Genomic DNA, 576716 nt, shown 5'->3' on the forward strand with positions numbered 1-576716 from the left:
GACACAGGAGATAGCAGGATCCAGTGAACGTATGAAACAGGACTCACTCAGCGTAGGAGCCTGGGTGTCCAGGAACTGCAACAGTACATCCTGAAAGACTGGTAGAGTGGCTGCTGAGAGAGAGCCTGATGACACAGAGCCCTTCTCATCCACCACCTCTGACTCACCACACCTCTGCAAGCACAAGCGAATGCACAGAGAGAAACACATCAAACCAGCCATATTTTTGTGTGAGACAGATGTATCATACCATTTCAAAAACTTATCTGAAATGCTCCCTTGGTTTTGTCAGTAAAATCCGATGCACCAGATCAAATAAGAAAGAAGAAAGTGTGAAAGAAAGAGAGTGAGTGAGCAAGAGAGAAAGAGTGAGTTAACAAGAGAATGCAAGCAAGAGATGTACAAGAAATCACGTAGGAGAGGCTTAGATGAATCTATTAGCCTGCAAAGTGTGACAGAAGGGCACGGGCAGGGAGGGGTCTCGCCTTCTCACCTCTGCCTCTATTTCAGCCTGTCTCTTCTCCAGAAGCTTGGCTACCACCATGGCCCGGTGTCTGCCAGACCGCTTGCAGCACACTGCCCACTCACAAAGCAGGGTGACCACTGCGTCATCATCAGGTGACATCTGGGCACAAATACACAGAAAACAACAGCTCAGGACACCATTTGCAACTCTCTCACATTTACACAAGATAGTCTAATCATGTGGAATAGCCACAAAAATGAATATGGTCAGGGTTACTCTGTCTACTTTCCAAGGCAATATTTAAAGATTTAGTCTGCTTTGGCGCTATTAAGGTCATCTTTAGTACCAATAGTGTGGTTTTTGATGCCATCTCTATTAGCCTCAAGCTCACGTTTACCTGGCCTTGACACAGCAACATGTGAAACATTAAGATATGCTGTGCACAGGAGCACAGCATCACAGCAGGAGGGTGAGAAGCCACTTTTAAATAGCCCTTACCTCATGACCATCTTTACTCTGGCCTGAGCCAAATATTCGGTTGTACAGAGAGTCCAGCGAGTTGCTAAAGTCAGACTTCTCAAAACTGTGGTTGTCAAGGACCTCTAGGGTGTGGAGAACCCTCCCAATGGTGAACCCTAGGAAGTGGTCATTGACAAAAAAAAATATTTTTTAGACAAAACTAAAAAAAGAATTAAAAAAAAATCTACATGAAACCCATTATTTATAGGAGCTTAGATTGTGACTTGAGAACTTTTGAAAGTATCACCTATTCAAAGATGTGTTTTCTTACCAGCTGTGGTTTCCTGGCACTTATCAAATGACCACCTGAACTCCACAGCTTGCCCTCTTTCCTTGATTTGTTCCTCAATTTCTCGCACTTTGGCACGTACCTAATGTGGAGGGACAGATGAACAGATAGTCACATCATCTGGCTAGGAAAACTAAAAGCAAAGTCCAAAAGGAAGGACTTTTCACTTGCTTTGGGGCCCAGTGGGAAATCATGCTAGGTAAATAAACTAATCTCTAACTGGATAAATCAGACTAGGACCTGCAAAATTATTTGGTGTGACCATTTTACATGAATTTATCCTTATAATTCTAATTGTAGGGATGGTTAAATGCAAGTCTGACTATTAGCTGAATCCTGTTCATTTATTCTGGCCCATGTCAGACCCCTGGGTGTGAGGCTTAAAAATAATCAACTCACTATATTAACACACAGCCTTGAAATGATACCAAGGCCTTCACCAAGTCATAAAATAGAGAAGATGAAAGCCCTTAGTGAGCAATGGGACAAATTAAGTTAATTAAAGATTTTTAATTTTGCTGATTTATTGCCTTAATTGGGTCATTGAAGAAAATAGCTAAAATTGAACATGAAATGTGATGAATCTATAAAGAAAGATAGATGAATGCAGACAGCAGTACCTGCTGTGTGAAGGCAGTGTTGCCCCCTGGCATAGGCAGGTTGGAAGGGGCGATAGGCAGAAGATCCAATGGAGAACCAGTCTTGTTCCTGCTGTCAGTTAGAGAATAGTGCCACACCAGAGCGCTAGGACAGCACAACACTGTGCTCTGTAGAGGCAGTAACAAAGATATGAAAAACAATTTGAGAATCATTAAGTTGTGGTCGAAATTTTCCATTTCTCATCATTTAGCATAGCGAGGAGGGAATCAAAACAAGTATGAATTATTTCTCAGTCAAAAAATAAGTGTTTCCTGAAAAATTATTGAAATAAGGGTAATTTAGGCTAATTTTGACACTGAGCCCACAGAAATTCCAGGATCGGTTCCAATCAGTGTTGCAAATTAACAATGGCCCCATAGAACTATCTACAGGATGATCTGTGACCTGCAGTTGTGCTGCAGTTAAAGTTTATTGAAATGTATTTATATTTCTTTAGCCTATGGGGGACAGCTCAGCTGCAGAAGGCCACCACAGCCAAAGGAATCCAAACTAGAGGTTGAACAGCATCCACATTTAATAGGGTGTCTGCAGATATCAGAGCTGAATTTATTACTTATTAAGACCTTTTTAAGACCAAATATAAATAAATTCAAGACCAATTTTGGGGCAAATCATGCAAGAAGGTGGTTAGGCGGCAGGTAGGGGCAATTCCAGAGATTTAAAATGGGAGCCCACAGTGAGGCCATGATTTGTTAAAAGGGGCAACTTAATGTCCCACATATATACATATATGTGTTATAGTATAATCAGCTCCATATATGTGACATTAGTGTCATATATACATCAAAAAGATATTGATTACTATTCTGTATATTCAATTTATTCTGCGTCAAATGGCAAAATATTATTTTCAATTGATAAAATATGTAATATACAAGGTGGTGCTACTATTACAACAGCGACCCGAGGGTGGTCATGCCCTTTCACTTTTTTTTCTTTTTAAAGATACATTATTCTCTCTTATTCACATTAAGTATTGCGGTCATGAGTTAAGGTAAGTACTATCCATTTTGTTCAGTGAAGAGGTCATTATTAGGTAGGAATAGGGTAGGTTTAGAACTAGATGATTCTAATAAGTTTCATTTAGGTCAGACAGCAAATGTAAGTGATAAGAATAGAATAGAATGGAATAGATTAGAAGAATACTCTATATTAGTCATTTTGTACATACGTACAAATGAAATTTACTCTCTGCATTAAACCCAGCCTAGCTGTGTAGCTAGGAGCCGTGAGCAGCTGCCATGCAGCACCCAGGGACCAACTCCAGTTCTTCTTTCCATTGCCTTGGTCAGGGGCACAGACAGGAGTATTAACCGTAACATGCATGTCTTTTTTGATATGGGGAAGAAACCGGAGTGCCTGGAGGAAACCCTCGCAGACAAGGGGAGAACATGCAAACTCCACAAAGAAAGGACCTGGGATGGCCCTGGGTTCGAACCCAGGACCTTCTTGCTGTGAGGCAACAGCGATAACCACTGGGCCACCACGCCGCCTGTAAATAGTGTAATAGTAGTAATAGCAGTGTAATAAATTTGAGCATCTTTTCCGCAGAGCTTTGGACAGATAGAATTGTAGGATTAGCTTAGATTTCTCTCTACGGGCAAGTGTGACAGGTAAGTATAAAAGGAGTTTGATTTAGACATTTTCCCAACAAATAAGTGACAGGTAAGTATAAAGGTAGGTACAGCATAGTAAGCTTTAGGTAGGCATAGGGTTTTATAGACTGTCAAAACTTTTGACTCTAACGCAGATCAACTAATTCTGACAAAAAGACAAATGAATAAACGAGATAATTTTCTAATGTCAAAATCAAGAGCTCATGTAGATAACCTGATTAAAAAATATATATCAAGAAATGCAGATACATCGTGTAATATACCTGTAACATGCAACTGAGCCCAAACACCAGTGGCCTGTGCTGTGGACAGATGTAGAAGTCTGTGAAGGGAGTCTGAGGTTGGTTCACTCCTGCTGGTTGGGAAGTTGGGGTAGGGGGTAGGGCATTCCCTGGCTGTGTCAAGATGCCATGAGCTGGGTGACCTCCGGTCCCTGGGCCAAGGCTCCCGTCGCTAAGCAGCAGGTTGAGACGACGTGTACAGAAGTAAGCCAGCCTCCTGGACAGGTAAGCTGACTGCACGAATTCTCCTGAGTACTGTGGATCAAAACGAGATTTGCAAGATTATCCTTTTCAATTGGCCATTAACATTAGCTTAGCCACAACTGGCAACAAAACAACAGAATATGAGACTGAGTAGCATATGTCAGTGTGCCAATTGTCATGGAATATGAGGACATCATAAGTAATTATTTTTCACGTTTAACTGTCTTTGTGGAGCGCTTCAGCTCAATCAAAGTTCCCCTTTATCAAAGCAAATGAGCCTTGTCTGCTGCTCTGCTCTACTTTAACTGGTCAGTGACCAACTATGGATGACAATCATATTTGGTAGTTCCCATATGTGAATGTGTGCAACTGTCTACAGCTGTTAAGGATTTCAAGCAGGCTGTGGCTATAAAAGCATGTATGCTCTGCAAAGCTTCCCTGCATAAATACAAGATTAAAACAGGACAGAATGAAATACAGCAGGGTGTGAGCAACGACGTAAGATGGTGATAGAGGGTTACTAAAGCGACGAATGAGCAGATGGACGAACAAGTAGATGGATGTACCTGTAATAGGAGTGGTAGCAGCAGTCTAAGAAGTTCATCTTCACCAGGCCGGACCTTCTCAAAGCACTCCAGCACCCATGTCAGAAATTCATGTCTGTCCAGCATGCCATCCTGATCACACACAAACAAACCACTGTCACCTATTAATGAGATCAGGTTGGTCTTCATCGTCATCACCACTGTGCTTTGGTGTTTGAAACATGTGTTTAGAATAATCTGGTTTCAACAATTTTTTATAAAAATTTGCATTTGACAGTTTTTTAATTGTGTGAAATGATCTTACTCTCTCTTACAAGATCAACAAAGTAGCAATTGCATTAAAAACAAAAAGGAAGTGAGGGCTAAACATCAAGTTGGTCAAGCAATTAAAAGCATACTTGGAGACACACATAGAGACTGAGCTGACCTGAAACATGAACATGGCTAACTTCTCATTGTATTCCCACTGCTTCATGGCTGTCTCTACATCAGCAGGAGTAGCTGGCAATGGGGAGACGCAGCCCTGGCTGGGCACCTGCCTGTAAAACTCGGCCACTTTCTGGAGCTGCTCCCAGAGGTACTTGGTGATGATCTGGGTCCATTCTGCGTACACATATATGTGTATACATGTACACATACGCAAACATACAAAAAAAAATGCATTTCCAAAGTACAGAGCAATCTAGTGTGTGGCTGCATATGTTTTGGTGAACTAAATATTAACAACTCAAATGGCAGAGAGCATAAGCAAAACTTGCTTTTTAACCAAAAAGCAAAGACCAAATAAACCAGGCTGCTAAACAGGATAAAAAACTAAAAAACTAAAAAAATAACAGTTTTAGGGTTTCCTAAAACTGGCTGCTGAACATCTTATTGTATCTGCTTACCTATACAGGGATCAATCACATGTCTTTTCTTGACTTTAGTTTCTGTAATGGCAGCATGATATGCGCAAGTCATCTTGATCATCCATGCTGAGCGCATGACAGGAACAGAGTACTTGGCCAAATATCCAAAAACCTCTTCCTTCTTGCTAAAAATTGGAACCTGTTAAAAGAAAATTCCAGCAATTCACGTATTGTTGGTAAATAAAAATGCATGGATATTGTATATTTTTTCCAAAACAGCACAATAATGGAAGTAATGAAATGATTTTCATTCAAATAGCACAAGTGTCAACCTTGAAGACATAAATTGCTTCTTGCCACTACAAAAAAAAGAAAACCTAACAGAAAAACCAAACAGAAATCTTTCAGACAATAAGGCGACACAAGGTGCCACTGCAATACGGAAAGGCCAAAAGCATTTCATTCAACCCCCTAAAAGATGTGGTCCTCGGCAAGACCAAGTAACAAAGAATGGTAAGAGCAGTTCACCTTAATTTCACTGACTTTTAGAAATTATGTTTTCATCCTCCTCTCCAATAATTCAGCCAATTAAATCATTTTGGTTCCCCAAATTCAAACATTTGCCCATATCCTTATAGTATTCTATTGTAACCCATTGACATTAGTTAATGCATTGTTTGGCATTGACTGATTTTTTTTGAGTTATCAATTCTAAAGAAAAGGTTGAGATTCAAAATGTTTCCAACGATGTCAAATGTCAATTCAAACAATGGGAAGCCTGCATTTTCTTCAGTGTGATGAAACTGCACTGCAATAACACAAAGGTGTCAAAAGGTTTGACTCAAGCGTTCAATATACGCATGGTATAACTCAAAAGAAATGCTGGAAGCAGATAACACGAAAATGAAACTGATTTTCAAAACTGCGATTCTTAATTTTGAACCTTTGTAAGAGCAAAGAATTTAATGGTAAAAAAATGGGAATTTATAAGTTGATCATTCAGAATGTATAAAAAAGGTACTACAGTAACCATTCTTGTATGTGCAAAACATTGAATTGATACATAGCATGTAAATATGACATTATAATCCAATATTATTCCAAAAACTGCACCAGTTGTTATTTGCATGCACACACACACACACACACACACACACACACACACACACACACACACACACACACACACACACACACACACACACACACACACACACACACACACACACACACACACTTTAGCTTGGTGTTGAAACATTAACATACTGTTTAAAGATTTAAAGTTAAAGGGCAGAGTAATGCTTTGGTGGCAGTGTGTCCATGAATTCAGCTAAATGCTGCACATAATGACTAAACACACCCATGTGAGCAAATTGCTCTCTGCTTGACAGCAGTCACAAAAACTTTGCTGATGTCAAACTCCTCTGCATTTTCCCTGATGTTTCCTTTTTTCTTCTCCAGTTTGGCGGATAGGGAGAAAGAGGCAATGAATAAGCTGGATCTTTGATCGTCGGCAAGGGAAATTGTGTTTAATTCCTTCACCTTTGCAAAACTGAACTGCTGAGGTCATCAACACAGACAACTATATTTGGTGTTAAGGAATGGGGTAAATTGTAGCTAAGGAAATTGGGATTGGTTCTCGTGAAGGCTGGGAGATCATTCCCGTTTAGTGAAATGTACACCCAATAGTTTATGTAGTGTTAAGTATTGAAGATTTGCTTCCATTTCCAAGTACAGAACATACATGTACACATTTTCTCTGTGGGAGAGCCTTAAAAAGACTATCAGATAAATAATCTATAAAAGGTCACAGAAAGTTGAATCAGATCATCTGGACACAACATTTATTTAGAGAGAAACGTTTCATCACTCATCTAAGTGTTCTCTTCAGTCTCAACTGACTGCAGGTACCCCCGCCCTTATAAACAGCAGTTGCATAATGACCGAAAACAAAGACTAGTTTCATATGCAAACTGCCGTGACCATTAACTAGAGTTACAATGTCAATGTATACTATTCACAGAGGATTTGTGAATGGCTGCAATCACAGCATTGTAAAATTGAGACAGATGTACTCTTAGTCCCCCCCACCCCGGTTCAGGGATGGTCGTTCCCTCTTAACATAGATGGCTTCTTTGACTTCCCTTTCAAACCAGCATTCCTCCCTATCAAGTATGTGCACATCTTCATCCTTGAAAGAGTGGCCACTAGCCTGTAGATGGGTTTAGACTGTGGCGTCCTGGTTTGACATGTTAGCTCTTCCGTGTTGCGCCATCCTCTTGGCCAGTGTCTGTTTGTTTTCCCCGATGTACAAGTCATGGCAATCCTCCCAGCACTTAACAGTGTACACTATATTGTTGTTTGTGCCAGGGGACCCGATTCTTGAGGTGGACCAATTTCTGGCACAGCGTATTTTGGGGTTTGAAAGCAACTGAGATGCAGTGTTTGGAAAATATATGTCTCAACTCTTCCGACAATCCCACCGCATACGAAATCACCACTTAGGCAGCTGTTGTCCTTCGCTCTTTGATCGGCTGGTGCACTGTTTGGGTGTCTTCCTGGCTTTGACAAATGCCCAGTTAGGATAACCACACTTATCCAGGGCCTGTTTAATGTGGGATTTCTTCCCTTCCCTGGCCATTGTGTCAGTGGGGACATTGTGACCTCATTGGTACAGTGTCCTGATGACTCCTAGTTTGTGCTCCAGTGGATGATGAGGGTCAAACCTTAAGTACTGATCAGTATGTGTTGGTTTACGGTAAACATCAACAATCAAATGTTACCCATCACCAAATACAATGTCACAGTCTAAGAAGGCTAACTTGTCATTTTTCCCATCTTCCCTGGTGAACTTGATGTGGTTGTCCACAGAGTTATTAATGTGGTCTGTGGAATGTTGTATGTCCTGAGATTTAATTTTAACCCAGGTGTCATCCACAAATCTGAACCAATGGCTAGATGGTATCCCTGGATAGGACATCAGAGCCCTCTTTTCCACTTCCTCCATATAGAAGTGGGCCACTATAGGTGAGACTGGGGAACCCATAGCACACCCATGCTTCTGCCTATAGTACTGCCCCCTGTATGACGTGGACTGAAGACACAGCTTCAAGAGCAGACACACCTGGCCAGTGTGAAGGGTGGTCCTATTGCTAAGGGTGGGGTATTTTGTAATATCATATGGACTACCTCCACTGCTTCATCAACAGGAATGCACTTGGAGACTTATCATGAGAGACCTTTGTCTTATCCCCCTCCATTATGATGTCCCTCACCATATCCACAAATTCATAGTGTTCTGCATGTGATGCTCATTAATACCTTCCAACAGGTTAAGAATAGATGCCAGAAACCTAAGAGAAGTTATAGGTCATTAAACAATAAGCCGTAATGGCACATCCTGTTTATGTATCATACAGACTATGTGTAGCTTCCCCTGAGTATAATCTATGGTACAAAATTCTGTCAATAACATTGTCCTGTTCCAACAGCTTCAGACAATATATCCCCTTTTTTCTTTTAACCACTGCCTAGATCTCATTTCAGGGGCTCATAAGTATTCATGTCGCTACGTAACGTCATAACTTTCTCATGACAGTCTGTCCGGTTTAATACAACAGTGCATCTGCCTTTGTCTGCCAGAAGGATGATGATTTTATTGTCCTTACTGAGAGTCGTGAGAGCTTTCCTCTCGACTCTACTGATGTTGGACAGTGGCGCCTTCACATTGCTGAAGCAGGCTGAAACTTGCATCCGCAGTTGCTCCGCGATGTTGTTTTTATGGATCGCCGATTCTGTGGCTGTGATCAGTTCCACTAGCAGGATTTGCCTCGGCGTGACACCAAGATTCCGTGGCTGTGATCAGTTCCACTATAGCGGGATTTGCCTCGGTGTGACAGCAAAATTCAGCCCCTTAGCAAGGATGTCTTTTTCTGCCTGGGTGGGTTGTCTGTCGGACAGATTCTTCACCCACTTGTCCCTGAACCGAGGGGAGGGCCTAAGAGTACATCTGTCGCCATCTTACAATGCTGTGATTGCAACAGTACCCAAATCCTCTGTGAACAGTACACATTACCATTGAAACTCAAGTTAATGTTCACGGCAATTTGTATATGAAACCAATCGTTGTTTACAGTCATTATGCCACTGTATAGAAGGGTGGGAATACCTGCAGTCAGTTGAGACTGAAGAGGTCACTTAGATAAGTGATGAAACATTTCTCTCTCAATTAACGTGTTGAGATAAACTGATTCAACTTTGTGATTTTCTTACCTGGATTATGGAGAATTTATAAAGACAATCAACAAAAAGATATAATTCAGACATCTGGACTCAACTTGCGCCTAAATTGAGCAGGTTTGCCTTCTTTTTGTGGCAATTATACAGTCTTCCATGAGAGTTCTATGTACAGTTTAGGTGTGGTTTTACGACACGCATCATCACCACTCTTGCTCCTCATTGTCCTCTTGGCATTCACAAACTCCTCATGTAGATCCATCTAAATGGTCTTGCACAAACTAAGATCATTTACATGTAACTTGCTTAAAGTGTCTCTCAAGGAACTTGACACAGTTGCGTCATCTTAGAAATAACTTCTTAATGGTCATAAATGTGCAAATTGTCTCTAAAATGTCAGAAAGAACAGCCTCAAAACATTTCATTTGACCACAGAATATTAGCACGGAGACTTAAACAGACACAATCTACTGGAAAAAGGAACGTAAACAGTTCTATCTCTGCAACAAAACAAATCATGTGATATTTCAGACCAACTGCAGTCAATCATGTAGCAAGTGATGGTGTGCAAAAAGCTGGACTTGCTTGGCCAATAGGCTCTCCCACACCACAGAGGACAAAGCCAAGCAAGCACTTAACCTCTTGTTTGTAAACCAGCTAACTTTTGTTTCAGCAGCAAGAATACTGCCAGCTTTGAGAGGGAATTTAGTGATCAGTGCCAAGGTCTTACCTTTTTTGCAAGCTGTGTTAGGGGTTTAGTTCCGGCCAAATCTGTAAACCAATTGTTTATGGAGCTCTGTGACCGTGCTGTAACAAGCCAGAAGTTATCCTTCTGGTTGACCTGTGGTTTACGCTTTCCCGTGTCTGGGAACGTGTTGTAGCGCAGCTTCTCAGCAATGATGCTGCTGAAATTTGAACTGATCTGTGGAGTAATATGCAACATATTGTGATAAAAAAATTGTGATCAACAAATAAAAAAAACAAACAGATACTATAGCTGCATAGAATATGGAGTGAGTGAGACTTTCCAATAGATTACCTTTGAAGGGTTGAAGTTGACATTTTTTGCACTGCCATGTTCATCTCCAGACACAGCTGGTTGATTGTTGAAGCCTTGCTTCACATTTAGTGCTGTTAGTTCATCCTAAAACAAAGATAACTTGTGTTGTGCCTCTGAAACAAATGAGAATATGCCTGGCAACTTGTTGCAATACTAACTGCACCAATTCAACCAACCTGTCTCTAAAAGTTAAAGAATTTATGTGAGAGGTGAGAATGAGAGGCTTGGAAAAATACAAGTATGTGTTGTCAAGACTGTTGGAACGGTGTTACAACAGCAAATGGTTGTAGCAAATGAAATAAGTGGCAATCAATATGGTTGATACAATCCAACCAGGGACCGATTCCAGCAACTTTGACAACCCCTAAAACAGCTATGCAGTTACAATCGCCCTTCCATACACATCCAACTCAAAATCAAATTATTTGGTCAAGGTGAGAAAGGATAAGAGACCAAGTGTAAGCTAATACTGAGTTAACCAACATAAGAATACCAGCATAGAGATCAGATCACTTGTATAATTCTGTGTAAGCAGGTAAATTAAGACTTCCAGCTTCTGATCCAGTAGCAAGCTATTAGTTAGCAAGGAATGCTAGATTAGATCAAGATATATAAAAAAAACGTTAACTAGTCACACACTATCAAGTAACCTACGGCAAAACAAACAAATACAAAAATCAATGGATTTTTTTTCCATCCTCACAGCAAAATGAAAGCTACAGCTAATCCCTAAATAGCGTTAGCATTTGGCATCTGATGAGCACGCTAACTCCGGTAGCTGGGAAGCTAGTTGTTGTCGGTTGTCGAAGTAAGCTGGCTAGCCGGCTAACAGACTGACAACTAGCTTACCGTTCATTGTTATTACCAGGCCCAGACCGTTTGGATGACTCGCTATGCAGGCTAGTTAGGCTGCACAGCTTCAAGACTTGGGGCTTTCTTTCCAGTAAAACAATGTGTTTGGCCTTTTAAATTAAGAATCCTTTAAACTGACCTCTTTTTGCCTTGGGTCTTGAGGATAAACGTCCGGAGGACCAAGTCGGGGCCGCTTCAGGGGCCGGTGCTCGTAACTTAGGATCCCGAAAGCAGCCATCATCCAGCGGCATCACAGCCAAGGCTTTCCCTTCCAGCAACTTGAACCTAGCTACAACAACGAAACTTACTTCCGGTCAAATTTAGCCTTCAACTTCAAAATAAAAGTCCCCATTAAGTAGGGGTTTTTTTCTTTCTTGGCAGCGTCTGTAATTTTTATTTGAATTTAAGATCTTGATCAGAATAAGAATATGCAGTCAATTGTTGTCATTTTCTTATTATTTTATGCATGTACAGCTTTACATATGCTGTATTCTTTAACAAAAAAGAGGCCAAAATAAAATGTTCAATTAGCATGGCTGGGAAACATTAGGCAATACTGAATTTACATGTGAATGAAAGGGTGAGGAGCTCAGACTTCCGGAGAGAACTCGGAGTAGAGCCGCTGCCCCTTCGCGTCTAAAGGAGCCAGTTGAGGTGTTTCGGGCATCTGATTAGGATGCCTCCTGGGCGCATTCCTTTGGAGGTTTTCCGGGCACGTCCGACTGGGAGGAGACCCCGGGGTAGACACAGAACTCGCTGGAGGGACTACATGTCCAGTCTGGCCTGGGAACGTCTTGGGATCCCCCAGCAGGAGCTGGAGGTTGATGCTGAGGAGAGGGATGTCTGGAGTTCCCTACTTAATTTTCTGCCATCGCGACCCGACCCCGGAGAAGCGGCTGATGATGAGAGATGAAAGTGATGTTGCACCCAATACTTTGGCTTTCACATACGAAGGAAGGAAATAAAGAAAGAAGGAAGGAAGAAAGGATGGCTGGATGGAGGGAGGGAGGGACGGAAGGAACCCTGAAAAAAAAAGCTGTCATCATTTCAGAAGTGAAGACCAGAGCTGACAGGAATTGAACCTGTCATGAATAGCTGTAAATGCAAATACAAAGATCTTGTGATACCTCACTAACTGATTTGAGCATTTCAATGTGCTTGCAACAACTAATCAGTGCTTGGTAAACTCTTGATTATCAAACACATTTTTTCCACACAACAGTTTTACTGTCACACTTACACCCACACACACACAGAACGTGCTATATATGCCAGGAGTTGAATTCCTGAAAGACAGCCTAGATTTGAAAATTATTATTATAAGTACTAGTGTGAATAACAACGGTTGTAGTAATCTGGTAACCTTAGTGGTAGTAGAAATAGTAACAGTCCTAACAATTTACCACTTTACCAAGTGATTAGAAAATTGTATATTTTAGCAACAGCTAATTTCTTTCACCAGTGCACATATTAATGATATAGTAATCCAGGCTGGAGGTGTCTGCATTTATCCCCTGCTGGAGTAGCCCATTGCTATTTAAAAATGTTGAAAAAGCCGCCTTAGGTACCAGTAATAGTGCAGCGTCAGCTACAGAACAGGGTCAGTGTTATCAACTGCCTTGTCAACAGTGTGTAAACTGTGTAATATTTGAATGGCATCGCTTTTCATACTATCGCTATCAAATAAGGCGAAAGATGGCAAAAAATAATCTTTAAAAAATTTTAGTTTTCAGTTTGGCATGTTCACACAGTTTGGTCTCTCCAGGAATTAATCCAGAACAAAGACTGGTCTCATCATAAACTTTGTGATGTTTCTTCATCTAATTTGCTTCATTCTCTGGCTGCTGATCTTATGTCAGCTATGCAATATATACTGTATAGCTGGATGTATTTTATGATGATTATGGCCGAGTTATTTTATTTACATTGTCTTCTCCCCCCCCCCATATGCCTTTTAGGCACAGTACATATTTTATTGGCAGTTTAATGGAGGGGTTAACCTTTACTCATCTTGGCATTGAAAACTAGTTCATATTATACACAAAGACTGTTCATGCAAGACCACTGACAAGTAAGCACCAGCTTATACAAAAATACCTTTATTGTAAAATAATTTTTCTGACAAATCAAACATTTACAAATAAGATATTGCAAAATTACAATCGCAAGTCTTGTACAAAGGCAACCTTGACAATTTATCAATGTAACAAAAATACACGGCACTCCTCTTGATCGATCTGCTTATGCTTTAAGGCAGATATTCGAAACCCTAAACTTTGTTAAAACAAATTTTAAAGATGGTTCCCAATGTTGAACAACTTAAATGTTGGTCAAGAAGATCTAATGTGCAGTTTATGTTACAAGCTCTATTTCTTCTCTAATTTTACCTCTTCCATGTTGCTGTAGGATTTTACACCTTATTAGACATCAAAATTACATTCGTACTACAGACATTGTCACAGCATAAACATGTGCAGGTTTTGAACTATGGCATTTTGATTTAGGGGTACCACTGATTCACTCAGCACAATCTATGCATGCCATCTAAAAGCACACACACTCCCCTACATCATCCAAATATAAAATCGGAAGGCTGCACCTGCTTTTATTAACAGAAATGATCATACAAAAAAATGAATTACTAATAGACAGCAGTGGAATAGTTACTGTGGTAGTACTCTGTGTTCTTTTGAAAATACAGTGTGTTGACTACTGAATACTTGCAATCATTTACGTTAGTAATGCTATACTCTATAGAGATTTCGGTTAACCTATTTTAATCAAGTCAGATTTGTCATAGAGGCATATTAAATAATTTTCCACTTGAATGTGCATGTCTACATTGAGCAGGGTTTTTTTTAGAAGTAAAATATCTAAAAAACCCAAATGATGACTCTCACTTTTTTTTCCCCTACCTTCTGCAGCTAGGAGAAGCACCACACACACTTGAGTGTATCTATGTGGAATATAAAGTGCCTTTGTCAGAGCCAATGCTCTATTATATTTGCAATTAATCCTTTGGCCTTCAAGAAATGAGCTCTTATGATACAGCAGCAAAGAACCGGAGGAAATGTTGTCCGTCTTTGCAGTCACATTTGACCTTGTTGGATGTGTCCCCTAAAAATAAGGACACTAAAAGTTTTTGGTTGTAAAATCAACAGACATTCCTTACATGTAACAGCTTCTTCATTTGCAAGTGTGTTTATACATACTGTACATATTTTAAAAGTGTTTTTGCTTCATGGCAGGAATGGCTTTTTTCTTTTTTCTTTTGTGCAGCTCAGGTATTGAGTGCTGTATTTTTAATGGTGTGATGATGAGTTCAGTGCTTGTCTGGTTTAACCCAGTTGGGTCTCCGATGCGTTTATCATGGCTCTGAGTCTGGAGTTTTCATCTGCCAGCAAGGCAGTGGGACTGTCAAACTCCAAAATCTATGGCAAGACAAAGAAAAAAAAACAAAATTGTCATTAAATGCTTGTAAATACCAATTCCAGCACAGGGACTCCAAAAGTACAATATGCATTAATGAATTTGTATGTGACAAATCTATTTTCATTTAATTCACTGAATAGCAACTACAGAATGTAAAAAAACAAAACAAAAAAAACACCGACCTAAAAAAACTGGTTTTGCAAAAATGAATTAAAAATGACTGCCAAGAGTCACTGGTCTTCTAAGCACATCAGTAGGTATCTCATGTTCCCTTGACCAGGTTCAAACCTGCAAACTCCAAAAAATCAATTTGCACCATCTTATGCAAGCAATCTGCCCCATGGACAAGATCCACTTAAAATGCAGGGGTAGTTCGTGGGAGATAATGTTGAGAGGCTATATTTGGAAATGTCAACCATGTGATATCCACCTTCTAAAATTCTTCAGCACAACACAGAAAATCCAGTGGCAATTTATCTGACTGGCACTGTTCTAACTGGTTGTTACTTGTGTGCACATCATTTCAGCAGCATCACTTGAAAATGTATAAATTGCAAAGTGGGGTGGTATTTAATCTCAGGCATGCATTTTGCATTTATACCCATGAGTCACATCATGAGGTATCACCCATGTGGTATTTTCACCTACCTGGCCATTGTCCAGCACCATGATCCTGTTGCAGCTCATCACTGTGTTGAGACGGTGGGCAATGATAAGGGTGGTGCAACTGTCAAACGAATTGCGAATGGTCTCCTGGATGAGACGGTCTGTCTCTGTGTCAATGGCCGCTGTTGCTTCATCCAACAGTAGGACCTTGGAAACATATTATACAGTAAGGCTCCGTATTCAAAACATAATATCAAATGTAGATAAGAGCAAGATCTGAGAGACTATAAGGAGCCAATGAAAAATTTTCTGGAGCTTAAGTGTCTGTGTTACAGTATTTTTTAAGATACAGTGAAATAAACAGTGAAAGAAATAATCAAGATTAAAAAAAGAAAAAAAACAACACTGTATAATATATTATAATTATATAATTATCATTATAATTAATAAAATATAAAATATACAATTATTATAACATAATAATATACTACTATTATAATATAATATAATATAATATAATATAATATAATATAATATAATATAATACGTATGCGCTCTTTTTTATACAGCTCTGAAAATGTAGTTACAATGGCAGACACAGGGTGGCAATGTTACGCCAGACATGGTCAACCGACCGTGCCAGCACCAATTTCTTAGCGATTTAAAGCATCTCCACTTTACCATTCTCAAAGTCAAGAGACACTCTTGCTCAAACGGCTATTTTCAACAACCCTCCCTTCAACTAAAACTAAGTAAATAGAAAGGTTGAACTAATAAAATGGGAAATGGCAGGACAATGTGACCAGTACCTTGCTGTGTCTCAGCAGGGCCCTGGCTACACACAGCAGCTGTTTCTCTCCCACTGAGAAGTTCCCACCATTCTCTGTTACCTCTGAATGCAGGGAGTGAGGCAGTTGGCTGACCTGAGGATTGTCAAAGGAGCGATGAGAAAAAAAACATCAAAAGAGGATCGTTTGGCATAACCAGTGATATAGCTGTCTCGGACTTTCAGTTGGTGATCATTATAAGGACTATCACCTATATAAATAAAAAGCGACGTTTCGGTAAAGCATTCATTTATATATTTCTATGTAAGGTTCGTACTATGAGTTTCTGTCACAAAGATTTACGCCAGAAGATTAATACTTGCAGGGAAAAAAATTATTACATTTTTTTTAACATGTTTGATTTTTAGAATTATCAATCATCCTTCATAAAAAAGTGGATCTCATGAGTTCATGTTAGTTTACCCTCCCCTATGTCCCGTACTATGGAGTATGTACATTAAACCACCTTTACACCTACCATTTCTTTTATATGAGTTTTCTCAAGCGCTTCCCATATCTGTGCATCTGAGTATTGGCCCCATGGGTCTAAATTGGTCCTGTTGAGAACAAAATCATAATCCTTTTGAGCACCTATTCAAACAAATGAGCTGACTGCAGAGCTCATTCCTATTTGCTGCAAGTAGCTGCATGGGAAGGGAACACTACACACATGCAAACATTCATACACCTGGGAGCTGCCTGAGTCAACAACATTCTTGTGCTATTGAATCCTGAGAACCTCCATCAAAGCGGTCATTCAAGAGGACTTCGATAGCAATTGTTGAAGGAAGGGCAAGTGTTTCTCATTGACTTTCTCTGCCTCGATAGCCAAGGGAATTCTAAAAGAATCTAACTTTCCAATTAATGAGCTCTGATTTTCTAAAGTAAGAATATCATTACAGGTCTGTTGGCTAATACAGCTAATCACTGAGGCTCACCTGACTGTCCCAATGAAGAGAACGGGCTCCTGAGGGATGATGGCCACTTTGCTCCGCAGGTCATCAAGACCAATCTGTGCAATGTCAATTCCATCAATGGTAATGGTGCCTCCTGTCAGCTCCACCAGTCTGAACAGAGATACTCCCAGAGAGGACTTTCCTGTCAGCACACAGAAACAACATTGGAAGAAAATTTAGCGATATATATATAATTCCACAATCCAAAAAAATTTTTTAATTTTTTTTGGGGTAGTAAAGTGTATTTACACATTTTGAGGAATTTGACTTGGTAGAGTGCTAGGTATAAAAAAAAGTGGAATATTAACAAGTAGGAAACAAAATTAAGAGTAAGAATATCTGTAAGAGTGCATCTACATCCTGTACCCAAGAATATCGAAGTTTGTGAGGAAGGAATTAAGGAGAGATAGGTATGTTCAAAGTTTCCACTTTTCTTAAGAAATCATTTTCCAGGACTTTTCAAGAGCAATTTTTCATGACTTCTGCTTGGATATTCATTATATACATACTCACTGTGCATCATATTATTCAATGTCAACCATCAGTGAAAGCCTCAACAGTCTCTGAATGGACTGTATAACTTTTATCTGGTCACTGAAAACACTGGCTAAACTTCCAACTCTGATGTGCAATCTCAGCAGCAAAGAATATGGCTAAAAGATGCGATCTCAGCAAAAATTATATTGAAAATACACAATCCCAGTGAGTAAAACATAATTTTAGAACATAACGACAATTTTCCATGACTTCAATCATGTTTTGAATTTATAATTTTCCAGATGTTTTCCCTGACTGGAGTACTTGTCTAGAGATTTCCAGGTTTCCCAGGAGGTGTGGGAACCCTGTATGTTTCTGTACAACTTGTAGTACAGTTTTTGCTCAATACCAAATGGAAAATATCAAAATTTCCCGCAAGTAACTTGAAAGACTTGACAGAGGAGACCCGTGGAGGCATTCAACCTTGGTGAACAGCAGATGCCATTTATAAGTATCAAACAAGATAGAAAGCATGACTGAATTACGACAAAAATTGACAAAGAGGTAAAGTTGTACATACCTGACCCTGTGCGGCCCACAATGCCAATTGTCTCCTCGGGCAGGACAGTGAATGACAGCCCCTTGAGCACCAACGGCAGACCCTCACGGTAACGCATCTCCACATCCTGAAAGGAGACTCTTCCATGCTGAGGCCAGGACGGGACAGGAGTAGATGGCCCATCACTTTGTCTGGGCGCCTCACTCTCTAGACTCTGAGATAAGAATTGGCAATGGTGTCCGATATTAATCTTTGAATCTCTGTGGGTGGAGGTTTAAGCCCTGTAACCCTGCCTGCCGTGTAAATCATAGACCTCTCTCTCTGGGAGGTTTTCTTTGCCCTCAAATCGGTGTGAAAAACTTTTGAGTTGGTGTTTGTATCTTTATGGTTAGATGGCCACTGTGTGAAACAAGCCCTATCCATGTGCTCTGAAGTGTACAGAGACCTCACACTGGGTTCCATCTGCTTCCTGCTGGGTCTCTGGGTCTATATCACACACACACACACACACACACACACACACACACACACACACACACACACACACACACACACACACACACACACACACACACACACACACACATGCGTGCGCACACAACTATCTGAATAAGAGAATGACCTAATTACAACTATTCTGTCATGTCTGCGTCTGATGTGAGTGCTGTCAAATTAGCATCATACAATCCACCTTCACCACAGTGCATTTGGTACACAACATCATTGGCTGTGCTGCCCTTACCTTTATATAATGATTGATCCTCTCAACTGATGTAAACCGAGCCTCAGTCTCTGAGAGCAGCCTTACTGTGAACTGAAACAAGCCAGCCAGCTGAAGAGAGCGAGAGAGAGAGAGAGATAGAGCAAGAGAGAGAGATAGTAGCCAAATGATTGACACCCTCATGCCCAATTACTATCAAACACTTTCCATTTAAAGTGTGCTGGGATGTCCTCCATGAGAGAGCAGTAAAACCTATAAAAATTCATAACCCTACAGACTGAGTCGCTGATAAAGCTCCTTTTACTATCTCCTCAATCAATTTTCATTCATATTTCTCTGTCAAGGCCACACCTAGAGCAATTCAACTAGGCTGGGATGATAAATAGAGCTTTAAAACAGCAGTAAAACCCAACCTGGGAGGACTAAACAAAGAGCAAGCACCCATTCCTGCAGTACAAGGTCTGGGCCTGCCTTTGCACATGTATAGCAACTACATATGTGCATACTAAAATAAGGAGGGGAAAGATTGTATGAAGTTGTGTATGTGTGATATGTCGGGCATTTTAATCCGCAAAGAGGTCTGCTGAGTGAGTATATACAGGGGTTTTCAGCAATACTGTGCTCTACATCAAAACAGTTAGATAGCGGGCGTCCAGGTGGTGTGGTGGTCTATTCCGTTGCCCACCAACATGGGATCACTGGATCGAATCCCCGTGTTACCTCCAGCTTGGTCAAGTGTCCCTACAGACACAATTGGCCATGTCTGCGGGTGGGAAGCCAGATATGGGTATGTGCCCTGGTCGCTGCCCTAGCGCCTCCTCTGATCGGTCAGGGTGCCTTTTTGGGGGGAGGGGGAACTGGGGGGAATAACGTGATTCTCCCATGCGGTTCGTCCCCCTAGCGAAACACCTCACTGTCAGGGGAAAAGAAGCAGGTGGTGACTCCACATGTATCGGAGGAGGCATGTGGTAGTCTGCAGCCCTGCCTGGATTGGCAGAGGGGGTGGAGCAGCGACCGGGACAGCTTGGAGTGGGGTAATTGGCCAACTACAATTGAGGAGAAAAAGGGGAGGGGGGGGTCCAAAAAACCAAAAAACAGTTAGATGGCCACAATGGGGAGCTGTCTAATATGGCAAAAGGGCTTTTACTGGTGGCCAATAAGTTGCGTGACTGGAGTGGCTGGGAATATGTGCCAGAGGCATCTTAATGTTTCTTCTATAGGAAGTGCAGAGTGCTCACTTTCCCTACCCACCTTGTCTCAGCCAGTCTGGCTATTGGAATTAGCTATGTAGTCGGGAACTCTGCACTACTTTGTATTACTTTCGGTGCATGGAATAAAAATGAGGCAAGTGAGCATAAAAATTCCTTCAACACTAGGGAAGGAAAGATTGGCGTTGGTGTATTTATCTAATATAAACCAACACATTTCAGCATAACCTTCATCAGGGTTGTAACATCAAACAGTGGCAACAGCATTATACAGTGCATCCGGAAAGTATTCACACCCCTTCACTTTCCCCACATTTTGTTATGTTACAGCCTTATTCCAAAATGGATTAAATTCCTTTTTTTCTCATCAATCTACATACAATACCCCATAATGACAAAGCGAAAAAGGTTTTGTAGAAATTTTTGCAAATTTCTTAAAAATAAAAAACTGAAATATTGCATGTACATAAGTATTCATAACCTTTACTCAGTACTTGGTTGAGGCACCCTTGGCAGCGATTACAGCCTCAAGTCTTCTTGGGTATGAAGCTACAAGCTTGGCACACCTATATTTGGGGTATTTCTCCCATTCTTCTCTGCAGATCCTCTCGAGCTCTGTAAGGTTAGATGGGGAGCATTGCTACACAGCTATTTTCAGGTCTTTCCAGAGATGTTCAATGGGGTTCAAGTCTGGGCTCTGGCTGGGCCACTCAAGGACATTCACAGAATTGTCCCGAAGCCACTCCTTCGTTGTCTTGGCTGTGTTTAGGGTCGTTGTTGTGTTGAAAGGTAAACCTTCGCCCCAGTCTGAGGTCCTGAGCGCTCTGGAGCAGGTTTTCATCAAGGATCTCTCTGTACTTTGCTTCATTCATCTTTCCCTCGATCCTGACTAGTCTCCCAGTTCCTGCCGCTGAAAAACATCCCCACAGCATGATGCTGCCACCACCATGCTTCACTGTAGGGACGGTATTAACAACGTGATGAGAGGTGCCTGGTTTCCTCCAGACGTGACATTTGGCATTCAGGCCAAAGAGTTCAATCTTGGTTTCATCAGACCAGAGAATCTTGTTTCTCATGCTCTGAGAGTCCTTTAGGTGCGTTCTAGCAAACTCCAAGCGGGCTGTCATGTGCCTTTTACTGAGCAGAGGCTTCCGTCTGGCCACTCTACCATAAAGGCCTGATTGGTGGAGTGCTGCAGAGATGGTTGTCCTTCTGGAAGGTTCTCCCATCTCCACAGAGGAACACTGGAGCTCTGTCAGAGTGACCATCGGGTTCTTGGTCACCCCCCTGACCAAGGCCCTTCTCCCCCGATTGCTCAGTTTGGCTGGGAGGCCAGCTCTAGGAAGAGTCCTGGTGGATCCAACTTCTTCCATTTATGAATGATGGAGACCACTGTGCTCTTCAGGACCTTCAAAGCTGTAGAAATTTTTTTGTACCCTTCCCCAGATCTGTGCCTCGATACAATCCTGTCTCGGAGGTCCACAGACAATTCCTTTGACTTCATGGCTTGGTTTCTACTCTGACATGCACTGTCAACAGTGGGACCTTATATAGACAGGTGTGTGCCTTTCCAAATCATGTCCAATCAATTGAAAGTAGTACAGGTGGACTCCAATCAAGATGTAGAAACATCTCAAGGATGATCAGTGGAAACAGGATGAACCTGAGCTCAATTTTGAGTGTCATAGCAAAGGTTGTGAATACTTATGTACATGCATTATTTCAGTTTTTTATTTTTAATAAATTTGCACAAATTTCTACAAAACCTTTTTCACTTTATCATTATGGGGTATTGTGTGTAGATTGATGAGAAAAAAAGGTTTTAATCCATTTTGGAATAAGGCTGTAACATAACAAAATGTGGGGAAAGTGAAGGGGTGTGAATACTTTCCGGATGCACTGTATATAGATGAAAAAGACTTGGGGGGGGGGGGGGGACAGCTAATAAAAATGCCGTAAGACAAACATCCTCCTTATCATATTCTTCATACAGCTTATAATTCCATTATGATTCTGTTGTCCTCTTTCAATGTTGTATTCTGTACATTGTGTTTTTATTCTGTACACACAACATCCATTGCACTACTGTCTGTCTTGGGAGAGGGATCGTGGGATCCTTCCTCTGTTGCTCTCCCTGAGGTTTCTTCCTACCTTTTTGCGCTGTTAAAGTTTTTTTTTTTTAGGGAGTTGTTCCTTATCCAATGCAAAGGTCTAAGGATAGGATGTTGTATTGCTGTAAAGTCCCCTGAGGCAAATTTGTAAATTTGTGATACTGGGCTAGACATTTAAAATTGACTTGACTTGACTAACATATGGCTCATTATCCAGTGGCACTCAAGCACAATTAGTTACCCAAGAATTCCACCCCACTACCATCCAACCCACATACCTGCACTGCGTAGGATATGGCCAAGCCTGCATAGGCTGGAGGTATTTGCTTGTGCATGAAGACAATGAGAAGTGCCACAGTAGTGATGAGGGTGATACTGATAAGGTCCAGTCGGAGAGCCAACCAACGCATAGCGCAACTGAAGAGGTAGTGAGAGGCCTGATTGGTGTCCAACAACTCCTGATACCTGGAAAAAAAGAAAAAAAAAACTCATTAAAGCCTGAGCAGAAGCAAAAACCTTTACAGCCTGCAGACAAGATGCTTTCTAATGTAGGAATGTGTTACCTCACTGTCTTTTTTTGCTATGCCTACATGTGTGTAGGGGATTCTCTCCCTTTATCTCCCAATTTAGTTGGCATAGACGATTCACTGTTACCCCCCCCTTTCCTCCCCAATTGTACCTAGCCAATCACCCCGTTCTTCCGAGCCGTCCCAATTGGTGCTCCACCCCCTCTGCTGATCCGGGGAGGGCTGCAGACTACTACGTCTCCTCTGTGGAGTCGCCAGCTGCTTCTTTTCACCTAACAGTGAGGAGTTTCACCAGGGGGACTTAGCGTGTGGGAGGATCACGCTATTCCCCCCAGTTCCCCCTCCCCCCTGAGCAGGTGCCCTGACCGACCAGAGGAGGTGCTAGTGAAGCAACCAGAACACATACCCACATCCGGCTTCCCACTCGCAGACACGGCCAACTGTGTCTGTCGAGACGCTCGACCAAGCCGGAGGTAACACGGGGATTCAAACTGGTGATCCCCGTGTTGGTAGGCAACGGAACAGACTGCTATGCTATCCGGATGCCCAATTCCCTGTTCTAACCTCAATGCTGGTTGGAGAGGGTTTAGATTACCATAAAGTCCCCGACCACACCTTCTCCTAGAATACTTAGAGGTAACACCGGGGCTTGAATTGTAAACCTCGGCAATAGGACACTAGTGATTAGTTTGCTACTCTACTCAAACAGCTGTATGTCTGAACATAGATTCTTTAGAGAGCTCATCTTTTAATGGGAAGCTCCAGGTTCAAACAACCTGGACAGTTAGCATCTGGCACAGTAAGATATTATTGAAAAAGACATTGAATCACTCTGGGCTGCTTCATTGGTTCTGTTTTATAGCCTGACCCTGTGTTTTGACCTTCCCGAGGAGAGGAGCAAGGAAAAGACAAATTTCTCCTTTGGGCATGAAAAGAGTTCTGTATTTTATCTGTCAAACTGCAACAAACAGTACATAACCAGTGACCCTTGAGGACATAGTATTTTTCTAAGAGCCACAGTAAAGTGTATTGCTTCTTACCTGCCAAGGAAATCATGCCCTCTTCCAAAGGCATGGATGGTAGAGAGCCCCTGGAGACTACTGGTGATGTGAGAGGTGAATGGAGATTGGCTGACGTTTTCCAGGCGCTTTAGCTCTCGAAGCAGAAACCTGTAGATGAAGAAACAGAAGGTTTAGCGTTTTGCTGGAAGAGCTCTGTGGGTAAATGGGGTGGCATAGCGAGCCAAGACATTGGCCCTTCGGTTCAAAGGATGTCGTTGCAAGCCGCTACACATTGGCAAACATTCACCCTGCTGAGGTGCCCTTGACCAAGATGCTGAACTTGAAACCAGCCCAAATGGCATGGTTCCATATTGTCTGAACTCTAAGTGAAGACATGTAACTCAAAAGAGAGTTTCCTGATAGAGATCAATAATGTAGAGCATCATTAGTAGTGGTATATAAATTATTAACCAGTATATAAACTACCCAAGTTTCCTCTATCATAGCTGTGAGTGGGCGGGCTGCCCACTAATTGTGAAAACCTGCCCATCAATTCACAATCAATACGGTAATGTGAAAATGGATACTTTGATTTTTAGTCAAGAAGAAAATACATATGTTAAAAAAAAAATCATTTTACTGTACCACAGAATTATATGTCTAAAAGCATGATCTATAGTTATCTGGATATTTATAATTTTATCCAAAAAAAAGGGACTTTGCATCATCATAAATCTATGTAGGAGAATTGGAGGAGAGGTACAGCACCTCTGACAGCTCAGTTGTCATGCATGTAGTTTGGCAGTCATCAAACCACAGTGGGTGGCTTACAACAGTAATTACAACATGTCACACTTCAAATTCAGTAAATGTTTCTCATAAAGATTGCTTCACATTACATACAGCTGAATGTTTAAATGAGTTAAAAGGTTACTCATTGAGGGAAAAGATAACGAGTATTATCATACGTCTTGCTTTCAGAGCATAATTATCACAATGAAACTGAATACTAGCAAGCATGGTGTAATGGAAGGCTATGAAAAGTTTAATTGTAGCCTTGGAATGACAACAAAACGGAATAAAGGAAGCAACCAATATGCCCCCCCCCTCACACACACACACACATACATACACACAAGGGTCAACTACATACTGAGCACACTAATGGGAAATTTAAAAAAGAAACACTGAGTATGGTGAATTTTTTGTTGCCTAGGTGCCTTTGTTGATTTTATAGGGCCAAAGTCACCTTAGCCGAACTGATATTGCTGCCTTCCTCAACTTATCTACTTTGTGAGTACTTGAGAGGGGTTAAGACATTATAGTTGAATAGGAAAGTACCACTGAACAATGACTAGACAGAAAAGGTGGAAACTCTAATGACTCTAATGACGTCTGTGGTCATGAGTCATCGGAGAGATTGATGTTGACCCACCCGAAGGACGTCACAGGCCTCCTGCTGGACACCCTGCCGTTTGCTTACCAGGCAAATAGGTCAGCGGATGATGCGGTCAACATGGGACTGCACTACATCCTGCAACACCTCAACTCCCCAGGGACGTACACAAGGATCTTGTTTGCGAACTTCAGCTTGGCGTTCAACACCAGAAGTCCTACTCACCAAACTCACCCAAGCTCACTGTGCCCACCTCCACCTATCAGTGGATCACAAACTTTGACAGACAGGAAGCAGCAGGTGAGGTTGGGGAAAATCACATCCCACACCCGGACAGTCATTAAAGGCGCCCCTCAGGAATGCGTGCTCTCCCCACTAATCTTCTGCCTTTACACCAACGACTGCACCTCATGAGACCTGTCTGTTCAACTCCTGAAATTTCCAGATGACACTACAGTAATTGGCCTCATTTGAGACAGAGATGAGTCTGCATATAGATGGGAGGTTGAACAGCTGGCCCTGAGGCGTGGTCACCACAACCTGGAGCTGAACATTCTCAAAACTGTGGCGATGACAGTGGACTCAGGACCCCCCCCCCACACACACAAACACACACACACATATACTCAACAGCACTGTGTTTGCTATGGATTCCTTCCGGTTTCTACAATCTCCCAGGACCTGAAGTAAGAGTCCAACACCAACACAGTCATCAAAAAAGGGCAAACAGAGGATGTACTTCCTGCGCCAGCTCAGGAAATACAACCTGCCTCAGGAGCTGATGATACAGTTTTACACTGCAGTCATCAAGTCTTTTCTCTGCACTTCCATCACAGTCTGGTTTGGATTGACCACCAAAAAGGACAGTAACAGACTACAACGGACAGTCAGGTCTGCAGAAAAGATTATAGGTGTCGAACTACCCACCATCCAGAACCTGTACACCTCCAGAGTCAGGAAACAGGCAAGGAAAAATCACTGCAGACCCCTCACACCATGGAGACAACCTGTTCCAACTTCTCCCCTCTGGTTGGCGCTAAAGAACACTGTACACCAAAACCACCAGACACGGAAACAATTTCCTCCCCCTTGCTGTCACACTTATGAACAGCTAACTCACTGTGGCACTATGCAATAACCCTGTAACACTATAATACCCACTGTACCTACAAATAATATTTATTTTAGTCCAAAATACAATTGTGGAATATATTTCACTCACTACTGTATATCTGAACAGGCTGTATACTGTACATAAAAAAATCCACCTACTATATGTTTATAAAGTAACTTTTTTTAACTGTTTAATATTTATCTCAGCACTCCTTGCACTCTTCACTTCTTTGTACTATTTGTTCCCTGTTTAGTTTACAGAAAAGGTTTCACCTGTATACAGTCATTCCTTGTATATATATTCCCAAAGATTGCTGTACTGTATTGAGAGCCACTAAAACGGAGTCAAATTCCTTGGCTGTGCAAATATACGTGACCAATAAAGACGATTCCGCTTCTGATGGTGCAGTTTTGTGACAAGAGTGGGGGACAATGGTGAAATGAGAGCCCACTGGGGACAGAGAAGGATTCTGTACAGGACAAGGCAACCACTTTCCTGGGAGAGCACTGGTCATTTTGCCATCATTTGATTTATGTGGAATATTACAAACGCCATCACACACAGATGGCAAAACACAGGGCAGACACAGACAAACCAGACATCCAGTCCACGGGGCCATGCAAGAGAGGGGAGATATTGACAGAGGTCGGGTGGCTTTCTACTTTTAGACGCAAAGATAGGATGGCTGTTACATGCGAATAACAAGTCTCCCATGAATCACTGTTTTCTCATAAAGGCAGCGGCGAGAGAGAGAGAGAGAACATGACACTTCCTTGCTCCGAGGGTGTGTTCCTCATAAACATGTTTACGCCCATGGCAGTTTCATTTCACAATCCAATAAAGTTGCAGTAAATTTCTATGAGAGATCTAGTTTAATGCAACATACATGAGTTATTCAAATGCAGGGCTGCTGTGAGTTTGCATGACATCTCATTCTTTATCAGGTGTTTGATGCCATGGGTGATGATTAGCTTTTTGTAATATTCAGGGAATATCTCTGCCACTTCTCTGTATGGTCATTGTTAATTTAATTTGTGTTGCACACACCAAGTGGCTTGTGTAGGTTAAATGGAAGACAAAAGTCAACAGTTAAATTCAGTGGCATTAAGAACCTGAATCCATTTCTACATTAGGGGTCAACCAATTATAATTGGTCATCCAATAATTAATGGCCTGGGTGATTATCAGTTCCGATATTCAACATTTTTATGATTATCAGAATCATTGTCTGATTGCAGACAAAATAAATTAATTCAAAATACTTTGGCTCTGATGTAGTCGCATCTCTCTGTCTATAGTCACCACTCTGTGATCTCGAGCAATGTTCTGCCCACAGCAGTATCTGAATGGTTACACATTGCAAGTAACAGCATATCAACACTTAAGGCTACAGTGCCACAGCCGGGCACAGAGGAATGCATTTGCAGACTGGAGCAGCTCTGGCGAGTGAGTGGAGTTGTGTTTCGAAGGCAAGGCAGCAGATATTGCCAAAGATGCTATAAACATCACAATCCTCTACACTGAAGTTGCAAAAACACCACAATATTATGATCTGCTTCTATGATGACAAGCATGCCCAGTTTACCAGTTACACCACTGAAAATGCCCAATTAATGCACTTTGTTGCAGTGATATACAGTTAACCATTATGAGATAATAGAGTTTATTTATGTAGTGATTATAGCTATATCTTTGAGTAATATTGGTGCCAGTGCAACTGCAATTTATTTTAACTACCATATTGTGAACATAACATTACTCACCCATATGAGTTGATGGTTTTACATATTATAGGTAGTCGATGGTCATAATAATGTAAGCTAAAGTCAAGTCTCATATTTGCTGATGATTTGAGACAATGTTGAAAAGCTCTCTTTTAATCAAACGTATGCTTTAAAGGTATTTCAATCAAGTTTTGTGTTGGAGTTTGTATTATTCAAAAATTTGACACCAAGATTTTCCTTTTTGCTGCAAATGTATATTGGTTTCAAATATCTGTTATTGGTTCCCTTGATTACTAATAATCTGTATCGGCCCTGAAAAAAAAAAGCCGTATCAGCCAACCCCCTATTATACATGTCTTGCTTTTTTGTACTTTCCAGTGCTGCACTATTGAATCGACAACACTAAGAGCTGTATTTTTCTTCACTCTTCTGACACAGGAAATAAGATACTGCTCTTATTTCCTAAAGGTACCAGCAGGCACTTTTTCCCTTGGTGGGTCATTTATTATTACACAGTTATCACAACACCCAAAATAGAGATTAAGGCTGGGTTGCCAAATTATCCAGGGATATTCTAGCAACATCTACAACAAACTAGAGGTTGCCAGCAAACAAAACAATGTAAGGTAACCATCTATGACCACGTCGATAGTGTACAGGGTAGTGTAGATAGGGTCCTATAGTTAACTGTCCTTTGATTTAGTGCGACTGTGCATTGATACGAGACCAAAGTTCACACTAATCTCAACCTTTTTTTCTTCGAAATCATCAACAGCCACGATAAATGAACAGCAGTAATTTAAGTCTGACCTGGAGACACGGTTGACAATGCAGAGGAAGGCACCAAGGGGCACGATGGAGAGTAGGAACCAGGGGAAGACAATCCCCACCATACCCAAGCAGAAGAGCACCAGGGTCAGGTTCTGGAGCAGCATCTCTGCTTGCATGGTCAGGCGCACATCCACTTTGGGGGGGAAGAGAAAACGGAAAGTTGTATCAGCCACCCTATGTAGTGTGAGATCCATCTGCACACACATCTCTTTTTCTTTCCCTGAGGATGTCCTTTAAAGACCCAGCATACTTCAAACAAAGTGTTCCATGCACAATTTTGTACAAACGTTAGAAATCTCAACATACTGAATCAATCTTGAAGGTGGGGTGAAGAGTTGTACATCTTACATGTCAAGGCTGCACCCCACAGCCTGTGCAATTTTTTGTATGAATTCAATGATTTATGTTTGTCTTTGCAATGATGACGCAAGGAGTCAAAAGAAAACAATCACTCAAAAGTCTTCCCATCTTCGTGTCTATGCACACTTGGCCAATTGCTGTGGGAAGTGGCCATTGACTTAGGAATGCTGGCCTCTCACGTTTACAAAAATTCCAGACGCAGTGCTTTGCAATCCGACCTTGAAAATGGAACTTTCTCATAGCTATTCAAGATTTCGTACAGGATCTTGTTTGCACACATGCAGTCTCCCCACAATTCAGTTTAGTTTATTCACAAAGTGATAAAGCACAATTATGATCAAACACCGAAGTGCTAAAACAAGAAAATAAAACAGTGAAACAGAAGTTAAAATCCAATTTTGAGTAGGCGAGATTAAGGTAAGCTCTTGGAGCTTGTTAAAACATCACACCTCCAAACAACTAAACAAAAGAAAAACAATCTGAATGCTGAGCAAAGACACGATTGGAATGAATAGCAGGTAAGGTCTCACGAGGGAAAAAAAAAAACAATCTTTGTGAAATCACATTGCGTCTGTGTGCTACACCATGCCACCTACAATGAGCTCAGCAACTGAGCGCTCTCTCGGGAGCTAGGCTCTCAGTCGACTCAAATATAGTCTCACCCTCGTCCATGTCTTTGGAGAAGCGGGTCAGGATCCGACCCAGAGGTGTAGTCTCAAAAAAGTGCATGGGGCTGAGAAGAAGCCTTTGGAACAGCTTGTCATGGAGCACAGAGGCAGCCCTCACGGTGCACTGTCATCAGAGAAAAATGGGAAGTTTGAATAAGGCGCTAGATGCAGCATCAACAAAGGGGCTTTTTTTTCTTTTCTTTTTTGGATCCCCCCCCTTTTTCTCCCCAGTTGTATCCGGCCAATTACCCCACTCTTCTGAGCTATCCTGAGCTCTGCTCCACCCCCTCTGCCGATCCTGGGAGGGCTGCAGACTACCACATGCCTCCTCTGATACATGTGGAGTCGCCAGCCGCTTCTTTTCACCCGACAGTGAGGAGTTTCGCCAGGGGGACGTAGCAGGATCATGGGAGGATCATGCTATTCCCCCCAGTTCCTTCTCCCCCCTGAACAGGTGCCCCAGCTGACCAGAGGAGGCACTAGTGCAGCGACCAGGACACACCCACATCCAGCTTCCCACCCGCAGACACGGCCAATTGTGTCTGTAGGGACGCCCGACCAAGCCGGAGGTAACACGGGGATTCGAACCGGTGATCCCCGTATTGGTAGGCAACAGAATAGACCACCATGCTACCCGGACACCCCCACAAAGGAGCTTCTAGAAAACACACCGAATCAGCCACAACTTGTACAAACAAAGAGGCGGATGGAAGCTGTTTACAGACATGTAGTGAAGCAGCAAATAACACAGCTGAATGTTGTGAGTGTACACAGCGATGCACACATCATGGCAGTCATGTGTTACAATATTTGCTATGCCACTGAAGTGCATCTGTGAGTAAATAAGGCCTTGTGACAATGTTAAAGAATTCCTCTCATGTCAGGCAAGCTGTCAAGGCCTCATAAATGAGTTTCTGGGAGGCTGACATGAAAAGGTCATCATTAGAGACAACCCACCAGTTGGACAGAAATTACTTTTGGCAGGAGAGAACACATTAATTCTATTAATGGATATTCAACACTTCCAAAGATTTCGTCTCAGGATAAAAAAAAAAAGATTAGCCATGTTTGAAAAATTAGCAATTTCAAGTGGCAAACAATAACAACGGGACCTAACCTCTGTAATGTGCTGTCAGAAAGGGTTAGCTTGGAAAGAGGGAACACACTCACCCAGAGGGAAAGAGACATGCTTGTACCACCAAAGACACACACGCAGAGGCGCACTCACACACAAACACATACACAACCATTCTAAAGCGGTGAGGCACAGCAGTGGATAGATAAATGGATTTGGCCCAACGGCACTTTCAATTATAATGCTACACGAGTGTGAACAAATGACAGTATAGACAATAAGGGAGGAGTGCTGTAAGGTTGTATGACAGTATATCAACTTTTCATGACTGACAAAGGCCATGAAGGGACAGATGAGGCACAATGTTTAGGGGCGGAGGTTTTTACCTTTACGAACACCAGCCCTCTCATTGTCTTCAGAAGCAAAGTAGCTCCCATGGACAGGATGTAGACAGTCGAATAGTACTGAATGTCAGGGTTGAGACTCATACTGTTGCTTGCCACCGCCGTTTCATTCAAGAAGATTAAAGATGCATTCTGAGGGTAGATGGAACAATAAATTACCAAGGCTGAATAAAAAGACAACAAACAAAAAAACAAAAACAGCCTCCAAATAGGATTTCTGCCTTTAATGAATGAGAGAAAGCTGCACCACAGATCCAGAGAGCACATGAGAAGCAATCAGCAGAAAGATGCTTTCTATTCTGAGCACTAATCTGCTGAGCAGACACTGTCAGCTTTGCTGTACATCTGTTTCCCTACTGCTCGTGCTTGTTTTTAATTAAGTTTACGGTGGTGCTTTTACTTTTTTTAATTATGCACATTCCGATTAATGCTTCGTTGCCTGACACAATGCGCTGAAGCATACTATCCATTTTCTTGTGGGAACCACTTATAGAATAAAACTGAGGTGCGTCTTATAGTGAGGCAGGAGGCCCAGCCACACTCACCCCACTGCCCTGCCTTATCCAGTGGCTCAGCCACCAGTTACTGAAGGCTATACTGCCTGTGGTGGACAGGAAGAGGAAGATGTTGACAATGAATGCTACGGGCCCGCCGGCTGCTTTGATATAGGCAGCATACACAGACCAGGCTACTGCACCAGATCCCTTCTCTTCAGCCTTCATCAGTTGTTCTAAATGATTGGGAATGGAAATGCAGAGAGAGAGCGAAAGAGAGAGAGAAAGAGAGAGAGAGAGAGAGAGTGCAAGAAGGAAAAAAAATGCTCACACACAGAAAATAGACAAAAACAAACAGATACACAAACACTAGCAGAAGTTTGGCTGTAAAGATCCTTTTTCAAGCAATCAACTGGAAAGGGGAAGTTTAGCATCTTGAGTGTGGCAGGTGGCGGGGTCTCTCACCTCCTTTCTTCGTTTCCACATGTGGTCCTGTGACCTTGGCAACAGCGACAGTGGTCTCCGTATTTTCCTCCCCTGCCCTCTGCTGCTTATTTCTAAGGTTCTGTTTGACCAGGTTCTGAGGAGGAAGGGGAGAGGGGGAGAAAGCACGCTTTGAAAAAGAGGCCCCCCCCGCAAATCACAGCAGCTGTAACAATACCTACTAAGTCATTTAAACACAGATATCGGTGACAGGATCTTTAGCGGCTACACCGGTAAATCAATGTATGCATAAATAATGAAAGGCCCCGTATGTATTAACATTTCCCAGCCACCACAGCCACCGGGCCTGCCTCTCCAGGCTTATGAATTATTCAGCCTGTAATGTACAATGTTATTGTGAAGGGAGGGGAGGGGGCAAAGCCGCTCTTATTCACAAAGAGCTGGCCTGGTGCCTCATACGCCCCTGGTCTTACCTCCTGTTGCATATTGTTGAATAGGGTGGCGTAGTCACGCTCTTTGCCCATTAGCTGAGCATGGGTGCCATGCTCGGCAATCTGCCCGTCCTTCATCAGAATTACGTCGTCGCACTCTGACAGATACTAGGAATATAAAACAGCAGGGGAACAGCTATGATGCAATGCTGCCGACACAGCAGGGTAGAATACTTTCATCTGATCAAGACTGCTTTAAAAACGGTTTCCCTCATTGTCAATAGCACAGAAAAATAGGCAGGGAGAGTTAGATGCGAACATTTTACACTGCTGACAACAGAGCCAATGGAAAAAAAAATTGTGTTGATTTTCACATTTAGAAGCAAATTGTACATTTTACGGTATTATCTGGTCACTATGTGAACAAACAATTCAGCAAGTGTCGTGGTGTTTATTACCACTACCTCACCAGGAGGCTCACTAACCTGCAGCTGGTGTGTTACAAATAGCACAGTTCTGCCCTTAACAGCGCCCCTGATGGCTCGGCGGAAGAGGTGGAAACCCACGTGAGAGTCAACAGCGCTGAGAGGGTCATCCAGGAGGAGGATGGGTCTCTCGCTGTAGAGGGCTCGGGCCATGCTCACTCTCTGACGCTGTCCACCACTCAGGTTGGCTCCTCTCTCTCCAATCTGTAATGACGAGGCAAGAAAAATGTAAAGAAAAAACAAAACCAAACCGGAAACAGAAACGAAAAAAATCCATTTCTTGTTTCTGTTGCAAAATGACCACCTACACCCATTACTCAACCATATCAGAGAACCCTATTGTTGTAGAGCAACCCTCTTGCTGTGTGAGTTAAAGAATAATTCAGTTTTTATTTTTTCAACCTGGATCTTATTTTCATAGTTTTTGCCATCATGTATATTGGTTATATCATTTCAGTCACCAGCTTCATTATGTAGCTTTTTAAGCATAAGGGTCTCCACCCAAACTGTAATGGTTCTCATCTTGATTTATTGACCTTCTATTGTGGAACATTGAACTGGCCCTGGTCACACGCAAAGGCTCATCACATTGCACTTCCTCTTACTGAGAAACAGCAGGCTTGGTACTGACAAACTCACGAACAACCTCCATCACAGTACCCCTTTGGTTCTATATCCAGTACAAATACATATACATACTATGATCCGTCTATTCTGTCACTATCTTTGTTTTTTTTCCTTTCTGGATCCCCCCCCCTTTTTCTCCCCAGTGGTAGTTGGCCAATTACCCCACTCTTCTGAGCCATCTCGGTCGCTGCTCCACCCCCTCTGCTGATCCGAAGAGGGCTGCAGACTACCACATGCCCCCTCAAATACATGTGGAGTCGCCAGCCGCTTCTTTTCACCCGACAGTGAGGAGTTTCGTCAGGGTGGCGTAGCGCGTGGGAGGATCACGCTATTCCCCCCAGTTCCCCCTCCCTCCTGAACAGGTGCCCCGACCGACCAGAGGAGGCTCTAGTGTAGCGACCAAGACACATACCCACATCCAGCTTCCTACCCGTAGATACGGCCAATTGCCCCTCTAGGGACGCCCGACCAAGCCAGGGGCAACACAGGGATTCGAACCGGCGATCCCGGAGTGCTGGCAGGCAACGGAATAGACCGCCACACCACCCGGACGCCCTATTCTATCACTATCCAATGTAAAGGGTATTTTGACTAAGGGTGCCAATCCTGCCCAAACTGCTAGCTCCTTATCTAATAAGAGCTACATGCTAGATAAAGTAATCTCCCCCTAACTCACTTCACATTATTGTGTCGATGCAATACCAATCATCATTGCCCCAGCACAGCATTTACAAAATGTAAAACAAAAGCTGTTTAATGTTAGGAATTTAACTACAGTCCCTCTGCAGCCCTTTATCATAAAGTCGACCATCCTGGACACACACACACACACACCACCAGGCTACATTATTTAAGCTGTGCCTTTTTAATGTGAAATTACTTATCAAAATTTTTATCTTAAAATGATTTTATCACGTCTAGAGATCTTGATTTTATGTTTTTAATGGAGACATGCTTAAAGCCAAATGATTACAGCCAGCTTGTTGAACTATGTCCCCCAGACTATGATATTTTTCATTTGCCTAGACCCTGTGGCCATGGTGGTGGACTTGCTGCTGCATATAAAAAGTGCTACAAATGTATGCAGTTATCTGTCAATTTTATAAGCTTTGACGTACATCTATTAAAATTTTGCAGCACAGATCGTGTCCTCTGTGCCGTTATTTACCATCCTCCCAAGCCCAATCCTTGTTTCTTATTTGAATTCTATGAATCTTTATCCTCCATCAGAATGTCAGGATTGTCATGTCAGGATTGTCTATACAGGTGATTTTAACATACTTTTTCTTACAATTTTTTTTGGCATTTTCCGCCTTTATTGGATAGTGATAGTAGAGAGAGACAGGAAAGGCAGGGGAGAGAGAGGGGATGACATGCAGCAAAGGGCCCGGGCCGGATTCGAACCCAGGCCGCTGCTGTAAGGACTCAGCCTTACGTGGTGCATGCGCTACCAGATAAGCCACCAGAGTGCCCCCTTAACATATACACTACCGTTCAAAAGTTTGGGGTCACCCAAACAATTTTGTGTTTTCCATGAAAAGTCACACTTATTCACCACCATATGTTGTGAAATGAATAGAAAATAGAGTCAAGACATTGACAAGGTTAGAAATAATTATTTGTATTTGAAATAAGATTTTTTTTACATCAAACTTTGCTTTCGTCAAAGAATCCTCCGTTTGCAGCAATTACAGCATTGCAGACCTTTGGCATTCTAGCTGTTAATTTGTTGAGGTAATCTGGAGAAATTGCACCCCACGTTTCCAGAAGCAGCTCCCACAAGTTGGATTGGTTGGATGGGCACTTCTTGCGTACCATACGGTCAAGCTGCTCCCACAACAGCTCAATGGGGTTCAGATCTGGTGACTGCGCTGGCCACTCCATTACCGATAGAATACCAGCTGCCTGCTTCTGCTCTAAATAGTTCTTGCACAATTTGGAGGTGTGTTTAGGGTCATTGTCCTGTTGTAGGATGAAATTGGCTCCAATCAAGCGCTGTCCACTGGGTATGGCATGGCGTTGCAAAATGGAGTGATAGCCTTCCTTATTCAGAATCCCTTTTACCCTGTACAAATCTCCCACCTTACCAGCACCAAAGCAACCCCAGACCATCACATTACCTCCACCATGCTTAACAGATGGCGTCAGGCATTCTTCCAGCATCTTTTCATTTGTTCTACGTCTCACAAACGTTCTTCTTTGTGATCCAAACACCTCAAACTTGGATTCATCCGTCCACAACACTTTTTTCCAGTCTTCCTCTGTCCAATGTCTGTGTTCTTTTGCCCATCTTAATCTTTTTCTTTTATTGGTCAGTCTCAGATATGGCTTTTTCTTTGCCACTCTGCCCTGAAGCCCAGAATCCCGCAGCCGCCTCTTCACTGTAGATGTTGACACTGGTGTTTTGCGGGTACTATTTAATGAAGATGCCAGTTGGGGACCTGTGAGGCGTCTGTTTCTCAAACTAGAGACTCTAATGTACTTATCTTCTTGCTCAGTTGTGCAACGCGGCCTCCCACTTCTTTTTCTACTCTGGTTAGAGCCTGTTTGTGCTGTCCTCTGAAGGGAGTAGTACACACCGGTGTAGGAAATCTTCAATTTCTTAGCAATTTCTCGCATGGAATAGCCTTCATTTCTAAGAACAAGAATAGACTGTTGAGTTTCAGATGAAAGTTCTCTTTTTCTGGCCATTTTGAGCGTTTAATTGACCCCACAAATGTGATGCTCCAGAAACTCAATCTGCTCAAAGGAAGGTCAGTTTTGTAGCTTCTGTAACGAGCTAAACTGTTTTCAGATGTGTGAACATGATTGCACAAGGGTTTTCTAATCATCAATTAGCCTTCTGAGCCAATGAGCAAACACATTGTACCATTAGAACACTGGAGTGATAGTTGCTTGAAATGGGCCTCTATACACCTATGTAGATATTGCACCAAAAACCAGACATTTGCAGCTAGAATAGTCATTTACCACATTAGCAATGTATAGAGTGTATTTCTTTAAAGTTAAGACTAGTTTAAAGTTATCTTCATTGAAAAGTACAGTGCTTTTCCTTCAAAAATATGGACATTTCAATGTGACCCCAAACTTTTGAACGGTAGTGTACATTTTAACGATCTTACACACAGTGACACCTTGACACATGTAAAACCTTACTTGAGAACCTTGACTTCCCCCATGTCACCAAGTCCACCCACCGTCTTGGGAATACACTTTATCTAGTGATGTCATCAGGATAATGTGTTGCCAATATTTCTGTGATCAATTTCACATTCTCTTTTTTCTCCCCAATTGTATCCGGCCAATTACCCCACTCTTCCGAGCCATCCCGGTCGCTGCTCCACCCCCTCTGCTGAGGGGGCTGCAGACTACCACATACCTCCTCCAAAACATGTGGAGTTGTCATTCGTGAAGGACATTACTGAGGCATTGAACGGCAAAAAAAATATTGTGCAACACTTTTTATTGATTTGTCCAAGGCTTTTGACACAGTTGACCATGTCACCTTGGTGGATAGACTCTACAACATTGGTTTATCTGGGCACACTGTAAGTTGGTTTTCAAATTACTTGTCAGCTAGAGCACAATGAGTCCAGTTTGCTGGGTCTTCCCTTTCCTTCCTCCCTGTATCAAAGGGTGTGCCCCAGGATTCCATACTAGGTCCGCTGCTGTTCTCCATATCTTTGTGATAATTTACAAATGCTGCGTTCAATTTTTATTTTGATGATACTGTTATCTACTGCTCATTCCCTTCAGTAGTACAAACCCTTGAATTCATGTAGTTGGCCTTTGATGTTGTTCAGTCCCATTTAACTCAACTTAAGTTGGTGTTAAATGTAGACAAATCCAAATTCATGCTATTTTTGAATGGCAAAGAGTTAACATATACTCTTCCTAAAATCTAAACTGCTCAAGGGGTTGAAAATGAAATGGTCCCAATATTATGGTTTTTAGGTATTGTTAGCAATCACAACTTTTCAGTCAAATCACATTGAAAACCTTGTTTCCAAGCTGAAACAAATTATGTTTCTTTTTTTGGGAGTAGATTCTGTTTCTCCCCACAGGTAAGGAAACACTTGATTTTGACAACTTTTTTTTTTTTACTTTTACTGGATTATGGCGACCTGCTCTTTATGAATTCACCTGACCAGTGCCTAAAGAAGTTGGACACTATACCATTGTGCTTTATGTTTTATTACAGGCTGTGGCAATGTCGTACATGACTGTACTCTGTATGATGCTGCTAAGAGGCGATCTCTGTATGTTCACAGACTTTCACATTGGTTGGCTTTTATATATAAATCTCTCCTTGGGCTGGTTCCTCATTATCTGTGTACATACATATGTAAAAAAATACATAAATATGGACTGCACTCTCACTATATTCTACAGATGTTGGTCCCCAGATTTAGAGCAGAATTAAGCAAAAAAGCTTTTAAATATGCTGCCCCTTCTCCCTAGAATAAAGTACAGAAATAACTGAAATTGTCAGAGCTGATTACTATGGGGGAATTTAAGTCAATTTTAAAGGATCGAGAAAATAGTACTCTTGGTCAGTGTGATTGCTCCTAAATTTTTCACTGCATTGTTTATGCATCATAATTGGATTTTTGTCCTTGACCTTGTATTGCATACTGGATATTGTGCTCATTCATTTGTAGTGTGTTACAGTTGTATTTGTCTGTTTGTAATTTTTGTGTTTATTGTTGTAACACATACACACATATATATTATGTGTATGTATATGATTATGTATATCAACACTGATGATATAGCTTATTTCATGGACCCAATTGATGACCAAACCCTTTGCCATCTAACAACTGGTTTGGCTGCAGTAAACAAGTGGATACAGACCAGACTTTCTTAAACGGTGAAAAAAAAACTGAAATATTATTAGTTGATCTACAAACCAAGAGAGCTAGTTTGAGGTCAAGAGCCTGGGCATTATCCTAGAACCAGACTTAAATTTTAATTCCCACATAAAGAAGGTGACCAAATTAGCGTTCTTTCATTTAAGAAATACTGCAAAGGTACAGCTGTTCCTATCCCAATCAGATGCTGTAAAACTTATACATGCATTTATTTCAAGTAGATTAGACTACTGTAATGATCTTTTCACTGGTCTTCCAAAACAATCTATTGATAAACTACAATTAATTCAAAATTCTGTTGCCAGGCTTTTAAACAGAACAAGAAAGAGAGAGCATATCACCCCAGTTTTAGCTAACATGCACTGGCTCCCAGTGTCTTTTATTCAAAGTTCTTTTAATTTTTTTATAAGGCTCTTAATGGTTTGGGACCAGCCTATATTACTACCTCATTGTCATTTTATAACCCTTCACGGCCTCTTAAATCCTCTACTGCCAGTTTTTTAAATGCAAACTATCACACAAATAAGAAAATCGGCAACTCAGTCTTTAACTATGCAACACAATTATGGAATTCCCTACACAAGGCTATATGAGATACAAGCTCTGTGAACATTTTTAAATGACAATTGAAAACTTAATTATTCACTATTGCTTTTAATTGTTATGCTTCCTTTGTTTTATTCTTTTCTTTAGATATTTTATTGTTCTTACGTCTTCCTTTATTTTATTTCTATCTATTATATATCTTGTTGTTAACTGTTTGTGCTATTCTCTTGTTTGTTATTCATATGATTGCTTGGCTTTATCGCGCAGTATTAAGCACCTGTTTTTATTTATTCTCTTGTTTCTTCACTTTATTGTAAAGCACTCTGAGATACACCCCTTATATGAAAGGTGCTATAAAAATGAAGTTTTATTATTACTATTATTTTTATTATTATGAACACAAGAGCCATGCTTCAGAACAGTGTCTTTTCGGGCCACAGAACTTGAGCATCAGACATGTTTCAACAAGTCCAATCCAACACAGTTTTCTAAACCAAGTATTTGGAAAATAAAAGTGAATGTTTAAGTGAATGTTTAGTGAATGTCAGACTTGCTTCGTCTAGTCAGAAAGGCACGAACTGAGGAAGCCTCTTGGATGAGAGGCGAAACGTCTTCAAAGATATATACCAAGTCCAGTTGCACTTGATTCAACTCCTTTGGATGAATGTTTAAGGTTCTTAGCAGACTTCCTGATTCAATGTGCAGGAATGACCAATCGTAGTACCCATTGAATAACAACCCAGCCAACACAACTGAGAGGTCACAGACAATGTGAAATCATGTATGCAGAAGGCGCTAAGGATTTTTTTTTTTTGGTTGTTGCTGAAGACATGTATAAGGCTCGTATTCTGATGCCCTGCAACATGCTGTTATAAAGTTGTGTGCAGCAGTGCCCCCATGTTCAAAATCTCTACAACGAAGCTGGTGAATTAAACATTATCATAACATATGCATGATGGCAAAAACTACAAAAACAAAACCCAGGTTGTAAAAAAACAGAATTATCCTTTAACCATCAAGCCACTGGCAGGGTAAAATTGTAAACTGATGTTCATATAAACTGAATGTCCTAGATATAACAGCTAAACAAAAGTGAGTTCCCTGAGAAATAGTATTTGCACACAACCCCACAATATTTGTTCCATTGGGAAAAAAAAGAGTGTTTTTTCTGTACCTCGGTCATATCTCCATATGGTAGCTCCGCAAGATCAGGGACAAGACAACAGTCCTCCAAAACAGCACAGTATCTAACAAGAAAACAAAGAACGTGACATTTGGGAGAGAAGGCAAATCATTTGCCCCTTGTTCACCGTGGAAGTATTACACTTGATCTTACTTGTCTTGGTTGTACTCTTTCCCAAACAGAATATTCTCCTTGAGTGAGTCATTGAGGATCCAGGCCTGCTGGGAAACGTACGCAAAACCGCCACTGGCTGCTACATTGCCCTCTAGCAGGGTCATCTGGAGAACAGAGAGAAGGTCAGAATAGACAACAAAAAAAAAAACATGACACATTCCTTTTTACACTGTGGTTCGTCATTATGAAGAAAGGACTTCTAAATCAGGTCGTCCGGCAGGGCACTTTAGGTTGTTTCATAGTTCAGGCTCAAAATGGATGGCGGCCTGGCCTTTCTCACCAGGGTCCTTATCGGCTCTGGCACTAAGCTCCTAAAACATATTAACATTCATGTCATTTCTTTAAACATATTTTTACAAATTTACATTACAATTAACATTGTAATATCTTTCTTTTATTCATTATTATGTTATGATTCCTTCTTCTATCAGTTATTCACTTTTCAAATGGGTGCCCATTTGAAAACCTAGAGAGGCCATTCAACTCAGCCCAGTTTGGAGGGAGGTGCTTTGAGGGAGGGGAAGAAGGAAAGAGCAATGTCACTGGCTTACAGATGGTGCAGGGACGACTACCTGTAAAGGTGAGCCAGTTGTGATTACCCTTATCATATTTTGCATATTCTTTATTGGCAGACCCAGTGACAGCTAGGAAAGACTAGTTCGTGACCGAGGAAGAACGGTGACAGCTAGGAAAGACTGTTGACCTTTGGGAAAGACCAGAGCCAGAGTGTAGAGGCTTGGCAGGCTGAAGCACATCCTTTGTGAGGAGGAACCTGTCATTAATCGTTATGGAATGATGTTACAAGATACCCCGGGGTTGGGCGAGAGCAGGGGAGGATGATTGACCTACAGAACAGACCAGTGCTATTACCACCCATGATGAACAATCAACTATGGAACAGCTAAGCAATTTTTCCCAGGTCTGCAGATGTGGGAAGATATGCAAAAGCAAGAGGGGTGTGAAGATACACCAGTCAAAAATGAAGTGCTTGCAGCCGACCAGTAATGTGCAATGCACAGGGCAACCTGGTGAAATGGAGGAGAGGGTAGGGTAGGAGTCAAACCACAGTCCCAAGAATCTCCAGGCATGTGATGAAGAGGGGGGCAGGAACAGCATTGCTGATGTTAACAGAGGAGACAAGGCACCAGGGGAGAGTGAAGAAACTCAGGACGCAAGATGACCTATGCAGAACACCCGTGCACGAGATGCCGCGAAAGAGCCAGTGAACTGGCCCACTGCAGCAGCAAAGAGGTAATGGGAAATGTTTGATCATGATGTGGACCAGGTACTGGAAGCAGTGACTGCAGGAAACGAGGGGAAGAAGCTCAGAGCCATGTCTTCAATCATCTGGAGCATAGGGGCTGATCGCTTCAGGAAGAAGGAGTGGAAAGCCAGATCTAACACCCAGCCAAAGGAAAACAGATGCCTGAAGGAGATAGCAATCCTGAGAGGTTATCTGCGGAGAGTGAGGAAGGCTTTCTTAAAGTGACAGAGGATGAGAAACCAGCATCACCAAAATCCAAGACAACCTGAGAGAGTGCATTAAGATCTTGTGCCGAGCAGAGTGCCAGCACAGACAGGGACAGGAAGCAACGAATGAAGGAAAGGGTGGCCTTCACCAAGAACCCATTCAAATATTTGTCGAAACTTCTGGCTGACAAAAGATTAAGGAAGTTGAAAGCAATAAAGGAGAAAGTGGAGGAACACCTTCATCAAGTCCACAGTGACCCCAGAAGGGAGGACAGCTTGGAGGAGATGGAGAAACTCATCAAACCAGCCCAATCAAATATCCTCTTCAGAGTAGAGGAAATCAGCAGGAAGTCAACCACTTTCTCAAGAAGGCTAGAGGAAAATCAGCCCCTGGGCCTAATTGCATTCCGTACAAGGTCTACAAGTATTGCAAAAGGCTCAGAAGCCACACTTAGACCCCCTCCAGTTCGCCTGCCAGCCCCGACTGGGAGTTGAGGATGCCATCGTTTTCCTGCTTAACCATGCCTACGCCCACCTAGATAAGCCAAAAAGCACTGTGAGGGTCAGGTTCTTTGACTTCTCTAGTGCCTTTAGCACCATCTGGCCAGATCTACTGGGTGAGAAGCTGACAGCAATGCAGGTAGATGCCCCCCTTGTGTCCTGGATTGTCTACTACCTTACTGGTAGACCACAGTATGTGCGCTTGCAACACTGTGTGTCAGACAGAGTGGTCAGCACCACTAGGGCTCCGTAGGGGACAGTCCTGTCTCCCTTCCTTTTCACCCTCTACACCTAGAACTTCAACTACCACGCAGAGTCCTGCCATCTTCAGAAGTTCTCTGATGACTCTGCTATAGTCGGATGCATCAGTAAGGGCGAGGAGGCTGAGTACAGGGCTGTGGTGGGAAACTTTGTCACATGGTGTGAGAACCATCTGCAGCTCAACGTGACTAAGACAATGGAGCTGGTTGATCTGAGGAGGGACATGACACCAGTGACCCCGGTCTCCATCCAGGGGGGTCAGTGTGGACACTGCGGAATACTACAAGTACCTGGGGTTGTATACAGACAATAAACTGGGCTGGGCTAAGAACACAGATGCCCATAACACGAAGGGACAGAGCTGTTTCTACTTTTTGAGGAGGCCGAGGTCCTTCAAAACCTGCCAGACAATGCTCAGGATGTGGTATGAGTCTATGGTGACCAGTGCTCTCCTGTTTGCTGTTGTGTGTTGGGGCAACAGATTGAAGGTAGCAGATGCAAACAGGCTCAATAAACTGATCCGCAAGGCCGGTGACATTGTGGGGGTGGAAAAACAGGCTCAATAAACTGATCCGCAAGGCCAGTGACATTGTGGGGGTGGAACTGGATTCTCTGGCGGCTGTTTCTGAGACGAGGACACTGTTGAAATTGTGTACCATCATGGACAGTGTCTCCCACCCACTCCATGACGTGCTGGTTGGGCACAGGAGTACTTTTAGTAATAGACTCATTCTGCCGAAATGCACTACAGAGCGCCACAGGAGGTCATTCCTGCCTGTGGCCATCAAACTTTACAACTCCTCCCTCAGAGTGTCAGACACTTGGAGTTAATGGTCATTGAACTGGCCCTTCGACTTGTTTTACCCTGTCAGGGTTTTTTTGTGCCGTTTGTTTTGTGCTGCAGTAGTGCAGTATAGATAGGGTGTTATGTGCACCATGCTTATTGATATATTTTGTTCTTATTTCTATTTCTTATTTTATCTTTTATTTCTATTTGTGTCTGTTTTTCTTGTTTATATTTGTTTCTATTTTCTTGTTATCCTGTATCTTAGTTTTTAGTTTTTTCTTACATGAGTGTGAGTGTCTGTAATAGAACCCAATTTCCCCTCGGGGATGAATAAAGTATTCTGATTCTGATTCTGAGGAGGGTGTGTGTGCAAGATTGGCTTTGCTTTAAGATCAGCTAGGAAATTATCCAAACAATCCAAGAGAAACTGGTGAAGAGCTTGGGGAAGTGGTACAAAGTGCACCTCAACGACAAGCAGAGTGTGAAGTAGTTGATCATTCAAGCGGAAACCGATTCTGCTCTGTAGGGCCTGTAAAGCACAGGCAGAAAGCTGCAGCTTCCAGCAACATCCGTACTCGAGGAGTACAAGTTAACAAAAACACATCAGGCCATGATGCTGAGAGACAGCAAAGAGGCAAAAGTACGCCAGGCAGGCATTGAGCCTGGAACAGACCGCAAGTGGTCAGCCAGCAGAGCACCAAGGGAGATGGAAGATCGCTTGCATCATGCCAACATCGTCGGGTCAGTAGCTCAGGGCATGCTGGGTCTGCGCTGCTCCACCACAGCAAGCTGGAAAAAGGCTAACCTGAAGGAGCAGTGTGGCACGGTGCAGAGGGAGGTCCACAAGGGAGAAGAGGAAAGGTGATATGTCAAGGCTGTAGCCATGAACAAGCAGGGCAGCTGGAAGAGGTGGGAGAGCACGTAAGAGAGGGCACTGACCTGGCATGACATCCGGAGCATGGAAGGACACCGGATCAAGTTTCTGTTGTGTTTTGTGTATGATGTCCTGCCTACTCCATCAAACCTCCACACATGGGGTTTGACAGAGAGCCCCAGATGCACACTCTGTAGAAGGCCAGCCAACATATACACTCCACCAGCCAAGGTACTGGTGGTGGAGTATATGCTATGCCATGTGTGTATATGCTATGCTATACATATAGTACATACACAATATAGTCTGTGGATATACTGATCTCATATTTATGATGTTGTTTAGTATTGTTGGTATTAATGTTAGGTTAAGTACTGTTCTGATCCCGAGGTGACTGACCTCTACTATCTATCTATCTATCTATCTATCTATCTATCTATCTATCTATCTATCTATCTATCTATCTATCTATCTATCTATCTATCTCTGTTACGCTACCCTGTTTTTGTCTCTTTTACCCTCTTTGCTGCTATCTACACCTGAAATTCCTTTTGGGGATGAATAAAGGTTATCTTATCTTATCTTATCTTAACCTTGAGCATGTCCTCGTCATGTGTTGGTCGAATTTGGTGGATGGGAAATTCCAGTGGTGACACGATCAGATTCTAACACAGTTGGCTGCTGGTGTAAAGCAGGCAAGAAAGAAGCCAAAGCAACTTTCTCATGGCCCTCATTTCACCCACATCCTCAGGTCAGGGGAGAGTGCAGCAGCAGAGATGAAGAGCAAAGGGGTCTTGGCCATAGCAAGCAACTTGGAGATGCAGGCAGACCTTAAAAAGCAGCTCAAATTCCCAAAAGAGATAACCCAAACTAGCCTCAGACTTGATATTGTCCTCTGGTCTAAAGGTACCAAGCAGGTGGTTCTTATTGAACTTGCAGCGCCCTCAGAAGATTTGGTGGAGGAGGTACATAAGCGCATGAGTGCAAACTAAAGAAATATCAGGCCCTCATCTTTGAGAGCCAACGGAACAGATGGAAGCCTGGAATCTGCCAGTAGAAGTCGGCTGCAGGGGCTTTGCAGGACAGTTGCTCTGGAGAGCTCTTGGACTGTTTGGGATTGAAGGCCCGGCTAGGAAGTGGCTGGTAGCCAACATCACCAAACAGGCACAGGCAGCATCTCTGGTGGAGCTGGATAAAGCGGAATGAGAGATGCCAGAAACAACCTGGTGCCGGGCTAACAACATCATAGAGTTGAGTGGTGGACAGCAGGGGTAGTACCAGGATGCTGGTTCTACAGTCGAGCCCCCCTGAGGTGTCTGGGCTTAAATCGAAGAAACATCAAGTAAGGGAAGTGCCCATTTGAAAACCTACAGAAGCCATACAACTCAGTCCAGTTTGGAGGGAGGTGCCTTGAGGGAGGGAAAGGAGAGAGCGAGGAGCGAGGCCACTGGCTCACAGACGGCAGAGGAGCAAGTACCTGTAAAGGTGAGCCAGTTGTAATAACCCTTATCATATTTTGCATATGTGTATATATATATATATATACACTACCGTTCAAAAGTTTGGGATCACCCAAACAATTTCGTGTTTTCCATGAAAAGTCACACTTATTCACCACCATATGTTGTGAAATGAATAGAAAATAGAGTCAAGACATTGACAAGGTTAGAAATAATGATTTGTATTTGAAATAAGATTTTTTTACATCAAACTTTGCTTTCGTCAAAGAATCCTCCATTTGCAGCAATTACAGCATTGCAGACCTTTGGCATTCTAGCTGTTAATTTGTTGAGGTAATCTGGAGAAATTGCACCCCACGCTTCCAGAAGCAGCTCCCACAAGTTGGATTGGTTGGATGGGCACTTCTTTGAGCAGATTGAGTTTCTGGAGCATCACATTTGTGGGGTCAATTAAACGCTCAAAATGGCCAGAAAAAGAGAACTTTCATCTGAAACTCGACAGTCTATTCTTGTTCTTAGAAATGAAGGCTATTCCATGCGAGAAATTGCTAAGAAATTGAAGATTTCCTACACCGGTGTGTACTACTCCCTTCAGAGGACAGCACAAACAGGCTCTAACAGGTACTATTTAATGAAGATGCCAGTTGGGGACCTGTGAGGCGTCTGTTTCTCAAACTAGAGACTCTAATGTACTTATCTTCTTGCTCAGTTGTGCAACGCGGCCTCCCACTTCTTTTTCTACTCTCGTTAGAGCCTGTTTGTGCTGTCCTCTGAAGGGAGTAGTACACACCGGTGTAGGAAATCTTCATTTTCTTAGCAATTTCTCGCATGGAATAGCCTTCATTTCTAAGAACAAGAATAGACTGTCGAGTTTCAGATGAAAGTTCTCTTTTTCTGGCCATTTTGAGCGTTTAATTGACCCCACAAATGTGATGCTCCAGAAACTCAATCTGCTCAAAGAAGTGCCCATCCAACCAATCCAACTTGTGGGAGCTACTTCTGGAAGCGTGGGGTGCAATTTCTCCAGATTACCTCAACAAATTAAAAGCTAGAATTCCAAAGGTCTGCAATGCTGTAATTGCTGCAAATGGAGGATTCTTTGACGAAAGCAAAGTTTGATGTAAAAAAAATCTTATTTCAAATACAAATCATTATTTCTAACCTTGTCAATGTCTTGACTCTATTTTCTATTCATTTCACAACATATGGTGGTGAATAAGTGTGACTTTTCATGGAAAACACAAAATTGTTTGGGTGATCCCAAACTTTTGAACGGTAGTGTATATATATATATATATATATACACTACCGTTCAAAAGTTTGGGATCACCCAAACAATTTTGTGTTTTCCATGAAAAGTCACACTTAGTCACCGCCATATGTTGTGAAATGAATAGAAAATAGAGTCAAGACATTGACAAGGTTAGAAATAATGATTTGTATTTGAAATAAGATTTTTTTTACATCAAACTTTGCTTTCGTCAAAGAATCCTCCATTTGCAGCAATTACAGCATTGCAGACCTTTGGCATTCTAGCTGTTAATTTGTTGAGGTAATCTGGAGAAATTGCACCCCACGCTTCCAGAAGCAGCTCCCACAAGTTGGATTGGTTGGATGGGCACTTCTTTGAGCAGATTGAGTTTCTGGAGCATCACATTTGTGGGGTCAATTAAACGCTCAAAATGGCCAGAAAAAGAGAACTTTCATCTGAAACTCGACAGTCTATTCTTGTTCTTAGAAATGAAGGCTATTCCATGCGAGAAATTGCTAAGAAATTGAAGATTTCCTACACCGGTGTGTACTACTCCCTTCAGAGGACAGCACAAACAGGCTCTAACAGGTACTATTTAATGAAGATGCCAGTTGGGGACCTGTGAGGCGTCTGTTTCTCAAACTAGAGACTCTAATGTACTTATCTTCTTGCTCAGTTGTGCAACGCGGCCTCCCACTTCTTTTTCTACTCTGGTTAGAGCCTGTTTGTGCTGTCCTCTGAAGGGAGTAGTACACACCGGTGTAGGAAATCTTCAATTTCTTAGCAATTTCTCGCATGGAATAGCCTTCATTTCTAAGAACAAGAATAGACTGTCGAGTTTCAGATGAAAGTTCTCTTTTTCTGGCCATTTTGAGCGTTTAATTGACCCCACAAATGTGATGCTCCAGAAACTCAATCTGCTCAAAGAAGTGCCCATCCAACCAATCCAACTTGTGGGAGCTGCTTCTGGAAGCGTGGGGTGCAATTTCTCCAGATTACCTCAACAAATTAACAGCTAGAATGCCAAAGGTCTGCAATGCTGTAATTGCTGCAAATGGAGGATTCTTTGACGAAAGCAAAGTTTGATGTAAAAAAAATCTTATTTCAAATACAAATCATTATTTCTAACCTTGTCAATGTCTTGACTCTATTTTCTATTCATTTCACAACATATGGTGGTGAATAAGTGTGACTTTTCATGGAAAACACAAAATTGTTTGGGTGATCCCAAACTTTTGAACGGTAGTGTATATATATATATATATATACATACATACACACACACACACACACACACACACACACACACACACACAAACACACATTGTAATGTCTTTCTTTGAATCATTATTATGTTATGATTCTCTCTTCTATCAGTTATTCACTATTTTTCAATTGTTTGCTTTTTCATGACTGTCACTTTCTAAATAGTGTTAAAAGAAGTTCAATACATAAAAGTTAAATTATTCATGATTACACTGTTGTAAGACACCCGTCGATGAGTCAAAGCTTCAGTGAGAAGAAAAATACAATTTTCTAGTCTTTATGTCAATACTGTATGATGAAAATCCTTGCAATGAATAAAATGCAACTCATTTCCACATTGAATTAAATCTTACCTGGCCAAGTAAAGCAGACAAAAGAGAGCTCTTCCCACTTCCCACACTTCCACAGATTCCAACCAGCGTCCCCTAGAGGATTTAGAAAACATGACATTACAATAGGAAACTGTTATTCTGGCACTCTCCTGTAATGTGAGTGTCCAAGTGTGGAAATCAATAAAACTTTTGTTCCCCCCTTTTCCTCCCAAATTGTATCTGCCAATTACCCCACTCTTCCAAGCCATCCTGATCTCTGCTTCACCACCTCTGCTGATCCGGGGAGGGCTGCAGACTATCACATGCCTCCTCTGATACATGTGGAGTTGCCAGCCGCTTCTTTTCACCTGACAGTGACGAATTTCGCCAGGGGGACATAGACATAGCGTGTGGGAGGATCACATTATTCCTCCTAGTTCCCTCCCCCCTGAACAGGTGCTCCCACTGACCAGAGGAGGTGCTCGTGCAGCGACCAGGACACATACTTGCTTCCAACCCCCAACCCGCAGACACAGCCAGTTGTGTCTGTAGGGACGCCCGACCAAGCCGGAGGTAACACGGGGATTCAAACCAACCATCCCTGTGTTGGTAGGCAAAGGAATAGACTGCCATGCCCCCCAGACGCCACAATAAAATTTTTTAAATTCTTTTTGGTGTTGGTGTGTGTGTGTGTGTGTGTGTGCATACCCTCTTGATACGTAGGTTGACTCGGTGCAGGGTCTTGTGCAGCGGAGGTCTTATGCTTTGAGTTGAAGAGATGGTGCTCTGTGGACTCTCCTGCTCCATATTGGTAAGCAGACTTTGCCCATTGGTCCCCTCGCTGTTTTCCTTGCTTTCCTCTGTGATGATGTACAAGCTGAGTTTCTCCCTACGAAGCACTCGCCTCATGCCCCCTTTCTTAAATGCCTTCTTTGGTGGTGGATAAAGTTTCTCTGCAGGGGAGCGGGCCTTTTCCCACGCCAGCGTAGCATCCCGAAACTCCACTGCATTGCTGGGATCCTCCATTTTGGCCATTACTACCTCTCTGTCATCCATCATGAAAAGCCTCTGTTGAAATACATGTGGTGGACTATTGTTTACACTGATACAATGTAGGAGGAGTGAACACACTGTTTGTAAAGAGCCTTTTGGGTGTTTCATCATTAATTTATTCATTATTTTTCCATTATTCATACATGCATTGATTTACTGGTGTGGCTAATTAAGACCTTGGCAGACCTGCTGACTCTAGCTGAGTCAGTAAAAAAAACAAAAACAAAAAAAACAAAAAAAAACAAACAATCTCCCCTGCCATGTGATTTTTATCACTGGTCTAAAATTTGAGCAAAAAGGTATAAAACATTATCTACATTTTCTACCTGAAATCTTTTGACTGCCACGGCACCCTCCGACAGGGACCTCACGGCCAAAGGTGTGACCTTGAGGGCGAAGGTCATGGAATTGAAAACTGCAACCACAGTGAATGCCTGAGATCAAATCAACAGAAAATGGAGAGAGGAGCAGGGGAAAGAGGGAGGGACAGAGAGAAGTGAGACAGAGAACAGGGACAGAGCAAAAATATTCCAATAAACAACCCAAGTGCACTCAACATTGTAAAACATACACAAAATCTATCTACTCATCAACTCACACATCCTCTTCTGTAAGCAACAGTAACTAATTTGTTTATATCTGTTTTGTTACCTCTGGGATGTGATCACCAAAAGAGGAATTATATTAAATCAGTTCTTAATATTGTTTAACCCTAACCTTTTTGTAATATGCTTAGATACCCTCACTCCTCTTTTACTTCCCATTGTTTTGCTATGTCTTTAGTGGCTTTGACGTAAGCACCCCCCCCCCCAAGTCAAATTCTTTCGGTGAAACCTCACTTGGCTAAAAATACAACTGGATTACTTTTATGTCATTTACAAACATACGCAAATCGTAAATGGGATTTTAAGATCAGATGGTTAATATAAAAAGACTGTCTCCTATGGAGAGTGTTTCCAAAATCGGGTTTAGAAAAATACCTCAGCTGCAGTGAGTTCATAACCCAAGGCCATGTGCAGAGTAAAGGTGCACACGCTGGCTATCACAACGACGATGGGAGCCACGCCAACTGTGAGGCTCTGGACCAGCCCAGCTTTCTCTAGTATCCCTCTCTCTTCTGAGCGGACCTCTGGTAAAAGAGAGAGAAGAAGGGGTTGGAGACAGAGGAAACAGTGACAGCAAGTGGAGAGGGAGAGAGAAAGAAACAGAAAGACAGTGAGTGTGAAATAGAGAAATAAAGCGAGAAGATTGTGTGAGTGGGAGGAAGGATTACCAGATCTCTCAAAACACAACTACTTTTTTTTTTTAAGTGACTCCATTATGGGTCTCCACTGAGCACTCAACCAACAACACAAAAGCCACTAATAGCACACACAGCTGGGGCAAAAATAGACACAAGGGGGGAAACAGAGAGGCCCTATATCCATACATGGCATGGAGGGGACTTCAAAACCTGCAGGACCTTGATAACAGCCCATGTCTAGTTGCCCTCATGCCATCCTCCCCACTCCACATTTGTGTATAGCCCTTCAAATATTTTTTCTGGCCACTTGGTTTACCAAGTTTGTTGGGTTCAATTACTGAGCCAAACAGCCAGTACCGCTACTCAAAAAAAGCAGTGAATTGTGTATAACATACGACAAAAGTGCAACACACTTCATTCCTTATGGGACACCCTTTTAGATGCGAGCCACAGTCCTGCTTGGATAACATAACACTGAGGTCCTTTTTTGATTTTATGTCCTTTTCATTCAAATTTGACATGTCTAAGTTCCTGTTGTCCAAAAATCCCATCAACCCCATATGGTGATTGGGGAGGGCATCAACTCGTGGAGCCATCCATCCACTTCCTCTCACCTGCCTGCTGCAGGTTTCCTTGCAGGGGATTGAAACACATGCAGAGGCCATGTCCCTCAGATTCACTCGTACAATGTGTCCCACCCACTTGCTGGGACACATTAACTCTACCTGCTCCCCAGCCGGAAGTACAGCTAATTGTGCGCCCTGCAACTCGTGAACCTCCACGTTGAGATGCTAGCATATTTTTCTGCAGCACAACCCGAGCGCCCAGCTCTGAGGTTTCTTCTACCCCAATCGGACAGCTTTTAGTCTTTGAATGACAGAACCAAACAAAAGGGAAAGACATTGTAAGCATTAAGACTCACTAGACCTTACGATGAATGGCCAATTAATTATCATTACAATAGGTTATCACAGAACAGCAGTGTAAAATGAGCCCCACCTGGCTAATTTGGAGCGTGATTAAAGAGGGAAATGATCCGCATCCATAAAGCAACAGCCTCATGAGCAAAAGCCTTCTCTAATTCATGGCTAAACAGAGCTGGCTCAGCAGGCCTTCAAGATATCAAACCAGTCAAAAACACCTAAGAAATGAACCATGAAAGCCAAGTGATTCAAGAGAACTGGCCATGATAATAGTGGATGGCATAGTAACAGGCTTAACCAAAGGAGGCTAAGAAAAATGGATTTAGGGTGAGGGGAATCTTACTAGTTCACTCAGAGGATAAGGCTAATTTTGGGTGGATGAATTGACAGTTTAGCTGCTAAATTGTTACGCTGACCGGTGTTCAAATTGAGCTGACCCTTTACTCAGAGAAACTTGTCAAAACAAAGCTCTAATAAAACAGGTCATAAAAGGCATGAGGCAATCATTCTCAGAAACTTGCCTGGTCATGACCAAGAAAAAAGAAAAGCAAACAGGAAATGACTGGTGGATTGTGACATTACTGACTCATCAACTCAACAGCTACTCACTGTGGATGTTCTGAGCAAAGGCATCCTCCCAGCAATACATCTTGATGAACTTTATACAGCCTAAGATCTCGTTCATAAGTCTCACGCGCTGGTCAGTGACCACCACACACTTCTTGCGGAAATACGCTGTCAGACGCGATGCCAGCATCTGTCCAGACAGAGAGAGGAAATGTTGACAGGCAACATTAGTGGCAGGAAGGGAAATGAAAGCACACAGAATCCCATCGAATGAGCCGCAACTTTTCTTTTGGAGTTGAGTGATAATTATTTCTCAAAATAATACAAAGGTGTCTTATTGTCAGAATTTGGCTTGGACTATATGTAATTTGAAAGGACGGCAGGGGTTGATAGCCTGAGACTAAGTGTTGCTAAAAAAAAAAATCTGTATTCTCCAGCTGCATGAAACAACTTGAGGATTTTAATAAGCCATTAAAAAAAGGCTTAAAATTACTCCTGGTAATGAAAATATAGAGAAAGCAATAATTGCTGTTTAAAGCCGCATTTATCAACAGGAATTTACTGCCAAATCAAAACATTGGAAAGTTTGACAGTAGCCTTTGTGTTTAGTATGTATGTATGTATGTATGTATGTATGTATGTATGTATGTATGTATGTATGTATGTATGTATGTATGTATGTATGTATGTATGTATGTATACATTTGTATGTTTGCATGCTTACAACTGTGTGAATGTATTGAATGTTTTGTGCATATGGATAAATCTCTGTTTTGTATTACAGCATCATTACACCAAGGTTTTCCTGCTATCTCACACTGATCCCAAGATCAGAGACTCTGCCTTAGTTCGTACCATGGTTGGGTAGAAGATGATGAAAATGGCTGACCCCACTAGGGCGGTTGGTCCCAGAAAGCATGCCGTGTAGGACAGGCCCAGTATCCCCACCAGGGGACCACCAGCCAGCAGGCAGCCCACTGACACCGCTTCATACAGCCGCTGGCCATCACAGGAGCAGATGTTGATCAACTAAGTAGAAACATGTGTTTTTACTTGACAAATTAAGGGCTTTTTGTCATGAGGGAGATGAGTCTCTTGACAATCTCCCTACAGAAGTCGACGTCATTTAGACAAAACAATTGATGATGCATGTGCAGTTGTCATGATTGCTCATTTCACTCAGTGGACAAAGAATCATCATAAGCTGTTCAATGACTAATCTGAAATAACTTTCCTTCGCCTTGGGCTGTAGGATTAGAGGGCATGTGAGCACAAACAGTGTGCTGGAACAAATTAAATCCATCACAGTCATTTGAACGTGAAACCTTGCACCAAGGGATGACTTGGTTAATTTGATAACTTGCAGCTGGGTCCACCCTCCTGGGTTATAATGGCACCCACCTCTCCTGGACCGATGTCTTTGGTGCTGCGCAGGCGGAGAATCTTATGAAATGCGAAAGTGAGCGCTGCCCCTCTCAGGCGTGCTGCTGTTCGGTAGTTGACGGCCCACATGAGAGCCAAAGACCAGGAGCGCATCAGCTCCATCAAGAAGATCCCTGCCACCAAGGACAGGCCGTAGGGCAGCCAGCTCTCAGAGCTCTGCGAGTACTCCAGCAGAGCACGTACCAGGATTGCCTGTGGGACGAACGAGGAAAGAAAGGGAGGAGAGTAGTGATGGAATGAAGAAAAAGGTTAGAGAGGAGGAAAAAAGAGGGGAATAGAAGGGAGATGGAGGAATATGGCAGGAATGGGCGAAGAGGACGAATGATGCGCAGAGGATTTATGAAAACGTCAGAGGTAGAGATAAGTAGCAAGGCAGTGGACAGCAAAATGACGGAAAGGAACATTTTGAACCGAAGGATTAAAAGAGATCTAATGAACAAAAAAAAAGGGGGGGGGGGTATAAGAGAGGTGGCGAGAAGTTACGGGATGCAGCTGGGAGCAGGAGGGAGTCAGTCAATTTAAACAGCTAAGGAAACCCTCTCTGGGTTTAAAAACGACAAAAAAAAAAAACAGCAGTAAAAATGATTGAAAGGAAAATCAATACCTCCGATAAGATTGCAGTCTTTAAACTGCACAGCAATAGTTATCACTTGCTGCACACTTGGCAATAGCAATAAATGCACTCCTGTATTCTATATACAGGAATGTGAAACAAATGTGCCTTTGTGTAACAACTAAATCCAGTTAATGCTATTAATTGTGAGTAGTTGCTAGTGTGTATTGCACAAATAGCATGAAAAAAATTAAATCAAAAGGAACAATGCCACTGAACAATACTGGAGCTGGAGAGCTTCAAATATAATTACCATTTACCTTAAAATTAATTCCAAAAAATGCCTCATAAGTGTTGTTCTGAAATACAAGCACATTCAATTTCTTTATAGTCGGAGCCGGCGTAAGAGCATTTAGGAGTGCAATTTAACGTGAAATGTGTGGCAGCACAGAAAAATCAAAACAAAAAACAGTGCATTTCTGGGCCAAAGTGTGACTAGGTACCAACCAGCTAATCTGTGGTATTAATATGGGTTTCACTATCTAAAGCTTTTGTAATCTCTTGGTATGTTTTCATTTCAATTTTGAGACCGGTGTAAAACAGGATAAAGCGATTTTCAGAAAAATATACTCGGACTTGGGACTTTGCACCAGTGACCATGCTCAAAGGCGCATTAGACGAATCAACAGAAAGAAAAAGGACAGGAGGATTTGGAGGGTACTCACAGGTCCCACAAAGCCTGCCACCATTGTGAGGAGGAGGCAGAAGATGGCCACCAGCATGCGGGTCTGGCAGAACCTCCAGAGGACTCTTGTTAGGGACGCCCCCTCGCGTCCTCGTTTCTTCAGTTCATCATGCCACAAGGACTCCAGCCTGAGCAGTGACAAACCAACAACAACAAAAAAAGTCAGCAAATCTCATGAACTTTTCAATCACACTTAAAGTCATCCATCCATCCATTATCCAAGCTGCTTATCCGAATTCGGGTCGTGGGATGCTGGAGCCTATCCCAGCAGTCATTGGGAGGAAGGCGGGGAGACAACCTGGACAGGCCACCAGGCCATCACAGGCCTGAGACATTCACACCTAGGGACAATTTTAGTATGGCCGATATACACTCACCGGCCACTTTATTAGGCACACCTGTCCAACTGCTCGTTAACGCAAATTTCTAATCAGCCAATCACATGGCAGCAACTCAATGCATTTAGGCATGTAGACATGGTCAAGACGATCTGCTGCACTCCAAACCGAGCATCAGAATGGGGAAGAAAGGTGATTTAAGTGACTTTGAATGTGGCATGGTTGTTGGTGCCAGACGGGCTGGTCTGAGTATTTCAGAAACTGCTGATCTACTGGGATTTTCACACACAACCATCTCTAGGGTTTATAGAGAATGGTCCGAAAAAGAGAAAATATCCAGTGAGCAGCAGTTCTGTGGGTGAAAATGCCTTGTTGATGCCAGAGGTCAGAGGAGAATGGCCAGACTGGTTCGAGCTGATAGAAAGGCAACAGTAACTCAAATAACCACTCATTACAACCGAGGTATGCAGAAGAGCATCTCTGAACGCACAACACGTCGAACCTTTAGGCAGATGGGCTACAGCAGCAGAAGACCACACCGGGTGCCACTCCTGTCAGCTAAGAACAGGAAACTGAGGCTACAATTCGCACAGGCTCACCAAAATTGGACAATAGAAGATTGGTAAAACGTTGCCTGGTCTGATGAGTCTCGATTTCTGCTGCGACATTCAGATGGTAGGGTCAGAATTTGGCGTCAACAACATGAAAGCATGGATCCATCCTGCCTTGTATCAACGGTTCAGGCTGGTGGTGGTGGTGTAATGGTGTGGGGGATATTTTCTTGGCACACTTTGGGCCCCTTAGTACCAATTGAGCATCGTGTCAACGCCACAGCCTACCTGAGTATTGTTGCTGACCATGTCCATCCCTTTATGACCACAGTGTTCCCATCTTCTGATGGCTACTTCCAGCAGGATAACGCGCCATGTCATAAAGCTCGAATCATCTCAGACTGGTTTCTTGAACATGACAATGAGTTCACTGTACTCAAATGGCCTCCACAGTCACCAGATCTCAATCCAATAGAGCACCTTTGGGATGTGGTGGACCGGGAGATTCGCATCATGGGTGTGCAGCCGACAAATCTGCAGCAACTGTGTGATGCTATCATGTCAATATGGACCAAACTCTCTGAGGAATGTTTCCAGTACCTTGTTGAATCTATGCCACGAAGGATTAAGGCAGTTCTGAAGGCAAAAGGGGGTCCAACCCGGTACTAGCAAGGTGTACCTAATAAAGTGGCCAGTGAGTGTACCTGACCTACATGTCTTTGGACTGTGGGAAGAAACCGGAGCACCCGGAGAAAACCCACGCACACACGGGGAGAACAGACAAACTCCACACAGATGATGACCTGGGATGACCCCAACGTTGGACTACCCCGAGGTTCAAACCCAGGACCTTCTTGTTGTGAGGCCACTGCATTAACCACTGCGCCACCGTGCCAACCACTTAAAGTAATTTAATTCAAAATCACTTTATGTGCCTCCCCCACTTCTCCCTTTTCAGACATTGTCAGGAAATGAGTTTTGATTCCCCCCTCCAATTGTACTCGGCCAATTACCCCACTCTTCCGAGCTGTCCTGGTCATTGCTCCACCCCCTCTGCCGACCCGGGGAGGGCTGCAGACTACCACATGCCTCTGCTGATACATGTGGAGTCGCCAGCCGCTTCTTTTCACCTGACAGTGAGGAGTTTTGCCAGGGGGATGTAGCATATGGGAGGATCACGCTATTCCCCCCCAGAACAGGCGCCCCGACTGACCAGAGGATGCGCTAGTGCAGTGACCAGGACACATACCCACATCCGGCTTTCCACCCACAGACATGGCCAATTGTGTCTGTAGGGGCACCCGACCAAGCTGGAGGTAATACGGGGATTCGAACCGGCGACCCCCGTGTTGGTAGGCAATGGAATAGACCACTACGCTACCTGGATGCCCCTCAAATGACTTTCTAGGAACATTTGTTGCAGGCAAAGTTATCACAAGTGAAATTAACACATTTTATTGTTCTTTTTTCCTTTAAATTAGGTTAATCAAACACTAGGACGCTGCATAAGAAAACACCACTCAATTTGACTGGCTATGGAAGTGAGGATGATAGAAATAAAAACAGCTGGGGGTCGGGCGGAGTGGAGGGGCAAGTTGCTTTTCACAACAGCTGAAAATCACAAGAGAAAAATGAATGAATGCGCTGATGAGTGAAGACAATGAAGATACCACAGATTAAACACCAAAGAAAAGGTGACCTGTAATGCTAGTTAGTCTGTCCCTCATTTGTGAATCATGCAACCGATAACTGTGGTAGCTATAACCAAACATATCAAAGATTTGCTAATGTAGTTTTATTGCTCTATAATGCCCCATAAAGAGGGGTAAACCATCTTGTGTGGCCAAATACATCACTGCTGATGACTCCAAAAAGAGAAGCAGAACAGCTGCAGAAACACATTTGGACTTTAATGTCTTTATTAAAAACCTATCAGAGATAGAAAGAGCATTAAACCAACTAGATGCTCACATAGCCTGATCTAAGTACCATTTGAAGTCAAATAGCAATGAGTCTAACAAGGAAATTATAATTATTATCACCCAAATGCCTCTACAGAGCACAGCTCAAGTGACCCAAAATGAGACATCAAATGTGAAGACTTTTTGCAGCTTTGTTTAAACAAATCAGTCAGTGAACAATGCAAAAAAAAAAAAAAATCACTCGAAAGGTTTTCATCAGAATCAGTTCATTTGGACACAGCAGTTTTCTTATCCCCCCCTTTTTCTCCCCACTTGTACCTGCCCAATAACCCCTCTCTCCAAGTCATCCCGGTTGCTGCTCCACCCTCTCTGCCAAGTCGGGGAGGGCTGCAGACTGCCACATGCCTCCTCCCATACATGTGGAGTCAGTCGCCAGCCACGTCTTTTAACCTGACAATGAGGAGTTTCATCAGGGGGACGTAGCGCGTGAGAGGGCCACGCTATTCCCCCCAGTTCCCCCTCCTCCCCGAACAGCCGCTCTGACTGACCAGAGGAGGTGCTAGTGCAGCGACCAGAACACATACCCACATCCGGCTTCTCACCCGCAGATATGGCCAATTGTGTCTGTAGGGATGCCCGACCAAGCCAGAGGTAACACGGGGATTCAAACCGGTGATCCCCGTGTTGGTAGGCAACCGCTATGCTACCTGGATACCCTTCAACATCTGGACACAACATCTGATGAACTGATTCACCTTTCTGCGATTTTCTTACCTGGATTATTGAGCATGCATAAAGACACACTGACACTGTATATCAAGATTAACACACGTGTAAACTATAATTCATATTGATACACTGTCGTTACACTGAAATCCTTTAAAGTCAGATCCTTTCAAGTTGCATATTAAAGCAAAATTCAGATTCAACGATATGGGGCCTGAACTTGCATGAGTGTATGCATGTTTGTGTATTGTATATGCAGGCCCATGCATGCCTTTTTTTTAGAACTGTACATTCCAAGTGAATATGACGGCACCTGGTATCAACAACACAATACGAGAGACATGCTTTACTTTCAAACATGGCTTAACTTTCCATGACATGTACGTATCTTCTATTCAGAGTCCAACTGACCGAACTAAACTGCAAATGAAGATGGGTGCTTCAGCGGTGTGTCAGTCAGAACATCACATCCAGAGTTCACACCTCACTGGGCAATCGCAAGTGTCAACTCTCCCAGGACACTGGTCCCACTCCCCCCCTCATGCTAACCGTCTTCGCTTTGCATTGCGGTTGCATAACCGTTCTTGCTATGTAAACACAGCCTCAAAGCCTGCTCTATCCCGGATATTCTGTAGTGCTCACACATACCATCGCTTACACAGGCTTATGACCCGCTGCTGCCTTTCCTTAGCCCATGCCCTTATCCAGAGCCACTTACAGTGATTGGAAGACACCCCCAAGTGCCAACTTTCCTTGCCAAAAGGACACAGACATGTTTTTGTCTTTGTTCAGGACCCTTCTACATAATACAAGGTTACTGGGCTTGAACCTGAGAGCCTCTTGTTACAGGACAATTTCTATCTAACCTTCTCTAGTAGGACAACTAAATATTGTTTATTGTCTGTCAATGGTATTGTATTGAGATGAAATTCAGATGTTGTCATATCATGATACACAATTTTTGTTGTCTAAATTAATAATGAGAATCTTTTAGCAAAAATTTCTCACAAAACGAGGTCTGAGATACTTGAAGGAGTGCAATTGAAAACTAGTTCTGGTCTGAGATACCATATATTACCAAATAGTTCAATGTGATGAACAGCATCTGGATTCTTAATTATGGTGTATTTGCATATGTAAGCAGATACGGTGAATATATCGATACTATGTAGAATTCCATGTGATTATCGTGACAATATTTTCCATATCACTCAGCACTACCTTAGTGTAATGGGAAACTCTCCCAACTGGAGTACGCTTTGGCAAGTTATTGAATTCTACCTCCGCCTGGGGTCCCCAAATTACTTGGCTAGCCAAAAAGAGAGTTTTCCTCCTTGCATGACTTACAACCTAGTCTTCTTTTCATAGTTTTTGCCATTTTGCATTTGGTAATGATATCATTGACATCACAATTGCATCATATGTAACAATGAGTACGAGCATCAGACACGTTTCAACAAGTCCAATTTAACCCGATTATGTAAACTGTATATTTGGAAGTGGGAATGAGTCATACATAATGAGAAATGATGTACACATCCTAAATGTGGCCCTAGGTTTTTTTTTTTTTTTTTAGTTGTTGTTGAAAGGACAGGTTTAAGGCTTGTGTTCAGTTGCTCTGCAAGATGCTGCTGTCATGTTGCATCCAGCAGTGGTCCCATGTCTAAAATCTCCAAAATGAAGCCAGTGAGTAAAAGGATATCAAAACCAATATGCATGAGGGCAAAAACTACAAAAAGAAGACCCAGGTTGTCAAAAAATTGAATTATCCTTTAACAACACCTAACTCCTCCTTCTTCTTTCTTTTTTTTAACCAAAAAAAAATACTAAGACGCATCCAGGTAGTCTAGCGGTCTATTCCGTTGCCTACCAACACGGAGATCGCCAGTTTGAATCCCCATGTTGCCTCCAGCTTGGTTGAGCATCCCTACAGACACAATTGACCTTTCGCAAAGTCCCGCCCCCCTTAGTTACTGCCCGTCAAGCATTTCAGAACTATCCAAGAAGTAGCCGGAAAACACCAAAACATGAAGGAAGAAATCAGCGCATTGTGTGGGTAAAAGTAACAGTAATAATACGTTAGCTGTATTAGCTATCAATAATAGCTAGTAGCAAGCTTAGCTTGGAGCAGACAGGTATTTTTGTTGATTTTGGATGGATTAAGCTGCCCATGGGGTCTGCTATACTGCGAAATCTATTGCTGACATTGCGCTTCTTGTGTTCTGGGTTTCAGGTAGGGAAAGAAAATCACACCCCCTCCAAACTTTTCAGATATCTAGTATCCGATTTGCAGATCCCATAGGCACACCGTTTCAGCATTTTGTTGTGTGTTTGAAAGCTTGATGGACCGTTGCTAAGGTAGGATTGGACAAGCACTGTTCTGGGGCGATACTTTGCGAAAGGTCAATTGGCTGTGTCTGCGGGTGGGAAGCCGAATGTGGGTATGTGTCCTGGTCGCTGCACTAGCACCTCCTCTGGTTGGTTGGGGCACCTGTTCGGGGAAGAGGGGGAACTGGGGGGAATAGCGTGATCCTCCTACGTGCTACGTCCCCCAGGTGAAACTCCTCACTGTCAGGTGAAAAGAAGTGGCTGGCAACTCCATATGTATCGGAAGAGGCATGTGGTAGTCTGCAGCCCTCCCCAGATCAGCAGAGAGGGTGGAGCAGCAACGGGGTAGTATAATTAGCCAAGTAAAATTGGGGAAAAAGGAGAAAAATTAAAATAAAAAAAGACATCAAACAGAGCATGTCATTCAAACAGTTGTTATGATTGTTACAAGTCACAGCAGTGGACTTCTTCCCCCACAGATCCCCCCTGCCCTATCGACGGGACTGTCTGTTGCACCACACGAGTTATGGAAAAGGCATGGTGGTCTTTTTTTTTTTGTGAGCCAGAAACCCTCAAACACATAAACCTCCAGTTGTGAACACCGTTCTTTCATGCTCATTAAAATTGTCCCCACAGGTTCACATTGAATTACAAACAAGCCTTTCTTAAGGTCTAGTCTGCCAGGTACACAATGACTTTATAAGCCGGTAGCCTAGTGTGACCTGGCTGCAGTCAAAGAGACGGCTTAAGAGTGTGACGGATTTAAAGGGTGTGTCCCAGGTTGAGGTGGGGGGGGGGGTTTAATGACATAACCACTCACCAGTTCGGGAACAACTCTCACTCTAATCTATAATCCCTGCTATTATTAGCGACCTCTGGTCCCGCAGAAGCCACTTCCCTGCTCTGGGACACAGACACAAGATGTTCACCAATCAGCCTTCATGCACATTAACACTGAGAGGGACCAATCATGCAAACATGTGGTCAGAGACAGCAGAAGCACATGGACACAGACACACACATACTGCAATATTGAGATGCTTTGCATGACATTGAGACCTTTTTATTTACCATGGGACTTTGGCAGTATCTTGCTGTGTTTGGTGTATGTGCTGCAGAAGCAGCTGCTACAATAGCAGAAAATGTACATACACTGCAGCAGAAACACCCTGATGCACCAGCCGTAGTTCTGGGGCACTTCAATCGCTGTAATCTGGACAGTACATTGCCTGGCTACCGTCAGTCAGTGTGTGAAAAACCAGACAAGGAAGGATCTAGATAAATTTTATGTAAAAGTTAAAATGGCTTATGAATCCAGAATCAGACCTCCTCTCAAAAACTCTGATTGTAATGTTGTGTGTTTTAATTCCAGTTTTCAAAATAAAACTAAGGAGTAGTGAGCCAGGGGAGAGCCTAAAGCATGCTTTGACTGGACTGACTGGGAAACGTTTCATAATAGTTCTCTAGATGAAACCACCACTGTAATTAGTGACTATATTAATTTTTGCGTACAGCTGATTAAGTCTTCCAAAAGGATAAAGAGCTAACCAAATAATTAATTGTGTGTGACTAAAGATATCAAAAAGAATATCAACACCAGGAAAATAGCATTTAAAAATATAGACTTTGTCAAACTCCAACAGTTGGAAAATGAGTTAAAGAAGAAACTCAGGGAGGCCGAACAGGTGCACAGACAGAATCTGGACCCCAGAACACTCTGGGACACTATGAAGAAGATGACGGGAATGTCATCTTCGAAAAAACCTATTGTGACAGAATGAACTTGCGTTTGCACATCATCTAAATAATTTCTTCCCTGAAAAATGTGCAGATCTATTTAAGACTCTTACACTGACTAGTGCAGATATGGTTATCATTACTGTGGATGAAGTTGGGTGCATCTTCCAATTAACCAACTCAGGGAAAGCCCTTGGCCCTGCCTCAAGCAGTGCTCTTGTTTTTTTTTTACTCCTGTCTGGCAACCCATCTTTCAACTCTCCGTCAACACTCATCATTCCACTAGCTTGGAAGACATCTCACATTAAACCTCTCCCAAAAAAAAAAATGTCTTAAAGAGCACAATGATTCTTGCCCAACAGCAAATTTGTTATGAAATCACTGGAAAAGATTACGGTCCAACATCTAGACAAAGCAATAGGTATCACACAGGATCCTTTTCAATTTGCCTACAAGCAAGGTCGCAGCATGGAAGATGCAGTTGTCATGCTTTTGCATCTCATTTCCAAACACCTCATCAAGCCTAAAACATATGCCAGAGCTCTTTTCCTGGACTTTTCATCTGTATTCAATACAATTCTGCCTGATTTACTCTTGTCCATGAAGATTCAGTCACAGTTGAATCCAAAACTTACTTACTGGTACAACTCTTTCCTTACAAACAAAATACAGCTAGCTAAGGTAAATTATGCACTTTCGGGACTAATGTTGGAGCCTCTCAAGGCTACATTAGCCCACCTGTGTTGCTCACATTGCACACTGCAGAATGCACCACCCATGTGCCCAACCAGTTTCTTTTAAAACACTCTGGTGATTCCCCCTTACTATCTCTACTGACTGACAGCGATGACCCCAGACTGAACCACTGTACCAGTGTAATGTTGACCTGCTAATTGAATGTGTGATAAAAAAATCCTCTTATTATCAACACTAATAAAACAGAGGAAATTATTTTTGGCCTTTCTCCTGATTGACAGCTGCCTCCAGTGACAAATCACAACGTAGAAATTAAACAAGTCCCTTCATACAAATATCCAGGTGTTATGATAGATGCCACCTTATCATGGGCTTCTCATATAAAATTTATTTGTAAGAAGATACAGTAGCGCATTTACTTCCTTCGTAGACACAGATCTTTTAGATCCAGTAGCCAGATTATTTTTCTGTTTTTTTAAATCAGTCATTCAGAGTGTCATACTGCAATAGTACGGCCTGGTTCAGAAGCCTATCTATGAAACTTAAAACTAAACTATACAATCAAATCCAAATCTGTGCAAATATTATTAGCCAACATGTTGCATACTCCTTTCAAGCAACTCGCAACAACAGCAGGTCAGTATCTCCTCTGACCTCTTGCATATATGAAACAGAGAATACCAACTTCTGGTCTCTAACAGGCAATTTAGAGTCCCTCTATTGAAACACAATAGGCTGAAGAATTCTTTCACACATCAGTCTTTCCTGTTGCTAAACCAAAATCAGTATGCTGCTGAGATCCGAATCTACTACTACTTTCGGCTGCTCCCATTAGGGGTCGCCACAGCGGATCATCCGTTTCCATTTCTTCCTGTCTTCTGCGTCTTCCTCTGTCACACCAGCCACCTGCATGTCTTCCCTCACCACATCCATAAACCTCCTCTTTGGCCTTCCTCTTCTCCTCTTCCCTGGCAGCTCCATATTCAGCATCCTTCTCCCAATATACTCAGCATCTCTCCTCCACACATGTCCAAGCCATCTCAATCTTGCCTCTCTTGCTTTGTCTCCAAACCGTCCAACCTGAGCGGTCCCTCTAATATAATCTTTCCTAATCCTGTCCTTCTTCATTACTCCCAGTGAAAATCTTAGCATCTTCAACTCTGCCACCTCCAGCTCCGCCTCCTGTCTTTTCGTCAGTGCCACTGTCTCCAAACCATATAACATAGCTGGTCTCACAACCATCTTGTAAACTTTCCCTTTAACTCTTGCTGGTACCCTTCTGTCGCAAATCACTCCTGACACACTTCTCCACCCACTCCAACCTGCCTGCACTCTCTTTTTCACCTCTCTACTGCACTCCCCGTTACTTTGGACAGTTGACCCCAAGTATTTAAACTCAGATGTCTTTGTCACCTCCACTCCTTGCATCCTGACCATTCCACTGTCCTCTCTCTCATTCACGCATAGGTATTCCGTCTTGCTCCTACTGACTTTCATTCCTCTTCTCTCTAGTGCATACCTCCACCTCTCCAGGCTCTCCTCAACCTGCACCCTACTCTCGCTACAGATCACAATGTCATCCGCGAACATCATCGTCCATGGAGACTCCTGCCTGATCTTGTCCGTCAACCTGTCCATCACCATTGCAAACATTGCTGAGATCCGAATATAGATGATATAATGTGATATGTTTGATTGTCATGACTGTTTGACGTGTTTTGTATGTCTATGATAAGTGTCTTGTGCGTAACCGTATATTTAATCTGTGTGTAAATCTCTTGAACAGAACTGCCCAAGGATGCAAAATGAATTTCAGTGTAAATTGACAATAAATTTGTATTGTATCACATAGTATCATATTTGGGAACACACACATGCACACAAACTTGTATTTGCATGTGCAGCTACACACAAACACACACATACAGGGAATCCCGACGGAGGAGTTGCAAAGCCCGGCACAACCCAGATTACAAAACAGTCAACCTTTACCTGGCATCTATTTTTCCTGTTAAAATGTGTTTTACCAGAGAGCCTGCCATGTGTACCTAGCTCACATGCAGTGCTGGGAAAGAAAAGTAGGTCTTTAGTGTTTGTTCGTGTGTGCGTGCGTGTGTGGAGGGGAAGGGGGGGCAACCGCAGTGAACCCTTACAGCCCTGGTGAAATAGAGGTGCTTGGTGACATTCTAAATACATGTTTTAAGTCCTATAATGAGCACAATGCAAAACAGCCTTAAAGTCCTAGTTTGCCAAATGACATAAAACCAAAGGAAAGGAACCCAGAACAGTCATAAGACAAAATATGGGGTCATGATGACATGATAGCAACTTTGCAATCGGTGCTCTTGTGACAAGCATAATTTGGGATCAACACAGGTGAACTTTTGCCTGTTAAATCCTATCAATGTCACAGACGTCTCACCTCTGGCAGTTGATTTCAGAGGCTTCATGGCAGGACAAGCCCCACACATCATTGATGGACAAACTGGATGCTTTGTAGGCTTTCCATGCCAGTGGAGAGAGCCAGTGCAGAGTCATGAAGGAGAATAGGCCAGCATTATCGACTGGGTGCTGGTGCCTGGAACGGAAAAAAGAGAGAGGGAGAGAAAGAGAGGAAGAGGTGAGATACCTAAAAAATGCAGACACGCATAGAAGTGCCATATTGGGGGAGACACAGGGGTGGTGGTGGGGGAGGCAGGCCTCTTTGCGTGGCTGAGTTGATGAAAGGTGAATCATGCCGACGATGTTTGAACAGCAATTTGCACGCCCTTCACAGAAATCGGAGGCAGCAGTGAAAAAAGCAGAAGCTGTGGGGCAGTTTATCAGTCAGTATGTGTTCAAACACAGAGCTGTCTGCTGCAGGGGGATAAGTTCCCCTCCCTTATCATGGTCTCCTGCTGCTCACTAACAGTCAGGACATTAGAGAGGCTGCAAACACGACTAATGTGGTCTCTTTTGTGCGCGTGTGTGTCTGTTTGTTTGTCAGCCTGCCTGCCAAAAAAACTATTTTTTTCAAGATTTTTTTTTTGTATTTTACCTCTATTAGACAGTGCAGTGAAGAGGTAGACAGGAAATGAGGGACAGAGGGGTATGATGTGCAACAAAGGTCACTGGCTGGAATCGAACAGGCGATGTTGCAATCATGTGGTATAAGCTGTAACCATTCAGTTACGGAGGTGCCCCCCCAGTTTGTTGCTCCATTAAACTGACAGTCTGACTGGTTGGTTAGCTGGCTGTCAGTGAAACTGCCCCAATTAACCAAACTAACTTACAGGTGGCATTATTATAATGTTTACTTGTGTGTTATCCTGAAGGGCTTCAGTAGCTGCAGGCTGTGCCGGTAACGGCCTCTTCTCTTTTGTCCTCTACCCACTTCTGTTTCTGTCTCCTCTTCATCTGGCTCCAATGGTGATTGTGGGGAGGAGAGGGACAAACCCTCCACCCGGCCAGCTGCTTCCAGGGCATCAGGAAACATGGCTGCCTTCCTAAGGAAAGCACAACATGACAGTGTTGAGAACAAAGTTTATGAAGTGTCACAAGAGCAGCCCTTCATATTTATGATTTTTTTTTCTTTTTTGGGGGATTTTCTCCCCAATTGTATCCGGCCAATTACCCCACTCTTCCGAGCTGTCCCGGTCGCTGCTCCACCCCCTCTACCGATCCAAGGAGGGCTGCAGACTACCACATGCTTCCTCCGATACATGTGGAGTCGCCAGCAGCTTCCTTTCACCTGACAGTAAGGAGTTTCACCAGGGGGACGTAGCGCGTGGGAGTACTGCACTATTCCCCCCAGTTCCCCCTCCCCCCTGAACAGGTGCCCCGACCGACCAGAGGAGGCGCTGGTGCGGCGATCAGAACACATACCCACATCTGCCGTCCCACCCACAGACACGGCCAGTTGTGTCTGCAGGGACTCCCGACCAAGCCAGAGGCAACACGGGGATTCAAACCGGGATCCCCGTGTTGGTAGGCAACAGAATAGACTGCTACACTACCCGGACACCATTTATGAACAATTTTTATTCACTCTTAATCATTCCTGTAATGTTTGAGAGGCATGCATGTTCCATGCAGCATGCCCCCCCCGCCTTTCTCTGCAATGCTTTAAAAGGAGAATCAGTTCATCAATGGTAAGCAGTCCCAGACATGACTCGTCTAGCTGATCTTCTCAGTGAGAATGAGAGGAGACATAGTAAAAATGTGTGATCCCCATGCACTTTCTTCTGGGAGTCCCATTAAGAGACACCTCCCATTTTAGCTGAGTAGAAGTTTGACTTGAGAATTCACCTTGCACAGAGGTTAGAGCCCCTGCTCCGACATACTATTTCAGTGCTTATCCGTTTAAAGACAGTGTACTGGCGGCTGGCTCGTAGGCTTTCAGAGGGAGCCAACATTTGAGCTGCCTGTGCGTTCTCACACTGTCACCGATCCCCTCTATGGCAAAGCCCCACGACAAGGTCAACCAGACGGATTGCAGATTGACAGTTCTGATAATGTGGTCAGTGACGCGTCGTAATTCAGACAGCCCAGTGCGGAAGGAGACAGAATAATCTAACATAACAGAATACATATCGTATTCTGTTTTGAAACACATTGCAGAAAGGGGTCTATGTGACAACTTGGCTGCTAAAGGAGACTGAAATCAGTAGCAGATAGAGAAGATACATAAAGAGCCTTGCTGTGTTTTCTTCTTCAACTCACTCTGCCTTTATCGTGTGAAGTTTGTCACGAGGCTGTGAACCTTGGCTGCAAACCTTTCACTGCTGTCTTCAGCAAGAGGCTAACTGTGATCCCCAAAACTTCGTAATCCTACATTCCGCAGGCCAAACCAAACAAATCTAGAAGCCGGGGTCTCTGGCATGAGCCTGCCAGGCCAACTTTGGATTGTTTGAATACACTGCCTAAACAGGTAGAGTAGGTCACTCTGTGAACTGTTGTGGGTCCACCATCCTAAGAAAATATTTACTTAACAAGTGATGAAATGACTGAGAACTGGAGCAAGGAAATTGGGACTAAGTGTCGAGCCTGTTAATAAGTTTAGCTATTACTAATGGAGGAACAACGTGCCCCAAAAACACAGACTTATACACATGAACAAAATAAATATTCATTGGTTTTGTATTCCCTTAAAATCTGCATGGCTGCTGGTTGAATATTTAAGTTTCCCTAGGAAACAAACAAACAAACAAAATAAACAAAAAAAGTAAATACATTAATAGTCAAACCCAATCCCTAGAATTAAAACTGTTTGAATAGGCCATTCAGCATGGACTATGTGACATTTGTTGATGCTTTCTCGATCATTATTTCCATTTGACAGACCACAAACATTTCTGATCATTGAGAGGAACACACATTGGGAACAGCGTTTTTCTTTTTAAGGAAATCACTTTCAGCACGTTTTCCATATTACCATAACTAGAACTACTGGCTAAATTATCTTGATTCCCTTGTACCACAGTCTTCAATGCATGATCATCCTCATTACAATAATCATTCACAGTTTAGGCAGCAGAAGCCTACTACTGGCGACAAAGTAACATTTTTATGCCTTAATTTGTTTATTTGCTAATTCAGAATGCACTTACATTCAAGTGGACGCCTGCTCTGCTCGGCTCTAGTTCGGCTCGTGTCACCTTTGCAGTTTTTGAACTTCTTCAACCCTGGGAGAGAGGGGACGCAATTAAGTGTGACACCAGTTCCTCTCTTTAAAGTCTGCCATTACAACGCCTACAGCATGTGCTTCTTTATGTTGACACCTTCCCTAAAAGCAGGGCAGAGCATTGCGGCGGCGCTCAGTTGGAAACACAAGCAGGCAACATGGGGAAACCTCGGGTCCTCACGTGTATTGGCTGCGTGAAGGGGGGACTCCTCCGGCAGTACCCGGAGTGGGTGTGTGAACTCCCGGTGGCCACTGGACGTCTGGCCGGCTCCGCCGACTGCGGCTTCCGCTTGCACAGTCGTCGTCGTGCAGCGACAACGTAAACAGAGACGACAGAGGCGCGCAGCGCCAAGTCTCGGTCAGGGCCCGGTAAGGTTTCTGCTGGGGCTGTGTTTGGCAGCACGCGCAAGAGAACGTAAACACGGGCTTACCACGACTTCCATTGCTCTTTATAGTCAGTTTAGGTGCCAGGGCGAAGGATGCGCTTTTCACGTTGCACAGGGCTCCTCCCATGTACCTTGATCGTGTAATCGTGTCCGTCCACGTGGGTTTAAACGAGTTCGTCTGTCATCTGTGGTGGCGAATAAACTTTGGTCAAGCAGCGCTCTTCCGCCGCCGTCATTCGTCCATGGCGTGAGGAAGAAAGAGAAGGACACTGATACAAAAGTGTTGGGTGTTTTTGGTGTCCTGTCTTTATCAAGCTTTGCTTGACAGGCCGTGGGTGGGTGTAGCGTCTCAACACCCCGGCTGGGCTGTGTTGACTGCGTCTGACAGGAATGTGGGCAAGCCTGACAGGCGAGCAGCTTCTTGCAGATCGGCAGTCAGCCCTCTCTTGTGTTTGGCGTGACTTTAAACCTGTCATTACTTTAAAATGTTCAGAGGTTTTAACATCGCAAGCTTACATGAACAGCTTCAACCCAATAGGTCAAAGCAGGGAGGTCGATTAAAAGCCGATGATGTGTACTGCAGTGCGTTGGGTCGACCACGGGAGAACATGACAAAAGCAAGCGATAAAAGTTGGGGATTCAACAGCAGCACCTCTCTCGCTCTCTCTGCCGAATAGCACACACAGCAGTTTATTGAAGTTAGTGTAGAGGAGCTCAAAACCACTACATTAGAATATATGGACCTATTAGAAAAATCTGAACTGGAGGGAAAGCCCGGATACTGCCCAAAAAAAGTTTAAATATAATGATATAAATTATAATAACTTTATCTATTCAGCACTTTTCTAAAACATTGTTGCAAAGCGCTTTATGTTGTGAATTATGTAGATTGGGAAAAGTTGCTTAACACCGAGTAGTGAAGCATGATATAATTTGGAGCTCTATCTGCCCAAATTAGAGAATACAGTCCCACCAAGAAATACTGTCCCACCTCTACACTGGGCTACACTGACCCCTATTGATGCAGTAAACTGGTGCTGCAAGAATTGCTGTTTCTACTTGTGTAAGCCACAGTCCTTAATAATTACTTTTGTTTGCAAAGTTGTCAAACTCCATATTAGTACTCAGTATACCAAAATATCTACATCTACCTATATCCCCATCATTCAGATTTAATCTGAATGAAATCCTTGAGGCTGCATAGCGTCCAGAGTAAGCAGGAATTGTACCTGGTGTTAGGTTTTACAAGATTTCAAGAAGACAAACCGTTTTTCTGTAACGTGGAAAAGATTAGGCTCAGGAATCAGCTATTGAGCGTTATTTATGGATCATGTCAGCCTGCAGGCTTATCAAGTGTCTCATGGAGCTTAAGCTTTTAGTTGTAAGCATGTACACGAAAGGGATATGTGCCTACTACAGCTCAAATAGAATAATTCATTAGTCACAATGGGAATTCCACAGCTATTGATATACACATAGGGTATACATATTACAGGAAAATTCCACCTTCAGGCCTAAATATTGATGAAAGCTAATTTGGCAAACACTTTTTTTATTAAGCGTTTTCCGGTAGTGAGGTTTTTTAGCATGGGGAGCTCCAGGTAGTTTTAGTGCTCTGCTCTGCTTGAGCTGATTTCCATGCACCACACGACTGGATTATTATGAGAAACCAATTCAGTGATATCCAGAGAATTGTCAACAACCATAAACAATAAATTTAACATTTGTGCGCAGCTCTTGGAATCCCCCGCTTTACTTCGCTTAATCTCATTGAGCCACACCACATGACTGGATTGTCAAGAGAAACTAATTTAGCGATATCCAGAGAATAATGAGTGACCATAAATGACAAATTTAACATCCCCTGCTCTAATTCTCTCACATTTCCCGTATCCAGTAGTTATAAGCCTTCCTCTTGACTCAAAGGAAGGGGCCAAAGAGGCCAAAGCCGCAATTGACTCCGGCTGATGTCAAGCGGGAGTTCATTGATTTAGCCTCAAGGTATTCCCCCACCAGCCACCAGCCAGCCATCTGATCAACAGCTGGAAAATATGGGCCGTCAACGAGGGGCTACTTTGCTGGACTTTGTTCATGTTCACTTTGATACTTATGACATGGGAGAACTGACCCTACAGCAGGTCACTGAAGGCATGCTGTTAAGGAATAACTAAAGATGAACTTTGACTCAGGTCCCCCTCTCTTTCTCTCTCTTGTTTCCTGTGTGTCTTACAACCGTAAAAGGTAATTTAGTGTCACCGCACAAGGCTGCTGTAGAATGTGTACCTTTGGTTGACAGGAACATTGAACATCTATGTAGTTTCATCCTCATTCATATATATTAGATGTCTGGATACTTTTCCTGTTCCTTCTTTTGTATAAATGGAAGCAGTAAACTAAAGTACAGTATTGCATACAGCAGTGATAGCCAATTATGTGCAAGGTGGGACCAATGTGTGGGTTTTCATACCAACCCAACACCACACCATGTGATTTCACTGATTAGCCCTCCCCTGTCTGGTTGAGGGTGTGTTGATTTGTGTTAATAAATGAAATCAGCTGGTGTAGTGTTAGTTTGGAAAAGAAAACATAAATACACATGGCCCTCCATGGTACATGGCGGAATACCAATGGGATACAGGCATATGTAGTATTGCCTGCTCTCTCTGCTCCACAGACAGGCAGAGGAAAGCAGTGAAGAAACAATCATGCATGCAGGCCTGCCCAGAGAAATGGCTGGGCCCCTAAACAGTTCCAGTGTATGTGGGACCTCCATATCTGTTTTACTCATATCAATGCATGCACATGCTCTCTCTCTCTCTCTCTCTCTCTCCAACTAAACATTACATGTAAACTGTGAGAGACTTGCTCAGTAACAGGGGCTGCATAGGCACAGGCACAGGCACAGGCACACACACACACACAGCCACACACACACTATAACAGAACTCTTTGACACACTTAAACACACCAAGGTCAACAAAGATCTGATACACTTACACCACACGGTTCTTAGAAGAAAATATAATTTCTTTCTTATCTTATGGCTTCATCTTTACCTCTTATACAGCCATCTTCCCTGTCTTACTGGATGTAAGGTCCTTTATAATGTCTTTAAAGTCCATCTGTTTAGGCAATTCACACTCAGTGGCAAGTATTGCCATTATCATTGCTTATATTTAGGATGAGCATGATTATGCCCCCCCCTCCCAGCAGCTGGGCCCCAGAAAGTTTTTCCCTTTTATCACCCCTATAGGTGGCCCTGCATGCATGAATCTCACTTTTACTGATCTGGAAGATTTGTTGAGCATGATCGAAATATATTGGTGGTTATGTGTCACTTAGATTGACCAGCAGGGGTTGCAAGGTAATGGAGGGCAATGCTTTCTGGAAAGGCTAAGATCCTACAAAGGCTTTCTATTTCATACCTCCCTTTCTAGGCAACCATGACACCGTGCCATGTTTTAAAAAAATCCAAGTGTTAAAGAGGAGTTGGTTGCCTTATAAATCTTCACCTTACATCCCAGACATCATTATAACAATCTATGGCATGATGTGCATCGAGGCATAGCTGAGCTCAGAGCTAAGTATACCCATATATAACCAAGGGTTTTTCCACATGGAGAATATTAGGCTTGAGTTTACCTTAAAAAGTCTTTGGAGCTTTTGATGGACCAGTCCAAAAAAAAGTTTGATCAGAGAAAAACACTTCAAAGAAATCTCCAACATATTCATATATCAAAAGGAATCTCGAGTACACAAGCATTTATTATTTATCTTTACTTTGTAGCATGTGCAGTTAGTATCACAGTCTCAATCTAAACTGTCAGAACATACACAGCATAAAAGTAATATAAGAGTCCTTTAACTTCACTTGCCCGTACCTTTAAAGGTTCCCCCCCCACATTTAACATATTCTAAGCATTGGTATTTGAATGCTACCATTTTTTTTGAAATTGTTGCTTATAATGTACTAGATTCTAGTTTGGTAAGCCAAATAGTATCATGCTGAACATATACAGAAAAAATGGCAAGGAAATGTATTTCATGCTGCATGATATTTTCAGGTTTCCAATGACTGGAACAACCATGCTTGTCTACAGCTTTGGGGAACAATTGGGTCAGATCAAATGAAGTGACCTCTGGTATAATTAGGGCAGTCTTCCTTTGGCTCCTGCAAGGCAGGTTGACCAAGCCAGAACAACAAATTGAAGCTCTAGCATTGCCACTGATTCCAATCACTAATGCAGAGGCAATTTGCACTGGTAAACTGAAACGTTTTAACATCACAGCCTTCTGAACATGCACACTTTTAGCTATGGTAGTCGTACACAATCATGCAACATCTTAATTGCTTAGAAAGATTTAGAAGCCAACCTGGCAACCCAGCTCACAACGGGGCCTTTCATGGCCTGAATAACGAACAATGTGCAGATGCTGGTTTCACAATGCTATAGACTTCCTTCTGCAGATTCTAGCACTTCTTCAGAGGAACTGAAAAAAGAAAACCTTGCTATTCTTCGGAGAGCAGAGTGTACAAGTTGACTATCAATCAGGTTTAATAAGGGGTCAGTCATGCATCGAATGGAGGCTCGCGAGCTGTCGCTGTTGATTTTGTTGGAGCGTATGCCTGGGATCTTGATGAAGCTGTGCAGCAAGGAATCAAATGCCATTAAGAGCAGATTCTTGCTGATGCGGTTTTAATGACACTGACAAACTCAGCAGCCGGGATCTCTCTCAAGTTCACCCAGCGTATCTGCTCTCAGAGGCCTTTCTTGTAATATTGGAGAGACTCTAAAATGTTATTTACTCATGACCCATGGAAGGTCATGTCTATGCAGATTTCCTCTCCAACCCAGCTCGACACCAATCCCCCCCCCCTTTTCTCCCCAATTGTATCCGGCCAATTACCCCACTCTACCAAGCCGTCCCAGTCGCTGCTCCAGCCCGTCTGCCGATCCGGGGGGGGGGGGGGGCTGCAGACTACCACATGCCTCCTCTGATACATGTGGAGTCGCCAGTTGCTTCTTTTCACCTAACAGTGAGGAGTTTCACCAGGGGGACTTAGCGTGTGGGAGGATCACGCTATCCCCCCCAGTTCCCCCTCCCCCCGGAACAGGTGCCCCGACCGACCAGAGGAGACACTAGTGCAGCGACCAGGACACATACCCATATCCGGCTTCCCACCCGCAGACACAGCCAATTGTGTCTGTAGGGATGCCCAACCAAGCTGGAGGCAACATGGGGATTCGAACTGGCGATCTCCATGTTGGTAGGCAATGGAATAGACCGCCACGCCACCCTTCAACACCAGTTGATTTAACTGAATAGCCCTATCCTAACAGGTTGAAGGTGTGCTCATTAGTTAAAGAAGCTAGTGAAGTGTTGCATTGAAATAAAAACTTGCTTATACGTGGCCCTCCATTGAATACAATTGACTACCAACAGTCTCAGACAACACCAAATCTATAATACATTTTTTCTTTTCCAAGGCAGTGAAATAGGGCTTTATGATGAGGTTATAGTGTATTGACGGAAAGTTTGGCACAAAGAACTTCATCATCTCATGAGAAAAAGATACCTTTAAAGCCTCAATATCTATTTATGATATGTATGCTTTCTGTCTGTGAGCCAGACATAGGAAGGAAAAAAGGATCCCCTTGAAAATTGGCAAGCTTTGACTTTTTATGCACATTGTGTTACAAAATGCTACCTTTTGGGATTGGCTGAGTTCTATTAAATCCCCCCCCCTCATTTAAAACTGAAAAGGAAATTCTCTATATATTTTTTTATAATGGTAGAAAAATTTGTTTGTAAAAGTATGAATACCCTTCTTCCATTTTGTGCTAAATTGTGTTGCTGGCAGGAGTTTGCTCACCTTTTGTTCAACTTCACTGAACAAAGTTAGATCTCATATTTAGGTCGTGGTGATGAGAAAATGTTCCAATTTAGCAGAGCTGCCATCAACGTTGACATGAGTATGCCACGGGGATTTAGCTTGTATTAAAGGACTTGACAGGACCATTTGCTATGACAGAATGGGATGTGTGCCTCATCTAGAAATGCTATTTTGAGTCCAGTTCTAGAGATTTTAAAAAATAAACTAAAACTAAAGTACAAATAAAAAGTCATGCAACTCTTTCACGTCGAACTACAAAAATAAGTTGCATTTTGTTTCAGCTGGTTTCTTCTGTTCAATTTCCCCACTGACTTCCTCAGAAAATTGAGATATGGCACATTCACTGTACATTCATGTACATATTCAATTTACGTCTGGATGAACTGTTGAACAAACAAGTTTCCCCATTTTGGCAATAGTACAAGGGTATTCCGTGCCCCCCCTCTCATTGTTATGATTTGAAATCATACATTAACAAACCTGAAAAAATCTTTTTCATTTTACATACAGTACCAGTTATGAAGTGAAGCGGGCAGCACGGTGGCCCAGTGGTTAACGCTGTTGCCTCACAGCAAGAAGGTATGGGGTTCGAAGAACACCGGAGTTGTCCAACCTTGGGGGTCATCCCAGGTTCTTTCTGTGTGGAGTTTGCATGTTCTCCCCGTGTCTGTGGTGTGTTTTCTCCAGGTGCTCCGGTTTCCCCCCACCATCAAAAAGACATGCATGTTAGGGTTAATACTCCCGTCTGTGGCCCTAACTGAGGCAATGGAAAGAAGACCTGGAGTTGGTCCCTGGGTGCTCTATCCTGATCAATATCGATGTACAATGTCAAGTTACGAGACAAATGCAAATGTCCAAATAGTCTGTATGAGTAAAGTATCACAGGCAAAGTGGTAAAGTGACAGGTTCTTATTTGTGTACACTGTGATTTACAAATGTTGTTATTTGGTGTCTAGCGTCCTAATGGTCTGGGGAAAGAAACTCCTTCTGAGTCTCTCTGTGTTGGTCTTGTGGTTGCAAAGGCATCTACCTGACTACAGTGGCTGAGATAGTCTGTCATTGGGATGATGGGGATCCATAATAATCCTTTTAGCCCTGGTCCTGCACCACCTGGTGTATGCCTGGTGTGTAAGTCCTGTAAGGGGTGAGTGTGGACCCGGCCATACCCTCAGCCAACCATACCATTCTCTGCAGGGCTTTTTGGTCTTGAGAGGTGCAATTCCCATACCAGGAAGTGATGCACCTTGCCAGGATGCTCTCAGTGGCACCAGAGTAAATGGTTTTCTGAGTCTGTGGGGAAACACTGAACTTCTTCAGTTGCCTGAGGTGATAAAAATGCTGCCTCGCCTTTTTCCACCAAAGTGTCAATGTATAGTGACCATGTTAGGTCATAAGTGATGTAAACACCAAGGTACCTGAAGCTGCTTACCCTCTCTACCGGGACCCTGTTGATAAGAGAGAGGGATTTTAGGTCTTTCGCTGTGTCTTTCTGAAGTTCACAACAAGCTCCTGGGTTTTGCTGGCATTCAAGGGAGAGACTGTTGGTCTGGCACCACTGTTACAGAGCCTCCATGTCTCCCAGGTGGGCCATCTCATCATTGCTGGAGATCAGGCCCACCGCTACCGTGACGTCAGCAAAAACATTTTTTTTCTTTCAATTTTCCCCCTTTTTCTCCCCAGTTGTATCTGGCCAATTACCCCTAGCCATCCTGGTCGCTGCCACCCCCTCTCTGCCGATCCGGGGAGCGCCCTGACCGACCAGAGGAGGCGCTAGTGCAGCAACCAGGATAAATACCCACATCCGACTTCTCACCCGCAGACACGGCCAGTTGTGTCTGTAGGGATGCCCGACCAAGCCGGAGGTAACATGGGGATCGACCCGGCGATCCCGTGTTGGTAGGCAACGGAATAGACTGCTACACTACCCGGACGCCCCGACGTCAGCAAACTTAATGATGGTGTTGGAGCTGCTCGTGGCCACACAGTTATGTGTGTACTCTTATCAATCCCTCCTGATGACCTAAGGCGGACCGACATTAAATGCACTCAGCAAAATGCCGATTTGGATTATAGTGTTTGCTAAATGAATAAATGTAGATGTAATGCAACTATTTGTACACAAGTCAAGGGTTGACATACATTTGAGCAAAACAGTATGTGGAGGACCTCTATAGGCTAAAAACCCAGGGTACCTTAAATTAATTTGAAATGGCCAAATAATTTAGGTCAGTGTTTTCAGATAAACCCACTAAGTAGGGAAAGTACCCAGACTAGTGTTGAAGAAATGAACTCTTCCCAGAAAGTTTCCACATGTAATTGCCGTCTGTCTCTGGCAAAAAGGTCACCGAACTCCTAACAGCATGAAGAGTGGGCATCGCTCATTAGGAGAAGTCCTGCCATCTCATCTAACTTGGCATTGGCATTTCAGATCAAACACATCTTAGAAATCCAATGTTCAAAGGCATGAGCCAAAATGATCACAGTTGGACCAATCTGTGGGAGAACCTATTGTTGAGACATTTCTCCTTCTGACGAACTGCATGAAATGCCACGGGGAGTTTCTATCACTTCGTCTCTCAAAGTACAATGAGACTTGACTTGGTCTCGGGGACTCATGATAGAATTTCAAGACTGGTCGATTACAAGGCATTAATTTTTTTTCTTTGAAATTAATATTATACTTTCCCTGTGGAGATCAATAAAGTGCAATCTAATCTGTCCTTATCATTATTATTGTTGTTATTATTATCATCATTATTAATCTATGTCTCTGAAATACTGGAAAAATTGAATCTGAAAAAAAAATCTTGATATTACTGTGAAGGAATATTTTGACTTAGAGTCACATTGTTTAATTGGATTTACTCTGTGTGTCTTTACAGAAGTTGTGATTCCACTGGTCTTGAGGTCAACTTGCACCATTAAGTCTTGGACTTAGTCTGGTGGTCCTGACTAAAGACAGGCTGAACCCAGGGGGTGGTCATTTATCATGAGGGTTTCACAGGCCACCCTCATGATAAATACCTGGTCACCCTGTTGTAACTCCTCCATCAACAGTAAAGAAATAAAAAGCTGCTAATTTTGTTAGTGGTAACGCCACATGACAATTAATGCTTCATGATTACCTTGTTGGTCTTAGATCAGCATCCATAAGATTTTTACAAGAAACAATTATAGGCCCTGACCTTGTATTCAGAGAGATTTAATTACTCCACCTGTCTGTATCATAACTACAGTAATGAGGAAAACTGCAAATACAGCCTGAACCCAATATTTTCAATTCGCTATATTATATCCAAATAGTCATTCGCATCAATTTACAAAATTATGTTTAGTCAGGCACTTCGGAGGAGCCTGGTGGAAAGCCATTCTTCAAACACATGTCATTGGCAGCACGGTGGCTCAGTGGTTAGTACTGTTGCCTCACAGGAAGAAGGTCCTGGGTTCGAATCCCAGGCCATCCCAGGTCCTTTCTGTGTGGAGTTTGCATGTTCTCCCCGTGTTTGCGTGGGTTTCCTCCGTGTGCTCTGGTTTCCTCCCACCATCAAAAAGACATCCATGTTAGGGTTCATACTCCTGTCTGTGCCCCTGAGCAAGGCAATGGAAAGAAGAACTGGAGTTGGTCCCCAGGCACTGCAGCTGTCCACTGCTGCGATACAATATGACTGGTTAAATGAAGAAAACAAGTTTCATTGTAACCAAAACAACTGCACAATGACAAAATAAAGTGGCTTTCTTCCTTCATTCAGGCTATTAAGCGGCCGCACCTGTAATTCCCATGCGCGGTGGTGTTGTAAATAAAAACATTGTATAAAATGCATTTTTACACCCTCCCAACTGTTAGTCATCAAAGACATAGAAATAACGTTGGTCCTAGCTTTATTATGCGTTAGTTTTGATATTTTGAAGATCCTTTTCTAAGTGGCCGCAGGGAAAGGGCTGCTGGAGCGGTGCTGGGTCTCGGCACTGTCGGGAATGAAGGATTTTTTTTTCAATTTACTTGCAGGCCATTCAGGTTATTTCATACACAAATTAATGAGCGGCGTGCAGCGTTTATCGAGACTCGAGGCCAGACATCAACCCATCAGTCAGAGCGAACACCGTTCATCCGTCCAGCAGGCGGAGCTGTTGACCAACACCACCACATGTCAGCAGGTACACGCAAGCCTTCTTTTTTTCCTCCTTTCGCCCCCTTATCGAAGTGGTGGCGGAAACGGCGCTTTGCTGCTCTGGGGAGAGGCTGGTTGGTCTGTTGGCGTGCCCCCCCCCCCAAAAAAACCAACCCCAAAACGCATGCGTTGCGTTACACACACACGCACCCCCCCCACACACACACACTGAAACGCACATGCACAAACAGCTAGCAACCTCTCACCTGCCTACTCAAGAGAGACCATAATCATAATTAAGCAAACCAGGATGCCCTCAGGAAACAAGAGAGGGAGAGCTAATTAATGGTATCCTGTGGTGGACACGTATTGGGGACAGAATTCAACCCAGGAACTAAGGGTTAAGTCATGGTTGCCCTGGCAGGTTAACGCAGGGTTAAGTTATGGTTGTCCAGCCAGTTTTCTGGGGCTTCTTGCCACCTCCGCTCAGTCGAGCTGTGGTTTGGTTGTCTCTCTGATTTACCGTGGATTAAAGAAAGTTGCCTACACGGCTAAAGTGTGAACCTACGGTCTTCTCCGTTCCTTCGGCTCTACACTGGTGACCCCGACGTGATTTTCGGATAAGTTTTCTGAAACCACACATTATGGCTACGAACGCCGTTGCAATGAAACTGCCGGAGTTTTGGGAGTCTTCCGCGGCTACATGGTTCGCGCAGGCTGAGGCACAGTTCGCGCTCAGAGACATAACAGCAGACGAGACCAGGTACTACTACGTAGTGGCAGCTCTGGGGTGCGCTACGGCTTCCAGGATAAGCGGTTTCATAACCGACCCACCGGCCGATGGTAAATACGCCGCACTTAAACATATCCTCCTTGAAACTTTTGAACTGTCAACAACGGAGAGAGCACGTCGCCTCTTCGCAATTCAGGGCTTGGGAGATGGCAAACCATCGGAGCTAATGAGCAGGATGTTAAACCTACTGGGTCAAGAAAAGCCATGTTTCCTGTTTATGGAGCTGTTTCTGCGCAACATGCCGCCCCACGTCCAGACTGCGCTCGCTAACTCCACCATCACTGATCCCCGTGAGCTGGCAAAGGAGGCTGACCGATTCTTCGTCGCTACACAACGTTCCTCCCATGCCGGGGTGCTGGCTCCTACCTTCACTGGCCCCCCGCCGACATCGCGGGCGTGGCCCGACGGCGGCGCCACAGCGTCAGACCGCTACAAGCCCTCTGGACTCTCTATGTACCACGCTCGATTTTGTGCGAAAGCTAAACGGTGCCGTTCCCCCTGCAACTACAGGCCGACGGGAAACGAGAGGGCCAACACTCAGTAGTGGCCATGAGTGTTGGCGATACGAGCAGGCTACTCTTCATCCTCGACACCATCTCCGGTCGGCGATTTCTTTGTGACACGGGCGCACAGAGAAGCGTGCTCCCTGCTACTGACGTCGACATCATGGGCGGGGAGCGGGGCCCCCAGTTGGCGACGGCTGACGGCAGCCCTATCCACACCTACGGCGTGCGGTCTGTAGAACTGTGTTTTGGTGGACAACGTTTCACGTGGGAGTTCGTCATGGCCAATGTAACGCTTCCCCTCCTCGGAGCTGATTTTTTGTGCGCTTACGGTTTGCTAGTGGACATTCAGAACAGCCGTCTGGTCGATGCCTTAACCTTCTCCTCCTTCGCATGTACGCGGAGGGAAGCGGCCTATGCAGGTCTAGCCAACTCTCTCTCAGAGGCAGACAAGTTCAACCGCCTCCTCGCTGAGTTCCCTGACCTCACCCAGCCTACCTTCTCTGCACCTACCGCTAAGCATGGGGTGGAGCATCACATTGCTACGAAGGGGCCCCCGGTCTACGCCAGAGCCAGGCGTCTCGACCCCGCCAAACTCGCCATTGCCAAGTCTGAGTTTGAGCACCTGGAACGCATGGGGATCACCCGCCGCTCTGACAGCCCGTGGGCGTCCCCACTCCACATCGTCGCTAAGCCTGATGGAGGTTGGCGCCCATGCGGGGACTACCGCCGACTAAATGACGCCACCACGCCCGACCGCTATCCTGTCCCGCATATCCAGGACTTTTCTGCAAACCTGTCTGGCAAATGCGTCTTCTCAAAAGTCGACCTGGTCCGTGGTTATCATCAAGTTCCCGTGCACCCCTCAGACATCCCCAAGACAGCGGTGACTACCCCATTCGGCCTATTTGAATTCCTACGAATGCCATTTGGACTCAAAAACGCGGCCCAGTCCTTTCAGCGGCTGATGGATTCAGTGCTCCGTGGCCTTCCTTTCATCTTTGTCTATTTGGACGACATACTCATCGCCAGCGCCTCCGAGGAAGAACACCTGTCCCATCTTCATGCCCTCTTCACACGCCTCAGCCAGCATGGGCTGATCGTCAACCCGGCGAAGTGCCGGTTCGGGCTGACAGCCATTGATTTCCTCGGGCACCGCATCACTGGGGACGGGGCAGTCCCCCTGCCCTCAAAGGTGGAAGCGGTGGTGGCCTTTCCGCGCCCCCAAACAGCTCGTGCGCTCAGGGAGTTCATCGGGATGGTGACATTCTACCACCGCTTCATTCCCCGAGCCGCCTTTATCATCCGGCCACTGTACGAGGCGCTGAAAGGCATGTCCCCCAACCAGGCGGTCGACTGGACAGCAGAGCGGGACCGTGCGTTCACCGAGACTAAAGCTGCGCTCTCCCAGGCTACCCTGCTAGCGCATCCTTCATCTACAGCGCCTATTTCCATAACCACGGATGCATCGGACTATGCTGTTGGTGCGGTTCACGAACAGTGGGTGGGGGGGGCTTGGCAGCCTTTGGCCTTTTTCAGTCGCCAGCTTACACCCCGAGAGCGCAAGTATAGTACTTTTGACAGGGAACTCCTCGGTCTCTGGCTCGCCGTCCGGCATTTCCGTTTCCTGCTAGAGGGCCGCGAGTTTACTGCGTACGTGGACCACAAGCCCCTCACGTTTGCCATGTCCAAGACGGCCGAGCCATGGCCCGCTCGCCAGCAGCGACAACTCTCCTACATTTCGGAATTCACTACCGACATCCAGCACGTCGCTGGTAAGTCTAACCAGGTAGCTGACTGCCTCTCTAGGGCAGTGATTGGAGCGGTCCACCTAGGCCTTGACTATGCACAGATGGCCGCTGACCAGGCCACGGACCCGAGCATCCTCCGTCTCCGGGCCTCCGACACGGGGCTCCGCCTGCAGGACGTTCCTTTCAGCGACACAGGTGTCACCCTCCTGTGTGACGTCTCCACAGGACAGCCCAGGCCCATCGTCCCGCACAGCTGGAGACGCCCCGTATTTGAAGCTGTGCACGGCCTCTCTCATCCAGGCGGTAAGCCATCCGTGCGCCTGACCTCTGCTAAGTTTGTGTGGGAGGGACTTAAGAGAGACGTGAAAGCGTGGGCCGACTCGTGTGTTGCCTGTCAGCGGGCTAAGATACACCGCCACATTAAGGCGCCCCTGGAACGCTTCGCAGTGCCGGAGAGACGATTTGACCATGTCCACGTCGACCTGGTTGGTCCCCTACCCCCCTCCCAGGGGTTCACCTACCTCTTCACTGTGGTGGACAGGACTACGCGCTGGCCTGAAGCTGTTCCCCTGGCATCCACGACGTCTGCTGATGTGGCCCGGGTTTTTATTGGGTCGTGGGTCTCACGTTTCGGTACGCCTTCCGACCTTTCATCTGACCGCGGGCCACAGTTTACCTCAGAGCTATGGAATGCTGTGGGTGAGGCTCTGGGCGTCAAGCTTCATCGCACTACCGCCTACCACCCTCAGGCGAACGGCCTATGTGAGCGCTTCCACCGGTCCATGAAGGCTGCGCTTCGGGCTACTCTCAAGGACTGCAACTGGGTTGACAAGCTCCCATGGGTCATGCTGGGCCTGCGGACCGCCCCGAAGGAAGACCTACAAGCCTCCTCTGCGGAGCTGGTGTACGGCACGCCGCTGCGAGTCCCAGGCGATTTCATGCCCAATGCAACGCGTCCCTGGTCAGCTGTGGACCAACGAGCCTCCTTGCTGGACGGGGTCAGAGCTTTCACACCCGTCCCTACCGCCCAACACGGCGCGCCGGTGTCCCAGGTGCCCCCAGGTCTGCAGTCAGCGGACTACGTGTTCATCCGTCACGACGCACACCGCCCCCCTCTGCAACCCCCTTATGACGGCCCCTTCCGCGTCCTGGAACGGGGAACTAAGCACCTGGTGGTGGATTTTGGGGGCACGGCCGAGCATGTTTCAGTGGACCGAGTTAAACCCGCACACCTGGACTTGACGCAGCCGTTGGAGTTAGCCCAACCTCCTCGTCGCGGTCGTCCCCCGGCTCCGCCTCCTCCCCCCGTGGAGGCCCGAGCTGCCTCTTCTGCTCCTCAGGCCGACCTCCACAGGCCCGCGTCAATGCCTCCCGGAGACACTCCGGCCCCTGTTATCCGGAGCCGCCGTGGACGGCCTGTCGTCCCCCCGCGCCTGCCTGACTTCGATTACTAGGGCGAATTCTGGGGGGGCTCATGTGGTGGACACGTATTGGGGACAGAATTCAACCCAGGAACTAAGGGTTAAGTCATGGTTGCCCTGGCAGGTTAACGCAGGGTTAAGTTATGGTTGTCCAGCCAGTTTTCTGGGGCTTCTTGCCACCTCCGCTCAGTCGAGCTGTGGTTTGGTTGTCTCTCTGATTTACCGTGGATTAAAGAAAGTTGCCTACACGGCTAAAGTGTGAACCTACGGTCTTCTCCGTTCCTTCGGCTCTACAATCCCAAGCATCATGTTATCTCTCAAAAGACCCTTATTATCTCATCACACTCCATTATGCTCATCTAGATCAATGATGTGAATATGTGGAAATAGGACCCCCCCATAGAAGTCTTCCCAGATTGACAACAACGACGCCCTTCAGGGTCAGGCCGAGTATTTGGTTTAGCTAAACGGGGTCAGATGCCAGATGCTTCAGGACATCTTCAGACAGCCGTCCTTCCAGATTTCCCGAAACGGAACTCCTCCTGCGGGTGTTCCCTTAGCAGGTGGGATGAATCACACCCATGAACAGCTTTTATTTAAATCCGCCTCGAATTGAATTAACGAGGAAGGTCCTCTCGACAGCAAAAGAGAAGACAACAGCAAGTGGAGAGCGGCATTCACTAGAGACCACTGGCGGATTTAATTATCCTGTGTTTGTTTCTTTGTGTGACGCCAAAGAACTTCATGCATATCGGCGCCCACACACGCCCCCGTGCACGCACATGTGTACTCTGACACGGAGAGACAAACAGCTGTAAAACAGTTGCATTATGCATGTCCCCCGTCTACTACATCCTTTTTAACAAAGCTCTTCGTGTCTATCCACTACCTCGAAAATAAAACGCCGAAGCGTGACGTAAGTTCCCCTCCCAAATAAGGGGTTCCGGTTCCGCTGCCTTGCCGGACGAACGGGGACATGAATAGGGGTATAGATTTATTGATTTATATTCCCTCGAATTGCGTTCGACTTCAACCCACACTATTTTTTCCCTTCAGAATTTGGATTTAATACTGATTTCTGTATTTGTAAAGGTGGCTGTGAATCAATTTTGAAGCTGCAATGAAAACATTCAAGTAACGACTGGCATTAATTACCTTAGCATTTCCGTGACGTGCTCGCTGTGCCTTAGTGGGCAGATAGCGGTTGTGACTGTCGCAGTGAGGGAAATACCGACTTCATGACACACATCCGCACTTAGTTTCTTAGTATATATAGACACATCGACCGGCCAAAACATTAAAACCACATAAGGCCACTGCCATCAGGGAATACCGTTGCCATGAAAGGGGTGTACCTTGTCTGTAACAATGTTTAGGTAGGTGGAACATGTCAAAGTAACACCCACATGAATACCAGCACCCAGTTTCCCAGTAGAGCATTGACCAGAGCGTCACCCTGCCTCTGCTGGCTTGCCTTCTTCCCATAGTGCATCCTGGTGCCATCTCGTCCCCAGGTAAATTATGCACACGTACCCGTTCAAATGATGTAAAATCAGACCAGGCCACCTTCTTCCATTGCTCCATGGTCCAGTTCTGATTTTCAGATGTCCATTATAGGCGCTTTCGATGGTGGCCATGGGTAATCATGGGCACTCTGACCGGTCTGCGGCTACACAGCCCCATACACAGCAAGCTGTGATACACTGTATGTACTGAGGCCTGTCTAGCCAACATGAACTTTTTCAGCAATTTGAGCTACAGTAGCTCTTTTGTGGGATCGGACTAGACGGGCTAGCCTTTGCTCCCCACGCGCATCGATGAGCCTTGGGCACCCATGACCCTGTCACCGGTTTACCGCTTGTTTTTCCTTGGATCACTCTCGGTAGGTACTGACCACTGCATACCGGGAATACCCCGCAAAACCTGCCATTTTGGAGATGCTCTGACTCAGTCGTCTCGCCATCACAATTTGGCCCTTGCCAAAGTTGCTCCGATCCTTATGCTTACCTATTTTCCTGTTTCCAACACACCAACTTCAAGAAGTGACTGTTCACGTGCCGCCAAATATATCCCACCCCTTGACAGGTGCCATTGTCACGAGAAAATCAACGTTATTCACTTACCTGTCAGTGGTTTTAATGTTTTGCTCATCGGTGTCAAAGATTAAGTTGATAACGATTCTTAGGAATCCATCCTATGGTATTTATAATGTCTGGGTTTACCATATTTAGAGGAGTAAAACGATTGGTAAACAGGAACCAGAAATCTTAAGCAAAAATAATGGAAATATTAAACCGGAAGTAACTCGAAAGCACAGCGACAACGCTACAGTGGTCAATAGCAACTTCGCAGGAGGAAACATTTAAATAGAAAGGAAATATGGGAAATATAAAGAAACTGTACCACGACAGGATATGTTTATGTCAGAGAAAGCTAGAGAGAGAGAGAGAGAGAAAGAGAGGCACACTTCTATTTGTCACGAGGTAAGTAGTCAAGAGATCCAAGTGTTTGTTAGGCGAGGAAGTCAAGTCATGCATTGCTCAGCAGAAACAGCATCTCTCTCCAGCGAGAGCGCAACAGGCGTCAACTCGACAGAAACTACTACTACTACTTTCGGCTGCTCCCGTTAGGGGTCGCCACAGCGGATCATCCGTAATTTATGATCCGCATATTTGATTTGGCAAAGATTTTATGCCGGATGCCCTTCCTGACGCAACCCTCCCCATTTGTCCGGGCTTGGGACCGGCACTAAGGATGCACTGGCTTGTGCATCCTCAGTGGCTGGGTTCAACTCGACAGAAACTGAAAGCATTAATTTACTGTGCCCTGCATCTCAATAACATGAATACATTTTACTGGAGTAAGGCAACAAAACTTATAGCAACCTTTGCTCTTACACATTGTCGTGATTAGATATGGAAAACCAATACACCTGCAGCACCAGCTTCTGTTATTTTCTTGTCACGCTTGACAAAACCTATAGGGTTAGAGGCTGGAAGGTTTACCACCAACATGCCTACAGCTGCACTGATTATACATTAGAGGGTGAAAATGAGTCTACGTTTCACCCATGTAACCCTCTTTCCATTGAACCACTCCGATCAATATTTAAAATGCAGCGATGAATTCATACATGTGGAAAGGTGTGCTCTGTAAAAGCAAAACATACTTGTGTATCAATATAGGCGAGCAAGTCAGCGTGCTGACGGGCGTGTTTAAACTCAGCGCCACCGGAGATGGAGGACGCTGCTGAGCATGTCACGTGTAATGGACCTCTGGCTTTCCAACCAACGGGGAGGACGAGTACAGACAAATGGTCAGACGGAGGCGCATAAAAGCTGCTTGACTGCACTTCTTGGAGAAACCTCTCGTTCAGCCGACACAAACTCTCCATCTGGAGAAACCTCCCTGTGTAGTTGTATAATTGCTTAATGTATGGATCCAGGCAAAAAAACACAAAAAAAACACACAAATTAATGCACATGACACAAACAGACAAATAAGGTACACATACAAACAGATTTGTCTCTTTAGTTAAACATCATTAAGTGCATCCCATATGTGTTTTTCAGATGTGTGAGATGCGGCTATGCTGTGTGGTAAATGTCTTAGCCCAGGCAGACGGCAAGGCATATTTGGCTTTCAGAGAGCGAAAGTGCCTCATGTAAGGTTTTTAAATGCAGCTTTGAGCAAAGCTAAGAGGAACAACAGCCATCAGAGAAGAACAACAGAGAAGATGACCTTCGGGCACAAATGGGCACTGGGTTAATAACAGACCACTTGACCCCTGTGCATGCATGCGTGTGCATGTTTGTTTGTGTGTGGGCGTACACCCTTCAAGACTGGTGATAAAAGCTGGTATACTCATGGGTGTTTGTATAGTTAAGAGACCAAGCTTGGCTAAATTTTAGGTAGTCTTGCATGCACACACATGCTCTCTCTCTCTCTCTCTCTCTCTGTCTCACACACACACACACAAAACAGCCCCACTGAAGACATTTAAGGCAACATGAAAAAAAAAGTAATTCAAGCATTGCATTTCTTTGAATATTCTTTTTTTATAATTAAAAATATCATCCAATCATTTACAGTGTAGTACAACAAATGATTCTATGCAACTGTTAACAGCCTTTACAGAAAATGAAGAAATATATCCATTTCGATCTATTTTACAAACCAGGAACTGCAAAAACAGAAGAGGGGAAGGCCAGAGGGTTTGAAGGTTGTAGAGGTTCGGTTAGACCTCCCCGATAACCTCCCTGGGTAGCCCTGTAGTCCTGGCCCAGAATGACAGCACACTGAGCCAACCAAAGTCTCAGACAGTACAATCCTGTCCATGTGGACCGAAACTAAGTAACACTCCATTTGGAATTGGTGCTCCTTGGTGATTTTCAGAGAACCTTATTTTCTAGAAATGATTTTGCATCGATAGGGAAAATGTAGATTTCAATTTTATGAAGTCTCTGTCACCGTGGAGTCGTGTCAACATTTCTGTTACCAAGGAGTTACCTCTGCCACCCACAAAGAGTTCACAAAATGTTCATATAACATCCCTTGTTGATCTTAGATCTGTACGGAGTGTCCTCTTTCTCCTAGTATTATCTAAGTACAGTCCACTGTGTCTCTAACATGTCTTCCAAAGGTGTGGACTTTGCACTGTTTATTTCGCTCATCTCCACAGAGTCCATTTTGTCTCTTTGTTGTCTCGTGTGTCTGTAGTGTGCGCCACATCCCAGCAGGCTCATGTAGAGCCTATGTGCTCTTGATTCCCTGAAAGCCACAGAAGTTCCAGCGTTTCTCCAGACTGGCTCCCACCCCTGTCAGCTCCTGTCTGAAGGTGCAGGGCAGCCGAGACAGCAGGGCCTCCACCTCACTAGGGTTGATCTGGACACACACACATACACACAAACACAGCAGGCAGTGGTTAAGACCCAACTCAAGGAGATATACCCCAATTCCAATGAAGTTGGGACGTTGTGTAAAACGTGAATAAAAACAGAATACAATGATTTGCAAATCCTTTTCCACCTATATTCAATTGAATACACTACAAAGACAAGATATTTAATGTTCAAACTGATAAACTTTATTGTTTTTTGCAGATATTCACTCATTTTGAATTTGATGCCTACAACACGTTCCAAAGAAGCTGGGACAGGGGCAACAAAAGACTGGGAAAGTTGAGGAATGCTCAAAAAACACCTGTTTGGAACATTCCACAGGTGAACAGGTTAATTGGAAACAGGTGAGTGTCATGATTGGGTATAAAAGGAGCCTCCCCGAAAGGCACAGTCGTTCACAAGCAAGGATGGGGCGAGGTTCACCACTTTGTGAACAACTGCGTGAGCAAATAGTCCAACAGTTTAAGAACAACGTTTGTCAATGTACAATTGCAAGGAATTTAGGGATTTCATCACCTCCAGTCCATAATATCATCAAAAGATTCAGAGAATCCGGAGAAATCTCTGCACGTAAGCGACAAGGCCGAAAACCAACATTGAATGCCCGTGACCTTCGAGCCCTCTGGCGGCACTGCATTAAAAACCGACATCATTCTGTAAAGGATATTACCACATGGGCTCAGGAACACTTTGGAAAACCATTGTCAGTTAACACAGTTCGTCGCTACATCTACAAGTGCGAGTTAAAACTCTACCATGCAAAGCGAAAGCCATATAATCAACAACACCCAGAAATGCCGCCGGCTTCTCTGGGCCCGAGCTCATCTGAGATGGACCGACGCAAAGTGGAAAAGTGTGCTGTAGTCTGACGAGTCCACATTTCAAATTGTTTTTGGTAATTATGGACGTCGTGTCCTCCGGGCTAAAGAGGAAAAGGAACATCCAGATTATTATCAGCGCAAAGTTCAAAAGCCAGCATCTGTGATGGTATGGGGGTGTGTTAGTGCCCATGGCATGGGTAAGTTGCACATCTGTGAAGGCACCATTAATGCTGAAAGGTACATACAGGTTTTGGAGCAACATATGCTGCCATCCAAGTGATGTCTTTTTCAGGGACGTCCTTGCTTATTTCAGCAAGACGATGCCAAGCCACATTCTGCACGTGTTACAACAGTGTGGCTTCGTAGTAAAAGAGTGCGGGGTACTAGACTGGCCTGCCTGCAGTCCAGACCTGTCTCCCATTGAAAATGTGTGGTGCATTATGAAGCGCAAAATACGACAACGGAGACCCCGGACTGTTGAGCAACTGAAGTCGTACATCAAGCAAGAATGGGAAAGAATTCCACCTACAAAGCTTCAACAATTAGTGTCCTCAGTTCCCAAACGCTTATTGAGTGTTGTTAAAAGGAAAGGTGATGTAAGACAGTGGTAAACATGCCCCTGTCCCAGCTTTTTTGGAACGTGTTGCAGGCATCAAATTCAACATGAGTGAATATTTGCAAAAAACAATCAAGTTTATCAGTTTGAACATTAAATATCTTGTCTTTGTAGTGTATTCAATTGAATATAGGTCAAAAAGGATTTGCAAATCATTGTATTCTGTTTTTATTTACGTTTTACACAACATCCCAACTTCACTGGAATTGGGGTTTGTAAATCGTACATACACATATAAACAGAACTCCAGTATTTTCGCATCTTTAATTCCTTCTCATTATGCATGCCTCAAACTGTCCACAATTCCTCTGCATTCTGAGGATCACAGGTGTATTTGCTGCTAAGGATGAGGACAACATTTAAGACTATAAGCCACATGACAATATATAAGCTGGCTCACTCTTCCAAGGTGGGCTGAGGATCAGTATATTGGAAGCAATTGGTGACAGTAGAGAGCAAGATCTGTTGTATGAGCAGGTGGGGACAACCCTCAGTGTCTTACATTAATAAGGAGATTGGTCAGACCCTGCACTGATGTCAGGACACATTAAGGCCCATCACGAAGCTATGACTGCTGTGTCATGACGCACAATGGAGCTGTGTGTGTGGAGCAACTAGATAAGCTGAGAGGATTGGGCTTGTTAGTGAGTCTAGCAGTACTACTGACAAACTCTGTGGGCTGTTTGATGTGTTCTGTGGTGAGGCAGTTTTGGGACTACAGATACATGCAAACTAACTATGACACACACATGCACACCGCACAAACATACATATGCTGAAACTGACACACAATGTAACTCAGATATAGAGACAAACTCAGGCAAAGAATATGCACACACACACACACACACAAACAAACAAAAATACAAAAAAAAAGCCCAAAGGCGTGAGATGAGGCCGTCATGTTCTGTTCTTTGTATGTGTGAGAATATGTGAAGCAGTCAGGGGGTTGATGGGCATATTCAGTAAGCTGGCACAGAGGACAGTAATTTCTTGGTGCTATTGCATAGATTTGATAGTTGCAGTATTTTTTGAGAACAAGGTGGGTGGGATCCTTGTCCCACAGCAGTAAATTTCCAGATAGGTATGTGCAAGTCTCAGTACTCTGAGGTTTGAAGATCACTTTCTGTAGGTGCCATGTGTTCACATGTGGTGTCATTTTGTGGGGCGCATTGAGACCTTACAATTGTCTGAAGGCTTAGTTGGAGGTTTGCTGAGCAGTATGACCATTAATCCTGATTATCATTGTGGAGGTGATACTGAGAGTTGCCATTTTTAAAAAGCCTCCTTACAGAAGTGGCAGTGAGGAGTATGGCACATCTAGAACGTCTCCACATGGGCATTGAGTAGTGATACTCTGTGAAGAGTGAAAATGAAATGGTGAGTGAGGACACCTGAGAATCCAGGAGTGTGTTTGTTTCAATGCCACGGAGAAAGATTTAGTTGAAAATGTCCTAATTTCCACAGAAAACACATTTGAGCTGGATATAGCTTGAATTATGACCTTGATTATCTATGAAATGAGGAATATTACTGAGAAGAAAAAACCCGACTCCGAAGTGAATATTCTCCTAATTGTTTTTAAAAATAATTCTAATAACTGCTGTTAAATATTTAAATAGCTGTTCTAATGATGCATCAAAGTTTATCACTTAACCATGTGAGGACTTAAAATTTGTTTTGTATTGTATTTCATTCCCAAACAATTATAAACCAGATTAGAATATGAGCATTGGTGGACAATGGGACTGTATAATTAGCTCATTTCTCCAGAGTAAGATCACATCATTCAAAGTGCTTTTGCTTTACTTAAAGACTTCCTTCGCTGATTGGGTCTGTCTCCTTGGAAAAGGTTTTAAATGCATTAGGGAGCACTGTCTGAGTGTGCTGTCTGTGTCAAGGGCCTATGTCTGTGCTATGAGTCCCAAACTGCACAGCAGGGCTCTGGCATACATCAAACCCATATGCCAGCACTGTAGGAAAGCTGACATGGTGTGTGTGTGTGTGTGTGTGTGTGTGTGTGTGTGTGTGTGTGTGTGTGTGTGTGTGTGTGTGTGTGTGTGCGTGTGTCAATCCAGAATGCCATTGGAGGGCAGTTCCTTCGGTTCCATTCAATGCTGTGTCTGTCTGTGTTTGTGTGTGTGTGGGGGCAATTACCTTGGTGTCCAGACGGTGCAGGTAGGAACAGATGTACTCAATGCTGGCTCCAAACGGGTGGACATGGAGGAACGTTGAGATAATCCCTTTGGGTTAGGAAACACAGGTCACAGGGTGAGGCATTATTCAAACCACACTGACATATCATATCATATCATATCATATCATATCATATCATATCATATCATACAGCTCCAGCCAAGGAGTATCTGTCACATGTCCAACATCACATCAAACCTATACTTTAGATTGAACACCAGCCAATCCAACTCTTTTCTCCTCAGACTGATTATAAAAATGATCGAGGAGGCTTCGAGTATCGTCTCCCGATTCCCAGCACTGTTAAAAGCCTCTCGTATTTCATGGCTCTAAATTAGAGGAAGCGTTTATTGAGGGCTTTGATGATACTGCCTCTCAGCAAAGATGAGTGCAACCAGTACTCTCCTCCAGGTCAACCAGACCATCTGTTGTCGATCAGCTAACTGATACATAACTGTCCACCTCTAGTTAATGACACTTTTTGGAGACCCATGGGGTCAGAGGAGGAAAAAACACATGCACTGTTAGAGCCAAAGGGCTTGGAAAACCAGATGAGGAAACAAATAACTAATAAATAAATAAATTTTAAAAAAAGAAGAAAAAAAAAGGGCGTTGATAGACTACATAGGCTACATTCCATTTGTATGACCTGCAGGAGTTCAGTCAATATCTGTGAACATAAACAACTTGGCAGCATGGAGCTGCTCCATTGACAATGACTGAATAGTGAACTTGGTAGAGACCAAAGGGAGTTCTATTGAGTATTTGTGCCTAAACTTGCATTATTTTACTCAAATAGGAAAAGTTCTGCACCACAGAATGTGCTTTTACACCAATAACTTCACCCAGGGTGCTATCATGTTTGCCTAAATATACATAAAATAGTCCAGCAGCCTGAGACTGTACGATAAGCAAAAAGATGAGGGGCGGAGGAAGAAGAAGAGGAGGTATCATGGAAGATCAAGCCCCTCCATGGTATGCACCATCGACAGATAGAAGATATAGCTGATATTGAGAAATCCTACCAGTGGTTAGAAAAGGCTGGACTGAAGGACAGCACAGAGGCTCTGGTCATAGCAGCACAAGATCAGGCACTCAGCACCAGATAGGGTGAAGCAAGGGTCTACCACAGTAGACAAAACCCAAGATGCAGGCTGTGTGGAAAGATGCCCCTGAGACAGTCCAGCACTTAGTAGCAGGGTGTAAAATGCTACCTGGGAAAGCGTACACTGGAAGGCATAACCAAATGGCTGGGATAGTGTACAAGATTATCTGTACTGAATACAGACTGGAAGTCCACAAGTCCAAATGGGAGACAACGCCAAAGGTGGTTGAGAATGGCAGAGCTACAATCCTGTGGGACTTCACGTTCCAGACTGACAACCAGGTGCTGGCTGACCAGCACCTGGTTGATAAGGAACAGAAGACAGCAGTAGTGATCGATGTAGCAATCCCGAGTGATGGCAACATCAGGAAGAAAGCGCACGAGAAGCTAGAGAAATACCAAGGGCTCAGGGAAGAACTAGATCGGATGTAGAAGGTGAAATCCATAGTAGTTCCAGTGGCAATAGGAGCACTAGGGGCTGTGACCCCCCCAAACTGGGAGAGTGGCTCCAGCAGAATCCGGGAACAACATCTGAGGTCTCTGTCCAGATGAGTGCAGTCCTAGGAACAGCTAAGATACTGTGCAGAACCCTCAAACTCCCAGGCCTCTGGTAGAGGACCCGAGCTTGAGGAAGACACACACCATCCGAAAAAGGGTGAGAGGGACACACACACACACACACACACACACACACACACACACACATATATATATGAATTAATGCAGGTGTGGGCTTTGTGCATTAAAAAAGAAAGAAAGAAAGAAAAAAACCCTGAATGAACCAAATGAGGAAACTATGACAGAAGAGTATTGGCAGTGCAGTCTGGGTTGTACTGATGCCATGTGAGCGTACCAACAAGCAAGGCTTCTCTTTCAGTGTGGATGGGACTTGGGGGACTCTTCTCTGGGTGACCCTCCTTCTCCTGACTGCAGGACACCACCGATGATGCTGTAGCATCCTGCAGACACAAGTATTGTGAAATGCATACACATGTGAAAGCAGTGAAGTGGTGCAGTGACAGGCATACATCATTGTGCATGTGTGTGCGTGCACACACACACTCTCACATATTTACCCACCCAGATACACATCATGATCAAACATACAGAAACACAAATGCAAACCGGCAAACAAACAAATGACCTAAAGAATGAATTGTTGTCAGACATAAGCTGTTTAAAAAAAAAAAGGTAAGATAAATGACATTGTGTTGAAACTGTGGAACACAATGTAAATTAAAATCAGGCAGAGGCAAACAGACAAGCATAATGAAGACAGCAGAAATTTTCACCACTGATAGAACAACAACGAGAGACAGTGGAAGGAGGGACAGTGAAGACAGACAATAAATTCAGTCAGCAGTTACTGTTTCCACAAAACAAACACACACAAGGAGTAACAAATTGTTTATACGCATTTTCTGTCCTACATATTAATTTGTGTACATTTCTGCTCTTGGTGTGATATGCCGTATAGCATTTTGAATGGCTGCAAACTGCTCCTAACACCTTATCAGAGTGTGTGCACTAGAGGATGGATACCCGACCCAAGCCGGCCCGGGTTCAGACAAAAATTCAGAAATGATATTTGGGTTCAGGTCGGTCACATCGACCTCGCAGTTATTTTTAGTGAAAATATACGATTTTTTCAGACGGGAAGCAATTGACGCGCCCAATTCATTTTCAGTGAGAGACGAGCAGGCAGGTAGGGAGGCACAGGCAACCTGTCAGGTGGAGCAACAAGCGGTCTTTATCCCATGAAACTGTTGTGGTTGTGCTCGTCTCACACACACGCCCATCGCCAGAGTTGAACTGTGTTGAACTTTTTTTCTACGCGACGCACGGTGTCACCCTACAAAATGGACAAGACTGATCCTTGCCGTTTAAGTTCCCAGAGATAGCTAACTCAACTAACTCATTAGTAAACTAACTGAACTAATTTGATTTGATTTGGTAGGGTGAGGAGCTTGGACATCTGGAGGGAGCTCAGAGTACAGCTGCAGTTCCTTCGCGTTGAAAGGAGCCAGTTGAGGTGGTTTGGGCATCTGATTAGGATGCCTCCTTGGTGCCTTCCTTTGGAGGTTTTCTGGGCACATCCAACTGGGAGGAGACCCCGGGGTAGACCCAGAACTCGCTGGATGGACTATATGTCCAATCTGGCCTGGGAACACCTTGGGATCCCACAGGAGGCGCTGGAGGGTGTTAGTGGGGAGAGGGATTAGCTTGCTACCACCGTGACTCGACCCCGGAGAAGCGGCTGATGATGAGATGAGAGGAGCTATTTGAAAATTAGTAGCTGTGTTATGTAGTTACAAACTCTTTCTTTCAATATTTCTAAAGATATATTTTAATATGTTGCTATAGCCTATAAAGAAGATACAGTTGTACCAGTGTCATGCCAAAAACAGTAGTGCACTGAAGCCATTTCCATGGTTACCACATGTAGAGTGCCTGGCATTTACTCGCGGAGTGCTTGTCTGCCTGTCTAGTACATTGAGATCCTGCGGATCCAAGCGGGTATACAAGCGGAGTCTTGTTGTCTGAAAAGGCCATAAATGTATGGTGTAAGCTGTAACCATGGTAACAACACTTGCGTGACAGGGTAACACAAACCCACTGCTTCAGCTTACATTAAATGCGTCGGGGTTGGGTTCAGACATAAAAAACAGAATGCCTGTCAGGTTTGGGTCAGGCTCGGTTACAATGCTCTCGGGCTTGGGTGGGGTTTGGACAAAAATATGCAGCCTGAGCCGCACCCTAGTGTGCACATGTGTTTTGACTGATCTGTGTGGAGGGCTGCACCAGGGTACGTATTGGTCAATACAGTGTGCATATGTATGTCGGATGATCCGCTGTGGCGACCCCTAACGGGAGCAGCCGAAAGTAGTAGTAGTAGTAGTAGTAGTAGTAGTAGTGGTGTGCATATGTATGTGCATGTGTGTGTCCATGCATGCCTGCTTGGGTGTGCATGCCGAAATGTATGGTTGATGGAAGTCAGTTCCTTGAATTCATAACCCACTTGTGTCGAGTGATTTATTCAATGACAAATAAAGTCCCTGCTCGCTGGGTTGGCCTATAATGATGTGTCATGTCAGTAGGAGAGGAGAGGAGAAAACAGCAAAAGAGGAAAGGAGAGGAGATTAGGAGAGAGGAGGGGAAAGGAGATCAGAGGGGAGGAAAAACAGATGAGGGGAGAGGGAAGGAGGGAAAGTGAGAAAGAAAAACATTTAGTGAAGAGCAGAGAAGGCTCAGCCTCTTTCTACTTACATTGGTTTGATTAGGGCTCTCCTCACTCCCTCTGTCATCTCTCTTTGATATCTCCAGCTGTGCCACATCAAAAACGTGTTAGGAAAGTCAATGAGAAACAAGTCTCACAGTTCATTCTGTGTGTCAACACAGAGAAGCATATAGTACATACATGAATACAAGCAAGTAAAATTGACAGATTTTAATCATTCTTAATCAAGACCACAGAGGAAGTCAAAACCAGGTAAGTAGAACTGTTTTCTTCAAGTGCTGACAAAATTACATTTTTTTTAAACGTTTGTGTTAGACAGCCTGATTTGTGTGAAACATACAGAGAAATATGGACAGAGTATAGTTTGTTGGGCTGCTGATGTGATTAGACAGGCTAAAAGCGAGAGTGACCTGAGCTGATGGGGATTCAGTAATAAGCAGTGGCAGCTCAGTGACGGTGGTGACAGTGATGTGACCAACGATGGCGCACTGATGGAAACAGGAGATCTGTCCAACATGGCAAATCACCCCCACAACGGCCTCTAATCTAGAGAGAAACTCCCCCAGCCAATTGATTTCTCTTTCCTTCTAATGGGACTGCCTACCATGATTCATGTGAGTCCCCGTGTGTGGATGTAATTACCGTATTCCCCATGGATCACTCTTAGGGGGACACATTTCAGTGTTGCGTGACATTCCGATCAAAGTCATCATTTAAGCGCATATTGACAAGTTTGTCACATTAGAACTGATCCAAATGAATGGCTATCATGCAGAGGTCTTGCTGAGAATGACTAAATCACCTCTGTGTGATATGAGACCTGCAGTCTGCTCACACAACGCTGAACAGAAAAATGACTCGGGGGCAGAAAACAAGCCAACAAGCATCGAACAGTGCCTCACAAGGCCGGAGAGTCTCATATTAGTATTGTCATTGTCCAATTAAAGAGCTGACTGAACCTGAAGCTCATTTTAATGAGAGCTCATATTTTTGCCATCATACTTGCCAGAAGGATTACTAGAAAACACTAGTATTGGATTTCTGGGAATCTGGGCACAACACCACAATCATCAAAAAACCAGCTGTATGTCTGATGGAGAACAAATTACCTGTGAAACTTGGCTGATTTGAAATTATGTAATTGAAATGAGTATTATCATTGTTTATTCTGTTGAAAATTCTGGATCCCCCCCCCCCTTTTCTCCCTAATTGTATCCGGCCAATTACCCCCACTCTTCCGAGCCAATCTGGGGAGGGCTGCAGACATGCCTCCTTTGATAAATGTGGAGTCACCAGCCGCTTCTTTTCACCTGACAGTGAGGCGTTTCGCCAGGGAGACGTATCATGTGGGAGGATCATGCTATTCCCCCCAGTTCCCCCTCCCTCCTGAACAGGTAACCCGACCGACCAGAGGGAGACTAATGCAGTGACCGGGACACGTACCCACATCTGACTTCCCACCTGCAGATCCGGCCGATTGTGTCTGTAGGGATGCCCGACCAAGCCAGAGGTAACACGGGGATTCGAACTGGCGATCCCCATGTTGGTAGGCAACGGAATAGACCGCCTGCTACCTGGACGCCCCCATGTTGCAGATTCTAATTGTGTTACCTGGTATAACAAAGTCTGGCACTAAATAAATACAGCCAATATTAGCTAGTTTTGTATGTCTAAATGAAAAAAAAACAAACAAAAAAAACAGGCAGAGAACATTCAAACAAATTTCTAATGTGATTGTGTGACAACTAAGATAGCAAGACTGGCTTTAACTAGTGATGTGATGGCAGCATTACTTTACATTAGGTCTGCTAAAGCAGTAATGTAATAAATCTAGTTCAGCTGCAGATAATGTCTCTGTCAATTTGGTTGAACTGTAACTCGGCATTCAGATTGCAAGCAACCAGATTTCTAAATGACGCCTGCTGGCCAATGTGAATGAGCTTGTGGGGATAGGTAGAACTTGAAGATGTGCATGCATATGACTGGCTGCAGATTTCACCTAAAAACTCAGCTAAGGACAACTGTTTCTCTGACACAAACGAAAGGAACAATTTAAATACTCGTGACATTAGTTAATCAGATTGAGATGAATGGATTTCCCGTGAATGGCTTTACGACTTTGAGCCAAAGAGCATCAGGGTGAAGACCCATTCTATCTGATACAGTGGGGATTGGCTGCATTTAGATAATATAAAAGGTATCAATGGCAGGCCCATAGTATTCTGAAGATGGCCCTTTCTTCACAGACATATTACTACTCTCTCCTTTATGTGGCGAAGTGTTTTCTTTTTTTAACCACAGCAAAGAAGAGTGAACCGTGAAAAACATTGAAAAACAGAGAGGGGGTAATAGGTGTAGCTTTTTTATGTTAAGTCCTTCAATTTACTATTATAGTAAATGTTTCAAACGGTGAACACTGCTGCAGAACCATGTACGTGTAGCTGAGGAAAAAAAAATCATTAAACATTGTTGTTGGAGGGCCACTTAAAACTCAAAAGATGTGATAACTACTCTGAGGGGAAATTAGAAATTTTAGGAGCCTTGTTTTAAGAACAAGAGGAATTAAGCTCCCCAAGGAGAAAACTGGACCTCCAGCAAAGTAACTGAAGCTATAAATGAGTTGTTTCACTGTGGTCCCTACTATGGTTATAAAATAAAGATGCTGCAAAATAGTTATTTTGGGGAGTTTTGATTAGCTTTAAAATAACTTTCAAAAAATTTCAAAGGATTGTTGCGCAAGTCTTTTTTTTTTCCTACCGCAAATTGTAACATCACTGCTTTAGTCCATCCAATGATTTATTTCTTCATGAATTGAAACTCCTTTTGAACTAATTTCTCTCCGATTAAAGCACCCATCAGACTGGGTATAATTAACTTTCAAACCCAGAGAGTTACCCAGAAACTAACTCGTCTTTTTTTCCCCTCACACAGACACAACAAAAAGTTAACTGAATAGCTGGTGTGTGTGTGTGTGTGTGTGTGTGTGTGCGTGTGTGCGTGTGTGCGTGTGTGTGCGCGAGTTCGTCTCTTCAGCTACATTTGTGAGGCCCATTTTGAGTTATGAGCCACAGGAATGAGGAGATTATTCCAAAGTAATGATATATTGGCTGATCCTAAATTAATTAAAGGGTCCATTTTAGGGTTAGGACATGGGTTTAAGGCTAGAATTAGGATTAGGTTATAGTTAGGCTAAGGGTTAGGCATGTAGTGCTGACTGTTAAAAGGAAATATCGCTGTTATTATTGTGGCTGTAAGGTCAGTCATGACTCTAACCTGAATTTATAAAAGCAAGAAAAAAAAAATCAAATGCACCAATACTGTCAGAGAACATTCTTTTTTTCTGCTTTACAGCCAAGTTCTGATAAAATTCTGCTGCTCCAACAATACCCAGTATTCATTGTGAATGCTGCTCTCTGAGACCCCCCGATCCCCGGGTTATTTCCTCCACATTGAGCTCTGGTACTCATCCTCATCATGCTCTGGTACTGTCCAGCAGTAGACTCCACCAAAAAAATCTTGATATGTCATCATCCATCATGACCTCTACTGTTACATCATGGCCTTCCATTTCTGCCTTTTGTAATTTACTTTACAAAATTAGCACAATCTAAATGATTGAATCTGTGGGTGAATGTGTATTGTAAGCATCTCTTCCTGGTTGAAGTCTGACTCCTGCCCACTGAGCCTTGTTTGCTGCCCCCTGGAGGCACGAGGAAAAGAAAAAGGCTTGTGTTTTCATTAAATTGAAAATCTTAGAGCTATTGACAGGGCTCCTCAGGAAATGCAAAGCAAGTAGACAGAAATGGTGTTGTCCTATAGTGAGCAGTACTGAGGACCGATATGTGCGGATAAAGTTAAAATAAGGGTGAGGATTCTCCTTAAGGTTAGGGTCAGTGGCTATCGGGAATGAATTTGGTCGATGAGGGTCCTCACAAGTACAGAAAACCAGACGTGTGTGTTTTTTGTTTGTGTGTGCACACAATTGTGTGGATGTGTTTTATTGATCTAACCTGTAGTGTGTGTGTGGTCTGCAGGTTCTGTAGTCCCTCCTTGAGGTTCTGGACTTGGTTCTTCAGCTGCTGTTTGTCCTCCATACTCTTCTCAAGCTCCAACTCTCGTTGTTTTAAGTCATCCCTCATCTTCAGCAGTTGCTACAAAAATTAAGACATTTAGCCAGTAATGCCAATGAGCAGCACTTAGCCATCACTACGCCAACACAATATTTATTGATTACTCTTTAAGAACGATTACTCAACATTCATACTGATGTAAGAGTTATGCAATTATCCCCTTGCTGATAATTTGAGCTGACAAGTATTTTCTTCTTTTTTTAAAAATTTATTTCTGATTTTCCCCTTTTTTCTCCCAATTTAGTGGCCAATTGATCCCTATTTTAATTCAAACACCCACCCTCGTATTGCATGCGTTCGCCAACTGCATCTCTCCGGCCGGCAGTCTCGAAGGAAAGCGCCTCCCCACTTTCGTGACAAGGCGAATCCAAGCCGAACCACTGTTTTTCCGACACACACAGAGACGCATTCACATGACGAACACAAGCCGACTCCGCCCCCCTCCCGAAGACAGCGTTGCCAATGATTGCTGCTTCATCGAGTCCGGCCATAGTCGGATCTGACGAGACCGGGGCGCGAACCCCAGTCCCCAGTGGGCAACTGCATCGACACCAAGCCGACGCTTAGACCGCAGCTGACAAGTATTTTGATAAAGGAGGAGAACAGTGGTTAGTTCTGAATACTTCTTCAGTCTTTAAAAACATCTAACAGGATCAAATGGTTTACGTTTGCTGGTTAATTTTCAGACAGTGAGACAGCTAGTGCTAGCTATGGCAGTCTCCTCTTTCTATATATATCTCCTGGAACAGTAGCAAGCCAAATCTAATAACCACTGCCTAGAAGACACAGAGCAAATACAAATAAGATGGGAGAACTATCACAAACACTAAACTGAGTTTTAGCTTTACTTTGAGGAATACGAGAACTGGATTCTGGAGGTGTTTTTACAGCTAATGAGCTATCGTCATCTCCACGATAGGTTTTTTTTTTTAGTCCCCCCCTTTTCTCCCCAATTGTACCTGGCCAATTACCCCACTCTTTCGAGCTGTCCCGGTTGCTACTCCACCCCCTGCCAATCTGGGGAGGGCTGCAGGCTACCACATGTCTCCTCCAATACATGTGGAGTCACCAGCCACTTCTTTTTGCCTGACAGTGAAGAGTTTCGTCAGGGGGACGTAGCGCGCGGGAGGATCACGCTATTCCCCCTCGCCCCTGAACAGATGCCCCGACTGACCAGAGGAGGCGCTAGTGCAATGAACAGGACAAATACCCACATCAGGCTTTTCACCCACAGACACAGCCAAAAGTGTCTGTAGGGACGCCCGACTGAGTTGGGGGTAACACGGTGATTCGAACAGGCAATCCCCGTGTTGGTAGGCAACGGAACAGACCACTACACTACCCGGACGCCAGGATAGTTTTTGCTAAAAACTGATCTGAGATGGAAAGAATAATTTCTTCTTTTTTTTTTATAAATTTATTTCAGATTTTTCCCTTTTTTCTCCCAATTTAGTGGCCAATCGATCCCTATTTTAATTCAAACACCCACCCTCGTACTGCATGCATTCGCCAACTGCATCTCTCCGGCCGGCAGTCTCGAAGGAGACCGCCTCCCCACTTTCGTGACAAGGCGACTCCAGGCCGAACCACTGTTTCTTCCGACACACACAGAGACGCATTCACGTGACGAACACAAGCCGACTCCGCTCCCCTCCCGAAGACAGCGTTTTTGCCAATGATTGCTGCTTCATCGAGTCCGGCCATAGTCGGATCTGACGAGACCGGGGCGCGAACCCCAGTCCCCAGTGGGCAACTGCATCGACACAAAGCCGATGCTTAGACCGCTACACCACCGCGGACCCGGAAAGAATAATTTCTTACAGTGCCAATTCTAAAACAAAGCAGCTTCACAGTCAAAGTGCTTGTTAAAAAAAAATGTCATCAATAACAAGTGTTGCATTCTGAATGTATTCATGCTCATGAGAGTCATATTTCTGCATTACTTACAGAGCGGAAAAAGGCTCAAATGGTAATATATCATGGTAATTTGTGTTGCTGGGTGTGGTATGATATGTTGACCAGGAAATGAGAGGTATTCATTCTTAGTATTTTCCTATTCATTTAATCCATTTATATATATATATTTTTTTTTATATACACAGCATGAGAGATGCATGTTGGAAGGTAATTACTTTCTAGAAGCAGAAATGAACAGCAGGGGCTTAATGGATTCTCTTTCTAATTAAATCGATCACAATTTCCACTGTCAGTGACATCTACCTAGGTGATGATTTCTGACAAATGAACGGAGAAAGAATCAGTTCAGTAGGTCTTGAGAATGAAAAGGTAAATTTCGAGCTTTCCTAGCAGTACAAGGCTCGTTTGAAAATATGTAGAAATTTCATTAGACAAACTGTAAACCGAAGAAATGGTAACATATTAAAAGCAACTGTGAATAACGCTGGCAAGATGAGTGATGTTTGAAAATGTCATAACATTCACACCTTTTCAGTGTTGACCTCGACTTTTTTTCTGTATCGAAACTATTGCTCTTTTCATATGTCTCAAAGTACAAACTCCATTTTTCTTTTTATATTAACTGATTATAAATCGACGAACATTCTTAAAGCCATGCATTGTTTTGTTTATTTTTGACTTGGATAACAGTAGTATTATTATAATAGTTATATATATATATATATAAAGATAGATGTAGGAAAAAAAAACTTTTAATTCATAGCGGTACAAGCCTATTCCGTGTGTCACGCACTCATCAGCTGCCAAGTTGGATATATTGAGCAATTTTATCAACACCATTAATGATTTCCGGAAAAAAAAGAAAAGAAGGTATACTCCAGCATCCCCGCAATCGTGAGAGCAGGATAAACAGTTTGGATAATGGATATATATATATATATATATATACACTACCGTTCAAAAGTTTGGGATCACCCAAACAATTTTGTGTTTTCCATGAAAAGTCACACTTATTCACCACCATATGTTGTGAAATGAATAGAAAATAGAGTCAAGACATTGACAAGGTTAGAAATAATTATTTGTATTTGAAATAAGATTTTTTTTACATCAAACTTTGCTTTCGTCAAAGAATCCTCCATTTGCAGCAATTACAGCATTGCAGACCTTTGGCATTCTAGCTGTTAATTTGTTGAGGTAATCTGGAGAAATTGCACCCCACGCTTCCAGAAGCAGCTCCCACAAGTTGGATTGGTTGGATGGGCACTTCTTGCGTACCATACGGTCAAGCTGCTCCCACAACAGCTCAATGGGGTTCAGATCTGGTGACTGCGCTGGCCACTTCATTACCGATAGAATACCAGCTGCCTGCTTCTGCTCTAAATAGTTCTTGCACAATTTGGAGGTGTGTTTAGGGTCATTGTCCTGTTGTAGGATGAAATTGGCTCCAATCAAGCGCTGTCCACTGGGTATGGCATGGCGTTGCAAAATGGAGTTATAGCCTTCCTTATTCAGAATCCCTTTTACCCTGTACAAATCTCCCACCTTACCAGCACCAAAGCAACCCCAGACCATCACATTACCTCCACCATGCTTAACAGATGGCGTCAGGCATTCTTCCAGCATCTTTTCATTTGTTCTGCGTCTCACAAACGTTCTTCTTTGTGATCCAAACACCTCAAACTTGGATTCATCCGTCCACAACACTTTTTTCCAGTCTTCCTCTGTCCAATGTCTGTGTTCTTTTGCCCATCTTAATCTTTTTCTTTTATTGGTCAGTCTCAGATATGGCTTTTTCTTTGCCACTCTGCCCTGAAGCCCAGAATCCCGCAGCCGCCTCTTCACTGTAGATGTTGACACTGGTGTTTTGCGGGTACTATTTAATGAAGATGCCAGTTGGGGACCTGTGAGGCGTCTGTTTCTCAAACTAGAGACTCTAATGTACTTATCTTCTTGCTCAGTTGTGCAACGCGGCCTCCCACTTCTTTTTCTACTCTGGTTAGAGCCTGTTTGTGCTGTCCTCTGAAGGGAGTAGTACACACCGGTGTAGGAAATCTTCAATTTCTTAGCAATTTCTCGCATGGAATAGCCTTCATTTCTAAGAACAAGAATAGACTGTCGAGTTTCAGATGAAAGTTCTCTTTTTCTGGCCATTTTGAGCGTTTAATTGACCCCACAAATGTGATGCTCCAGAAACTCAATCTGCTCAAAGGAAGGTCAGTTTTGTAGCTTCTGTAACGAGCTAAACTGTTTTCAGATGTGTGAACATGATTGCACAAGGGTTTTCTAATCATCAATTAGCCTTCTGAGCCAATGAGCAAACACATTGTACCATTAGAACACTGGAGTGATAGTTGCTTGAAATGGGCCTCTATACACCTATGTAGATATTGCACCAAAAACCAGACATTTGCAGCTAGAATAGTCATTTACCACATTAGCAATGTATAGAGTGTATTTCTTTAAAGTTAAGACTAGTTTAAAGTTATCTTCATTGAACAGTACAGTGTTTTTCCTTCAAAAATATGGACATTTCAATGTGATCCCAAACTTTTGAACGGTAGTGTATATATATATATATATATACATATATCTACCGTTCAAAAGTTTGGGATCACCCAAACAATTTTGTGTTTTCCATGAAAAGTCACACTTATTCACCACCATATGTTGTGAAATGAATAGAAAATAGAGTCAAGACATTGACAAGGTTAGAAATAATGATTTGTATTTGAAATAAGATTTTTTTTACATCAAACTTTGCTTTCGTCAAAGAATCCTCCATTTGTAGCAATTACAGCATTGCAGACCTTTGGCATTCTAGCTGTTAATTTGTTGAGGTAATCTGGAGAAATTGCACCCCACGCTTCCAGAAGCAGCTCCCACAAGTTGGATTGGTTGGATGGGCACTTCTTTGAGCAGATTGAGTTTCTGGAGCATCACATTTGTGGGGTCAATTAAACGCTCAAAATGGCCAGAAAAAGAGAACTTTCATCTGAAACTCGACAGTCTATTCTTGTTCTTAGAAATGAAGGCTATTCCATGCGAGAAATTGCTAAGAAATTGAAGATTTCCTACACCGGTGTGTACTACTCCCTTCAGAGGACAGCACAAACAGGCTCTAACCAGAGTAGAAAAAGAAGTGGGAGGCCGCGTTGCACAACTGAGCAAGAAGATAAGTACATTAGAGTCTCTAGTTTGAGAAACAGACGCCTCACAGGTCCCCAACTGGCATCTTCATTAAATAGTACCTGTTAGAGCCTGTTTGTGCTGTCCTCTGAAGGGAGTAGTACACACCGGTGTAGGAAATCTTCAATTTCTTAGCAATTTCTCGCATGGAATAGCCTTCATTTCTAAGAACAAGAATAGACTGTCGAGTTTCAGATGAAAGTTCTCTTTTTCTGGCCATTTTGAGCGTTTAATTGACCCCACAAATGTGATGCTCCAGAAACTCAATCTGCTCAAAGAAGTGCCCATCCAACCAATCCAACTTGTGGGAGCTGCTTCTGGAAGCGTGGGGTGCAATTTCTCCAGATTACCTCAACAAATTAACAGCTAGAATGCCAAAGGTCTGCAATGCTGTAATTGCTGCAAATGGAGGATTCTTTGACAAAAGCAAAGTTTGATGTAAAAAAAATCTTATTTCAAATACAAATCATTATTTCTAACCTTGTCAATGTCTTGACTCTATTTTCTATTCATTTCACAACATATGGTGGTGAATAAGTGTGACTTTTCATGGAAAACACGAAATTGTTTGGGTGATCCCAAACTTTTGAACGGTAGTGTATATATATATATATATATATATATATATATATATATATTACTGCTGTCACATTATATTCGAATATCGAATTTAATTTCGAATTTGCATTAAAACATGAGATTCGAACGTAAATGGGGAAATTTGAATTGAATAAATAAATAAAAAATAAATAAATAAATAATACATTGATTGTACTTTAAAATTATTAATTAATCAATGTCAAAAATTCCAAAAGTATGCTACAGCAAGAATTCCAGCTCTAATTACCCATAAGTCCATTACCCATAAGTCCATGGAGCGGAAACGTAGGCCTAGGCTGCAGCCAGAAACGAGAAAATGGAGGAATTTGGTGCTGCCGACAACGAGCCCGATGAGCAGCATACCAGAAAGATCGTCACTCCAGAGAATCTTGGGAGTGCGATTGGGAAACACTTTGGTTTTTGGAATGTAAATGGAAAGACTGAAAACAAGGACAAGGTAATATGCAAACTATGTGAGCGTGAACTAGCATACCATAGTTCCACGACCAACCTACATGCAGTTCCATCATCCGGCCGAATACAAAGAACTGCAGGACCCTGCTGGTGCGTCTGCTGCTGCTAAACAACCCAGGCTGACAACGTTTTTCTCACCTTCAGCTGCTCTGTCCTCTACACGAAAAGAGGCGATCACTTCACAACTCACCAAATTCACATGTAAAGACATGCGGCCAATAAGCATCGCGGAAGGTGGAGGCTTTAAAGATTTTCTCCGTGAAATTGAGCCACGTTACACTATCCCAGCAGAACCACAATAACTAAAAACATTGTGCAACTCTACGATACTACTCGTGAAAATGTACGCCAGATACTAAGCGATAAGGAAATGGCACTCACTACAGATGGGTGGACGTCTATAGCCACAGACGCTTATGTTACAGTTACAGCACACGTAATGTCGGAGGCATGGGAACTGAACGATTTTGTCCTACAAACGAAAGACTTGAGAAGTAGCCACACTGCAGAAAACGTCGCGGAGTGCATTTCTGGCACACTGAGGGATTTTCACATTCCCCGTGAATCGGTGATCGCAGTCACAACAGACAATGCACATAACTATGTGCATGCAGCTGTGGAGAGGTACCTCGATACCGTTAACATACCTTGCATGGCACATACAATCAATCTAGCTGTACGTAAAGGGCTAGACGTCAGAGCCATAGACACGACACTTAGCAGGCTAAAGAAAGCAGCCGCACATTTCAGCAGGTCACCTACCGACAGCTACCTATTGGAGGATAAACAGCGTTTGCTGGGCTTGAAAACTGATAAATTAATTAACGATTGCATCACGCGATGGAATAGTACATATGAAATGATCTGCAGGGCATCGGAACAACAGGCAGCTGTTGTAGCTGTAATATTTGAGAAAAAATGGTCAAATCTCGAACTAACCACAACTGAATGGTCCATGGTCGAACAGATGCGTGAAATACTTAGACCGTTCAAGATAGCGACTGAGGCTTTGTCAACTAACAAATATCCCACAGCTTCTGCTGTATTGCCTTTACAGCATGTACTACTACTGTGTCAACTTGGCTCACCCATTCCTAATGCAATGCCCAGCTTGAGGGAAATGACCGCAAAGATCGACACAGATTTGAGGAAGCGTTATGACAAAAATAACGAAGCAACATTCATGTTATTGAATAAAGCAGCATACCTGGATCTCCGCTTTCATAGTTTAATGCATTTATCAGAGGAACAGAAGGACCAAGTGCACGCAAACATTAAAGAAGAAATGGCCGTGAGATTTGAAAGTGGGACAGATGAGCATTCGTTAAGCTCAGACACTCGCGCACGAAAAACGGCCCTGACGGCAACGGGCGATCTGTTTGGAGAAACATACAAGGGAAGGGGCGAGACGAGAGACCACCAAGAAAATGTACTGCACCAAGAGATGTGGTCCTACCGAAGAGAGACAACGATGCCAGCAGACAGCAATCCTCTTCTATGGTGGAAGACGCTGGGTAGCGCAAAATATCCCCACCTGGCGCAGCTTGCAAGAAAGTAGCTGAGTGTTCCCGGGACATCAGTGCGTTCTGAGCGAGTCTTTTCCACAGCTGGGAATATTGTTAACAAAAAGCGCTCCGCTCTTGACACTGAACCCGTTAACCAGTTGATATTCCTGGCGAATAATTTGTAGCCTCCCAGTCCAGTTAGGCCTATGTGTAGGCTATGTATAATCGTATTTACAAAGGCCACATAACCCACTATTTTTTATTTTATTATTACTATTATTATTTATTTTAGTTATTTAGTTTGGTGGGCTTGCCTAGGCTCCTTATAGACCACGTTCTGTCAGTAGCCTACGTTACATTGCCATGGCAGCGCTGAATGCAGCCCAATTGCCGTGAGGATTATTGACATTATTACTTTTTTGAGAAGCATACTCTGTGGTAATTGTTTTTGAAAATATGGCAACATTTGACTTCATAATTTGCATTACACTTCACTAATTATTTCGACCGAAATATGTTGTCTGTCTGCTTGTCCCCTCTTGTGGATACAAATGGTAAAACGCATGATCAAAATAATAACTGGTCAATAAATTACGGGTTATTTTTAGTCTTGCCATTTTAAAGACCGTTTTTTACGTGGAAATTCGAATCCAAATTCGAATATGGGTACAATTCTGCCACGAATATCGAATATGTTTTTTTCTTAAAGTGACAGCCCTAATATATATATATATATATATATATATATATATACACACACACACTCACTGGCCACTTTATTAGGTACACCTTGCTAGTACCGGGTTGGACCCCCTTTTGCCTTCACAACTGCCTTAATCCTTCGTGGCATAGATTCAACAAGGTACTGGAAACATTCCTCAGAGAGTTTGGTCCATATTGACATGATAGCATCACGCAGTTGCTGCAGATTTGTCGGCTGCACATCCATGATGCGAATCTCCCGGTCCACCACATCCCAAAGGTGCTCTATTGGATTGAGATCTGGTGACTGTGGAGACCATTTGAGTACAGTGAACTCATTGTCATGTTCAAGAAACCAGTCTGAGATGATTCGAGCTTTATGACATGGCGTGTTATCCTGCTGGAAGTAGCCATCAGAAGATGGGAACACTGTGGTCATAAAGGGATGGACATGGTCAGCAACAATACTCAGGTAGGCTGTGGCGTTGACACGATGCTCAATTGGTACTAAGGGGCCCAAAGTGTGCCATGAAAATATCCCCCACACCATTACAACACCACCACCAGCCTGAACTGTTGATACAAGGCAGGATGGATCCATGCTTTCATGTTGTTGACGCCAAATTCTGACCCTACCATCCGAATGTCGCAGCAGAAATCGAGACTCATCAGACCAGGCAACGTTTTTCCAATCTTCTATTGTCCAATTTTGGTGAGCCTGTGCGAATTGTAGCCTCAGTTTCCTGTTCTTAGCTGACAGGAGTGGCACCCGGTGTGGTCTTCTGCTGCTGTAGCCCATCTGCCTCAAGGTTCGACTTGTTGTGCGTTCAGAGATGCTCTTCTGCATACCTCGGTTGTAATGAGTGGTTATTTGAGTTACTGTTGCCTTTCTATCAGCTCGAACCAGTCTGGCCATTCTCCTCTGACCTCTGGCATCAACAAGGCATTTTCGCCCACAGAACTGCCGCTCACTGGATATTTTCTCTTTTTCGGACCATTCTCTGTAAACCCTAGAGATGGTTGTGTGTGAAAATCCCAGTAGATCAGCAGTTTCTGAAATACTCAGACCGGCCCGTCTGGCACCAACAACCATGCCACGTTCAAAGTCACTTAAATCACCTTTCTTCCCCATTCTGATGCTCGGTTTGATCTGAAGCAGATCGTCTTGACCATGTCTACATGCCTAAATGCATTGAGTTGCTGCCATGTGATTGGCTGATTAGAAATTTGCGTTAACGAGCAGTTGGACAGGTGTGCCTAATAAAGTGGCCGGTGAGTGTATATATATATATATAGATATATATATAGATATATATATATATAGATATATATATAGATATACGTGCGTGTGTATAAACTTTTGTTTAAAGAAACACGCAATGGCAGGGAAAGTGCTCAACAAATAAGGAGCAAAATAATCCTGATGATCAATTATGGCATGAAACAGGCTTGTACTGTCTCATAAAGAATTTACTTGACTCACTGTATTATATATATATATATATATATATATATATAATCCATTGAGTCAAGTATATTCTTTATATTTACTTGACTCACTGGCTTATTTTTGCTCCGTATTTGTAGAGCACTTTCCCTACCGTTGAGGTACAGTGCAGCCGGAAAGTATTCACACCCCTTCACTTTCCCCACATTTTGTTATGTTACAGCCTTATTCCAAAATGGATTAAATTCCTTTTTGTTCTCATCAATCTACACACAATACCCCATAATGACAAAGTGAAAAAGGTTTTGTAGAAATGTTTGCAAATTTATTAAAAATAAAAACTGAAATATTGCATGTACACAAGTATTCACACCCTTTGCTATGACACTCAAAATTGAGCTCAGGTTCATCCTGTTTCCATTGATCATCCTTGAGATGTTTCTACATCTTGATTGGAGTCCACCTGTAGTAAATTCAATGGATTGGACATGATTTGGAAAGGCACACAGCTGTCTATATAAGGTCCCGCTGTTGACAGTGCATGTCAGAGCAGAAACCAAGCCATGAAGTCAAAAGAATTGTCTGTGGACCTCCAAGACAGGATTGTATCAAGGCACAGATCTGGGGAAGGGTACAAAAATATTTCCACAGCTTTGAAGGCCCCGAAGGGCACAGTGGTCTCCATCATTCATAAATGGAAGAAGTTTGGATCCACCAAGACTCTTCCTAGAGCTGGCCGCCCAGCCAAACTGAGCAATCGGGGGAGAAGGGCCTTGGTCAGGGAGGTGACCAAGAACCCGATGGTCACTATGACAGAGCTCCAGCGTTCCTCTGTGGAGATGGGAGAACCTTTCAGAAGGACAACCATCTCTGCAGCACTCCACCAATCAGGCCTTTATCGTAGAGTGGCCAGACGGAAGCCTCTGCTCAGTAAAAGGCACATGACAGCCTGCTTGCCAGAAAGCACCTAAAGGACTCTCAGACCATGAGAAACAAGATTCTCTGGTCTAATGAAACCAAGATTGAACTCTTTGGCCTGAACGCCAAACGTCATGTCTGGAGGAAACCAGGCACCTCTCATCACTGTGCTAATACCATCCCTACAGTGAAGCATGGTGGTGGCAGCATCATGCTGTGGGGATGTTCTTCAGCGGCAGGAACCGGGAGACTAGTCAGGATCGAGGGAAAGATGAATGGTGCAAAGTACAGAGAGATCCTTGATGAAAATATGCTCCAGAGCGCTCAGGACCTCAGACTGGGGCGAAGGTTTACCTTTCAACACGACAACGACCCCAAGCACACAGCCAAGACAACGAAGGAGTGGCTTCGGGACAAGTCTGTGAATGTCCTTGAGTGGCCCAGCCGGAGCCCAGACTTGAACATCTCTGGAAAGACCTGAAAATAGCTGTGCAGCGACGCTCCCCATCTAACCTTACAGAGCTCGAGAGGATCTGCAGAGAAGAATGGGAGAAATACCCCAAATATAGGAGTGCCAAGCTTGTAGCTTCATACCCAAGAAGACTTGAGGTTGTACTCGCTGCCAAGGGTGCCTCAACCAAGTACTGAGTAAAGGGTGTGAATACTTATGTACATGTAATATTTCAGTTTTTTATTTTTAATAAATTTGCAAAAATTTCTACAAAACCTTTTTCGCTTTGTCATTATGGGGTATTGTATGTAGATTGATGAGAAATAAAAAGGAATTTAATCCATTTTGGAATAAGGCTGTAACATAACAAAATGTGGGGAAAGTGAAGGGGTGTGAATACTTTCCGGATGCACTGTATATATATATAGATATAAAGATGGATGTAGGAAGAAAAAAAACTAATGCATAGCAGTACAAGCTTGTTTTGTGCGTCACACACTCATCAGCTGCCAATGTGAGTAAACAACAAAGAAAAACACAGTCAATAAATATTACGTTGCCATGCATCACACCCCTACTTTCGGTGGACAGCAAAAAATGAGAGGATAGGAAACATTTGAAATATTACAACTAACGGGGTAGGTAGTTACGACGCACAGCAACCAATGGTGGGACAGAAAACATTTCAACCAATGGGGTAGGGGTTGGGCTTGTTTTGAAAAAGCAAGGCTTTAAAGGGCCATGGCACTGTTGAAAAAGCATAAATTTAAAATATAACAAGGTAACGTCAAATGGGGTAATTTATGTAGTATATCATATAGTGGAGTGGTGTTGAGGCACCGTTGGAAGGGCAGACAGTTAAAATAAAAAATAAAACATCTAATAAATGTCATGTGTATCATCTAATGGGGGGGATAATAAAAGAAATTGGTTTACTTGTAATTACAAAGCAGACATTTTCTTCTGTTTCTACAGCTGGTGGCCAATTCATTCCTGCTGTTCAAGGTGGCCATATCAGGCTTGCATATAATGAAATAGTTCTCTGGCAAGCATAGGTAACATCTTTTGCTGTTAATTGAATTTGCATTGTTCTTTGTGAGGCTTTTGCATGAAATAGAGTAATTAATATTCTTGTGCACCAATGACTAAATGTGGCAGCTTAAGACCACTGCATTTCTTGTATGCTTGTTCCTGAAGCTACTCATGAGTGTTAAACCTACTTTTAAAAGGGCCCTCTGTTAGTCCAATGTAAGTGTCCACTTTGCCGTTATATAGTTTGATATATAAACTATATATATACACTACCGTTCAAAAGTTTGGGATCACCCAAACAATTTCGTGTTTTCCATGAAAAGTCACACTTATTCACCACCATATGTTGTGAAATGAATAGAAAATAGAGTCAAGACATTGACAAGGTTAGAAATAATGATTTGTATTTGAAATAAGATTTTTTTTACATCAAACTTTGCTTTTGTCAAAGAATCCTCCATTTGCAGCAATTACAGCATTGCAGACCTTTGGCATTCTAGCTGTTAATTTGTTGAGGTAATCTGGAGAAATTGCACCCCACGCTTCCAGAAGCAGCTCCCACAAGTTGGATTGGTTGGATGGGCACTTCTTTGAGCAGATTGAGTTTCTGGAGCATCACATTTGTGGGGTCAATTAAACGCTCAAAATGGCCAGAAAAAGAGAACTTTCATCTGAAACTCGACAGTCTATTCTTGTTCTTAGAAATGAAGGCTATTCCATGCGAGAAATTGCTAAGAAATTGAAGATTTCCTACACCGGTGTGTACTACTCCCTTCAGAGGACAGCACAAACAGGCTCTAACAGGTACTATTTAATGAAGATGCCAGTTGGGGACCTGTGAGGCGTCTGTTTCTCAAACTAGAGACTCTAATGTACTTATCTTCTTGCTCAGTTGTGCAACGCGGCCTCCCACTTCTTTTTCTACTCTGGTTAGAGCCTGTTTGCCTGTGCAGTAACTCCAATATTAAAATTTTCTTTGAAAGAATGTTCTGAATGGGTTGTAGTAGCCTTGTGTTCACGCTTACCGCTATAAAAAGATGGCTGCTTGCTTTTAAGAGTGTGCAACTGCCTATTTGTAAGAATAATCCACCTAATTGGTTGAGTTATTGTCATGACCTGCAAATGTGTGAAGATAGCATTTGTGAACAGCCCTCCATGAAAGGCTAGAAGTTGATCCAGACCAGCTGTACTTTTTAACATTGTGTTCAGTTGACTGTTTCCTTTAAAATACTTATTAGCTAAGTGGCACCTGAGTTTTTTTTCCCATCCAGAATAGCATATTCAATTTGGTGACCTGAGTTGAGTGACCTCGATCTCAAAGAGAAACATTCCCAGAGCAGTAAAGAGGACATTAAACCCATTCAGCAGACAGATGACTGGAGAGAAGGGTCTATATGACTGTGTGTGTGTGTGTGTGTGTGTGTTAGCATATGAGTGCTGTGTGTGTGAAAACAATAATGGGATTGACCGTGCGAGAGAGGCAGAAAAAACGACTTTGGTAGGACATGTATGTGTTCACAGGTGTTTGTGAAAATGGGTATTTATTCGTGTTTGCATTTATGTGCATACATGTTTGTGAGTGTGTGTGTATGCATGTGCACTATCTACCTTCTGCATCCCCTGCAGTGCCTGCTGCAGGAAGCTGAGCTGCTGAGAGTGCGTGTTGTCCTCCTCGCTCCTGATTGGCTGGTTTTTGCCCTGTTCCTGTTTCAGCAGCTCCACTTCGTTCCTGTAGGCATCCAGCTGGCAGCGTAGAGAGTCATTCTCCTCCTTTAAGGCTTCTGCTTGAGACACGCCTACAGGCACATAGAGTACAAAAATACACAAAGACACACGCTACATCACAATTCTGATTTCAGGAATATCCTGTAAAAATGAGATTCACTAGGGTCTTTCTTATTATTTACACATCTCAGCAATTTCTGGGTGGTTGTTGCAAATAAACAAATATGTATTTTCATACTTTCTTGTTAAGACTTTAAGTTACTAGCAGAACAATAAAAGAAAGAGGTACCAACTCTTTTTCTACTATAAAAAGGCAATTTTTTACATACAGTGCTCATAAGACCTTCTCTGAGTGGGCAAGACAAAAAGATCTTTTAAAACCACGATACAGAAGCCGCTTTTAAAATCAGGATCATCGTAACCCATTGGCTTTGCGTTTCAGGGAGGCTCAAAATCCAGGACCTTCTTTGAGATGCAAGTGCACCGAGCACTTTAAAAACCCTGAAGACAGGAGGGGACTTAAATAATCTAAGGCTACGAAGAGAGTCATTAAATTTAAACCCTCCAAACTTTTGACTCCTAAAGGTCTAAATCAAGAATATGTCATTAAAAATGTTGTATTGTGGCTTATTGTTGGCCCCCCATTTGTTGCTTATCAATATAATGAAAATTGATTATATATATATATATATATACACACACACACACACACACTATATACACTACTACTACTTTCTACTACTACTACTACTACTAAGATATATATATATATATATATATATATATATATATATCAATATAGATGTCGCAAAAAACTTTTAATACATAGTAGTACAAGCTTGTTCCGTGCATCGCGCACTCATCAGCTGCTAATGTAATTCAACAAAGAAAACACACAGTATACGTTGCCCTGCGTCATGCCCCCAAATTCGGTGGACAGCAACCAATCAGAGGAGAAAACACTGAACTATTACAACCAATGGGGTAGGTAGTTACGATGCACAGCAACCAATGGTGGGGTAGAAAACATTACAACCAATGGGGTAAGGGGCTGGGGCTTGTTTTGAAAAAGTATTTAAATGACCAGGGCACTGCTGAAACGGCATACATTTAAAATATAACAAGGTAATGTCAAATGGGGTAATTTATGTAAATCATATAGTGGGGGTGGTGTTGGGGTCTTAGGTGCATAGATGACAAGAGCAGCCATACATTTATATACTTTGATATTTGTGAGTTTTACAATATACCCCAACACCACTATCTGATGTAACCATGGGCAGCTTCGACGGGGCGGAAGCTTGTGAACTAGTTGGAATGTATTTGTTGTCTCAACTACAGGTCCTGGGCATCAATGTTGGACTCTATAGGCATGATGGGCCAGCAATTTGTAGCAAAACATCAAGAGTTCGAGCAAATTAAGAAAACAATCTGCAAAATATTCTCAAACAATGGGCTAAAAATCACTGCTGAAGCAAAAAAAAAAAAAGACTTTCTGGACATCTCAATGGACCTTAGGAACGGCACATACAAGCCGCACATTAAGCCCAACACGCTGCAGTATGTCCATAGAGAAAGCAACCATCCACCCTCTATATTGAAGAACACCCCAGAAAGCATTTAAAGAAGTCTCTCAAAATTATCATATAATGACTCCATCTTCAATGAAGCTACACCCTCATACCAAGATGCCTTACAAAAGAGCAGCTACAATTTCAATCTCAAATAGAACCCACCATTAAATGTACAACCCACCACTGTAGGGTGGGTTGTACCAGGTGATGTTTCGTTTTCTGTTACGTTTGCTGATTTGCTGGCAGTCCATTCATTGAGTTTGCCAAGCCCTCGACGACCTCCAGTTCCAACGAAAAAACGCATTGTCATCGCAGTGTACAAGTTGGCCACCTGTGCAGAATACAGGGTTGTGGCAGAAACGTTTGGAGTGAGTTCACAGTTCACCGCTGTGTATACGCAGTGTGCAGGGCCATATGTTTCAAGCTGTTGAGCCAATTTGTCAAATTGCCTGACATGGCTCAGGCACAGGCAATAGCTCATCGCAAGTCCACGAAGCACCTTGTGTCACAGGTGTACGGCACACTGGATGGGACCTATATCTGGATCCTTCCCTCATCTGATGGATCCCGGGACTATGTGAACCAGAAAGGGTGGCCCTCCATAGTTTTACAGGCACTTGTGGATGATCAGTTTCAGATCAGAGATATTTGTGTTGGATCACTCGGCAGTGCTCACAACACAGCAGTGTTCACCACGTCCAACTTGTACAGGTATGATTCCAAACAACCAGTCGGTTACTTTGTTATTAGACTTGAAAATCAAACTGGTGGCTCTACTTGTATGCTAGCCTATTAATGTAATGCTCCTGTTTCACTCTCTTTTCAATAGATATCCTGAGAGACACCCCAAAGCCAACACAGATGTAGAGGGAGTCTAGGTGTCTCTATTGATAGCTGGTGACCCAGCCTATCCGCTACTCCCATGGCTCATGAAAGGGTTCTCTGGTCAGTGCTATTCGTGTGACGGTTGAGCACATATTTGGGCACCTTAAGGCAAGATGGCACATTCATGCCAAGCGGTCGGTTGTGCACCACTCCTTCATGCCAACAGTGGTGATTGCATGTTGTGTGTTACACAATATGTGCAAGGAGAAGCACCGGCTACCACCTGGCCCCCCAGAGCCCCCTGGGAACCCCCAACCTCAGCCACATCAGCAGCACTATGTTGCTCAACCCAACCGAGAGGCCGAGCCAATCAGGGTGCCCTTGTCCGTCATATGGCAAATGGACTTCACTTGGCAGCTCCCTAAAGCTACGAGGACAAGTAGAGCCTCTCTCACGGACAGATGCAGCCATTCATCTCAGGGCTTATTGTGCAGTCTTAGAACTTACTGGTGTACCACTCAGTATTATTGAACACCTTTGGTTTACTTTGGATTAAGAAATGTGATAACGGTTTAGAAATGTGATCAACGTTCTGCTATGTGGAATACAAAATTAGTATAGTTGAAAATGTCATAAAAGAGCGATTACTGATGAGAAATAAATTCTATTCTTTTGAGGGGAAAATTGGTTAGGCACAAACAAGCCACGAAATAATACAATAATAAACAATAATTCGATTTTTAAATAATACCAACCTGAGCTGTTGATAGTAGAGCTTAGAGATGTAACGATGGGCCTGTGGCCGAGAATTTGCTCCATCTCCTTGAAAAACCTACATTTTATTTTGTTTCTCCCACCAGCACCACTTCGAGACATCTCTCGTCTATCGGACATGTACTGCTGCTTCAGACTTTTCCATTTAGTACGCAAAAGGATCCAGGGCTTGTCAAATCCTCTTGCGAGCATTTCTTTACGTAATTCCTGGTAGATTGTTCCATTACGTTGCTGTTTTCCATCTAAAACTGAAGCTACGTTTTTCTCGAGGACGAGAGCGAGGAATATTTTGGTCTCCTTATCGGTCCACACACTCCTTCTAGCAGCCATGTTTTTGCGCGTGTGAACGTGAACAGGAAGACGCCTAAAGCGGAAACAGCTGGTCACGTGAGGCAAATATTCGCTACGTCGGTAAGCAGTTTTTTTGAACTTTTGGATAAGCGCTTTTACCCCGGACCATCAACTTGGGAAGCTATTTCAACAAATCAGTGACACCTTCATCACAACCGGACTCTCCCAGCTGCAACTGCCGCGTGAACGACTCATGGTCCCTCGAAGGAAAATGCCAGACGTTGGGAGTTAACTACCAAAACTACGGTGACGAGAGACGACAACGGCAAAATAGAGACGTACTGTTACGGGTGGCATTATAGCACCACCCAGTGGATGTTAGCTGTAGTCAATGTTACGTAAGGCACTCAGTCTCCTGCGTGCGTCAGTTCATCTCTGTATTGTTGATACTTACAGTTCGACACGAAAGCCCCTTAACTGTTACCTTGGAGTATGCCTCGTTTTACACACCACTAGCTCAAACATGGTGTCAGAAGTGGACCTTTGATTCGGCGATTTGGTGGCTGAAGGGATAATGAGCCGTCAAGCGAGTTTTGCAAGTTTTGTGTTTTGCTAATGCTAGCTAGCCGTACCACAGTAGAAGCCATGGCCGCGACCATACCCGCGCCAGCTCCGATGAAGGTCAGTGGCAACCTGAGTGCGAATTGGGAAATCTTCCGAGCAGCACATGAAGATTATGCTTTAGATTGAGGAGTGTCATGGGAGTTGAATGTCGACATGTCTACAAACACAACTTAAATCTGACCGACGCACAGCAAGACCGTCATACTGGACTCATTGGAAAGGTGTTTCAAACCTGCAAAAAAGTGATTTATGAGCGCTACGTTTTTGGCTATTGTAAACAAGAGGAAGGTGAAACAGTAGACTGTTTTGTGACACGGCTTGGGGGAAAGCTTCCACATGCGAATATGGAGCCCTAAGAGCTTACTTAATCAGGGACAGAATAGTCATCGGCATTGCTAAAGAGGCCACACGCAGACGGTTGTTAAGGGAAAAGGACTTGACTCTAGTCAGTGCTATTGAAGCATGCAGAGCAGCAGAACTGAGTGATTTGCAGTTGAGATCCATGGAGCAGGAGAGATCACTTGTGGACGATGTCAATGTTGTAGGGAAACAAATATTCAAAAGATCAGGCAGTACTACAGAGAAAATGAGTGGGAACCCCAGATCACAAGGTGGGGACCTCTCCGCATGCAAATACTGTGGCACAGCACATGAGTGGGGAAGAGAACACTGCCCAGCGTATGGCAAGACCTACAATGCTTGTGGCAGAGCCAATCACTTTGCGAGAGTTTGTAATAAAAATAAGAAAAAGGATGGTAAACTCCACGCAGTTGAGGGACTGAACATGGATAAAGACAACACAGTCATGGACACAAATATTGTGTATGCAACAGAAAGCATTGGTGCAGTGGGAACAAAAGGCAAGAAATGGTTTGTCAATCTCCGCCTGAATGGCAAACTACAGAGATGCCAGCTTGACTCAGGAGCTACGTGCAACATCATGAGTCTCAGGGACAAGAAGAGGCTAGCTCCCAGAGAGAAACTAAAGCATAGTAGCGCCACACTGAAAAAGTACTCAGACTAAGGTCTGCCATCATTTGGGGTCCTTACCACTGAGTGTGTTGTACGGGACAGCAAATACAAGCTGGATTTTGAGGTTGTAAATACACGACAGTTGCCACTGCTGTCAGGGTCCATGTCAGAGGAGATGGGGCTCATACACTTTACCATCCCAGAGAAGCTCAGAGTAGAAGGGCTCAACGCAGTGGACGACAGTCTCACCATACCTCACCAGAAGTACAGTCATCAGAGCATATCAGGATGTCTTCACTGGTCCTGTGGAGGCACTCCCCAGAGAGGTTCATTTTGACTTGGATCCAGCCAGTGCAGAGTGCACCACGCAATGTTCCGGTGGCTATGAAGGAAGCCGTGAAGGCTCAGCTCGACTGATATGAAAGAGAGGGTCATATCATATCAGTCAGTGAGCCCACGGATTGGATCAGCAATATGGTCATAGTCAAAAGACCAGCAAAGCTGCGTACATGTCTACAGCTGCACGATCTCAACCAGGCACTCAGACACTCGCATTACCTCATGCTCACACTGGAGGATGTACTCTATAAGCTGCCTAAAGCCAAGGTCTTCACACTGGTCAATGCAAGAGATGCTTTCCATCAGTGTTAACTGGATGAGGCTAGCAGCCTCATGACCACCTTTTGGACCCCCTGGGGCCAGAAGAGATGGTTGAAATTTCCGTTTGGTGTGTCAGTAGTCCCAGAGGTCTACCAGAGGAAACAACACGGTCTGTTGGAAGGGCTTGAGGGAGTGGAGCCTATAGCTGACAACATCCTCATTGTTGGTTGTGGCGACAGCGAGGAAGAGGCAAACAAGGACCATGATGACAAGCTGGTAGCCCTTCTGGACGGCTGTCAACAAGTGAAACTGCGGCTCAGTGTCAAGAAGCTTCAGTTTAGAGTGTCTGAGGTGCGGTTCCATGGCCACATCCTGTCGGCTGCGGGTCTAAAAGCTGACCCGGAGAAAGTCGGAGCGGTTTTGGACATGCCAGCCCCATCCGATGTCAAGGGTGTGCAGAGACTCACCGGATTCGTCACGTACTTGGCTAAGTTTCTCCCACGGCTCTCGTAAGTATGCGAGCCTTTGAGGAGACTCACAGACAAAGACACAATCTGGTACTGGCTGCCGAAGCATGATGCAGCTGTCAGGGAGATAAAACAGCTTGTGACACAGACGCCTGTGCTGCGATACTGTGACGTGTCAAAACCCGTCACAGTACAGAGTGACTCCAGCCAGCATGGCATGGGCCGCTGTCTGATGCAGGAGGGACAGCCTATTGCTTTCGCGTCAAGGGCACTCACACCTACAGAGCAAAACTATGCGCAGATAGAGAAGGAATGCCTCAGCATAGTATTTGCCTGCCAGTGTTTCCATCATTATCTGTACGGTAGAGACAATATCACAGCAGAGACAGATCACAAGCCTCTCCTCAATGCTCCCAAGCGCTTGCAAAGTATGCTACTGGCTCTTCAGAATTACAACCTGAGGGTGATCTACAAACCAGGACCGGACATGTTTGTGAGTGACACATTAAGCAGGGCTGTCACTTCCAAAACACACCCTGGCTCTATAAATGCAGAGCACACAGTCTGCAGTATGGTGGACGAGCAGCTGGCAATTGAGCACATAAATATGGTCGACTATCTGAATGTCACAGACAAAAGGCTGCTAGAGATACAGCAACACACAGACACACAGACAAGTCGTGAAGTCTACTATCCTTAAGGGTTGGCCTGCTGATACGGATTAAACAGAGCAGGCAGTCAGAGAGTTCTGGCCTATCAAAGAGGAGCCAAGTGTCCAAAACGGAGTCTTGTTTAGGGGGCAAAGAGTGGTTTTCCCAAAATCATTGCGTCCTGGGATGCTTGCCAGAGAACATGGCAGTCACATTGGTGGCGAGGCCTGCTACAGACAAGCACGGGAGACCATATACTGGCCTGGAATGCAGAGTGAAATCAAGGATTATGTCAGTAAATGCTCTACATGCAATGAGTATGCGATTGAGCAGCAAAAGGAGACAATGCTGAGCCATGAACTGCCCACATGCCCCTGGCAAATCATAAGTCTGGATCTTTTCCAACACAGTGGGAAAGACTTTCTGAGGGTAGTTGATCACTACTCAGATTTCTGGGAGATTGATGTTCTGCCAGACCTTAGCATGGAGACAACAATAAAATGATGCAAGGCTCAATTTGCTCGTTATGGGCAACCTGACAGGGTCATTTCTGACAATGGGCCCCAGTTCGTCTGTACTCAGTTCCGCCAATTCGCTGTGAAGTGGGGGTTTGACCATATCACCTCCTCACCAAGGCATCCCAAGGCCAACGAGAAGGCGGAAGCAGCGGTTAAAATCGCAAAGAACCTGTGCAAGAAAGCACTACAAGATGGCGAGGATGCCTGGAAGGCAATCTTACAATGGAGAAACACCCCAACGGAGGGTATGGACAGCAGTCCTGCCCAGCGACTGATGTCACGGTGTTTGAAGTCAGCTCTGCCAGTGGCTGATGAACTTCTTGAGCCACGCGTCGTTACAGATGTTGTAGATAAACTGCGGCACAGGAGAAAAATCTCAAAACTCATCTACGACAGGACTGCTAAGGACTTACCTGAGCTTGCAGTGGGAGAAGCAGTTCGGATGAAGCCACTACTAGGGGACAGGACTGGCATCTGGCAATGGGGCGTGTGTCTGCAGAAAGTGGCCCCACGGTCATATCTGGTAGCGGTCGAGGGCTCCTTGTATCGACGCAATCGAGTCGATCTACGTATGGCAGAGCTAAGGCCATCACAAAACCCTAGGGCTGGTGCAGAGGGACCTTCATCTGAATGCAGTGGGTCTCAGCCACAGAGTGAAATGATGGAGGGTGAGAGGGCATGCACGTTCTCTCCTCGACCCACCCCCCAGCAAGCTCTACAGCAGTCCATGGGCTCCGGGCCCACCACAGACTTTGGACACCTCTCCTGTCCCATCGTCACCCCATTCCCCTGCTCTCTCTCGATATGGCGGTCAGATACGGCCTCCCAACAGACTGAACCTATAAGCTCGCATGGACTGGTTCTAATGTTCTGTGTTTAAACAGGCTGTTTAATTGTTTTTGAGATCTAGATATAACCATGTCTTGTGTGAAGTTCACAAGTTGGTATTTCAAGAAATGTTTTGTTTACTTAAAAGAAAGGGAGATGTTACGGGTGGTATTATAGCGCCACCCAGTGGATGTTAGCTGTAGTCAATGTTACGTAAGGCACGCAGTCTCCCGCGTGCGTCAGTTCATCTCTGTATTATTGATACTTACAGTTCGACACTAAAGCCCCTTAACTGTTACCTTGGCGTATGTCTCGTTTTTACACACCACTAGCTCGATGGGAGTTAACTACCAAAACTACGGTGACGAGAGATGACAACGGCAAAATAGAGACATACGTCGGCCTAACAGAGGGAATTCAAAAAGAGGTTTAATGCACACATGTAGCTTTAGAACAACCATTTAAAGAATGTAACATCTTTAAGCCTTTATATTTGGTCACTGGCGGACAGAAACATTAATTATTCAACCACCTGGAAAATCCTCTCAAAGAACAGGGCATATTCAACCAGTAGTAAAATGTGCAATCAATGACTGAAAAATATTTTATCATTTGCAAACCAGAAATGTCCACACTGAATAGCAGGAATGAATTGGCCAGCAGATGCAGACATAGATAGAAGCACCTATTTTGTAATTATAAATAAATGATGACAATAGACAAATACCCCCCTCCCCCATTGGACCATTAGCGATCACGTGTTTTTGAATTTTGAACGTCACACCTCCGTTAGCGATCACGTGTTTTCGAAAATTTTGTGTTGCACTTCTCCCCTCCCCATTGTGCACATGATGTGCATGACGAGGCAGTAAAAAGGTATGTCCTTTCCTTGAGTAGCTTTATTGACAGCTGGTGATTGCTTATGGCATGAAACAGGCTTGTACTGTTTATCATAAACAATTTATTTGACTCACTGGATTTTACACACACACACACACACATATATATATAGTATATATATACACTACCGTTCAAAAGTTTGGGATCACCCAAACAATTTCGTGTTTTCCATGAAAAGTCACACTTATTCACCACCATATGTTGTGAAATGAATAGAAAATAGAGTCAAGACATTGACAAGGTTAGAAATAATGATTTGTATTTGAAATAAGATTTTTTTTACATCAAACTTTGCTTTCGTCAAAGAATCCTCCATTTGCAGCAATTACAGCATTGCAGACCTTTGGCATTCTAGCTGTTAATTTGTTGAGGTAATCTGGAGAAATTGCACCCCACACTTCCAGAAGCAGCTCCCACAAGTTGGATTGGTTGGATGGGCACTTCTTTGAGCAGATTGAGTTTCTGGAGCATCACATTTGTGGGGTCAATTAAACGCTCAAAATGGCCAGAAAAAGAGAACTTTCATCTGAAACTCGACAGTCTATTCTTGTTCTTAGAAATGAAGGCTATTCCATGCGAGAAATTGCTAAGAAATTGAAGATTTCCTACACCGGTGTGTACTACTCCCTTCAGAGGACAGCACAAACAGGCTCTAACAGGTACTATTTAATGAAGATGCCAGTTGGGGACCTGTGAGGCGTCTGTTTCTCAAACTAGAGACTCTAATGTACTTATCTTCTTGCTCAGTTGTGCAACGCGGCCTCCCACTTCTTTTTCTACTCTGGTTAGAGCCTGTTTGTGCTGTCCTCTGAAGGGAGTAGTACACACCGGTGTAGGAAATCTTCAATTTCTTAGCAATTTCTCGCATGGAATAGCCTTCATTTCTAAGAACAAGAATAGACTGTCGAGTTTCAGATGAAAGTTCTCTTTTTCTGGCCATTTTGAGCGTTTAATTGACCCCACAAATGTGATGCTCCAGAAACTCAATCTGCTCAAAGAAGTGCCCATCCAACCAATCCAACTTGTGGGAGCTGCTTCTGGAAGCGTGGGGTGCAATTTCTCCAGATTACCTCAACAAATTAACAGCTAGAATGCCAAAGGTCTGCAATGCTGTAATTGCTGCAAATGGAGGATTCTTTGACGAAAGCAAAGTTTGATGTAAAAAAAATCTTATTTCAAATACAAATCATTATTTCTAACCTTGTCAATGTCTTGACTCTATTTTCTATTCATTTCACAACATATGGTGGTGAATAAGTGTGACTTTTCATGGAAAACACAAAATTGTTTGGGTGATCCCAAACTTTTGAACGGTAGTGTATATATATATATATATATATATATATATATATATATATATATATATATATATATAGTAGCAAATTTGGGGGGCAGCCTGGCTGGACCGTCCCAGCTGGGACGCGAACTCATGTATTCCGCACCATGGGCGACAACGTTAACTGCTCGACAAAAGGGTCCGACCAGTTAGCCAAGGGCTATGTATACTTATTCGTGTACGTTACAATAAATATAAAGGGTCAGTTCGCTTCTTTTTGATTAGAGACAAACACCACAATGGATGCTGACAAGGCGAAATCACATCTGGCCTCAGACGATTGCATTTTGGCTTCACCAGATGAAAAAGAGGTAAAGTCTCCCCTCGGAACTGTTGCAAAGCCTGTTCACATTGTTTTCTGTTGGCCTATTTATTTAAATTTATACGGTCTGTTCCAAGCCTAAAGCTAGGCTATTTATTTAAATTTATTTATAGGCATATGTTTTAAGACTTCTTCAACATCTGTTCTCCTCTGTACTTGCTATCTTGGTCGATAGTTTACAAAATTTTTCCATATCCTTAATTTAATTTATATGACATATGTTCCAAGCCATTTTAAGTATATTTTCATGAATAATGATTAGGGATGTAACAATACACTCAAGGATTCAGTATAATTCATGATACCGAGTTCAAGATTTTCTCTCAATTTTTTTTAACAAAATGAGATAGAAGACATAATTATGACTGAGAAAGATTCCTTTATTTCTCTGACAAAAATCTACAAAATATATTCTCTCATATCGTTTCTTCTGAGGTAGGGTATATAAACTATGCAAAACTGCATATTTCCTTTTCTTTTTAAAAGTGAAACTGAAAATATCTTTTGTCATAAATAACACAAAACCTAAATTAGATATATAAAAAAAACCAAATGAAATAAGTAAATTAATAATACAAATAAAGAAAATCTCTTCAAATAAACAAACTAAGGCTTGGCCTGTGTTCTTAGCTTGGAATTTAGATTTTTTTTTGTGTGTATGGTTTTTTTTTTGTTTTTTTTTTGGATTTTCCCCTCCGTTTCTCCCCAGTTGTACCCATCCAATTACCCCACTCTTCCAAACCACCCCGGTCACTGCTCCACCCCCCTCTGCCGATCCGGGGAGGGCTGCAGACTACCACATGCCTCCTCCGATACATGTGGAGTCGCCAGCCGTTTCTTTTCAACTGACAGTGAGGAGTTTCGCCAGGGGGACGTAGCATGTGGGAGGATTACGCTATTCCCCCTAGTTCCCCCTTCCCCCGAACAGGTGCCCCGACTGACCAGAGGAGGCGCTAGTGCAGCGGCCAGGACACACACCCAGCTTCCCACCTGCAGACACAGCCATAGTGTCTGTAGGGACACCCGACCAAGTTGGCGGTAACAGGGGGATTCAAACCGGCGATTCACGTGTTGGTAGGCAACGGAATAGACCGCTACGCTACCCAGACGCCCGTTTTTTTGGTTTTTCAGGACTATTAGCATGTCTACATTTTCAGGGAGAAGCTGAGATCTCTGAACATACACAATGTCTCACCTGCATCCATAGACAGATACACACAGACGCCGTATTGATCGCGAAATCAGTTGAGAAATGTAAACATTATAATCCTTTTTATCCAGAAAAACTGTAGTTCCCTCATTTACTTGTATTCGTTTACAGGCCAGTCTTGCCCCGTCCAACATGGCGGCAACGTTGATGTATTGCAGCAATGGGTCGAAGCAGCCAATACGGCATCAACGTATATATGTACGTATGTAGGTACACATACAACTGCTGTATACTGGTTAGAAATTATTGCTGTTATTGTTGTGGTTGTAACATAGGTATATAATATAGTATGTAAATTTGTGGTGGATGGTAGGTGAATATATAGTGTATATATAAAACTTTTGGTATATAAGATAATATAGTGTAATATAGTGTGAGTAAAGCGTTGTATAAGGGCACAATGGGTTGTGGAGTTGTGGTATTGGTATATGATATACTGTATGGGCAATATAGTATATAAGCAATATGGTATAATATATGGACATAGGTTGTTGATTATTCAACCATAAAACAATTCTGTATAGTAGTGACATACCTGTTGTGTATACATGCTTGCCTCGAATTTCCTGTTTGTTGTTCCATTTATTTCTTCTGTTTTTCTCTTCTGTTTTGTGAAACTGTTTCAACTTGATGCAACAAGGTTCATGCAACAACCACTCTTGTCATCTGATGTCATGTCACTCTGCACATCTGACCCGTTCTGTTTTGTTGCGCTTTCAAAACCTGACATTAGACCATGATGGAGAGACATCTACCAACATGGACCTTACTCAATAAAATTTGTTTAAACTGTAATGTCCATGAAAGGACATTTTCAAGATAATAAATCAGTTTAAGAAATACATTTGTTAATTTAAACAGCTCTGCCAGTTCACATTAAGGTTGTCTTACTTAATGCCATTTGAAATTTGTATCCACTCTGTTCTTCGCTACAAAATGTAGGCTGGTTAGAAAAGTAATTAAGCCATTAATACATGAGAAAGTAAGATGGATTTTAACGACTATTTAACAGAGATTCTATTTATATCATTGTGTCTAATCTAATTGGCTGCAGCACATAGTTTTGATTGCATTTGAAATGCTTAAGAGTAACGGTTTAGTTGCACAAACATTATGCAACTCATAAATGCAACCAAGTTGTGTGAAAGAGTTTCATGTGTAATGTCAGCCGCAGGAATCAGACAAACTTCGTGGTTTCAATGATATGAACTTGAAGGCGAGCAAACCGACCACTGGCTAAAACTTAAATCTACATCATCGAAGTGGAACCCACTCAGAAAATTAAAAAAAATATCACTGGACCACAAAAGGACTAGCACAAATGGCGGTGCCAGTGATGTCAACATTAATAACGTTAATCCTCAGGATCCTCAGACAGGTAACCGTAACATTACAAAGGTGAATCAGTCCGAAGACAAGTTTCAAGCTAACTGGCTCAGAATATATCCGTGGCTTAAATTTAACAACGGAGAAATCCACCCATCCATTATCCAAGCCGCTTATCCCAATCGGGGTCACGGGGATGCTGGAGCTTAGCCTAGCAGTCATTGGGCGGCAGGCAGGGAGACACCCTGGACAGGCCGCCAGTACATCACAGGGCCGACACATTCACACCTAGGGACAATTTAGTATGACCGACTCACCTGACCTACATGTCTTTGGACTATGGGAGGAAACCAGAGCACTTGGAGGAAACCCAAGCAGACACGGGGAGAACATGCAAACGCCACACAGAGGATGACCCGGTATGACCCCCTAGGCTGGCCAATCCCGGGGTTTGAACCCAGGACCTTCTTGCTGTGAGGCGACCGCGCTAACCACTGCATCACTGTGCCGCCACAATGGAGAAATGAGCTGCTCAATTTGTAAAATGTATGGTGCTGTGCCTTTTACCAGCCGATGTTACAAAAAAAAAAGACAAGAAAAAGAAAAAGACAAGAAATGACAACTATGTATATAGCTCAGAGAACCCCTTTAGTTGGAGGAGAGTGAGGAAAGGGAATTTGAGGTAAGAATAGGACATGGTAAGACCTGCAGTTAAGCTCACAAGCCCCCCCCCCATTTTAAAAGATGAATTTCAGGCCCTGTAGTTGTCTTGTATTATCAACTCAGTTCTCCCAGAAGCCTTGAAGCAACCTCTTTAGAAACATGCTTTCGGGTGACTTGTTTGAGAAGATAAGGCCAGTCCTGTGTGTTTGTGTGTGTGTGTATTGGCATGTGCGCAAGTATGATTTTGTGTCAAGTGCAAGGCTTTGCATGGGTGTTCAAGAGTGCCTGCAGCCCTGCAGTCTGTCATGAAGGACCATTGTTAGTGGTAATGAACTGTAACTGTGTCTTTGTGTCTTTCTGTGTGTGTGTGTGTGTGTGTGTGTGTGTGTGTGTGTGTGTGTGTGTGTGTGTGTGTTTCTCAGCGGGATGGAGTTCTGAGGTATTGATCAGAATGCCTCATCAACTTGGTGTGAGAGAAAGCCAACCGCTGGGTCAGATTCTGACCAATTCCTCTTCAATTATGTAACAGGTGGTGTCATCGACCCTGAGACATCAAAATATCCTTGTGCGTTCCGTTCACAACACACGCACACACACACGCACACACGCACACACACACACACACACAATCACCCACTTATCTACCTACCGACTAACAAACACCCCCCCATACACTGCCACACAAACAAAAGCTGTCAAACAGCAGCCTGCAGTCCTATCACAGGTGAGCTTTGTAAACATGCCCCTCCACTTTGGCAGTGAGTGAGAAAAGTGACAATCAGCCTGTTAACACAAATACCATCAAGTGTCACATTAACAACGCTCATCTCAGCCAATCCCATGGCACCCAATGAAAATATAGGTTCCCGCCAGCACTGATAATCACCGTTGTCCAATAGCCAAGGCTGCACAAAGAGAAGAGACCGTGCTGATGACTACACTTACATACATTTGCATGCTTAACAGAAGCTGTCAAATTAGCAAATTGCAGAGATCACAATGATTAGTAATCAGGTGGAGCATGTGAAAAGTACATGGTAATAAGCGAGGAAAAAAAAACAAGGGAAAGTCTAATGCCTTGGTGACAATTACTGTGTTACCCTGGTGACTACACTGAATGTTGGGGGTTACTGTAATGGTATTTGACATCAGTAGCACTGATGGTTTTTGTTGCTTCAGTAGGTACAAACAGACTCCTTTGAGCAAAGACAAGGAGTTTATGGCCCTTCAGTGGTACCCTAAACAGTCTGAAATGAGCTGGCAGCTGGCATAAACACATACACACTCACACTAAAAACACCTCATGCGCCCCCCCCACAAGTTCCCATGCGCGCGCACGCGGGCGCACACACACACACACACACACACACACACACACACACACACACACACACACACACACACACACACACACACACACACACACATGCGGGTGTGTGCTTGCACCGTTTCACATCCATGTGCAGCTGTGAGCATCCAGCGAATCTGAGTCTGGTGGATATCGTTCAGGGGTAATGTTCGACATCAACTCAATGGACTGTGCATGGCCTCGACATCTTGATGTACTTTGAATGTGTTTTTTATTCATGTTAAGTTGTCAGATGGCCGTCAGACGCTAGCAGGATGATTACTGTCATTTCAGTCAAACACAAGATGGCTCCTTAAAATTATGTCAAGCTCTCTCTGCATTTATCCCCATTTGGCCACTCGCATCAATCTGGGCCTGTTCAGACCTGGTATTTTATATCCAGATATAACCATACTGTGTCTAGATCTAGGTGAGGTGGATTGCTAGTCATGTCTAGCATTAAAATAGGTCTGAAACGGGAATGTGATCAGACCTTGGGTTCTAGCTCAATATGCAAATGTAACATGCATACAGCTTCTGTTTACATAATATGCCAAACACCATCAATACACACCATCATGCATTCCATTCCCTGCTTTCCAATGCGCTCAAAATACTTGGTGCACTGACTTTTCAAAATGTTAAGATATCGGTGACAAGGTCGCAAGATTACTTCCGTTGTCTGTAACATGTTAATAAAATTCACACATTTTGTATTGGCCCCACTGAAGTTACAAAAAATACATTTGAGGGGCGTCCGGGTGGCGTGGCCATCTATTCCATTGCCTACCAACACGGGCATCCTGGTTTGAATCCCTATGTTACTTCCAGCTTGGTTGGGCATCCCTACAGACACAATTGGCTACGTCTGTGGATGGGAAGCCAGATATGGGTATGTGTCCTGGTCACTGCACTAGCGCCTCTTCTGGTCGGTTGGGGCACCTGTTTGGGGGGGGGGACTGGGGGGAATAGCATGATCCTCCCACGTGCTACATCCCCCTGGCGAAACTCCTCACTGTAAGGTGAAAAGAAGCAGCTGGGGACTCCACATGTATCAGAGGAGGCATGCGGCAGTCTGCAGCCTTCCCTGGATCGGCAGAGGGGGTGGCTCAGTGACCGGGACAGCTCGGAAGAGTGGGGTAATTGGCCAGATACAATTGTGGAGAAAAGGGGAGGGAAAAAAATAGTGTGCGTATATACATATATAAAAATCCACTTTTTTTATTATTGTTTTCTCTATTGTTGTTTCTTCAGATTCAGACAACTTTATTTATTCCAGAAGGGCAATTCAGTTTCTTGCCCAGCAGACTCCCTTTGATATTTTTTTTTGCATCATGCCACTTACAGAATTGATTGTGAAATTAACTGACTCCAGTCCTGTGCTTAATGACCAGGTACATCCACTTACGCTGATGACTAGGTGGTCCTTCAATGTGGACTGGGAGACATCCTGCATTCAGACTACACTACAAATGTGCACATATGCATGCCAGGCCACTTCAGAATGTGTCCTGAGTGACCGGGTCTCAAGACATCTTGAGGATGCATTGTATGCATTCAAACCTGTATTTAATAAATTTATTTCTGATTTTTCCCTTTTTCTCCCAATTTAGTGGCCAATCGATCCCTATTTTAATTCAAACACCCACCCTCGTACTGCATGCGTTCGCCAACTGCATCTCTCTGGCCGGCAGTCTCGAAGGAGACACCTCACCACTTCCGTGACAAAGCGAATCCAGGCCGAACCACTGCTTTTTCCGACACACACACAAGACGCATTCATGTGATGAACACAAGCCGACTCTGACCCCCTCCCGAAGACAGCGTTGCCAATTATTGCTGCTTCATCGAGTCCGGCCATAGTGGAATCTGACGAGACCGGGGCGCGAACCCTGGTCCCCAGCGGGCAACTGCATCAACACAAAGCTGATGCTTAGACCGCTACACCACCGCGGACCCTCAAACCTGTATTTAGTGCTGTCCACTCGTGATCGGATCTCACAGGAGGCATTTTAATGCCAGGTCTGAACAGCCCCACAAAGGACCGTCACACTAATGAAGGTGTTAAAAACTTGTGGGGAAATATTCATACCTGAGTCCTCTGAGTCCTTGCTGTCAGTGCCGTGCGCGTCCTCCATGTCGTCATCAGACATCTCCATCTCTTCCTCTCGTCTGATGCCCATCAGCTGCTCGTTGTGCATGTTCCTGATCTCCTGCAAAACATGGCCACAGAAGCAACGGGTCAAGAGTGGTTCAACTGCACAGAGTTGTGGATGATGCTGTTCGTAAGCGTGTATTGAACTAGAGAGCCTTGTTGCCCCCGAAAGCAAAACGCTTTGCAATCAGTTTGGCATTTCTCTTTCCCATGGTTGGGGTTGAGAATTAAAGCAGAAAAGCCGTTCTTGGATTTAGAGGTAACATACACTCACTGGCCACTTTATTAGGTACACCTTGCTAGTACCGGGTTGGACCCCCTTTTGCCTTCAGAACTGCCTTAATCCTTCGTGGCATAGATTCAACAAGGTACTGGAAACATTCCTCAGAGAGTTTGGTCCATATTTACATGATAGCATCACGAAGTTGCTGCAGATTTGTCGGCTGCACATCCATGATGCGAATCTCCCGGTCCACCACATCCCAAAGGTGCTCTATTGGATTGAGATCTGGTGACTGTGGAGGCCATTTGAGTACAGTGAACTCATTGTCATGTTCAAGAAACCAGTCTGAGATGATTCAAGCTTTATGACATGGCACGTTATCCTGCTGGAAGTAGCCATCAGAAGATGGGAACACTGTGGTCATAAAGGGATGGACATGGTCAGCAACAATACTCAGGTAGGCTGTGGCGTTGACACGATGCTCAATTGGTACTAAGGGGCCCAAAGTGTGCCAAGAAAATATCTCCCACACCATTACACCACCACCACCAGCCTGAACCGTTGATACAAGGCAGGATGGATCCATGCTTTGATGTTGTTGACGCCAAATTCTGACCCTACAATCCGAATGTTGCAGCAGAAATCGAGACTCATCAGACCAGGCAACGTTTTACCAATCTTCTATTGTCCAATTTTGGTGAGCCTGTGCGAATTGTAGCCTCAGTTTCCTGTTCTTAGCTGACAGGAGTGGCACCTGGTGTGGTCTTCTGCTGCTCTAGCCCATCTGCCTCAAGGTTCGACGTGTTGTGCGTTCAGAGATGCTCTTCTGCATACCTCGGTTGTAATGAGTGGTTATTTGAGTTACTGTTGCCTTTCTATCAGCTCGAACCAGTCTGGCCATTCTCCTCTGACCTCTGGCATCAACAAGGCATTTTCGCCCACAGAACTGCCGCTCACTGGATATTTTCTCTTTTTCGGACCATTCTCTGTAAACCCTAGAGATGGTTGTGTGTGAAAATCCCAGTAGATCAGCAGTTTGTGAAATACTCAGACCAGCCCGTCTGGCACCAACAACCATGCCACGTTCAAAGTCACTTAAATCACCTTTCTTCCCCATTCTGATGCTCGGTTTGATCTGCAGCAGATCGTCTTGACCATGTCTACATGCCTAAATGCATTGAGTTGCTGCCATGTGATTGGCTGATTAGAAATTTGCGTTAACGAGCAGTTGGACAGGTGTGCCTAATAAAGTGGCCGGTGAGTGTATATTTCAAACAGAAATGTATGGACCACTATGTATGTATGTAACACTGCTCATGTAGAGGGAGTAAAAAAATTTTTTTTAGCTGGTCTGGGGGCTAGACTGGGTCTCAGAAACAACACAGCTAGACTGTACAGTTATTAACTGTGCTGTGCATGCTGTACCATCATATAAGTCCATAACATCAGAGTATCCTGTGTCTGACAAGTGCTGATACAGAACAACCCTACTGTCTATCTGGATGTGTTTCTAGTGTGCTGTTATTTATCTGTGCCTCTCTCTCGGCCTGACAGAGAGCACGGCGAGAAAGCCTCGCAGTGGTATAAAATACCAATCTTCTCTGCTTCCTCGAACCCCTCACTGACAGACGGACTGACTAACAGTCAGGCTGACTGACAGCCTGACTGAAGCCTAGGGGACTAGTAGCTTGGCCAAATGCGTGCCTCAGTTTCAAAAAGACTTGAGACAGCTTACATGACATATTGTAAAAGGATTCCTAGCCTTGTTGCTTTGAGTCAAGGGAATCATTTATGTATTGTTGTGGCATGTACTCGTGTCTGAGCTAAAATACTGCCTGCCTTGAGGTCCCCTTTCCCATAGGAGGCAAAGGTTTGGTCTGCTGTAGAGTAATACACTCTTCCAGCTTAATAAGACTACTTTGCAGGTAATGGAGCAGAAGGGGAAAGGATATACAGCCGTGCTGTAAGAACACATCATCCCACACAACTAGCCAACTATATATTCACAGGGTTGCACCCACCCACCCCCACACATACAATGCTAGCAGGCAGAGGCTATAGACAGACACATCTGCACTCCAATGATAAATACTACACGTTGACAAAGAACCGCTGCTAAAAAGGTGAAGGGAGTGAAGAGCTGATCAGCAGTAGACAAACTCACAAACATCTGTCAGCTGACTGCGTCACCCTGAGCCTCTATCAGAGGTCAAATGGGTACTACGCACACGCACACGCACACACACACACACACACACACACACACACACACACACACACAAATATCTGGCCAGCACGGAGACAAACCATCCTCTGCACAGGCAAACACTCAAAACCCCCAGGCAAAAAAATAATAAAATAATAAAAATGAAAAAAAAATAAAATAAAATAAAAAGGAGAAATAAAACAGCAACGTGGCAAGGCAGCTGTTGTGAGTCTGCCTCTCAACTGCAGCCACTTGACTTGTCTTGCTCATGCCCTCACTTTTCATCTCCAGGCCAGAGCATTACACTGCATACATAATAGGACTGGGAGCAACACAGGCAACATCTGCCTAATGATAAATCGCCTTTAGACATCTTTGCTCACTTACCTATGCTCTTGAGCAAGCCGGCCATTGTTGGACACAAATACTTGATGCATGACTTAAGGCTTGCCTTTACAGCTAGTGTGTGAAGTTGACATCAAATGACCTAAAAATCTGAAGGAATGCAATTATGAGTGATACCTAGGAGAAAAAGTGAAGATGGCCAATGCTGCTTTAGATACCAAGGTGAGCACGTGAGCCGCCTTTGTGCCTTTTCAGGTAGCATCAAGTCACATTTTAGGAACATGGCACACTACTAAGACTGTAGCATCATTAGAACTGTAAGTGTGTATGACTATGTATGACCTTATTAATGATTCACTAGGTTTGATACCATGTTGACTGCCGCTGGGCTGACTCCTTACTGTGTGTAAACTTGGATAAGCCCGAGAAGAGAGTAGTAGGGAGACATACAGTCTGCTGAAATCAAGAACTATGAGTCCCACTGACTCCATTTAACACACACACACACACACAGGCGCGTGCGCGCACTCACTCACGCACGCACGCACGCACGCACGCACGCACGCACGCACGCACGCACGCACGCACGCACACACACACACACACACACACACACACACACACACACCGTTTCGAGTATCACTGAATGACAAAAACATGAAATTCGAAAACATTCCTCTTATCAAGGTGAGGATTATTTTGGCAGGTACTTTTTTCCCCCTGCAGAATTCAATTTTTCTCTAATCTACGAGCTGTACTGTACCCTCCAAGAACGACGTGTCCAAGAGACCAAAGGCCTCTCCATAAAGCATGCCAATTGTTACCAGGGAAATGGACAGACGATTCTCGAGTGCTAATAAAAGGCTTTTTCTTGTCCTGCTAATTATTTATATATCTTGCTGAAAGAGCGAGCGAGTGAAAGAGAGAAGGTATGAGTTTCTAATAACTGGATTCCTGAGAGATCTTCAAGGTCTGGGAGAGGGAACACAACAACAGACCCCTGGGCTTGCTGACGTCGCACATGCAGACTTTCACGCAAGCCTTCATGGATGAGCACGTGTCATCTGTTAACACTCACTCGGTGAGCGTGTGCATGGTTGTGAATAAACCAGCAGACAAAAGCTACTGACAATAGCCCAGCATCTGTGATTGTGAACATCCAACTGTGCGCAAAACTGTCACTGCGGTAAATTAAACATCCATTATTCAAATTAGAGAGCATTTACATGGATATGACACTGCTATTTTCGGTTCTTAGAACGAGCTCCAGATTATTTCAGAATTCAATTTCAGTGCCTCCCTATTGTTGTCCCAGCTCTACAGCCAACTGGGAAAGTCACATGCGTCTCTAAAAAAGACTTACTGAGGTTTAATAGCTGATGTTTTGGCAACAAATGGTAACAAATAATTGACAGTGTGGGATGTACTGTACTTGAACATGACAGCCAGTGATCAATGCCTCATCATTATCATATTTACATTAGCAATACCTTCAAACACCTACCTTTAAGAGATGTTTGTTTCAAAGAATATGTCTTAATGGCTGCTTCTGTTGTGCGAGGATGTGCAACTGCACTGTGCAAATGCATGTCTGTTTTTTCTTTTTTTTTGGACCCCCCCCCCCTTTTCTCCCCAATTGTATCCGGCCAATTACCCATTCTTCTGAGCTGTCCCGGTCACTGCTCCACCCCCTCTGCCAATCCGGGGAGGGTTGCAGACATGTATCAGACTTCCTCTGATACATGTGGAGTCGCCTGCCGCTTCTTTTCACCTGACAGTGAGGAGTTTCACCAGGGGGACATAGCACATGAGAGGATCACGCTATTCTCCCCCCCTATTCCCCCTCCCCCCCAAACAGGCGCCCCAACTGACCAGAGGAGGCGCTAGTGCAGCGACCAGGACACATACCCACATCCAGTTTCCCACCCGCAGACATGGCCAATTGTGTCTGTAGGGACACCTGACCAAGCCGGAGTCAACACGGGGATTCGAACCAGGATCCTCGTGTTGGCAGGCAACGGGAAAGACCGCTACACTACCTGGACACTCCTGCAAATGCATGTCTGTTGAGTGCTTGTGTGTGTGTGTGTGTGTGTGAGTGTGTTAGTGTGTGTGTATATGAAAGAGAGAGAGACACAGATTTAGGCTATCAATTACATCATAAATCAGATGTTTCCACAATCTGAGGTTCTTTTAACTTACGATCAGATCAAACTTACCGATCAGATCTGAACAGATCAGGGAAGACTATATCACAGTCCAGCACTCCCCATGACACACTTTCCTCATTTTCATGTCAATTAATGCACCATTTGATGGACGGAAAATAATAACAAATAAGAAAGGGACAACAAATTTACTGTCAGATTTGGAAAACAAACAAGCACTTGTGTTCCGAGATGGACAAACTCAGTTTTTCAGCCAAAGGAAACGTGGATGTCAGTGCACTATCCCATCTTACTGGGTGAAATTGGAGAGCGAGTAGTGAGAGAGATTAGAGAGGTTTCGAAGCATGGACAAAAGGCGCCCCCAGATTTACCTGTTCAGGGACACCCTTAGAGATGGAACACTCACCCAGCAGGGAGACAGGTGGAGGGAGGAGATGAGGAGAGGGGGTTGACGGCTTGAACCCTGGCCTGACTGGGCGTCACACATAACGGCCAAACTGAGCAGGGATAAGTCCTGTAGCCTGGTATTATCTAAACTAGTAAAGCACTTACTGTGACCAAGAGTCAACTCAGTTCTTCGCTGAATTTACCTTATTATATACTTCTGCTGCTTGGGACACTTCTCCATCCATCCATCCATCCATCCATCCATCCATCCATCCATCCATCCATCCATCCATCCATCCATCCATCCATCCATCCATCCATCCATCCATCCATCCATCCATCCATCATCTAAACCACTTATCCTGCTCTCAGGGTTGCGGGGGTGCTGGAGCCTATCCCAGCAGTCATTGGGTGGCAGGCGGGGAGACACCCTGGAGAGGCCGCCACACCATCACAGGGCCCACACCCACACCCACACCCACACCCACACACACACACACAAACATTCACACCTAGGGACAATTTAGTATGGCCGATTCACCTGACCTTCATGTCTTTTGGACTGTGGGAGGAAACCGGAGCCCCCAGAGGAAACCCACGCAGACACGGGGAGAACATGCAAACTCCAAAGGGGACGACCTGGGACAATCCCTAAGGTTGGACTACCCTGGGGCTCGAACCCAGGAACCTTCTTGCTGTGAGGAGACTGTGCTAACCACTGCGCCACCGTGCCACCCTGGGACACCGTTCTACCGCTCCAAATTAAGTACTCTTATTGAAGGTATCAACGCTATGCCAAAAAGCAGAGAACTCTTAAGAAATTAAAAGGGGAGGACAGCAGGGAGGACGCGGGTGCTTTCAAAAATAAGAACATAAAAGCATAATGCCTTATTAACAAAGATTCAAGAGAAAGACGGAAACAAACAAGAGAGTACCAACCTCGGCTTGCTTGCGCCACATGTCCAAGTTCTTGCGCTGAGCTTTGGAGAAATGGTCCCATGCCTTTTGTTTGGAAGCAGCTTGGAATACAGACACAATCTGCTCAACTGTGGCAGGATGCAGGGAAGGGCCATAGACCATCCAGAGACAGTGAGAGAGAGAGGTAGGGGAGAGAGCGAGAGAGAGAAAGAGAGCAACAGAGAGAGAGAGAGAGAAAGAGGGCGGGTGGGAAGGAGCAGAGGAGTGAAAAAGTGGAGTCAGCTAGGAATGTAAAGAATTGTGTGTGTGTCCGTGTGTGTGAGTGTGTGTGTGCATGTGTGCCTTTTACTTACCAGGTGATGCCAATGCATCAACTTTTTCGGTGGTCAGAAAGTTCCCAAAACAACGACCTTGGTAAATCATACATGGTTCGACCTACCCAGATACGAAACAGCTACTCCAAGTACCAATGTGAAAATATCTCAATTGAAAAAGGCTGCATAAACTTGAACCACCACAGTCATTTAAAATTATAGCAAAGCTCCAACTCTTTGACACAGAACTTGCAGCACCTTGTAAATCATTAAGCACATGCTTCATTGGCCTGACTATTGATTTTTCAGCCTTAACATCACTGGGAAGCTTTGCTCTGTATATTTACCACTAGGAGCCGACAACCTCAGTATTCTGCTATTGATCACTGAGGCCTTCCACTGGAACAGGTGGCAGGGCAAGTGCACAGCTAAGGGGCCTCTTGACTATAGCCGCTCAAGCAGGTGAGAGAGTTACCAATTCAATTTTTTTTGCCCAGTTTTCTTTTTCTAATTTTAAATTTGAATTCTCTAGAGATTGGCCAGACCCAGGGTTTCCCAGGAGAACATTGCCCAGAATCTAGAGATTTTTTCCTGGGGTGGCAAAGGGGTGGCATGAGGTTCAAGGAGGGGGGGCAATGGACATTATTCTAAACGTATTATTATTCAAAACTCGGATTTCATCGAATGTATTTTGTTCTCTACTGTTTGAGATGAGTTTGGTGCGGGTCTCATTGACCTTCACCATGCATGTACATAAAATATACTTTAAAAACATATTATCTGATTTATAAATGGGGTGGCAAGGGGTGGCAGCTGCCACCTCTGGGACACAGTCTTGCCACCCCGCAGATCCGCGCCTGTTGCTATGTATACATTCGTTTTCTGTATGATGACAGATGCCCTGGACGTTTATACTGTGTGTCAGAGGCAAGCATGGTTTCAGTGAATTGATAAAGCCATTTCCCTCCCAGCATTAGACTCTCTGGCCTTACAAGTGGACAACAGAGGACCTTATGGAGGACACGAGGATCTCAGAGTTCCTGATCTACACTCAGGGATTTGATACGACCGCTAGCTGTAGCCTTGGACCAAATCCAAACATGAGTGTGTGTGTGTGTGTGTGTGTGTGTGTGTGGGTGTGTTTTGTAGGGTGGTGAGAGAGCAGTACATGGATCAATAGTGTCCGAGAATCCTTTAATTTGATGGAGCAGATCAATGGGGAAGGCAGAGCAGAGACTAAAGAGTGCAAGGTTGTGCACAGGCTTTTAGGGCTGTGTGTGTGTGGTGTTTTTTTTATTCTGTTGGATAGTAAGTATTGTCCCTTCTTTGATAAATAGTGCCACCTCCCCTTAAAGGTTTACATCTCATTTACAACCTTTGTAAATATGGATTTTTCTAATTACATAACATTCATTAACATGACCATATTAACAACGCAAACCAGATAATGACCCAGGGGATTTTAAGAAAATAATAATAATAGCATTTTAATGACATTTCTATTTATGTTGACAGGGATTATGATATTCCATGTGGAGACAGACCCTCTGCAGTATCCTATCTAGAAAACTGACAGGCACAGCCTATGAGATATTGATGTATCTTTGTTCCCACATGAGACAAGAAAACGTTCTTCACAGGAGCTAATACTATGTCATAATAGTAGGATGGCCAATGACGTACTGGGAGGAAGATACACTCATGAATAAAAGTGTTTCCATACGTATGTTATTGTGATGAAGGAAGATGGCTATTATGAGGACAGAATGCATCTCTCCTTCCCTCTTTTGTTCTTCACTGTCTCTTTCATGCTAAATTGTACCGCGATGACACACACACACACACACACACACACACACACACAGTCAAACATGCAACCTTTCTGCCCTTTCCGTGTTGCTCACCAAATAGACACTAAAAGAATGAACTTTTCAGTAGGTATGTCAGCGTGTCTGCACACATAGAGCAACAGCTATTAGTCATGCAGATATCTGGACAACAGCTGCCACAGCCAGGTGTTAGAAATGGGAGCTTCGAATCCAGAGCTGTAGAAGACATGTTAGAATGAACTTTGCCAATGGTCTTAAATATGAGACAGGCATGTATCACTACAGTTTATGATTGGCACCACTTGTTTTAATGCCAAGAAGGTGTTAGGCTACTCACTATATCAAATATTCAACCCCGAATACATTGTTCAACATGTGCCATTACTTAGTACCCTCAAGCTTTCAAGCTGAGCTCTTCCACAGCATTGGAGAGGTTTGCTGATGAACAAAAGAGCATCGGGGAGAGCTTTATGCCGTATGAACTGTAATGTCTTGGGGGAAAATGGAAAAGGAGGATACTGAATTCATTGTATTATTGCTCTAACTCAGGGACAGGTATTGGAGAGCCAATCTTTCACAGAGTTGAATGGAAGCAATCCACTTATCTTTAACCTAATTGCCTATCAACAAATCAAACAAAACAAAACAAAAGCAAATAACCCAAACCAAAAGGCCAGCAATCTTTAAGACCAATATAGCAATGCTTTTTTTAATTCCAAAAATTTCATATATTGTTTTCTGTCACATAAACAGACATATTTTATCATTAAAAGTGCTTTAACACTTCCTTTTTAAAGTACTGCACTCTGTGTGTGTGTTGTTTGTGTAATTCTTCTTCTCAAATTGAATAATAGAGGTGAATTATTAATCAACATTATCCCCCCTTACTATGTGCATACTGTTAGTGTATGTGTGGAAGGGAGTCAACAACACTATACTTGAGGGGGGGAGTAGTGGCTCAGGGGGTAGAGTGGTTGTACAGCAGTTAGAAGGTTGCTGGTTTGATCCCAGTACCTCCTCACCTCATGTTGAAGTGTCCTTGAGCAAGTCACTGACCCCTAACAGCTCCCGATGAGCACAATGGCACCTTGTATGGCAGCCACGGCGTTTGGCATGTTTGAATGCACATCAGGTGAACAGATGGATGCGAGGCATTGCCTTTAAAGTGCTTTGAGTGCTCCGCTGAATATATATCATCTGTTTCTATTTCTTCCTGTCCTCTGCATCTTCCTCTGTCATGCCAGCCACCTGCAAGTCCTCCCTCACCACATCCATAAACCTCCTCTTTGACCTTCCTCTTTTCCTCTTGCCTGGCAGCTCCATCTTCAGCATTCTTCTCCTTATATACCCAGCATCTCTCCTCCACACATGTCCAAGCCATCTCAATCTTGACTCTCTTGTTTTGTCTCCGAACTGTTCAACCTGAGCTGTCCCTCTAATATACTCATTCCTAATCCTGTCCTTCTTCATCACTCCCAATGAAAATCTTAGCATCTTCAACTCTGCCACCTCCAGCTCCACCTCCTGTCTTTTCGTCAGTGCCACTGTCTCCAAACCATATAACATAGCTGGTCTCATAACCATCTTGTAAACCTTCCCTTTAACTCTTGCTGGTACCCTTCTGTCGCAAATCACTCCTGACACTCTTCTCCAACCCCTCCACTCTGCCTGCACTCTCTTCTTCATCTCTCTTCCGCACTCTGTTACTTTGAACAATTGACCTCAGGTATTTAAACTCATCCACCTTCATCACCTCTACTCCTTGCATCCTCACCATTCTGCTGTCCTCCCTCTCATTCACGCATATGTATTCCATCTTGCTCCTACTGACTTTCATTCCTCCTTCTCTCCAGTGCATACCTACTCCTCTCCAGGCTCGTCTCAACCTGCTCCCTACTCTCACTACAGATCACAATGTCATCCGCTAACATCATAGTCCACAGAGACTCCTGCCTGATCTCGTCTGTCAACCTGTCTATCACCATTGCAAACAAGAAAGGGCTCAGAGCCGATCCTTGATCTAATCCCACCTCCACCTTGCACCCATCTGTCATTCCTACTGTACACCTCATCACTGTCACACTGCCCTCATACATATCCTGCACCACCTTTACATACTTCTCACCACTCCCGACCGCTGAATTTAGCCTTGGCTAAATTTGGAGGTTTGCAGTTCGGGTGGTTAATTAATGTATATTATAGCGGGTCGATGGTGGGGATTGGCTCTCATAATGGGTCGGGTGGGTGTGGGTATTAAAAAACCCTGACCCGTGCATCACTAGTTCCCAGATGGAGAATATTAGATATTCTACTATGCTCTGCCACTGGGGCGAATATGCGGTTCTGTGAGGCACCATTATCAATGAACACGTAATGAACGTCGTGAATATACGACACTTTAAATTCAGCTGGCAGGGGTGCCCTGGTTGCCAAATGGTTACGGTGCATGCCACATAACCGCAGCATACCTGGTTCAATTCCAGCAAGTGAACTTTGTTGCATGTCGTACTCATCTCGGTCTCCCCTCGTTTAATGTCTGCCACTTCACTATCCTCTATCCAATAAAGGCAAAAATGCCAAAGAATAATCAAAAAAAAAAAAATTCAACTGGCACTTGAACATGGAACACTTCTTTGTTGTTAATTATCATTTATATTAGTGTATACAAGAAATTATTGCCTTCTAAAGCCCAATTTATACTCCAAATGTCGGCTAGCAGACAGATGTCTCTCGACAATTTTGACGTCATGAGAGACACATTTTGTGTCTCCCAGGGCTGTCGTGTACACGACACATTTTCTTATGTCGCAGACTCGCGCACATTATGTCGCTTAGCTGTGATTGGATAGTTGGATTGAAGGGACGAGGTGTTTGAGCGTTGCCATGGTTTTGTTTGAGAGCGTTGTTTACATCACGCGCGCTCATTCATAAAAAGAACACTCGCTACTGTTTACAACACAGCGCGTGACGCGAAACGTTTCCGTAGATACCAGGAGACAGTCAGCGATATTGCGACAAGCATAAATGCAACAACTCGAGAGACACTTTTTTGTCTGCCGGGAGACATTTGTCTGCTAGCCGACATTTGGAGCATAAATTGGGCTTTAGCTGATATCTAATTTTAATGGCCTTGATGGTTTTGAAATTAAAATGGCAGTTTTAACATATAGGTCTGGGTTTTGTTATTACTTCTGGAAACCATATAAGAAATATGCCTTTCAAGCTGGCAGTCAATTTTGATGGCCTTGATGGTTTTATTGGAAATCTGCAGTTCACAGGAGAGAATCTGTGTTCAAAGTAAAAAATATGCGATTGAACAATAGTATTTGAATTTAAATATAATTCATTTGTGTTGATTCTACATTAATTATGTGATTTTACATTTAAATATCCATTATTACAAGCCTCAGTTTTAAGAATTAAAAAAAAACGATCACTTAAATTGTGCAATTGATTACTTAATTTTTCTGATCGACAGCCCAAATAAATACAAGCTTTATAGATGCAGTCCGTTTACTTATACTCCATTGGCATTCAAAATGCAGTCAAAGCATTATCAAACATTTTTTTTCCATCTTCCACTGTAAAAGCTTAACACTTTACTGAAAACTATTACATTCCATTCACTATTCTGAATTTGAACAAGTACCCAGCCAAGGCTAACATGAAGGTATCTTTAACAATACAATTAAGACCACGATGGGTATATCTGAGCATGGTAGACTCGATTTGAAACTCCTGAACTTGTCTTTGTCCTTCTCCTCTGCAGTGAGTATACAAATACTCTGTAGTACATCAGAGTGCATGGTGTGTGAGTGCAGCATTTTTATACGAGTACAGCTTACTCACATTGAGCCAGTATCCCGGACAGTGCGGTCTTGAACTTTTCCTTGGCTTCCTCCATTTCCTTCTCATGCTGAGCCTTCTCACTCATCAGCCGGCGGATGTGGCTGTTGGAGGACTGGATCATGGAGTAGAAGTTGTTGGCGTTCCTTCGGTTGACCTCACCCCGTTCCACCCAGGTCAGCAGCACACGCACAGCCTCAGGAAATTTACCATCGTCTGGACGACAGAGGAGGAAAAAGAGAGGAGATGAGAGAGGAAGAGTGAGGGTCAAGACAGGAGAGATGAGATAAACAAGTGAAAAATCAGTATGATCCCGATGTGAATTCATGGTTTGCAGTGCTGCTGTCAGCAAAAAACCCCATCATTATAACAGTGAAAATATCAGTCAAAATCCATGTCAGATAATGCTGTGAAATATAACCAAAAAGTACAACAATTGGGGGGGAAAAGATATTTTCCTACTACACATTTACAAATGATGAGTTTTGGTAAAGAGTTTCTCTCAGATCTAGCCATGAAATGTCAAAGACAGAAGAGACAGAGTAGTTGTGTCTAAATGCAGAAAGAGCATTATGGGAGTTGCAAATTCTTAGCCAGGTAATGCAAGAATGAGTTATTGTAAACAACAAATCTGACAAAGCAGAACTTTTATTTCCTTGTTTTAATTAGTAAAGTCTGCTTACACAAACATTCTCTGGCAATGAATTGAGAATGAAGAAAAGCACAAAGGGAACGAATAAGAAAAAGGTCCCAGAGTCAATACAAGAAAGGCAGAATGAAAAACAAGCTCTTCTCTGAAAGCTTGCTGTCATCTGGCCAATGGGGAAGGAGAGGAGATGGAGAGGAGAAGACTCACGGTCAATATGGGTAAGGTGAGATTGAACAAAAGGAGAAAAAGAGAATAATAGCTCCACAGACTGAAAAAGAGGACAGAGGAGGAAAAAAAGCATAGATGAGCTGCTGGATGTAAAAGGGATGAAAAGAACAAATAACACGAACAGTTACATTTTTTTTTTTTGCTAATGTTGAAGATAAAAGAAATGGCTAACATATGAGGGAGGGAGAGAAAGAGAGAGCGATAAAGGGAGAGAGAGAAAGAGAAAAAGAGAGGAAGAGAAAGCTATAGATGTAGAACAGAGATAGAGAATGAAAGCAGCAACAGGAACGTGTTCTAAAGGCACCTCTAGATGGTTCCAGTCATCTGAAGGTGGGAATGGGCCTTGCAAGGACTTACACGTGTGTGTGTGTATTATATATATATATATAGATAGATAGATAGATATACTGATGAGCCAAAACATTATGACCACCTGCCTAATATGTTGTTGATCCTCCATGTGCCGCCAAAACAGCACCAACCCACCAAGGCATGGTCTCTACAAGACACTTGAAGGTGTCCTGTGGGATCTGGCATCAAAACATTAGCAGCGGATCCCTCAAGTCCTATACGTCGTTTGGTGGAGCCGCCGTGGATTGGATTTGTTGGTCCAGCACATCCCACAGATGCTCAATCGGATTGAGATCTGGGGAATTAGTAGGCCAGGGCAATACCTTGGACACTTCATCTTGTCCTCAAACCACTCCAGAACAAGGTGTGAGGTGTGGCAGGGCGCATTATCCTGCTGAAAGAGGAAACTGCCATCAGGGAATACCATTGCCATGGAGGGCTGTACCTGATTTACAATTATGTTTAGATAGGTGGCACGTGTCAAACTGATGTCCACATGAATGGCCAGACCCAGGGTTTCCCAGGAGAACATTGCCCAGAGTATCACACTCCCTACAACAGCTTATCGTCTTCCCATAGTACATCCTGGTGCCATCACTTTCCCAGGTAAACGGCACACATGTATACGGCCAGTCACGTGATCTAAAAGAACACAGGACTCATTGGACCAGGCGACCTTCCATTGCTCTGAGGTCTAGTTCTGACACTTGTGTGTCCATTGTATGTGCTTCAACGGTGGAGATGGGTCATCATTGGCACTCTGACCAATCTGCGGCTATGCAGCCCCATATGCAGTAGGGTGCGATGTACTATGTGTTGTGAGACTTTCCTGCCATAACCATCAGTAACATTTTCTGTGACATATGCCAGAGTAGACCTTCTGTCGGTTCGTACCAGACAGGATAGCCTTCGTTGCCCTTGCGCGTTGATGAGCCTTGGGCACCCAACATTGTCGCCGGTTTGTGGTTTGTCCCTCCTTGGACCACTGTTGGTAGGTACTCACCAGTGCTGACTGGGAGCACCCCGCAAGCCTTGCTGTTTCAGTTATGCTTGGATCCAGTTGTCTGGCCATAACAGTTTGGTCCTTGTCAAAGTTGCTCAGGTCTTTACACCTGTCTATTTCTCCTGCAACACGTTGACTACAAGAACTGATTGTTCACTTATCATCTAATCTACCCAGACCTTGACATGTTCCATTGTTTGGAGATGATCAACGTTATTCAGTTCACCTTTGAGTAGTCATAATGTTTTGGCTCATGTATCTATGTATACATATGTGTGTGTGTGTGTGTGTGTGTGTGTGTGTGTGTGTATGGTCAGAGCTTAAGCCTGCCAAATGCAGGTAAAAATTAATTGAGGTATGTAATGCTGTCAAATTATTTGCCAACTTGGTGGGAGATGAATTAAGTTCTAAATGTCACTTCTTCAGCATCTGTTTGTGATGTGCAACACCACGTATAACAGAGTCCACATTCATGGGATCTGTTTTAGGTTCAAATGAATGTGAGATGGTCTCTGGTTTTCCCGAGGGTGAGTCAAGTGACCGCTATTGTTCTCTCACATTGACACATACACTACAAAGCATCTCAAATCATAAATAATACTGAAAATGTGGGAGACTGCTCACACAAGGACAGAAATTGCTGATTTGATTTGTCTTTTAGTCACCAGAATGCACACACTAGATGATTAGGACAAAGATGGCACATCACACACTTGATGGTAATGCTAATATCAACCAGACTCCCGAGTCTCAGAACAGCTTCATTTTAATAATTTTTATTTTCTTTTCTTACCCTAACTCACACATGCCTTCTGCATCTTGCCGGGCAACTAGCAATATCAGTCTCCTGTGACAGCACCATGAATGTCTTTTTAATGTTTTCTGGAAGTTGGGCAAAAACAGCCACTGCTCTTGATTTATCAAGTAAGTGATATTCAATTCAATTCAATTCAATTCAATTTATTGTCATTAAAAACAATGTGCAGGCAAATGTTAAAAATGAAATGAAGGCTTTGGCTTCACCAAACAGTGCAAGACAGACACAGACAAACACAGCAAACACAATATAAGATATACACACATGAAGACCAAAAGCTAAAAATAAGTTAAAAGAGAGCTGGAGTACAAAATTGCTATGTAGTTGACAGGCAAGCCACAAAGCTTGTTTGAATGTGGGGTAAGAAGAAAGAACAAAACCGTTAAAACAAATGGTTCTAATATACAAGAGTCCAATTGATTGTTGGTAGCGGTAGCCTATCATCGTTACGTGTGTGATGCCCTGTTTTGTCTAGTGTGTGAAAGACCACTGAAAGACAAAAAAATCTGTGAAATCTGCTGTCATGTGTGGTCCCCCACGGTTTCAATATTGGTTAGGGTTTGAACTGTCCTCTAGTGTGGGCCAGGCAACAGCTAGGTGACAAAAAAAAGTAACTTGCTTGATTCTCTCTCTCTGGTTTATACTGTATACAAATGTATTTTATGTCTTTCATTTGTACTAATAAATATGTTGAAAATCCGAGAAAAAAGAAAACACTTTCGGCTAGTGGAAATTCAGAGTGGCTACTGACTAAGCTGGTGATCCAAAAAGTTAAAAAAAAATTTTTTTTTTATTTCCCCCCCCTTTTTCTCACCAATTGTACTTGGCCAAATAGCCTATTTTCCGATCCATCCTGGTCGTTGCTCCACCCCCTCTGCCGAGCCGGGGAGGGCTGCAGACTATCACATGCCTCCTCCAATACATGTGGAGTCACCAGCCACTTCTTTTCACCTGACAGTGAGGAGTTTTGCTAGGGGGACGCAACGTGTGGGAAGATCACACCATTTCCCCCAGTTCCCCCTCCCCCTCAACAGGTGCCCCAACCGACCAGAGGCGCTAGTGACCAGGACACATACCCACATCTGGCTTCCCACCCGCAGACATGGCCAATTGTGTCTGTAAGGACGCCCAACCAAGCCAGAGGTAACATGGAATAGACCGCTACGCTACCCGCAAGTCCCTCAAAAAGTTAATTTTAAGTCGTTTACACATATGTCCTTGGAGGTGTGAAAAATGTTTTCCCGGGATAGATATTTCAGTAAAATAGTCAAGCCAAATCTACAGTCAAGGGGTTAAAGAGAGTGGTTCATAGCAGTTTACAGTAGCTTCTCAGCAGTAGCCTGAGACAAATCCACAGCTAAAAACACAACATTAGTCTTCTTCACACCATGGGCACAGAACAACAACAGAAAGAAGTAACACATAACGCAGATGGTGGTGGTGGGGGGGGGGTGCAGGAAGTCACAGATATTTTTCAGGAGGCAATTTTATCTGAGACCTGAAAGTGTCTTTGCTCATTAGTGAAACAAGGTTATTCAGTCAGAAGCTGGGCAGAAAGCTGAGCAGAAGACAGGGGGAGAGGAGAGGAAAGAAATGAAGGCGAAGGAAGTGGGAGGGGAATAAGGCAAAAGAAAAAAGGACAAGGGAAAAATAGAGTGAAAAGAAAAGTAAAGAAGACTAAAGGAAAAAAGCGGGGTGCAATTGGAAGGGTGAGGACAGAGTTCTATTAATGGACACCTTGTTTAGCAGTCATTCCTTCTCGCCTTTCTTAAACAAATCTTCTGAATCTGAATTTCCTTTGGTCTATGTGAAAACAGAATGTTTCACCATTTACTTCTCTTGGTGGCTATGTCATGGCTGACCCCTGGAGGGACATAAAAAATGCACACATTTGCGCCTAAAGGAGAAACTCACAAGCCGTGAAGATGTGGGGTTTGATTTGTAGAAGTGTGGTTCAATTTTTTCGTGTGCAGCCGTTGCACATCGACCAACCTTTGATCTTGTCTCCCAGCTGGCTGCACTCATGCTCGGAGTAGTGGACGATGGGGGGAGGGGAGGGGGGTCGGAGGCGGTCCTCCTCCATCTTCCGCCGGTGCCTCTCCTCTCTGGCCAACATGCGCTGGCGGCACTCCCACTCGTACAGGTCGTCTCTGGCCTGGGCAAAGTCTACGTGGAGACGGCCTGTGTCCTTTTTGTCTGTGCTGGAGCCCAGACGGATGCGGTAGCCTACGGGGAGGAGGCAGAGGAATGAGTGAGGAGGATGAGGGTTAAAGGGTAAAGGGAGGAGAGAGATAGCACAGAACAGAGAGAAACATAACAGAGAGATAATGATTGTGGCGGATGGATTTGAAAGAAAAGATAAAATTCGAGGTAGAAGAACCTTTGCCACTTGTTTAGGGAGAATGTATGCTTTTTAATTTTTTGGTAACCTACTTGTCTCTCTGCTGGTGAGCAAAATGCTCATAATTTTCAGTGATTGCCTGATCCCTACTTCCCACACACATTTGTACAGGTCAATCTGTTTTTCCAACTACAGCCATTTATTCCCCAGTGATTGAAGGAGCAACTGATTGCCTAAATTCTACATCTTACATGATTCTTACAAATTCAACCCAAAAAGTATAATTACTTTGCTGTAATCAAGGAAATGGTGCCATTATTTATTTTTTTAAAGCCAATGACATTAACGGGAAGCATGGATTTACTTCACCTAGATTGATGGAAACAGGAAGTGGGCAGAGAGAAAAGTATGTGAGTGAGCTAGCAACACAGCTCATTTTTAAGTTCATGTCACTCTCAATTTTATTTTGACACAAAGACAGAGAGGAAGAAAATTAGGTAAACAAGTGCTTCATCATAGTGTAGCACGAATTCAGGGAGAAGGCGGGATCGAACCCGAGTTCCCCTGCAGGAAACAGCGCTAACCAGTCAACTAAAGGGTCCGACCCGTTAGCCAATGGGCTAGTGAGTCTACACATCCGTGGTCATAAACTGTTACACTACTTGCTTCAGGGAGCTTCTGCATGCTAGCTCCCCCTCACGTCTCTGAGTGCATATGCATCCTACCGCTGCCACCAAATGTAGCGGGAATTCAGGGAACAGGCGAGAATCGAACCTGGGTTCCCTGCATCACGGGTGACTGCGCTACCCCGTCAAGTAAAGGGTACGACCCGTTAGCTAAGGGCTAGCGAGTCTACACAGCCATGGTCGTACACTGTTACAATAGTTAATTCACCTGTCTACTTGTCTATCACCCGTCTCTCTTTAAGTCTGGTGCTGTCTTTGGTTGGGTCCTGCTATCTGGGAAGCTAAAATGCAAGCTGTAAGGTTTTTTTAACAGTAGAGGAGAAATGCATCCTGTGTATTGGCACATGAGGGAGACACAGGGAGACTAATTAGGTCTCCTGTGGCAATGGAATCCCCATCCCATCTCTTGGCCAATTTTCACTAATGGCTGTACGTACATTTGATTTAAGTTCACAGTCATTTGTTTAATGACTGCTTTAAATGTTAAGAGAGCATTTGTGGTAGCTTTAGTATGTTTGTGCATCTGTGGGTTTGATGGACATTTAATGATATCCAGTGATTCCTGGGAGGACACAAAACAAACAAACCAACAAACACACACCCACACCCACACACTGCAGTAAATAGAATGGAAATGCCGTGAGCTGCTGGTGGATGTCAGTGTGGCCGGAAGAAAAAAATGAGTTTGAATTTAGAGTTTCTCCTTCAGCCTGCCCTCTTTGCTTCAGGCTCCTAGCCTGCCTCAATATTTCATGGGGAGGGGATTTCAGTGTATTATGTGTGTGTGTGTGTGTGTGTGGGGGGTAGGGGTGAGTAGTGAAGGGGGTGTATTTAAGGGAAAGCAACACAGCTCCGTCATCTGGTTCATATATGGACTGCTCCAGTATCAAAGTGGAAAAGAGGTGGACCAAATCACAGCACCCACACATACATTTCGTCATCCTTGTAAATATATCTTAAGTATTTCTTTATTTTGCAAATGCCTATGCATGCACACATGCAGAAAAATTATTTGTATCTCTGGCATTTCCATTGACTAACAAAAACACACACACAAAACACACACATGCGTACTATGCACACACACAAACACTAAATAATGCAGAGGGTATTATTGGATCGACTGATATGTTAAATAAGCTTTGTGGTGCAGGGATATATGGCCAGCCATTTACACCGAGGGAGACTTAAGACATCTGGGCTCTAGAAGCTGCTGGGAAAGATAAGAAGCCATTGACTGATGTCACATGACTCGCAGAGATGCTTTCTCCACTTCCTGATGATTTGTTTCCCCTGTATGCTGAGCCTTTTGGGGGCGGTAGCTGAACCTTTAGAACACACAATACTGTCAGTATCGTCATTGACCTTCATAATAACTTAATCAATCCACCTCCATTTGAAGGTGTTAGTATAATTAATCTCCACAGGCTTGTGGACTTATCCAAGCAATGGCATTTCTTAGAGCAAGAATAGGAATGACAAGCATACCCTTAGCGGTACTTGCAAAATGAAGGACAAATGTTTACCATGGCTCTAGAATGAGAATAGCTTACCAGACAGGAAGAGAGCCTTGTCTACAGTGAACTCCTCTGCGAATCGGATGTGGCAGAAATTCTTCTTGCTCTTGCGAATAGCGATGATATCACCACATTGGCCGAAGACCTCCATGATGAGTTGCTCTGTGGCGTTCTCTGGCAAACCTCCGACAAATACTGTCTTACAGCCAGGAGGGCGCTCCCTGGTGGCTGGAGGGGGAAGGTCTTGGAGTGAAAAAAAAGGGAAGATACACAGTTGTGTGTTAAGCTACATTAGAAGTGTTGAGGCTAGGAAAGTGGAAGTACAACCTACAGCAAAAACAAAAAGGTGCATCCTAAAATTCATCTGGACCTAAACTGTTGGAAAGCTAAAACACTGACAATTCTTGAAAAAAGAAAAAGAAAAAAGAAAACGGTTCAACTCCCCATCTCCACCCCTTTTGCACTTCAGTGGGATATTACTCACCCTTACTGGTTATGTTGTATGCGTTGGGTTTCAAGTTATGTGCTCACAGTACTCATCAATGCTTACCAATTTACTGCCCCACACGGCTGAGGAGAAGTTTATTGAATTGTACTGTCAAATTTAGTGGTTTAGCTATCCTAGCACACTAAACCTCTTGAGTATTGTGTTGAATATTGTTGTTTGAAGTGACATACAGATGTCAAAAACTGACTGCTGGAAAATGTTAGCACAGACTTGAAATGTTCCACATCAAGGTTACTGTGGTTATAAATGAAAGCATTTTGGTGACTTTTGTTAGCTTCTTTAAATGACTGGTAATTCCAATCACTCCAAAAGAGTCAATAAAGGAATATGACTCATGCCATTGTATTAAATCACAGTTTGAAACTAAACCACACTCAGAAAGACGAGACTCAGAGATATAATGGTAACAACAGAAACTAAACTTTATGGAATAGATTAATCCACTTGCAGCTGTAGCATGATATCATCAATGCTAATTTGTGAGTTAAATTTATCAGAATTAAAATCAAGTGATCGGATAGTTTGGTGATAATTTGAGGAAAAAAAATAGCACACAGTTAAGAAGATCAATGTGCCAGAAGTTGACAAATCAACATTTCGAACATAAACCTCAATGACCTTAAATAACGATAAGTCTCAATGTATGAGTAATGGTAACTTGGAATGACATGCTGAAAGGAAATTCTTTAGGCATCAAAATGTGGATGGTCCCCTGTACTGCAGTAATGACTAATTTTACACAGATAAGTGTTGACTGATCTAATCTTCAACAGCTCATGCTTCTCATCTGTGATAAATGTGATTAGTTTGGTCTACATGGACTGAACCAAATCAACGGAATCCAACGGAAGGTGCTTGGCTGCTTCACTGACACATCTCTAACACTTCTGTGCGCTAAACAATAGGACCGATGTGAATCTGTGAAGAGTTTAACCTGTTTGAGAGGTGGAATTTTATCCATAATCCTCAAACTGCAAGGGTTTCCCTCAAAACTCAACATATTATATTACATTTATAATATAAATGAGACTTGTGTATAATTAACTGTTAAAGGGAGTTCTGCTAAGCATTTTGAATGCATTTTATGAATAACCAAAACCAATCAAAAAAGAACCCAAACAGTGTTTTGTACCTCTGGAAACCACCAAACGTAATACTTAATCTGTTTGATTTCATGTTACACAATATTGCTGGGACATGATAATTTTATATCGACCAATAAAGATGAAAAAATGTAGTCAGTCGTTATTGATGGCTAAAATAAATAAATAAATAAAATCAAAACAAAATTAACAATAATAAAAAAATAAAAATAATTAATAATTCTCTACTGTCACTGCACCCTATAATCTCATGCTGTATTCTATAGAGTGGCCAGGACAGCCTCTGGCTCCAAGCCAGCATAAAGAAATAGATGTGTCCCTGAGGCCCCCTCTCTGTGGCCACCCACTGGTCTGCTACAGTAACCCAGGCTATCACCATCCATCACCCTGGCTGGGCTAAATACCTTTTTATGGTCCTGGGCCTGTTTAAAGGAGGAGGGCTCAAGCCTCTGAGGACTCATACTTGGAAGATTTGGGATGACGGACTACATATACAAATACTTTTAAGTAAAACGTGCATGCACAAGTTCAAATGCATTTACTAATGTGACATACAGTACATAGACTTGCCTGTGTATATTATGGAGGCATATGTAAGGTCACACACTAAAACAAATGCATCATAAAATGCATCAGACCACACTGTCAGCAACCACTCACACAGCTTTGTCAAAGGTGTTGCAAAAGAAACTAAAGCTCTCAAAGCTCCCAAACATTGGTTGTGTATCCCTCTTTATTTAGGCTTGTAGCTGTGTGTGTGTGTTTGTGTATGAGAGATATTTTGTCTCACTTGTGGTATTCTCATGACACTGAGGATTACCAAATGTCTTCATTTTTTAAGATTATTCATATGGTAAGTTTAACTATACTGGATAGGACAGAAGAGACAGAGAAGAAATCTAGGCTGAAGAGAAAGAGAAGAAACGTCCCCAAGCTTGATCCAACCCTTGAATGCTGCGATCAGACCTGAGCCTACATGGTAGTCTCTTATCCAGGTTGATCTGCAAGGACTACCCTCAATGCTTCCTTTTCAGGGTAATAGGAAAGGCCAGTCCGATGGTATCATCAAACATAAAATCCTCACAAACCTGTCTGGAGAAAGGAGCATTGATCTGTTGACGTATAAGCTGGAAAACAGGGGAAGTAGGAAAGAGACCAGGGGGAAAAGGTAGGACTGAATGCAGACAATTTTGACTGAATGAAACGGGTTTTCCCTTCTCTTTCAACTGAGGGAATCAAGCAGAGAGCCAGAGCTTTGATGGTGATGCAAACTGATGTCAGAGCCATGCTAAGAGGGAGGGAGAGAGAGGTACGAAAAGAGGGAGAGGGTGAAAAAGAGCCGGAACTGAGGCAGAGCTGGAGGGATGTTGTTGCTCAGCTAAAGGTTGGTAAGAGGGGATGCTGCATGTGGTGTCAGGTTGAGCTTTTTCAGCTAGAGGGTAATGACCAATTGCGATGGACACCATATGCAACCAACTCCACAGGCTCCAGCCCATTCTCTACGATACTAGCTGAGAGGTTAAATTCACTCGATAGCCTTTCTTTTTCTTGCCAGTCTCTCTTGTAAGTGTCATGCGAGCAAAACCAATTATCACCTGCATACAGCTCCTGTCTACCCTGTAGCGGTTTTCAGGGTTCCCACACAATTTCAAAACTTTTCCAAGACCTTTCAAGGACCCATAAAATAATTTCCATGACATTCACAACCCTTAAGTACATGAACAGAAGTGTACTTTAGTTAATTATTGTATAAAAATTAAACAGCAACCTTTTTCACTCTCTAGTTGTTGATTATTTTCATGTTCAGTTTAAATACTCTTACACTATAGGAACTGTCATTACATTGCCCTTTATTACAGAAATAGCTTTACAGGCACAGGATAAAGTCTGGCACTGGCTTTCAGATGTCAGGGAAAACTGAACTGATGTGCCAATACACAATTAAAATTGTATTATCAACTCAAAAAAAGGGGGTTTGACAAAAAATACCTCTTGCCCCACAAGATCTGATATAACTGCTCAAACATGCTATAGTGTATTTCAATAATTTACTGTACTAACATGGCTTTCCGTTGAAGTTATTATGAACTGTTTGGCACCCACAAGGAAGTGCAGACTGCATGCATACATTTAAGTCAAGTCAATTTTATTTGTATAGCCCATTATCACAAATTACAAATTTGCCTCTTATACAAAAGAGAACATGTTGAGCTTCATAATGTATTCTTAGACAATTACAGACATGTTCTTCAAATGACAGCCATAAGGAAACAAAGCAGTACAATGCAACTTTCAAGGAAACAACTAACATTCAATCATCACAGTTTATGTTTTAAGTTTGAACTCAACACCCAGGTCTACTCATTTTTTTTAAATTTCTCTTCAATGACCTTGTCTAAATCAGGAATCAGGAACATTTATTCATCATTTCATTTATCTATTAGACTCATAAGAGTAAATACACTACCGTTCAAAAGTTTGGGATCACCCAAACAATTTCGTGTTTTCCATGAAAAGTCACACTTATTCACCACCATATGTTGTGAAATGAATAGAAAATAGAGTCAAGACATTGACAAGGTTAGAAATAATGATTTGTATTTGAAATAAGATTTTTTTTACATCAAACTTTGCTTTCGTCAAAGAATCCTCCATTTGCAGCAATTACAGCATTGCAGACCTTTGGCATTCTAGCTGTTAATTTGTTGAGGTAATCTGGAGAAATTGCACCCCACGCTTCCAGAAGCAGCTCCCACAAGTTGGATTGGTTGGATGGGCACTTCTTTGAGCAGATTGAGTTTCTGGAGCATCACATTTGTGGGGTCAATTAAACGCTCAAAATGGCCAGAAAAAGAGAACTTTCATCTGAAACTCGACAGTCTATTCTTGTTCTTCGAAATGAAGGCTATTCCATGCGAGAAATTGCTAAGAAATTGAAGATTTCCTACACCGGTGTGTACTACTCCCTTCAGAGGACAGCACAAACAGGCTCTAACAGGTACTATTTAATGAAGATGCCAGTTGGGGACCTGTGAGGCGTCTGTTTCTCAAACTAGAGACTCTAATGTACTTATCTTCTTGCTCAGTTGTGCAACGCGGCCTCCCACTTCTTTTTCTACTCTGGTTAGAGCCTGTTTGTGCTGTCCTCTGAAGGGAGTAGTACACACCGGTGTAGGAAATCTTCAATTTCTTAGCAATTTCTCGTATGGAATAGCCTTCATTTCGAAGAACAAGAATAGACTGTCGAGTTTCAGATGAAAGTTCTCTTTTTCTGGCCATTTTGAGCGTTTAATTGACCCCACAAATGTGATGCTCCAGAAACTCAATCTGCTCAAAGAAGTGCCCATCCAACCAATCCAACTTGTGGGAGCTGCTTCTGGAAGCGTGGGGTGCAATTTCTCCAGATTACCTCAACAAATTAACAGCTAGAATGCCAAAGGTCTGCAATGCTGTAATTGCTGCAAATGGAGGATTCTTTGACGAAAGCAAAGTTTGATGTAAAAAAAATCTTATTTCAAATACAAATCATTATTTCTAACCTTGTCAATGTCTTGACTCTATTTTCTATTCATTTATCAACATATGGTGGTGAATAAGTGTGACTTTTCATGGAAAACACAAAATTGTTTGGGTGATCCCAAACTTTTGAACGGTAGTGTATAAGATACTTATAAGAGTAAATCTATTAGACGTATGAGTATATTAATCTTATACGACTATTTGACTTAATGATAAATGTCATATTTCCTGTTGCCTCTGCCTTCTCTGCAAATTCATCAGCAGATTGCAGACCTGAATTAATTTTGTCAAGGACATCACGTGCAGTGGTAAGACCAAAAAACTCAGAGCCAGCCAACATACGCACCTCTCCACCATCCCAAATTCGAGCATGCAAGTCCATCCGATTCCGTTGCAATTCATTGTTCAGTGACTCATCAAGTAACGCACGTCTCGATATCACTAACGAGAAGAGATTTGAAGTAAGATGCAGCACCAAATGAGGTAGGCGGATTTATTGCTCCCACATGTAAACCATCTAGCGATCTCACTGTCTGAGAACATCTTCGAAAACAGGGCTCCAACATCGCTACATGAACTGTATAAATAGTGCAAATCCACAGCCTTAAGTGCCCAAAGTATTTCAGCAGTGGTGCTGCTACTGGTGTTAAATTTAATGTGCTTTGCTTCGTAGCAGTAGCACCCACCGTACTCTGGTCGGAGGCAGACCTTGGTCCAACTTGCTGGCCTTGTCGTGCTTTTCGTCGAGTTGAAAAATGTTTGGATTGGTGGCTGATCTCACAGTCTTCTCATGATGGATGTGTTTCATTCCCTTAGAATGACTTTTTAGGGCTGCCTCCCCCATATTGCTAATATCAAAGCTCTTTCGGCAAAGCTTATATCAAACACGTCCAGCATCTTTTTGGCTTCTTAATCAAAATTTTCTATCAGTCATTAGAGAGCCATGAAATATTAAACCTACACTTAGTTGGCATGTCACAGATTCAAACTGGCTAGTAGTGATGTGTGAATCATGAACAAATCGTTCAAAATTGAGTCGGGATCGACAACTCCTTGTCTCCATTAACTCATTCACTGACTCGCCTCTCCCGCTAGCTAGTGCGAACTGCGAGGAAGAGGCGAGGTGAGACAGCGTGTCACCAGGGGTTAAAGTGGGCCGTTTACTTAAGGCACAAGGAGTTAACCTCCTCAACAAAATCTGTATTCAGAACAGCTCATTATATTGCAAAACATAACAGGCCCTTCACAGACCATCCAGAACTTCCTGACTTGCAAAAGTCAATGGTCTCAACGTCGGCAGAGTACTGTACTCCAGTGTCACATGTATATATAATACAATTTATTTCAAAAGAAATGAGAGATACATTAATTGGCAAACATAACATCTACAAGGCCAAAACTCACCATTCTCATTGATGAGAGCACTGCTTTGAGCAAGAAATCTTGCCGGTTGCCCGAGGTGCTCAGTTAATAATTCTGAGCCAACTACTTTTTTTTTTAGACTTGGTGGAACTTGAATCAACTAATGCAGAAGGCATTACTGAAGCTCTTTTGAACTGTTTAATGAGTCATGGCCTAGATGATGCCTTTCTAAACAAGTGCTTGTTTGGGTTTTGCTCTGATGGAGCTTCGGTGATGCTGAAGTAAAATGACAGATTTTTTTCTTTAAATGGAAAAAATCATTTTAAATCAATACAATTATTTCAGTTATTTTTTTATTACCAATATTTTGTTTAAGAGTTATTTTCTTTACCTCAGAGTTTAAGTTGTTTAATGCTGCAGTGTGTGTTGGTCAGCTGGTCTCGTTTGTTACTGTTGGAATTTGCTGCACCGCTCGTCTGTTAGATGGTGTAGAAAGTATTCAAAACATAATTCACGTTCGTCTCACAAAGGTAATTAAATGCTTGCAACTGCTGGGGCATTTTTCCCCTCACACAATCATGGGAAAAGGAGCAGCTGTAAAATGGTGGATAAATTTTTTTGAGCATCACAATCCCCACAAAATGTCTTGTTTCACTATCAGAATCTGATCCATTTGGTCTGATAATATTTAGAGAGTCCATAAAAGCCATGCGATTAAATTAATTTATCCCATTCAAGTTAGAGGAGGGCTAAACAGGAAGCTGGCTGGCACCAGCAGAGGTCTGTGGCGCGTATGCTCTATAGGCACTGGGGATGGTGGGGGATTCCCCAGGCTCTGGGTGACTGACTCAGTGACTCGAAAACCCAACTCTCTTTAGTGAGTGACTCATTTAAACTCGAGTCAATAAAAAGAGTTGAACCTCCCATCACTACTGGCTAGGTATCCATTTCCGCTAGGTAGCATTAATGGAGGGACAGCTAGATGGCAGAGGGTTACTACTGGACGGTGGGGTGAAATTGAAGGAGCACAACGTAGTCACACATCAACACGATACATTATGCCAACAGCTACAGAAATTCGGACTTGCACATCAAAATGTTACGTAGATTATCCATTGGAGTTTACTGTAACATAGCCTAATTAATCTCCTTACATACAACAAAATTAAATTTCCCAGACAACAAAATTAAATTTCATAACTTTTCCAAAACTTTTTTGATGACTTTACTTAGTTTCATGACTTTTCCAGGTCTGAAAAATGAGATTTTAAAATTCCATGACTTTTCCAGGTTTTCCATGACCATGGGAACCCGGACGGTCATCCATGCTACTATCTCTGGGAACAATTATGACAATATTGGTCCAGTGTTCAAAAATGTATATGGAACACATTTACGTGTAATTTATGTCAGGTAGTATGTTGAAGTACAGTTTATCTACAGAACATACATTGTGGAATCCTTCTGCTTCCTGGGCAACATCATCACCCAAGACCAAGTGGGAGCTGAACATCAGCTCCCTCACCAAGAAAGCACAGCAGAGGTTGTACTTCCTGCAGCAGCTGAAGAAGTTCAACATGCCAAAGCCAATGATGGTGCATTTTTACACAGCTATCACTGAGACTACCCTCACCTCCTCCATTCACTATCTGGTATTCTGCTGCCACTGCCAAGGACAAGGGCAGACTGCAGCGTTTCATTCACTCTGCTGAGAGGGTGATTGGCTGACACTTGCCAGCCCTCACGACCTGTACGCCTCCCGGACACTGAGGCAAGCAGGAAAGCTCATGGTTGACTCTTCCCACCCAGGCCATGATCTCTTCAAAACACTCCCCTCTGGAAAGAGGTTAAGGTCTATAAAAACGACAACCTCATGCCACAGGAACAGCTTCTTCACCACAACAGGAGGCCTTTCCAACAAGCCTTTGGACACCCACAGATACTGACACTGCCCCCCACTCACCCCCCCATTCCCTTTGGCCCTCTCTCCACACCACACCACGACATGACATACATCTACATACAAGCACACACATTCACATGCACAAACACAGTGGAATATATCTATCTGTCTTCTGTGCCCTCTGTACATGGACACTGCGTAAATCCCGCACTACACTGTAAATAACTTTTTCTACAACGTCTCATTCTTTAAAAAACTTCTTATTCTAAAGACTTGCAAATTCCCAGGGTTTCCACATTATTGCACCTTATTTCATCTATTTTTATTTAGTCTTATATATAACTTTGTTAAAAGAAATACTCAATGGTAGGGAAAGTGCTCAACAAACCAGGAGCAAAATAATCCAGTGAGTCAAGTAAATTCTTTATGAGACAGTAAAAGGCCTGTTTCATGCCACAAGCAATCATCAGCTGTCAATAAAGCTACTCAGAAAAGCACATACAATGGACGTTATAAACACTTGTGTCAGAAGTTACGGCTATTATGAATGGTAGACCTCTGGTTCCTGTGTCATCTGACCCAGACATGCCGGCTGTCCTCACGCCTGCTATGCTTCTGACGCAGAAAGTTGAGACAGTGTCATCACCCCCAGGAGTACGACCTCAAGGACCTCTACGGCAAGCAATGGAAGCAGGTTCAGACTCTGGCCGACTCTTTCTGGAAACAATGGCATGTCCTTTCCCGAGTAGCTTTACTGACAGCTGATGATTATTTATGGCACGAAACAGGCTTGTACTGTCTCATAAAGAATTTACTTGACTAACTGGATTATTTTGCTCCTTATTTGCTGAGCACTTTCCCTACCGTTGAGTGTTTCTTTAAACAAAGTTATGTATGTATATATATATATATATACAGTGCTGCTTGAAAGTATGTGAACCCCTTGAGCAGTTTAGATGTTTCTGTTGTTTTACCATGATTTTCTTATTTTATCATCACCAGTTTTTATGTATGAAATGTCAGATATATGTTTATCAATTGCATGTACTCGTTTAGTGGGACTTGTGTAAGTAGCCCAAAAACTACATGAAACATGGAATTAGTGTATGTGCAAAAGTAAGTGAACCCCCAGCTGCATTGGTTAAGTCAAGCAGGCAACAGACTGTGGTGAAACACATTTGGGTGCTTAATTAATCATTTAAGCAGACCAATGAAATGAGACATCTTTGGGAAAGGGTTTGGCCTGCACTAATTAAAAGAGAGAGGAAACCAACCAAACCACTGTGGTCCCATACAAATCAACAATGCCGAGAGCAAAGGAGATATCCGAGGACATGAAGAAGAGGGTAGTGACAGCCCATCAGTCTGGGGAGGGCTATAAGACCATCTCCAAAAGATTCCAGCTCCATCCATCCACTGTAAGACAAATAATTTACAAATGAAGGGCCTTCAACATGACAGCAACTCTGCCTAGAAGTGGACGCCCATCAAAACTATCACCCAGAAGCACCAGAAAAATAATAAATCAGGTAAAGGCCAACCCACACATCACCTCTAGAGAGTTGCAGACCTCTCTGGTAGCATCTGGGACAAATGTGCATGCGTCTACAATCAGACGAAAATTGAATCGCCATGACATTCATGGGAGGGTTGGTAGAAGGAAGCCTCTGCTCTCAAAAAAGAACAAAGCTGCCCGTTTCAACTTTGCCAGAGAGCACTTGGACAAACCAGAGGCCTTCTGGAAGTCCATTCTCTGGACAGACGAGTCCAAAGTAGAATTATTTGGTAATAATCAAAACTAACAAGTTTGGGGAAAAGCCAACACTGCATATGAAGAAAAGAACCTCCTCCCAACAGTGAAGCATGGTGGTGGAAATGTGAAGGTCTGGGGCTGCTTTTCTGCTTCTGGACCTCGACGACTCCATATTATCCAAGGAACCATGAATTCTCCGGCATATCAACAAATTCTTGACCAGAATCTCCTGCCATCAGTCAGGGAGTTGAAGCTGGGACAAAAATGGATTATGCAACAAAACAATGACCCAAAGCATTCCAGCAAAACTACAAAGGAATGGCTTCAGAGAAAGAGGATTCGTACTCTGGATTGGCCCAGTCAAAGTCCGGACCTTAATCCAATTGGAATGTTGTGGTGAGACCTGAAGAAATTGGTACATACCAGATGTCCCTCCAACCTCTCTCAACTGGCTGAGTTCTGCAAGGAGGAGTGGGCAAAAATCCCCATAAGCAGATGCGAGAGACTGGTTAGTGGTTACAGAAGATGTTTGGTTGAAGTAATGGCCTCAAAAGGAGGAGCCACAAGCTACTAATACAAGGGTTCACATACTTTTGCACATGTTAAATTTTCAGTTTTTGTGAAATAAACCACCTTTGTTGAATTAAATAATGAAAATATATCTCTTTTTGTGTGTGTGTCCATTATTTGGAAGTTGTGCTTTACAAATTGGGATTTGGATGTATGTGTAATAAGCTTATTTTAATGTTTTTTTACAAAAACAGTGACTGGAGGGTTCACAAACTTTCAAGCAGCACTGTATACACACACACACACACACACACACACACACACACACACACACACACACACACACACACACACACACACACACACACACACACACACACACACAGTGCATCCGGAAAGTATTCACACCCCTAAAATTTCCCCACATTTTGTTATGTTACAGCCTTATTCTAAAATGGATTAAATTCCTTTTTTTTGTCATCAATCTACATACAATACCCTATAATGACAAAGCAAAAAATATTGCATGTACATAAGTATTCACACCCTTTACTCAGTACTTGGTTGAGGCACCCTTGGCAGCGAGTACAGCCTCAAGTCTTCTTGGGTATGAAGCTACAAGCTTGGCACACCTATATTTGGGGTATTTCTCCCATTCTTCTCTGCAGATCCTCTCGAGCTCTGTAAGGTTAGATGGGGAGCGTCGCTGCACAGCTATTTTCAGGTCTTTTCAGAGATGTTCAATGGGGTTCAAGTCTGGGCTCCGGCTGGGCCACTCAAGGACATTCACAGACTTGTCCCGAAGCCACTCTTTCGTTGTCTTGGCTGTGTGCTTAGGGTCGTGGTCGTGTTGAAAGGTACACCTTCGCCCCAGTCTGAGGTCCTGAGCGCTCTGGAGCAGGTTTTCATCAAGGATCTCTCTGTACTTTGCACCATTCATCTTTCCCTCGATCCTGACTAGTCTCCCAGTTCCTGCTGCTGAAAAACATCCCCACAGCATGATGCTGCCACCACCATGCTTCACTGTAGGGATGGTATTAGCAAGGTGATGAGAGGTGCCTGGTTTCCTCCAGACGTGACGTTTGGCATTCAGGCCAAAGAGTTCAATCTTGGTTTCATCAGACCAGAGAATCTTGTTTCTCATGCTCTGAGAGTCCTTTACGTGCTTTCTGGCAAACTCCAAGCAGGCTGTCATGTGCATTTTACTGAGCAGAGGCTTCCGTCTGGCCACTCTACCATAAAGGCCTGATTGGTGGAGTGCTGCAGAGACGGTTGTCCTTCTGGAAGGTTTTTCCATCTCCACAGAGGAACACTGGAGCTCTGTCAGAGTGACCATCGGGTTCTTGATCACCTCCCTGACCAAGGCCCTTCTCCCCCGATTGCTCAGTTTGGCTGGGCGGCTAGCTCTAGGAAGAGTCCTGGTGGATCCAAACTTCTTCCATTTACAAATGATGGAGACCACTGTGCTCTTCGGGACGTTCAAAGCTGTCGATTTTTTTGTACCCTTCCCCAGATCTGTGCCTCGATACAATCCTGTCTCGGAGGTCCACAGACAATTCCTTGAATTCATGGCTTGGTTTCTGCTCTGACATGCACTGCCAACAGTGGGACCTTATATAGACAGCTGTGTGCCTTTCCAAATCATGTCCAATCAATTTAATTTACTACAGGTGGACTCCAATCAAGATGTAGAAACATCTCAAGGATGATCAGTGGAAACAGGATAAACCTGAGCTCAATTTTGAGTGTCATAGCAAAGGGTGTGAATACTTGTACATGCAATATTTCAGTGTTTATTTTTAATAAATTTGCAAAAATTTCTACAAAACCTTTTTCACTTTGTCATTATGGGGTATTGTGTGTAGATTGATGAGAAAAAAAAGAATTTAATCCATTTTGGAATAAGGCTGTAACATAACAAAATGTGGGGAAAGTGAAGGGGTGTGAATACTTTCCGGCTGCACTGTATGTTGCTAATGCTCATGACATTGGGTGGATGCTTGTATCCAAAGCATCTTTCAGTTCTATAAGTAGCTGCGGTAGCATGAGTGGCCCAAGCGGGAATTGATACCTTAATTCTGGTTGTGTCACTTTCAGGCTCTACCAACTGGTGTAAAATGTTTGGTCTGTCTAACTATTTGTAAAAGGTCTGTTAGGCTCTCTACCTTGAGATACCTTACCTGTTGATTTGTCTGCTTAAAAAAAAATCCTCACTATAACCGAAATTTACCAGCTTGTAGCTGATGCCAATTTTCCCATCCCCAATTATGAGATTTGGTAGAAAGGCCCTGATAGACAGCAGCCCTTATGGTCTAATTGTGTGAAACAGGGCAGTGCCTGACAAAGATCTGCTTGACTTTCATGAGGAGAATCGAGCTTACTTTTTTCCTCTGAAGTCTGGCTTCCCAGCTTACTTGGGTTGATGACACAGACACTGGTGACAAGCAGAAAAGATCATCCAGAGAAATGGGGATTGAAAAAGAGAGTGAACACAGCTCGGGGGCACAGAGCAGTAGGGCAGGGACAGGGGAAGGTGAGAAGAGTTTAAATTGAGGAGAGAAATCCAGGGTAAGTACTCAAACCTATGCAAGTCTGAAGTATTATCAAGTGTTGAGATGGCGCCAGACCCTGTGGCTCATATCACAATTTTCCAAACACTGAGTATGTTTTATATTTCATATAAAACATGCTCTTTGACGAGACCAAACTATGAAGCCTATTTTCAAATTCATAACATCGCAGGGAAATATAGGCCAACATGGCAAGAAGACACTGGGGTCTCAGAGAAAGTGTTTATGACAGGATGTGAAGTTGAAGCAGTGAATAAGACACGGTTGAGACATCATTCAGCCTCAGGATGTAGATGTGCCCTTTTGCAGAGTAGCCTAGTTTCATTCTCCTCTCCTTACCCCAAAGGACTAGCTACAACGCTAGCTAGACTGGCATGGGTGGAGAAGTCGTACTTTTAATCACATGTCATCAGCGCTGCCTTGCATGTCATATTGTGACAGTTGATGGTTTATATTGAGTTAAGACACACAAACGCGTATCCTACATCAAAGGTGCGGAGGAAAAATGATATTTACTTGAAAGAGAGTGAGAGACAGAGGGAAAGATGCAACGAGAGAAAAAGAGATTTACTTTATTTTGTTGAAGGATTGTGAACTTCCACCCCTACTGTGGCATCAGAACCAAATAAAGATAATTCTGATATTTTAGCATTAGCAGCTATTAAAACTTGCTAGCTAGCACCAGTGTCTGCGCCTTCTCATCCTGCACTGAGTAAATATCAATAAAATAACAATATACACAGCAAACTATACAGCCTCTCATTTGGAGTGTACTTTGTAATTATAAGGATTGTGAGAATGATGGATTCCTCCATGTTTGCCTGTCAGCATCAGGGTCACTGTGACATTGGACACATCTGTTTTTCAGGTGCGTTTATGTCAGATGAATTCACTGGTCAAAGTTCACCAAGCTTAAACTCTGCACAGAGCAAAGAGACAAATATTCTATGTAGATAGATGCGGATCCTTTTCCTGCCCTTCACATGCGTTTGAAATGATGTGAGGAGATTGTGAAAGTGTAATGTGACAGCCCCTTTACACCGGAGGGGGAGGAGGAGATGGGGAAGAATGCCTAACATGATCTCCTCTTTCGTTTTGTTCCATGTTTTAATATGTTTTTATTGCATGTGTTTTGTGTTTTCATTGTTTTTTTTTCTATCTTAAACCTTCCCTTATGATGATTTAAAGCTAGGATTGAATTGAGATTGAATGAAATTCTTTAACCTGGTGTATTTAACATCAGTGCAATCCCAGGGCAACCTGACCCACCTCTAGTCATCTGACTGTCTTCCCCCGGTCTTCTTAAACCTGATGGAAATGCAAACCAATCATAGTTGGAAAGCAAAGATAGTGCTCTTTACCAGTGACACCATTAATTACTAGTAACTTTTACAAGTACTAGTACAAGTGAACTTTCTAATTATTCAAATGAAGATGGACTGGAGCATCCATCCCCAACCAAAACAATTTTAATACATTTTTAACTGGGTATCTCTAGCTATAGGTACCCTGTTGGCTGTTTTTTGTTGACATTCACGATTCATTATGCAAGCTCAGTGTTTTATCTTTGCTCAAGAGCTAGACTCATCTGCACTTAGGTAGGATCCCCTAATAGAACCAATGCGTGGGAAACACGTTTCATAGTTCATAGTAGTTTCATAGTTGTGGAAGTGTTTTGGCTGCTGCTGCTGATGGTGGTGGTGCTGGCAGTGGTAGAATGGCTATGAAGGGTAGAAAAGGAGAATAGACCATTTGAACTTACTGGGGTTGGGGGGGAAGAGGGTACAACTCTTGCAGTGGATGATCTCCTTGACAATGGGCACATCCTGGGAGAGGGGGGGTGGCACCATGCCCAGGCCAGGCATCATGGGGTTCAGTGGGGCGATGCCAGTCATCATGCCAAGGTTGGGGTCAAACTCTAATGCAGGAGAAAAAAAGAGCAATGACAAACAGTGACTTACTGACAGGGAAGTACCGACTCATACAAAGCGACTTGTTTCCACCAGATAGCCTTTAACCAGGCATTGAATGAGTTCACGCTAAATCTTTAATTTCATTTTAATATTGTTTATGTTCTTCCCCTGAATGATTCCTCTGTCAACAGCAGTGACACACTATGAGCCAATAAATAACACAATATGCAGCCACCCATGAATAAATCATCTGACAACCAACATGCATATTTAAACAATTTTTTTGACTGACTCCCTCTTGCTTTGTCACTTCCTCCAGCTGTTGTGATGACCTATGACCTCATGGATACTGTCAAAGTTAGGCAAAATCATGATTTACGCTGGAGCAGGGAGGACAAAAAAAAAAACACGTACACATGCATGTACGCACATACGTTTCAGTCATAGGCATCAACTTCCCACACAGAGCTTTTAGAAACTTGAAATGCTGCTGCCCTCGCACACAAACCTCGTCATCACTTTTGGAGGGCTGCAAACTTGAGATTGTGCCATGGTATAAACGTATACATAGAGTGTGTGTGTGTGTGTGTGTGTGTGTGTGTGTAATGTGAGCAGGCCCGTGTAGTGCATGACCAACACTTGCTAAAAAAACTTACTTCCTAAGCCCATATATCAGTCTACGACAAAACTGAAATGAAATACCAGCCACTGGGGCGTCCGGAGTGGTGTGGTGGTCTATTCCGTTGCCTACCAACACAGGGATTGACGGTTTGAATCCCCGTGTTACCTCCGGCTTGGTCGGACGTCCCTACAGACACAATTGGCCATGTCTGCGGGTGGGAAGCCGGATGTGGGTATGTGCCCTGATCGCTGTACTAGCGCCTCCTCTGGTCGGTCAGGGCCCCTGTTCAGGGGAGAGAGGGAACTGGGGGGGGAAATAGCGTGATCCTCCCATGCGCTATGGCCCCCTGGTGAAACTCCTCACTGTCAGGGGAAAAGAAGCAGCTGGCGATTCCACATATCGGAGGAGGCATGTGGTAGTCTGCAGCCCTCCCCGGATCGACAGCAGGGGTGTAGCAGCGAACGGGACGGCTCGGAAGAGTTGTGTAGTTGGCCAAGTACAAGTAGGGAGAAAAGGGGGAAAAATTCTAAAAAAAAAAAGAAAAGTCCCAGCCACTTATAACGAATGAACTAGTTTTAGGAAACACGACAGCATACTTGAGAAGACAGTGACATGTTAAAATGAGCCCTGCTGTATAAGGAAAGAGAGGACATGATGACTACACCAAAATCCATGAATTGTAAATAAAATAATCCAACTATCGATTTCTCAAAACTGACTGCTAGGGACAAAAAAAGCAGCAAAGTGAATAACACTCACTGAAAGAGAATAAGGGAATATATCAATTATGAAAGCGCAAAAATAGCTCCTTGGAAAATGAACAAGTGTGGGGAATAAGAAAAGGAGTGATAGAGTTTGCTGGGGGAAAGAATTTGGAAAAGGGAAAAATATGCTTGATGGGGACAAAGAAAAAAACCCCCATTGGAAGACATGTTCTATATCTTACAGAAGCCCTTAGAGGCAAGTGAGAAAAAACATTTCTGGTGATCCATTTTCTAAGCTGATCTAAATTGTTTTCTCTCCTGTGTGTATGACTTAAGAACAGGTGGAAAAAACGGTTTTGCAGAGTTTTTTTTAAATTTCATATTTATTTTGTAAATCCATACAATTTTGTCATCCTGTTTCAGTGTTATATCCTTCTCTCACTCCGATGTGTGACTAATGGTTTTTCTTGTCTCTTCTCCCATGTATGTGAATGGTGTGATGTACGTCTCCCCTGTGTGCATGTGTAGTCTGTCCTCCTCCCAGGTCTCCATGGTAATGGTGGTCATGTGGCTCAGGTCCTGGGCTGTTCCGGTGGCATCTGGAGAGTGCTTGGCATCCTCCTCATCATATTCTTCATATATCTTATAATCCCATTATAATTCTGTTATCCTCTTTCAATGTTGTATTCTGTAAATTGTGTTTTATTCTGTACACACAACATCCATTGCACGTCTGCCTGTCTTGGGAGAGAGATCCCTCCTCTGATGCTCTCCCTGAGGTTTCTTCCTATTTTTTCTCGCTGTTAAAAAGGTAGTTTTTTTTTTTTTAGGGACTTATTCCTTATCTGATGCAAGGGTCTAAGGACAGGATGTGTTGCTGTAAAGCCCACTGAGGCAAATTTGTAATTTGTGATAAGGGGCTATACAAATAAAATTGACTTGACTTGATAATACTTAACGAGTATTATAACAACAAACACTTAAAGAAATGATCCTGACCCCCCCCCCCAAAAAATCACCCTGCAAAACTTTTTCCATCTGTTTCACAGATGAAAAAAAAATAAGGAACTTACAAAGATTATCCTGGCAAAACCTTTTTTTTCCTACCTGTTGTTAAGTCATAAACACAGGAGAGAAAAAAAAATTAGATCAGACTTAGAAAACGGGTCACCAGACATTTTTTTTTCTCTCACCCGTTTCTCAGGGATCCATAATATCTGGTCTAACTACAGCAAAAAAAACGAGGCAAATGCTCTCTGTCTCATACTGTTGACCTCACCACCAGTCTAAAGTCAGATGTCAGCGTGAGGGGAAGCAGAAGAAAGACCCTGCTTGCCAGGGTGATTGATGACTTTTCCTGCCCAGGTGAAGCATTGGAAGACGAATAGCAGGGGAAGATAAGGAAGGATGGAGGGAAGATGGGAGGGGTGGTGAAATCATCCTGAATCCCAATTGCCTCACACCTCAAAGGACAGGGGACAGTGAATAAAAACTACGGCTACATTTACTAAGTGTACCGTGGAAGGAAACCTTTTTTTATGGCACAGCAGTTGTAGACTGATTTATCGTTGATTACACAGAAAAATACCTTGGAGATGGAATTCTTGAAAAGCGGTTTTCATCTTCAGCCAACCCCACAATTTATTGTTCCACAGGCCAAAATCAAAGAAAATGATTTTTATGATTTCATATGTTGTGTCTCTATAGTAAGTAAACTAGATTAGAGCACATATTGTGAGGATATCTGGTTACAGCTCGGCACGCTTGGTGCAATTTCACTGCAGAACTGCTCATATTCCCGCTGGGACGGCACGTGCACACATGTACGTGTAGCGTGTGTGGAGTGTGTGCTCGTATGCAGTCCCCTGTCCTGAAGCAGTTGTGCAGCAGAGCTGTGTGCAATAACAGAGATTATTTACTTCTTCCCAAGGATTTCCAGCTGCACCAGGCTTCTCTCATCTCCACTTACAACAATGAAGCCTCAGCCTCAGTGTTTCATTACCAACAGGCCCCTCAGCCTCTCGCTCTGTGCTACGCTGCTTTGGTGCTCAGCGCTACAGTCAGTGTTTCTCATGCATATTAATATTCCGGTGTTATCATAAATACATAAGTATTTCAACAAGAGCTGGTGGATAACCTATATACCATAACCTAAACGAGTTCATAACCAAATTATCAGATGCCTGAATGTGACGGCTGGGGTATGCTTTAGCCCAAATATTAGGAGGATACTGCATGTAGAAACCTTATCTTTCTTACTGCTGGTTTGAAGAGTCAGTTTGCCTGTGTTACTTCTGTTACCTTTTCATAAGATTTACTCAAATACACTGAGGGATTTAGGATATAAGAAAATCCATATTAACCATGCTTTCGTGAATAAATCTTTAGTTTGAATATTCACCATTGGCCAGAATGGAGCGTGTACTCGATGTGAAAAAGGTACGCACGCAGGTCTGTTAGAGTCAGCAGTATCAAAGTCCATAGAGAGATGCCGAGAACATGAGGGTCCTTTCAATCACAAAACTTCAAAAGAGACCGTGTGGGCATGTGTCCGCCCACACGAGGCTGCACATCTCCGTCTCCTTCTTTATTGTGCTGACCTATGAGCCTATGTCTCTACTCACTTTTATGATGGAGCAATTTCAAACTCGCAAAGCATCCTTACAAACGCCTCTTTGTTTAACGCACACGGAAAATACAGGCTTTCAAATTATCACATTTCTCTCTCTCTCGCTGTCCCTATCTCACTCTCTCTCTTTCTCTCACACACACACACACACACACACACACACACACACACACACACACACACACACACACACACACACACACACACAGAGTTGACCTCATTGGTTATTGCACCCATTCTGTTTTTTCCCTTTCTCTGACACTCTCTCACCTCCTTTCCATACTTTTGAGATTAAACAATTTATTTCCTGTGAGATTTGTTGACAAGTATTTACGCTGGAGCCAAGGATCAATCAAGTGTTTGTTGTGGGGAGAATTTTTTTTTTTATAGCTCAAAGTTGTTAAATGACAGAACAGGTTTGTTTCATGCTCAATGCACTCATCAGCTGTCAGAATGGTGTGTGTACTCAATGTGACTTTCCCTACCGTTGAGTGTTTCGTTTAACAAAAAAAAAAAATATATATATATACACTACCGTTCAAAAGTTTATTAAGCTTATTCACCACCATATGTTGTGAAATGAATAGAAAATAGAGTCAAGACATTGACAAGGTTAGAAATAATGATTTCTATTTGAAATAAGATTTTTTTTACATCAAACTTTGCTTTCGTCAAAGAATCCTCCATTTGCAGCAATTACAGCATTGCAGACCTTTGGCATTCTAGCTGTTAATTTGTTGAGGTAATCTGGAGAAATTGCACCCCACGCTTCCAGAAGCAGCTCCCACAAGTTGGATTGGTTGGATGGGCACTTCTTGCGTACCATACGGTCAAGCTGCTCCCACAACAGCTCAATGGGGTTCAGATCTGGTGACTGCGCTGGCCACTCCATTACCGATAGAATACCAGCTGCCTGCTTCTGCTCTAAATAGTTCTTGCACAATTTGGAGGTGTGTTTAGGGTCATTGTCCTGTTGTGGGATGAAATTGGCTCCAATCAAGCGCTGTCCACTGGGTATGGCGTGGCGTTGCAAAATGGAGTGATAGCCTTCCTTATTCAGAATCCCTTTTACCCTGTACAAATCTCCCACCTTACCAGCACCAAAGCAACCCCAGACCATCACATTACCTCCACCATGCTTAACAGATGGCGTCAGGCATTCTTCCAGCATCTTTTCATTTGTTCTGCGTCTCACAAACGTTCTTCTTTGTGATCCAAACACCTCAAACTTGGATTCATCCGTCCACAACACTTTTTTCCAGTCTTCCTCTGTCCAATGTCTGTGTTCTTCTGCCCATCTTAATCTTTTTCTTTTATTGGTCAGTCTCAGATATGGCTTTTTCTTTGCCACTCTGCCCTGAAGCCCAGAATCCCGCAGCCGCCTCTTCACTGTAGATGTTGACACTGGTGTTTTGCGGATACTATTTAATGAAGATGCCAGTTGGGGACCTGTGAGGCGTCTGTTTCTCAAACTAGAGACTCTAATGTACTTATCTTCTTGCTCAGTTGTGCAACGCGGCCTCCCACTTCTTTTTCTACTCTGGTTAGAGCCTGTTTGTGCTGTCCTCTGAAGGGAGTAGTACACACCGGTGTAGGAAATCTTCAATTTCTTAGCAATTTCTCGCATGGAATAGCCTTCATTTCTAAGAACAAGAATAGACTGTCGAGTTTCAGATGAAAGTTCTCTTTTTCTGGCCATTTTGAGCGTTTAATTGACCCCACAAATGTGATGCTCCAGAAACTCAATCTGCTCAAAGGAAGGTCAGTTTTGTAGCTTCTGTAACGAGCTAAACTGTTTTCAGATGTGTGAACATGATTGCACAAGGGTTTTCTAATCATCAATTAGCCTTCTGAGCCAATGAGCAAACACATTGTACCATTAGAACACTGGAGTGATAGTTGCTTGAAATGGGCCTCTATACACCTATGTAGATATTGCACCAAAAACCAGACATTTGCAGCTAGAATAGTCATTTACCACATTAGCAATGTATAGAGTGTATTTCTTTAAAGTTAAGACTAGTTTAAAGTTATCTTCATTGAACAGTACAGTGCTTTTCCTTCAAAAATATGGACATTTCAATGTGATCCCAAACTTTTGAACGGTAGTGTATATATATATATATATATATATATATATATATATATATATATATATATAAAACAAAGTTATGTATAACTTTGTTAAAAGAAACACTCAACAGTAGGGGAAGTGATCAACAAATAAGGAGCAAAATAATCCAGTGAGTCGAGTAAATTCTTTATGAGACAGTACAAGCCTGTTTCATGCCATAAGCAATCATCAGCTGCCAGTCAGTACAGCTGATGATTGCTTATGGCATGAAACAGGCTTGCACGGTTTCATAAAGAATTTATTTGACACACTGAATTTTATATATATATATATAGAGAGAGAGAGAGACAGACAGATAGACAGAGAGACAGAGACAGAGACAGAGACAGAGAGACATTTGATTGTAAAAAGCTCCTGGCTATTTATATTACCCCTCCCCCACTCTGATTTCCAGGGTAAATGCCCCCAAGGATGCTATTGTGAGGTATGCTGGGTAATATTCTTTAGTGAGCCGAGCTAGCCACAGTACCTAGAATCCTCCCAGAGGCTCTGATTTGCTCTTCTCTCCATCACTGCCAGTCTCTCTCCCTCTCTGCATTCCCACATGGATTCCTGCTTTTCCATTTTCTATCAGAATCCGACTGCTCAAATGAAGACACTGGAGATAATCTGAAGAAGATATGAATCATGACCAACACCTCTCACATCCTAGCCCTTGAGCTATCTCAGCGTTGATCATACTTCATAAAAAAACAACTCCCCCTCCATGCAACATCTCAGTTTAAAAATGTCCTTTCCTCTCATTTTCTGTATACATCCACACACAAGCACTACCATGCCTCCTGACATGGACATCCATACTCCCTCTTCTTTAACTACCATCTTTCTACCAAAATCTCTTTAATCAGATTTTTTCTACATTTCTAGCCTATTGTTTAACATAGGGGTGGTTAAACCCAATTTCACTAAGGGCCACACTGGGAAAAGAGAATCACATCAAGGGCCAGACATATATAGCTTATTAGTCTGACTCACGGGAAGGAGGCTGTGGATATAACCCTGCCTGCCATTGGGTGAGTGACTATTTCAGTCAGAATTCTCCTCCCTTTCAGTTATCTGCTGCTACTACTACTACTACTACTAATACTAGTACTACTTTCAGCTGCTCCTGTTAGGGATCGCCACAGTGGATCATGTTTCCATCTCTTCCTGTCCTCTGCATCTTCCTGTCACACCAGCCACCTGCATGTCCTCCTCACCACAACCATAAAACTCCTCTTTGGCCTTCCTCTTACCTGGCAGTTCCATTTTTAGCATTCCTCTCCCTATATACCCAGCATCTCTCCTCCGCACATGTCCAAACCATCTCAATTTTGCCTCTCTTGCTTTGTCTCCAAACTGTCCAACCTGGACTGTCCCTCTAATATACTCTCATGCAGAGAGTGGAAGGGGCTGTCCCCTTCCGCTATCTCTGTGTTAACATTTTCATAGCTGCACCCTGGGCTTAGCACCGCACAAGATGATTGTGATTGGTTGAAAGAAATACAAACAAGTCAGAGCCTTTTTTTCCCCCCTTTACCAGAATGATAATGGGTTCAGCCAGACCTTTCTCCAGCGCTGGCACAGTGCTAAAATGAAGTGTGAAGATAGTTCTGGCTATGTGAGACTAGTAGTTTATTGACATACTTTTATTTAATCCAAAAAAAAATCTTGGGTTATATTGTTGCATGTCCCTTATAGCCTTCTCACAACTTGGTCCACATAAAGCCATAAAAAAGTCAACAAAAGAAGTTGCTTAGTGGGTCCGCGGTGGTGTAGCGGTCTAAGCATCGGCAAAAAGCTCAAACCTGAATTTCTCAGTCTCAAGTCAGTAAATCTCTTGTTGAATCCTGCCTTGAGTCTCTTCAGCTTTTCTGTGCATCTCTTTCTCTCGGGAAAGCAGTGGTGAGCACATTTGCCACTGGCTGACAGGTTGGACTGGCTGACAGGTATGAAAGTGAACATAATTTCCCTGCTGCATTTGGTTCTCTCACAAATGCAATTTTGTTCGAAAAGCTTTCACTGCATCATGCATATCCATGATCAACTGTTAGCATCCCTGCAGTTTCCTATTCAGAGTGGTGAGTTGCTCCATAATGTCACACATACAAACCAAATCACATAACCAGTTTTCGTTCTCAAGCTCAGCGAGGGCTTTCCCCTTCCTAGTCATGTTTGCAGCTTACAGGTGCAGTGGAGGTGCGCCCATCTATTTGGTTTGGCGCACATCACTGTGCAGACCACAATTACAAATTCCTGCTACAGCTAGGAATCTCTGACTGTCCTATCTCAGCAGCCCTATTACTACCTCACTACACTTTCTGCCAGATAATCTTCTGAAGCAAAGATCCTTGCTCTATTATATTTACAGCCAAAATTCACCAGTTGAGCTTCAGAGCAGTCAGTCAATGGTGAAGGACACTGTTTTGTTTAAGCATGGGCTCACCGGCCAGGAATAATTGTCTGCTAACATTAGGGATGTAACAATATACTAAACTCACAATTCGATACACTTCGCCATACTGGGTTCACGCTACGATATTCTCAAGGTTTTTTTTTTAACAAAATGAGATTAAAGACAAATTATGACTGAAAAAAATTCCTTTATTTCTCAGACAAAAATTTCCAAAATATATTTTCTCTTATCTTTTCTTTATCAAATTAAATAATCATTTTTTATTTCTGAGGTAGGGTATATAAACTATGCAAAACTGCGTATTTTCTTTTCTTTGTAAAAGTGAACCTGAAAATATCTTTTGTCTTAAATAAAAAAGAAATTAAACTGAATATTAAAAAAATCCAAAATCAAATAAACAAATAACACAAATAACGAAAATCTCTTCAAATAAACAAACTAAGGTTTAGTCTGTTCCTAGCTTGGAATTTACATGTTGTTTGTTTTTTCTTTTCTTTTTTTTGGATGTAGTATTTTTTTTTTATTCAACATATACCTGGATTTATTGTGTTGAGGAAATGTTCCATTCAACCCGAGCCCAAGGAAAGACAGAAAAAACAACAATAACAACAACAAAGATAACAATAATAATAATAAAAATGATAACAAAAAGGGAAACAAAAGGGAAAAGAATAAACAAATTTACAGATAAAGGTAGGGTGGAATCATGCGTGTGTACATATGTGTGTGTCATGTTACAGCTGATACTCCTGCTAATCCTAATTATCATCAACGTCAGGTAAAATGGAGAACATCCTCGTATGGTCAATAAATGGTCTCCAGGTTTTTTCAAAGGTTTTTAAAGAACCCTTCAATGAGAATCAGATTTTTTTCTAATTTGATAGTACTTAAAACTTCTTTGATCCATTTGTCATAGGTTGGGCAGGTATGTGTTTCCATTTGAGGAGTATAAGAAGTTTAGCAGTGTAGTAAAACTTATCGTTCTTTGGAATTAAGTAGGTAAATTAGCATTGGGGCAACCCATAAGTGGGTTGAGAGTGATTTGTGTGCCAGCTAGTTCGTCAAAGGATTTAAATATATTAGTCCAATAATGATGCAGTTTGGGACAGGACCAAACTATGTCGGTCATGTTAGCAGGGGACTGTATGCACAAGTTGTAAGCATTGCTTACATCTGGGAATATTTTCGCAAGTCTAGCATTTGTGTAGTAAGCACGGTGTATTGTCTTGAATTAATGCAGACCATGGCATGTGCAGATGAAAGCTGAATGAAGCTGATTGAGAGCGATTTCCCATTGTTCCTCAGAAATGTCTTTCCCCAGTTCTTGTTTCCATTGACTCTTCAGATTAATGAGGGATTCAGGATTAATGCATCCAATGTTCTCATATAACACTGAAATCAAGCTTTTGATCTTAGGATCAAGTCCAAGAATTACATCAATATCTGAATTAGGGGGACAGTTTGGAAATTGTGGAAACTGATTCTGTACGAAGTGGCGGATTTGAAAATAACGAAAGAGATGGGTTTTAGGTAGGTCAAATTTCCTTGACAAATCTGAAAAAGAAAAGAAATTCCATCTGAATGGAGGTCTCTTGGAGATTGGATTCCTTTATTGGACCATGTCTCAAAAGTGGGATTGGTACACAATGGAGCGAATCAGTGATTATGAGGGACAGGCAATAGGGTAGAGGATTTATGCAAGCCATAATGTTTTCTAAATTGGGACCACATTTTTAGTGTATGAGTGTCAGTAGGAATTGGACTAACATTGTGACTGAGTGGAAATTGACAGCAGATCAAGGAATTCAACGACAAGGGTGAAGAGGAGATCTCCAAACGAGCCCAAACCAGCAAGTCCTTTTGAGTTATATTGCTGGACCAATACAGTAATTTTTGAATATTAGTAGCCAAGTAATACCGGGTTAAGTTTGGAAGGGCCACGTCGCCTGATATTTTAGAGGTTGAAGGAAAGATTTCTTAATTCATCATGCTTTGTTGCCCCAAAGAAAGGCCGTTATGTTCTGGTCAAGCGTGGTGAAAAAGGTTTTTTTAATGAAAACTGGAATATTTTGGAAGAGGTAGAGAAACTTGGGTAGGAAAACCATTTGACTAATTTAATGTGACCTGCTAATGACAAGAGAAAAGTGGATCAGTGCTGTCTGTGAATGTTCTCATTGTTGATCAGTGTTCTAAATCTACTTTGCATTTTTCTAATAATGGGAGGAAAATCTTTTTAAAGAGAACGGAAAAAGGATTTTGCCATGAGAATGCCCAGATATTTGAATCCATCATGTGCCAATTTGAAAGGAAAAAGCGAAGAGGGTAATGTTGCTGCAGAGGATTTATGGGGAAAAGTTCGCTTTTCTGTAACTTAAGTTTGTATTCTGAATATGATCCAAATTACTCCAGGATAGATATTATTGCAGGAAAGGAGAAGACTGGATTAGATACATATTATTATATATTATCTCTATATGCAGACGACCTGCAATAGCAGGTCATCCGCATATAGAGATAATTTAAGCACGGCGTTATTCAGCTCTATGCCTTCAAATCTTTTCTCATTTCGGCGCCAGATGGCCAGTGGTTCAATTGCAATGGTGAACAGTAAAGAGGAGAGTGGGCGGCCCTGTCAGGTTCCTCATGTGAGGGGTAAGAAGGGAGAGTGCATACTGTTAGTGATGACTGATGCAACAGGGGAAGAGTAAAGTAACTTAATCCAACAGCTTAAACTCACCGACACCAAATTTTTGAGAACATAAAAAAGATATGGCCACTCTACCCTGTCGAAGGCCTTTTCTGTGTTTAAGGAAACACCACTTCAGGTGAATCTGATGCGGAGGAGTAAATTATATCTTTCGGTCTTCTTGTGTTTAAGTAAGAATGTCTCCCCTGTATAAATCCTTTTTAGTCGGTGGACAATATGTGTGTAATGACTTATTGAAGGCGGGTTGCCAGGATTTTCACTATTTTTTGGTCCACATTCAAAAGTGAGATGGGGGTGTCTGGGTAGCATAGCAGTCTATTCTGTTGCCTACCAACACAGGGATCTCCGGTTTGAATACCTCCGGCTTGGTCGTGTTACCTCCAGCTTGGTTGAGCGTCCCTACAGAAACAATTAGCCGTGTCTGCGAGTGGGAAGCCAGATGTGGGTATGTGTCCTGGTCGCTGCACTAACGCCTCTTCTGGTCAGTCGGGGCGTCTGTTCGGCGGGGAGGGGGAGCTGGGGAGGGAATAGCAGAGCCTCCCACCCACTATGTCCCCCTGGCGAAACTCCTCACTGTCAGGTGAAAAGAAGCAGCTGGCGATTCCACATACACTCACTGGCCACTTTATTAGGTACACCTTGCTAGTACCGGGTTGGACCCCCTTTTGCCTTCAGAACTGCCTTAATCCTTCGTGGCATAGATTCAACAAGGTACTGGAAACATTCCTCAGAGAGTTTGGTCCATATTGACATGATAGCATCACGCAGTTGCTGCAGATTTGTCGGCTGCACATCCATGATGCGAATCTCCCGGTCCACCACATCCCAAAGGTGCTCTATTGGATCGAGATCTGATGACTGTGGAGGCCATTTGAGTACAGTGAACTCATTGTCATGTTCAAGAAACCAGTCTGAGATGATTCGAGCTTTATTACATGGCGCGTTATCCTGCTGGAAGTAGCCATCAGAAGATGGGAACACTGTGGTCATAAAGGGATGGACATGGTCAGCAACAATACTCGGGTAGGCTGTGGCGTTGACACGATGCTCAATTGGTACTAAGGGGCCCAAAGTGTGCCAAGAAAATATCCCCCACACCATTACACCACCACCACCAGCCTGAACCGTTGATACAAGGCAGGATGGATCCATGCTTTCATGTTGTTGACGCCAAGTTCTGACCCTACCATCCGAATGTCGCAGCAGAAATCGAGACTCATCAGACCAGGCAACGTTTTTCCAATCTTCTATTGTCCAATTTTGGTGAGCCTGTGTGAATTGTAGCCTCAGTTTCCTGTTCTTAGCTGACAGGAGCGGCACCCGGTGTGGTCTTCTGCTGCTGTAGCCCATCTGCCTCAAGGTTCGACGTGTTGTGCATTCAGAGATGCTCTTCTGCATACCTCGGTTGTAATGAGTGGTTATTTGAGTTACTGTTGCCTTTCTATCAGCTCGAACCAGTCTGGCCATTCTCCTCTGACCTCTGGCATCAACAAGGCATTTTCGCCCACAGAACTGCCGCTCACTGGATATTTTCTCTTTTTCGGACCATTCTCTGTAAACCCTAGAGATGGTTGTGCGTGAAAATCCCAGTAGATCAGCAGTTTCTGAAATACTCAGACCAGCCCGTCTGGCACCAACAACCATGCCACGTTCAAAGTCACTTAAATCACCTTTCTTCCCCATTCTGATGCTCGGTTTGAACTGCAGCAGACCATGTCTACATGCCTAAATGCATTGAGTTGCTGCCATGTGATTGGCTGATTAGAAATTTGCGTTAACGAGCAGTTGGACAGGTGTGCCTAATAAAGTGGCCGGTGAGTGTATATTGGAGGGAGCATGTGGTAGCCTGCAGCCCTCCCCAGATCGGTTGGGGGGGTGCAACAGTGACCGGGATGGCGCATATGAGTGGGGTAATTGGCTTGATACAATTGGGGAGATAAAGGGGGGGGGCTGAGATGGGTCTGTATGAGCTACAGAGAAGAGGGTCATTGTCTTTTTCAAGTAGTAAAGTTATTGGGACTTGCGAGAGGGTTGCTGGTAGTTGACCTTTCAAGAATAATTAATTGAACATGATCTATAGATAAGGAGATATTAGAGTAGAGAATTTCTTATAAATCTCCAATGTGTACCCATCAGGTCCAGGGGATTTGCCGGCCTGCATGTTTTTTATGGCTTTTACTTGGTCTCCAAGTTGTTCCATGATCACTTGATCTACAACTGGGTAGGGGATCTGGTCAAGAGGACTATCATGGTCCCAGATGCCTGGGGGACTTTCAGAAGTGTAGAGGTCAGAGTAAAAGTCATAGAATGTATCATTAATAACTTTAGAGTCTGTAAGGATGATGCCTGTAGGTGATTTGATTTTAGTTATTAGCCTGGCGGTTGCTTGATAAGCAAGTAATTTGCTAGTTTAGTCTCCCATTTCAAAAAAATTCTGCCTTGATTTGAGTAGCTGTAGTTCAACTTTTTTTGTTGATAATAAATCAAATTTTGTTTGTAGTCAGAGACATTTGTTATGATAATCTGGAGGGGGGGCACTTGCATATTGCTGGTCTGATTGGAAGATTTCTTCTGAGATCTTGGATAATTTGGCTTTATTGGCCTTTGTTGTATGTGAGACATACAACATTATTTGGCCTCGTAGATATTCTTTGAATGTTTCCCATAGAGTTCCCTTAGGTATATCAGGCGTATGATTTATATCAAAGAAAGTTATGTGTATTAAGAAAATTATGAATTTGTTAACTGACAGCAGAAGTGAGTTAAATCGCCATGGCTTTGGAGGGGCGAAACGCCCAGAAAGGTGTATGTCCATGGAAGTGGAGGCAGGTGAGCTAATGAAGTGATCCAGGTCAGCTAATGTATAAGAATGGAAAGACTCACTTTTATAGGGGAGGTGGCTGTTTATTCAGGCAACAATTCTCAGTACTTTGAAATTGTTATATTCTTCAGTGTGTTCGTGTGTCAATAAATTAATTCTGACAGAATTGCAAATGCTCACATAAAAATATTAAAATCTTCCCTTAAGGTGAGAAAAAGAGAACAACAAATCTCTCTGACCAAGGCACTCCGTGTAATTAAAAATGTCTTTATTGAAACTTAGACATATCCAAAAAGGACCTAAAAATGCCCACGTGTAGCGGCTCGGGCCTTCTTCAGGGCATAGTCTTCCCTTAAGGTATTTTTGTGTGTGTGTGTGTGTGTGTGTGTGTGTGTGTGTGTGTGTGTGTGTGTGTGTGTGTGTGTGTGTGTGTGTGTGTGTGTGTGTAGCTTGTCCTAGTGTGTACACGTGTGTTTTTTTGTTACCACTACATGTCTCTTTTTTTGTCTCAAGGCTAAATTCAAAAATAATAAAAGCACACCAGTTAATCTAATCCATCAATAATGATCATTCATTAATTGCTGATGACAGAGACATCAATCACCAAGGGAGAAGTCTGTCGCAAGTGTTTTTGTGTTTAGTGGATGCTGTGCTGTTGGGCAGAGATTTAGGCTACAAATGAAATGAGAAGGCTTGTTAAAAAACAAAAAATATTTTTTAACAGATTACTAATCCCTCCATCTTCAATACCTCTTTATCTTGGTCAGGGTCACAGTGGGTGCTGGAGCCTATCCCAGCATGCACTGGGTGCAAGCAAGACAGGATCAACCCCTGTACAAGGTGCCAGCTCATCACACAGTAGCAGATTTACTATTCACAGCACATAACAGATCACTAATATAAATTTGAACTAATTTTATTTAATTTATAGCTGGAGGCTTGTATTGGCGTGAAGCTATTCCTCAGAGGCTGTATCATGTTGAGAGGCTGGGTATAGGCACAATGAAGCAATGTTATCTAATACACAACCCATAGCTTCCTATATTCCTTCCATTTCTTGGGAGGTCTCTACTCTAAAAGAAAACTGGAGTAGGAGCTCATGGGCTTTTCATCTGCTTCTACTTAGCGTCTGGAAGGGCTAGAGAGAACACTGATGAAGGTTAGGAAACAGGCTATGTGGTGAAAGCTCCTGGAAAGGGATATCCTTTCTCTGTCCTTCACCCTTCTCTCTCTCTTTCTTTCGCGCGTGCACTCTCTCTCTCTCAGATATCAGAGATGTTAAAACCAGATGTTATTTCCGAATTCTACAATTTTTGCTCTAATCCCAAGATAAGGACACACTCTAGAGAAGAGTCTGCTGTGAGCTGAGTTTCTACATAATTTCTCATAACATATGCCATGACCCCTCCCATACTTTGTCCATGACATGCTCTACGAGCAATATTTGCCAACATCCAAGTACAAATCACAGAGAGGTGAATCAGTTCATCTGGATACAACATTTATTGAGAGAAACGTTTCATCACTCATCTAAGTGACCTCTTCAGTCTCAACTGACTGCAGGTATCCCCACCCATATAAACAATACAGTGGCATAACGACCGAAAACAACGATCGGTTTCATGCGCAAATTGCCGTGACCATTAACTAGTGTTCATGTGTACTGTTCACAGAGGATTGTGGAATAGTTGCAATCAGCATTGTACACATTACCATAGTAACTCTAGTTAATGGTCCTGGCAATTTGCATATGAAACTGATCATTGTTTTTGGTCGTTATGCCACTGTATTGTTTATAAGGGCGGGGACACCTGCAGTCAGTTGAGACTGAAGAGGTCACTCTTAGATGAGTGATGAAACGTTTCTCTCAATAAACAGTGTCCAGATGAACTGATTCACCTCTCTGATTTCCTTACCTGGACAATTGAGCATAAAGACATCCAAGTACAAATTTTAGCTGTTTTTTTTTAAATTTTGATATAAAGGTCCAGGCCTCATTTTGGCTACATGCAACTTTCCTTTTAGATTATTGTAATCGAGATATGTGTTAGCCTATGTGTGTTCCTTGAACATCAAGAACCTCATTCACATATGCCGTCTAATCCCTAATTCTCCTGTGAATTTTACGTCAGATTCAAGCGTGTACACAAACTGGCTGACAAAGATATAATCATTGGGCCACATTCTCATTCAACTTTCCTGCCCCGTTATTCTCAATCATTCCAGACAGTATGAGCAAATATACTCAATCACTTGCATGCTTGTCTAATTTCTGGGACACCACCCATATGAGCACATTTTGATAGTATTTCCCAAACTTTGTGGATGTGTCCCTTCTGAGTTATGATCTGTATACAGTTGAGACAGAGACCATCAGAGTTGGAAGAACTTCAGCTTACTGATTACATCTGTGGGTGGAACAAAGTAGCACGGGCACTATTTTATGATCTTCCCTGAGCCAATGGTGTATACTGGCTCTGTACACAGTCTGCAGAATAGCTTCTATTCAAAGTCACTGAAAACGGTAATGACAACAGTAATGATGAGAGCAATAAACAGTATCTAGGGTGTGCAAACTGCTGCACAACTCACAACATCCATTCACTACTGCATGCAGGGACTAATAGGAAAATCTAATACACTAGTCTGACTATGACAAGACATCACAATTTCTATTCAGCTGCAACATAGGACAATTTCTATTTTGCGGCAACAGCCAGAACAGGGCAATTCAAACTTAAGTCCAAACACTACACTAAAGAAAACAAGCATGGACAACATACACAACCACCGTTCACTAGATCTATAGATATAACACCGTTAATGTCTGAAATATGAAGCAGACATTGCAATGGCTGTGGAGATTCAAAGCTCCTGTCTGCAGCGTTCTATTTATCCAGCTGCCTGTCTGATCAGTGCAGCGCTGATAGACTTGGCTGAGGCCAGGGAACGATTTACTTATGAAATAAAAAAACATTTTCCAAGCTCGTCGGGAGCATGCCTGAACATGACATATGGGACACTTGGGGAAACAAGCATGTGACATGCATGCAGATGTTTGAGCTCATGGACCCAACCTCATGTGCACCCTTGTCCACAAATGTGCATGTACGCATGCAAACGGAGCAGGTGAAAAGGAAAAGAGGCACCCTTTCTGCTTTCTCCCTTTGTTCAGCATTTACACAAGCAGAGGGTGGGGGATAGGTAATGTCCAGACTTGATGGAGAATCGATAGCAAATCCATCTGGATTTCTTCAACGACACAAGATCATCTGGGGACAAATTTTGCACATATGACTGTGTGACGATGTGTCACCTTGTGTGCGCGCGTGTGAGAGCTCAATTTCAGTAAAGGGATTTCAAGCGGTGCCTTTGTGAAAGTCCTGAAAAGACAAACCTGTTATCCTCCTCCGTCTACAGATCCCGAGGCATGAGTAATGAGAGGGGCTGAATGGAGGTCAGCTTTAGCACACATCCACCACATGGTCGACTGGTTTTAGAAACAGAATTCACACTCATCTATTAGGCTGCTGTTTAGGGACCAGCCTTGAATGTCTCCCTCCCTCATAAAATGTTGAAGAGATGCACAGAAAAAGACGGAACAGGAAAATAATTCGCTCACTGGATTGTTTACTCGTCCCATTCTTCCCGGGGTTTCAACCAGAACCTTTTGACTTCCTGAAGTCAAGAAACAAAGAAACAATGAATAAACAACCCCCACCCCCCCCCCAAAAAAAACACTGTGCTTCTGATATGTGGAAGTATGACAATTGGGGGGCTTGCACAGCTTTGGGTTGTATATACAGAACAAGATAACAGATTACAAATAAAAAATATGCCCCCCCCACCCTGCCACGCACACACTAATACAACTAAGTATAACTTCACCTGCTTCACCCCACTCCATGTGCATCTGGTAGGCATGTTTCAAATCCTGATGCAGTCCACATGCAGCTATTCTCCTGTCAATCCTGTTGGCTGTTTTATGAAGCACTGTGACTCCAGCAGGGCTTTGGTGCTCTGTTGGTGCCAGGTGCTCAACACTCCCTCCCCTGCTGTGACCTGTCTGCCGCTACACCTGCTCTCCACTCCGTCACCCCCTGCCACATCCCCCAGCGGTGAAATGAACTCACGGCATGTCTGGCACTCTCCACCGCTTTACTTTCAAACCCCAACGCTGACTTGCTTGACGTCCCTTTTCTACACACTTTCTCCGCTTGCACCTGCTGCTTGTATCTCTGTTGTTGTCTTGGAACTCGTGTTCTTGTATACACTTGCCTACAGCTAATTAGTCAATGATTATCACAATAATAACATGGATAATCTTACAAACACTTTTTTACTGCATGCACGTCATCGAAATCTTTGTGCTTTTATGTAGCTGTCAGTAATGTCAATAAGTGCAGCAGAATTTCTAGGCTCATGCTACCGTTGCATTTACTGTCTGTGAAATACCCCGGATGCAAGTGCGAGTGGTAACAAGTCTAAATGGGGCAAAATATTAAATAGGATTCTTTATTAGCCCCAGAAATTAGAGAATTGACTAGTCAAATTATCAGCCGATGGCTGGATCAGAAGTTGCTTTAGTTTATGCACTGTTTAAGACCAGACGAGCCACTGAGTGCAGGGGTAAGTGTGTGAAAAGCAGACAAACAGGTTGTGTTTAATGGGACTGGGGGCCGACAATAGCTAACTCAGCTGTAATGAGAACCTAATGAGGATGTTGAGTAATTTGGGGCTAGTGAGGCGTGGGTGGGAGTGTGTGGAGGGGAGGAAGAAGAGGGAAGAAGAGGGCAGGACAAAAAACAGGGGAGGAGGAATGGAAGGAAGGTTAGGGAATCACCAGCTGTTTCTCCAGGTGATCAGTGTGGAGTGACACAGCTGTCCTATTCATCCAACTCTCCTCCCACTTCATCTCTCTGTCTTCCTACCCACTTCCCTCTGTGCACCACCCCTCTTAACTGCTTCCACCAGCTAACAGCTGTAATGGAGATATATTACCCCAACTGGGGCATAATCTATTCTTTGGCACATGGATCAAGGCATCTTACTCTGTCTCTGCCATCAGTCGAACTCCTGGTCACACAAACACAGATTTAATCTAACTAGTGTATGTGACTCCAAGTGTGTGATGCTCTCATCAAGACTTGGCAGAATCTGCTGAGCCTGAGAGCAGCTCAGTGAGTGTTGCAAACGAAATTCAACCGGAAGCCCTAAGCAGACTGGAACAGTACCCGAGGAACATACTTCATTCTGAGGTATGGACTCTTTTCTCTGTCTCTCTCTCTCATGTGCGTGTGCGTGTGTGTGTGTGTGTGTGTGTGTGTGTGAACTCAATCTATAATACACTGTCCAGCTGCACTACTCCACTCCATTTCACATCTATGGGGATTAACTGCCTGGCATGGACCTTTTCTCTCTCCTTAAGGGACTGGCTTTCCTATACAGCGTTTGAAATATGCCTAGCCCATGTATTTGTTTGAATCCGTGTGTGTTTGTTCCACTCAGTAAACCTCAAGAGGCATATTTTTGACTTTAACTCAGTCACACCTACATACATGCATGCATGCACACAAATAAAGACATAAACACTCTTACACACGTGCATGCACTTGAACACAAACACACATGGCAAGTTTATTTTGAATAAGAAAGCACATGGGAATTGGTTTAAAAAATACTTTTTGAGAAAGCTATTCCACTGTGGAGAAAGTCAAGACACACGGCAGAATGACTCCTAATTGGTGGTGTGTTGGATGGTGTGGCTGAACCTCATGATGGAGTGTGGAGTTTAAAAGGCTAAACTTCACATCATATAGGCTGCGCAGCTGGCTGGGTCTGAGCCTCATACTAAACAAATGCACCCTGAGGTTGTGATGACATTTGGGTAAATAATAAATTGGAGCCAAAGGGCTTTCCTGTTTTTCATTAATCTCACTCCTTGGTCCCAAACCATTAAGACATTATTAAACCAAAGTCAGCTGAGTTACATCAATTGAGATAGGGTCGTGCCTGGCACACTCTCTCAAAGATGTAAAACGTGAAAAAATCTAAACTAAGAAAGGCATCTGGTTAATGCGACTGCCATATATTGGGAGAAGGGTGTAGGACTGAGGTTAGCCATTAACTCCTATAATATCCATCCATCCATTATCCAAACCGCTTATCCTGCTCTCAGGGTCGCAGGGATGCTAGAACCTATCCCCAGCAGTCATTGGGCGGCAGGCGGGGAGACACCCTGGACGGGCCGCCGGGCCATCACAGGGCCCACACATTCACACGTAGGGACACTTTAGTATGGCCGATTCCCCTGACCTACATGTCTTTGGACTGTGGGATGAAACCAGAGCTCCCGGAGAAAACCCACACAGACATGGGGAGAATATGCAAACTCCACACAGGATGACCAGGGACGACCCCCAAGGTTGGACTAGTGGGGCTCGAACCCATGACCACGCCTCTTATAACATAACAATCATTGCATTTATATAGCGCTTTTCTAGACACCCAAACTGCTTAATATGTTGTGAACTGTATTTGTTTGTTTACAGCATACTTGGTTCCCTTCTGATAGAGCCCCTAGTTGGAATATCCCTCCTTCACCATTTGGATTAAAATCCTTGTCTGGTCGAAAAACTGCATATTTAACTTCCTTTGTGCTGTGCGGTGAGCGTGATTTCATAGCATGTAGGCTGCGCAGATGGCTGGGGCTGAGCCTCATATTAAACCAGGGATGGGCAACTTCGATGATAGAGAGGGCCACAAAAATGTTATTCTCACGACCAGAGGGCCAGATTGTGACCGTGCACTTCCACCAGTGGGACACTGTAACCCCATCACTCAATTAACCAATTATAGCTACTAATTTAATGAAAAGAAAAAAATATACTGGTAATCAAAGTTTATTACACCAACATTTCTATTTAATGAACTTAACACAGAAACAAAATGTCCACAGTCTAAAAAAATCATTTAATAATGGCACAGAAGTTAGCATTCACTCAAAATGCAACAACTAATATTCATGTTTGCAGTGCATTTCTACTCTGCCCTCCCCTTCCATGACATGATTTAAATAAAAATGCATTTAGCACAAAATGGTAAACGGACTGCATTTTATCTATTTAAAAATCCCCCCCCTTTTTTTTCTTACCAATTGTACTTGGCCATCCATCTATCCATCCATTATCCAAACCACTTATCCTTACTCAGGATGCTGGAGCCTATCCCAGCAGTCATTGTGCGGCAGGCGGGGTGACACCCTGGACAGGCCGCCAGTTACCCTATTTTCCGACCTGTTCCGGTCGCTGTTCTACCCCCTCTGCTGATCTGGGGACGGCTGCAGACTACCACATGCCTCTTCTGACACATGTGGAGTCACCAGCCACTTCTTTTCACCTGACAGTGAGGAGTTTCGCCAGGGGGATGTCGCGTGTGGGAGGATCACGCCATTCCCCCCGTTCACACTCCCCCCCCAAAGAGGGGCCCCGACCGACCAGAGGAGGCGCTAGTGCAGCAACCAGGACACATGCCCACATCCGGCTTCCCACCCGCTTACACAGCCAATTGTGTGTGTAGGGATGCCCGACCAAGCCGGAGGCAACACGAGGATCCAGCGATCCCCGTGTTGATAGGCAACGGAATAGACCACTACACTACCTGGACGCCCCATGGACTGCATTTTATATTGCGCTTTTCTAGTTTACCGATCACTCAAAGTGCTTTTTTACAGCGTATGCCTCACATTCACCCATTCACACACACATTCATATACTGATGAAGCCACTGAAACGCACCCACAACTATGTTATCATCCCCAAAAGCTTTAGCCATCTCTACTGCACATAGCACCACTGTTTCGCCATCTGACAAGGGCTTCTCCAGGGAAACAGCATAGATGCCTTGAGAGAGGGCTCCTGTGTAGACGTGGCTTTGGTAAAAAGGCTTTGTTGTCTGTGTATTTTTCCTTTGAGGTCAGCGATAATAGCGGCTCTGATACCTCCAGTGTACATGTCACATTTGTCTTTGTGTGTGGCATTGTAGTGGCGACTCAAATTGAAATCCATCATGGCTGATTTTATTTCCAGGCACACTAAACACACAGGTTTGTTTGCCTTTGAATTCCGTAAAAAGATATTCTGTTTCCCATCTTGCATGGAAGACATGGTTCACTAGGTCAAGTTTTATTTATTTTTATTTTTTGCCGCTCATGTCGTTGCGGAAGAGGCTCACCGAGACCAAATGCAATCAGTTGCTTGGCTACAGGCCTCTTGTGTTTCAAGGGAGCGCCCTCTATCAGTGAGCAGTATAATTACAACTGGGATCTGGTTCAAATGTGGTCAAATGGCCCGCTTGCTTGAAACGTCTGTGAAACCAACAATTTATTGATATTTGGAAATCGACCCACTGGCCGTACTGAGTAAGGACGGGGTCCGAATATGATCAGTGGGCCCGGCCACCGGTTGCCCATGTCTGTACTAAACAAATGCACCCTGAGGTTGGGATGACATTGGCTAAATAATAAATTGGAGCCAAAGGGCTTCCTTGTTTTTCATTAATCTCACTCCTTGGTCTCAAACCATTAAGACAACGTTATTAAACCAATTGAGATAGGATTGTGCCTGGCACACTCTTTCTCAAAGATTCAAAAAGTGAAAACGATCTAAACTAAGAAATGGCATCTGTTACTGTGACTGCCATATATTGGAAGAAGGGTGTAGGAATGAGGTAAGCCATAACCTCTTAATATGTTGTGTACTGTATTTGTTTGTTTACAGCATAGTTTGTACCTTATAATGGAGCCCCTAGTTCGAATATCCCTCCTTCACCATTTGGATTAAAATCCTTATCCCACCATCCTTTCAGGTGGTGGGTTGAATAACTGCATATTTAACTTCCTTTGTGCTGAGGTGTGTGTGTGTGTATGGGGGGGGGTAATGTGGGTTGAGTAACAAGTGATCATTCATTACACATTAAAAAACGGCTGCATTTTCATTCAATTTCTGTTGTCTTTGGCCATCAACAGAAAAAAAGCTGAGAGGGTGAAGGAGTGAATAAAAATAGATTGGTTTAAGCCTGTTGTATCCTGTTCTTCGTGAACCTTGATTCTGATTGTTCTCATTTTTGAGGAGAAAAGCAAAACATTTCAAAGACAACAATAATCTCAATATAGAATTTGGGGTCAATGATGTTAGTCATCCCCCTCCCTTATCACACTGCAATTACTATACTCAGATGCTATAATTCTTCAGGACTCTAATATTACTATAATAAGAAAATACCAACTATACGTATACAGTCAACTTAAATAATGGCAGGACCAAAATGAATATCTTGTGAATGGTACAATACCAGTGTTAGTTTTTCCTTTTCAGATAAAAAAAAGAGTCAACAGTTGAGAAGCAATGCGATGCTATAATGACATCTTGTCAGCACTTGGTGATATTCATTCAGTCTCCAAGCTCATATGCTCTCTTATTGCAAACTCGCTTCTTTTAAATCACTTTTTTTTGATTTCCCCCCTTTTTCTCCCCAATTGAATTTAGCCAATTGACCTTTCGCAAAGTCCCGCCCCCCTTAGTTACTGTTGCTATGCCCATCAATCATTTCAGAACTATCCAGGAAGTAGCCGGAAAACACCAAAACATGAAGGAAGAAATCAGCGCATTGTGTGGGTAAAAGTAACAGCAATAATACGTTAGCTGTATTAGCTATGAATAATATTCAGTAGCAAGATTAGCTTGGAGCAGACAGGTATTTTTGTTGATTTTGGACGGATTAAGCTGCCCATGGGGTCTGCTATACTGTGAAATCCATTGCCGACATTGCGCTTCTTGCGTTCTGGGTTTCGGGAAGGGAAAGAAAATTACACCCCCTCCAAACTTTTCAGATATCTAGTATCCGATTTGCAGATCCCATAGGCACACCGTTTCAGCATTTTGCTGTGTGTTTGAAAGCTTGACGGACCGTTGCTAAGGTAGGATTGGACAAGCACCGTTCTGGGGCGATACTTTGCGAAAGGTCAATTGCCCCACTCTTACAAGCAGTCCTGGTCACTGCTCCATCCCCTCTGCCAATTCGGGGACGGCTGTAGACTACATGTCTCCTCCAATACATGTGGAGTCATCAGCCACTTCTTTTCACCTGCCAGTGAGGAGTTTCATCAGGGGGACGTAGCGTGTGGGAGGATCATGCTATTCGCCCCAGTTGCACCTCGCCCCCAAACAGGTGCCCCGACCGACCAGAGGCGGCACTAGTGCAGCAAACAGGACACATACCCACATATGGCTTCCCACCTGCATACACAGCCAATTGTGTCTGTAGGGATGCTCCGACCAAGCTGGAGGTAATAGGGATTTCAACTGGCGATCCCCATGCTGGTAGGCAACAGAATAGACCGCTACACTACCTGGACACCCCTTATGTCCTATATTTTTATTGCATTTTGTTGTTTTATCTTGACTATGTGATTATTTTATCCTATTGTGTAAGGCACCTTGTGATGCTGCTTAGAAAGGTACGATATAAATAAAGTTTATTGTTATTGCAATGGTGAATGGAGTTTCTCTAAAAGCAGTTCCCTGGAGATGAGCTAAAGGAGGGCTCATGTGAACTCGCAATATAAAAGTTGGACGTCCGTTGCTTGTGTGCTGGAGTGTGAGGTGCTAACTTCAACTAGCTAGCTAATGAAAACAGTGCATTCTTTATAAAGTTTAAATCTTGTGAGAATATATGCTTCTCCATATGGGAGACATTTCGCCCGTTACATGAAATTATCTTATTGCAATGAATGCAGTTTGCTGTATCACCATTTTGAGCTCCATCTCTGTTTTCAATCTGAAAGTTTAGCCATACTTAGCAGAGAGATCTGTAGAAATGTTTTGACTGACTGATGCTGGGGAAACACAACAAAAGTTTCAAGTCAGATTTGGTATCACAACTTCTTTTCACGACTGGGCTGAGTCTGCACTGATCTGGGGTGGTTGTACGCCACAGTGGCAGTGATTATCTCATAGTGTGTGAAGGTTAAGGCTTTAATCTCTTTCTCCCAGTTCCAGATGGTACCTTGGATATTTACATTGAATAAGTCCAAGCTGTTTGATTATTTTTTTTGTTTTGTTATGAGTGCGAGAGAAGAGGGTAACCCCCCCCTAAAAAAAACAACAACAAACAAAAACACAGGAAGTAGGAAGAGGCATACTAGAGGGATGGCATGACTGGAGAAAAAGATGAAGAGCAAACAGCTCTTCAGGCACAGAGATGGAGGAGAACATCTGGTGGAAAAATTCCAACAACATGGGAGTCTTTTTCATAATGTCAACTTGAAAAATTATCATAACTGTAGAAAGAGAAGTTTTAAGATTTGGTCATAGCAACAGCAATTTGTGTTCTTGTGTGATTATGGAGGGTGTGTGTGTGTTGCGTCTTTTGCCTGCCTTTATGTGTGTGCTCCCAGACCCACAGTCATTGGCATGAATGTGTGTTTCTAAGATTGGACAAGAAAAAAAAATCTGTCAATGTCAGTAGTTAAATGTGTGGTCTCCTGTCTTTTCCTTGTCTGTTAAAATTTTACCGGTCATGTAGTGTGTCCTCAGCATTAATCACATGAGCAGACGCTAGTATGCTGCCTTAAGGCAAAATTCTGCCATATTGTCAGAAATCCAAACTAGCTTGAGCCTAATCAGCCCCTTATCTTAAGAGTCTGTGTGTGGATAATAAGAGTCATAACTCCATCTTGCTGACTCAGCTCAGCCTGTTTGTTTCAATAGCATCACCCCAAATGGCCAACACAGCCAAACATGAGTATTCACATTCTTAACCTACAAGGCCAGTCGTGGACAACATGCACTAATGAAAGTGCTGCTGCAGCCAGAAACAGTATTGCTGATCACCAGTGTACATCAACCACACAACATTCAAAACCTTGCCTTACACAAGTGGATCAAAAACGGATCCAGCTGTATGCGGCACCTATAACATGACCACTTCAAAATGAAAAAATACAATTCGACATTAGTAAGGAATGTGATGATGCAAAATCCACAGGAAAAAAAAATCACTTCATGTATCATGGCAATATCAATTACATATTTTCAAACCACAGAATTAATGCTGATTTGAAAATGACTATCCCCCTAGCCAGCTAGTTCATTGATGCAGGCATAATGTGTAACAACAAAATGCTTGGCAAAGTTTACATTCATGAACCTACCATACAAAGTCAAGGCAGGTTCAAATGACTACTCAGTCAGTAATGGTAGTGTTATGTGAGTCCACATGCAACACATCTTTATGACATACCTCTTATAACCAACAGTTAACAGTATTACACTATTATCCTGATACCAGGTTAACGTATTGAAACTCTTTTAACATATTGAAACTTTTTTATAATTAGATTAACTACTACTACTACTACTACCACCACCACTACCACTACTACTTTTGGCTGCCCCCGTTAGGGGTCGCCGCAGTGGATCATCCGTTTCCATTTCTTCCTGTGCTCTGCATCTTCCTCTGTCATGCCGGCCACCTGCATGTCCTCCCTCAACACATCCATAAACCTCCTCTTTGACGTTCCTCTTTTCTTCTTCCCTGGCAGCTCCATATTCAGCATCCTTCTCCCAATATACCCAGCATCTCTTCTCCACACATGCCCAAGCCATCTCAATCTTGCCTCTCTTGTTTTATCTCCAAACCGCCCGACTTGAGCTGTCCCTCTAAAATACTCATTCCTAAGCCTGTCCTTCTTCATCACTCCCAACGAAAGGTTAGCATCTTCAACTCTGCCACCTCAAGCTCTGCCTCCTGTATTTTGGTCAGTGGCCAACGTCGCCAAACCATACAACATAGCTGGTCTTACTACCATCTCGTACAGATTAACAACAAAAATTAAAACAATATCAATCATATCTGTACAGCACTTTGCAAGTGCTGCTGAGGTAAGGTTACATAACAAAATGCAAGCAGCAAAAGGTTAGGGGTGGTAACCCTGGTTAAGGTAAAGGGCAAAGGGTGAAAGATGGGCTTAACACTGGATTAACTTGACAGGACCGGATTGTCTGCATAGAGCTACAAGCACATGCTAAAATCAATTCAGGATTTAGGAATTCCTAAGTCTTTAAAATGAAACAGACTAAGAAGATGTTTTGTTTTTAACCAAACTTTTTACTAGAGCAAAGTCGTATGGTTTAATTGGCTAATTCAAGAAATGGACATTGTATCAAAGAACAACCAATATGTAGTATTTGTTACTTTCTGCAAAACTGGCATCAGTGAGAGGCCTCCATATTAAACCCTGGATGTCTAATCAAATGGGCTGTGACAAGATGAAGACTAAATAATACCATATTTATCAAACAAAATACCAAATTTCTAATTGAGTTGTTTAATAGTATGAAATGTATCAAAAATAAATGTAAAATTCAAACTATGATACCATCTTAAGGCCCACAGCAGTTTCCAGTCTGGAATGTTGATGTGCCGTCTGATCTAGTGGGTGTGGTGTGACGATATATAGGTTTTGTTTTGTACCTGGAATAAGTGGCTGTGCTGTCATGCTCATGGGAGCCATGCCCAGGTTGCTCATTGCTGTTGCCCAGGCATTCGGGTCTGACATGGGCATCGGCATGGAGTTGGAGTCCATGGTCATATTACGAATCCCCTCTGGAAAATGGAAAAAAGGAAGGAGAGAGAAAGGGAGATAGAGAGATAGAGAATAATTAGCTACATGAGCAAATTACTTTCTGTTCCATTTTCTTTTGTTCAGTGTCATTTTCTCAACATTGCTGTTATCTCAGACTTCTGGCCTGAGTGACTAACAATGAGCAAAAAGGTAGAATAACCCTAACCTCCTTGACCATAAATATAACAACCACCAGTAAGGAGTGTAATGGTCAGAGCCAAAAGTTGCCCTGACTATAGTCCTTTGACCCTACATGCACTGCGTCAAAGAGAAGTGCATGAAAGAGAGATGACTTTATGTAAAGCACACAGTAATGGGGATTATTTAAAGTCTTCTTCAGTTGCTTGCTGGCTCCAACCTCTTTTTCCATTTCCATCCCCATTTCAACTAGTAGAGAGGAGATCAGAGGATTGTCATAGTATGTTGGGAAGGAGGCCACTGTGACCCTGCTGTCCATCTTACACTCAGACTACTACACTCATTTGGAATCTATTAAAACCATATAATTGTTTTTTTCAACTTCTGTGCTGAGGTTAATCAAATTGGCCTCTGGTCACTTCCTTTTTCAGCAACCTCTGACCCTATACAGAGTATGGGTGATGATTCTACTCACACCTATAAACACACACACACACACACACACACAAGGAGTCTGGAGAATAAAACAAAACAATGAGCTTTCCATTGGTCAGGGGTTCCATTTGGAAGCTAGAATAAGAAAATGACACAGCGTGAAACAAGATTATTACGCCACAAAGCCCAAATCCTGATGCTATCAGGCATTTGCTTGGCACTCAGGCACTTAACATGCAAGACCACTATAGAATCGCCAACTTACCACTAAGAATAAACACAAGGAAACACACATGCATGCATGCACCTACGCGTGCACATGCACACGCACACGCACACACACACACACACATGGTTGTCTGCCAAATCTTGCATACTGTAGTGAAAAGCAAACACTGCGATCCCTATAGTAAAAAAGCCTCCAGTAATGTCAACAGGAAGACATGAAACATCCACCAGCGGCTCATTCTCTACGTCTGCAGTCTATTTCACGGCTCTAAACGCTCTTTAATTCTCTCCTCTGGTTGACCTCCCCCTCTGACGGACCTGCAAATTGCTGTGACTGTGACTGCTGGCTGGGGCACGTTGCCCTCCTCTCTCTCCTGATGCCAAAACCAACAATGCCGTTAATAAAGAGAAGGGCTGTGCTCAGTGCACACTTCACACCTCAAAAGCTCAATGGCAGTGCCTGCTGTGGGGTGTGTGTCTGTGTGTGTTATTTTGTTTGTGTGCATGCACGCTTAACAATCACTTTATTGGTATTTCTAGTATTCATAAGCAGCTGGCAATGTATAATAATTCCATCTCCTCTGCATGCCTGCCTATCTCTCTCCCCCCTCTCTCTCCCCCTCGCTCTCTCTCTGTGGCTGTTAATATATAAGTAGACTGCTGTTTGCCTGCTAGAGCAAGGCCTGATAAAACGTTCACTGGTGGTGTGCTGCTATGACAACGTCTTTGACAAGGGCTTTGTGGGCTTGTTAAGTAATACAACACTACTAACTGGGGACGTTTTGGGGGACTCTTATGACAGGGAGGAGAGACGGGGGTGAGGTATTTAACTGCACTTCCCTTGCAGTTTACAGCACTTTACTTTTCTGGAAACCATGGATACCTACCACACCTGATTTGGATGGTCAGCAGGATTGCAATATGAAAAGCAAAAAAAAAAAAAAAAAAACTCCTGGTTCTGTAGAGAACCTAGGTTCTATGAGCTACGGAGTAGTGCTATATTTACATATTGCCCTCTGACCTTGCCTCTGGCGACGCTAGGCTCTGAAATTCACCGCTCATGCGACAGCATCCCCTAAGCCCCGCCCACAACTGCACTTGACAGGCGTCACCACATCACTCGTCAGTTCGACCCACCAAAGCCTCCTTCAAGGGACCTCAGCAGGCGAGCAGGAAAATATAGCACTACTCCGTAGCTCATAGAACCTAGGTTCTCTACAGAACCAGGAGTTCTATTATCGCTACTCCGTAGTGCTATATTTACATATTGCCCCAACTACGGAGTAGCGGCGGACTAATGCCCCTCGCCTGCCACCCGCGCTGAGGACAATATAGTCCATGGGCCAGACGATATTTCGGTACACTCAAGGTGGCAAAACTTACTTATAATTTTTGAAAGGATCCATGTCTGTAGATGATATTTTGGTATGATAACCATTCCTGAGTGGCAGCTGTATCACAGTTATCAGCTCATGAAGTTAACCACCCGCTAAACTAAATTGCATTTTAGACGCTGGTGCATATCCTGGTTTAGCCTCATGGTCAGGACATTTTTCAATGTTCTATAATATTGTCTTTGGTATCATTTTAAAGGGGACCTTCTTAGCTTTCATTCAAGCCCTGTTGTGGATATTTCTCACAAATATAGAGGTCACTTGAGCTCTTCAACCCGTCAATAACACACATCTTTCTGCAATTTTCGCCTAAACTATATACTTTCTTTTAGCCCTGTGGCATCTAGGAATATCAGGGACACAAAACACAAAAACTGGAATACTCACAGGACTGTAAAGATTCAGAAAATGTATAATATACCCATACTATTTCATTGTGTGAGGTGATTGTGAGCCTTAAATGAGAACTAGACCAAAGCCAGTTAGGTCACAAACTGGTCTCTATACATTTGTTTAAATACACAATCAAAATACATGATAAAAAGGAATACCATAGTGAGGTAATGAACTATTTTAATATTTTAAACAACATTGACATTTACGTATACTTAGTCAATGATACATGTAATCCCATATCATTAGTGGGTATATGTAATGGTAATGGGTAGGGTAATGGGTATATGTGAATATGGTTACATTATTGTTATCAAGCTCTGGGTAACCAAGTCCAGAATCAACATCCTGTGCATCAATAGACTACTACCACAGTAATACCATCAGAATCATCACACTGTCATTCATCAAACTGCTCGTTTCTCTCATCATCTGACTCCCCAAGTTCAAAGTCCAGTTCTGGACCATCCTGCTGTTTTTGGTTACTGCAGGTCTGTAACCTGCACATGTCTGTGCATGGAAGTCCATTTGACAGGCACATGCAGCTTGGCATTTTGCATGAATGCACACACTTGCATGTTAGCATTTCCAAGACCACATCTGGTGCAGGTGGGGAGCGCATCCAGTAAATGGCCAGCTTGCCTTCATCGTCTGTCCATCCATACTCAGTAGGGCTTGGCACCACAGGGTTAGCCTGCAGACAGCACTTCCATATTGCTGCCTGATAGTTGGCTCGTTGAACATGCATAAAGAGACAGTCTCTACATGGTGGCAGCTGGCTGGACTCAACCTCTCCCCTTTTGGTGCAGAAGAGCTGGTAACGCAGTTTGTTCACCTCAGCAGTGCTGCTATTAGCAACATACATCCGACAGGTGAACTGCTCAATTTTCTGGAACAGCTCATCACTCACATTCCATGTCTGTCCCAGTTGACTAAAAGTCTCTTGGCAGGAAGTGTGCTTTCTCACTATCTTCAGGGCATTCAGCTTCCCTCGACCAGCGAAGGCACTGACAGTGTCGCAGCCTGTGAAGGCATGTAAGCCAATTAGGCTGTCACAGATGCTGTCTCCAAGTGAACTTGCCAGTTTGGTGATGTCGACAAACCGTGTGCGGTTCTGAGTCCCACACTTCTGGTAGATGGGACAGGTGATGTCCTTCTGGAAGCCAAGACAAAGCACCATGACATCAGTGTCCTCAGCTGTGATGATAACTGACTTTGAGCCCGCATTTGCTGCATGCAATGCATGCAGGAGCAGACGGGTGTCAGCTTCTTCATGTGTGGAGTGCAGTTCTGCTGCTTCCTCACACCCATCTTCTGTCAACTTGTAGCAGGTTTCCTCACAGGTCATGTACAACACCTTGCCATGCAGCATAGCTCTGTATCGTGGGAGTTTCCACTCTTCCACCAGAAACTTGATGAGACTGGTCTTGTTGGAGGAACTGCACAGAAATTTTCTCCACTGCTGGACGTGGTGTCCCCCTGCAAGATTCTTGTACTGGAGAGTGATGTCTCCACCCCGGTTCAGTCGTTCAGCATCTTTGATCGAAGTTTGGTGATAGACATCAAAAACAACATCAATCCTCCCACTCTGTGCTCCCTCATTGAGGACCTGGGTCAAGGCTGACTCTGCCACCTGTGCAAAGGTTTTGTTGTTGCCATTCATTTTTTGGACCAGGCTCATCCCATCAATGATGGAAGTAGATGGGATTGGGATGTCTTCTGCAGGAGATACATTCTTTTCAAGCTCTCTGGCAAGTGCAGCCTTGTTTGTTTTTCGTAAGGACCCATCAGCATTTGCCAGTGCCCATGGTAGTGGGCCCAATGGGTAGGCAAGGACATCCTTCAGATTCACCTTCCTGCTTTCAGCCACCAGGATCATGTTACTGAAAAGGTTTCTATCTGCCTTCAGAACCACATCCTGTGCTTTCTTTCCATGAGCTTGTTTTGTGCTGACATTGGAGAATGTTTTCAGACTTTGCTTGGTCATCTTGTCGTGGAATTTCACAGGTGGTGGGTCTGCATCTAACCTTGTTTGCTGGAATGCTTGGTAGGCCTCTTCTCCTTTCTCAAGAGCTCTCAAGAGATCTATGGTCACATCAGGTGGAGCCATGTTGCCAGTGGAGAGGCTAACCAAATCAATCTCATCAGGGGACATAGGATTGAGCCAGTTATTCTCCATAAGGTCCATGAGAGACTGGACATCTGCTTCATCTCTCTTGATCCTTGGACTCTGTAGATCTGGATGAGACCATTTGCACCTGCCTTGACCTGTCAGGTCTCTCAGCTGTCTGAGGTATATGCTTCTATACTCAGCTGTGAGATAATATTTGGTCACAGCTCCTGGCTTCAAGCTGAATCCCTTTGTCCCTCCAGCTGTTTGGGTGTCTTTGTTCACCGTTTCTTCTATAGCTTGGTCAACAGGGATTCGGCCAAAGGGATTGGTGGAGCCCAGTTGGACTGAGAAGCCTCCTTCCATGAATTCTGTGTACACATCTGGGTGTGTGATGGGCAGCTCAGACATCTGGGCGTAGTAGTAGGGGAGGTAGCGTGCATAATTCATCCTGTCATAAGCAAAGCACCATGGGATCATTGCTCGAATGCTAGCCAAGTGTAGCATCCAGTCTCCCTCTCTGGATGCTCGGATGAGCCCCAACAAGATTTCAACCATGTCCAAATAGGACATCCAGAAGTTCGAGAGGCTGCCGTTTCCACCTCTAAGGAACTCACGGTAGACTTCAAATAGATCCATGATGCGTGTACAAGAGCTGTTCTCGAGGACCTCCTTCAAAGCATGTTGTGAGACTTCTTTCCCAAGGCTGTCAATGGTCTTCAGTGTCTCATTCAGGTGAACCATGTCATTCCTGTGAGTTTCTTCCAACCAGGACAGGAAACCATTCAAGGTCAGTCGCATGAGAGCCTCATACAGGAGCTTGTGTAGTCGCACTGCCCTGTTGTACTTGCGGCCATCCATAACACCAGCAATTGAGCCTTCTGCAATCATGCCAGACTCAATGCAGAGGTCTTTGAGTCCAGCATCTTGGAAACGCTTTCCTATTATTGCCAGCAGTGTGCAGATGGTGTGGAATACCCCAAGCCTAACGATGATATCATGGAACTTGTCATGGTGTTTCCATGTGATCTCGACAGCCTTCGCATACAGGGCTTGGTCAAAGACACAGACAATCTTCCTCAGGCCTAAGCACTGCATGATGCTCAGTGACTGGTTAAGCACCTCGTTGACAGTAGACATTTGTGTCGCTGGAGCATTGATGGTAGGCAGATAGCCTATATTGTCGGGGATGACCGTCATCTCTCCTCGAGTCAGGATGTTGAAGCCTGTCCAGCTGCTGACTGACTGTTCTTCTTGTTGTGACATGCGTGCTAGGACCCAAAGAAGGTTTTTCTCTCTGGCAAGCTTAGTATTGGCTGCAGTATCGGCATCTGACTTTTTGCTTTGTGGTGGCCCTACCCGTTGTCCAGCATTGTAAGTTGGTAACATTGGTGGGGGTCCATCAATGCTTCTCTTCTTTGTTTTGGGAACAGTGGGCATGGGTTGGACAGGAAGTGGGTTGACTGGCTTTGCTTGCACAGCAATCCCATTGACTCTGTGAGATGTTCCCTCACCACTGACAGTTTCTTCAAGACGGTTGATATTGTCCCAGGCTAAAGTTGTGAATATGCCAGGATGGATGTTAGCTGGAAGGGCAATGCCACTCCCTGATGATGAGAGTTTCTGGAGACACAGGGCAGCGTTGATCTCTTCCATCTGTGAATAGGACACACTGTGACCAAGTCGGTTGAGGATGTTTATCAACTCTACATTTCCTGTCAACGATTTGACACTGAATGGCAGAACAATGTGCTTGGAAGGCTTGGTATTTCCACATGTCACTGCATATACTATGTCATGGCCAAATGACTGCAGAAGGCACTGCACTCTCTGGGATGCATGATCAGGATCATTTGAGCCTGTGAGTAGAGAGTACAGGAAGATAATGAGCGACTCTGGAATGGTAGGACATTCTGCTTCTGGTTTGACTTCAGGCGGCCAGGTTTGAGGAACATCTTGACTTTTAATGTCTGCTCTCAATTTGATGGCTGCTTTGGCTATAACATCTTGTGCACTGACAGTTTTCAGGGTCTGCAGCTCCCTTTTGAGAGACTGATTTTCTTTGGCAAGTTCCCTCATGGACAAGTTATCAGGATAGAGGAGGAATTTTCCTTTCTCATCAGGGAATATCTGCAAGGCTCCAGCAAACTCACTCTCCAGGTTTCGCCTTATGTGCTTCTTGGTTGATTCCTTGACTTGGGCAATGCCTTGGGAGTTCATTGAAGCTACCAGTCTAGAAGAGAGATCAGTCATTGTCATCACTTGAGGATTGCCAAAAAGCTCCATCCTGATGAAGAGGAACAGCTCATTGTATGCCTTATTCACAGCAGCTTCATACTGGGCTGCAGCATCATCATCTTCATTGCTGGCAACCTCTCCTTTGGAAACCTCTTCTTTGGTGTAAAGTCTATAGCATGACCTGTGGTAGTGCCCTTCAGCTGCTACAAGGTCTCTACTCACAATGGCAAGGATTCTGCTGTCCCTTTTCTTTGTGGCTGCACTCCTGATCTTTGCATCAGCTCGCAGTTCTCGACACTGCACCAGTACTTCTCTCGTATTCTGTCTCTTGGAATATTTGCTGTTTTTCTGACAAAATATGCAGTCTGCATCATAAGTCCTAGATGTACTTGGAGCATGTCGAGCTACTCTCTTAGATTGTTTCTCTTCAGCAGAGACACAACTTTTCTTTTCTTTTACAAGGAGGCCATCAAGAATTTGCTTCATAGTGAAGATACTGCGACACTTTCTGTGGTAGTAGATTGCTGGAATCTGTCCCTCAGGAATGTCTTTTGCCAGTTTCAAAACTGGTGCATGATTTCGTATCTGAGCTGCTCTGAGCAGAGTTCTCCATGAGTCGACACTTTGTAGTGAAACCAGCTTATCTGTATCATCAGAACAGTGGATAATGCACTCCACCCGTGGGCGCTTTGGTATTGGGTAAAAACTTGCTTGTTCACCAGTGGCCATATTCAGTCAGTTTTCACCTGCCACATACAAACAAATACATGTAACTTAGGTGTATGAACACTACTAAAACAAAGTTTACTTTGCTTCACCAGCGTCATATTACCATTATTTATCTTACATAGCCACAAATAGATACATTACCTAGTTGCTATGCAACAGCTGTATTTTGTCCACATGAGGCCGCTAAAATCAACACAAGATGAAAGTTCCTCGTAGCCACTTTAACTAATCATATTAACATATACATTAAAAGAACATGCTAACATTATGGGAAATTAGCTTACAATCTTCTCCAGAGTGAGACAAGAAGATAGATACCAGTTTCCTCTATATGTGTTTAGTAGAAAGCTATCTGGCTGCACGTTAGCCTAGCTTAGCACAATGAATGGAAGTACACAGTACTGGTTATCCTTGGTTGTTGGCCAACTAAGAACTGTCCCAGAGTTTAAGCTAGGCTAATCAGTACCAGGGGTGACATGTTTCGGACGAAACGACGGATTCGGGTAGACTATCACCTTTGAACTGTCCGCGGCAAATTCGATGCCCTCCGTGGAGAGCGTGCAAAGTTCGCTGACCCTACCCAAAGACACCAGGGCCAGCAGGAGCACCACCTTGGCCGACAGCCACTTAACGTCAGCCGATTCCAAAGGCTCGAATGGCGCAGAACACAACGCCGACAGAACCAGGGATAAATCCCAAGTGGCCGTGCGGTCGTTCCGAACACCCTGCCTGTTCCTCACCCCTTTGAGGAACGCCACCATACAGGGGTGAGAGAAGACAGTGTCGCCACCCAGCCTAGGCATAAAGGCTGAGATCGCTGCCAAGTACCCCTTGATCGATTCGTAGGCTAAATTGTCAGTCGATCTCTTGTATTCCAAGAACCCCGCAACGTGGGCCAAGGATGCAGACAGAGGTTCCACGCCCTCTCCCACGCACCACCTAGCAAAAACTCTCCACTTGGAGTCGTATTGCACCGATGTGCTCGGAGCGCGCGCGGCTTGTATAGTGGCCACCGCGGCCTCATCAAAGCCCTCCTCTCTCAGCCTGGCCCTCTCAGAAGCCAGGCCGCCAGTTGGGACCCCGCTAGAAGGGGCTCCTGTTGGATAATCCCGTCTGCCTGCGTCAGAGCGTCCAGCCACATCGGGAGGAGGAACTGTGGTGCGCGCACCATGGAAACCATGTTCAGAAACCATGGTGCGCCTGGGTTGTTGGGAGCCACCAGGAACACCGATGCGCCCGTGCATCTGATCCGTTCCACCACCGCCGGTATCAGACCCAGAGGGGGAAAAGCATAGAGCAGCTCGCGTGGCCACAGCTTGATGCCCAGCACATTCACTCCCATAGGCGGGTTGTCGCTCCGGCAGAGCGAATACCATCGTGCGCATTTGGCGTTCCTCTTGTACGCAAACAAGTCCACCTGCGCCACTCCGAACCTCGCCCAGATCATCTCCACGATAAGAGGATTGAGGGACCAGTTGTCCCAGCTGGGCCCGCCGCGCGACATGATGTCCGCTGCCTCGTTCTGGCTGCCAGGCACATGAACTGCCCGAATGGACTGCGCGTTCTGATGCACCCAACTCCACAGGTCGTAGGCTAACGCACGGCACGCAGCCGACCGCGTCCCGCCCTGCCTGTTGATATATGCCACCGTAGTGGTACTGTCCGACCTGACCAGAATGTGTTGATGTCGTAGGAGAGGAGCGAAATGACGCACCGCCAACAGCACTGCCTCCAGCTCCAGTGTGTTGATGTGCGCATTGTGACTCATGGGCCATACTCCTCTGATTGTGCCGTGGCCACAGATCGCACCCCAACCTCCCAGGGATACGTCCGTGAATAGAATCACCTCCTCCGATCTGGGTCCAAGGGGAACCCCAACCTTGGATCTGCAGGCCTCTGCCCAGTGATCCAGGTCCAAGCTCACCCCCTCCGGGACCACTAACCTGTGCCGTTGGCGCAGCCGGCGGAACCGGCCCTCTCGAATAAGCCAACACTGGAGTCTCCTCATAAAAAGCAGACCCAGAGGCACCACCTGGTGAGCAGAGGACATGATGCCCAGGAGCCAACGCAGTTGACCTACTGTCACCTACCAGCCCGGGGCAAAACTGGCAAGAAGGTCCTCTAACCCCTGCCACCGCTCCTCCGAGACGGAAGCCAGCATCCTCCCTGAGTCCAACGCTAATCCCAGATAGGTGGTTTCGCGTGACGGCCAGGGAGCGCTCTTCTTCCAGTTTACCGTGAGACCCAGGTCTGACAGGTGCGAGACCAGGTGACTCGTGCGTTCCATAGCCAGCCGGTGATCTGGGGCTATCAGAAGCAGATCGTCCAAGTAGTAGGCTATAACGTAACCCTGGGCGAATAGCGGAGTGAGAGCCACCTTGACGCACATCGAAAAGACCCGTGGGGCCAAACTGTAGCCGAACGGGAGGACTTTGTACTCGTAACACGTTCCCTGAAACGCGAACCTGAGATATTTCCAGTGGTGACCCACTATCGGGACATGGAAATATGCGTCCTTGAGGTCCACATTTGTGAACCAGGCTCCGCTCGATATCATGGCTAGGAGCTGGGGGACCGTCAGCATGTGGAATGATTCTTTGCGCACCCAAGTATTGAACCATTTCAGATCTAGAATCGGCCGCATGCCCCCCGATTTCTTGGGCACGAGGAAATATCTCAAACAAACCCCTATTTCCTCTGAGCCTCTCTCCACCACCTGTATCGCGTCTTTGGACAGCATCTCCAATATTTCCTGCCGCAACACCTCTGCTTCGGCAGGTGAATGGATCAGTGTCTGATGTGTGCCTGTGTAAGGGGGAGGACCCTGCTCGAACCGAATCTCGTGTCCATGCCTGACCGTCCGGAGGATCCACTCTGGTACACCCGGCAGCGCCTGCCAGCGTGCGTAATGGGGAGACAGAGGGCGCGTGACGCGTTGTGTCTGGCTGTCAAGAAATAGGCTGTATCGCTGCCATTCCAGTCCAACCTCCGAGCTCTCCACGGAAGTTTTGAGAGGCTCCCACGGCGGACCGCGTCCCATATGGGGAGCGAATATGTGCAGGATTTTGCCCAACAGAAGGTGGGAGCGCGGAAAAATCAGCATCAGCATGCGCCGCCCAGCACCCTCTCCGACCGGCCACAGACAGTGAGTCATGCACTCCGGTAACCCTGCTTTACGCACGGGAAAACCCAGCGCGTAACTCTGGACGCCTGTCCGATGGGATAAACTAATTTCATTCCCATCTGACAGCTCATGATTATCCGAGACAGGCATAGATACAGAGTTCAACAATCCATAACCTTGTGTACGGTTTGAAACAGAACTGATCTCAGCGGTATAATTCACATAGCCTACACCCTGTGAAGCTAGTGAACCCGTTGCCATATCTGGAACATCTTCGTTTCTTCTGACTTGCTTGCAGAGTCCGGTGGCATGTTACACAACATTACTCACTACACCGTGTGCGTGTGGAATAAAAGTAGCGTCGACATCACCAACATTATATGACAGACCACCCACCGTAGAATAATCTACAGACGAGGAACACGAAGGATAAAATGCAGAACTGAAATCTTTATTCATCAACATGTTCCCCTCATTGCATGGTAAAACCTTGCCACCAGTGGCCATAACATCAATACCTGCAATGTTCGAACAGGGGGTGTGGGGGTCTGTCGCGCACCGTCAGCGGCGGCGCGGATCTCCTGAGCTGGCACCCCTGGTCTGGTGCTCGTACTTCCGTTTCACGTCAGGCTGAGGACCACCTACGCCGCCTCCGCCAGCGTGGTGGGACTGACTGTGAGCCCCAGGGGCTGGCGCGGGGCCAGCCGACTGGCTCTTGTCGTAGTTCTTGCGGCGCTTCGAGGCTCGACCTCGCCCCCCCCCCCTGCGGCTGGGGCTTCGGAGAGCCTTGAGTGCGTGTCGGAGGCTGCGCGGGACCCTTCTCTTTGAAGGTCTTAGCCAGCAGCTCCGCGTTGGCCAGGTCGTGACGGATCTTTTCCAGTGCTGGCTCATCTACACCGAAAAGGCCGTCCCGTGTTGATGGGGAGCTTGCGGATCATCTTAACGACCCCGTCCTCCAAGCGACAGTCCTTCGTCCAGAACTCGCGCCTCAGCAGGACTGAGGAGGACAGAGCCGCACCGCGGCATCACGGAGGAACGTGCCGATGATCTGAGAAGCCCTCCAAGCCTCGTCCAGGCGCGAGGCATCGGTGTCGTCATCCCCCTGGCTCTCACTGTTTGATCTTCATTGCCGCCTCCTTGCTCTCCGGTTCGCGTAGTTTACCAGGGTAGAGCCGGGGAAAAAGAAATTTCTCCACAGTGGAGGGCGGCATAGAAGCAGGAGACCAGCCGGCAACCGTCAGGTGGCTCTTGGTGTTCACTTTAACAGTGGAGCGCACCTTCTCTGGTTCCGGCCATGTGGCTTTGATGGACTCCGTGATGGGGGGGAAGGGCGGAATGTGCTTCCTCAGGGACTTGGTAGGAGCAAGATCCGCCATCTTGAGTAGCAGCCTGTGGAACCGCCGGCGGGCACATGTGGTCCTGGCTCCCAGGGAGCACAGCAGAAACCAACGAGCCCGGCCGGGGAGGGATCTCGAACACACCGACACCAACCTGAGTGGAAAGGCGTGTGAAACCCAGCTCGTCCGTCGACTGAGCGGCCATGAAGCGCACACCATGCATGGTGGCGCCTCTAGGCTAGCTGCAGTCTCCCGAACATGAGCCATGCTAGGATGGTCGCTGCAAAAAGGATGGAAATCGCCAGCGTCCTTCTTCCTGTGGCAACAACTGTAAAACTCGGCGAAAAGAACATCGACGTCGACGTTAACACCAGCCATAGTGACGGAGAAAACCGCACTATTGTCAAAATAGAGAAAATAGCTAAGCTAGCTAGCAATGAAGAAAAAACCCGCAACAGAGCTCAGCGCGACACGTCTTCCCTTGAAGGAGGCTCTAGTCGAACTGACGAGTGATGTGGTGATGCATGTCAAGTGCAGTTGTGGGCGGGGCTTAGGGGATGCTGTCGCATGAGCGGTGAATTTCAGAGCCTAGCGTCGCCAGAGGCGAGGTCAGAGGGCAATATGTAAATATAGCACTATGGAGTAGCGATAATAGAACTTTCACTTCATGTGTTGAGCCTCCAAAGGGCTCTCTGAAATCAGGCTTGCACCAAGACTGAGCCCTTTGGAGGCCCAACACATGACATGAAAGTTTTTTTTTCTTTGTAAATAAATCCCCTTTATATTTTGTACTCCTGCTGACCATCCAGGGAACTACTATGGGAGCTGAATTGGTGGGTTAGGGTTAGGTCTGAAAAGAATAATCTTGCATTTCATCAGGAAAATAAGCTTCAAAGTAAGCCAAAATTAGTAGTTTGGTTGTAAATTAGTCAAAAGTGATGATCTTAAATGATATTTGTCCCTATTTTCACAAAAACAGATGAAAAAAAAAAGACTCTTCATGTGTTGGGCCTCCAAAGGGCTCTCTGAAAGTAAGCCTGGGTCAAAGCTGTGTCCGTGAAATGTTCAAATTAAAACATTGTTGTAGGACTAAACTAAATATATTGTTGGAAAGCCATACGAACTGCTGCCAGCCATACCAACATGTACCCTGGCTCTGCCAAATGACGGAAGCTAAGCAAGCATGGGCTTGGGTAGTTCTTGGATGGAAGTTCTCCCAGAAAAGCTGAGTTGCTGCTGGAAGTGGTGTTGGTGGGCCAGTAGGGGACAGTCTTCCCTCTGGTCCTAATAATAATTTTTAAAAAAATCCAAATGCCCCAGTGCAGTGACGGGGACACTGTGCTGTAGGAGATGCCGTCCTTTGGATGAGACGTTAAACTGAGGTCCTGACTCACTGTGGTCATTAAAGATCCCATGACACTTATTGCAAAGAGTAGGGGGTTCCCCGGTGTCCTGGCAAAATTCCCAACCTGACTTGCTCCATCTGGCCACCTAATCACCCCCCCATGTAACTGGCTCAATGATTCCCCCCTCTCCTCCTTAAGCTGATGTGGTGAGTGTTCTGGTGCAAAATGGCTGCCGTGCATCACCCAGGTAGGTGTTACACATTGGTGGTGGTTGAAGTGAGTTACCTCCTTCAATGTGAAGCGCTTTGGGTGTCTAGAAAAGCGCTATATAAATGTAATAATGATTATTATTATTAAAGGTCTCGACCTTTAGAGTAACATAATGTCAGTCTGAAGATTGTAAATGGCTCCAGCTTTGAAATACTGACCTCTGAACCTTGACCTCAGTGCATGTTGGAAGGCCTGTCATTTGGCAACAGAAGGGATACAGACATGGGACCAACTGTTATAGAGAGCAATTGACTTCAACTATGGGGTGCTGTCAAATATGGTCAAAATTAATTTTCATCGATCTAACAATTAGATATTTAAAATCTGATCACACAATTGTGTTTCCCATCCCCTTAAACCCCTCCATATACTTTTAATTCAATATTTAAAACTTCCATTTCTAAGAAATAGATTAATATTTTTAGAAATTAAAAATGAGGCTTGATACAAATCAGCACCACAATTGTAGTTCTGGTTTGCAAAATAGGGATGTAAATAGGGTTGTAAAAAGATATATCTACAGAATATATCAACTATTTACTGCAGCTGAAACATAAATTAAACTGCATTTACGTGGTTTATTTGAAAAGAAAAAAAAGCACACAAATGTGGATTTATTTAGGATATCTTAGCGAGTATTATAGAAATACATTTCGGGGTGGTGTTCAAAGTTGGAAACGTTGCATTCCAACACTTTTTCTGGTGAGACCCGAAAGAATCTTAGTAATAGCTAACAAACTAAAGATTATACATCCACTGAATGAAGATTATGAAACTAAAATGCACATTTTGTGCTAGAAATGACATCAAAATGTATTTTAATGCTGAAACTATCTTAATACATTGCATTTTCCACCGAGAAGAAAATGATTTTTTTTCTTTCCGCAGACAGAAACTTGACAGTCACATGATGTGGATACAGGCTCCACCAGCACTGCCTGTAAGTTTAAATGTTGATATAAAATGCATTTTTGCCTCAGAAACATCAAGATTTTAACATATCCATGGTTGCAGAAATTTAAAATGCCAACATTTTATTCTGGCGACTGGGTTGTGTCAGAAGTGCTTGTACCCAACAGAAACAGGCAGGTCAGAAAGACAAAAATAACAGTCAGTGAAAACTAAGTAATGCATCTTTTCATCAGTGTTAACGTTGGCTTGTGTTAGTATCAGTGCATTTCACATTATTATTAGCCAACATTAAAGATATCATAGCTTATATTATGTATGGTGCTATACATTATCCAATATCTGCCCACTAATACAATGACCTTTACGTTTTATAAACGAAAAAAAAAAAATCTATGCAGCCCCTTCACTGCCCTCCCACCCCATCTCACCAACTTAAATGTAAGCAAAAATAGAGCACTGTATTGCCCTTAATGGGAAAATCACTGCACAGGTCAATGGATTTCTAAAGAGAAGACATTTCTATAGATTATTGTCTCGTGTGGTCCCTCACAAGAGGACAAGGTCCTTATCGATTGTACGACGTGCCTTCATTTCAGTTTGAAGCCCAGTGCATTCGGCCCTGGGGGGAGGGGAGGGGGGCAGCTTCAGAGACTGCAGACGAAGTGCCGGGTCAAGGTTAACTTGTCTACACTAGCCTTCTGACCCTGCTGACACCCAGGAGGTTGGCATGGTGGTGGTTTCTGGTATTGGTCTGTCATCCCTATATCCTGAAGTTCTCCTTCCCCTCTCTCCTCTGTCCTGTCTCACTTCCCCAGCCCTTTATCTATTCAGTCCTCTCTTGCCCTGTTGTCCCTTTCCCTCTCTTTTCCTCCACCTTTCTCTACATCAACTCACCCTTCCTTTCAGCCTTTCCCCTCATCTGTGTTGATCTATGAGGGGATTTGATTTTGATGCACCGAGTGACCTTGGAGGCAGAAGCCAGCCATTAGCTGCCCTTAGGAGCAACCTCTCCTCTACTCCATCACGTCAATATACAAAGCCGGCTGGGGTGAGGGCATCTGAATAGCAAACAGCTGCTGAAAAATCAACACTGGAAAATATGCATGCAGGCACACATCCATGCACACACACACACACACACACACACACACTCGAGACACAAAACCTATGCACAAGATACAAAACCTACACACAACATCACACAAACTACAAACACACAGAAACAAAGAGACACTACAAACACATTACAAACACACACACACACACACACACACACACACACACACACACACACACACACACACACACACACACACACACACACACACACACACACACACACACACACACAATTTGCTTATCTTGCCAACAAAGGAACAACATGAGCCAGAGACCATGCTGCCAAAAACAGAGTAATTGTCAGTGAATATTTTATACTGAAAACATGGATTAAAGCACGTTGTTATTGTGAAGCCAAATATATGCATGGGATGAAATAAATTGATGGGATATCGGCATCTGATTGTTTATTAAGGTCAAATGAGCAAAAGAGGTTTGAAAATAATGATGAAAAAATGCTGACGAAGTGAACTGGTGCAAGTTTAATTTGTTGGCTTGAATCAATTTCAGCTCATATAAAAGTTCACATAATTTGTGAATACCAAGAAATAAAAAAGAACCCCCCCCCCCGAAAAAAACACAAAGACTTCTGCCATGAAAACCGTAATCCAAAGAGTGAAGGTACACAAAGTCTGGAACTACAAGTGGTCTATCTGAAGGTCCACATTTTAGGAAGGTGCTACAAATTCGGCTGCTATGCTCCAGTAACCGAACCAAAATGAACTGAAGCAGTCTACTTGACAGACTTTGAAATATAACTCTCAAGAGTATGTGCCTTTCAAAGTGTCAAAAAGAAGAAGACATTAAAATTGCATACACATTTCCTGTGTGACCCTCTGTGTAAAACTTGGTGGCAGCTGTCAGGTGATTAAAACTCATCACTCAAGAAACTTTTTTTTAAAAATTTCTCCCCCCTTTTTCTCCCCAATTGTATCCGGCCAATTGCCCCACTCTTGTGAGTCCAGTAGCTGCGCCACCCCCTTTGCCGATCCGGGGAGGGCTGCAGCCTACCACATGCCTCCTCCGATACATGTGGAGTCGCCAGCCGCTTCTTTTCACCTGACAGTGAGGAGTTTCGCCAGGGGGACATAGCACATGGGAGGATCATGCTATTCCCCCCAATTCCCCCTCGCCACCGAACAGGCGACCCGACTGAGCAGAGGAGGCGCTAGTGCAGCGACCAGGACGCATACCCACATCCGGCTTCCCACCCGCAGACATGGCCAATTGTGTCTGTAGGGACGCACGACCAAGCCGGAGGTAACACGGGATTCGAACTGGCGATCCCCGTGTTGGTAGGCAACGAGACCACCACACCACCCGGATGCCCTATCACTGAACAAATTTTAAGATGCATGTTGTTCTTCTACACTTATCAGCACCATACAAATAAATACAAGCCAACCAACTACAATAAGCAGGGCAATTCATCACCGAATGCAATGTTAATTGAAGAATATCCTACATCAGGTCCAAAGGCTATGTGTGAAACTCTTTGCCTCTGCAGCGATATAACCCAAAAGAAAATTTCTGGACCGTGCGATCTATGTGCTCGGGACTCTGGTGGCATTGTCCCACGACAGCTCAAGCCTTCCCCTAATCCCTGTTATTCTCTGTGGGCTCTGATTGGTTTTTAGCCTCCCCGAAGGCTCCCTCAGGGGCCTAACGGCAAATGAAGTCATTTTAAGCCCCATTCGCTGTAAGCCTCCTTCCTCTTTTTCAACAGGCAGAGAAGCTGGGGGTCATTTAGTTTGAAACAGATGAGGTTGTAACAGTTAACTACAGGACTATTACCACCTCTGGGGAGGGAGTCTGAGTGGGAATGAGAAGGAGAAGAAGAAAGACGAAGGAAGGGAACAAAGAAAAACGAAAAGGGTCACTTTCAAAGCAGACAGACGCTGAACTGGGGCAGAAATTTTTTTTTTTACAGAATACCTGAAAGGTAAAAAAAAAAAAAAGTAAAGAAAAAGAAAAAACAGCACAAAGCTACCTCTGACTGAAAAAAAAGCTCTCCGGCTGATTATTACATGTTATTCATAACCACAAAGTAGGGATGTCTAAACCTGTCATTAGTGCATAATATGATATCATTGCTGAATAGGAAATTGATGAGCAGATAGATGGGGCATAATTTAGTTTCAATTTATACTCTCAAGCCAAAGCAAAAAAAATAAAAAAAATAAAACAGAACGCCGAATGACTGAATGCCTCTCAATTCTGGTTCTGTGTTCCAAGAACAAAATGTTGGAGAGGATGACATTTTCTATTAGGAGGGACACAAGCAGTTTAGGAGTTCTTTCAGAGTTCATGCTTCTGCATGAAAAGCACATAGCAGGGGAAAAAATAATCAGTCTATGCAAAATTGCTTTCCAGGAAAGAATGCCCCTTTCGAATTAATCCTTTAGTGGATGTTGAGGGGGCAAATCTGTGTGTGTGTGTGTGTGTGTGTGTGTGTGTGTGTGTGTGTGTGTGTGTGTGTGTGTGTGTGTCTCAGGAACACTTTGTCATTTCACTTCATGTACTTGTGCACATGAAGTGAAATGAAATGCCGTTTCCCCCAGCCCACAGCAGTTGCAACATACAGACAAAACACATTCAAGAACTACTAGAACACACATATTCAAACTAACACATATATCCAACCCCCCCCCCCAAAAAAAATCACTGTCCAAGGGAACAAACGCCAGCCAGGAGCCTGCCCCCGTTACGCGTCCTGTCAGACCGCCCTCCGCGTCTCCTCCTCGGGCACAGCTGCATGGGTGGGACTTTGGGTATGGCACAGTGGTCAGTGGTTATTGTGCGTATGCATGACTGTGGGGTTATTTGCTCATTTTTGGGCAGCAGCGTACCGTGGAGTTTCAGTCAGGGCCTTCAGTAACTAACTGCCCCCCCACACACACACACACACAAACAAAAACTTCTCATATGGGTGCCAACACAGCCACATACAAAACACACTATCATACATTATATGTACTATTGGATCAACACCAACAAGACAGCTGATCTTCAACAACCACAATGTGCACGCACAACATCCCCATTAGTGCTTCCTTTCTGTCAATCAGCACCCAGACTGCACATGTACACAACATGGCACAAAAACAAAAACAACTAAAAGTGCACTCAGCAGAGTGCAGATCTCCGCCAGGCATGTCTCCCCTTCTCCGGGGCTTGGACTTGGCCACAAACCACCCCCCTTTTTCGCCTACAAGGAGAAGGGGCCCTTATTAAAAGACTTCAGATGTGTTTAACCGTCACGGTTTTCATGATGTAAAATGAATGAAGGTGAATGACTTTTATTCTAAAGGTATAAAACAATGGTAAGAAAACAGCACAGCGCCGCTCTGGTGGCCGAGCGGAATAAACCGCCGTTCTTGTAATCCGCTCGTCATGTGGCTGGGAGGTTCATATCCCAGACTCGCCTTAACCGGTCACGGCCAGAGCGTCCACGAGGTAAGGCATTCATTAGGCCACCCTTACCTGAGGGATAGTGGGTGTAGATCAGTGTAGTGTTCGGGGACTCGTCGTTCTCCAGCGACCCCTCTGGCCCACCCGGGCGCCTGTTGCCAAGCAACTGAAAGCATTCTCCCTACGCCTCCTTCGGGGCTTGAAGGTGATGCAATCCATGCGAGGCTTCAGTGTGTAAAATAGCGAGAGCAACCGACACGAGTTTGAAGGAAGCTGGTGTTACGCCTATCTCCTTCCCATGGAAACGTGAGCCAGGGGAGTTATTCGACAAGAGTTCCGGCCATATGCCATTGGGTTAATCGGGTGAGATAAGGGGAAAAACTAGAAATAAATTTAGAGGAAAAGAAAACAGCACAGCTATGGAAATGTTTCATTGTAGCTAGTGAGATGATTTCCAGTCGTGACTGTCCCTGAAATTGTAGGTTTAGTTAAGTTTTAAAACTGGAGTCTATGGCACTTTCACATCTAACCCCCCTCATGGCGTCAGTTAAACAAACATGGTGACGAGGTGAATAAAGCAAAATATTTTTGGTTCATCTAGCGTTCCTCTGGTTCTCTCCTGTGCCAAAGTCAGCAGTGAATGATGTGCTGACTTGCGAAATACAATCGGCGGCTCATTTACTTTAAACACTCATACCTGAATAAATAACAGACGCCGTCATTGCCCGATCTGAGTCAATCGTGCACATGCATGCAGCAAGTGAGCAGAGTTGGTCGAGCGAGCTAGAGAGTGAATGAAGAGAGGGAGCTGCAGTTGCGAGGACAAACATTTTCTGAAGGTTTTTTTTTATTTTTGTGGATTTTTTCCCCCTTTTTCTCCGCAATTGTATCTGGCCAATTACTCCACTCTTCTGAGCCGTCCCGGTCACTGCTCCATCCCCTCTGCCGATCGAGAGAGGACTGCAGGCTACCACATGCCTCCTCTGATACATGTGGAGTCGCCAGCCGCTTCTTTTCACCTGACAGTGAGGAATTTTGCCAGGGGGATGTAGCACGTGGGAGGATCACGCTATTCCCCCCAGTTCCCCCTCCCCCCCAGACAGGCGCCCCGGACAACCAGAGGAGGCGCTAGTGCAGTGACCAGGACACATACCCACATCCGGCTTCCCACCCGCAGACATGGCCAATTGTGTCTGTAGGAATGCTCGACCAAACCGGAGGCAATACAAGGATTCAAACTGGGATCCCTAGACAACGGAACAGACCACTACCCAGATGCCCTTTTCTGAAGGTTTTTAATCACCGCAACCACAAGAGGTTCTTGAACATACAGTCATAACTGTGCTCAAAAAAGTTTAGACAGATTAGCTAGCCATGGACAGAACCACACACATATGTACACACATGACCAAACGCATTATCCCCTCCAAATTACCGCCTGGCGGAGATGCAAAAAAAAAAAAAAAAAAAAAAAGTTTCCACAGCTGATGTAGTGTTGTTCACCAGTCACTCACACAACTTCAGCAAATTCAGTAAAGTATACCCACAATATTACCAGTGCAACGCCTTCAATTCAATAGGAAAATTTTAACACCAACCTGGAGTTGAAGTTCCACCTGACTTGAGAGACTCGTGGCAGCCCTTTCTGTCAAAATTCACCAGTAATTTAGTCCGTTTTGGAGAAGGTCTAAGAAAAATGCAGACAATCCTCTCACATTCATAAAAAACGCCAGATGTGAATTTGGCAGCCACTGCGCTTAGTTCTCTCACAACCTTCCAAAGGCTCAAACGCAAAGTTGATGACGACACCGGGGCTCGCACCAATACATCGCAGGGCCCCTGGGACGTTCTGTCACTACACATCAAAACGTGATTTGCTAATGATATGGTCACTCAAAGTTGCAATCAGTTTTTAGCTTTGGGCTTCAACGGAAGGCTAGCAATACCACCAGAGCTGGTCCAAGGAGCTGTGATGCGTTGAGATGACATAGAAAATCCTTGCTCAGCCCCAGGAGTAAACAAGTAATTGAATTCAGACACATTTCAGGCACACTTGATTTTAACCATGATAAACAAATTATGATTTTGATTTTGACAAGGGCAGCAGAAAAGGCCCTGATAGTCCACCCCTGCTTCTGGATGAGTGTGGAGTGAAAATAGTAAAAGAGTCACACACAGTGGAGCCTCTGTGTGTGTGTGTGTGTGTGTGTGTGTGTGTGTGTGTGTGTGTGTGTGTGTGTGTGTGTGTGTGTGTGTGTGTGTGTGTGTGTCTATAGGTTGAAACAAAATTCTTTCCCCTGCACAAAATTTCAGCACAGTGAGACCAACTGCTATATTAGCACCATATGGCAAAATGGGGATTATCCAAAGTATGAAAAGCAGCCCATTAACATGGAGATAAAGCTGGGAGAAGCTATTCCTGACTATGAACCCAGAGCAACTCGTTAGCTGAAAACCTCTGTTACAACTCCTCACACATACTCTGTCAAAAAGAACATAATGAAAGTTTATTCCTGAAGTCAGACTTGATTGGGAAGCCAGGGGTTATCCATTGCACCAGAGCAGCTTGTTTAGAAGGCTGTCTATGATGAATTACACGAGCCTGCTGCTGCAAACAGGGGGAATGTGGTAATCATTATCTCTATGAAACCTCTTTCTTTCTATTTCATGTACAGGCCTAATGACCCCCCCCCCACACACACACACAGAGTGATCATTTAATAAAGTATGGCCAGCATTTCTCTCTACCCCTTTGATCTGTTAATTACTCTAAAACTGGTAGGGGTCTGATGATTAGCGGCAGCACAGGGAAAAGTGCCCTGGAAGTTGTCCAACACTACTTCTCATTGAGAATCAGTGGAGAAAAAAAACCCCCAGCACGTGAAGATTCAGATATGACACGAAAAAGCCCCTGAGATGCCCTGATCTCATGGGATGTGGTCCTGTAAATGATCTCACTGAGAGTAACGGAGTTAAGCGCTAAGAAACACCAGTGGTGCTGGCTGCCATCTACACCTGGCATGAACATGTATTTTATATTCAGGTTTTGTTTGGATTGAACATTTATCTAGATTAGGTTCACCTCTAACACAAAACATCCCCGGTATAGACATTAAGATAAAATATCTCTTGTCTGCTCACCATAAGGCAGACTCACATTCTCTCACAGCATTAAACATGATAATGTATAGACAAAGAAGACCTCTAGTCACAGGCTGCCCATCCATGAATGTCCTTGCAATCCTTTGCTAAAAGCTGTGTTACTATTCAAACTGCCGGCCAGCTTGTTTGAATTGCATTTACGTCATGTTTTGGATCTGCACCCTACAGTTTATTTGCATTTCCGTAGCTGCCATATGTAAATTAGATACACCTTGCATTTACTTTCTAAGAGGCCAAATGCAGCTCTGAACACCTCTGGAGGAGGTTTGGATAATCAGGTCTTCATATTTCTCAGGTGGCCTGGGTTTTACATTTGCTCTTCTTCGCTAATACATTCTAAATTAGGAGGACGTATGTGTTCATAAGGTGTACTGGGCCCCTGAGCACTGCACAAATTTTGAACACTACAGCTATCTATTGAGACTGAAAAGACTTCATGTCTGTTTTACCAAATAAACAGTGAATACCAAACTGAAAGAGAAACATAATTCATTAAAGAGAGCAAACAAGGGGTGTCTGGATGGCGTGGTGGTCTATTCTGTTGCCTACCAACACGGGGATCGCCGTTTCGAATCCCCGTGTTACCTCTGGCATGGTCGGGCATCCCTCCAGACACAATTAGTCGTGTCTGTGGGTGGGAAGATGGAAGTGGGTATGTGTCCTGGTCGCTACACTGGCGCCTCCTCTGGTCAGTCGGGGCACCTGTTTGGGGTGGGGGGGGTGGGGGTAGCGTGATCCTCCCATGTGCTACGTCCCCCTGGTGAAACTCCTCGCTGTCAGGTGAAAAGAAGCGGCTGGTGACCCCACATGTATCAGAGGAGACATGTGGTAGTCTGCAGCCCTCCCCGGATCAGCAGAGGGGGTGGCGCAGCGACCAGGATGGCTCAGAAGAGTGGGGTAATTGGCCATGTACAATTGGGGGGGAAAGGGGAAACCCCCCCCCAATAAAAATAGCGCTATTGAGACAGAGATGATGAAGACATAGGATACAGACCATCTCTCTTCTGGCTGACAAGCTACTAAGGAAACCATTGTGGTTACGTGCATTCACTTTTCATTAAACTACAATAAACACCAATTAGATATGACGTATCAATGTGGTTTCCATTTTAAACTAAATGAGCACAAGAAAAATGTTTAGAGGCAAACACTGCTGGGAAAATATGCTCTATACGCTATTATCAAATGTCTATTTATCTACAATTACTTCTACAGAACAGCACATAATCTAACTCAACTGTATCTACCTAAATCATATTTACACAAATTTAAGCCAACAAACTGAATGCACCGACATCAGAGGCAAACAGACTTGTTAACGTTTCCACCTTGTCGCTACTACAGTGACTTACTGTTTGACATAGCAGAATTATTCCAACATTTATTCACCAAAACGAAGTCACCCAAGTCGGTGCTGATTGACTATTAATGCTAACATGAACCAACAAATTAAAACTGCTCTCTCATGAACTCCTGCAATCTTTATTCAGTGACTGGAGCTAAAAAGCCTAATTAGCATTCCTCCAAATGAGTCGAGTTGAGATAATTGAATGGCCATGGGTGCCCCTTTTAAAAACACCCGACCGGTCACACTGGGCTACAGAGCATGGGCTGGTATGACTCGGGTTTGATTTCAGATCAGCAGCAGAAAATGCATTCAAACAGCGACGTGACTGACACCCATTTTCCTCAGTTATGATTTTAGGGTTAACCCTAACCCTAACAGGTCGGGGGGGGGTGAAAAAGAAAAATCGACAGGGGAACAAAAACAGCCAGACGCCCCAGAGGACATCAGCGTTTGTCTTTGAAGTCTTTTGCCATGGACTTCCCTGGGCAGACCGCTTTTAGCAAACAACCTCAATTTCTATTCCCTTATCAGCAGCAGTTTTTCAGATGAACAGAGTGCAGGCACTCGTGTTGTGTGTCAGCGTTGTCAGAGAGGAACATCCATTCCTGGACAGGAGCGGGACTCTTACCTTCCTTATCAGGCTAAGAGAGGTGACAGGTAGAGACAGATTACACTGATAAACGGGGTGTGAGGAAGGGAGGGGGAGCGAGAGGGAGATTGAGAGAGAAAGAGGAAAAGAAAGAGAGAGAAAAGAAAGAGTGAGTTGTGTAACTTCAAAGTTCTATACAACATTTTGCCTATCCTGAAGCGTATTATGACTATTAAATATCAGCAGGGATTTGCAGGATGGTACCCATTGAAACAAAGGGCCTCAGTTGTTTTAGCTGTTGTATGGTGTCTCGCCCCCATAAAGTTAAGGTTCACTCTCTCGGTTCTTGGCAAACTACCCAGCTTCTATCGCAGCAAATCTCATCAACTGAAGGCACTGGAAAATGGCAGATGTCAGCAAACGTGTGTCTGTGTCGTTGCCACTGAATTTGGTAGACTTGCTTGCATTGACTTGTTGCTGTTATTCACACTACTGAACGATTCCAGTCAGGACTCAGTCAATTAATCAAAAAATTACTCTGACATCAGGACTCTCATGATGACCAGCCATCCATTATCCAAGCTGATTATCCCAATTGGGGTCGCGGGATGCTGGAGCCTATCCCAGAAGTCATTGGGCAGCAAGCGTGGAGACACCCTGGACAGGCCACCAGTCCATCACAGGGCCGACACATTCACACCTAGGGACAATTTATTACAGCCGATTCACCTGACCTACATGTCTTTGGACTGTGGGAGGAAACTGGAGCACCCGGAGGAAACCCACACAGACACGGGGAGAACAAGCAAACTCCACACAGAGGACCCAGGAAGACCCCCAAGGCTGGACAACCCCGGGGTTTGAGCCCAGGACCCTCCCGTCACAAGGTGACCACACCAACCACTGTACCACCATGCTGCCCCTAAAGGGCCTGAGCTGGATTCGAACCCAGGCCGCTGCAGTAAGGACTCAGCCTTATGTGATACGCGCTCTACCAGGTGAGCACTGGGGTGCTGAATTTCCAGCCAAATTTCCGTGAAGCACAAAACACAAGATGAAAAAGTCTCTATTCTTCCCCACCAGTAGATGAAGTTTGTCTAGTTTTTTGCACAGTGATCACATGTTAGAGAGAAATATTCAGTCAGTCAGTCAGTCAGTGCACCATGAATTGTTAATAAAAAAAGCATATAACAACTCCCTTTAAAGGCAGGTGGTATGATGACCATCTAAAAGATTAAAAAACAATGAGGATATTTAATGGACATGGCTGATAATGTTTCTCCTCCTGAGCATTAATAGGCAATATGTCTGTTCAACTACCTGAAATGGATGCAATCACTATTGATGGGACCATCTTAAACTCAAGACTATATTGACAGCTACAAGTATACGATGATTACTAGATGAGTGATTGGATCAAGAGCACACGGACTGTGCCATTGATCTTACTGAGGCAGCAAAACGGCAGTAGCTAGAGTAACAGAGTGATAGGTTTATGCTGAGGAAGCTACCTTAATGAACATGAATACTGAGACATCTGCTGACATGTCTCTGTCCAAGCTTACAGTGGGTTTGCTCAGTTACAGATGGGTTCATTATTGTGTGGCATTGTTGTTATTGCATCAGGGAGAAAGCTGGAGCACAGAGGGGGAATCTGTGAGAGAAAAATAAAGGATAATAATAAGACTTTCTGGGCCCCTCTATGCTATTGTCATATTGCTGACTCATTATTTTAGATATAGGGAATAACTGAGGCACCCAAAATGTGGCTGGGCTATGACCCTTAACACCTGCCAAACTCCAAACACAAGACAAGTAGTCATTATGATAGCAATAATTTCATGTCAAATATCTGTCTGACATATGAGTTGAAAGCCACAACTCCTCAAACTCTTTTATTATTCACCAAGAGAGGTGGTGTCTCATCTTGATTGGTGACTGTCATCTGCACCATCTCCACAATACTGTAGTGGCTGAGGGAGCAGTATCACCTGTCACTATGAAGCTGAAATATGTTTTATGATCACCACACTGTTATGACAGCTAATATTGAACGGCAGATGCGCACGTTAATATGCAGCACGGTGCATATATGATGAAATTCATTCCATTACAAGAGTAAGCAGCTATAGAGGAGAAGTGCAATATACATTCTGAACAGTTCTTTGGCAGAGATGAGCTGAGCAGAAAGATTGAAAGAACGGCAGAATTTATTGGGGACAGAATTTGTTGAGGATAGAGACAGCAAAAATGTGCTGCCGTGTTGTCTGTAAGGTCAAGGCAGAGGGATGCTAGTCAATGACATGCAAGTGGAAGACCAACACTTGAACTAAATCCTACCCTAACAACTAATTTATTGGGCAGCAGGGTAGCACAGTAATAGACCCCAAAAATTAAGCATTCACCCTGCTGAACTGTCCAGTTGCAACCAACCAGCTTCAGCACTGCTCTTTGGTAGCAAACCCCACATTCTGTTCTCCCTGTCGAATGAGGATAGTAGACAAGAGAATCTCAAGACATGGATTACTAAGTATCACAATGTTATAATTGCATGACTGCTGGCACCAGATTAGGCTCCAACTTGACAGAACCATGACCAGGCAGCAGGAACAGAGAGAGAGGGCTATTATAACAGCCCCCCTCATTTTGGCTGGGACCTTGGTGCTGTTCTATCTGACCAGGCTTGGCAGCTCTGTGGTCAATGGACTGTTGCTTGGTGACTGCGACATTGTGGGTAAGTGTCTGTATTTCAGTTTCAGTGTGTTTGTATGTGTATCTGTGTTTTTGTTCCTAAGTATTTGGGATGGAAAATGTCAGGGACCTCTGAGAGAGCAAAGTATTTCAAGAGTTTCAACTGTGACGGGGTGAAATCTCACCCCCAGACAAACGCACATAGAGCAGTCACAGATCACCTGCTCCTAAGAGAGTCTATTGCTAAGGGTGACCTAACCTGACCTCAGCCCTGTCCCAACCAGACCACAGCATTTTCTTCAACTTGTACTTAAAGTTGTATAGTGGGGGTAAGCAATCCTGGGCAGAGGTTAGCAAGAGCTAGCTATATTTTGAAAACATGCTGTGAAACAATCTGCCCCCTCACTTTGGCCTAAGAGCCATCTGAACGCACAAACGTACTGACCGCAAACAGGGACCAATGGAGACGCCTGTTTGCAGAGAACTCTCCTGACTGGCTGATAAGGAGTGGGTGCTGAGATCTGTTTACAAAAAAAAAAAAAAACTTTATAAATCAAAATGGCTGATAGCGAAAAAAGTTAATGAAAGAGTATTTGAAATTATCTAAGCATAGAGTACATTAAATGAGAGAACTGAGGTATGTTACATTTGAAACTAAGCTGAAACAATAAATTGCTATCATTGAAAGAGGACGAGATAACATGAAGTTCATAGATTTGTTTAGTTTTATTGGCAAAACTGAGGAGGGAGCAGAATATATCGCAGAAGTATTTTAAATGAACAAGACATACAAACTATGAACATATGAACACATATAATAGATATCCTGATACAATTCCTCAACAATGCATTACTGGGAATTTTTATGTTGAACATTAGACCTATTCAACCTTTGCTGTAATCAAAATACCACATACAATACAACATAGGATTGGATATGAAGACAATATGAGTGTCTGAATTTCAAATTGTTACTAATGGTGTGCAAATGATTTTGTGTGTTGGCCCTGTAATGGACTGGCAACCTGTCCAGGGTCAATCTTGCCTTCCACCCAGTGCCTGCTGGGATACACTCCAGCACTTGGATTAACCTGCTATTAAGAAATGAAGACTAAGTCCCAGAGAAAGGAGAGAGACAGTTTGAATTGAACGGATACTACGAACCTGTTATATCTGTTAAATGACTGTTTATGCAGATTAAACATAGTAAGAAGTAGAAAGACCTTCAAGGAAAACAATTAAAAAAAAAGTTCCTGCAACATTTTCACAATCAAAGCGAATGATAGTGCAAAAAGGAGAGGGCTGGAAGTAAAGCTTACACTTGCTAGTAAAAAACGATAAATTCAGGGGGTGCCAAACTTTGGTATGAGCTAATCTACGAAGACTTCAAAGCTCAGAGCTGGATGGGAATGGACATGGAAGCGAATTGAGATAAATACTCAAGTTAATGAGAGAGGACAGCAATATTCATGTGCATGCTGTATTAAGCTAACTCCCTCGCACATTATGCAGTGTGTCGGAACGCGACTTAAGGGATTTATCCAAGCCAATCAGAATGACTTTCAGCTCTCCTGCAGAGCTGCTCCGCCACCCAGTGAAAACAAACAATTCTCAGATATATCACAACTTCCGACTGACAAAACAAGTCTCACTGCAACAGAACAACCTAAACAGACTTCTCAAGGTAAATTTAACTGAGGCTTTAGTCGGAGCAACTCACTTTCTATCAGTCCAAACAATGTAGTGGAGACTTCACCATTACGCCCCCCCCCCCAAAAAAGAGGACAAAAAAACCCTCCACTCCATCACAGTGTCTTATCTCTCTCAGACAGATTCAGTGCTTCAGAGAGACACTGAGGGAAGGGCCTGATGGACACATTAATGAGCTGACCTCTAGTTTGGGTCACATTGGGGAGATATGAGGGGATACGGAAGGAGATATGACCAGAAAAGAGATAAGCAGCTTTGAACAGGCAACTGAAGGTGACTGAAGTAGACTAATTATTACTGTGTCTCTTACCATCTCCTCGGATCACTAGATTCCCATCCATTTCACTGAAAACACTGCATTCTGGACATTAATAGAAAACACTGCTCTAGGTGCGACTCGTAGGCCACTTACTGGAAGCTAGGAACATTTATGGTACTTTTGCCGCCCACATCTCATTTTCACATATGCCAGTGCTTTGATGTGAAATATGATGGCCTGGTGTCTAATAAACAGCTTCCACTAGTGCCAGTGGGAGTCAACTAGTCCCCGGGCGTGGGCTTCTCAAATGTGTCAACGGTCAAGAAAACAGACGAGAAAAATATGTGCAGCCATGTGAAAGTGTAAAGTTCTTGAAATTTCTAATCTTCAGCACACTTATGAGTTATTTCACAAATGGGTTTGGAAAATGCACACACACATACCGTCATTAGCATAAAATTCTAATTTCACAGAATAAATTATTTAATAAAAATTAATAAATATACTACTAGCACTACTATAACTGATGTGCTGTGACATAGCTCCCCCCATCCCCTTGCAATCAGATCGCATATCGGCGATCTTGAGTAGCCACAATTGGACATGAAAATAGAAACAACGATTGCTAGTAGGGAGAGCGGTGTGCGTGCGTGCGTGCACACACACACACGCACGCATGCACGCACGCACGCACATGCAGGTTTATTTGACTATACTTGTGTACATTCATCCCCTAGCCCCAAACTCTTAACTTTAACCCTCAAAACTACATGCCTAAACTTCACCCTTACCCTAAGCGCAACCTATCCAAATTCTAACCTTAAAGTGGCTGTAGACAACTTTTCAACTTCCCCCCGCAAGCGTTTCCAAGTGAAACAAGAAAGGAGGAGAGGAGAGGAGGAGAGATGCTGGGTATATTGGGAGAAGGATGCTGAATATGGAGCTGTCAGGAAAGAGGAAAAGAGGAAGGCCAAAGAGGAGGTTTATGGATGTGGTGAGGGAAGACATGCAGGTGGCTGGGGTGACAAAGGATGATGCAGAAGACAGGAAGAAATGGAAACGGATGATCCGCTGTGGCGACCCCTAATGGGAGCAGCCGAAAGTAGTACTAGAGATTTTTCCTGCGAGATCGTACCCGGTGGTAGACAGAATTGCACAGAGCTTATGCAATTCTGGGTTATAGGGAACTAATCTAAATGTCGATGGTGTCGTTCTATAGCCATTACACTGTGCAATCAACATTTACTTCTTAATGATAAAATAAAGCAAGGAAGTTGTCTACTGCAACTTTAACCCCCACGTCCTAACCCTAAAATAGATCTTTGAAGAAGTGAAGGCCGGCCAAAATGATTCCTTGGTTTGTACCACTTCATAGACTCAACTCTTGAAATGTAACTGTTCAATGTAGAGCCAAACAATGGTGCCTTCTCACAGTGTTTTATCCATTATTGCTTGGTTGCATGAGGACGCGTAATGGTTTTAACTGTGGACACAGTGGCATGAATAGGATAAATGTGAAAAAAATAAATAAATCACAGTCTGCATAATGGTCTGCCTTCTTTGCCTCTGGTATAATGTAGTTTTCATTTTAAAACATATTAGAATGGACTCTATAGTTTACGAAGGAAAAAAAAACAGAATGAATAGAAATAAACTGTGGGCAGTCCACATCAGTGTGAGTGGCTAACGTGACTGGTGTAAGACCTTTAATTGATTATAATGGAAGTATTCTCTAACGGCACTCCATGTGCAGATGTGTCATGCCTTGTCCGTGACCGGTGTGGCAATGGCTGTTATGGTTAAAAAAGTTTAATTGGTTCTCACAAATATAACTGAACAAGAACACACACAGACACACAGGTACACACGCACACACACACACACAAAGGCAGATGCACTCAAACATGCACATGAATACACACATTCATTCACTCATATTTTTGCACATGCCACCACAAAGAAAAACCAAAAACAAGCCTAATGAGTGACCTTTCCATTTCTGAGTATGCCGATGCTTCCCCCATCTCTTTGTAGTGGGTTTTTCTTTGTATGTGAGGCAGACACACTCAAACATACACATGAATACACACATTCATTCTCTCATATTTGTGCGCATACAAGCACAAAAAAAAAAACACAAACGTAATGAGTGACCTTTCCATTTCTGAGTACACTAATGCTTCCCTCATCTCTTTGTGTGCGAGTCTGCATTGTGAGTTGAAATATGAGAAAAATACGGAGAAATGTAAGAAGTGAACTGGAAGCTTCCTCTTTATGTGTTTTGGCGCCCTTTATGTTACAACCGCCTCATCTCCAATCTGTTCTATTCCTACTACTGACCTTCATTAATCAGAACAGCTCCATTAACAGGCCTTAATTATCACACAGAGGACAGGCCTTTGAAAAAGGATGGGCATAAACCAAGTAGGCAGCTCCATGAAATCCAATTGGAAATTGAAGCAGAGAAATAGCTGTAATTCATTCAGCATGTACTGTGTTTTAAATTGGAGTTACAACTATTGTCCCCTGCTGACAGCTTCATTTCTTTTCACAATCATGATCATTTGCTTTTCAATTTCCTTCTTGTCGCCCCACCATTACCCTTTAATGTCCTTTTGTGACTGTGAAGTTTGTGAAACATTTATCAACATTTAAAGAGACCATTATTTAGACATATCAAGGACTTTAAAAAAAGCAATACATCTTAATACTACACCCTGTACTGCACGGTATCCCATTTGTAATCACCTGCAAGCTAAACATCTTCTCTTCCAAATATGATTTGCAGTGTAAAAAAACAAAAAACAAAACAAGGGGCATCTGGGTAGTGTAGCGGTCTGTTCCGTTGCCTACCAACACGGGGATCCCGGTTCGAATCTCTGTGTTACTTTCAGCTTGATCAAGTGTCCCTAGAGACACAATTGGCTGTGTCTGCGGGTGGGAGGCCGGACGTGAGTATGTGTCCTGGTTGCTGCAGTAGCGCCTCCTCTGGTTGATCAGGGCACCTGTTCAGGGTAGAGGAGGAACTGGGGGGAATAGCGTGATCCTCCCACGCACTATGTTCCCCTGGCAAAACTCCTCACTGTCAGGAGAAAAGAAACAGCTGGCTACTCCACATGTATTGGAGGAGGCAAGTGGTAATCTGCAGCCCTCTCCGGCTTAGCAGAGGGGGTGGAGCAGAGATCGGGATGGCTCGGAAGAGTGGGGTAATTGGAAGGGTACAATTGGGGGGAGAAAGGGGGAAAAAGCCCCCCCCCCCAAAAAAAAAACTTTTGCATTTTTTGTTGCTTTTCCTTGTGAAAACATCTGCAATAAACTGAGGCTCATACTTCTGGTACAAATCCCAAGGAGAAGTGGCAACACCACCAACACCTATCAATAACATCAGGTGTTCAAATTAATTCCCGGAGAATGTTTTTCAAGAGTACTCATATAAGATGATATGAGATGTACTTTTATTAATCCCCATATGGACATTTATCATCTGCATTTAACCCATCCCAACACACACTGGAAGCAGCGGGCGGCCATGTAACTAGAAACAGTGGGCAGTTGTAGTGCCCGGGGACAAACTCAATTTCTTCTTGCCATGCCTCGGTCAGGGGTACAGACAGGAATATTAACCTAACATGCATGTCTTTTTGATGATGGGAGGAAACCGGAGCACCCGTAGGAAATCCATGTAGACACAGTGAGAATATGCAAACTTCACACAGAAAAGGACCTGGGATGGCCTGGAGTTTTAAACCCAGGGCCTTCTTGCTGTGAGGCAACACCGCTAACCACTGGCTCACCATGCTAACAGATACAGTCATTAGGGGGGCAATTCAGCATTGCTGCAAAATGTGTTGAACAGAGAGAATTACTATGTCCTTATCAAGTCGAGGGCTGCCAAACTAACCAGTAAACATTGGCTGTGTGCATTTATTCAATAATGGCACATAATCACAACTGAGATTTGGCAAGCAAACACTGCCATTTCTATAAGAATCAGAGAAAGAAGAAAAAAAAATCACAGCATTTTCTCTGAAAAAGAGGCAGACATCTCTTGAGTTACCAAGTGTGAAGCTCAGAGGAGTCTGATTAAGTTTTTTTCCTCAGTGCTGTCAGTCAATTACATTCACCATCTTTCCCCAAGGAGATAGCAAAGGAGGGGAACCCTCCCCCCATCCCCCACCTCCACCAACTGGGGATTTTTTTTTAAGCTTATCTCTGAGGGAATCTAAGGATACTAACTGTATGGACTATTTGCTCCTACCCCAACCAGAGGCCCTGGATTAACAGTGACATTCACCAGAGGTTGAGGGAGCATACCACTACTTTTAAATCGAGGGACAAGGAATGCTACAAAAAAAATCCAGGTATGATTTAAGGAAAGCCATCAAAGCCGCTAAAAGAGAATATAGGGAAAAACTGGGAAATGACTATAGTGGCTGTGACTCACGGCACATGTGGAGGGGGCTGCAAGCGATTACAGACTATAAATCTAAACTAAACTGGGTGTGGCTATCAACACCCCTGCCTCTCTCCCGGATGAGCTTAACAACTTTTATGCCCACTTTGAAACTCACAACTTGGACCCAGTGACAGCAGCACAGTGCCCACCCAATAAAGTCTATCTACAGGTGACAGAGGCTGATGTGAGTAAAACGTTTAAAAGGGTCAAGGCTTGTAAAGCTGCTGGCCCAGACTGCATCTTTTCCCGTATCCTCAAGGCATGTTACACCCAACTATCTCAGGTTTTTACTGACATTTTCAACCCATCCCCGTGATTGCGTGTGGTTCCACTGTGTTTAAGAAAACCACCATTGTGCCTGTATCTAAGAGAACACCTGTCTTTTGCCTTAATGATTACCAACCTGTCACTTTGACCTCTGTTATTATGAAGTGCCTGGAAAGGTTGGCTATATAAAATGTGACATTCCTGTTACCCATGATCCATTACAGTTTGCCTACTGTTCCAATAGATCTGTAGATGTCACTATCTCACTTGATCTGCATACGGCTCTAGAACACCTTGAAAAGAAAAATACCTACGCGAGAATGTTGTGCATTGATTACAGCTCCGCTTTTAATACAACTGTAGCTACTTGATTTCCTGACAGGCAGGCCCCAGACTGTGAGAATAGGTCAAACATACTCATCCACATTAGTTCTTAGGACCGGCACACCTCAGGGCTGCTGTCTCAGTCCCCTATAGTACAGTCTGTTTACACACAACTGTGTTGTCAAATATGACAAGAGCATCATTAAATTCGCAGATGACACCACAGTGAAGGACCGGCAAACCTCAGGGCTGCTGTCTCTGTCCCCTATAGTACAGTCTGTTTACACACAACTGTGTTGTCAAATATGACAAGAGCATCATTAAATTCGCAGATGACACCACAGTGATTCGACTAATAAGCGACAATGATGAGAGGGCCTATAAGAGGGAAGTGGAAGATTTAACCATATGGTGCCAGGATAACAACCTCTCTCTAAATGTCAATAAGACAAAAGAAATCATTGTTGACTTTAGAAAAATCAGAGGAGATCGCATTCCTATTTCCATCAATGGATCATCTGTTGAAACAATGGACAGTTTTAGATGTCTCGGTTTTAGATTTCTCGGTTTACACATCACAGACACCCTCACATGGTCATTCAACACAAATTGCCTCCTCAAGAAGGCATAGCAGAGACTGTATTTTCTGAGTAATGGTATGAGTACCAAAACTCTTATGAACTTTTATTGCAGTACCATGGAGAGTGTTTTGACAGGCTGTATCAGAGTATGGTTTGGCAAAATGAATGCTCAAGACTTAAGACTGCTTCAAAGGACTGCAAAGACAGAAGCAAAAATCGCTGGCATGGGACTACCACAACTTCAGAATTTTTTTACACCATTGGCTGCGAAAGGAAAGCCCAAAACATCATTAAGGACACCTACCCTGCTCATGTTCTTTTGTCACTCCTTCCATCTAAAAATTGCTACCGGAGCGTCAAATCACACACCACCCGTCTCAATAATAGTTTATTTCCACAGGCAGTCAGGGTGCTGAACAGATGATGCACGCATGTGCACCTTACATTACATTGTTGTGTTATCATGTACTGTATATTATACAGATATTGCGTGAACTCATTGTGTACGTAGTCGATGTAGATCTGTAGTGTCGTCTTTTTTTGAGGGGGGGTGTGTCCTTGTGTCTCTTGTGTTAAGGCAGAGAGCCAGAGCACAAGAACTTCATTGTATTCTAGTACACCTGATTATGAAGTTGAACTTGAACTTAAAATACAAGACAGAGAGGAGAGTTAGAATCCGATGATGAGGGTTAGGAGAAAGATGAAAAACAGGATGCAAGACGACCAAAAAGGGGCTACAGTGGCTCAGGAGGTAGATCAGGTTGTCTGGTAACTGGAGGGTTGCTGGTTCGATCCTTAGCACCTCCTTGCAAAAATGTCGAGGTGTCTTTGAGCAAGACACCTAACCCCTAACTGTCCCCGATGAGCTGGTTGGCGCCTTGCATGGCTTATACCACCGTTGGTGTATGACTGTGTGTGTGCGTAGGTGAATGTGAGGCATTCATTGAAAAGTGCTTTGAGTGGCTGTTGCAGTTAGAAAAGCTCTCTCTATATATGCAATCCAATGCATTTACCTTCTTGACTCATTTACACCCATTCACATGGACTCCACTTCTGATAAAAATCTAAAGGAGTGAGGCATACTTGATGAGATTGAAGATTGGCTATTTTTGGCATGTCTCCTGGGCCGTAGTTAGAAATATCTCACTTGACCTTGTCAGCGATTGTCACCAAGCTCACAAGTTGTATTGTTATAATAAGAACATGAGTCGAACACCTGCTCCATGCCTATGTATTGATGTATTGAGTACACTGTTTTATTCTGTGAGTAAAGATTAGTTAGAAACACTAGTCAGTGTGAGTTAGCAAAGGAATTTCCTTCTGTTGAGACCTACGTGTGTTCATTGCTGATTAAAGTCTCTCTACTCACCTGCTGCCTGATTATGCCACTTTTCTAACTGACTCCCACTGTTTCTGGCCCTGAATTACCTTTGGAGGCTCTTTGGTCTCACTGATTTGTAACCTGAGAGCCAACAATAACATTCTTGATACTGAAACCAAGAGCCCCTAATGTGTATTTAAAATAGAAATCTTGGCCCTTGCAAGGATGAGGGGTGTGGGTGTGTGTGTGTGTGTGTGTGTGTGTGTGTGTGTGTGTGTGTGTGTGTGTGTGTGTGTGTGTGTGTGTGTGTGTGTGTGTGTGTGTGTGTGTGTGTGGTTCTCTTCGGGGATGTCTGGTCCAATCACTAGTCATACGTCATCCAGACATCCTCTGTCACCATCTAGTCTAGTCTCTAGCCGTATGTCTGTTTAAAAGACCCAACTTCAATGTTTTTACTGATGCTTGAGGGAGAACTTGACACCCTCCAAGGGGGAAAGAGGAAGAAAAAAAAAACAAGCTTTAAGATATTCTTTAATCTGTTTACTCTGCTTTGAAGTTGTAACTGTCAGAACAAGAAACTAAAATTGGAAAAGGCTGATGCTCTATCATTCCTTTTTTTGGTTAAAGGAAATAACACCATTAATATCGCAAAGTGTTTGCAACAAATTGTATTATGCCACAGAGGGAAAGAAATCATCTTTGTTGTGGTTAATTCAGCAGTAGCAACAAGCCTGGGGTCTTTTGCAAAATAGTTACTATTTAGTATTTGACAAACGATCTACACAGCATTCTTGTAAAAAAAACAAAACAAATGACAAAACAGTGAGTATGACAATCGATCAATTATTCACATTGTGAGGGAGGAGCTATTTTTGCCGGACTGTGCATAGTGACACAGCCAATGAGACTGTAGGTCCCATATTGAGTGACCGAGACCCTGTTTACACTTGATTTTAAAATGCGTTTTGGGTGATCGGATCACAAGTGGACAGCGAGACACATCGCCGTTTACACCTGTGGCTATCATGCGTCTCCAAATGCGTCCCGCTGACCACTTGTGATCAGATTTCGTTACTCCGAAGAAGACGACGATTTCCAGTTATGTTCTTGTCGGAGACGCATCAGGACGCATTAACATTTACACTACAAAAGATATGTGGTCAAATGCGTCGCAGACCACCTCGGCAAATGGTTTGAGTAACCGGTTCACAAAACATTTTGGTGGTTGTTTACACTTGTATTTAGAGCTGTCCACTTGTGATCCGATCGCAAAAAAACGTATTTTAAAACCAAGTGTAAACAGGGTCTGACCGACTGCAGCCTTATTTCTTGTGGGATTGGTGATAAGCTCGTATATCGACAACTGAAGGAATGATCAATGAGTGGCTTTTCCTCCACCAATATTGAGGTTATTTTTACTAATTTACTATCAGAACTAAGATGTTATAAAAAATAATCTATTGAATCTGCACCCTTCTGCGCATTTAGAGATGTTACTGGTGGAGCGGCATGTCCGCTTGCTGAACCCCGTTAATCAGCACGAGTGATGAGTGATTTGTAGACCCTTAATCACAAACCAGTTTGCCTTCTTCTTTTCCATGGCTCTCCTTCTCCATATGCCTGCTCACCAAAACTTTGCTCTGCGCTCAATAAAAGTAGTTGACAATATGGATATGATTTGGGTTGTGATATTAAAGATAAACAGGGATTAAATTTGGCAAAAAAAAAAAAAATTCATCAAGAATTAATTTATTCAAACATTTTTACTCTGCCTTTGTTGTTAAAAGAATACATGTATTACATGCTGGCCATTCAAATAAATAACGATTCATGTTTATTTCGAGTTTTAAAAATGTCTGCGGGGCATACAGGTAGCATAGCGGGCTATTCTGTTGCCTACCAACACGGGGATCGCCGGTTCGAATCCCCGTGTTACCTCCGGCTTGGTCGGGAGTCCCTACAGACACAATTGGCCATGTCTGCGGGTGGGAAGACGGATGTGGGTATGTGTCCTGGTCACTGCACTAGTGCCTCATCTGGTTTGTCGGCGCGCCTGTTCAGGGGGGAGGGGGAACTGGGGGGAATAGCGTGATTCTCCCACGCGCTACGTTCCTCTGGCGAAACTCTTCACTGTCAGGTGAAAAGAAGTGGCTGGCGACGTCACGTGGATCGAAGGAGGCATGTGGTAGTCTGCAGCCCTCCCCGGATTTGCAGAGCAGGTGGAGCAGCAACCGGGACAGCTCAGAGAACAGGGTGATTGGCCAGGTACAATTGGGGAGAAAAGGAGGGAAAATCCCCCCCCCCCCCAAAAAAAACCAAACATTGCGTCATCACTTTCGTGGTCAGCAGTGAGCTGACGGTCATATCCACTGGCTGCCGTGCCCAACTTATGCTGGACCCAGTGAAGGTGCACGCCCGGAGAAAATGTCTGGTCGAGGTAACCCTGAAACCACAGAGCCCTCCAACATAACAAATATTGTTGTAACAAGCACAGACATACAGACTTTTAAAAGATAGCCATTGTTTGAATAGGAGACACTCCTATTAAGTAGATTTTTTTTAATGTTTAAATATTTTAAATAAAAAATTCACACTCTTATAAATGTTTATTCACGTTATTTTCACTGTATTGCTTGCGGAAAGCTTAAAGGTTTGATTATTTCAAAGCTCAGACGCTGAGCCATGCTCAAGGTGATTATTCAAAATTTGCAATCGAAATTAAATTTTAACATCAATGGTAATCTTAAAAATGCTTAAGAGAATAAATTATTTAATAAAAACGAATGAATATACTACTGGTATAACTATTGCAGGCGTGCTTCACTGGTGTGCTGTGACATAGTAACCCCCCCCAACCCCATGGCGATCGAATCACCTATCGGCGATCTCGTGTAGCCACGATTGGACAATATAAAAATATTGCCCAACCTTAATTGCTTAAGCCTAGAATTACCCCAGTAGGGAGAGCAGTACACACGCGCGCACACATGCAAACACACACGCACACACAAGCCTCAACAAGAGGGAAATGTGAGCACATGCTTGTGCTACAATCATAGAAATCGACAATGAATTGATGTTTGTGAATACCTCATCTATAAACAATAAATGGTCTTGCTAACACAAACCTTTTTGTATGTAAGGGATTCGCTGAAAACAACCATTTTAGTACACAGGTTGCCAGTGGCGGCGGCAGAGTATTTTTTTTTGGCTAAATTACGGTGGGGCTAATCCATACAGTGGCGGGGCTCAAATCAATGTCAGAATTTCAATGTGAATACATACACAATAGAATAGCACCCCCTCCCAACAGCTAGAGATACCACGCATTAGGCGACTATGGGTTAGATGACTGCACTCTCCTTTTCTCACACGCAAAATTACATCGAGAGCAACAGACGCGGACGGCCACTACTACTACTGATTTTAGACAATACTATTCATGCTATTCCAACTCATTCATGTTGTCAGGCACACCTGTCCACTGGATGGTGCGCAGCAGCAGCATTTAAAACAAGACCATAACACGTAGCGTAGAAACAATGTGTCACATCAGCCTATCCGTAGTGCTGAACACCAACTGTAAACAATGTGTCTGAGAGTTTCATATATGGCAGTGTAATTGTTCCTATGAGTGACTATAACATACAATAAATGTCAATGGCGCTAGCTAGCAAGCTAATTTATCCGAATCTGTGTCCGTTCTGTTTACGAAAATGATGTCATCACTTCAATAGCGGCATTTGGTCTGCGCCCGTTGATAACACCGCTTGGAGATTGAAAATGAGAGTTTCCCTTCAAATTTGCGAATTGGTCTGGCGATGCCAGGCTAATGTGGAGGCGCTGGGTTGGCTAATTCTGCTTGGTAATTTTCTTGTCTGTTCCATGGTGGGGCTAACACAATTCTTGCCATACCCTGTCGCCGCCACTGCAGGTTGCTAAATTCAATCACTACAAGTTTCATTTCATGGTTTTAAGATGACAGTGGGGAAATGGCCAATAGCAAACAGCAAAAATCCTTCACCTACACACACAAAACCACTCTGATGGCACAATATTTATGTAACTAAGATTTCGCTGCAAAAAGCATTCTTTTTGAGGCACAGGTTTGGCCAGTTTCAAAAGGAAGGTCTCTCTCTGCTGGTGTGAATGCAGAGAGGGAGAGGGGGTTAGGGAGGCAAGCAAAGTTCAGTTTACACTAAGGTTGGGCCGATGATCGCCGATGGCTGACAGTCATCAACTACTGTGTCCCCTTGGTACCATCGTAACATCGTGATTTAAAAGCACTCTGAGGTAGTGGCACCTTAGTGGCAGCCGGTGGCAACTCGCTGTCAACTAGGGCGGGGGGAAATTTCCTGGTTTGTTTTCACAACAGATTCACAGCCATGAATCTTTTTTAAGATGGTTGTCGAGCAACCACGTTCTACTTTTTTGTTTTTCATTCATTTTATGTAATTACTTCCGCCACGGAGGTTATGTTTTGAAAGAAAATAGAACAAAAATATACTTTTTACTAATCCTCCATTTTTTTTTTTTAAGCACTTTATTAATGCAAGGGAGACAACCCTCCATTTTATTATTGTAAGAGTGAAATTCTGTTATGTAAACATATTTACATAAACACATAAAGCAAGATAATGTTTCCCCTACAATTTTGTTTTTCACCAGCGGAGCCGTTTTGTGCGCCTCATGTATGTCCACAAGCATGTGACGCTGACCCATATTCATGTGTCGGAATAGCTTAAAATCTCAGCATTGTTCTTAGGCTTATTGAAGACCTAGGTGCACGTATTTGGTGGGGACTTGACTTAACTTGAGTTTGGGGGTCCTCCCCCAAGAAAACTGTATGCTTTTCAATAAAAAAAAAAAAGCAATTTCACATCATTTTGGACAATTATTATTAAAATGTCTTGCAAAAAAAAAAAAAAACTCAATGAGACGAGGATCCTTCAAAATAAGACTTTTATTGACAAATCAACAAAGTCTGAGTCAGGTCTGCAGAGTGACTGAAAATCAGACAAAAGCCTCCCTCTCTTCATACCATTTACAAACCTAGTGAACAATCTACTTGTGTCAGTCAATGTCCTGCTGTTAATCAGGGACCTTGTTGATCAGGACATGTTGGCCTCTCTATCGATGTAAGGATGACGTTAATATGTCTTCAGTCCTCCCCCTTTGACAGTCTAATGGTTGTCTTGATATGCTACTACTGCTGCTACTGTTTTCTGCATAATAATGGTTACACTTACATAATGGAATGTCACTTATCATACTTGTGGGCATAAACAAGTTTATCTTCTATTGATGTTATGTCTTGGTTATATGGCCTTGTGCTACTTGCCACACTTGTTTGTTCCTCTAGTCACATGTAATGACAGATACCCACATGTGCCCTTACATACTACCATAATAATAAATAAAGAAAACCCGAAAAACTTAAAGACAACTAGCTAAAGAAGTCCACTGAAGACCAACGGCAACCATTAGATCTGGGAAAGTCATTTAGTTAGCTTTGATGCTCTCCACTTTGATTTTACATTCATTCGGCTTAGGTGGTGCCCAAAATGGATTGGGTGCTGTGCCTAAGCCAGATAATGGTAGGGAAAACCTTGCACTTCCCATAAATTTAGCTAACATTACATAGCGGCCAAAAAACGTACTGTTAGCCTTTGCTGCTCAGTTTCCAGACCGCAGTTGAAAGCACAGGGGAGATGTTTGCTTGGGTAACCCCCTTCACTTTTCCAGCAGTTGGGGGAAAAAAACAGATGAGACTTTTCTTGGTCTTGAGAAGCTGCAGCATTTATTAACTGACACACTGTAGCCTCTACTGTACATTTACTGCCAGACTGACAACTTACTGCTAACCTTTTCCTCTGCTCCACTCGCATTCACCGCCACTTTTCTGCCGCTCGCTCTCTCACACTCGCTCAACCACACACTCGGCTATGCACACACATTACAGATCGCCCTATTTCTTAACACTAGAACGACCAAGATGGTCATCATGACCGTTTTGGATTTTCAAAGTTTAATAACTTTGTGAAAAAAAATATATACAGACCTACCGCTCCCTGAATTCTCCTAAAATTGCACGTATTTGCATTAAAATGAGTTATACATCAATTGCACACTAGGCGCGTAGCCAGAAATTTGATTGTGGGTGGGCACAGACAGAAGTCAGATGGGCATAGTCCGTATGTGTATAGCGATATAACAGCAGCAGCATAATCATATAACATAGAGCAGCTGGAATTTCTGCATGCGCTCTGAACATTTTCAGAGGCTGACGAAAATAATCCATAGTGCAATATATTTTAAAATATTGTGCCATATTGCACTAGTGTTATGCAACAGACTTGCTTTCCAAATCCATCAGAGTGAGAATCATCACAAACGTTCAACAATCAATAATAGTCTAACATGGTAATGCAAATGACATTTTATTTATTTATTAGTAACGGTAATATCATTACTCAAATGAGATAGTAGTGTGACGCTGCACTAGTGACCACAAAAAGTACAATAAACCACTACTTTGCAATGATTGGAAGGGCAGGAGTGCCAACTGGGTGGGTGTTGCCCACCTGTGCCCACCCGTGGCTATGCGTTTGTTGCACACAAAAAGAAGTTATGATAAGATCTACCTTAAAAGGACCATGACCGGTCAAAATTACCGCTTGTAATTTGCGCGTGATCGTGCGCGTCATGTCACTATCTATGACGTGTTTTGGTCGCATAATTTCCTTCGCGAAGTTCATTGCTTTGTCTTAGAAAAAAACCCCAAAAAAACAAAAACTTGTGTTCTCCAGTGCGGAGTACTAGTCTAAACTTGATTTTTGATTATTGCCAACATGTCTGGGTACAGACGCCATTTCAGACGCACCATGACTACCACCAAGATGTTGCAGTATTTACAGGCGTTGGAAAGCGACCATTTTAAATTGTTTGAAAAATAGTATTAAACTTGTTAAAATGTTAATTTTGGTGTCAGTCGTTTCTTAACAGACATACTAACATATGTAATTGAATTAATATCTCAATTGGGCATTTATCTTGACAAAATATAGAGTCTTAAAACCGTGGCGGTCAGAGTGACTGCCCACGGTCATTCTAATAATTTTTAAGTTCCGGTCGCTGTTTGGGATTGTTTCAATTTTTATTTTCAGTTCCTTTTTTTGCATTTCACGTTTTATAGACCTTGTTACGTTTGTTAGATTAGCAGTATGTGTTTTCTGTTTTGTTTTTCTGGTAATATTTTCACTTTTTCAATTTTTCTATTCCAGTTCGACCATGTCTCTCTGAAGTTTAAATTGTTTAAAAATAGTATTATAATTGTTAAAAAGTTAAATTTGGTGTCAGTCGTTTCCTAACAGACATACTAGCATATACAATTCATTAATATCTCAATTGGGTATTTATCTTGACAGAATATAAAGTTTGAAAACCGGCGGTGATTTTGTCCGCTCATGGTAGTTTTAGGTATAAGTGAAATCCCAGGAGCTACGCGACTCTTATAACATTACCTTTCACGCAAATACCCTTTGAAGAATGAGGAGAGGGAGGATTCTGGGATTTGAGGAATTAGTCAATGACTAATAATAATTCCATGATAACGCAGGGTGTTATCATGCTCGCACAATGTGCAAGTGAAAATCATTAGTAGTCCATTGATATTAATGACTAATTAATTAATTAAACCAATGGCTGCTGGGATAGGCTCCAGCATCCCCACGACCCTGAGCAGGATAAGCAGTTTGGATAATGGATGGATGGATGATATTAATGATCATGTGAAATTTTAGCAGTGGTGCTCATAATTTTGCATCGGAGAAACAATGAAGAATATGGCCCCTTGCTGAAAAAGAAATTGTTCAAATTTCATGGGACAAAATGTGCAGCATTAGCTCAATACAGGGTCAAAGGCCGGTACTTTGAAGACTTGGATTTCACTGACGAAAAGACTAAACACGTTTTGTGAGTTTGGCTATTAAGATTATGATATTAAATATTTCATGAAACCTTATGAAAGACACTCCAACCATCTTCAACCAAAATCTTATGCAACTCCAATGGCTTTGACTGTGCCACTCGTTTTTGTAACAAACTCATATGTCTTTCTAGACTCTTGAACACAATGCTATCACCACATGGCAGTGGTCAACCAGAAGTAAAATTAAATTAGTCAGCTTAATGTGACTTATTACTCCCATAACAATGCACAAAGAGAAAACTAACTTTAGGGTTCTTCGCTAGGATGGGTTACGTGGACCACAGTAAATGATGTAAATAAATACCACAAAGTCTTCTTTTGTCGAATGTATGATTGTAAGACAAAAATATTTTGGACATTAAATGATGTGGCACAACCATGTATAAGCTGCAACATGGTACATGTATGTCTTATGTATGCAAATGTATGTCAAAAATATGTGGGTCAGAAAATAACCATATCCAGCAGGCCAAGTAGCCAAAAGTTATGTACTCTATAGATTATAAGGCTTTAGATTAATTAGGGACCAAGAGAACTAAAATCAAATTCTACATTACCATTAATACTTCATAGTTCTGTTCTCCTGCAGTCTCCTGGATTTTGAAAAGGCAGAGCAAACAGAGATGCAATTCCATGCAACTCAGTCATTCAGAGAGGCATCAACACTAGAGGCCACTTAAAATGTATAACAGAGCCACCATGCCTCTCAAGTGTGCCTACAAGAGGCCTGCATATCTTCAGGGAACACCAGGTGTACTTGGCTTCATCACTCTCAAATGCATGCTGAGACAAAACCCTGCCCACCTTCACTGGCTCCGTGAACTGTGGTTGGAGGATTAAAGATGCAGCGGTTTGTCTCCCTGCTGATGCTTCCTTTGTGCTCAAACTAGGGAACTGGTGTGCTCAACTCAAAAAGTATTCAGAGTATAATGGGTGCCGACCCAAAAGGCACAAAAAAACCCAAAACTAATGAAGTCATCAGCACTCACAAATAAGTATGTAACACTTTTAATAATGCACAACTGCTGTGCATTATTATAATTGCTTCTGATGTGCATCATCAGTCAGGAACAAAAAGCTGGGGTACTTTCTGAGGATCGGTAGAGCAGACTGGCTAGAAAGCTCATGATACAGATGAGTTGTGATTGTCTGAGACTCCTTCAGTGGATGATGGGCAGACAAAGTCAAGCTACAGATGAGAGAAATCAAGATTTTAAGTGTTTTGCCCTTACTTGCTCCTTATGAGTAAATACACAAATGGCAGGGAGAAAAAAGTTCTGTATCAATAGTTTCAGTTCAAACACTAGACTGAGGGTGAGTTCTGACAGTGACACCATCTGTTAATGCACAAGCATGGGCCTAAAGCAGGACAAAGTGGACGTAACTTTCTGAGGAGAAAACAGAAGAGTCAGCTGAACAGTGCTAAATAAAGAACTGGGTTACGGAGAAAAAATTAATCTTTGTGGCAACAAAAGTGCAGGCCCTGAGAACTGTATAAACCCTAATAGGCCAGGAATTCAACAAAAAAAGTCTTATGCCTGTCTAAACAGTATGTTGTAGCTAGCTCACTGTATTGATCAAGTGACATCCTAACTTCACTCGCCAGGAAAGGCATTCTAGTGAAAAATAAGATATGGGGCCTTTACTTAGTCCTGTCCACCCCCAGCTCCTTTGCTGTTGTCAACTCACCCTGCTGCCGACTACTGCGGCTGCTTCTTATCAGCTGCAGCCAATTACAGCATGGCTATCTTATCACCGGTGGCCAATTAGAACTCAGGGAGCTGCTGCGAGGAAATGTCAACAGCTCACCATCTTATCTGGCCAGGCCTCTGACTGGACATGTATGAATACATAAACACACACCTGCACTTGCAAGTTTACATGAATATGTGACTGGTGAGTTTATGTGACGCCCTTCACAAACACAATTCACCGTCAATTTTTTTTTCTTTTCCTTGTGCTTTCTTTTTCAAGGGGAGCCAAGCTTATTACCGTTATGCGCCATCAAGCCATCTAATACAACATAAAACTCAGTGGAGAAAGACAACGGCCTGGCCTGATTTCTTAGATGACAAATACACTACTGTGGACAGAGTAATTTAACCATTATCCCCCATAAAAGAAAACCCCAAAAAAACAAAACTGTACCCTAACAGTGAATCATTCCTATTCAGGACACTCCACTAAAGGGACTGGAGCGGTGAATGAGCCATGGCTGGGTGCTTTCTCTGGTAAACCCTATAGAGTGGAGGTCATCGCTGTTGTTTCAATGGTTCATCTTCCTTATAATGGTGGGATGGCTAACTAGGCAGCGACAGATCCCTTCTATGTCAAAAAATGAGGAGACAGAGAGACACCTGATTTCTTAAATAGAAGACGGAGGCTGGTGCTGGAAAGCAAAGTAAGACACTGCATGGCAGGCAGATGAAAGCAGAGAGGTGATAAATGGTGTTGCAAAAAGCAAGAGAGGTGTAAAGTACCTTGCCCACTCGGCACCTACAAGACACCAATCCGTCCTGCAATAGAGCTCCTCAAGAGGGGATGTTCATGGGTCTAAGGATAAATGATTTTTTGTACTTTATCTACCCGTTGTTCAGACTGGATATTTAAAGGCTCTTTACATAGTAACTATGATTATGGACTTGCGTTAAAATAAAGAAGCTGAACTCAATGACTGGTGGGTTTCTTTACAAATGGCTCAGATGGAGTTTTTGGTCAATGACATGACAGCAAACCTTGGGAATTATTCAACCCAATCATGTGGTGTGCTGATATTAGATTAAACCCATTACCCTGCCCAATACACACATCTGAGGGGGGAATTTATTACAGTATTTGAAAGTGGGGGAACGCTAAAAAGCTGTTAACAAGGCCAAAGCTGTGTAGATATAAACATCACCTTACTGAAATACCCCACGGCCTTCACTTTATATATGAACTGACACTTCAAAGGGAGGTGCCTTGTTCTCACCATAGGGCTGCTAGACATCTGACTGAGAAACTGCGGCGAGATCAGCAACTAGCCGCGGTGCTCATTTACTGAATCAAATTAGTAAATAAGTTGAAAAAAAAAATTGAAAATAAATAAAAGCCACTCAATATTTTACATCAACTCGGATTGTGTCCCTTTTTTGTTTTGTTTTTTTTGGGGGGGGCAACTGCCCCACTCTTCTGAACCATCCCGGTCGCTGCTCCACCCCCTCTGCCGATCCGGGGAAGACTGCAGACTATCACATACCTCCTCCAATACATGAGACATTTCACCACGGAGACGTAGCGCGTGGGAGGACCACGCTATTCCCCCTCCCCCCCGAACAGGTGCCCCAACCAACCAGAGGAGGCGCTAGTGCAGGGACCAGGACACATACCCACATCCCAGCCGCAGGCATGGCCAATTGTCTGTAGGGACGCCTGACCAAGCCGGAGGTAACACGGGGATTCGAACCAGCGATCCCCGTGTTGTTAGGCAACAGAATACACCACCATACCACCTGGACACCCCGGATTGTGTCCTTTTTAACTGAATTAATGAGGCCATACTTCATTGTATTGATGCCAATTAAGATTTCCCATCGGTAGTATGTCGCTATTGATTTTTACATTATTCTATTTCACGTCCCAATACATTACTAGGATCTGTGAATAACAGGTGATCAATTTCAAAAAGAACTAAAATGAAAGTCCTTTTTGGACGCCAAAGTAGGGCAACACAGCTAATGTAGCAGCTCTGTGTTAGGTACACAACTTGTGTAGGGAATTGCAACTAGTTTTTGGAGCACTTCTAAAAAATGAATCATGGCCAGCTTTCCTTTCTCTGCCCATGCTGGAGAACGATATCCTCTTGGAGATGAGCTGAGAGAGCTGGTGGGGGATACAGAGTGAAAGCAGGTGTAAAGCCCAGGTGTAATGGACTGCACATCAGTGTCAGGGAAGAGGTTTGCATTTGCAGAATTACTTGTTCCAACCACTTCCAAATTATTTATGTGCTGCTTATGCGTTGAAGATGAGAGAAGCAGAGTGAGCGAGACAGCCGAATGGGGGTTGGAAGAGAAATAGAGGCATAGAGAAATTTCCTCTAACCCATCAGGCTCTGCCTGTTTTGGGCAATTCTGAGTTTTTCAAGGTAGTTGTGGCCTAAAAAGACAAATGCAAGATGAATTCTTTCTGAGAGTGGTGCCCTTTGGAAAATAGCTTTTAGCACTTAAAACTATAGGAGTAAGCGTGTCCTTATCATTGTCTCCTGTATCTGGGGGGGGGGGCAGCATGCCCATGAAAAAGGAGTTTGCTAGAATTGGGAAATGAAAGGAAATAAAATAGAGGGCTAAGCAAAAACTTCATGGTGCTGTTGTGTGAAGACCTGTACAAAATACACCTTTGGAGAATACAATGTTATGTTCAAGTATATGCGCAGCGCTTTTCACAACTGATATCATCCAATGACCATGGATGTTTTCTAAGATGCATTATTCTGGCTATTCCTTTTTCTGTGTGCTTGGGTTATCAACTTGAAGCCAGAGTAGATTCCTGATAAATTATGAGATGGAGCTGAATTGGCACAATAGACTGTAGAAAAGTGCAAAGATAGGCAAGGAGGAGGGTAAAGGGCAGATGAAGTAGGGTGAGACAGAAATATTCTCTGGGACCCCTTCATCACCTGCAGTGAGCTGCAGCATCAGCTGAAATGCTGGAATGGAAAATGGGGTTGGGTGAGGGTTAGTCTGGTCGTTGGGTCCACAATAGTCCCTACAAAATAAGAGAGGGAAAAGATATGAAGATGACTTCATTGGCTTTTATACTTTAAATAACCAGAATGTGTTTCAGAATAGGAATTACATCATTGCCAAGTACAATAACATACAAGGAATTTGTCTTGGTATGACAGTGGAAGAGGGAAATTAACGGTAAATAGATAAAAGTTAAAAAGAATGATAATACACACACACACACACACACACATATATGTATATACATATATATGTATATTTTTGATAAAATAAAAATAAAAGGTTCAATAAGTTGCAATTAACACAGGTTTGTGCAGTTTAAAGCAATATATTGAAACATATGCACAGAAGCAAATACACACACTCAGAGAGATTGCCGTATTCTGCAGGGCCCCTTTAAGCGTTTAGGGGGCCAGCACACTTTGGCAATATTGATGCACACCACAGATCTAACAGTAGCCACAAAATGACTGCCAATTCAGAGACTGAAAAGAGGCAAGATCAAACCCGGAAATATCTAGTTATCAATCTCTTATCTCCAACCTATTTTTCTGTCACTGGAATACTGGCCAGGCTTGGAGGGAGAACAGGAGAACAAACTGGCTTCAACGCTGCATGGCTGACCGAACACAGTAAGACCTTGCTGCTTGCTCACCTCGGGGATAGATGGAGGGGAATCTCTCTGAGTTAGATGTGCGCCGGACCTCTCTCACATTTATGAGGCACCCTGTGAGTAAACCTGTCCAGCCCACCTCCTCTTTGCAGCAAAGTTAAGATGATGGAACACCAGACACTACTGAAGGTGGGGGTCCTGGACAATGCTACAAGACACTATAGTGTAGATCACAGGAGGAAAATGATTAAGGAACAAATGGAGGAGTAGTGATTTTGTACGCTGCTGCACAAATTGGCCTTATGATAAAACCAGCATGCATCCACTCAGCCAATGGAGGTGAATTTTTTTTTTTTGCCAGCTAATGCAATCTCTGAAATCGATTTCCAAATACAACTCACCAGATGATGTGGAACTGAGGTGAAACGGGATAGAATTTAAAAGATATCTCTACTTCTGTCTCTGTCGACAGCAGTGGATCAATATCCCCCTCGTAGTGTTTTTAATTGAAAAGCTAAAGCTGTTGATTTAGCAGACTTTAGGTCTTCTGTCATCATAGAAAAGCTACTCAACAACATCACCACCACCATCACTACTACACACATGTGCATGTACATGCGCACACACAGAAAACACACACACACACCTCGCTTTCAGGTAAACAAGTTCACCTCTCAATTAGCTCCCAGCACACTTTGTTCGGCCTTAATAGCTCCCTGTTCCCATTAGCTGTATTTTCATGACATATTTTTTATTGGTGTGCAGCTCTTATTACGGTGCACCTCTGGAACTCATTTTTAACTCCTCGGTCACAATGAAATGCGATAGCCTGACAAACCAATCACGCCGTAATCTCCGAGCCTGACCAGGCTCAGAGATTATCAGAGAAAATCTTCGGCATGATTTTCTTGGCTATTAACTGAATCCAAATCAAAATTTCTCATCGCCTCCTCGTGTAAAATATGAAAGAGTCTGCTTCTAAATGTAAATCAAAAAGCACGTTCATATTTCAGCTGAAAAAAATGATAAATTAAAGCAAAAACCCACCATCATGGGTTTCTTATTACAAAACAGATTTATTCCAGCATGGTTAATCTTCGACTTTACGATCTACTTCAGAACCTGAGCGCACCATAATAAGACACTAGAATCAAAACCTTTCTTGTTTTTTTTATGGTGGAGATTTTTTTATTCATTGTTTATGCTGGAGGTTAGACACTTTTTTTGGTAATATTCTGGCACAAGTGTGTGCGGCACAAACCATAGGCAGATCCTAAATGTATCTCAGGTACACCTATCAGTATCCAGTCAGTATTTATAAATCAGTATTTTTAAATAGGCCAATGAATTAGTTACTATTGAGGACTATTTAGTTGGACTGTTAACCCTCCTGGAATATATTTGTTTTGGAGTATTTAAGCATGTGAGTCTGATCCATGTTTTTTTTTTTTTTTTAACTCTTCATTTTAAGTAGTGATTTGTAGGATGGTCTGTATGATGACTTTGGAGACCAAGAAGAGGAAGCAAGTGAAGGCAGAGCCGAAGATCAAATGGTGGAAGTTGAAGAAGGAAGACTGTTGCGTGGAGTTCAGGCAGGAGTTAAGACAGGCACATGGGTGGTAGTGAAGAGTTGCCGGATGGCTGGGCAATCACTGCAGAAATAGTGAGGGAGACAGCTAGGAAGTTATTTGGTGTGTCATCAGGACAGAGGAAGGAAGACAAGGAGACTTGGTGGTGGAATGAGGAAGTACAGCAAATTATACCGAGGAAGAGGTTGGCAAAGAAGAAGTGGGATAGTCAGAGAGATGAAGAAAGTAGACAGGAGTACAAGGAGATACAGCATAAAGAGAATAGAGAGGTTGTAAAGGCAAAGGAAAAGGCATATGGTGAGTTGTACGACAGGTTAGACACTAAGGAAGGAGAAAAGGACTTGTACTGATTGGCTAGACAGAGGGACCGAGCTGCAAAGGTTGTGCAACAAGTTAGGGCGATCAAGGATAGAGATGGAAATGTGCTGACAAGCAAGGAGAGTGTGCTGAGAAGGTGGAAGGAGTACTTTGAGGGGCTGATGAATGAAGAAAATGAGACAGAGAGAAGGTTGGACGATGTAGGGATAGTGAATCAGGAAGTGCAGCGGATTAGCAAGGAGGAAGTGAGGGCAGCTATGAAGAGGATGAAGAGTGGAAAGGCAGTTGGTCCTGATGACATACCTGTGGAGGCATGGAGATGTTTAGGAGAGATGGCAGTGGGTTTTTTAACTCGATTGTTTAACAGTCGTGGAAAGTGAGAGGATGCCTGAGGAGTGGAGAAGAAGCATACTGATACCGATTTTCAAGAACAAGGGCAATGTGCAGAACTGTAGCAACTACAGATGTATAAAGTTGTTCATCCACAGTGTGAAGATATGGGAAAGAGTAATAGAAGCTAGGTTAAGAGGAGAGGTGACGATTAGTGAGCAGCAGTATGGTTTCATGCCACGAAAGAGCACCACAGATGCGATGTTTGCTTTCAGAATGTTGATTGAGAAGCATAAAGAAGGTCAGAAGGCGTTGCATTGTGTCTTTGTAGATTTAGAGAAAGCATATGATAGGGTGCCGAGAGAGGAGGTGTGGTATTTTATGAGGAAGTCGGGAGTTGCAGAGAAGTATGTAGGAGTGGTGCAGGATATGTACGAGGGAAGTGTGACAATGGTGAGGTGTGCGGTTGGAATGACAGATGGGTTCAAGGTGGAGGTTGGATTACATCAAGGATCGGCTCTGAGCCCTTTCTTGTTTGCAATGGTGATGGACAACTTGACGGACAAGATCAGGCAGGAGTCTCCATGGATGATGATGTTCGCAGATGACATTGTGATCTGTAGCAAGAGTAGGGTCTAGGTTGAGGAGAGCCTGGAGAGGCGGAGGTATGCACTGGAGAGAAGAGTAATGAAAGTCAGTCAGAGTAAGACGGAATACCTATGCACGAATGAGAGGGAGGACAGTGGAATGGTCAGGATGCAAGGAGTAGAGGTGACAAAGGCATATGAGTTTAAATACTTGGGGTAGAGAGTCCAAAGTAACGGGGAGTGCAGGAGAGAGGTGAAAAAGAGAGTGCAGGCAGGGTGGAGTGGGTGGAGAAGACGGTCAGGAGCGATTTGAGACAGAAGGGTACCAGCAAGAGTTAAAGGGAAGGTTTACAAGATGGTTGTGAGACCAGCTATGTTATATGGTTTGGAGACAGTGGCACTGACAAAAAGACAGGAGGCGGAGCTGAGGTGGCAGAGTTGAAGATGCTAAGATTTCCACTGGGAGTGACGAAGAAGGACAGGATTAGGAATGATTATATTAGAGGGACCGCTCAAGTTGGACAGTTTGGAGATAAAGCAAGGGAGGCAAGATTGAGATGGCTTGGACATGTGTGGAGGAGAGATACTGGGTATATTGGGAGAAGGATGCTGAATATGGAGCTGCCAGGGAAGAGGAAAATAGGAAGGCCAAAGAGGAGGTTTATGGATGTGGTGAGGGAAGACATGCAGGTGGCTGGTGTGACAGAGGAAGATGCAGAAGACAGGAAGAAATGGAAAAGGATGATCCGCTGTGGCGACCCCTAACGGGAGCAGCCGAAAGTAGTAGTAGTAGATTTTAAGTGGTGATTTGGTGTACATGTGTCTTTGACTACACAACATTGCATTGCAGTAAAATAAGAAATCGATCCATCCATTATCCAAAATGCTTATCCCAAGTGGGGCTGAGGGATGCTGGAGCCTATCCCAGCAGTCATTTAGCGGCAGGCGGGGAGACACCCTGGACATCACAGGGCCAACACACTCGCACCTAGGGACAACTCAGTATGGCCAAGTCACCTGACCTGCATAAAAAAAAAATTAAAAAAAAAAAATTAAAATAAAAAGCCAAGGTTGAGGGTCCGCGGTGGTGTAGCGGTCTAAGCATCGGCTTCGTCTCAATGCAGTTGCCCACTGGGGACCGGGGTTCGCGCCCTGGTCCCGTCAGATCCGACTATGGCCGGAGTTGACGAAGCAGGGATAATTGGCAGCGCTTTCTTCGGGAGGGGGGCGGAGTCGGCTTGTGCTCGTCACATGAATGCGTCTCTGTGTGTGTCGGAAAAAGCAGTGGTTCGGCCTGGATTCACCTTGTCACGGAAGTGGCAAGGCATCTCCTTCCAGACTGTCGGCCGGAGAGATGCAATTGGCGAACGCATACAGTACGAGGGTGTGTGTTTGAACTAAAATAGGGATCGACTGGCCACTAAATTGGGGGAAAAAAGGGAAAAATCAGAATAAAATTAAAAAAAAAAGCCGAGCTTGAACCATCACAAACCTTGTGTAGGTCTTGCTAGCTATTTGGTGCTAGCTTACATCCCACCAGATAAACACTTCCAAAAAAAGACGACAGACAGGGATTCTCTTCTATCAACTTTAGTTGGAAACTTGTGAAACTGCAACACAATACAGATACTGTATCAGAAATGCATGCAACATTACAGCTAGCAACACAAATGCGACATCACGGCTAACGTAAGAATATAGAGCTAACGGAGCTAGCCTAGTCTAACTTAGCTACCTAACAATTTGGCTGAGTCTTTTAATATATTTGTTAACATACAAACTGTACTCACAGACATTGCTTTAGCTGGCAGGAAAATAAGAAAAACGGTGTTGAAGAACTGAAGAACTGACGACTGCTAGAGACGAGAGCACCAACGTAACATTAAACTGGAGTAGGGAGTCGTGCGTGCATCAATTTAAACAATAACCAACCATGGCTATATACTACCACAAGAGGGCGCTATGACATGAGCTAAACATACAGCTACACTCATGAGGCAGAACAAACCTAGAAACCCGTTGACACCTTAAAGCCATTGACTTATCAAATCTGACTCATTGAGATTTTGATCATCCATCCACACTAATCTAGTCGACCCAGATTGTCCTCCAAGGCCACACATATCAGACATAGGCTGCCTGTATAAACAAGGACTGGAGCCTTTGTCCCACCGTACCGTACTGTACCTCCATACAAGTTAATGTGACCTGACGGTCTCGCATCATGAGGGTGGTGATGGTGATGAGGAGGAGGAGGGGTGGAGGCGGAGCAGTGTGACTCCCTTGTTAAAAAGCACCACTGTGACAGCCGCTGAGAGGCAGCAGCTGTGGCTCAGCAGACATGGCTAGAGGTGGACGGACAGAGGGAGGGATAGGAGAGATGGAGGTAGGGAGCGATGGATGGTGCAGGGGTTTGATTGAAGGAATGAGGAGCTAGCTGCTGAGGCCTCTTTCATGCGCGAGTGACTGTGAGCATAGCGTCAGGTTAAAAAAAGAAGGAAAAAAAGGGGGAAGAATTCCCACAGCCTCTCGCTGAGACAGCTGACGAGGAGAGAGGAAGGCAGGCTCACAGAGATAGCAAGTAAGAGAAAAAAATAGAAGCTATAAAGCAAATTTAAGGGTCCAAAAACTCCTTTTAAATCTTATCTCAGTTCATGTCCTTTGCCAAGAAACTTTTCTTACAGTGAAAGTGAAATATTCCTCACACTTTGCTATCTTCTATTATAAGGGTTTTGACTAAAATTCTCTCACCTCAGAAATACTCATCTTATGGAGAGTAGAAAAAAGCTGTCACATCTCTCCACTACATTTTTATGATATTATTGATGTTATCTTATGTCCAATTATAATAGACAGAGGAGCTCCATTGCAGTCTTTCAGTACATTCCCTATTCAGATTTCAATTTGACCAACGCACAAGTTAGGGTCATTGGCATTAAAGTTGTGGGTGCCTTATAGCAGACAGGAGGCTATCAGGTGGTAAGAGATGAATAATTCAACAAGGAACCTGGCCTATAAGAGAGACTTCTTATTCCTTGGCTGTTACGAGGCCAACTCAAGGTAGGGGTGTAAATCTTGACGGTCGCCGGTGGCTTAATGAATAACAGTGTAGATAGAACGCCTCAAAAGCCTTTACATTTGTAATTGAACCCTGTGAGCCTTTAAATCTCCATGAAGCCTCCTGGGTTCTGGTATGCCCCCTCACCAACAGAACATGGCAAATTACATTTCAGCCCAAATGAGAGGGGAGAGGACTGGCTGGGGAGAGGGCTGAGGCACAGAAGGAGCATGGCATGGAATATAGGATTTTTCTATGTGCTTGTTTTCAGTTGACCTTCTGTTGAACAAACACAATGAATAAATTTGAACCCTCAAACTGTGCATACATCTTCTGCAAAACACAAGTCTCACCGATAATACCCAGGAGAAACTACAGTGCTCTATTAAAACCAGAACATCTCTGAAGTGAATTCTAGACAGAGACGATATAATGGGGGCTAGTGGTCAGACATACCACCCACAACATGACAATTACAGGGTGCAATGACATCTAGCAATCTCAGATGTATCTATTCAAATTTTCTTTAGGTAAGGGTATAAACAGTACCATTTTCATGTTCACCCAGGTTATTGTTAATCTGTTAAACCATGAACTCTAATTTCACAGTGGCTATTCAGATTAAAATAAAAAAATTTTTTGGAAAATTTCCCCCCCTTTTTCTCCCCAGTTGTACCTGTCCAATTACCCCACTCTTCCGAGTCGTCCCAGTCGCTGCTCCACCCCCTCTGCCAATCTGGGGAGGGCTGCAGACTACAATGTCTCCTCCTTTTCACCTGACAGTGAGGAGTTTTCACCAGGCGGATGTAGCGCATGGGAGGATCATGCTATTCCAGTAGCCCCCCCCCCCAAACAGGTGCCCTGACTGACCAGAGGAGGTGCTAGTGCAGGGATCAGGACACATACCCACATTCAGCTTCCCACCCGCAGATATGGCCAACTGTGTCTGTAGGGACACTCGACCAAGCTGGAGGTAACATGGGGATTCAAACTGGCGATCCCCATGTTGGTCGGCAACGGAATAGACCACTACACTACCAAGATGCCTGAAAACAGTACCATTTTACATGTTGACCCAGGTATTGTTATCCATTAAACCATGAACTCTTTCACAGTTACTATTCAGATTGAAATAACAAGTAAATAAATATATACATTTTAAAAAGCAACCAAGACGAGGATTTTATTTTTGGAGCTAACGAAACCGCATGGGAGGTGTCTGAATTTCTGCCTTGCTGTTTAAAGGCACTGCCCTGATTAGGAATCACTTCAGAGAAGGTGCACAGACAACAGTCAAAAATGGATCTGAGGTCTTTTTTTCCTGGAAAATAGCTCCTGGGAGACAACTCATTTGGTTTGAGTTCCCTTTGGCTGACGGATGACAAGAGAATCTCGTCAGAGGGCTAATTATTTACCTTCCCTCCGGTGGTGTTGTGGCTGAGTAAACTGTGGGTGGTAATGACGAGGAGGCAGGGTTATGAGGAAAACAACATTGACCCCCCCACCCCCACATCTCAGCTCCCCATTTTGATCAGGAAGAATAGAAAATCAGAAGAGTAAAACTTTTAGCAGCCAGCCATGGCTTGTGGCCTTGCCATCAGCATCAATGCCAGTCTACGAACAGATGACAAACCCTGGCAATCTGAATTATTCAGGTCCCACATGCTTGTAGGCTGCCCAAGATAGAAAGAGACGAAACGTAGCTAAAACCCTGAGCACTGAAGCCAGAGTTAGAGGAATGGAGATGAAGAAAACACTGTAGGAGATGATGGTAGTGTGAGAATAACATAAAGGGTAAGAGAGGACAAGCCCCGAGTCCATTCCTCCATGTTATTGATCTATTAGAGGAGCAGGTGAAGGAGGAAGGTCCTGGAGTCTGAGAGCGTCACTCTGTTCAGCATCACAGGGATTCCTGAATGATCTAGATGCTACTCAAATATTTCTGTAGACTGCTTCAACAGCAAAACACTTCCACTTTTAAGCTACAGTCCTCGAGATTTACGTGTAAACTTTTTAAAAAAAACCTTTTTATCACTGCATATTTAAGACAATAACTATTCCATGAACAATGTTGATCATTAATACTTTCGTATTTGCTCATGTAAGCAGTTACCCTCTGTTAGAACTTTACAAGGGTATATGATATGACAAATAGTGTTTTATGTCTTTGCACAGCAACCAAATGTAGAATTATAAGGCAGGTAGCTGTGAATTTGAAGGTAAGTTGTTGTGACTAAAAAGCAGATATGGCAGAAAGCTCATAGAAGAATCTTTCCAAAGGCGTCCGGGAAGCATAGTGGTCTATTCTGTTGCCTACCAACACGGAGAGCACTGGTTCGAATGCCTGTCTTACCTCCGGCTTGGTCGGGCATTCCTACAGACATAATTGGCCGTGTCTGTGGGTGGGAAGCTGGATGTGGGTATGTGTCCTTGGTCGCTGCACGAGCACCTCCTCTGGTCGGTCGGGGCGCCTGTTTGGGGGGAGGGGGAACTGGAAGGAATAGCATGATCCTCCCACGCACTACGTCCCCATGGTGAAACTCCTCACTGTCAGGTGACAAGAAGCGGCTGGTGACTCCACATGTCTCAGAGGAGGCATGTGGTAGTCTGCAGCCTTCCCCGGCTCGGCAGAGGGGATGGAGCAGTGACCGGGACGGCTCAGAAGAGTGGGGTAATCGGCCGGATACAATTGTGGAGAAAAACAGGGAAAAAAAAAAAAAAAAGAATCTTCCAACAGATACTACAACATCAATGTCTTCATCCTCTGGCTGTACTGTTAAATGGCCGTCGGTCCAGCGGTTCGGACAACTAACTTTATGGCCGCTGCTGGCTACCATTTCTGTAACCGAACTGGTGTTTGGACACGGCCCACAACCTAGCCATTAAGGTTGCGTCTTCCCGCCATTCTACTTTGGGATCGGATGTGGTAAAGCAGATTCATCCTTCCTAAATCGTCCATCAATGACTGCATAACGCCTCCTGCTGGCGAACTCGACGAACTGTAAGCCAGGAAACACTTCACAGATTTATTCAAGTAAGACTTCCAGTAAGGGTCCCAACAAGACATCTACTTTTGTTTATTATTTTGTTTATTTGGGTGTTGTTTGTTTATTCGGGTTGTTTTAGTTCGACGGTGGGGAAGGTGCTGACACAACAGCACTGGCAATGAATGAACAGAGGAAGGAGGAAGGGAGTGAGGAATAGTGCAGAGGTTTGACTTAGGGGTTGTGGAGCTACCGGGGCCTTATTTATGGTATAGTATCCCTTATAGTAGATAAGATAAAGCACTCAGCAAGCCTTCCCTGGTTCATGTTAAATAAATCAGAGGGACAGAACAATCCTGCCACTTACAGCTATCCCCAACAACCACATACAGACATGGGTAATTGAACATGCGTACCGCCCTACAGACATATGAAACTGCATGTCTCCGAGCGAACAAGTGCATGGAACAGCTTGAAATGCCAGCTAACAGGTTGCTTAACACCGCCTTCTGCCTACAGTTGTTTCATCCTCATGCAAGCACCTTTGCCTGTTAAATTTTTCTGTCTTTTTAACAGCCCACAGAGATCTAGTCTAACTATGGATGAGCTTACACACTGGCGCAGAGCCGATTCTGTGGCGTTTTTCACTCACAGAGAGCAGCAGTGACAACAGAGCTGTTGTATTTGGAGTGAAGTCGAGGGTTCCCAGAGCAATAGGGAAGGACAGGACTCTTCACAGCTTGGTGATGAAGATTTGGAAGAACCCGTTCAACGTGCTGAAACACCAACACTTCAACACCAACCCCCCTCCAACACACACACACACACACACACACACACTTGTTTTTGTCTATTTTCTGTGTGATCATTTGCTTTTTTCTTCCTCTCTCTCTCTCTCTCTCTCTCTCTCTCTCTCTCTCTCTCTCTCTCTCTCTCTCTCTCTCTCTCTCTCTCTCTCTCTCTCTCTCTCATGCACGCGCACACAAAACTGTCCACAGAAGCACTTATTCTGTCATATCAAAAAATATTCTTTACAATGCAGATCTACAAAGTTGACACATTTTTGTGTGAACAAATGAGCGGACGACTTGAACACCGGCACATTCTAAAGTATACACTCAAAACAATTCATCTCAGTAAGTCCAGCTTGACATAATTTGATAAGGAAGTAGGTTTGTTTGGGTGGACTCACATGCACTTGCAGGTAGTTTTATTTGTGTAACCAGCCTGTCACCCGGTATCTTCCCATCCATCACAATCCCGCCAGATCCTGTGTTGTCACCATTTGGCCCGTCTGTCACAGAGACAGCGGCATCGGCCTGTACATCTCCTCCAGATAGAGCGGTGCTTAAAGCCAGCCTCAACAACAGGACATTCTCCACACGTCTCTATAGGACACTGATACAGTCGTACATCTCCATGGCCTGTAACACTTCAGCTGTGACAGCTTAAGTAGCCCATTACTTTGGTTACTTTTAAATGTCTCTCTTCCTGCCAACATAAAAACACCTGAGCGGATCCTCAGAGCACACAGCTCAGGGTGGCAATGCCGCAGGAAAAAAGGTGAACCCCCGACGTCAACAGAGGAGATTCCCTGTGAAGTGGGCCTGACTTCATCGTGGGACCATTGACTAAGACAGCTGTCTATCTAGGTAAATGATTCAATGGCAGAACTTTTGAAATTAAATGGAATGACTGCATTTCGATAGTGTTTTTCTAGTCCGAGGACACAAAGTACTTCATTTATTTATTTTTTGGGGGGGAACCCCCCCTTCACCCCAATTGTATTCGACCAATTACCCCACTCTTCTGAGCCGTCCTGGTCGCTGTTCCACCCCCTCTGCCGATCCGCAGAGGGCTGCAGACTACCACATGACTCCTCTGATACATGTGGAGTCGCCAGCCACTTCTTTTCACCTGCCAGTGAGGAGTTTCACCAGGGGGACGTAGTGCATCGGGGAATCATGGTATTCCGCCCAGTTCTGCCCCCCCCCCAAACAGGCGCCCCCACTGACCAGAGGAGGCGCTAGTGCAGTGACCAGGACACATACCCACATCCGACTTCCCACCCGTAGACACGGCAAATTTTGTCTGTAAGGACGCCCAACCAAGCTGCAGGTAACACGGGGATTCGAATCAGCGATCCCCATGCTGCTAGGCAACAGTATAGACCGCTATGCTACCCTGATGACCCAACACAAAGTATTTACATTGAAATAACTGAACTTGAAACTTTCATTGCCTTTTTGGGAAGGAGGACCAAGAATAAGAATTTGGATCTTTGGTAACATTTCTGTTCATACAGTAGATCTCTAAAGACTAGGGACCCTATGAAAAAATACCATATGAAAAAATAGTTTTTAACTGTCTTGAGATTTAACATGAAAGCCAATTCAATCAGGTATTTTGTGCCTCTATTTGGACAAATTCACAATAAAACCCAAGCTAAAATCAAAAGTAATCTCACTTGTATTTAAAATGGAAAAGGTTGTACTTCTGTGCACACCCCCTTAAAAATAAGGGTTCAATTTTTGTTATGTTTTAATTAGTCACATTTCAAAGCATGTGCATAGTTATTGAACCATCACCTGAAATAATTTAAAGCCTTTCTAATTAGGTCAACTGAGACCAGGGTTTCACTGGAGGTTTCTTAATGTTGCATAGTGTTTTTCATTATGAAGACTGAAAACAGTTAATAATTAGAGATGAAGAAATTATGGTACCACCATGAAGGCTATCCTTCCAAGAAGGCCTCATGGCGGGGTGCTGATTCATCCAAACAAGCAAGCCCAGACCTATCAGCAGCATCCTGCTTGCTGCAACAAGGACTGAATCCCATCCCTTCTCTTAAGCCTCTTCCCTTTCACTCCCTACAGAATATGGCAAAAAAAAAAAAGAAAAAGAAAAAAAAAGGCCCAAAATCTTTACAATTCCACACATTTTTCAAATGCTGGGCTGTGATATTGTTGCATGGCATGAGCCACTTCTTCAAAAAATGAAAACCCAGTATCTTAAAAATGCAAGAAGACAGTTTTCCAAAATCACGTGGAAAAAATTTATTTTGGTCAGATAAAACCTGGGTGGAACTTGAAGCTCTAATTCCAAATGACTCTTCTGGCACTTGGCAAACACAGCTTTAACCATACAAGTACAACAGGACAGGAACGGATAGTGTTTAACTTTAGATACCCAGCTATCGCCAGGGGAAAGTCTGCCCTCTGCAAAAAAAGCTTAAAAGGTTTAAAAATGTTTTTAATCGTAACGTTTAAAAGGAGTTACATTATTCCATAAAACACAACCAAATCTTCTGGATAACTGAAAAAAAGGAGTCAAAATAGAACAAAAACAGAAAATTCTACACTCAAATACTTTGGAGGGCCAAACATTTCATAAGGGAACACATTCGGCTCACACACCTCAATTACAGCAGCCCACATCTATTTAGACATTACCTCTAACTTCTGTGTGCACCTGAAGAGGTTAAGGGACAGAGGTCCACTGAAAACCATTAATCACTGTATGGCCAGAGTAAAGAGAGAGGGCTTGGATCGCTCCCTCCCACAGGGGAACGTTCATTGACAGTCTTCCAACAGCAACCTTGACAACAGATGGAATCACTGAGGACTACATTGCCACGCTGTTCTTTCTTTCAAACAGTCCACTTCACTGCAAACATGCTTCTAAATATATGACAGAAAGTCCATTATTCTGTTGTGACAAGTCACTGCAGATTCCTATAACTCAAATTTGTTTTCAAACACATTAGGAGAAGATGCTTTATTGTCACTGTACAGACATACAGTGAAATTCATTCTCTGCATTCAACCCATTCTCTATACACACACTAGAAACAATGGGCAGCTGCAGCGCCCGGGGACCAAATCCAGTTCTTCTTTCCATTGCTTTGCTCAGGGGCACAGGCAGGAGTATTAACATTAATATGCATGTCTTTGATGGTGGGAGGAAACCGGCACACCCTGCAGAAACCCACACAGACGCAGGGAGAACATGCAAACTCCACACAGAAAGGACCTGGGATGGCCTGAGGTTTGAACCCAGGACCTTCTTGCTGTGAGGCAACAGGGTTAACCACTTGGCCACTGTGCTGCCCACATTTCTCTCTCAGTCAAAAACGTGTCCTACCTGGATTTCACCCATTATGCGAATGAATGAAACTTGATAGAGCAGTTTCATTCAATCCACATTTCCTTTGAGCGCTCGTGTTTGAGAGATATTATAACTGTTAGCAGTATGCGTTGCATAATTCACTATCCCTCACTCATCACTACCTGCCTCTGTCTTGGATCAAATGTATTTTAAAGTCACTAAGCGAGTCTAACAAAAGATCCATTCAAGTCTTGGTAATAAAACATAGGCAAGCAAACAGTCATACTGTGTATCCTTAATTCCCCTTGCTCACTGCCATTAACCTTCCTCTTCACCATTGAGAATCAATAGCATTTTATCCAGCTCCTGCTAAAGGTTAACGCACATGGGATTGAATTGGTGAGAGAACAATTCCATCTTTTGTTTGCTGTGACTATAATTCTGAGCAGGCCTCTTGACAGATTCAAATACACAGTAAGGATTTTCCGACATTGTGAAAACATGTCCATTAGGGATTTGTGTTATCTTGGCACTAAAAATGCTTTTGGGCAACATCCATATCCACATGGCCCTGGTTTTGACATGTGCTTCAGTGCAGTTTGATTTTCAATGTTTTTGCCAGTGCAACAGCCTTGTTACAAGGGTGCTTAAAACCCATTCAGCCAAAGGCCAAACTTTCCGTCTCAAAGAGCAATTTCATAATGATGCTCAGAATATTTGATATAGCTAAGAGAACTGTCAGATGTGAAAAGATGTTTTCAGTGCCAGCAGGCTGTGGGGGTACTGCACAAACAGATGAGAAAAGAAGCCTGTTGACATGTCCTGCTCTCAAAGAATACAGTGACTGAGGGCATATTGGAAAGCTGCTGAACACAATTTACATTGCACACATCAGAATCAGAATCATGTTTATTGGCCATGTAGGTTTGCACTACATGGAATTTGACTACGGTTTCATGGCTCTCTCAGTGTACTTAACACAGAATAACAACACTACAACACAACAATCTTCAGATATACACAAGGATTGACCATATCCAGGTGAAATAAGAGGTGATAAGGTGCAATGATGTAGAGAATATATGAGAGATGATGAAATAGATGTTAGCAGGTTACTTACATACATGGTTGAGGTAGATGGCCATGACAGTGTACCAGCATACGTACAATGTACAGTACAGTATACACAAAATTGTTGGATTTATTTGACAGTGTTAAGCTTCCATTTGAATGACACCCCTTGGAAAGAAGCTGTTTTTATATCTGGTTGTTTTGGTGTACATTGGCTCTGTAGCACCTACCAGAGGGGAGGAGTTGGAATAGGTTGTGACCAGGGTGTGATGGGTTTGCAGTGATGTTCCCTGCCCATTTCCTTACATTGCACACATTTTCGCTGGTGTTGAGGTATACAGATGTGCTCAAATTTGTTGGTACCCCTCCACAAAAAAATGAAGAATGCACAATTTTCTCTGAAATAACTTGAAACTGACAGAAGTAATTGGCCTCCACCATTGTTTATTCCATATTTCATAGAAATCAGACTTTGCGTTTGATTTTTTATTCAACATAATATTGTAAATAATAAAACAAATTAAAATGGCATGGACAAAAATGATTGTACCCTTAACCTAATAATTTTTTGCACAACGTTTAGAGGAATTCACTGCAATCAAATGTTTTCTGTAGCGCTCAGTGAGACCTCTGCACCTGTTAACAGGTATTTTGGCCCACTCTTCCAGAGCAAACTGCTCCAGCTGTCTCCGCTTTGATGGGTGCTTTCTCCAGACTGCAAGTTTAAGCTCTTTCCATAGATGTTTGATAGGATTCAGATCAGGACTTATAGAAGGCCACTTCATTGTATTCCAATGTTTTGTTCTTATCCATTCTTGGATGCTGTTAGCTGTGTCTGTTGGATCATTATCCTGTTGGAGGACACAGGACCTGCGACCGAGACAAAGCTTTCTCACACTAGGCAGTACGTTTCACTCCAGAATCCCTTGCTAGTCTAGATATTTCATTGGGCCCTGCACAGATTCAAGGCACCCTGTGACAGGTGCAGTAAAACAGCACCAAAACATAACTGAGCCTCCTCCATGTTTCATTGTAGGTATGGTGTTCTTTTCTTTGCAAGCTTTTTTTTTTCATCTGTGAACATAGAGCTGATGTGACTTGCCAAAAAGCTCCAGTTTTGACTCATCTGTCCATACGACATTCTCCCAGTAGGACTGTGGCTTGTCAATATGCATTTAAGCAAATTCCAGTCTGGCTTTTTTTATGTTTTACTGTCAAAAGTTGAATCCTCATGGGTCTTCTTCCATGGAGCCCACTTTCACTCAAAAAGTGATGGATGGTGTGATCAGAAACTGACGTACCTTCACTTTGGAGTTCAGCTTGTATTGTATCTCTTTGGCAGTTGTCCTTGGTTCTTTTTCTACCATTCACAGTATCCTTCTGTTCAATCCGGGGTGGATTTTCCTCTTGTGGGTGCAGCCAGGGAGGCTGGCTACAGTTTCATGGACTTTAAACTTCTTAATAATATTTTCAGCTGTTGTGACAGGAACATCAAGCTGCTTAGAGATGGCCTTGTAGCCTTTACCTTTCGTCTCTTATTTTCTTTCTGATCTCCTTAGACAACTCTCTTCTTTGCTTGCTTTGATCCATGTTCAGTGTGGTGCACACAATGATACCGAATGGCACAGTGACGACTTTTCTCCATTTAAATAGGCTGAATGACCGACTAAAAGATTGGAGACGTGTGATACTAAGAAACCAATTAGTTTGAAATACCCCTATAATCCAATTATTTATTATCTTTGCCAAGGGGTACAAATAAATGTGTCCAGGCCATTTTAGAATATCTTTGTAGAATAAGCAATAATTTATCTCTTTTCACAGCTTCTTTGCTTTATTCTATGACATACCAAAAGCATCCAAGAATACATGAACAAATAGCTTTTAATTTCATCATTTTCAGGAGGAATGAAGCATTATTTCAATGAGCTGTAAGGGTACCAACAAATCTGAGCACGTCTGTATGCTGGATTATTAATTAATTTATCCATTTATTCTTTCACTTATTCAGTCAGATTTCTTTCTACTTGAAAATTCATCTACAGACAAATCTATGGTGGCCCTGAAGTGCAAACCATGATGACAAATAGGAAAACACAACAACAAATCAAAAACACAACGGCAGATAAGAAATCACAATGACAAATTACAAAACACAACGGCAAATAGGAAAACAACAACTCACGAAATGCAATGGCAAATAACAAAACACAATGACAAATTTCAAATCCATCCATTCCATCCGTTATCCAAGCTGCTTATTTGAATTCGGGTTGCAGTATGCTGGAGCCTATTCCAGAAGTCATTGGGCAGCAGTCAGAGAGACACCTTGGACAGGCCACCAATCCGTCACAGGGCCAGCACATTCACACCTAGGGACAATGTAGTATGACTGATTCACCTGGCCTACATGTCTTTGGACTGTGGGAGGAACCCGGAGCCCCGGGAGGAAACCCACACAGACACCAAGAGAACATACAAACTCCACACAGCAGATGACCTTGGATGACCCCCAAGGTTGAACAACCCCAGGGTTTGCACCAAGGACCTTCTTGCTGTGAGGCGACCGCGCTAACCACTGCATACAATAAATTAATTATCAAATAAATAAATAAATTTAATAGTAATTTAATAATAACGATTTAATAATGTAATAAATTAGCTATATTAATTAATAAATTGTGACAATATTGTGACACAAAGAAATTCATTATTAAATTAATGTAATAATTCAATAATAATCATTTAATAAATTAATAAATTAATTGATAAATTGTGAATCACAATATTGTGATCTGTATATGAAAAAAAAATTCAAATCAAATTACAAAAGAGGAACAATGACAAATCAGAAAACACAACAAATCGGAAATCGCAAAGGCAAAACAGAAACCACAACCAAAAAGCAGAAAACACAACAAATCAGAAAACATGAAGACATATCAGAAATCACAACGGCAAAACAGAAACCACAAATCAAAAAACACAATTGCATTAACTCCAACAAGAAAAGATGGGGGCCTATCGACAAGGATCGCTGCTGATTGGGCGTATTTGGTGCACGAAATACGAAGTGATTCCGGGCTGTGTTTACCTGTTGTTCTTACGAGTGCTACTGACGATTCAATGTTTATGATTATCAGATATTATTTTGATACAGGGCATACACATGAGGTGATACTTGATATGCTGTCAACTTTTCACAACATCACCACTCTGAAGCCGTATGCTCACTCTGAAGACATGTTTAAAAGACAGGTTTTCTTTTTGTGGCCACATGAAAGATACATCAGTTCCTCGTAAAGAGAAGGATAATGTGTCCAATCAGAAACGATCCTTGTCGATAGGCACCCCCCCCTCCATTTCCAGTAGGAGTTAATGTCGTGTTTTCTGATTTGTGGCGATTCCTGTTTTGTCATTGTGGTTTCTATTTTGCCATTGTGATTACTGATTTGTTGTTGTGTTTTCTGATTTGACGTGTTTTCTCTTTTGTTAATTTGATTTGCAATTTGTCGTGTTTTATTTGCTGTTGTGTTTTCTCACTTGCCATTGTGTTTTGTCGTTGTGATTCCCTATTTGTCGTTGTTATTCCTTATTTGTCATTGTGATTCCCTATTTGTCATTGTGATTCCCTATTTGTCATTGTGATTCCCTATTTGTCGTTGTGATTCCCTATTTGTCGTTGTGTTTTCCTATGTCTAGTGATTTGTTCGCTGAGTTTGATGTGTAGATTTGTTGATCACTTCAGATTATTGGCAATGGCTTATCTGTATGTTATAACCTGCTTATTTACATGTTTGAAATAAATCGTCATTCATAAATCATCATTCATTTGCACTTCAGGGCCACCACACAAATCAGACCTTCTTACAGAAGAATCAGAAATCTTAAGACCCCCACCACTACTGTTCAGGTGAAAACATTTTCCAACCATACATTTTCGAGGCAGCATTTGTAGAATAGGAAGAGGTTGGTCAGATGAGTGGTATTTAAAGTTTAGGGGTTCCAATTCCCACACTGAGACTAGAAGAGAATATCTGAATAATTTTTTGCCTCCTGCCTACAGACAAGTCATCCATCTATTGTGGGATACACTGCATTATAGTTTTGCAGTTTCACCAGTGTGCTTTATTGGAAACAAGGCTGAATTTTCAAACAATGTTATTCTGGCTACAGGCAGTAAATTACTGTTGACACATTTACTTATCCTTGCGGAAATATGAAGGGTGCAGGATGTTCACTTTAGGCTGCAGTAAGGAAGACTTTGTGTATGGTGGGATGTGGGTGGTTGCAACAGGACAAAATGAAAAAGGCAGGATGAATGAATGTGGCTTGCATGACTACTCTTGAGGAAGGATATTTGTATTTATTTAGTAAAAGGAGAATTCTACCCCCAACAACAAACCAACAGCATTTTAAAGGCTCGTTGTCTGCACCTCCTGCAGCTTAAATACAGCAAAATTGAAGAGTGGAGAGAAGGACATCTCCTGCTCGGGTGTGAAACTGATAGAACACAATGAGGAAAATCCATGCAGCACGGCTGCTGCCCTGAGGCACCACTTATTATGGGCGGTTTAAAAAGACACAGACACGTGGTGAAAGAAACACAAATAAAATGGAGGGGGAAAAAAAAGAAGGGGGAGGCCAAGCAAAACGTGGGCAGCAGTATTATCTCTATGACTTAACAGGAAACAAATCTAAACAAACCTCAGCCTGCTTGATAAGGAAAGCGTGGCAATGGTTAATGTGCTGAAATATTAAATGCCTCCATTTAACCATGCTCAAAACATGGAGGCATCATACATTGTGCACTCTGCATTTCCTTTCGTGGCTTACTAAATGGGTCACAACAAGCCAATATAGCAGGGAAGGCCAATCCCTGAACAAGTGTTGTGTGGGAACAATTTCAACTGAAATTCAGTTCTTTCCATCTGTTATTTTTTTTTGTGGATCCCCCCCCTTTTTTCTCCCAAATTGTACCCGGCCAATTACCCCACTCTTCTAAGCCATCGCGGTCACTGCTCCACCCCCTCTAACGATCTGGGGAGAGCTGCAGACTACCCCATGCCTCATCCGATACATGTGGAGTCGCCAGAGGGACGCAGTGCGTGGGAGGATCACACTATACCCCCCAGTTCCCCCTCCCCTCTGAACAGGCGCCCCGACCGACCAGAGGAGGTGCCAGTGCAGCGATCAGGACACATAACCACATCTGGCTTCCCAACCGCAGACATGGCCAATTGTGTCCGTAGGGACGCCCGACCAAGCTGGAGGTAACACGGGGATTCGAACCGGTGATCCCCGTGTTGGTAGGCAATGGAATAGACTGCTACACCAACCTGCATGGCCCCTCTTCTTTCCATCTGTAACAGATTCAACTAAATAAACTCATTGACTACATCCCACTGTGTAAACAGTGTTAAAGTGTCTGGGAAGGTACAAAAAGTCAAATCAATCTCGAAGTGATAATGTAGGGCATTTCTTTATCAGTTGGCCGTCAGATACATTAATCTGGAGCGACATGAGTTAGATGGAAGCATTCTAGCATTCACATCTATAGAACTACATTGTCTTGAGGAATGGCAGTTTAGAAATATCCACTATTAACAAGTAATATGTCAGTAGTGTGGGTATGAAGGTGGAATGTCATGAATCTTCCACGCACTTTATATTCCAGTAAAGTTGTACTGGCAATTTCAAAGCCCAAGGCCAGGTAACCTCCGGAACAATGATAGCTTGCACAGACGCTATAAGATTGCCGGGTCAAGCAGACAAGTGTTATGCCAGTCTTGCATAAAATGCTTTTGCAGGAGCAAATGAACCAATCACAAGGAATGTATACACCACGGGCATTTTTCTGAAGCAGAGGCTCTATTTGTAAACCGGCAAAAGTAAGAATACATTTAAGTATGCCTGGAAATTGGACTGACCTAGACATATGAAAGCTACTTTCAGTCCTCGCAGAAGATAAAATCAATAGGTAGCTGGGGTTGGTAGAGTTAGATATCACATCATCTACAATAAAATAAATGTGGCACTGACATGTTGTGTGAACAATTGCTATTAGGAAATTTTACAGATAGAAGCTGCATGTGTGAATGGGGAAAGCCACCATTCGGTCATTCTGACAATGCTATGGAATGTATATGTGACAAGGGCTTGTGTGCATGTGCATGTGTTTGGGATGGATTACCCAAGTGTAATGCCAAATAAAATGAGATGAATCTGTCCATTAGGGTCCTTCATGAGGCTAAATCCACAGGCTAATGATTCGGTGCAAGATCAAGTCTCCTCACTGGAGGACCCAACTGAAACCGGAGACAAACCACCAACCAGCAGGCACACAATATTAGAAGCCTTAGGCTGGTCGAGCTACAGCTCCAGATGTTGTAGATTGCCATCATTTAGCTGCTGGTCCTTTAGGGAGCAGCTAAAAGCTGGCAGGTAGCAATAACTGACAGCGGATACAGTCATGGCATGCTGACTGGATACTAATTTGTAATCACTAATGAGCCATCATCGTCAGATAAAAGCCATTCATTTGATGAAAGGTACACTTCGTAGAGTTTTTTCTTCATGAGCTAAGATTAATTACTTGGACACTGCTGTGCCCTTCTTTTGGTCAAATTTGTACAGATTAATCAGAATTAGAGGCATATGGATGCAGTCGAAGTGTTACTTCCTAAACAAAAGGAGCATCATATAATTCCAGAATGTCTGATCAGTCAGCTGGGGCCAGCTGGATACAGACAGACTGAAGCGGTGTCCAGATTCGTTCCTTTGTTCGTTCATGCATTATTCCCTGCATATGAAACACTCAGTAGGGTACTCTATAAGGAGTAATAAATGGAGATTTCGGATACTGCTGAATCATAATTTTGCGGATTCTTCTCATCTCATCATGTGGTATTTGATAGTGAAAAGAATGTATAAGCAGAGTGGAGAAGAGGCAGACCATTGCACTGTGGTATTTTAGCACAAAGTAGTGTACATGCAATTGGACACTACATTTTCACTTGCATTGTGGGTATTTTTTAAAGGGAACCATATAGTACATAAATTTAGTTAGAATTTGGACACCCAAAAATAATGGCGGAAGGTGAATACAGTCCACTTTATAGCAAATATTGAGTGATTTCATACAGCATGAGTCATAGAGCAAAATCTGAATTTTAAAGTGTAACTTCTGCCCCAGGTCTGAGCCTAACTCCACCCACTGCATAATTTTGAAAAAAGCTAAGAAGCGGGCAAGGGCCTGAGAGGGAGATGGGGAGGGGCTGAAGGCATGGATGTGTGAGGCAGGAGAATGGACAGGAGTAGCTGGGGAATCCGCGAGAGGGTCCAGCGTGAGTTGCAAGCGCGCTGCCGCATACTCCGTACCCAGTCTGCCCTGAACAGGCGCCTTCCGGCACCACGTTGGACCCACAAGGACCTAGAAGGACAGTCATACCCGACCCTGAGTGACCGCCGATGAGTGTTTAAATATTGCAGGTGCAACCCAACAGACACAAAACATACTTGGCAGCAACTGAAGATGAAATATAAAAATATAGTTAAAACAGGTAAGGTATAATCTCATCATAAGCAATTGTGATGTTGTTTAGCCTACCCTACCTCATTAAACAGCATTAAGTGTCCAACATGTGATATCTTTAAGTAGTTAGTGAGATTTTCTAAGCAAAAAAAAAAAAAAAATCAAAATTTTCAGCCATCCCAATACTGCCAGTACTTAATATTGTCTATTTGAAAGAAACACTTCAATGCCTTTATACATACAAGTCTATACAAATTTGTGCTTACTGGATATGTTCAAATTTGACCTTAGCCTACAATTAGTTGGCTTTAAGTTGAGTGCTTCTCAACCTGTACTGCATGGCAGGTCGGTTTCTGTCTCAATGAATTTACCAAGCACTGTTCTGCCAATGAGACTATAGAGTATAGATTATTGACTACTGCAAACTGTTCTCTTCTCTCACATGTATTTTCTCTCTCTCTGAATGATGTCTTCTCCTTTCTCTTCTTCTGTGTGTGTGTGGTATGATGCGAGTCTCCCTTGTGTTTACATGCAGTCTGTCCTCCTCCCAGGTATCCATGGTGACGGTGGTCGCCACCTGGACACTGCTTGGCATCCCCGTCATCACCTTTTCTTTTTATATATCTTTTAAAGCCATATAACTGTTATCCTGTTTTAATGTTATATCCTTCTCTCACTAAGAGGTGTGACTATTTTTTTTTTTTACATGATGATGCTGGTCGCAGCAGCAATCATTGTGAGGCAGGCGGGGAGACACCCTGGACAGGCTGCCAGGCCATCACAGGGCTGGAATAGGCTCAAGCATCCCCGCGATCCTGAGAGCAGGATAAGCAGCTCAGAAAATGGATGGATGCTGGTCGCATGGCTTGGGTCGCGGGCGGTGGAGTTTGGACACTGCTTGGCATCCTCCTCATCATATTCTTCATATATTTCGAAATTCCATTATAATTCTGTTATCCTCTTTCAATGCTCTATTCTCTAAATTGTGTACACACAACATCCACTGCACGTTGTCCGTCTCCGTCTAGGGAGAGACAGTCCTCCTCTGTTGCTCTCCCTGAGGTTTCTTCTCATTTTTTCTCTCTGTTAAAGGTTTTTTTAGGGAGTTGTTCCTTATCTGATGCGAGGGTCTAAGGGCAGGATGCTGTGTTGCTGTAAAGCCCTTTGAGGCAAATTTGTAATTTGTGATATTGGGTTATACAAATAACTTGACTTGACCTCCATTATAGCCAATAGAAAAAAAGGCTGATGCCCAAAAACCACATGGGGGTCCACCACCACTCACTAAGGCCAAAGAGATGGCCCTCAGTCAAACAGTGGGCAACCTATTGCTGAAGGCATCTCTGGAGGAAGCTCCTCTGACCCAACCACCCCCCAGGACATAAGGGCTTACATAAGAGGTTAGCTTTTCATATTAATGATACATGTACATTCATCCTTTTGCCAGTGTTAGCTCAGTGACACCCACCCATTCACCTTCTTAGTTGTCCTTCAGAAATCATAATCTATTTTAAGCTGACTCAGAATTACAGATTTGAAAAATCGTGATGTGGCTTGCACATTGTTGAAAAAACATTCAAATTAGATGGGGCACTTTTCTGGGTAAATTATAATTTAAAAGGCTCACCTTCTTCATCTTTTAACAGTTACTGATGGTGTAATCTGTCTGGTGGAGCCTTCTGCTGTAACAGACCTCCATGCAGTTGTTGAGTACTCTTAATACTCCACAGATTTTTCATAATGGGTTAGAGTAGAACTCAAAAATTGTTAATTTTGATTACAGGAGGTGTCCAGAGGTGGATGATTTTACTTGTTTGAACAACATACAAATCTTATCTACTGTACTGCATTTGTACTTGCAGGAAATAAATAAGACTCCATAAAAAAATTCATAAAAAATAAAGGCATAGGCACATTGTCTTTATTTGACACTGGGGAGGTGATGGGTGAATCAGAAATGATGGCAGCATCTCTGACTGCTCTTCCATCTTGTGCATTCGCGGGATGGTCAGGATTGTTCACTGGTTGAGTTGGACATTGTTCTCCTCTAATTGGGGCAATGTTGTGGACAATCACACATGCCACATTTATGTCACATCCTCTATCTAGGGTGACTCTGAGCGTATGAAGGCATTGGAACCAGGCTTTGAGAACCCCAATGGTCATCTATACCCTGGCTCATGTCCTGCAGTGAGCCAAGTTATAATGTTGCTGCAGGCCAGGCTCAGGAACAGGGTAAGGGATCAGCATATAGGGCTGGCAGGGGTACCCTCGTTCATCAAGCAGGAGTAATATAACCATCAAACTTTCCTATGATAATATGAGGACAGAGACTAAATTTTCAGTTCATATATATATATAGTGTTTTTTTCCGAAACCATCATTGGCGTTGTGAGTGCTCGACTAATGAGGAGGGGAATGTGAAATGTTTTTCAAAACAAACCCCAGTCCCATTAGTCGTAATGTTTTCTACCCCTTCATTGGTTGCTGTGCATCTGTTATAATTTGAATGTTTCCCTATCTGATTGGTCGCTGTCCGACCGAAATTAGGGGCGTGACGCTGGGCAACGTAAACGGTATGATTCTTTGTGCATAAAACATTAGCAGTTGATGAGTGTGAGATGCATGAAACAGGCCTGTACTGCAATGTATTAACATCTTTTTTCCTGTATCCGTGTATTATATATATACTACATATGATTGCTTATGGCATGAAACAGGCTTGTCCTGTGTCATTAAGAATTTACTTGACCCACTGGATTATTTTACTCCTTATTTGTCGAGCACTTTCCCTACCATTCAGTGTTTCTTTTGACAAAGTTATATATATATATATATATATACATATATATATATACATATATATATATATATATATATATATATATATATATATATATATATATATATATATATATATATATATATATATATATATATATACACTCACCGGCCACTTTATTAGGCACACCTGTCCAACTGCTCGTTAACGCAAATTTCTAATCAACCAATCACATGGCAGCAACTCAATGCATTTAGGCATGTAGACATGGTCAAGACCATCTGCTGCAGTTCAAACCGAGCATCAGAATGGGGAAGAAAGGTGATTTAAGTGACTTTGAACGTGGCATGGTTGTTGGTGCCAGACGGGCTGGTCTGAGTATTTCAGAAACTGCTGATCTACTGGGATTTTCACGCACAACCATCTCTAGGTTTTACAGAGAATGGTCCGAAAAAGAGAAAATATCCAGTGAGCGGCAGTTCTGTGGGTGAAAATGCCTTGTTGATGCCAGAGGTCAGAGGAGAATGGCCAGACTGGTTCGAGCAGACAGAAAGGCAACAGTAACTCAAATAACCACTCATTACAACCGAGGTATGCAGAAGAGCATCTCTGAACGCACAACACGTCGAACCTTGAGGCAGATGGGCTACAGCAGCAGAAGACCACACCGGGTGCCACTCCTGTCAGCAAAGAACAGGAAACAGGCTACAATTCGCACAGGCACACCAAAATTGGACAATAGAAGATTGGAAAAACGTTGCCTGGTCTGATGAGTCTCGATTTCTGCTGCGACATTCGGATGGTAGGGTCAGAATTTGGCGTCAACAACATGAAAGCATGGATCCATCCTGCCATGTATCAACAGTTCAGGCTGGTGGTGGTGGTGTAATGGTGTGGGGGATATTTTCTTGGCACACTTTGGGCCCCTTAGTACCAATTGAGCATCGTGTCAACGCCACAGCCTACCTGAGTATTGTTGCTGACCATGTCCATCCCTTTATGACCACAGTGTTCCCATCTTCTGATGGCTACTTCCAGCAGGATAACGCGCCATGTCATAAAGCTCGAATCATCTCAGACTGGTTTCTTGAACATGACAATGAGTTCACTGTACTCAAATGGCCTCCACAGTCACCAGATCTCAATCCAATAGAGCCCCTTTGGGATGTGGTGAACCGGGAGATTCGCATCATGGATGTGCAGCCGACAAATCTGCAGCAACTGCGTGATGCTGTCATGTCAGTATGGACCAAACTCTCTGAGGAATGTTTCCAGTACCTTGTTGAATCTATGCCACGAAGGATTAAGGCAGTTCTGAAGGCAAAAGGGGGTCCAACCCGGTACTAGCAAGGTGTACCTAATAAAGTGGCCAGGGAGTGTATATATATATATATATATATATATATATATATAAAGTCACCACAGGCGAATATAGCACTCAGCGTACACTCATAAAACATTTGCGAGTCATGCATAGACCCTGGCCACTTTGTGTCCACGTTGCTGATGAAGGCTACATCACATATGATCTTCACAGTGCAGAACAGTAATTAGCTGCAGTAGTTGTACTGTGAAGTACTTTTCATTCGGAACGCTTAACACTGCTATTTAGGCCTACCTTCACATCAATGCAGTGGAAAAACTTCCTATTCACATAATCTCCTTCATTTACTGAAGGAGCTGTGATAGGAATATGGGTGCCATCTTATGCAGCTAATCACACCTGGAAACCCTAAAATACATATATCAAATTAATTGATTAGTGCTTCAAGTCTCAAATCTTTATATTAAATATATTATTACTTAGATTGATTCCATATGAGGACCTGTGGGTGGCATAGTGGTGCAGTGGTTAGCGCAGTCGCCTCAAAGCAAGAAGGTCCTGGGTTCGAGCCCCGGGGTAGTCTAACCTTGGGGGTCATCCCAGGTTGTCCTCTGTGTGGAGTTTGCATGTTCTCCCTGTATCTATGTGGGTTTCCTCTGGGTGCTCCGGTTTCCTCTCACAGTCCAAAGACATGCAGGTCAGGTGAATCGGCTGTACTAAATTGTCCCTATGTGTGAATGTGTGTGAATGTGTCGGCCCTGTGATGGTCTGGCGGCCTGTCCACGTGTGTATCCTCGCCTGCCACCCAATGACTGCTGGGATAGATTCCAATATCCCCGTGACCCTGAAAGCAGGATAAGTGGTTCGGATAATGGATGAATGGATGGAGAGACTGATACCTGCAATTCTGTGGAATTCTTCTTTGATGAGTCTTGTGGGTCTGTGACTTGAGAACACCACAAAAGCATACAGTTAACATTTCAGGGCAAGAGTCACATTTCTGATCGCCTGACAGATGGTTGCCTTGGAAATATGCTCAGCATCACCGACGTTGTATAGAAAAATCCTTTATGTATTGGATACTGTACAGGAGTTCACACGATAGGGCAGGTAGACACAGGCGCAAGAGAAGATGAGAATTCAGAACACAAACCAAATGTATGGCCAGTTTTTTTTTTTTTTTATGCTTGTGAGTAATGGTGGGCATTGACGACTGTCAGAAATAAATGGCCGCAAAATTAAAGAGTTAGTCGCATTGGTGCCATTTTAGTCGCTATCTGGAGCCATGGGTCTGATGCACTTTAAAGGTGAATTTCATCAGTTACAACTACTATTTTAACTATAAAGAAAGGACCATGTAGCATTAATAGATAATGCTATTTTGGAGTCCCATTTTATGGTCTGACTTCTCCCTGTGCTAGCAAGATGTCATTCTGGCTATCGGAAGGCATTGGATGTACAGGCACACCTACACCTGTGTCAGGATTGGTCCAATGATTACCTCACAACAGAATTGTCTGGCAGATGACAGGACTGGATAAAAAACTATTAGACTACACTGCAGGTCATGGTGCACTACCAGGTGTTAATACGGAGGTCTGTGCGGATTGCTCCAAATCTAGCAGAAGAGTGCTGTAAAGTGGTTAATATGCCCAATGGAAATGACTTGGCTCATGCTGAGAGTAAATGGTGTGGTCTTTTCACCGATGGCATGGACTAAATTTGAGCACCACTGAGGCTTTGATCTTAAGGCTCTTTGTCAAGCTTTTATGCGAGCACACAACCACAAACATAAGACACAATTCCCTGTGACCACTGTGAATTATTGGCGTTACATTTTTCCCCGTGTTCTAAATTACATTGCATCTGCCAACAAGTCTGTGTGAGGTTTTAAGCATGATAATGGGGAAAAGTAGTTATATTTCCTGTCCCTTACACTGCCACAGAAAGACAATTACAACACCAGTAGGATTCAGCCTATTAACATTAGTATTATGGTGTTGGGGGGCGTCCGGGTAGCGTAGTGGTCCATTCCGTTGCGGACCAACATGGGGATCTCTGGTTCGAATCCCTGTGTTACCTCTGGCTTGGTCGGGCATCCCTACAGGCACAATTGGCCGTGTCTGTGGGTGGGAAGCCAGACGTGGGTGTGTGTCCTGTTTGCTGCACTAGCACCTCCTCTGGTCAGTCGGGGCGACTGTTTGGGGGGCAAGGGGAACTGGGGGGAATAGTGTGATCCTCCCATGCACTACGTCCCCCTGGTGAAGAAGTGGCTGGCGACGCAACATGTATCGGAGGAGACATGTGGTAGTCTGCAGCCATCCCTGGATTGGCAGAGGGGATGCAACAGTGACTGGGACGGATTGGAAGAGTGAGGTAATTGGCCAAGTACAATTGGGGAGTAAAAGGTGGGGGGGGGTATTATGGTGTTAAGATATGAGTGTTTTACAATATCTCAATATTAATAAAGATATTACTCATTTAACTGGTGTGTGGATCACTGAACTAATGGGGAATGTGATATTATCTTCATCTTATCATCCCAAAGGTCACATCATGGCACATACTGGATGTTTATCAATGCACTTTAAACTGGTAAAACTGCTTGTATGCAACAAACAAATTTACCCCAGTCTGAATTCAATGTTTGGAAAAAGTGACCCAACCCTTCTGTAAACCAAAATGGATTTAAATCATTTGCATCATTGGGGAGATTTACAGAAACACTTGACTTGAGTGAAGTGATCCAACTGTACACTGTAAGTAGCTGCTATTTTTCAGAATTTCTGCTATTGGTGTTCTGGGAATGCTAATGGTCAAAGTATATAATAACAACCCAAATGGAACAAAGGGAATTATGAAGCTTGAAAATAATGAAGTGAAGATGAATAAATTGCGCTAATTGCTTTTCTTATGTTTGGCTCCACAAACTACTGGACTGAGAAAACATCCTGGTTAGAAACATCCTGAGGATGAGTCATACACCATCTGGTCAAACTCTACATTGGGAATTAACAACAGCTAAAAATCTACACGTTGGTAAACAACAGCCAAAGTTCAATATTCTATCACTACTTTTCTCTATATATTTTGGTTATGTACTATTGATTTACGCACAAATCGTCTTACAGTTACACATAATGTGTAGCTGTCAACCAATCAAGTAATTTAATCATGGTTTTGTAAATAATTTGATTAACTACAAAGTGTTCATTGCTTGTGATACATTATCAAATTATCTGACGACATAATCAGTAAAGCAACATTGAATTTAGTTCAATTAAGACCTCTGTATTGACATGCAGAGGTTGTGATATGAAAGATAAATGGTAGGGCGGTCCTTCGTTAATACAGAGAATTAGGCACAACAACTACCACTGCAAAGACAGAAGAGAACACAAAACAACACCTCTCTGTCCTAAGAGACCCCTTTCCTTTCTACTGGTAATAATGCAATTAATTCGGGAGCCCTTCATTAATTTGACACATTGTTAATACGCACACTGCCCATGATTTGAATTAGAGTTCAGTGATAGACTTACAAATACACACACACAAACACACAGCCAACATATCTCTCTCTTTGGGATGGGTGGAGGTTAGTGTGACAGAGTTGATTTCATGTGTGAGTTTTAACTGGCAAGTGTTGTTGGCAGAGCAAAAGTCAGGCAGAAAAGTCCACGTCTCAGCCGAGCATCTTCCTACTTTTAGCCGCCTGACCTCCAAAACAGTTCAGACAGACAGAGCCTCAGGTTGCAGAAAGCTAATCGAAAAACAACAAAGAATGTATTGAGCTGCCTTTCTTCTCTCTTTCTAGTGCCTCCAAGTAATAGGATTATGCGACAATTCCCATCTCGGTTATTTGATCTCAGTGGAAGGGAGGGAAATGGAATCTCAAGGTAGGCCATCCAGCTGTTGTTGTTCAAAACTCCAGTGAGCAAAGGTAACCATTTTCTATGTAGTCTCATGCACACTCGCATTTAGCATTCGACATGGCTGAGGGCAGAACAGTTCTGGATCGGGTCCAGGATGGTTCTACAGCAGGAGTTTTTTGATACTAGCATAAAGGGGTGATGTCTGTACCTGGAGGCAGGCTGGCTCTCTTCCTCTTCTTGCTGTTCTCAGCACCGTTTTCCAAGGGAGAACACTCTGTCACCAGTGGCGCAGTAGAGCTGTTGAACTGGAGAGGTTCGTTGTTGGACGCAGGGTCGAAGGGCAGAGCATTGAGGCCTGACAGACAAAGACAACAGAAAAAGGGAAGACATGTTGGGTGATGTGAGATAGCTGTAGTCGATGGGGAACAAATCCTCAGACAACAAAAACAGAGAAAGTAATGTGTGGACAGAGACTGTTGATTGGTCAGGTCCACTGATTTTTAAACCACAGGCTTGCCACCATTTCCTCCTAACATTCCCAAAGCTGTCAGCAGTGAACTACCCACTCCCATTGGTAAAAAACAGGAGGTAATTTGAAGTTCTAGTTCTGCAGAAGCGAAGTGACTGAGGGATACAAAAAAAAACGTCTTTCATGTCAGATCCTCGGCAGCTCTGTGTCTGTTCCAGTAAGACTTGTTGAACACTCAACCATATCAAGTCATCACCTTCACTCAGTGTTCAGGGTGACCAATGCGACCATATTATGGAAAATAAAAGAAAGCTGCTGCAGAATTCTATCAATAATGTGGCAGCTATTTGTCTTTGACAAAGGTTTATAGATGAACACAATGTTAGAAAAGGTCTAGATACATCGGTCTATGCCTTTGTTAAAACTCCTCAGAGAGACGGAACGAGAAACATGCTGCACACTCAAAATCAATTAACAGGCGATCTTTTCTTATAAACTGGCTTTTAATTCACATCCCAAAATATTTCTGTCCTGATCTCAGTGACCTCCCATGAGACAGGATTAGGCACGAAGGCAAAACGTTAGATTGATGTCTAGATAGATGAAACTATGCACCGCCCAATGTGCAGGAACCAATCCCAACACACTCATATATATACACACACACATGGGCACACAATCACTGCCTGTCTCAAGCTCTCTGGTGTGGAACCTTTTTTTCAAAAATACTTTAAAGTCTCAAGGTGTACATGAGATGGAGGACACAGCTAACCACATGGGCACCAGGGCTTCAGCTCTTGATTATTATGCTAACAGGGTATTATACTCTATATAGAGCAATCAGAATGATAAAGCCTTTACGGAAAGAAAAAAAAGTACAGCTGAGACTCGTAAATTGACAAAATGAAACTAAAATTCACTCAAAATCCTAATATTTTGCCTTCCAACATCTACCCTGTAGCATTTTACTCCACTGCACTGAGGAATGACCTTCTGTGCATGTGTGATGGGATGGATCCGGCCAAGAAGACACTAGCTTTTACTACATCAATATTGTAACACTGAGCAATATTTTTTTTTGACCCACCCCCCCTTTTTTTTCTCCCCAATTGTATCTGGCCAATTATCCAACTCTTCTGAGTTTTCCCGGTCGCTGCTCGAACCCCTCTGCCAATCCTGGGAGGGCTGAAGACTACCACATGTCTCCTCTGATACTTGTGAAGTCGCCAGTCACTTCTTTTCACCTGACAGTCAGGAGTTTCACCAGGGGGACATAGCACATGGGAGGACCGAGTTATTCCCCCCTCCCCCCTGAACAGGCACCCCGACTGATCAGAGGAGCCACTAGTGCAGCAACCAGGACACATACCCACATCTGGCTTCCCACCTGCAGACACAGCCAATTGTGTCTGTAGGGATGCCTGACCAAGCCAGTGGTAACACGGGGATTCGAACCGCCTTCCCCATGTTGGTAGACAATGGAATAGACCGCTACGCTACCCGGATTCCCCCCATAACATTATGTTTATAAACAAATAACAGGTGTTGCTGATAATAAACATCCTATTTGATGCGGGGTGCAGACTTTTTCTTCAACTAAACCTCCTTTCAATCCACTCATCACATGTAAGCATAAAACACAAAGCTGCAACATTCCCTGAGAGAAACACAATATTGTTATACACAACATTGCAAACACACACTTCCTGCTGCAAACCTGCTGATGGACTCATAAGAAGCCTGCAAGCTGAGTTTATGAGGTCTAGGTAACAAGCAGCTTAGCTCATTTTCATACTTGATAATTTACCTTGGTGGTGCATTTAAATTATGTGTTGTTAGGAACTTAATTTTGAACAGTGTGTGTTGGCTATTGCTCCAGTTTGTTAGAGAAATAAATGCAGCAAACTATAATATCTTATATTTGAGAGCAAACAGCACAACATGTAGCCTACGGCCAAGTATGTGGTTTCTCATATTGTTTTACTGCATTAGCAGCAAGCGAGTTAACAGTAGTCACTGTGTCCAGTACAACCTTGAATGAAATCCCGTGTGCTTGCGTTACAAAAGTTGCTCCAATGAGGCATGCTCTTATGATAGCCTACTTCAGTTTTGCAGACACAGACTACTGTATTTTATTTTCATCTTCAGTTACTCCTAAACGTAAGTATTTTCTGATGTTTGTTGCTGGGTCTTCTGCCTTTTCTGCCCAAACACCTGAAGAACTAAAGGAAGAAAATCCTCACCGAGGATTTAAAAAAAAAAAAAAATTAAAACTTGTTTGCATAACTCAAGCAATCTTTTCAGCCCTAATGAGCACATGATACTCTGCATGCGTGATTATACGTATATAGGTGATAAACTCAGTTCAAAGTGGTTGTGCTATGTATGCATAAATTTAGGAAGATGCAGTCATAATTCAAGAAGCATTATATCTAACAGGATTCTGCTGTTTAAATATAGAGCTCTAAACCACATTTAGAAACAGGCCAATTTTCCCCATTGGCTACAGTGAGACAAAGTTCTTATTTTTTGCTCCACTTCTCTATTTAGCTTTCTGTTGTGTTCCCACAGCAGAAACAATGGTCAGGAGATGAGACAGTAAGAACACTGACATGCATAGAAAATGGGAAGAAAAAATAAATGAAAAGAAAAATTGTGCACCTCAAAGCCTGGGAAACAGTAAAAGAAAATAACTTGTTTTCCCGAAACCTCAAACTAGGAGTCGTGTGTGGTTAGGAATCAGAACAGGGTCTTGGAGGGACTGGGTCTAAAGCCATGAAATATTCATGTCTGTTGTTTATGCACGGACTTGTTTTTCCCCTTAGAATAACGGCTCTGAAGCAGCCAGGCTATTTCATCTCGAACCAATGTCAAGAGAGCCTTTACCAATTAGTGCTGAACTCAAAATTCTTGTCAGCCAAGGTCATCCTCTTTTGTACCTTAACACCTGCATGTACTCACACCTACTCATTTGTACAGTAAAGGGATTTTTTTCTGTTTCAGTTTTATTGTTTGTTTCAATTTAAGATAATCTGTCTCTCATCAGTAAATATAGAAGGTTCCCAGACCCTGGGGAGAGATGCTTCTCTTTTTTTGAGGGCTGAATATATATATATATATATACACACACACACACACACACACACACACACACACACACACACGTATATATACATATATATATGTATATATATAATATACACACACACACACATACATACATACACACACATATATATATACACACACACACACGTATATATACGTATATATATGTACACACACACACACACACACACACACACACACACACATATATATATATATACACACTTTTTTTTTCTGGGATGGGTAGCTTTGCATCTTTTTGTTCCCTTGTACAAAACCAGACCAAATAAGTTTATAGATTTCTGTGTCGACTGGGTCCACACTCTTCGCTGATTTAAACAGGGCATCAATCAATAGATAGAATGAGAAAGACAAGAGACAGAGAGGAAGAGGAAAGAAAACCTTCCTTGTGCTTGACCTATCTTAAGTAATGGAGTCTATGCCATTTCCTATCCTCTCTATATTAAGACCTAGACCTACCCAATCTTTTCAAAGATATTAGTGCATTAGAGCGCAAATACTAACATATGTGGACCAACCTAAGCCCTCACAATAGCACATGTGCACCCACACAAACACAACATTTTGCAGAAACGCGCACACACAATGACAATGCTGTCTTTATGTAAACGTGCTGTATATCCATAATTCCATAACAATGAGATCCCACTATTGAGCCTTAGTCATCAGGGTGTGTGAATGCAGAGACACAGGATAAATAGCATGGCTGTAAACAGGGGACAAACAGCCACGGAGCCCAGGCAAAGAAAGCCCAGACAACTCGTCCTGGGAAATAAGGGCTGGAAATAAATTAGGTCTGGATGTGGGAGATTTGTTAGATTTAGACAGCAGGGGACGTCCATGCTCAGCTGCATCAGTCTCAATAGAGCCGCGGTTTGGGTTCACACAAAACACACACACCCTCCCTACCTTATAATGTATCATTTCTGTCTCCTGCCATCCTCTACTCAGTCCATCAGAAGATCTATTTTCCCCCTATTGTTGCCACATGTTCAATTTATTTATCATCTCTTTATTTTAAGATTACTGTAAACGGTCTATAGTGGAAAATCTTTCCATTGCTCTGCCTGTTTTCTCTTTACTTTTGCTACGAAATACATTTAAACCCATATGCTGTGTGTCTACAGTACCGAAGACAGCCAGATCAGTTAAATGATTGGCCAGGAGAGAATGGAAAGAAAGAAACAGCTGTAACCTTTCCTGCCCAAGGAGCAGGGCAGGAAACTTTTGTTCACTGGGCACAAACAAAGGGTTTACCCCATCATTCACCAGCTGCTTTCAATATGTTGCCAGCCAAATTTTGAGAGTAAAACTGGACTTCTTGTATCAATAATGGTTGATTACCTGGTATAGTAACAATAACAACAAAAACAACAACAATAATAATAATAATAATAATAACATTTACGCTACCGTTCAAAAGTTTGGGATCACCCAAACAATTTTGTGTTTTCCATGAAAAGTCACACTTATTCACCACCATATGTTGTGAAATGAATAGAAAATAGAGTCAAGACATTGACAAGGTTAGAAATAATGATTTGTATTTGAAATAAGATTTTTTTTACATCAAACTTTGCTTTCGTCAAAGAATCCTCCATTTGCAGCAATTACAGCATTGCAGACCTTTGGCATTCTAGCTGTTAATTTGTTGAGGTAATCTGGAGAAATTGCACCCCACGCTTCCAGAAGCAGCTCCCACAAGTTGGATTGGTTGGATGGGCACTTCTTTGAGCAGATTGAGTTTCTGGAGCATCACATTTGTGGGGTCAATTAAACGCTCAAAATGGCCAGAAAAAGAGAACTTTCATCTGAAACTCGACAGTCTATTCTTGTTCTTAGAAATGAAGGCTATTCCATGCGAGAAATTGCTAAGAAATTGAAGATTTCCTACACCGGTGTGTACTACTCCCTTCAGAGGACAGCACAAACAGGCTCTAACCAGAGTAGAAAAAGAAGTGGGAGGCCGCGTTGCACAACTGAGCAAGAAGATAAGTACATTAGAGTCTCTAGTTTGAGAAACAGACGCCTCACAGGTCCCCAACTGGCATCTTCATCAAATAGTACCTGTTAGAGCCTGTTTGTGCTGTCCTCTGAAGGGAGTAGTACACACCGGTGTAGGAAATCTTCAATTTCTTAGCAATTTCTCGCATGGAATAGCCTTCATTTCTAAGAACAAGAATAGACTGTCGAGTTTCAGATGAAAGTTCTCTTTTTCTGGCCATTTTGAGCGTTTAATTGACCCCACAAATGTGATGCTCCAGAAACTCAATCTGCTCAAAGAAGTGCCCATCCAACCAATCCAACTTGTGGGAGCTGCTTCTGGAAGCGTGGGGTGCAATTTCTCCAGATTACCTCAACAAATTAACAGCTAGAATGCCAAAGGTCTGCAATGCTGTAATTGCTGCAAATGGAGGATTCTTTGACGAAAGCAAAGTTTGATGTAAAAAAAATCTTATTTCAAATACAAATCATTATTTCTAACCTTGTCAATGTCTTGACTCTATTTTCTATTCATTTCACAACATATGGTGGTGAATAAGTGTGACTTTTCATGGAAAACACAAAATTGTTTGGGTGATCCCAAACTTTTGAACGGTAGTGTATATAGCACTTTTCTAGACACCCAAAGCAAAATAACTTACCTGGCCACTATATTTGCCTTATAGCCAGTGGTCACCATTTCACACCCAAAGATAGTCAATTCGTACTTGCTACTATTCAGTTCAGCAGGCTACTATTCAGTTCCAACAAAACAGGAAATTATTCTACTCCTTATGTGTGATGAAACATTGATATACAGCTCCAGTGAGGTAGAATCAATGAAAAACAGAGAGGTTGACTGATGGGAGGATTAGAACTGACTGTACTACTATGAAAGACAACTCAATTAGAAGTATAAGCATTCTACAAAGTTACACACTCAATGTCAAAGGTGAAAGTGCAGCTGTATGTGGGCTGGAGAGCATTCGTTTTTGAATACGCGCACATATCATCACAGTGATCTGTGATGATGATGATGATGATGATGATGATGTGTGTGTGTGTGTGTGTGTGTGTGTGTGTGAGTGAGTGTGTGTGCGTGCGTGTGCATACACTGTACTGAAGTGTCTTTAGCACCATGTCTTGGATGGCTTGTTGCCTCCATTCGGGTACAACTTTTGTGTCTGCAGCCCTGATGGATGGTTTGTTTGAGTTTCAACATCTGGCCCGGGGGAGGGGGATGTAAGTGAATAACACTCCCCAGGGGAAGGGAAAAATAAGTACCAGGAGGCTGGGTGGAGACAGGAAGCTCTGGGCAGCTGGGTAAATGAGGGAAGGGAAAATGCTGAACTAAGAGACCTACTGCATTAGGCAAAACGGCACCAGGATAAAATAGAAGGCATGTTGTAAATCAAACAAGCCTGAGCTTACATGAAGGGTACATTAACAATATGTCCTCTTAATGATATAGTGAGCCAAAGATGGACAGGATTATTAGAGTAGACAACCAGAACCAGTGGGTCATTAAAATACCTTTTAACTGCCTTGGACCTAAATGTAACTAGTGTATCTATGGATTCTACTGGAGAACGCTGAGGTTAATGTCAGCTGAATATGGGACAACATAACATCAGCAAATCAACAAAGAAGAAGAAGAAAGCTACTTTATTTTGTCATTGTACCTTACAACGAATTGTATTCTTAAAATGAATTTGTTCTTTGCATTTAACCCATCCTATTGTATAAGAGCAGTGGGCAGCTGCAGCACCCAGGAACCAACTCCAGTTCTTCTTTCCATTGCCTTGGTCAGGGGCACAGACAGGAGTATTAACCGTAACATGCATGTCTTTTTGATGGTGGGAGGAAACTGGAGCACCCGAAGGAAACCCACGCAGACACAGGGAGAACATGCAAACTCCACATAGAAAGAACCTGGGACGGCCTGGGGGTTCGAACCCAGGACCTTCTTGCTGTGAGGCTACAGCACTAACCACTGGGCCACTGTGCCAAGTGTCAAGTCAATCAGTCAACCAACCCGCAACTCATCAAGTGTACCCATTGGGATGTGCCAAGGCCAATGTTCATCGCATGTATGTTCTATTTGCCAAAAACTGCCCCCTTTTCAACCACTGAAAGTTACAAGATATTTTTTTCGTTAGGACTTTTGTAAAACGAGGCACTTAATGGTGCAACATTTAGCAAACAATCATCTCAAGTATAAGTGGAAGATAGACAAAGACTGGACATTTGGATGGGTTCTTTTACATTGGCTACCACTGCAGGTTGGCTAGCAAAGCTAGCCTAACTCTTGGGCCTGTAGCAGAAAAACAGATAATGGACAACGGCATATTAACTTCTGATTTCCCCAACACACATACAGAGTGTATCTTTGTATTATAGTGGCTCTTCATAGTGAATTCATATGTGGTATGTAGAACTTACATCAAAGCTGATTCATGTTTTGAAAATACATGGATCTTTGCAAGCAAACAGTGTAGGATAAAAAAGAACTAAAGCAACATTTGATAGCTCAAATAGGAAATCAAGATCATTCACCCATCTCTAGACTGGAGGCCTACCACCTCCCAGGCACACACACAGCAGAGATCAATGAGCAAACGAAGTAAAAACAGCTCTGCTTCCGATCAATATCATTGACTGGGACCACACAGTGTGGTAGCAGTGTTCTCAAAAGAACTGTGTTCTCCAATAGACGTAACAGTTTAAGCCAGTTACCCTAGAGCATAAAGACGGAGATAAAGACTGCTGAAGTCTGTCAGAACGAGGAAACTTGACAACAGAAGAAAGCAAAAAACCGTTTGAATGGCAGGGTCCACCTTTGGACCACAAAGTGCTTCATGCCATTTCATTTACTGAACAAGTAATCTGAAGTGATACCAAGCAGTTGTTTAACTTAAGGACACTTGTGATAATACTGATAGCTAAATTGTTTTTAGACCACACCAAATCCTAGAGATCCATTCAAATGTAGACAGAGTCAATCAGGCAACCTTGTGTCAGAACATTACCCAGCACCAAACAAAAGTGACTTGCAATGGCCGAGAAGATGTTCCACCCCCTCTGTTGATCCGGGGAGGGCTGCAGACTACCACACGTCTCCTCCGATACATGTGGAGTTGCCAGCCGCTTCTTTTCACCTGACAGTGAGGAGTTTCACCAGGGGGACTTAGCGCGTGGGAGGATCATGCTGTTCCCCCCAGTTCCCCCTCCCCTCTGAACAGGTGCCCTGACTGACCAGAGGAGGAGCTAGTGCAGTGACCAGGACGCATACCCACATCCGGCTTCCCACCTGCAGACATGGCCAATTGTGTCTGTAGGGACGCCTGACCAAGCTGGAGGTAACACAGGGATTCGAACCAGCGATCCCCATGTTGTTAGACAATGGGATAGATGCTACCTGGACGCCCCCTAGGGAGCATCTTTCTGAAGAACACTTTGACCAGACACATTGGCTGCTGTAGTAACACAATCTATGAACATCCAATTACAGGGCAGCGTCTTTAACCACTGAGCTACTATGCTGCTGCAGCTTTATAATATGTAGCCCTCAACCAACTTCTTGGACAACCCCCTTGATATTTATAATGTAGCATATGCGCATCTATACAATATTGCAATGCGAATGTATGTGGGCAATTCATCATCCTGGTACTGAAAAACATGACACCCAGTAAATTTGCGTTCATTCATCTGAAAAAGAGAAAAGACTCTGTGGCCATTCAAATTAACAATTCACTGAACTTCGAGGTACATCACCACTTTTTGACATTTCTACACATTACTGAGACAATTGTCTACGAAGACCTCTTTGCTGCTTTGCATTTTCAGCTCCACAAATCTGTCTCTCCAAACATCTTTAATGGATGAAGATGGCAAGATTATGAGTTGCTAAATAGGAAAAACTGATTCAGAACTCATGAGGTCTGGTCTATAGAAGTTTAGTGTGTGAACCCTAACAAACAACAAAAAAACTGCAAATTACATGGAAAGTTTCAAAAGGTAGAGCCAATACATTTGTTTTTCATGCCGCGCATGTCCTCTTTGGTGTTAAGTCTTCATCATAAGCCTCTGCTTTGACATAAGACGCAGACTTACATCAGTCACTGCCGACAGACAAACGTTTTCGAAATCTGTAGCCAGAGGAAATTGCAATGGGAAACAAAACAGACAAAGAGAAGAGCAGTTAATGCTGAATTACTCTGAGGTATCTTCAAATTTCCACCCCATCTGGCTGACAGACACATCACAACCTATAACGAGCACACAAACCTGTGCACGCACTCACATCAACACAAGACCAATTTAATTTTCCAAGGTCATGAGTTGGCAGTCAGTCTCCCCTATCGGATTAATGTTGTGAAACAAAAGGATTTATTCATGATAATCACTTTAAGTTTGGAAAAGAGAACAGGGAGAAAGAAATCCCAAATCAGTTGTCCAATTATAAACCATGAAGCCAAGAACTTTTAGTTACCTCTCATCCACTCAAAATGGCTTGATAGTCTGCTTTTCATGTACAGCCGCTTTCTGTCTAAACGTAATTTGGACCAGCAAGAATGGGTCGACCGATTATTGGCCTGGCTGATTATTGGATCTGATAGTCAGCATTGAAGAGACGATACTTTATTCGTCTTTCAGCTACACACTAGAACACACACACGGATGTAGGGAGTGGTGGCAAAAGAAATGTTCCTTCCGCATTTTTCCCATCCTGTTGTCCTCCTCCAGGGGCAACCAGAAGCCCTTTCCTTTGGTGCCCGGGGATCAATTCCAGGTGGACTTCCATGTCGTGGTCAGGGACAGGACAGGAGAGCGTTCTGCATGTTTTAATTGGGGTTCTTTTTGATGTTGGAGGAAACTTGTGTGAGCAAAGGGAGAACTCCACACATAAGGGTGCCTAGTCGAGAGATAACCCACCTGAACATGGGGAGAACATACAGAGTACACACAGACAGGCCTGGGGAGGACGCAAACACGGTGCCACTGAGCCACAGCGCATTTTTACGATTATCGGAATCGCTATTTTTTTAAGCGATTCCCGATAAAAATAAATTAAATTAAAAATGCGCTACTTTGGCTCTGACGCAGCCACCTCTCTCTGTCTGTAGTCATCACTCTGTGGTCTTGAGCAATGTCCCGCCCACAGCACTATCTGATTAGTTACACGTCACGAGTAATAGCCTGTCAACACCGAAGGCTACTGAATGCCTCAGACAAGCATAGAGGAACGCATCTGCAGACTGGAGCAGCTCTGGTGAGCGAGCGGAGCTGTGTTTCGAAGGTAAGGCTGCAAATATTGCAGAAGTTGCAATAAACATCACAATCCTCTATGCTGAGTTGCAAAAACACCACACTCTTATGATCTATTTCTATGCAATCTTACAGCCTACGGCCCACCTAATGATCTGAGATGATAATTCAAGATAACAGCATAAGTGTTTTGACGTTGTTCTCATTGTCCTCGTCCCGGTGTTTTATGATTTTGTTTAACCTATGTTTTGAAAATCCCTTTCTCTACCATGACTTTATCAGTGCTACTAGCAACCGGCAGTATGATTACCTGATAATAAATACAATATTAAGAAAAACTGACTTACATCAACAATGTGGCCAGCTGGGCTGCTCTACCTACTGGGTAGCCTCGTGTTGTCATCCCCAGTGATAGATAGGACAGAGGATGATGGTGGATGGGGTGCTTCCCTGTGGATTATTTTTTCATGCACTGTAACGTTGCTCCATTGATGATAAATCATTGGATTACAGCAGGGTATCTCACTGGACTGTATGAGTATGAAGGCCTGCACCTACAGCGCGCACAGTGGTGGATAAGGGACGGTGAGTTCAGCCCAGTTTGCCTCATTGATTGTTTGCAGACACAGACAGAGAATTGGCCCAGCAAAAAAGGTCCAGATGATTCTCCAGCTTCTTCTATCAGGTAACATCCACCCAAACCCAGGCCCTGAACTGACACAGATTAAAAATCAAGATGACCTCAAACAGAGCAATGGATTGAATCTAATTCACCTAAATATACTCAGGTTAACAAACAAAATAAACACAATTCATTGACTTAGTGGGATATTACAGTTTTGTCAGAAATATGGCTGAAACCATCAATTAGGCACAATATGATACACATTGGGCCTCGTTCATTAATCGTTTGTACGTACAAATTTGTTCTTACACACTCATGGATTTTTTTTTTTTAGCTCTCAAGATTGTCTGACAGTCAGAAGCAAAGCCTGATGGTTATTTGTAATTCCTTCCCCGTAAAATCTACTGTCTACCTCTTGCAAAGAGCCATCATCCAGGCTTACAAAAATATCAGTGATAGCCAACTGATGTGTAAATTCAGGAGTTACCCAGGTTCTACACTGGACTCTGAGACAAACTTCAGCGAGAAAAACTTCCATGGGTGTCTAAGAACAAATCTGTGAGGCTCATTGATGGGTATAATGTCTACAGGACAGATCGCATAAACAAAGGAGGGGGAGTAAACCAACGTGCTTCAAACTGTTTGCAATTAAGTTACATCTTCCCAATGGTGCTGATCTTACAGTGGTAGGATGGTATCGCCTACCATCGGCATCTAATGATGCTGTAAGACTGTTTTCAGACCTCTTACATAATTTATCAGATGCGGAGTAAGTTTTATTGGGAGATTTAAATTGGGATAGGCTATTGATGTCCTCAAACTCACTTAAGCACATCTGTGATGCTCTAAATCTGTCGCAATTAATTAACTCTCCTACTCGGTTAAACTCAAAAAACCTGGATAAGTCGACATTGCTTGATGTTATTCTTACAAGTTTTTCCACATAAATACTCTGCAGTTGGAATATTCAGTAATGATGTCAGTGATCACTGTTCTGTGTTAGAAACTGCAAACTACCCAAGACTAAGCCCCGATACACTTTGAGAAGAAATTATAAACAGTTTAATGAACAAGCTATTTTGGAGATGGCCACATCCTCATATGGTCCTTAAAAAAACAGGTAAAAGACATAGTTCCTTACCTGTTTTTTTATGAACCTAGCCTATTGCTTGTCCACATGATGATGTTTGATATTTCAGTAATCTGTGTTGATGTTTAATACATGATAGCTTGTCAATTAAGAGTGAGCACGGTTGGTCGATTATGAGGGTGTACCTACGGCTGTTGATATTCTTTGTCTTGAATGATACTTGATTTGTGAATTACCATTGGTTGACCATGAGGTCTGTGGGTGTGGATATTTAAGCTTTGAATGAACACTGTAAATAGCACACTGAAGACGGCACTATGCCGAAACGCGTATGCTGAGATGTTCTGACAAAAAAAATAAAAAAATAAAAAAATCAGACAGCAAAGTGCAGTGTTTTTACATGGTATAGGTAGCCAATGATCATAATATCATGATGTTGAGTCTTGTAGAGCTAACTTGAATGCAATAGCAAACATCAACAAGTTCATTTGTTGATCTATAATTTAGCCAGCTGACAAGCAAAAAAAACTGATAGGCTACAATGTTGTTTCTTGCACATCACTTACCAGGGACGGTCATACTCTCAGTCTCAACCCACGACTGCTAGTAATGTTACTGAAGTGTGTCCTGAAACTGTCTCCAACTCAGTTTCTTGTAGAGAGGTGCATAATATTGTTGTTAGAGACTTTAGATGTAATGGAACTGCATCTAAGGCCTGTGTTAATCCATAAATGGACTGCATAGAATGGTGCAGTTGTCAGAGTTGAATAGTCCCTTCTATTGCTATTGTACATATTCAGCTATAGTAAACATTAGTAATGAAGTAGCCTAGATTTGAATGACAGGTTTCCTGCTATCACGTTTTTAATATATATCATTTAAAAAGCCGAAACCAACTAAAGGCTTTCCAAAGCTGTTTTGCTGTAATAAATGAAGCATAATCGTGCGTTAACCATATGTCAGCCTGCGGCCACACTTTTAACTCTCTCTTTCTCTAAACTCTCATGGCAGATGGCTGAACCAAAGAAAAGGTCTAAAAGTGCAGTATGGGAGTATTATACTCAGCCTACACCAGGGAAGGCAGTCTCAATACATGCAAAGAAGGTGTCAGCATGGGAGGACCAATGGCAAAAAGTACAAATACTTCAAATCTATGGCCCCATCTTAAGTTTCATCGCCTTGTGTTGTATTAACCCACACAGAAGAAACAAGAACCTGAATCTAAGCCAGGGACAACGACTCCATCACACCATATAACAAATGACATGTTTCAGAAACAAAGAAAGTGGCCAAATTCTCATGACAGATCTAAACTAATGGACAAACTAATTACAGAGATGATAGTCACTGACAACCAACCATTCACAGTGGTCTCTGATGTTGGCTTTAAGCGCCTCATGGTTAAAGCAGAACCACCATATGCACAGAAAAGTGAGAAGTAGTACTGCACCAAAAAGCTGCAAGATGTTCGCTACAAGGTTATAGACAAGATAAAAGCCCTGATCCAACCAGAGAACGCTGGTTACTCACTCTCTCTCACCACAGACTGCTGGTCTGGATAGACAGAGTCACTGCTAAGCCTAACATGCCATTTCATTGACAATTAATGAACCAGAAAGCAGGTTGTTTTAAATACAAGGGTGATGTATGAATCCCACACTGTGGAATATATCAGAGAGCCATTCCTGGGCATGACTGAGGATTGGAAAATAAGCAAAGACCCTACGTGTGGCTCTTGTGCTTCGAGACAGTGGAGCAAGTATAGTGAAAGGAATGAGGCTCATTGAACTTCCAGACTTCAGCTTCACAGCACACTCATTGCAACTTGTGGTGAATGATGATCTGTCAAGTCAAAGAGCCATCACAGATATCATTGCCATGCTAAAGAAGTGTGCCACCCATTTCCACCACTCGATTCTTGCCAAGCGGGGTTTGAGGTACATTCAGAAGGACCTTGGCCTGCCAGAACACAACCTAATCCAGGCTGTCTCAACAAGGTGGAACTCAATGCTCCATATGCTGCTGAGTGTGTTACTTTCTATGGGGTGGTTGGATTTGAGTTGTGTTTAGTCAGAGATTTTTGTTTAGTTTAAGTACAAACTTGTGAAAGTTATTTCGTTTACATGTAGTTAAATTGTAACATTGTTTGAATTGTTAGTTACATAAGTGAATCTGAGTATTGATTAATAATGAGATTTATTCCAGTTCCGATTGTATGTGATTTCTGTGTGCTTGATAAGGACTTTTATTGCGAAATTCTATTGGCGAGAAATGCGTGCATCCGGGGTCTCAGTTAGGGAGCTGCTGTGATTGGCTGATTTACGCTCTGGGGGTGACGTCAAGAAAGTTAATACAGCTTCAGAGCGGGGACTCTTTAGTATGACGGGACGAGGACGGACTGGTGAGTGATTGCAAGAGTGAGTGAGTTATATTGTGTGTTAGCTTTGAGTTGAGGGTACTTGAATGATGTATGTTTGTATTTTGTGTGTTTTCTTTTTCAAGGTTCGTAACCTGTTGGTTAAAAATAAAGAAATTTTCGACCATTGAGTGACGTCCTGTTCATCCTCGCCTCAGCTGCGGGGCTTGTTTGAGAGTTAGCAGCACACTGAGTGCTGGAGCAAACGTGTATGCTTAACATCTACTCCGACGAACACAGAGAATTTGCACTTCCTACTGCTCACCAGTGGGATATTGTGTCCAATTTGGTCAAAACTCTCATCCCAGTAGAGCAGGGGTGCCCACAATTTTTTGACTCGTGAGCTACTTTTAAAATGACCAGGTCAAAATGATCTACTCATATTAAAAATAATAATATAAATACTCAATACATGTTTTACATATATATGAACATTTATATGCAGTGTGTGTATTTATATACATGTTGTGTTACATATACAGTATTGCAGTGGATTTGCATTTATATTGAACCTTACACAGGCAATAATCATACCAAGCATTTGCTACTACACTATGTTGAAATTGCATCACTGCATGAACCTTTACAGCTGTGGTAAATAGATTTGTGATCTCTACCTCTCTACTCTGAGGATGACCTGCACTGGAGGGAGTCAGACAGGTTGCATAGTTCGGACAGTAGCTGCTGGTAGCCAGCCTCAAGCAGGCCTCCAAATGATCATCTGTCATGGTGGAACGGTATTTGGACTTGATAATCTTCATGTGAGAAAAGGCTGACTCACACAAATAAGTAGAGCCGAATAATGCCGTCAAGGAGGTTGCGCATTTCCTCATGTTTGGGTACTTGTCCTCTGTAATTAAGTTCCAAAACTCTCCATGCGCCCTGGACTTAAGCTGAATGTCAGCCTGTACTGTCTGCATCTCATCCTCCACTGCAGACGACTTCAGGTGAAACAGTGTTGCCATTTTTGAGGTGAGGGAATCCACCTCTGTATCTTCCCCAGATGGGTAGCACATAAATGTAGCGATTGTGTCGAGCAAAGCAAAGTCTTGAAACCGTTTGTCAAAGTCTGACCGGACATTTTCAATCTGCTCTGTGTAGCGTGCACTGTCAAGTTGCGCACACGCCCTCCCTTGCTTCTCCAGCTCTGCTGCCAGGTTTCGCAAGTTTCCCAAATCACGGCGCTGCAACTTTGAGGACAGAAGTTGCATTTTCCATTTGAAAGCGTTAACTGAGCTGATCATGTTTACCACGCTTTTGTCTTTTCCTTGCAGCTCTAAATTAAGCTCGTTCAACATGTTGGTTAAATCAGTTAAAAACGCCAAGTCTAGCAGCCACTGATTGTCATTAAGTTGCTTGTGTTCCGCATGTTTAGTGATAAGGAGAAACTCCTTAATCTCCGGACAGAGCTCTCGAAATCTCTGCAAGAATCTCCCTCTACTAAGCCATCTCACGTCAGTATGTAGCAAGAGGTCAGAGTAGTTACAGTCGGCCTCTTCCAAATGTGTACCAAACAACCGTCTTTGAAGAGACCTCGCTCGAATAGAACAGGCGATTTTGGTTGCCACGTCCATGATCTCTTTCATTTTTAGCATTTTTGCGCATAATGCTTGTTGGTGTATTATGCAATGGTAATTAAGGAAGTCAGGGAAAGCATCGTCCTCCCTGCACTTGGTAATAAATCCATTCGAGCGGCCCACCATAGCAGGCGCACTGTCCGTGGTGATTGACACCAGTTTACACACTGGGAGCTGGATTTTATCCACAAAGTTTTTGAAGATCTGAAAAATGTCCTCTCCCCGCGTGTGTACCTTCATGGGTAGTATTGTTAACAGCTCCTCTTTTGCGGTCATATCTTGAAACACCATGCGAATGAAAATGCACAATTGGGCCGTATCACTTATGTCCGTAGACTCGTGTAATTGTAGTGAGAAACACTCGCAGTCCACGATGTCCCTCCAAAGCTGCTGTGTCAAATCATCGCCCATCCCTTCACAGCGCCTTGTGACGGAATCTCTTGATAACTGGAGAGCTTTGATTGAAGATATTATTTCTGATTTGTTTTTAAAGTCCCGAAACAACGAATCTGCTGCCTCAAGGAAGGCCTCTTTCATCATCTCTCCATCTTGGAAGGCTTTCTTATGCTTAATGATGGAGTGACTCACCCGTAAAGATGCTTCGGTGGCTGCCTTTGCCTTTGAATGCAGCTGCGGGAAAAGTGACTGCTGCACGATTAACTGCGATTTTAGTTCCCTCACCTTTCTCTTTCTCAGCTCGCTTTTCAGAGGGAAGTCATTGTCATAGTTTTTATGAACAGTTCGAAAGTGCCTCTCCACATTTCCTTTTTTTGGGATAGCAATGCTAGACTGACAGATGAGACAAACACATTTGGAATAAGACATGGTGAAAAAAAGTCCTCCTCCCATTCCACATGGAAATGGTACTGTAAAATGACACGCTGGCCACTGGCTGGCGGGTCTGACCCTTTAGTCGAGCGGTTAGCGATGTCTCCTGCGGTGCGGGCGATACAAGTTCGCTTCCCGGCCGCGGCAGTTCGCTACAGTATGTTTTTTGTTTCTTGCTAGGTCCAGCTCCCCCACTCATTTTTGTTTTGTTTCACTTTTTTGTAGAGTTTTTTTCAGACAGTTGAACTAGCTAGCTCGATGCAGTTCTGCGTTAGCTCATGTTGTGGGCATGTGAACTTCAAGGTACGTTAGAGAAGGGCTCTGGTTGTTATGGTAACCTAATGTAACAAAGTTTTAGGTTCCGCTCTAGAATCTTTGGTTTTAGGCAACAGCAGACTGGCCATCCTTTACGTCAATCAAAAGGCAAATGCCAAATGGAGGACAGATGATAGACTAACGTCTTGAAGAAAAAAAAAAGTTTTTTCGAATGTCATGGAGATCTACCAGCACTGCCTTCGACGTAGTGGGCACCCCTGCAGTAGAGGAAGTGACACTAGAGGTGAGCCATTACAATTCATCAGCATCCTGCCTCATTCCCTGTCTGAATTTGCTGAACTTGCTACTTCAAGATGATGAAGGGCTCTCGACACATCAGGCATCAGTCATGAGGCACAGTCTGATCAAAACTAAAAATCCAATCAAATCGTTTCTCAAAACTAGAAAAAAAAAACCTGTGGCGCTGGCATGTCTCTTAGATCCTCATTATAAGAATCATGCATTCTCCTCTGGTGCTATATTGATCAAGGCCACACAATGTCTGAAAGAGGATGTGGAAAGTGCTACACTAGAGACCAGTCAAGAAGAGCAGGCTGCTGTAGAAGGGACCCATGAGAAAGACAAAACCCTCAAAGGCAATGGAGAGAACAGACATCTTGGTGAGATGTTCAGTTCTCTGCTAGGACCCCACACTGGTGAGCCATTTGCCAATGCCTGCCTTGAGTTGAGGATGAGTTACATCGGCATCTCAAGGAGCCAGTGATCAACAGGTGTAAGGGGGATCCACTTCAGTGGTGGAGACAGAATGAAGAGCACTTCAAGCTACTTGCCACACAAGTAATAAAGTTTCTTTGCTCACCACCCTCATTTGTTCCGAGTGAGCATCTCTTCAGTGAAGTCTCTGCAATTTATAAGAGGAACAAAAGCCATCTCACTGGAGAGCATGCTGAGCAACTCTGCTTTCTACACCACAATCTGGTGCTACTGAAAGACTATTAATTGAGACTCAAAATTCAGTACAAATTTAAGTTTTACTAGTTTTATTTATTTTTACTTTATTTACTTTATAAAAATTTGGGGGGCTATTTTGTTTATTTACTTTATAAAGATTTGGGGAGCTATTTTATGTATTTATTTATCCACTTATTTATTAAGTAATTTATTAAAATTTTTGGTTAACTTTATAAGAAGTATTGCTGGGAGCGCTCTGCACTTTTTGTTTCAATATAATGTTGAAAAATTCTCTTCTAATTAAAAATATGCTTTGAAGGCATTTCAATGAAGTTTTGTGTTGGAGTTGGTTCCATTCTATATGTTGACACCAAGATTTTCATTTTTACTGCATATGTATATCAGTTCCAAATATCAGTTATCAGTCCCCTTGATTACTAATCGATACCGGCCCTGAAAAAACCATATTAGTCAACCCCTAACAGCAAGATCTAAAACCAAGCTGAGTGCATTGATAAAACACACAGAACTGGCTTGTAGTACTGTAGTCAAATGGAATCTACTCAGAATGCATTACATTACATTACATTACATTACATTACATTACATTACAGTCATTTAGCCAACACTTTTATCCAAAGTGACTTACAATAAGTGCATTTAACATAGGAAATCAGGAGAATTACCAGTCATCAGAGTTCATAAGTGCATCTTCTCTCTAAACAAGCATCTAAGAGCAAAACCAGTGCTAAAGTAAAAGCGCAAGAAAGATGTTTTTTTTTTTAAATGAGTGAATACAATAAGTGCTAAGAGCAAGTAACAGGGTAGTAATTCTTGAAGAGGTGAGTTTTAAACCTGTGCTGAAAGATGGGCAGTGACTCCGCTGTCCTGACATCAGTGGGGAGTTCATTCCACCACTGTGGGGCCAGGACAGAAAAGAGCCGTGACCGGGTAAATCGGCAGCAGGGGCCTCTGAGCGACGGGGCAAAACTTGGAAAACATCATCAGCCAAATGGCAACAACTGTACAGCAGACAAACTACTGTAGCTTTAGTTCTATGAATTTTATGGCATACTCAGTAGATTTTTCACAATGTTACCATCAGTGCGCCCATAACAAGCTCTCTCTGACTGCTCTTAAAGGATTATAAGGAGAGTGCGATAAGTTGTTTCCTCTTACAAATCTTTAAGTGATGCAGGTCAAAAGTCACAACCCCACTCAGAAACAGGCTGCAGTGTGACCACACAACCAAAACAGGATTAATTATTATTCCAGACCGGCTGCTATGGACCACAGTAAATTGATATGGCTGCATACTCTGTGGTGACTGCTGGCATGTCAAGCTGCGGGAGCTGAAATTAGCCTCCAGTGACCTGAAAGTTTACTGTTGAAACAGTCACAAGACTTCTATGAGGTGTTGTTGAACAAGCGCCTGTGCAAATCAGTCAGACAATTAAGTGAGATATGGGTCTATTCATAGCCTGGCGTGTCCATCAGAACAACAGAACATGTTATCGCTCAGGACTCTGCACTATGCCAACTAAAAAAGATTGCAGACTACGTTTAGCTATGAATGCCCTTAACAGATGAATAAACAAGGTGCCTGACTTAACCGGCTTAGCAATAGAAGGTAGGGTATGCCAGGCTGGTGGAATATTCACCCAAGACTAATAGCGTAGCTTTTCACTTACTGACTATTTATAGGAAAGACAGACATATTGGTTCAACAAATATCAGATGCGTACAAGGAACCTTGGATCATATTATCATCAAGGGGTTTGTCCTAAAGGCTGTCTTTCTTAGTTCACAAAGAAAATTAAGTTGACAAAATCTGGCCATCTTTTCAAAGTTCTGGCCAACTCTTGGTTGTTTTTCCAAGTTCACAACTTTGTGTCATGAAAAGGCTCCAGTCAGGTGAAGCAAGAGCTACGCATCAAGTCCAAATGTTTCCCACTGAGCTACATATCAGTTAGGTTAATGTTAATAAGCTTATATGTCATTCTGTCAAGGCCTAATGGATAGTTACAAGTTGGGGCTGGTGATGAAAGTCAGGGACATGCAAACATTTCCAAGGGGTTTACCGGAAGACTTCAAGTGTTTGACCATGAAGGGCTGTTTAGAATGCATGGTGACACAAAGGATTAGATAGGGCTGGCTGTGTTTTGAACTGATTACATGGTGTCAACGTCACCCCTGGTGACATGCACCCACTGGCAACACTTGCTTTGGTTAAGTTTGCTCATTTCTAGAGAACTGCTTAACAAAGCGACTGAAGTTCTCCACTGGGTAAACTATCAAATCTTTTCTACACACAACAGGCGGAGGAGATGACAAACACAAACACTATGCTGAAAATTTCTCTAACTGTTGGCCTGTCTCTATCCCAGACACAAACACCTGCATGCTACTATAAAACAGAAATTCACCCATATCCCAATTCATCACATTTGGCACACTAAGCTGACAACTTTGTACATATTCTTGAATCAATTAGAGAATATGTTTAACCTCGGTTATTTGGTCCTTCACGAGAACAATTCTTTTAGAAATTGCCCATTGCCCATTTCAAGGTACTAAGACCTTTATACATCGAACAGAGAGGCGGAGAACTCCCAGGATAGATTCACACTGTAAAAAACACTTTTGTTGGTTTTTACCATTCCAGAGGGGGTCTAAAGGGTTAAAGGCAAATTTAAAAGACTTTTCTATTATTCCCTGGAAGCTCATTTGATGATGATTTAAGTACCAGATGGGTAAATAAATGATTCAGAGCTCATGACATCTTAATGTTCTGCCCTTTAGAGATGAACCACAGAGTGCTGATTCATTGTTGCACTGCACTGCTGCATCCGAGCCTTCAGACTCACCAATCTCACAGACCGAACAAAGTATTCAGCCCAAGTCAAACGGATCCCACCTTGGCTTGACTTAATAGTTTCACTGACCAATGTGAGCCAGACTTAAAAAGCTGTCAGAGATGTTTACTTCCATGTAGAAATGATAGGCAAAATCATTTCTAAAACCATGACACCTTAAAAAAATTAGAAAATCATTCCTGGATAGTGACAGCTATATGCAAACTTTTTTAAAGTAACAGAATATGTAATCACAACCGCCGCAAAATATTAATGACAATATCCAATATTTAGCTTCTTTACATATGTAAATGTCAGTCACTCTTTACATATGTAAATGTCGGTCACTCTTTACATATGTCAATGTCAGTCACCAATGTAAGTTAATAACATAAGGACATTTGGGGAGGGGGGAAAAAATCAAAATGACCGTATTGCTGGGAATTTGTTAAGGTTAATTTATTCTCTAATGTTGACAGAATAATTTGAAACTAGAGGAGTGCACTCAGCAGAGTGCAGATCTCCGCCAGGCATACGTATCTCCCCTTCTCCATATACGCACACACGGACTGACAAACCAGTGTTTTTCCTGCCATTATAAGACTTTTGCTCAGCACTCAAGTAGATTGAACGGGAAATATGAAAAAAAAATTTTTTAATATGCAGCGCTCAAGCTAAAAAATCTACCTGATAATAAAAATGTTTTGCCTGTCAGTCTGTGGATGCACAGCTTCCTTGTTGGACCCTCGCATGACAGTGACGAAATCAAATATGAAATGACACAGATCAGGCTATCATAAATTCAAAGCCCTTATTCAAAGACTTCAAAGGTGTTTAAAACCGTCACGGTTTTCATTATATAAAATTAATGAAGGCGAATGGCTGATCTGCTGATTGACTTTCATTCATTCTGAAGCAATAAAACAACAGTAAGAAAACACAGCTCAGCCCCTGGAAATTTTTTATTGTAGCTACTTAGATGATTTCCAGCTGTAACTGTAATTCATCCTACTAGTGAAATTCTGTTTTTATAGCGGAGTTTTAACATTGGTGACTATGGCACTTCCACATGGCGGTGAACTGAATGAGGTGAATTATTTTTTTGTTCATCTACTGTTCCTCCAGTTCTCCTGTGCTGAGATCAGCAGTGAATGACTTGCTAGCTTGCAAAATACGATCGACTTCTCAATACAATCGACTTCTCATTTGCTTTCAAGACTCATATCCTTTTTGGTTTTGACCCTGTTGCGGGCCGATCTGACTCCTTTTTCTTTTTTTAACATATTTACACAGATATATGCTTAATTATCAGAACAAAAAGAAAACACAAGATACAAGACATCCAATTAAAGTTTAAAACACAGAGAGACAGGACAGAAAAATAGTGAGGTAACCTGTAGGCTCTAGCATGGCTTACAGCCTACAGGCCCCCCACCAAATCAATCCGATTTGACTCAACCACAGATGTGAGTCGCGCACGGCTGACTCAGAGCAGGCAGCAACGGAAAGCAGCGTTGGTCGAGCGGGCTGAAGAGTGAACAAGGACACGGAGCGTCAATAGCAAGAAAAAAGTTTTTTCAAAGATTTTTAATCACTGCAACCACAAAAGGTTCTTCATCAGACAGTCATAACTATGTACAAAACATTTTAGGCTGACAGTTTGCGAGATTAGCCGCGGACAGATGTGTGCACACACACACACACACACACGACCAAACACATAATCCCCTCCAGGCTACCACCTGGTGGAGATAATGAAGCAACCTTTGAAATATCCTCCGGCATTTACAGATATCCACCTGCTTAGCATGTGACATCAATTAGACAGATGCAGTGGCCTTTGGATAACACTTTGATGCACACGTATTCCAGAAACCCAACCACAAAGGTATGTTTAACCTGTTGTAAATGTTATCCCTGGATTGCTCAAAGTAAAACGCAGTTGGATATTTCAGTTTAACTTTGTGTTTGGCTTGTGAGGACATCAAAGCTTTGTCAATATCTCCAGCTCTCACATCCCATCTCCCACTGTGCCTCCTCCAACATGAGCTCAGGTTTACTTGTAGGTTAAGTGGCAACAGAGTGCTCCCAGGGCAGAATCATGTCATCAGTATTCATTGCATCGGCAATGCAGAAGGAATTTCTGCTCCTTTCCCAAGGGCCTCAGGGAATTCACTGAAGGTTAATTTATTTAAATCTCCCATCCACTCATCTCCATTCCATTAAATCCAACTAATGAATCTTTGGTTTGGAGTCTAATCTGCGTTCTACTGTCAAAGGCCCATGTCCTCTTTAATGCTGTGTGTGTGTGTGTGTGTGTGTGTGTGTGTGTGTGTGTGTGTGTGTGTGTGTGTGTGTGTGTGTGTGTGTGTGTATGTGTTTACAGATAACATGACAGCTGATAAGGTCATGATAGCTTCTATGGATACCAATGTCTGCCTTTGCTCATATGTCCTCTCTCTGTAGCTAAATAAGCCAACACAATGCTTGTGCAGCATGCAACCTGGGCCAAAGCAGTCTAAGCATAGCTCATGGTAAGTCACATTAAAGTTAAAAAAAAACTATATATATATATATATATATCAGCGTCTTCTTCTTTTATGCTGTCCCCAAGGTCCTTTAAAGTCTGAGCACCTCGTCTGACACAATATTTCCCATCTGCCCTTTCCCCTAAATCTATCCAATAGAACAAAAGTGTGGTCATGCTTCTTTGATCGTGATACCAACAAATAGGCTCTGGTACTAGGGGACCTTTGCTGTATCGGACAAAAGCTGTATCATGTTTACAATGTGTCACGTCAGCATTAAAATTGGTGCATATGCTGTTATGCTAATAGTTTTGAAAAAGTCTCACCCTTCAGTTTAATTGATGGTGAAGGCATTTGCAATTTGGTATACTTTCTCGCTGATGTCTTGTGTTCATGTCATTGTGTTCTGTGTCATAGAGAATTAGTCCGTGACATGGCTGCACAGCAGTCCCAATCAGCACACCGGCTCCAATGGACCTAAACATTGCTCGGCTGGATAAGGCATATGTGTGCATGTGTTTGTGTGCGAGTGTGTGTATACATGTGTAGTGTATGTACACATATTTGATAGGATAACCTTGAACAAATGCAAGCTGTGACAAGCCATATCAATGAGGTCTTTGGCTGGCTGATTGCCTAAATGGCTATCCTCTACTGAATCTCTAAGAGCCTTCTTAGATCAGGCAATTTGCTTCAATGCATCGGTATCCGAGACTTGGTCCAAACTGCTGTAGCGTCACCTCATCTCATCGAGGAACACGCTGTTGCAGTGTCTCTCTTTTTGGGTTTGACAGGCAAGCTGTGACCCACAGAGCACTAATTTACAACGAGCAGCTGGGGATAACAGCTGGGGGATTGACGCACAATGCACTGGACACTGCGATAGACATTATTTAAAGGAAATGTGGGTTTCACTCAAGAGTGAGTTGCTTTCTGGGATTTCAGAGAGGTCTACTGATTTGGCTGGGACCTACTATTGTTAGGACTGTGTGGCCTTTCTTAGGGCTGCAAATGTACACACCTGCTTTTCACATAATCCTCGTCTCATTCATAGGCCATCCCTTTCTCTTGCACATTGTCAAATCCTCTTCCCGACTCAGTTTGATGTGTGCTGCTGTCTAGACTGGACCATATCCAGTTGTAAATACTGTCATTATAGAACACTACTCTCTCATTTGCTGTAAACCACCTGGCTTGATTATTCTTTCCTGGCATGGGAAGGGACTGATGCAGCATACACAACAAATTTATAATGAGCAGCTGCAAGACCCCTACTTAACCAAACTTCAAAATAAGGCAATGTGTATCCCCACTAGAATATGCAAAGTAAAATTTTAAAATAATTAAAATACCATCGAGTCCTTTGTAAAGCTACAGTCCCTTGAGGCAAAGACAAAATGCAGTAAAACTGTTATTGTAATATTACTTTTACTCAGTTACAATCATTTTAACTATTTCCAAATCTATCCCCAATTATTTTATTTTTTCATAAGTTAAAAGAGTGAAGTGGGGAACCTACTGTAGACTCACTGAAATGCATGGAGAAATAAGCATCATTACAAGTTAGAATAGAGCAAATAGACATGGGACCAAAATAAATACGTTGAAATACTTCAAAAGCGTCAGGATAATGTCAATAATACACATCTCTCAGGGGCGCCCGGGTAGTGTAGCGGTCTATTCTGTTGCCTACCAACATGGGGATTGCCGGTTCAAATCCCTGTGCTACCTCTGGCTTGGTCAGGCATCCCTACAGACACAATTGGCCGTGTCTGCAGGTGGGAAGCCGAATGTGGGTGTGTGTCCTGGTCGCTGCACTAGCGCCTCCTCTGGTCAGTTGGGGTACCTGTTCAGGGGGGAGGGGGAACTGGGGGGAATTGTTTGATACTCCCACACGCTACGTCCCCCTGGTGAATCTCCTCACTGTCAGGTGAAAAGAAGCGGCTGGCGACTCCACATGTATCGGAGGAGATGTGTGGTAGTCTGCAGCCGTCCCCGGGTTGGTAGAGGGGGTGGAGCACCGACCGGGATGGCTTGGAAGAGTTGGTTAATCGGCCAAGTACAATTTGGGAGAAAAAGGGGGAAAAAGCCCCCCTAAAAGAAAAAAATACAAATCTCTTCTGGATTAAGGTCCTTTGTTAGTTTAGTCCTGGCTAATGCTACAACGGCCAAACACATGGGTGACTGGGCATGAACAATTATAACAGAAAAAGAAAAAAAAAAAGAGAGGAAAAATAATTTCTTCTACAATGTAAGTGTGCTATTATTCCACAACTATAATGAAAAACTTGTCCTGAATGTTTTGAATTCTGGAAAAGTTGATTTGGAAAAAATAAATACCAACAGTCTGAGCAAATCGGTCCTTGTAAAATACAGTGATTGCTCAGGAGGAGTCAGTGCAGGAATATGTGAATATGTCTGCCAGTTGTTACGCCATGGTTCAGCAATTACATCACTATTGCTTTTATCCATTCAGACAGTTATCACCATCAAAACTTCATAACGCGTTTAACATTTCATGAAAGATTTAGTGCACTGCCTTCTTTACAACTTCATTGAGTAATGTTAATCATACTGGGTTATGGCCCGATTGTGTTTTGTCCCCTTCTAGCGCTCTCGTATTTAAAACTTATGGGCTCATAACATTTTGTCTATGAGGTTGCAGTGGATGCACACTCACCTGCTGTAACCACAGGCCTGCCCAGCAAAGCGTGGCTTGGCTCCAGAACAGCCTTCAAAAGCCGGGTCTTTCTAGCTATAAAGCAGGTCCTTTTTGTCACAAAGTCTCCCATTCAGCAAACTAGGGAAATGTCACCTGAAGACAAATTCTCATTTATAAATATCTGGCCGACTCAGCTTCCAGGATTTAATATAGCTTAGCTAGCACATAATATTAAAGCTACCAAGATACTCTCATATTACCCCAACAGTGCGTACATCTTCAGTTTTCGTCCCACTTTGCTTTTTTTTCTTCTTTATAGTGTCTTCTTGCCATTAAAGTTGTTCTCTTGTGTGATTACTCTATCTTATCATGTTTATTTTCCAGAGAGAAACACACTAATCCCGTGTAGACTCCACAGTCTATTTACTCTGTGAAATTGAGTCAATGTTTTGCATATTTTGAAGGACTGGTTGGCCATGTGTGGAGGCCAAGTTAACGCCTGGCCTACATTTCTTCCAACAACGGGACTTGTTTCAGTTTGGTGGAAAATGACAAGACATTACCGTCATTAAAGGTTATCATCTAATGTATATTTGGGCCAGAAGACACACGTTTGATGGGGAAAATAATACACAAATATACACTACCGTTCAAAAGTTTGGGATCACATTGAAATGTCCATATTTTTGAAGGAAAAGCACTGTACTTTTCAATGAAGATAACTTTAAACTAGTCTTAACTTTAAAGAAATACACTCTATACATTGCTAATGTGGTAAATGACTATTCTAGCTGCAAATGTCTGGTTTTTGGTGCAATATCTACATAGGTGTATAGAGGCCCATTTCAAGCAACTATCACTCCAGTGTTCTAATGGTACAATGTGTTTGCTCATTGGCTCAGAAGGCTAATTGATGATTAGAAAACCCTTGTGCAATCATGTTCACACATCTGAAAACAGTTTAGCTCGTTACAGAAGCTACAAAACTGACCTTCCTTTGAGCAGATTGAGTTTCTGGAGCATCACATTTGTGGGGTCAATTAAACGCTCAAAATGGCCAGAAAAAGAGAACTTTCATCTGAAACTCGACAGTCTATTCTTGTTCTTAGAAATGAAGGCTATTCCATGCGAGAAATTGCTAAGAAATTGAAGATTTCCTACACCGGTGTGTACTACTCCCTTCAGAGGACAGCACAAACAGGCTCTAACCAGAGTAGAAAAAGAAGTGGGAGGCCGCGTTGCACAACTGAGCAAGAAGATAAGTACATTAGAGTCTCTAGTTTGAGAAACAGACGCCTCACAGGTCCCCAACTGGCGTCTTCATTAAATAGTACCCGCAAAACACCAGTGTCAACATCTACAGTGAAGAGGCGGCTGCGGGATTCTGGGCTTCAGGGCAGAGTGGCAAAGAAAAAGCCACATCTGAGACTGACCAATAAAAGAAAAAGATTAAGATGGGCAAAAGAACACAGACATTGGACAGAGGAAGACTGGAGAAAAGTGTTGTGGACGGATGAATCCAAGTTTGAGGTGCTTGGATCACAAAGAAGAACGTTTGTGAGACACAGAACAAATGAAAAGATGCTGGAAGAATGCCTGACGCCATCTGTTAAGCATGGTGGAGGTAATGTGATGGTCTGGGGTTGCTTTGGTGCTAGTAAGGTGGGAGATTTGTACAGGGTAAAAGGGATTCTGAATAAGGAAGGCTATCACTCCATTTTGCAACGCCATGCCATACCCAGTGGACAGCGCTTGATTGGAGCCAATTTCATCCTACAACAGGACAATGACCCTAAACACACCTCCAAATTGTGCAAGAACTATTTAGAGCAGAAGCAGGCAGCTGGTATTCTATCGGTAATGGAGTGGCCAGCGCAGTCACCAGATCTGAACCCCATTGAGCTGTTGTGGGAGCAGCTTGACCGTATGGTACGCAAGAAGTGCCCATCCAACCAATCCAACTTGTGGGAGCTGCTTCTGGAAGCGTGGGGTGCAATTTCTCCAGATTACCTCAACAAATTAACAGCTAGAATGCCAAAGGTCTGCAATGCTGTAATTGCTGCAAATGGAGGATTCTTTGACGAAAGCAAAGTTTGATGTAAAAAAAATCTTATTTCAAATACAAATCATTATTTCTAACCTTGTCAATGTCTTGACTCTATTTTCTATTCATTTCACAACATATGGTGGTGAATAAGTGTGACTTTTCATGGAAAACACAAAATTGTTTGGGTGATCCCAAACTTTTGAACGGTAGTGTATATATAACTGGATGGAGAGAATGCTGGTAAAGGCAGAAAGGTTGAAAATGAGTTTGTACATCAAATGTATAATGCAATCCTGGTGTCTGAGTGGTGTGGCATGCTATTCTGTTGCCTACCAACCAACATGGGTATTGCTGGTTTGAATCCCCGTGTTTCCTCCGGCTTGGTTGGGGGTCTCTACAGAGGGTGTCCGGGTAGCATAGCGGTCTATGCCATTGCCTACCAACACGGGGATTGCCGGATCGAATCCTCCGGCTTGGTCGGGCGTCCCTACAGACACAATTGGCCGTGTCTGCAGGTGGGAAGTCGGATGTGGGTGTGTATCCTGGTCACTACACGAGTGCCTCCTCTGGTTGGTTGGGGCGCCTGTTTGGGGGGGAGGGGGAACTGGGTGGAATGGCGTGAACCTCCCACGTGTTACGTCCCCCTGGCGAAACTCCTCACTGTCAGGTGAAAAGAAGCAGCTGGTGACTCCATGTATATTGGAGGAGGCATGTGGTAGTCTGCAGCCCTCCCCAGATCGGCAGAGGGGGTGGAGCAGTGACTGGAATGGCTCGGAAGCATGGGGTAATTGGCTGAATACAATTGGAGAGAAAAAGGAGGGGGGAATTATAACAACGTGGCAAAGTCTTGCCACGTTAACTGTGCATGGCAGGCTATATCAGACTAGTGAAGATAAGTGCAGTAATTGCACTGAGACAAAGAATCTTTTCAAGAAACTTGCCTAAGTAGAAGTTGGTGTCAAAATTTCACCGACTTTGAGCAAATCATGACTTAGTTTGGGTACAAATACAGGCTACATCTTCACCTTGTCAGTATATTTCAGAACAACCCACAGGCTGTCCTGGGATTATTTCTCATGGAGGTGGGATAAGAAACTATATCCTCTTGTGTGTCAATTAATACTGCCAAAGATTGTACCTTAGCTGTTTGTATTGTTTTTGCACATGACGCATCATCTCTCCCTTTTTCTCTGAGATTAAGATGGCTGTGATTGAATCCACCTCCATATATGTATCGCCCCCCTGAACGACAGTACAACAGAGATCCCAGCGCTCAGGATACAAAAGCCCTCCTTCAAAAGACAATGTCTCCTTTGAAGCTATTTCAGGATACAGCTACCATATAGGTCTGGAGAGAAAATTGCCAGATGGCCGCATGTCATTCTCCAACAGTCGGCGCTCTCAGCTACAGTCCAGGAAGCCCAAATCCACATGATGAAGTCTGATGTTTTATCACAATCTACACTGCTTCCAGGCACATAACCACTAATTAGAGAGTATTTATATGATTTTTTTGCTTGCACTTGTTACAGATTCCATCTGATGGCAGTTTTGTGTAATCATTTTTGTGTCTGCTCTTGATACTATTCTGAAGTTTTATTGGTTATCTGGAAACATCTTCTCTGGAATCTGTTTTGAATCCATGCTTACAACCATTTGGTAGTTGTGGATTCAGTTGTTTATTCCCACTATTTATTTGCTTTACACATGCATGCACACATACATAATATCACACAAACACTCACACACACACACACACACACACACACGTATATATATATATATATATATATATATATATATATATATATTGTCGTTGTTGCTGTTATTACAATCATTGTTGCTGTTGTTTTACATGCTTTGGCAATATGTACAAAAACATGTCATGCCAATAAAGCAAATATTGAATTGAATTGAATATATACACACACAGACATATATATTATATATATAAATATGTGTGTGTGTGTGTGTGTGTGTGTGTGTGTGTGTGTATACGTGCATATGGATATATATTGGATACATGTAATATGAAACTTACTACACCTCCGGTGAACGTGTTGGCCCTGTGATGGACTGTCGGCCTGTTCAGGGTGTCTCCCCGCCTGTCGCCCTGTGACTGCTGGGATCTCCAGCATCCCGTGACCCCAGTTGGGATAAGCGGCTTGGACAATGGATGGATGGATAGAAATATATTATATATATTTATATACAGAGGCACAGATCGATTAACTGGTGACCGGAATCAGCAGAGTTTCAGTTTGATTGGCCATGACCGGTGACCGGCCGGTCAGTCTCAGATATATCCAATTCTGTGCTGGTCAAATTTACACTCATGTGGTGCACGTTGGTTCATGTTGTTCACACAGTGGCACAGACAGTAATGTCACAGCCACACACACAAGCTATAAAACATGTCGTCGAAAACCGTCATTTACTAGATAAAGTGGCATATACTGCAATTCATTTTCAGTAGGATTTTATTTGCACACAAAAGCTCTGTCCAGTAACCAGCAGCACTTTTTTATTTTTATTTTGAGACTCGGAGTGAGAGAAGGTCCTGTAACCTGGTGCATTTTTGGGAAAAAAAATGCAAAAGTTATTTAGTAGTCAATGTTTTATTATGTACATACAATTGAAATTTCCATTAAAGAAAAGTTACACAAATGTTTGTGTATGCTGTCAACTATAGTTCACAGGGGGGAAAAAAAAAATCGAAATCGGTCAAAACCGAATCAGCAGGTCCGACTTTTAAAAAGAATCAGAATCGGCCAAGAAAATAGCAATCAGTGAATCTCTATTATATATATATATGTATAAATAAATATATCCATCCATCCATTATCCAAACCACTTATTCTACTCTCAAGGTCGTGGGGATGCAGGAGCCTATCCCAGCAGTCATTGGGTAGCAGGTGGGGAGACACCCTGGACAGGCCGCCAGGCCATCAAAGGGCTGACGCTGACAGACACACAGACACACACGCACGCACACACGCACGCACGCACAAACATAGTGACAATTTAGTATGGCCTCATTATTATATGAATAATTATTTAGTAGCAGCAATTTTAAATTGTTTGAAAAATAGTATTAAAGTTGTTAAAATATTAACTTTAGTGTCAGTCGTTTCTTAACAGACATATAGACATACTAATATATGTAATGCATTAATATCTCAATTGGGTATTCATCTTGACAGACTATAAATATAGTATATATACGTATATGTACGTATATAGTATATACTATAAAATACACACACACACACACACACATACACACACCTGTAGATTGTGTCCTGTTCAGGTGTACTTGTCACATTTTAAACATTATCATTCTATATTCTAGTTCTATATTCATTCTATATTCTATGTTCTAGTGGGAAATGAACAATTAGTCATAATGAGTGAATCAATTTTTACAGCCTGATAGTTTTTTTGTTGGTCTCTTTTCCCCCTTTACTACTCAGAGACGCTCACTTTTGGAGCTGAAAATAAAAAACAAACAAAAAAAAAAGAAAAGAAAAGAAAAAGAAAAGCAATTTATTGACACATAAGTGTGCTAATGGACCCTGAGGCAGATTATGTCAACATTAATTGTCTAACAACTCTGTTTTTTTTTTGTTTTTTTTTTGGTCACTGGAAAATGGGAGAGGAGGGTGTCAGTGGTGAACAGGGTTTTAGCATGCCATAAGGAATTTTTCAAAGCTACAGAAGCTTTTTTTTCTACGATGACCACAAGACAACTTGGGGGAACATCCATTCCAAAGCTGCCAAGATGATATCTAAGGTGTAAATAAAGTAAATTAGCGAAGCGAACGATGCCCAAGGCAGCATCTTTGTTATGCTTTGTGGAGGTTGGATGGAGGTGGGGTCACACCAGGTTGCACACAGTCAAGTAAACTCCCAGGGAGGAACACAATGATTTATTTGATTTATTCAAATGCCTGATTCAAATCCACTGATACATGCTGGAACTACAGTGACTCAATTTAAGAGGGCGATAGTGACAGAGAGCAAAGTGAGTCATCATTCTAATGTGACCCTTGGTGGTAACCTTATTAAATAACCTACTACACCACTGTAGGAAAACAAGGAGCCAGTTGTCGAACACCGTATTGGGAGTAAACATGACAGCAAGTCAATCAGAAGGCAGCTAACTTGCATTCACTATACAACAATGCAGACCATATGCTTCACGTTTTGAGGTTTTTCATGCACAACTGCTGCCAATAATATTCAGTTGTGCAAGGACTCTATTATTTAACATTAGAGCTGCTTCTACATGTAACCAACAGTGCATAACAGCTGCCTGCCCTGAGAACATACAGTCTACTGTGGCAAGGCTAATCTTCCAAGATTCAGAAGAAGAAAGCCACTTTGTTTTGTCATTGTATTCTTACAACGAGTTGTATTCTTAAAACTAATTTGTCTTCTGCATTTAATCCATTCTATTGTATAGGAGCAGTGGGCAGCTGCAGCGCCCAGGGACCAACTCCAGTTCTTCTTTCCATTGCCTTGGTCAGGGGCACAGACAGGAGTATTAACCCAAACATGCATGTCTTTTTGATGGTGGGAGGAAACCAGAGCACCTGGACGAAACTCACACAGACACGGAGAGAACATGCAAAATGAGAACATGCTGAATCAGTTACTTTGCTGAAGCCTATATGCTTCCAACTTAAGCAACTTCTTTGAATATAGGCCTATTTTAAGGAAGATTTGCATACTTGTGATCAATGGATATTCCATAAAAAATGTTGGATGGACATCCTAAGTTCAAATAATGTGATAAGTATGCTACCTGGGCTACTTTGTAAGAAACTGCGTCCATCTAACCATTTGATCTTGGCTCATCATATCACAGCTTTGCATCATCAGATCAGCCCTTTTCCCATATATCTCCCATATCTCCCTTGCCCACTAGAGCCAGAATAGTGCACATTTCGAGCCCATAGTTCTTAGTACCTGTCTAGTTTCATTACCTAAAAGCCCCCAAAACCCTTTTGTGAAATATGAATCACTTTGGTTGTTCTGAAAACCGGCTGTAAATAATGCAAACGCATGGCCTGTCTGCCTGTTTTTTCTGAACGGGTGTTCTAACTACCTCCACCTCGGTGCCGTTTGTATAAGTCAACAAGAGAGGGAGAGAGAAGTGCATTTCAAAACAAAATAAATCAAATCTCATTTTCTGTGATTACTGGCTAACCCATTGAATCAAATGAATTGAAAACAACCTAAAACTGAGTAAAGTATGCCCTTGAAAAACAAAGAAGATGCAGAATTTTTGCATGGTAAATGGTTAATAAGGTACTGTGACTGATTATAATCAGTCATTGGACATCCCAGATCAGTAAGTTTTAGAACGTTTGTTCTGACAGCATGGTGGGGGCAATCCTCAGGCTCCTCTGTGACACTAAAGCCCCTTTCCCATTGGACAAAAAACTCACTAACACACACTAACATCTGGCTTTTGTCTTTAGTGGGAAAGGTTACAATCAGCATTCATTCCCGGGCCAAATGACTTTGGAGTGCAGTGGTCACGGGAATTTATCGGCTCCAGCTCTGATCAGCAGTGATGGAAACATAACACCCGGGCAGACAAGCTAATTTTCGTCCTTTTTCTGGGGCGTTCGTGACGTCGAATGTGACACACCAGAAAAAAAACAAAAACAGTCATCTACTGTCGGTGGGAAAGGAGTAAATCGCCCATTTTTAGTGAGTTTTTCCGCTTTTAAAAAACCCCGCATATATGCACTAATTTTGGTGGGAAATAAAGTCCAAACACAAACACAAGCACTCTGTGTTGCTTCAGTGACCATCTCTGCAAAAAACACAGATGATGAGGTTGGATTCTCAACTCTTTCAGCTTCACCAGTTCCCAATCTTCTACTCAGACGAGGGTGTATATTTCCTGAGCCTTATTCCTCCTCCTCCCCTTCTCATTCTGACCCGGTGGAGGAGATTTACGAGCTAAATGCAGCATGACAGCCCTGAGTGCCTAGATAGCCATCTGTTGGCTCCAACAGAACCAGTTATACATTCTCAGCTGTTTGCGCTTCCCATGTTTTAACTGGGGACTAGCTACGGTGGTTTAAGAATTAAAACAAATAACACTGAGGTAACACATAACAGATTTCCCTGAGGCTCACCATCGGTGATGTTAACAAAGGCAAGAAAGGAAATTACCTCTCCAGACAGTAAAACGGCCCTATCATGGAGACCATCACAACAAAGACTAGTTTGCTGTGTCACACTAGTCCAGAAGAAGCAACAAAGCCCAGCAGAGCCTATTCAGTTCACATGTGCCAACTCTCATACTTAATTTAACATCTTAAGAGCTATGGTAAAGCCTATATACATCAAAGAGCAAAGGCACTGAACCGATGGGAGTGACCTTTGGTATACTGAAGACTGGATTAAATGTTCAGCTCTTACTTGATGTAATTCTGTGTACTCACTAGGGGTTGCATTCGAGCAGTTACTTCAATTCTCGAAATTCTACATTAACATCAAGTACTCATTAATTGCATGATGCCAGACCTCACATACAAATATTCTTTCCCAACTATCGTTGTGATGAAATAAACGTGCAACAACCGAGTTGTGGACGGATTTCTCAAGGATAGCTTTAACATTGGGTCTGTCATATAATAGACTAGGCTACTACACTAACACGGATAAACAAATTCCTGTTGAAAAGATAGATGCAAGCAAATATGACTAATTTAATTTCTAACTCGGTTAGGCTTACTAATGATGACCACATTTAAACACAAAAATAATACTTAGTGAAAAAAACCCACTTTGTTGACCGAGCTTTCTATCTTGGGCTACTGTAGAATGTTGGTAACAATAAAATATTGTTGGCGGCTTGTCCAGGGTGTCTCCCCGACTGCTGGGATAGGCTCCAGCATCCCTGCGACCCTGAGCAGGATAAGCGGTTTGGATAATGGATGGATGGATGGATGGATGGTATCATCCATACTTCATCGTTGTGTAAGGTAAGATCAAGTGTTATCTTCATATCATATTAATTTTATGCTTTGGTCTATGTGCTGAGACCAACCCCATCTTAATTGCATAGTCTTTTTGTCTTTTTTCTTATTTTTACTCACCAATTGTATTTGGCCAACTGGGGAGTAAAAATTGGCCCCACTCTTCTGAGCCGCCCCAGTTGCTGCTCCACCACCCCTGCTGATCTGGGGAGGGCTGCAGACTACCACATGCCTCCTCTGATACATGTGGAGTCACCAGCCACTTCTTTTCACCTGACAGTGAGGAGTTTCGCCAGGGGGAAGTAGCGCATGGGACGATCATGCTATTCCCCCCAGTTCACCCTCCCCCCCGAACAGGTGCCCCAACTGATCAGAGGAGGTGCTAGTGCAGCAACCAGGACACATACCCACATCTGGCTTCGCACCCGCAGACACGACCAATTGTGTCTGCAGGGACACCCGACCAAGCCAGAGATAATTGTATAGTCTTTTAATTGATGCAAGACATCTCCCGCATAACAGCCCTCCAACTACTCAAGAACTCAAGTTTTTCAGGAAAGGAGTACTTGAGTTGCAAAATTATGCACTCGTGTAATGCCTAGTACTCACAGCAGTGCACGCTCACTAGGTTTGAGGTAAGATGCAGGTTATTTTTTGGCGATGACAATCAATAAGATATTGAGGCCCTCTGTTTCTCAGCCCATGGGCATGGCTTCTGAATAGCTGGCCAAACTATGTCAGGGCACTATCTTAATGTTAATTGATCTGTGAGCTCAGAAACACTTAACAACTTCACATGTGCCTTAATGACAGACATAAATACAACAAACTAAAGCTAATACTAGGAAGCCTTTGATTGCAAAATAATTTCAATAGCTCGACTAAATATTGTTTGTCAAGCAGAAGCTGGTGATTTATGGCGGCACTGTAGAAAGATTAGTGAGAACTTTCTTTTTTTAATTATTATTAGGTAATGACCTCAGTGAAACCCCAACTCGACTAGACCTCTCGATATCTCAAAGTCCTCCTATAACACACCTGTCCCTAAACAGCTGGGAGGAAATCTGGGCTATTTTCTGTGTGATGGACTGCAGCATAACTAATCCCATCAGTAGGCTAATGCAAACTCACCAGCCTTACCGCTGATCAGACAACCAAAGCGGACTACAGTATTAGCGAATAATTGCTGCTCCAGTCATGGAATATGAACAGCAGAATATTTTTGGGACCTACTCTATTTGTCCTAGTTGAGAACTAGGCTTTACATAATAGAAATGTTCAAATTTCTGTTATGTAAACTTGAACCTCTTAGATTTTTTTTCCTTCCTCTTGCAAAAGAGCCCAAATAACATCTCATGATATGTGAAACAGCTAATATAACTGTACTTGGGCTAGCCCCGATGATCTGAATATTTGGATACTTGTTCAGTATGAATGAATGAATGATGATTTATTTCAAACATGTATAAATAAGCAGGATATAACATACAGATAAGCCATTGCCAATAATCTGACGTGATCAAGAAATCCACACATCAAACTCAGCGAATAAATCTCTGTATGCATGAGATTATTTGTTACATGTTGGAAAATGAGTAGGGGGAAGTATACACTTATTGTTTCCTTTCCCTTTTCACCTACTTTTAAGTAAATTCAGCTACTATACATTTCAAACTCAATTCCCACTGTACTGTATAGTTCAAATTCAATGCAAGTTGTGCTGCACAATACAAACTCAACTACTGTGACAGTAAGAGAAAAAAAAAATCAAAACACGAGAAAGAGAAAAAAAAGAAAAAGAAAAACATATCCTAATGTCATGTACCAAGAACAAACAGATCTCAATGCTATGTACAACCCAAATATCCACTTGATGTCATAGAAGGAAAAATGGGAAAAAATGTAATAAGAAATGTTTAGAGATAAATTAAACAGTTAACACAACTCTTCGTCATCTCTATATCGCTTGAAAATCAGACCTTTGTACTTCTTGAATTGCGTAATGTTTGTACTTTGTTTGAGTTCCATGCTCAGACTGTTCCACAATTTTACCCCACAGATTGAAATGTCCATGCTCTTCAAAGTTGTACAAACACATAATTTCTTGAAGTTTAATTTCCCTCTCAAATTATATTCCCTTTCTCCATCTGAGGATATTTTTTGTATATTACTTGGTAGTAGACTGCTTCTTGCTTTGAATATTATTTGTGCTGTGTTAAATTCTACTAAATCCCTGAACTAGGTTGATATTCAGACATAACTTTTGTATTCGGATGTTTTTTCCCCCCCTCTTGCAAACATGTGTCAGGAGTTTTTATACACAGCATCTTGACTGAAGAGCCCATAGCGTAGCCTATTCTCCTCTTCATCTTTTTAGACCAAGTGATTTGGAAAAGTGGGTGACATGTTTCAGTGGATGACATGACGCTACAGCAATCTATTGTAGCAAATTCCAGTTTAAAATTAGTAATTTTTGTTGCTAAATTCCTACATAGTGTTTGCTTTTGTGCCATGGCAGCGTGACTCTTGCTCGCAATCATTTGCAGACTGTGTTACAGGAAGTTGTATGGTTGGAAATGACCATAACAGACTGTAAAAAACACAACTTGTAAAATTACCACTTGAATTCACTATGTCTGCTGTAGCATCATGTTAACTTTGGCTGACCCATGAAGCACTTTTTTTTGTGGATTTGTCCCCCGTTAATTTCATTTAATTCTAGATTGCAAATCGGACTGCATGGATGGATGACTGTGAAAATGAAACCTACCTATGCAATACATGAGCAGTGTGTATAAAATAGGAATTTACTTCAAGAATTCTGAACTAATAACTTAATGAATTTTAAGTCTTATAACAGATACCCTGTTGGCGTGTGATTGTGTGGGGTTCATTAGGGACGAATGACTCTATAATGGTACCGGGGTAATTATAATTGTTAGTGCAAATTAATGTGTCTTTGATTCATAACAGGACAGTGCACTGAGGCCTGTTGGGTGATTCTATGACTCTTACAAACCTATACAAAGGTGGTCTTCATCCACCTATTGCACACAATGCAATAGTTGGTAGGAGTCCTGATAAGACATAGACAATAACTGGTGAGATGGCAAGACTGATTTTGGCTTGAAAAGTTTCAAATAATGTGATACTGTGATCTTGTATGGCCCAATAGAACAGTACATTATCTTGTCTCAAGAAGCAAGTACTGGGAAATGAATCAAATACAGAAGTATATGCATCCCAATTTGTTTTCAAATGCTTGGTTGATTCAACAAGGACCTCAACAACTTGAACCTGTTTAATTTCTTCTGTGGACAGTTAGTAAGTTAAAGTGACTTGCCCCTTTGAGCTGTTGTGAGAAAAGTAAGGCACAGTGGCAGTAGACAAAAAAAAATCCTGCTTCCTTATTTAGCAGGGGCGCTGAGGCAATAAGCAACATAACTAACAGTGACAAAGACCATCTAAATAAGGAGATGATGTGGAGGCTTGTCAGATTTGAGCAAACTTAGTTTTGCAGACTATTTCTCTAATGGCCAGCTTCTTCCTTGACAAGGTCCAATTAAGCAACTTCCAGCATTAGCCCGGTGCCATGTCCTCTGACCAACAGGCACATTTGAAATGAGTGCAAAAGAGGCAAAAGTTTCAGCCAATTAAGCAGAGGGCCACTGAGTGAGGTTACTGCCAGTTAACACTAGGCCAGAGCAGAACGGGATAAAAATGACCGACTCCCATGCTGGTGCCAGTTGATTGAAGATCTGAGCACCACCTGCCCTGTTACAGCTAGAGACAAAGTGCAAAATGGCCCCAGGGGGCTCATTAGTCAGGTATCGTTCATGAGCCTATCACTTTATTGGGACTAACCCTCAAGCCAATCACTGGTGTCTCCCTGCTTGGCAACAATCCCAATATAACTGCTGCAGGACTGAAAGAAGCCGGAGCACCAAGCATGGTAGAGTTTGGCCACAGGCAAGATAGACAAGGCTTAGGGTCCAAAGAAAAAAGCAAACACAGCACTGCATCTAGAGGCTGATGCCTCCCTGTTACCCCTATCAGAGAGGATATTCTGTGTCGTTCATAGAGAACAACCCACTCTATTAGTAGGTACAAATTCTATTTCCCACATTGCTCTTGGCTAATTAATTCCTCCTCCACAGTCACAGTCAGAGTTTGCTTCCCAAGTACTGTTAGAGAGGTGTCTCCATCATCCCTTTTCTTTTGGCTTGAGGATTGGCTAATAAGGGTCTAGTTGGGAGGATGAGTCTGACAGCTCCCCTCTTCAAAGGCCTTTGTCAGACTGTTGCTCCAGGGGGATTTGAACAGCACCTCCCCACAGGAACAGGTCTGCCCTGGGCATATCTCTCAGATTCACGTTGGTCTGATGACCTGCAGGCTATATGTCTGAATGTAAGGACCCACCGACAATTCGCCTCTGTCACTTGTCAATAAAAGGTGAATGAATTAACTTCACAAAGGAAATTTTAAAACATCTAAATTCTACTAAAATCAATGAGCAGGGGAATGGTGATAGATTGAATGGTATGATGCTATGGAAATTAACTACAGTTTACATTTTAAGTGTATGAAAAATAGTGATTTATAGAACAGCACTACTTACAAAGACAATTATTCTTGCATTAAAATAGATTGAAAATTTGGGTTAGCAGCATGGGATTTTAATACTTCTATCTTTATCTGTTTACTGTATGGCCAAAGCAAAATACAATGATAAAGGTTGAATGATTACGTGTCAGAGAAAATCCTAGCAGGGAACTCCCATTATTCCATTGTCACTGAAAGACAGCTGTGCTCAGCTGTTTTCATGTTGCCTGTGCGTCATTATACTGTCTATCATCAGCCTTTTCTAGACCATTATATCTGTTGAGAAGGAGCCCTGGGCAGATGCCATCTCTATCTCTCTGACCAGCATGCAATTGGCACACCCTGGCCAAGTTCAGAATAAGAAGACAGCAGGGCAAGGACGCTGTTGAGTAAACAAGCTGAATCTCTTCCATTATCACAAGGACCACGGGCTCACCTGCCTTCTCATCATTAATTATCTGGTCTTACGAGAAGATTAGATGAGAGAAACTGAGCCAGTAGCTAGACTGCTGTGTGGGCTTCCCCTGTTTAATTACCAGAGTAGCACAAACAGAGGTGGCCTCGTGGATCATGCAACAGGCTTTCTCCTCTATCCCCCCTTTCTCTGTTCTGCCACCTACTGTAGCCCTCCCATCTGTCTTTAGAGCAATAATGATACAGACCATCACATTGCTGATGGTGTTTTACACTGTAAGCTAATGACCAGTGTGCTCAGCACCAGAAGAAAACCAAGGAAGAAGGGGGGATAGTGTGAGAGAAGGGACAGTGGGGTCAGAGTGTTATCATCAAGTGAAGAACATTAGTGGACATAATTATTTGTCCATTTATTCAGCTTACTTGGCTTTTCGTATCTTGATCAGCAGTATCATTATCACGTGCCATCATATATCATCTTGCCCTTCTCTGCCCATAGAGTATCCACAGTTGTAGACTTTTCCGCCCTGCAAACAGCCTGTATATGGCCTAGCTTGGCAAAGCTGTGTGAATAGGGTAGTATCAAAAACATTCTCAACCCTTTTACGTATGCTGTTCACAGTAAAAAACATGACAGCCCTAGATGACACATACATGACCTAGGCGGCTTACAGTGTGGGTTAAAATGAAATCTCCACAGGAATGAGTTGGATGAATCTGAAGCAAGTTTCACCACAAGTGTACCACATTTGTAGGCCAATGGGTGTTTCTCCTAGAGAGGAACAAAAAGTAGTGGATCTCCATCAGAGAAAGGCATCTGATTCTGAAACCTGCAGTCCACCCATGCAAGATGCAATTCATGCAAGATGAATGATAACAGGACATAGCTAATGTGCCCTCTACCTAAGCTTAGCTATGAAGCAGTTGCTTGACGCATTTTGCTGACTTGGAACTTTCCCTGATTGAGCCTGCTGGCAGGGCTACTTGAAACCCCCACTGCAATTTCACCTTATGAGAGGTTTCAGCACAGGCAGAAGCATAAGTCATGCTAACGTCTAAATGTAAAGTGTTTTATTGTAAACAAACTTTGGAACAGTTCACTGTTCATCAGTTGCATTTCAGAATTATTTTAACAGATTAAGCAATCTTGCTATGTCAAGCACTAACTACTTTGCTAAATTTAGTTTGAGAAAATCAGAATAGGGCTTACAAGTAGTGCTTGTCATTGGTGAAAATTCTAAAAATACATCCCTCTCCATCACTTTTTATATCTTTTCAAGAGTCTGGCATTTCTGCTTTTCCACTTCAGATGTTGTAAAAGATTTTGATATTTGAATTGTTATTCAAAACTTCAAGATTCGCTTGAAAATAACTCGACAGAAACACAGTTAGCAGCCAGAAGATAGTTCTGAGCCCAGATACTGTTGACAGGCTCGTCTTTATTGCTTGAATGATTTATCCTTTTAGTGGTTGTTTTGACGTGTATTGTCTTTTGGCATACACGCCAAAACATACACAGCAATTTGACATGTTTATTCTCTTTATCACATGACTTGCCAATTTTGTAAAGAGGACTCAAAAATTATATAATACCTGCCGGAATTACAATTTAAGATTGTTTTTAACTTTTGCTCTTGTGAATTGTTCTGTTTTTGACCGAAATACTGTATGACTGAACTTCTGTTTAAACAAAAGTTGCATGTGTTTAACCTTATCTAAGGATGCTTGTTGTGTTAAAACAATACTACTGTATGAGTCTGGCAGCCCAAATAGCAGGCATTCACACTGCATCCAAGCATGCAAAGTAGTGTGGAGAATGGGTTAGTATGAAAGGAAGGGCACTAGCTCACATGGCGAGTAGCAAGTGAAAAGTGCATACTAGATTTTGGACCAATGTCGGCTAGTATTCTCATATGTTTCTCTATCAAGGTTTTCCACTTGGCACAATTTATCTGCAGTCTACCTTGTCATGAGCAGCCATGATCAGCATCCTTACAGAGCGCATGGCTCCAAGCATCTTCCATAGGACACGATCGGCAAGGTAAAAGGCTTCATTTACCTTGATCAGGTTGGACATTTGAGCCATAAAAGTAAATGACTCATTCCTGCAGTGTCTGCGTTTCAGCATGGAGCTTTTGATGCTTGCCGTGTGTCTATTAAGAGTGTACTTTTTTTGTGTACAGTTGACACTATTTATAGTGATCTTTTTTGTTGTTGTTTTTTTTTTTTTGCCTATTACCATGACACTGAACTGCACCACCTCAGCTCAAAAATCTTAAAATCCACCTCCAAAATCAATGTCACCTTAAGTGACAAGCATACTTCCATTTTAGGTATCGGCTTACCATTATTGAAAATGTACTTTAGGCAATTCTAAGCAGTGTTACTGTAAACTATAGTATATTTTTTTAATTCCTGTTTGAAGCAGCTGATATCTCATATCTCAGCAGATATCTCAGATCTTGACTTATGGCAAAGTAATTGACCACTTACAGAAAAATAGTGATCATATCAGCTTGGACAGATGTGTTCATTATATGTGATTTCAACTATATAACGACACATAGAGACAGACAATGAAATAAGCAAATATGAAATCGGCAGTGGTCCATAGTCGGCATGCCAAACATAGCAGCTTCCTAAATGTTGGCACAGTCTATGAGACTGTTTAGACCTGGTATTAACATGCGTCTTGGGTGAGCCGATTACAAGTGGACAGCCCTGAGTATGTTCTCACGTGGCATTAGAGTGAATCTTCACATGCATGTCGAGTGACCACTTGTGATTGGATCTCACTTCCCTGCTCTATATGCAAATAAACATGTATATCACTGTGGTAGGGGTGTGTCTTTTAGTCTCGGCTGCAAACGGAGGCTAAACCACACGTTGCGGGAGAGCAGTGCAACAGCCCGTGCAAGTGAACGATTGAAAGACACTAAATATTCACATTATTACAATGGCATAGACACAGCAAATGCATATCTTGCCAGATAGAGACAATCTGATGAGGAAAATTAACTGAGTAAATTAGGAGCATCAGGCTCCGACTGTTTGCCTTCTTTCATGTTGTGCTCAAAATATACAGCAAAAGTTAAAACTCATTCTTAAAACTCATTATGTGGGGAAAATGTAAATGTCTGAACACTAGAGTTTGTAATTCTCAACCTGAACCCTGTTAGGCTCGACCCGATCATGTCGGTTCAGGCTCAGATTATTTAATTATTCCAACGGGTTTGAGAGAGTCGGGTTCTGTGCTGTGGTGGATAAATGAACTTGAACCTGAACTTGAATGTGCAAGCGGGTGGGGGCTCTTCCACAGTTGTAGGTCTGATGTGTGTTGCAGAGGAGGTAAAAAAACAAAACAAAAACTTAACTAAACCCAGAAGAGGCATTGGTGACCACCTAGTCAACTGAGGTCTTCGGCCTACGCAGAGGACGGCAGTTGACTAAGTGGTCCTTCAATGCAGCACGTGCGTTTACATTTCAAATGCCATGTGGACAGATGCGTCCCAGGCCACTTCCGAATGTAGTCTGAGCGATCGGATCTCAAGATGCATTGAGGACGCATTGGGTGCATTCACACCTGTACTTAGAGCTGTCCACTTGTGACTGGATCACCCAAGATTCATGTTATTACCAGGTGTAAATAGCCTCTATGTGGCATGATGTCAAATAGATTGACATGTTGTCAAGGCTTTCCCAGGCCCAGGCTTGTGTTTAGTCAGCCAACTGAATCGAAGGGATTGGCTCGTGAGCCAACTGGTACTCTGTGGGTGGCTGAGCAGGGGTAGCACTTAAATACGATTTCTCTCTCTCTCTCGTATTTATCCAATTTAAAATTGAAAACACATTGTATATTATGGGCTACTAAAATTGTATATGGCTAGTTAAAATTCTGCTTTAATAACCCACTTGGCTAGTGCCCAACATTTTTAGGTTGCACCCCTGACCACATGCTAAAAATGAGAGAATGTAATTTCTACTTTTTTCTTTTTTCAACATACGAATTTTAACCAATACAACATTTTCAGCCACATCGCCCAGTCCTAAGTGCATGCAATGTTTGCAAATTAGATGTGTTTGTGTCTGTTAGTGCAGAGAGCTATCATAATTGCATCATCTTTCATGCATACAAATGTACCACGAGAGGCAATGGATCTTAAGGCTTCACTCCAGTACAATGACCTAAAGACAAAGGGGAATGCATATGAACTGTTGAGCTGTGCAACTGAGTGTTTGGTCCAAAGGTTTCATTTAAAACTCAAGCTTGGTATCTTTCCGTCTGTCCAAAAAACATTTTCAAAGTAAACAGAATCCATCTTCCATGCCATCTCTTGGGATGAACTATTAAATCAAAGTACAAATTCGTCTCCATCAAGAGAGGGAGTTTTTCTGTAGACGACAGTTCAAAGAACTCATTAGAGACACTCTCTCTGGTCTTCCGAAGACTTTTGATACCGCATCTGCTACATGGGAACATATTCCTGTGGAGATTCAAGCCGCTTGCTCCAAGTCTATCATTGGTCCATAATGTAGCTAGAATGAGCCAGTGAAATGTACTCAAATTGAGCTTTTATTACCATAATCGTCTACTTACAAGCAGGGAGGTGCAGTTATAATGCAACAGACCAAGGAATTAGACAATTTGCAAGACAACCCCTATAAAAGGAATGGATTTGCAGGTGGTGGCCACAGACCATTTGCCTGTCCTCATCTTTTCTGGCCGATCTTTGGTTAGTTTTTCCTTTTGCTAGTGCCCTCACCACTAGAGGTGGCATGAGGCGGTATCTGCAACCTACAGAAGTTGCTCAGGTAGTGCAGCTCATCCAGGATGGCACATCAATGCGTGCTGTGGCAAGGAGATTTGATGTGTCTCCCAGCACAGTGTCCAGAGCATGGAGGAGGTACCAGGAGACAGGCCAGTACACCAGGAGATGTGGAGGGGGCCGCAGGAGGACAACAACCCCGCAGCAGGACCGCTATCTGGTCCTTTGTGCAAGGAGGAACAGGAGGACCACTGCCGGAGCCCTACAAAACGACCTTCAACAGGCCACTAATGTGCAGGTTTCTGCTCAAACAGTGAGAAACAGAATGCATGAGGATGGTATGAGGGCCCGACGTCCACAATTGGGGCCTGTGCTCACAGCCCAACACCGTGCAGCCCGATTGACCTTTGCCAGAGAACATCTTGGTTGGCAGATTCGCCATTGGCGCCCTGTGCTCTTCACAGATGAGAGCAGGTTCACACTGAACACATGTGACAGACGTGAGAGAGTCTGGAGACGCTGTGGAGAACGTTCTGCTGCCTGCAACATCCTCCAGCATGACCGGTTTGGCGGTGGGTCAGTGATGGTCTGGGGAGGCATATCCTTGGAGGGCCGCACAGACCTCTACGTGCTAGCCAGAGATACCATGACTGCCATTAGGTACCGGGATGAGATCCTCAGACCCATTGTCAGACCATATGCTGGTGCAGTGGGCCCTGGGTTCCTGCTCATGCATGACAATGCTTGTCCTCATGTGGCCAGAGTGTGTCAGCAGTTCCTGTATGTCGAGGGCATTGATGCTATGGACTGGCCTGCACGTTCCCCAGACCTGAATCCAATCGAGCACCTCTGGGACATCATGTCTCGTACCATCCGCCAACGCGATGTCGCACCACAGACTGTCCAGGAGTTGACCGATGCCGTGATCCAGGTCTGGGAGGAGATCCCTCAGGAGACCATCCGTCGTCTCATCAGGAGCATGCCCAGACGTTGTAGGGAGTGCATACAGGCACGTGGAGGCCACACACACTACTGAGCCTCATTTTGAATCGTCTTAAAGAATTTCCACAGAAGTTGGATCAGCCTATGTTCTCATTTTCCACTTTGATTTTGAGTATGATTCTGAATCCAGACCTTAATGGGCTAATGATTTTGATTTCCATTGATCATTCTTAGGTTATTTTGCTCTAAACACATTCCTCTGTCTAATAAATAAAGATTTTCAGCTGAAATATTTCATTCATCGAGGTCTATATTGTGTTTTTAGGTGTTCCCTTTATTTTTTTGAGCAGTATATATTGAGAGAGAGAGAGAGAGAGAGAGAGAGAGAGAGAGAGAGCTAGCTAGAGAGTATCTAAACTGGGGTGTGTTGTTGACCTTTAAGCAGACAAGAAAAACCACTGCAATGATACTAAAACTATATACTACAGATTTAAGTTAACACTAAATGCGGCTTGTTGAAATTCAATTTCAATTTCAGCCTGAAAGAAGAGATCACAAGTCTTATCTAGAACTGCCAACAGTGCTTTGCCTACAGACATAAGACTACACACAACTCTCAGCTATAAGTTAATGAGTCTGTGGCTATGAACTCAGATTGAACCAAAACAATACAAATCCTGAACTAGTTCATGCCATGCACATTAATATTGAGGCACCATGGATGAGGTAAAAAGTTTATCTTTGGCAACAGAATTTAATCGCATCCACAGTGCTGTTATGAAACAGTATGTTACATGAAGATTAATATCGACAAGGAGAGAGATTGTCTGAGCTCATTTAAAGAGAAAATATATAAGGATATGTTTGGATATGGAGTGCAAATCCTGCTGGAGAGACTCAAGTCAGAGCTGTGTCCTGCTGCTTCAAGGGTTTGTTCATCAGCCTCTTCATTCTATCCAATCAAATGACCCAGTTGCCACCAACAGTGACATAAGCATCCCTTTGACATCTGCCAGTTATTCTTGCAAGTGTCACTCACAGCACAAACTGTTAGCAGGTGGCAAATGTGCATTTTCCTTTATTAATCAGCACAATACCGGCACGGTCCAGTGGCCTTCAGAAAGGGAATTGATCATTCAGCTGTTAATACAAATTTGCCCTGGCCCAGGCACTGCAGGCACCAGTTTTAGAAGTTACACTTACACACACACACAAACACACACGCACACGCACGCACACGCACATGCACACATGCACGCATGCACACACACACACAGTTGATTTATTGTCAGGGCATACTGGACCTTGCAAAACAAAAAATATCACTGCATTTCAGGGGAATGAAACCATTCATCTTCCAAAAGACACATTCTCATCTCCGCACGGACAAGCAGACAAAAGAATAGCGAAGAGTACAAATACAGGAAGAACTTATACCCATTCGTCTTTGCATGCAGGCTATGCCTAGAACTATAAATTGAAACAGCTTGCAGCGGTTCCTTAGTACACTATGCCTGGAACAATAAATTGACACAGCTTACAGTAGTTACGTGGAAAGGCAATAACTCTTCCAAAACACTAAAGTTATGATTTCAGATGCTTTTTTATATGGTTGAGTCCAAGGCAAGATGCTCGAGATTAATAGGCATTTTAGGCACCCCACTTGCATGTCAGAGTACTCGGAGGCTGACTACAATTTTGATACCTCAAATTACTGCAAGCATAATACAATTATTTACTGAGGTGTGCAAGAGGTTCCATTAAAGAAAGCAGAAAAAATGTGTGGCCTGGAGGTTGCCTGCTTGAGGGGCTGAGATGAGTGTGCTAGTAGTCCTGGTGTGCAGCCCAATACCACCGTAGTACAGCTTCGGTCCAGTGAGCCCACTAACAGGCTAAAGCTCCACACGAGCAGTAAAAGCATTTGGAAACTCACCGGAGACCTAAATATGCAGGCTGCTGGCTCAGCCTGAACCCGTACCTAGAGAAAACAATTAGACCTCTAATATCACTCTACCTCCCTGACAACTGTTTAGACAGGCGGAGTGCTGAGGACTGAGAGTTAGTGCTCTGGTTCTAAGAACGAGAAAGATGTGAAACAAAGCCCAGAGGTTCTCATCAGCTAATCATCCCACACACATGCACTCTCCACCAGCTACCTCCCCGTGACTCAGGAGAGTTCAGATTTCTCTGGCAGGGAGAAAACGAGTACGTACCACACTGAGTAAACAGGATGAAATAGACACACATCAAATAAATGGTTTGGAGGCACAAGCTCTACTTAGAGCACAGAAAGGGTACGGGACAGAAAATGGGTATGAGCAAGCAAGAGCAAGTGAGTCAGTGAAGCAGACAGTTTGGCTGAAGGGAAGTGTGGCAAGGGTGTGTGTGTGTGTGTGTGTGTGTTGTTCTTTCCCATCGTTCGCGAGTGTACTTTTCTCACTTCTGTTCTTTTGCAGACCTTTTGCCTATGATTAAAAAAAGAAAAAGAAAAAAAGAAAACCTTGATATTTGGGTTTCGGGTAATATTTCCTCTTCAAAAGCTTCTCTGAGGAATGAAATTAATGCTGACTCCCCTATGTGCTGGTTCCTTACTACTTCACAACCCCTCCTGACAAAATGTACACCAGCTTCCGAAAAATGACCCATAAAACCCAATGTCACCACAAAACCAGGGCTGTCAGCCATTTTCTAAATCCAATTACTTGCCCCTCTGTTATGGGTGTATTTAGCTCCATGATGCCAAGTCAGCTGTCATCAGCAACTGTCCTCAACTTTCCCAGAGAACAACACTCAGCCTGCAGGACAGATCATCTAAATGCTAACTTTATTGACCATCCGGGAGTATGATATTGACTGGCTCTATCACATAACCCAGACAGATCTAAACAATTTTTGACACAGTACTTTTTAGCGGATGTCTTGCTTTCAGTTCAGAATCAAGGCGTACTAGATGTAATCTCCAGGCGTAAGAAGGGGGTGTAGGGGCTAAGGTAAGCTGTTGCCCCTAGGGAGGGATCATTTATCATTTACTATGCTTACATCCATCCATCCATCCATTATCCAAGCTGCTTATCTGAATTTGGTTCGTGGGATAATTTTATAAATAAAGCTAAGTTTATATATTCAAAGAGTACTTCGAGAGGCCCAATGGGCTTCTGTAATCCAACCTTGGGGGTCATCCCAAGTCGTCCTCTGTGTGGAGTTTGTATGTTCTCCCCATGTCTGCGTGGGTTTACTCCGGGTGCTCCGGTTTCCTCCCACAGTCCAAAGACATGTAGGTCAGGTGAATCGGCCATACTAAATTGTCCCTAGATGTGAATGTGTCTGCCCTGTGATGGACTGGTGGCCTGTCCAGGGTGTCTCCACGCCTGCCGCCAGATGACTGCTGGGATAGACTCCAGCATGCCCCGACTATGTTTACATTCAGTCAATAATCTGATTAAGGTGAATAATCGAATTAAGGTGATAGTTCGATAAGGTGTCTGCATGTGTTTAATTAATGCAGTCTCTTAATGATCTGAGTTTACAAGACTAATAAGATAATCTAATTATTGAACGAAAGTTATTGCTGTTTGCAACCCCGCTTCCGTCATTATGTCCGACATGTTTCGGAAATGTTCCCATTTCTGTTTTTTCAAGCATGTGTAACTTTAGGATATCATAGGGCCAACCAAGAGGCTGCATCAGTTGTGCTTGTTTTGTCTTTTAATGCTTTCGCCAGAGGGTACATCCACTTAAGTTCACCGTACACCTACAATGAATAAGTAAATCTAAGCATCCTTTGGAATTGCTGCTTGCCGTGCTGCCCTTTGACTATCTTTTCCAGAACAGATGCCAGTAGCGAAACTGGGTGCACAATACTTTCTCTGAAAGAACTCTGTTTAAGGTGTAGACAAGGCAGAGTAAATCAAATAACTGAAGAAAAATCTAACTCTTGTTAACTGCATTATGCTTGTGCCTATTTAGACGTTAATTTCATTAAAACAGTTCATTTAGGATAGCTGCATATAATCTAATTAAAATCTAGTTTTTAACTTGCAAGTAAACACAATGACTGGTGCTCATAATATTTATTAATCTCCCTGGCAGAGTCAGTCAGTGTGTTTACATGCAAGTTAACATTCGATTTTTTCCCTTTTTTTTGGGATTTTTTCCCGCTTTTCCTCCCCAGTTGTACTTGCCAAATTGTCCCACTCTTCCGAGCTGTCCGGGTCAATGCTCCACCCCCTCTGCCAATCCGGGGAGGTCTGCCGACCACCACATGCCTCCTCCGATATATGTGGACTTGCCAGCCGCTTCTTTTCACCTGACAGTGAGGAGTTTCACCAGGGGGATGTAGCGCGTGGGAGGATCACGCTATTTCTCCCAGTTCCCCCTCCCCCCTGAACAGGTGCCCTGACCAACCAGAGGAGGCACTAGTGCAGCGACCAGATCTGTAGGGATGCCCAACCAAGCCGGAGGTAACACGGGGAGTTGAACTGGTGACCCCTGTGTTGGTCGGCAACGGAAACGGAATAGATTGGTGGTATGCTACTCGGATGCCCTGATTTTTTCCCCCTGCATTTTCCCCCTTTTTTCTCCCCAGTTGTACTTGGCCAATTACCCCACTCTTCCGAGCCGTCCCAGTCTCTGCTCCACCCCCTCTGCCGATCCAGGGAGGGCTGCAGACTACCACATGCCTCCTCCAATACGTGTGGAGTCGCCAGCAGCTTCTTTTCACCTGAAAGTGAGGAGTTTCGCCAGGGGGACGTAGCACGTGGGAGGATCACACTATTCCCCCCAGTTCCCCCTGCCCCCTGAATAGACGCCCCAATCGACCAGAGGAGGCGCTAGTGCAGCGACCAGGACACAGACCCACATCCGGCTTCCCACCCGCAGACACGGCCAGTTGTGTCTGTAGGGATGCCCGACCAAGCCGGAGGTAACATGGGGATTCGAACCGGTGATCCCCGTGTTGGTAGGCAACGGAATAGACCGCTACGCTACCAGGATGCCTCGGTTTTTATAATTTTAACACAATACTTTCATTATTGCAACTACTGTGTAAACACCCTAATCAAACTGTCTTAATCAAATTAAGGTCTCAATCAATGCAAGCATAATCAGACTGAAAGAGCTAGATTTTTCATTAATCATTTTATATACTCTGCTTTGTTTACATCTGGATCAGAGGTCTGTCTGAGAACAGGTTGTGTGCATGTACCAAGGCCCATAGCTGTATCAGAACCAGAAGACAAAAGACAACATGATGAGAGACAGTAAATAAAGATTAAGAAAAGGAAACTGCAAGCTCATAACTCAGATACAAATATTAATCGATGTTTCAGAATTCATTGCCTTCTTCAGGATGTTCTTCGGGACAAAATAGGTGTGCGGCTTCTTTACTGATACTGATCCTGTTAGCCAGCACCTCAACATATAGGTGTGTGTTGTCTCCTCTTTTAGAGCGGCAGTAAACAGCCACGTTTCGGGAGTGAGACTGAAACATTTATGCTCAATAAAATGGAGCTTAATATCCTTAAGTGTTGGATGAGCGAAAAAAAAAAAAAAACACAAACTGAAACATTTCCAAAAAGTCTCAATTCTCAAACACAATGCTGGAAGTTATGTTGTGTGCACCCCCACTTCTATTTTCATAATTCAACTGGTAAGAGTTCAGATCTCTGCCTGGCGTATTGGCCCTTCTCCGGTGCTCGGCCTTAGGTGAAAAACCAGCTGAGGAGTTAGCACTCCAATGAGGGCTAAAACAGGTTTTTCAAAGGTTTTGAATCTTCGCAATGAGACATCCATGATCATACAGTTGTAACTGTGCACAAACATTATTAGGCTGATAGTCCCAGTAGTACACAGGAAAAAACAGTGTTTTTCCTATGATTACAAGACTTTTGCGCAGCACACAAGTTGACTGGACGGGAAATATGGAAAACCAAAAAAAAAAAGAAGAAAAAGCTGTAAATATGCAGCACTCAAGCTAAAAAACATCTTCCTAATAAAAATATTTTGCCTGTCAGACAGTCTGTGGATGTGCAGCCTCCTAGGTGGACCCTTGCATGAATGTGACAAAGTCTAATGTGAACTTGCACTTTCCAAAAAGAAAAGGCTTGCTATGCGACCATTTTGGCCTAACCCTAACCCTGTTTTTATTTTTAATAATATAATAAAGCTGGGCAAACCATTTATTGATCACGCATGCGCAACTCAAATCTACAGTTGCCTAATATTGGGCAGTGACAATATGCAACTCGTCCTCTTTTTACTGCAACTTGGAGGTAGTTGTTCCTTAATAACTTTCACACCTTTTTGGATTATCAAATTCCTTTAATAACTTTTGATCATGTCGCTGCCTGATTTGAGTCAACCACAGATGTGAGTCGTGCAGGCGTGAGTCTAAACAGTATACTTGGCTTTAGTATATTATGAAAATAAAGACAGAGGTTTTTTTTTTTATTCATCCAGTGTTCCTCCAGTTCTCCAAGTACTGGGATCAGCAGTGAATGATTTGCTGACTTGTGATATACGATCAACTTCTCGTTGACTTTCAAGACTCATACACTGTCGCTGCCCGATCGAGGTCAAGCATGCGCATGCACGCACATGGTGGTCGAACAAGCTAGAGAGTGAATGGAGAGAGGGAGCAGCGGTAGCCTGAACAAACAGTTTTCACAAGTTTTGAATCCTGAGAGATTTCTGATCATACAGTCATAACTATGCACAAAAAAAAGATAAGGCTGATGGGTCCGGTAGTATATGAGATTAGCTGCGAACAGGTACACACACACACACACACACACACACACACACACACACACACACGACCATACTCATAATCCCCTCGAGGTTACCACCTGGCGGGGGTAATTACGCAACAAGTCTTGTAAACTACGATCATTAAGAGATCACATTAATCAAACACATGTAGACACCTTAATCAAACTATCCATCCATTTGCCATCCATTAGCCAAGCTGCTTATCCCAATTGGGGTCGCGGGATGCTGTAACCTATCCTAGCAGTCATTGGGAGGCAGGCGGGGAGACACCCTGGATGCCAGTCCATCATAGCGCCGACACACACACACACACACACACACACACACACACACACACACACACACACACACACACACACACACACACACACACACCTAGGGACAATTTAGTTCGGCCAATTCACCCGACCTACATGTTTTTGGACTGTTGGCGGAAATTGCTAAAACATTTTGTAAATTCAATCAAATCAAGTTAATCAAACTTAAAAATGAAATTTAATCAATTTAATTTCAATTAAATTAATTAACCAAATTAATGAATCAACAATTAATCATTAATAAATAACTATAATACATTAAGTGATTAAATTAAATTTAATCCAGCTATCACGTTAATATAATTATTCACCTTAATCAGATTCTTGACTGCATATGAACATAGTCAGTGTCCAAGAGGGGAGAAGAGCTTCGAACGATGTTTACAGCTGGAGGTCTGCCTGCTGTGTGTGTGTGTGTGTGTGTGTGTGTGTGTGGAGGAGGTAGTCCATGACTTTACAGATAGCTAGCTGCTCTCAGCAGATTTACAGATAGCTTAGCAGCAGTTCATGTAATGAATTATTTTATTTGGAAAGAGCATTTGTGTATTGACACTGGCAGACTTTCGTTTTACACTGCAAACGCTATCAGATATTACAGCAAAAAGAGGGAGAGTGTGATTTTACTCATGACATAGCTCAATGCAGGCAATCCTTTATATTTCAGCATGCTGTTACCGTATGTGCATCCAGTTGTTCCAACTTCAAATTGAATACGTTGTTCAAAGAGGAAGTAAACTATTTCTTCTACATTTTTCCAGCTGAAAACATACTGGCATTTCCCTTGGATGGGAAAACTGACGCCTTGCTGATAAATTGAACAAAGAAAAAAAAACAAGGCAGCATCTCAGAACTGCTTTGAAGGAGAAAATCTATGCTATCTGAACCTTTTGGGGTAAAACGGACAACCTCTCGTTTTGCCTGTCATATGGAAGCATCACAGACATCCACACCCCATATTGCGCAGTTGACATGTGGAGTCCAGCATGTTAGACCAATACAATATGACCTGAGTAACACACAGGTTAAAGGCAACATGCTAGTATTAACTAACTTAACTCTCCGGGTAGGCTTGAGACGCTGGGGCATGGTGTTCTACTATAGCTCGCCCACCTTCAATAGTCTCACCCAATCCTCACCTTCATCATGCACCCCCCTTCTTTGTTTTTTTCTTTGTTTTTTTTTTTGTGGATTTTTTCCCTGTTTTTCCCCCCAATTGTACCCAGCCAATCACCCCACTCTTCCGAGCCATCCTGGTCGCTGCTCCACCCCCTCTGCCAATTCGGGCAGGGCTGCAGACTACCACATGCCTCCTCCGATACATGTGGAGTCGCCAACTGCTTCTTTTCACCTGACAGTGAGGAGTTTCGCCAAGGGGACATAGTGCATGGGAGGATCACGCTATTCCCCACCAGTTCCCCCTCCCCCCCGAACAGGCACCCGGCCTATCAGACGAGGCGCTAGTGCAGCGACCAGGACACATACCCACATCCGGCTTCCCACACGCAGACCTGGCCAACTGTGTCTGTAGGGATGCCCGACCAAGCCGGATGTAACACGGGGATTCAAACCGGAGATCCCCGTATTGGTAGGTAACGGAATAGACCGCTATGCTACCCGGATGCCCCCCTCCCTCTTCTTTTTTTGTGCCTTTTTCAAAATTTGAGTGGGTAGTGACAAGTTAAAAGCAAGGGTCTACCTTCCTCTTTAAAACATTTGAAGTGGACAGCATGCAACAATCAAAGATTATTTGTTACTGAGACTTCTCAAAGATTAATATTGGAGTCTGCTATCATTACTGGAATCAATAAGACATTAATTGTAAAGTCCATCCAAAAAAAATCTTGTAGATATTGTATTGAGCCTTGAAATTCAAAGCTCAATGGAATTATGACTTTAAAACCATACAGCCTAAAATGCCATGTGGACAGACATGGCATTCTAACATATGTTATACAAGCGTGACAGAGATGGATACCACAAAAAGGAAAAATGTTGTATTTGAACCTAGACCGTCGTTGTGAATGTCCTCAGTTCAACTCTCAAAGCACAGGATAAGGGGAGTTCCTAAGTTGACCCAAATGCTGACCTCAACGGGCATTCCGGCGGTCTAAAATAGAAAGAGCTATAATCTAAATGAGAAAACTACACCCCATTCCTCTGTCAAAACCTTGCACTGGTGCTGTATCACTTCCCTGCAAATGCTGACCCTCCCGATCCTCCGGAGAGACGTTTTTAAAGGCAACTGGACAAATATTGGTGGGTAAGATGTGCTGAGCACAGAGAAAGCCATACAGTTATTCAACAGCAGGGGTCTGACTCTAGCCAAGCACCACACGGCACACAGGCAAGCACAGGGCTCCCTTTGAGCTCAAACAGCGAACCCTTCAGAGCAGCTCCAAATGACATTTTAGTTGGAGCTTTTTTTTTTTTTGCATTACTAAAGTCCTGCACAAAGAGGATCTGTGAGATTGTTTATGTCAAAATGGAAAGAAACACCACCAAATAAGACTTGCCACAAAAAACGTGTGATGCAAAATGGAAAATTCCTAGGTCAGCCAACCTCTGCCGGTTCCTTTCCACATTCTGTGAGTTCTTGTGCAATCAGCGGGCATAATGTTAAGGTATTCAAGCTCATGTAGTCACGCTCTGTTAGCTGTTCATCTATAGTAATTTGTTTTTCAACTAAGATTGACAAAGAGGAAAATAAAGGCCTTTGACTCGATACTGAGAGCCATCTTTCATTGAATGCCGGAATACCCCTCAAAGATGCAACTGTGCAAAACGCCTCTGTCGCTCTATTAATAATGCATTCTTAGTTACATTCGGTTTGTCCTCTCCGGCACTATTTCGCTTTTCATGAGAACCCCCTCCCCTACTCCTTACTCCCTCAAGCAATCTCTACCCCCCATCCCACCCCTTCCAAAGTAAGGGCCATATAAATCCGGGCCTTCAGTCTCTATTATGTTAGAGTGATGGCTGCTTTCCAGACAACCAATCTCAGCGGACGCCCTTGTTCCCTGGACCAAACCACTGAACCACAACTTCAGTTTCCTCCGTTCTCTCAATGGTGGAAATGTTCAACATATCACGGTGTCCAGTGGGTAATGGATGTGGGGGGAGAAATTGGGTTAAACTCCTGCACAGCTGCTATACTCATATCACAGCAGCTAAATTTCATATCACATCATCTAATTATACAGTTCAACTCTTGACAAAATTAAGATGCAAAGGGTTTGTTCCTTCAGAGACTAATGAATCGAGATCATGATAACCATATGAAATGCAACATTTACATGAACTCAAGATTTGGTGAGTCAGTTATTCACTGAATGACCGTAATATGAAAGAGGTGTTTTTTTTCTCTATTATCAGTACTAATATATCAAATGTATCAGGGTGCAACATGCGAAGGAGTGGAGAGCACAGGCACATTTAGAGTAGTACAATTGTGTCCTACATCCTCTTGGTGATCCATCATTGTCTCTGCTGTGCTACTAGCAATAGCCTCTCTTGGCAGCACTGGTGAGGGAAAAAATGTCAGTGAGTAACAACAAAAACTCTGGTTTATTTTGTCTCTGGAAAGGGTGACAGTGCAAAGAGTGCTATGTACACTGTGGCTGTTTCACCCAGAGAGCGCTTCCTCTTCTTCCTCCATCCACCCCCCGGACAGTGAAGTGGGACGGCACAAGAGAACACAAACAAATGCAAGCAGATTGGCAGGGATGCACATAAGTGGTATGCTGGTACACATGCGCCAGTGCTTTGTCAAAATTTTCCTCCCTGTAAGGATTCCCCTCCGAGCATATGTGCAGAAAGAATCTCCGCCACTGTGTAAGCTGCAATTGTCTTGTTTTCTTCATTTCAGAACTCTGTTGTTCTATTTTTCAATTGAAATAAAACGTGTTTTCATAGGGACTCGACTCATTTGGATGTCTGTAATAGGCTCACAAGCATGATGACTTAATGATGAATAAATCATCTTCGGAAGAGACCGTTTCTTTCTTTCTTTCTTTTTTGAGTCCACATACATAATTGGGACACTTATCTGAAATTTTTATTTATTTATTTATTTTGGATTTCTCTCCCTTTTCTCCCAATTGTACTTGGCCAATTACCCCTCTCTTCCGAGCCGTCACGGTCATTACTCCACCCCCTCTGCTGATCTGGGGAGGGCTGCAGACTACCACATGCCTCCTCCGATACAGGTGGAGTCGCCAGCTGCTTCTTTTCACCTGACAGTGAGGAGTTTCACCAGGGGGACGTAGTGCATGGGACGATCCCACTATTCCCCCCAGTTCTCCCGAACAGGAGCCCCGGCTGACCAGAGGAGGCGCCAGTACAGCGACCAGGACACAGACCCACATCCGGCTTCCCACCCGCAGATACGGCCAATTGTGTCTGCAGGGACGCCTGACCAAGCCAGAGGTAACACGGGGATTCGAACCAGCGATCCCCATGTTGGTAGGCAACGGAATAGACTGCCACACCGCCCGGACGCCCATCTATCTGAAATCTTAAACTGATGCCACATCCTGATCTCTGCTGTACACTCCTAAAAGTACTCCACCATAATGGCAACAGGAACAAAATGAGTAGAGGAAGCAGCAGAGGACTAAAACAAAGAAAACAAGACTATTTCAACCCACACAGTGGTGAATATTCTTACACTGTATATATGCATGAAGGGGAGTGGAATCCTACTGGGGATTGAAATTTCATCTAATTGGAGTGAATGCTTTACAGATATTCTAAGTTTTCCTTCCTCTAACACATTGGAGCGAAAAAGCGCCTCAGGTGTGGTCAAGGTGCTGCCATTTTATTGCTCACAACTCATGAGGATATATCATCAGGTTGAGGAGATCCCTAAGACTGATGTAGAGGAGACATTATATATTTGACAAAGAATGAAAGAGTAGAGAAGTTCTTTGAAACAGCTACTCCCTGGTGAATGGACTAATCCTGCTTCCTCCATCCTTTTCTATCTTGTTCCCTGCTCAAGAGTGACTGTCAGTAGGGCTTACGGTAGCAGCTCTGTAGCCCCCATCCTCCCTCACACACTGCTATTATACAGTGAGCGGGGGATGAAACCAATGCTCCCCTTCAGCTCAAATGCAGCTCCTGCATGTGCTGCTGCAGAGTCCCTAACTCCAATTTTAAGGTTTCTCATGTGGTTCCTCAATCTATAGAGTTTTTAGGGATGAACAGCTTCATCAATCAGGTGGCTGGAAACCCAGAGTCCCAAAGTTTGTCCTGAGATGCTTTCATGCTGGCTATACCTCTCAATTCCTCTCAACCTGATGCCTAGTAAAGCAGCTGCCACTACTCCTGGTTCAACTGATTCAAGCAGGATTCAACGGCACTATCTCACCCACTTTTCCTGAACTGAAAACTTTGTAATTTCACTAAAATTGATTACTTTTGGTGACGTTCATCTGCAAGAGACGAGGCTGCAAAAAGTTAACCAAACTGAACCAAACGGCATGGCGGGCAAGTACTGACATGTGAAGATTTAAAGTAAACTATTGGAACAGCCATTATCCTACATAAGCCTGCTACAAGGAGAGATTTAGCATGCATGAGCTCCAAGACAGTGAGACAACCTTAAGCATGTTATTTACCTAACAAGGTGCATCAGCTCAGCAGATGAAGGGCTGGGGGATATCGCACCATAAAGGGGGATGACTTAACAAAGTCAAGAATCTTGTAGGAAGTAATTCAACAGAAAGTCGTAAATTTTCCCGTTTGGGAACTTGGTGAAGTGTTTATAATGAGTGGTTGTCGTTTGTACTGGATTAGTGAGAACAAGACATGTTGTGTTTTATAGTTCTGCCTATAATTATACTAAATGATAACAGAAGACAGCTCTAAATTCAGAGCATATTAAAAATGATTCTAAAGCTACACCTCCCTTAACGGTATCTACCACAACAGAATCTGGTGTTTTTTATACAAAAAATAAAATAAAACATTATGTGTATATATATAATTTGTACATATGTTTGTGTGTGTATGTGCGTGTTATTAGGAGAAAGTAGACTGGTAACGAAGGACAAACATGCAACTCCTCTTTAATCACACTTATAAAAACTTACTTCAGTGAGGACTAGTGCTGCACTAAAAATAGTTGTGAGGTTGCTTACACAGCAGGCCACAAAGCACAGCTTCACTCATTACCAAAGACTGAGCTGTGTTATAGTGGTATCAATTAGCAGTCTGAAGCCTAATGCTGGATATAACAGCTTTCAAACAGTTAATCCACAAGAGCGCAACGGTTTGGTGGTTATGGTCCACCCTTACAAGGGCAGCATAAAAAAAAAAGGAAATTATTCCCAAAATAGCACAGAGGCAATATTTAGCAGAGTGAAATACTTGTTTTACATCGAAATGACATTGCAACCAAATGATTCAAATGACTGTGGAACAGATGTACATACAACTTAACTTTAAAGCCCAGAAAGTCAAATCAGTTCATCTGGACACAATGTTTATTGAGAGAGAAACGTTCCATCACTCATCTAAGTGACCTCTTCAGTCTCAACTGACTGCAGGTATCCCCACCCTTATAAACAATACAGTGGCATAACGACCTAAGACAACGATCAGTATCCTATGTAAATTGCTGTGACAGTTAACTACAGTTTCAATAGCTATGTGTATATTCACAGAGGATTTGGGAATAGTTGCAATCACAGCATTGTAAGATGGTGACAGATGTACTCTTAGCCCCCCCCCTGTTCAGGGATGGTCATTCCCTCTTCACATAGATGGCCTCTTTGACTCCCCGTTCAAACTAGCGTTCCTCCCGATCAAGGACGTGCACATCATCATCCTTGAAAGAGTGGCCATTGGCCTGTAGATGGGTGTAGACTTTGGAGTCCTGGCCTTATCTGATGCTCCAGCTCTTCTGTGCTGTGCCATTCTCTTGGCCATCATCTGTTTAGTTTCCCCGATGTACAAATCACATCAATCCTCCCGGCACTTAACAGCGTACACTATATTGCTCTGTTTGTGCCGAGGGACTCAGTCCTTGGGGTGGACCAATTTCTGGTGCAGTGTGTTTTGGGGTTTGAAAGCAACTGAGATGCGATGTCTGGAAGAGGGAACAACACAATAGTATACATTGCCATTGCAACTCTAGTTAATGCTCACAGCAATTTGCATATGAAACCAATCGTTTACGGTCATTATGCCACTGTATTGTGTATAAGGGTGGGGATACCTGCAGTCAGTTGAGACTGAAGAGGTCACTTAGATGAGTGATGAAACGTTTCTCTCTCAAACGTTGTGTCCAGATGAACTGATTCAACTTTACGTGATTTTCTTACCTGCATTATTTAGCACGCATAAAGTCAACTTTAAAGCCTAATGCAGTATGAACATTAACAGTGACTGTTCTATCGATCAGCGTACAAAATATGAAGGCCTACATAGCCAACTGGGCTTTTAACAAATCTGATTAGCCCAATTTGGTCGATATGGGAAGGAATCAGGAATAACTAACTCCAAATGATTTAAAGGGATAGAATTCAACGAACTTAATGAACCCATGCATTGTGTTTTTCATTCATCCAACTCAATAATATAGGAAATTTGTATTATGCCACCACCACTTGACTGCATAATACACCACATGGGACATGGGCTGTTCATTTACAAATGAGGACCGAGTCAACTGAATTTACTTTAGAAGCATTCCCTTTTTGCCATATTAATGGATGAAAATCCAAAGTAGTAAGTCTCTGAGCAGGCTCCATGATGAGTTCATGAAGAAAATATCAATAACAAGAACATGATTTGCTGTGGTACCCTGGTGCACCAAGTTGTACAGTAACAATTAAAAACTTTGGCAAGCAGATACATTACCAACTTTATTACTCTCATGCTCCAAGTTAGGTGAAGGTTTTGCTAATTGCTCTGAGTGTGTTGGTCGGTCACTTGCAAAAACAAAAGGCTGCTTTATTTTTGTCCTTTTTTTTGTTCATTTCTGGATATGACCACATATGAGGCTAGTCATATCTGTAGTATTCCCTAAAGTTGGCATCCTGAGCTTCACCTCACAAGGCTTCCGTGTCACAAAGTTATTCTTACATTTCCTCTTCTTGAGAATAACACGATTGTACATGAATATAAATCAGTCCAAGTATGTGATTTTGATGTAGGGGAAACTGGTAAAATGATGTAGCTTCTAAGTTGCTGCTAGCAATACACCATACAATACTTGGCCAAAAGCAGGTGGACACCTGAACATCACAACCATATGTGCTCGTTGAATATCTCATTCCAAACCCATGAGCATGAATATGGAGTTGGTCCCCACGTTGCTGCTACAACAGCCTCCACTCTTCTGAGAAACATTTTACACTAGACTTTGGAACATGGCTGCAGGCATTCACTCCCATTCAACCACAAGAACATTAATGAGGATGGGGAGAAGGCCTAGCTCGCAGTTGGAGTTCCAATTCATCTCAAAAGTGTTGGATAGGGTTGAGCTCAGGACTCTGTGCAAGGCAGTCAAGTTCTTCTACACCAAAATCGACACACCATGTCTTTATGGACCTGGCTTTGTGAATGGGGGCACTGTCATGCTGAAACAGGAAACGGCCTTCCCCAAATTGTTGCCACAAATGTGGAAGCACACAATTCTCTAGAATGTCATTGTACGCAGTAGCATTAAGATTTCCCTTCAGTGCAACTAAGGGGCCTTGCCCAAACCATGAAAAACAGCCCCAGACCATTATTCCTTCTCCCTCAAACTTTACAGTTGGCACTATGCATTCAGGTAGGTAGCGTCCTCCTGGCATCCACCAAATCCAGATTTGTCTGTCAGACTGCCAGATAGTGTCGTGTTATTCATCATGCCAGAGAATGGGTGTCCACTGCTCCCGAGTCCAATGGCGGTAAGCTTGAACTTAGGCTTGTGTGTGGCTGCTTGGTCATGGAAACCCATTTCATGAAGCTCTTCATAAACAGTTCTTGTGCTCATGTTCTTTCCAGAGGCAGTTTGGAACTCAGTAGTGAGTGTTGCAGCTGAGGGCAGATGATTTTCTGTGAGCTTGTGTGGCCTACTGATTCACAGCTGAGCTGTTGTTGCTCCAATCTGTTTCCACTTCACAATAACAGCACTAACTGATGAACAGGACAGCTCTAGCAGGACAGAAATTTGATGAACTGACTATTGGAAAGGGGGCATCCTATGACAGTGCCACGCTGAAAGTCACTGAGCTCTTCAGAACGATCAATTCCATTGCCAATGTTGGTCTATAGAGACTGCATAGCTGTATGGTCGGTTTGATGCATCTATCAGCAATGGATGTGGCTGAAACTCGATAGAAGGGGGTGTCCACATACTTTTGGCCATATAGTTTCCACTGATTTGTAACAGAAGGGTACCAGCAAGAGTCAAAGGGAAGGTTTGTGCTTGTTGCTTGTTTAGATGCACTTATGACCTCTGATGACTAGTAGTTCTCCTGATTTCCTACGTTAAATGCACTTATTGTAAGTCTCTTTGGATAAAAGCGTCGACTAAATGACTGTAATGTAATGTAATGTAATGTAATGTTTACAAGATGGTAGTGAGACCAGCTGTGTTGTATGTTTTAGAGACGGTGGTGCTGATGAAAAGACAGGCGGTGGAGCTGGAGGTGGCAGAGTTGAAGATGCTAAGATTTTTGTTGGGAGTGACAAAGAAGGACAGGACTAGGAATGAATATATTAGAGGGACAGCTAATTAGGAATGCATACATTAGTGGGACGGTAAGTGACAAAGAAGGACAGGATTAGGAATGAATTTATTAGAGGGACAGTTAGCATCTTCAACTCTGGAGGTGGCAGAGTTGAAGATGCTAAGATTTTCATTGGGAGTGATGAAGAAGGACAGGATTAGGAATGATTATATTAGAGGGACAGGTCAAGTTGGACAGTTTGGAGACAAAGCAAGAGAGACAAGACTGAGATGGCTTGGACATGTGTAGAGGAGAGATGCTGGGTACATTGGGAGAAGGATGCTGAATATGGAGCTGCCAGGGAAGAGGAAAAGAGAAAGGCCAAAGAGGAGGTTGATGGATGTGGTGAGGGAAGACATGCAGGTGGCTGATGTGACAGAGGAAGATGCAGAAGACAGGAAGAAATGGAAATGGATGATCTGCTGTGGTGACCTCTAACGGGGAGAAGCCGAAAATAGTAGTAGTTGTAGTAGTAGTAATTTCAAAAGGTTCTGACATTTTGGTGTGTTGGTACTGTTGAGATCCTGTTCAGCAGTGGAAACTACACTACTGCTGAACAGGATCTCAACAGTACCAACACACCAAAGTGTCAGAACCTTTTTGGTTAGTGTATAATCATCTGACTGTCAAAGTAATTTCAAAATTATGCAAAGGAAAAAAAATACACAAAATATTAATGAAACTGGATCAAGAAAATTATTTTGCAGTTTTGAAGAAAGATGTAAAATTTGAAGACATAACATTTGAAAAAGGCAAATTTTTGATTATTATAGTGTATATAATTAAAAACATTTGATGCCATGTCTGGAGCAACAAAGGGGACAATTGTTAAAAAAAAAAAGGAAAAAAAAGATTACAGTGAGGTTTGTGTGGCCTCCCAAATGTTTTGCATCTTTTCACAAGCTATTGTGTTTGCACACAAAACTATTGTAAGGCCTCACAAAACTATTTGTCTTTTAGGGAAGAACTTTACATATCTACATCATTCTGCTAAACGACAGCATTAGAAACCACAGTGCTAGTAGTAAACAAGACTGCATCCTGTAAAATCACCCAAGCTATATATGCCCTAGCTACAGCTGAGGAAAGTCTATGTCTGCATTGGTCATGTCATAGTATAACAAAGTACTGCTGTCACATTATATTCGAATATCGAATTTAATTTCGAATTTGCATAAAAACACGAGATTCGAACGTAAATGGGGAAATTCGAATTGAATAAATAAATAAATAAATAAATACATTGATTGTACTTTAAAATTATTAATTAATCAATGTCAAAAATGCCAAAAGTATGCTACGGCAAGAATTCCAGCTCTAATTACCCATAAGTCCATTACCCATAAGTCCATGGAGCGGAAACGTAGGCCTAGGCTGCAGCCAGAAACGAGAAAATGGAGGAATTTGGTGCTGCCGACAACGAGCCCGATGATCAGCATACCAGAAAGATCGTCACTCCAGAGAATCTTAGGAGTGCGATTTGGAAACACCTTGGTTTTTGGACTGTAAATGGAAAGACTGAAAACAAGGACAAGGTAATATGCAAACTATGTGAGCGTGAACTAGCATACCATAGTTCCACGACCAACCTACATGCAGTTCCATCATCCGGCCGAATTCAAAGAACTGCAGGACCCTGCTGGTGCGTCTGCTCTGCTAAACAACCCAGGCTGACAACGTTTTTCTCACCTTCGGCTGCTCTGTCCTCTACACGAAATATGTAAAGACATGCGGCCAATAAGCATCGTGGAAGGTGGAGGCTTTAAAGATTTTCTCCGTGAAATTGAGCGACGTTACACTATCCCAGCAGAACCACAATAACTAAAAACATTGTGAAACTCTACGATACTACTCGTGAAAATGTACGCCAGATACTAAGCGATAAGGAAATTGCATTCACTACAGATGGGTGGACGTCTATAGCCACAAACGCTTATGTTACAGTTACAGCACACGTAATGTCGGAGGCGTGGGAACTGAACGATTTTGTCCTACAAACGAAAGACTTGAGAAGTAGCCACACTGCAGAAAATGTCGCGGAGTGCATTTCTGGCACACTGAGGGATTTTCACATTCCCCGTGAATCGGTGATCGCAGTCACAATAGACAATGCACATAACTATGTGCATGCAGCTGTGGAGAGGTACCTTGATACCGTTAACATACCTTGCATGGCACATACAATCAATCTAGCTGTACGTAAAGGGTTAGACGTCAGAGCCATAGACACGACACTTAGCAGGCTAAAGAAAGCAGCCGCACATTTCGGCAGGTCACCTACCGACAGCTACCTATTGGAGGATAAACAGCGTTTGCTGGGCTTGAAAACTGATAAATTAATTAATGATTGCATCACGCGATGGAATAGCACATATGAAATGATCTGCAGGGCATCGGAACAACAGGCAGCTGTTGCAGCTGTAATATTTGAGAAAAAATTGTCAAATCTCGAACTAACTGTAGTATACTGATCCTCATTGCTTAGCTGAATGATAATCATTAGTAGACCAACAGCGCTACCTAGTGGTGGTTAAGCTAGGCTCTCATATACCCCAGATGTTGACTGCTGCAGCAGTCGGAGAGTTACAATAAAAAGGACCAGACGTTGGGAATTGGTCTCCGGCTCAAATCACTGTTATGGATATATTAGCAGTACAAGATACATCCAGATAATATAGAAAATATATTACACTAACCACAACTGAATGGGCCATGGTCGAACAGATGCATGAAATACTTAGACCGTTCAAGATTGCGACTGAGGCTTTGTCAACTAACAAATATCCCACAGCTTCTGCTGTACTGCCTTTACAGCATGTACTACTACTGTGTCAACTTGGCTCACCCATTCTTAATGCAATGCCCAGCTTGAGAGAAATGACCGCAAAGATCGACACAGATTTGAATAAGCGTTATGACAAAAATAACGAAGCAACATTCATGTTATTGAATAAAGCAGCATACCTGTATCCCCGCTTTCATAGTTTAATGCATTTATCAGAGGAACAGAAGGACCAAGTGCACGCAAACATTAAAGAAGAAATGGCCGTGAGATTTGAAAGTGGGACAGATGAGCATTCGTTACGCTCAGACACTCACGCACGAAAAACGGCCCTGACGGCAACGGGCGATCTGTTTGGAGAAACATACAAGGGAAGGGGCGAGACGAGAGACCACCAAGACAATGTACTGCACCAAGAGATGTGGTCCTGCCGAAGAGAGACAACGATGCCAGCAGACAGCAATCCTCTTCTATGGTGGAAGACGCTGGGTAGCGCAAAATATCCCCACCTGGCGCAGCTTGCAAGAAAGTAGCTGAGTGTTCCCGGGACATCAGTGCGTTCTGAGCGAGTCTTTTCCACAGCTGGGAATATTGTTAACAAAAAGCGCTCCGCTCTTGACACTGAACACGTTAACCAATTGATATTCCTGGCGAATAATTTGTAGCCTCCCAGTCCAGTTAGGCCTATGTGTAGACTATGTATAATCGTATTTACAAAGGCCACATAACCCACTATTTTTTATTTTATTATTACTATTATTATTTATTTTAGTTATTTAGTTTGGTGGGCTTGCCTAGGCTACTTATAGGCCACGTTCTGTTAGTAGCCTACGTTACATTGCCATGGCAGCGCTGAATGTAGCCCAATTGCCGTGAGGATTATTGACATTATTACTTTTTTGAGAAGCATACTCTGTGGTAATTGTTTTTGAAAATATGGCAACATTTGACTTCATAATTTGCATTAAACTTCACTAATTATTTCGACCGAAATATGTTGTCTGTCTGCTTGTCCCCTCTTGTGGATACAAATGGTAAAACGCATGATCAAAATAATAACTGGTCAATAAATTACGGGTTATTTTTAGTCTTGCCATTTTAAAGACCGTTTTTTACGTGGAAATTCGAATCCAAATTCGAATATGGGTACAATTCTGCCACGAATATCGAATATGTTTTTTTCTTAAAGTGACAGCCCTATAACAAAGTACAAGTTAGAGTCAACAAATATACTCCCTTGCATTTGTAATGAAGTAAGCACGTCCTGTGTGTACAGTGATCACAGTTTACAGATAACATCAATTCAGGGTTTAAGAAATCCTGCATTGGTGGCAAGAGAGACCATGACTGTTAGTGGCCATGGGGCAGAAAGCTCTGTTTTCAAGGGATGGGCTCCAATAACTCTTTAATAAAGTGATGGAGCAACATTCTGTTAGTTGCTTGAGACTCAGATGATGATGGTTTAGGAGCACCTCCCACAAAATGATTGTCTTGATTCCTATTTTTGGCTGGACCGGACCAGCAGGCCAGTCCTACAATGTCCGTGACGGAGTGATCACTGTGGGTGATCATGTTTTGGGCGATTGAGTGATCACTGTGGGTGATCATGTTTGGGGTGACTGAGTGATCAAGTTACATGATTGGGCCACTGGTTCAGGCGACCAACAACATCACTGAAGTTACACGATCGGTCGGCCGACCAATGACTTCAGAGGTAAACACGAAAGTGGGAGTTCCCTATTGGCTGTTGCTCTTTCAAAATGAATCGGCACAGCAGTTCCAGCTCATTCCACATTTATCATACCCTAATGAATGGAATATATTGCTACTTGTGGACACTACTGAAATGCAAAGAACTAAATATTTTGCTGCTCTCTCCACATCTGGCTACGCACTGTAACTGTCAAGCATAGAGCAAAGTAGGAGAGAAAACCAATCTCCATGCACTGAAAGGCATGAGGGAGAGCGCACAGTTAAAGCACCTCAAATAACAATCAATCTGACGAAACACTCAATACAGAGTGAGTCTTAAAAAAATGGGAGACATCCGCAGATAGAAACAGATGAAAGAGGACAGAGAGTTAACAGATAATTAGAATAGGTATACTTACAATTGAATAAAGTTCTCTTTCAAACCAAACATCCCCAGATATGACTGTAAAGTACTGTTCTTGCAACTGCATTAAAACCTTTTTTTATTCAAAGGTAGCTTAACCATATCATGTGATATGCTACTTCAATACACTTAAACAACAAATATTACTGGAACCACTACAAAAATTGCAGATGCACATTTAATATACAGGAATTCACATTATAGACACAACCACTGACTATCCCTGTAACATATTGGCCACAATTTTGAACACTGACCATATACGGTCCAGCCATATACTAGGTTTTGACCGAGTCTTTTTAAAACTGTACTCTAGGTCGTGGTAGCATAGCAATCTATTTCACTGCATACCAACATGGGGATCACCGGTTCGAATCCCCGCGTTACCTCCCGCTTGTTCGGGTGTCCCTACAGACACAATTGGTCATGTCTGCAGGTGGGAAGCCGGATGGGGTATGTGTCTTGGTCACTGCACTAGCACCTCCACTGGTCAGTCAGGGAGGCTGTTCAGGGGGGAGGATGAACTGGGGGGAATAGCGTGATCCTCCCACGTGCTACGTCCCCCTGGCAAAACTCCTCACTGTCAGGTGGAAAGAAGCGGCTGGCGACTCCACATGTATCAGAGGAGGCATGTGGTAGTCTGCAGCCCTCCCTGGATCAGCAGAGGGGTTGGAGCAGTGACTGGGACGGCTCAGAAGAGTGGGATAATTGGCCAAGTACAACTGGGGAGAAAAAAAGGGGAAAACTCTAAAAAAAAAAATTAGAGAAAAAAAACTGGATTCTAGATACCATTAACAACCATTAACAGGAAGACATGGAAGTTAGCATTTACATTAGGCCAGATCTTGAACTTGATAAGTCAACCTTGACATTCTTGTGTGATGTTCAATAATCCATTGTTAGAAATTGTGCATGTTTATTTAAGAGTATTGCTCTGTGGGTAACGGGAGAGCCATGTTCCCACCATGTTTAGATTTTCCATAGTATATGAGTACAAATAGTCTCTGGTACACATTGTGTGTTTACAGTTGATAAGTAAGCAACACAGTTAGTCAGCACCAAGGAAATTGGATTATTCTGTGTGAGCCCTGCTTTCTACCACAGAGGTCATAAAATGCCAACTTCTCCAAAGAATGAACATCATCAAATGACCAAAACAATGAACTGGACACTAGATGTAGTTTAAATGTTACCAGTTACAAGGCAAACATTTATTTATAACTGGTGGTTGTATGTTTAGGAGCCAGACCTGTAACACCGTGATGATGTTGCATAGCAATGCAGTCCAAATATAACTATTCTTGTCGGCATTGCCCAATAAACTTTTACAATTTTAATTAATGTTATGTCATTATTGTTTTGTTTATAATAAGTTACAAAAATGAAAATGTGGAAAGACAGCAATAAAAGACTCAAGGCGACGCTATCATCTCCTTCATGCATGTGGCTTTGAGCCTGCAATCGCATCACAGCTATGTTGGGTCTCACAATAAAGCACTCCCCTGTGCATATTATTGGATAAGGCTGAATAACGTTGAGACTACATCCATTAACAGGATCTTTCCACTGATACCACTACTTTCACAAACACGGAAGACAGTCACAGAAAGTTGAATCAGTTCAACAGGACACAATGTTTATTGAGAGATAAACGTCTCTCTCAATAAACATTGTGTCCAGATGAACTGATTCAACTTTCTGTGATTTTCTTACCTGGATTATTGAGCATGTATTTAAAGCGACTATCTGTGTTTTCGCACACTGTCTACCTCTGTTGTCAGCGAGAGGTAATTAAAAGGAAATTAAAACACAAGGTAACTGAAACACATAGCGGACTCAACCACTTTATAAACCTGGGAATACGATAACGTTACATGCAATGTGACGTGTTGCTTTTGATCCTTGAAACTACAAACAGTGGCATGAAAACCGTGTCTCTTTTCACGCACCGGATCAGGAAACAGGACAAATAAAGTAAAGGTAAACTGACAGAGTAAGATAAACATGAAGGTCTAGACTTTGTGAAACAAAGTCGGAAAAAAAAATCAGGTGACCACACTGACCCTCTAAGAAACCAGAATCCTCACTAAACTGGCCAAAATGGTCACAACCCCCCCCCCTTTTTTTTCTCCCCAGTTGTACTCGGCCAATTACCACCACTCTTTCGAGCCATCCCGGTCACTGCTCTACCCCCCCGCCGATCCGGGGAGGGCTGCAGACTACCATGTGCCTCCTCCAATATAGGTGGAGTCGCCAGCCGCTTCTTTTCACCTGACAGTGAGGAGTTTCATCAGGGGGACATAGCACACAGGAGGATCCCACTATTCCCCCCAGTTCCCCCGAACAGGCGCCCTGGCTGACCAGAGGAGGCGCTAGTACAGCAACCACGACACATACCCACAATCGGCTTCCCACCCGCAGACACGGCCAATTGTATCTGTAGGGACGGCTGACCAAGCCGGGTGTAACACAGGGATTCGAACCAGGATCCCCGTGTTGGTAGGCAACAGAGTAGACCTCTACACTACCCAACGCCCAATGTCACAATTGATTTATGTCCATAATACAATAGCTATACCTCCAAACTCAATAGTTTTTGAGAAAATATAAAGCAATTGCAATGCCGCACAAAATTCCATTATGTCCCACATCCCTTATGGGTCTCTGTATCTTCGGAAAAACAAAACAAAACAAAAAATGTACAAATATAATTTTAGTCATCATGAACAAAGCCCAATTTAAAAGCATGCTAACATTTGCATATAAAACTGGGAAAATGATAGAGAAAAACATAGTCAAGAATCCCTATAAAGCATGAATGCAAAGCAATACGAGGATGATAAATTAAGAGTTTCACTGCTTGCTCAGGGACAGGACAGTCACCTAGTTAAAAAAAAAGGAGCCATGCTGTGTCAAAGAGAAGGCTAAAGCCAATAAACCCACTAAGGTGAGCTGCTGTGAACTAGCCTAAGGTAAACTACAGATTAATTAATGCCAATGCAAACATTAAAAAAAAAAAACCATGGGTCGCAACTCCTTTCTGGGATTGGGAAATCCTTCAGTAAATATAATTTAACCATCTGCCAATGATTATCTGTTACACTGTCGGCTTGTTAAAATGTGATGAAAATACTAACTGCTTATTATCTGCTGATGAGCACATAAGATCTGTTGCATAATATTTGTCACTGCACACACACCCTTATCTATATGTTGGAGCCTAAATTATTCTCAGATATAATTTTAATTCAAGATAGGTCAACTGGCCAATAATGAATACAAACACCTTTCTTGCTACTGCATTTCAATTCTTTAAAAAAAAGAGCAGGAAGTACTGTATCTGGTAAAGAAGAGGAGCTAAAAATCTTTTAGTTATGACTTTGAGGGGACAGCGTACCATCACGCTGTTAAACATGCCCTCTGTTGAGATTCAAAGTGGAATGAATTGAGGCAATGCAGTACCTTAAACTGCAACTAGGCTACTTAAGCTTGAGTAATGTCATTAATCCAAGTACTCCCTCTATCCCTTGACAGCAACACTGGAAAATGGCCCTGAGCTTGAACTGCAAAGGGGCATAAAGAGCAGCTGGTGGCCACAGAAATGCAATACATATTTGGGATTTTGGAAGACTTTGTGGTTTTTTTTCTTCTTCTTTTTCTGGACCCTTGCAAGCTCTGTTGAATGATCCAAAGCAAGGGCACTTAGGTTGTGTACCCCAGATTTACAGAAGTCTACACTACTGAATCCTCCATTCCTAAACAGTTATGCTGCCAGAAGTACCCACAAAGAAGGAACTTCCTCTATGACTCACATTTTCACATTTCTTAAAGCCGCTTCTCTCTTACCCATAGCTACAAAAGCCCCCACTTACAGCTGAATTGTGAGTTAAACTCAACATGTGTCACCAAATTAAAGTAGGAGATTTTCCAAAGCTGCAAAATTCCCTCATGTTCTACAATATTTCACTGTGCATTTGGTCTTGCCTTAAGTTATTCAGCAACACTATCATCCTACGGCCAAAGTGAGCAAAAATCTCAGAGCTGCCTGTCAAGCACATTTTCTCTATACATATGAACGCTTATCGCCTCTCCGAGGAAGCTCTGCAGACAGTGTCCTCCTTCTCTCAGTGTGTAAAAAGCAATCTTAAAATGCGCTACCCATTGATCAGAGCAGAGCAGTGCAAGACGGTGGCAAATGGCTGTCATAAGGTCTGACGGACCTTTTTCTCCTCTGTGGTCACCCCTGCTATAAGGGAACACTCTGCTCCAATTCAGTCTGTTTGATTCAAAGCGTGATGGTGCCACTGGAAAGGCAGGAAACGGAAGTGGCGAAGGGAAACAATCCATTCTGTCACCGGGAGACAAATGACAGTGAAGAAGAGGAACGAGTCTTTGCCGTCTGAACAGCATAGGAAACATTTCCATCCTCATGTCAAATATTGGACTTTTTATACTCCAGTTAATAGTGCTATTAGTGTAGCGCATGAGGAACTTGAATATACTTTTTTCTCTCTCCATTTTCTCCCATGTTGAGCTGCACACATCATGTAGCTGACAAACAGGATGCATTCGACATGTACCATTCCCACTATACAGCAAATCAGCCAAATCACCGTTCCTTTACTGAGACCGTTGACAGGTTACTTCAGACCTGTCTCATTTCTATCACCGAGATGTGAGACGTACCTTTCTAAATGTCCAAAATGAAATGACAAACGTTTTGCATGTCATGCAAAAACAATCGATGTAATTTCACCCTTATCAGTAGCTCAAGCTTCTCACATTGACAAGAGCAAAAAACAAACAACTAAATCGGAGTGGTCTTTCACAAATCGTCGAGATTATGAGCCAGTGGAAAGCAGCGATTATAAACCCTTACCCAACAAAGACAGCTGTGGTACATTTGCGGTAAATTTGCCATGACTACAAACAGAGGAAGCTAAAAAGTGTCGAGCGGAGGGGCAAGAATAAAGCAGAGTAAGCAGGTTAACGTGGGGGATCAGATTGCACTCTCCCTTAATTAGACCCTTCCAGTGTTGGGGGGGGGGGGAGACCTTCCATTTAAATGGAGCTATATATGGATCGTGGGAATTCGGGGAATAAGTGAAACGGAAATCTTAATATACGGTTCATAATCCAAACAACTCTCAAGCCGCTGCACCGTAGGCCTATCCCTTACAGCGGGAACCCCAAAGCTTGCCTCTGCGGCTGCGACGCGAGGATCCGAGTGCATCTCGACGGCAGTCGTCCCGCGACAGGGCAGATGAAATCTCATTCAGCAAACTTCCTGCGGCAGGCAGCAGGCAGCAGACCGGGCGGGCTAATACAGCACTCGTTCGCTGTGGCGCTTCGGCACAGCGGACGATCTACGAGAAATGGTTATTGATACTTCACTATCACCTTGCACAAGATTTACAGATACGCGGCGAGACGGAGGAAGAGCACAGCCCAGCCCCCCCCCTCTACACCGGGCAGGCACATTACAGGTCGTCTGCGGTCCAAACAGCTGGTATACGCCCGACAATTATGAACTAAACCGACCATGGAAATGTTGTCATACCGTTGCAATGTATCGTCCCGTAAAACAAATAAGAAATAAACACAGAGCAGCATTCGATCGGGGGGGGGGGGGAGAGTGAGAGAGCGAGAGGGAAAAAAGAAAAGTACAGGAGTTCTGCGATCACTGGCAGCCGCACAAGTGCGAACACGGCAAATGTAAAAATCCGTATAAAGGAGAGACACACACACACACACACACACACACACACACACACACACACACACAAGGACGCCGGCACGCAGCGGTAAGAAGCATCGAAGGCGAAGGAAAAACAGGATATAACGTGTACCTGTGTACTGCAAGAGAAACATTGTCCACAGAGGGATGAGTGATGCTTGGGCTATCCTCTGCCGGAGAACGTATTGTACCGAGGTAAAATCCTTGAATGGAGGAGGGAAAAAAAGCCTTGGCTTCAGCCAGTCAGTCAGTCCGTCCGTCCGCTCCGCTCGGCAGACTGGGCTGCAATGAGCGCAGACAGGCGAGGTGGGATCTCTGAGCGGCGGAGAGCACTCACGACGTGCCGGGGGTGGACCGGAGTTGGCAAGTGAACGAAACAGGGCTCGCCTTCAATGCGACGCGATGGCGAATGCCATGCCTGAGTGGGTGTCGGTGGCCGTCCCAATCAGTCGCGAAACTCGTTATCGTGTTTGTCTCCACAATAGGCGAGCTCAAGGAGGAAAAAAGAGGAGGAGGAAGAGGAGGAGGAGGGGGGATTATGATGATGAATTGTCAAGAAAGTATAATCGTTCGCATCGAAAGCCACATTACGCACCCGAAGCTCACCAGCGCGCTCATTCCAAGAGCGGGGCATCTTTTTTCCCCCTGATGTATATACAGTCCGGAGGGGGAGGGGGGAGGAGGGGGTGCGGTAGAAACCCAGCATCTGACAAATCGACGAATTCAGTACCTTTCCTGAGTTTCGCCCGAATAGAAATAAATAGGCTCCGTTACTTGGTGTGTGCGGACTTGCGTTAACATTTGCATCGGTTGATCATGAAACGCAGAGAGGCGCAGTCAAAGAAATGTCATTTAAAACGAGACAATTCTCTGTCAAACATCTCACTGGGCTGTGCTATATGTACAAGGTGTGATCCAACGTGTTGCCAGCTGGAGGAGAAGTAGAGATTTCTAAATAAATTCAATACCCTTGCCAGGTATTCAGCTTGATTTATCACAGAGACGTCCCAGACAGACATTAACACTAGGATCAGCAGTTCAGCTTTATCCTAATCCAAAATGTTGATGATGCAGAACTAATAAATACAACTGAGCTTGAAGAAATCCATCCTTTTCTAAACTCAGATCCAATCCCCTTTGCGGCTGGCATCTGATAAAAGAATCTGAATGCTATGCTAATTTAGAATCAAATCGGTAGGAATGTGAGACAAAGGTTTCTTAATATTTAATAACCACCATCACAAACGTCTACTCAGTGTTCTCCCTTATTGCTATTGTGCACGTCAATGCCATGTGCTTATTTATGTAGGTGCTCAGACAGAAAGGCTGCAAACAGCCTGACGACAAACAACAGAACAAACCATGCTGCCATGCTAAAGAGTTAGTAAACACTTGTATTAGCATGTCTCCACCTACTAACGTTTAGATAGACAGTGATGGTGATGTTGGGGGGTTTAGGGTGGCAGTGTTGTAATAGAATAACACATCCCACAGTGTTTAGCTGGCTAACTCCGGTATGTCACCTGTCTGTCCGCCTCATATTTTACTCGTCACATGTGCTGGACTCCATGTGTCGCCTACACCACATGGCATCTCTGATGCCCCCACTTTAAACAGATAAGTCAGAGGGGGTAATCGTAATGTATGTTTTCCCCTGAAAGTAAGAAGCAGCATCGATTTTCTCCCTCACTCTCCCCTTTAAGACTGTGTGTTAGGTCCTGTATTTTGCGGAATTTCTCGTGGGCTCAAAATACGCTAAACGGAAACAAAAAACAAAAACAGGTTTACTCTCCCCTTTAAGGCATGATGTTAAGATGGTACGGTGACATGTGTGTGAAGTGGCTGTGGGGAGGCAGAGGAATTTGTTATGGCAGTAGGCAGCCGGGCTGTTTATACTCGACCTTGTTAACACTCCTCAGGCTGTTTCCGACCACCTTCTGCAGGAGATACACACTTCCCTCTTTCAGAGGAACCCCTCCATTTATGAAAGCCAAATGTGAAGAAATACACGTGTAAAAAACAACAACTATCTCCTTACTTCCACTGAAGCTGGTGTCGCACAACATCGTGCCAAGCTAAGAGAGCTTTTCATTTCATTCTAACACAATATGTGGTAGGGAAAACAAAACTACCCCCAAGCATAGTTCTTCATGGTGTAGGTATGAAGGAGGGAGTAGGAGGCAGGATGTAAAGAATGGCCAGCAGACACATGCTACGTAGGCTTCCTAATGCAAGTTCTTAGATTTCACTGCCATCCATGCACACTGATCAAAGGTAATAGCCCCAGACATATTCAAAGAAATTCTTGTCATGCCTCCTTTTCCAAGGGAAAAAAAAGGATATGATTAAATTTAAATCCGGATTTATAGGTCCAACAACTCTGGACACTGGAGCCTTAGAAAACGTACGCCTGCTCAAACCATACTCTCTTATGCCCCACCAACAGGACTGCTTCCAGCAACATCACAAGACGTTTTTAAAGCAAATATGAGTATTTGCTGAAGCCAGAGAGCCATTCCTTTTTCCCGAAAACTCAAAATTGCCCTCAATCACCAATCCCCGCTGCAGTCTGAACACAAGTCTGTCAGAGAACTCATTCAACGCAAAGGCAGGACAAAAGCCTCTTGTGTCTTGCCTCCACGGCCAGGAAAATGTTTTAGCATTGATTTTGAAGCAGCTCTGATGCAATCACAAAACAGATGCAGGCAACCTATTTGGCAAAGCAGTGCCGGTTGTCATTTCCTCAATGAATGAATGTTTACAGTCAACTCTTGTTAAAAGAGCACTAAACCAATGTCTTTATGCATGCTCAATAATCCAGGTGAGAAAATGGCTTTGGTCGTTATGCCACTGTATTGTTTATAAGGGTGGCGATACCTGCAGTCAGTTTAGACTGAATAGGTCACTTAGATGAGTGATGATACAGATCTGTCAATAAACGTATCCAGATGAACTGATTCAACCTTCTTTGATAATTAAAACAAGCATGTTGAAGAGATACTGCACATTTTAGTGTTGGATGAAGGTTCAAGGTAATGTGAAGAATTTGAAAATACCAAGAGCCACCTATAGAAAATACAAATAAGGAGGCATCCGGGTAGCGTAACGGTCTATTCCATTGCCTACCAACACGGGATCGCCAGTTCGAATCCCCGTTACCTCCGGCTTGGTCAGGCGTCCCTACAGACACAATTTGCTGTGTCTGCGGGTTGGAAGCCAGATGTGGGTATGTGTCCTGGTTGCTGCACTAGCGCCTCATCTGGTTGGTTGCGGCACCTGTTCAGGGGGGGAGGGGGAACTAGGGGGGAATAGCGTGATCCTCCCACGTGCTACGTCCCCCTGGTGAAACGCCTCACTGTCAGGTGAAAAGAAGTGGTTGGCTACTCCACATGTATCGGGGGAGACATGTGGTAGTCTGCAGCCCTCCCCAGATCAGCAGAGGGGGTGAAGCATCAACTGGGATGGCTCGGAAGAGTGGGGTAATTGGTCAGATACAATTGGGGAGAAAAAGAGGGGGAAAAATACAAATAAGTGCTTGTTGGAATCTACTGATAATCAGCTCTCTACAAATGTCTCCAATGGATGATATACTGAAAAATCTGACACAAAATCAGTAACAGTATCTGTACTTATGATCAGTGTACTGCAGTTCCTATGATACAGTAGTTTTCTCTTAAAATGCAACTACTGATTCTGTAGAAGGTTTTCCTTGTTTTTTAGTGGGCTCTAAACATACAAAACCTATTTTGCAGACTGCTGTAGTGTTATCTCACACAGAAATAGATCTTGTTTTAGAGAACTAACCTGTAAGGCCAACATGTTTATTTAATATACCTCGTGCTGCAAAGATCTGGAAAGTCTTTGAATTATGGGCCACCAGACAGTTAATTTGGTTGGCAGTTTCTCTAATATAATTTGGCAACCCGTTTTCATCGTTCTCTGACATTTGGTTCCAGCCTGGTCCTTGAAATAATACCAATCCAGGCTCCCATATGCTCCATTGAGAGGAGTAATGTGATGAGTGGCTCAAATGTAGAAAATATACAAAACAAAAACCCTGGCAGAACCACAAAAACAATATTTGCTGGTAGTTCATTTGATTCATCATACATATCCAGCAGGGCAAAATCATAAGTTGTGTGAAAAAAGAGTTGCATTACAAAAATCTTCAAGGCACTGATGAAGTTCAAGGATAGTGAACTTTTGCTTTGAAACCTTCCATAACCTTTCCTGGTTTAAGTCCAATTATGTCGAAATACAAGGAAAACAACTGCCACAAATTGTATTTGGGTTCCATCAGACCTGGGTAAGGACGTTGGTAAAACCCGATCTTAATAAGTGAGACGTGATGAACCAGAACCAGTTGGGGAAGTTCACAGCAGAGCCACATTGCCAGGTGCACAGCAGAGACGATCGTTCGACTTTTCATAGTTTTTAGGTGAGCTCGTAAAAACAGGGTGACTGCATGGTCTTAGGTGATGGTGCTGAAACAACACATTTCAGAGTTGACTTTGTCACAGTCTACTTTTTTTCCCCCTTTAACCAGAGAGGACTTGTCATAAATAAACAAAATGCGTTCCAGGCAGAGTTCAATTACCCCAGTCAGCCAATAGTAATGAGTAACAGCCAGTGCATGCTCTCATTCAATTTTTGTGTCCCTGGGAAATAATGTTTTTGCATCTCTTGACTTTTTTGTAAACAATGAGGTTCTATTCGTGGCCTATTTAGTGTAGCAAAACATTCAAATCAAACACTAATTTGACTTCATGCCTCGGCAGATGAAAGCAGCCTTCATTTGCTTTCATGGCTCATATGAGAACTTCTGTGTTAGTGACATTGCAGTCCCCTATTAGTCAAATAAACTGTTCCACTTCAAAGCAAGGTGAAATAAATCAAAGTAACTCTAGCTGGAACATTTTCACCATTTCCTTCCAAATTCGGGATAAAAAAAAAAAGACATCTCGGAAAAGTACACAAGAGCTAAGTCTTCAGCCACCTAGTCATGAATGTAATTACACAGAGCAGCACAGCTGGATGTCTGCCTGCACATTTCAGTTTCACATATTAATGCAAAAATCTATAGAATAGTTGACCCTCTCCTATCTGATCTCCTGTGCAGTCATAAATTTGTCTCATCTTATGAATTATTCAAATTCTAATACTAAATGGGACCTGGGCCTCATGGACAACTTAACATTAGGACTACAGTTGTAATGCATTTCTAACAGAGGCTGTGAGAGGCATACATATATTCTGATCCAGCGTGTTATCTGCTTTTTGTTACAGTTGTCTAAAGTGTCATACACAAAAAAAAAAAGAAAAGAAAAAAAAGCCGTGGTAATCGAGGATTTCCTTTTCAAATTGTGTAATTAAAATTATATGTTTCTCTCTCTCTTGTGCTTTGCAAATCGAAAAAACAATTGCCAGCTGACACAGTCCTGTATCTCTAGGCAGCAGTATTCTACAACAATCTACCCTTTCCAATCAAACAAGAGGCTTCAGATAGCTGCTCCACAAAGCTTTCAGTAAAAGGGGGACAGTAGTTTATTTAAAGGTTCTGGCCCTGTGATGGCCTGGCAGCCTGTCCAGGGTGTCTCCCTGCCTGCCGCCAAATGACTGCTGGGATAGGCTCCACCATCCCCGCGACCCTGAGAGCAGGATAAGCGGTTTGGATAATGGATGGATGTTCAGTGGAAGGTCTGCCAGTTTAAAGGACTGGCGTGATATTTGGTAGGTATGCTCCATACTGTATTTGTGCTGATATTCGACAATATTTTCAAACACATTTTGGTCGACTGCCAATGCCGATACCGATATATACACATCGTTTTTTCATTTCATTGAAGAGAACACCAAGTCTCTCCTGTACTAGAATTAACCTATAAATCATTGTGATGGCCTACTTCTTGTAGATATAGTGATAAGAAAATTCTTCTGATTCTACCCTAAATGTATTCTTTTACAAATGTAGACGTTCACTCATGATTATCTAACTAAAATGGAAGGTCTGTCTGTCTGTCTGTCTGTCTGTCTGTCTGTCTGTCTGTCAGTCAGTCAGTCAGTCAGTCACCAGATAAACAGCGCCACTCTGCCATAGCAAACCACGCTGTGGTCAGAGGGGGTATTAAATCCAAACAGGCACTGCACGAGTCTGAGTGAATGGCTTGTTATCAAGAGCAATGAATTCAATGATTATGTTGTTAAGGGCTTTCACCTTTGGGTGGTCGCTACTATATTTATCTTTGTCAAATGAATGAAGTAGAGGTTGCTGACAGGTTTTCACTGGTGCTGTTTATTCTTGCCTACTTTTCAGAAACTCTTTGTAGTGTTCAGGTTCGGGATGATAATTAAATTGGTAGGGTTAAGGAAGTGTGGTTTTACCCCTCCTCACATCACTGGTGCTTTACAAACATTGCAAATAGCAGTTTTGTTATCTGTTGCAGATACTTCGAAATACTTCCATACAGCTGACATGTTGAAGCTTGTTGCTGGAGCTCATAATAAACATTTAGTGTCGTGGCGTGCAGATAGTTAACGTGCCACCTTATCAGCCAGGCACATCAGCAAAAATTTTCCATATCTGCCGATGCTGATGATTAACTTCTTGAGTTTTTATCGATTGATACCGATGACATGCCGATATCATCATACAGCCCTAGTATTTGGTATCATCAATTCTGAGATCAATAAATGGTGCAGTTACAGTTCAGACAGGAATTTAAAAAAAAAGTCTCATCTGAAGGTTGATGTTGTTCCATTAATTCAACTGCAAGAAAGATGTCCAACACGGACCAACGGGTGATTCTGCACTTGTGAATCTGTGATGGTGGAACCTCTTTCAATGAAGCTCCTTCTGGATATCTTTGACCTCTATCTCGTTTAATAGGCTCATTCTTTAATTACCTAACCTTAATTTTCCTCTTCCCTACTTATCTCAACCTCCCCAACACACACACACACACACACACACACACACACACACACACACACACACACACACACACACACACACACACATCACTACCACCAGCACACCCCGACAGACGGTTAGCAGATGATAAACTGGACAGGGAAGGTTGAAGCGACTCCCCAGGAAAGGTCACACTGTATTAACCAAGATGCACAGTGTCCCAGTACACACAGTAATATTCCTGTTTGGAGGAATTTTAATGAGCTGGGGAAAAGTGAATAGCTACCCTAAAAAAGACCTTTAGCCAGGTGGTGCTGAGCCTTTTTCTGCCACTTTTTTCCTGGGGCGAGGGCAGAGACCTGATAGCTTTGACAATGGCAGCGTTCGTTCCATAAATCAGATTAGGCTGAATCCAAAAGCAGGCCAGGCTCATCTCTAGAGAGCCCCCCTCTGGCATGAATTTTGATGGAAATGAGTTTCACACAATGTGCAAAAACAACTGTTAACCCCTCTCTATGGTTGAGACCTTATTAACAACACAGGCTTCCCTGCTGTCACTCACAGCTAAGAGATCACTTGACTCAAAACACCAGACACAAACATATCAATATGGACACGAGGACAGGAGAAACAAATGTGTTTGTGTTTTTTCCAAAAGGAAGGCAATACTATCATTAAAATGCCTCTAGTCTTCTGCTATCCTACAAATGATCTATGAGGACAAGTGGGCAGTCAAATTAATTTTGGCAGCTGATATGCAGCAAGCTGGTCATGATCCCCGGCACCCAAATGTACCCTCAGCCAAAATAAGCATCGCGTACACTGGCTCCAAGTCAACATCAACATAGCACAGATGGACTCGATGCTCAAGTTTAGATTTTTAGTTCCCTGCAGAAAAGCAATTTAAAAAATTAAAAGGTTAATAAGCCTTTACTCAACAGAGAAACCAAAGCTGTTCTACCTGGAGCCAAGTGAAATCCACATCATCTCTTTGCTCATGGCTCTGCTTACTCACTTCACTGTCATTATGCATCAGAAACACTCCAGATTCATTAGCGTCACTTTTATTTTCTCTGAATGGAACATTCCAATGCCAGTCACAACTTGAGAGGAAACCATTAAGGCATTTCAAATTAAGCCCAAACACTTTTTGACCTGCTCTCCACCTCACACGCTCACCAATTAAGAGGGTGTGGTTTGCAGCTCTGACGATATACATTCCTCTTTCTCTCTCTGTCTGTCTCCCTCTCTTTCTTTCTGTCTCTCTCTCCCTCTCTCTTCTCTCTCTCTCTCTCTCTCTCTCTCTCTCTCTCTCTCTCTCTCTCTCTCTCTCTCTCTCTCTCTCTCTCTCTCTCTTCTCTTCTCTCTCTCTCTGTCTCTCCCTCTCTGTCTCTTTCTCTCTCTAATTAATCCCCATCTCTGCCTTTTAATAAAGGCTGATGTTGTCAGAGACCAAATAGATAAAATATTTTTTAGACTTGATGTCTTCATAACATAACAAACGTTCCAGAGGAGACCGGCTGAAAGTGCCCGATTCTCCTGAGTGGAGAGGGCAGACTGCAGATAATTTCATCTGCTGTAAGCAAATAAGCCAGCTTGACAATATATAGAATAAAGAGCAAGGAAACAAGAGAGAGAGGGAGGGAGAAGATGCTAGACAAAGGGCAAACCAGGTTAACGGGAGGGAGGGAGGCCAGATATCAGACAGAGCATTCATTATCACCTGACTGACCTGCACACCGCGCTGTGTGAGAGTAATAGAAAAGGACAGGCTCATCGGCCGAAGCCCAGCAAGAAATGAGTCGCTTTGACTTCCTCTCTCCCCCCTTGCTTCTGAGCACTCTGTCACTCTAACACTATTCACTTTCTACTCCCATTGTTATTCCCTTATTCTAGCTTTATTTCCATTCTCTCTCTCTCTTTGCCAAACTGTTGTAATAATTCTCAAGACATTCACTGTAGGAGGGAAAAACCTGCACAGACACAGAAAACTACATTGCAGTTCCCCTTTATAAACCAGTATGTAATGCCATACAATACACCATGCACATTTTGTTCTCAGCTGTTTGCAAGATGCAGAAGAAGGGATTTCCTGGTCCTGTACCCTCTCGACGGGTAGAGTATTAAAACCAATAAGGTTGAGAATTTTGTTTTCCTATTGGGCATACCTGTGCTAAAAATGTTTTCTCTCGCAGTGCTGGGAGGAGCTTGGATAAACATGTCCCCCGAATGGCATATATTATATTATATTTGCACATCTACTGATGCCAGAGGAAATGAGCCCTCACTTTTGTGTGGGTCTTGTGACAGAGTTGGAGTGAATGCGTGTCACTGCTCACTCCCTGTTTGCATTCAGCCTTGTAAGAAACATACCTGTAAGCCTGGATGACCGCAACTCCGCTTCAGTCAGAAGCTTTGACAGCCAGAAAATAACTAGGACAGCCTGGCAAGGTTTTGCCTTTCCTGTGCGCCGACCAAACCAAAGTAAACACGAAAAACACGAATAGCATGAAGCAGGGGAGGGGGATGAAAGCCAGTTTGAGTGCAATGCAGGCCCAGGGGTTAGAGTGGATGAGAAGAAGCCGTTCATTGATTTGAGGAGAGACTTTCCCCACCGGGGGATGGGGGTTGGGGTAGTGGGGGTGAAGGTAGAGGTGGGGCCAGCGACAACATTATCAGCATTGAAGCAAAGGTGTTGCCAGCAAATCCTCTTTGTGCTGCAGAATCTCAATTCTCCACCTGGCTATAGGAAGGCTGCCTCAGGTGCTGCGGAACGTACCTTGGTGGACTTGTGAACACACACACACACACACACACACACACACACACACGAACATGCATACACACAAACACAAGCCTCTTACCTCCAACTCTGCTTGATCTGTAGTCTTTGTACATCCTAAAGATGCGGCGCCGCTGTGTGTGATCTCAGCCTCTCTAGCTGCCTTGTAGCAAATCTCCTGTTTGTGAGAAACAACATGAATAACAAAAGGTCAGATCAATTTTTGCTGGTTATTTTTGGAAACATGCATCAGAAGAGACTCTTTCAACACATCCCCAGAACCCCTACTTATCTCTTCTGTAGTCTGCATTCAAGGACACCAAGACGGCCAGGTAATAACGCCCACATTATAAGGGTTTTTGTCTTGAATAAAGAGGAAATGGCAAGCGGAGTAGAATGTAATTTATCTACTGCTCTAAGAGGCACGACCTCCCTGCTTTGTGGAGCAGAAGCTCATCCGAGCCACAGAGAGAGCTCTGAGGCTTGGGAAGGTCCCATTGACTGCATTATTAACACTCAAACTGGTGGAACAGCGAAGAGCACACAAAAAACTGCTGGAGAGAGAGGGGCAAAGAATTCTGTAATGCATTACATACCAGTAAAAAGGGCCCCAAGGGTGCCGTGATGACCAGAGTAATTGGCTTTCTCCTGCTATGATAATCTGTATTAGTCATGCTCTGCCAAGACACTCCTGGGCCACTGAGAAGGTCACAGGGATGCCCAAACCTTACTCCACTCTGCTTGCCACTGGCTCCACGTTCCCATTGGCTGACCACAAAAAGCAGAGATTTCCTCTGCAACAGTAGATTTTCACATCCCTCTTCACGGTGTTACCTTGATAAGTTTGACACCTTATTGTTGAAACTTCCTTTTTTTTTTGACTGCAGTCAAAAAGCCTTCTTGTGCACGACTTTGCCGCATCAAACTTAAAGCGAAGTCATTTTATTTGACTTATTTATGTGCTTAGTTATCTATCCATCCATTATCCAAGCCACTTATCCTACTTAGGGTTGCAGGATGCTGGAGCCTATCCCAGCAGTCATTGGGCAGCAGGCAGAGAGACACCCTGGACAGGCCGCCAGGCCATCGCAGTTGATGGACTGCATGTATTGCTCAACGGGTAGTGTTGCACAAATACTGCCAGGGTATCATGACATAAATTATTTTATGCAGTTCATAGATCAAAACAGAAACATATGACGAATCCCCAACATCTGGATTATTTGGATTGTCATTTTAAGAGCAACTGCAAGCAATTCGAAAATGCTAAATTGCCTGTTGAATTAATTTGAAGGGTGTTTAGTCAATTCATTTAATTCTTTTTTTTGCCATACCATCTTTTTTTTTGCAGAGGATAAGGACATCAAGGCATCTGTTCTCCCTGACCTATTCCCTCCATTCCCCCTTCTGTATTTTTCCTGCAAGCGATCTTTCTGCTCAATCACTGGAACGCCAGAAGCCAAACGTGAGAGGTGTTGTGTGAAGATTTTAGACTCTCTGGCTAAAACCAGGGCACTCATCACAGCAGATGCAGCCTTTGCCGTGTGCTACTGCCGTGCAGCTAGAGGCCAATTTTCTTCTTCTCTTCTTTTTTTCTTTTTTTTTTGTGGTCTCTCAGACACTCCACTGCGGCCTGTTATTAGTATTTCAGGTAGACAGGCCAGAGGCCTTGAGCCCGCTCCACCAATCAGAAATGATGCAAGCATGGCAACAAGCTTGCTGTCATACACCATATCCAATTTATCACAACAAATCCTAGCTCTTACTGACTTGGCCTGAAATAGGAACTTGACAGAAAATCCTAAGCAAATGCTTTGAACGGTCAGATTATTCAAAGTATAAGCACTCAGTTTAAGCCAGTCTCTGCCAAGTCACATTTTGAAACAGGTGAAAGAAAGTGGTGTAAATGAAGAGGATGGTGTGTGTGTGTGTGTGTGTGTGTGTGTGTTTGTGTGTGTGTGTGTGTGTGTGTGTGTGTGTGTGTAGGGGGGGGTTTGTTGATGGCAGTGCTGTGGTAGAACAACATGTTCCAGCTTCTCCTTCTCACAAGTCTATCCAGAAAGTTTAGTTGGCTAACACAAGCATGTCGCCTTTCTCCTTGCCTCACATTTTATTGGCCTGATGCTCTGGATCCCATGTGTGTCGACTGCATCACATGGGTCTCTGCGTCTGTAAGAACCTTGTAACAGGAGGGTAATTTGGAGCGGGTTGATTGAAATGTGCAATTTTCCCTGGAAGAAAGAAACATTATAGCTATTTTCTCCCTCAAAGCAGCCATGTGATGTCACATTTTTATTTAATTTATCATGAGGGCAATCAGCTCTACCATCCCCAATCAATCAATCAATCAATCAATCAATCAATCAATCAATCAATCAATCAATCAATTTTCATTGAACATGTTATAGAAAACATGAGCAATAAAAACAAACAAACAATACAAAAATCATCGGTAACATATAAGCGACAAATAAGCAATTCAAATAATACCGATCATGTTCAAAGAGGAAAGAAGAAGTTGAGAACTTCTCTAGTCCTACCCCCTTATACTACTCATGAATGCATGATGCACTGATAATAAATTGATACTAGAAAATGAAAGTTCAATTTATAGCCATCAGTGTCCAAGCCAACCCATTTTGGAAAAAAAAACCCCTAGGGACCATACCAACATGTTTTCAGCTAGTAAAATGCAAAAAAACAAAAAACAAAAAAAAATTTACCCTCCTTTTACTCATGTCAGTACAACACAGAACCCATCCATCCATCCATCCATTATCTGAACCGCTTATCCTGCTCTCAGGGTCGCGGGGATGCTGGAGCCTATTCCAGCAGTCATTGGGCTGCAGGCGGGGAGACACCCTGGACAGGCCGCCAGGCCATCACAGCGCCCACACACACACACACATTAATACCTAGGGACAATTTAGCATGGCCAATTTACCTGACTTACATGTCTTTTGACTTTGGGAGGAAACCAGAGCCCCCGGAGGAAACCCATGCAGACACGGGGAGAACAGGCAAACTCCACACAGAGGACGGAATGACCCACATAGGTTGGACTACCTCGGGGCTCGAACCCAGGACCTTCTTGCTGTGAGGCGACCATGCTAAGCACTGTGCCACCGTGCCGCCCACAGAACCCACATTACACAAAAAAAGAAAGAAATCTCAATATGTTTTTCTTTGACAAGCATGGTATGTGTATGAAAGTATGTCAAGGTATGGCTCTGCTAAGAAATCCCCTTGTCAGAGCATCCGGGTGGTGTGGCGGTCTATTTCATTGCCTATCAACACGGGGATCGCTGGTTTGAATCCCCGTATTACCTCCGGCTTGGTCGGGCGTCCCTACAGACATAACTGGCTGTGTCTGCGGGTGGGAAGCTCGATGTGGGTCTCCTGGTGGCTGCACTAGCGCCTCCTCTTGTTGGTTCGGGGCACCTGTTCAGGGGGGAGGGGGAACTGGGGGGAATAGTGTGATCCTCCCACATGCTATGTCTCCCTGGCGAAACTCCCCACTGTCAGGTGAAAAGAAGTGGCTGGCGACTCCACATGTATTGGAGGAGGCATGTGATAGTCTGCAGCCCTCCCCGGATCAGAAGAGGGGGTGGAGCAGAGACCGGGACAACTCGGAAGAGTGGGGTAATTGGCTAAGTACAATTGGGGAGAAAAAGGGGAAAATTTTTAAAAAATGAAAAAAGAAATCCCCCTTGTCCCAGTAAAAAGAGCCCAGCCTGTTCCTGAGCCCAAAGCCAGAAGCCGGTCCAGGCTCAGCTCCAACAGAGGAACCGAACTGTTCATTACTTCTACCCTGCATGTCACAGTGAATAATGGCCAAATGGACAGAGACAATAGCAGGATCATCAGAGTCTTGACTCCTAACAAGTCTCCCCTGTATGAAGGTGAACTGGCCAGCAAAATGGGCTGTAAAGTAGAGCACAACAGTCTGCTCGTCGAAGAATCAAACTCCTTCACAAACCCTCCTCTTTAACCACGATGACAGTTGTGGGGGAGGCTTCAAAAACAAAAGGATGTGATTTACTAGAAAGCATTTAAGGAGATTACATGAACTTTGAAAAACTTATGGCCAGATGCTATTTTCCTTTATCCAATGCCCCATTTAGATATTGGAAACAAAAGCAGAAGGAATAAAATTAACTGACTGGAAATGTGGAAATGGAACAGCAACACCAAATCATTACTTAAAACGGAAACACCCCCCCAAAAAACCCCCAAAAAAACAACACTCACTTGTCTTCAGATATAGGCAGCACACCAAGGAGACGCATTTTAAAGAAAACAACACAGAGAAGAGACACACGTTTATGTAAATTGAAACTGATTCCCCAAAGCAAAAGTCCACTTCTTGTTCCCCCACATAATGGTTTCAGACGATGCTGTCAAAATCCAAGAGTGCACAGAGCCACTAAAACAAACTGCACTGCATTTAAGCAGACAAACATCGCTGATCTATCAAACACAGCATTGCCCCCCCCCAAAAAAGAAAACCACCTTGCTATTCTCATTTGGTAAACAAGAAATGGTAGCTTTCCCTTTTAACAAAGCATGAAATTATCCAGGCGAAAACATTAACCTGAGGCAGATTTAGTCATTCATCAGTTCGCTATACCCACTGAGATGGGTGGAAGGCTGGGAGACTCCCTGGTCAGCTCACCCATCAGACACAGACAGTCAACATTCTCATCTATAGGCAATTATGTCTCTGCCTTGGTGCCAAAGCCTGTTTTGGCACACGTTTTGTCCCCTCTGCCACATCACCTTTAAATAAAGCAGCCCAGTCATAGTCCTTGTCAATATGTGTGTACCTATTTTCCATTAAATGTCATGCACATTTAAGTATAGTATGTAGCAGTACCTGTGTAATCAAGTGCAAGTTGAGCTTGTATTTTGATGTACAAGCTGTGGCAATGAATACCGTCGAGTAGGACGATAAATCAGTCATGTTTATTGGCCATGTAGGTGTGCACAAACATGGAATTTGACTCCGGTTTTGTGGCTCTCTCAGTGTACTTAACATAAAATAACAACACTACAATACAACAATCTTCAGATATATACACAAAGACTGACTATATACAGGTGAAATAAGAGGTGCAATGTTGCAGAAAATATATCGGAGATGCTGAAATAGATGTTAGCAGGTTACTTACATACACGCCTGAGGTAGATGGACATGACAGAGCGTACCAGTATACGTACAATGTACAGTACAGTATATACAAAATGGTTGGATTTATTTGACAGTGTTAAGCGTTCATTTGAATGACAACCCGCGGAAAGAAACTGTTTTTCTATCTGGTTGCTTTGGGGTACAGTGCTCTGTAGCGCCTACCAGAGGGGAGGATTTGGAACAGGTTGTGACCAGGGTGTGAGGGATCTGCAGTGATGTTGCCTAAAATAATCTATCTATCTATCTATCTATCTATCTATCTATCTATCTATCTATCTATCTATCTATCTATCTATCTATCTATCTATCTATCTATCCATCCATCCATTCATCCATCCATCCATCCATCATTCAACTGTGGAGGGAACCTGAAGTACCTGGAGGAAAACCACACAAAGTATTCATTTGAGACTCAGAGCTTTGACAGTGGAAAGCACCCCAACCTGGAAACAAAACACTGAGTGGCAAGACAGTGGGAGACAGAAAAGAGGGGAATACACACCATCCACCACCACAGCAATGACAACCATGGAATAAAATTCTTTTTGCAGCCCCTGAGGCAACAAAGCCAATGAAAACAATTGTTTCCCCTTCTACCGCGAGAAAAGACAGAATATATAGGCGTCATCAAAGCCACATTAGCTCAAAGTTGGGAGAAACTACAGTAGTGATTTTGACCTTAAAAGTTTTCTTAACTGTGGTAAACAGGAAGAAAATACCTTTTTTTAAGGGTTTCCGTAAGCTTAACAACAATAAATGGCATTCATCACTCTGAATGCACCCACTTTCCTAACACATTTATTATTTCCGACATTTCTCATTTCTACCCACGCTTGACCCTTAAATATTTCTTGAGTTTAGGGGGGGAAAAAAACCTCACAGAAAATGTGAGGTCTAATGATTATTAATGAAGGAGAAGTCTGGGCGGTTTCAGCACACATCTATGAAATCAGTCTCAGGCATTGTGGTTCAGATTGAGGCTTGAATGCAAGCTTCAGAGTGAGGAAAATGGCTTGAGAGACAGAAGTGGGTTATGTATGCAGTCTTGATGAGCCCATGGATGTGACCGCAGATTAAAAAAAAATCCTCTTGAGAAGAGGAGGAGAAATATGCCTGGAACTGTTTCTCAACTTGTGATAAAGGACCGGCAATTAGCTAACCTACTAGATAGTGTGACGGGTTTGTAAGATGATACCATATAAAGTGGGGTGGTTTCATTTAACGGTTTAAAAAAAAACAACTTCTTAGGGCGTTATGAATGTGATTCCTATAGGTAACTGTTCATAATGACTTGGTAAATGAATGGTTTTAAGCATACCTGTGGGCAATAATCGGTCTTTTTGAGCTTCAAAATACCATTGAATGGAATATTTTCTGTCCTCCACCTACATTAGCCTTCAAGCCATTCATTTTAATTCAGAGGGTGTTCTGTGTGTTTAACCTAGACAACATGTATTTTCACACAGCGTTGATAGCATTACTCATTTTGACGAAGTCTGAATGAAATCACAGAGGCCAGAAGCCCGTGTCTTGCAGAGATCAGAGGAACCCCTCAGTGAAGAAAGGATTATCAGAGTCAACTGGCCCACATTGTGATGGAAAAGGGAGATACCACGCAACAGCTCATACGTACTGGTCCATTCATCTTCTGGCTGCACTGCAGAAATACAGCAGCCGGGCGAGGTAACAGACCAAAGGAGACTCTGGCGTTGCATTAATCATACGAACTTTACCAGAACTGATCCATACTTCACAAGGAGCTCTCTGGCCCTCTTCTTTTTTTGCTGCGGTGCCTCAGCCAACATGCTTATCTCTGTGATGAAGTACCTCATCTCCGGCACAGGGGCAACAGAAAGAGGCTTAGCAGATTTTCACATTTGTTTGAGAATCATGGAAGTATGTACAAATTCAGGTGGGAGTCTGGGGTGAGGTATCACAACTGAAAATATGACAACCATGTGTGCTGGGTTCAAGTGAATATTAAATATGTTGCAGAGATTTCTACATTATGCTTTCCACTCTCTTAAATTCTGCCCAGCTAAGCTACATCTCCACTTAGTATAATAATCTTTGCATGATGTCATGGTGTTGTTGTGTCAGATTCTACACTAAACCACAGTCATAAATCTAGCAGTGGAGCTCTCAATAAGAAGCTTCCAGTTATAACTTCAGTTTTCTTTCTTTTAAAGTTTCCACTAGAAACAGATATTGGTAACCACAACAAGTAATCCAATGACAAAACACTTTATTTTTACATACAACCTTTACGTCAATGATTACTTTAATGATAGAGTGATTTATTTATTCATTTTTTGGACCCATACCCACATCCAGCCTCCCTCCCGCAGACATGGCCAACTGTGTCTGTAGGGACGCCCGACCAAGCCGGAGGTAACACGGGGATTCGAACTGGCGATCCTCGTGTTGACATGCAACAGAATAGACCGCCACATCACCCGGACACCCCGATGGAGTGATCTTATTCATGTTTCCCATGGCTTCAATTACCATGTCTACTGACACTTGGTAAAACCACAAATAAGGTGACTCAGCATTACATTCCAGTGACATTGCCAAATGCTAGGTGGCAAGTTTTAAATGTTTAAGTACATGCACGCCTCTCTGGCATTGATTCTCTTCTTTCCCCTGTCTATCGGTATCCTACAGTCCAAAAACCTACCTGCTTTTTGCCTTGGGCTTCAACAAAGTCAGAATCAAAATCAAAAAGAGATGCAAAGTGTTGTGCATTAATTGTCTGGGTATCTGGTGCAACTTCGTGATCTCTCCCATTAGATGTTAATAACTGTGGTTAAGAAAACAAAACACACTGGTGCTCTGAGATGTGTACTACCTTTGGCGGTGAAGTTATAACTCATGTGTCATTGTCAAGGCAATTAAACTCTGTTGCTGCATGGAAGGACTGCACACCCTTAGAGTAACCAGAGTTAACCAGAGGATTAGCATAATTTCATTGTATGAGGTTCAATGGAGGGAAAATCAGTTTTTTCAAAACTTGAGTCAAAGAGTAGAAAAAAGGTCAAATACACAGTTGTGTTTACTCAGTACTTTGTAACCCTGTGCTGGCTTAATTTTGTGCAGAAGCAGACTCATATTGTGTTTTGGGGCATGCTTGGGAGTTGGGCAGATATAGGTACAGTATGAAACACTTTAGTGCTTAATATACATTTATTTTAGCCATTTCTGCAACCAAGAGCTGTCTTCTGGAGGAACCTAAAGGCTTAGAATGAACTCATTTGGCTATACAAGTATCTGATTTACAGTATTCTTCCCCCTCCCCCTTTTCTCCCCAATTATACCCGTCCAATTACCCCACTCTTCTGAGCTCTCCCGTTCATTGCTCCACCCCTCTGCCGATCTGGGGAGGCTTGCAGACTACCACATGCCTCCTCCGATACACGTGGAGTCACCAGCCGCTTCTTTTCACCTGACAGTGAAGAGTTTCACCAGGGGGATGTAGCGCGTCGGAGGATCACACTATTCTCCCCAGCCTCGAACAGGCGCCCCGACCGACTAGAGGAAGCGCTAGTGCAGCGACCAGGACACACACCCACATCCGGCTTCCCACCTGAAGACACGGTCAATTGTGTCTTTAGGGACGCCCGATCAAGCCAGAGGTAACACGGGGATTCGAACCGGCGATCCCTGTGTTGGTAGGCAACAGAATAAACCACTATGCTACCCAGACCCCCCCCCCCCATTTTACAGTATTCTAACAAACGAACCCATTACCAATGGTTACAGATATAAACAATAATGTATAAGTGAGGCATGATAATTATGATGAGTTTCTATGTGATCCTGTGCAAAATCTTGTTACATTTTCTTATTTTTTTAAACAATGACAGGACATGGACCTGGCTCCTGCTTAATTAAGCATATTTTCCCCAGTAGGGCCGAACGGTTACCAGGGCCACATCATGCCACTCTGCACTGCTTCAGACTCATGGGAATTGGTTACCGTTTCTTTTTCCATCTGTCAGGCTGCTAAAACCAGTACTAGGAAATACGTAACACAAACTACAGCTGCAAGTGACGCAGTGGGCCAGCAACCCGGACATCAGTTGGAGCACTTTCTCATTTCTTTTTGCTCTTTCCAACTGATCATGAATGTTTTTGTCGGACCAGATGATACTTAGTGGAAGTGCATCCTCCACTGACCATGACACTGTCTCTGCCATTTTTATTCATTTTTCTTCTGACCAAGCTGACCTGGAAGAGGATATGAAGAGAGTAGTCAGGGAGTTGCAACCAACTGAAAATGTGAAACCAATCAGTGAATACCTATGTCATTAGAACATCCCACCCGAACGGTTCTGCTGCACTGAGCACAGTTATTTAACCATGCCTAGACAAGCATGCTGGGCACAGTTTATAAGCATTACGTGCCAAACCATGTCCAGGTGGAAATGCCATTGGAACCGTTCCTCTCCAAGCTCAGAACCATTCAGCCCATTCATGGAAAAGACACTTTAGTTGCAACGGGCCTAAAATGGCAAGCATACTCTCCAATCATGCTGATGTTGATGTAATGCAAACTTATCATTAAATACTTTGGTACCAGCCTATATTTACATACACATATTGCAATAATGACTTGGTTATAGTTTTTCATGAAAACAATATACGCTACACTGTCACAGTCAATATATTAGCCAAAATTGTATTCAATAGATTTTTTATTTTTTTATGGTTCCATGTTAGTTTATCCTGGCTATCCAGGGGATCCTACAGTTCAGTCCAGATCAACAGAAGTTATTGCTAAGTCCGAATGGTTTATATTTCTTCCTTCACATAAGGTTGACAAATATATTACACATAGACCTACCATTTGATATGGTTCATATCATTTGGGGCAAGAGTCAGGCAATTGCAGAATGCATTCTTCAAAGGTAATCATGAATAGATCCTTTACATTAGCACGCTTAACCTTAGAGCCTGAGTGACAAGTACGGGTATAAGAAAATATCGATACAGGGGCATCCGGGTAGCGTAGTGGTCTATTACGTTGCCTACCAACACGGGGATTGCCAGTTTGAATCAATGTGTTACCTACAGCTTGGTCGGGCGTCCCTACAGACACAATTGGTCGTGTCTGCGGGTGGGAAGCCAGATGTGAGTATGTGTCCTGGTCGCTGCACTAGCACCTCCTCTGGTCAGTCAGGGCACCTGTTCAAGGGGGAGGGGGAACTGGGAGGAACAGCGTGATCGTCCCATACGCTACGTCCCCCTGGCGGAAATCCTCACTCTCAGGTGAAAAGAAGCAGCTGGTGACTCCACATGCATCGGAGGAGGCATGTGGTAGTCTGCAGCGCTTCCTGTATCGGCAGAGGGGGTGGAGCAGCGACCAGGATGGCTTGGAAGAGTGGGTAATTGGACGGGTACAATTGACAATTGGGGAGAAAATGAGAGAACCCCCCCCCCAAAAAAAAGAAAATATTGATACACTTGAGTATCACTATGTTTTGTGATACTGTACAATCCTCAAAAACACTATCAATTTTTAACTAATGGTTTACATGCAAAGATTCATGGCAGGTTCATTTTGTGTTGTGTGTAAAGCCCCTACCATTAGATAGCAGTGCTGTAATCTATCTTCAGCTATTTTACTCTTCCGCTCCAACATAACAATATAAACTGAGACAGGAAGTAGCCTAAACCCAAATAACACAGGCCTATGAAATCGCATTATATCGCCTTGCTTACAGTATCCCAGTATGTTGAATCGTAACCCCTGTATTGTGTTACATGTTGTATTGCCAGATTCTTGCCAATACACAGCCCTAGTGACAAGTCTCGCCTTTTCAGCATAGTGGAAATGATTAATAAACAATAATGAAAAGGCCACCCTTTTCATCCAGGCCTTCCTTCAACTGTGTTTTTTGGACAGAGAGGAGAAAGAAATGCCGAGGGTACATCAAAGGTCAAGCAAAGAAAAAAACAAAATGTGTGTTCAAGGAGACAAGATTTTTTTCTACCCTTAAATTTGTGTTTTGGATGACACTTATTACTGTAGGTCTGAATGAAGACAGTCTTGTATGTTCGGTCAAACCAATGGTGACAAGGCCAGGAAAAAAAAAAATCAGCATTGTGAGATGTGACAAGTGGCTTTGTGGGAATAAACAAAAAGTACCAGATGGCCACATGAAGACAAGCTTTGAATAATACCTACAATCATGGGAGTTCACTGCCAGCTTTGTGCTTTCGTTCCTGTGGCTGCAACTAGCACCTACTAAGTTAAGTCTGCTAAGCTTTCCTCATTTTCAAAATTCACAATCCATTCCTCTTAAGTTAACCTAAAGGTGTATCTCTATACGTACCCCCTTTATAATTACACACTAAGCAGAAATTGAAATTCAATCAATCAATTTACTGAACGTTAAAGAAAACATACGCAATAAAAATAGATAAACAAACAAAATCACAGGCAACAAATAAGCAACTCCAATAATACCAATCATCAAAGAAGGTTGAATCAGTTCATCTAGATATGTTTATTGATCGATACGTTTCATCACTCAACTAAGTGACATCTTTAGCTGAGTGATGAATGTGTCTCTGAATAAACATTGTATCCAGATGAACTGATTCAACCTTCCTTAATTTTCTTACCTGGATTATTGAGCATGCATCAAGACAATACCGATCATGTTCAAGCTATGTTCAAGCAATTAAAGCTATACATGGAAAATTAAGTAGACAGAGAGGAAATTGCTCTTGCTCTGTGTTATTTCTTTGTTAATGAGTCCCTGCTGACACGCTGAAAGGATGACAGCCTCTGTCAAGCTTTGCTTCACACAAGGAAACAAGGCACATTGGGAAGCTGGCAAGAGATATTGTGCTGCAAGATATGAAATTACCAGACATAAGGAACTAAAACAAATGTGGTTCTAATTAAATTAAAAACAAAAAAAAAACCCTGTAGTACACATCTGGGTCCATTAGGTACATTTCTCAACAAATTTTGTCAAAAAATGTTTTGAAACCGCTTCACTCAGGGAGTAAATTGTTGCAGAGAAACTGCTGACATTCCTTTCTTGAGTGTGGCTGGAACAACAATAGAAACAGCACAGTAGAGGAAAGTTGCACACCATTTTTAGACCACCTGGATGGTCTTGTTATTCAGTCTCCAATTTAATGTTTAAACAAATCACACGCAAAATGTGACTGATTTTACATGTAATTGGGTTTTAAGACATAGCGTAGACAAAAAGGTAGTGAGAGGGCATCAGATGCATATATGCACATGGAGCACATTTGGACAAGGTGCAGATTTAAAATGCTGATGGAAAAATGCAAAACTTTTTTTGGAATTTTTTTTTTTCTGTGTATGTAGTCATGGTCAAGCAGTCATGGTTGGGCTAGAAGTAAGTGTCTTTCCATCAGCTAGAAATTAAATACAAAGTGATAACAAGTTTGTTTAAAAGCAAGAAAAAACATAAATCCTGAAGCACATGTAGAAATTATATTTTAAGCTGACAAGTCTATAGCTTAAGTATAATGGCTGGTAAAGTGTTGAAAAACAAATGGTCAACAATAAATTGGTGTATAAGTAGCAGACGGGAACCATCAGGGCCCTCTAGGTCCTCAGAGAGGGCCTAAGATACTCAAAAAAATAATATTTAGAAAGTCGTCAGTTCTAATTTTATTTTAGGAATACATAATTTGACATAACAGTGCAAATAAAATGTTTCTGAGGAAATAAACCCTTCAAACCTGCCAATTCAGTTTGTGTTGGAATATGAAGGTTTAAATGAAGGAAGATCCTTTGTCTCCCAATAAGAATTTGCTTCCTCTGTAGTTGCTAGGAAGAAAATGCTTTGCTTCAGCTCTGTGACTGGTGGTCCAGCTATAATTTTACAGAGGTCTGAACAACAGTAATTCAATGAGAATAATTTCACATCACAGTAAATTGACCAATCATATCTTCCTTCTAAATGGGTAGGCTTTGTCATCGTGAACTTTATGACAAGTTCGACCCACTGTGGGGGGACACGAATGACAAGCTAGCGGAAAAAAACAAAAAAACAAAACACTGATAAAATAGCGTGTTAACCTGTTGGTTGTTGGTTACGTTACCGCTAGTAAGGAGGACATCATTGTAAAGTTATTATCCACGCCATTTTCAAGATTATCTTGTAATGAAAAGTTGGAGTTAATCGGCAAAGGAAGACTTACACCAGAGCTTAATATGGTAAGTTATTTAAAACGCAATAGGCTGCTGTGTCAACTGATGTTGCCAATGCACAACATTATCAATAATTCAGTCAGGAACAGGACAAGAATAGGAACAACAATTTGTCATTTCTTTAATGTACTTGCGTACACAAAAGAAACAAAATTCCGTTTCTCCCAGCGCACAAAAAAAAAACACCTCCCAAATTTCCCAAAAAATGACACCATCAAAAACATACAAAAACAGAGAACAAAGCAAAAAAAAAAGAAGTTAACAACACAGTCCACTCAGTGCGACACAGTCCAAAAAAAATTCCACTGTCCAGAGAATGAACGCCAGCCAGGATGACTGTCGAAACTGCCGGTCTGCATGGGCTAGCACTTAGCTTAGCCTGACCTACTTCAGGGTTCTTACACTTTTTCACCAATGATTTTCCATGACTTCTCCAAAACCTTTTACTGAATTTCCATGACCAAAAGAAATTATTTTATCTCAATGGGACCACCGAAAACTAATTATCGTAACACTAAGTAAAATTAGGTTTACATCTGAAATGTATGGTGCCTCTCTAAAACAAAAAAAACACCAGACAGGCACACTTAGATAAAAGTTCTCATATTTTAATTCCAACGGTTTAACATTTTTGTCAGTGTCTCAAAAGATAAAAATGCCATCACATTTTCTGTCAGAGATAAGCAGAGAGAAATAGTGCATTGGGGTGGGTAGGAATGCCAGTGCTAACTACTGATTACTCAGTAATCAGTACATGAGTTGTCAATAGAAAAAAGACATAACATAAATAAATTAAATAAATCTTCCAAAATTAACTTCCACTCCTAAAACTAGAGACGGAATATGCAAAGTCTGGAACTCAATGTGTAGTCTTTAGTCTTTACTTCTGCTCCATCCCACAGCCTCGCATGTAAATCCATTTGTTTGGACTGCAAATGCTGGTTTAGGCTTTCGTCAAACAGCGCTACATATGACTTTTGTTGGGACACTTCTGACAGTAAGAGTCTTTTAAAGTGCGGCGCAAGCCCAAAAGTGCAGACATAGGCACACTTGTTCTCACCACAGGTACATTTCGCTGCAATCTGGCTGTCCAGGAACATGGCGGCGAAAACACGGCTCGTGTCCTCGGATGACTTGAATGAGTAGTGGGAATTCATGGTTTTTAGTGCCCACAGTATCTCCGCTTTGAGGACTTCATTTTTAGCAGAAACGTCCAAAGTTGTCTGCTTTGTTGCTGTGGAAACTGTAGGAGAGTTGCTGGATGTCCTCACAGCATCCGCGTTCATAAACTCACCTATGGGTATTGCGCTGCTAGCAACCGCGGCTACAGTCTTGTGTTTTTTCCCCTTCAAGTGGCTAACGAGCGCTGCCTCGCCCATATTCAAAATGTCAAATGTTTTACAGCACAGTTTGCATTTAGCACGTCTTGGGTCAGTGTCTTTTGCCAGCCATAATTGGTATTTACCCTTAAAAAGCCATGTATTATTGAAGCTGCACGTCCCTGGCATTTTGTTGAAATCGTCCGTTTGCTAGCAGAAGCAACTCAAGGCTATTGGGCGTGCCTGCAGTTCCTAGGCACTTGCACGCCGCATGCCCAGTAACACAGACTGAGCCAGACTGAATAAACTTTTCACACCACCAACATATCACGGCGGTCCGTGGCAATTTACATTTTATTATGACACATTGATTTTGTTTGGATTAATTGATGAAACTTTAGATATATTTCCATGACTTTTCCAAAACTTCTGATAAAATATTATTTTCCATAACTTTTCCAGGACCTGGAAATTGCATTTCAAAATTCCATGACTTTTCCAGGTTTTTCATGACCGTACGAACCCTGCTACTTCCACATCCTGTCAGACCGCCCTCAGTGTTTCCTTCTTGGGCACAGATCCAGCAGGGCTGTGTCCCTGGGCCCACTGGATGCAGTAGACCAGGCTCCCCCAGCCGATCCAACACCGGCTCTCCCAGCCAGACACCTTTGACACACCTCCCTGCACTCTACACAATGACACTGTCAACGCTAGGCGAGGCCGCTGCCAGACCATCCTCAGTGTTATTGGAACTGCCGGTCTGCATGGGCTAGCAGTTAGCTTAGCCTGCTCCGCTTCAGCATCCTGTCAGACCGCCCTTGGTGTTACCACTTTGGGCGCAGCTCCGATCAGGGCTGTGGTCCTTGGGCCCACAGGACGCCGTAAACCAAGCTCTCCCAGCTGATCCAGCACCGGCTCTCCCAGCCTTAATGATCTTTACATCTTTAGATCTTTACAACTACAAAGACAAAACATACTTAGATGCAGACGCGGAGGGTACTGGGTGAGGCCACCACAAATGTTGGTTCGTGCTGCCATCTTCCCACACCGGAAGCGGAAGTGTAACAAGTATAACAAGGAACAAGGAAGTGTAAAATATTATTTGTAACAGTGTAACAGTATTTTTTTTCTTCATAACTAAAATTGTTTATCACATATTACAATGGCAGCACTGTCTGATACATTCCAAATATCTTCGTGTAGCTGTTGCGTAAAGGTCAGTACCACTGCTAGCAGTTTTTGTTTGGTGAGCATGGGGCCCGTCAGCATTCATTAACCAAGTGAGCAGCTGAAAACACTGCATGTTCAACGCGCCTTCAATAATAAGCTGTGAGCACAATCATGTTGGCCCCATGCTGAGAGCAGCCAATAAAAAATAATAGAACAATATACGTCAAGACATTTAGTAAATGTCGTTTATGGTATTGACATTGCAGGGAAACTTTTTAGTGTTGAAAAGAATTAAGACATTTACATGCAACACCATGGGGCAACGGAGGTTAAATGCACACGCTATTGTCTCAGTTGAAAATGAATTCATTTATGGATTGGTAGACTTCGACAGAAAAGTTATTGACAAGTTTGCCCACATGAAAGACTGTTGTGCATCTTTTCTTATCAAGCAATGAACGTCACTGGTGAGTCTGTTTTGCATTATTACAAGCCGTGTTATTTTGGCTGTAGGTTAAGGCCCAGAAAGTAATGGGTTTCCCTGCTCTGTAATGTTGCTTTGGATGTGTTTTTACAGTTGCAGACCACAATGAATGTATACTGATTGATAACTTTGGATTTGTAATGCGATGCTATATAAAAAGGTAATATACCAGTTGTGTGAGATCAAATGCCGTTATTGATGTCATTCATATCCATCCCCATTTCCGCTAACTCCTGCGCCGCGTTACACTAACGTGTGCATTTGCTATTTCATTAACGAGGTGGATTTGTGTTTGAATTCATTGAACAAGTAGGTTTGTGTAGTTTCAATGACGAGTCGGATGTTGCCCATATAGTTTATTGTGCCCCACCAGGGTTTCTGTGCCAGATATGCAACTGGTGTCAACTGACTTTATTCTGGCTGCCGCTGCTACTGCTGGGAAAACAGTTATTATGCAAAATTATCAGTGAATCTGTAAATTTACCAACTCAGTGGTCATTATGCACATTTACTGTAGCTTATATATTTAATAAGCCGCTGTGCCAGTGTAATAATATTATTTATTAACATTGCTTGTTTGTGGTGGTGGATTCCCAAAATGCCATGAGTGCAGTTCACTGTCCATGGTGCTGAAGTGTCTGTCACCAATGGTTGCCTGGCTGTGTGTGCGCTGTCATGATGTGTAGGCTTACATTAAATTTTGTTGGTTTTGTGTAGTAGGAGGGGGTGGCTGTCATGCATTTTGCACATAGTTTTGCACATCGGCCCCTTCGTTAAAATATTACCTGCAGTGCACACACATCTTGTGTGATAATGGGATTATTTTTAAGGGGGATATGCATTTTACTTTAGAAATTAGAGCCATTTTATTGTTTTGGTGATAACTCTCACTTTTGCCGTGCTGTTTGCTCATTGCATTGCCTAGGCTGGACTAGCCTCTTAATTTTTCTCCCAGAGCTGGAACTGTCATAGGTAACTTTTGCAGTAATATAGGAGAGGACACAGTAAGCTAGGCTGGTAGTTTGCTTTTTTTTTCCTAACGAGGGAAGGGGGGGCGTCAGAGGGCCAAGGTTTAACAGTCACGGTTCGCTAATGACGGGTAGACAGAATGGGAAGGTAAATGCACTTTCCTAATCCTTTGAAACACACGACCTCACAGAATGTGTGTACTTGTAAAATGTTTTCTCGCTGAAATCTGAAAAAAATATAGTCCATTATCATTTGTGATTTTAGACACATCTAGTGATATGATTTTCAAGTTACACTGAATACATGAAAACACGCACACACACACACACACACACACACACACACACACGCACATGCAGAGGGAGGAGAAAGGAGAATACTCTTTTCTGATTGGCTGTTTGGTGTGCGTTAAAACCATATAAAGTTCAGCTCAAGTTTAATCACTGTTCTTAATTAACACGCTGGCCACAAAGTTGCTTTGTAATCACAGCAACATGCTGAATCAGTAGCAAGCCCAGAACAAAACAAAACAAAAGAAATCACTGCTTTAGCTTGGCGGCTAACTTTTGTTTCATACTATTTAAATTCTCAGATGATAAAATTCCACACAAAAGCAAGTGCATGTTTTATTTTAATTCGATGGTATACCATTGTATAGATGGGATAATCCACTCCAAGGTATGCGTTAAAGGATTTTAACATGCAGAGGCAAAAAAGTGGTTTGCCTCTGCATCATGCGTTGAAATCCCTTTAACGCATAACATGTCATGGATTATCCCTTATACACGCATACAAACATACACACACACACACACACACACACACACACACACACACACACACACACACACACGTATTTATTCATTCATTCTTATTTATTTTCCAAAGTTACCATTGGCTACCAAGATTACATCTAATATTTACTGAAATCTGAGTCTTCCTCTGGGGCCAACGTATAGTGAAGCAAGGCATTCTTCAAATAGTCAACATAATATGAGTGATAAAGGAATTAATGACCCTGGTTCAACCTCTTTTCATGGCAATTTGTAAACACCACTGTGGCTTCCTGAGCCACAAAGGCACCGTAGCCGGCAACCTCGATGCTGGTTATTGGAGAAAACCTCGTCGACTGAGCTGCTCCACTGACGGCAGGCTTGGGAGCCTTTCGCTCCCGTTATTTACGAGTGAGTCTGGAGCCAGCGCATCTTGTTCAAAAGTCATAAACCACATGTTGAATGTGCATCCATGGCCAATGAGAAGGCTGCAGAAACAATCCTCTCTCTACCTCTCTTTTTTCCCCTCTCTCTCACTTTCACAGACAGGTGCTGAATTCCAGCACAAATATGATTTGGCTGTGTCTAAAAGATATCGAATCCAAAAAAAAAAAGGGAGAAAAATAAAGAACACTGAAGTTCTGCTGGATGAGAGAAATGTTACAAGGAATAAATCCTCAATGTGTAGATGAGTTTTCTTCCCATGAAAAGAGAAACTGAAAGAAAATCGGGGACATCTGCTGCAGGTATACATATTAGATACACAAAGTACGACAGAGAGGGAACAGAATGATCGTTTTCATTGTGGTGGCACAGAAGCCTAAGTAAAAATGGAGATGGCAATAAACGATTACTCCAGAGCCCTCCAAAGAGCCAATAGTGTTATCTACATAGCAACTGATGAAAAATCAAGGCTTTTATCTTTATTAACAAGACTATGATGAAATGGTAGCCTTGTCATAGGTAAACTTGGTTTAAAAATGAAAGTTTGGCAGTTCAAATCCCATAACCAACAGGTATATATATCCCTCAGTGGCGATGATCAGAGGATGCTGCAGTACTTGGCACATTCTTAAGATGAATTTGTGCAACTTGGTGAATGTGTCATAGGGTATGGCTGGAAAAAGAGCAAAGGTGTTGAGTCAACCCAGCCTTAGTAGATAAAGGGGGGAAGAAAAAGCAGTGGTGCGTGTGAAGCGGTAGATGGGCTCAGCTCTTCCTGTCACAACTACTTATGTCAGAAAACAGGGAGGAAGGCAGGCTAATGGGTGTGTACGGTGGGGGAAAAGGAGAGACAAGGCAGCAAACACTGCTACGAAACGAAGATCATCCAATCTCTCTCTCAGCTGTCTTCCTAAATCTGAATACATAGGGGGCATGAATATTAACAAGGACTTTCCACATCAAATGGCTAATGGCCATGAATTAGCTTGGTTTATTTGACAAGTGCAAAAAAAAAAACCTTCTTAAAAAGCAACTACATCTAAAAAATACCAATCAAATGGCCACTACTGTTGTCAAATCTTGCAGCCTTTTGTTTACACCCCCTACACATGCACACAGATACACACTAACACACAGAAGAACAACAAACTAACTAAAGCATAGGTCAAACTGAGCAAACATCCTCATTCTCGGGGTTCAGACCAGAGTGCGGTATTTGATGGGAGACCCGATGAGCCTGTTCTCGTCTTTATTTTAGCCTCTAATCTTAACAGCTAATTACCTTGTCTCAACACTGCACCCTGTCCCCTATCTAACAAGAAGGGTGAGCTGCTTAGAAGAGCAAAGAACAGCACTACAACCCACCATCACAATTACTCCTCAAGACAGTCTGATGTGGAGGAGCCAAGGCTAAGCAGCAGGCATCCTGAAAGACAGCTCCATGCTGTCATATAAACATCACAGCCTCATTCTTGAAGACTTTTTTTTAAAATCCCCCCCCTTCCTTTTTTACCCCCAACTGAACCCAGCCAATTACCCCACTCTTCCAAGTGGTCCCGGTCGCTGCTCCACCCCCTCTGCCGATCTGGGGAGGGCTGCAGACTACCACATGTCTCCTCCAATACATGTGGAGTCGCCAGCCGCTTCTTTTCACCTGACAGTCAAGAGTTTCACCAGGGGGCCATAGCGCATGGGAGGATCATGCAGTTCCCTCCAGTTCCCCCTCCCCCCCGAACAGGCGCCCCGATTGACCAGAGGAGGTGCTAGTGCAGCGACCAGGTCACACACCCACATCTGGCTTCCCTCTCGCAGACACGGCCAATTGTGTCTGTAGGGACACCCGACCAAGCCGGAGGCAACACGGGGACTCGAACTGGTGATCTGCATGTTGGTAGGCAATGGAATAGACTGCTACGCTACCTGGACACCCCTAGAACAAGACTTTCTACATTACCTGCCATAGAATAAGGAAGAGGTTAGGTTCAACAAGTAAAACATTATTATGGTTTGAATGTCTAAACCAGTATGTTGCTCATAGGTCTGTTGTATTGTTGTAGCTGTTTAACAAGACTGTCGTATGAATTACAGTACTTGATTACATAACAGCCTCGTTGAGAAATTTTTATTGTTACTAGACAAGTAACAACATTTCTTTGATCATCAACAACTTAAAATCAGTGATTAAACATAGACCAATATTTGCAACACAGAGGAAACATTTCAGTGTCTGTAAAAAAATTAAAAAAAAGGAAAAGGAAGATTAGTCTCCTCAGATCCAGGATGTGTGTAAGTTTAAGGCCTACTGAATTTTTCATGCTTGGCCCTCAATATTTCTGCCTATGTGAACATAATTCATACCATACTTGGTTACCTTATACAAAGTCCACTCGGATGTCCAACACTGTTAAATCTCTGAAGTCTGACAAGACCTGCCAGAGCCTCTCATTTATCCAGAACGGTAATGGAGGCCACACATAACAATTAATGATGGCAGAATTGTTTCCCCATTTCCTCCAGTTTGCAGCCAGGAGAAAAAAGATGGGCTCTGCTTCTCTTTTCATTTTTCTCTATTTTTCTTCGTGGCACTTACCCCTCTGCAGTAATTTCTGTCCTTCCTGAACCAGCTCTACCTTCAAGCACAGCATAAATAATTCATCGCTGGAATGGACACAATGAATACCAATTCGCTTATAGCGCCCAGCACCATCATCAAGCCTGATTGCTCTACCTGAGGTCATTAACTTCATTGGTGGCAATGTGTCTGCAATTCTAACCGGTCAGCTCAGACTGTTAACACCACTTGAGGCTTGCCAGAAGCCTGGCAAGTGATGACAGGCGGTATGCGTGTTGTCCTAACCGTCCTATCCGCTTCATAATAGGACCAAAGGAAAACAATTGTAAAATGTCCAAGATATACTACAGTAACAATTTCAATTACTCTTAAAAAGCGACTTATCTAATAATGCTCAGCCACAATGAGTGACAGGTCTACGCCCATGCAACTGGATCCTGCTTACATCACTATCTGATCTCACAACCCTGTATGGAACTGGTCAGGAAGGAATTTGCAATCATAATCCTGTGTAGTCTGGAGGCATTTCAGCCCACAAAGAGATGAATGGAGAACAGGAGAAAGTGATGCACACACAGATCTAGCCACAAAGGCTAACATACAGGCCAAGTGTGACATGCAGCAATGTGATCTCATAAACCCCAATTCTCTAAATCAAATCTCAAAACTCGGGTCAACATGACAAGTGTATCTGAGGGCATCACAGCCAGGCATTCAGCACATCAATGAACCCATAAACGCATGGTAGACTTCATTTTTAGAGATAGCAAGTTTTGTACAATCTGAAAAACAGTCCTATTGCAGTCTTAAAAAGTCCTATTATTGGTTGATACCAATACAGCACCAACATAAAAAGGTTAATATACAGTAATTGTACATTTTTTGACCAATAACAAAACATAACGACTTCTTATTTTTTAAAATTCATTCCATCATGTAAATTAAAAGCAATTTGTTTTAGATGTATGCGTCTTCATCAAAATTAAGTTGCAAAGCTACAAGAGTGAAAAAAACAGATACACAGCACATTCAGCCCTCTCCAGAGGCTGCCACTCCACAAGACATTCTGAAAGACAGTAGCCACCAATGGAGTCACAATATTTGGAGCATCAAGTTTGATGTGACATGTCTTTGTTGTACTTGGCATACTGATTGAGTAATCTTGTTTTCAGATGTTAAAATTTGCAGTGAAAATGTTTTTTGGGGATCAAAGAGGGTTGAATCAGCTCACCTGTGCATCTAAGTGACACTCACTAAGTGATAAAACGTATCTGGCAATAAACGTGTCCAGATGAACTGATTCAACCTTCTTTGATTTTGTTACCTGGAGTAATAGGCATGCATCAAGATGTTTTTTGGGGGGATGTACCCCCTCTTGATATTTTGGAGGAACAGCTTTTATAAACAGCTACTTTGCTGCTCCTCTGAAAAAATGTGAAATAGCTCCAAACTGCTGCCATTTCAGCTCATATCAGGTCACTGGGCAGTCATGACTTCATGATGCCATAGAGATGCACGGTGCATTGTTTGTGGAAGACTATGCAGGATGTGAGGGAGGAGAGCCATAAAATATAATCAAGATTGCAGCTCCATGAGAAGAATATAAAGTCTGTATAGGTATATTATCAATCAGAATTTTCTGCCATAGTACTCTCTCAGCCAGTAGCCAAAAATGCTAATTTTGATCAATACTGGAAGATGACCAAAATGTCCGTGCACCCCTTATTGGGACAGGCCTTCTCCATCTCCAGTACAAACTAATCGGCACAGTGGAGGTAACAGTTGTCCACTGCCCAAGTCAGAGGGTTATACAGAGGGTTAGCTTAAGTTCAGACTCAAGATCATCCATCCATACATTACCCAAACCACTTATCTTGCTCTCAGAGTTGCGGAGATGCTGGAGCCTATTCCAGCTGTCAATGGGCGGCAGGTAGGGAGACACCCTGGACAGGCAGCCAGGCCATCACAGGGCCCCCACACACACACAAAACAACACACACACACACACACACACACACACACACACACACACACACACACACACACACACACACACACACACACACACACACACACACACACACACACACCTAGGGACAAGATCAAATGGTCAAAACTGTCACCCACTCTATCGCTACCATACCATCATTGAGATGTTATTTAGAGTAAAGAGCCTCTATACGATCAAGAGTATTAATGAGAGTAGTTCCATTGTCCTGCTCCCTGTTTCCTTACATGGCAGCCCTGGCACTCAGCAGACTGCACATCTCTGCCTGGCCCAATTGACTGATGGATTTCCAAACTCTGCATCAGCCAAAGCTATTAAGTGGTCTGCTGAAGCAAAATGGCTTTACTGTTCCCTGAGTGCCGCAATTGGCTCAGCAATTTTTGCCTGCTATTGTCTAGGACCACCGTGACTAAGTTAATTTCTTGCTAGACAAGCACAAACACTTATACCGACACACACAATAAATAGACTATCAAAAATAAAAATAAAATCATCGTAACGTTGGCGTTTTCTCCTTTTGTTTTGAGCATTGACGTTGGTCACAGGAGGTGACCCATGTCAAATGAGCTTCCTGAGAGGAATCAGTGAACAGCACATTTTATTTTTGCATAGACATGGTAGCAGATATGAACTATTATGAGGGTCAAGCCATTGTGTAACTACTACCTACTGTAATAGATTTTATTCTTCGACTGTTTTAGAGCATGGGTTTTATGCAAGATTGAAAATTTTCAGTAATGTTATAGTCCAGCAAGAGAATTCAAACTGTTATGAATAATTTACGCATAGCCCACAGAGCATTTTCTAAGATGAAAATCTGGACCCAGGCCAAATTTATAAAATGATGACCCCCTACTTGCATCTGACAAAGTCACAAAAATGCTTGACAGGGACTACGTTAAAAAGCTGTGTAGTTTTGTGTTTAAGTGTGGAGTTTTCTTTTTTTACTGATCCTGATTTTGAAAAGGGCTGCAAAAGAGAGGAAGTAGACAGTGCTTCTGCTGAGAACTGCATAATTTTAGTAAATATTATTCCTGGTCATATCTGAGTCTGAAGAGATAAATCCTTTCCTTATATTCATGGCGACAGGCTGGATGGCCTAGACATCATCTGGCACTGTGTGATTTAAGTTTGCTAGTCATGGTTGGCCAAACAAGGAGCTGATTTCCAAATCCAGGACACTGGCTGCGGGTATTTACTGTGAGGCCTTGTGGAGACTCAGTGGACAAGCAGTACAAACAATGTTGCCCAAACAGCAGTGCAGAGAAAGAGAAGATTGACTCAGTGTCCCATTCAGTCTAATGGACTAGATGAGATTATACACCAGTCAGCCAAAACTTTAAAACCACTGAGAGGTAAGGGAATAACGTTGATTATCTCGTTACAATGGCACCCGTCAAGGAATATATTAGGCAGCAAGGGAACAGTCAGTCCTTGAAGTTGATGTGTTGGAAGCAGGAAAAGTGGGCAAGCATAAGGATCGGAGGGACTTTGACAAGGACCAAATTGTGATGGATAGACGACTGAGTCAGAACATCTCGAAAACGGCAGGTCTAGTGGGGTGTTCCCGGTATGCAGTGGTCAGTACCTACAAAAAGTGGTCAAAGGAAGGACACCCGGTGAACCAGCGACAGAGACATGGGTGCCCAAGGCTCATTGATGCGTGAGGGGAGTGAAGGCTAGCCCATTTGGTTCAATCCCACAGAAAAGCTACTGTAGGTGAAATTAATTAAATAGTTAATGCTGACCAGGATAGACAGATGTCAGAACACATAGTACACTGTAGCTTGCTGCGTATGGGGCTGCGCAGCTGCAGACCAGTCAGTGCCCATGATGACCCATGTCCGCGCCTACAATAGGCAAGTGAGCATCAGAACTGAATCATACAGCAATGGAAGAAGGTGGCCTGGTCTGATGAATCACATTTCCTTTTATATCATGAGGACAGCCATGTGTGTGTGCGTCATTTACCTGGGGAAGAGATGGTACAAGGATGCACTATGGGAAGAAGACAAGCCAGTGGAGGCAGTGTGATGCTCTGGGCAATGTTCTGCTGGGAAACCCTGGGTCCTGGCATTCATGTGGCTGTTACTTTGACACGTACCACCTACCTAAACATCATTGCAAACCAAGTACACCCCTTCATGACAACGGTATTCCCTGATGGCAGTTGCCACTTTCAGCAGGATAATTCATCCTGCCATACTGCACACACTGTTCAGGAATGGTTTGAAAACATGAGAAAGTGTTCAAGGTGTTTCCTTGGCCTCCAAATTCCCCAGATCTCGATCCGATCGAGCATCTGTAGGATGTGCTGGAAAAACAAGTTTGATCCATAGAGGCCCCACCTCGCAACCTATAGGACTTAAAGGATCTGCTGCTAACGTCTTGGTGCCAGATACCAGAGGACACCTTAAGAGGTCTTGTGGAATCTATGCCTCTATGGGTCAAAACTGTTTTGATGGCACAAGAGGGACCTACACAACATTAGGCAGGTGTTTTTTTTTTTTTTTTAGCTTTTTCCGTTAGATAGTGATAGTCGAGAGAGACAGGAAAGGCAGGGGAGAGAGAGGGGATGATATGCAGCAAAGGACCCGAGCTGGATTTGAACCCAAGCCGCTGCAGTAAGGACTCAGCCTTATGTGGTACACGCTCTACCAGGTGAACCAATGGGGTGCCCCCAGGCAGGTGGTTTTAATGTTTTGGCTGATCGGTGTATCAGTCCTTAGCAGAGGTTGAGTAATAAATACTAACTAGCCACAAGATTTATAACAGCGTACGCTACTGTTTTCCTCAACACAGTTTTGTTGACTGAGCAGAAAGACATCAGGGACAGCATTTACAGAGTGTGACAGTAAAAACTAATCGTAAAGGAAAAATTTTGGTCGGGGGCTTTAACTGTATTCAATTGTGGGAATACACTGTATACCACGCAAAGAAAATATGAAACTAAAATCTTCAGAAGCATGACCACTGTCTTGCATTTTGTGTATTGTGAAACAGTCACAGGCTGTAAAGTGAAAGTCAGAATAGTCCAAAGGACAGGCTTTTTCTAGTGTCAGTATAACTTACACCAAAGCATTTCCTCTTAACTGGCTTCTTTGGGGAAACTGGAATAGATTGAAAGTGCAGATCACTAAGGCAGAGATATGGAGTTGGGTGTTTAACTGGGACAAACTGTCAAGAGTTATTAGTTCATATCTAGATTTGTTGCAGCCAGTGTAGCGCGTGGGGTCTAACAGCAGTTCCGCTCCATCTGGGGACCTAATCTGGCTGCTGAACATGGGGCTTTGTGCTGCTGTCTTTATTGGGACGGTGATGGAAGACGGGAATACTTCCTCGGATAAACACTCCCTCTGTTGTGCCAACAGCCCTCTTGTTGGCTGCAGGTGTCAAAAAAGAAAAAGAAAAAAACAAAACAAAATAAAATAACTCCCAAGGCCTTCAGACTCTAACAGTGCTGCTGCTGCTGATGACAGGTTGGTATCCCTGACTGGAAAAGACAGAAGATGGAGGAAAGTGACGGGTGTGTGTGTGTGTGGGGGGGGGGGTGGATACACAACAAGAAGAAACAGTAGACAGTGAAGAACGATGGCGTGAGGAGAAAAGGTCAAGACTGGCAAAGCTGAAAAATGGCAAAAGGTATAATTGGGCCACAAGTGAACAACAACAACAATAATAATAATAAAGATTGTATTTGAAAAAAATGTTTTTTTTTAATGAAATGCAGTATAGTAAAAGAAATAAAATGAATTAATAAAGTATTCTGATTCTGAGTAAAACAATGATATAAACAAAACTATTAATTGTGACAAGGGAAGATCTGCAGTGCCGACTCCATTACAAACTGTGCATCTGAATGGAAACAGCACACATCTTAGCAACAACAAAAAAATATAACTCTACGCTACCCAGACAATGCAAATTAAACTTTATAGGTTTTAAGGCCCAGCCAGCAGCTCCACTCAGTATATAAACAAATTGAGGCCAAGAGAACAGCTAATACTGCTGAATTGTAAGGACCAACTCAGCAAATTTTAAAACTCAAACTGGACTCCATCAAACAAATCACCGTTATTACCGTGGCATGATGGAAACACAAAGGGATTTTCATTTGTGTTTTAAAACAATACCAAGTTTGCTAATAAACATTTCTTCAGTCAACTCATGGAGAAATAGATTAAAAATTGAAAACAGAAGACGAAAGATAGAGGAAACAAAAAGGCTGTAGTGGCCACCTGATGGTGATTATTTCTGCTGCTCTATCAAATATGGCCTTCCTGGGAGCCCTGAGGAACGCCTCGCTCTGCTGAATATTCAGCAGCCATATTACTCACAGACAGATATCAATCAGATATCAATATCTTTCACTAGCACCAAACACATGCTATACTAGTGCTGCAACGTATGGAATGAATATTATTTTATGCTTTCGAGCTATAACAAAAATTGTGTTTTCAGAAGGCCTCAACACAGACATGTTTCTTTATTTAGGGCTATATTTACCTCGGAAATGGTTAAATTACAGCCACAACAGTTTATTGTACAAATAACTATACTGCAAAGCAAATGAAATCATAACTGTATTCAAAAATTGGTCTATTTAACTTGAAAATTGGCCGTGGTAACCACCTGAGTCTACTTAAAGTGCACACTGAATGAAATACTAAAGGACACAAAACCCTTTGAAGTAGATTTGAAAAAAAAAACCCATTAACATCTCAAATACACAACGGTGGAGTATAAACACACACACACACACACACACACACACACACACACACACACACACACACACACACACACACACACACACACACACACACCCACAGCCAAAAAAAGATCCTTCCCCTTTTAAAGAACTACCATGAACTCTGTAACTCAAAACCCACATCTGTCTTTAACTGTTATCAAGCAGGAATTTTCATTTTCTCTTTATACCAAGAAAGCGTCACCCAGCAGGTCAATCCTCAAAATGAACAACGCAGAGAGTGCACACCAGATAACATCTTACATCACAAAATATTAATAAAAGACCAAAAAACCCAGAAAAAAAACCCTCCAGAGCATCTGTGATAAATAAATATTTAGACTCAGGCACAGTTTCTCTTATATGATCAATGGGCAAATATGCTGTTTGAAGACACTGACATCGACACTTCGGCATCAATTCCTCGTCAATAGAAAGTACAGCAAGGCTCATATAAAACTCAGTCTACTTATTTGACCACAATTCAGTACTGGAGTACTATTCCACGCATTAACTCCAACTTGGGCTTCTCTTTACATGCGATGCACAACTCAGGTTTAGAAACTGGAGAAAAGCATGTGTGAGAAGGGATTTGAGGGTGCATTTGGTTAGCGTGGCGGTCTATTCCATTGTCTACCAACATGGGGATCGCCGGTTCGGATCCCCATGTTGCCTCTGGCTTGGTCAGGCGTCCCTACAGATGCAACTGACCGTGTCTGCGAGTGGGAAGACGAATGTGAGTATGTGTCCTGGTCGCTGCACTGGTGCCTCCTCAGGTCGGTCAGGGCACCTGTTCAGGGGGGAGAGGGAACTGGGGGGAATAGCATGATCCTCCCACACGCTACGCCCCCCGCTCCGGCGAAACTCCTCACTGTGAAGTGAAAAGAAGCGGCTGGCGACTCCACATGTATCGGAGGTAGTCTGCAGCCCTCCCCGGATCAGCAGATTGGAGGTAGTCTGCAGACTCCTCCGGATTGGAGGTAGTCTGCAGCCCTCCCCGGATGGTAGTCTGCAGCCCTCCCTGGATCGGCAGAGATGGCTCAGAAGAGTGGGGTAATTGGCCAGATACAATTGGGGAGAAAAAGGGGGAACCTCTCCCCAAAAAATAGGGATTTAATATCCCTTATCAAGCTTTTACTGCAAGTTTCAGAAGCTTTGCTCAATGTGCAGATTGGCACCATGTTTTTGCAAGAATTGTCTCTAGCTCTTTTTATATGGCTTGCAAAAGCCTATTTAACTGTGGTTTGTTAATGGCGCTGGGGTGTCTTGTTCATTTCTGTTTCCAAATACTTTTAACCTCGCATTCATTGCAGAGCTGCTTCTGGTGCTGTTTTGAATTACAAAACAAATCTGTGGTGATACTTTGTTTTGTCCTCTCCATTGCAACATAATTTGGGATTTTATTTAATTTTTTAGCAATGCACATTTCGCAATCACAATATTTGTTATTACAATATCAAGCTGAAAACAACATATTGTTAAGACCTACTCAATTCAGGTAAACAGTACATTAGGAAAATGAGAAGATGTGTGTTTAAAAGTCAAAACAAATTTCCTGGATGGACTGAGAAGACACAAGGTTCAAGTGAAATGGCAAGAACTCACTTTCCTAAAATGACAACAGTGTTACTGATGTGACGCTCAACTGCTGTGTGACTTTGATGTAAACAGAACTGCTGGGATAGGCTCCAACATCTCTGTGACGCTGAGAGCAAGATAAGTTGCTCGGATAATGGATGGAAGGAGAATGAAATGCATCATTGTCTTAAGTATGTAATTGGAAATAGGTCTAGTATTGACAGCACATTTTCTTTTTTTCCCTCCCCAATTGTATCCAGCCAGTTACCCCACTCTTCTGAGCTGTCCTGGTTGCTGTTTCACCCCCTCTGTTGATCCGGGAAGGGCTGCAGACTACCACGTCTCCTCCGATACATGTGGAGTCACCAGCCGCTTCTTTTCACCTGACAGTGAGGAGTTTCGCCAGGGGGACGTAGCATGTGGGAGGATCATGCTATTCCCCCCAGTTTCCCCTCCTGCTCGAATAGGCGCCCCGACCGACCAGACGGGGCCGTGCCTATATTCGCCGGGTCCTATGTTCCCCGATCGGGGAACATAGGACCCATAGGACCCTTTCGGAAAAAAAAGGGTCCCATATTCCCCGTTTTCCCCTAAAAAGGTCCTATAATCCCCGTTGCAATAGACACCGGGGAACATAGGACCCTCTTTTGGAAAAAGGATCCTATATTCCCCGCTGTTTCCAGGGGAACATAGGACCTTTTTCCAAATAAAGGGTCCTATATTCCCCGCTATTGCCAATCGAGGAACAAACCGGGGAACTTAGAACCCTTTTCGCAAATTATTTCCTTAACGGGTCCAAAATAATAAAAACTGGGGTCATGGCTGAGTTGTAGGCTACAACAATCTATTCCTCCGCTGATTAAATTAGGCCGTATTACCATTGTTGGCTGTTGTATATTGCAGCCCACCTTGAGTGCGTATCCAAATTCGGCCTAGAGGAGGCTGTAATTTGCTTTATTGTTATTTCTTACCAATATTTACTGCAGTAGGCCTAGTTAGTTGGCTCTCCGGCTCAGCATGGACAGTCGGCAATCAACGCAAGTTTGTCTTGCAGTAGGCCCGCCTACCAGTATAACCTAGCCATTTCCACCTTCGCTCAAAGTTCAATTTGCACAGCACTGGACACTTCAGCCACTTTCTTGTTACTTTGCAGTTCGTTTTCCATATTAAATCACTTGGCAGACTTTCTTTCAAAAAGACTTTAATGATGAACTTTTTAGGCGGAGAACTTAGACCAGGACTTGGAATTTAGGACCAGCACAAAGTATCCATCAACGGGAGCCGCCTACCTTACACAATAGGCTAATTGCCTAATAATAATAATATGTCCTTCTCAAAAAACTAAAGGCTTGTGGAGGTGCTAAACCAAAAACATGAATCAAAGACGAACATCAAAGGATGTAAGGTAACACTCACCAAATTGTAAAAAAATAACAGAGGCAGTCCTCTATTTCACCATTTTATTGTTTGGCATCAGCCATTAAGGTTTCTGAAGAAGACCACCCGGCCAAGTTAATGACTGATGCCAAACAATGAAATGGTAAAATAGAGAATTGTGTCTTTTTTTTTTCATTTGATGAGTGCTACCTTACATCCTTTGATATTCTTCTTTAATAATAATAATAATAATAGTAATAATATCAATAATAATATAATAATAATAACAGCCTAATAATAATAATAATAATAATAATAATAATAGCCTAATTATAAAAGAGGCCTAATAACAAATAACAATTACAGGCATAATACTATCAGTAGTAACACTGATAATAGGCTATTAATAACAAAATGCTTCTAGTAAACGCTTGGCTGAAAAAGGGTTGGTCTATGGCAGAAGCCCCCCAGAAAAGCCATGGTCTAAAACAAAAATCACCAAGGCCTAACTAGCCTAACGTTAAGGCTTTTTTCTTCTTCAAAAAAGCAAAATGAGTAGTCCTAGTCCATTAGGCTACTCAACAAAGAGGGGCTAAAACCCTGCATTTGACGTTGCCGACGCTGCAGGACCCTTTGCGCATTATTGATTCTTCTGATTGGGACTGTTGGCTCCCTCGCAACTTCTGCAATCACCCCCTGTCGGAATTCTGCATGGTGCACCATTTCTCCGTCAGGGGGATGCACGTGTTCCCCAACATCGTGCACAATAATGTTAGCATCCACGTCCTCCACTTCAAATCTATTTGTGATCAGTGGCACTCTACAGTTCCACCTCCAGCACCTCCATCTAATGGTGTCTTGATTGGTGCGGTGCTTCTGATATCTGAAGTTCTCATGTACCAACACTTTGCCCCCTCGATCACCATCCATAACTATCGCCATTGTTTGTCTTCTTGTAGGCTAGTAAGCACATGACAGTGAGTCCACGAGTTATCGCCGATAACAACCAATTGTTGCAAATTGTTGCAAGTTGGCGGGCGGTTTAGACATTGGTGAATTTTGATCATGTGGTTTAGAACGCCAGGAAACTTGCGTGCAGATGACCACACATCCATGACAAGTTTTAAATATTTCCAAACTCGAAATCATGTGTGCATTTGGCTATTTATAAATTATTTTTTGAGCAATCTGTGTTTTGTGATTCAGCTTTAGCGTTGTTGATTAGCCTTTCATTCATATTTTGTCAAAAAGGCGTATTCATTAGCCTAGGCCTATGTCCCGTTATTTCTGTAGCATACAGCATCTTAGAATCTTAAGAGACCAGGCAGATATTGTTATCATTTTATTGTTATTACCATGCTATATTAGCCTACTTTATAATTATAAATATTTCAATTATCCAATTTTTAGCATTTCTAATATAAGGCTATATTGTTGTTATTATTATTATTATCATCATCATCATCATCATCATCATCATTATTATTATTATTATTATTAGGCTATTATTATTATTATCATTATTATTATTATTATCATTACAATTATGATGCTTAAAGGGCCTTACTGAGCAGATGGTTTCTATGTAATATCTGTCAGATGCTTTTCCCAATAAGCTGGTGTGGTTATGATGGGAACGACGGCTTTCTAGGGAACATAGAAGAAGTGGGTCGGAATTGGCCTCTTGTCGGTATCAGCCAGCTTACGCAGGAGTCTATCCCTGATACAATGCGCTAGACCTCTGGGAGATGGACTGCTGAGGACGGAACACAACACCTATCCTCAGCTCCCAGCACTTCTCGCACAATGTGCAACTCATACGCTGAGTTGGCGACACCCGGGATCGAACTCATGACCTTGCGATCCATAGGCAAGAGCTCTACCGACTGAGCTATGCCCAGGTACAATTGCCCAAGGAACATAGGCTTACTATATTACATTCAGACACAGACGAGCCAGCTCACCTACTCGGCGAGGGGCATTTTCCTTGATAAGTGACACATTTCACGCATAAATATCAGAGAACTACCAGGGTGGGTTATGCGCCCAAATATAGGCTATAGCCTAATAAGTTGAAATTGGTTTAGTGTCGAAAGTTTCCACATACTTTAGCCAACCTGGAATTTGTGAATTCGTTTTTGTGATATAAAAATAGAAATCGTATGATTCATTGTCTTCTTAATAATCTGCCCTAAATAATGCATTATTGAAAATGCACTTTTGTGCCAAACAGCGTCAAACCTGCTGACCGGGGAACATAGGACCTTTCTTTATAAATAGGGTCCTATGTTCCCCGGGTGCCCTAGGGGAACATAGGACCCTTTTTATAAAGAAAGGTCCTATGTTCCCCTGCACATACAAAATGGGGAACATGAGACCCTTTTGGGGAAAAGTGGGGAATATAGGGCCCTCTGTATATAAAAAGGTCCGATATTCCCTGGTCTCATACAAAGCGGGGAACATAGGACCCGGGGACTAGTACAGTGACCAGGACACATACCCACATCCGGCTTCCCACCCACAGCACAGACACAGCCAATAGTGTCTGTGGGGATGCCCGACCAAGCCAGAGGTAAGACGGGGATGCGATGCAGCGAGCCCCATGTTGGTAAGCAATGGAATAGACTGCTACGTTACCCGGATGCCCACTTGACATCACATTTTCAATTGAGTAGCTCACGTTGCAGATTATTTGCATAATATCCTGACTGGATGCATCACACCGATTTTGTGAAATATATGCTTTTGCACCAGTTCAGCAGAGCTAAAGTTACCTCATCTGAATCGTAATAACAATAATAATAATAATTATTATAATAATAACAATAAATCAAACTTATATAGCGCTTTTCTAACACTGAAAGTCGCTTTACAATAAATGGCGGTGAAACAAGACAACAGATAAACATAACACAGACATACAGGGGTGGACTCGGGGGGGGGGGGCTACGAGAGGGAGACGCGGCAGCCACACACGACGCCAGCAGTACTCTCACACTTAAACTGATACAGAAGGGCAAGAAAAACAACAAACAACAGCACTGTGGATGTTGATTTTCTGTAGGGGTTTACTCCTGTAGCCTATTCCTCTCCCAGAGGTATCCACTAGGCAGTGGCACTATTTAACCCATAGCTGGGGGCTGGTTTATGGGCATCAGAGAATATCCACACACCGGTGGGCCTGCGTACTGCACGTCTAGGGGCCAGACCTCCTCCAAGTCCCTTGTAGTTCAGCCAGGGTGAATCATGTTTTTAGCTAACCAACAATCCAGAAAAGCAAGCTGCAACATCAGAAATATTTGAATGTTTTATCAAAAGATTAATTTGTTTGAGCATCTTAAAGGTGATAAAGCGTCCGCCATGGTGGCTCACCTGGTAGAGTGCATACTACATAAGGCTGAGTCCTTACTGCAATGGCCTGGGTTCAAATCCGGTCCGGGCCCTTTGCTGGATGTCATCCCCTACCTTTCCTGTATCTCTCTTGACTATGGCTATCAACTAAAGGTGGAAAATGCCGGGGGAAAAAAAGGTGATGAAGCCCATCTTACTAGTATTTTTGTTGATGGCATTTCTGTGAATGAAGCCGCACAGGCAAAATAGCAAGTACGAGGGAGAGGCTAAGGCCCTATTCACACCTGGCATTAAAATGCATCTCAGGTGTTCGGGTCACAACCGGACAGCAAAAAATACAGGTGTGTACACCTCCAAGATACACTGAAAATCCGATCACCAAAGCTACCTTTTGGAGGTGGTCAGAAATACATGTGATCACACTGGTAATGTAGTGTGATGGCATATGCCTTTCCCAAATATATAGGACCGCATTCTTCATGTGTGCTAGCAGCATTGTGTATACTTTAACTTGTATGCCTAATGCTACCATGGCATAATTATACAATGCTGGTTAGTTTAACTGACCATTAGCATCAGTAGTCTATGATGGAGAATTAGGACGGGCAAGGAAAAAAAAAAGCAATTTTCTTGAGGGAAAAAAGCTGGCATTTTACATTTAATGGTGATATTTAGAGAGGGAAAAAATACAAGTTTGAGGGGGAAAAAAATTCTAAAGCTATTTCTCGACGTTCCATGAAGTAGGGCATCTTCAGTAAAGCCCAAACCAGCGTTAAGTAACCTCAGTGCAATGAGAGCAGCACAGTGTACAAATAATTAATACATAGCAGGCTCACGAGCATTGCTAGATGGCGAAGACATTCCCGGCTTATAGCTGGCAAATCCACAGTTTCTCCACATGGGAAATTAAGTCATGTCATACATCTAAAACTTGGGCTGCGGTCCCCTGTGACCCTGAACAGATTTAAGCGGGTTACCAAACTGAACACATATATTAATTAAAGTACCCCTCCAGACACATTTTAAAGTTTAAAAATACTCTGAGATAATGAATATATTGTTTAACGTGCTTTTCCCACATAAAAAGTAAAAAAAAAAAAAGAAAAGAAAAGAAACTGAAAAGTGGCTGGAAGAACATCTGCTCTTTCTCCCTCATTGAGAAATTCAGGATCTATGAATAAGCAGATATCACAGGCCTTGCACCCCACCCACCACTGCTGCTTGCTCTGGGTTGACGGGCGAAAGGGCGGTGCACATCAAGATGGCTAGCATTAGAGCAAACGTCAGAGATTCATTCATATATATGTTTTACTAAGTGCTGGACTGTCTCAGGGGCATCTGTCATAGCAGCTGGATAGCTCAGCAGGTAAAAACGTTGGCTTTCCATGCTGGAGATTGGGGGTTCAAACCCTGGTTGGGCCAAGTCTCCAGTAAGAGTCTGTGGCTTCGACTCCTAATGCTTTACAAGCCAGCTACCTCAAATTTGAGTGAGAGTAACATGAATAGAGTCACACCGGCTCAGACATCGCCTAGGTTAACAAGGTCCATGTGAGGTGTCGGGGAACCAGGGCAACCTGATGAGAAATGGGCTACTGGAAGAAGACAATCATGGGCAAGACGTTGAGGTAATAAGGTATGCTGAATATAAGCTTAAAGAAGAGGCCAGAGCAAAATTATTTTAATATGTTGAGCAAAAGTTAATCAATTCAAGCCTGAATACAACTCGAGAATTATTGATCTCAAAATTCTACAGAGGTATTTGCTATTGAATGTACGTAAGGATCAAACATAAAAGTACATTTGAAGGTTTTTCTTTTTGCATGTACTTCTGCTGCTTCGTCCTCCTTTTCGTCAGTGGGTTTTCATTTCAAAGGTTGGCTTACTCCTTGTAAATATCGCCATATAATAGCTATTTCATTAGCCAAACGGTAGCTAGCAGCAAACCAGCGGCAAGTGAGTTTATGTCAGTATGTGTGGGTGTGTGTGTGTGTGTGTGTCTGAGCTGCTTAGCCCTGCCCGCCGTGAAACTCTTGACACCCAGACAGCAGAAGACAGAAGCTGCAGCATGAGCTGCCTGCAGCAGCGCGCCAGTAACACCAAAACGCGTTAGAGACTCTCAGCATAGTTTTTTATGACGCGACTATTTTGGTACAAACATTTACCCGCCATATGACGCATAGCTTTCCAAGATTTACTCGTCAAACGGAAAACCTACCCGCATTTGGTGCTTGGCGAGTGTTAATTTCGGACCCTGGTTAGAGGCCAAGTATATGAGGTGCTCCCCATTTTAAACAACCAATTCCACAACTTCTGAGATGACATCTGTGTAAACCCTCGTTCAAGGGCATGCGGAGAATGAGATGGTACGCCTTTGAAAAGAACTCTTGGTTTTTAATGAAAGTTGAGGTGATGCTCTGTGGAAGCAAGAAAAAAAAATTCCCATCATCCCTTACACCACCCACTCAGCAACAGACCTGCATAGTAATGGTGTGCCAGGGGACCACACCGTCTTTGGACGCCGGGAGTGTGGGGACAAACATTCGCCTCAGAGCCAGAGCACTCTGCCAGGTAGGGACCAGGACACTGAGCTCACACATCAGACCACCCGATGCTGCCAGACCGACAACCTATTTATACACAGGACAATAAATTAGACCAGGCCAGGCCAGTAGCATAGACCCAGAAGGTCCTGACGAAGAGCGCTTTGTGTTCTCTTGGTGGAGAAAAAAAAAAAAGATTAAACTAATGGTTACTCTGCTGACGTTCTACCTTCCTTTCCCTGTAAGGCCTTCCCTGAGGAGCGAACCAATGACAACGTCCTTCCCCTCACCCATGCTCCTTCAGCCAAGCCACATGGGAGAAACCTCTGGAGGTCTGATGATAAAACAAAAAATCCTTGTATAAAAAATGACCTGGATTCTAAATCTGTTCTAATAGAAAGGAAAGATAAATATATCAGACTTTTCTAAGATCCTGTATTTCCAAAGAGAATGATCCAGAGAGTTTGAGGCCTCTGATTTACACGTCACATGAGGGAGATATTTCTAGACGAGGGCTTGACATGCAAAACAGAAATATTCCCTCTCTTTGACAATGACACTGGCCAATATAGCTGCTCTGCAGACTGCAACAAAGCCTTTGATTGGACAGATGTCAAAGCTTGACTTGTCTTACCGTCTAAGCTGGTGTTAGACATCAAAAAAGAAGAAGAAGAAGAAGAAGAAGAAGAAGAAGAAGAAATGTGGCAAATCCATGTCATGCAGGGCGAGTATAACCTTGGCAAGTTTAAAAAGCACCTAAACAAATTCTATTGACATCTACAAGGGACTTGCTGCATATATGTAGTCCAGTGGCCCTGAACAACAACAGACATGTACAAAATGACATCTTTGCTTAAACCTACGCAAACACTGGCTACTTATTAAAGTAGTATTCTCACAACTCTGCATCGACCTTAACTGGAATTAAACCAAAGTAATTTATACTGAAAATCCCTTAAGTCCTCATTTTTGTAACCTCTATCAATATTCTCTATTAGAGGCACCTACTTGGTGAAAACAACAGTTTGTTTCACAGACAGCATCTTCCACTGTAATGAACAAGTCACCTCAGGAAACGAAGGTGTCATTGTGCTGTCATTGTAATACGAAAATCAAGCGTTACACCAGTTATCTAATTTCACACACCTTGTGATCATTTTAAGTTTTAAGCTTGCACTTCCCTTTTCAAGGAATGTCTCAAAGTCATTGACAGTATCGCTTTATCAAAAAGGCAGTTTTTTTCCCTCTCACAAAAATAGCTACAGCCAGAGATCACATAATTAAATACAAAGCTGCCAAGCTCTTTCATTGCTTGAGGAAGGCCATTTTGTCATCCAAGTTTTGAAATGGAAGTCATCAGATTGGTATTACCAAAGAAAAATGTTTAGCAGGGTTGCTGGTAAACATGAGTCTGGATGCCATTCCACAGAAGTTGGAATACTTTGCATAGAAGTGTGGGCAATAAAATAGAAGCATAATTAAGTTGCGGTGTCTCTAGTGTGTGATTTCATTAAGCAACACTTCCTGGAATTGATCTATTGGCAAAGATAGTAACTCTGTGCTTCTGGGGTAGGGTGGTTCCTGGAATAAAAAACTGCCTCACAATGAACAGAGAATGTTCGTTAAGTGTTTCTTAGTGAAATCACAAACTGGAGTCTGCCGTCTACTGTTTCAAAGTTTGAGAGTACAATGTCGATGTCCATAAATATTAACTACCAATGGATTTTATAATACGAAAAACGATATAAGTGCTGTGTTTGTGAATGGGGTTTTTAGATGTGTGAATGCAAGAATATCCCTGCCAGAGCTTCCGTTAGGAAGCTTTTTTTTAGACCCCTAGATATCTTGTCCTTAGGCTGTTCTTTGAAAGTAAGAAATGGCTGGAGGGAAAGAAGTCGAAGGCATTGTAATTTATTACACAGGCATGGGCTGGCTGTTGGGGTGTAAAATGTGAGCGAGAGGGACATCAGACCATTGGGTTTTGCTCTCCACAGTGAGTGAATATGTCACAAATTTGGACAGCGGTGGACTGACTGATTTTCTCCATTTATTCACTACGTTCTCCAGTTTGTATAATTGAATTAGAAAAAGAAAAAAGACATTTGCGTCAAGAACATTTCAAATTAATTATGACCAAAATGAGGGAGTCACATCTCATTGACCAGAATCTACAAAGATGATTTTGAAGCTCACACACCTTGGTGAAAAATGTATAAGACTTATATTATAGATGTTCAAGAATACTGTCAAGTGCATTCTCCAGTGTTTGTCTTAACAATTAGGGCTATAAGGCTATTTGTAGAAATAAAGTGGTGTTGCTATGGGAGTATTTTGGCAGTCACATCTGTTACGTACCTCTGTTATGCAGAGCAGGGAAAGAGAGCTTAGTATCGAGCACTAAAACAGGTGGAGCAGATTTGTGTAGTTTATGACTCTGTGTGTGTGTGTGTGTGTGTGTGTGTGTGTGTGTGTGTGTGTGTGTGTGTGTGTGTGTGTGTGTGTGTTGGCATGTGCATGTAATCTTGCATGCAGTAAACCCCCATTGTGCCAAGGTGCACAAGTGCAAAAGAGAGAGTTATGGAAAGTTGGCAGAATGCATGCAAGTAAGAGCTTATATTCAAGCACTTATGAATTTTCCTTTTCCCATCAGGCTGGTGGTTGGCCATAATGGCGAAAGCCATGGGATACTATAAAGTCTCCATCAAGTTGAGGTAGAGTTAGAATAAAATCTCTACCCTGGCTCACACAGTTGAGGTTATTATCAAGCCCCGTCAACACACATACCGCTGCTCTATTTTCTCTATTTCCAGAGCTCTATTTTCGTGCTGGTGCAGAGCTGGCAGAGATGCAAATGCAGGTTGATTGACAATTGTTTCAAGTGCAAGGAGAACTATTCCTGCCTGCAATCGTGTGGTAATTTCGTGGCTTGAAAGGAACCCACCTGTGCTGAGGTGGGTGTGGTGGCGCAGCTGGGGGTGTTAATACAGACCCACTGATGCGGTACAATTTTAGCATCTATTTTGGTTTGCAATTGTGCTTGCTTCTCTGCCAGCTCAGACCACATCTAAGTGCAGATACAGGTGCAATGAGCTATTTACATGCAGCAGTCTAAGCAAGGACGCACAGCAACGAATAAAACAAATTTTTTTACGCTCATAACTCATGGAAAATTTAACCTACCTTGACAAAGTGAATGTCTGTTTGGTCAAGTCAAATGTATCCACTAGTACCTAGTACAACTCATCTATAATGGAGCTTGACATCTGTGACTTCAAGGGTCATGAGTCAATTCTACTATCAACCAGGGTGGGAGATTTTTTTTTTTTATTTTTTTTTTTTACTGAGTCTCAGGATCAGAACATTAAAATCCACTCCTGTATCAGGCTCTAGATCAGGCGTGTGACAGCCGCGGATTTCATGGATGTTATAACACAGGCTTAACGAGTCAGCACCAGGCCCCAATGCAAGATGGTCAAAGCAGGCCCTGGCCTGTCCATCATAATAAGACATAACATAACGTCATGTCAGTAGCGAATGAAAGACGTGAAAGCACCCAGTTTTGAAACAACCACCAACAGCAAAATGCACTGTACAGTTAACATCTAAATGAAACTATAACAAAGAGACCAAGAGAACTCATAATAGCAAGGCCAAGATAGTGATACATAGATTAGCCTACTTAACAAAATCTGGTGTCGGAGAACCATAACAGATGAAAACATAATTGGTGACGGCGCACCCGCACATTGACAACACCATTCATGTTTGCGCATAGGCCTTATAATCACAAGGATGCAGGCTTATTAGTCAAATAAATAAGTTCTACATACATCATAGGCACACTCTCTGCACTTTTCGCTGTGCGAAGTCTTCACATTTTGCCAGTTAGCCAACTCTTCTGTGTGGATTTTGCTACTTATCAGTACGCATGTCCATAATTACGCAAGGGCAAACTTTGCAAAAATTTTTAACATACAGTATACCATAGACACAGTGCTCAAGATCTTTGATATACAGTAGTGACAGAAAGAGGGGTCCATGCATGTGGACCCCAGTGCAGCTGCATTACCTGACTATATGGTAGTTTGGCCTCTGCATTGTGACACCCGCAGCCATTCACAACCATTTGACCAACCCAAAAGGCCAGGAAAGAGTAAACAGTTGAAGTATGGCAAAGTTAAGTGTGTGCATTCAGAAACAGTGCTTCTGTCACTCGACACTGGCTGTAAAAACAGATTAGGGGGACCAGAGGTATGAAATGGCTATTTAACTAGTGAGTAATGTAGAATTTTCTTTTGTAACTGTCTTGTTATGTGTCAGCTAACATTAGTCATTGAACCTAAAATGAAATAGGCTATCCTTGTCGTTGTGCAAGCTACCTCAATCATTCCAAATGCATTCTTAATGCAAGCTAATGGTAGCTAACATTATTTAGCTAGATAGCATTTTCACAGCTAGATAGCAAGTTAAAGTCTGAATGCCTGCCTCTTTTGGGGACAGTTATAGTGACATGGGCTTGCTACGTCTTTGCTTTGGAAGGAAAAGGAAAGCTAGCTTGCAATCATTAAATTTCATAGTAGTACAATATTTTTTTTCTTGTATTAATGCTATGTAGGTGTTCATTTACATAAATTAAAGCTATTTGTTTGAGCTTAAAAACTATTTGAAAAAATACATCAAATCATCCCTATTACTGCTGCATTCTGCTTGTTTAGGATTGGCAATCACATCAGGCATCAACCTCAATGAGAAAGGATGACGTTAACGTTGCACAGGTGAGCAGTCAAATGAAATTAGTTTTAATGCTTGGATTCACATAAATAACGCTGTGGGCATGTTTGGTAGAGAATTATTCAGCAGGAGGCAGAGGAGATGAGGGGTGGTGGTGAATATTGTATCTTGGGTTGAAGGGTGTGGTGCTAACGTGTACATTTTGAACTTATTATCATTTGATTATGGTGGTGAAGAAAATTGAGAAATAGATGGCATTCATTTTGATTTGACATGTTGTGGAGACTGGAACGGAGGCCGAAGGTGGGGAGGTTGCGGTGCTCATGTCCCACCCCTCAAACCCCCACACTTTCAAAACCACTGCTCCACCCCTGCTCTAGACTAAACTATTGTGTCCATTGTCAATCTTCGCAGGCTACTGCATGACATGGGAACACCGGCAATTTGTAAAGTATGTAAGCCAAGATGTTGACTTGTGATTTTCTTGCATGCTTGCATATAGAGATGACGGGCTGGCAGTCTGCAACAAACCGGCAAGAGAAGTCGAGAGAATAAAAAAAAAATGTGTAGTATATTTGCAAACAATGGATTAAAAATTACAATTGAGGCTAACAAAAATCAGATTGACTTCCTGGACATCTCTTTAGATCTTAGAAATGGTACATACAGGCCTTACATGAAGCCCAACAATATACTGCAATACAGCCACAGAGAAAGCAATCATCTGCCCTCCATTTTGAAAAATATCCCAGTGAGCATAAACAAAAGACTCTCATGTTTATCACCAAGCGAAGCCATCTTTAACGAAGCAGCCCCCCCCCCATACCAGGAAGCCTTACAAACATGTGGATATGATTTCAGACTTAAGTACAATCCACCACCAATTAATGACAGCCAGCAACAACAAAAAAAGTGCAGCAGAAGGCGGAACATCACCTGGTATAATCCTCCCTATAGCGACACCGTGGCCTCTAATATTGGAAAATAATTTTTCAAACTTTTAGATGAGTGCTTTACCCCAGACCACCAACTGAGAAAAATATTCAAAAGAAATATAGTCAAAATGAGCTACAGCTGCATGCCAAATGTCCCACAGATTATTTTATCCCACAACACAAGCATTATGGCCAAGGCACAGACCCCGTCACCACAACCAAACACCTCCAACTGCAAATGCCGTGTTAAGACGTCGTGTCCTCTAGAAGGAAAATGCCAGATAGAGGGAGTCATCTACCAGGCATCAGTGACAAGAAAAGATATCTACAATGTAGACACTTACGTGGGATTAACAGAGGGCCCTTTTAAAATTAGGTTTAACGCCCATATAAGTAGCTTCAGAAATGAGCATGCGAAAAACGCAATGGCCTTGAGCCGCCACATTTGGTCACTGGTAGACAAGAATATCAGTTATTCCATCTCATGGAAAATCCTTGCAAAGAGTAGTGCATATTCAGTTAGGGGTAAAAGATGTAACCTGTGCTTGCCAGAAAAGTATTTTATTATTTGCAGACCTGATATGTCCACCTTGAATAATAGAAACGAATTGGCCACCAGCTGTAGAGACTGAAAAAAATATCTCCTTTGTAAGTATAAGTAAAACGTCTTTATTATTCCCCCCCCCATTAGATGATATACATATGACATTTATTAGGTTTTTTTATATATGCTTTTTTAATATGCCTATTAATATATATATATATATATATATAAGGGCATATAAAGAGGAGCTGATTTGATTGACTTAGTCGAAGCCCACCCCAACTTCACTTGTTTATAATGTATTCATTGTTATCCAACCTCTTTTTCAACTGTGCTGCACTGTGCTTACATCTCTAGTAATCATTCATTCATTCATTCATTCATTCATTCATTCATTCATTCATTCATTCATTCATTCATTCATTCATCTTCAGCCACTTCTCCAGGGTCAGGCTGTGGTGGCAGCAAGCTAAGTAGGGCACTCCAGGTGTCCCTCTCCCCAGCAACGCCCTCCAACTCCTCCTGGGGCATCTAAAGGTGTTCCCAGGCCAGATTGGACATATAGTCCCTCCAGCGAGTTCTAGGTCTACCCCAGGGTCTCCTCCCAGTTGGCTGTGCCCGGAAAATCTCCAGTGGAAGGTGCCCAGGAGGCATCCTAATCAGATGCCCGAACCATCTCCACTGGCTCCTTTCGACGTGGAGGAGCAGCGGCTCTACTCCGAACTTCCTCCAGATGTCCAAGCTCCTCACCCTATCTCTAAGGCTGAGCCCAGACACCCTACGGATAAAACTCATTTCAGCTGCTTGTATCTGCGATCTCACCTTTTTGGTCACTACCCAAACCTCATGACCATAGGTGAGGGTTGGAACTAAGACTGACTGGTAAACTGAGAGCTTTGCTTTCCGGCTCAGCTTCCTCTTCACCACAATGGTCAAGTACAACATCCGCATTACTGCTGATGCTGCACCAATCAGCCTGTCAAGCTCCTGCTCCATCCTACCCTCACTCGTGAACAAGACCCTGAGATAATTGAACTCCTTCACTTGAGGCAACAACTCATCCCCAGCCCGGAGGGAGCAATCCACCATTTTCCCATAGAGAACCATGGCCTCAGACTTGGAGGTGCTGACTCTCAACCCAGCCATTTCACACTCAGCTGCAAACCACCCCAGTGTGCACTGGAGGTCATGTTCTGATGAAGTAAAAAAAAAACCACATCATCTGCAAAGAGCAGAGATGCAATTCTAAGATTCCCAAAACAAATACACTCCTCACCTTGGCTGCGCCTTGAGATCCTGTCCATGAATATCACAAACAGAATTGGAGACAAGGGACAAACTTGGCGGAGTCCAACACCCACCGAAAACGCGTTTGAATTTGTGCCGAGAATGCGGGCACAGCTCTCACTTTGGTTATACAAGGACCGGATGGCTTGTAGCAACTGCCCCAGTACCCCATACTCCCACAGTACCCCCACTGGGGTACACAGGGTACAAGGTCGTAAGCCTTCTCCAAGTCCACAAAACACATGTAGACTGGCTGGCTCTAGTAACTAAATTACCAAAATTATGTTGGACATGCCCATGTGCCCAATTTCACAAAAATAAAGCCTTACATTTGAATTAATATTTGACTTTTCTTCCCAGACGTTAAACATTTTCACTGATATTTTCAAATGTCATAGTCATGTATGCCAGAAGCAACAAAATGCAAATGCAATGATATTAAGTGAAATTTACTTTTTTGATTAAATCAAAACACTTAATAGGTTGTTATCATTATAATACATTCAGCGTTTTTTTGTGTGTGGTTTTTCAATAAATATTTGAATGCTGTTACAGGATTTACCTTTCAAATGAAATATTACATGGGTTTACTATGAGGATTTTAGTATTATAAGCAAAAATTGCACACTAGTATATGAAAATTCAGATGCATTGCGATGTTTTATTTTCCCCCTGCAAATGATGGCTGAGCAATTATGAGATCACATTTTCATTCGTGGTGCTGTATTCTCATTTTCTAATTTGCGATAACGTTTGAATTGGTGTCTCAGGCCCCCCCAGAGAAGACAAAGGAGTATGATGTGTGAAGATAACTGAAAATGAATATTCCACTGTCAACCCTCAAATTAGGCTACATTTTATTTCATTTATTAATTTATTTTTCGGGGGCAGGATTTTGTTATTGAGTGCATATCATACTACACCACAGAGGTCTGTCACAATTTTTGATAAACCATCCAATTTAATTGTTTGAGGCTTAGCCTTGTTTAATACACTATACTGCACAACACAACCTGGCAGTGTTCCCAGTAAACTGCCGTAGAAAATTTAAAAAAAAGTTTGGCTTTAAAATAAGCAATTTGGGCACCCCTGTAGCCAAATGGTTAGACTGCATACCACATGGCCACATGGTTGCAACCATCGCTTGTTCGAATCTGGCCAGCGACCTTTGTTACATGTTTTACCACTCTCTCTCCCCCATTTCCTGTCTGCCTCCACTATCACTATCTGATGAAGGTATAAGAAAATAAAAAGCAATTTTATGAAGAAGAATTCCAAAATTACACAGTACTGTTGATCTGCTGGTCGGAAATTACATACACTGAGAAGCCTATTTCCAGTACAAACATACCCTTACAGTACAGATACAGTAAAAGGGTAGAAAAGACAATGAGGAATGATGCCAGCATCTCTTAGAAAGGCACGAGAATGTATAACCGACCACAAGGGAAGTGAGAAAATGGGATTAAAGGTAGGATTATATTTTGATTAGCAGGCCATCCTACTCCCCCAGCAGCTGTGAGCATCAACTAGGTTAAAGTAAGAAAAAATCCAATAGGCAAGCTCCAATAGGCAAGCCTTTGTTTTTCAAAGTTTGAAAAGTGGTTCCTATAGCTGGATTTGTGAACTAAATTTAGACCTCAAATGTAACGTCTGTTCTATAAAAGATCCTAGGATTATCAGTAAAATGATGTTCGATCTCCAGAGTGAGAGTAGCCATTTTCGGAAAGTGATTAACCTGTAGTTTGATTGTGCGCTGCAAGATAAATCCCTGATGGAGACCGAGGGCAATCAGAGGAGCACTACTCGAAACCACCAAGAGATATGGTCAAGAAAGAGGTGTTATGTTATTAACTGATCTATTTAAAGAGATAACAGCTTTTGGGATTGATCGGGAGGTGGGCATCAGAGGATCCTGATACGCTGTTCCCCCTGGACAAACCATTTTACTGCTTGCCTTCAGTCTCCAGTAGATTAATACCTGTAGGCCCAACACAATTTAGTCAAAAAAATTCAACCAGACTGGAGGTGGAAAGGCTATAGACATGGATTAATGCTGGTGTCAGGGAATAAAGGTCTAAACTGGTAACCAGACAGCAAGTAATATCTTGTGCATTTCAGAGAGGAGCGTGTGTACCATTCTGCAATGTCAAATGGCTGCTCACAGTAATAACCAGCAAGAGGTCAATGAACATTCCATTGGTGAGTCTCTCTGGTTGTGTGTGTGTGCGTGTGTGTGTGCGTGTGTGCGTGCGTGCGTGCGTGCGTGTGTGTCTGTGTGTGGAGTCAAACTGCTGGGTGAAGACAAGATAGAGGAAGATAGAAGATATACTTTATCAATCCCTGTGGGGAAATTCATCCTCTGCTTTTAACCCATCCTAGCTGTGAAGCTAGGAGCAGTGGGCAGCCACCGTGCAGTGCCCGGAAACCCAGTTCTTTTTGCCATGCCTCGGTCAGGGGCAAAGGCAGGCATAGTAACCCTAACATAGTATGTCTTTCTTGGTGGGAGGAAACTGGAGTAGCCCATGCAGACACAAGCAGAACATGCAAACTCCACACAGAAAGGACTTGGGGTAGCCTGAGGTTCAAACCCAGGACCTTCTTGCTGTGAGGCAACAGTGCTAACCATTGGGCCACCGTGCTGGTCTTGCTCTCAGAAACAATCAGTGAAAATCCTATCAAAAGGCAGACAGCACTTTGGATAAGATTTAGTGAGGGTGAGAAAAAGAATGAACTGTGGTTAAAGCTCTTAACACATATCACATGTGTCTACAGTAGGTTGTGAGTAATCCTATTTATGAACAGGACAGCAAATGGTCTCTTACAAGTGCCATGTAGTGAAAAATGGTTTCTTTTTCTGACAAGGTTAACTAAGTATGCTTACAATGCTACTCTTGTTAAAACGTTTCAGTTTTTCCTCAACCCTTTTCCTTAATTTTTTCCTCAAACGCTGGAGAGAGTAAAGCTTTTGTGAACTAAGTTTAAAAAAAAGAAAAGAAAAAAGGTTACGTATGACCCATTAGCCTCCTTGTTGAGCATCAAAGTGGGACATTATACTGTCCATTGAGTATCACTTTGAAATGTCTTTGTAAATATGAATGTGGATTTAATTATTGACTAGACATTATTTCTGTGCTGGATTTCCACTCTTTTTACATCAGGGCACATTAATCATTATGAAAATATATTGAAAGCCTTATGAGTTCCAAATAATTCAACTATGACGTGGCTTGGTTGAGAGCCTTAGAAACTACATAATGACTTTTGGTTAACAGAGAGTTGAGAGCAAGAGAAAACGTGAGTGAGCAAAAAGTAGAGAAACAAAGACAGATGACTTTTTTTTTTTTTGTCAAACCACATGTTCTGTCTGATTCGGAAAACAAAAAAAATCCCACGTGTTCTGTCCGTCTTGGACAGCACAGTGGCGCAGTGGTTAGCGCTATCGCCTCACATCAAGAATGTCCTAGGTTCAAACCCCGGGGTTGTCCAACCTTGGGGGTCATCCAGGTCATCTGTTGTGTGGAGTTTTCATGTTCTCCCCGTGTCTGCATGGGTTTCCTTTGGGTGGTCCGATTTCCTCCGAGTCCAAAGACATGTAGGTCAGGTAAACCGGTACTGTCCCTAGGTGCGAATGTGTCAGCCCTGTGATGGACTGGCGGTGGTGTCTCCCTGCCTGCCGCCCAATGATTGCTGGGATAGGCTCCAGCATCCTGCGACCCTTAATGGGCAAGCGGTTTGGATAATGGATGGAATGGTGTTCTGTCTGCTCACAACTTAGACAGAGATCCTGACTGAGGAAGACCTGAAGTCTGTAGACAGATTGTGAAGGTACTCTGCCTTTGACCCTTACCCTTTTTACTATTGGCTGCTTGAGATGTTGCCAGTCTCAAGAGCTGAAACTTGCTGTAAGTCACTCTGAATAAAAACATTTGCCAAATACCTAAAATTCACAAAGAAAATAAGGGGCGTAAGAAAAAGAGCTTGCCTTCATCTTCCGTCACAAGCAGTCCCCCTTTGCTTTTGAGAAATGCCGTGTGACGGAAGTGCACAAGGAGTTTGGCGAAGTTTGTATACTTTGATCTGGTCAACTGGGGTAGTATAATGTATAATTTCTAGACAAGAACATCATATTAAAATGGGGGTAATAAAGGCCAAAAACGGCACGGTGGCGCAGTGGTTAGTGTGGTCACCTCACAGCAAGAAGGTCCTGAGTTCGAGCCCCGGGGTAGTCCAACCTTGGGGGTCGTCCCGGGTCGTCCTCTGTGTGAAGTTTGCATGTTCTTCCCATGTCTGCGTGGGTTTCCTCCGGGTGCTCTGGTTTCCTCCCACAGTCCAAAGACATGCAGGCCAGGTGAATCGGCCGTACTAAATTGTCACTAGGTGTGTGTGTGTGTGTGTGTGTGTGTGTGTGTGTGTGTGTGTGTGTGTGTGTGTGTGTGTGTGTGTGTGTGTGTGTGTGTGTGTGTGTGTGTGTGTGTGTGTGTGTGTGTGTGTGTGTGTGTGTGTGTGCGCGCGCGTGGACCCAGTGATGGGCTGGCGGCCTGTCCGGGGTGTCCCCCCGCCTGCTGCCCAATGACTGCTGGGATAGGCTCCAGCATCCCGCAATCCCGGTTGGGATAGGCGGCTTGAATAATGAATGAATGAATGAATGAAAGGCCAAAATGTACAGCTGCCTTAATAACGAGTTTTTGTTGTTTGCCATTGAAATAAAGATGGGAATCTTATTCCTATGTGCACAGGCTACAGTTAATATCAGTGAAGAGTTTCATCAACAATTTATTTTAGGCAATATCACAACCTTGGCAAGTGCAAAACAAACATTAAAAAAGTCACTTGTAATAGTTTTGCATGGCAGCACGGAGGAAATAATCAAATATTTATTGTTGACATGATGTGCTCCATTATCATAATGGTGGCACTGGACAGTGTTTCAATGCAATAATGACTCATCAATAATAGACTTGTGGAAATTGCCTCCATCCTCAAGTTACAGGGAAAAGTGACTCACCAGACGTAACACAAAAACCCTTAAGTGCTTTACTGAAACTAAACCATACCACAAAATACCAGTGCTAAGCAGATTGAAATGTCATTTGGTAAATCAAGAAATAGAAAAAGGACCAAGTGTTGTGTCTGTCCACCGGTCACACGACATTGGCAAAACCTTACAGAGAGAATAACATGGTACTATGCACTGCCATCCAGCTATTCTGAGCCCGCTTCCTATCCCATCAGCACTCAGTGGCTGTGGTTACATCTGTTACACCAATTATGTGATTACGGCAGGATGCTTTAAGGGACAGGTCTGTAGAGACTTAAGTCAGATTCTGCCCTCATTGCTATCAGATCTTTAAAACCAGATAGGCTCATAGCAAACCCATAGCAAACCCAATCTAGTCAAAGCACATATAATCGCAATGTAAAGAGAGTGAGGCATATGTAGTTCTTTAGCAATAATAAAGACGGCCATAGGAGATACATGAAACCCATTTCCAGGTATGAAACTAGGTTTCATGTACATCACACCATTCTGTGTCCGTTCAAGCTGAAAGAACACTGACAACAAAGCCCTCAACACAAGCTGTGACAAGAGAATAACACCAGGTTATGCTCTACCCTTCGCTAGGTGTACAACAAGTGTTTGCTTAATCAATACGATTAATCTCATTTGATTACTAATGCTAATCCCCTTATCTGTCTGATGGCTGCAAGCGAATTTCTGTAGTTGCTAATCACGATCAGACATTCTGACAACACAATATTTCATATTATGTGTAAGGAACACTAAGGGGTTGATGTGCCCTCACTTCCAAACCTGGAAAACATAACAGGTTAGGTTCAGAGAGAAAAATCCAACAATGCACTCAGATTTGTGGACTTTTAATTTGAGTTTTGGGGCAAAATTGCAGAAACAGAACCTTGTAGAAGAAAGTTATTTGACATGCAGGCATCATCTCCAGTAGTTAGTAGTTCTGAGGCACTAAACAATTAGAGGAGAAAGTGCCTCTCTTTTCTGCTGCTGATTTTTTTGAGAAGACACATTCCAGAATTAGCAGCATTAGTGACGACCAATACCTGGGCCAGTGCGACAGTGAATTACAGCACGTATCCTTTAATAATGATGCTGTTACTATCTATTTCTCTGTTCTAGCAGAAAAAAAATTGAAAATACAGGATTGTATTTAGAATCTCCTCTTCTCTAAAAATGGGCTCACATGGTCCGAAATAACCGGTTGTCCAGGGCCAGAAAAGGTCTACACAGGGCAATGAGACTCATGGGTAGGTCCCTCTAAAAAAAAATGTCTGCGAAAGAAACATATGAGGCTACAAAAAGAAAAAGGGCCTTTCCACACTTGTGGAATCAACAATACTTGTAGGTAGAAAACAGCAACTGTGGTACATTTTGTACAGTTTGCCGGTGATTCCCTGCAAAGGCCGATCAAGGGGTTTTGTTTTTTAAAGGCACAAACAATTATCAAAAACATGCTCTCAACGCACACGACAAAAATAGAGACCAATCGCAGTGTATGCTAGCCAAGTGGATGGCGAACGACCCATCATCAGGTCCGCTTAACATCTAGGTAAGATGGGCAATGACTTAAGAGTCACCAAAGGATGGAGGAGCTTGTTAACACAGTCTACCACACTGTGAGTAGCCCTGAAAAGACAATTGCTCATCTAAAGAAGAATGGAGTGGAAGCAGGATCCCAATTTCTCACCAATGTGGCATATTGATTTATTATAAAAATAATAAAATGTTTAATGTTGAAATGCTATAAAAATGAATCAGTTGTATATACGAATATTGAATATATCAGAATTTTGAATTTTATCAGCGCATATGCCCCATAAGTTGGGTTTGAGATGGAAGAGAAAGAAGAATTCTGGAGTGAGTTGGATGAAGTGGTGGAGAGTGTACGCAAGGAGGAGAGAGTGGTGATTGGAGCGGACTTCAATGGGCATGTTGGTGATGGAATCAGAGGTGATGAGGAGGTGATGGGTAGGTATTGTGTCAAGGAGAGAACTGTGGAAGGACAGATGGTGGTGGATTTTGCGAAAAGGATGGAAATGGCTGTGGTGAATATGTTACTTTCTATGGGGTGGTTGGATTTGAGTTGTGTTTAGTCAGAGATTTTTGTTTGGTGTAAGTACAAACTTGTGAAAGTTATTTCGTTTACATGTAGTTAAATTGTAACATTGTTTGAATTGTTAGTTACATAAGTGAATCTGAGTATTGATAATAATAATGAGATTTATTCCAGTTCCGATTGTATGTGATTTCTGTGTGCTTGATAAGGACTTTTATTGCGAAATTCTATTGGCGAGAAATGCGTGCATCCGGGGTCTCAGTTAGGGAGCTGCTGTGATTGGCTGATTTACGTTCTGGGGGTGACGTCAAGAAAGTTAATACAGCTTCAGAGCGGGGACTCTTTAGTATGACGGGACGAGGACGGACTGGTGAGTGATTGCAAGAGTGAGTGAGTTATATTGTGTGTTAGCTTTGAGTTGAGGGTACTTGAATGATGTATGTTTGTATTTTGTGTGTTTTCTTTTTCAAGGTTCGTAACCTGTTGGTTAAAAATAAAGAAATTTTCGACCATTGAGTGACGTCCTGTTCATCCTCGCCTCAGCTGCGGGGCTTGTTTGAGAGTTAGCAGCACAGTTACGAACCACCACGACGGCAGAAGAGTTGCTGAACCGTCGCCTGGACGAGAAAGGTTGTGGTATCCATGTTGTTGGTGTAAACGTAATAAACCCGCACATAAGGCCACTAGGGTCAGCAAGCAGGTGGTGAAATTTCCCTTTCAACGACGTACCTGTTTGTAGCTAGCATGCTAGCTCAGGTCCGTGTAGCTAACTAACGTAAGGGCTCAGCTAGCAGTTTAGGAAGCTACCGCTGCTAGCTAAAGTAAGCACAGCTAGTAGGCTATGAAGCTAGTGTGCTAGCTAGCAATTATGAGAGTTAGCAAGGGAAAGCTAACGTAAGTACCATAACAAAAGCTGACGTGAGCTAGCAAGGAAAGCTAGCCCAGCCAGTAGAATAGGAGCTGGTTAACTAAACAGCTACCTGCTGATGCCAGTGATCACATTTAGCAGCCGTCTAAATTAATGGCCTAAGCTTTAGCTTAGTTTTGAGCGTACCTGGGTAGCAAGCCGGCGGGGGAAGGTGAGACCTTCCCCACTTTATTTATTTGTGTTGTTTTCTATTTTGGGCGGTATCCCCGGGGGGACCCCTGGTGAGCCCGGTAACGCCGCTGAAGACTAGTCAGGCTGAGCTAGTCAGGGCAGAAGATTCTGAGCTAGTGTAGGCAGCTAGAGAGGGCGAAAGACTTTGAGTTAGAAAAGGAGATACAGGTACGCTCAGGGCTTAGCATCCAAGGTAAATCAATAAAAATGGAATCACTAAAGAAAGAGAGGACCAAAGTGAAGACGGCGTTCACAAAAAGAGCCAACTACATCCTTAGAATGGCAACAACCATGGTTCGAGATGAGCTGAAAGTTGAGTGGAAATCATTTTCTGATGATGCAAAAAGGGTTCTTTCTGCAAATGATGACTATGAGGCTGGCTTGCTAGCTGAAGCGAACGATGACGCGGAGACACTGGATGGGCAGCTCAAAGCAGACATAGAGAGAGTAACCAGAGAGTGTGAGCTCAAAGTTGAAGAGGTGAGACGGGCAGTCAAGTCCAGCCTTTGGTCGAGATATGCGGAGACCGAGCTAATATCTGCCATTGGACGGGCAGAAAGAAGCTATGAAAGCGCTGAAGGAGTCAGCCTGAAAGGAGTAACCTACAGCAACGGTAAGGAGCAAAACGCACTCTTGGAAGGTCTCATCGCCAAGGCAGAAAATCTGCTGGCTGTCTGGGAAGAGTGGATCCCTGAAGGTGTTACGTGCGACATGAGTAAGCTGCTTCGGGTGCTGGAGGACAAGAGAAACGAGCTCTGGATCAGGTGGTTGGCAGAATTCGGCAGGGCCAGGAAAAAGGAGGCCGATGAGATCGCCGAGACTGAGAAGAGAGCCGCTGAGGCCAGGCTAAAGGCTGCCGAAGTTAGCGCCAAGTCTGAGGAGAGGGCTGCGGAGGCCAGGAAAAAGGCTGCTGAAGCTCAGCAAAGGATGGCAGAAGCTGCCGAAGAAGAGCGTGCTGAGCTAGCTAAGGCTCAGCGGAAAGCAAGGGAGGAAGCACATAGCGCCAGTATGGCAAGCCTGGGAGCGGGAGGCGCGCAAGCAGCAGCCAAACCGAGAGTGCGCCTCCAACCAACAAGACTACCGACGTTCAGCGGTTGCATGAGAGACTTCCACCGATGGCGAAGAGACTGGGAAAGTCTGCAGAGGCAGGGAGATCCGTCAGAGTCACCGGAAGTGAAAAAATTCCAGCTCCTAGACAGCGTGGAAGAAAAAAATCGCCAAAGACCTCAGACTTTCGAGCTATGATACTGCAGGAGAAATGTTCAGGTTCCTAGAGAACCGGTTTGGGAACAAGACTACCATCGCGATTCAGATAATCAGGGAGTTGGAGAAGTTTCCAGCGGTGAAAGGAAACCAACCAAGAAAGACAATTGATCTGATTCAAGCTGTGGAGAAGGCCCTGACCGATCTGACGGATCTCGGAAATACTGATGCCATAAAGAATCCGCTGGCAATGGAAACTATAGAGAGCAAACTACCTGACAGTGTGAAGATGGACTGGCTCAAATTCGAAACCAAACCCGAGAACGGTGTCACCGCTGATGGTCGCTTTAATGCTCTCTTAAAGTTCCTAAAGGAGCAAGAAGCGGTTTTCGAAAGGCTGGAGCAGTTAAGAGTGTCAGAAGAGCCTGAGAAATCGAGCAAACCGGAAAGGAGGGTGTTCACAAGGGCCACAGGAAGGAATTCGGCAAAAGAGGAGTGCAGCGTGTGTGGAGATGAGAAACACGGAGGCAGGATCTTCTTCAGCGAGAAGTTCAAAGGGCTCAGCCTAGCCGAAAAGAAAGATGTCATCGAAAGGAATGGAGCCTGCAGGAGATGCTTGGCATCCCATGGTGCGGATGGAGAATGTAGTAACAGGTTCCTCTGCAAGAAGAAGTGCTGCCAGAAAAGAGACGGCTCAGACCACCACTACCTCTTGTGCTCCGTGGAAGGAGGGCACAAAAGTGATGAGAAAAAGAGGGAAGAGCAAGAAGGGGGAAAGAGAGACACAAAGGCAGGAAGGCTCTCAAAAGAACAAGAGAAGGCCCTAGCTGATGTCTCCCCTGAAGTAGCGGAAAGGGTAATAAGGGCATTTACCAACAAGACAACAGCGTCAATGAGAGCGAGCGCAAAGGGTGATGGTCTCCTTGAAGAAAGGGGTTTGACAGAGCATCCAGTGCTTATGATGATCATGGAAGTCACAACCAATGGAGGACAAACTATCAGGACCCTGATGGACCTTGCGTCCGATACTAATTACATTACCCACCCAGCCGCCAACAGACTCCGACTGAAAGGAGAGAAGGTAATGCTGGTCGTGCATGGAGTTGGTGGAATGAAAGTAAGAGTCCGGACAAAAAGGTACTTGCTCAAAGTCAGAATGTGGACTTCAGAGAATGAGTGGAGTCCCCATCAGATCGTCTGTTATGGACTGGATGAGATCGCACAAGCAGACCGTGTCGTTAGCCCGGGGCAGCTCAAGAAGTTCTTCCCGGAGGTCAAGACAGAGGAACTGGTCAGGCCAGAGAAAATCGAACTCTTAATCAGCCACAGAGAGGGTAGGCTTGCTCCGCAGCGGATGAAGAGAGTGGGAGACCTGGTGTTGTGGGACGGCCCACTGGGCAAGACTGTGGGGGGAGCGCACCCTAATCTGCTTGAGGAGGTGAAGGTATCCATTCACAACTCAAAGACACATTTTGCACGCTCAATGAGAGCAAAAGTGATCAAGGTCGAAGAGACTTCCAGAGAGCCAAATAGCTCCAGAGAGGAAACGCTGGGCCTGAAGCAAGAGAGTGGTAAGGAGATCAGGAACACGGCTGCAACCAGCAAGGAAGTTCTTGAGTGGTGGAAATGGGACAGCATCGGAGCTGCGTGTGAGCCGAAGTGTGGAGGATGTCGGTGCGGGAAATGCCAGCCAGGGGGGAAGGAAATGACTCTAGCTGAAGAGAAAGAACTAGAAAAGATCAAGGAAGGCCTGACCTATGTGGCTACTGACAACCACAGTGACTCGCCGCACTGGGACGCGGGATACCCCTGGACTGAAGACCCGGCTTCACTTCCAAATAACAGGAAAGTGGTGGAGGCGACATTCCTGAGAACTGAAAAGCGCCTCATGAAGTGCCCATTGTGGAGAGCTGCTTACGCAGCCCAAGTACACGAGATGGTGGAAAGAGGAGCAGCCATCGAGTTAAAGAAGGACACGATCAGCAGTTGGAGAGGGCCAGTTTGGTACGTAAGTCACCTAATCGCACCAAACCCTCACTCTGTCACCACGCCAGTGCGGCTCGTCTGGAACAGTAGCCAAGAATTCAAAGGGACGAGCATGAACAACATCCTGTTGAAGGGTCCGGATGTGCTAAATCCAATCCGGGCGGTTCTGCTCAGGTTCAGAACAGGAAAGCATGCAGCCGTAGGAGACATCAAGAAGATGTACAATTCTGTGTGGCTGAACGAAAGAGAGGTTCACCTTCATCGGTTCCTCTGGAGGGACTCACCCGAGGAAGAGATCAGAGACTTCGCTATCACTCGGGTCAATATTGGAGACAGGCCAGCGGGATGCATAGCGCAGTTGGCCATGAGGGAAACCGCAAGACTGCCCAGGTTCTCTCACATGAACGACGAGAGAAGAGTGCTTGAAGAGGACAGCTATGTGGACGACATCCTCACGTCCCACAATGACCCAGAGAAACTGGACAAGATCACAAGAGGAGTGGAGGAGATACTCTGGGCCGGAGGCTTCTCGCTCAAGCCGTGGGTTCGGTCCGGTCAAAGTGGGAGGTGCGAGGGTAGTCAGGTTGGGCAAGCTGTTAAAAGCCCAAGTCCAGAGTCCGGAACCCTGGTGTTGCCCAACCAGCTAGGGGAGGAAGACAACAAGGCTCTTGGTGTCGGATACTACGTGGACAGCGACAGACTCTTCCTTATGGTTTCAATCAACTTCTCCAAAAGAAAGCAGAAGATGAGGACGGGGGTCAACCTCTCGGAGAAGGAGATCAAGGAGAAAATGCCAAACCCTCTGACCAGACGAGAGCTCCTAAGCCAGGTAGCAGGGCTCTACGACCCTGTTGGTCTAGCTACCCCGGCCAAAGAGAGAGGGGCCATCTTGGTCAGGAGAGCCTTCCAGGAGGCTGGGGGAGGAGATTCCAAGAAAGACACGTGGGACAGTCCCCTTCCGGCAGACCTCCGGGCAGATGCCATCAAGCTTTTTGAAGAGTATGTGCAGCTTCGTCAAATCAGTTTCGAAAGGAGCCTTACTCCTCCTGGATGGAGGGGGAGGCCGTGGGGCATCACGTTTTCAGACGGGAGTGATGACGCCTTTGGGGCTGTTCTGTATCTGAGGTGGGAGACGTCCACAGGGGTGGACATCCGCCTTGTTGAGTCAAAGGCCAAGCTGGCGCCCCTTGACCAGAAGGGCGACGTGGTCAAAGCAGAGATCTGCGGCGCTGTCTTCGCTGCCAGGCTGAGAGGGTTATGGGAGAGGCAGGGTCGACTTGAGGTGGAGAGATGGTTCCACTTCGTAGACAGCCAGACTATCTTGGGAGCTATCCAGAGGGAGAGTTACGGGTATCAGACGTTCTTCGCGAACAGGGTCGGGGAAATTCAGAAGGCTGGGCTTGTAGCTGACTGGTGGTGGATCCCAGGAGATCTGAACGTCGCCGACCTTGTCACCCGAGGAGGTCCTCCAGAAGTTCTGGGTGAGGGCTCCATGTGGCAAAAGGGTCCTGAGTTCCTAGTGAGGCCGGTAGAAGAGTGGCCCATGAAGTCCGCGGCGGAGGTGGCGGCCAGCGCCAGAGAGGCTGTAAGTAAGCTCCAGCGGAGGGCATTCACAGCGGCTCTCACTCGAGCCCAGTGGAAGAAGACGGCAAGTCCTGCCCAAGGGCCTCTGGATGGGGCTGACGAGGCTCCTGTGCACATGGTGAAGGAGGAAGAGTCGACCTCCGCTGAGATTGAAAGCAAGGAGAGGCTCTGGGGCGCGGCTATCGTTGATCTGGTTGAACCTGAAAAGTTCAGTAGCTTGGCCAAGCTCTGTGGGGTGATCGGTTGGGTTCGCCGCGCTGTTAAGAGATGGCTGATTCGCGGGAGAGCCATGGAGAGAGCAGAGTGGGAGGCTAAGCACTTGAGAGAGAAGGTGGGCAAGCCAGTTCTCGACGTGGGGGAGGTCAGAGCTGCCTTTTGGAACCTATGCTTGGCAGCCCAAGAGGGGGTAGCTTTCCCTGAGTCTACATTGAACAGGCTTGTAGTCGTCAGAGAAGAGATGTCAGGGCTACTGTTGTGCTATGGAAGGGTCCAGACCACAGGAGAGACAGGAGTGCCGCTGGTTCCGTATGGAGCATGGATGAGCACCCTGCTGGCACGAGAGGCCCATGGAGCAAACCATGAAGGGGTGACTGGCACCCTGTTTCAGATGAGGAAAAAGGCTTGGGTGGTTCAGGCTCAGCGAGTAGCTTGGAAGATCGTTGACTCCTGTGTCCCCTGCCGGAAGACCAGAGCAGAGATGTGCCAGCAGGTCATGAGCGACCTTCCCTCTGAGCAGACCAAGCCAGCTGCTCCATTTCAGTTTACAACCCTAGATCTGTTTGGCCCATACACGATCAGGGATGTGGTAAAGAGGAGATCTAGGTTAAAGGTCTGGGGTGTGGTGTTCTCTTGTATGGCCTCTAGGGCCCTACATGCTGATATGGTGGAGAGCCTGTCCACGGAGGGCTTCTTGGGCACTTACCAGCGGTTCACTGCTCTCAGAGGGCACCCGAAGAAGGTCTGGTCTGACCAGGGTGCGAACTTTGTTGGAGCTCGACCGGCGCTGAAGGAGCTCTATGAGTTCCTGGGGAATGTTGACAAGGAAGAAGTAAGAGGAAAAGCCGCCAGGCAAGGAACAGAATGGATTTGGGTTCTCCACCCAGCTGACTCGCCTCACAGGAATGGCGCAGCGGAAGCAGCAGTCCGCATACTCAAGAGGGCACTGAGCAACGTTGGGAGTGACGGAAACCTCACGGGGCTGGAGTTTCAAACTCTGCTCTACCTGGCAGCCAACTTGTCAAATGAGAGGCCGATCGGCGCCAGACTACAGATCCGAGACGACGCGGTGGAGGTGGTTACGCCCAACACTCTGCTGTTGGGAAGAGCTGGACCCACAGGGGACACGCGGGGCTTTGAGTTTCAGAACTATCCATTTGTGAGGTTGAGAGCAGTCCAGGCTGAAGTAAACAGATTCTGGCTGCGGTGGAGCCAGCTAGCTGGGCCAGGCCTGTTCATCAGGCCTAAGTGGCATAGAAAGGCTCGCAACGTCGCAGTGGGGGATTTGGTTTGGCTAGCTGATCAGAACGCTCTGAGGGGTCAGTTTAGGCTGGGTCGAGTCCTGGAGGTGACCGCCGATGAGAAAGGGGTCGTTCGTGATGTCAAAGTGAGAACGTGCCCCAGCTGTCCAGTGGTTACAGGCAAGCGTCCAGAGGAGAAGAACGACGGCGGCCGGAGGTTCTCCACGGTGCTCAGCAGAGACGTTCGAAGGCTCGTGGTGCTCCTGCCTGTGGAGGAGCAGGAAGGGCTGGGGAGTGAGCGGTCCCAGGACGGCGGCCATGCCTCTCCTGGAGGACCTGGCTCCGGGGTCGTGAGAGGTCAGGAGAGCATTCGACTCCGTGACTCTGGCTGTGCCTCTTCGGGGGCCCTGTATGAAGATCAGCAACGAGCGACCCTGTGATGCTGGCCGTGCCTCTTCGGGGGGACCTGGCTCCGGGGTCGTTAAAGGCTTAAAGAAGAAATTGAAGAGTTGACCGGAGAAACACCACCAAAGAGAAAGTGATGATTATTAGTGTGGTCTCCTTAGGTCTAGAGTCCAGTAGACCAAGTGGGAGGTGTGTTACTTTCTATGGGGTGGTTGGATTTGAGTTGTGTTTAGTCAGAGATTTTTGTTTAGTGTAAGTACAAACTTGTGAAAGTTATTTCGTTTACATGTAGTTAAATTGTAACATTGTTTGAATTGTTAGTTACATAAGTGAATCTGAGTATTGATAATAATAATGAGATTTATTCCAGTTCCGATTGTATGTGATTTCTGTGTGCTTGATAAGGACTTTTATTGCGAAATTCTATTGGCGAGAAATGCGTGCATCCGGGGTCTCAGTTAGGGAGCTGCTGTGATTGGCTGATTTACGTTCTGGGGGTGACGTCAAGAAAGTTAATACAGCTTCAGAGCGGGGACTCTTTAGTATGACGGGACGAGGACGGACTGGTGAGTGATTGCAAGAGTGAGTGAGTTATATTGTGTGTTAGCTTTGAGTTGAGGGTACTTGAATGATGTATGTTTGTATTTTGTGTGTTTTCTTTTTCAAGGTTCGTAACCTGTTGGTTAAAAATAAAGAAATTTTCGACCATTGAGTGACGTCCTGTTCATCCTCGCCTCAGCTGCGGGGCTTGTTTGAGAGTTAGCAGCACAGTGAATACATATTTCAAGAAGAAGGAAGATGACAGGGTAACATATAAGAGTGGAGGAAAGTGCACACAGGTGGCGTATATCTTATGTAGAAGGCGTGATCTGAAAGGGATTGGAGACTGCAAGGTGGTGACAGGGGAGAACATAGCTAGGCAGCATCAGATGGTGGTCTGCAGGATGACTTTGGAGACCAAGAAGAAGAAGCGAGTGAAGGCAGAGCCAAAGATCAAATGGTGGAAGTTGAAGAAGGAAGACTGTTGTGTGGAGTTCAGGGAGGAGTTAAGACAGGTACTGGGTGGTAGTAAAGAGTTGCCAGATGGCTGGGCAACCACTGTAGAAATTGAGGGAGACAGCTAGGAAGACTACTTGGTGTGTCATCAGGACAGAGGAAGGAAGACAAGGAGACTTGGTGGTGGAATGAGGAAGTACAGCAAATTATACAGAGGAAGAGGCTGGCAAAGAAGAAGTGGGATAGTCAGAGAGATGAAGAAAGTAGACAGGGGTACAAGGGGGTGCAGCGTAAAGCGAAGCAAAAGGTGGCAAAGGCAAAGGAAAAGGCGAATGGTGAGTTGTATGAAAGGTTAGACACTAAGGAAGGAGAAAAGGACTTGTACTGATTGGCTAGACAGAGGGACCGAGCTGGGAAGGATGTGCAGCAGGTTAGGGTGACCAAGGATAGAGATGTAAATGTGCTGACAAGCAAGGAGAGTGTGCTGAGAAGGTGGAAGGAGTATTTTGAGGGGCTGATGATTGAAGAAGATGAGAGCGAGAGAAGGTTGGATGATGTGGAGATAGTGAATCAATAAGTATGGTGGATTAGTAAGGAGGAAGTGAGGGCAGCTATGAAGAGGATGAAGAGTGGAAAGGCAATTGGTCCTGATGACATACCTGTGGAGGCATGGAGATGTTTAGGAGAGATGGCAGTGGAGTTTTTAACTAGATTGTTTAACACAATCTGGAAAGTGAGAGGATGCCTGAGGAATGGAGAAGAAGCATACTGGTACCGATTTTCAAGAATAAGGGCGATGTGCAGAACTGTAGCAACTACAGCAGTATAAAGTTGATCAGCCACAGCTTGAAGATATGGGAAAGAGTAATAGAAGCTAGGTTAAGAGAAGAGGTGATGATTAGCGAGCAGCAGTATGGTTTCATGCCATGAAAGAGCACCACAGATGTGATGTTTGCTTTGAGAATGTTGACTGAGAAGAATAGAGAAGGTCAGAAGGAGTTACATTGTTTCTTTGTAGATTTAGAGAAAGCATATGACAGGGTGCCAAGAGAGGAGGTGTGGTATTGTATGAGGAAGTCAGGAGTTGCAGTGAAGTATGTAGGAGTAGTGCAGGACATGTATGAGGTAAGTGTGACAATGGTGAGGTGTGCGGTTGGAATGAAAGATGGGTTCAAGGTGGAGGTGGGATTACATCAAGGATAGGCTCTGAGCCCTTTCTTGTTTGCAATGGTGATGGACAGGTTGACGGATCAGATCAGGCAGGAGTCTCCGTAGACTATTATGTTTGCGGATTGTGATCTGTAGCGAGAGTAGGGTGCAGGTTGAGGAGAGCCTGGAGAGGTGGAGGTATGTACTGGAAAGAAGAGGAATGAAAGTAAGTAGGAGCAAGACGAAATACCCATGAATGAGAAGGAGGAAAGTGGAATGGTGAGGATGCAAAGAGCACAGGTGACAAAGGCGTATGAGTTTAAATACTTGGGGTCAACTGTCCAAAGAAACGAGGAGTACAGAAGAGAGGTGAAGAAGAGAGTGCAGGCAGGGTGGAGTGAGGGTGGAGAGGAGTGTCAGGAGTGCTTTGCAACAGAAGGGTACCAGCAAGAGTTAAAGGTAAGGTTTACAAGATGGTTGTGAGACCAGCTATGTTATATGGTTTGGAGACAGTGGCACTAACGAAATGAGAGGAGGGGGAGCTGGAGGTGGCAGAGTTGAAGATGCTAAGATTTTCATTGGGAGTGATGAAGAAGGACAGAATTAGGAACGATTATATTAGAGGGACAGCTCAGGTTTGACAGTTTGGGGACAAAGAAGGAAAGGCAAGATTGAGATGGCTTGGACATGTGTGGAGGAGAGATGCTGGGTATATTGGGAGAAGTTATTAGGAGAAGTCACATTGGGCGGCACGGTGGCACAGTGGTTAGGGAAGCGGAAAAGAGGAAGGCCAAAGAGGAGGTTTTATGGATGTGGTGAGGGAGGACATGCAGGTGGCTGGTGTGACAGAGGAAGATGCAGAGGACAGGAAGAAATGGAAACGGATGATCCGCTGTGGTGACCCCTAATGGGAGCAGCCGAAAAGTTGTAATAGTAGTACTAGCACTAGTAGGTTGTATATAAGAATCAATGTTACTTTACTTGACACATTATGAGGAAACATTCAGATGTATTGTACACAATGAATAAATCACCAAAAATTACGGAAAAAAGTGTTTTCAATTTTTGGCTGCTGGGCCGGTGAAAATATACAAGGGGCCAGTAAAACTTGGATCTACTGGCCAAGTGGGCCAGTGGGGAAAAACTATTACATTGGACACTGGCTCATAGTAGAGGGAGGTCAGTGCAAGTTCAAACCATTTTTGAGGATAATAGGTCAGTGCCTTGCTTGAGGCAACTTTTAACAGGATGGGCATGGATGCTGTCGGGATCTTACCTGCAACCTCCAAGTCATGGAACGGTTTCTCTGAGCAGAGGGCCACCCTGTTGCCATAAAGAGGACATTTTTACTGCTTAGCCTCTTCTTGAAACCTGCAGATATAAAAAGTAAAATGCATGGATTAGAATGCCAAGACATACCATTCTTTTTTTTTTTTCATTTTGCAATCCAGTCCAGATGTATACAGAAAGTGGGGTAATGATCAAAAGTCTTAAAATGACACAAATTAATACACTAGGATATTTCATGAAGCATCCACAGAGGCACAGCACCATGAAAGCATTAAAAAGAGATGTTACTGTTATTCCAGTAGGGGATACCCTACATAATTGGCACACAAATGTTCGTCTTTGTGTAACACAATGAGCAGCTTAACAAATTAAACAAATCAAACCAGTGTTGTTACCAAACGGGTATTTTCAGGCCAAAAGGCTAATGGTGAGCAGACTGTATGACTTACCCCTGAACACAGTGGGCATACTGATAGTAAACAAAATTCCCTTGCCTTACTGTTTTATTCATTTATCCCACTGATTTTATGTAGCTCTTTTAGAACTCCTTTGTTTCTGTTCAAACTCACATTAGCCAACTCATACTGTTAGTGTTCATTACTTCATGTAAGTTAAACATGGAAATTGGTTCACGGGCCAGGAATGAAATCTGCAGGCTATTATATTGTTTTTTCCCCTCACATCTTGATTTTTTTTTTTGCAATCATATCAAATGGTTAAATAATAAAGTTTTCCAAAGTAAGGCGTTTGAACTCCAAAAACATTATTTATTTAATCTGAATAAATATAAACAAAGAGAAAAATAGCAATCACAAAATTGCATTGACTGATCCCCATACATTTGAATGAGGGTGAAATCTTCTAAGGGCAGTCACCACCCTCACAGGGCGAGTGGAAACAATACGATTGAACATATTGCCAAGGCTGCTCTTTATGTTCCAATCTCTACCCTTAGAGGTCCCCATTTCTACATTTAAAAACGATTAACAAATGGCTATCTAAATTTACATTACAACACAAAAGACAGAATTAAATCTAAAAGAATTATATGCTCAAAAGAAAATTGGGGCCTAGATTTACCTAACCTGGAAAAATATTATTGGCCAACCCAGCTCAGATCAATGTTTGCATGGATATCTCAAGATAAAGATACCATATAGGTTGGGAAGGAACAGAGTGACTGCTCAAATTTGCCCTTAAACACAATCTCATTCATGAATCAAGATACATGGAAAGTAAATGAAATTAGTAACCAATGGGTAAAAAACACTTTAAAAATATGGTCATACATGAGAAAGAAGTTAAGACTCCCCATGTCAATATCCAGCGCAATAAGGATTGCACAAAATATCGACTTTCCTTCATCTAAGTTAAAAGCAGAGGTTCAAGAAATGGGAAGAAAAAGGTTCAATCATGTTGGGTCAGTTATTTGAAGGAGGAGACCTGATGTCCTTTGAACAGCTTCAGCATAAACACAACCTCCCAGCCCAGGACTTTTTTTTTAAGTACCTACAGCTGAGACATTACTTAGAGAAACACAAAAAATGGTACAAACTATGTACTTCACCATCCAATATAGAATGTTTCTTTATCTTAACAATTAAAGGGAATATAAAAAGAAGATGATATAGCACATATATAAGATTTTACATGAAGAACTAATCAACAGTTTGGATATCAATGAAAAATGGGAAGTGAACGCCATAATTTTAGATAAAAACTGGGAATTATCATGCAAAGAGGGAGATAATATAATAAATCGCCCCATTTGGAAGGATTTTTTTTTATTTCCCACTTTTTCTCCCCAACTGACTCTGCATAACTGTAGTCCACTGACATGTCTGTGAATGTTCTCATTCATCCAGGTCATGGTTATCCAAAGGAGTTGAATCAAGTGCAACTGGACTTGGTATATCCCAAGTCCAGTTGCACTTGATTCAACTCCTTTGGATGTAGTCCACTGACTTCCAGTTTCTACTGCAGCGGTCATACCACTTTCCTGTTTGTTGATGTGTGCTATTGACAATGGCATGTTTTTCACGGTGCCTGCAAGATTTACCATGGATAAATGTCAACGACAAACTTTTCATACGTTTGCTCATAGGTGCAGGTGAAAGTTTGTCGACAATTCTGTGCATGTCGTTGACATTTAGCTATGGTAAATCTTGCAGGCATCATGAAAAATAAGCCATTGTGTAGGATGAAAGAAAGGAGACGAGACCACTTCTCCTTTTGACCACACAGCCATGGGGTTGTTTATGCCACAAAACAAACTTTTATATTCTAAAACCGCGCCCTCACGTCTACCCACAACCCTCCCTGCTAACCCCTGAACCCACCGTCTTAAAGGGACCATCTCTTCCACATGGTGAATACTTAATATCAAAGTAGGTCACCACACACGCCCCTAAGAATTCAACATGACCAAAAAAGAAAAAAAATCAATGTGGCGGGGGACGAATAATGCGGCCAAAGTGGCTCCTCTTGAAGGGTGTAGGGGCAGGGGGGCATCCACGCCGGTGAGCCGGGTCAAGGTTGTCCACTGAAACCCACTGCGGCTTACTGCCCCCGTCCACCACAAAATTCTTTGTCCCCGCCGCCAGGACGTGAAAGGGGCTGTCTTAGCGGGCCGCAGGGGGGTACAGTGGGCATCATGCTGGATGAAGATGTACCCGGCTGACTGCAGGTCCTTGGGGACGTAAGACAGAGAGGCCATGCCACGAAATTGGAACTGGAGTGAAAATGCCGGCGCCGTCCTGGAACACAGCCCGTTGGCGGGCAGCAGACCAGGGTGCCACGCCGTCTGGGAGAAATTCCCCTGGGACCCGCAGTGGCTGGCCATAAACCAGCTGGGCCATTGAGGACTGGAAGTCTTCCTTAGGGGCGGTCCACAGGCTAAGCATGACCCATCGGAGCCGGTCGACCCAGCTGCTGTCTGTGAGGCTGGCCCGAAGAGCGGTCTTCATTGAACGATGAAACTGCTCACATAAACTGTTGCCCTGCGGGTTGTACACCGTGGTGCAGCGGAGCTTCACCCCTAGGCTTTCAGCACTGTAGTAAAGAGCTCAGATGTGAACTGCGGGCCCTGGTCAGAAGTGAGATCAGATGATGCCAAACCGGGCTACCCGGGACCCAATGAATGCCCGGGCCACCTCAGCAGACATGGTGGATGAAAACGGATTAGCCTCCGCCACCTGGTGGTCCTGTCCACCATGGTGAGGAGGTGAGAGAAACCACGGGAGGAGAGAAGGGATCCCACTAGGTCCACATTGACATGGCCGAAATGCCTCCCGGACACCAGGAACGACGGTGAACCTTGGAGCGCTGACACGCCATGCAGGCAGGGCTCGAAATTAACTTTTTTTCCTCAGTGTCCCACAACTGTCCCGAATTCTACTTTGTATTGTCCCGGATATAACCAACAGTGTCCCAAATTTTAATTCTTGTTGTCGCCCCCCCAATTACGCAGAATACATATAATCTGATCCTTTTTTGTCACTTAATCATCACACCATGGACTCTGGTCCACCATATAAGTTCAAAATACTTATTCTTTGTCACGGCCAGAGCGTCCACGGGGTAAGGCATTCATTAGGCAACCCTTACCCGAGGGATAGTGGGTGTAGATCGGTGTAGTGTTCGGGAACTCGTCGTTGTACAGCGACCCCTCTGGCCCACCCGGGCGCCTGCAGCCAAGCAACTGAAAGCATTCGCCCTACGCCTCCTTCGCGGCTTGAAGGTGATGCAATCCATGCGAGGCTTCAGCGTGTAAAATAGCGAGAGCAGCCGACACGAGTTTGAAGGAAGCTGGTGTTACGCCTATCTCCTTCCTGTGGAAACGTGAGCCAGGGGAGTTATTCAACAAGAGTTCCGGCCATATGCCATTGGGTTAATCGGGTGGGATAAGGGGAAAAACTAGAAATAAATGTAAAAAATACTTACTCTTTTATTAAACATATGAATATTAGTTTCGGGAGTCGGCAGTCGTTTCGGGAGTCGGCAGTATTGGGGCTTGCATCAGGGGGCTGTTTATTCAACCACCTCAGCATTTCTTTCTTCTTCTTCTTTTAACTGTCGTTGATGATGGTGTATCGCTCTGGCTCTATGAATGTTGCATTGGCGCGAGTCAAGCAGCAGCCACTGGCAGAGTGGATGACGTAGAATGCATTCTATGATTTGCAAGAACAGGCGATTGACTGCCCTATCGAGGTGCCGCAAGGACGTAAACCTTCTGTAGTTTCGCCGTTCAAACATTTTTATTAAATTATTCAGACGACAAAGTAATGTCTAGATACTCATAATTAATGACTTTGCAAATAACACCTATTTCGAAGTTTACTTTGACATTTTTTTTCACTGTCCCGTAATTGTCCCAGACAAAATATATTTGTGTCCCAGTAGGATTTTTTATGGTCCCCGGGACATCGGAACATCGTTAATTTCGAGCCCTGCATGCAGGTGCCTGCCCAGTCCTTGATGTCCTTCCCGAGGCCATGCCACACGAACTTGGCCCCCACCAACTTCGTTGACGCCTTCACACCTGGGTGTGAAAGGCCATGGATGGCATCAAAAACCAGCCGCCACAAGCCAATGGGCACCATGGGACAGGGCTGACCTGTGGAGATGAACTCGAACAGGCCGAACGGCGTGATTACTAACATCTTCGGAACATCCTGCAGGTGGACCGGCACCTGGTGTTGGCATCCACGTACGAGGTCCACCTTGGAGAAAATGACTGCCCCTGCCAAGTGCATGGAAAAGTCCTGGATATGCGGGACAGTGTAGCGGTCTGGCGTCGTGGCATTGTTGAGGCGGCGATAATGGCCAGATGGGCAGCAGCTGCCGTTAGCCTTTGTGACCATATGCAGGGGGGAGGCCCACGGACTGTCAGAGCAGCGCATGACGCCGAGGCGTTCCATGTTGGCAAACTCCTCCTTGGCGATGGTGAGCTTGGCTGGGTCGAGGCGCCGTGCACGGGCATATACTGGGGGGCCAGTGGTGATGATGTAGTGTTCCACCCAGTGCTTGGTGACTGCTGATGAGAATATGGGTGTTGTGAGGTCTGGAAACTCAGCGAGCAGATGCTGGAATTCATCCCCGGTGGCAAGCATATTGGACAAACCGACGGGACCCACCTCCCCCAGCGCACATGGGTAGGAGCAGAAGGAGACGGTGTCAATCAAGCGGCAGTTTTTAACATCCACCAACAGGCCATAAGCAAGGCTGGATTATGGACCGGGCATGCCGGACGAGTGCCCCGGGGCCCCGGACCACGAGGGGCCCTAGAAGATCAGGAGTATTGTGTTCACGTATAGTAGGGATCCCCAATCATACTCTACAAGAGACGTTTGTTCCAACCCTGTGTCGCAATGCAGGGCCTAAGCTAGTCTCCATTGATGTGGGGGCCCCAAGCTACAGTCTCTATTGATGCAGGGTCCCAAGCTACAAAGTCTCTACTGATGCAGGGCCCCAAGCTACAGTCTCTACTTATGCAGGGCCCCAAGCTACAAAGTCTCTATTGATGCGGGGGCCCCAAGCTAGTCTCTACTGATGCAGGGCCGCAAGATTCATTGTTTCATTGTGTATAGTTAAACAAATGTGCTAGCTAGAATGCCCATACTGAAAACTAATTAAACAGATAGGTTTACTAAAATATGCCCATATTTCACTAAATTATTTGTTCTGAAATTCCTGTTGGTAAGTTGTTGTTAAGTGGGAAGAAGGCTTCGCAATATGTTTGCGATGCTGTGAGCTGCTATTCTCATCTCTGTTTGTTTTGTGATTCAAAACTGTGTTGTACTTTGTAGTCGCCATCTGAATCCCATGCAGATTGGCATAGCGTCGACTGCCATGTTGGGTATTTGCATTAGTTTTACATTTAACAATGTTTAGTATTGTTTGTGTAGCCTATCTGATGGGGCGGGGAGGGGGGCAATGGACGTGCATGCCCCGGGGCCCCCTGGTGGGTTAATCCGGCCACATCCATAAGCGCCCAGGAAATCCGTGCACAGGAGGGGAATGGACACCTTTGCCATCACAAAGTCCCAGGCGAACTGCTGACCTACAAAAACCACCTCTACATACCTCGTGCCATAGGTGCCGACGGGGGTGCCTTTGATATTGTCCATGGGGGGGCGAATCCGCCGGCTGTCGCGTCCACTGCTGTCACAGGCAGGATGCTCTGCTGCGCGCCTGAATCAACTAGCAACCGCCGGCCGGAGATGGTGTCTTGAATAAACAGCAGCCTGCCTTCCTGGCCAATGCTCAGCGCTACTACTGAGCGCTGGCCCTGGCTTTCCCCGCCCCGCTGGAAGCGCATGGTGCACGACATAGCTTGGCTTTTACATCAAACCTAGCATGGTGGAAGCACAGTCCCCCTGAGTCCTGCTGCCGACGAGAAACTGTTGCCGCTGCGACGCCCGCAACCTCAACCGGTGGTGGTGGAAGAGCGTGGGCAGGGAGCAGAGCGGCCGCATACTGCTGATTTTCGGCTGGCCAGAAAAATCCTGTCTGCCTCCGCGGCCAGCTCCCGGAAGTTGTTGGTGGTGGACAACTTGGAGCTAGCCAAGACAGCACGGATGTGCGAGGGAAGCTGACGGAGGAACAGCTGGCCGAGAGGGAAGGGGAGCTGACTGAGGAACAGCTGGCCGAAAAGGAAGGCGGGGTCGCATGAACCCAGCAGAGCCATTTTTGTCCATTAGCTCCGATGGCTTGCCGTCTCCCAAGCCTTGGAGCGAAAACAACCAAGTCCGCCCGCTCCACCTCTGCTAGCTCCAAAGTCTGCAGCAAGTGTCTCTTAGTTGTTGCGTACTTAGCCACGGGCGGCGGCGCTTGCAGCAGGCCCAATATTCGTGACGTCGTAGATGTTCCGTGTGCCGCCACGACGAAGTAGTACTTGGTCTAATCCACGGTGACGTTCCTAATCACGAACTGCGCTTCGATGAGCGAACGATGCTGTCGCAGCCATTTCCCAGAAGTCGGGCAGTTTGGGTGAGACGGCGTTAGCCACTGCCGCTGCACTGGTTGCTTCATCTTCCATGGCTCACGTCGGGGTCACCAGTGTGGACAATGAAAGAAAGGAGACGAGACCGCTTCTCCTTTTGACCACACAGCCGTGAGGTCGTTTATTCCACAAAACAAACTTTTATATTCTAAAACCACACACTCAAGTCTACCCACAATCCCCCATGCTAACCCCTGAACCCACTGTCTTAAAGGGACCGTCTCTTCCACATGGTGAATACTTAACAGGTCACTACACCATTGACAATAGCGCGCGCCAACAAACAGAAAACTGGTATGACCGCTGCAGTAGAAACAGAAGTCAGTGGACTAGTTATGCACAGTCTTCCGAGCCATCCCGGTCGCTGCTCCACCCACTCTGCCGAGCCGGGGACGGCTGTAGACGTGCTTTCTCCGATACACATGGAGTCGCAAGCCGCTTCTTTTCACTTGACAGTGAGGAGTTTCGCCAGGGAGATGTAACACGTGGGACGATCATGCTATTCCCCCTCCCCCCGAACAGGCGCCCCGACCAACCAGAGGAGGCGCTAGTGCCGTGTCCAGGCCACATAGCCACATCCGTCTTCCCACCCGCAGAGACACGGCCAGTTGTGTCTGTAAGGACACCCGACCAAGCCGGCGGTAACACAGGGATTCGATCGGGCAATCCCCGTGTTGATAGGCAACGGAATAGACCCCTAGGCTACCTGGAAGCCCCTCGATTTGGAAGGAATTTGAATGGAAAGTTAAGATGAGATTTTTTTCAGGTCTCCTCTTGTCACTTCAAAATCTGGTGACACCTTGGATCAGTGTTGGAGGGGCTGTGGCCTGGGGGGAGAACACACACACACACACACACATTTTGAGACTGTCCAAAATTATTGGAATATTGGCAAAACATACGCACGCGCGCACACACATTTTGGGACTGTCCAACATTATCGGAATATTAGCAAAACATACAAAATGAAATTAAAAACATTTAAGATACAGAACTGCCCTCAGAACCATCTCGCTTTTTATTAAGAATATTATTAATATTCTTAATCCACTCCACTAATATTACTATTATTAATATTAGTGGATGCTTGCATGCATGCTTTGCAGCCAGTATCATTTATTATGCTTTTGTCACTTTGTGTTTTCTAAGATACTGGCTAAATTTGAAATTGAAGTTTCCTCAGTGTTTTCCAGAACATTGAACCGTATTTAAAACGACCTTATCTTTGCAGTAAGTGACACTCTTCGACAGAACATTCAAGACGAGGTAAATGCAGCCCCTTTCGTGTCTGTACAAGCTGATGGGACCACTGACACAACCAACAAAGCGCAGCTATTTGTTGTATTGCAGTATGTCTGCCAAAATGGAGTTAAAGAGGCATTTTTGGGATTTAGTGATGTCAGTAAGGACCAGAGAGCTACTGTGGTGGCAGAACATGTCTTGGGCATTTTAGTTGCTTACAATTGCAAGGAAAAGCTAGTTGCACAGATGTATGATGGAGCCGCAGTGACGGCATCAGAGCTTGGTGGTGACTGTACCAGAAGCAACCAAATTGATGTGCCTCGTCCTGACGCTTCCAGCTACCACGGCCTCAGTGGAGAGGTCTTTCTCTGCTTTGAAAAGAATCAAGACCTACAGCCGAAACAGGACTGGAGAAGAGCGGCTGTCATCCTTGGCCCTCATTTCAATATAATCCGAATGACTGGTGAGACTACAGAAGAACCAAGAAAAATTCTACAATGACGTCACGGAGAGATTCGTGGAGAAAGGCGAATAGACTTCATCTTGAAGTGAAGGTAAGCCATTGATTTTGCACTTTTATGCTCGTGGCAGTGTTAAATTCATCTGTAAACGTGTTTTTCATGTAGTGTGGCTGCGTTAACAAGTTAACATAGAAATATGATATTCAATTTGATTTTATTCTCAAAATTTTGACTTTTTATAGAATGCTGTCCTGCATCAAACAACCATCGCTGAAACACCTTCTCTATCAGCTGCACACACTCATTATTTCACATTCTTATTATCAATAGCTCTTTATACAATTATCTTGTAGATATGTTTTAATTCAAGTTTCATTGTTAATTTTTACAAATCTATACAAGGTTTGCATTGATATTTATTGTTCATTTTTACAAATCTATACAAATGTAGAGTTCACAATGGTATGGAACTGTTTGTGTAGTTGAACTGAAGTGTTTAGTAATGGATTTTACAAATCTATACAACATTTGAGTTGATATTTATTGTTCATTTTTAGATCTCTAGTTGTGTTGATATTTATTGTTCATTTTTACAAACCTATACAAAGGTATGCCACTGTTCTTACATTCACGTGCTTTTGCAATTGTGTAGCTTAACTGAAGTGTCTAGCTGCAGTGGATGCTTGCATGCATGCTTTGCAGCCAGTATCATTTATTATGCTTTTGTAACTTTGTGTTTTCTAAGATACTGGGTAAATGTGAAATTGAATACTGTGAATGACATGAGTACATGGGTCATATATGGCTCCCCAAAGTCACACTTTTTTTTTAACTTGTAGTTTTTCTGTTTTTTTTTCAGGCTTGCTCAAGGCATCCTGCCACATTTTCTTGCCATTGATTGACAATTCATCTCTCACTAATACATCAAAAACAGCTCTGAAAGTTGTCAACCATTCTGAAGTTTACAGATTTGTGCAAGTCATCTCAGTTTGTCTTCCATTTCTACAAATCAGTGCAATTACTCATAAATAATATTTACTGTTCACTTTCACTATACAATTTTTGTGATTATGTTGTTTCACTTTTTAAAATGTTTACAAGTTTTTATATTATGTAGTTGAAATGGACTGGGATCTAACTGCACAGGAGAAGCATTAATGATGGGATACATATGTTTACCTTCTCACCATTTGTCACCTAATATGCTGATGTCACTTTGTATCTTATAAGTTTGCTTCTAAATCGTTTTGGGTAAAAGCATGCCCTAAGTGACTCACTGCTATTTGCACATGTATTGCCCCAAAATTTGTGTTTTTAATTGATCTATAGGTGACCTCAATACATATGACCTCAACCTTCTGTCACCTCAGCACCCAGTTTATTTGCATGAGTTCACTCTCAGTTCTGCTATCAGTCATTTTATTATACATCATAATACTGGAAATGAATTAATGAAATTTTAAATAATTTAAATGCATGTATTTGTATATTTTACATATATTAAATTACATATGTTTACCACAAATGTTGTTTCTTTGTGTTGTGTTTGTGTTCTTTTCAGGTAATGTTTCAACAATATTTACAAATAATATCTCATAACTGCTGTTTGTAGTGACCACAATGAAATCCACAGTGGTTTGGGAGCTCTAAGGAAAGGCAATGGCAAAAACCATATAAAACAAGAGGAATGTACTTTATATATACTTTGACAATATTTTTGTTTAAGTTTTCATTTGGAATGTAGTTCAGCCAGGGGGGCACAATATTATAGAATTCTGTGGTAGCTGGAAGAATTAAGAAGGATGATTGTTATAAAACATTAGAGAGCACAAAAGGATGTAATTTGGATTTGTGAATGCCCACTGCCTACTCAGCCACTGACCTCACCGCACGTCACTGCCAGACTCAGGCGAGAATAGCAATCAGGATATCATGAAAGTCATAATGTCCTTGAAAAGAGGACTCTATAAGAAAATTGATGTGATGAAAGCAACAATTATTGATATAAAAAAGCAGGTACAGGACTGCACAGGGCACATTCGCATGGAGAACAATGGATTTCTGACACTGAAGACAATGTTAATGGGCTAATATCCAAAGTCAGCAGATTGAAAAGCACGGTTAAAACTCTTACCAACAAAGTGGAAGACTTGGAATGCAGAAGCCGACAGAGCAACACAAGACTGTTTGGCCTACCAGAGAAGGTAGAGGGCCAGGATACAATTACATTCCTAGAAAAGTGGTTACCAAAAGCTCTGGGACTGGAACCACGGGAGGTCTTGGTAACTGAGCGGCTTCAAAGAATCGGCACCTCGCCAAACAATGACTCGCACAAGACACGTCCGAAAACAATTACTATGAAGTTGTTGAACTTTAAAGACAGGGAGTGAGTATTGAAGGCAGCCAGAACCAAAGGAAAAGTCCGGTACAATAATGAACAAGTCCATTTTCACCTGGACCTCTTTGCTGGTGTACACAGGATGTAGCATGGCTATGATGAGGTGTGTGTGAAAGAAGTTGCGAGACAAGGGTGTCATAAGCACAGAATCATCTTTCCAGCACGGCTCCTGGTGATGCACGCTGAGAGGTCTCTCACTTCCCAAATTCTGGCTGAAGTGGACAAGTCTGTCCAGTCTTTTATCGAGGCAGACCTGACGATGGAATGCTCTGTCAGGGAAGTGTAGCGGCAATTCGCGTCTTAAGCTATGACGTAGGCACGTCCCTGTTGCGTAGGCGCGCGCGCGCGAATTTGCTTCCGGCTCCATCGACTTGTTGACAATATGCCTCACTGCTGTGTCCCCCTTTGTTTAAATCGATCAGAGAGTAAAACTGAGACCAAACTGTCTTTCTATCGCTTTCCTCCGAAAGACAAAGATAAGAAGAGGTGGCTGCAGTTAATACGGTAAGTTGCTATTGAAGAAATGCATTGAAAATCGAAGTTTGGCGCCGACTTTTGTGCTAAGTGCAGACTAGCTACCCTGCACTGCAGACTAGCTACTACCGGTAGCTACCCTCTTGTTACCGAAATCCACGTTACATACTAGACAGGTATTTAGATTTTTAGCTAATTCAACAAGCGAGGATCAATATATGTGCTTTTCCATATGTTTTTCTGCTCAATAAGGCTTTAATCAGAGTGTAGTGGAGGGTAAACAAGCATCGGTTAGCCACTTATGTTGTTACTACTACAACCCTGTCTGTGAAGACATACAGTTACTGTAAGCAAGCATTATGTCAGCTACACACTCGGAAAACTGCATTATTCTATGCATTGTTAGCCCATGATTATCTAAAACGAGATGATGCATCTCAAGGGGATTATCATTAAAGAGACTTGGAGTAAATGCATGAATAAGCAGGGGTACATAACGTTAGATAGTCCAGGTGAATGTGCTGTTTCTGCCTGTTTTGTTACAGTAGTTTCACTTCTGACTTTTCCCATATAAATCAAACAATGAAACTTCATATCTACAAAAAATAATGTTTCTGTAGGGAGACTGACATCTAATTCTAAAGCCTTACTATGTAACCTTTCCTTTATGAAAAGGCTATGAAAAGGCTATAATATTTGCCCCCCCCCAAAAAAAATCTGTATTTTATAGTATGTGAATACAATATAACTTGCCCAATCTGTATGGTAGACTGTTTGTATAATATCATTATACAATCTTTACAGTAGAGTATGTTAACACAATAGAAATTGTGTTTTAAATAATTGATGGTTAAAGTGGCATTCTTTAACTTTTTTTGATAAAAAATAAAGTTGATTTTGGTCACAATTTACCACTATCTTTCACTGAAGGAGGTAACAGAGGACTGATTTAGCCTATTTCCCATTCACAAATCCTTCACCATCTGTTACAATGCCCATGTTTGTGACTGTGTCTAACCAGACACAGACACAAAAATGGGCGTTGTAGCAGATGTTGAAGATTTCATGAATGGGAAATAGGCTGAATTAGTACAGTGTTACCTCCTTCAGTGAAAGATAGTGGTAAATCTTGACCAAAATCAACTTTATTTTTTATCGAAAAAAGTTAAAGAATGCCACTTTAATTGTTCAAATCCAGGGCAGACGATAAGTGACAATGCAGCTTCAAGTTTTCATTGCCAATCATTTCTAAATCTCTCATTCTTTTTTTTTTTACAGGCGTGATGGCTTTACACCAAGCCCCTGCTCAAGGGTGTGCAGTTGGCATTTTCCAAATGGCAAAGCTGCTGGCCCATCACGTTTTGCTTGGAACGAGGGGAAGACTTTCCCAGGCCACCTCAGCCTTCCACACAAGAAGAGAAAAACAGTACCACTCCCTCCCAGTGGTGAAGAAGGGACAAATGAACTTGAATTACAAAATTCTGACATTGCAACCGCAGAGCCCCCTAGTACTTCAGACAACCCAACCGCAGAGACCCCTAGTACTTCAGACAACCCAACCGCAGACACCCCTAGTACTTCAGACAACCCAACCGCAGACACCCCTAGTACTTCAGACAACCCAACCGCAGACACCCCTAATACTTCAGACAACCCAACCGCAGACACCCCTGGTACTTCAGACAACCCAACCGCAGACACCCCTAGTACTTCAGACAACCCAACCGCAGACACCCCTAGTACTTCAGACAACCCAACCGCAGACACCCCTCGTACTTCAGACAACCCTTTTAACAGTGTTGCGCTGCTAGAGATAGAGGTTGACATGTTGAGAAGAGAGAATGAAAAATTGAAAAGAGAATTGGAGAAACAAAAACAGACCTTTTCCTTCAGCCAAATATCTTCCAATCGTGTCAAAGTAAAATATTTCACTGGCTTACCAGATGTTGCTACCGTCCTGGTTTTGGAAGCACTCTTATCTAAGTTTGAGCTACAATATCATTCGAATTGGACAGTCCAGTCTATGCCACTAGTCGATCAGTTGCTACTGACTTTGATGAAGCTCAAACTTAATTCTGGTCATGAAGACCTTGCAACCAGGTTTAATTGCAGTACAGCCACAGTTACCAACATTTTTATCACCATTGTCAGTGCCCTGTATGACATTTTATATGTTGGTATGCTTGAGAACAACATCCCCTCCATAGAGAAGAACCAGGCATCGTTGCCAGAGTGTTTCCGTCCGTTTCCTAACTGTAGGATTGTGCTCGATTGCACAGAGTTAGCAGTCTCCAGGACAGAGAGGCTTGACAAACAGAATCATTTATGGAGCCAGTACAAAAAACGGACCACACACAAAGCCTTAATAGGTGTGGCTCCTAATGGAGTGATAACATTTGTCAGTGACTATTATGGTGGAAGTGCCTCAGACAAGGCTATTACATTAGATTCTGGAGTTCTCAATCATCTACGCCCAAGAGACATGGTGATGGCAGATAAAGGCTTCACAATCCAGGACATCTTGCCAGAAGGGGTTTCACTCAACATCCCGTCTTTCCTTGTTAATGGACAGTTCACACAAGAAGAAGTTAAGAAAAACAAACTCATATCCAGTGCTAGGATCCATGTGGAGCGCTCCATTCAGAGGTTGAAATTGTTCAACATTTTGGACAATATCCATATCAGTTCACTAAAAACATAAACAAAATACTGAAAGTGTGCGTGTGTCTTACCAACCTACAAACACCAATTCTTCGGGAAATAGCATGAAATGACTTGAATAAATGTAAGCAGAATCAGATTCATGTATTTATACTTTTAATAAAGTAATACTGAATTAAGAACACTGCTTGATTTTTTTAATCAAAACACATTTGTAACAAAATGCATAGTGCAAAAACTAATGTCACTGTAAAAAGTATAAAGTGCAAAACATCAACATTGGTAACAAAATGCATAGTGCAAAAACTACTGTAAACGTAAAGAAGAGGATCACCATATGATGAATACAACATTTAAATATGCAAATTTGCATATTTAAATGATAATGATGTACCGTGCATGTTCACATCATGTATACTTTACATTACTTAACCACTTATCCAACCCATATGGTTGGACAGAGTCCTTCAGGGCTCTAACTAAGTGTCTTGTGTTTTATATTATTATGTTATGCTCTCCTCGAACCATCACCTTAACGTGGTGGAGAGGTTTGAGTGACCCCATGAATCCCGAGAGCTATGTTGTCTGTAGCCTTGCGCTACTGTAGGGTCACACATGGCAAACTGGTCTAGGAGGGAACAGACTAAGAATGGTTCAAGAGCTGTGAGGAGTTGTGCCCCACAGTCCTTAAATACGCACAAAGGTTTAAATTTGATTAATTTGATTAATTAAATTTAATTAAAACCCTTGGCAAACTCGTCTGAGGATGACTAAATGAATGCTGGGGTTCATGTGGTTAAGACCGTTCTTCTAATATTACATGTTTCCAAACATTTTGGACAAAATAGAACATTTTACATCAAGGTGCCCAGAGATTTCCTGGTGCCCAGCTGACCTGTATCCAACGTGGCCTATAACGTTAATAAGAAACAGATCGTAGCACACATGGTAGCCCTAAAATGGCTGTGATCTTACATGTAAGTCTATATTTCATTAATTCCTAATATGTATTTTAAATTCATTAAACCTTTACAGCGTTACAGTATGTACGATCATAGCCATTCTGGAGCTAGACACATGAAAAGCTAGCCTTGGATCCAAGAACGTCAGAGTTATTTTAACAAGTCAAACGTCGGAAAACAATTATCTACCGACAAAATAAAGCACTGGCAGTCTTTATCCAAGGCTTATGAATCGCCAGTAAACGTGGGATATAACATCAGAAGCCAGAATACCCAACATTACCAAGCTAACGCTAGCTAACCCTGTTAGCTCACTCACCTCAACCTGATAAACTTTCTGTTTCATGGAAGCCTGTACCTTGCCTTTTATAATGCCCCCTGAAACATTTACGTTCACAACTCTATCTGAATTGAAAGCAGTGAGACCCTTTTTCACCCTGAGAGGTTCGTCTTTAAAAAAAGACGTTAATGTAAATATATTTATGGGTTCAGACATATTGTTTTGAGTGGAAAATAATGCAGTGAGATTCCCCAAGGCACCGGAAGTATAACTCCGCCCACACGTGACGTCGCGTCGTGCGTCGTGACGTCGTGCTTAAGAGCCGAATACTGATTGTTCTATCTTATATCACTTCCACACAAGGTAATATGATCATCCTTTTTGTTTATCCTTTTCCGTTGGATATGACTGTTTCGTTTTCCTTTCCATTCTCATGGCTAAAATAAATGTTCATCTTTATTGATGTGGACAGTGGGCTTAATATAGATTGGAAAAAGGGAAAACAATGACATGTATACACCCAAGCAATGGACAGTTGAAATAAAATGTTCATGGACTTTACGTAGCTGATATTTTCTCCATCCGTCAGCATGGGTTCCAGGCATGCGAATATTTGCTGTGTGCCCCTTTGACTGTTGTGTACAGGTTGCAAATATTACATAGTTCAGCTTTACAAATGTTAAGAGGTTAGTTATCATTCAGTTACAGCAGTTAGAGCTAAAGAGAAGGGAATAACTAAAAGTGAGAGATACGCGGTTCCTCGTAGTGCGTGGGCCCATTTTGCCCATAAGCGGTAGTTATAGAGTGGGAAAGGAGGGGGGTGTTCAGAATGGGCTCCACTGGGGATTCAGGATGGGTTAGATTTTATTTATTTATTAATTTGTTTAGCTTTCTTTTCAACTTTTTGTCTGTGGGCATGTTTTCATCAATGTAATTTACCAAAACGATTCATTATATAACTAATGTCTAATAGTTGGAAGGTAAAATTTACCTCATGGAACTGTAGGGGTTTGAGAAAAATTACAAAGGTGAAATATTCCAATATAAGAAGAAGACGGCAGGTCCAGGTGTGGTCTGTTCCCTATACCACCCATGCTAGAGGGGTTATGATACTAATTTATAAATCTGTCCCACTACAGATCCAAAATATAGTTAAGGACCCTGCTGGTAGATATGTCATAGTCCAGGGTACTTTATTATTTGAAAATATAAATCTGATAAATGTGTATGGCCCAAATGAAGATGAGCCTAAATTTTATAATAATTTGTTTCTGACTTTCAAATCTCCCTGGGCAATACATAATAGCTTGCGACTTTAATTGCACGTTAGACCCATTGAGAGACAAATCATCCGGCTTAGATAATACCCACAGCAGATTGAGGAAGGACAATTCATTTTATGAAAAAAATTTAATTTGTTGGATATTTGGAGAAATGGTAAACCAAATGCAGTAGAATATTCCTGTTATTCCAACACTTATAATCCTTACTCACGTATAAACTAATTTTTAGTCTCAGCACTACTTGTTTCCAAAATTGATGAATGTCATTATAGCAGTATGGTTCTATCTGACCATGCAGCTATATCTTTGAGTCATAAAGATACTAAAGTTGTGAGTCACCCCCATAATGGTGCTTTCAACTATGGTGGCTTGTGGACCCCACATTCATAGACTTTTTTCAGATAAACAAATTGACTTGCATTTTGAATCCAACACTTCCCAAACATCTGCTAGCACAAGATGGGAGGAATTCAAGGTATTTATTAGAGGTCAGATAACTTATTTTACCAGCTCAAGAAAAAGTGCTCAACTTGAAATGAAGACATTAGGTGAGAAAATAAAAGAACTAGAAACAAATCTACTAAAACAGCTCTATAGATACACATGCAAAGCTACTCCTACTTAGATCACAGTATAATGAACTGTCAGCTCACAAAGCAGCTGTCATTTTAATGAGACTCAAACAGTGCTACTATGACCAGGGAGAAAAGCCTGGGAAACTTTTAAACAACAACAAACAGAAGGTCTATTAAATGCACCGAAACATCACATGGTAAAACTATAGTTGACCCAACAGAGATTAATGAGGCCTTCAGGGTCTTCTATGGGAAAATTGTGTAGCTCTGAGTGCCCCTCCAGCTTGGATATGCAGACACAATTCATAAACAACCTTAATATTCCTAGAATTTCTAAGCAGGAAAGCAGACCATTAGATGGAGAATTAACAACATAGGAATTTGCAGAAGCGATTGGCTGTATGCAGGCTGGAAAAGCAGCAGGTCCAGATGGCCTCCTTATAGATATAAATGTGGTGTTCGGGCTACTCTCAAGGACTGCAACTGGGTTGACAAGCTCCCATGGGTCATGCTGGGCCTGCGGACCGCCCTGAAGGAAGACCTACAAGCCTCCTCTGCGGAGCTGGTGTACGGCACGCCGCTGCGAGTCCCAGGCGATTTCATGCCCAATGCAACGCGTCCCTGGTCAGCTGTGGACCAACGAGCCTCCTTGCTGGACGGGGTCAGAGCTTTCACACCCGTCCCTACCGCCCAACACGGCGCTCCGGTGTCCCAGGTGCCCCCAGGTCTGCAGTCAGCGGACTACGTGTTCATCCGTCACGACGCACACCGCCCCCCTCTGCAACCCCCTTATGACGGCCCCTTCCGCGTCCTGGAACGGGGAACTAAGCACCTGGTGGTGGATTTTGGGGGCACGGCCGAGCATGTTTCAGTGGACCGAGTTAAACCCGCACACCTGGACTTGACGCAGCCGTTGGAGTTAGCCCAACCTCCTCGTCGCGGTCGTCCCCCGGCTCCGCCTCCTCCCCCCGTGGAGGCCCGAGCTGCCTCTTCTGCTCCTCAGGCCGACCTCCACAGGCCCGCGTCAATGCCTCCCACAGATACTCCGGCCCCTGTTATCCGGAGCCGCCGCGGACGGCCTGTCGTCCACCCGCGCCTGCCTGACTTCGATTACTAGGGCGAATTCTGGGGGGGCTCATGTGGTGGACACGTATTGGGGACAGAATTCAACCCAGGAACTAAGGGTTAAGTCATGGTTGCCCTGGCAGGTTAACGCAGGGTTAAGTTATGGTTGTCCAGCCAGTTTTCTGGTTATTCTTGCCACCTCCGCTCAGTCGAGCTGTGGGTTTTGTTTGTCTCGCTGATTTACCGTGGATTAAAGAAAGTTGCCTACACGGCTAAAGTGTGAACCTACGGTCTTCTCCGTTACTTCGGCTCTACATAAATATATTTTTTAAAAAATGTCTGTCTAAATTACTTTCACCCCTTTTGGAGATGCTTCGGTAGTCCTTCAGGAACTGTCTTCTCCCCACACCCATGAGGGATGCCCCAATTAAATTACTTCTAAAACCAGGAAAACCAAACAAAAGATGGGAAAACATGCACCCAATTAGCCTCTTAAATTCAGATAAAAAAAAACTTTGCAAAGTATTTGCAAAAGGATTGGAGGGCCCGCTTCCTCGGGTGGCGGGAGAGGACCAAAATGGATTTATTCAAGGTAGACAGGGCTTTCACAGTGTCCGACGAGTGCTAAATATTTTATACAGCCAGAGAGGGGCGACAGACACGGCCTACGGTGTGTTTACACAAACGCGAAGCAATTTGTTTTTTTCACGCGATGAGATTACATATAAAGTCAATGCAGAGATGCGAATAGACGCGAATCACCGTCAGGAGAATCCCAACGACATCTCACACTGCTCTTTTCCGTAAGAGAAATCGCGAGTTCGCGTACTCGATCCTGCGGCCAAACTCGCACGAGTACCGCGAATAAAAACAAATGACCCCGCAATCAAACTCGCACGCGTAAAACGAGGCGAAAATTCGCTTCGCGTTTGGTGTTAACACACTCTCACTTGATGCAGAGAAGGCCTTTGGCCGTGTTGAAGGGCCTTATCTGTTTGAGGCGCTTAACCGCTTTGGCTTTGGGGATACATTTTGTAAATGGGTTAGATCTCTTTGTACTGGGGCTACTGCAGACGTTTTGACCAATAATGTGGCCTCTAAACTTTTTAACACATCTTGAGGCTGCCCGCAAAGAAGTCCTTTATCACCACTGCTATTTATTCTTGCAATAGAACCATTTGCTATAACGGTGAGGATGCATAGTGACATTTATGGAATTCGAGAACATAGAATAGCACATAGCACATAGAATAGCACCCTTCGCCGATGATGTAATCTTGCTCCTAAAAAATCTAAACAGTTCTATCCCCGCACTCCGAGATCTTATTAAAACATTTGGAAAAATATTTCGGATACAAAGTGAACCATTCAAAATCATCTATGATATTACTTAATGACTTAGAGAGGAAAAATAGCCATGTTTATGCTTCTGTTTTCAACCCAACGGATAATTTCACATTTCTGGCAAAAAAATTGTCCCTGAAGTGAATAAGATCACTCAGATAAACAAATTCTGGAAGCTACTATCTCATCAGTAGAAAGTTGGACATATTTACCTATCTCAATGATTGGCAGGATAAATATTCTAAAAATCAAAATACACACTAAATTTCTCTATTTGTTCCAGAATATCCCCTGCCCCCTCCCTCATCTTTGTTTACTACAATTAAGAAATTGCTTACCAACTTTATGTCTCTGAATGTTCTCATTCATCCAGGTCATGGTTATCCAAAGGAGTTGAATCAAGTGCAACTGGACTTGGTATATACAGTGCATCCGGAAAGTATTCACACCCCTTCACTTTCCCCACATTTTGTTATGTTACAGCCTTATTCCAAAATGGATTAAATTCCTTTTTTTTCTCATCAATCTACACAGAATACCCCATAATGACAAAGTGAAAAAGGATTTGTAGAAATTTTTGCAAATTTATTAAAGATAAAAAACTGAAATATTGCATGTAGTACATAAGTATTCACACCCTTTGCTATGACACTCAAAATTGAGCTCGGGTTCACCCTGATTCCACTGATCATCCTTGAGATGTTTCTACATCTTGATTGGAGTCCACCTCTAGTAAATTCAATTGATTGGACATGATTTGGAAAGGCACACACCTGTCTATATAAGGTCCCACTGTTGACAGTGCATGTCAGAGCAGAAACCAAGCCATGAAGTCAAAGGAATTGTCTGTGGACCTCCGAGACAGGATTTTATCGAGGCACAGATCTGGGGAAGGATACAAAAAAAATTCTACAGCTTTGAAGGTCCCGAAGAGCACAGTGGTCTCCATCATTCGTAAATGGAAGAAGTTTGGATCCACCAGGACTCTTCCTAGAGCTGGCCGCCCAGCCAAACTGAGCAATCGGGGGAGAAGGGCCTTGGTCAGGGAGGTGACCAAGAACCTGATGGTCACTGACAGAGCTCCAGTGTTCCTCTGTGGCAATGGGAGAACCGTCCAGAAGGACAACCATCTCTGCAGCACTCCACCAATCAGGCCTTTATGGTAGAGTGGCCAGACGGAAGCCTCTGCTCAGTAAAAGGCACATGACAGCCCGCTTGGAGTTTGCCAGAAAGCACCAGTTAAGAAGATTCCATATCCTTCTCTTTGTTTAGTTTATTAATATCTCTTAGCTATTACGAGTAGTATTTTAGTTTAGAATAGGCCTATATTTCATGTTCATTCCTAAAGTCCCGCCTAGTCTATGTTTCTATTGGTTAATGGTGAAGCCTGTTTCCTATTGGTTACCTAGGTTGTCAATCATCCCCTGTAGCTCACATGTCACGTCATGTCCTCAGTTGCTCCGGTGAAGTTTGGAGAAGACACACACGTGCCGATCAGTGGTTATTAGCCCAAAGTTCTACAACTAGCTAAGAATTAGTAACGAGGAATAGGGAATGAGTGTTTGTTTGGACATCGTTTGTCGAAGTGTGCATCCATCGAGAAGCAAGTACTGTAGTATTTCTGTAGATGTGAATGAACCTAGCTAAAATAGGCTAATGCTAGCTACAGTTATTGGACCTGCGTGGGGATAACAATGGCGCTGCCCATGAAGAACATGTGCAGTTAGGTAGAGTTAAACTAATGTGTAGGAGTGGCTAATGTTATTTGATTGCTATGTAGCCTGTAATGTAAGATGAATGATTGGTTGTAGCCTAACTAAATTTGGTGATTTACTTACAAGGATCTAATTATTTCTGTCTATTGCTGTAGTAGTGTATTTCATAGTGCAACTACTGTAATGTGAATAATATTGTTTGTTTCTGTTATTCCAGAACCACAACTCGTGACACAAATATACATACAACTCATTATACAAACTATGTACAACGAGACAACTGTTCAGTGCGTGAAGATACATTAAAAGTCATAAAAGGAAGACCATCTCTGTCTGTGCATTCTTACCAATGCCCTACGGTGACATCGACTTACTACCAGTTAGAGAATTAGCTTGTAGCTTCATACTCAAGAAGACTTGAGGCTGTAATCACTGCCAAGGGTGCCTCAGCCAAGTACTGAGTAAAGGGTGTGAATACTTATGTACTACATGCAATATTTCAGTTTTTTATTTTTAATAAATTTGCAAAAATTTCTACAAAACCTTTTTTGCTTTGTCATTATGGGGTATTGTGTGTAGATTGATGAGAAAAAAAAGGAATTTAATCCATTTTGGAATAAGGCTGTAACATAACAAAATGTGGGGAAAGTGAAGGGGTGTGAATACTTTCCAGATGCACTGTATATATACCAAGTCCAGTTGCACTTGATTCAACTCCTTTGGATTACCAACTTTATTTGGCAAAAATAAATGCCCCAGACTATGTCTGCCATATGACTGAGGAGGCCTTAAATACCCAAACATTCATCAGAATCAGAATCAGAATACTTTATTCATCCTCGAGGCGTAATTGGGTATTCAATGGTATTACTGGGCAGCTCAACTGCAGTCTATCATGTTTAATTTTTCGTCGGAAAAATCCCCCTGCTTGGACGGATTTAGAATCTTGTTCTGTTATGCCAAGTTTACCGTTGCACTTGTATTTGCATTTAGCAGATCAAAAATACCTGAGAAAAAAATACAGAATATGATTAACGTTTGGTCTGACGCTTGAAAATATTTGACTATAAATCCCTCCTGATTACGCTTCAGTCGCATTTGGGGTAATGTTAACTTTAAACCAGGGAAATGTGACTCATGATTTCAGTTATGGGCTGAAAGAACGACCAAGATGGTCATTCTGGCCGTTTTGGATTTTCAAAGTTTAATAACTTTGTGGGGGGGTGATACAGACCCGCCGCATCCGGAATTCTCCTAAAATTGTATATATTTGCATTAAAATTAGTTTTAGATCAATTGCACAAAAAGTTATGATAAGCTCTACCTAAAACAACCATGACCGGTCAAAATGACCGCTCGTAATTTGCGCATGATCGTGCGTGTCATGTCACTATTTATGACATGTTTTGCTCGCGTCATTTCCTTCAAGTTCATTGCTCTGTCCTAGAAAAAAATTGGCGTTCTCCAGTGCAGAGTACTAGTCTAAACTTGATTTTTGATGATTACCAACATGTCTAGGTACAGACGCCGTTTCAGACGCACCATGACTACCACCAAGGCGTTGCAGTATTTACAGGCGTTGGACAGCAGCCATTTTAAATTGTTTGAAAAAATAGTATTAAAGTTGTTAAAATGTTAATTTGGGTGTCAGTCGTTTCTTAACAGACATGCCAAAATATGTAATGCATTAATATGTCAATTGGGTATTTATCTTGTCAGAATATAGAGTCTAAAAACCGTAGCGGTCAAAATGACCGCTTACGGTCGTTCTATTAGTTTTTAAGTTTTGGTCGTTGTTTGGGACTGTTTCAAGATTTATTTTCAGTTCTTATTTTACATTTCACGTTTTATAGGCCTTGTTACATTTGTTAGATTAGCAATATGTGTTTTCCATTTTGTTTTTCAGGTAATATTTTCACTTTTTCAATTTTGCTATTCAAGTTCAATCATGTCTCTGAAGTTTAAATTGTTTAAAAACAGTATTATAGTTGTTAAAATGTTAATTTTGGTATCAGTTGTTTCCCAACAGACATACTAACATATGTAATGCATTAATATCTCAATTGGGTATTTATCTTAACAGACTACAGAGTTTAAAAACCGGCGGTCATTTTGATCACCCATGGTTGTTTTAGGTAGGAGTGAAATCTCGGTCAAGTGCAAGATAAGTACAGTGAAGCTAAAGATAAAGTGCATATGTACTTTGCAGAAATATCAACTAAATATGACATTCCAAAGAATCACTTTTTCAAATATCTTCAAATTAGCAACTTTAAATCCTAATCTCAAATCCTCATCTCTTCTTTAAATATACCTGTCATTTTCTCGTTATGACATTGTTATGATAAAGTTTAATTTCATCTTTGTATGGCTTGTTTGAATCTGGGTCTGATGAATCCTCGGAATCAAAACTAAGATCATGGAAGGAAGATACAGATGATGAAATATCGTTAGACTGGAGTAAGACATGTAGGTAGGCTCATAGGCAGACAGTCAACAGTAGCGTGAAACTTATACAGTATAAATGGCTGATGCATACATACATAAGTCCTGTTAAATTGACAAGTTTAATGTTAAAATTCCTGATACCTGTACCAAATATAATGAGGCGAGAGGGACACTATACCACGGTATAAGGGAATGTGTGAAAGTGAAATACTTTTGGCTAGATATTAATATGATTGATCAAATTTTATCAAAGAAATTAACTGGATCCTAATTTTTTATCCTGGGTATATATCCTATAAATTATCACTTATAAAACAAAGAGTTTAAATTAATAGACATATATATTACAAGCTAAATGTAATTGCTCTTAATTGGAAGAATGTCCCACCCCCCATTTTTCCTCTCCAATTGTATCTGGCCATTACCCCACTCTCCCTAGCCATCCTGGTTGCTGCTCCGCCCCCTCTGCTGATCCAAGGAGGGCTGCAGATGACCACATGCTTCCTCCGATACATGTGGGGTCACCAGCTGCTTCTTTTCACCTGACAGTGAGGAGTTTCGCCAGGGGGACGTAGCACGTGGGAGGATCACGTTATTCCTCCAGCTCCCCCTCCCCCCTGAACAGGCGCCCCAACTGAGCAGAGGAGGCACTAGTCCAGCAACCAGGCCACATAGCTACATCCGGCTTCCCATCCACAGTAGGGACGCCTGACCAAGCCGGAGGTAACACAGGGATTCGATCCAGCGATCCCTGTGTTGGCACTAGACTGCAACACTACCCAGACGCCCCTTAATTGGAAGAATGTAGATGGGGCAAGAACCAGAATATGGATTAAAGAAATGACTTCAAACATATCAATGGAAGCGATAACGTATATTGTTAGACATAAAGAAAATATGTTTGGTGATATCTGGAGACCCTTTATGTACTTCTTAAGGCATAATGTTAATGCTGATAACCTGCTTCCGCAGGAACAAGCTCTTAGGGAGTAGGGTATCATCAAGATTTTGTACACTGATCTAAGAAACACCCTTTACTTTATTTATCTATTTACTTTTCATTTAATTTTTTTATGTCCCAACTCGGTTGATAGAGATGAGTTGAGTTATGGGCGGGAGAACGGGGTGGGGGGGTGGGGGGTCATGTTTGCTGTGTTTTATATACTTGTTATTCATTGTATAATCTGATGTGATTTGCAAACTATAAAAAATGTGAACACTACATGATTTTTCTTTTATAATGTACATTTCCATATTCTCTGTGTTCATGGAGAATGTCACTATTCGTTCCTGTTTTTTTGAGAATGAGAACTAACTGTATATGGACATTGAGAGGATGCTGAAATCCATTGACTGCCCCTGGGACATTTATGCCTGTGTTGTGTCTCTAAACATGTGACTGTACTGTACAACTGCGCTTGATGAAAGGAAATAAAAAGAAGTATGGGGGGGGGGGTCACCACAGAAGACTGTAGAGGACTGTCTGTCCTAAGGTAGGTAAGAGGAATCCCAATGTCACAAAACAGATACGCTGCTCTGGCTCTGCTTACTAATTAGCCAAACACCAAAGGATGGAACTTATCTCAAGGCTTTGAAGTTGAATAAAATATGTAACACCATTTACAGAAAAATGGGAGTGGGAAAAACAAATGCATCTTACAAATTGCTGTGGCAACAACATAAAGGAAATCCTTTCAGGGCCATTAGGAAACAGGTGCACCTTATTTTATATTTTCCCCTTTGCTATCCCATCAAATTAGCGACATCTATAGAGGTGGATGTGATCGGATTTGTTTGATCACATACTCGAACAAATGTGCAGGTTGCGTTCTAAAACCGACATTGTAAGATATTTTTTAAACTATTGTTAGAAGCAAGACACACACACACACACCCCGACTGTACTATCTCTTCTACTGATTGTGGTACAGGCAGGGCTCAATATACTGGGTTCTGAAAGTGACCGAGATCTGTTGAAAGTTATCAGAACGGAAACCTGTTGGTTTAAAATACCAATCCTTTTTGATCTCTAGTAGAGAAAGTTTTATTTTTCCAGTTTCTTGGATTTCAGTAAAAGTGCCATAAGTGGTTTTGACAACAACTAGTCCAAAACACCCAGTCCACTGCCTTGAGTCATGAAATGACACCCCTACTCCTCTCCAAATCTCTATCTTCACCCCTGGCTGCGCACCCGGCCCTCAACATCCGACTCAGAGTGGCAAAGAACCCATTAACAGTAATGAGAATTGATGGGAGTGTTAAAAGTATTGGCAGCCCAGGCCAGGAGCTGCCCTCTGTGCTGTCTTTATTAGTCTGGAAAAAGAAAGTGCTGGTCTCCAGCCTGCCAGCTCCAAATAGGAGTGCATTGATCAGAAGGTCAGGGCACATTGGATTCAGTTCCCTAAATGTCTGTGTCACTCTTCAATGTTCTTCCAACAGCTGTCAATTACCTCTCAGGTAAGCCTTGGCCGGTATCAGTCATGCCAGTTCACAGATCAGCTGGGGCTATCGCATGAGCAAACTAAAGCTTAGAAAAGAAGAGGGACAATGGACTCACATAGAAGGTATTCTGTAATCACCTAATTGTCTTTGTCGGTTGACAATGAATAAAACTCCAGATTTAACCAAAACAGAAAAATAATCCATCCATCCATTTTCCAAGCCGCTTATCCTAATTAAGATTGTGGAATGCTGGAGCCTATCCCAGCAGTCATAGGGCAGAAGGTGGGGAAACACCCTGGACAGGTCTCCAGTCCATCTCAGGGCAGACACATTCACACCTAGGGACAATTTCGTAAGTCCGATTCACCTGACCTACATGTCTTTGGACTGTGGGAGGAAACTGGAGACCTGTTTCCAGGAGGAAACCTGTCTCAATTCACTTGATGGAGTGACATTCACTAAAGGACATTCACTCCATGGAGTGATGGAGGGACATTCACGCGATGGAGCGAGCTCCGGTGTTGTGTTGGGCTCCGTTTCCCCGTTGAGATCTGTTTCCCTCTAGCCAGACAAGAGCATTTGCATGGAAAAATAATCTTGTTACGAATTCAAAAGCACCTATGACAACTTCTAAATATTCTACAAACTCCCCTGTATTCATGTCTCAATTTGAATACATTGTCCTACTTTGTACACTTAAAAATTGACACTTAAAAATGTTTATTTTTTTATTTTATTTTTCTAATTCTGATTTTCTATTTCCCATTGTCATTTGAACAATGCAATATTGATTCTTAAACTCCTGAGATCAATCTTTTAATCTATGCCTTTTTTCATTGGATGTGTGTGAAGATTTTCGCTAAATGTTATTTCTAGCACATCTCCTACCTTAAAGATGTCTCTAGTTTACCATGTGTTGAGTTTCTGCTGAACTAGTACAGAAACTCAGTAGACCAAATTCCATCTTTTGACAACAATGGCGGCTGCTGGCCCCCCAACTTACATTCTGCTCCTAAATCATCAGACCTGAAACAACCTCAGCTAAGAAGGGTTTTGTGTGCCTTCTCATCACGTTTATCTGGGTTTGTATGCAGTTACAGGAGCTTTGGGGCTGTCGGTGCTGACCATGGTTTTTGTTGAATGAAAAGTAATTTAAGTCACCAAAAGTAATTCTGAGCATGCATCATGACACAAAAGTAATTTAATTTAAGGCTTTGGGCCCTACTGTCAATGTTAAACATGACTCTTTCGCTCCAAGTCAGTGGGTTCTCTGTGCAATTTAAAGCATTAATACTCAGGAAATCTTTATCAAATCTATGCAATATTGGTATTTCAACTGAAAAATCCCCAACTGAGTTGAATTAAGCTGAATCAAATTACATTACATTACAGTCACTTAGCCGACGCTTTTATCCAAAGCAACTTACAATAAGTGCATTTAACGTAGGAACTCAGGGGAACTACTAGTCATCAGAGGTCATAAGAGCATCTTCTCTCTACACAAGCATCTAAGAGCCAAACCAGTGCTAAAGTAAAAGCACGAGAGAGATTTTTTTTTAAATGAGTGAATACAAAGTGCTAAGAGCAAGTAACAGGGTAGTAGATTGAATCGAAATCAAATCAAGTAAAAGGGTAGTAAACTGAATCGAAATCAAATTGAATCTGGACATTGTGAATCAAAATTTAATTAATTTATTTGAATTGATTTCTTTCTTTGAATCCAACTGTCTTAAAGACAATGTGAAACAGCATTGCAAGTGTATCTTGCTCTCCTAATGTGGCATATTTCCTAGTAAGACAGGCTATTAAGGCAGGACAGAACATAGAGAGGGATGTGAATTGATCCTTCATGATTTGAGTGAACTGTGTAAAACCATGATGTCATAATATTGGTTGGAATGTTGCTCGCCTGCCCACTCTGACTCAGTGATGCAATCACAAAAACTCTGCAGTTTTAGAGAACATTAATGTGATTAGATTTTGGTGGGAGATAAGAATTTGAATTTTTGTGATTTTTTTTAGCATAAATTGTTGAATAGGTACATAACATGGTTGGAGAAATGAGCTAACAAGGCCAAAAAAAAAAGAGTCAGTTTTCAGTTCATGTTGTCTTTAAGAAAGCAGTGTTTCCTTCATACATGACCAGGTAATAGTCTATGATCCAGACCAATGATTCAGAGTGTTCTACATGCTGCAAATGGTTATGGAATCAAATTCCATCTTATTCACTACTGGCAACATTTTCTGAATTTCTCCTTGTTATTCTGTTGAAATTACCTCGGTGACCAAAAGTAGTAACAACTTTAAAAGTATCAAGAGTCTTAGTTTTATTCTCAGCAGTGAGCCCGACTTAGCCTTGAATTGACTTTACTTTGTAAACATGCCCAAGTTAGGAAATCATAATCCAAAACTCAATTTTACCTCGATCTTCTCATCTTTTAAACCACAGTGGAACTGTCAAGCTTGACACGACATTGTCTTGTAGAATGTAACTGCCATGGTGACCTTTCAGTCTTGCCCCCGTTACACCATTTCTGGTGGAATGGTTCTCCTCCTGTCTCTATCCACCCCACCCCCATCCCTATCTCCATCCCCCCCAAACCACCCCAGCATGCAGGGTGCTCTACTGTTGGAACCCCAGACAGACAGACAGACAGACACAGAGAGGGTGGGCTATGTCTGTTGGCTACAGCAGATTAGAGCCAGATGATAGTTCTGTCAGTGTATTCGTCTCTGCTTCCAACACTTTCTCTGAGGGAGGAAAACCGGTCAAATCCTTTTGCACATTAATCCAGATGTCTGGCTGCTTCATGCTCGGGACCCCATCTGAGCTGTATCATGGCTTTGGAGTAAGGGCTGTTTCCAATTACCTTGGCAGATATTCAGACTATTTCGTTCATCAAACAGACATGTGGACAGAGCCCTGCCCATCTTTAAAAAGTTTCTTCTAGGAGAAACTATTGTATCAGCTCTACAGTCAATGCTAATTTTTTTAACAGACAGCTCTTTCCAATAGAAAGTAACCTCAAGAAAAACCAAATGAACAAACAGTCATTGAAGCCTGTGTCATTTAATTCAGAGGAAAAATACATGGCATTTAAGCCATACTGAGATGATCAGGTAATAAAAAATAGCAATGTCCCGACACATAGTTCTGGTCACTTGACGTATTTGACACAAAACAGCCCAAGTCTGAAATTTGACCACAATTGGGTGCGGTGAACAGTGCACCAAGTTATTTCCACTGTGCAGCAGACCACCTGTCCACTGCTGTTAGTTTCAGACCTACTGAGGAAATAACTTAATTTACCTCTCGGCTTTCTTACACTTCATCCGAAATCAGCTCTCATTAAGATCTAATGGGACAATTTACACTGGTGGATCTGCCATGATTTCAGATGAAAGATAAGAAGTCCAACAGACAGCCCCAATCAGGGAAAACGCAGTCTACAGATGGAGTCGACGATACTGATTTATAAATAAATGTTGAATCAACTACTTATTGTGAATGATGTATGGGCCATCTACACCCTGTAATGTATGCAAAGTGCTCGACTACAACTGTCATTGTGTTACAAGGTCAGCATTAATTTTTCACGAATCTTTTGAGTCTTGGAGTACATGTCACATGAGGCATCTAGGGTATGAGTCATTCTAGTTCTAGTTTTTAGGTCTCCTGGGAGTCATACACTCGTACTGTCATTTCAGCTGGTATATCCTTGTCGTGGAAAGCTAGGAGGCTGTTATAGCACTGAAATGAACTATTTTTAACATTAGTTTTGAGTGCAGTCGAACAGAAGCTGGGTAACATGAGACCTCCAGAGAGTAGGTGGGCGTAATTAAGTTTGCCAGCAAAATGTCTTCATCTCGGTGATGTTAAGTCAACCTACCTTTCCTCCCTCTATGGAGCAAATTAAAGTTCAGGCATTCCAGCCCATCAGTGACAGTGATTGCACTGTCATTTGGACCAAATGCTATGGCTGTGCATGGCTACTCCACAAAAATGTTCACCTATCTCAGAAGTTACTTTTATTTGCTTACATATTAATTAGATAAGTTCACGCTATATTTACTTGGATCAAACCCTACCATTTAATGAATTTTAGGGAATGAGAATTAAAGTTACAAACCTAAATGTAAAAGAAAAATGTTTTGTTTTTTTTGTTTTTTTGGAATCCCCCCTTTTCTCCCCAATTGTATTTGGCCAATTATTCCATTTTCCAATTGATCCCAGTCGTTGCTCCATCCTCTCTGCCAATTCAGGGAGGTGCTGCAGACTACCACGTCTCCTCCGATACATGTGGAGTCGCCAGCCGCTTCTTTTCACCTGACAGTGAGGAGTTTTGCCAGGGGGATATAGCACATGGGAGGGTCACGCTATACCCCCCCCAGTTCCCCCATCCCCCTGAACAGGCACCCTGACCGACCAGAGGAGGCACTAGTGCAGCGACCAGGACACATACCCATATCCAGCTTCCCACCCACAGACACGACCAATTGTGTCTGTAGGGATGCCCGGCCAAGCCGGAGGTAACACGCGGATTCGAACCAGCGATCCCTGTGTTGGTAGGCAATGGAATAGACCACTACACTACCCAGATACCCCGTTTTGTAATTTTTTTCTTTGTCCTTTCATCTCCAGTGTAATTAAGACAATAGGTATAACCCAAAAATATCCAAACTGAACCCTTTTGTAGCTGTCTATCTTAATGGTCACTGACAAGGAAAAATTATTAAGTGCACAGCATACATCTTCACCAAAGCAGACACATGCAGAAGAAGGCCGGTAGCTGTGAGTTTGAAGAGGAAGCAAAGAAAGTGGCTAACAAACACATATGACAGACTGAGCTCATACGGGACGTCGTTAAATCTCAGGTTAAACTATGCATTTTTATTTGGCAGTGGGGGAGGTTTTTAGAGGGTTTCCGTTAGCCTGTAATTATTGTTTTTTTGTTTGTTTTTTTACGGTAAAATCTTTGAAAATCTGACAAATAATAATCTCCCCAGTGTCTGGCAATAGTTCCACCCAATGAATAGTAAATTCTATGAAAATAAAAAAAACAATTTTCAATAGAGCCAAATATGAAAAGTATAGATCTTCAGAAAATAGGAGGCCTGCAGGCGTGTTGGGCGATGAAACAAATTATTTATCATTTAAGTCTCAGGCACTCACCCACTGGTCTATTCTAACTGCTATATCCTAAAATGGCCATCTTTAAGGGAAAAACAGTTCACCCTTTATGCCATTTCACAACAAGCGTTTTTTTTTTTTTTGCACCGGGTAATTACTTTCGCTGTGTATATAAAATTACATCCACAGTGAAATTTTGCTCTGCGTAAATGTGGCATTTTTTGTATTCACGGTGGGGTCAGTTTTTCCCAAACTACTGTCTGTGAAGGAACAGGTTCTACCAATTACATCATGTGACAATTCATTGTTGATCCACCAAATTTTCCGAATGGAAACTCTGATTTGCATCTAGCAGCATCAGCCACTCTGCTTCATCCCAAATCGATGTCTTGGATTTGGAATGGTAAAAAACCAAGTTACCACGATCACCACCACTGTTCGTTATTAAGTAAAAAAAATGCATCTTCAGGATTGTAACTTTAATAAGGCAGAAAAATGGCTTTGCCATTTAGCCTCGCCACTAGCAATGTGCCTGGTAATTTAAGAGATAAACCTCGGTCGAATTTATTTCCATATTTATGAAAAGCCCTTCAGACAATTAGTTAATAATTTCTCCTTTGCACAATGAATGGGTCTCTGCACTATCCAGTCAGTGAAAGGGTCTCGCATCTCTTTTTTTCAGGTTTCTGTGATCCTGAGTGTAAGACTAAATGTTCTTTTTTTTAAATTCTGTTTTGTTTTCTAACTGAATGGTTGTGGCTGACACTTGGTCAAAAATCACTTTGTTTGGAAGAAAGGACAAATTAGGCTACAACACATTAACTTAATAAAACATGAATGTCTTTTGAAACTGTGTTGTTTGACTGAGCAGCTTGTAATTTCATCAGTGAACAAATAGTGTATCTGGTGGTGAGAGTTGTGACTGAGACAGTATTTGTTAGGTAGGCAGTGATTTAAAGAAACAATCACACGGTTCTGCTTTTTTTCTTGATGACTGAGAGTAGATATGTGCCTGCTGGACCACTGACTACACTAAAAATACTTATAGACCTACATGTTGATTGGCTCAGATAGCACCTTCTTGATGCCTGCTGTCACTTTTTCTCCATTTCCCCAATTCTCTTGAGGGTCAGGATAAATTCTCCTGAGAAATGCCTTCCTTCCTTTCCCTGATGGAGACAAAAACCATTTTGTCCAAAAATGGGGGGGATATTTTCAATAAGATGCCATCTGCCAAGCTAAGTATAGCATGAAGGCTGGAGGCAGGAAGTACTAGTCTGACAGATCTGGTGGATGAAATCAGAATGCAGAGGAGCAAGTTTAAACAAGAAGTAATGCTGCAGCAACATGTACCATTGTCCAAACAACCTAGTTGTTCAGTGAGGAGAGTGGTTCTGCAGAGGACCATTGACTGACATGCTTGCCAATCCAGAGCCATAATCCCTTAATACCATTGTAAATATATGGGATGGAGAGGTGGAGATTTCCTTCCTATGGTGGATGTCACCACTGCACATTGTTCTGATACAGATCGAATGGATTCCTTTGAAACATTATATGTGTATTAGTGCTGAAATGACTCATCAGTCTATCGTTTAGTCGATCAACAGAAAATCAACCAAGACAATTTTGGTAATGGATTAATCATTTGAGTAATTCATCAACTAAAAATTGCAAACATTTGCTGGTTGCAGTTTCATGCCAAGATTTGCTTTTCTTCCTCTGATTTCTATCATTATGAACGAGTACTTGATTTAAAAAAAATTTTTTGGCTTTTGGTCAGACTAAGAAAACAGTTTTAAGACATAATTTTGGACTCTGGAAACATAAGATGTGCATTTACCAGCATGTTTGAATTTTAACACACTAAATGATTAATAAAAAAAAATCAATACATTAATCGACTGCGTGTGTGTGTGTGTGTGTGTGTGCAATTGTGATTATTTTGGAATTATTTCTGAAAACATTCCTGATGGTGTTGCTTAAATCAACCAAAACAATCTTGTATTGCAGAGCAAGTAAATTTCTTGACCACTCTATCTAAATGGGGGTAAGGGCATTTTGTTGGGAAGTTGCTTATTTCAGTTGTCTTTAATTAAATAGCATACAGTGCTTATTTAATTAAGATTTATTGCAGGGGCAAGTAGACTATTTAATCTTGTATTGTGCGTCAACTCGTCAAATTTACATTTGTATTCAGGCCTACAAAGTTTCTTTGAATAACTGCATCCATGTGACCCTGGCAATTGTGAGCAGCAAATTAGCAAAAATAATGTAATATTCCTTGCATCCCAGTGCAACCAACTGAAAATGGCACCCAAAAATCACATCCTGGGCAGGACTGCTAGCATGTCACATGTTACGTCTTCCTTGTTCTCTGGTATTAAGTTTAATTGATGGTATTGAATGAATGCACTCAACAGAAAATGCAGGCTAAATACAACATTTTAAGATTAATAGCTTAGTGTGCCATGTGCACTGTAGCATGTACTTTATCTAAATCTGCTTCCAATGTGGGAAGATGGCTGTGCGAGTTCACGTCTGCAGCGGGGTCTCACCTAGCACCAGTTTCGGAAGATGGCAGCACAAATTCACATTTGCGGCGGCCTCACCCAGTACTGTCCATGCAGTGTCTTTGTCCACATCTGCATCTAAGTTTTGTCTTCGTTTGATGGCTGGGAGAGCTGGCGCAGGATTGGCCTGGAGAGCGGGGCAGGCTAAGTTAACTGCTAGCCCATGCAGACTGGCAGTTCCGGTAACACCGAGGGCGGTCTGGCAGCGGCCTCACCTGGCATTGACAGTGGTGTTTTTGATGTCGTTGTGAGGAGTGTGGGGAGGTGTGTTGAGGGTGTCTGGCTGGGAGAGCTGGCGCTGGATCCGCTGGGAGAGCTTGGTCAGCTTTGTCCAAAGGGCCCGGGGACCACAGCCCCTGCCTTGAGCTGGACCCGAGGAGGAAACGCCAAGGGCGGTCTGACAGGACGCGGAAGCGGGGCGGGCTAAGCTAACTGCTAGCCCATGCAGACGGGTGGTTCCAACAATCAACTTGGCTGGCGTTAGTTCCACTGGACAGTGATTTTTTTTTTGTTTAGTTTGGAGCTATGTCTTACTTTGTATATGCGTGTTCTTGTAGTTTTTGGGTGTGTTTTTGTCTTTGTGTTGTACTGCTGTGGGCTGGGGGAAACGGCATTTCGTTTCATTTCATGTACGCAAATGCATGAAGTGAAATGACAAATAAAGTGTTCCTGACTCCTGATTCCTGATCAACCTGTAACCAACACTGGAGAGACTAATCACACTTCTATACATATGCTTATGGCTATTGTCATACTGCATGATGATTATCAACAACAGGCCATTCACTCAATATTGCAGGCTATGAAATGCGGAAACTGCCGACCAATCAGAATACTTAGCCATAAAAATAAAGGGGAGGTAATATGGTACAACTCGGGCATGTTCTTTTGTCAATGCATGAGCTCAAAGTGTTAACGAGTACACACCCTCTTGAGGTTGCTCAAATAAACAGTAGACATACTACTTGTACACAGAAACACAGAAAATTTGAAAGGGTTTTGAAAAGCTTCAATTCTACAACTGCACCAAAAAAAAAAAGGTCCACTACTGCAAATGAGAGACTTGGCCTGGCGTACAGAGCCTGGCTTACATGCACATATACCACTTCTACTCTGTTCATTATGGTAAAATGGGGTCCCCTCCTTTGACCCTGCACAGACAGGTGGGAAGTTTTGGTGGACAAAACGGCACCACAAGGTGTTGTTACGGGGAAGTAAATAAAAGTATGTGAACTCAATAAACATTGTGTTTATTAGTATTAACATTGGTAGTAGAGGATGGCTGCTAAGCATAAAGTTCCGCCGAAGTTTGATGAAGCCAGGCCATACGAATGTTGGAAAAATGAAGTCAATATCTGGAGGCAGGTTACTTATAATGACAAAAAGAAACAAGCTTGGCGGCACGGTGGCACTGTGGTTAGCGCTGTCACCTCACAGCAAGAAGGTCCTGGGTTCGAGCCCCAGGGTAGTCCAACCTTGGTGGGTCATCCCCGGTCATCCTCTGTGTGGAGTTTGCATGTTCTCCCGGTGTCTGAGTGGGTTTCCTCCGGGGGCTCCGGTTTCCTCCCACAGTCCAAAGACATATAAGTCAGGTGAATTGGCTGTACTAAATTGTCCCTAGGAGTGTGTGTGTGTGTGTGTGTGTGTGTGTGTGTGTGTGTGTGTGTGTGTGTTGGCCCTGTGTGAAGGCCTGGAGGCCTGTCCAGGGTGTCTCGCTGCCTGCCGCCCAATGACTGCTGGAATAGGCTCCAGCATCCCTGTGACCCTGAGAGCAAGATAAGCGGTTAAGATAATGGATGGATGGATGGATGGAAACAAGCTCTTGCTGTTGCTTTGGGGCTTGAAGGAAGAGCCAGGGAAACAGCCAGGGAAATATCCGCAGAAGAATTGGACAGTGATAACGGTATGGCAACATTGTTAGCGAAATTGGATGGCGTGTTCCCAAAGGAGTAAAAAGTTGTGCAATCGAAGTGTATTATTGTTTTGATGGCATCATAAGACAGTGATACAACCGGATGAAAAAAGTATAAAATGACACTTCCTGATGCCGTGTTAGCTTTTAAGCTGTTAAGACACTGCTTGTCTAGACGAGAAAAACATGCAACTGGCATTGACAACATGTACGGAATTAACGTTCTCCTCTATGAAATCAGCACTAAAAAGACATTTCGGAGGAAAAATGTCAGGCTCGTAAAACGGAATACGAGTGAACCAGGAAGTGGTGTTCTCCACAGAACAAAGACTGCAAGGAAGAAACAAACGGAATACAATGTGAGTGGACAACAAAGGCAGCCATTACCGACTACAAATCCATTGGATAAATTCGGTAAGAGGTCAAGATGTGCTATTTGTCAGAGTGTGGCAGGATGAGGAAAAACACAGGAGACGAAGGCGAGTTTGATGTTTATTCCTCAACTCCAAAACCAAACTACAGCAGGAACAACCCTGCACCAGCAAGCCCGGGAACGTAAACCACGCCCCCAGCTCACAGTTCTGCTGGGTGAGAGGCATAGCTCCTAGTGTCCGCCGCACAGCCCCCCCCCCCCCCCCCCGAACACCCACAAGGGACTCCCGGAAAGAAAATTAGTGTCTCACTGGAGGCTTAAGCAGCCTGCCATAACGGCTGCGCCGTCCCTCAGCCGAAACAGTAGGTGAAACACAGTCCAAAGCCGGCTGAGAAGCAGAACGCTGAACCCGTGAAGACACTGCCGGGGTCCTGGAAGGAGGACGACCCCGACGGGGAACCTGGGCCGGAAACACAACTTCGCCTGCCACCCTGTGCGCCGGTTTAAGCCTATCAAGCGTGACACGCTCCCTACGCCCACCCATATCCAGCACAAAACCCTTAGGACCCGTCTGAAGAACCTGAAATAGGCCATCGTATGGAGGTTGGAGGGGCGAGCGGTGAGCATCATGCCGTACAAAAACAAAACGAGCCGACATGAGCTCCGCAGGCACGAACGACCGCCTTGTGGCGCAGTACACCTCGTATCGAATCCCGCACCGGGCAAGAAAATAACCGGTTACATTGGTGGCAGCGGTGGGATCCGGAAGTGTGCAGATCCTCAGAAGTCTTTTCGGAGCGCGGGAATAACAAAGCGCGAGGGCGCGCTTCCGGGGAGGGTGACGACTGTAAACTAGTAATAACACACGTTAATCCCTAGCTAACGAGTCTGACCCTTTAGCCGAGCGGTTAGTGATGTCGCCTTGTGGTGCAGTACACCCCGTATCGAATCCCGCACGGGGCAAGAAAATAACCGGTTACAATAGGAACAGTAATGGCGGCGACTACAAAGTCCCACTCAAAATGGCGCCCGTGGAAGCAAACAGTCACCAACCTTGTGCCAAACGTCGCAATGGACGAACCGTTAGCTGCACTTAACTGTGGGCCGCCGCCCTCGGCTGACCTGTCTGTCTTAGCAGGAGGGAGCAGGCTCTTTTGCGAGCCTGAGTCCACCAGAAACCGTCTTCCTGACATCGTGTCCTTAATGAAGAGCAGCTCACTACGTCCGCCAGCGCCCACAGCTGCTACTGAGCGCTGGCCCTGGAGTTTCCCGCCGCCTCAAACGTGCACGGAGGGACGCAGCGCCTCGCCTCGCTTTGCCGCCGAACCGCTGGTGGAAGAAACAGAGGCCTCTCCCGCGCCGTCTCCGGGCAGTCACTCCAGCCACCACTGCCGGATCCGCGTCCTCCGACGCCGGCTGCAGAGGCTCCGATGCTACACTCTGCACAGAGAACCGTCTGGTAGCCAGCAGGACCCGATCGGCCTCCTCAGCCAAACCTTGGCAGTCACCAGCGGCCAGACACGGGGAGTTAGCCAAAGCCGCGCGCACAGCAGACGGAAGCTGGCGCAGGAAAACGTGCGGGAAAAGGAACCCACCTTCGTCCGAGCCTAGCAGCGACAGCATATTGTCCATGAGATCCACAGCCGTCCCGTCGCCCAAACCGGATAGGGAAAGGATTCTATCTGCCCTCTCTGCGGTAGATAGGCTGTACCTCCGGAGCAGAAGATGTTTGAGGGCGACGTATTTACAGTGTTGCGGAGGGGCGCGCAACAGCTGCATGGCCCGGCGTGTGGACTGCTGGTCCAGCGCAGCGACGACCAAATAGTATCTGGAGTCGTCCGCGGAGATTCCACGCAGGTGGAACAGCGCCTCGACATGCTGGAACCACGAAGCCGGGTCGCTCTGCCAGAACTCTGGGAGTTTCACAGCCGCGGCGAGAACGGCCGGTTGTGAGAGTTGGGGCGGCGTGGCCGAAGTGGATTCACACTCCTCTTCTGCTCTAAACATGTTCAATTCGGGGTCACCAATGTGGCAGGATGAGGGAAAACACAGGAGACGAAGGCGAGTTTGATGTGTATTCCTCAACTCCAAAAAACAAAACTGCAGCAGGAACAACCTTGCACCATCAAGCCGGGGAACGTAAACCACGCCCCCAGCTCACAGTCCTGCAGGGTGAGAGGCATAGCCCCTTGTGTCCGCCACAAGAGCACATTTCATTGGGCTAAAGACTGCCCCCACAGGAAGAGTGAACAAGTAAGGCTAACTGAAGATGTAAATGCAGAAGAATGTAACGTCACGTTGTTTACAAAGGTCTCCATGTCTGACTCAAGAGATTTTCTTCACTGAATCCTTGGGATCAGCTATCATTGACACTGCTTGTACTCACACAGTATGTGGAGAGAAATGGCTGGAAAGCTATGTTAATGATCCCAGCCAAGATCAAGTGAACCAGTTGTTGCAAACAGAAATCCCTAGTTGCAGACCATTTTGGTTCAGAGATGGAAATTTTGTATATTCTACCAGAAAAGTGAAACTACTTGCCAAAATAGGACAGACAAAATGTCATATTGAAGTCAAAGTTGATATCCCACTACTGCTGAGTAAAAACATCATTGAAAAAGGCAGGAACCGTTTTGGACATGACGAATGACAGAGTTGTGATGTTCAAACAATCTATACCTCTTGAATTCACTAGTTCTGGGCACTACTGTGTAGATATCAGAGACAAAGCTATCAAAAAGAGTCAAACTGCAGAGAGACTACAGAGGCTCATTCACAGCTTGGGAAATAAAGACAAAGAATGACTTACTATTTTGCTGTGGGTTTGCCTTTGGCTTCAGAGTATAATGAAATGGTAGCAGTGGACCTGCATGAGTTGTGTGTGTGTGTGTATGTGTGTGTGTGTGTGTTTGTGTATGTGAATTGTACAGCGCTTTGAGTGGATGTTGGAGCTAGAAAAGTGCTATATAAAATGCAACTTGATTGATTGATTGATATGGTATATGCATATTATTTATCATTTCACATGTTTCAGTGCTGGAAACACTGTGAAAACAAATAAGTCCTCTGAAATAGTCAACTCCTTCATTCACATATGAATAAGTGTACATGGCCCCCCACAGAGACTACACATTGATAATGGTGGAGAACTCAATAATGAAGAAATCAGACATGGCAGAAAACTTTCAACATCGAGACAAGAACAACAGCAGGATACAGTTCCTGTAGCAAAGGACTACTGGAGCGACACAATCAGACACTCACTGAAATAATCCATTAATTTGGAAAGAATTTCTCCCGAAGTTCTTTTCACAGGGACTCTGCAGCTTAGCAGTTTCCTCTCTCTGGCAACACGCAAGCTCCAATCACTTCCAATTTATATAAATCTTACCTTTTTTTTGGCCACACACCTGTCCGAGCTGCGTGCACTGCATTAACTGAGGGAAGACTAGAAGTTTCTCTGTGCGCAACCCATAGGATCTGACCTATTTTTGAACTTAGCTGCTCTTTTTCACTTTCATCAAGGGAGGCATCAGCTCTGGTGCTTTGAAAGCACTCAGTGAAGGATTGTGGAATCTTACAGACTGTTTGCATGGAATGTTGAAAGCACTGAAAACTTTGTTTCTACTGTAAATATGTTAAGCATTTTCCAAATCATTTTGAAAAGTTAAATTGTTTTTTTTTTTACTTAAACTTAAAAAAGTATAGGGAGAGTGTTAACATGTTTTTCCCCTCTACTCTGTTCATTACGGTAAATTGGGTCCCCTTTGACCCTGGGGAGACAGGCAGGAAGTTTTGGTGCATAAAACAGCAGTCACAAGGTGTTGTTGCAGGGAACTAAATAAATGTGTGAACTCAATAAATGTGTTTATTAGTAATAACACCACTGGTTCTATTTAACTGTGCAGCTCAAATTCAACCCTTTTTAACTGACCATCACACTCACAGAAAAAAAGAAAAAAGCTAGTTAAGAGTAATATCCATTGCAAACCAAGAACTGTCAGTGTTTCTGGAACTAAGTACCTCTCAATCAAACATTGGCTAAGTGAGAAGAATTGATTTTGGTGCTTGTAGAGTCCTGGGTACACTAAAAAAAAAAAGGCTCAAAGCAACATTCAGCATTGTTAATCTCTTCTGACAGTGCAACCTCATATTATGAACAGGCTAGCCTAATCCAGAAGTAGAGAGCTAGAAAAAATTTGCATGCTAAGAGGGAAACAGGCTTTTGACTTCAAATGGAAGCCAACTGCATTACATTCAAGCTTAGTCCCTTTCCATCTAGCTCAGGTCACCTTACGTCATACCCAAATTAAACTAAATTGACAGAGTTGAAATGGGGCGAAAAATACACTTTGTATAAAGGGATGGTTACTAGAACAGCACATTGCACCTAACTGGATCATGTATTTGAAAAGAAGGGCGGGGAGGACTTCTGCCAAAAATGCAGTTCTGTAGGTTATTCACAAATATGGACATTTTAACAGATTGGACAGTCAATTACAAATAAACAAAAAAATGAAAGAATAAATGGAATGAGGAGTTTTTAGCAAAGACAATCTACAGTGCTTTGGTGTGGGTTAATTATGCTCCATAGAAAATGTATTTTTTTATTTCCATGAAAAACAGTGCCACTAAATGTTTCCCTTGCTTAACAACCAAGAGGCAAAGCTTTCCAATTTCAGTAGCATCCAAACTTTTTGTACTGCAATTCTAATTAACCTCAATAAATGCCAAATGTAATGGTGCATTGGTAATACTTAAATATTTCATTTTACTCACAATGCCGTGGAGTTTAAATTCATCAAAATTTGTAGGTTTTGCATTTTGTTATAAAACGCAAACCCCACATAATAATGTTGCTCCTTGTTTTATTAAATATGATCACAAGATGTCGCAAAAAATTCAGACTATCAGTTATTATCCACACATTTCAAGGAAAATTCGTACACTTTGCTATCTACTGAGACAGTTTAAGGTGTGTTGCCCAAGGGCACAACAGCCACATCTAAGATGCTGAGACAGTTGCGGGAATTCGAATCAGTAACCCTGCAGTTCCTGGCCCGCTTCTCTTTCCTCTATGTTAAATTCAACACCACAGTCACCCCAAATTAACCATAATCATGCAACCCTGTGGTGTTCTTATTTGTAATGCATAGACATCGGCAGTTAGGGAGAATTATGTGTACATATGTTGTGGTCCTATGCCATGCAGTCAATAAATCCTGCTCAAATGCACCAACGGTGCAGTAGATCAGGTGATAGTGACATGGATCCAAGTCTTATTTGTGCTAGGCAGGGTCATGCAGCCACCTGGATGCTGGATCAATCAGACAGATTAATGAAGCACAACTTGCTGAGCTGACGTATAAGGACACCGCCATCACATCTGCTGTCACCATCTTTGATCAGCCCTGTTCAGACTCGAGCTGAGACCCAACCCTTAATGGGATAATGTGAGAACACAAATTGCTTGCATTACTGAAACAGAACTCTCTATTGAAACATTAAACTCCAAACTGGCTTAGAATTAAGTTCAGTTGCTGGTTGGCTTCTGTGCTTGGAACCTCTGCTTAATGTCAATAAAAACTTGGAAAGCAACAAGAATGATCCTACTGAGAAGGACTGGTCTAGACTAGAGGCCCCCTATGTTATCATGCTTAGTTTTGGCTGTATTGAGTCTATTTGTGTGTGTGTGCTATCCATTTGCTTTACAAAACAATTGGGTATAATAATAAGCTGATGCTGCAGTTTCAGTACTAACTACAAGTCTCGTTAGTGCTAGAAATGTTTCTTCATTTTTATGTTGCACATGAAATTGTTAAACATTTTTCATAATTTTGTCATCAATTTCAAGACCCTCCATTTTTTTATTCCTTCATACAGTGTCCTGTTATTACCAGTGTAAACAGTATTACCGAATGTGAAAATAAATAAAGTAATATAATATTAACGATAACCACCCATTATCCAAACTGCTTATCCTGCTCTCAGGGTCGAGGGTATGCTGGAACCTATCCCAACAGTCATTGGGCGGCAGGCGGGGAGACACCCTGGACAGGCTGCCAGTCGATCACAGGGCTCACACACACACACACACACACACACACACACACACACACACACACACACACACACACACACACACACCTAGGGACAATTTAGTGTGGCCGAATGACCTGACCTACATGTCTTTGGACTGTGGGAGGAAACCCAAGCAGACACGGGGAGAACATGCAAACTCCACACAGAGGATGATCTGGGATGACCCCCAAGGTTGGACTATCCCGGAGCTCAAACCCAGGAACTTCTTGCTGTGAGGCGACTGCGCTATCCACTGTGCCACCCCTATTATGACACTGGAGGGGACTGGAAGGAGCTGTCTTTGCTACACTGCGTGCAAACTTGCAAATGTGGTCACAGCAGTCTTTTGTTGTTTAAAATTGTTTATTCTCTAATGGATATCTTGTCGAATTCTTTATTTTACAAGTCTGGAATGGAAGTTTTGGAAAAGAATTGCCTCCCAGGCAGCCCATAAAGTGGATCAAGTGTTGGATGATGGTTTTAAATGACGATTTGTCCCCTGTGTGGTATGGCACAAATTCTTTGATGATAGCTACTGCCATAGCACTGGTAAGTTTTCCATCATACACTGTCCCAATTGTAGGCTATTGAGTTGTTTTTGCAAAAGCACCTGTTGCAATTGGTGGTGAAGGTCCAGTCTTAAATCAAAATTTACACAGAAAAGGAAATATTTGAAATTCTCTGACTATTTACAAATCTGATTTGTATACAGTAGAAAGTTAGAACGTCAATCAAATAGACTGCCTGCCTAGAGTTAAAACCTGCCCCAGTGGCTTGTCTCTTATAATTGGAAATGCATCACATTGCGGAAGCCCGTAGTGCCCTAAATGCTGTTTCATGTGGTCTTTAACTTTGTGGCTTGTTTTGGGATCTTGAAGAAATTTAGATGTGGTTCACAAACAGGTGTTTTGGACTGCAACGCAAATTTTATTTAAAAAAAAAAATTAAACTGCAAAAAGACATAATGGGACTGTCGCTGTAAGTGATTCCCTGCAACTTTCGGCCAATTTAAATTAAAAACAAAAATAAAAACAAAAAACTTTGCCTTTTGACTTATTCGTCGTGGTACAACCTGGACTGGTGTTGCATCTATTGGAAATTGTTTTGTTTTACAGCAGGTTGAACAGGACCCTTCAAGTCATAAGTCAGTTGCATTTGATAAATGTCTATCAAGTATGGACACAGTCATTATAGAAATAAACAATAGAATGATAATTCCCTAAATTTGTGATGGTGTGCAATTTTGTGAAATTCAGCAATTGACCCCCATTCATTTTACACTTACTTTAATTTGGGCAGCCTCAGTGGCCATTTTCAGAGTAGGGTGCCTTTGTTCATGTTAAAATACATTTAATAATACACACCCTCAATATTACCACATATCCACATTGCACTCATTTTGGTCTAGCTGTTACGAGGCAACTCCTTGTTTTGTTGTTTCTTTGAGATGCACTTCCTAACAGTGTGTGTATGTGTGAGTTGCTTTCCAGGCTCACAAGCAAGTCTGCATCACTTTTATTAGCTCTATCTCCAAATATTATTCAGCCTGTGTATGACACACAAGCTGTTGATGAACAGTCCACGATTCTCTCTCTCGCTCTCTCTCTCTCTCTCTCTCTTACAAAGAAACTGTTTTTCAATGTTACCTGGAGTGTGTGCACCTGGTACCACTGTTCATGTTGTTGGAAAGTTTATTCAGCAAGGTAGGGGAGGTTTTCTCCAATCACATTTTCATTCTGGGGTTTAAGTATAAACAAACTGTAAAAGAAAAATGTCAACTGATGAATTTCATCCTGGGACAAGCAAAAATGGCCATATATGTAAGCAGAAAGAGGAAGATGGACAACTCAGTAGACACTGATGTAAAGCTGCTGTTTACTAGGATGGTAAAGGCCAGGATAATGATCGACTTCAATTATTACAGGGAAATGAAAGATATCCAGCAATTCAGTGTTGTCTGGGCTTATAGAGATGTGTTGTGCTCAGTAAAAGACAACCAACTTGTTTTTTCTGGAGAATTGATGTGATTTACTTTTTATTTTTAAATATTTATTTATTTGCTTGTGGTTTGAATGTGATTGTATTTTTTTAAAATAAAAGTTACTTTTTAAAAATCAAAATCTTTCTCTGTTGGACAGCTGTTCCATCTGTCTTTACAGTTTATTGCTCAGCAAAGGTCTCAATGTGATTTATTTTGTTTAATTGAAAAAGAGTAGCCTATAGGCTGTAATGTTTCAGTAAAATTAAGATTTTCACATAACTCATGCAAATTGGAAGTGTTAGAATCTTTTGCCGGCACTACTCATTTACAAAGACAGCAAATTACTTCATTAAGGTCCTTCGGCTTGCCAGTTGTGTCCGGTTTAAAACCAAAACAATCCCAAATACAGGGTTTTGTATTCTTTTTCGCAAAACGGTAAATGGTCAACGCATGCGCACATGGAAAGGGGGGGGTAATGGGTAATCACAGACTTTTGGGCTGACGATGGCCGGTAGGAAAATTTTAACATATCACCCAATCCTATACAACATAAAATTAAATTCTAGAGAATTGTGTGCTTCCAACTTTGTGGCAACAGTATGGGGAAGGCCCTTCCCTATATCATCATGAAATCAGCATGAAAACAACCCCATGCACAAAGCGAGCTCCACAAAGACATGTTTTGCCGAGTCTGATTGTGGAAGAACCAGACTGGCTTGCACCGAGCCCTGAACTCAACCCCATCCAACACCTTTCAGATGAACTGGAACACCGACTGCGAGCCGGGCCTTCTCCCCAACATCAGTGCCCGACCTCACTAAGGTTCTTGTGTGACTGGGAGCAAATCCCCACAGCCATGTTCCAAAATCTAGTGGACAGCCTTCTCAGTGGAGTGGAGGCTGCTATAACAGCAAAAGGGGACCAATTCCATATTAATGTCCATGGTTTTGAAATGAGATGCTCAACAAGCACATATGGGTGTGATGTTCGGGTGTTCAGAGATACTTGTCGTGTATCTTACAGTATGAGGGGGGTTAGAGGTCCTAATCTTTTGTTGCACTTCAGAATTTTTCCGAAAATTCAAAATTTCGATTGTTTTGTCTGGAATTTGGAAAAATCTTTTCATATCCCTGTAAGTGTGAGTTGTTAAAGACAAACCAGAGTAGAGACCATCAATAATCCAATGAAAACTGAGTGTGAGAAAAGAGGGGAAAGAAAAAAAAACAGAGGAAGTAGGAGAGGATTGGCAAAGCCTGATAAAAAGATGAAGAGCCAACAGCAAATGTACTGGAGCACAGATATGGAGGAAAGTGGTTAGTGTAACAATGGCAGCAACACATTTCCTCTACAATGTCAACTTGAAAAATTATCCCAGCTACACCAACAAAGAAAGAAGTTGGGATGATATTATGTTATAACACAGGAGTTTGCATTTTTGTGCGATATATGGAGTGAGTGAGTGTCCAGACTTCTCCAAGCCTTTGTGTGGTCAGAACCATAGATATAATCGTGTGTGTATCTCTAAGATCAGGAAAAAAAAAAACTAAAAACTGTCAAAGGTAGTTATTAAATGTGTGGTGCCGTGTCTTTTCCTGTCTACTACAATTTAAACTGTCTTGTGTCCCAGCTATTAGTTGAATACTTGGGCCAAGATCAACTCAAATTTTCTAATCGTTTCCTGCTGTAGTAGATTATGGATGCATTTCTGAAACCCGGTGCTCTGAACACACAAGAACAAAAGGTATCCTACATTTTTAATCGATAGGAGGATTAGCCTTGTTTTGATAGCAAAACATGAAGACAAGATACAGGATTATACCTCTGAGGGCACACTTTAGCTCATTATTGCCCTTAGATATACAGACCTGTATGACACTGCATATACCACTGGTATTAGGTTAATATTAATGACTCAGTAATCCCTTAAACCTCTGTTTGGAAATGCATATTATCATGAGCTTTGCTGTAGATGAGGCTGCCTAGGTAAAGATCCCCGACATTTTGGTTTAACGATGAGATCTCCACTATGGTGTCCTTGTAAAAGGTTCATCTTCCATGTACATAGAGAAGTGCCTCAATGATACAGCCTATTAATCCCATACCGCTTACGCAGTACTCTCATTACAATCTCTGACATCAGCAAACCAGGGGCTCTCTTAGATTTTAAAGCCCTGTAGATACTTTAGACTAGGGACTCCTTTTCCAAAAACATTTCTAAATATTTTTTTGTACTGCCTCAGGATAATATAAGACTATTTCAAATATTAGTCTGGTATAGAAACGTTAGATACTGTTGGTGTGAAGGTATTAACAAAGAAAGCTAAAACTGATTAAAAACAGCCTTCTTTTAGTATCATTGAATTTTGCCAATCTCTGGATTTTATTGTTAATATTTCTCTCTGGTTCATATTTCTGGGACCAGTGGAAACCCCTCCCCCTTAAGTACATATGAACCCACTTTGAAACTCATTAGGAGGCCCTGTGATGGCCTGGCGGCCTGTCCAGGGTGTCTCCCCGCCTGCCGCCAAATGACTGCTGGGATAGGCTCCAGCATCCTGTGACCCTGAGAACAGGATAAGCAGCTTGGATAATGGATGGGTGGCTAGGTGTGCCCAAACCATGGTAAGATATGTTGAATGTGCTTTAAACACAAAGTAAGCCAACAGTGTGATCAAACCTGAAAACCTATTATGAAAAATTACTCCAGACCTTCCTAAGGCCCCTTTATAGAACACATAATAGTCTGACAAAACTAGATTCACTACATGTGTGCCTTATGCTAATCGTGCTATCAAGAAGTTCATTTTACTGACTTTGTAAAGACTTTTCACTGGGCCCAACTGATGTATCAAAGCGCAGATAAAAATGGGCCAATCTTTGTCTATTACAAATACATCTGTATCTGTCAAATTTCCCACTGATAAGCACTAATGAAATACAGAAAATTTTGCAAATGTGAAGGCTTAAAAATTTGCCCTGTTAGCATTAAGAAACCCTTCGGCAAGACGTAATCACTCCAGCAGAGCGTGCCCTTCTCTACCAAACTCTCCGGATTCAGAGAACACGAGCTCAACACAAGAAATCTACCATTTACAGCAGCGACAGTGAAGTCAATTTATCGTGATGATGATGTACCAATTCGGTTGTACTGTAATATTGATCATTTGTCCAAGTGTTGTGATAGAGACTTATTGCAACTAATTTTCCCTAACTACAAACAACCTTTACAGGGTTCGTACGGTCATGAAAAACCTGGAAAAGTCATGGAATTTTAAAATGCAATTTCCAGGCCCTGGAAAAGTTATGGAAAATAATATTTTTTCAGAAGTTTTGGAAAAGTCATGGAAATATATCTAAAGTTTCATCAATTAATCCAAACAAAATCGATGTGTCATAATAAAATGTAAATTGCCACGGACCGTCATGATATGTTGGTGGTGTGAAAAGTTTATTCAGTCTGGCTCAGTCTGTGTTACTGGGCATGCGCTGTGCAAGCACCTAGGAACTGTAGGCACACCCACTAGCCTGGAGTTGCTTCTGCAAGCAAACGGACGATTTCAACAAAATGCCAGGGACGTGCAGCTTCAATAATACATGGCTTTTTAAGGGTAAATACCAATTATGGCTGGCAAAAGACACTGACCCAAGACGTGCTAAATGCAAACTGTGCTGTAAAACATTTTACATTTTGAATATGGGCGAGGCAGCGCTCGTTAGCCACTTGAAGGGGAAAAAACACAAGACTGTAGCCGCGGTTGCTAGCAGCGCAATACCCATAGGTGAGTTTATGAATGCGGATGCTGTGAGGACATCCAGCAACACTACTACAGTTTCCACAGCAACAAAGCAGACAACTTTGGACGTTTCTGCTAAAAATGAAGTCCTCAAAGCGGAGATACTGTGGGCACTAAAAATCATGAATTCACACTACTCATTCAAGTCATCCGAGGACACGAGCCGTGTTTTGGCCGCCATGTTCCTGGACAGCCAGATTGCAGCGAAATGTACCTGTGGTGAGAACAAGTGTGCCTATGTCTGCACTTTTGGGCTTGCTCCGCCGCACTTTAAAAGACTCTTACTGTCAGAAGTGTCCCAACAAAAGGCATATGTAGTGCTGTTTGACGAAAGCCTAAACCACCATTTGCAGTCCAAACAAATGGATTTACATGCAAGGCTGTGGGATGGAGCAGAAGTAAAGACTAAAGACTACACATGGAGTTCCAGACTTTGCATATTCCGTCTCTAGTTTTAGGAGTGGAAGTTAATTTTGGAAGATTTATTTATGTTATGTCTTTTTTTTATATTGACAACTCATGTACTGATTACTGAGTAATCAGTAGTTAGTACTGGCATTCCTACCCACCCCAATGCACTATTTCTCTCTGTTTATCTCTGACAGAAAATGTGATGGCATTTTTATCTTTTGAGACACTGACAAAAATGTTAAACCGTTGGAATTAAAATATGAGAAAATGTATCTAAGTGTGCCTGTCTGGTGTTTTTTTTTGTTTTAGAGAGGCACCATACATTTCAGATGTAAACCTAATTTTACTTAGTGTTACGATAATTAGTTTTCGGTGGTCCCATTGAGATAAAATAATTTCTTTTGGTCATGGAAATTCAGTAAAAGGTTTTGGAGAAGTCATGGAGAAGTCATGGAAAATCATTGGTGAAAAAGTGTAAGAACCCTGCTTTAGCAAGCATTTTCACTCGAGTGTGTCAGCTGAACAGTAAGCAGACAAGCCCCTTTGAGAAAAAAAACGGCATCCCAAGACCAAAGCTAACACAGGCAGTCAAATATCACACGTCAAAAAATTACGTGGCCATGAAATAGTATTTATCCCCTTCCTGATTTCCTGTATTTTTGCATATTTTTCACACTGAATGGTTTCAGATCTTCACACAAAATGTAATATTAGATGAGGAGAATCCAAGTAAACACAATAGAGTTTTAAATGATACTGCAAATACTGCATTTGCTTTATACCAGACATAACAGGAGCTATGTCTTCCAAAATGTTCCACTTTTGATTTGTCTGTCCACAAAACATTATCCCAAAAGGTTTGGCGGTCATCAATGATCTTTTTGCAAATGTGAGATGAGCACTTATGTTACTATTAGTTAGCAGTGGTTTGCGTCTTGCAACTTTCCCATGAATTTCATTTTTGTCCAGTCTCTTACTGTCAACTCAGCTGAGGCTAGAGAGGCCTGCAGTTCTTTAGATGTTGTCCTGGGTTTTTTTGTGACTTCCTGGATGACTAGTTACTGTGCTCTTGGAGGAATTTGGTAGGCCGGCCACCCCTGGAAAGTTTCACCACCATTCCAAGTTTTCTCCATTTGGAAAAAATGGCTGTCACTGTGGTTCCCTGGAGTCCCAGAGCCTTAGAAATGGCTTTGTAACCCTTTCCAGACTATATATCAAACATCAACAATTTTTTTTCTCATCTCTCTCAGAATGTATTTTAATGGCAGCATAACAAAATACTGCTTGTTGACACCTTGTAGCCTACTTCACATTGATGGTAATGTTTAGATTCAACATGGGTTGCAGTAATCAAGTCAGGGTGTGTCTGCTCTAATTGAATCCAATTATCAATTAAATTTGGTGAACTGGTTGATTGAGCAACTAAGGGGACAATTAGTTTTTTTAGTTGGCGTTGGATAACTTTTTTCCTTAAATAAATAAAATGATCATTTAAAAATTAAATTTTGTGTTTTCTCAGATTCTCTGTCTTATATTACATTTTGGATGATGATTTGAAACAATTAAGTCTGCCAAATATGCAAAAATAGAGGAAATCAGGAAGGGCAAAAAATACTTTTTAACAGCACTGTTTTTCACAACACTGTTATACAGTAGTATTGACTTGTGTGTCCAACAGAAACTCTGCATCATGTTTCAAACTTTTTTCCTGCTGCTGGTGTATAGCATAACTACACAATAAGTTAAACTTTGCACTCATTGAAAATTGGGTCACCACTTTCCAGAGGAAAGAAAATAAGATAAACCAAATTAATCAGTCACAGATCAGAAAGTTGTGAACTCAAAATTCAGGTATCTCTATCTCTGCTCCAAAGATACACACACACAACATAGTAATTATGTCACCTCTCAGACAAAGAAAATACCCTCAACAACGGCTTGCTCTAGATGGGAGTATTTATGACTAACTAATGGAATTAATGAACATATATACAGTATACAGTTAGAGAAAGAAGTGAAATAAATTAAACATGAAGGATTGAATGAATGGGAAAAATGCAAATGAAGGGGTGGATTGGTGAATGGGCATTAAACTGACAAGTTGTTGCCAACAGAATGAATGAATTAATCAACGAAATCAGAAATGTATCTGAATGCAATTGGGGTGACTAAAGTCAAGTGGAAAAAAGGGACAATTTAGGATAGCTTTTTTGCATCAACTCTCATATGCAGAACGCATGGAAGATGGTTTTGCCTTACTTGCGGTGATAGATGGCCGGGTAGCAGGATTTTCCAATGAACATCGGCCGTGTTAGATCAGGCTCGGTATACTTCATGTTGTCGTAGTGACAGCCGGAGGAGAACCACTTTGAAGGAGTTGGTTCAGAGGTTTAACTTGGAGAATGGATCCATGTTGGAGAGCGGAGGGAACATGAAAGCAATACAACACAATTGGCGCGTGTGTTCTGGGTCTTCGTGCATTCACTGAGAGGTGACAGAGTCCAACACAAGAGCCCTACTCTAACCACAAAAATTACACAAAAAAAGAAAAAGTTTGCAATAACCAAAAATAGCAACAAAATGTTAAAAGATTACAAAAATATAAGTGGCAAACTGGCGTGCAGCAGCTAAACAGATGTTTTGGGCTTCCTTGTGGTCTCTGAATATTGCTTGCTTGATGACCTTTTGACTCATCAGCAGAAGCTGAAAATGCCAGGACACGGAGAAAAACAAAATCTTAAAACCACGGCTGGACGTACAAGCCCCAGCCCCAGCCTCTGGGGGCACGACCAAGGAAGTTGTCCTAGCCCAGGGGTGGGGACCATGAGAGAGAGTGATCCTCACTCATAAGTGTTTGCCATTGCTGACCAATCATGGTCGGCAGGCTGGTCCAGAGTTAGACACATTTTCGGGGCATTTAACTGTCGCTTTGTGCTCTTTAGTGGGAGTCCCCAATGCTGGGAAATGTTATAGGGGATTTTAGGATGCTCTTTGCATCAACTTTCGGATACTTGCTGGAGTGCACGAATAGAGGCAGTGCACCCTATTGCGAAACACTTGCCGGGTGTGAATCAGGCACTAGACAAACTATCTAAATCAGACAAGAGAATGGGCAGTGATGCTATATCAGAAGCATGGGGTTTAATGACATATTTCCAGTCATTTACAGCTTTTGCCCGACTTGGCTTTTGGGTTAAGGTACTGCAGTGTATCAAGGATAGACATCTCATTCTATCAATGGCCATTTCACTCCAAGTATAACCATCTAACATTCAGGCATTGAGGAAATTATTTCTTTGCGTAATTCCTGGCAGGGTCCTCAGAAGCCACAGCTGTAGCCGAGACTATGGGCATCGAGCCAAAGCTAGACTGCAGGCAGCAAAAGAGAAAGCATTTTTACAATGAGGCAAACGTCAAAATAGTCCTGAAATAATTTTCAGGCACAAGATATTTTACATTGCACTTGAGTCCATGATATCAACACTCAACACACGATTCAGTGTAACGAAGCAGATATGCGATGAGTTTTCCATCTTGTGCAACTTCGGGAACATGTCGGAGGAGTGTATTAGTGCATCCTGCAGAAAGCTATATGTAGAATATGAAGATGATTTGACAGGGTGTCTTGAAAGGCAGATTAATCACATCAATTTTGTGATAAGACACAATTTATGAAAGGGACAAGCTCAGTAAATGAAATAATTAAAAACACATTCAGGACATGAGACATGCATTATCACAATTAGTAACAACAAAGGCACACCTAGTAAGATAGATAGATTGGCTCGGTATACAGTGCTACACTTCAGAATAACCAAGGGCCTTTTGAGTTACTCAATGCTATTTATGACATGGAACTTCAGAGCATTTATGGTCAAGTCAGTCAAGTCAAGTTTATTTATATAACACATTTAAAACAACCACAGTTGAACCAAAGTGCTGCACAAGCTTAAAATACAATATAAAATAAGTGACACATATGAATATAAAAATATATGTAAAGAAGACATAATAAAATAAAGACTATAAAATGTAAACAATAAAACATAGAGTAAACGCATATTTGCACAATAAAATCATGGTGTCAAGCTCAACTTGAATTGAATGCCAGTGAGAAGAGGTAGGTCTTTAACAAAGATTCAAAAGTCTCTAGGGTCTGAGCAGATCTTATGTGTACTGGTAAGTTGTTCCAGAGATCAGGGGCAGCCACTGCAAAGGCTCTGTCGCCCAAATTCTTAAGCCTGGATCTGGGAACATGTAAGAGCATCTGGTTTGTTGACCTGAGTGCTCTGACTGGTGTATGATGATGTATTAGCTCAGATAAATAAGATGGTTCCAGCCCATTTAAAGATTTAAAAACAAGTAATAAAATCTTAAACTGGATTCTAAAACAGACAGAAAGCCAACGAAGGGAGGCCAGTACAGGCATTATGTGATCACGTCGTTTCTTTCCTGTCAGAAGGCGAGCAGCTGTATTTTGTACAAGCTGCAGGCGATGAAGCGATGACTGAGCTACACCAACATACAATGAATTACAATAATCCAAATGAGAGGTAATAAATGCATGAATTACCCTTCCAAGATGATTTGGAGGGAGATAGGCCTTTACTTTTCCCAGAAGATGTAATTGAAAAAAAAACTTGTTTTGACTACTGAGCTTATTTGTTTATCAAAGTTAAAAGAGCTGTCAAAAATCACACCAAGATTCCTAACAGAAGAGTTACTGTAGAAAGCTAAAAGGCCAAGTGCGCTATCATAACCAGAAGACCAGGTTGTCCAACCAGAAGATCAGGTTGTCCATATACAATAATTTCAGTCTTATTTTGATTTAGTTTCATGAAGTTTAACACCATTGACAGCCTTTAAACAACTAAGCAAAGCCTGTATAGGATCTCTGCTGTTTGTTTTTATAGGCAGATAGATTTGCAAATCATCAGCAAAACAATGAAAAGACATATTATGTCTTTTATGCTGACCTATGCGTCTTACTGCACATTTTTCTGTGCTTGCCAGTGACTGTCTCGGGTGGTGAACGTACGTTCAGGAAGATGAAACTTATAAAAAAATGCGTGCTCTACTATGTCTCAAGACAGATTAAATGGTTTGGCCCTATTCATAAGAGTACTCTGTGTTTGAGAGCTTCTCTATGCAGATGACTCAGCTCTGGTTGCCAATGATCCTAGAGAAATGCAAGAAATAGTAGAATGCTTCTCTTCAGCGGCTACCCTCTTTGGACTGAAGATCAACGTCTCCAAAACAGAGTTTCTGTACCAGCCTCCCCCTCAGAAAAGCCCCGAAGAAGGTCAGCCCAGTATTTTGGTTAATGGAGCAACTCTGATGACCACTGAGTCCTTTACCTATCTGGGAAGTGCTGTGACAGATACAAACTCCTCTTACTTAGAAGTAGACAGAAGAATCCAAGCGGCCACAAAAGCCTTTGGTGGCTTCCACAAACAACTTTGGTCCCACCATGACATCAGGCTGACAACAAAGATCAAGGTCTACAGCACAGCTGTTCTCCCATCTCTACTATACTCCACTGAATGCATTACCCTGTATTGCAAGCACATCAAGAGGCTCACCGGCATGGAGCTTCGTCATCTGCGAAAGCTGCTGCAAGTCAGATGGGAAGACAAGGTGCCCGACGTGGAAGTATTGAGACATGCTGGTACTGTCAGTGTTGAAGCCCTAATAACAGCCTCCCATCTCAGATGGGCCGGACACGTGAGAAGAATGCCAGACAACCGCCTACCAAAAGAGCTTCTCTACTGGGAGCTGTGCCAGGGAAAAGGAAAGCAGGGAGGCCAGAAGCTACGATTCAAAGATGTGTTCAAGCGCCACATGAAGATCTATGGCATAGATGACCCCAGCTACGAGACAGTGGCCCTGGACAGACAGAGATGGCACTCCACAGTAAGGCAATTGAGAACAGCCGTTGAACAAAAGAGACAAGAAGCCTATGATAAGGCCCACCATGCAAGACACAACAGGCCAACTCAAACAACATCTGTGACAAATGTGGACAATATTGTCGCTCTAATGCAGGCCTGATGTCCCACAGATATGCTTGCAGAGCTTAAACTGCATCACAGTCATCATCGTTTCGATGGACTGCCGAAGAAACGGTTTGGCACACTTTCAATAGACAGCCAGTTAGCGCAGAAACTGGACTAACTTTGCTACTAAAAAGGTGCGACAGATTTCATTTTGACTGTTATTTGAATATTTTCGAATGACATTTCAGTTGTCCTAACAATAAAGTATGCCGCTGAATATTCCAAGCGTGCTGTCAAGCATTTTAACTGGGGTGGGGAGGGGCCTGTTGAAATAATTTTGTCCTGGGCCAAGGCATCAAACAACGCCGGCCCTGCATAGCCCTGGATGCGAGCAGGAAAAACAAGGCAAGCCAAAAACGGAAAAAGAGCGCTCAGAAGGTATAAACACATTTTATAGTTGCAGGTGGGTGTTAAATGAAAGTTGACACTTTCGCAGGCTTTTGGAGGAACGCCCATGTTTCTTTGTTTGAGAAGGAAGACTGTCTCATCCTCAAATGAAGATGAATGATCTTATTAATGTCCTATCTAGCGTGGCTATTTGAAGGCTGTGCTTTTAATTAGCCTAGATACTCATTTCTGTCGTCAAGTCAGACTGCTTTTATTTGTCCTTGCCTTATATGCATGTCTCGTACATACAAGGGAACAAAATTAATTTCACAAGGACCTCAGTGCCACATAAAAACAACACACAATAAATATTACTGAAAACAAAATGTATTAAAAACAAGGATTAGTTCACAGACCTAAACATCACAAGCACACCCGACACGGACAGTGAGTAAGATAGTCAAAAAGTAATTTTATGGAAGGACTGTGTTCAGGCTGTTGAGGAACCTCACAGCCTGAGGAATGAAACTGTTGCATAGTCTGATAGAGGCAGCATGGCTGCTCCGGTACCTCCTGCCAGAGGGTAGGAGGGTGAAATCATCATATGGGCAAACACTTAGAAATGGCATACTATTAATCACACAAGTGAATACAGAATAGAGACGATAAAACCTTAATTTTCTAAGCTGTGGCTACGATGTGGAGTACATTTAAATTTTACAGGACTCTAGTATTCAAATCCATCCATCCATTATTCGAACCGCTTATCCTGCTCTCAGGCTCTCGGGGATGCTGGAGTCTATCCCAGCAGTCATTGGGCGGTAGGAGGGGAGACACCCTGGACAGGCCACCACGCCATCACACAGGTCCGGCATATACACACACACACACACACACACACACACACACACCTAGGGGAAATTTAGTATGGACGATTCACCTGACCTACATGTCTCTGGACTGTGGGAGGAAACCAGAGCACCCAGAGGAAACCCACGCAGACACGGGGAGAACATGCAAACTCCACACAGAGGATGACCCGGGACGACCCCCAAGGTTGGACTACCTCGGGGTTCAAACCCAGAACTTTCTTGCCGTGAGGCAACCGCACTAACCACTGCGCCACCGTGCTGCCCTAGTATTCAAATCATCACTAGATAATAAAGTTGATGATTAATTTTAAAGAAAATCAATACTATGACAGTCATTCGGCTATGTCAATAATTCAGACTTGTACTCCGGTGCAACTTGTAGTATGGGAAATTCGCTAGTGTAGTTGCATACTAGCAGAGATGCCAGCACGGCATGAAGGTAGCATACACGATTAACATCTCTGCAACTGGACAACAAACACACACACACACGCTAAAATTTTGTTGGTGTTAAAGTTCTTCAACGTGAGTTAATGAGATGTTTTATTATAAACATACAATTGAAATTTCCATTAAAGAAAAGTTACAAAAATGTTTGTGTATGCTGTCAATTATAGTTCTTGGGGAAAAACATCACAATCGGTAGGTCAGATTTTTAAAAAAAACTTGGAATTGGCCAAGAAAATTCCAATTGTAACACCAACTGTGGCAGAGTTTGACCAAAGCCTCAACCCTGACCTTGAATGGGGTTGGATCACCATGGCTGGCCGAATCCTTTCACACTGATTATCAACCTGTGCACCTCACTGGGTCCCTTGTCTTGTGTGAAATATGTGTAATATTAATTGGTATGTTAAAAGCCAAGCCCTAATTCCTTTTCTCAAATACATGGTTTATTCAGTGAAGGCAGGGTCACACTTCCAGATGACAAGACCACCCCGTGCAACTCAAAAAACTAAATTAAAGTAGCAAGAATTTTTCCTAACACACATCCTAACACACATTTATGATTTTACTGTTAACAGGAGAAAAGACGTGATGACTCAACCGTCATATTCTACCATCAGATAGTTGTGTCCACTGGTTTTAATTGGAACTGCCCAATTCGAACCAGGGATAATCCATGATGAGGTATAAACCTACATTGAAGGATTTTAATGAATGACGTGGAAGAAAAGAACAACCCGAGGTGAAGCAGACCATGGTTTCATTTCATGAACTTCACTGATACGGAGAACCTGCATCCCTTATAGCAGGGACAGATATGGACTGGTGACTCTAGATACCTTACTAATGTACTCTTTTATCCATTATATGTCAATTACATTGACTAGCGGTAGAACTACTCTGGCCTTGACTGGACAAACACCAGCTATTGGCATAAAGGCAGTGGTAGCTGACACACCATGTTTGCCTCATTAAAAAATAAAATAAATCAACACAAATCCTGGCCCTGCCATTTTTGTTGCATTTTCTATCAAGTACTTTTCTAAAATGTCTATTGTCTGTTATGCAAGACGGCAATACCCAGGGGGAACAAAGTACCAGTTCATTTAAACACCTATGAAACACCTAGTTCCATTCACTAATGTGCTCCCCTATATTCCCACCATTCTTTCTGCATGAAATCAGTAATACCCTCCCATTCCACAGAACCCAAAGGATTCCCATTCAAATGTCACCTTTTACGACACAGGATTAGTTATGTTCCCAAAATCTCAGGATCACTCCACTCCTCCTTCCCTCAATGACCTCCTCCTTTCCACTGTGACCTAGCCAAAAATGTCTGAGATGCTGTATTTTCCTGCTGTCTCTATGGGGGCAGGTCAAGTATTCTACAGTAAAAAACACACAGGGGTATTCTTTCCTGGAGATGACTCAAGTAATTGTTTGATTATGTTGATAGCTAGGGCTGCAACAATAACTGCATTACCACCCTACGTACCTCAATATTAGGTTACCGCGAGACAGAGCATGTTACCGCCATAATCAGGGTCTACAGTACGAGTATTTCACTCACATTTGCCCCTAAAATGACATATATGCAAAACTGAAAAATAGTTTACAAGCTTAGTGTGCATCTAGAGATTACAGCCTACCATAGTAAGTCAGGGACAGACACAATTTAAAAGTATCGCAAAGACATTGCTAAAAATGACAGGATCTCAAAGTGCAGCCAAGGTGAGGAGTGTGTCCATTTTGAGAACCTCAGAATTGCATCTCTGCTCTTCACAGATGATGTGGTTTTGTTGGCTTCATCAGAACGCAACCTCTGGCACGCACTGGGGAGGTTTGCAGCTGAGTGTGAAATGGCCAGGATGAGAGTCAGCACCTCCAAGTCTGAGGCCATGGTTCTCTACCGGATAATGGTGGATTGCTCCCTCCAGATTGGGGATGAGCTGTTGCCTCAAGTGAAGGATTTCAAGTATCTCAGGGTCTAGTTCATGAGTGAGGGTTGGATGGAGCGGGAGACTGACAGGCGGATTGGTGCAGCATCAGCAGTAATGCAGACATTGTACCGACGAGGTAGCTGAGCTGGAAAGCAAAGCTCTCAATTTACCAGTCAATTTTCGTTCCAACCCTCACCTATGGTCATGAGCTTTTGGTCCGAAAGGGTGAGATCGCAGATATAAGCAGCTGAAATGAGTTTCCTCCATAGGGTATTTGGGCTCAGCCTTAGAGATAGGGTGAGGAGCCTGGACATCCAGAGGGAGCTCGGAGTAGAGCTGCTGCTCCTTCGTGTCGAAAAGAGCCAGTTGAGGTGGTTCGGGCATCTGATTAGGATGCCTCCTGGGCGCCTTCCTTTGGAGGTTTCCGGGCACATCCAACTAGGAGGAGACCCCGGGGTAAACCTAGAACTTGCTGGAGGGACTACATGTCCAATCTGGCCTGGGAATGCCTTGGCATCCCCCAGGAGGAGCTGGAGGATGTCGCTGAGGAGAGGGATGTCTGGTCTGGAGTGCCCTACATAGCTTGCTGCCACCGCAACCCGACCCCAGAGAAGCGGCTGATGATGAGATGAGACGAGATATCACATGCATAGGCTAACATTTAAGTTACTGCGCACGCGCGCGCACGCACACACACACACACACACACACACACACACACACACACACACACACACACACACACACACACACACACACACACACACAACGAAGTAGGAAGTAGTACCAAATACTTTATTTAGTCATTAGGTGTTGCTAAAATACATGTGTTATGAAGGGTAGGACTTTGTTATAGCAGCTTTCAGTTTACAAATGGTATCTTTATCCAACTATACTCTTAGCTCACTGGCTTATCCTTCATAAACAACCACTCTCGGTTCACTAGTTTACAAGCTGACTTGAACATTCGGCCATGTTTCAGTTCAGTGAGTGGGACTATGCGGTCAGAGCTCTGGTCAAGCACTGAACAATTTGAACAGATCTTTTTAACGAACTGAATCTAATGATTCAGTACACAGAAAATTACTGCTTTGCCCATCACTATTTGCAAGGTTTAAGTGAGGTGGCTAACGTTAATCTTAACCTGGCAGACGTCAATCCCACTTCTGCCGTGGACCACTGGCTGAGCGTGCCAGATGGCCAACATACGAAAGCAGCTGGACAACAGATATCCTTTGCATCTACTAGGCATAGGTCAATGTGTGATTTTGGAGGTATGTGCTATTACATAGACGTGTGTCCCTCAGCACACACACACACCGCACACACACACACAAAGTGAGAAAAAAAATCTGTATTGCTGAACCAATATGTCTGTGCAAATGCAGTGTCAATATTTTAAAAACTGTTTCAATGTTTCAAAACGTTGTTTCGGTGCTTCAATGTAAAAAAAACTTTCAAATGTTTTAAACGTTCTTGCAATATTTTATAAAAAAAAACTGTCTCAACATTTCAGTGTTTTAAAAAGCTATGTCAATGTCGTTTTCAATATTCTAACGCCCATGCCTAGTGTCTAGATACTAGGGTCTTCCACTTTCATAGTCCTCCACTGGTTTTCACATCATAATTGCACACAAGGAGAAGGAGCGCTCGCACACACACGTACACACACACACGCACACAGACACACAGACACAGAGTAAGATATGTATGTCATCAAATGTCTGTTAATAAACTCTGTTACTTGAACATTTTTCACTGTACTCTTTTTTTTTCCAATTAGGAGCACATGTACTCCTTGGCGGGGGGGGGGGGTTAGCACTGAGCCCTGCTAAGTTTTTTCCCTATCATCTGATAATAATAATAATAATAAATTAAATTAATAATAATTTTAAAAAATATTTATATCGCACCTTTCTGAACAGTGTTACAAGGTGCCTTACACAACAGGATAAAATTATGCACATACTCAAGATAAAACAACAAAATACAATAAAAATACAAGACATAATGCCAGCTCCATTCCACAGAACAAGGTAAAACATGGTCAGGATAAATTCAAAAGGGCATAATTAAAATGAAGAGAAAGGTATCATTGAACAGTAATTATTTTTGCTTTATTGTTCTCTAATTGTTACTCATTGTTCAGTCTGACTCTCAAATGTTCAAGTAAAAAGAAACAGATACAAGATTTCCTTTGTACAGCACTCCCACACAGCATGCAATCAGAGCCTATGGCTACAGACTGCAATAAACTACTCTGTATTCCTTCACCATTAGTTTTATCATGGGTTGTGCTCTAATTGAGTTTTTGGGCTGTCACCTATTGTCCAATATTGTACAATGATAACAATTTCTGCAATTTCCTTCAAATTCCTCGAAATTACTACAGATAGACCATATATAAACAACAAATAAATGCACTTCCATGAGAAAAGAAAAAGTAAGAAAAAAAGGGCATTTCACAAAACCAATTCAGCTCGATAGCTTATTGTGCTAAATGCTGTGCAATGCTGTGCAGTGCATTTGAGCTCAACCGCTATCAGCCTACTGGAGGACCTGATTGTCGAATTATTCTAATTCAGAGTTTAGTTAAGTCACATAGCTCCCCTGGTAAGCATGGTTTGGTTTGGTAGGCTATTCAATGCAACTTGACAGATTAATTTGTTTCAACAATTTTGACACTGACTGCCAAGCTGTGAGAAACACATTACTCAATCACATGTTCAACATTTTATGTGGTGTTTGAGATAGGTAAGCCATGAATAAACTCATAGACTCATGACCAGAACTCAATCAATTAGCCTAATAATCCTTTTTGAAAGTGGTGAAACAGTGGCGAGGTAATTGTACTAGAATTTTGCTTGAAAAATTACAGGCTTAGGAGAGCTGCACAGGATAAAAATTCCCGATGATCTCCACTATTATTACAAATTACTGGATATCCTCAGATTTAAGTTCTGTGTGAACAGACTACTGAGAGGGTGACTTTATTTAGTTTAAGACTATTTTTTAGACTCTAAAGCTATTTGCTCCTTCCTAAAAGGGCGATTTCACCATTTTTTCAATGTACATCTAGGTCTATTGCGAGACATGTTTGACTGCCCCCCATCGCTCCTATCATTTAAGGACATTTCTATCCAGTTGCAGTGTTCATTAAAGCATACAGCTGCAATGACTTTGTAGCTGACTATGTAAATTGGTCAGTTTCGCATATTTGTAGGCTGACATATTCTTTTTTAGATGAGATTCACCTCATGGACCTGGCTTGTCACTCACTCACACAGTCATGTTTAGCAGGCTTAAGATTCTTCAAAAGGGGGGGGGGGCTGACCATTTGCACAGCACTGGCAGTACTATGCAAGAGTGGTGTTTCACATCAATGAAAGTATGTCCTTGTTTTGAAAATATTGAAGCTTCAAGCCAAACCTCGGTGTTAAATTAAGAAAACAATATTTCAAAGCAGCAAAGCTAAATCTGGCAGTACTGTAAATAATGTAACATTTTGTTCACTCTACAAAGCTGAAGTGGATCACCTGAACATTGTACCGGGACACCTGAACAGAAATAAATCCAAGTCTTTAGAGTTTCTTCATTATGCGACCTTATCTATTGAAACCCCTGGAACTGCCTTGTGTTTCCCAGTTCATCCTATAAAATGTGTGTGTCATGATGTGTACTATAATTGTTGGGTATATCGATACATTACAATGGGCTCTAAATGTAGCTCGCAATAACAATCAGGCAGTATTGTTATTTGGCTCTGGCATGCAATATACCTTTAATTAATTTGGCCATAATGTCATCTCCGTATGAAATGTATGCTGAAAGACTTTAAGGTTTTCATTTACAAAAAAAAAAGCTGAATTCCAGAGTAGCTAATAGTTTCAAGGATGACTCAAATAAATACTTGAGAAATTAATCAACTGCAAAACAAACGTGATATACAGCTTCTATTTTGCTAAAGCACAGAAAGGTACCAAAACTTAACAACCACAGCCTTCTCCTTCTCTGTCTTTCTCTGTCAATGTATCTCTCTCTATTTAATAACTCTTCATAATGAACAAGTGGTAATCGAGTAAGGGGGGAAATAAGCAATAATGTACGAAGTCAAATACACCGTGCTCCTCAAAAGAGATGTGAGTGATAAAGAGGATATGGACCCCAGACAGTTATCAGCACGACTGTTCATAATGAAGCAATGGTCACAAACTAAGCTAAACGATACTACGACAGCTCACTATCTGCATCACAGCACTGAACCAAAACAACACAATGTGTTCTGCACCAGGGGAAATAAGCTAGCGTCAGTCAACATAATGTCCTCAAAATAAGCTTAAATGAGATACAGTTCACATAAATATGTTGGCCATGTGAGATGTGATTTAACATGACGGCGTTTACGGCGGAATAAAGAGTCTAATGAACTACGAAAAGGTTCCTGTAGCTAAATAAGCAGTGACTTTATGAGAGCGTATCGTAACGTTAACTTTCCCATGCAGTCTTCCAGAGCAAGCTAAGTTAGGTTAGCATAGCAAGAAATAATACACCTTTTGGGGGGGGGGTAAAACGTCGGCACAATTACCTTTTAGGTGTTTCGCTGATATCTTCCCAACAGTAATGTGTGGAGTTTCTTGTTTATTCTTAACTGTTGTGTTACTAGGAAAGCCAGCGGCTAGCATCAAGACCTGTCAACAGAGCAGCCGTGCTAACTACGGCAAGCCAGAAGTCAACACGTGTGTTTTGTTTTCGTTATTTTTTTGTGGCCCCCTATGGGCTGAACAAAAAACTTTTTTTTTAAATTGTTCCGTCAACAACTTAATCAATTTACAGACTGACCTGGCATATATTGGTCAACAAATCAAATAAACAGCCACCGTTTGAACTTCTACGATATTTAAGATGATTGGCTGTAATGTTTATGCGGCTTGTCATGGCAGTAAAATGTTGGCACGACCTTGCTCATTTCTATACCTCTATGTAATAGTAGGCCCACTCGCTCCGTGTGATGGTTTTACTTTAAATAACTGAACAAGTAAATAAGTAATAGGTGTTGTTATTATTGATAACAGTTCTTCTTCTTCTTCTTCTTCTTCTTCTTCTTCTTCTTCTTCTTCTTCTTCTTCTTCATTCATTCTTTCATTATCCAAACCGCTTATTATTATTATTATTATTATTATTACTATTTTTTGCATGTACCTTCATTTTGGAAAGTCTATCTATCTATCTATCTATCTATCTATCTATCTATCTATCTATCTATCTATCTATCTATCTATCTATCTATCTATCTATCTATCTATCTATCTATCTATCTATCTATCTATCTATCTATCTATCTATCTATCTATCTATCTATCTATCTATCTATCTATCTATCTATCTATCTATCTATCTATCTCACTAGGTGTGCTTTTGTTGTTACTAATTGTGATAATGCATGCCTCATGTCCTGAATGTGTTTTTAATTATTTCATTTACTGAGCTTGTCCCTTTCATAAATTGTGTCTTATCACAAAATTCAAAGAAAACCTTTCTAATGTCTGCATTTTTATCAAAGCCTTTGGGGTTGTATCAAAAAGAAAAAAAGTATCTGAAAACGTCACATGATATACCAGAGGAATAGTAGTCCATGGTTGCACAAAGTTACATAGATGTGGAGCTGTAATTAAGTTGCTCCATAGCCACAGGGTCCCCATTTGTTTTTGCACATCCATGCACACTTTTGCCAACAAAAGTTCACATGGGCATTCTGGTTTATGTTTGCCAATGTGTTTTCACTTGATCCACTAAGTCTTTGTCAGGTTCAAAGCTTTCTTCACACAGATACAGTAGCCATCAGCATCTCTACAGGCCCAAACTGAGCTGAGGCCAGAAGGTGTTTTGGCTGATGTTGTTTTGGCAATTCATTTTAGACTATTCAGGAGCAAAGCAAAACTTTGTGCAGGCTGACTGGTTGAAAAAACCAATATAAGCAAAACTTGGATGAGCTATTTAGCTGATTATGAATCAGTCCAAAGACTCATGCAGATACTCATGCAGGCAGCATGGTGGCACAGTGGTTAGCACAGTTGACTAACAGCAAGAAGGTCCTGGGTTTGAACCCCTGGCCGTCTGAGTTCCTTTCTGTGTGGAGCTTGCACGGACTCCCCATGTCTGTGTGGGTTTCCCCCGGGTGCTCCGGTTTCCTCTCATCATCAAAAAACATGCATATTAGAGTTCATACTCTGGTCTGTGCCCCTTAGCAAGGCAATGGAAAGAAGAACTGGTGTTGGTCCCCGGCGGCTGCATCTGCCCAGTGCTCCTTTACAATAGGATGGGTTAAATGCAGAAAACAAATTCATTGTAAGAATACAATTTGTTGTAAGAACACAGTGTCGAATAAAGTGGCTTTCAGATACTGTGACATAATGGAGGGGCTCTCATAATGCTTGACATAGAACGAAAGTCCAATTCACCCTGTTAGCAATAAATTCTTTAAGAAAAGGGTCAAGAATTTAGATAAACAGATGTAATAATACTAATAATAATAACGATGATGATGATGATGATGATGAGCATCATCATCATCACCATTACATTTATATAGCGCTTTTCTAGACACATGCAGATATGTATTCCCTTCTTGCAACTAGTTTCCTGACAGTTTAAAAGTATTTTTCAAAAGTTGTATTGCTACCTCCTTATGCTGAGCCTCACAGAGGAAAGTAATCAGAGTCCAGGGCTGTTTAGTGGGTCTTTTTGCAGTGGTCACTTAATTAAGGTTAGAAGTTAAATGAAAATTGTTGCAGTAAAATTTGTTTTTTAGTCTCAATGATGTTAATAATACTAAATAATTCGATTAATAACTAATTGCAAAATGTCTTGATGCATGCTGAATAATCTAGGTAATGACATCACAGGAAGTTGAATCAGTTCATCTGGACACGTTTAGCAGGAGAATAAACATCTCTCAATAAACGCTGTGTCCAGCTGAAGTGATTCAACTTTCTGGGACTAGTCTCAAGGTATTGCAGTCGATGCCAGCACAATTTTGCAGATTTAATCTCCCTCAATATCATGCAACAATCATCTCGATACTGTATGAGGTCTCTTTGTCCCTCACAGTGCTGTCGTAGATCTCCAGGGCCTTTCACATCCTGTTCATCTCCCTCTCCTTAAAGAGAGGTTGTTGTCATTAATACTTGTCGTAGAGTCTGGATCTGATGCTAAAACAAGCTTTCTTAGCCCTGGTAATCCTCATCTGGAGTTGATGATGTTTTCTTCTTCTCTACAACAACAACATCAATATGTTTAAAAATGTTATGCAAACGAAAAGCTTTAGGGTACATCTCACTTTTAGAACTAGGTGCTTAATGTGAAATCTCTGCATGCCTCATCTTTTCTTTTTGCCTAACCTCTCTTTGTTCTAAATCTCTTTATTCCCCTCATCCCTAGAGAAGCGACAGGAAGCATCACTGGCCAGGACTTTCTTCTACATCTCAAGCTGCTGGGCTTTTGAGCTACAATTCCTTTCACCCTGTTTATTCCCTCTGTTTACTGAACCAAACAGGGCACATCCACTTAGGAGCACCAAAACACAGCCACAACAAACAAGACTTGGAGCATTATATCTGAGGATATACAATTGGTTAATACGCAGATTGGACACTACTTTTAAAACCTAGCAGCCAATAAACTTACTAGTAAATAAACTTCATAACTCTTTTCAACTGACAAATGAAATTATTTTCTTGTAATATGGCTTTTAAATTTACAACTGAGGTTTCAGGACAAGACAGAAAGCATTAATAATTATTAATAATACTGTCAGTGCTGGTTCTTTGGCACACCTACATCTAACAGACCCATCACAAACCTTATTTTCTGCAGCTGTGTTTATCCTGCTATGCTAACATCACAGAGAACCAAGACCATTCTGGCATGTTTTTAACCTTCAGATGGTTTTAACATTTAGCAAACCCACTAAAATGGTACACAGTTTAGTTTATTCTTAGGCTCCTAATAGAGAATTAAAACATCCATTACCCTTGAACTTCTTGTGATCTGTAGCAAGAGTAGGGTGCAGGTTGAAGAGAGCCTGGAAAGGAGGAGGTATGCACTTGAGAGAAGAGGAATTAAGGTCAGTAGGAGCAAGATGGAATACCTATGCATGAATGAGAGGGAGGACAGTGGAATGGTGAGGATGCAAGGAGTAGAGGTGACGAAGGCGTATGAGTTTAAATACTTGGGGTCAACTGTCCAAAGTAACAGGAAGTGCAGAAAAGAGGTGAAGAAGAGAGTGCAGGTAGGGTGGAGTGGGTGGAGAAGTGTCAGGAGTGCTTTGCGGCAGAAGGATACCAGCAGGAGTTAAAGGGAAGGTTTACAAGATGGTTGTGAGACCAGCTATGTTATATGGTTTGGAGACAGTGGTGCTGATGAAGGAGACGGAGCAGGAGGTGGCAGAGTTGAAGATGCTAAGATTTTCATTGGGAATGATGAAGACAAGATTAGGAACAAGTCTATTAGAGGGACCACTCAGGTTGGATGGTTTGGAGACAAAGCAAGAGAGGTAAGATTGAAATGGCTTGGACATGTGTGGAAAGAGAGATGCTGGGTATATTGGGAGAAGGATGCTGAATATGGAGCTGCCAGGGAAAAGGAAAAGAGGACGGCCAAAGAGGAGGTTTATGGATGTGGTGAGAGAGGACCTGTAGGTGGCTGGTGTGACAGAGGAAGATGCAGAAGACAGGAAGAAATGGAAACGGATGATCCGCTGTGGTGACCCCTAACGGGAGCAGCCGAAAGTAGTAGTAGATTACCCTTGAACTTCTATATCCCATAATAACTAAACACACGTTTCTTTATATTGGCTCTATGGTAATAGCAGCTTGTATTGAATAGGCAGAGACCCAGGCTCATATGGCACACATTCAAATTAATTTTCTCCATTCAGATTGCAGTGATTTTGATAACAGATTTCCTCTATATTTATGGCTCTGGGACAGTATATTCCCATTTTCGATTGACCATTAATGTAATCACTTTGCAGTCATAGGTCAAACTGAGTTTACTTTCATTCCTTTGTGAGAATGCACTACTCCATTTCGTCATTAAGCCTTGTGTCATATTCTTTTCTGACTAACCCCCACAACTTATTGAATTGCTAATAAAAAAGAATCTGTTTTTGAAGATAGCTGCAGTTGAAAATATTACTTGAAAAGTATTGTGACAAAATAGTAGTGGTCGGTCCTTGCTTGCTTGTAATGCAGTCTGTAGAAGAATTATTTCAATTGCGTGCTGTCAATCTGGTACTTTAACGATAGAAATGGTTCACACCTCCATTTTTTCCGAGTTTCAAAAATGATGAAATGGCAGCACTTTATAACTTTCATTTTGTCTGATAATCATTATCTTTAAATGTAATGTTATTTGGGCAGTTGGGTAACATGTAGTTTTTTTTCTTTATTTTTCCATCCATCCATCCATCCATCCATCCATCCATCCATTATCTATACCTATTTAATTTAATTCAAGTCATGAGGGGTTGGAGCCTATCTCAGCAGGCATTGGATGGAGACAGGAAGACGCCCTGGTGAGGTCGCCAGAGCCTACACAGTCTGTCACATAACCTTCACACCAATGGGCAATTACAGTTACTCTAATTCACTCAACGCCTATATATTTTAGCTATGGGAGAAAACCTATGTAAACATGCAAACTCAACACATATGGGCTACAATTGAACCCCTAACCGTGAAGCATTGCTGCTAACCACTACACCACTAGCTTTGTTATTATTGATATTATTACTTGTAATTATTCATATTACAATGTTATGATTCATTTTCCCTGTGACCCTGAGCTGGACTAAGTGGGTATAGACATTGGATGAATAGATGGATAGATGGATGACTGGATGGATGGACAGATGGACGGATGATCATTTTATACATCTTGACAGCTACTATTGTCATTTCTTCAAAAAGGATCCTGGAATCAGTCCTTGTCCTGTATGGAGATGGTGCACTCCTCTAGCGTATCGTCTGATTTCCTTCCACAGTCCAAGATAATGCATGTAAGTTGAATGGACTAGCCTGATTAGACTTGGGTGAAAAATGGACCACACCATAATGTTGTGACATTTTTTTTATTTAAACTTGATGACCAAATGAGGATTGCCATAGTGTTAACTTGTTTGTTAGTGCTTCATGTTTGATATCTCAGACACTACTAATTCCATTTTAACCAATTTTGTGGCAATGCACCATATTGCTATCTACTCTCTACTACTACTTGCATCTTCCTCTTTCAACCCAACCACCTGGAGGTCCTCTCTCACCACATCCATAAACCTCCTCTTTGGCCACCCTCTTTTCCTTTTCCTTGCAGCTCCATATTCAGTATTCTTCTCCAAATATACCCAGCATCTCTCCTCCACACATATCCCAACCATCTCAATCTTGCCTCTCTTGCTTTGTCTCCAAACCGTCCAACCTGAGCACTAATATACTCTACTACTACTACAACTACTACTTTCGGCTGCTCCCGTTAGGGGTCGCCACAGCGGATCATTTGTTTCCATTCCATTTCTTCCTGTCTTCTGCATCTTCCTCTGTCACCCCAGCCACCTGCATGTCTCCCTTCACCACATCCATAAACCTCCTCTTTGGCCTTCCTCTTTTCCTCTTCCCTGGCAGCTCCATAGTCAGCATCCTTTGCCCAATATACCCAGCATCTCTCCTTCACACATGTCCAAGCCATCTCAATCTTGTCTCTCTTGCTTTATCTCCAAACCATCCAACTTGAGCGGTCCCTCTAATATACTCATTTCCAATCCTGTCCTTCTTCGTCACTCCCAGTAAAAAGCATAGCATCTTCAATTCTGCCACCTCCAGCTCCGCCTCCTATCTTTTCATCAGTGCCTCTGTCTCCAAACCATATAACATAGCTGGTCTCACAACCGTCTTGTAAACCTTCCCTTTAACTCTTGCTGGTACCCTTCTGTCGCAAATCACACCATATTGCTATATTTCAGCTTATTAAGAAAAATACACTGGCAGACTCTAGGGGATGGCATATTGCATATTTTTCTTCCATTGTGTCATAGGCAACATCTCAAAAAGCAAAAATCAGGTTTTGAGAAAAAGCCTGAGGGAACAATACATTTTTCTGCTGCTTTCTGGCATTTTTAAAATTAGACTCGTTTGCCTGGGGAAGGTACTACACTGCTTGTTTGTTTGTGTTTGTGTGCATGTGATATCTCAGTCACTGCTGATCTAAATTTGATGAAGCTTTTGGAAATGCAGCTCACTATCATATTTTCATAATTCAATTTGAGTCGCCCAAGCGGGGAATTCAAATTGCCGGTCAAGGCTGAATTAAGAATTTTTATAAGCAGTCAGCCTGAATTTGATTAGTTATCCTCGCTCAACAAATTTTCATTTGAGACATCAATATGACGTCATCTTGGATTTTCTACCATTTTGACATTCTCGAAAACAAGTTGCCGTGCGATGGCCTGGCAGCCTGTCCAGGGTGTATTCCCGCCTGCCGCCCAATGACTGCTGGGATAGGCTCCCGCATCCTGCAACCCAAATTCGGAGAAGCAGCTTGGATAATGGATGGATGGATGAAAACAAGTTTTCACACCTAAGGTCCTATCATTTAATTTGAGCTAGTTTACAAGCCAGTGCCATTCTGTAAATGCTTCACCAAGCAGTTGAAATAAAATATAAAAGAAGGCAATACCTGAATCCAGCTGTCACCTTTGATATGGTGAAGTTACATTTCACGTACTCCAAAATGGCTGAGAGGGTTATTGCATTGTGACATCATCCACAATAGCTCGCTGGAAAAAAGAAAAACGATGGAGATGCATTCCCCGTGCCAATCCCGGACAATATGACCCCCTGTGGTCATATGTCCTCCCACCGACCCCGTATTGGCACGCCCACCGGAAGCGCTATTCCTCTTTCCATCTCCAACTAAATGAGATCGGTCGATGGCTGTTTCTCTCTCGCTGGGACTAAGAGGAAAACTGCAAATACGCAAGTAATCTAGTGATATACTGGTATATTAGATACTAATTTATAGTTAGTTTACCTTTTATCACCAAGATGTTCGTTAATCCGGTCGATGTGGCCGGATTCTACGCTTGGTGCGGGTGTGTTAAACCGGCGACGCTCCAATGGGACCCCCATCCGGACTGTGTCCCCCATATCCCGCATGTTCACTAAACGGGCTACTTGAGGGATGTAGACCGTAATGAGATCGACTGCAATTTCTGTAAAACCATCAGAGGATCGGGGCGCCAAAGGTGGGCTGCCCTGTACCTTCAAAGATGGGGACTTGCAGATCCCTTCGCACCTGCTAACGAGGCGGCTAGCATGGTGCTACCTAGCTATAGCCATGGGGCGGAGGCTAGCAACATCCCTCCGATGCTTCCTAGCTACAGTCACGGGACGGCGGCTAGCATTAGCATCCCTCCGGAGCCACAGGCTATCCCACCATCCGGGATAGTTAGAGAGGACTGGATCAATGAGATCCTATCTCTCCCTGGTGAATCCGTGGCATGTTATTCGGCGGGTGCGGAACCCGAGGATTCACTGCCTGAGGAAGTAGACGATCAGGGCGTGGAAGACGACCAGCCAAGTTCGTCTCAACCAAACAAAGATGGCGACGCCATGCAACGTGGGTCCGAAACATTCCTCGCCAGTTTCCGCGATCTGTTCGCGCGAGCGGTCAAGTCTGCCGACATCGTTACCGAGCCGGGCAATCCTCAAGATCCGGTGGTAGCCGATTTTCCACGAATGGCAGAGAGGGTCGGGGACTCCACTCTGCCACCTTATCCTCACATCGAACGAGCGTTTAAGCGGGCGGAGGCGGATCCGCTACTTAAATCGTCCTCAAAGTTCAGTCAGAAGGGGGTTGACATCTTAGCAGTCGAGGTTAGGAACCTCAACTACAAAGACTGGAAAATTCCGCAACCAGAGAGGGACGTTTTATCGTTCAACCCTAACACCAAGGTGGGGTCTCGCGATACTCCCAAACACCCTTCGCAGTGGGGCCAACAGGTGGATCGTTACGCGTGTGATGCATGGCACGCCAGTACACGCGCAGCTGGACTCGTCTCAATGGATGGGATGATAACGGCGTACATGCGCAAGCTCTGCAGCCTATCAAACGTCGAGCAAAGCAAAGCCGCCATCGCTACAGCAGGTATCGGTGGGGCCGAGTTCGGTGACGTAGTGGCCAGCGAAGCAGGTTGTGAGTACATCTTGGAAATGGAACGCATAGCTGACTCCCTGGGATCGCTGCTGTATTCCATCGCTCTAGAGTGCGGTTCTAGCTTAGCTGCCTCCACCCTTTCCCGCAGACGTCTCTGGCTAGAGACAGCCGGGGTAAAAGAGGAATTCTGCAAGGAGTGGATGGCCCACTCCTGCGCAGGGAACCAGGGCCTGTTTGGAACGACCCCGGACATTATCAGCAAATACAAGGCCGCCCAGGCCGAGCGCGAAACCTTGCACAAGGAGCTTCTCCCGATGATGAAGAACCCGCCTACCCCTAAGCCCGCGGTGGGCACAGGGCAGGGGGACAAGCCTGCGCGCAAGCAGAAATGGAGAGAGACTTATCCAAAAAGAGGTGGTAAAGTGGGGCGCGGGCGTGGACAGGGCTCACGTCCAAACTCCCAGTCTTCCACAGATCCAGCGGCCAAGGCGGCCAAGCCGGACAGCACAGACACTTCCAAGAAGGGAGCTGCCAAGTGACGTGTTTCGGCAGGATGTTACGACCCACACCAACAGACTGATTCCAGAGCCGTCTCCGGCGATATAGACGCTTGTTCAGGGGACACAGCGTGCGCAGGGCTAAACACTGCGCCTTTTATTGTGGTTTCTGATGCACAGTCTACTTGTTCTATTCCAAAGGTTGTGAATGTGAATAAAAGTTTTTATGTTGGTGATGATGGTGATTGCGTTTTAAAAGGTTTGAAACGCAAGTCTGATTGTCTGTCTGAATCTTTAGGTAAAGATGATGATAACAATGTAATAACATCCCTGCTGGAAATATTGGATAATAATGACATGAGCGCAAATGAGCCCCTGGGAGGGGACTATGATGCGACAATGTTTAGTCTCTCTGATGGGTCAAATGGTAATTTGGAAAGGTTCAAAACGCCAATTCCCCCATCTGGGTCTCCTTTACAAGGACGAAGCCCCCCCCCCCATGGATGCAGGGCATGGCGGGCGGGGCTTCCCCAGACCCTTTACGCGCAACTTACGCGCGCTACCTGAACAGCAAGGTACAGGAGGCAACGAGACCTCTGTCACGCATGTTACACAGGTGGAAGGAATTGGTCCCGTCGGCTTCTGTTTTGGATCAGATAGCCCACGGACACCAAATCCTTTTCGAGAACGGTATTGTACCCCCGTACTTGGGAATAGTGCGTACGGAACCGGGGTCGGTGGCCGAAGCACAAATCCTAGACAACGAACTCACAGAGTTACTCTCGAAAGGGGCAATCACGGTGGTTCCTCCCCTAGAAAGAGAAGACGGGTTTTACAGCCGTTACTTTCTGGTCCCGAAGAAGGATGGGGGCATGCGCCCAATCCTAGATTTGAAACCCTTCAACAAGTATGTAAAGAAGGTCAGTTTCAAAATGCTACGCACACCGGTTCTGCTGTCAATGGTGACACAGTCCGATTGGCTAACTTCGGTCGACCTAAAAGATGCTTTCTATCATTGTCCGATTGCGGAAAGACACAGAAAGTATCTTCGGTTCTGTTACCGGGGTCAGTGTTACCAGTACACATGCCTCCCGTTCGGATATCGCCTCTCTCCTCTGACATTCACAAGGTGTGTGAAAGCAGCGCTCGGAGTGTTGATGCGCAAAGGTATGCGCTTGGCATGGGTCCTAGACGACCTGTTGGTGTTGGCCCGGTCGCCGGAACAAGCAATACTCCATACTCAGGAGTTGATGGAATTCATGGAGTACATGGGTTTCACTATCAACATAAAGAAGAGCGCGCCATGGCCTTCGTGCCAGGCAACGTATCTGGGTCTGAGTTTGGATACGGTATCCATGCGCGCAACCCTTACGCAAGAGAGATGGCATTCCACCAGGACCACGTTAGCACATTTCGTCCCGGGGACTTATGTCACTTATTGGATGATCAGGAGGCTGCTGGGCCTTCTGGCATCGGCTCACCAAGTTGTTCCTTTAGGTCTGTTGTTCATGAGGAGACTGCAATTGTGGTTCGCAGTTCACTTCTTGAAATACGGCAACGAACGCCGGTACAACAACCATCTTATCCTGGTCCCGCGCGTGGTAGCGCAGGACCTAGACCACTGGAACAGAGCCTGCGTGGACATGTCTGGGGTCCCTATGGGCCCCAGGGGACCCGAGGTAACGATTTATACGGATGCGTCCCTCTCGGGTTGGGGGGCCATCCTTGGCTACAAAACAGCGCGAGGAGTGTGGCCGTCTGGGGAGAAGGTCCACATCAACGCGCGCGAGATGGAGACGATTTGGCTGGCTATCCAGCATTTCGCTCAGGATCTCGTAGGCCGTCACATACTGATAATGACAGACAGCATGACGGCCAAGGCCTACATCAACCGCCAAGGCGGTATGAAGTCCAAGCGTTGCAGAGAGTTGGCCATGCAAATTTGGATTTGGGTCAACAGCAACGCGCAATCAATCAGGGCACTTCATGTTCCTCGGAAGGACAACGAAGCAGCGGACATCCTCTCGAGAGGCGGCCCGCATGCAGACAATTGGAGCCTCAACCCAGCCATAGTGGCTATGATCTGGGAGAGGTTCGGGGTAGCTCAAGTGGATCTGTTCGCATCGAAACTCAATTACAAGTGCCCTCGTTGGTACTCGATGCTCCCGTCCGACCTAGCGCCGTTGGGGGTCAACGCGCTTGGACTAGATCCATGGCCCGAGGAGATGCTTTACGCATTCCCCCCGCGCAGGTGCCTCCTAGACCTGGTGGTCAAGTTCGAGCGCACAGGGGGTCGGTTAGTTCTCGTGGCCCCGTACGAACCGAGCATCCCGTGGTTTCCGCAAATAGTGCCCTGGATAGTAGGCGAGCGGTTCGACGTCCCGGAGTGGGCGGACGCGCTCACGCAAGCAGGAGGGCTGCTACGGGAGGGCCCCTGGATAGGAGGCTCCCGATTAGCGGCGTGGATGCTTACAAAGCCAGGCTCTTAGCTATGGGACTTAGTGCGCAAGTGATTCATGTCATCTTAAGGGGGCGTAAAGACTCCACGTATTCCAGGGGTACTGGAATCGATTTGACCAATTTTGCGCTGAACGCGACATGGACCCTTTGTCAGTAGGGATTGGCCCTATACTGACTTTTGTGGAGGTCTGTAGGAGTGATAGACGATGGTCTTTCTCCTCGGTCAAAGTCTGTGTATCGGCTCTCACGTTCTTCCGGGGGGAAGATCGAGGGTAGCACGGTTTTCACGCACCCGCTCATGACGCAGTACCTGTTGGGTGCTAAGAAGCTCTCAGCTAAGGAGCTTACGAGAGCTGAAACTTGGGATGCTTCCCTTGTTCTGCGCGCACCAGAGAAAGATCCCTTTGAACCCATGTCTACGGCAGACATGCGTTATGTCTCGGCTAAGCTGGCTGTGCTCTTGGCACTTACCACCGCAGCGAGGGGTTGTGAGCTCACTGCACTCACCATCAAGGGGATGGTGTTTTCTGGTGATCTGATGGTCACGCTCTTTACAGACCCCAGCTTCGTGCCCAAAACTGTGTCTGTCCTGACGAGTAGGGCCCCGGTGGTGATACACGCGTTTCATCCGTCACCGGTGACTAGGGATGAGAAACGCTTGCACCTCTCGTGTCCTGTACGGGCTTTACGCATTTACATGCGGCGCACAGCAGATATTCGTAGGTCCGACAGGCTGCTGTTGACCTACAGAGTGAGCAAACCAGGTTATGCCCTTTCCACCCAGAGGCTAGCACACTGGCTGGTGGATGGTATTACGGAGGCATATACCAAAGCGGGTAAAACAGCTCCTAAGCTGAAGGCGCATTCTACCCGAGGGACTGCTACGTCGATAGCTGTGTTGTCAGGTATCGACTGGGAGGTCATCCGCCAGGCGGCGGTTTGGAGTGGTGAGACCACTTTCTTACGGCATTATTACCGGCACGTTAAGGTGCGGTCGGTTGCCGACGCTGTTCTGGAGCAGGCCTCTTAGGATGCTCTCATCAGAACGCGTACCCCTTCCCACCAGGGGTTTGAAGGGTTCATTGGACGGCTAGGGAATGGAGGCACGAATCCTGTCGTTGTTCAATGCAATAACCCTCTCAGCCATTTTGGAGTACGTGAAATGTAACTTCGCGAAGCGAACCCTAGTTATATGAACAACGACAAAATGGCTGAGAATAAAGCCGTTCTCCTCCTACCCGGGCCACAGGTGTGGTGCTCATTTAGTTGGAGATGGTTCGACTTACAAAGAGGAATAGCGCTTCCGGTGGGCGTGCCAATACGGGCTCAGTGGGAGGACATATGACCACAGGGGGTCATATTGTCCGGGATTGGCACGGGGAATGCACCTCCATCGTTTTTCTTTTTTCCAGCGAACTATTGTGGATGATGTCACAATGCAATAACCCTCTCAGCCATTTTGGAGTTCGTGAAATGTAACTTTGAGTTCGCGAAGCGAACCCTAGTTATATGAACGCGCCCCACTTTACCACCTCTTTTTGGATAAGTCTCTCTCCATTTCTGCTTGCGCGCAGGCTTGTCCCCCTGCCCTGTGCCCACCGCGGGCTTAGGGGTAGGCGGGTTCTTCATCATCGGGAGAAGCTCCTTGTGCAAGGTTTCACGCTCGGCCTGGGCGGCCTTGTATTTGCTGATAATGTCCGGGGTCGTTCCAAACAGGCCCTGGTTCCCTGCGCAGGAGTGGGCCATCCACTCCTTGCAGAATTCCTCTTTTACCCCGGCTGTCTCTAGCCAGAGACGTCTGCGCGAAAGGGTGGAGGCAGCTAAGCTAGAACCGCACTCTAGAGCGATGGAATACAGCAGCGATCCCAGGGAGTCAGCTATGCGTTCCATTTCCAAGATGTACTCACAACCTGCTTCGCTGGCCACTACGTCACCGAACTCGGCCCCACCGATACCTGCTGTAGCGATGGCGGCTTTGCTTTGCTCGACGTTTGATAGGCTGCAGAGCTTGCGCATGTACGCCGTTATCATCCCATCCATTGAGACGAGTCCAGCTGCGCGTGTACTGGCGTGCCATGCATCACACGCGTAACGATCCACCTGTTGGCCCCACTGCGAAGGGTGTTTGGGAGTATCGCGAGACCCCACCTTGGTGTTAGGGTTGAACGATAAAACGTCCCTCTCTGGTTGCGGAATTTTCCAGTCTTTGTAGTTGAGGTTCCTAACCTCGACTGCTAAGACGTCAACCCCCTTCTGACTGAACTTTGAGGACGATTTAAGTAGCGGATCCGCCTCCGCCCGCTTGAACGCTCGTTCGATGTGAGGATAAGGTGGCAGAGTGGAGTCCCCGACCCTCTCTGCCATTCGTGGAAAATCGGCTACCACCGGATCTTGAGGATTGCCCGGCTCGGTAACGATGTCGGCAGACTTGACCGCTCGCGCGAACAGATCGCGGAAACTAGCGAGGAATGTTTCGGACCCACGTTGCATGGCGTCGCCATCTTTGTTTGGTTGAGACGAACTTGGCTGGTCGTCTTCCACGCCCTGATCGTCTACTTCCTCAGGCAGTGAATCCTCGGGTTCCGCACCCGCCGAATAACATGCCACGGATTCACCAGGGAGAGATAGGATCTCATTGATCCAGTCCTCTCTAACTATCCCGGATGGTGGGATAGCCTGTGGCTCCGGAGGGATGCTAATGCTAGCCGCCGTCCCGTGACTGTAGCTAGGAAGCATCGGAGAGATGTTGCTAGCCTCCGCCCCATGGCTATAGCTAGGTAGCACCATGCTAGCCGCCTCGTTAGCAGGTGCGAAGGGATCTGCAAGTCCCCATCTTTGACGGTACAGGGCAGCCCACCTTTGGCGCCCCGATCCTCTGATGGTTTTACAGAAATTGCAGTCGATCTCATTACGGTCTACATCCCTCAAGTAGCCCGTGTAGTGAACATGCGGGATATGGGAGACACAGTCCGGATGGGGGTCCCATTGGAGCGTCGCCGGGTTAACACACCCGCACCAAGCGTAGAATCCGGCCACATCGACCGGATTAACGAACATCTTGGCGATAAAAGGTAAGCTAACTATAAGTTAGTATCTACTATACCAGTATATCACTAAATTACTTGCGTATTTGCAGTTTTCCTCTTAGTCCCAGCGAGAGAGAAACAGCCATCGACCGATCTCATTTAGTTGGAGATGGAAAGAGGAATAGCGCTTCCGGTGGGCGTGCCAATACGGGGTCGGTGGGAGGACATATGACCACAGGGGGTCATATTGTCCGGGATTGGCACGGGGAATGCACCTCCATCGTTTTTCTTTTTTCCAGCGAGCTATTGTGGATGATGTCACAATGCAATAAGCCTCTCAGCCATTTTGGAGTTCGAGAAATGTAACTTTGGGTTCGCGAAGCGAACCCTAGTTATATGAACGCGCCCCACTTTACCACCTCTTTTTGGATAAGTCTCTCTCCATTTCTGCTTGCGCGCAGGCTTGTCCCCCCTGCCCTGTGCCCACCGCGGGCTTAGGGGTAGGCGGGTTCTTCATCATCGGGAGAAGCTCCTTGTGCAAGGTTTCGCGCTCGGCCTGGGCGGCCTTGTATTTGCTGATAATGTCCGGGGTCGTTCCAAACAGGCCCTGGTTCCCTGCGCAGGAGTGGGCCACCCACTCCTTGCAGAATTCCTCTTTTACCCCGGCTGTCTCTAGCCAGAGACGTCTGCGCGAAAGGGTGGAGGCAGCTAAGCTAGAACCGCACTCTAGAGCGATGGAATACAGCAGCGATCCCAGGGAGTCAGCTATGCGTTCCATTTCCAAGATGTACTCACAACCTGCTTCGCTGGCCACTACGTCACCAAACTCGGCCCCACCGATACCTGCTGTAGCGATGGCGGCTTTGCTTTGCTCGACGTTTGATAGGCTGCAGAGCTTGCGCATGTACGCCGTTATCATCCCATCCATTGAGACGGGTCCAGCTGCGCGTGTACTGGCGTGCCATGCATCACACGCGTAACGATCCACCTGTTGGCCCCACTGCGAAGGGTGTTTGGGAGTATCGCGAGACCCCACCTTGGTGTTAGGGTTGAACGATAAAACGTCCCTCTCTGGTTGCGGAATTTTCCAGTCTTTGTAGTTGAGGTTCCTAACCTCGACTGCTAAGACGTCAACCCCCTTCTGACTGAACTTTGAGGACGATTTAAGTAGCGGATCCGCCTCCGCCCGCTTAAACGCTCGTTCGATGTGAGGATAAGGTGGCAGAGTGGAGTCCCTGACCCTCTCTGCCATTCGTCGAAAATCGGCTACCACCGGATCTTGAGGATTGCCCGGCTCGGTAACGATCTCGGCAGACTTGACCGCTCGCGCGAACAGATCGCGGAAACTGACGAGGAATGTTTCGGACCCACGTTGCATGGTGTCGCCATCTTTGTTTGGTTGAGACGAACTTGGCTGGTCGTCTTCCACGCCCTGATCGTCTACTTCCTCAGGCAGTGAATCCTCGGGTTCCGCACCCGCCGAATAACATGCCACGGATTCACCAGGGAGAGATAGGATCTCATTGATCCAGTCCTCTCTAACTATCCCGGATGGTGGGATAGCCTGTGGCTCCGGAGGGATGCTAATGCTAGCCGCCGTCCCGTGACTGTAGCTAGGAAGCATCGGAGGGATGTTGCTAGCCTCCGCCCCATGGCTATAGCTAGGTAGCACCATGCTAGCCGCCTCGTTAGCAGGTGCGAAGGGATCTGCAAGTCCCCATCTTTGACGGTACAGGGCAGCCCACCTTTGGCGCCCCGATCCTCTGATGGTTTTACAGAAATTGCAGTCGATCTCATTACGGTCTACATCCCTGAAGTAGCCCGTGTAGTGAACATGCGGGATATTGGAGACACAGTCCGGATGGGGGTCCCATTGGAGCGTCGCCGGTTTAACACACCCGCACCAAGCGTAGAATCCGGCCACATCGACCGGATTAACGAACATCTTGGTGATAAAAGGTAAACTAACTATAAATTAGTATCTAATATACCAGTATATCACTAGATTACTTGCGTATTTGCAGTTTTCCTCTTAGTCCCAGCGAGAGAGAAACAGCCATCGACCGATCTCATTTAGTTGGAGATGGAAAGAGGAATAGCGCTTCCGGTGGGCGTGCCAATACGGGGTCGGTGGGAGGACATATGACCACAGGGGGTCATATTGTCCGGGATTGGCACGGGGAATGCACCTCCATCGTTTTTCTTTTTTCCAGCGAGCTATTGTGGATGATGTCACAATGCAATAAGCCTCTCAGCCATTTTGGAGTACGTGAAATGTAAGTTAGGGTTAATACTCCTGTCTGTGCCCCTGACCAAAGCAATGGGAAAAGAACTGGAGTTGGTCCCTGGGCGCAGCATGAAGACGGCAGCCCACTGCTCCTAGCTACACAGATCACAACTAGGATGGGTTAATTTACAGAAAATTAATTTCCCTACAGGGATTAATAAAGGAAACTTAATTTAATTTAGTCTTATGTTGCATCTTAAGTGCCTTTCTGGCATGTCTTAGCTGACTTGTGGACATGTTGCTAGGACAGCCTATTGGGGTCTCCTGATGGTTGGTTGCACTCACCCTGCTGTATGCCGTCTGGCTCTCCTTTCATTATTGGCCCGAGTATCTGCTGACTGGTTGCATTTGCGCATAGTGAATCTAAATTTATTTCAATGATAACATGACTTTTCAAGACTCAGTGCTCAATATCATAACACGAGGCCCATGATGACTCAACTCACATCTGACAATAGGTTTCAGACCTTTCATGGAAGCATTTTACAAGTGTTCAGACTCTTCTTTTATGGGTTCTATTTGTTGTTTGGTTTGCTCTTGTCCATCAGCCCAGGCCAGGCATGTGTGTAGATAATTTTGGCTTTTGGTTAGTTTACTGCCTTCTTAACATTAACAAATTGAACACGTAGCATCTACTCCTCCTTTTGCTCATCACTTACTGCACTATCAACCCAAGCCTAAAAACCCTTTTGCAGAGTGCATTGTCAAATGTATTAACTTTTTAAAGCAGAAAAATGGCTTGACGTAATCAAAGTAAAAGTCAGAGCTGTTGATTTTAAACTTTGCTCACCCTTCTTTATTGAGCAAATTTTATTTTGTGTCTCTTTTGCCTTGCTTTTATTCTAAGCTGGATCATACTGTATGGCTCATTGTTACTGTTGCAGTGGCTAAGCTCTTTAAGAGATGCAAAGGCATGAACAAAGCCAGTGATATCTAGTGAATTCTCATTACAAGGGGATTATCATATGTCCCAGCAAGCATTCCACACCCCCACCATTTATTGTTTTGGGGCAATTTACAGCAAATAACACCGTTGCTAACAGACACACACACACACACACACACACACACACACACACACACACACACACACACTCTTTCTCTCATGTTCCCCAAGGGATATGATGGTATTCGACATATTTTATCTTTATTGGTTTGTGTCTTCAATGTGACCACACATCATTACCACTCCCTGTGTCACAAGTAACGCTCTAAACTGGTAGGAACAACAGATCTAAGGTATCTTTAACCAGACAACAATCCATTAATATCCCCAAATGAGTGATAATCCCAGTTAACACATCAGTCTCAGTGGGGGGGGGGGGGTTACTGTAGGGGAGATAGATAGAGTGATGGTATCTGGTTCCCAGCAGGTTGCATCAATGGAGCGCTTGCTGTGTTTCTGCAGCTACATGCTGATGAGGGAGTAGAGGGGCTAAGTCTCAGAAACAGATTCATCAAGCTCCATTACCTGCATTTTCTTCAATGATTATACCGCAGTAAATAATTGACCCAACCTGTATTTTATTCAATGTTTTGGATGACTTAACGCAAGGCTTTCCTTTAAATTAATATGTATTTCTAAAGTACTGGAGACTGGAGACTAATCGGACGTCCATCTATTGTCTCTATCTATTTAAAGGGTGGCAAGGTGGCCCAGTGGTTAGCGCTTCCACCTCACAGCAAGAGGGTTCTGAGTTTGAACTCCAGGGTTGTCCAACTTTCTTTTTTTGGGGGGGGGTCATCCCAGGTTGTCCTCTGTGTGGAGTTTGCATGTTGTCCCCATGTCTGCAGTGGGTTTTCTCCGGGTGCTCCGGTTTCCCCCACCATCAAAAAGACATACATATTAGGGTTAATACTCCTGTCTGTGCCCCTGACCGAGGCACGGCAAGACGAACTGGAGTTGGTCCCTGGGTGCTGCACGACGGCTGCCCACTGCTCCTAGCTACACAACTGGGATGGGTTAAATGCAGAGGATAATTTCCCTATGGGGATCAATAAAGTATATAAAAAAATTAGATATATTTGCTTATCCAAACCAGGGTTTGGAGTCTATCCCAGCAAGCACTGGGTAGAAGGCAGGGAGACACCCTGGACAGGTTGCCAGTCTCATTCATTTCAAGTTTTACTTATTTTTAAGCTTTGTTTATTTTCTTTCTGATGAAAAGAGCAATAACATGTTCAAGAACTTTAACTTGTAAGGTTGAGAAAGTGGATGTGATGGCGTCATTATCAGTTCCACAGAAAAAAAACTCAGCAAAGACAGCAGTGAAAAATTTTGAATAAATTATTGATACTGAAGGATGAGGGGTATTGATGGACCGTTGGCTTCCAGCTATCAAACTTTTTGCCAGAGATATGTTGCTGTCAGCTACAAGCCTTTGGTAGTAAAACATCCTGCGGGGAACACATACACAAAAAAAGATTACTCACACTATATAACTTGGTGTTGACCAGAGAAAACATGTCGTATTTCATCAGTGGTGTGGTATGAGAGAGTATTCAATATCAGCCCTCCTGCAGGCATCCAATTTCCTTACAAGCTGCCGTCTGCAGTCGCTCTGCCAGTCTGTTCTGCTTTTCTCATTAGATTCCCCACTCTCATGCATCCCAAGTATTTCTGAAGTGTATAGTGTGTGGAATGATGCAAAGCATTCAAGTGTCAAGCCTGCACAAATCTCATCATGTCCACGGTGATTCACATAGGGAAAGTTTTGTATCCTAGCAACGCCCGAGAAAAGCTGGGCTGCCTGTAGCTGTTGGGACTCGAGAGTCAATGGGGGTGGGTGGGTGGGGGGCTGCATTTCCAGGGTCTGATGAGCAACTGTTTACAAGCAATCAGAGGCTGTTTTAATTATTCACTTCAGCCAATGGTGCAGCGGAAAAATAATGGCTTTTCTTGTCTTGCTTTTACTGAAGTAGGTGCTATCCCTCCCATGTCAGCTGCTTGGTGTTCACATGAGCTGAGACAAAATGGACCCAATCAGGTATCTGTGGCGGGAGGCTGATTGCTGAATGAAGGCATTTGCACACTGTCCTTCACACTGGAGCATCACATGCTTTTAAGGATAATGTTTTCGACACGTTCCACTATATCTGACTGTCTCGATCGTTTGTCCCATTTATACTTAGGTGCCTTTGCAAATGATTTCATCACAACCGTGGGACCCACTTGGGTATTGTGCGTCTTAGGCTGTTGCAGAAAGCTCAGCCTGGTTCGTGCCATCTCGTTGAACCTGAAATGGTTTTAATTTACTTCTTTCTTTTCTGTGTTTCCATTGTTCAACATATGTTATGTGTAATTTTCGACAATAAATGCGAGTTGATGCAAAAACTTACATGAAAAAAACAAAAAAGCAAGCTTTTGGGTGTCTTTTAGGCACGGCATAATGAAAAGAAGGAAGAGTATTTGTCTTCAATCACTGTAAGATCTAAACTATTGCTGCAGCTGTCTCAGCCTAATTCAGAAAAAACTGATATTTGATCAGAATTACCAGTTGTTTAAGTAAGTAATTTGAGGATTTTGTATCAAATTATTGTACTTAATCTTGGGTGAAGGCTTTTATAGGTTGCATTGCTTGGAAGAAAAAAGGGGGTAAAATGTATTCAGAAGGCAACACGGGTAATTACAGGGTAGCTCCCCAAATCACATCACAAGCATTGATATCAATAGACTACTGCGACAGATCAATCCCTCATATCAAAAAGTACAAGACAAGGTTCTGAAAAAAATGGTATCAGCAATTCAACAATCCTGAAAGGACAACTGACTCAATTTGCAGGTTTATGGGTTGAGTCAGAGTTCAAGCCTAGCTTGATTTCTTTTCACAAGTGATGGATAAATGATATATAAAGTCAAAAGAGAGAATGGACATGATGGAATCAGATTATAGAACTTGTCTTACATTTACAGAAAAATGAAGTGTCATCAACCACTGTTACAAATCTTTTGAATTCAATTCAATTCAATCAATTTATCCATTCAATTATCTGAACCGCTTATCCTGCTCTCAGGGTTGCGGGAATGCTGGAGCCTATCCCAGCACCCAGCAGTCACTGGGCAGCACCCTGGACATTAGACAGGGCCAACACACACACACACACACACATTCATACCTAGGGGCAATTTCGTTCAGCAGATTCACCTGACCTACATGTCTTTGGACTGTGGGAGGAAAATTCAATTCAATTCAATGTATTGTCATTAAAAACAATGCACAGGCACATGTGTAAAAACTAAATGAGGGCTGCGGCTTTGCCAAACAGTGCAAGACAGACATGTGCAAACATAGCAAACATAGTATAAGATATATACAGATGAAGACTAGAAGCTAAAGATAAAGTAAAAAAAAAAAAAAGAAGAAAAGAGCACATTTATAAACATATTTCCAAACATTCAGTGGGTAGCCAGGTTCAGGTGGGTAACAGCTTGGGGAAAGAAGCTGTTTTTGAGCCTGGTAGTGCAGGCTCTGAAGCTCCTGTAGCGCCCCCCAGAGCACGGGGGGGGCAGTCCATGGTTGGGGTGGGTGGGATCTCTGCTGATGCTGAGACCCCTTCGAAGGCAGCGTTTGTGACAAATGTGTTTCATGGCTGGGGGCTGGCTACCAGTGATATGCTGGGCCGCCTTGACGACCCGCTGCAGAGCTTTCTGATCTACAGATGTGCAGTTGCCCTACAAGACTGAGATGCAGCTGGTCAGGATGTTCTCTATGGTGCAGTGGGAGAAGTTGGTGAGAATTTTGCGGGCTAGACGGGTGCTCCTCAGCCTCCTCAGGAAATGCAGGCGTTGTTGGGCCTTTTTCACAAGGGCCTGGGTGTTTGATGTCCAGGAGAGGTCCTCATGGATGTGGACTCCAAGAAATTTAAAGCTGGAGACACACTCCACTTCCACCCCATTGATGTGTATGGGGTGGAAGTGGAGCGTGTCCCCAGCTCGGGCTCCAGAATGGGTCTTTTATCGCCATATCTAGTTAAATAGAAAATAAAACTGGAGAAAGTCATAAAATGTTCTGAAGAAAAAAGCAATAAATATATGTTGCTATTCAAGATGTTGTGCTCCACCAAAGACAACGTTTGACAAGATAGTTAAGATCCTTTTCCTAGCCTATATTTACAAGCTATTAAATTGTCATTGCTCCACAGATTTCAGATACACTGGATAATGCTCCATTGAACAACAGAGCAGTAATTTGCCACTCTGGGTATCCTAATTTTCTAATAACCAGCCAAACAATTAATGTCACTTTTAATATGGCTCATTATATGATTGGACAATTATCTGCAATATATCAAGACATAAATATTTCCATCTGCAATACCGATGCATGGGACACATTTGATTTCATCCAACTGATACATATAATTGGAGATCAAAAAGGTCTATTGTATTAAGCACTAATTTTTTTCTCTTCCAAGGTCCCTTTTATGAAAATATGCGCAGCCAATCTACTAAAGACAAACAAGGACCGTTGAAATTCTGTTATCCCCCTCCACATGATGGATGAAAGTTATTTATGTAATAATGATTCCTGTGTAATAATTCAAAAGATAAAGTAAGCTATAGAATACCATTTTGTGTTATCTGTCAAGCAACCGCAGAAATGCATTGCGCTGCCTGCAAAGAGAAAGAAATATCTTCTTTTCTGACACTGCTGATATGATAATGAGTCGCGCACACTGTGGGATGCCTTTTTATGTGGTAAATTTATTTGTATCTGTAAATATGCTCTCGGCATGTGAGGATTCTTGCTTAGATGAAAACATCTCTAGATATTATTTTAGACGGCGATATATAGAAATATATGATGAAGAAACCTACCTAACACTCTGTTCTCCATATCCTCTATCCCATACTAGCATGAATATCAGCGGTTTTAATCCCATATGGAAGTAACAGAGTAAAGTAGGTGTATAGCAAGTACCATCCAACGTGTCAGATGTAAATGATCCAAACTAGTACAGTAATGCTATGAAAATGGATGATAAAAGTACGTTTTAGTGTATGGACATCTCAGAAGATGGAATTGTAAATCACCTCCTTGGGTAACGTGACGAATGGGCGGTGATTACATGCTGATGGGCAACATGGGAACGGCTGAATCTGAATGCAGACAGCTTTTGGAGATGAAGCTGTATATCCCAAAATGCCTCACAGATAAGCCTTTGATGACACCTCGCTTGAGAGCTGGGCCCAGGATCGAAAGATGGCAGATCATTAGCAACCATTGTCTGCAGAGACAGTCGTGTGAGGCTGGGCTTGTAAGGAGGGGAATCCTGCCAGCAACAGCCCATCTTTGGAGAGATTTGAGGTATTATCCAGTTATTATGGGCAATTTTGATGAAATATGTGGCGTCATACAGGTCTGTAGATTCGAGTCCAATAATGAGCTAAAGCATGTTTACAGCAGGTCTAATCCATAAATAACCCTGACTCCCAATTTAACTATCACAGTCACCACTGAGAGATTAATCCCTCCATTTATTAAAGACCTTAGATAGCTTTTGTTCGGGCTTAGCCTGAGCTCCTGTTGTCAAGAATACACAGGAAGCCCCTCACCAAATAGACACCGGTTGATAAAGTCATTCAGTGAAAGCAAAAATCCCGTGAAAATGTTTATTTTTGGATTTAGTTTAACAACGTGAACAATTTATTTTGTCAACTCTTAGATACACCTGTGAAGCTATTCCTTAGCTCTTTACTTTGAGCCCAAGAACACAACCTTTCTTTCTTATCACTGCTCCTGCTGTTTTTATCATCACTCACCCGAGGCAACGTGTGTGTGTGTGTATATACGTGTATACACACACAAGCATGTTGATGACAGATGGTTGATCTGAGGCTTCATGTTAGTATTTCTCCGTTAAATCCGGAATAACAGAACGATTTTGTTTTTTTTGTTGCATGAACTACATGGGATTTTATTAGGTCGAATCTTACGCCATTTACAATTAGACACTTATGGCGTCCGGGTAGCGTAGCGGTCTATTCCGTTGCTTACCAACACAGGGATCGCCGGTTCGAATCCCCGTGTTACCTCCGGCTTGGTCGGGCGTCTCTACAGACACAATTGGCCGTGCCTGTGGGTGGGAAACCGGATGTGAGTATGTGTCCTGGTCGCTGCACTAGCGCCTCCTCTGGTCAGTCGGGGCGCATGTTCGGGGGGAATGACATGGTCTTCCCATGCGCTACTTCCCCCTGGTGAAACTCCTCACTGTCAGGGAAAAAGAAGTGGCTGGCGACTCCAAATGTATCGGAGGAGACATGTGGTAGTCTGCAGCCCTCCCCGGATCGGCAGAGGGGGTGGAGCAGCGACTTGGAAGAGTGGGGTACTACAACTGGGGCGGGGAAAAAAAAGGGGGGGGGGGTAAAAAAAAATTAGACACTTATGTAGAACACGGCTGCCAGTGAGCTCATTTCCGGTCTTTTGTCCTGTGGGGAAATCTTCTTACAGTGGAACTAGTTTGGTGATTGAGCTGTGTCACCACACAAGATGACAATATGTGAGTGTGAGACATAAACGTAACCGCAGCATCCAAATCCATCATGTCAGCAAGTTATGCTCCAGTAATCTGTCCGATTGATCCAGTATACATTCAGTAACGCAACCATGCATCACACAAAGCAGACTTGTGTCCATGTCCGAATGTCACTTGCTCTGTTGGTCTGTTGACGCATTGCACATCATTTATCGACAACACAAGATATGGACATATGTGGGTTTTTGGAACCAACGATCCATTTGTTGAGTACTGAAAGATGACTGTCTTGACAAAGTCTTGAAACTGGCAGATACTTTTCTTTGAATATTCATGATGAACGATGCGGTTTATTTCTTGCATTTAGGGCTGTCTGTGCCTGGGGTTGGAGAAGTCTTTTCACAGTTGTTCCTAAATATGTTGTCCTGCTTGGATAAAGGACTTTGTGGATCCCTGTTGAGATTTTTTCTGTTTCAGAGTATTTCTCATTTTTCCCAGGAACAGCTTGCCACCACATTGATATCGGTCCCAAGGGGGAAACTTACATGCTATTTTTTAACTTCCGATGGAGGTGATCACAAAAAAAAGGTCCCACAGAGCTGACGTGAGTCATCCATTTCTCTCTCTGCAAAACATTGGAGGCTGAATAAGTGAATCAATCTTGCAGCCATTGCCCCTGGATTACATATAAATCCTTTGTTCATTTACTCAGGCTTATATTGGTATATTAACTCAAATTAATGAAATGAAAACGGTATGATGGCTTTGTTGCTACATGGTCTTACCAGGCATTATCCCTATTATGGCACTAAAACACAGGAAGCCTATGCTTCCTGAAAAACACTTTGGTTTGAAATAAGATTGCTGAGTCTCTTCTATGGATGAAGCCTAGATCTTGTATGGGTAACACGGACTTAGCAGCAACTTCTTCTTAAAAAAAAAACTCAGATCTTCACCTCGTTGTCATAAAATATGCCCTTTGTCATGTTATTCCCAAGACTTAATTTAACTGAGCTGGACTCATAGACTGAAGTGAGACTCTCAGGAGAAGATTAGCAAAGCTGAACGTTTCCCTGCACTGTATCCCTCCACCAAGGCCGCGACTTCTCAAGCAGAGAAATCGATGTCTGTTAGCTGTGTTTGATGGAGAGCCTCTAAGCGTTACAGAAAGCAATGGCACATAACATTCAGCTGCACATTTATAGGACAGAGAATGTTTACATCTGCCGATTTGAAGTTATATGACTCCAGAAGAGGAAACTCTGCAATATATATATAAACAAAACAAACAAAAGCATGGAAACAGCTATTATTCATCCATAAGAACAACTCCATCCCTCCATCCATTATCCAAACTGCTTATCCTGCTCTCAGGGTCGTGGAGATGCTGGAGCCTACCCCAGCAGTCATTGGGCGGCAGGCGGGGAGACACCCTGGACAGGCTGCAAGGCCATCACAGGGCTCGCTCACACATACACACACACATACACACACACACACACACACACACACACACACACACACACACACACACACACACACACACACACACACACACACACACACACACACACACATATATTCACACCTAGGGATAATTTAGTATGGCCGATTCACCTAACCTACGTCTTTGGACTGTGGGAAGAAAGCGGAGCCCCTGGAGGAAACCCACACAGACACAAGGAAAACATGCAAACTCCATACAGAGGACGACCCGGGATGACCCCCAAGGTTGGACTACCCCATGGCACGAACCCAGGACCTTCTGGCTGTGAGGCGACCACACTAACCACTGTGCCACTGTGCCGCCAAAAGAACAACTCACATATTGTTAATGAAATCATTGTATTTTATTTGCAACACAAATAGTTGCTGTACAGGGTGTCTTAGCTATATATATATATATATATATATATAAGGAAACAATTGAAAATGGTTCTTCAACCCTGCTGTACAGTTGTGAAGCCTGGACCCTCTACAAGTACCAAATCCATAAACTAGAATGCTTCCACCAGCAAAAACAGAAGTATTCTTGGAATTTCCTGGCAAGACCGAGTCACAAACAGTCAAGTTCTCAAAAGAGCCGATCTCCTTTCCACCGAGATGACAACTGAACATCATCAACTGCGATGGCTTGGCCACATCCAGAGGATGCCAAACGACAGTCTCCCAAAACAAATTCTATACTCCGAACTGACTGAAGGTCAAAGAAAAAAGGAGCTCCCATAAAACGCTACAGGGACTGTATCAAGAGAACACTGATCACCTTCAACATCGACCCTAAGAACTGGGAAAAAGTTGCGGAAAATCGAAAACACAGGAGTGCTGCCTGCCTGGCTGGTTCCATCAAGGCCGAAACTGACAAACGAACGCATGCGGAAGAAAAGTGCCGTCGCCAAAAAATCCGCCAAGGACAGAGAGCTGCAGGAACGGGTCCACCCCCTACTATCCCCTGTCCACGCTGTTCCAGCCTCTTCTATTTCACCTTGGACTGTCAAGCCACCTTCATTTCAAAGTTGGATGTTTTGGACCATGCAGTAAGGATCGCTGGGCAGCACAGTGGCCCAGTGGTTAGCGCTGTTGCCTCACAGCAAGAAGGCCCTGGGTTCGAACCCCAGGGTTGTCCAACCTTGGGTGTCATCCCAGGTCATCATCTGTGTGGAGTTTGCATGTTCTCCCTGTGTCTGCGGCGGGTTTTCTCTGGGTGCTCCGGTTTTCTTCCACCATCAAAAAGACCTGCGTGTTAGGGTTAATACTCCTGTCTGTGCCCCTGACCAAGGCATGGCAAGACGAACTGGAGCTGGTCCCCGGGTGCTGCACTGCAGCTGCCCACTGCTCCTAGCTACACAGCTAAAATGGATTAAATGCAAGCATAATTTCCCCATGGGGATTAACAAAGTATATCAATATCAAAAATCAAATAAAAAAAATCATTGTTGGATGTGTCAACTGGTGCGACTGAAAGAAATGTTGGTGATGCACAACTCTTTATTTGGGGCCTTTTCATTGTTCCTGCAACGATATCAAAAACCATAACCCGCAATTGAGCAGTATGTTACTTTCTACTGAATTTGTTTGGTCTGCAGTAATATTTTACTTGGTGTTATTGATCTTAAGCTAGTTCTTTTGTTTTATTCTTTTTCTATGTGTGTTGTCCGCTGATTCACACATTCCCCAGGTTCACCCCGGGTTGGACTGAGAGAGAAATTTGTCAAAGCTGACCTCAGCGAGGCAACACTTCCACTGTTGTAGACCACAGGCATAACATTCAGCCGGCGCACGCCATCTCAGTGGCACAGACATCAGCCGCATTTATTACCAATTCTGGCCGAAATTGTTTTTGTCCTTCGCATCAAGGTTTCGGCTGCATTTGTCATTACCAAAGAGACACTGTTGACCCTCAAGGGCAATGGAAAGATGAGGAAAGATGTAGATGTGAAGGCAGGGCTCAATGCCAGCCAATCAATATGCTTTTTATAGTCTGTGCCTGTCTGTCAGCAGAGGGGCGCAGACTCTGACCACTGCGAAACAGCAGCGACACAAGCTGAATCTGAGATGATAGCAGGACATCAGTGCATCGGCACTGTTGTCTTGAAAGCAATGTGTTTCTTCAAGCAAATTACATCAGTGATAATGTCATGCTCTCAACTTCTCAGTAAAAGTTTCCATGTTTGCAATATACAAAATCCAATGTGGTTTTCTAACCTCCAACCTGTTCCATTAAGGTTTAAAATTGCGGTGCAGAAACTGTCTGCAACAGCCACTCAGCTGGGCTGAAGGCATCCAAAGGAAATGTTCTCACAAACTGATCAAAATTTGTCACTAAAATATTTTGTATGTGTCCTTGATGCCTAACAAACATATTTAATGCATTTCCAGACTCCATAAAACGTGCAAAACTTTTTTTTGGAATGTTTTGAAAGTTGCATTGTTTGAATGCGACACATCATTTCACCTGGGGTTAACATTAGGATTAGATTAGGGCATCCAAGTAGCATAGTGGTCTATTCCATTGCCTACCAACACAGGGATCCCTGGTTCGAGCCCCCGTGTTACCTCTGGTTTTCATCGGGCGTCCCTACAGACACAGTTGGACGTGTCTGCGGGTGCGAGGCCGGGTGTGGGTATGTGTCCTGGTTGCCGCACTAGCGCCTCCTCTGGTTGGTCGGGGCACCTATTCAGGGGGGGGGGGGGAGAAACTGGGGGGAATAGCGTGATCCTCCCACATGCTACGTCCCCCGGCAAAGCTCCTCGCTGTCAGGTGAAAGAAGCGGCGGGCGACTCCACATGTATCGGAGGAGACATGTGGTAGTCTGCAGCCTCCCCCCAGATTGGCAGAGAGGGTGGAGCAGTGACCACGATAGCTCAAAAGAGTGGGGTAAATGGCCAAGTACAATTGGGGAAGAAAAGGGGGACCCCCCCCAAAAAAACCTTTAGGATTACATTAGGGTTAGGGTTCAAGTGGGGGTTAAAGTTAAAAATCATAAGGTTGGATATAGGTAATGTTGCATCATACGGGTGAAATGGCGTACAAATAAGGAGGCCCTTTTTTGAATATTTGTAAGCTCAAAATCTTCTCTTTTTATAGGTGGATATGTTGCATTACCGCCAAAATATGTTAACTGAATGAAACTGAATCTGAAAGAAAAATAAAACATCTTTCAGCTATTCTTGCCCCTCTGTGTAGGTACAACATTTTCTTAAGCTTTCCCCACTTAGACATTCCCCGACGTTTATGAGATTTCTGTCTTCATCCTTTTGTTTCCTCCATTCTGTATTACAGTCAGGCTTACGTTTCTTTGCTTTCTTTAGTCAAATTTGTTTTTTTACCAAACCTTATTTCAGGATGATGAATATAAAGTAAATGACAACGCAATCTGAAGAACAGTGCACACATAATCAGTTGAACAGATGATAATATGCCAGGGGAAAAAACATAAATACATTAAATAAAGACCTTGTGACGCTTGTAAATCATATATGTTTAAAGAGCTTTTTTGTTATCACATTCAAGCTCGCTGGAAGGACACATGATAGAAATAATACGAGGACCTGCTTTTTTTTTTTTACCATTTTCTATAGCACCACATAAACATCCATCAGATACCTTTAAACCTCTCACCATAGGGGGAAACTTCTCAAAGGCCCCTGTCTGTAATTGCCATCCCAGTGGTTAATAGGGGCCCCTTCACAGTCCTGGCCGTGTCCCCAGTTGTTTCCCTTGTGTTTCTTGTCTCCTGTTTTCCGCTGTCTGTCTTTGTGTGTGTGTGTGTGTGTGTGTGTGTTAGCATGTGGTGTGTGTGTGTGTGTGTGTGTGTGTGTGTGTGTGTGTGTGTGTGTGTGTGTGTGTGTGTGTGTGTGTGTGTGTGTGTACATACACACAGGGTGTTGTGATGCGTCTAGTGCAGCAGTGTGTAGTTGGAGGGAAGGTGCATGTGTTCTTCCAACCCGCTTGTGTCCCTCCTGCCCTTAGCTTGCCGCCACTGGCTAGCCTTTGTGGCGAATAGGGAAGCATCCTAGCGTGTAAGCCTTCCCTTGCCAGTACATAGCCTCTCCTTCACCAAGACTCCTGCCAGGCCTCCCCGTGGCCACACATGGTAACTGGGGTCTTGCGGCTCCAGGCTAACTTGGCAGGGGATCTCGGAGCAGCAGTGGGCCCCAGAGATATGGTGTGCAGGCACTGGCACCTATCAACCACTGCCCCGCTGCCTTGTGGGTGAGTCTGGAAGACATAAGGCTAAGGGAGCTTACCCCAACAGAAAAGCAAGCTGTGGCGGCACGCTTCGAGGCGGTTTCCGAAAAACTGGATTTCCGGCAGCCCCCTGCAGTTGTGTGGAGGTGCCGGTCGTCTAGGGATCCCCCTTGCCATCGGAACCATCTCCTCTACAATCAAGTCATGTGGCATTGGGAGAAGCGCACCCCCCATGCCACTTTAAAAACCATCTCTGCGCAGGTATCTTCTGCTATCTGAGTCCTCAAAGGACCCACAAATAGAAGAAGATGGTCATCATCGGGCACGATGGACAACCAGCAAGCAAGCAAGGAAGTTAGCATGTGGTGTGGGTGTGGCTTCCTTCCCTGCCACTCTCCCGCTCCCTCCTGATTTGCTGCTCATTCACCTCACCTGCCCAACCCACACACTGCCTTCCATCAACTCATCAACTCAACAGTATATCTACTCCGGTTTTCCATCCACTCATCGACAGATTGTTGTTTCAACCACGGTGGATCACCACTCTCTGGTTCCCCTGCCACCCACCCACCCTTCAGCCCAGTCCAGCCTGCCATTCTCATTCCCCTCTAGTCCTACGATAAACCCATTTTACATTGCTTAATTCCATCGTCTGTTTCTATGTTTGGGTCTGCCTCTACTGATTATAACACCTTTTGATTGACTCATGGCCTGATGGCTGGCAGGGATGGGTAATATAACACAGAAAGGGCTGGTGTGGGTGTAGGTTTTTGTTCCAACCAAGCAGTTACACACCTGAGTCTATAAGTCAACCAATAGTCTTTGCTAAGGACGTTGATTTGTAGACTCAGGTGTGTAACTGCTTGGTTGGAACAAAGACCTGCACCCACACCAGTCCTTTCTGGATCATGTTGCCCGTCCCTGATAGAAGGTATTGTTATATGAACCCCTGTAAGTGGAACAGAGGACCCGGGGAAAAAACAGGAAAGCGTTTGGGCATAAATACGACATGAGTAGATTTGTGATGGCAGTCCTCTATTACAGAACTAAGAACCAATCTCTGTAGCATCCTTGTGAAATAAGATGTTGTTGGTGCTCATGTGCTGAACTATACCAGGGCCATATTGCTCCATCTTAGATTTTAGGTTGTGTGCATTTGACCCTAACTCTCTGCAACTCTCAAGTACAATTTACATCTGCTGTCAGATTTTGGGTGTATAGGCCAACACCAGTGAATAACAAGCTGGGAAATTGATTTATTCTGTTTCTGGCATAGTAAGTAAGGTGTAATATTTGATTCATCACGTACACTGTCAGAAAAAAAAGAAAAGAAAAACATTACAGGCTAGCTGCAGAAAGTTTAAAACCTGCATTTACATCAACTTACCTTCATCCACTTTTTATGTGCACCATTGCTGGGGATAACTGAGCATTTTGAGTATTGTGCAGATATCTACAGGCATAATAACTTATCCTGCTTTTCCTTGTCTGCTGTGGTCTTTTAATGTTAATGCTCATATTCTTCGTGATCAAATTGCTAATGAAAGAAATCCCCAGTTTTACCGCTCTCCTTAATTGACAGCCCGCAGCGCGTCCCGTGACATGTTAAAATAAAACAGTGGTTGCATTAATACTTCAGCTGTCTTTATGGATCTTGGATCTTTATAATTATCCTGCTCCTTCAGAGTCCAGAAATCTTTGTTTTGACGAATAATTTACAGACTGTGGTTGAATTAATAGGCTGAAAGAATCCCCAACATATGTATGTAAAGACATATGTAAGTCATCCCATGGTGCATATCTATTCTTGATGAGATTGGTGCCTTCCATTCCCTCAATTAGCACTGAATTACAGGCGTGATATCAGAAGTTTGTTCAGCATGGCATTTATATTACTCATATGCCACAGCTTTCTCAATAACAAGTCATGAGTCCAGTGCCAACCTATTTGCGGTAGTTTCTAAAGCAGCATGTGAGGAGAATATTTCCCACTGTCTACATATAGATGTAGGGCACATATGAGCCCTCGAAAGCGTCACTGACATTAATTGCAATGAGCTCTGACTTGGCTCTCTAACAGATGTCAATAACTAAAATCGTTCCCAAAAATCTAACGAAGATGACATTTGCTATCATCAAGCCATATGCATTAACTATAATTTCATATATTTTTTCTAACGACATAAGCATAACCAGAGATGCATGTAAGCCAGTAAATAATAATTTCGGCAGCACACAAGAAAAGCTTGTAATACAGAATGAAAAACAATCATGAATGAATCAGAGAGCCCACTGGCAGTGTTATTGCATGTTCTTAGATGAGGATTATTTAATGTCTATGGCCCATGATTCATAATGCATATCATGAATACATATCGACTCTCTCAAAGTCAGGTCTATGAGAGCATGCTGTACACTGCAAGCTCTCAAAAGCAGCTTTACAACCAATATAAGAACCCAAATTATAACTTAGGTATACATCCCAATAAATGTTTACATGTTTAATGAGTGTTCAGTCCGCTGTGCATTTGATTTTGCATTGGATACAGGAACTGGTTGCAAGACTGACATTCCCAGAATAGAAGGGTCACAGGACAGCAGTGTGCCCTTAAACAAGGCACTGAATATCTAGTTGCTAACTCTTCACAGTTTCTCCATGTTCTCCACTAGTCCCCCCCCCCCTTTTCTCCGCAATTGTACTTGGTGAATTACCCCACTCTTCCAAGCCGTCCCGGTCCCTGCACCACCCCCTCTGCCGATCCGGGAGGGCTGCAGACTGCCACATGCCTCCTCTGATACAGGTGGAGTCGCCAGCCGCTTCTTTTCACCTGACAATGAGGAGTTTTGCCAGGGGGACGTAGCACATGGGAGGATCGCGCTATTCCCCCCAGTTCCCCTTCGCCCCGAACAGGCACCACGACCAACCAGAGGTGGCGCTAGTGCAGCGACCAGGACACATACCCACATCCGGCTTCCCACCCGCACACACGGCCAATTGTGTTTGTAGGGACGACCGACCAAGCCGGAGGTAACGCAGGGATTTGAACCAGCGATCCCCGTATTGGTAGGCGAAGTCCTTGACGTGACTCACACACACACACACACACACACACACACACACACACACACACACAGAGCGTTGCAGTGTTCAGTGAACTATGCTCCTGAAGACATTCAAAAAATGTCGATTTCGATATTGGCAAAGGTGCAAGGCATCCACAACCTTTATGTTTGAATTTCCTTGTCTTGTCTACTTTGATCTGCATAGTTGTTAATTACATTGATGAACGATCGGGGTTAGAACTCAAGTAGGTTGTTACACCAGCTATCAGGGCATCATCACACAATGGCTTTGTTTCACTTCCGGATGGAGTTTCGCTATCTTGAGACTACAGAGCTCGTTTATGGCATACATAGTTTTGCAGTGAGTCTGTCTTCAGACCTGTAAGTTTCCTAATTTTTGCCAAAGTGTTTACAGCGTGTTGGCCTCACAAATGAGGCACACTTCAAGGAAGAACCCAATGAAAAAATCATTTAAATGCTCTTCAAACTGGCAAAAATAAATCAGTGTATGTTTGAACTAATATCAATTAGTTTTGAATTAATGAATTAACCAACTGTGGATATATGGGGGAACCCAAAATAATGTCCTCCCTCTGCTGACTAATCTCAGTTTTATTTTTTACATTTTTAAACACACACACACACACACACATGTGTAGTGCCACTGCTCCAAAGACTACAAAAATCCCAAAGTACATGCAGTCATACTCCAAAACCCTACATTAAACTCAGCCAATATTTTTTCCATGGGTGCATTGTGCTGAGCTGAGTGTGCTGCAGGCAGGGCTCTGCCATAAGTCCTCCCATCAGCTCTGAATGGCGACTGATTTAGGGTGAAGGCTGAGAAGAGGTGTGAAGTAAATTAATTTCATACACCAGTAAGCCTGAAAACTATGCACTGGCTGAGCAGTCACTCTGACTGCGGCTGACATCAGGGTTACTGCACCATGCTAATCCTACGTAAGAAAAAACCCCAAAAACAAAACATTTCAATATTCCTGGCACCCACTCAAACATGTTTGAAGTTGACCTGTAAGCCTGACATTTCTTATTTCAGCAGAATAGGAATGTTCTGTGAGTCACCGCATTGCATTTTATGTTAGCCGTGGTATTTTGTTTTACCTTATGCTTGCACTGATCATCTGACACTGACGTTTTCCAAAACAAAAGTCACTTTTAGCCCCAACCCTGGGACTTATTGACCTCACTCTCATAAACACCATAGCCTTCACAAAGGTCCAACTGGACTCACTGTAGTTTTTGTCTTGGACTTGAGCCATCATACACGGTGGGCACAAAGTACGACCTGTTGGGTATAAACCAGACAAACTGACAATGAGATCATAGCAGGCTGTACCTTGGTCAGTCCTGTCCAGCATAAATAACTTGGAAGAGATCTTTATAGCACAAGCCAATAGAAGGTGACATCTGCCAGAGGTGAGTGGATCTGCCAGCATCTCCAGCCTGGTTAAGGTGTCCCTTTTGCTGCACTGAAGTAAATGTTTCAAAGTGGTCTTTTGGGGGGGGGGGGGGATACAATTCACTGATTTTTTTTTTGGCATGCAAGGAGACAGATTAAGTCTTCGGGTTTCTTGGGCAACATAAATTCTATTTCATTGCGTGGTACAGATGGTAGCTATCTTCCCCCACTCTTTCAACAGCTGGTTTACTTTTGCATATCTTTAATTACCGAATTAAGGCAAGTCATTTGGCTAATGGTAGGAAGTGCTGTGATTTGGCAGGTGGAATTCAGATGAGGAGGCCTTTGAGTTATTCTTAGCAAATATATTGTTTCAACGCACTGATGAATTTACTCCCTAAACCTATTTTGTCCAAATATATCCCTGCTCACATTCAAATCAAATCAACAAGCCGACTAATCCAAAAAGCCGGTTATCTCTATTTGTCCCGGACAATTCTTTTTAAAATAAAACCCCGATAACTATCTCTTCTTTCTGTTGATCTCTCAAGATTAAGCACTGTCTTCACGTTGTAATCAATACTGCAGCGAATTAGGGGGGCAGCCTAGGAATCGCCACAGCCGGGACGCGAACCTGTATCTCCTGCACCGCGGGCGACAACGTAACCAGTCGACTAAAGGGTCCGACTCATTAGCTAAGGGTTAACGTGTCTACTTGTTCATGCACGTTACAATACTATAAGGAGAACCATCTGCTTTTACAGTACAACGGTATCTTGAGTTTGGAAAAAAAATGAGCTGAAGGTTAACAGAATGTTACAAATTCTGTCCAGAAATATCATATGACTCATGCAGAATTGATTGAGGGAGAAGAAAACCATTTTCACACTGATGCAGGTCATGCAACAGGGCAACCATGAGAATGAGGAACATGGGCACTGAAATTTCAGTTTAGGGGGCATTACAATGTTTACCAGCAAAATAGTTGAAAAGGAGAAATACAGGAGACTGGTGAGGAGAGGCAAGTCCACTTTCGGCTATAACCTGCAGAAAGACTGGGTTAAAACCTCCCAGAAAAACATCTCCCCCCAAAAGATCACATGGCATTCAAAAAGGGTGTTATGGGCATTTCAGGAATACTTTATTTGTAGTTTCATTCCATGTACTTGCATACCTGAGATGAAATGAAATGTCGTTTGCTCCAGCCCACAGCAGTGCAACACAAGACAAAACACACCCAAAAACTATAACAACACACATATCCAAACTAAACACATATAGCCAAAAAAAAAAAAAAATCACTGTCCAAAGGAACAAACGCAAGCCAGGATGACTGTCAGAACTGCCGGTTGTCATGGTGGGAGCAGGAATTGAGGACCCAAATGCAGACAGCGGAGACAGGTTGGGCTAGAACAAGACCAAGCAGGAACAGTAGTACAGACAGCAAGGGAGGCTCGAGACAAGGCGTGAAGCATCTGGCTACCAAAAGTCAGTATAATGATCTGACAAACAGCCGGGGCAACTCGGGAGAATATAACTGCAGGGGAGCCAGTCAGGCAAATGGGGAACAGGTGAGCAAAGCAGGGGCTAAGCTAACTGCATGGGCTAAGCTAACTTAATTTAAAATCCAATCAGGACTTTCATCCAAATAGAGCAGGGGTGGCTAACCATGTGCCATGGAGAGTCATGTGTATGCAGGTTTTAATTCCAGCCAGACTCCACACCATGGGATTCCACTGATTAGCAACCGTTCAATCAAAGAGGAAGATTGTATTGGTGAAATCACCGGGTGTGGGACTCCACACCAGGTGATTGGAATGAAAACCTGCATACAAATGGTTCTCTATTTCAGCGGTGGCACATGGTTAGCCACCACTGAAATAGAGCAAACTATACACCCTAGCCTCAGCTGGTGCTTACATGTATATAGCTAAGGCATCGATTTTTATTCCTCACCTTTTCGTACATGAAGTGACCCGGGTCCTCATATATAAGTCAAGTCAATTTTATTTGTATAGCCCAATATCACAAATTACAAATTTGCCTCAAGGGCCTTTACAGTAACACGACATCGTGTCCTTAGACCCTGACATCGGCTAAGGAACAACTCCCTAAAAAAAAATCCCTTTAACAGGGAGAAAATATAGGAAGAAACCTCAGGGAGAGCAACAGAGGAGGAATCTCTCTCCCAAGAGGGACAACGTGCAATGGATGTAGTGTTTACACAATTTACAGAATACAACATTATCCTCATCATGTATAGACATCTTGTATCATCATATGGGTTATCGTGTATAATACATTGTGCTATTTTTGAATGTAGGCACTTCTCCCTTCAAATTGGACGTTGTGCATGTGATATGCATGACGAGGCAGTTAATGATGTGTTCTTTCCCATGTAACTTTATTGACAGCTGGTGATTGCTTATGGCATGAAACAGGCTTATACTGTCACATAAAGAATTTACTTGAATCACTGGATTATATTGTAGTATATATATTCTATATAATTATTTCTGATATATATTATAAATTATTATAAACTATAAGTTATAAGTAATTTCCCCAATTTCCCCTTGGGGATGAATAAATTATTCTGATTCTGATAGTTATTACTATATATATATATATATATATATATATATATATATATATATATATATATATATATATATATATATATATATATATATATATATATATATGTGTGTGTGTGTGTGTGTGTGTGTGTGTGTGTGTGTGTATGTATGTGTGTGTGTATATATGTATGTATGTATGTATGTATGTATGTATGTATGTGTGTGTGTGTGTGTGTGTGTGTGTGTGTGTGTGTGTATGTGTATATATATATATATATACACTACCGTTCAAAAGTTTGGGATCACCCAAACAATTTTGTGTTTTCCATGAAAAGTCACACTTATTCACCACCATATGTTGTGAAATGAATAGAAAATAGAGTCAAGACATTGACAAGGTTAGAAATAATGATTTGTATTTGAAATAAGATTTTTTTTACATCAAACTTTGCTTTCGTCAAAGAATCCTCCATTTGCAGCAATTACAGCATTGCAGACCTTTGGCATTCTAGCTGTTAATTTGTTGAGGTAATCTGGAGAAATTGCACCCCACGCTTCCAGAAGCAGCTCCCACAAGTTGGATTGGTTGGATGGGCACTTCTTTGAGCAGATTGAGTTTCTGGAGCATCACATTTGTGGGGTCAATTAAACGCTCAAAATGGCCAGAAAAAGAGAACTTTCATCTGAAACTCGACAGTCTATTCTTGTTCTTAGAAATGAAGGCTATTCCATGCGAGAAATTGCAAAGAAATTGAAGATTTCCTACACCGGTGTGTACTACTCCCTTCAGAGGACAGCACAAACAGGCTCTAACCAGAGTAGAAAAAGAAGTGGGAGGCCGCGTTGCACAACTGAGCAAGAAGATAAGTACATTAGAGTCTCTAGTTTGAGAAACAGACGCCTCACAGGTCCCCAACTGGCATCTTCATTAAATAGTACCTGTTAGAGCCTGTTTGTGCTGTCCTCTGAAGGGAGTAGTACACACCGGTGTAGGAAATCTTCAATTTCTTTGCAATTTCTCGCATGGAATAGCCTTCATTTCTAAGAACAAGAATAGACTGTCGAGTTTCAGATGAAAGTTCTCTTTTTCTGGCCATTTTGAGCGTTTAATTGACCCCACAAATGTGATGCTCCAGAAACTCAATCTGCTCAAAGAAGTGCCCATCCAACCAATCCAACTTGTGGGAGCTGCTTCTGGAAGCGTGGGGTGCAATTTCTCCAGATTACCTCAACAAATTAACAGCTAGAATGCCAAAGGTCTGCAATGCTGTAATTGCTGCAAATGGAGGATTCTTTGACGAAAGCAAAGTTTGATGTAAAAAAAATCTTATTTCAAATACAAATCATTATTTCTAACCTTGTCAATGTCTTGACTCTATTTTCTATTCATTTCACAACATATGGTGGTGAATAAGTGTGACTTTTCATGGAAAACACGAAATTGTTTGGGTGATCCCAAACTTTTGAACGGTAGTGTATATCATAATGTATAATCACATATAGACACAAACACTTTTTGGAGACACAAAGCAGTGATTAACCCAACATGTGATCGCCTTTTCACGGTGATTCATTTCACTCTCTAAGAAACTTAAATGGTTTTTAAAATGCTCAATGCATAGGCAATTTGTGTTGTTCATTCTATGAAAAGTTAAATGATTGTCTTTCGGGGGGGAAAAATCACCGATATATAAAACAGCAAACCACTGTATATACCAGCAACACAGCTTGCCAGCAAACTGATCCATAAACCAGTACATTAACATAAGACCAAAAACCAATGTATCCAAACCAATATTTAAACCAACAAACCAATGCATAAACAAGCGATCCAATATTGCAAACCAGTGCATATGCCTGCAAACTGATTTATTAGCCAGCAAATTCACATGACCATACTGAGATACATGTCAGCAAATAAATATAAAAGCCATGAAATTGATATATAAGTCAGAATACCAATCTATGCAATCCAATATATATAAACCAAAATATAAGCTAATGTAGCGAGAATTCACGGTGCAGCTGGGAATCGAACCTGGGTTCCCCACACCACGTACGACTGCGCTAACTCGTCTTCTTTTCCTCTCTTTCATTATTAAAAAAAACCAAAAACCATAACACACCTTTCTTTTTCTTACATATTTACACAGACCTATGCATAATCATTAGAACAAGAAGAAAACACAAGATACAAGACATTCAACTAAATTTTAAAACACAGATAGACAAGACAGAGAAATAGTGAGGTAACCTGTAGGCTCTAGCGTGGCTTATAGCCCACAGCCCCCCCACCAAATCAAAGAAATCCAGTTCAAAAACCACAGATTGATAAGACAGTACAATAGTGAGGTAACCTATGGGCTTTTGCATGGCTTCCATCCCATAGGCTCCCCCACCAAATAAAAGTAATAAAATATTAATAGACAGATAGACAAGACAGAAAATAGTGAAGGAACCTGTAGGCTTTGGCATGGCTTTCAGCATACAGACCCCCTCCATATCAAAGAAATAAAATATTAAAAATACACATATGCCATCCCCAATAATCTTACCAGACACACTACACCATGTAACCAAAATCTAACATCGCCCTCCCTTCTTCTTCAATCACAGTGAAGTGCTCCCCTAATAAACTCCTTTTCCATGACATAACTATACAACATATTCACATCTCTTTCCATTATGCTCTTAAAAACTTACCAGTCAACTAAAGGGTCAAACCCATTTGCCAAGGGCTAGCGAGTCTATACATCCATGGTCGTTACACTATTACACTAGCAAACATAAGGCCAACGTATATATCAGTTAACCAGGAAGTTTACCACCAAACCAATGGATGGGCAAGAGGCATAGCCCCTAGTGTCCGCCACAGTCTCACAATTTATGACATTTTTCTTTAGTACAATGGCAACCCCACTCAAAATGCAGCAGGCATTGAGATGTGATAGGCTGAAAGCTAAGGAAATTGTAAGCTGATATCCAGTGCAAACGTTTATTATTATTTAACATTTATTATTATTAGAGGTAACACCGAGGGTGGTCTGACAGGACATGGAAGCGGGGCAGGCTAAGCTAACTGTTAGCCCATGTAGACCGGCAGTTCTGATAACACTGAGGGTCATCTGGTGGCGGCCTCGCTTAGCGTTGACTGTTTTTTTGGTGTCGTCGTGTGGAGTATGGGGAGGTGTGTCGAGGGTGTCTGGCTGGGAGAGCTGGCATTGGATTGGCTGGGGGAGCCTAGTCTGCTGCATCTGGTGGGCCCAAGGACCACGGCCCTTGCCAGAGCTGCACCAGAAGAGGAAACACCGAGGGCGGTCTGACAGGACGCGGAAGCGGGGCAGGCAAAGCTAACTGAGCCTCAAGAAATTTTACCTAAGCTAACCGGCAGTTCCGACAGTCATCCTGGCTGGCGTTCATTCTATTAGACAGTGATTTTTTTTGTAGTTTGGGTGTGTTCTTGTAGTTTTTAGATATGTGTTTTTGTCTTTGTGTTGCACTGCTGTGGGCTGGGGGAAATTAGATTTTGTTTCATTTCACGTACTTGCGTACATGAAATGAAACAAATAACAAATAAATAAATAGACACATACATGCATAAATACATAATAATATACAATAAGTACATGAAATGAAACGAATAAATAACAAATTAATTAATTAATTAATGACAAAGTGCTCCTGAGTCCTGATTATTTTAACAAGTTCTTTTTAATGTAGAGCTGATTTCAGATAATACTTTTTTTTTTTACTTCATCAGAAAAATGATTCACAGCTTTGGCTTATTCTCACTGAGTCATGAACACAGCACTGGGGAGGAAACATCCTTATCATGCTGCAGTTTCGGTGCACAGCCAGCTGCACACACCGTCTGTCACACTCTCCACTTCGTGCTGTGTCCCCACCGCTGCACACCCCCGTTGCACTATCACAGTCTGTAAAATGATCATTTATTTTATGTACAGCCTGCTCATAAATTCCTCAGAAGCATGGGGGAAATTGAAGCATGTTGAAGTGTTTAGTTTGGTAAGTGCTCTCCACCCACAACCATGTCAGATTCCCCTTCACGTGCTGGAAAAACACCACTGATAATAGTTTATCTCAGTATGGCAGCAATTCTCTGATCAAAACTGGTGAGCTCTGGTGTCCCCTCACTTCACTGGTGCACAGCAATGCATTTTTTTGGCTTCTACTTTTATGTCTGTTTGGTTTTTGAATGTCATTATTGTACAGGGCATTCTGTATTTACAGCCTCTGCAACATGTCGGCCTTCACCACTTGGATATTTTGTTCACCAAAAAAGAGATGACCAAGAAATGTTCGCCGGCATATAGTATATCTTCAAATCTACATGTGAATCTTCTACAAGGGTGTTTCACCAGCCATTCACGGCTATTTTAAGGATGTATCAGGGATTTATAAAGGGAAAAGGGCCCACAATTTGTTGTGTGCATACTTAACATACCATAACATAAATCATAATATTTTGGTATGCAAATATTAATAATTGAATCTCTACAAAGTCTTTAGATATGCCCAGAAAAGCAAAATCTGATTCTTGGGTTAAGAGCCAAAGTTAATGCTGATCATCCAGTAAGGCATCTGAATTCCAAAACAACCAAATCCTCATTTAACTCGGCATGGCTCAGATAAGCAAAGACTCAGAGGGGGCACTGTGAAATGCCACAGAATGACAATGAGGCATTTGAAAATTCAGCAGCCAGCCTTCTAGTGAAATATGATGAGGATTTGACCAGCTCCTCACCCAAAACCCCCCAAATGATAAAAAAAGAGGGGGGACTATGCAATGAGTGGATCTTAAGGCTGATGCTGGAGATTGACACATCACTGACAATCATCTGCTTGTCATCTGCTCTGAGCAGGAAGAAGAACATGTGGCTGTCATGATCAACAGACAATTGCTCTATGCTGGCATCCCGCCTCTGTCTGCACAAACACTGAGGCGCACAGTAGTACCTGCATATATGAGGGGAGCACATCAGCCATGACCAAATCTCCCTCTGTAGCCCAGGATGTCCAAGGGCCTCCTTTGAAGGAAGTAGGAGACCCAGCCTGTTGGACAGTAAGAGACCCAGCCTGCTGGACAGAGGTGCAGGAAGAAAGCAAGGCTAGAAAGTCAATGTGGCAACTGAGTGTACAGGGTCATTTCTGCATTTTAATCATTAGTGATGTTTCATTTGCCATATTTAGTATATATCAAATGTACCTATGGTGAAACTGGTATGCAGTCATATTAGGATAGATATGAATAGACAGACAGACAGACAGACAGACAGATAAATCGGTAGGTAGGTAAGTAAATTGCGTGTATATCTATCTATCTATCTATCTATCTATCTATCTATCTATCTATCTATCTATCTATCTATCTATCTATCTATCTATCTATCTATCTATCCTCCTTATTTATATAAAATCTAGTTAGTCAAGCAAATTCGTCATGAGACAGTACAAGCCTGTTTCATGCCATAAGCAATCATCAGCTGTCAATCAGCTGATGATTCCTTCTGGTATGAAATCATTATTATTTTGCTCCTTATTTGTTGAGGATTATTTTGCTCCTTATTTGTTGAGCACTATCCCTACCGTTGAGAGTTTCTTTTAACAAAGTTTTATACGTATACACTACCGTTCAAAAGTTTGGGATCACCCAAACAATTTTGTGTTTTCCATGAAAAGTCACACTTATTCACCACCATATGTTGTGAAATGAATAGAAAATAGAGTCAAGACATTGACAAGGTTAGAAATGATTTGTATTTGAAATAAGATTTTTTTTACATCAAACTTTGCTTTCGTCAAAGAATCCTCCATTTGCAGCAATTACAGCATTGCAGACCTTTGGCATTCTAGCTGTTAATTTGTTGAGGTAATCTGGAGAAATTGCACCCCACGCTTCCAGAAGCAGCTCCCACAAGTTGGATTGGTTGGATGGGCACTTCTTTGAGCAGATTGAGTTTCTGGAGCATCATATTTGTGGGGTCAATTAAACGCTCAAAATGGCCAGAAAAAGAGAACTTTCATCTGAAACTCGACAGTCTATTCTTGTTCTTAGAAATGAAGGCTATTCCATGCGAGAAATTGCTAAGAAATTGAAGATTTCCTACACCGGTGTGTACTACTCCCTTCAGAGGACAGCACAAACAGGCTCTAACCAGAGTAGAAAAAGAAGTGGGAGGCCGCGTTGCACAACTGAGCAAGAAGATAAGTACATTAGAGTCTCTAGTTTGAGAAACAGACGCCTCACAGGTCCCCAACTGGCATCTTCATTAAATAGTACCTGTTAGAGCCTGTTTGTGCTGTCCTCTGAAGGGAGTAGTACACACCGGTGTAGGAAATCTTCAATTTCTTTGCAATTTCTCGCATGGAATAGCCTTCATTTCTAAGAACAAGAATAGACTGTCGAGTTTCAGATGAAAGTTCTCTTTTTCTGGCCATTTTGAGCGTTTAATTGACCCCACAAATGTGATGCTCCAGAAACTCAATCTGCTCAAAGAAGTGCCCATCCAACCAATCCAACTTGTGGGAGCTGCTTCTGGAAGCGTGGGGTGCAATTTCTCCAGATTACCTCAACAAATTAACAGCTAGAATGCCAAAGGTCTGCAATGCTGTAATTGCTGCAAATGGAGGATTCTTTGACGAAAGCAAAGTTTGATGTAAAAAAATCTTATTTCAAATACAAATCATTATTTCTAACCTTGTCAATGTCTTGACTCTATTTTCTATTCATTTCACAACATATGGTGGTGAATAAGTGTGACTTTTCATGGAAAACACGAAATTGTTTGGGTGATCCCAAACTTTTGAACGGTAGTGTATATATATATTTTTTTTTTTTTCCTTTCGGAAACCGTCCATGGTGTTGATAAAAGTGCTTAACAAATGAGGGGTTGAAAATCAATATAGTTGTAGGAAAAAAACTTTTAATACATAGCAGTATAAGCTTGTTTCGTGCGTTGCACACTAGCATTAGCAGCTGATGAGTGCGCAACACATGAAATTGCTATGTATTAAAAGTTTTTTTCCTACATCTATCTATCTATCTATCTATCTATCTATCTATCTATCTATCTATCTATCTATCTATATATATCTATATCTATATATATCTATCTATCTATATATATCTATATCTATCTATCTCTCTCTCTCTCTCTCTCTCTCTCTCTCTATATATATATATATATATATAATCCAATGAGTCAAGTAAATTCTTTATGAGACAGTACAAGCACACACACACACACACACACACACACACACACACACACACACACACACACATATATATATATATATATATATATATATATATAGCTTTTTTTTCGGAAACCGTCAATGGTGTTGATAAAAGTGCTCAACAAATGAGGAGCGGAATATCAGTATAGATGTAGGAAAAAAACTTTTGATAAATAGCAGTCCAAGTTTGTTTCGTGCATCGTGCACTCATCAGCCGCCAATGTGATTTATATATGTGATTTATATATATATCATTATGGCATGAAACAGGCTTGTACTGTCTCATCAAGAATTTACTTGAATCACTAGATTATTTTGCTCCTTATTTGTTGAGCAATTTTCCTACCGTTAAGTGTTTCTTTTAACGAAGTTTATACATATATATACATATTTACGTGTGTGTGTGTGTATATATATATATATATATATATATATATATATATATATATATGTATAAAGAGAGAGATACAAATATTGGGTTTGTGGTTTCCATGTTTTTCTACTTCCTGTAAATTCATTAGGTTGTATTCCAGTCATTTCTCAACCAAAGCCTGAGTGTGAACTGCCATGAGTGCCAATCACCTCACAGTTAACAGGCACACAGCTGTCAGCTGTTAGGGTGAGAATCAAGAGTGACACACAAAATCAGAGAGCTGAATGCAACTTGCCCTGACCTTCTCATCGATGTGCTCTTATTTAGAGCCTACAGGCTCCGTTCACGGTGCTCATAAAGAGAACACATGGAGCAAGTTTGGGGCCTGGTCTATTGATACCTTAAATACCCACATCGATTCTCTTTACCTCTCATGCATTCAGGACTGCAGTAGAGCCTGCTGTGTCGGGCAGCATGGGTTAGAGGGCATGACAAGTGGGATTTGAAACGGTGTTTTATGTTGTAAGTTGTCCGTCTGGATGAGTGTTTCTGCACTGGCACAATTAAAAACACAATGTCGCTCGACCTTGATATAATGAGTCACTTAATAATGCATTGGAAGTGGGTCCTGTCCTTGGATGCCACCTGACCTAAAATGGCTTCCAAACATGAGGCCATCTAGGAGAAAACGATAACCCTGTGAAGGGATTTGAGGAAGCAGTCTAGATTTGCATATTGCAGGATTATCCAAATAAATCCCACATCACCACACCCCAGAGATGTTGCCAATATAATATGATAACTAAAAGGAAAATGAAAATAAGCAGCACCCACTTTTTAATTCAGCGAAACGATTCTCCCCCACAGTGATTTGTAATATGCTGTTGTTGTCCCTGCTCCCTTACTGTAATAAATAGCTCTGCTTATTTTATTGGGCCATGGAGATGTGCTACTTTCCACCCTTTGGCTGTAATTAGTGAGCACTTGAGAGAGCAGAACTGAGTTACTTCAGGGGCACACAGTTCTTCCATTTCTAAGATACGAAGGATAATTTACAGTTCTTTGTAATGGCCTCTTTGTGAGCTTCGCTTCCTTGCTTGGTCCTGGGTTTACAGCGACATCTCTAATTCATTGTTTCAAGGTGCAGCACTGTTGAGCAAGGACACATCTATGCTCTGCTGATGAATGACATGTTTGCCAAGGGATCCAGAAATTGATTGATGGCTAATGCGATGTTCTTAGTGTTGTAATGGGATCATGGAGGGTGCCGGGGGAGGAAATAGTCTTTCTCTGTCGTCCTTGCGGCAGGTTTGTCTATGTCTTTTTGTCTCCCTGCCTGCCTGTGTTGCCAACAGATCAAATATAGGAGCCCCAACTCACCCTCACTTGAAGGCAGATGCCTGCCAGCTTGCCTACAATTCTAATAGCACAAGTTTCTAACTGTTGAGGCCAGTAGCAGGAATCACATGTACAACGACTGACTCTCTTCTTTACTTATTTTACCCCCCCCCTTTTCTCCCCAATTGTCCCCGGCCAATTATCCTACTCTTCTGAGCCATCCTGGTCACTGCTTCACCCCCTCTGCCGATCTGGGGAGGGCTGCAGACTACTGCATGGTTCCTCCGATACATGTGGAGTTGCCAGCTGCTTCTTTTCACCTGACAGTGAGGAGTTTCGCCAGGGGGACGTAGCACATGGGAGGATATGTTATTCACTTCAGTCCCCCTTCCCCCCTGAACAGGCACCCCGACTGACCAGAGCAGGCGCTAGTGCAGTGACCAGGACACATACCCAGATCTGGCTTCTCACCCACAGACATGGTCAATTGTGTCTGTAGGGACGCCCAAACCAAACCGGTGATCCTTGTATTGGTAGGCAATGGAATAGACTGCCACGCCACCCGTACGCCCCCTGACTGTCTTCTTCTTGAAGCCCTCCCTACTTTGACTCAAACGGCACCTAATCTGGCTTACTATAAAGATACTATAAAGACATCAGACTACTCCAGTTGACAACAGCCAGAGGTGGGACCAAGTCATTGTTTTCCAAGTCACAAATAAGTATCAAGTCTTGACACTCAAGTCCCAAGTCAGGTCCAAAGTCAAAACAGGCAAGTCCAAAGTCAAGTCCTGACTCAAGACTGTCAAATCCCAACTCAAGCCCCAGGTCCTAAACTTTTAGTTTTAAGTCCAAAACAAGACATTGTGTACTCTTCATCAAATTCAATGCCATTTCAAAGTTTACAGAGTACAGAGTACAAACAGAGGAATGTTTTTTAAAATCTGTGTCTATTACAGATTGAGTCAATGTGGATCTCTAATTATGTAAATGAAGAGTTGATTGGCTGCATACTTCTTAAAAATCATTGTATCTTTGGGTTTGGTGGATGTATTAAGTCTTTCACGTCACAAGGCTCAAGTCAAAGTGAAGTCAGGTGTCATTGGTTTTAAAGTCAAAATCGAATTGCAAGTCTTTTTCAATTTTGTCAAGTCAAGTCTAAAGTCATCGAATCTGTGACAGCTGAGTGGAGTCCAAGTCGTGTGGTTGGTGGATATATTAACTTCAAGCGACAGGTATACTTTTACTGCTTAAGAAATGTGTATTTACGTCTCTAGAGGAACAGCCTTTATCTATAAACCTGTCTCAGTCACACAGAAATGGATCATTACACGTCACTGGGGAGAGGCATGCTGCGTCTCACTGAGTGACTGTTTTCTCATGTGAGACATAAAAACCTTCATGAATCAGTGCTTTATATTCAAGAGATGCATTTATTGAAGTCTTTGCCAAGCGATAGAAAATAAAGAAAATCAGGAATTTAAAAAATAAAGCTAAAAAGTAAAAAAATCAGTATGACTGCCCCTTCCAGCTGTCTGGCGATGTGATTGTGATGTCTGATGCTGATTTTTGAAACAGTGCAGCACATCTGGTATATAACCAAATGCTAAGACAACAGCTGCATGCTTTAATCTTCCTTTCACCTTCAAATCACCAGCTCCCTTTCTGCTTGTCTCATCTTACTGAACATAACCAGGGTATAACCGGAGTAGCAATATTCTGCTATCAGAACTGGCATGCTACTGCTTCAGTGTAAGCAGGATGTAAGTACATTGTAAGTACATTGCCTTGGCCCATGTTATTGCCTCTCAGAGCAGTGATGCTGGAAACCGTCTCCATTCAGTTCATTTAGATCAAACTGTGGCAGCACTGTTTGCATAAATTGAGCCAAGCTCTGAATGATGTTGGCATGTGGAGCATTTTCCCAATACTCTGATCACTTGACTAAACACCTTGTCTATCTATCTATCTATCTATCTATCTATCTATCTATCTATCTATCTATCTATCTATCTATCTATCTATCTATCTATGGTATATTTTCTTTGTTCATTCATTCATGATCTGTTACTAGATTTTCTGTAAATAGGTATCCATGTTTTACAATAACGTTGTCGAGTGAACTGTGCACCTTACCCCTTTCTGTACATTTCTACCCCTCCTCTCCGTTACTAGCCATGGGTGTTGATGTGTTGAACGCTCCATCATCCATAATGACTTGAACTCATTACACAGGCACACATCAGCAAACTAATAATTCAATCTCTGCCCTGATGGATGCTGACTGATGTATTAATCACCTTTTCCCTGTTGTGGAACATAATGAAAAACGGTCGTTTGATCATTAGATGTATCGGGTGCTGAATGTAGGTTTTACAAGGACAAGCCAGAGTATGATCATTTATCACTGAAACCAGATTTGTTTGTTCTTTAGTCTGATAATCATTTGAGGTCCATTTAATATTTTAAAAGTTAGCTATTGTATTTGAGCTCAGCTGGCAAAGATCTTCTTTGTTGTTTCCTTGACATGTATAATGTTTTGTTGTGGTGCTGTGATTATGATTAAAGCCAAGTGGGTGTCATGTGACCCGGCGTTTCACAACACAAGAGTTTTGTACCAAAATGAGATAACACTCTTCAGATTAAATAATTGATAGAAACAATAATCACATTAAATGACTGCACATTTTACACACACTGTAGGTGATAACTTGAGTTACTGGTTAACAAAATGATAATGATTCATCTTTGTTTCAAAGAACATGATGTCCATCCATCCATCCATTATCTGAACCGCTTAGCCTGCTGATGTATCATGGGAAAATATCAGCATTCCTAAAAACCAGAAACAGAAGAAGTAAACACACAAAAAATAAAGTGAAAAAGAAGGTAATAAATAATAAAGAAGGTGAAGCATAAACAAAAATGAAAAAAAAACAAACAAAAACAAAACAATACTACGGGGGAATTACATAGCACAAATGAAACATGATGCAAATGAATGAAACACAAGATTTGTTTTCTTCTTTAAGATAGCCTTAGTTGTTTGGCCTTCTTTCTATCGGATCAGCTACCAATTTCTTTTAAAAGAGAAGACAGTTATGTTGCTATCTGGTAACTAGCTTTGCTAGCAAGGTTAGCAGCTTGCTAACCTTGCCGTTTCATATTTGATTATCGTTATCATTACTTTGAGATTGAATGCTGTTAACTGATGCTCCTACCCAGAGCGACTAACAGTGTTTGTTGCCATCTTAAAAAAGATTTCAGGACCATCTCACTGTAGTATACTGATCCTAATTGCTTAGCTGAATGATAATCATTAGTAGACCAACAGCGCTACCTAGTGGTGGTTAAGCTAGGCTCTCATATACCCCGGATGTTGACTGCTGCGACAGTCGGAAAAGTTACAATAAAGAGGATCAGACGTTGGGAATTGGTCTCCGGCTCAATCACTGTTATGGATATATTAGCAGTATAAGATACATCCAGATAATATAGAGAATATATTAAAGTGGCGACGACGGATGGGATACCTTTAATGTGAGAAGGTAATCGCAGTAGTTAATAAAAGCGGACGAAGCAACGTGTTGCTACAAGATAGCTTAGAGCCAGCTAGCAAGAAAAGACTAGCTAGCCAAGCCAAGCACAAGCATGGCGCATTTCATTGGCAATATTGCTGAATACAAGGAAGGTAAAGAGGACTTCGAGTCGTACCTTGAAAGATTGGAGCAATGGATGATCGTTAATGAAGTGGAGGACGGTAAAAAGGCAAATGTATACCAGAAAAACCGAGTAGCCTCACGTATGCAGTACTGAGCGGGAAACTAGCATCCCATTATAAACCCAAGCCACTAATCATAGCTGAACGTTTTAGATTTCAGAAAAGAAACCAACTAGAAAATGAGTCAGTGTCTGATTATGTGGTTGCTTTAAAGCACCTGTCCACACATTGTGAATTCGGTCAGCATTTAAATGAAGCACTGAGAGACCGATTTGTTAGTGGTTTAAAGGTGGAGGCTATTCAGAGAAACTTGCTCGCAGAACACAATCTGACTTTTGCAAAAGCATGTGAGCTGGCCTTATCTATGGAAATGGCGTCAAAGAATACGCTGGAGTTTGCCAGCAAACCAAGCGGAGCTGCGACTGTGAATAAGAAAGACAAGAAGAGAACAAGCAAGGGTGCATGGAGAAGCAAGTCGTCCACCAGCGAGTGGAAAAGCAAGCAACCTACCAGTGATAACTCTAGACCAGAGAACAGAAACGCACCAACCCTGTTACCGATGTGGAGGTAACAACCATGCAGCTCAAGTATGTAGGTATAAAACCGAGACATGCCACAAGTGTTCTAAGGTAGGGCACATAGCAAGAATGTGTAAAACTAAAAATAGACAGGGACATACACAGTATGTGGCTGAAGACCACAGTCCAAGTGAGAGAAGAGAAGGAAATGAGGATGAACTGTTTGGTGCGTATCCGATGAATACAGCGTACTCCATGAATACAGTTGGTAATGGAAAAAGGGCATTAAGGTCAATATTAAGTTAGAAGGAAACCCTGTAGACATGCAGCTTGACACAGGAGCTGCCGTAATCCTGGTATCTGAGATAGTGTACAAGGAACATCTCTCACACATGCCACTGAAAGAAAGTAAAGTGCGTCTGTCAACCTTTTCTGGTGAGAACATTCCCTTGATGAGCCAAGTGACTGTCAAGGCGAAATATGACAATCAGAGTGGAGATTTACCTCTTGTGATTGTGAAAGGTGACAGACTAGCCCTCCTTGGCCGTAACTGGCTGGCCAATTTTAAACTAGACTGGGCAAGCATATTCTCAGTTACACCAGCAGGGGGCAGTGATAACACAGATGTAGAGGCAGTGTTACAGAGACACAAAGCAGTATTTGCTGAGGAGCCTGGCACTATTCGTGAATTTAAGGCAAATATCAAAGTGAAGCCAGATACAAAACCTGTCTTCAGAAAGGCAAGACCAGTGCCATACGCACTAAAAGACGCAGTTGAAAAAGAGCTAGATAGGCTGGAAAAAGCTGGTATTATCTCAAAGATAGACCATAGTCAGTGGGCTGCCCCGATAGTAGTTGTACCCAAATCAGACAAGTCAATTCGTATCTGTGGAGACTATAAAGTCACGGCTAATCAGAGTGTGGAAGAGGACACCTATCAACTACCGAACGCCGAGGATCTCTTCGCCACACTGGCCGGGGGCACTCTCTTTAGCAAATTAGATCTCTCACATGCCTACCAACAGCTTGAGTTAGAGAAGGACTCAGAGAAGTATTTAACAATAAATACCCACAAAGGACTGTATGTTTATCACAGACTTTCATATGGAGTGTCGAGTGCACCTTCTATGTTCCACAATGTGATGGACCAGATACTACAAGGCTTAGAGCATGTGACCTGCTTCCTCGATGACATACTAGTCACAGGCAGAACAAGAGAGGAGCACCTGAGGACCCTAGATGAGGTTTTGAGCCGACTGGAGAGCTACGGGGTAAGAGTGAAAAGAGCAAAATGTGACTTCATGCAGGAGAAAGTAGAGTACCTGGGGCATCTGATAGATAAAGAGGGACTTCACCCCACTGAGACAAAGGTTGCCGCCATCGTAAATGCACCCCAGCCCACAAACGTCACAGAGCTACGGTTATTCCTAGGACTGTTAAACTATTATGGCCGTTTCATGAAAGATCTGTTGACCGTATTGCAGCCACTACACCAACTCCTGAAGAAGGAAGTCGAATGGAAATGGACACCAGAGAGTGCAGCAGCATTCAAGACTGCCAAAGAACAGTTAGTGAAAAGCCCAGTAGTAGTACACTACGACACGCAGAAACCACTGAGATTAGCTTGTGATGCATCCCCTTATGGGATATGTGCGGTAATGTCGCACATAATGGAAAATGGGGACGAGAAACCAACCGCCTTTGCGTCACGTACATTGACAGAGGCAGAGAGTAAATATAGTCAGATAGAGAAGGAGGCGTTGGCCATAATATTTGGCGTGACCAAATTTCATAAATATCTCTATGGCCGCAAATTCAGTTTAATAACTGACCACACACCCCTCCTTGCCATCTTAGGACCCAAGTCAGAAATCCCTACACTAGCCGCTTTGCGTATGCAGAGATGAGTACTGAGGCTTATGGCTTATGACTACAGTATAGAGTACAGAACGTCAGCGGACAATGCAAATGCGGATGCGTTATCTAGACTGCCGGGGAAAGAAAAGGACAACACAGCGGAGGAGAACAGCATCTTTTATTTCTCATTAGTAGATGAGCTACCCGTGCAGGCTAGAGATTGCACAGAGCACTCTCAAGGACCCAGTCCTATGCAAGGTACTGGAACTGACCCGGTCTGGATGGCCGAGTTACATCAACGATGACACACTGAAACCGTACTTCAACCGAAGGAATGAACTGTCTGTGGAACAAGGATGCATTCTGTGGGGAATTTGCAGAGAAGGATCAGCAACACTTCCTAGTGTTAGTCGACAGTCATTCAAAATGGCTTGAGGTGATCCCCATGGCAACAACTACCGCCGCCAAAACGATCGAAGTGCTGCGGAGCATCTTTTCATCCTACGGTCTTCCTGAGGAGATCGTCTCGGACAACGGTCCACAATTAACTTGGTTGGAGTACAAAACATTCCTGAAAAGCAACGGCATTAAGCAGACCTTGGTGCCAGCTTACCATCCTGCTTCTAATGGTGCCACAGAGAGAGCAGTCCAGACGGTGAAAGCTTCACTTCTGAAACAGCTGCTCGATGAGAAGAAACAAAACGTCACTATTACAGTGAAACACAGGCTCGCCAACTTCCTGTTGTCATACAGGACCACACCACACAGCGTTACAGGTTGCACACCAGCAGAACTGTTCCTCAAACGTCAGCCTAGGACCAGGTTCAGCCTGCTGAAGCCAGACCTCGCTCGAGTGGTGGGGGCCAAACAACAAAAGCAGAAGGACTATCATGACCAAACCGCCTCAAAGCTGAGACATCTGTCAGAGGGGGACTCAGTACTGATCCGAAACTTCTGTGGAGGAAAGGAGAGGTGGACGAAAGGGACAGTGGAAAAGAGACTCGGACCAGTCACCTACCGGGTGTGGAATGGAGTGAACCGACGTTCAGTCCACATTGACCATCTGCTGTTCGACCGACCCTCCAGTCCTCCTGAGGCATTTCAGTTTTAGGATGACCAGATGGGCGTCAGCAACACCTACCCTGCAGTTGCGGATTTGGGGGGGAAAGGCACACCTGGAGCTGTAGGTGCTAGCCCGTACTCACCTGAAGATACACCCGTTCCAAGGATGCAGGCTCCGGAGAAGCTTGCAACACCCTTACGAGGTTTGGTGGGCAAGGCCGTGTCGCCTCCTCACCGAGCATCCACTTCCCCTGAGGTGGTTCAGCGCCGGTACCCTCAGAGAGAGAGGGCACCTCCAAAACGACTGTCTCTGTAAGATCAGCCGAGTTCCTGAATAAAAGAGTTCCTGAGAGACGAAATTGTTCAACTCCTGTTCTGAAAAAAATGTGAAAAAGAGTTCCTGAGACTGATATGTAAATGGGCAAATGTGGGTCGAAGTGGGTTGTGTAACCAGTAATGACCAAGTAAAATCTAGTGGTGGTTAAGCTAGGCTCTCATATACCCCGGATGTTGACTGCTGCGGGAGTCGGAGAGTTACAATAAAGAGGACCAGACGTTGGGAATTGGTCTCCGGCTCAATCACTGTTATGGATATATTAGCAGTATAAGATACATCCAGATAATATAGAGAATATATTACACTCACCTCCCTGCTTTGTGGCAGCCGAGTCCACCTGAGCTGGAAGTGTTGTAGGACCCGAAAGGTAGTTCGTCTTTCATGTAACCTCATTCGAGCATCTCAGCTGATTGACTGCTGAGAATCTGCCTCACGCGGTCACCACAGCGCACCATACACAGACCACCACAGGAGGCTAACCTCTGGTTTAGCTCAACTCCAGTGGTCGAAAATGTTCAAGAGATAAGAGATGTTGGAATCTGGAAGGCAGCGGGGGGCCGTGTTTCCACAAAAAAAAAGACCCCTGCGGTTGATTGCCTTTTAAACTGTCACCATAGGCCTACATATTTTCAACCATGAAAGATTTACTCACAGCAAGTGCATTTAAAAACTATTTGAGACATTTTGGATTTAGCAATAGGGAGAAATCTCGATACAGCCAAGGGCAATGCTACTGGTGTGCGAATTCTTTCTTGATTAGAATGTATCGCTTCCTCTCGGTGACAAAAAGACAGGAGGCGGAGCTGGAGGTGGCAGAGTTGAAGATGCTAAGATTTTTGTTGGAAGTGACGAAGAAGGATAGGATTAGGAATGAGTATGTTAGAGGGACAGCTCAGGTTGGAGACAAAGCAAGAGAGGCGAGATTGAGATGGCTTGGACATGTGTGGAGGAGAGATGCTGGGTATATTGGGAGACGGATGCTGAATATGGAGCTGCCAGGCAAGAGGAGAAGAGGAAGGCCAAAGAGGAGGTTTATGGATGTGGTGAGAGAGGACATGCAGGTGGCTGGTGTGACAGAGGAAGATGCAGAGGACAGGAAGAGATGGAAACAGAGGATACGCTGTGGCGACCCCTAATGGGAGCAGCCTTAAGTAGTGTCAGCTGTGCCATTAACTGAAATGGAATGATAGTTTTACAAAGGGCTGTTTTGAGTCAATTGTTAACTAGGCGGATGCCCGCCCCGCCATCTGCTGTGTTAGTATTGTGTGACTAGTGTTGAGAGCAAGCAACGAGAGGTGTCATCCACTCCTGTCGTGACCAGGAGATGTCAACGCTTTTGAAGGGTGAGAGAGCATGGGTCTTCAATGATGAAAGAGCTGACTGGTGGAGAGACGAACTCAGCAGGGTGCAGAAGTGCACAACACATTGTTGTTAGCACTTTAACAGCTCTGGTGGACATGCTGTGATCCCTTTGGAAGTCAAACCACATGGCTGAGTATTGCCGTCGATGTTGGATTGAACGGGGCTATTTCAGAGATTAATGAGCACATTTACATGAAAACCAATTACTGTGAGTTATTGGTTAAAGGCAATATTTTGATTAAAGGGTTTACTTGATTTCAAATAACCTTCTTCATCTTAAACCTGGATAGACACGGCTTCAAGTACTGAGGCATCCTCCCACAGAGAAAGCGGACATTTTGTCTCTGTGTTCGACCATCAAAGGTCGCTCTCCTTCTCCACGTGTTAACTCCATGGTTTCTTTTTGTCACAGCGTGTAATGTGCTGGTGCTCTCCTGTCTCATGGTGTTGTGGATGGCACGGGGGGGTGGGGGGGGCGTTCTGATCTGAGCAGCCAGACTGAGATCTGCAGAAGTGTGATTGGAAATGGCCGGTAAAACCACATATGAGTGTGGTCTGAATCGGACGTTTTCGAATGAGATTCAAAGCACGCACACTCATACAGAGTTTGCCACCCCCTCAAATTACATTTTTGAAAAAAAAATTTTTAACCATACAAACTACAGTAAAGCGATCAGACTCAAATCAGATGCGCCAGAAATATCAGGCGAGTTGGACTGCCAGTTTGGACTCAGCCTGAGAGGCCAGTGCCAGATGAGCTGTTCGCCTCATAACTGGTCAGCAGCTCTGGGAAATAAATCCCATTTTGTTTGCCAAGTAAGAGATCTGCCATTTGAAAAAAAAAAAAAAAAAAAAAAAATTAACACACGCTCTTCCAAAGTGACTGCGAGTGGGAAAAAAAGAAGATAAAAAATGAAAATATTGTGCTGCTTTCTGGATTTTAGCTAAACTGATCCCATCAAGGCTGTCCTTTTTTTTTAATCTAAAATACTCGTGTATCACATGGGATTTGCATTGTTAATATCTATAACTACATTGTACTGAGCTTTGGAGGAGCCTACATGAGTAATATATGCACAATGATTTTCTTGGTAAATAGTATTGTCTCTTCAAAAGGACTACGTGATTAAATGAACAGCGGATTGTCAATCCGCGAGTTGAAAATAGAAAATACAAGGAGGTCTCGGGAATTGAATAAGCCCTGTTTGTCCTCTATCAGCTCTAATATACCGTGCAGCAGACTCTACAACATCTTACCAAATGCTATTTTTTCCACGACATATGTAAATCACACGCTGCTGTTAATAACCTCACGGCTCCCTCAGCAGAGGAGAAAGCATGTCAAGTAAGCTTGTAAATGAAACCATCTTTGTTTGATTAGAAAGGGAAACGGCTTTGGAAGCCACCAACGATTTACCATAATCTAATAGTATGGAATCAATTTGTTGGGACACAGAAGGATATAAGAAAAATGAAGAAATATGTAAACATAAAGAAGACAATTTGAAAGTAATTGGAAGACAGTGAATGAGTAACTCACACTCGGTAGTTGTGATGTACAATCTATCAAATGCTACCGACCTCTTTTATTCTCTCTCTCTCTAATACACACAAACACAGACAGACACACACACACACACACATTTCTCTCTCTCTCTCTCTCTCTCTCTCTCTCTCTCTCTCTCTCTCTCTCTCTCTCTCTCTCTCTCTCTCTCTCTCTCTCTCTCTCTCTCTAATACACACACATATTTCTCTCTCTCTCTCTCTCTGTGGGCAGAAGTCTGACCTGTGACTCTGGTGAACGTGGGCAGGCTGAAGGTCCCACATGAATCACATGGCCAGAGGTTACAGAAAGAGAGTGGGCGCCTTGCCTGTTTGATCACAACACTGAAGGCTTAATTCAACTTTTTCTACAGATTTGGCTGTGGGCAGTTTACTAGTGTAGTCGTAGCCGTGACCTCCTTTACAGTGGTGAGCAATTACTCTCATTTGATTTGGTTCTGTCATCAGCTTTACACGGTACCACAATGACAGATGACGCAAATCCACCGCAGTTTTTCTTCTAGTACTATATATGCAATCAAGGTGCTTTTGTATTTCTTTGGGATCTTTCACACACACACACACACACACACACACACACACACACACACCACACACACACACATACAGTATACATAGAATTTGCTCCACAGCTGTGGAGCAAATTGATCAAACTGGTGTATTGCATAAATAAATAAACAAACAAGGTAGACGAACAAATCATGTGGAAACCTTGCATGTGCCTGCATGTATGTCATTTTTGCATATATGAGAGCCATTCCCAAGATTAAAAATTTCCCTTTACAACTCCAATGCCGGGAAATAGGATTTAGACTTAAGACAACCCCCTTTAGATTAAAACCATCACAACACAAATCAAGATTGATATAATAATGAAAAACTGGATGACGGATTGAAAGAAAAGCGCCTGTCTGTATTGAATGAGCAGTGTTTATTTTAATGCATTCATACGATTATTTCTATGCCGTCTCTTTATAGGCTCGCTACAAGCTTGTCAACCGGACATAGAAGAGAGATGAAATAATTTCATGGCTACACTGCATACCCTAAAAAAAAGCCTCTCTGGCAATAAATACGTGTAGAGGCTTTATACTACACAGATGTCCCTGCTGTAAATTCAAGTATAGATGCAGCTGTTTTAAGGCGACCATGTTGCTGCTCGCTGTCCTCTGAGGATCACGTGACGCCTCACCAAAATGCTAACTAAATGTTATGCCTGACAGTCACGTTAGCTTTAGTAAAGCGCGCACGCGACCTACTAAATTGCACGTGCGATTTACACAACGCACGCGCATTTTATAAAAAATAAAAATAAAAAATATGCCCACGTCAACCCCCGGGCTCCGGAAGTTTCTGTCATTATATTTTTCCTCTTGTTCTTCGAGAGGCTAACCCACAAACCTATTACGATGTCTTTTAAATTCGCCCCCCCCCCAAGTTTCTTCATTTTTTATGGCTGATTTTTGTGCTTTTAAGTTCATCCGCATTTTCCTGAAGAGGTAATCTGTGCCAGTGTCCACAATATGAGAGAAAAGAAGCATTAAACTTTAAGAGAAAAGTTCACAAAGACGAATATAGAATTATATGCAAAAAAAAAGCACATTATTCAAAGCATATCATATTCACAGTTGCTGACGGTGCAGGTGCAGAGAGGGCTGTTCGAGGTGCTTAATATGGAAGGCAGGTGTTGTGCAGAATCAAGCTGCGACATATCCAGCATCCCCTCAGCCACCATCGCTGTATTAACAGAGGAAGGGAGAGTTTAATGTTTAGAAAATGGATTATCCATCTCTCCCCCCCTTGCTCTCTCTGACTCTCTCTCTCCATCCATATCTGACTCTGCTGTCTGTTTTTCAGCCCATCTATCTGTTTTTGTCCCGGACTCTCTCCCTCATTGTGTGTGTGTGTGTGTGTGTGTGTGTGTGCGTGTGCGTGTGCGTGCGTGTGTGTGTGTGTGCATGTAGTCCCAAGCACTGCCGAGGCCTGAAATAGTCAATGCGGTTTCGAAGGCTTTGGGCCAAGCTGCATATGAGAAAAATCGCCTCAAACTCGCCGGGCTTTTTTTGAGGTTCACAATGATTCATGCTACCTCATGTAAAGAAAATGGAAAGAGCGATCCAAATATTGACTTGTTACTGATTAATTTCACAGTCTAATTTTACCTTAGAAACACATCAATATGATATTGAACACATTCGGGTTTCACATACTAATTGCTTTACAAGGGGAAAAAATTACCCCAACGTTCCAAATTAAGGCTACGGGTTCGTGCATGAGAGTTGTGTGTTTTTCCCACTCTTGATTTTGAGAGCTTCAAGTAGAAGGGTCCTCTGTCCTATGATCCTGAGTAGTACTGTCCATGCCAAAACTCAAGCAGGCAGCTTTGTATGACTGAGAGGGAGTTGTGAGAACACTTCTGTCCTTGAGCCCCCCATCTCCCTCTCTCTCTCTCGCTTTTATTGCCCGGTCACTTGCTCTCTTTTTCTCATGTATCATCATTGGTCAACGTGATCCTCTCAGACAATTCCTCTACTGCGGTCTGACCCCACCCACACACACACCACCTGTGTCTCTCTCCAAAGTCATTTGACATTGGAGAGAGACATACAATGTCGTGTGCAACAGAGGAGATATTATCAGCGTTCAAGTTGCCAGTAGGCACTTATTCCTGAGGATCTGGCATGAATCGCAGTCAATTCTTAATCAAGCCTGTTGAGCCATTTGTGTTCAGTGCTTTGAGCTCTTTCTGGGTCACCTCCCCCCTTTTTTTTCATTTCCCATCTAGTTGGGTATTACTGGATTTCAACCCAGGGTTACTGGCAATAATTTGGCTGATAAAGTCAAGCAGCCAGTTCGTTTTCCAGAAGGGAACAATGGCTTATCTAGCGTCAGCTTTATTTCCCCCTCCCTCCCACTGAAAACCAGCAACAAATCTATCTATAGATCAGTTAATATCTTCTCACCTGGCAGACCTATTGGACAGTTTTAATCACAGCTCCAGTGGCGGAGCTGTGATTTTCATAAGCGAGCTCTCTCGGTGACATGTCCAAGCCAGAGGTGGACAGTGATGAAAAATGTTGTTAAAGATAGTGCTGGGTAATATGGAAAATATTATCATCACAATAAACATTGAGAATGTTACATGATATCCATACATATCACAGTATTCTTATTTATGCAAAAATGCCACGTTTAAGAAGCCAACTGAAGTTCATCACATTGAACTGTTTGGTAAAGTATAATATCAAACCAAAACTAGTTTTCGAACAATACTACCTCAAAAATTTCAGACCTCATTTTGTTGGAGATTTTAGTTAGCATATTCTCGTTACCATTAATTTAGACAACAAAATTGCGCATCACAATATGACACTATCCGGATTTCTTCCCAAATGCATTGCAAGACAATAAACAATATAGATAATTTCTCAATTACATCTTGAGGCAGATAAACAAATCTGGTATCTGCCATGGTAAAAGGCAAAAATAACCACACCCGTGATAATAACAATGATTTTATAAACAGCGATGATAACAGCAAAACAGTAATATATATGATATTACCAATAATACTAGTATTACTGCGTCAACAGTATTAATTCTAATATTGTTAATAGTCACTTAATTCCTGTAACTTTTACTATAATGACGGCTACAAACTCTCATGCAAAACAAATAAAAATACTTGAGAAGAACCCATAAAGTGAACAGAGTCAAAATGAGAAAAAGAATAAGGAAAGCATTTAAGGGAGAACTGATTAAATATATACTCACTGGCCACTTTGTTAGGTACACCTTGCTAGTACCGGGTTGTACCCCCTTTTGCCTTCAGAACTGCCTTAATCCTTCATGGCATAGATTCAACAAGGTACTGGAAACATTCCTCAGAGAGTTTGGTCCATATTGACATGATAGCATCACGCAGTTGCTGCAGATTTGTCGGCTGCACATCCATGATGCGAATCTCCCGGTCCACCACATCCCAAAGGTGCTCTATTGGATCGAGATCTGGTGATCGTGGAGGCCATTTGAGTACAGTGAACTCATTGTCATGTTCAAGAAACCAGTCTGAGATGATTCGAGCTTTATGACATGGCACGTTATCCTGCTGGAAGTAGCCATCAGAAGATGGGAACACTGTGGTCATAAAGCGATGGACATGGTCAGCAACAATACTCAGGTAGGCTGTGGCGTTGACACGATGCTCAATTGGTACTAAGGGGCCCAAAGTGTGCCAAGAAAATATCCCCCTCACCATTACACCACCACCACCAGCCTGAACCGTTGATACAAGGCAGGATGGATCCATGCTTTGATGTTGTTGACGCCAAATTCTGACCCTACCATCCGAATGTCGCAGCAGAAATCGAGACAACGTTTTTCCAATCTTCTATTGTCCAATTTTGGTGAGCCTGTGCGAATTGTAGCCTCAGTTTCCTGTTCTAGCTGACAGGAGTGGCACCCGGTGTGGTCTTCTGCTGCTGTAGCCCATCTGCCTCAAGGTTCGACGTGTTGTGCGTTCAGAGATGCTCTTCTGCATACCTCGGTTGTAATGAGTGGTTATTTGAGTTACTGTTGCCTTTCTATCAGCTCGAACCAGTCTGGCCATTCTCCTCTGACCTCTGGCATCAACAAGGCATTTTCGCCCACAGAACTGCCGCTCACTGGATATTTTCTCTTTTTCGGACCATTCTCTGTAAACCCTAGAGATGGTTGTGCGTGAAAATCCCAGTAGATCAGCAGTTTCTGAAATACTCAGACCAGCCCGTCTGGCACCAACAACCATGCCACGTTCAAAGTCACTTGAATCACCTTTCTTCCCCATTCTGATGCTCGGTTTGAACTGCAGCAGATCGTCTTGACCATGTCTACATGCCTAAATGCATTGTGTTGCTGCCATGTGATTGGCTGATTAGAAATTTGCGTTAACGAGCAGTTGGACAGGTGTGCCTAATAAAGTGTCCGGTGAGTGTATATTTCAGGGATGCTTTTGTGTAAAAGTGCATTTTGGGAAACATTTTAAAAGATTATACAGATTTGGCTATTTTGAGGTAGTAGTCGGGACATGGGCAATACACACAGAAAGGACTCGAACCTCCTGTAGGATTACCAAGCATGTTGTTTTTTACTGCAGTTGGTGAGGAGGGTCACATAGTCTCAAGATAAAGGGAGAGCAAGTGTAATACACACATGGGTTGGCAGCTTGTGATGAAAGCCTGTAAGAGAGGTTTCAGGCATGTTTGACCTTTTATAAGAAGATTGTGAGTGCTTTCGTATTGCTGTTCTGATGGTACCAGGAGGCGGCGTGCAGTCTGCTGGAAGAGTGATGCATGGCATCACATACGTAGGTTTGCTGCACAACTCCACCGGTGTCACTCTTCAAGACAGAAGTGAAATGTGTAAACTGAAATCAACATCTACGGACAAGATGATGGCGAGGGCAGCAAGTACAATTTGGAGGGACAGTGTCCTGAAGTGCAGGAAACCGAGTAAAACACTATTGATGTAATGGCCTGCAATCCCAATACTGCAAGTTTTACTGGTTGTGTGTGTTGCTGACGTGAGGCCAGATCATTACAGCAGTGGGCCGGGGGATTTCTCTGAGTGTTGTTGTTTCACTGGCGGTGCCCATGAAATCATCAGTTCTGCTTAAAAACTGACTTTCAGAGACAGCTATCTAAGTGGTATGGAGAACTTAACTGCTGAAAATCGGCATTAATCATTATCTGACAATATTTTTACCTTGGGTAGGCTGTTTCTGCAATTACAATATGAGAATTGCATGACGCACTTTGTGTTACATTTGTTTGTATAAAAAGTGCTATACAAATTAAGTCTGATTGATTGATTGATTGAATTGCATTGAGAGTGTACTTTGCTCCAGCAATGCAACATATTTCCAAGCAAAACAGGATACTAAGGTGGGACAAAACATAGGGAAGGATGTGATTTGATCCTTTGGGATTTTATCGGATTGTACAAAACATTTAATGATATCATTGGTCTGACTTGATGACGCAATCACAAAAATGTGGTTTTTATAGGGAACGTTACAGTGATTAGATTTTGATGTAAAATAAGTAAACAACTAAATCTATGTGATTTTTTTTGAGCTGAAGTTGTTGAATAGGTGCATAATATGACTCGGGAAATGAGCTAACAAGGTAAAAAAAATTCCATTTAATTTTACATTGTCCTTAACGTCTGAGTAGAAGTATCTTCAATACGGTTGAGTTGTGATGCCAAGGACACAAGAGTCCAGATGATATGGGCTACATCCATCTTAAGGCAGATAAAGGCTGCCCTTTTACCTGGGGGTGTCATTTAAACTGTGCTGCAGACAACAAGTTTAATTGTGCCCAGTAGAATTCAGTTTGTGATGGAGATGTTACAGCAGGAAGAAATCCCCATGTGCAGCTGTTTGCTGTTCTGCCGTGTCATTATTTATGGCGTTGCTCGCTGCTGCCACGGTGTAGGTGAGGACCATTGATTGCATCTTTTCACTGACACAGTCATGCCAGGGCATTCTGTCCTTTTTCATTTTTTAGCATTTCAGAACAGTTCAGACTGGCATCTCACATTCATCCAAACACAGTGGAAAAGTGCTAACCATGGCAGAGCGCTAAGAAAGCTTAGTAAAAACTGCTTTAACATTTACCCACACAGAGCAGACAGAGCAATAAATCTGCACTCCCACTGCATCTTTGACTTCACTAATCGCATATCTAAAAAGAAATACTTCAGTATAAGCAGGAGTAAACTGAAAGTTGAATTAAGGATAAACAAATAACTACTGCTGAAATTAAATACTCCAAAAAATAGCTACGAATCTAGAAGTCATGTCGAGTAGAATTAGAGCAGCTATACCTTATAACTTTTGACCTTGGATTTCGACTTGGAGAGGATTTTTTTGTTGTCCCATGTCATTCCTCACCCTGGCCAGCCCCCAGCATGATGAGGATAAGGTATTAGTAACCCCCACCAAACATAACTGCATAACTCTCTCCCCTTCACACTTGGTTGGAGATATTTTCATATAATGTCCACACATGTGCAAACACATATATGCACATATACAATGAGCCAAGAGCATACTTTTAGTTTGAGTAGTGGGCACAATAAAACAGGTCGTCTGGGGTCCTCCCCCAGAAAGAAAAATTTACAACTTGAATTCCATTTCCTGCAATTCTACTTAGGGACTATGGTAACAAATACGACTAAATATGCATAAGAAAAGCTGTCTTACTTTCTGTATTGTTTAACCCACGACATTACTGAACTTCACATGTTGAGTTATATATATATATACAGCACCCCCCCCCCAGCAACCATCAATGGTGTACATAAAAGTGCTCAACAAATGAGCAGTGGAATATTAATCTTGATTGCTTATGGCATTAAACAGTCTTGTACTGTCTCATAAAGAATTTACTTGACTCACTGGAATATATATAATGTAACGACCGGGGAGGGCGGTCGCTGGACTATTGACAGTTATGCGCTATGGGAACACAAGCGATTTTGGGACTGTTTGTGTTCAGATTATTGTTTTAGTAATGTTGTTTTCCTGTTCTGATTATTGTGTTGTCTGTTTGGGGGTTCAACTCGGATGGGGTAGACGACCATTTTCATGACTGACTGACATCCGGCTTCCCACCCACAGACATGGCCAACTGTGTCTGTAGGGATGCTCGACCAAGCCGGAGATAACATGGGGATCAAACTGCTGATCCCCATGTTGGTAAGCAACGGAATAGACCACTACGCTACCCGGACGCCCTTGCCTCTCTTGCTTTCTCCTTTTCTGCCAGCTCACCACACTGGCATCAGAAGTGGGATCTAACTAAAAACTGGAGAGGGAAATCCAGAGACTGAAGTGGGACATCGAGCAGACCCATTGGCACTTGGAAAACCTGGGGTGGTAAAAGATGGAGCTCTTCAGAGATGGAGGTTTTCCAGTCCACCCGGATGGTTCCGGTGCGGTGTGGCTCCACCGCCCCCTGCTACCAATCGCCCTCTAGAGGTCAGGAGGACCAGTACCCGGGAGCGCATGCTACCCATCGCCACCGATCGACCCCTACACACCAGCAGGGCCAGCGCCAGGGAACGCATGCTGCCCGCAGCTACCAATTGCCTCCTGGAGGCCAGGAGGACCAGCGCTGGGGAGTGCATACTGCCACCAATCACCCCTTAGTGAGTAGCAGAGATATGGTGCATAGAACATCAGCCAAGCTGCAAATACAATGAGACGACACCGCTACAGCCTTACGTCTTGCAAGTGCAATTAGCAGCATGGCACAGTGGATGGAGCAACAAGGAAGCTGCCATCCACCTGGCTCTGGCATTGGAGGGAAAGGTCTTGCAGGTGCTCCTCGACCTAGCCCCAGAGGAGCAGTGGGCATGAAGACTGTGGTGCTCCAGTTCGGTCAGGAGAAGGACAGACCCCAAAGACCAATGAGCCAGTTGCCAAGCCGCCGCCACCCAGCAGGCTCAGAGCCCATGTGCTTTTTTGTCCCGGCAGCCCAGACCACCATCCAAGCTACCCACCAGCACACTCACCACCAGTGGCCCGGCACCACCCCAACCTTTCTTAGCCCTGACCATTGAGCCTGCCATCATACCCCCCACTGAGACGATTGAGGCCATACATGACTTATGGCAGCGTGGCAGTAATGGCCTTGACCCACAGCAGCGCAACCAGTTGAAACAACTCCTCGATGACTACATGGACATCTTCGCTGCTAGAGACAACGACTGCAGGCAGACTGGGTTGGTTCAGCATACCATCGAGACTGGCCCTGCCCAGCCAATCCGTCTGCGACACCATCGGCTGGCCCCCGCTAAGTAACAGGTGACGGAGGACAAAACCCATGAGATGGCTGCTGCTGGGGTGATTGAGCCCTCCGACAGTCCGTGGGCAGCTCCAGCCATCTTGGTGAGGAAGAAGGATGGTGGCTGGGAGTTCTGTGTGGACTATTGATGCCTTAATGCTGTCAATAAAATGTACTCTTACCCACTCCCTCGAATCGATGACATCCTCAACCACAACATGAGATCCAGTTGGTTCAGCTCCCCCGACATGCACAGCAGCAACCGGCAGGTGAAGCTGCCCCCCGATGCGAGACCGGAGGCTGCCTTCACCATCAGGCAGGGTCTGTGGCAGTTCCGTGTCATACCATTTGGGCTCTGCAACGCAATGGTTACATTCAAATGGCTGATGGAGAGGGTGCTGATGGATGAGCCGTTGCATCCTGTACCTCGACAACCTTCTGGTACATGCCAAGAACCCCCCCCCCCGTTTTTCTCCCCAATTGTATCTGGCCAATTACTCCATTCTTCCGAGCCTTCCTGATGTCTGCTCCTCCCGCCCTGCCGATCCAGGGAGGGCTGCAGACTACCACAGGCTTCCTGCGATACATATGGAGTCGCCAGCCACTTCTTTTCACCTGACAGTGAGGAGTTTTGCCAGGGGGGCGTAGCGCATGGGAGGATCATGCTATTTTTCCCAGTTCCCCCTCCCCCAAATAGGCTCCCTGACTGACCAGAGGAGGTACTAGTGCAGCAACCAGGACAGATACCCACATCCGGCTTCCCAGCTGCAGACACAGCCAATTGTGTCTGTAGGGATGCCCGACCAAGCTGGAGGTAACACGGGGATTCGAACCACCAATCCCTGTGTTGGTAGGCAACGGAATAGACTGCTATGCTACCTGGACACCCCATGCCAACAACTTTGACGGAGCCCTGTCCAACCTGCATGAGGTCCTCGCTGCCATCTGTCAGGCCAGGCTGTGGTTGAACCCTGTCAAGTTTCACCTGCTGAGGAGAGAGATAAAGTTCCTGGGCCATGTAGTCAGTGAGTATGGCATAGCCACCGACCCAGCTAAGGTGATTGATGTCCGAGACTGGCCAAACCTGCTAATGTTGTTGAGCTGTGACATTTTCTGGGCCTGGCGTTATACTACCACCATTTCCGGGACTTTGCCACCATTCCTAGTACACTCAACCGCTTGACTGACAAAGGCCGGTCATTCGACTGGCATAAGGCCTGTGCTGCAGCCTTCACCCGATTCAAGGCGGCTTTCACCGAAAGCCCCAGTCCTAGCCTATGCTGATGCCCAACAGTCCATCATTGTGGACACTGATGCCAGTAATGTGGGGATCGAAGCTGTCTTCTCCCAGTGGAGAGGAAACTGGAAACGTGCCATAGCCGACTTCAGTTGCACACTGAGTCAGGCAGAAAAGAACTACTGCATCACCCGATGCGAGCTGCTGGCAGTGGTTCTGGTAGTATGTTCTGGTGGGCTATATATATATATTCTGGGAAATGTGGAATAATTTGAGCTCTACAAAACCACAAGACTTGCCTATCCAAAATGGAGAAATTTGGAAAATCATTTTGAACATATCTATTCGGAAATCCAACAAGAACACTCAAATTCCAATTACAAGCTGATCAAACAAAAATTACAGTTGCTCGGATGCACTATAAAAGACAACCAAAACCCACTGGGTTTTCCAATAACACAAGAAGAATTCACACAGAAGCTCAAATCCTTAAAACCCAAAAACCTTGTGGCCTTGACAGCATCAGAAGCGAGATGCTTAAAAACAGCACAACTGAGCTGCAAAGGGCAGTACTCAAATTATTCAACATCGTTCTAAGTTCGGGATATTTTCCTGACATCCGGAGCAATGGGCTTATAACTCCTATTCATAAAAATGGAGACAAATTGGATCCCAATAATTTCAGAGGCATTTGTGTGAGCAGTAGTCTGGGGAATGTGTTTAATAGCATTTTGAACAATCAAATTCTAACCCTCCTTAACGGACACAATGTCTTAAGCAAAGGTCAAATATTTGCTTGTTTTATTTACTTCAAAAAAGCTTTCGACTCTATCTGGCATGAAGGACTATACTATACACTTTTACAAAGTGGTGTAGGGGGTAAAGTGTATGACATAATAAAGCCAATGTATTCGGACAACAAATGTGCAGTAAAGATTGGAGACAAACACACTGAGTTCTTCACTCTGAATAGAGGGGTGAGACAGGGCTGTGGACTTAGCCCGACACTGTTTATTATATATATTAATGAACTGGCGGTGCAGCTGGAACAGTCTGCAGCCCCAGGTCTCCTCCCCCTGTATGAAATGGAAGTAAAATGTTTGCTTTATGCAGATGATCTAGTTTTGTTGTCACCAACCGCAGATGGGCTGCAACAACTACTAGACCTGCTTGAGGACTATTACCAGCACTGGGCCCTGGCAATAAATCCAAAAAAGACAAAAATAATGATCTTCCAGAAGAAGCCCAGATGTCAGGAAAATACATACCAGTTGACTCTAGGTAGCATCACCTTAGAGCATACGATGCAGTATACTTACCTTTGTATAATTATAACACCATTGGGGAGTTTCAGTATGGCAGTGAATAACCTAAAACAAAAAGCTCGCAGAGCTCTATATGCAATCAAAATAATTTCTTTAACATTGATATACCGATCTCCATCTGGTGCAAACTGTTTGATAGTGTAATTCTGCCCATTGCGCTATATGGAAGTGAGGTATGGGGTCCACTCAGTCTTTCCAGCTACACTAGATGGGACAAGCATCCAGCAGAAACTCTACATGCTGAATTCTGTAGAATGATTCTGAAAATACAAAGGAAAACACCAAACAACGCATGTAGGGCAGAATTAGGCCGGTTTCCATTATTGATAAAAGTACAAAAAAGATCTCTAAATTTCTGGATGCACTTAAATACAAGCCCAACAAATACATTGTACTTTAAAGCTCTGAAAACCCAAGAACTGAACCCCGAAAAGAGTCCCCTGAAGCAGCTGGTTCTGAGACTCACTAACCCTTTAACAAATACTACAATCAACCAACCTCAGGCCAGCACTGCATCCCAAACAAACATTACAATAAATCAGGCTGTAAAACAAAGCAAGAACAATTATTTGAAACATTGGAATGCTGAAATCAAAACTCAGAAAAAACTAGAAGTCTATCGGGCCCTAAAAACAAGCTATGATTTGGAAGAATACCTCTTAACTGTCAGAGACAGGAAGCAGCGACAGATCCTCACCAAATACAGGCTCAGTGACCACAGTCTAGCCATTGAAAAGGGGAGACACAAAAAGACGTGGTTGCCAAAAGAGCAACAAACATGTGGTCAGTGCATGACAGATGAGGTGGAGACAGAGTTGCACTTCCTCCTTAAATGTGAAAAATTTGAAAAACAGCGACAAGCTTTGTCAAGGAGCTGGAACATGTGATTCCAGAGTACCAGAAAATGGACGACACAGGTAAGCTGCGGGTGGTCCTGGGAGGGGGGCCAGCGGCGAGCATTGCAGCAAGAATTATATTTTCCTGCCACAACCTGAGAGACAGTTGGTGACGGCACCTATTGCTACTGTTGTTATTGATATCATAATCATTGTTGTTGTTGCTGTTATTATTATAATCATTGTTGTATTGTGTTGTTGTTTTACACGCTTTGGCAATATGTACACAAACGTATGTCATGCCAATAAAGCACATATTGAATTGAATATATATATATATAATATATAGAGAGAGAGAGAGAGAGAGAGAGAGAGAGAGAGAGAGAGAGAGAGAGAGAGAGAGAGAGAGAGAGAGAGAGAGAGAGAGAGAGAGAGAGACCTGCTGGAGCAGTACTGCCAGACCTGGGCCCTGGCAGTGAACATGAAAAAGACCAAAATCATGATTTTTCAAAAAAGATCCAGATCTCAGGGGATGAAATATACATTCACATTAGGAGGAAAGCACACTGAACATTCCCAGAACTATATTTACTTAGGACTAAAAATCAGCAACACAGGACATTTTACCCTGGCAGTGAATGAAGTGAAAGAAAAAGCATGCAGGGCTTTCTATGCCATAAAACGACAAATTTTTCAGACATTCCAATTAGAATCTGTCTGAAAACATTCCAATCAGTAATTGAACCAATTGCCCTTTATGGCAGTGAATTGTGGGGTCCAATTACAAATCAAGAATTCAGCAACTGGGACAAACATCCAATTGAGACCCTGCATGCAGAGTTCTGTAAGAACCTCTTGCACGTCCAGAGGAAAACAACAAACAATGCATGCAGGGCAGAATTAGGCCAATATTCATTACTGATCAAAATACAGAAAAGGGCAATCAAATTCTGGCAACATTTGAAAAACAGTGACACCCCCCCAATACCATTACAAAGCCTTGCAATACCAAGAGTTGAGCAAAACCAGTGCCCTCACTCAAGTGGTCCTGACACTCACATCAGTTCACTAATAAACACTAACACTTCACAGCCTGAGAACCAGAACATCAGAATCCATCAAACCATAACCCCACAAAAACTAAATTATATTACTTATTGGGACACACAAACTAAAAACCAACATAAAATGCAATGCTATCTGGCCTTAAAAAGACAGTAGGCTGTGGCAGAATATCTGCAAACAGTGACTGATACCAAACTGAGAACCACCTTGATGAAGTACAGACTCAGTGAGCACGGACTGACCGGCAGAAGAGAGGCTGCGCCCACACTGCGACATGAGAGAGGTGGAGACAGAGCTGCACTTCACCATCACCTGTCCTAAGTATAACCAAATTAGAAATCATTACTACCCAAACACTGAACAGATCAACACAAACTTCAGAAGCCTCCCTGACATCAACAAACTAGCCATCCTACTGGCAGAGGAGAAGACAAACCAGCCATCCTACTGGGAGAGGAGAAGACAAACCAGCCATCCTACTGGGAGAGGAGAAGACAAACTAGGGCTATATTCACATTCTCAGCCAAAATCTGATGGCTGGTTAAACAGTAGCGTATGAAGCATGATTTTTGCAGTTACAAAATAATAATAAAAGATTTTGAAAGCGTGTGTGTGTGGGGGGGGTGAATGGGATTTTGAAAAGTCCCAGAGGAAATTACACCCAAGCAATGGGCACTCATGCACAAACACACACACACACACACACACACACACACACACACACACACACACACACACACACACACACACACACACACACACACACACACACACCATCTCAGTAATAGTTTCTTTCCACAGGTAGTCAGGTTGCTAAACAGCTGACGCACCCATATGCACCTTACATTGTTGTGTTATCGTGTATTGTGCATTGCACACATAATTCATGAATTCATTGTGTACACTATGTAGGTCTGTAGTGTTGTTGTTTTTTTTTCTTTTTTGGGATGGTGTGTCCTTGTGTCCTTTGTCCTTGTGTCCATTGTTATAAGGCAGAGAGACCCAGAGCACAATAATTTCATTGAATTCTAATACAAATGACATAAAGTTAAACTTGAACTTGAAGCTGAAGTTGAACACACATGCAGAACTCATACACATGCACAAACTCCAACACAGATGTGTTCATCCCACCTGTTCACATGGCTCAGCTATACCGATTTCCCTTTCTTGTCTTAGCATAACAGTGCTGGCTGCCAAAATGTTCCCAGTGCGACAGCACTTTGGAACAAAACATTACCGGTATTTAGATTAATTTAGCCGAACATATGCTACTCTTTTAATAGCATCATGTTAATGTTAATTACCCATTCTATCCGTCTTTAGTCACAAATGGAACTTTGCAAATTATAATATGGAGGACAAAACGAATTATCGACCAACTGCATCTATTGTCATGTTTCTGCAAATTCTCTTTGTATATCTTTGTTTCATTGCAAACAATGAGCACAAGTCTGATAATTCATTAAAGCTAAGGTAAATGAGTGTCTTGGAGTAAAGAGAAAAATCTCTTTTGCCAGTGTGGATTTCATGGATCTCAGAATGTTGTTGCTAGATAGCCAAAAACTAGACAGCTTGACACTATCTGCAATGTCAACAGGTGTCCAGGGAGGTGACAGAAAGCAAATGAACTGATGTCACCCACCCAGTGAACCGCTAGTGTAACACTGGCTAACATTGCCCACTGCAGCAGGCATCAAGCCCGACTCTGAAACTCATTAAAATGTCTTTAGGCTCCCTCTTTACCTCCAGCCTATCCCAATTTCACAGTGGATCCAAAGAGCGGGATGTCTATTAATTAGAAAGTCTGACTAATGGCGGCTGCAGCACACTCTCCCTTTCACTCTCCCTTTGACACATTAAGTAACTGCGGTCTTGGCTTGGATTGCTAATGAACTTGAGCACTCCACAAACTAGATGGCTGAGAAACCAATAAGGCACAGAGAAATCCCAGTGCTACAGTCTGAAACTCAAAATGCTGAAGAGTGCTCTTTTAGATTTCTCTATAGTTCAGACATATTTTCATGGTTGATTTGAGTGATTACCAGCTACTGTGATCATGGTTTGTTGTCATTTTTTGTATTTCTATTATTTTCTTTTTGAAATGGTCATAATTGTTCAAATATTTTAAATTGGGGGAAGGCTTTATAGCAGGGATTGTACGCGTGTGTGTATGCAGTTTGTATGTGTGGATGTATTGGTGTATTTCTGGAGGTATGTATCTATGCATGAATGCTTTATGTGGAAATCCAGGATGAGTAGTTTTGGCCTTATTAACTAACGGGGATACAAATAAATAATAAAAAATTCTGGTGGTTCCTCTGTTGATATCTTCTCCAGTGAAACGAAACCACAAATCTAAGGCAACATACCTAGTGTCTAACACATCACTGTCAGACCTGTTGAAGTTTTGTTTTTTATGCCAGGATCTTATATATTACTATTAGCGACACATTTATTCACAGGCTTAACTTTGTATTTACATTATTATAAATGAAGTTCAAAATACATTTGTGCAATCATGCATCCACGGAAAGCCTCGCTGGGTGAAGAAGGCAGTGGTCATCAGAACAACATTTTGTTCAATTTCTCCACTTTGGCAGCATCACATAGAGCTCTCTCTCTCTCTCTCTCTCTCTCCTCTCTGTCTTTGGGCATCTGATTCTCTGCAACAGGGCTGGCTTGGTCTAAATCATTGTCCTGTGTATAAATAGATTTTTGGTCTGGCAGTACCAGGTGGTCTGATGTGCGAGCTCAGTGTCCTGGTCCGTGCCTGGCAGAGTGCTCTGGCTCCGAGGGGCATGTTTGTCCCCCTGGCTCTCCATGCCCTCAGGGTGTCCACAGATGGCAGAGGCCCCTGGCTCTCCTTTACCATGCAGGTCTGTTGATGTATGGGTGACTCCAAAGACATAATGAGAATGCTCTGCATGAACTAATGCCCCATCAGTAAACATTTGTTTTGAAAGAAAGTGTAGGCTATCATTTGTACAGCGTAATGATACACCTAGATGTTATCATCATCATCATCATCATCATCATCATCAGTAGTTGTAGCGGAACACCTCTGCACGTGACGGACTGAAGAAAAAAAAAGAAAGGAAAAAAAATGCTTCTATGCATTCTCTGTACTCTATGCATTGCCTCTGTGCACTGCCCTGTTGGCACCTATGTCCTATCAGACTCCTACATAGCTTTATGGCACTCACTCGTGTTGTTCTCTCCTGCCTAGATCCCCGCTTGTGTTGTATCAGCTCTCAGATGTACGTCACTTTGGATAAAAGTGTCCGCTTAATGAAAATGTAATCTTGTAATTGTAGTCATAATGTTTACAATGGCATAATATGTCAATTAACATACAAAGAATGGATTTGTTGCATGTTGTGTGTGACTAATTTATCTGTACTGCTTTAGATAACTTGTCAACTTTTGATTTTGCTGTGGAAAAATTGCAATGCTGTAGCCCAGAATGGGAGGCAGCACAATAATGGTGATGGAAAAGCAATTACCTGCAGCTGCCTTGTTGTGGTGTGATATTACATAGTTGCTAGAGAGATAACTTACAAAGGAGTTTCATGAAACAAGTGATTAAGACTCCAATCTCTCCCTTCTTTCCATTCTGCCTCCTATCCTCCCCCATTCTTCGTCTCTTCTCATCCCCCCCCCCCCCCCCGTGTCCTATAAGGCTCCTTCCACCTGTCGTCTTCATCAATCCTGTATTCAGCAGGAGTCTCCTCTTTTCTCTTTGTCACCTCCCTTCCATCTCTGTACCTGTTTCCCTGTCTCGCTCCGCTCCGCTCCGCTCCTCACCTCTCCTCATCCTTTATCTTCTTCTGCCATGGAGGCCAGCTTGTCACTTGCGGTGGTGTTAGTGTCTAATGGCGTTTGGGAGCAATTTCGTCAATGCCTGCAGCAAACAGGAGGGCTGCTGGGAGAACAGAGAGAGTGTTTATCTGGGGAGGCAGGCCCTTCCTCCATCAACATCCCAATAGAGACAGCAGTACAGAGCTCCATGCTCTGCAGCCAGATAAGACCCCCAGACAGAGTAGAACTACAGCCAAACCCCTCCCACTAAAATGGCTGGGACAGGCTGCAGGACGTGACAAACAACTATGACAATTATCTCTAGTCATTTGCTTAAAATGCTCTAAATCTCTGCTTATTATTATTATCGTTAGTAGTAGTAGCAGTAATGGCAGTAGCATCAGCTCATAAAGAGGCACAAAATAAATTTGATTATGAGGAACACACTTCATACATTCTTGTCTACATTTATTGAAAAAATACAAACTCTTTATTGTTGACTCAATGTAGAAAATAATCACAATGTTTGCTCATTGTAAGTCAATGGGTTGGCCATGTGAATCCACACAAAAGGTCTCTGACTGATTTCATCTATTTCCTCAATTTGCTTTAGTGTAGATAAGAAAAAAAGAATAATAAATGCAAGTAAAGAGCATAGAAGATGAATAGAGTAAGGTTCTGCAAGTGAAGCCAGAAGGCCCCAAAGGCTTATAATTGGGTCCTCGGCGCAATCCAACAGAAGCACTTCTTGGAACATTACAAGTCCTAACAACAGTCTAAACAATACAATGCTGTTGGGGAAATGTAAATGAGGGGAAGAGATGGAAGGATTTCTAAGCCTTCCGGCAGTCGAGATGTGGATTGCGCAAATGGGATTGCAACTCAGTATCAGTAAAGTAAGTGTTACACTCACTGCATGTATGTGTGTGTGTGTGGGTGTGTATGTGTGTGTGTACCTGCGTATCGTTAAAGGCCCACTTTAGTCAAATACTGCCCCAAAACCCTAAAATATATGTTTTCTTGGGAGAAAAGTTACTTTATGCAATGATTGTTTTATGTTGTATGCGTGTAATGTTTGGTGTGTGTGTGTGTGTGTGTGTGGGAGGGGGGGCTCAAACAAATGGATGGAGCATTTGCTTTTTTGTTGCTTGTGTTAATAATTTTTCTTTTTTTTTAAAAAAAATCCCCCTTTTTCTCCCCAATTTACTTTGGCCAATTATCCCACTGTTCCGAGCCATTCCGGTCGCTGCTCCACCCCCTCTGCCGATCCGGGGAGGGCTGCAGACTACCACATGCCTCCTCCAACACAAGTCAATTTATTTGTATAGCCCAATATTACACATTACAAATTTGCCTCAAGATACATGTGGAGTCACCAGCCACTTCTTTTCACCTGACAGTGAGGAGTTCAGGGGGACGTAGCGTGTGGGAGGATCACGCTATTCCACCCAGTTCCTCCTCCCTGAAAAGGTGCCCCAACCGATCAGAGGAGGTGCTAGTGCAGCGACCAGGACACATACTCACATCCGGCTTCCCACTCACAGACACGGCCAATTGTGCCTGTAGACGCCCGACCAAGCCGGAGGTAACACGGGGATTCGAACCGGCGATCCCCGTGTTGGTAGGCAATAGAATAGACCGCCATGCCACGCCCACTCGTGTTGTTAATGTGTAATAATTTCTACGCTCGCAGTTATGGACACCTAATTTAATAAGGACTTCTAAAGATTTCTAAAAGATAGAGCCAAATGTAAGTATCACCAACAACCACCAGTTTTAGGAAATAAAACAAGTCATTACAGAGGAAACAGTGGCTCTTGTTCCTCTCATAGTATGCTTGAACACCATATGCATTGGATGCACAAGTACAGACTTGTGGTTGGGTTTTTTGTATTTGCCATCTGTGATTGAATAAATCACACACAGTAGTAATCTGTGCACTGATCAATCACTCGCTATTCGCTTGTGTGAAACCAAACACTATTTTAAACGGGTATTTGCTTCGACTGAGCAGCATAAACTCAGTTATTCGTTTTGGATAAAAATACTGGATGTTCAGACATCTGGTTGACCTCTGCGATCATGCACAGAGAAATCATTTGAAAATGGTATTTATCAACTGGGCGGCACGGTGGTGCAGTGGTTAGTGCAGTCGTCTCACAGCAAGAAGGTGGTGGGTCCGAACTCTGGGGTTGTCCAACCTTGGGGGGGTCATCCCGGGTCGTCCTCTGTGTGGAGTTTGCATGTTCTCCCCATGTCTGCGTTAGGTTTCTGCTGGGTGCTCCGGTTTCCTCCCACAATCCAATGACATGTAGGTCAGGTGAATCGGCCGTACTAAATTGTCCCTAGGTGTGAACGTATGTGTGTGTTTGTGTGTGTGTGTGTGTGTGTGTCGGCCCTGTGATGGACTGGCGGCCTGTCCAGGGTGTCTCCCCATCTGTACTCGCAAGTACAAAAAAACAAATGTATGTTTGTGTGCGTGTTAGAGAGAGAGAGGGAAAGCATGAGGCACAGCCTTTTACCATTGACTGTCAACCTGCAGTGCCCCTTTGAAACACACTGTATTTTTCCTAATGTGAAAAGCTATACCGTAGTATACTATGAACGGTAAGCAGTCTTTTCTCGGTTCCTCATCTCTTTTACCCATTCTTCTTTTGTCTTGTCATGCTGCAGTAGTGCTGCTGGTACCTTGTGTGTCCACATGGTCTTATGGGAAATAACTACAGTCAATGCGCTTTGGACCCAAGATTCCAGCTACTGGTCCGTCCAACCATGACAGGCTGACTTAAATCACAGAGGGCCAGAAGATTTCTGGGCTATTCCAGCCTGTAACCATGAATATAAAGACAGGATTTATTTCATACGGATCAGATGTGACTATGAATAATGTGAAAACAGCAAAGACAATGTTACGGAAGGCAAGTAAAAGTGCATATATATATATATATATAGATATATAGATGTCTCCGCGTTAAAGTACAGTGGGTGTTTTCACGTCACAGCTCCCTATAAAGATGCAGATAAAGCTGTGCACCACAGTTCAAAAAGATTTTATCCCAGATGAACTCTCGTGGAAAGATTTATGTTGTCGAGTTGCCAAAAAAAAATTATACACTGTATGAGGGGAGATAATTTTGTTAAGCATTTCACCTATCATAAAATACATTTTACCTATTATGAAACATTCTTGAGCATTGTTTAGTTGGGATAAATTCTAGCAAAATCATAGTAATTACACTGAACCTAAACTACTCCTCATTTTGCTGAGGACTCCCTGTGGAGGACCCCTGCGGGCACCACCACTTTGAGAACAATTGAAACAATTTTTTCAGCTGTTGGCATGCTTCGTGGATCTCCCTCAAAATCAGCAGGGAAAAAATTAACACACACGTCATTAACTTGGAAATCTCAAACATGTGCCGGGCGAAGCCAACAAGAACTGCTCCTTAATATAAGAAGTTGTTATAAAATGAGGGGCTCTAAAGCAAAAAAAAAAAAAAAAAAGATTTATTTGAGGGCTGTTAATTTGGTTTGGATGACCTCTCACGCAGCAAAACAACCCATTGCAGGAAAATTGATTTTTTTTCTTCATTTCTCACTTGTTATTTGTTGTGTGCATCAACATATAAGTGTTTATGCTTGTCTGGCAAGGAGTCAGCTTAGTCACAGCAGTGTGAGACAATAGCAAGGAAAAGGAATTGCTTAGCCATTTGCAATGTACCAGACATTTCACTCCTGCAGACCACTTAATAGCTTTGGCTGATGCAGAGTTTGGAAATCCATCAGTCAATTAGGCCAGAAAGAGATGTGCTGTCTGCTGAGTGCCAGGGCCGGCATGCAAGGAAACAGGGAGCAGGACAATGGAACTACTCTCATCATTAGTTCAGATTGTAAAAGGAACTGTAAATAAAAATTTTAAAGATGACATGAAGTGTGTCAGGCCCTCTTGCTCAAAGATAGATAGATGACTGGATGAAGGATGGGCGGATAGATGGATGGATATTGTGCTATAGACTGTACAGTATGCTGAAGTTTTGGAATACTGGCCACACTAGAAGAGGATGTTGCTGCTTATTTCTATTAAGCTTGTAGTTCAAGGTCTTCTGGCATTTTGACCTGCTGTGTAAACCCAAGCTGCCGTTTGACCTTGGCAGTGTCAAGAGAGCAAATACCTGTTGTCACTGCTGCTGACTGAAAAGGCAACTGAGCATTTATATGGTGTGTGTGTTTCTGTGCAGTAGCTGTGTGTTTATGTATGTTTATGCATGCGTGTGTGTGTGTGTGTGTGTGTGTGTGTGTGTGTGCGTGTGTGTGTTTGTGTGTGTCTGTGTCTGTGTGGGTGTTGTGCTGATGCATGGAGAAATTCATACCACACTGGGGAACACTGAATCTTTGCTACTTTATCTCAGCCATGTTGAGTAATGCCTGAGCCGTTTATCATGTCAATATGTAGCAAATAGGTTGTTCTCTTGTCGACCACATGACTATTTTTAATAGTGCTATGACTTCCTGTGTTGCTGTTTGGCAGATTAGTACGGAAACTAAAAGGTGTTTTCTGAAACAAACAATAGATTCTGCAAGAGAATGCAAAAATATTGCAAGAAAATGCAAAATATTGCACTTTCTTTTTTCTCCTCCATATTCACTTGAGAGCAATGTAAAGAACAGATAGTAAGGGCTGGACTGAGAAAAAAAAACAAACAATCTTTATCTCATACACTCCTATTCAAACCAAACAATTAGGTCTTGTGTGAAGCAGATTTAAATGTCTGTCTTGTTTTTTTTTCCAGATTATGCAGTTATAAATTGTTATTATTATTGTCATGGCTGTGTAGGGATTATGAAATCGCATCTCTGTCATGCTAACCAAATAGACATTGGTTCATTTCTCTTGCATACAAGTTGGCTGTATCAATACCCAGGTAGGATTTGTGTGGCTGGGCCAATTTATTCTCAGTGTAGGCAGAAATAGCGATTTCTAAAAAAAAAAACATATTACCTCTTTCAAATCACTTTCTTCAGTTCCGTCATTTGCACCTCGGTGACAGTGAAATTTGAGTTCCAAGTTCAAGAATTGTCATAGCTCTGAACTAAAAATGCTGCATGTTGGTATAGTAAAACCTATTGATTCTGCAACTGTGTGGGATCGAAACTCACATAAACCCAGCATCATACCAATATGCAAACTCTGAAAGTTGCTAGGTGCTCTCTCTGTAGTTAGTCCTGTGACAAACTCCATAAAAGAAAAATCAATCCATAGGATTATTATATCTAAAGGCACTTGCCAACAAAAGCCAGATTTTTTAGCTCCTCTGACAAATGCATTTTTTTTTAAATTGAGACATAGTCAAGTATTGTAAGTCATTGTCTGTTCTATTGATTCAACACAAGTTTCAAAAGGGAAGCAGCAAGGAGGCATTTCTTAAATAAAGTAAGAGATAAAGAAGTCAAATAAATGGTTGGCTCTACCTTGCAAGTTTGCATGTTGACAGTGGCTGTCATAAGCTTCAGTAACTATTAATTCTTATTAATAACTGTTGTTAATTGTTGATCATTCTTAACTTGACCCCCACCCCCTTTTCCCTCCCCACTCTTCCAAGTCGTCCCAATCTCTGCTCCACCCCCTCTGCCGATCGGGGGAGGGCTGCAGACTACCACATGCCTCCTCCAATACATATGGAGCCACCAGTCGCTTCTTTTCACCTGACAGTGAGGCATTTCGCCAGGGGAACGTAGCGCGTGGGAGGATCACGCTATTCCCTTCAGCTCCCCCTCCCCCCCGAACAGTTGCCCCGACCGACCAGAGGAGAAGCTAGTGCAGCGTCCAGGACTCATACCCACATTTGGCTTCCCACCCACATCTGGCTTCCCACCTGCAGACACAGCAATTGTGTCTGTAGGGATGCCCGACCAAGCCAGAGGTAACACGGGGATTCGAACCAGTGATCCCCGTGTTGGTAGGAAAACGGAATAGACTGCCACACCACCCGTATCGCCGATCATTCCATCCAGCCATCCATCCATTATCTGAACTGCTTATCCTGCTCTCAGGGTTGCGGGGATGCTGGATCCTATTCCAGCAGTTATTGGGCTGCAGGTGGGGAGACACCCTGGACAGGCTGCCAGGCCATCACAGGGCCCCCCCACCACCACCACCACACACACACATACACACACATTCATCCCTAGGAACAATTTAGTACGGCCAATTCACCTGACTTACAAGTCTTTGGACTATGGAAGGAAACCGGAGCCCCCGGAAGAAACCCACGCAAACACGGGGAGAACATACAAACTCCACACAGAGGACGACCCACCAAGGTTGGACTACCCCAGGGCTCGAACCCAGGACCTTCTTGCTGTGAGGTGACTATGCTAATCACTGTGCCACTGTGCTGCCTGGCTGACCATTCTTAACTTTTAATTGCTCTTTTAGTGCATCACATAAACCTGTGTGATACCCTCGTTTCTGCATGAGATCCATTTATTTGTGGTGGAGTACTGGTCCCCTGGAGTAGAGATTGCGGCTGATGTCATGAGGAAGGGTCAACAGTCTTTTGTCACTGATGGTTGCATGGTTATTTGTTAGATATAGCAGCTAACCATCATAGCGCCATAGCAACAGGCATGGATGCAAGTCCATGAATACTGGGATGGCATCCAGTGCTTTACCTGTGCCCCCGTCCATAGTAAGTGGTTGTGTCATGAAGGGCATCCAGTGTAAAATTTTGCCAAATCATTAGACTGAAAAGACCATACTAGATTGACAAGACCATACCAGATCAGTTGAGGCTCCGTACGGGATTGACTGAGGCCCGGGTTAACAACGGCTGCCATTGGTACTGTGCCCTCACAGGGTACCGATGAAAACTGTACAATCTGCTGTGGCGACCCCTGAAAAACGGGGAACAAGCTGATAGAAGAAGCAGCAGCTAACCATCAAATCATTCTATAGTGAGATAGGATAGGCAAAACCCCCAAAGAGTCCATTCAGGGAGGAATACAACCGTTTTTGTTTAAGGACATTAGAGATAAGAGTAACTGTACTTTAACTGTACTTCAAACAATAACCTACATTTCAAGTTATAATTTTAACCTGTGGTAACGTGGGAGGGAAACAGCTTTTGGAGTGGGGGATGCCTGCTCTACAGAAAGTTTTAAAGCGGTTAGCCTTCAGTTCTTCTGTTTCGGCTGGATTTAGCATCAAATCCCAAAGTTCCCTTCGAAGTAAACACAATCCTGAATGGACAGAAAGCGTTCATGTGCAGGTCACATTTTTGGACAGTCGCTGATGGTTTGCTTGGCTGTGCACTACAGCAGTAGGAGCGTATTGTTTTGAAAGAGAAATCTGATCAAGTGTCATCCGGTTATATTCAGCAGCACATTAAGCCAAACCAAACATTTAATTAAATCTAATTAAATGTTGGGTGATGATGTTAAGCATCGTTTTTTGTTCGTTTGGGTTTTTTACCGCTTATCACTTCGACATGCAAGTTCCTTCTTTTTTGTGTGCCAGATTTGACGCGTTTCCTGTGCATGTACCATTACTTTAGATTACTTGGTGGGAATGCAAGACCCCGCCGGCACCAATGAAAAATATCATATAGAGAAACAATTACAGGACACTAATACATTGAATTGGTGTGGCTACAAAAATGCCAGCAGGAAAAGGTGTAGCATAGGGCAATTTGATATGAAAAAAATGGCTCATATCTTTGAATTAATTGGTGTCCTGCAAGTGTAACGAGCAATGCCTGTTACCTTCCAGTGCTGTATGAGCAAGACGACTGTAGAACTACACTGAGCAATGGCTCTGCAATGGGGCCAGTGTTGTTCCCCCATTAACTCTATTTTTGTATCTGTTCCAGTGGTTGAGTGTATTCCGGCCAATGATCACAGTTGCATGTCTGGCTGGGAGTCTCCAATTTGAGATAATTTGAAACCGAGTATATAATTTACCGACTCCTCTCAATTGCTTGGCTTAGGCAGGCAGGCTAGCTGTCAAGGAGACAAGTCAACCAGCAGACCCTCTCCAAGGGGAGTTTACACAGATGCGCTGGTGAACAGCAATATCATATGACAGACTGCACAAAGAAGAAAAAAATAACTCAATACTTTATGTGCATTAATTTAAAAAGCAATAGGTTTCCGGTACATTTCTGCCTAACCTCTGTGTCAACAATCTGAGCTGACCAGTTAGAACTGCAGACGCACTGCCACCAATGAAGTTAATGACCTAAGGTAGTGCAATCAGCCTTGATAATGGTGCCAGGGCAAAATGGGCAAATTGGTTTTCATTGTGTCCGCTTCAAACAATGAATTATTTATGCTTTGCTTGAAGCTAGTACCGGGTTTGGTGAGGAGAGGACTGACTACAGTAGCGAAAATGGTGAGGAATGAAATGGAGGCATATTAAAGAAAAAAGCACTTTTATCGCTTATTCTCATTGCAGCAGCAGTGAGCAAATAATGCAACGTTTCAACCGTCATTAATGATTGTAGGTCACCTCCATTACCATTTTGACTAAATGATAGCCTCGTGGACCTCTTCAGAGATCAGAGATTAAACTGCACTGCAAACCCTGTAAGTGTGCTTTCTACAGTATACATATATATATATAGACAAGGCACGCTCAAGTGGAAATTTCCTGTGCGCTTTAAAGAGTAAAGCTCTTCTCTGCCCCTTTCTCATCCTTTAAAAAAGCTCAGAAACGGGACATTTGGGCAGGGGCTTTTGACTGTTTTTCTGATCAGCAGGGACCATAGTATTCACATTTAGTATTTCGTATGTGGAATATGTGTATGTATCAACACATACCACATGCATCATGTATAAGCATTTGGGGCTGCATACCTATGGAGGCGTCCAACCATTGTTTTATTTTTGTTTTTTTTGCTCAAACAATGAATGTAAGTTATCATATAATGTATCTAAGTGCAACACACCAGTGAATCACAGCATTATGCATGTGAATGTAAATCACAACTTTTAAAATTACTGGCTACCTAGTGTAATGTGAAATTAACAAATTGGGGTGTGTAATATCCTTGTAACTAAGAGTTTACATAGTTTTAGCAGATTTGAGCATTTAAATATTTTAGTGTGACACATCCAATACTGTTCCACGAATTGCTCTATTTCATCTAATTTCTCATTTGCCCAGTTACATATGTTCTCTTAGGGCATCTAATGAGTCACAAACCACAATATAAGATTTTGCCTGGTTTGTTTAGTATCTTATACACAATACAAACCCTCACCCCCAACTGTTCAGTCATGGGGAGATGTCAAACACCACTGTATAAGTTTTGACAGCCTTTGATGACATCAAGCTACTGCAACAAACTTAATATATTGTCATTATAGTAGATAATGCCATAACTCATAACCATACAGCCAAGCACTAACATAATGCTCACACTTGTGTGTGTATACGGTACAAACAATTTTCTCAACCAACAAAAAACAATAAAACCATTATGGCTCATGATCCCTTTGGGTGAATGATAGCTAAGTGATGAAACAAAGCAGCACATCACAACAAATTTCTGAAGAGCGGTCAGCATTAGTTGGGAGACACCTTTAAAGTTATTTGCTGGCATCCCGGGTTGGTCCTAGAGTTAGCTCTGTTTAAATGTTGTCCAACATTAAGTTTAGACCAGTACAATAAAGCTGGACCAGCATTTGGGGCGTCCGGGGTACCGTAGCGGTCTGATCCGTTGCCTACCAACATGGGGATCACCAGTTCGAATCTCCGTGTCACCTCTGGGTTGGTCGGGCGCCCCTACGGACACAACTGGCCGGTCTGCGGGTGGGAAGCTGGATGTGGGTATGTGTCCTGGTCACTGCACTAGCGCCTCCTCTGGTCGGTCGGGGTGCCTGTTTAGGGGGGAGGGGGAACTGGGGGGAAGAGCTTGACCCTCCCACGTGCTACGTCCCCCTGGCGAAACTCCTCACTGTTAGGTGAAAAGAAATGGCCGACGACTCCACATGTATCGGAGGAGGCACGTGGTAGTCTTGGCTGGGTACAAATAGAGAAAAAGGGGGAAAATCCGCAAAAAAAAAAAAAAAGAAAAAAGAAAAAAAAGCTAGACCAGCATTTGTGTGGGAGCTGTTCAGCTCTGAACAAGGTTATGAAGAAACACCAGCACAGCACCACACAGTAACAGCATGATAATGGGTTGATATGATGGCATACTCAACACAATTGTCGACACACCACGTAACAAGTCTGCCGACGCCGATAACAGGTGAGCCCAGAAGCAAACAATGTAGGGGAGACGATGAGCGCTCCTTTGTTTCCATCGTGCACATGCTCGCTGAAAGCCAACTTCCACCTCTCTTTCACCTCCAGTTCTATCTTCACATGCAGCTGTGCTCCATAAGCGACAACCTGGGTGTGCAGCCAACTTAAATGTTTAACCTCGCTTCCTGCTCCCACACTAGTGCCTATGAGCAGCTGTTTGTCATTGCCAGACGTTCTGACATAATTAATTGGTGGACACCAGTGTGAACCATTTGTTTGATTCGGTGGCAAAGCTGCCTGCTCTCAACCCTCTGCTCTCCGACGTCCCAGGTTAGAGGACGTTGTGTTGGCACCCGCACAAACAATTAATTCAATTTAGAAATGCCTATTCATCATGGTGGTAGCAGCCCTTGAGCAGCCCCCAACAACATTATCAGTTCGGCCCTCTCTCATTACCTAGGGAGCGGCTGTCACAGCATAAGAGAGAAGAGGAAATCATGACTTTGCTAAGATCTGAGCTCACACTGTAAAGAAGAGCAGGCTGATCATCTCTCAAGTTGAAAGGCTGCGTTTAGATGTGGGCCGAGAATGACGTCACTTTAGGGTGGCGGCCCAAGTGAGGACGCGCAGTCATTCTTCACGGATGGCTGAAAATTCCTGCGTTTGGTTTTGACACAATGAGCTAGTATGTCATGGGTCATAATTTGGCACAGTATGTTTAGACCTGCAGAATGTCATCTAAATCCCTCTTAATGAGACTTGTCATTGGCATTTTAACTTTCATCATCCTCTCCATAGACCATAACTGCTTTTCCTATCAGTTTCATGAGTGTAAGGTTTAGCGAAATGAGGGTGCGGTATGGCAGGAATATTGAGAATCACTCACTCAGCCATAAACGCGAGCACTTCTGACAGCACTAATGGAGGCCATCAGTCCCTTTGCACCCATTACCGGATCAAGACCTTCACTCTTGGTCATGATCCAAGCACAATACTCGGGTGTGACATAAATACAACAAAAGGCTTGCATTTATTATGTCAAACACAAAATGAAATTCAAGCTCCGTCTGGTTCCAAGCACTTAAAGTTGTAAGTTTTGAGTCCTCTCCCCCTGTATGCCTCAGGTTTACATCTGCAGCACTGTTGTCATTCCTTTGGACTCAAGCTAATCCTCACTGGAAGGATCTAGCCATCCCAACACTTGGTGACTCCTTCCTCACAGGGTATTGAATACCGTCTATTTTTACGAGACGTGCCTTACATATAATAAAAAAATTGAAGCTGCTTTCACAGTGTGACACCACTCTTGAAGGCAAACAGGCTCAAATACATCTATTGAGCTTAGATGTCCTGAGGTTAATGACCTTCACAGGTTTTCCATCAAGGATAAACTCGTACAGATGTCATACAGATGCTATGCCAACCTATGCTGTTCTTAATGTGTGTTGGGGTTATTGAGTATGAACTCCTTAGTTAGCGTCTTTTTAAATGTCCAATTTTTCACTTCAGTTACTTCAATTGAATTGCTAGCTCTTTTAAATAACTGATTTATTCATTCTTTATTTTAATTCTTAATTTATTGTGCCCCTTTTTGTTCCCTTTACTTGTTGCCTCTAACAACACTGCGAAGAAGGATTTTTCCTTGTTTGGTGGAATTCCTTCCCTCTCCATCTGGTATCAATTTATTTATCTTTTTTTTCCCTTTTCCCCTTTTTCTCGATGAAATGAATGTATCTTACAGGTGCAGCCAAAACACATCCACAGCCAGGAGTCGGCAGTTGTGTGTTAATGTGTATGTGAGGAAGAGAGAGAACAAATGGGAAAAGGCTTGGACTGATTTCCCCGTCTTGCTCATTGGAAATGGATGCAAAGGGAACATGTGGCTATGGCTGTCGAACACGGCACGCTGGCTCCCGGCCCACTCGTAAATAACGCGAATGAAAAGCCTCTCCAAAAGCAGCACTCAGCGGAGCTGCTCAGTCAATTGGGTTGTCTCCCGTAACTAGGCTGAAGACTGTCGACTCCATCACCTGTTTGGCAAAACAATACGGTTGCAGTGTGGCTGTGCAAAATGGCTCGGCAAGAATGATCAATTTACGTATTGACATTTAATTTTCCTATTTGTTCTGCAGGATTGTAGAAATGGAATTTGAGTGTCCGTTGATGGACCGATTTATCTACATAATGTAATCTGTGATGATATGACATTCAAATAAACAAATATAAATGAATGTGTACAACAACAACAGCAACAGCAAGAGCAACAACGTAATTTATATAGCACCTTTCAAGGGACTCAAGGATGCTTTACACATAGTGAAGCAGACAAAACGAATAATGCAAGAACTGAAAAATTATGATTGCAAACAAATAACTGACGACTGAAAGTGGGAAAACATTCGTTATGAAGACATCATTTTCTTTACATACGTATTACGGCAGTCTTTGTTTTATGCATTGCTAACCACTCATTAATCTTTCACACACCTTTTCTGATGGTTGTAGGGCTGCCCTTATGTTAAAAACACAACGGTTGCACCTCGTGTCAAGTTGAGAGGTCAAAGGAAATGAATAAAAGGTGGTCTTAATGCTAAATTGATTACAGTCCCCTCTAGAGGTATGCAAAGTCATGGATAACCAGTTTACCATTTTGTGCCTTGTCCCACAGGGAAATTAAAGGCGTCACAGGCAGGCACAAGCCATTTTCTGCTGCTTTGCTCTCTCAGAAGGGGGGTTTGGAAACATTTCCATGCCATGCTCTGCCTCTGGAGATACCAGGGAACCACCAAATATTTTGTGCAGTAAAATAAGCAATGAATTATCATTACCTGTCAAAAAGGAAAGATAATTAACAATCCTCTCTTCTTTGTTCATCAATGAAGAATTCTCCTTTTCAGTCTTCCATCATGGCCTACTAACAATCACATAAAACCAACAAGGCATTCATTCATCCATCCAGCCATTATCCAAACCGCTTATCCTGTTCTCAGGGTCACGGGATGCTGGAACCTATCCCAGCAGTCATTGGGCGGCAGGTGGGGAGACACCCTGGACAGGCCGCCAGGCCATCACTGGGCCCACACACACACACACACACGCGCACACCTAGGGTCAATTTAGCATGGCCGATTCACCTGACCTACATGTCTTTGGACTGTGGGAGGAAACCGGACCACCCGGAGGAAACCCACACAGACATGGGGAGAAAATGCAAACTCCACACAAAGGATTACCTGGGATGACCCCCAAGTTTGGACAACCCTGGGGCTCAAACCCAGGACCTTCTTGCTCTGAGATGACTGCACTAACCAGTGCCACCGTGCTGCCCCAAACAAGGCATGCAAGCATTAAACATCGTTTTTGTAATATTTTGGAGTTGATTCATTTGGAGTTGATTAATTTGCTTTCACTGATGCAAAAGTATAATAACATATGCTTCATTTTACTTTTAACTAAAAAAGCAGATATATGCTCACAAAAAAAGAAATAAATGTGCATTTCTTTTCTCTGTCTGCAAGCAGAACAGACATCCTGTGACCCCACTGACACATATGGGTGGCGAACCATAGTTTGAAAACCACTGTATAAGCATAGTGATTTGCTGTGATTTTAACTATGGAGATCTTTTGCAATAATAATAATAATTTTTTTTTTAAAATCACATAAACTGAAACAGTTATTGTTTCTGTCCATCTTCAACTAGGCCTCTGTTATCGGTGCTATGCTGTCTTGTGGATTGTACTGTATTCTTTTCTGCTTCCTGTATTGGTTATTCGGCATATAAAGGGTGTGCCAGCCTTAGCTTTGGAATGGATACCAGCTGAAAAACAACGAAACTCTTAACCGTTAAATACAAAAATGACTTGAATTGCTGTCAAAAAACGCTGAATTTAATCCGGCCATTCGGCTGGTTTGTGATTCTATTTTGATGGGATCCATTTATTATGTCTGGGCGTCTGCTTTGCAGTGTTGTGCCTCTGCCAGCTTCCGAGCAGACGTCTGCTACTGGCACAGTGCTGTCAGTTCCTTCAGCAAATGAAAGCCTGAGAGAAGCTGTCATGTCTTAAATGTGTCAGTAGGGACTCATTAACTAAACAAATCTGTGCCATCACCCCCACTGTCCAACAGGGGTTCCAGCCTCGCTAAATTAGTGGAATTGTAAACAAAGGCCCACTGGTCCAACAAACAATTCCTCTCTAAAGATGGATTAACGTAACGTACCAGTCCTGGCCAATTGTGTTGTGATTTGTTGTCATTTGCTCACAATCCATACTCCAGAAAAAGTTGCTCATGGAAAATGGCAGTGAAAAATTCCTATTATTTGACCATCTGATCCAAATAACAGAGACTCTGCTCTTTTGGCTCGAAGAGCACCCTGTGACTTGTGGGACGAAGGGAAATAGTATACATGTGTTTTTTCAAAACATTTGAAAGTTTGCTTGGGGCATTTTTTCCACGTTAGTGTAGGCAAAATGATCCATGGTGCACCCGGTGGTTTGGGGGGGGGGGTAAGTGGGGTGACTGATTAAACATAGTTTCCCCACACAGAGGCCTCATGTCAATCTCTGACTTTGCTATCAACTTCCTGCTGCTGCTAATTCAGGGTTCCCACTCTTTCAGAAATCCCTTTCCAGAACTTTTTCATTACCTTTCCTTGGATATAGTTCATGATGGCTGTTGGTCTTGGAAGATTATGTTGTTCATTATTAATGCCAATGCATCTCAACAGTCTCTAAAGGGACTGAATAACTTTTAGCTGGTCTCTGAACATACTACCACAAACTTCAAGCACTGATGTATAATCTCAGCAGCTAAAATTATGGCTAAAAAGATCCCATCACACCTACAAATCATTTGAAAAATATCCAATCTCAGTGGATGAAAATACAATTCTATAGCCTAACTTTCCAAGATCTCAATAATATTTCCAGAATATCTGATCAATTTTCTCATTTTACAGGTGTTTTCCATGGCATAGGAAAGTAGTTTATGAATCTCCAGTTTTTCCGGCATGTGTGGGAATCCTGTCACTGGCTGTAAATCCAACGCTCCCTCTCACTTTGATGTGCAGGAGATGAGGTGCTTCATCACGGAGATAAGAATGCGGGCTGAAGAACAACTACAGCGGAGGAAAAGAGTGAGAGAGTGGCTGGTAAAGTGTGGATCAGTTCTGGCAAAGTTTGCATGATTAATCCGATGCTGGGGAACCGGCGCTGGGTCTGTGTTTCTCTGTGTCTTGCCGAGCTGCTATTTTCCTGCTGTGCCGCCAGGAAAGATGAATGACCCAGATGTGCTGTGGTGTATTATCTTCCCCCTCTGTTACAGTGTGGGTCGGTGACTGTCTGTGGCGATGCTTTGTTCGCTGAGGAGGGGTCCCCAGATCTCCGTTTGAGACTGATGTCAGGCCTCCACACTTTTATTTAGAATTCATCAAGAATTCAAATTGAATTCATCAAGGTTAGCATGCTTTGATTTGCTTAAAAATTGTAAACAAAACCAAGGATGCTTGCGAATATGTACTGTGAGACATCTGCAGTTTAGTTTAGTTTAGTTTAGATATTTATTTGAGAAGGGACAATGCACATTAATCAACATTCTAAACAAATGTAAATGTACCCGAGTTAGCTAATAGGCTAGTTTCCATTGGCAAGTCCCTTGCCTTATGTTGTTAGGCATCCTAGGATAATAAAATAGCACAAAAAAAAGCTTTAAAAAAAGTTAAAAACATTGCAAATCGTCATAAAGTGCTGTAATGCTTTGACCTTAAGCACATCTACATGTGATTCACTTTCATTTGGTAAATATCTATGAAAATATCGTTGATAACCAGCTAAATCCAAATCCCAACTCGGCTTTGGCTGCACTCTGTGTGTACCCTATAAAGTCCTAAAACCTGGGAAAATACACAAGTCATTGTTTTGCTGTGACCCTCTGCAGTGTCCTGCTTTTTGATCTGTGGTGAATTTACATTCACAAACCTTTTATTTTAAGAGGAAACGTTCCTCCTCTACCTATTTTTAACATTAGTGAAATATTCTGTCTCGGAAAGTCTTGTCTGTCCTACAAATACCAAGGATCTCTGTGGAGATTTTTTTGCTCCACTTTTAAATTGCATTTAAGCTTGGATCTAAACATACTTCCTACAGCCAGAGACAGATTTCAAACAACCGAACCACACTGGGATTCTCTTTCCATAGAACTCATTGATCAGTGCATAGCTGTTACTTACACTTGGTGATGTATTCAAACATTTTAGAGGGAAGGGGTCCGCGGTGGCGTAGCGGTCTAAGCATCGGCTTGGTGTCGATGCAGTTGCCCACTGGGGACTGGGGTTCGCGCCCCGGTCTCGTCAGATCCGACTATGGCCGGACTCGATGAAGCAGCAATCATTGGCAACGCTGTCTTCGGGAGTGGGGCGGAATCGGCTTGTGTTCGTCATGTGAATGCGTCTCTGTGTGTGTCGGAAAAACAGTGGTTCGGCTTGGATTCGCCTTGTCACGAAAGTGGGGAGGCGTCTCCTTCGAGACTGCCGGCCGGAGAGATGCAGTTGGCGAACGCATGCAATACGAGGGTGGGTGTTTGAATTAAAATAGGGATCAATTGGCCACTAAATTGGGAGAAAAAAGGGAAAAATCAGAAATTAAAAAAAAAAACATTTTAGAGGGAAAAATGCTTATCGAAGAAGAAATAAAAGACACCAGTAACTGCAAGAGAAAAATTAGACTACCAGGTATAAAGACTGGTCGCTGTTAAAGCTTTTTTTTTCCTTCCTTTTTATATATATATATATATATATATATATATATATATGGGTTTTCTCCCACCTGGGGCTGCCTTTGGACAAACACTGCATTAATTTGCCAATTCAGCCTTGAAAGCTGTGATTTTCAGAAGCTATCTCTTGCCATATGGCGATGGCATGCTAACATTCTTTACCTCTCATGTTTACCACAATGGAGGGAGGTGAGTATGGGTTTGACAGAGGGGAACGGCTGTGTGTTTACATGCAACCAATTCCTGCTCAAAGAGCATCTTGTGGCAGATTGTTTTGTGCAGAATTGAGCACAGAACAGTGTAGTTGCTGTGACGCACCGTTGAATCTGAATTGTGAATCGGGGCATTGTTGAACGCTGCAATTATCCTTTCAACACATCTGAGGAGTCTGAAGAACATGGGGAAAAAAAAAACCCCAGACAGCTCAGCATCTAGCAAGTCAACACTGGCAACGTTATGGGGATACGCACATAAAATGATCTCATTATCAACTTTGAGCATTCACTCTCAATCTGTCATTGCAGAGTTGTCATTTTATCTGATCTATTTATAGGAATTTGAAACTTATTTTTATTTTGGTTGCTGCTCCAATTTGAGCCACCCAGATCCTACAACTATGCAACAACATCAATACCAATTATCTTTATATATGTCAAGTCAGAATCACTTCAAATTGCAGTTTTAGATTTGCCTTTGTTTGGCACCTTTTCCCTTCTCAACACCTCAATAACCAGACCAGACTTGATTTAAAAGCATGCTTGGGTGTGTATGGTACTCACCCCAGCATGGGAGGGCAAAGCTATAATTCAACCCTCACCTGCACTTTACATTGGCATGTACAATTACTGTCCTTCAGGAGTGTCGGCAGGGCCAGAAGGCTTAATAAAAGAGTCTTGCCTGGGTGACAGGTCCTCAAAGGGGGTTATCAGTTGGTGAAATTGCCCAACTGGTCGAGACATCAACACTAACTATTAAACAGGTTACTCCATGCAAAAAGAGAGCTTTGTCTGTTTCTTGATGCTTAGCTTTGCTTTCACAGTCCTACTGTCACAGATCAGAGATGACCCACATGCAGAATCACTGAGCAGAGGCAGGAGTTAGGCAAAAGAGTGACTTTACTGATATTACTGGCAGGGCAAAGTACAGTCCGTTCCAGAGATCGAAAAAAAAAAAAAAAATCAAGCCGACTGAGCTCAGATAAGGGCATAAGGCGAAAGGTTCAAACAAGGGAGCAGGCACAGGTCAAAATCCCAAAAAAAAGGCAATACATAAAATCAGGCGGGATACGAAGCAGGTAGGGAGTACAAACTATGATCTGGCAAACAACAAGGGCCAACCGACTAGAATATATACTAAGGTAATGAAGCAGACAAGAAAGGAGTGGAGCAGAATGAGCAACTGATAGGCTGACAGATAATGCGGTAGGAGTACCAGTGGATGGAGACAGTGTACTGGTGGGACAACTGGCAGGGGGGGGGGGACTGGGGTGAATAGGAGCTTGATCCTTCCACATGCTATGTCCCCCTGGTGAAACTCCTCACTGTCAGGTGAAAAGAAGTGGCTGGTGACTCCACATGTATCAGAGGAGGCATGTGGTAGTCTGCAGCCCTAACCGGATCGGCAGAGGGGGTGGAGCAGCGACCAGGACGGCTCGGAAGAGTGGGGTAATTGGCTGGATACAATTGGGGAGAAAAAGGGGGAAAAATCCCCCCCCAAAAAAATATCCACTCTTTAGTGCCCTAAAAAAAAATCCCACAATGTAACTGAACATGTTGCGTCCGATGCATGTCGACTACCTTTGGCTAAAAATACAAAAATGTGATGCTCTGCATCTTCTCCGCCCTGTGAATGGATGGGAGGAGGCTGCAAAGTTATAATTCAGTAGTGTTTGAAATCTCCAATTATTAGTCCCTATAGAGAACACTATTGAATGTTTCATACCTAGGGAATAGTGAATGAGTGAAGGGGGAAACAATTCCAGACACTCTCAGTATCTATAACGCAGCTAGTGTGTCTGACCATTTCATACTGACACAGAGGAAATGTGCTACAACTTGAGACTCTGACAGTCCTGTTTCTGTTCTGTTAGCCATTATTCACTGTGACAAATAAGCTTAAAGTAATGAATAGCTTCCACTCTGTGTTTGGGCTGAACCTAGGCTTACCCTACATTAAGATAAAGATGAGCTATTGATCTAAGGCCCCAAACTGATAACTTTCACACTTGGTTTCTTGTATGTGGTATGCCATTGGAAAAAACAAAACAAAAAACAAACAAACAGAAAAAAAAATTAAAGATGGGAAGACAGGAAAAAGAGAAGAAGAGGACATGAAGACATGGTGAAAAATAATGAGCAGTGGGTTTCCAGTCAGAAGTAAATGAAGGGTGGCTTATTCTCATCCAATCAAGTGTGCTGTGGCTTGCCAAATGAACAAGAGGGAAGAATCAAGATGAGCAAAACTCTGAGCTGTACCTATTAAATACAAAAAAAACTGCCAAACACATAATTTATTGATGAAATTGTATTGTTGGTTGAGGGACAAATGATTGATGGTCAACATTTCCCTGCACACTGAACATGACTGTTGTACTAGGTGCCATAAAAAGCGTTTGTGATGTCATTCTTGTCCAACAATTCCACTTCAAAACAGTTTTTACTGGTGTTAGGATAAGGCTGTTGTATACATGCATGGGTGGGGGGTGAGGGGGGCCTTTAGGTGCTTAAGCAACCTACTCCTTTTCCCCTCAATGGCCATGGTGCCCTTTTTGGCAAGGCAGGTTTTGTTTGTTTGTTTGTTTTTTGCCTGCCCATGGCTCTTATAAAAGGAGAATTTTAATGATTAATCATATTTAAATTACAAGTTAAAAACGCCTGTCTGGCTGCCATCCATAAACTGAAGGATGAAGTTGCCGGTAGCCGTGGGTTTGTTAGGTTATCTATTTGTGTGTACCCCTCCCTTTTTGAATGAAGGGTCCATTAGCTAACAGAAATTAAGTGCACAACCACCAGCTTGCGCGTGCCCGTGAATTTGAAGAAGCAGC

General features: G+C 43.2%; 3 protein-coding genes across 4 annotated transcripts in view; all 3 read right to left on the minus strand.

Annotated features, from left to right (window-relative positions):
• The window catches only part of med12 (mediator complex subunit 12), a 57929-nt gene extending 46084 nt beyond the window's left edge, over positions 1 to 11845 (minus strand). Inside the window, exons 1-12 of the mRNA XM_056275110.1 lie at positions 11716 to 11845; positions 10704 to 10808; positions 10395 to 10586; positions 5468 to 5627; positions 5008 to 5183; positions 4602 to 4712; positions 3814 to 4086; positions 1895 to 2041; positions 1257 to 1356; positions 965 to 1101; positions 494 to 625; positions 48 to 174 (exon numbers count right to left, since the gene is read on the minus strand). Coding sequence (XP_056131085.1) covers positions 48 to 174; positions 494 to 625; positions 965 to 1101; positions 1257 to 1356; positions 1895 to 2041; positions 3814 to 4086; positions 4602 to 4712; positions 5008 to 5183; positions 5468 to 5627; positions 10395 to 10586; positions 10704 to 10808; positions 11716 to 11817 — 1762 coding nt within the window. The 5' untranslated portion in view covers positions 11818 to 11845. The remainder of the gene's footprint in view (positions 1 to 47; positions 175 to 493; positions 626 to 964; positions 1102 to 1256; positions 1357 to 1894; positions 2042 to 3813; positions 4087 to 4601; positions 4713 to 5007; positions 5184 to 5467; positions 5628 to 10394; positions 10587 to 10703; positions 10809 to 11715) is intronic.
• A 1815-nt stretch (positions 11846 to 13660) lies between these two features.
• On the minus strand, positions 13661 to 69852 carry wu:fb13g09 (ATP-binding cassette sub-family C member 5). Its single transcript, XM_056283653.1, has 30 exons — positions 69682 to 69852; positions 69427 to 69501; positions 67135 to 67323; positions 66261 to 66416; positions 55521 to 55668; positions 54201 to 54434; positions 53655 to 53828; positions 52842 to 52989; positions 51047 to 51195; positions 50393 to 50500; positions 49722 to 50081; positions 49056 to 49127; positions 40811 to 40935; positions 40649 to 40721; positions 33428 to 33631; positions 32985 to 33110; positions 32533 to 32647; positions 32119 to 32303; positions 31556 to 31705; positions 30089 to 30218; positions 29046 to 29199; positions 24041 to 24169; positions 22752 to 22938; positions 19176 to 19265; positions 18455 to 18647; positions 17380 to 17539; positions 16920 to 16998; positions 16424 to 16537; positions 15657 to 15821; positions 13661 to 15007 (listed from the first exon to the last, which is right to left on the minus strand). Coding segments are annotated over exons 2-30 (4212 nt in total). The 5' UTR covers positions 69429 to 69501; positions 69682 to 69852; the 3' UTR covers positions 13661 to 14914.
• Positions 69853 to 88477: 18625 nt separating this feature from the next.
• enox2 (ecto-NOX disulfide-thiol exchanger 2) lies at positions 88478 to 483144 on the minus strand. Of its 2 annotated transcripts, XM_056276028.1 has the most exons (17): positions 483044 to 483144; positions 420191 to 420285; positions 357801 to 357896; positions 274361 to 274507; positions 195224 to 195355; positions 167528 to 167683; positions 152574 to 152780; positions 149986 to 150219; positions 144949 to 145161; positions 138978 to 139084; positions 132647 to 132767; positions 115210 to 115397; positions 101247 to 101387; positions 97266 to 97322; positions 94852 to 94957; positions 92855 to 92940; positions 88478 to 89243 (listed from the first exon to the last, which is right to left on the minus strand). In XM_056276028.1, the coding sequence occupies exons 3-17, from the start codon at positions 357832 to 357834 to the stop codon at positions 89112 to 89114; spliced, it is 2061 nt and encodes a 686-aa protein (XP_056132003.1). In that variant the 5' UTR covers positions 357835 to 357896; positions 420191 to 420285; positions 483044 to 483144; the 3' UTR covers positions 88478 to 89111. The 2 variants fall into 2 exon arrangements, with proteins under 2 accessions (XP_056132003.1, XP_056132011.1); XM_056276036.1 differs by lacking the exons at positions 357801 to 357896; positions 420191 to 420285; positions 483044 to 483144 and adding an exon at positions 348139 to 348469.
• Positions 483145 to 576716: the final 93572 nt, after the last annotated feature.

The sequence above is a fragment of the Lampris incognitus genome, chromosome 1 (genome assembly GCF_029633865.1).
Source record: "Lampris incognitus isolate fLamInc1 chromosome 1, fLamInc1.hap2, whole genome shotgun sequence".
Taxonomy (NCBI): domain Eukaryota; kingdom Metazoa; phylum Chordata; class Actinopteri; order Lampriformes; family Lampridae; genus Lampris; species Lampris incognitus.

What these genes read in the sequence shown, in the direction of transcription:
- wu:fb13g09 (XM_056283653.1), bottom strand. An exon ending in TCAACCTACGTATCAAGAGG is followed by an intron (nt 49,128 to 49,721) that starts GTATGCACACAC and finishes TAAATCCTCTAG; the next exon opens with GGGACGCTGGTTGGAATCTG. An exon ending in TGTGGAAACGAAGAAAGGAG is followed by an intron (nt 32,304 to 32,532) that starts GTGAGAGACCCC and finishes CCAATCATTTAG; the next exon opens with AACAACTGATGAAGGCTGAA.
- enox2 (XM_056276028.1), bottom strand. Translation starts at nt 357,834, where the DNA reads ATGTACAAAGACTACAGATCAAGCAGAGTTGGAG. An exon ending in AAGAGAAGCCTTGCTTGTTG is followed by an intron (nt 92,941 to 94,851) that starts GTACGCTCACAT and finishes CCTAACCCAAAG; the next exon opens with GGATTATCTCAACGTTCCTC. An exon ending in TGCACCGTCTGGACACCAAG is followed by an intron (nt 89,244 to 92,854) that starts GTAATTGCCCCC and finishes GTGTGTGTCCAG; the next exon opens with ATCAACCCTAGTGAGGTGGA.